Genomic DNA, 576,716 nt, shown 5'->3' on the forward strand with positions numbered 1-576,716 from the left:
AGGTACAGTGAGACCCGTCCTTCACCATCACCTTAGGAAATAATCTTAAGTTTATGGACACTAAGGTTCCCAATAGCAACAAATACAATTGGGGGAACAGTCTACGATCCGATCTATGCGCAAGGGCAAAGTAACAAAGCTTAATCCCCTTGAAGGCTCCTCGACATGGTCAATTCGAGGTTTACCAACAAGTGATCGCAGGCTCCTCGACAATGGTTAATCCAATGTTTGCCGTTTATAATACACGCAAATCTTCTATCTTTCCCAATGAAACAGACTTGATTGTCTCAAAGGTTCGGACATGATATCGTGCTTGACTCCTTTAAGAGAAGCTTCCCAGAATATATCAATTACAATTGGATTTATTTCCTACCGCAAGATGTAGCTACTTGTTCGTTTTAACTATCTTGGAGAGTTAATTACTCCCTACTCCAAGATACTAGCCTAATCTATATTGGTGATAAGAGCCCTAGAAATAAAAAATATTACTAGATCAGTTTTAATTAAGCATTGCTTTTATGGGTTGTTCTTTAAGTCAATAGGTATGGAAATGAAACTTTGATGGTGTGAAGACTCGACTTCAAAAACACTAAAAAATGCACCTAAAATGATAAGCAATTCTTTTTTCTTTCAATGAAATTCTAGCTAAAAGAAAGAGTTTGAGAATGCAATTCTTTAAGAAACAATTCTTTCTTTCAACATGGAAATGGAAAGAAAATATTTTTTTCTTTTTCAATAAGAACTCAAAAGGAGACTACTAATTAATGCTCACAATAAATTCCTTTCCTTTTTCAAAACTTGAAACTACAAAAAACAATTTGCTTCAAAAGAGATCTACAAGTTCTAGAAAAACACTCAAAACTACAAAAACTAATTTTGAGATCTAAAAACTTTTAAAAATCTAATTGAATAAAAAGCTTCAATTCTTTTTGAGGACGTTTTACTTAGTTGTTCAGTAAACTAAGTATTCATTTTTTCAGAATAACAAATCAACCAAAAAACATCCAGATATGTTTTCTTTTGTAAAAATGAAATTCAAAATGTATAACAAAGTTTGTTCAAAGATTTGCAAAGAGAAAACTAAATCTATTTCTCAGAAAGGATAGATTTCACAACCAAGTCAGACTCATCAAGAAGACAAAAAGACACCAGGGTGATCTAAGGTTTCTCAAGCTTCTGATCTTTGAGTCACTACAGAGACCAAGTGAAAACCACTCCAGGCATGCAAAACTTCTAGAAAATCATCTAAAACAAAAATACCATTGGAACTCACTCACAAGAGATTTTTGACAGGAAAAATGCAGATCTGGGTAGACACTAAAAACCCTAAATGAAACCTAAACTTAACTGGAAGAAAATATTTTAGGTTTTTCAAAAAAAAATTACAGGGTCCGCAAGCTTCCAGAAGAACCAGGTGCGGTCCCGCTCTGTTTACTAAAGGAAAAGTGCGGAGATGCCCACACTATGTGTGGTCCCCTAAAAACTTCGAAAAAACAAAAAATAATCCAGATTCTAAAAACTACCCAAGCCAACATACATTATTCAAAAACCAGAAACGAAAACAAGTTTCTCAAACCAAAGACAAAGGAAAACCAAAAACCAAATTTAGGTCCCCAACGGAGTCGCCAATTTGTTGGCCGGATAAATCGATCTTGCGGACAAGACCGATCTCCCTAGTATTAGAAGATAGTCTAGCAACAAACAGACAAACAAATCTATCTTTCTCTAGACATATGCAATTTATAAATAAATACTATAAAAGTGTTAAGACCCTACCTTAGATCCAACACTTGTTCGTAGTAGCCATCCTTCAATCGTTCGAAATAGTTACCTTTGAGGACCTGCAATCACAAACAAGTAAACATTAAATAGCACCTGCATAGCAAATATCATAAATCGTGTCTATTATGGTGATCAAGGAATCCATAAAATAAACTATGAACCAACAACTTATTGAGAAAAACAAACTTATTTGTATTAACTTTGAAGTAGAAGAACTTTACAACCTTTTCAGCCTTGATGTTGAACAAGCTCTTCCTAGGGTCCAAAACAGGAATTTCCTTTACTTTGACAAGCCTTGCACTCTTCCAAATGAGATCTTAGAGGTATGTAATCTCTCCTCATAAAAACTCAACTAAAGAAGACCAAGTTCCAACAACATTTCACCTCAAAAATATTCAGCTTCTAACCTCTCAAGTAACCAGCCCAATGCTTCTTTTATAGTGCAGGGGAGGAGGTTACAGGTCCACCTATGAAGGGATAGAATCCTCCTTCAAAGGGATAAGCTCCTCACATCAAGGGGTTAGCTCCTTAAGGTATGGGATGCATGAACGTTAAGAGAGCGAACTTGCCACCTCAAGATTCCTTCCAGAAGCTTCTAAAAATGATTGAAAGTGAGTTTTTTAGAATATACTCGCACCTTTTTAACTTTTACAGGGGTCCGCACCCATAACACAGAGACAGAGCGGTCAGGTGCATAGGAGACATGACCATTAGGTGCGGGACCACAGGTAATGCAAAGAGAAAGTGCGGAACCTGAGTTTTAGAGACTTTTGAGGGCTTTCTCTTATTTTCAAGGCTTGATATGAGGAATTGAGGCTTAAGACTTTGATAATCTTTGTTGCCTCCCCTAGTTTATGACCTAAGTCTTCTTTTATTTCTGCTATGGCTGCATTTTCTCTTCTTACCAGTTGTTCTTGTTCAAATATAATCTCGATAGACGTCCAGAGCTTTGAAATTGTTGAATTGATGTCAACCCAGATATTTTCCGTTGCCTCAGATAATGTTTTTGTTGTGAGTGATTCATTTGCATATTTTCAAGCTATTTGGTTAGGTTGAAATTTTTCTGTATTTTAGCTATTAATGCATTATATGACTTGATTTTGTTCTCTTCCACCCTTTGCAATGCTTCTTTCAACTTTTCTATCTCCACATTTCTTAGGGATAAATCTCCCATGCCTTTGATGGCCTCTATGTGGCTTCCTCGCTGATTGTCTTTGTTTGTACTGTACAAGTCCTTGCACTTTTTTGTTCTTCTTTTTCTTTTGATAGGCTTTCCATATCAGCCTCCATTTTTTGTATCTGGATATTTTGATCCAAAATCATCTTCAACATGTTCTCTTTTTCTTTCTCAAACTACCCTACTTCTTTAGTTTGTGGATGCTCTATTGTAGGTAGTTTCAATTGCTTTCTGAGTGCTTGGATATCTGAATTTTTGTTCTTAATTATTTCTTCAACAACATTGACATCATTAGGATCGAATCCTAACTTTATAACCAGATCTTCCAACCTTTTTATTTGGGTATCCTTGGCTAAGGAAGACATTCTTTCTAACTTAGGTTGTGAATGAATATTGTTTAAAGAAGCATGCAATTTAGATGCTGCCATAACTGAATTCGCTATTGAGGAATAAATCATCTCACCTGCCTATTTGTGAAGATCAATTTGATCAATTGGATGCATCTTCTTGGTATCAAAAGAAAACACAAAACTCTTATAATCATCTGCACTTTTAGGAATCGAGACCTTTGGCTCGAGGAATGCTAATTTAAATTTCCCTTTGTCAGGGGCTAATGCAGATAAGAGTCTGTGTTGAGTAGTGGATGATTGTTTCCAAAACTCATAATAGGTAGAAGTTTTCAATGCCTCATTCTTTTTCTTCATCTCTCTAAATTTGGCAAAGATTCTTTGTTGTCCTGAAGAAGGTGAAACGAGAGAATTAGGAGAATCAATAGTTGTTTCTTCGACTTGCTGCAAGGAAAATATAGGCTCCCTTGATGGTATCATTGTAGTGGGTTCCTCTGAAGTTCTGGCCTCTGATGATTCCTCTTTTGCATTCATTGATTTTCTTCTTTTGAAAACTTTGAATCCTACTGTTTTAATCCCTAAACCTGTAGGTGACATACTTTCTCTTGTCCTTTTAAGTTCCTTTTCCTTTAGTCTTGGGGATTCCAATGTCGTCTCGCTAGAAATTTTTTCTTCAACTTCATGTAGTGTGCTCTCCTCCCATTCTTCCTAATTTGCATATTTCTCAATCTCTGGTTTTGCTATATGAACATATGGTGCTGATTTATGTTTTGATCTCATTGATGAAATTACTCCCACGGGGTCATAAGGCCAACTGAAGCTTAATTTGAATTTCATTTGTTTGAGTAAATTGTTCACTTCCTTCTTTGCTGCTCTAGTATTAACAATAAATGGACCAATTTGTGCTTTTAACTTAAACTGAGCTTTTTGTTTCCTTAATACAAAATGGATTTCATCCATATTCATCCTTTGCCTTATGAATTCTAAAGCAAAAATCCTCATAGGCAGGAAAATTGGCAGTTTATAAGGAGGGAGTTCACAACCATAAACTCTGATTTCTGTAAAATTCTGATAAAGATACCAATCTCCAACCTTACATTGCTCACTGAGATGTAAAATCCTTTTTAATTTCTGTGGAGATTGTAGGAAATGCATCACTTTTTAAAAGACATAATGCCATGTGTAGAAACTAATTAACAAAATCACTAAAAAAATATTCTTCTGTGTTTTTCCTAACTAGAAAAGTCCAGTGGATAACTAACTGAGGTCTGCCCTGTGTATCCAACTTTTGTAATGGGAATTTGAACATCTTTGATTGATGATACAAAATCAAATACACTAAACTAGACTGATGTTTGAAAGATCCTTCAACAATGAATTTTAGAAACAGGTCATGGATGACATCTGATAAAAACTGGCTAAAATTAAACAGAACTTAGGGTTTCTGTCCAGATGAAAACACTGATAGAAATGTTGGCATTATGATGCATGTGTTGTATTTGATGGCAACCCACTTATAGCAGAACAACTCACTTTTATATGGTAACTAGATGAATCTACAGTAGAGATATCAGATGTTACAGAATGCATGAAAGTAGTGACAAAATACAGGGCAATTCAAAGGAATCAGTTCAGAAGTAATGTACAATGGCAACTCTCTTAGATGACAGTTCACAGTACAACAAGTTAACAATAAAGAATTACATACCAGACTACAAAGAATGAAGAAAGAGAGGTATATGCAGGTTCACCATTGACCAAGTTGCGTATACATGCAGGTTCACTGTATATAAGTCACGTATATGTACACACACACTTTCATAGAAGGAAAAGTGCGTATACCTTGGAAAACTAAGTTTTTGGTCAGAAGTATTTGTTCCATGGTATTTTGATCCATGGTGTTGGTCCAAGGTATCTAGTTTGAGGTATTAACTATAGGTATTTGGTCCAAGGTATTGGTTCTAAGTGGTTTTGGTCCATGGTATTGAGAAAGGCCTAAAACTATAAAAGGAGGAGAAGATCATTAGGCCATGGTGTGAAAGTATCGAATATCTGATGAATTGTGAGATCTAGTATGCAGGTTTTTGGGTTATGCTGCAGTGCTGGATCTGAACCAAGGAGGAACCTTAGCTAATGAAGAGGGATTATATCTAATGATGGATCGGGATCGTAAGGCGTAAAATGAACTATCATTATATGTTTTTTCTCATGTATATTCTAGATCTGAATACTGACGCATATATTATTCTGTAAATGATATGATCTGGGTATAATTAAAGTCTGGAATAGCTGCAGAACTTTGAATTTATGTTTGCAGATGTATACGCTAGTTGGCTTTGGTAAAAGCGCGTATACACGCAGGGTTGACACATCGAAGTAGCATATACCTTACAAACTATGATGTTTTAAGTTATAATTGGTTCTGGTTGTTGATTTAGAGTTCTGGGTTTTGCTTTATGTTCTGGTGACTACATTCTGGGTATGTCTGAAGTCAGGAAGTGCAGCGAAGTTATAAGTAAGTATTTGCAAATCTATACGCTAGTTCGCTTTGATGAAGTTGCGTATACACGCTGGTTCAGCTCTTCCAAGTTGCGTATACACTCTAATGCATGGTTTTGAGGTTACAACTGGTTCTGATTAATGATGCAGTGTTCTGGGTACAAATCTGTGTACTGGCTACAGTGATCTCTTTGTTCCAGTTGATTTGTTGAAGTTGATTAAAGTATGAATGAATGGTTGATTCAGTTGTGTCAGAGGTTCAGAGGTTGTTAGTGATTGATTGAGTTTGGTTGATTCAGAAAGTAATGATTGAGTTTCAGTGATTGGTTGATGCAGATATAGTTGATGGTTGTATTGCAGTGGTGATTGATTTGAGCTTCAATGTTGTTGATGGGTCCAATATGAAAATTGGATGAAATGTGGCCTTCAGATTATGGTGTTGTGTTCCAGGAGTATCTAGTCTGGAAATTTATGAAACGAGGTCCCCGGAGGAAGAGATAAGGTTGTAGCCTTCTGTAGGTCGGTGCTTATACTAGTAAACATATTGGCTAGTACAAGAGCTAGGGGGTTGTAGCTCCCTTCCAGTAGAAGCTGGAGAACGAGAGAAGGTTGTAGTCTTCTGCAGGTAGAAGCCTGCGTACTGGTATGAGTCTGCACCAGTACAATGTTGTAAACATATTTTCTTATTATTAAAAGAAGATAGAGATGACAACAGCAGGTGGTTTTAACCCAGATTGGGTTTCCACCTTAAATCTTGGTGTTCATGTGTGTTGCATACATGTGATGGTTCACTCTGTTATTAACTGCATATGGTTACTATTTAATGTTTAATAAAGTACTGATGCGCAGATTAAAGATCAACATATGATGAATTAACTGAATCATTAGTTTGCTGGATATACACTTGTTTCCTTAAGCACAGTTGCGTGTACATGCGGGTTACCCACATTGAAGTAGCGTATACAAATTTGAGTATGAAAAGAAAAAGATTATTGGCTTGACTAATACTAATTCACCCGCCTCTCAGTATTATTTCCAACAATTGGTATCAGAGTAGGTCCTTTGGTAGAAGCTTGATTGCTTGAAGGAGATCCGTAGAACAATGGGAAAGAAGCTAAAGAAGAAAGCGCCTCAGAAGAAGAAGACATCTCAAAGGAACTATGACAGTGGGAGAATCGATTGGGGATTATGTGGAAGCAACTCTTCAGATTCAGAATCACCTCAGAATGAAGATGAAAAAGCAAAAGAACTATTAGGTATGAATTTGTTATCCTCTGGTGATACATTTCTCCATCCATTTGAAGATGATGAAAGTGATAGCGAAACAACTGAATTTGCTCTTATGGGTGAGAAAGAAAGATATCAAATAGAGGTAGAATTTAAAAGGCTTACAGACAAAATTAGAGATCAACAAGATCTATTGGACAAAAGGGAATGTGCCTTCAAAGAAGAAGCTACCTATCTAAAAGCTCAACTAGAGGAAGGAAACAAGGAAAAGGAAGATCAATGTCAAAAGCTTCAGGATGAAGTAACATCATTAAGAAATGAAGTAAATAAAAGGAGCACAACAATCAAGAAACTCAAAGATAGATACAATTACTATGAAAGTCTTGAAGCTAATATCATCTCTCTAAAAGAAGATCTTGAAATATCAAATAAGCAGAATGAAGAACTACTCCAAGCTCTTGAAGAACAAGAAAACAAAGTTCTTGAATTAAGGAAAAAAGTGGAAGAAGGAAGAAAAGTTGAAGAAATCATGAAGAAGCAATATCTTGAAAAGGAAGAGCAATATCAGGTTGAGGTAAATATACTAAAAGGTAAATTAGAAGAAAAGGATAAGCTTTTACTATTTCAAGATAATACTAAGATTTTGGATGATATTCTTAGTAGTCAAAGGTCTCCTGCCATCAAATCTGGTCTTGGTTTCCATGAATATATTGAAGGTGAATCTAGCTCACAGGCTAAGGCAAGGAACTCTAATGTAAAACCTGAAATGCTCAACAAGGAGATGAGAGGTCAATCCCATCAACAACCAAGGAAAGAAATTATTCAAATATAATATTTTACTCTTTACTATGGAAGTGATAATCAGTTATTTCCTCAAATGAATAATGTTGAATGTTTTATATGTCATAATCTTGGACATGTTGCAGCGAGATGCGGAAGTAGAATGGTTCAAGACCATCACACAGAATATCATCAGCTTCCAGGTACTTTAAGGGATATTGTTTTTCTTGCAATATGTTTGGTCACAAAGCCATTGATTGCTATAGAATAAACATGAAACATGTAAGATGTTATGCATGTAACAAATTTGGACATATAGCAAAGGAATGCAGGAGAAAATTTCGGGCACCATACCAAAAGGAGAAAACATCATCACACTCGAAGATATGGAAGAAGAAGGAAATACAGTCAGAAAAATGTGGCCTGACACAATGTACAGACATGACAGACCCAAGGGAAGCCGAAAATATGAAACTTCAATGTTCTAAATCTCATACGCAAGTTTCATGAAGACAAGTTGCGTATATACATGATTTCGAAGTTGCACAATCACATATATGTAGGTTTGAGAAAAATGCAGTGGGACAAACTTAGAAAAACTAATTTGATATGGTTCAAAAAATTATCAGTTATATTTTCTGTCGTGATGATAGATGACTATAGTCTGTGGATGTTATTTAGAAGTTTTTTTGATCCTCACAAGTTGTTGATAACTTGATGTATATCTGATTGATGATGATGCCTTGATACTTATTACTAATATATGCAATGATCAGATCTGACAATGAATAGGTGGAATAGGTTCAGGGGGAGAACATGTTATGCTTCTAATAAAGCATTGTTGGCATTATGTTTAGAAGTCTTTGGTACCTAATCAATGATAATGATGCTTATATGGCTAAATAATACATCTTGCTATGTTACGGTTATGAGTTTCCCATGATAAAATCTCATATGATTCTTGGGGTCACATAGTTGGTATTCAAATCAGATTTATGGATGATTTTGGCTTTTTGATGATGCATATAGTACATATTTGTTGCTTACATGATGATCTTCATAAGGACAAAGAGAAGTACAAAGCTTGACTACACAACTTCATTATTTGATGATGAGCCACTCATTTCCTTTATGCTGCTGTCATCATGCCTCCAAAGATGCATAAAGTTCATATGGTGTAGATATGATGCAGGATTCCTATAGTTCTTGGCTCTCACATGGTTGAGGATTGTTGTTGTTGATGATATCAAGAAATCTTGATAAATGACCACGATCTCATGGTTTTCTAGATACATATTGCTATCTCTTTGATGGATATACAGTATGTTGGATACATGGATGATTACATAAGTTGCATATTGATAAATATTGTTGGTTGGCCAAGAGAATGGTTTTATTGTAGGTCGCATGGAGAAATAGCTATTTGAAGACATGGATATTCGAAGACATGGCTTACCTAGACACATAATGATGATGAGTTTTTACCTTATGATGATAGGTTGATACTCACATATGTTGATTATCATGGTTGATGCTTATCAGATGTGGGATGTTCCCTAATGATGATATAGTGAAGGCTCTTGTGGAAAGATCATGCATAATGGTGTTATGATCATAGATGATGTCTATGGTGTTTTCACATACATATGATATGATGTGAATGCTTTTTTGCTACCACTTGGAGATATGACATATGTTTAATTGATTCATGGAAGGTTATGATAAGTGTTGGGTAGCAGAGATCCCGCGTAACAGTTTTGGGGCTGAGAGCCTATAAGTAGGATAAAAATATTGTAAAACTCCGAAATATGCGGAGCGCGAAATGTAAAAGGTTGAGTCAAAGGGTTTTTCGCCCAAGAAATAATATAGAATAATAGGAAGTAAGTTGGTCCGCGGACCCCAGGAAGGTATAAATAGAGCGAGGATCTATGGGTAGAAGGTAGCTTTTTGGTATGTAATCTTGGATCTGTTATGTAATGGGTTTTTGAGAAGAAGTTTTGGAGCATTTGTAAGTCCGAGTCGAGGGTATTGGGTAGTGGATAGAGGCTTTGCAACTGTGTGTGCAAAGACCTGGTAGAGTCCACCGCTGTGTGCGCGGACCCCTACAGCTGAGTGCGCAGGGTAGATCTGGATGTATCAGTGATAAAGTGGAAATAAAGATAAGTTGATTTTGAAACATTGTGTCAATCTGAGCTATTGCAGATTTGGTTAATTTATGATTGGTATTGCTATTGATTCTTTATGCGCATGCTATGTTCTGGATTAATGTAAATCTGTATCTCTGTTAAATACGCGCACCGGTTATCTTGATTAAATGTTTGCTTAAAGACCCTTTTAAGTAGATCTGATCTATAATAAATCATTTAATGATTAGTATTGAGAAGTAGCCCTGTTTTGGGTCTACGCGGAAGAAGAGCAGCGCGAGGCTGCAGGACGGTGCGCGAGCCCTTCAGACCACATCAAGACATCCCAAGGGTGCGGAAACCTGGTTCCAACACACTCCCCTGCTACCTCAGGTGAGACCTCAGTCTGTGCTCTGCGGGTTGATGAAAGGGCCGGTAGCTGTGGGATTTGTTTGGCTAAATAATTATTCCAAACCTGGGTCAAGCCCATATAAGCCAACAAATGGTTCCGTTGCCAGGACCGGGATTTGCCTAAGGGGTGTCTGATGTGGAACGCAGGGACTCTATAGAGAAGGAATTGAAGGATTGAAGGGACTAGGAGCAGTAGTAGTTCAGAGTACATTGACAAGGTTGACAATGACGAGCACGATCCAGCTACCGGTATTCAAAGGAGTAGGAAGCGAAGATCCAGAACAATTTTGGTTTGTGTTAACATCAGTATGGAATGCACATAGAATTACGGATGAGAATATCAGAAAGGCTACCTTAGTTAGTGCGCTGCAGGACCGAGCGCTGACATGGTACATAAAGTACTCAAGCGATCACCCAATTGCAGGGACAATAGAAATCTAGACCAAACTAAAGAAAGAGTTTAGTCGACCGAAGTCAGAAACACAGTCGATCATAGGGTTCAAGGAGATCGCGATGATGCCTGGTGAAACCCCGTGGGATTTGGATCAAAGACTGAAAAGTACTATCCGCGAAGCAAACATGACACTAACAGATGCACAACACTGCGCTTGGTTTATGGCATCGTTAACACCACATCTGAGGACGGCTTTGTCACAACAGAAGATCTCAACCCAGGCTGAAGCATTGGAGACAGCGATGAGGTTGCACGAAACTCCGTTACAAGACCCAGGGTTGGGAGTTCAGCAAATCCAAGCACAGATACAAAACTTGTGTTTGGAAATGAAGAAGTTAAAATAGGAATAGGCACCTCGCCCAGAAGTCCGGGAGGAAGTATGGTGTATAAAGTGTAGGAGCCAGGGGCACGATAAAGATCACTGCCTGGTCTTGGTGAATTATGTGGTAACGGGGGGACCAACACCATTGCGACCGGAGGCACAGGTAGGGCCAAGTGCGACAACCCCACTCTGGTGCGCAATCTGTCAGGTGGGAGGAAAGCATAACATAGATAACTGTCATCTACTGCCAAAATTCAACCAGACCCCCCAGCAGCTATTTTGCAACTTTTGCAGATCGGTGGGCCACGAGGAAAGAGACTGTCATAGCTATCAATTATTAATGGACCAGTCACCTGCCTACAGAATGCAGACTGAGGCACGAGGTCAGGATCCAGCCGCAGCGATCACGCGTGGTGGGTTCCAGGGATGTGGACGAGGATAGGGTGGAATGGGGCCAGGAAGGGGTCGTGGGTAGCTAATCTGTTACAACTGTGGAGGACCAAGACATTACGCGTGGGATTGTACCAACCCAACTAGAATATCATGCACTTACTGTGAGAAATTCGATCATGAGCTGATAGATTTCCCCACACTGATAGCACAGATTCGTGAAAAAAGGGCAGCGCAACCTATGACGACCCAGAATGTGCAGATGATGAGGTCTGAACCCCATGACGAAGACCCCCAGGTAAACATGGTACTAAGAAGTGGCATGGCCATAGGAGAGGATAAAAGGAACTTAAGTAAGGAAGATGCAAGGGTTGGCAAGGAGACGTATCTGGAAGCTAGGGAGAGCTTCGCGGAGGTCTCTACCCCAGGTAGCAGGGATCAACCTGAGCAGGACAGGGATCCCTCGATGATAGCTACCTTTTTAGAGACATGCATAAAATTTTTGCACGACAATAGGGCGGTTAGAGGCTTGCAAGAATTAATAAATAGGTGCGCGGGGACGCGGGAACCTAGCGTGGTCCGCAAACTAGGAAAACACGCAACATGGATGGGGTGAGAGATGCGATTAACGACACAAATTGGTGACTATGAGATGGATCAGATCATTTTGGATTTGGGCTCGGATGCAAATGTACTGCCTAAACAAACTTGGGAATGCATGGGTAGGCCTACACTACAATGGTCTCCTATTCAATTGCAGATGGCGAACCAACAAAAGATCTTGCCCATGGGAAGGTTGCAGGGAATTATGGTAGATATAGAAGGCGCGAGCACCAGAACAAACTTTGAAGTAATTGAAATTGTGGATGAAAGTACGCCTTATCCTGCATTGTTAGGAATATACTAGGCCATCGACATGAATGGGGTTATTAATTTAAAGAAGCGGAGAATGATATTTGAAACGAAGTCGCTCCGCATAGTCGTTACGCTATTCGGCTGAAGGACCGCGTTACATTGAACCCGTACGCAACGAAGAAAGTGATGACGAATTAGACTGTATCTACAATATTTCTGCACAAAGGAAAGAATGGGTCAAGTCAACGGAGGATAGAAGAATATCACGGGGCTATGTAGAGTCCTGCACCACCGATTCAGATGAAGAAGATGAGCGATGGCATAACAGGTTGAACGGAGTAACCACGCTACACTGCAATATGGTGACTAAATCTCTGTACTGCGTGAGGGCCCAGGATCGCGAATTGCTGATGTATGATGGGCTGACAATAATAGATGAATTTCTGACCAAATTTGAAATCGCGGTACCAGAGCACCAACAGTTTGATGCATTGAGATGGGCATTGCACGCAACACCTGTGCGATGGTGGGGCACACATGAAGGGACTTTTGAAGATTGGCGCGGCTGCAGGTGCATGATGCAGATAAGATTTGGGAAGCCAGAACTATGAATAACGGAGAAATACGATGGACGTGATGACCCGTGCATGCACCTTACCAGATGGATCAAAGCCTACGGAGAGGAACCTCAACCAGAATGGGTGCACTTATTTTATCACACCCTGGACGTCATTCCCAGAAACTGGTATACTGAAGTAGAGCTCCGACACAACACAGGCGAGTGGGATATCTTGCGCGAAGGGTTTTTGTCGACATTCCTCTTTGAAGATCAATGGATGGATACTGTGGATGACGCGTTACAGCTGGTGAAGGCCGCCATTTTCAAAACGCCATTGGAACCAGAAGAAACCATGCAGCCCGACTGGTCATGACAGCTGAGCCAGGCCCTCAAATGCTACAATGTCTAGGTAGAAGATGATGAGGATGACTCGTAAAACATCAATACTCCGGAATCAGAGGGGAGCCGTGAGGTGCGCGGACCCGAAATCAAAGATCCAGATATCATGGTGTCATTGAGTACGAAACAAGTAAATATTGAAATAGAAGAAGAGCCGAAGTATGCAACGCTTGGGGACTATTGGGACGACACCACGATGGAAAAGGTCGTCGAGTTGCTTCGGGAATATCGAGATTTATTCCCAACAAAAATCACGGAGCTAAAAGGGATCCTAGGAGACCTGGGAGTGATGAAGATAACGTTGAAGCCGGATACGAAGCCAGTTAAGCAGTGACCCTACCGATTGAATCCAAAATACAAAGCAAAGGTCCGCGAAGAACTGGACAAGATGCTGGTAGCAGGAATCATTGAACTAGTCGAGGAGTTCGACTGGGTAAGTCCTATGGTCGTGCAGGAGAAGAAACAGAAGGGTGAGATTCGCATCTGTGTGGATCTCAGGAAGCTCAATGATGCCTGTGTTAACGATCCGTTTCCAACACCCTTTACAGATGAGGTACTGGAGTAAAACAATGTTCGCCACTGAATGGGGTTGTTTTCAGTATACAGTGATGCCCTTTGGACTGAAGAACGCGCCGACGATATTCTCACGCATTGTGGTAGCAGCATTCAAGGAATTTATACACAAGTTCTTAGAGGTCTATCTTGATGACTGGACCGTATTCAGACTGGTTAAAAAACACATAGCGAGCTTACGGTTAATGCTGGATACTTGACGACGACACCAGATTGTGCTAAACCTAAAGAAGTGTACTTTCTTCATCCCCTTCGGGAACCTTCTTGGCCATGTGGTTTTTAAGCAAGGCCTGATGGTGGATCTGGCAAAGGTCATTGTCATACACAATCTGCAAGTGCCACGAAGTGTCAAACAACTACGCGCCACACTAGGACACACGAGCTACTATCAGAAGTTCATCAAAAGCTACGCCCTGATCACGACTCTAATGGAACAGTTGCTGAAGAAGGATGCTACTTATTGCTGGAATGAGGAATACAACAAAAGTATGGAAACACTTAAGGAAAAGATGGCATCTGCCCCTATATTGGTCTTTCCAAAATGGGACATCGAATTTCATGTGCATGTTGACGTGTCGTGTATCGCGTTGGGTGCGGTACTCACTCAAGAAGGAGCAGAGGGAATAGATCACCCGATTGCGTTTGCCAGTCGCCGGTTGTCAAAAGCTGAGAAGAATTACTCCACTACTGAGCGAGAGGGATTGGCGATGGTATACGCGCTTCAAAAATACCGCCACTATTTGCTCGACAGACACTTTAAGATGTATACTGATCACTCTGCGCTAAAATACCTAGTGAATAAGCCTGTGTTGGGGGGGCGAATTTGTAGGTGGTTGTTGTTATTCCAAGAATATGACTTCAAGGTCGTTGTAAAGCCGGGACATCTAAACGCAGGTCCGGATCACCTGTCCCGAATTGAGATTGGTGAAGAACCCACAAATTTAGAGGAAGGACTCCCAGATGCACAACTATATGTAGTGCGAGTTGCAGATGGCCACTTTGAGGATATAATCCATTTCTTAACTACAGGAACCATGCCGCAGGGATATTCTATTCAGTAGAAGAAGGAATTGGTGATACGTGCAGTAGACTTTACTGTGATTGTAGGGCATCTCTACAAAATGGGCAACGACGAAATATTACGCAGATATGTGCCTGAATTTGAGCACGGACAAATATTGGCTGAAGCACATGGCGGGGTGGTGGGAGGAAATTTTGCAGGTCGCGCTACCGCACAGAAGATTCTTCGCGTAGGACTATGGTGGCCAACCCTACATCAGGACTTGAAAGCATACTGTCGGGCCTGCGACGTCTGTCAATGGACCGAGAAACCATCGTAGAGAGATGAAATGCCGCTCCAGCCACAGATGACGCTACAACCATTTGAGAAGTGGGCAATTGACTTCATAGGACCTATAGCGTCGCGAGGGAATACGGGCGCATGCTATATCATCACCATGACAAAATATTTGACTCGATGGGCAGAGGCATAGCTAGTTAAGGACTGCACGGCTGCGACAGCTGCTAAGTCTTTGTTCGAGAACGTACTGACAGGGTTTAGATGTCCCAAAATTCTCATGAGTGATCACATTTTTTGAATGAAATGATTAGTGTACTCATCGGGGAATTCCAGATATATCACCAATGGAGTACTCCATACCACTTGTAAGCGAATGCGACCGTTGAAGCATTCAACAAAATCTTGGAGACTGCGTTGACCAAAGTCTGTAACGCGCAGCGAAATGACTGGGACTTACGCATCCCTGTTATGCTATGGGCATAATGAACCATGTGCAAGAAGCTGACGGGCCAGACACCCTTTTGGTTAGTCTATGGCAAGGAGGTCGTTATGCTTATGGAATACATTGTGCCTAGTTTGCGGATAGTGGCAATAACAGGTATGGCAGACCGTGGGGCTTTAGAGGAATGGCTCGTGCAGCTAGAGGAACTCGAGGAGGAACAGTTGTTGGCTGGATTCCATCATCAAGTACAGAAACAATGAGAGAAAGTGTGGCATGATCGCCATATCAAGATACACACCTTCAAAGAATATGATCTGGTATTACTATATGACAGCAAGTTCGAGAAATTCCCTGCCAAACTCCGAATGCATTGGTTGGGACCCTATGTCTTCAAAGAAGTTAGCGATGGGGGCACGGTTCAGCTTGCCAAACTCAATGGAAACCCTTTCCCAGGAAAAGTGAATGGCAGTCGCCTGAATCTCTACATGGGTGGGCCGACCGCTTGACTAACCGCCCGAGGGACAGTCTCACTGCTCCAACAAGTTGGAAGAGAGCGCGGGACGATAAAGCAGTCTGGGGGAAAGAGGTGCGATTGCCAGGATACGCATAAATTTGGCCAATCACAAAGGTCGTGGTTGCGCGGAAAGGAGTGCGTTGATGCGTTGCTAAGAGGAGAGGTGACCATTACTGTCACTATTCATGACAAGATGTCTGCATTATGGCAAAAGGGAGCGGGCAACAGGCAATTAAGAGAAGGGGTACGAGCCAGATATGGAACGAGCTGCCATAGGTTTAACACGAGGACACCAGAACAGGTGGGAGCCAGTGAATTTGAAATTCAAAACGCTTATAAATCACAGAGGGGCATCCACCGAGTGACCTACACTTCTGGAAAACACAAGCTGGTTATTGATATGGAACTTTTCATTATCTCTGCACAAGGAGTAAGCCCGAGGGTGGTGATCTGATCGATGGAAAGGCAAGGCTCTTTGAGGAACATGGTGTTGACAGCAGTGGGCACCATGCAGAGTTCAACATCAGCAGTAGGGGATGTACTAGAAAATGGGAGACACAAAGTATAATTGGTCCAGATGCCGCTGCCTCCCCTGGGGGAAGGCTGGTGGACTACAATAGAAAAGAGAAAGGATGGAAAGACATAGACCACTGGTAGAAATGCAGTTAATAACTTGTCCCTGATGTACCTTGAGGATTGGGATCGCGCGGACATCAGCAAAGGTCTTGCAAAATTGCAACACAAGCTACAACAGACAGTGTGAAGAGCAGATACGAAGGTAGGAAGTGGCTGCAGTGGTACAAGGAGGTCCCGTATGCGACTCCCCCGCTCGAGCTAAAATCCTATGAGGGGGTGTTCTATGTTAACCGAGCAGAGCAGAATGAGCATTATCGGTCACGAGAATTGGTAGAAACAACGAAGCAGGAGCCGGACGAAGCATTGTAGGAAACAACGAAGGAGCAGCAGGACGACGAATGTCACTCAAAGGGAGGTGAACTGCGAAGCCAAGGCAGCGCGTCTCGCTGCACTGACGAGTGACTCGGGACGAGTCACGATGATTGTGTTGGGGGACTATTGGGTAGCGGAGATCCTGCGTAACAGTTTTGGGGCTGAGAGCCTATAAGTAGGATAAAAATATTGTAAAACTTCGAAATATGCGAAGCGCCCCAAGAAATAATATAGAATAATAGGAAGTAAGTCGGTCCGCGGACCCTAGGAAGGTATAAATAGTGAGGCTCTATGGGTAGAAGGTAGATTTTTGGTATGTAATCTTGGATATGTTATGCAATGGGTTTTTGAGAAGAAATTTTGGAGCATCTGTAAGTCCGAGTCGAGGGTATTAGGTAGTGGATAGAGGCTCTGCAGCTGTGTGCACAGAGGCCTAGTAGAGTCCGCAGCTTTGTGCGCGGACCCCTGCAGCTGAGTGTGTAGGGTAGATATGGATGTATCGGTGATAAAGTGGAAATAAAGATAAGTTAATTTTCAAACATTGTGTCAATCTGAGCTATTGCAGATTTGGTTAATTTATGATTGCCATTGCTATTGATTCTTTATGCACATGCTATGTTCTGGATTAAAGTAAATTTGTATCTCTGTTAAATACGCGCACTGGTTATCTTGATTACATGTTTGCTTAAAGACCCTTTTAAGTAGATCTGATCTATAGTAAATCATTTAGTGATTAGTATTGAGAAGTAGCCCTGTTTCAGGTCTACGCGGAAGAAGAGCAGCGCGAGGCTGAAGGATGGTGCGCGAGCCCTTCAGACCACATTAAGACATTCCAAGGGTGCGGAAACATGGTTCCAACACCCTCCCCTGCTACCTCGGGTGAGACCTCAGTTCAAGCTCTGCGGGCTGTTGCCGAAAGGGCCAGTAGCTGCGGGATTTGGTTGGCTAAATAATTCTTTTGAACCTGGGTATGGCCCATATAAGCCAACAATAAGGCTCTTTCTACTAAGGAAATGAAACAGGATGAGATCAAGAGGATGAGTTGATATATGCAAACACACTTTGTCACGGGTTGTTGATATTTACAGTGTCATATCTTGGGAACTAATGATGGACATTTACAAGTTACAGGCCTGGATGTTGTTGATAGATGCTTATGGTGAAAATCATACATGGTGTATGGTAGTTGCTGATGGATATCATGGTCCTTTTTAGATATTTGGTCTCTGTTATAAATGACATGTATATCATTCAATGTAAAGGTCGTATAAAGACCCATGATGTAATAATTTGTCTCTTGATGAGTCCTTTTTGGTCATACGATGTAATTTGTATCCCAACTTTGCATGGAATGGATGATGTAATTATATTTATGTCATAAACAATTGGTATATCCCCACTTGGTTGGGAGATTGATATATGTATGAGTATTTGGTGTTAAGAAGGTCAAAGTCACTTAGTTGAGTTATAGAGTCATGTTTTTCTTTTAATCTTTACAGACTCTGCATGTGCTCAAGGGGAGCATGGATGATATAGTGCATCTTAGCATGTACAAAGGGGGAGTTTAATCAGAGAATACAGCATGTGCTTAGGGGGAGCATGATCAATGTTTATATTCAGCTATTCAGATATGAAAGTCTTCTGTTTGGTCAGCCCGTTGCCCTTGATATCAAAGGTGGAGAATATCTTGGTCCGCCCTTTGCCCTTGATGTCAAAAGGGGAGAGTATTTTGGTGTTGCTTATTATCTCCAACAATTTCTACAGCTTCCAGTAATCAACACCAACATGGTTGCCATCAAGTCCAAAGGGGGAGATTGTTGGCATTATGATGCATGTGTTGTACTTGATGGCAACCCACTTGTAGCAGAACAACTCACTTGTATATGGTAACTAGATGAATCTACATTAGAGATATCAGATGTGACAGAATGCATGACAGTAGTGACAAAATACAGGGCAGTTCAAAGGAATCAGTTCAGAAGTAATGTACAATGGCAACTCTCTCAGATGAAAATTCACAGTACAATAGGTTAACATAAAAGAATTACAGATCAGGCTGCAAAAAATGAAGAAAGAGAGGTATACGCAGGTTCACCATTAACCAAGCTACGTATACACGCAGGTTCACTGTATACAAGTCGCCTATACGTACACACACACTTTCATAGAAGGAAAAGCACATATACCTTGGAAAACTAAGTTTTTGGTCCGAAGTATTTGGTCCATGGTATTTTGATCCATGGTGTTGGTCCAAGGTATTGATCCTAGGTATTTGGTCCAAGGTATTGGTCCTAAGTGGTTTTGGTCCATGGTATTGAGAAAGGTCTAAAACTATAAAAGGAGGAGAAGATCATTAGGCCATGGTGTGAAAGTATTGAATATCTGATGAATTTTGAGATCTAGTATGCAGGTTATTGGGTTATGGTGCAGTGCCAAATCTGAACCAAGGATGAAACTTAGCTGATGATGAGGGATTAGATCTAATGATGGATCAGGATCTTAAGGCGTGAAATGAACTATCATTATGTGTTGTTTCTCATGTATATTCTAGATCTGAATACTGACACATATATTATTCTGTAAATGATATGATCTGGGTATAATTAAAGTCTGAAATAGCTGCAGAACTCTAAATTTATATTTGCAGATGTATACGCTAGTTGGCTTTGGTAAAAGCACGTATACATGCAGGTTCGACACATCGAAGTAGCGTATACCTTATAAACTATGATGTTTGAAGTTACAATTGGTTCTGGTTGTTGATTTAGAGTTCTGGGTTTTGCTTTATGTTCTGGTGACTGCATTCTGGGTATTTCTGAAGTCAAGAAGTGCAATGAAGTTATAAGTAAGTATTTGCATATCTATACGCTAGTTTGCTTTGATGAAGTTGCATATACACGCTGGTTCAGCTCTTCCAAGTTGCGTATACACTTTGATGCATGGTTTTGAGGTTACAGCTGGTTTTGGTTAATGATGTAGTGTTCAGGGTACAAATCTGTGTACTAGCTACAATGATCTCTCTGTTCCAGTTGATTTGTTGAAGTTGATTAAAGTATGAATGAATGGTTGATTCAGTTGTGTTAGAGGTTCAGAGGTTGTCAGTGATTGATTGAGTTTGGTTGATTCAGAAAGTAATGATTGAGTTTCATTGATTGGTTGATGCAGATATAGTTGATGATTGTATTGTAGTGGTGATTGATTTGAGCTTCAATGTTGTTGATGGGTCCAATATGAAAATTGGATGAAACATGGCCTTCAAATTATGGTGTTGTGTTCCAGGAGTATCCAGTCTGAAAATTTATGAAACGAGGTCCCCGGAGGAAGAGATAAGGTTGTAGATTTCTGTAGGTCAGCGCCTATGTACTAGTAAACATATCGGCTAGTACAAGAGCTAGGGGGTTGTAGCTCCCTTCCAGTAGAAGCTGGAGAACGAGAGAAGGTTGTAGCCTTCTACAGGTAGAAGCCTGTGTACTGGTATGAGTCTGCACCAGTACAATGTTGTAAATAGATTTTCTTATTATTAAAAGAAGATAGAGACGACAACAGCAGGTGGTTTTCACCCACATTGGGTTTCCACCTTAAATATTGGTGTTCATGTGTGTTGCTTATGTCTAATGGTTCACTCTGTTATTAACTGCATATGGTTACTGTTTAATGTTTAATAAAGTACCGATGCACAAGTTAAAGATCAACATATGATGAATTAACTGAATCATTAGTTTGTTGGATATACGCTTGTTTCCTTAAGCACAGTTGCATGTACACGCAGGTTACCCACATGGAAGTAGCGTATGGAAATTTGAGTATGAAAAGAAAAATATTATTGACTTGACTAATACTGATTCACCCCCCCTCTCAGTATTATTTCAAACAATAAACCCTAGGATGACTTCATCTACCCATTGATTAGTTTGATACCCTAAAATACATGAAACCATAGAAATAACTTGCCTGGACATTTATGGAAAAATTGCAGAAGAATATGGTGGATTAGTTCTGGGCAATTCTGATTTTTCAGGCAGAAAAAACTAAAAAATATGGGCTCGTTGTGAAAAGGTAAGCTTTTGGTAAATTTCCATGAGGGAATTAGTTGAAAGGGATGAAGGGAACCTTGAAGATTAATCTGCAAAGCTTGATAAATGGACTCGAAGGTTATAGAAAACAAGATTTCATTATTTCTGGAAACTATGGCTCTTTGACTAGGTAAATAGAGAATTTCGCACCAGGTGATGAATTCAGGGATGGGTTTGGGGGAAACAAATTTGAGACAACATTGACTCCCAGAAACAGAATTCGTCACTAGCATTATCAAATTTTTGATATGCCCAATTATGGAGTTTATAAAGGTCAAATTCACATTGGGTTTCAATGATTTTAAACTGTTTATCAATCAAAGGAAGTTCATCCAGATTGATTATAGGAGGTAAGGTCAGACTCTCTACAACTACTTTGGATTTCCCTTTTTGACTCGTCATTTCAAGAATTTAAGTGAACAGAAGATAATTTAAGGAATTACTTGGTTGAATCGACGACTGTTAACATTGGTAATCGTTGTAATTAGTCGCTTTGGTATGATAGAGTGTTTTGGTTGATAATAGAAAAACATATGAGAAATAGGCTAATAAGAGAGATTTAAATTTAGAAGGGGTTTCGAACGGTTTAATCTGAATTACCGTCATTGGCGCGTCCGCATTTACTAGTCATAATGTTGGCAGGAGACGTTTAATAATTTAATGATTAAATTCGTTAAATTATCTGGAGGCTTAGCAATGGTTATTTTATCAGAAGCGTTGGTGGTGTGCTAAACTGGCGGGAGTGTTGGCGACGGTTTGCGGCAAGGGGGGAGTTAGTATGTGGTAAATGGTAAATGGAAGGGGGGGTCCTACAATTGATGGGAGCATGACACGTAAGGATGAATGGTAAGGCGGAAACCACTTTGCAGATGCCCCCCCTTCATTAACCGTCTCGAGTGCGGGGGGTTCACAATCAAGTTATAATCATTGATTTTGGCGGAGAGGATCCTGGGGGTTGGAAAATTCTCGAGGTTTAGTCCTTTCAGCCACAATGCTTTATTCACATAAAATAATCATTTGAATAGTTTTTTTTGCGCCAATGAAGAATTAAAAGCGACATTTAGACTTGCGAGCTAATTACAAAGTGCAAGAATAAATTTTAACTTAATTTTTAAAAGTATGCATTTAAAAAGAATCAAATGCATAGGTGAAAATAAATTCAACATCGACTCCATCTAAGGAGTACTTCCCCCTTCGGGATGCAGAGAAAATGTAGATCCATGTGCCTTCTCCTCGGGTTATGGAGTCTTTGCTAGAAAAAATCATAGTTGCTCTAGAAATGTAAATAAAACTGGATATATACAATGTTGGTGATGAAAACTTACTCAGTATTGAATGTAGAGTTTTAAATATTTCCCATTGACTGACAATGAGAAATATTCTCCTCCAAATTTAGAAGAATGAAGGTATTATTTTCTTTGACTTTTGCAATGCTGAAAGGTCCCAACCAAAGGTTGTCGAACTTTCCATGCTTTCATTTTTCTTTTCTTCTTGGATCCTATATGAGAACTAAGTCTCCCTACCTAAAATCCATTTCTCTAGCTTTCCTATCAAATAAACTGTGAAATTTTTTGAATCAAACTAGTCAGAAATCCTACTACAGTGAATTGATTTGCAGTACCTACTTGTCTTCTTCATTTAACAAGTTATTTCCAGAAACATTCAGAAAATATTAATGTAAATACACTACAACCTACACCAATATACAGATCAAGCACTGAAAAATAAATGAGACAATCACACAAAGGACACACATATTTTTGGATTAAACGTCCCTGGGAAAACGTAATGCGGGAAAACCGGTGCAACAACTCTGAGGGTTTTCTATTATTAAGCAGAAGTTCTGAATACAAATGTTGGTTTCTCTCCCAGCAAACCAGTGACAGAGAAATACAATGGCGGAAAACCTGAGTGATTTTTACCTCACTTCACCAAGATATTTCGGTTGATCCGACAGAAAAACTAGCTGGCCCCGACTACAATTGCGTTGCCTCTTTGCAATAACTACGTGGAGCTCTCTTAGGCTCTACGTCAGCTATTCTTCCCACCGCGTCAACTTTCCCGATAGTTTCTGGAATTTCTAACACTATGTGGAAGACAACTCTCTCCCTTTGCGCTGGCCCTTCTGGCTCTGCGTTAAGGCTGCGTGGGCCCAGACTGGCCCAATGTCATCTCTCCTGGCTATTGCGCTACCTCCACAACCTTATCTCCGCCTCTCTATTTGTATAACCAAACTATCACTACCCCTGAGCTACAATATCTCCCCAATCAATTTCCCTCTTGAAAACTTCTCACCTCAAAAAATCGATTTCCTCAATCTTTGTGTTTGTATTCTCCAACTGACCCCAAGCCTTCCTTTATACTTTTCCTGTTGAGAAATCAAAAACCGTTATCTAATCTCTAATCAAAGGGTAAGATTAAATTATACTTGATCCTTATATCTTAGAAGCTTCTCACCCATATTTTCATTAATACCCATTAATATTTTAATTTTCATAAGTTTAGACTTAGGAACCCCATTAAAAATATTAATTATTTTAATAAAATACAATCTGGGTGGAATTTCACCAGACGATTTCTGGGTCTTGGATTTCTCATGTGTTCTAGTCTCTCCACAAAATTTTGTAGCTAGAGCACATCCAATGCTACCCAAAAATCAACACTCCCTCTTAGCGAGGAATGTGCTCTAGCAATACTTGCTAGCAAAAGTATCACACTGATCCACGTCATCGGTCCTCTGCGTTACTGATGCTCGGCCTGCTTCCCTTCATCCACTAAGCTGTTGCAATCTGTACTGCTACCCAAGAGACTGTCGTATCTGTACTACAACTCCCTCTCAATATGTTGCATCATGCTGCCCATAGCATTACCATTACTAACTGTTGCACTGCAACTCAATTGCTGAGAACCAAGCAACTGAAAATCCAACCAAAAGCTGACATGTTTGTCAGTCTGGATTTCCCTTGACTCTTAAGCTACCTCTGCTGCTAATCTGTGCTGACCCTCTGATGCTACTGTGTTGCTATTGTATCTTCTATGTGCCTTCCGCACTGTTGCAACACTCCATCACGCTACTTCAGACTTTGGCATTCTAGCTCTGCCACTTTTTCTCCATCATCCCTCACACCCACTGACTCCCATCATTATGCCACTGTCATTAAGGGCTCCTGTAGCCGTATGTGATCCAAGAGTTTTGGAACCTCAAGGATCTTTCCTTTCTGCACTCCTCTTGACTATAGCTCAATATCGCCCCACTTCTTCTCTAGAGGTGCATGAGCAATCCTCATCATCGTTTGCTTTGTCAGCTTTCATTGGAGCACCCTTTGAGTCATACTTCTCTTCATTGCCCTTCTTCCAAGGGCACTGTGTGGCAAAATGATCCATTTCTCCACATCTGAAGCATCTAACTTTGGATATGTCCTTTTTCTTTCTCTTCTGTTTCCCTTGCTGTCTCGCTGATTTTAGAGATGCATCCTCCTCTTCCTCCTTCTTGACTCTAATCCCTTTGTTTTTGCTTCTTGCCTTGGTCAACCGTTTGATCTCTTCCCTGTCGAAGAGCTGCCCACATTTCCTCCCAATTCGGAAGAGAAGCCCTGCCCAAGATGCTTTGGACAAAGATTTCTCAATCTTCAGTGACTGCATTCAGGGAAATCCTGATCATAAATTCAGGATCTAGTGTAGCCCCTACGAAAGTTAGCTGGTCATGGATCCCTTGCAACCTGAGAAGGAAGGGATCAATTTCTTCTCCCTTCTGCATCTGAAACTGTCTCAAATGACTCTCAAACAACATCTTTCATTGGACAGAAGTTCCTTCGTACAAAGTGGTCAAGGCCTTCCACATTTCCCTTGTTGTGTCCTTCTCAGTAATATGTGGGATCACATGATCCTTGACCCCATGCAAGATCATGCATTTCGCTTTAGCCTGAGCCTCCTCATACTTCTTGAGAGGATCAACATCAACCGGAATAACAACCGTCTTCAAGGAATAATCCTTGATGTGATTTTTATCCAAAACTACCAGGATCCTAGCCTTCCAGATGACGAAGTTGGATGCTCCATCCAACCTGTCCTGATGCCTTAGTCCGTTAACGACCATCTTTGCTCGAATGAATGTCGAACTGGTTCTCTTCTCCCTCTTTCGCTGCTACCCCAACAAAACTCGTATCTGGATTTCTTTGGCGCTAGAAATCCTCTAAGGGACAAGCTCCCTCTGAATTTTGATTTCCTTCATGGAAATCCTTCTGCCAACCATTGTCGAACTACTCCTCTCTGATCTCTCTTTGTTGCTGCTTAGCACTGGATCTAGATTTCTTGGCAAGAAATATTCCGAGGAACTAATTCCCTCTACTTTGCTTCTGCCCCACTAGGTATTGTTCTGCACCAACGGAATCAACACCCCACCAACAACTCCAGATGAAGTCTGCATTGCACTTCTAGCCCTAGAAACTGGAAAAATGAGACTCAAAAGTCTCCGTGCTGGCCCAGTAATCATTGTGTTGCCCTCTACAACAACATCGTCACCCAATCAGGCTGACACATGCTCTGCGTGAGCCTCCCTTGGTGAGTGCGTCACCCCTCCTCTGCTCTCTTGGCTAGAAACTGCATTGTCTCTAGTGACAATTGCCTTCAGCACAATTTTTCCTCTGTACTTTCGTGGATGGCTTCAATGCTTCTTGATATGTAATCCATCTGATACCATGTGAAAATTCCTGAATCGAACAAGTCATAAATCCTATTGTAGAAAACTAATTTGCATTACCTACTTGTGTTCTTCATTTAACAAGTTATTTGAAGAAACATTCGGAAAATATTAATGTAAATACACTACAGCCTACACCAATATACAAATCAAGTACTTAAAAAATAAATGAGACAATCACACAAGGGACACACTTATTTTTGTACTAAACATCCCCAGAAAAACCTAATGTGGGAAAATCGGTGTAGCAGCTCTGAGGGTTTTCTATTATTAAGTAGAAGTTTTGAATAAAAATGTTGGTTTCCCTCCCGACAGACCATTGACAGAGAAATACAATGGTAGAAAACCTTAGTGAGTGTTACCTCACTTCACCCGGTAGATTCTGGCTGATCCAACAACAAAAATGGTTGGCCCTGGCTATAACTGCGTTGCCCCTTCACAGTAACTTCGTGGGCCTGTGTGAAGATCTCTGAGGCTCTTTGTCAGCTCTTTTTCCCACTGCATCATCTTTCCTAGTTGTTCCAACAGTTCCGACACTCTGTGTGGAAGGCATCTCTCTCTCTCTGTGATGGCCCTTCTGGATCTGTGTTTAGGTTGCGTGGGCCCAAACTAGCCCAAGGTCAACTATCCTGGCTACTGCGCTGCTTCCACAAGCTTATCCTCGCCTCTCTGTCTACATTCCCGAACTAACAGTGCCCCTCAACTGCAAGAACTCCCCAATTGATTTCCCTCCTGAGAACTTCTCACCTCAGAAAATCGATTTCCTCAATCTCTCTGTGTGTATTCTCCAACTGAACCCAAGCCTTCCTTTATACTTTTCATGTTGAGAAATCAACGACCGTGATCTAATCTCTAATCAACGACTAAGGTTAAATTAGACTTGATCCTCATCTTTTAGAAGCTTCTCACCCATGTTTTCATTAATACCCATTAATATTTTAATTTTCCTAAGTTTAGACTTAGGAACCCCATCAAAAATATTAATTATTTTTATAACATACAATCCGAGTGGAATTTCACCAAATGATTTATGTGTCTTGGAGATCTCATGTGTTCTAGCCCCTCCAAAAAATTTCGGAGCTAGAGCACATCCTATGCTACCCAAAAATCAACATAAAATTTTCATCTTGTCTTGATATTGTAGAAGTTTGTGTTGAACTTCTTCTCTATCCTGATTTAGCTCAATAATTTGATTTATCCTTCTTGAAAAATCATCATTCTCTTCATAAAAATCCTGCCAGAATTTCATGACTGGAAATGCTAGTTGAGTAGGGAAAATAACTTATATTCCATAAACAAGCTGAAAAGGAGATTTACTAGTAGATCTTTTAGGTGAAACCCTGTTTGCCCATACTGCATATTTCAAATGATTGTCCCAATTTCTTTTATGATTTTCTAACACCTTCTTGATGACTTTGATTAGGTTTTTGTCTGATTATTTTGCCAGCTGATTTCCTTGTTGACAATAAGGTGTAGAGTGATGTGAAACAATCTGATACTTTTGACAAAATTCAATCATTTTAATGCTATTAAAAGCTTGAGCATTGTTTGTAACTATTTTTCTTGGACAACCAAATCTAGACATAATATTTTCTTCAATAAATTTCATAACTACATCATAAGTTGCATTCCACATAGGAACAACCTCTATCCATTTAGTGAAGTAATCAGTTGTTGTAAGTATCCATCTGTGTTGATTACTTGAAGAAGGAACTATTTCACTGATAAAATCTAATCCCCACTATAAGAAAGGAGTTTCAACTGAAACTAGAATAAGAGGTAGAGCAACTAGGCTTTGTTTTCCTGCAAAAAATTGACAAGGAATGCAACTTCTTACTTTTGAACCAACCTGTGCAAACAAATTTGGCCAATAGAATCATGCCCTGAGTATCTTGTGTGCTGTTGATTTCCAAGTGTAATGACCTCCACATACTCCTTCATGAGAATGTCGAATCACCCCTTCTGTTTCACTTTTAGTCAGACACAAGAAGATAATATTTAATGGATCCTTCCAATACATATTTGCATATATTATACAATATTTCATGGCTCTGAGCTTCAGAGATCTACACCGATTCCTCGTGAATTGAAGAGGGTATTCAAAATCATGTATAAAATGCACAATATCTTTTATACCAATTTGACAACAAAAACTTTTCATCAATATGCAAAGGAAGTAGTATTGGTGTTGAGTTAGAAGAAGGTTCTTGTGTATTGTTTTCCTCTTAAACAAAAGAAGGTTTTTGTGGATTCTTCTCCTCCGAAACTTGCATGATTGAATTAATGCCCAAAATTTTGCAGTTTGATTCTGCCAACAACTTAGCTAGACGTTGTCCTTTCACCAGCTTTGTTGGTTTGATATCTAAATCAAACTCTAGGATCTTAGCAATCAATCTTCCCCTCTTTCCATCTGTATCAACCTGAGTCAATACTGTCTTTACTGCGTTATTAGGCACCTAAGCAATTATGGGAGAATGTAGGACACAAATTCTAAAGGATTTCAAAGCTTTTGCGAAAGCATAAGCTTGCTTTTCTATTATGTCATATTTCATTTATGCACCCCTCAAGACTTTGCTGAAAAAACAATTGGTTGCTCTAAATTTGTTGCTATTGTGGAATCTAAAGCAAAGGAAAAAATATCGAAGAGTTTTGAATAATCAATACTTGCAAGTATTAGTGCTTGAGAAATTGCTTTTTTGATATGAGAAAAATAGAATCTAGCTTGTGTACTCCATTTGATTTCATTATCTTTCTTGAGCATGTTAGTAACTTATTTAACAATTTCAACATAATTAGGTATGAATCTTCTTAAAATTTTTATCCTCCCTAAGAATGATTGAATTTATTTCTTATTTTTGGGCGGATTGGTTACCTAAATAGTTGAAACTCTTCTAGGGTCAATTGTAACTCCTTTTGAAACAAAATGTCCTAACAATTTCCCTTCCATCATGGCAAACAATGATTTTTGGGATTAAGAGAAATCCCAAATTTTCTACATCTTTGAAAGACTTTCTTCAAATGCTTGATATGTTTTATATCAAACTTTGAAAATACTGTCAAATCATCAAGGTAAATAACTATGAATTTATTTACCTTACCAACAAATGCCAAATCCATGGCTCTCTGAAATGTTGCACCAACATTAATCAAACCAAAAGACATTTTAGCATACATGAAAGTACCCCATGGGGTTGTGAAAACTGTATTTTCTCTCTCTTCTTAGCTGACCAAAATCTGATTATATCCAAAAAACCATCCAACATGGAAATCCTGTCAGAACATGTTACGCTATGAAGCAATTGATCCATTTTTGGTGGTGGATAATTATTTTTCAATGATAATTTATTTAGGTTTCTAAAATCAACACACATCCTTATTTCTCCATTCTTTTTCCTAACAGGCACCATATTAGCTATCTATTCAGAAAATCTTAAAGGAACAATAATTTTGGCATCTAACAACTTCCTTACTTCTTTCTCAATAATGGGCAACAAAACTAGATTAATCCTTCTCAACTTTTATTGAAATGGCTTAACTTCTAGTTTCAAAGGAATTTTGTGTTCAATGATCGTTGTATCATAAGTTTTCAAATCTTGATAAGACCATGAAAATACATCTTTGTATTCTTTGAATAAGTTGACATATTTTTCTTTAATATCCCGGGGCAAAATTACAGAGATTTTGACTTTTTTTATTTCTTTTGTAGCACCAATATTGCAATCCTGTGTATTTTCTTGTTGTGAATTTAGCAGTGAAGATTTTGGTAATTCATTTTGATCAAACAATTTTTCAAGAGGAACTATTCCCTTTGGAATATGATTGTTAGGCAACTGAATGATGTCATGATCAACTATTTTATGTTTGAAATTCATATCTGAATCAACAACATTTTCTCTTACTTTATCACTGTTTTCTTCTTCAACATGTAAGCCAGAAAACTCAATGGTTTGCAAAAAAATATTCAATTGTTCATCATATTCAAAGACTTTCTAGTGTCTTAAATTGTTCGAAATAGAAGGTTTGTACTTCACTCCAATATGATACTGTAATTGTAAAGAATTTGGAATTTGAAAGTACTTGTAGAAACTGCCAAGGAATTTGCATGAATGTTATCTTCTCTTGGGATAGCTAAAATATTAAAAGCTTGAAAATAATTTTCCACACAGTCCCATACTTCATTTTTTATAAGCTTTCAGTCTAGGATGTTTTGTTTGACAGATATTCCTACCCTGTTTTACTATCAATTATGAATCACCAAATACTACTAGATTTTGCACTTTCAAATTTTGAGTCAACTATAATCCCAAAATTAAAGCCTCATATTTTGCCACATTATTAGTGAGTTCAATATCTAATTTAAAGGATTGAGAAATGTTTTTCTTTTCTGGTGAAATCAAAACAATTCTTACCCCAACTTCATCTTTAGAAAAAGCTCCATCAAAATACATTTTTCAAACATCATTGTCTGAGGCTTGAGGAACATTTATAATGTCTTCATTTATGTTTTGTGGATTGCACTGATCATTTGTAGCAAAGATAAAAACATCCTAAATCTTTTTTTTTCCTAACTATAACGAGTATGAAATTTTGTTTATTTGAATAAGAGGGGAGGGGTCTTTGCCGAGGCAACCCCGTTTACACAGAAAACAACCAACATATTCTGCTTGTGAGATACAACCTTTTCAAGGAATTTGGAAGTAGTTATCGTCATTGATAAAAAGTTGTCCTTTCATGAGCGGGCATCCTTTGTTCGCCATCTGATCTGCTTCGCCATTCAGATTTCTAAGAATGTGATAGAACTTATAGGAGGTGAAATCTTGGAGGAATCTTTTCAATCTTCCCAGAAGTTTATTGAGGCTAGCATTGTTGAAGAGGTCTTCAGAATTTAATTTTTTAATTAGAATCTCTGAATCACCAAAAGCTTGGAGGTCTTTAACTCCCTTTTCTCTTGCTATTAGAAAAGCTTTGAGGAGTCTGAAGATCTCTACCTGGTTGTTGGATTTTTGGCCTAGACCCCAGTAGAAGCAGTCCCTTGAAGTGCCATTCGAAGAGTAAATGACCCCTCCAGCACCAGCGTTCCCGGGGTTTCCTTTGGAGGCTCCGTCAAAAAAGATTGTGGTGAGTTTTTTGGATTTCCACCAATTTATGAAACGTTCCTCTGTTTCTCTTATTCTCCACTCCGGATTTGCTGTTTGAGGGGCGAGGTGAAGCTTGCGAGGAGAAGGCTCAAGCGGGCGAAGCCATCTCCTTTCTTCAGGAAGGAGCAGTGGATCTTCTTTGTAAAACTGTTGTTGGGCTACTTCCAAGAGAAATGCTTTAGCTTTGGCTGCAACCTGTAGAGGGGAGTGTCTTTTTCCATTGAAAATTTGATCATTACGAGCCAACCATATCTGCCAGCAAATGAATTTGGGGATTGCTGTCCAAATTTTTTTCCAGAAGGATTTGGTGGGGATGCTATGAGGGTAGATATTGTTCCAGGAGGCAAACAATTCAGCAACAGTGCTCTGGGGGAAGGCTGGAATCTGCACGTCCAATAGAGTGAGCCCCCATGCTTCCTTGGCAAATTTGCACTATCCTGCAATATTCCTTTTCTCTAGATTGTCTCCAGTGAGTAGTTTGTTGTGCACCAACGTCCAAAAGAAGAAGTTCACTTTAGGAAGGGTTAGATTGTCCCAAACTAACTTCCAGAAGACCGGAGAGTGACTGTTGTTCCTTGAATTCTGGAGTGCTTTATATCCTGCTGTTGTGGTATATGTTCCTGTCATTCCCCATGCCCAACTGTCTCTTATTTGGCGATGTTCTGGCGTGGATCCTTCCAGCAATTCGACAAGGAGGTTTTTTTGTGGTATTAGCCAATCAGGGATACCATTGAGATCCCAACCGGCCCATTCACCCCTGCTGTCCCAAATCGAAAGATCGTAGAGTCTTGTTTTGCCTGCGCGTAGCAGCCACTCTCTGATGTCAACTATGTCTTCATTTCCCTCCAATGGATCATTCCCCATAATTCTGTCGTGCCACATATTGATGCGTTTGCCATTTCCCGACACTCTGTACAGGAATTGATTAAAGAATTTGCTGCTTTTGCAACAGAGCTTCCATACATTCGTGCTGTTGACAGAGGAGTCGAATTGCAAATTTCTGTATGTTGAATTTCGGGCGTATTTAGACAGCAGCGTGATGCTGGTCAGATGATTGGGCTCGTGGGCCATTTTCCAGAGAAGTTTTCCGCCCATAGCCAGATTTACAAGGGAGGGATCTCGGATTTGAAGACCCCCCTCTGCTATCGGCCGTCTGACCAGGTCCCAGCTTACTAAATGCATCTTATTTTCATTCCCTCTCCCGCCTTGCCATAAGAAATCCCTTAAAAGTTTTGAGATCTGCTCCGTGACATTCCTGGGGGCCAGCAAAAAAGCGGCTTGGTAGATTGGGAGCGCAGATAGCTGTGTCTTAATTAAAATGGTTTTTCCTCCTTTGGTTAACCAATAGCCTCCCATTGCTGCTATCTTGGTTTTGATTTTACATATAATGTCTGACCAGAGCGATCTCCTGTTTACACCATTGGTAATTGGAAGGCCGAGATATTTAATACGATCCCAATTGGCATGACCTCTAAATCCCAGGACATTCGCGATGTTGTTGAGCTCTTGTTGACCTGTGCTCCAACTATAAATTTCACTCTTTCTCTCGTTGATGAGAGCACCTGTGACTCTGCAATAGCTTTTCAAAACTGAATCGAAGCCTTTGGCAATTCTGGGGGACGCACCTCCGAGGAGAAGTGAGTCGTCAGCAAAGAGAGCATGGTTCAGGGGTACTGCATCTGAGGAGGATTTGAGACCAGGGAGAGAGCCAAGTATTCTTTCAGCTGTGAGTTTTCTACTGAGGGTATCTGCCATTAAAATGTACAGGAAAGGGGAGAGTGGGCATCCCTGCCTGATGCCTCTCCGGGCTTGGAAGAAAGTAGAGGGACGGCCATTGACCAGGGGGGCGATCCAAGGGTTATTTATGCAAGCATTAATAAGCTGAACAAAATGGGGCGAGAAGCCAAAGGTGAGGAGAACCTTGATGAGAAAAGAACGATTGACTCTATCAAACGTGTTTGCCATGTCTAATTTAATCAACATACCTTTCTCATTTCGCTTAATGCTGGAGTGGATTGTCTCCTGGACTTGGATGACATTGTCGAGAATGTGCCTGCCCTCCACGAAGCTGCCTTGAGGACTAGAGATCAACTTCTTGAGCAGAGGCTTGATCCTGCTTGCTAACAGTTTTGCCAGTATTTTATAGGATGCATTACAAAGTGATATGGGTTTGAATCTGGCAAATGTTTCTAGATTGGATTCTTTGGGGATTAATGCTAGATAAGTAGAGTTGGCTCCTCCACCAATCTTAGCTTTTCTCATGAACCCTTTTATCATTTTTTGAAGATATCTTTTGATGATGTTCCAACAGACTTTATAGAAATCTATCGTGAATCTGTCTGGGCCCGGCGCCTTATCTGGTTCCATGGACCAAATAATTTTTATAATTTCCTCCGCTGTTACTTCTCTGGTGAGGGCAACATTGTCTTCTAGACTGATTAGATGAGGGATATTGGAGAGGAATTCTGTTGTTTCCCCCTCGGAAGCTTGAACTCCTTTGCTAAAAAGATTTTTAAAATGGCTGTCTGCAGCAGCTTTGACTTGGGTGAAGCCTTTGCTGACATGGCCCTCTATTGTCCTTATTTCTGAGATGTGGTTCCTGGTCAGCCGGACTCTATATTGTCTGTGGAAGAAGGAGGTGTTCCGATCACCTGCCTTTAGCCACAGACTCTTGGATTTGATTCGCCAGTATTCTTCTTCTTTTTGGAAAAAACATCCTAAATCTTTATCAATAGTATATATAGGATGATTTATTGCCTGATTAGCATTACAGAAAGTGTTTATAAACCTCTCTTCTCTATACAAGCTAAAATGTTCACCTCCATACACAAAGATGGTAGTGTAGGACATATCAATTTGTAAGCTTCCTCCATCTTAGCACGACATGATCTTGATAATAGCATACCAAACTTAGGAGGAATGGATGTGACTACTGTTATCACAAAATCTGACCCTGATAGGTTGTTGATAAAGTAGACTCTGAGTAACTCTTTCAAACCAATTTTTTAGTTGAGGTTTAGCCTCCTCAACCTGAGAGGGCTCTCTCAATAGGTTTAAGATTTTTGATTAATGATTAGAGGGCTAACTCTAGGAACAAAAATGGAAAAATGTATAACTGATTGACTGGTTGAATCAAAGATTAGCAAACATCTATTGGGCTATGGAGTCAAGATAGTCTTCAACAAAACATGGAAGTCAAGGCACTTGGAGTTTAGGTTTATAAGTAAAATAGTAACACAGTGAATCAACATAGTTTACAAGCATGTGAAGGAAGTTAGAGCATTTTCCAATGAATTCTAAGTATCACAAGCTCATACCACTGCAAATAAGTAATTGAAAAAGGCCATAAGAACATCAAACACATAAACCCCTTGTGAATCTTGAGTAGTCAAACTGATCTTTGTATTAAGTTTGAAAAAACACAGTTTCTTACAATAACACAACTTTCTTTTGCTAATGAAATTACCCACCCTAAGGAATTCGATTCTCATGCTTTATATAGAGTTTTTACAACCTTGGATTCTATGATCCATCTTTAGGAGAATTTGAATTCCTAACGTTTACACCTATCTATTCATAAAACAAACTACTCAATTACAACTTGACAACTAACTGTCTTTAAGAGACCTAATACAAATAGGAATGGAACTCCTAAAAAATGCTTTCAACAACCTTATCTATGACATAAATACATTCTTTAATCAACTTCTAATCCATGTCTTCGAGCTTTATGATGTCTCCAATATTGTTGCAAGCCCTGCTGAGTCATGACCTAACTATCTTGAAAATAAGGAGACAGAGTTCCTGCCTTTAAAGCCCTTGATCCATTATGCTTATCTTCGAGTAGTTTTGCTGGTGTATATGTGGCATGTATTAGTAATCCATTAAAACTTCATTTTCCACCTATGCAAAAAGGGAACCTCGAACATATGGAAAAGAGGATGAAACATGATTGTGCTATGAAAATAGTCTGTTTTCGTAGCACAACTTTTATATCACTTATGGAATACTTCTTGGAACCTTTCTTTTTGCATCACTGCCACCTAAAACTTCATCTATGATCCTCATATGTCTACCAGAAACATCAAAACTTGGAATTTATCAGACCTTACCTTCGAAATGCGTGTATAAATTGCTAAAAGGTCACCTTTAGTAGTTTCGTAGCGCGCTACGAAACTGCAACGTATGCTCTTTTTCTAATACAGTTTTCAAAAATATGCAGTTTGGGAATTTCCAAAATTTCATAAAGACTGATATGATCACAAAAAATGAAAACAACTTACCCTTATAAGATGTTCTTCTTCACAGATGACCTTCTCAAAACTGTTTTAAGACATATCCTTCAATGTCCTTTTTCATCACCCTGTTTCATTATTGTTGTAGCCTTTTCTTCAGATTTTGTTAACTGTATTTCTAGGTCTTGAATCTGTCTCTTCAATTTCTTGTTAGTAGCTCTCAACTGAGCATTCATCCTCCTTACAAATCTGGCTTCTTTGATTGCAGGAATAGTCCAAGTGAAGTATTGAGCTTCAATGCTGACTATTTCTGGTTTGGAAACCTTTTCTACTTCCTAGAGGGCCTTTATCCTTTTGTAGTCTGTCTTCTTAGCAGTGTGCCTTCTTTCTCTCATCCTTAATATAGCAATTTCATATTGGCTGCTCTTAACCTTTCTTCCATTTCTTCATAACTGACTTTTTTTGTTTGAGTGGAAAAAGCTCTGTTTTTGTCACCTTCAGGTATTGGTGATGAAAGGTCTATTAACTCTTCCTGAATAGTGGAAGCCTCTTCTATTTTTCCTAACTCAACATTAGACTCTTGTATCTTTTTAGATTGTCTGGTTAAGGTCTTTCTGGGCTTGAAAACAAATGTTGTAACATCATCCTCGAATTCCAGTTTCTTAGAGGATTTCATCTTCTTCGACTTTCCTTTATCAGATTCTATGACATTTGCTTGCACCAAAGCGGATTTTGCAATATCAATGGCTTTTAAAATATCATTTAAATTACCCTTCAAACTTGGACTTTCTCCCAAGATCACTGATTTACCCTTCTCCTTAGCAATTTGACTTCTACTCAATCTCCTTTGAACTGGTTTGGTAGCTGATTGTTCTTGTATCCTTTCTTTAACTTCAACTACCTTTTCCTTTGTGGATTTAGGAGTCTCGGGAATAACCATTGATGTTTTTCTCACTTTCTCTTTCACCTGCTTTCTAGGTTTCAGTGTAACGAATCTCTTTGCCCTGGACATTACAGACTTGCTGGTTTCTGCTGATTGAGTTTCTTTAACCTTAGGGTTAATGCCAGTATCTTGATTTTCCCCTCCAAAACCACATAGAAACAAAAATGAAGACCATTCTCTGTTGATCCTTTTAAATTCATGTAAAACTATTAGTTTAATTAGACCATGATGAAAAAGGGAAGTTTCATGTCCTTGAGATTTCATTTTCACTTTATCTTCCATCTTAGTTATACTTCGATACAGGAAGAAAGGCAAATCTAAAGAAATCATAGCAACACAATGCAACAAGAGTTTAAAATGATATGAATAAACCTTATTATATCTACCCTCACAGGTAAAATAACGTTGAATGTTGAAGAGCAAGTTGGCATAGGTGTCTTTGACGTAGTTCCTTGGAATTGCTTGGTTAAGTCTGTTTTTGCAAACTCTGGCTTTAGGAACACTTTACAGGGTTCCATGTCAAATTTGAAGTTTTTGAACCATACATCTTGCCCCCTAGGAAACTTTGTCACCAAAGCTATGATCTCTGGAGAAATTTGCAAGTTTAGGATTCCAATATCTGTGTTTGTGCCATTGAAATGTAGTGCAAACTCCTTTGTCACCTGGGTATGTCCTCCCTGCAATTTTTTACAGAACTTCCAACATCTTGCTTTCTTGAAGGCTTCTACAACTGATTTATCTCTAACTAAGACCTTGGTGCTTTCAGGCTCTGTTCTTAAACAATGACTAGACCTGTGACTTTTCTTCTCTTCTATCATCTTTGCTTTTGAATTCCTGTAACAAACCAGCCTCGCTTGAAATTCTGTTGATCAACCTCGCTTACTTATGGTGGTCATCCTCGCTTGAATTATGGATGAGAAAAACCTTGGTAAGAAATTACCATAGCTTACTATTCAAAAAAAAAAATTGTTTGAGGGTTTGCATGTGAACTGTAAAAAGAAACTAGCCAACCCTTTTCGAATTTGAAATTTCTTATCATGATGACCCCTAAATTCGAAATGATGAGTTTTGGATGGTGGCATGCTTAAGAACTGACTCCTAGTTGACACCTAATAATGAAAACTTAACGGAATCTTAACAGATTGATGTTTTGACAAGACTGCTTACGAATCCACGTTTTCGTAGTGCGCAGGGAAAAGTGCTACGAAAAGAGTAGCGTTTCCGTAGCGCAAAACGGACATTTTACACTATCTACGCTACGAAAACGTGGTTTCGGGGCTAATTCCAAAATTTTTCAAAATGGTTTAAGATATGAGTTTCTAAACAGAATGTGAGACTTATGAGACATGGAATAAGGTTGTTAGACTTTATTTGGATATGAAAAATGAGACCTTTGAGACTCCTAACCTATCACCTACCCATTAAAACATAGGATGACTTGACACTTATCTAAGACCATGACTAGGAACAATGTAAACTCTTATTTTGGTGATAACAACTACTATACCCAATATTATGCTCTTCATAGGAATTTGGGCAAGGGTGACAACTATATCTTTGATTAACCCCAAACATGGTACTTTATTTGAATCAAATGTGTACAAGTAATGGTAAGGCATAGTAATTTGCAACTGAAGTTGGTCCATGATAACTTTAGGCATCAAATTATGAGAAGCACCAGGATCTAACATACAGTTGTACAAAAGAAAATCATGAACTTTTAATGTGACATAGAAAGGTGGCACACTTTCATTTATCATATCTAAACTTGGTCCAAAAACTACTGAAGGCTTCTCATCTTGTAAGCTAATTACATCCCTTTCAACATCTACACTTGAAGACTATATCCATTTAGAAACCTGCTGCTTATAACCTGGATTCCTTGAAAGTTCAGATAAGGGAATTGGAATTTTTACCCTTTCTAATTCTCTTTCTACATTGAAAACAATAGGGACAAATTTTTCTGTAGAAGACTGATCTTGTGGCCGGCTTTGGGATGGAACAGATGAAGTTTCTGCAGTTTTCTCTGGTGAGATATCAAAGGTAACCTTTTTTGCAGGTCTATGAGGGCCTTGTCTAGGTCTCAAGTCATATCTTTTATTTAACTCAACAATCATAAATTAAAAAAAAAAAAAACACTTGGTATTTGGACATTTCAGTATATTGTTTATTTTGAATAGGATGATGAATTTGATTGAGAGGAATAATGACATTTTCAGAAGGTTGGTCATCAAAATAATTGATATCATTGGTCACAATTGGTATTACTTCTTAAGGGTCTTGATCATCAATCATTAATGGAGGTTGAATTTGTTGGTCATTATTTGGTCTTTCTCTTTGCAAAATTTGTGGCTGAAAATGTCTCCTGTATTGTGTTTGAGGTCTATTTACATTATGTTGAGCCACTCTCAATTGAGTTTCCATTCTTGAAATTCAATTAGATAATTTTCTTAATAATGAAATTATATGATCAATTTTGTGTTCCTCTTCTTTTTTCTTTGATGATGAACTACTTTCTTCTTTATCTTTCATTTTCCTCTCTACCTTTTCTGACTTGGCTTTCAATTTACCATATGTTTCCCTATTAGCTTCTACCTCATTTGCATTGGTTTGCATGTTTGCTAAAGTTTTAGATTTTCTTTCTCTTAACATTAGAGTAAAGTCATCATCAAATCCTTTGGAGAATCTAACTTTAGCTGCAGTCACTGGGGGTTTACAATCTGGTGGCACCTTATTGAATATCTTATTAAGCCTTGTGATAAATTTAGCAACAAGTTCACCAAGATTCCTCTTTAAATCTTGAAATTATGTCAAGTAATAAATAGGATCTTTTTTAATTCCCCATTGATTTTTGAAGATATTTGTTAATTCAGTACATGTATTTATAGAACTTGGTTGTGATTTCCTGAACCAGACTCTGACATATCCCTCTAATGATTGGAAAAATAGTATCATATAGACATCTTCATGTTTAATGTTCATATTGTCTGCAAAATCCAGAAATGTAGCCAAATGATCTTCTGTAGATGACCATGTTTCTCCATTAAATCCGGGCAAAACTTTCAAGTATCCTTCAGGAAAATCATGAATTTGATTTGCTGGAGGAAGTACTAATGCTGCATACCGAGCTGTCACAATTGGCCTAAACCCAACCATTTTCTATTGTGGTAAAATTATCTGTTTAGGAGATAAAAAATTGCTATAAGATGACTGACCTGGAACTGTAGGATTTTTGAGAAACTAAGGATGAACAAATAGCTTTTGGACTTCAAGGATAATCTTTTCTCGATCTTCAAAAGCTAAAGGATTAGTACAAATTTTAAGTTCCTCTTCAGGCCTTGGTTCAAGCTCTGCTTCTGTATCAGATGTTTTTGAAAGGGAGACAAGAAGCTCAAAGGATTCAAGCTGATGAACTAATAACACAGACTCAAATCTACTTCTTTAGAAAGGAGTTCCAAAACTTTAGGTGGTAAATCTGATAATTTAAAAGGAATAGGTATTGGTTCAAACAACTCAGACTATGATATTGCTTCAGGTGGAAGAGAGCCAGAAGTAGAAGTGGAAGCTTCTAGTCTATGTCTAAGAGATGTATTTTATCACAAATCTCTCTGGATCTGATAATGGAGAGAAAAGTTGAGGATCTGAGTGAGATCTAGTATGCCTGCGTTATGCCAGATTTACTTTATGGAGTTTCCAGGTGAAATATTTTAGCATACTAACCTCTTATTCACCATTAAGAGGGAAATCTTATCGTTGTCCCAGGGAAATGAACTTCAAACTTCATTATCTGGCAATGACACCAATTTGATGTTTGAATCTTTGTATACATTTCTAGGCTCGGGAACTGTGCCAAAGCATCTAAGTAAGGGTTTTAATTTAATTGGGTGACCAATGCATCAAACCATTAACACTTGTATAATTCAAAAATTTAAACTCCTAAGAATTTCAAAGGGTTGATTTTCATTCCTAACAGCATACAATCCTTCAATTGATTTTGAAAGAGGAAAAGGAGAAGATACACGAATAGTTAAACATTCATACTAAATAATTAATCAACTAGATATAGTAGATGTGTGTAGAAGAATTCTATAGCCAAAAAATATACATTCAAGAGATGACAGAAGACAATAATTAAATGATGCAGAGCAACTAATTTAAACAAAATGTTTAATTAGCTAGTCTCCCTAATGATGATAACTTTGCAGTGGGCTGTCAGGGAAGTTTATATTTAACTTAGCCTTACCCTAACTCTGATGTTACCTTGAATATATGATGAAAAAAAAAGATGAATATACCAGAAAAACTCACATGAACACAAGTGTTGTTAAGATTGAAGTCATAATCCTTTGATTATCTTCAAAAAAAATTCAGAAAAATACAATAATGTATCTTGGCTATCACAAGGGTCCAATCCTTCTTTCTTTGAATTACAAAATATTTATAGAGTGTAATTCAAAAATATCTAATCTAATACAATCATTTACAAAATAAAGTCTTATCCAAAATTATTTAGATATATCAAACTAATACAAAACAAAAATAGATTTTCTGAAACTAATTTGCGTATTCAACACTCTATTTGAGGGTAATGTTTGTAACTGTTGCCTGGAAACCTGTTTATTCTCTTTGTACTCCTCATTTTGCTGCACTGGCACCTGAAAAAATGTATTCAACTCCTGGCTTTCTATGCTTCTGCCGTGAAATGTTGCATTCGGTTTTACTCAATAAGCTCAAGTAACTTGTCCCACCTTTCATCATCTGGAATTGAGAATTTAACCACTCTCCTATAGCCTTCATCCACCTCCATGTAATTTTCAATGGTTGGTCTGGTAATAAATAAATGCCAGATAAATAAGTCATATTCTAGATCTTTTAGAAAAGCTTTACCACTTATGGCTCCCTTTACCATGTCAAAATTTGACTTGTCTACTGCTATGTCATGCAATTTATGTTGGTAATTTTCTAGTGGAGTCAATTGGCCACTAGAATCTCTCAAAGATGGAAGTCCTTTTTGTTGTAGGATAGAAAAAGTTCTATGAAATTTCTTTATCTGAATTTCTAAGTTTTGACATTTGTTTTCTAATTGTAACATTAAATTTCTTTTAGTAAAAAATTTTCTGACTTCTAGGACTGTATCAGTCCTATCTTCAATTCCTAAGTCTTCCAATTCATCTTTGGTCTTTGAATTCAACACTTTGATAATCTTTGTTGCCTCCCCTAATCTATGATTTGAGTCTTCTTTGATTTCTGTTATGGCTACTTTTGCTCTTCTTACGAGTTATTCTTGTTCAAATATAATCTCGATAGATATCCAGAGATCTGAATTGTTGAATTGATGTCAACCTAGATCTTCCTTTGCCTCAGATAATGTTTGTATTCCAAGTGATTCATTTGCATATTTTTCGATATGTTTGGTTAACTTGAATTTTTTCTATATTTCAGCTATGTATGCATTATCTGACTTGATTTTGTTCTCTTCCATCCTTTGCAGTGTTTCTTTCAACTTTTATATCTCCACATTTCTTAGGGATAAATCTCCCATGGCCTTTGATAGTCTCTTTGTGGCTTCCTCACTGGTTGTCTCTGTATGTACTGTAGAAGTACCTGCGCTTGTTTGTTGTTCTTTTTCTTTTAATAGGCTTTCCATATAACCCTCCATTTTTTGTTTCTGAATATTTTGTTCCACAATCATCTTCAACGAGTTCTCTTTTTCTTTCTATAACTACCCTACTTCTTTAGTTTGTGGATGCTCTGTTGTAGGTAGTTTTAACTGCTTTTTGAGTGCTTGGATGTTTGAATTTTTGTGCTTGATTATTTCTTTAGCAACATTGACATCATTATTGGGAGCGCAACTTGCAAGGATGAGAGGTAAGGCGGAAACCACTTTGTAGACGCCCCACCCCCCTCTTCATTAACCATCGGAAGTGCAGGGGGTCCCACAATCAAGTTATAACCATTGATTTCGGCGGAGATGATCCTGGGCGTCAAAAAATACTTGAGGTTTAGTCCCTTCAACGACAATGCTTTATTCACGTAAAATAATCATTTGAATAGTTTTTTTCTCGCCAATAAATAATTAAAAATGACATTTAGACTTGCGCGCTTATTACAAAGTGTAGGAAGAAATTTTAACATGATTTTAAAAACTACGCACTTAAAAAGAATCAAATGCATAGGTGAAAATAAGTTACAACAACCAAAACACACCACTTCCTGCTCTTTAGTGGAGTTTTACCACAAGTGAGGCTTCCTGATATTGGTCACCTAATAAATATTCCAAGGCAATGGCTCAAATGTGATGGTTGGGATAAGCTCAAGGAGGGCACTCAAACTAAGAACAAGGCTCAATCCAATGAAACAAAGAACGACAAGCTCTCCAAGAATCCTACCAAAGGTACTTATAGCCTAGGGTTTGAGGAATATGCAACAAGAATGGCTCACATAGGCATATAAGACCAATAAAATGCATGTGAAAAATATGTATGATCAACAAAAGGAACCATAAGCCCTAAGTTGATGAAGGATCAAAATATTATATGTAGAGTTATATTTTTTCATCGTAATAGATGATAATTCAAAAATTAGCTATAAACTTGTAAAAGAAAAATGAAAAGCTCTTAAAAACTTAAAAAAAAAAAAATATCTGATAAATACATGATTGAGAAATTTTTACGAATTAACTTGGAAATATTTCTCCAACTAAAAAGTATTAATAAGGAATAAGATTATCAATTCTAAAATAAAAAGATAAAAAAATACTATCATTCGAGTTTCATCTTTCAGATATGTAAAACATTCTTAATGTGATGGATCTGGAAGATAAAATTCAAATTATTTATCATCACAAAAGCTAAATTATAAAAATACCATCTTTACTAGAAAAACAAGAAACTGTGACAAAATATTATCACTTCTAAAATAAAAAATATAAAAATACTATCATTGATAGAAAAATAACTTTAATATTAAAATTAAGATGTCATTCTTCTATGATTGGATCTCAATACCTAAGTTATAACTTGTCAAAAGGCTTCTCTTAAAATTAAATTGTAATTCTTCTTTGATTTGATCCCAAGACCTAAGTATGACTTGTCAAAAGACTGTAAACAATGAAATGTTTTTTAATTTTTCCTTATGCAAAGTAACCTATTGCATGCTCTTCTTTGAATTTAATGATAAAAAAAAATTCCCCAATGTTGGTGCTAATGGTGGAGGGAATGACGCTTCTTTAGAAGTTGGGCCCTAATTACAGTTGTCTCTTCTTGGTCATGGCGTGGAAGTGTACAGTTAAGGTGACTTGGTTAAGGAACCTGACGTCTCTTTGTTGTAAATGCATGTTCAATGTAATGGGGTGGCGGAGGTACATTCAGAGCGGGTGTGGAGGTGAGGATCAATCCTCAACCTCCTTCACCTAGTTTCATTTGGGATCAACTTTATTGGTCTCTTGTTTGCATCCTGCAGAGCTCAGATCGAATTTTGAGCTTATGGCCCTTTGTTCCATTTCGCCCATTCAAGATAGTGCATGGGGTCGATTTTCTTAGTTCTTTGTTTGCATGATACAGAGCTTGGGTCTGTTTTCGAGTTGGTTGTCATTCATTAAATTTATCCCATCCTGGATAGCAAATTCATAGGTATTTATTATCCCTATACAATTTTTGTGTTTCAGCATTGGTATCTAGGACATATTTGAATGTGGTATTGAAGTTGAGGGGATTCTAGCTATGTTTATAGAGGCTTGGTATAAATTTATAGGGTTTTGTTTGGGCCTATATGGTTCATGTCTCTGGGGTACTTTGGGTTGGTGATTTGGGGTGTAGCCCAGCCAATTAAAGAGCTAGTTTGTTTCTTTACTTTGAGTTTCACCTTGTTAATGCAATCATTTACTTTTGGCGATGCTAGGTCCCTATAATACTAGTGTAGCCCCATATTTTTATTGTTGTTCCACATAGAAGTCCACTATTATTATCATTGTGCCCTTACATTATTATTGTTATGTAGGCCCTCAGTATATTGACCCTTTAGACTCCTACATATACCAAGGAGGTCTTGTCATTTGTGTCATCCGAGAATTGTTCATTTATATGATGTAAGAGGAGGTTCCCCCTCGAAGAGACTTATTTTCAAGTCATTGATCTATATTTTCTTCTGTTTTGCGATTTGGTTACATAAAATTGGTATCAAAGCTTTGTATCCTAGAGTTTCACTGCTTCAAACATGTCATCTTGGCATTTTCGCTATAATTTTTATTTTTTCTACGAAGCTTTAGAAACTAAAATTTTGACCACATGGAGCCGAAATCTTTATGAACACTGAAATTTTAGAGCTTGGTTTGATATATTCTCAGATATATGGTTCAAGAAAGTTAGGGTTTTTATATGCTCTAGAATTCCGTCTCGAATAGGTGTCCCAAGGAAGATTGTCATAACTTTCATTTAAGGCATCCAAATTGAATTTCATAAAAAGTGGATGAAAGTACACCAACTGTAGTTTCTTGGGTAATACTTTCAAGGTCGAAGTTTGAAACAATGACACATGGCATTCTGTACAAGTTTTCTCTATTGAACAATTCCATAAACAGGTCATCTTGAGAGATTTGGCCTAACTTTACCTTGAAGAATCCAATCTTAGTCTAATTGGTGGGGTTGGAAATAAAACAAAGTGGGATACCACATGACATAATTTTAGACCTTGGAAGACTGAAATAACATAGAAACATCAGTTTCAAGATTAGCCTATCAACAAGCTCAAAATCAACCTCTAAAAGGTGTGTATTTTTGAATTTGCATAAATTTTGTTTGAAAAATCAGTTTGAAGTAATTCAAATGGCATAGTGAAGCATACATATCATAAATTGGTTCCAAAATGCCTACCAAAATAAAAAAAAATTACACACATTAAGCCCTCAAAAGTCTCTACCATGACACATGAAGAGGAAGAAATGCAACACGATATATCAAAATCGCGGGAACAAGTGCAACATTTCTCACTCTCACAAAGGGAAATGAATGTTAAGATGGATGGAATAGAAGAAAAAATAAAAGAAAACATTGATGTTAAGATGGATGGTTTAGAAGAAAAAATAAAAAAATACATGGAAGGTTTTATAAAGTTGCTACAAGAAATGCTTCCTAATGGTGATAAGGTAGTCCATGAAAATCATGATGTGAACAAAAGGAATGTGAATCATGATTTTAGAGACTCTAAATTTGGGTTGAAGACACACCACATTCAAAAAATTGATATTAAGAAGTTTCAAGGCAAGGATATGGTAACATGGATACTACAGATGGAGCAATTATTTGATCTACATCACGTGCCACATGGACAAATGGTGTGCATTTCATCTTTATATTTAGAACCCAATCAATTTGTGTGGTATCGAGGGATTCGTTCTCGTAAATCAATTGCCACATAGACAATTTTTTTGAAGGAATTGGTAGCACATTATGAGGATACAAAGAGAAATACATTCTTTAGTGAATTGATAAATCTCAAACAAAAGGGTTCAATGGTGGAGCACATTGAGGACTTCCAAAGATTGAATATCAAGGTAAATGCTATTCCAAAGGAACGTATGATTGATGTCTTCATAGGGACTTTAAACGATAACATCCAAAAAAAAGTTCGCCTTTGGGAACCTAATTCATTGGAAAATGCATTCAGGGTGGCAAGAAAACTTGAAAGAAAAACTATGGCAAGAAGGAGGTCTTCCATTAAAAACTATAAAGATGAAAGTGTTTCTGCTCCTAGCCTCCCACAAGCTACAAGTTTGACACCGCAACAACTGGAGGAAAAAAGAGAAAAAGGGATTTGTTACAATTATGATAGAAAATACACTAAAGGTCATAAATATGCTGAGAATAAATTATTTTACATAGATTGTGAAGAGGAGGAAGAAAAGGAACAAAAAACATCAAAAGAAGAGGATGTAGACCAAGAACCAACCCTAGAGTAAGAAGAAATGAATCCGACCATACCTTGTAATGCATTGACAAGAATTACCACTCCTTAAGCTCTCAAGAAAGAAGGATATATCAAGAAGAAAAAGGTAATAGTGCTGATTGATTCAGGGGGTACCCATAATTTTATTCATTGTAAGATAGCCAATGAATAGAATTACTTTCTATATCCAACACTAGAGTGTCAAGTGATGGTTGCAAATGGAGGAACTATAAACTGCTCAAGGAAGTGCCATGATACTAAGCTAACCATGGGGGAATATGTATTGAATAGTTCAATGCTTTCCATTTTAATGGGTGGTGTTGATGTTGTATTAGGAGTCCAATGGTTACAATATTTAGGGATGATAACTTTTAATTTTTAAGAACTTTTCTTGAAATTTTTCTAGGAAGGAAAGGAAATTAAATTAAGGGGTATTGTAGGGAAACTGGGGAAGATAATTATCTATAATGGCATAACAAATATTTTGAAGAAAGAACAACGAGACATAATTGCACAATTATGCTCACTAGATATTAAAACATCGAAATCATCTGTTTCTCCAAGTCTCCAAAGAATCTGGACAATCATTCCAAGGTATTTGAGACTCCCAAAGGCCTCCCACCTATTCGTGATCATGATCATGCTATTCACTTAATTTCAGGAAGTGTTCCTCCAAATATCAGACCTTACAGATATCCCTATGCCCAAAAGAGTGAAATTGCATAATTATGTTCTCTAGATGTTCAAATATTGAATCATCTATTTCTCTAAATCTTCAAAGAGTCCTAGACAATCATTCCAAGATATTTGAGACTCTCAAAGGTATCCCACCTATTCATGATCATGATCATGCTCTTGACTTGATTCAAAGAAGTGTTCCTCCAAACATCAAGCTTTATAGATATCCTTATGCCCAAAAGAGTGAAATTAAACATTTGGTTACAAAATTTCTAGAGGCAGGTATAATTCAACCTATTCAAAGTTATTTCTCTTCTCCAGTAGTATTGGTGCACAAGAAGGATGGATCATGACGTATGTTTCCAGATTATAGAGAGCTCCCCATTCCTATCATTGATGAATTTTTGGATGAATTACATAGAATAATATACTCCACCAAACTAGATCCTCATTCCATATATCATCAAATTAGAGTGAAGATAGAAGACATTCCAAAAATAACATTCAAAACTTATGAAAGTCATTATGAATTTTTGGTCATGCCTTTTGGCCTTACCAATGCACCTTCCACATTCCAAGGCTTGATGAATTCCACTTTCAAACCCTTTCTTAGAAAAATTGTGTTAATATTTTTTGATGATATATTAATCTACAATAAATCTTGGAAATATCATGTTCAAAATGTTGAGAGGGTGCTTAAACAATTGGAGGAGAAGCAATTGTATGAAAAAGCCTCCAAATGCCTCTTCAAGGTAAATGAGGTGGAATATTTAGGTCATATTGTATCTCATCAACGTGTTAAGGTAGACCCTAACAAAATTAAAGACATCAAGGAATGGAGAATACCCACAACCCTAAAGTATCTTCAAGGATTTCTCGGGTTGACATGGTATTATCACAAGTTTGTTAATAATTATGGGAAAATAACAACAATTCTAACAACATTTGAAGAAAGACACATTTTTTTGGACTCCAGAAGCAACTAAGGTCGTTGAACATCTTAAAAAAACAATGTGCCAAGATTTGGCCTTAGCTAAACTATACTTCACAAAAAACCTTTATTGCGGAATGTGATGCCTCAAGAAATGGAATTGGTGCGGTTTTAATGCAAGAAGGGAGACTCATTGATTTTGAAAGACATCCAATCAAGGAAAAGTATTTACACAAACCTATTTATGAGAGGGACATGTTTGCAATACTACATGCCTTGAAACAATGGTGCCCTTACCTAATGGGAAGACACTTATGATAGTCTTAAATACTTTTTGGAACAAATATTATCTTTAGAAGAGTAGAAAAAATGGGTCACAAAGGTGTTTGGTTATGATTTTGAAATCATCTACAAAAAAGGGAAGCAAAATTTTGTTGCAGGTGCACTCTCAAGAAGGAAGGAGGATGTGGAAGCATTTTTATTTGTCATTTCTATTATCCAACTTTATTGGATAACTGAAGCAAGGGATGAATGGAAGAATGAAAAATATGTGTGGACACTCATTCAAAAGTTGCAGCAACATCCCAATACATCTGACACATTTATCTGGAAAAATGATTTGTTATGGTACAAAAACCACTTATATTTATGTAAGAACTCCCAACTCAAACAAAAGATTCTTTTGGAATTGCACCCCTCTCTTTTATGAGGGCACTCGGGATTTTTAAAAACTTATCACAAGGTCAAGAAGGGAATTTTCTGGGATGGCCATAAATATGATATTTAGAAGTTTGTGGTAAAATGTTTGGTTTGGCAACAAAATAAAGTTGAGACAATTAAGACCCTAGGTTTTGTTACAACCTTTAGCCATTCCAAGTCAGTGTTGGGAGGAGGTCTCAATGGATTTTATCACAGGTTTAACCAAGCTTGAAGGAAAGAGTGTCATCAAGTTTTGTGATTTGGTTAAATAACATACGAAGGGAGTGATCTTGTTGTCACTCTAGGTATTTGGAGTCTTCAAGGTTTGGTATGGCTTTGGGAATTTAGCTATATTATGTCATTAAAGTGTGGTGAATTTCATAATTTGCTTGAATTTGGAACTTTGGTGTGGCAATTGGGGGATGATCTGGTAGTCTTCAAGTTCGGTGTTGAAAGGGCGGTGCTCTGTCCATTTGCATGTTTCTTTGGTCGTGGTTCTCTAAGTGGTTGTCTTCATTGTTCCCTTACATCTGCCATTGTATTGTTTCCAAAGAATGGTGAGAAGAATAGGTAGTGTAGGTAGTTTCAGATTCAACAGAATTTGGCCTTTTGCCTACGAGTCAATGGATATATATATATATATATATATATATATATATATATATATTGAAGTGAGGAAATAAATTTTGTTGTTGGAGTTGAAAGAATAAGGAGAATGCCCTTATCATTATAATTTTGAGATTGTTGGTGATGGTATGAAATAGGTTTTGGATCTGTGAAAATTTCGGAAGCGATGACTTCATTTCCTGCACTCTTTGTCTTTGCATAAAAAAAATGGATACTATATTACGTTTAATCTTTAAAGACAAGCAAGTTGAAAATTATAATGTTTTCTTTGGGTTGGAGGACATCAAACATATGCTAAGGAACCACAAATTTTGTCTCGATAACAATGACTCTCGTTTGGGCTGAGGGGAAAGCTTTTTGGTGTCAAATTCAACTTCTGGTGATCTTACAGACCCTCCTGGTGATCCTATTGATCCACCAATTGACAATGCTCAAAGATATCACTATCATGTCCTCAGACAAGGACTAGAAATTGGTATCAAAGTTTTGTCTCCTTTTTTCCAAGCTTGTTCTAGTGATGTTGATGGTTTTCTTGCTTTTCAAAACAAGAACTTATGGGGATATATGGTGGTTTTTGTGGTCCTCCTAGATTTGTCGTTGTTTTTATGTGAGTAAGGATTTGAAGTTCATTCTTCTTGTCGTGTTTGCTGCTCAAAGCTAGTCAGAGCTTGTTCGTCTCAACAACTCTTTTTTTTTTAAGTGCATTGGCTTTGTGATTATATTTTTGGGATGACTTTTCAATCTCAGCCTCGTTAATTGTCAATGGTGGTTGGTATTTGGTTATGCTAGAGGCATTTCTCGTAGTTGGTGAGAATTTAGAATACTTACCTGCATCGTATATCTGTGATGTTCCAATGATAGTTCTGTTGTTGCCTCTGGCACTTGGATGCGAGGCTTTTGGTTTAAATTATCATGTCTTTTATGTTCTGTTGTTGCCTGTGGTTCTTGAATGCAAGGCATTTGGTTTACATTATCTTGTTCTCTCTTGTCTCAACTCCTTGGAGAATGGTATATTTCATATGGATGTTGTGAGGACTCTAGTTCTCTTATTGCTATGTGGAAATCTCTATTCTTTTGTCTTTGATTTTTGTTATCAAGACCCTCTGGTAATGGATGTAATCTTTATGTAATCCTTCTCTTAATGAATACAAATTGCTACAACTTAAAAAAATGATAATAAGATTTTCAATTTAAAAAATAATAAAATTAAATTTATAATTAAATATAATAAAAACAATTAATAAATTTTATTATAATTTATATATCTATATAAAAATTAAATTTAAATAAATTGTTTAAACCTTAAAATAATAAATCTAAAAATATTTTAAAATGATGATGGTGGTGGTGGTGGTGGTGGTGGTTAACTTCCACAAAAACTAATATGGTCTAGCGGGCCTTAATAATAAGTTAAAATATTTTAAATTAAATATCTAAAGTTGTAAATATGTTAAAATATTATATACTAATGCAACTATATGAATTAAATGGTTGATAAAATGAACATCAGTCCATAATAAACATCAAAACACTTGCTTTGTATCACATTCATATAATAAAAAAATCCTAAAACTAACTAAATTATAATTAACTTTATTTTTTTAATTATCTTTTATTTATTTAGGTTGAGAAATTGACTGAAAAATATAATATGATGGATCCAAAGGAATCACATCAAAATTGCTCACATCATAGAAGCATAAACTCAGAAAAACTAGGTGAATCTCGTACTTGCTTAACATGGGGTCAATTCAAACCATTACCACTATAACCCCCATGTGAACCACATCACCACATTTTTATTTATTTATTTATTTATTTTTATTTTTTTATTATTTCGAAACGTCGACAAAAATACAATGTAATGTATCGAGAAAGCTCACATCATAGAAGCCTAAACTGAGAAAAATTGGGCTAGTCTCCTACTTACTTAACATAGGTCGATTTAGACCGCTACCACTATAAACCTTAGGTGAACCATGTCGTCCCTAGCATGTGGCCACCGTAAACTTGGGAGATTTAAACCTATAATATTGTGGTACATAACACTTCATTTTAAGATGATTTCCAATTGGGTTGCACGATGGGCTATTTTAATTTATTATGTATATATATATATATATATATATATATATATATATATATATATAAGTGAAACATATTTACATTTAAAAAGTTATGGAACAAAATTCTTAACCATGGAGATTTACCCCACTTTATATGTAGATTCTTTATATATGAATATGGTTTGTTACGGTACGATAGATCAATATTATAGCTTAAATATTTACCATTCATCTAATTGCTATGAGAGACACTCTCCAACCCAGTATGGTAGAGATGTAATGTTTAACATTTTGACTCGATTAAAATAAAATAAATTAATAATTATACTTATCAATAAAACATTTTAACGCGCTCAAATTACATAAAACTAAAACTAAAAATAAATAAAATAAAATAATAATTAATAATTAATAATTAAACAAGTCTACATCCATCTTAACTCTAGATCTACCAGCGAGTTCTAGAATTGATAGTCCAGAATTAAAATATATTTATACTTGTAATTATTGATAACTAAATTAAAATTGTGAAAAAAACCAATATATATATATATATATATATATATATATAAATATAAAAATATTTATTAATTTAATTAGCCACTAAATTCATGGGTGCTTGAGATTAAAAAAGAAAATGCTAAATCTTTCAAGTAAGTCTATAAGTGGGGAGTGGAATTTTTTTGGGAATTTTTTTTTTCAGCTATGCCCATAGCTATGTTTTTCTTAAATTAATGGTGAGATTATTTTGTTTTGTTTTGTTTTACTTAATTTTGTTTTAAAATTTTGTAGGTATTGAAATTATAAGTTTTAATAATGTAATTTGTAAAACATAATTATTTTGGAGTTTTAAGATATTTAATTTATTTATATATTTAAAAATACATTTTAAATAATTAAAATTTACAATTTTTTCTAAGTTAATTGTTTTCATCGATAATTTAAGAAATTTTACATATGTTTATAATTGTCATCTATCTTTAGTTTGCTATAAGGGAAAACATACCAGATATTGAAAAGTTGTTTTGTAGTTCAAAAAATCATAAATAAAAACCATACACAAATATTGAAAAGTCTAGCAAACTGTGTTGCCTTAGAGGAGGAGAAACAAATAATTAAGGGGCTCAAAATATAACCAGTTTTGTAGGAATTTCCAACGAAGATATACACAATAAAGGAAAATTAGCATTCCTTCTAGGGGAGAGATGAAGTCTTAAAGTGGCGAGCATGACAATGTGAATTCTAAACCATTGAAACATAAGAACAATGTTGAAAAACCTACGCATCATGAAGACAAGGAGGTATCCAAGTTGATAGGTTTATCCACTCCTTCGTTGCATAGAGGCATTGAAGATACGAGAGGATAGACCATCTTGAAATGAGGTAAATGACCCTCCATTAAGTAGAAGCTCCTTTAGCTCCTCAAGTTTATGCATAAGGTAGTCATGTGCTTTTCGTCTTTCAAGGAGAATCTTTCACGGTAAAAGATTAATATGCAATTAAAGATCAACCACATGGAGATAGTGGTCCTGGCGGCACCTAGTATTCTCAATGTTTGGAATCCATGAAATTGCACCATCCAAAATGAATCTAACATGGTATATATTTCCTAGTGCACCTTTGCTTCAACTAAATATATTTCTGAATGAATTGGAGGCAGAGAATGGACATGGTAATGACGTTCTGAAGAAACAGTTAAAAAACAAGCTTGAGAATGACCAACATTGCCACAATGACCACACCATGATATCTAGTCATCGCCTTTGGTGGGAGGAGAGAACCGAAAAAGCTGAGAAGTTGGAGTATAGATGGACTCAAAGTGCAGAAATCAAAGAAGAAAAAGAAACCATCCCATAGAGGAAGGTTCGAGACAATGAAATAGGGCAAAGCCCTCCTTGTTAGGTGGAATCTACGAAGGAAATAGAATCACTAGTGGATGGAGGTGGAATGAGAGTGGCCAAGATAAAGAGTTATGGTTGAAATTCATGGAAATCTTTCGAAATACGCTGCATGGGGGAACATAAGTGACATAGAAACCAAGACATGCACTAAGAGAAAGTGATGGTGTAGAATTCTCTAGAGATACCAACATGTGGTAGATAAATGTTACCCATGGTGTGTTGTGGGTGACAATTCAAACAATGATACAATGGCGAGTGGGTGACTCTTACAATGGTGATGGTTGACGAGGTGGGGAGGTGACACAAAACCGCGACAAATCCCACACTTCAACCATTTCAAAATCCTGTGGATAGAGAAAGTCATACACCAGCTCTAGATTATTGGAAAACCCCCTTTAGATGTTTGAATTTTAGATGAGTGGGGCTTTTGGTTAGAAATTGTGCGACTACTCCTCGCCAAGGGCTTCAGACTCGAAATAACCGTTAGGTTTTGAAGAATACTAGAGGTTACAATTTTGGGTTTGTTTATATAAAACAATGGGTAAATCAAAACCTCTCTTCCCCTAACCAATGCAGCACAAAGGCTAGATGGTTGGGCTTCGAATCCAAAGCATATATGAAAGATAGTGAAGATGGAAAGTAGGGGTTCAAAATCTTGTAGCAGAATTTCCCTATTGGGACTTCGTTGTTTTGGTAGAGGATAAAGACTTAGAAGGCGGTAAAAATTTCCTAGAGGGTGATAATAGACAAAATCATATAGAATATTAAGTTGTTAATGTCACTGATAAAGACCTAGAGGATGGTAGATCAAACCTGGAACCCCTCAATATAGCCTGCCTTGATGAAGCTCAACTGGCAGAACCCATTTTTGTGAGTGAAGAATTAGAAAATAAGTTTTTCTCTTCTTCTAAGTCTTTATCCACTATATGTCTCTTGAAGAATCTCTTATGATAGATCAATTAGAAGAAAATTTCATTTGCTCATCAGTTTTGATTCTAGTGGAACTGAATAACCTTCTTGCCATTCTTCCTTAATTCTTTTGGGGTTTGAACCTTGTTCCGTAAAAGGGCCTTGTAGTAGGCTACCTATTAGCCAGGGAGAGTGTAAAAAACTCGAGCCTTGTCAAAATCCTATTATGAGAAAGAATGGTTTCCCTAGGACTTCTCTCTTCAAGAGCAAGCTAGAAAAAACATCTTCGGTTAAGAAAGACTTCTTGGTGGAGCCTAATATTAGTACAAAGACCTATGTTTCCATGAATCCTATGAGTAATCCCTCCATGATGCCACACCCCCCCCCCCCCACTATTCCCCAAAATGATTTCCCCTTAGAGTCTTTAGATATTTTTTTGTAATCCTTGGTTCCTTCCTAAAAGGATGTTCCAAATATGACTCCCTTATCTGTTTTCTCTGGGTCTAACCCTATTGACCAATGCCTGAATAAATCTTTCTCTCATGTCCAAAATGTAAATGTAAGAAAAAGAAACAAATAAAAAATCATTGGTGAGAGAAGGAACCACTCAAGGGGCCATCCATGGAGGGCTAAGTGTGGATCCAATTTTAGATAAGGAGAATGATTCTAAGGCCCTTAGAGCACATAAGTCCTTAGGGGTTATTTCTAAATGATTATAATGTCTCTCAACATAAAGGGGATATGAGGGGCCTCCAAATTCAGCTCCCTTGAGAGGTTGGTTGATATTCATAGACCCTCTATAATCTTGTTACAAGAAACCATGGTTCCTGGGGAGAAGGTGACAGAGGATTTTCAACATCTTTGTCTTGGTTGGAATACTTGTTTTATGGATTCTGATGGTTTGTTTGGAGGTCTCCTTTCTCTTTGGAACCCAAGATCTGCAATTTTTTAGGTTTTATCTTATTGTGTTAGAATTAACTTAGAAGGATTTGTAAGAGGCCTTCCCCACCCAATTAAGTTGGTAAACTATTATGGGCCTTCTGGATAGAGACTAGAGTTATTGGATAAAGTCCAATCTCGTGGTGTTCTCAAGGACCACTACCTCCTTTTAGAAGGAGACTTGAACTTCACTATCTCGTAGGGAATCTTGGGGGACTCGAGCCCGTTCTGACCCTTTGGTTTCTTACTTTTCGAAGATGTTACAAAATCATAATCTTCGTGATATTACTCCTTTCCCTTTACTAGCCCCGACTTGGAGGAGTGGAAGGATTTCTGAGGGAGGTATTGATAAGAGACTTGATAGTTTTTGATGGCTAGACAACTGGTTGATAAATTGGGAAGATTCTGATCATGGATTAGTAAAAAAAATGTGAGATCACCTCCTAATGTTTCTTGAATTGGACTTTGAGGATCACAAAAATAAATACCTTTTTAAGTTCAATCATTCTTGGATGGAATTGGATTCCTTCAAGTCCTTGGTGTCTGGCTTCTGGAAAAACAGTTCTTTTAATTGCTCCTCTAACATGGACTCTCTTGTTAGGAAAATTATGGAACTTAAGAAGGTGGTTATTGAATGGGAAAAGAAAATAAAAGTTGAGCTAAAAGAAGAGTTGCTTTCCATGGAGAAATAATACAAACAAATTTTGCAATCCTTTACTAGGTCTATTTTTTCAACTGAGATAAATCGTATGATGAGTTCCTTGGAAGGTAGGATGTTTCAAGTTTTGAGGTTGGAAGAAGAAACTTGGAGGCTCAAAAGTAGAGCAATTTGGATTTAGATGGGAGTCATAAATACTAATTTTTTTTCATAATTACACTAATCATAGAAGAAATATAAACTCCATTTGGGAAGTAGAGGTGGAGGATGGTAAGGTTGTTACAAGCCAAAACAATTTAAAATTTGTTGTTGTAAAAAAAATTACTTCTCTATTTAGGGATTCAAGAGAAAATAATATTGTCCCTCAGGTACAATTCATCTAGAACTACCTAAGATTCTTTAATGTCGAGGATTCTAAAAGGACAGGGAGACATGTCACTCTTTGATGAAATAAAAGGGGTTTTGAAGCACTTTTCAAAAGAAAAAAGTTCAAGCTCATATGGCTGGACAATAGAGCTCTTTGTATCCTTTTTTGAGCTCATGGGGCCTGATCTTTGTAAAGAAGTGGAGGAATCTAAAAGGACTGGGAAAGTCTCAAAAGCTATGAATGCAATTTATTTAGCTCTGATTCCCAAAAGCTAAAATGCTGAGACCATTAATGAATACATGCCCATATCTATGTGTAACTTGGTGTATAAAATCATCGCTAAAGTGATCTCAAATAGGATAAAAAATAAGCTAGCAGAGATGATGTCTCTTAATCAATTTGGATTTTTGGAAGATAGGCAAATCCATGATGCAATCAACATAGCACAAGAGGTCCTCCATTCCATAAAATTAAAAAACCTAGAAGCTTTGGTCCTCAAGATGGATCTCAACAAGGCTTTCGACAAAGTGAACTGAACTTTCCTCAGATTAGTCTTGTTACATATTGGCTTAGGGTTGGAGGTCACAAATTGGATCATGGGTTGTGCAACTTCAACAAATTTTTCAATTTTGGTCAATGGGTCATCTTCAAGCAATTTTTCTAGCTCTATAGGACTTAGACATGGGTGTCTACTCTCTCCCCTCTTGTTCTTGCTAGTTATCTAAGGTTTGACCCTCCTTTTGCTGAAAGAAAAATAGGAAAGAAACATAAAAGGGATTAAAGTCTCTCTCAAATAATGCACTTCCCATCTACTCCTCGTGGATGATGTATTGTTGATGGGGTTTGGAATTGTTTTGAAATGTCTGGTCTTCAATAGGGTGATAAAATTATTTTTTCAAGCCTTTGGAATGGAGATTAGTGCAAATAAATCTACTTTTCTACAAAATGGTGTAAGCTTAGATACTCTCTCTTCCATAAAGTCTTTTTTGCCCTTTTAGGTAGATGACCTGAAAAAAGGCTTCAAGTATTTGGGTTTCTATCTTAAGCCAAATGGATACTATAAAGAATATTAGATGTGGCTGCTTAGAAAATTCGAGAAGCGAATAATCCTGCAATGTTATAATTGGCTTTCCTTGTGGGGGGCAATGATTTTAGTGAAATATGTACTAGAGAACATTCCAGTCTTTTGGTTGTCTTTATCCAAGATTCCCAAATTATTTAATAATGTAAGACAAAGGATGTTCAGCTTTTTGTGGTTAGGTAAGAAAATCAAGGAGGGGATTCACCTTGCTAGCTGGGAATCATTATCCAAGCCAAAGAAACTTGGAGGGTGGGGTTTTAAGAACTTGATTTGGTTTGGTAAGGCACTAGCTCTAAAAAACCTGTGGAGAGGTTTGTTTGGTGAAGGACTTTGGTGCCAAGTAATAAGGGAAAAGTATCTTAGAAACATTCTTGCGGTGGATTCACTTAGAAACGATGATTCTCAACCAGTCTACAGGGGCTCCATTGTATGGGATGCCCTCATGGACTCCTTCCATTTCCTCTTCTATTGACTTGTATGGAAAGTTGGGGACGATAATCAAGTGATTCTTGGTAAGGATCCCTTTGTTGGAGGATCTTGTTGTTATAAACTATCTCAGGAATTGATAAATCTCCTAAACTCAAAAGGTTACTTTTTCCTGAGAAATGTAAAAAAAGTGGAGTCCACACATTTCACAAATGGTTATTGAATGACTCTTGCTCATTTGGGTGTGGTTGGGCATTCCACTGTTGAATGGAATTCTTTCATAAATGAGTTATATAACAATGGTATTAGCTTAAATAACTCCAATGATCTACTTTTCTGGAGTTGGGAATGTTCTTTTGGTAAGGTGAGAGCAAAATATGCATATGAAGTCATCACTCATTCAATCACACATCAAGGAGTTTTCTAGTGGAATAATTCAATTTGGAGATGGAACATCCCAAACAAGTTGAAATTCCTCGCCTCGATGGTCTTGCAAAACAAAATCTTAACTTGGGAAAACCTATAGAAAAGAGGATTTTCAAGGCCCAATCTGTGTTGCCTCTATATGATCTAGGAAGAATCAGTTGATCATTTGTTTGTATGTTGTAATATTGCTAATGAAATATGGCAATCAATTTTATAGGTTTTGGGCATAAAAGAGAAGATATACCAAATCTCCTTTGAGTATACCCTCCATCATTGGATTGAAAAGTTTAAAAATCTTTGCTCCCTTCAAATTTTTGTGGCTTGGGAAATCTGGTTACTAAGAAACAAATTTACTTTCAAAAACTAAAAAATTAGTATATTTCATCAATCCACGAAGATTGTGGCACATTTAAGGGAATATGCCCTGAAGAAAAATAAATAAATAAAAATAATCTAAGAAGCATCAATCTCCCTAATATATCTCAATGTCTTCCAGTTGGTTTTCTTGATGGAGTTTCACAAGGGGACAGATGCACCCGGGGGGGATTATTAGAATGACATGAAATAAGTCTTTTCAATTCATAGGAACAAACACAAAAGCAAAGTTGATTGCTTGTTCGATTCTGAGGCTTCTTGCATATTTGAAAAATATAAAATGCATACAGATTCTTGGAGATTCTAAATTTCTAATAGATTGGTTGGTTGGTAAAGCACAAATGGAAGTTTTAAAATTAGCTTCTGGGAAAGTCATAATCTTGGAGATAAGGAATTGCTTACAGGAAATTAGTTTTCATCACATCCATAGGGAGCTAAATACAACAACAAACCTTTTATTTGTTGGTATTTGGAGCCATTAACATTCAAACAAGAAAGAAATGCATAAAAATAGGAAATTGAATCACACAATTACACAAGGAATTACGTGGTAAAACCCTAAAAATGTGTCAAAGTAACCTCCACGAGGAAAGGGATTGGAATTATTATTGCTCAAATTGAATCTCCAAGTTACAAAAAACCTCTCGGGAAATCACCAATTAATACAGACTATTTCATTACATAAATTCCTTTCGTTATAAAAACTGACTAAACGGTAAAATAGATTTACCTAGATAATTACATCATTTACATTAATTGTTGTCATTTTTCAACAATCTCCACCTTGACAACAATTTTCCTAATCCCTTGCCCATGCCCATTCATCATCTCTTCTGCAAGCCAAGAGAAGTCAAACACCATCGCAACTTCTCTATTGAAACTAGCTTCGTGAACGTGTCTGCATGATTCTCCTGTGTATGGACCTTCTTGAGAGCTACTTAGTTGCCATCGATCACATGTCTCACAAAATGGTACCTTACATCAATGTGCTTAGTCTTGTTGTGATAAGTTGGATTTGTGGCCAAATGAATAACACTCTGACTGTCACAAAACACATTCACTTTCTCTTGCGTCCTTCCAAGCTCATAAAGTATACCTTTCAACCATATTGCCTCTTTACATGCATTTGAAGAAGATATATACTCTGCTTCAGTAGTGGACAAAGCAATTGTTTCTTGAAGCTTTGACATCCAGCTAAATGCTCCACCTGCAAGAGTAAAGACATATCATGTAGTAGATCTCCTCTTGTCCAAATTACATGCATAATCAAAATCTACATATCCGCAGACTGAACCTTCACTACCATTAAAGATGATGCAATGGTCACTTGTGCCTCTCAAATACCGAAGCACCCATTTCACTGCTCGCCAATGTTCTTCTCCTAGATTTTCCATGAACCCGCTGACAACTCCAACTTCATGTGAAATTTCAGGTCTTGTAGATACCATCAGATATATTAAGTTTCCTATTGAATTTTCATATGGTACATGAGACATATACTTCTTTGATTCATCAGTTCTAGGACTCAAACCCGAAGAAAGCTTAAAATGGGAAGCTAATGGAGCATTAACAGGTTTCACATTATTCATGCCGAATGTTTCAAGTACTTTGTTGGGAACAGGATGCCCCAAAGGACAGTTTTGGGGCTAAAAGCCCATGTTTTAAGTTGAATTTTGTAATAAAATAGTAAAGTCTCCGCATTTTGTGGTCGCAGAGCGCGAAGGTGTCATGAGTCATAAAGGGTTGTTTGCCCTTAGTTTTGAAAAGTAAAGTCGGTTGTAAAATATCTACACATGGTCCATAGACCATGGGATTTTATAAACAGAGCTAAGTAAGTAAGCTCTAAATAGTGTAGATGAGTCTAAGAGAGTCATAGCTCTGAAGTAAGAAGTCTAAGTTTCGAGTCATAGTGTAGGTAGAGGCTTTGCAGCTAAGTGCGCAGAAGCCTAGGGTGGAAATCCACAGCTGAGTGCGCGGACCCTTGCAGCTATGTGTGCAAGGTGGATAGAGTCTGTAATCAATTGAATATAGCAATAAAGAGAAGTATTCTACAAATTTTGTGTCTTTGTTCCGATTAATGCATCTTGTCATTTTATGTACGAATTTCCTTTATACTTCTTATATGATGTGCGAATGAATGCAATTACATTGGGTAATTGAACACAAGTAAGAACATCTATTTACGCGGTGCTAACTGTAATTATCTAATAAGATAAGTAAGATTCTTAAGGTAACTTGACAATCTGTGCAATACACTTCCTTAGCAGTGCGAAAGTATCTGAATTGAAGGTTAGTGCTGCACAAAGGCTAGTCATACCCTTTCGTGGAGGTATCGAAGGGAGAAATAAGGGGTTGGGAATACAAAGCCCTAGAACTAAGTGACCTGCGCTAAGGCAAGAATAGAAGGAAAAAAACGACATCACTACCATATTAGGGTGCGGAAACTTGGTTCCAGTATCCCCCCATACTGCTTCAGGTGAGACTTTGGTCTGTGGTCCGCAGAGTGATGCCGAAAGGGGCAGTAGTGTAGGGATTTGTTTGGCTAATTAACGTTGAACCTGGGTCAGCCCCCTCAAGCCAACAAATGGTTCCATTGCCGGGACCAGAATTTGCATAAGAGATGTGTGATGTCGTATCACTGGAATCCAACTAAGAAAGAGATCGGAGACTGGTTGGATAGGAAGATCCACGAATTCGCAGCACAAGAGAACAGAAACCCGCGACTGACAAAGGAACAGTGGCTGGACAGGTACCTATATACAGAAATACACAAGATCTTTTTCTGTTCCTTTTTGGTTGAGCTATACGAGTGGATCGCGAAGCTAGCAGATAGCTAAGGAAGGTGGAAACTTGACGGTCCTATTGTTTGGACCTCGGAGCTAGTACAGAAATTGGAAGCATCGGAGGATAAGATCGCTTGCATTGTCGATCATTGGCCCAATCGCATCATAGGAGGATTTGTAACTGAATTTGCAGTCGACACCTCAGTCAGCTATAGCGAGGTGGAGAAACGCTTTTTCAAAGGACCGCGAGGTAGGTACTTGAAATCTTTGAATACCTGGATTAAAATGTTATTGTACGAAAAGCGGGTTATGCAGTTACCTTGATTTTTGGAGCTACGCGAAGCGGAAAAACTTATAGGAACGAAGGAAGTAAGGGTCTTGAATATAGTCCATTAATTTCACCTCCGCGAGGTGATGAAGAGGGAATAGTGTAGGTTTCTCCGCGAAGTGTTATTCAGTTAATAGGACAAGGATTCCTACGGCTGCCACCTCCACCCACTCCACCTCCAACTTCACCACCATCACTGCGACTTCACCCGTACCACCTCCACCTCCACCGCAGTTTAGTATGGTGAATTCAGTGAAGCCTCCTTTGTTCAAAGGCTTGGGAAATGAGGACCCAGACCAATTCTGGTTCAGGGTGTTACAGATGATCACTTGAAGAAGGCGACATTGGTTAGTGCTCTGCAGGATCGCGTGATAACCTGGTATATCAAGTACTCTAATGATAACCCGAATGCTGGAGTGGCAGACATCCAGACAACATTGAATAGGGAATTCAGTAGGCCTAAATCTGAGGCACAGTCAATTGTGGGGTTCAAAGAAATTGTGATGCAGTGAGGCGAGACACCTTGGGAATTAGATCAGAGATTGAAGTGAAAAATCCACAAAGCTAACATGAACCTAACAGACGGACAACATCGCAAATGGTTTGTGGCTTCGCTCCTACCACACCTAAGGGTTGCGCTGTCACAACAGAAGATAACAACTCAGGCAGAGGCCTTAGAGATTGCAATGATACTGCATGAAACACCGATACAAGATCCATATCTGGGGGTTCAACAGATCCATGCGCAGTTGAAAAATCTTTGCCTTGAGATGCAAAGTTTGAAGTAAGACAGAACAATTTGACCAGAGGTGCGTGAGGAGGTATGGTGCTTGAAATGCAAGAGTCAGGGGCATGACAAAGACCATTGACCGGTCTTTGCGAACTATATTACAGGAGGAGGACCGATGTCTTTGAGGCTAGAAGCTCAAGCAGGACCGAGCGCGGGGCCTGTATTATGGTGCGCTATATGTCAGTAGTAGGAAAAGATGCCAGAGATAACTGTCATTTGTTGCAGAAGTTTGTACAAACACCACAACAACTGTTCTGCAACTTCTGTAGGTCAGTAGGGCATGATGAGCGTAATTGCAGAAGCTATGAATTAATGATGGATAGAACTCCCACCTATAGGGTCCAGACAAAAACGCGGCCCCCTGACTAGAGTGCGGGGATGGTGCGGAAGAGGCTGAGGTGGAGGAGGACCTGACAGAGGTCGGGGATAGTTGATTTACTATAATTGCGGAGGACCAAGACATTATGCCCACAATTGTACTAACCCAACACGTCCATCTTGCAAGTATTGCACTCTGTTTGATCACGAAATGGAAGACTGTGCGACACTAATAGCAAGGATACGTGACAAGTGGGCGCTACCCCCTCAGCCAACTTAGAACCTGCAAATGATGAGGTCTGAGCCACGCGAAGAGGATTTGAATGTAAATATAGTGCTCCGAAGTGGAATCACAATAGGAGATGACAAGGGGAAACAACCTGAAGATAGTACATTGGTTCGCAAAGCTCTAGCAAAGGAGACTGAGTTCGATTTGGAGCACGCACGTGAAACATTCATGGAGGCGAAGAAGAGCTTCGCTGAGGTCTCCTCCTCAGGAAGCAAGGATAATCCTGATCAGGAGATGGATCCTTCTATGCTCACAACCTTCATGGAGTCATTTATGAAGTTACTGCAGGACAGCAAGGCTGTGAAGGGGCTAAAGGAACTTATAAAAAAATGCGCCAAAAACACCCTGAGTGAGTTGTGCGTAGTACGAAAGATAGGTAAGCATAAAACAAGGATGGGATAGGAGATGAGACTGATTGCATAGATAGGAGAGTATGAGATGGATCAGGATATCTTGGACCTGGGGTCAGACATGAACATCCTACCAAAACAGACTTGGGAACAGATGGGGAGACTCGCGCTACATTGGTCTCTAATTTAGCTAAGGATGGAGAATCAGCAGAAGATCATCCCCATGGGGCAGCTTCAAGGGGTTACTATAGATATTGAAGGCGCAAGAACGCTGGCTGACTTTGAGGTAATAGAAATTGTGGATGACAACAACCCCTATCATGCGCTCCTTGGAATTGATTGGGCTACTGATATGAACGGGGTAATCAATCTAAAGAAGCGAAAGATGATATTTGAGAAGAAGTTGCTCCGCATCATAGTACCCCTAGATCCTGCTGAAGGATGGCCTATACTAAACCAATCCGCGATTATGAGAGTGATGACGATCTGGATTGTATATATAAGATAACAACATCAGACCAAGTTTGGGTGAATCCAACAGCGGATTGACGAATTACATGGGATCGCAAGAGTTCGTGCACCTCAGACTCTGATCAAGAATTAGAGCGCTGGCAGAATCGGTTACATGAAGTAACTACATTGAGTTGTAACATGTTGACCTGGTCGTTGCGCTGTGTGTCGTTGGAGGTAAGAAATTTGCCTACTTATGATGGCTTGAATGATGTAGATATATTTTTGGATGCATTTGAAAGGGAGGTACCAGAAAAGCAGCGCTTCCAGGTGTTGGACTGGACACTACGCGCTACGCCCGCAATATGATGGGGTACGCACAAGGGAAGCTTTGATGATTGGCGCGAATGTAGGAAGATGATGAGAACTCGCTTTGGGAAGTCGAAGGTGTGAATGACAGAAAGGTATGATGGGCAGGATGATCCTCGCGCACACTTGGCCAAATGGGCTCAGGGTTATGGAGAGAAGCCCCAATCTGAATGGGTGCACTTGTTCTGTCACACCCTGGATGTCATCCCAATGAACTGGTATGTAGAAACAGAGCTTTGACATGGTACAGGTGAATGGGATATTCTGCGTGAAGGATTCATAATGACATTCATTTTTGAAGACGGGTTTGACTGTATTGATGAGGCACTACAAGAGGTGAAAGCAACAATCTTTAGGATACCACAGGATCCTTTAGACCTGATTCAGCCTGAGTGAGCTACTCAGCTGAGTCATGTGCTAGAATGTTATACGTAACTATTGAAGAAGAGGACGAGGATCCACGAAAAGTTAACATCCCTGAAACAGAGGGTCACCGCGAGGTTTAAGGACCGCAGATTGAGAATCCTGACATAACCGCGCCGCTGAAAACAAAATAAGTAAGCATTGGTACAGAGGTAGAGCCCAAATTCGCGAAGATTGGAGATTACTGGGATGACGCAATGCTGGATAAGGTCATTGAATTGCTCCATGAATACCATGACTTATTCCCTACCAAGTTTACGGATTTAAAAGGGATAATCGGGGACCTAGGTGTTATGAAGATCATGTTGAAACCCGACGCGAAGCCAGTTAAGAAAATACCTTACCGTCTCAATCCGAAGTATAAGGAAAAGGTCTGCTTAGAGCTAGAAAAAATGCTCATGGCAGGCATCATTGAGCCTGTGGAAGAATCTCACTGGGTCAGCCCAATGGTGGTACAAGAAAAGAAACAGAAGGATGAAATAAGGATATGCGTGAATCTCAAAAAGTTGAATGACGCTTGTGTACATGATCATTTCTCGACTCCATTCACTCATGAAGTGTTGGACAATGTAGGTGGCCAGGAAGCATATTCCTTCACTGATGGGTTCTCGGGGTACCAACAGATCAAAATCATGTTGGAAGATAGGAGTAAGACAATCTTTGCGACTGAGTGGGGTTGTTTCCAGTACACTGTAATGTCGTTTGGATTGAAGAATGCGCCTGCGATTTTCTCACGCGTAGTAGTTGTGGCGTTCAAGGAGTTTATTCATGAGTTCCTAGAAGTATACTTTGATGATTGGACTGTGTTTGGGCTAGTGAAACGCCATGTAGAAAGCCTGCGCCTGATGTTGGATACCTGTTAAAGGTACTAGATCGGACTCAATCTAATGAGGTGTCTGTTTTGTGTTCCTTTTGGGACCCTGCTGGGTCATGTGGTTTGCAGACATGAATTGATGGTAGACCCCGCAAAGATCGCGGTGATATTGAACTTGGAGGCACAAAGGAGTGTGAAACAGCTGCGCGCTACCCTAGGACATACGGGATATTACAGGAATTTTTTTAAAGGATATGCCCAGATCTTCGCGCCTATGGAAAGTTGTTGAAGAAGGATGTCATATTCTGCTGGAATGAGGACTATAAGAAGAGCCTAGATGTATTGAAAGAAAAGATGGTTATCGTGCTGATTTTAGTCTTCTTGGATTGGAAGAAGGAGTTTCATGTACACATCGACGCATCATGTATAGCGCTGGGAGTAGTACTGACACAGGCTGGTGGAGAAGGCTTGGACCATCCTATAATGTTCGCAAGCAGAAGGTTATCTAAGGTAAAAAGGAACTATTCCACCACTGAGCACGAAGGGTTAGCTATGGTATATGTGCTCCAAAATTTTAGGCACTACTTGCTGGGAGGCCACTTTAAGATGTATACGGACTACTTCGCGTTGAAGTACCTAGTCAATAAGCCTGTGTTGGGGGGGAGAATCTGCAGATGGCTGTTATTGTTCCAGGAATATGATTTTGAAGTTATTTTGAAGCCGGGACGATTGAACGCAGGACCAGACCATCTGTCGAGCATCGAAACAGGGGAAGAGCCCACTAATTTGGAGGAAGGATTGCTTGACGCACAGCTATTTATAGTGCGCATCGCGGATGATCATTTTGAGGATATAATACACTTCCTAACAAGAGGGACTGCCTTAGAGGGATACACTCTCCAGCAGAAGAAGGAATTAGTGGTACGCGTGAAAGATTTTTCTGTCATTGTTGGGCATTTGTACAAAATGGGGTCTGATGAGATATTGTGACAATATGTACCCGAGTTTGAAAGAACCAGCATCCTTGCGGATGCTCATGGTGGCATCACAGGAGGACATTATGCAAGGAGAGCGACAACGTAGAAGATTCCTCGTGCATGGTTGTGGTGGCCAACCCTCCATCAGGACTCAAAAGTGTATTGCAAGGCGTGTGATGTATGTCAAAGAACTGGCTGGCCATCACAGAGGGATGAAATGCCTCTAAATTCATAGATGGCATTACAACCCTTTGAGAAATGGACAATAGATTTTGTGGGACCCATTTAGCCCCAAGAAAGACGGCAGCGAGGTACATTATCACTGCAACGTAGTATTTGACTCATTGCGCAGAGGCACAGCCTATGAAGGATGGCATAGGCGCGACCGCCGCAAAATGCCTCTTTGAGTATGTATTGACGCGATTTGGCTGTCCAAAGATATTGATGAGTGATCGTGGTACTCACTTTATGAATGAGACAATCAACGCGTTGACGGAGGAATTTCAGGTATATCACTAGAAGAGCACGCCCTATCACCCACAGGCTAACGGGACAGTGGAAGCATTCAATAAAGTGCTAAAGATTGCGCTGACCAAGGTTTGCAATGCTCAACGAAGTGATTGAGACCTACACATACCTACAGTACTATGGGCTTATCAGACGACATGCAAGAAGTTGACTGGACAAACTCCCTTTAGGCTTGTCTATGGTGTTGAAGCAATAATGCCTATGGAGTATATGGTGGCTAGTCTGCGCATAGTGACACTCACGGGTATGATGGATCGCGGAGCCCTGGAGGAAAGGCTCACACGGCTAGATGAGCTTGAGGAAAAAACATTTCTAGTGGGATTTCACCAACAAGTCCAAAAGCAGCACAGAAAAGCATGGCATGATCGACACATTAGGCTGTGCACCTTTAAGGTAAATGACTTGGTTTTGTTATATGACAGTAAATTTGATAAATTTCCAGGGAATTTCAGGATGCATTGGTTAGGGCCCTATGTCATTAAGGAGATTAACGACGAAGGAGTGGTACAGCTAGTCAACTTGAATGGAGATCCCTTCCCAGGAAAGGTGAATGGCAGTTGATTGAAGCCATACACCGGCGGTCCAGCCATGTGACTAGATGAAGGTAACATAATCTTAGTGCTCCAGGCAACTAAAAGAAGGCGCGAGACTATAAACTACATTACTCGGGTTTGGGAGCTGTGCGATTGGAGGATTGTGCGAAGCAAGGAAGTGTCAGAGGGTTCACGACAGAGCAAAGGGGGTTGCGCTACCTAGGGAGAAATCACATAGGTCGACCGACAAGTGACCGTTAAAGTCACTGTTCATGATTTGGCGGTAGAAGTGTGACCAAATGGAGTGGGCAACTGGCATTTAAGACAAAATTTATGGCTCAGATCCTTGAAAATTTGCCGCCAATACAACATTAATGGACCGAATTTTGGGGGAACGGTCAAATTTGAATTCAAAATGCCCTATAAATTACAAGTGGCTGTCTAGCAAAAAACACTTGGCATTTTGAGAATTGAGTTGTTGAGCTCTTAGGCGCACATGAATCATGAGCACTACGAACTTCTGATATCCAGTAAAGTATTTGACACATTGCCGAAGGAGACACAAGAGTTTTTGCATAAAATCATGTCGGCGCCCACAGAAACTATAAATACCAAAGAAGTAGCAGAGGAGTCAGCACCAGAAATGGAGATGGAGGCAGAAGTAGCTGCTCCAGATGTGGTCGAAGTATTAGCAGAAGTCCCTAAATCACCGAGGATGCCGAGACCAAAGTCGACCCCAACCAAAGAGACCGCCAAGGATAAAAAGGGCAAGAAGCCTTCCATACCAGTGCGCGCATCACCAAGGGGAAACCCACCAAAAGCCACCGCATAGGAGAAAGGCGAGGCCATAAATTTGGAGCCGAAGGAAGAAGACATTGAAGACATCCCAATGGATGACGAGGATGTGGGAGTTGAAGTGGAGGAGGTTGAAGCCCAGGGCACGGACCCTATTACTTGGTTGCCTGAGTATGTCCCTCCGTGCAAGCCCAAGACCAAGGTGTTGAAAGACATCGATGAAAGCAAGACCCCCTTGCAAACCCCTCTGCTGCCGGATGATATTGTTTTCGACGGACCACGCTTGGCGCAGGTACCACCAGTAAAGCTTGAAGACTGGGACTTGGTTAATCACGATAAGTTCTCACACCTGGCGACCGAGCAGCTGATGCATTGCATCATTGATATGAACACCGGAATGACCACATTAGAGCCGTGGAGGTGGCTCAAAGGAGTAGATAAGGCAAGGTTGCTCAACTTGCTTTGGGTGTCATATTACAACTACACCCCGGTGATAGTATTGGTCATCAAGCAGTTGTTGTGCTTGGTGCATGATGGGTGTCTGTGGATGGAGATGCCAATACCCATCACAGATAGATTGATTCACTGGATAACGTGACTGCCTTATATAAGAGAGAATCTGGCCATGATATTTGGCGGAAAAGGTGTTGAACAGGGTCTCGTAGAGTCTATGAAGGAAAATTTTAAACTGGTAAAGAAGTCACGCATATATGCTATATCCAACATCTGTGACCCTGTTGTGAAGGTAGCCACATAGATCTTAGTAGGGAAGGTGATGAGGAAGTGTAGCGCTGATGAGGTGTCGGTGCCTGTTGTCGCGCTAGCAGCCCAGTTCACTGAAGGAGTCCAGTTCAACTGGTCGGACTACCTTTGCGAAGAGTTCCTGGTGAACTGCTCCGAAGCACGGGAGCTCAGCAAGACGTTCCACTATGCGTGGCTCTTGCTGTCAATTGTGCTGGTAGCATGGGAACTACCAAAGGACAGTCAGTTCCCTTTGGTTGCGCCAGACCTCCCAGGAGCAGCGAAGTATGCTTTGTTGTAGGAGACCAAGGACGCGCAGCGAGTTAAGGACAACAATATCTTCTGGATCTTGATGGAGATGAACATCTGCATGGCTATCAATCACAAACTGTGATTGACGCCTACGGTGTACGCCAATCCACAGGGCTACGCAGAATTTAAAGCAGACTTCCATCATGTATCCATAAGGGCACGGAAGGACCCTGCACAGAAACGGTATGACTTGCCTTATCTGGCAATGGATGACGCCATTGACGCGGTGCTGGATAAATGGCCGGCAGAGTGGCACTCTACAACAGACTTGGCGGTGGGCGGGAGAAAGTCCACCACGCAGAGAAAGAAGGAGGAAGCGAAGCTTAAGATGACACAGCTGGCCAAAAAGAGGAAAAAGGAGGTAGCTGATAAGGCCCAAGTAGAGCGCGAGGCCGCGTAGTAAACAGGTGGGATAGAGCGGGACTTTGACAAAGGTGCGAGGTCGCCTTCACCTTAGACAAAGGAGGAAACATAATAGCACGACGCAGATCCTCAGGAGACGTCCACCCTCATCAAGCGCCCAAGGGAGCTGGAAAAGGGAGGGTCCAGAAAGAAATCGAAGGCTACCAAGACGTCACTAGACCCTATCACGTTAACAGAAGGTGACTTGCATGATATCGATGACACTGTGCGGGATGTCACCATGGAGGCCCAGTAACAATTTGAGAAACAACAACAAATCATCTTGGGGGCTATCCAGACAAGGTTGTAGGAGCTGCAGACCCGTGTGTCGCAAGCTGGCACAGTGTCTACCAGCTTGGCTATCGACACTTCAGAGGCTGTCGATATGCTGCGCGCGAAGGCCTCCAGTGCAATAGTGTTTCCTGATGGAGCACTGACCACAGAGAATGAGGCTGACAGGCCCACTGTCAGTGCCCTAAAGGGAGTAGGGTTGAATCCGGTAGTGCTCTAGCGTGAAGCACTCCACCTCTTGCAGGATGGAGTGATTGCAGAGCTGAGGGCCCGAGAGCGCCGCGCCCTCCAGGTGATCAGTGAACAACAAATCAACAATGAGTAGATGGCACTACAGAGAGGTGCTGCCATTGCTGCTAAGACCGAGGCGACCAATCAGAGCAAGCACATTATGCAGGTCATTGAGGAAGCATGCAAAATGGTCCCAGAGTTGGCCATTATAGAGGAGGAGCCAGTTGAGGTACGCATCAGCAAGCTGGCCACAGGGGTGCACAACACTTGTACTGAGATGGCGCTGGTTCAGTTGGAGTTGAACCTGTAAATCACAGAGTTACAGTTGAAGGCCCAGCCTTCAACTCCGCTAGAAGTAAAGGAGTAGTGGGCGACCGATGTCATAGAAGCAGTAGTGGCGGTGGACAATGTAGTAGTAGACTACACATAATTGTTTGAGTAGTCATTTGAGGTCTTGACCAGGTTGCAGGAGGACCCCAATGTATAGTGGCTAGAGACAGAAGCGCACAAGCTACAATAGCGCTATGATGAGGTTAAGGGCACAATGCGAACCGTCGCACTGACACAAAGACTAGCTAAGCTGCAGGAGGCCAAGCAGCTGAAGGAACAGGTGGATGCAGCGCTCCACAAGGAAGTAGTGTTGAAGGCACGACTAAAGCCATGGTTGGATGAGGCTTACATAATGACATGATCCATCGAAGGCAAGCTTGCGACTCTGCAAGCGATGTAGCAAAAGCTTCAGGCTGAAAGCGTAGGAGCAGTGACCAAGCAGATGGTCGAAGATGTGAAGCAAGCGGCAGCTCAATGCACAGTCGAGGTTGCGGTCATACTGGTCGAGCTGGAAGGGCTTCGCGCAAAGATCTTCGTGCCTGCCGAGTGACTCGAGGACGAGTCACGATGTTTGTGTTGGGGGCCTGTTGGGAACGGGATCCCCCAAATGACAATTTTGGGGCTAAAAGCCCATGTTTTGAGTCGAATTTTGTAATAAAATAGTAAAGTCTCCACATTTTGTGGTCGCAGAGCGGGAAGGTGTCATGAGTCATAAAGGGTTGTCTGCCCTTAGTTTTGAAAATTAAAGTCGACTGTAAAAGATCTACCCATGGTCAGCGGACCATGGGATTGTATAAAAAGAGCTAATTAAGTAAGCTCTAAGTAATGCAGATGAGTCTAAGAGAGTCATAGCTCTAAAGTAAGAAGTCTAAGTTTCGAGTCGTAGCGTAGGTAGAGGCTATGCAACTGAGTACACAGAGGCCTAGGGTGGAAGTCTGGAACTGAGTGCGCAGACCCCTGTAGCTGTGTGCGCATAGTGGATAGAGTTTGTAATCGCTTAAAGATAGCAATAAAGAGAATTATTCTGCAAATTCTATCTTTGTTCTGATTAATGCATCTTGTCATTTTATGTATGAATTTCCTTTATACTGCTTATATGATGCGCGAATGAATGCAATTGCATTGGGTAACTGAATGCAAGTAAGAACATTTGTTTACGCGATGCTAACTGTAATGATCTAATAAGATAAGTAAGATTTTTAAGGTAACTTGACAATCTATGCAAGATGCTGCCTTAGTAGCGTGAAAGTATCTGAATCGAAGGTTAGGGCTGCGTGAAGGTCAGCCAAACCCTTTCGCGGAGGTATTGAAGGGAGGAATGAGGGGTTAGGAAGACAGAGCCCTAGAACTAAGTGACATGCGCGAAGGCAGGAATAGAAGGAATAAAACGTCATCACGACCATCTCAAGGTGCGGAAACGTGGTTCTAGCATCCCCCCATACTGCTTCGGGTGAGACTTCAGTGTGCGCTCCGCGGACTGATGCCAAAAGGGCTAGTAGTGCAAGGGCTAAACCCGGGTCAGGCCCCCTCAAGCCAACATACTTTCTCCACATACTTCTACTGTGATAACCAAAGCTTACCATTTTTCCTGTCTCTGTGTATCTCCATGCAAGATATGTTTTTCCGCTCCAAGAACCTTCATATCAAACATCCTAGAGAGCCGAGCCTTTAACCTGTTGATCTCTTCCATGATTTTTCTCGCAATAAACATATCGTCAACATATAAGACCAAGATAATGAATATGCCATTGAAACTTTTAAAGTACACACACTGATCATACTCACTTCTAGTATAGTTCTAGATCATCATGAAGGAATGCAATTTCTTGTACCATTGCTTGGGACACCGCCTCAAGCGATACAATGATTTCTTGAGCTTGCAAACTAATCTTACATTTTGACCTTGTACAAAACCTTCCAGTTGTTCCATATAAATCTCTTCATCCAAATCTCCACGAAGAAAAGTCGTTTTAACATCTAACTATTCTAACTCAAGATCAAGTGATGCAGTTAGCGTTAACATAGTTCATGTTGATTTTGGGTAGCATCGAATGTGCTCTAGCCACGAAATTTGGTGGAGAGACTAAGGCACATGAGATCTCCAATACCTAGAAAGGGTTTGGGTAGATTCTAAACAATTTGGGAGATATTAAAATAATTAATATTTTTAATGGAGTCCCTAAGTCTAAACTTAGGGAAATTAAAATATTAATGTAAATTAATATACAACTTTGTTAGAATGCTCCAAAAGTCATGGATCAAGCAAGATCTAATCTTATCCGTTGATTAGGGACTTAATCTCGATCATTGATCTGTCAACGAGAAAAGTATAAGAGGAGGCTTGAGGGTCACTTGGAGAACAAACCAAGAGATCAAGATTTCGACTTTCTGGGGCTGGGTTTGCTGAGAAAGTTGAGAGAGTGACCAGAGTTGCAGCTGAGGGGTAGTGAATATAGAAATAGAGAGGGAGAGATAGCACCAGGAACTGTTGGGAAAGCTAACGCAAAGGGCAGAAGCCAGAACTGTTAGGAACAACTGGAACTGTCGGGAAAGTTGATGCAGAGGACAGAAGCTGGAACTACCGGAATTGCCGGGAATAGTCAGAACTGTCGGGAAAGCTGACGCAGAGGGTAGAAGCTGGAACTGCCGGGAAAGCTGACACCGAGGGCAGAAGAGGCTGACATTGGGGTTTCGTGGGGAAGATTGGAGCTATGGAGCTGCCGGAGTGTGTATCCAGAGTTTCAGCTGGAACATCTGCTTTTGAGTAGAGAGATGCTACTGCCGAGATTTTTCTCTGTTGGGTGAGTCGGATTTGGCACCCAGATTGTATTTTGAAACTGCTTAACAATCAAACCCTCAGATAGTTGCACCGGTTTTCCCGCATTGAGTTTTTCTGGGGACATTAGTCCAAAAAAAAACGGTGTCACTTGTGTGCTTGTTTCTATTTCCTTCAATTGATGATCTGTAATGTGTTGAACATGTACTTGTATTTATTTCTAGTATTTACATGGTAAATAACTTGTTAATTAAGAGAACAAGTAGGTAGGAATAAATCAATAAAGTGCATGAAGGGTTTCTAACATGTCAGACTTATAAATTCAAACATGGTATCAGAGCGTGGTTGCAGATCACAAGAGAACTAAGGACATCAGCCGAGCAAGGGTAGCAACAACAGAAAACAACTGTCCCAAGTGACAGAAGTTGTTCCTAGCAGAGTAGTAGCAAGGAAGGGATGACACAGTGCCTGCGTCATCAAGATTGAGCCAAGGAGAGGCTTCGCAGAGGCTGAGGGAGGCAAAGACAGGCTCACGCAGAGGCCAAGAGGGTTGACGTAGTTGGTTGAGGAAACTGATTTTCTGGTGTCGGGATTGTGTAGAGCCTAGGAGCTCTAACTTTTAGTTTGCTGGGGTTTAGGAGGCTAACAGGGCAAGACCAAGGTAGAGGGAGTTGCTGCCGAGGTAGATTTCTAGCCAAGGAATCCGGATCAGTGTTGCAGTTGCACAGATGATCGGATAGGGGTAACTTGACGGTTGGCAGAAGGATTTCGAGGAGGGAAATCAAGACTCAGAGGGAGTCTAGAAGAGAACTTCCAGACGGGAAGTAGAGAGACTTGAAGGAGTCGAACCGAAAACTTCCAGACGGGAAGTAGAGAGACTCAACAAGAGTCAAACAGAGAACTTCCAGATGGGAAATATACTTAGCAGGAGTCGAACAGAGAACTTCCAGATGGGAAGTAGACTTAGCAGGAATCGAACAAAGAACTTCTAGACGAGAAGTAGACTCAGCAGGAGTCGAACAGAGAACTTTCAGTCGAGAAGTAGACTCAGCAAGAGTTGAACAGAAAACTTCCAGAATGGAAGTAGACTCAACAGGAGTCGAATCGATAACTTCCAGCAGGAAGTAGAGAGACTCAGAGGAGTCGACAAAGAAGAGCAAAGAGATGGCCATGAATGGGCTAAGGGTTCAGGACAAGCTGGATGGGGTGTCCGACTTTGTCATCTGGAAGGCTAGGATCCCGTCTCTTTTGTGTGCCATGAGTGATCATGTGCCACTTGAGAAGAAGTGGGGAGACATCGAGTTGTAGTCATGAGGTCTACGGGCGACAAGAGGTAGGATCCTTGAGGTACCCAACCTCTTGGATTATACCTTGCTATGGGAGCCCCGAAGAGGAGTAGTAGTATTGGCGATGCCAGTAGAGATAGATGTGGATGGAGCGAAAGAGGGAGATATAATGCAGGATTCCCAGGACAACACGAGGCTAGCAGGCTACAACAATGCGAGAGGCACGAGAATGTTGCACTAGTGCAGGATGGCATAGAGAGGTGTGCAACGGTGTGATATGCATAGAGTTGTTGCAGCAATGTAGAGGTCAGAGAGGGAGCTTCAACATCAGGAGTGTTTCTAGCCTGATGGAGATGTCAGAGTTGGGAGATCAGTTACTTACTTCTTAGTAACTGAGTTGCAGTGCAACAGTTAGCAGTGGCAGTGCTATGGGCAACATGATGCAACATGATGAGAGGGGATGCAATGCAGATGCAACAATGGCAGTGGCAACAACATGGATGTAGAGGGCATTGTCGTACATATGCATCAGTGGCAGTGGCAGAGACATGGGTGGCAGTATGAGATACAACAATGTAGATGACGGGTAGTAGGCCTAGCACCAGGGACCGATGTCGGATGATCAAAGTAATACTCAATGAGGAGTATTGCTAGAGCAAAGTCCTTGCTAAGAGGGAGTGTTGATTTGAGGTATTATCGGATGTGCTCTAGCCACGAAATTTGGTGGAGAGGCTAAGGCACATGAGATCTCAAATACCTAGAAAGGGTTTGGGCAGATTTTAAACAGTTTGGGAGATATTAAAATAATTAATATTTTTAATGGAGTCCCGAAGTCTAAACTTAGGGAAATTAAAATATTAATGTGAATTAATATAAAACTGTGTTAGAATGGTCCAAAAGTCATGGATCAAGCCAGATCTAATCTTAGTCATTGATTAGGGACTTAATCTCGGCCGTTGATCTATCAACGGAAAATTATAAGAGGAGGCCTAAGGGTCACTTGGAGAACAAACCAAGAGATCAAGATTTCGACTTTATGAGGCTGGGTTTGCTGAGAAAGTTGAGAGAGTGATCAGAGTTGTAGTTAAGGGGCAGTGAATACAGATGCAGAGAGGCAGAGATAGCACCAGGAACTGCCGGTAAAGCTGACGCAGAGGGCAGAAGCCGAAACCGTCGAGAATAGCCGGAACTGCCGGGAAAGCTGACGCAGAGGGCAGAAGTCGAAAATGTTCGGAATAGCTGGAATTGCCGGGAAAGCTGACGCAGAGGGTAGAAGTGGCTGACACAGTCCCTAGAAGCTGATGTTGGGGTTTCGTGGGGCAGATTGGAGCTGTGGAGCTGCCAGAGTGTTTATCCAGGGTTTCAACCAGAACATCTGTTTCTGAGTAGAGGTGCTATTGTCGAGATTTTTCTCTATTGGGTGAGCTGGATTTGGCACCCAGATTGTATTCTGAAACTGCTTAATAATCAAACCCTTAGATAGCTACACCGGTTTTTCCGCATTGGGTTTTTCCGGGGACAGTTGTCCAAAAACAACTGTGTCACTTGTGTGCTTGTTTCTATTTCCTTCAGTTGATGATTTGTAATGTGTTAGCATGTACTTATATTTATTTCCAGTATTTACATGTTAAATAACTTGTTAATTAACAGAACAAGTAGGTAGGAATATCAGTAAAGTGCATGAAGGGTTTCTAACGTGTCAGTCTTAGAAATTTCAACAGTTCAAATAGAAACAAGTTTTACAACTGGTGAAAAAATATCATGAAAGTCAATACCTTCAACCTGAGAATACCTTTTTGCTACCAGCCTCGCCTTATACCTTTCGATACTTCCATCAACATCTCGCTTTAATTTGAAGACCCATTTGCATACGACAACACTTCTCCCTTCAGGAAGTTCTAAAAGGTCCCAGGTTTTGTTGTTGGCTAAGGAATCAATTTCTTCATCTATAGCCTTTTTCCACTTTTCGCTATCCGCATCACCCACTGCTTCCTGATAACAAGAAGGTTCCCCATCTTTAGTAATCAATGCAATATATGAAGCATAATATTCATAGCTTTTGGGTGTTCTTCTTTCTCTTGTAGATCTCCTTAGAGTGACTGGTTGTTGGACCGGTTCCTGGACTTCTACAGTTTCCTTTGAATCTTCTTCGCCTTTTTCTTCAGAAGTCTCTCATTCCTTTTGATTTTCCGAAAAAGGTTTAACCTCCAACTGAATTTGTTGATTCAACAATACCTGTCCCTGTTCAACTTTTACAACATCTGATTTTAAAAGGAAAAATTAATCAAATGTCACATCTCTACTAATCAATATCTTACGTGAAGAAGAATCTCACAACCTGTATCCTTTCACCGCATAGTCATACCCAACAAAGACATAACATTTCGCTTTTGGGTCTAATTTTGAACGCTGATTTTTTGGAGTAGGAGCATAGACATCACAACCAAAAATTGTTAAAGGTGAATAATCACAAGACTGACCTGTCCAAACTTCTTCAGGAATTTTACAATTAATGACAACTGAAGGTGATCCGTTTACCAAATAAAAATCAGTAGATATTGTTTCTGCACATAACTTCTTTTGCAGGTTAGCATTGTTGATCATGCTTCTAGTTCTTTCCATAAGAGTCTGATTCATAAGTAAAACAACGCCATTTTGCTTAGGAGTATAAACCACATTTTTATGTCTAATAATTCCTTCATCCTTGCAATATTGTTCAAATTCTAAGGAAGTAAATTCACTGCCATTGTCAGTTCTTAAACATTTAATTGATTTACGTGTTTTCTTTTCCACCATAGCTTTAAATTGTTTAAAAACATTAAATACATCAGATTTTCTTTTCAACATATAGACCCAGACTTTCCTGAAGAAGTCATCAATAAATGTCAAGAAGTATAATGCACCTCCATAAGATACACTAGGAGATGGTCCCCAAAGATCATAATGAATATAGTCCAAAATTCCTTTACTATTACGACTTCGATTTTTAAATACCTGTTTACATCGTTTTCCATATACACAATGTTTGCAAAAATCCAAACTTAAGGATTTCAAATTAGGAAGCAATTTGTGATTCAATAGCACCTGAAGACCCTTCTCGCTCATGTGACCCAATCGCTAATACCATAGGCAAATATCTTATTTTTCCGCCTCAAATACAGTGGCAACCTCACTAACTTGAGTACTTCCTTTGAGTCTGTAAAGATTTTCGATCTTCTCTGCCTTCATAACAACCACAGTGCCTTTTGAAACTTTCAGCACTCCATTATGATATGTAAATTTGTAGCCTTCCGAGTCTAATACTCCCAAAGAAATCAAATTATTTCTCAACTCAGTTACATGTCTAACATCAGTCAATGTTCTAATTCTATCATCATACATTTTAATTTTGACATTTCCCATCCCAATAGTATGACAAGATACATTATTACCCATGAACACAGAACTACCATTCACAACTTGATATGAAGTGAATCAATTTAAGTGTGGACTCAAGTGATGAGAAGCACCAGAATCTAACAACCAATTTTCATAATTTTGAGAAACATTGCAAACAGGGAAAACTTCATCTACCATACTTATTTCAACAAATAAAACTTCATCAATGATACCTGACTCAACTTGATTTGCTTCCTTCTTTGGGTTTTCAGTGGACTCCTTTCTTTTCCAACAATATTTCTTGAGATGCCCTATTTTGTTGTAGTACCAACATTTAGCTTTACATTTCTTGCCTTTTGGTTTTGATCTAGAAGAACTTCTTGCTTTCTCCCCTCTTCCCTAGGACCGACCTTTGGCTACCATGGTTTCTGGTGTGGAAGTTTCAATGCTAGACTTCCTTCATACTTCTTCAGATAACAAAGCTCCCACGACAGAATCAAATTCCAAAGACTCGATTGTGCTCAAACTGATAGAAGTCACAAAGTGATCCCAAGACTCGGTCAAGCAACATAAGGTAATGGCTTTGTCTTCTTCCTAAAATTTAACATCCATATTTGACAATTGACAAATAAATGTATTAAAAACATTTAAATGTTCTGCGATTCTTGTACCCTCCATCTGAAGGTTATACAATTGTCTCTTCAAATAAATTTTGTTGGTTAAAGATTTGGTCATATACAATGTTTCCAATTTTACCCACAAACCTGTTGTTGAGGTTTCTTCAACAATGTTGAAGAGAACTTCATCTTCCAGGCACAACTTGATGGTACTGAGAGCTCAGGCATCCAAGTCCTCCCAATCCAAATCTGTCATGCCAACAAGTTTCTTTTTAACCCCATCTAAAGCTTTGTGCAACCCTTGTTGCACCAGCAAATCCCTTACTTTCAGTTTCCACAATGCAAAATTATTCTTGCTGGTGAACTTCTCCACCTCAAACTTAGCATTAGTCATTTTTTCCATCTTCCTACACGGGCTCTTTCAAATAACTTTATTAATGATAAAATTATGTTGAGTCCTCCAACTAAGTTTTTCCCTTTTTTAATTTTTGCCTTCAATTAGGATATTTTTGAATTTCTCTGTTTTGGTCTCTTTAACTAGAGTTTATTTTGGTTTCTTTAACTAGAGTTTCTTTCTTGAAAAAAAAAAACTTCAAACCCCCTAGTCAAATTTTCTTTCAAGGAACCAAAAAATTCAATAATTTTTTGAGATAATTTTCCAGAATCCCACTTTACTTTAGAAACCCAACTTAACTCTTCATAATTAAAAGATTTCAACAATCTTTTTTTGTTGTCAAAGAAAAAAATACCCAAGTGGTCTCAGCGTCTCTATCTCTCTTTATTTTTCCTGCGGCTCCTGTTTTTGCAGTTTTGTCTCTTTCAATCCACCGACGACATTTGCTCCCTCAATTGATTGGTGGCTTCTGCTCCCTCAATCGACCAACGGCTTCGATCGAGTTGTCTTTCCCTCAATCGACCAGGCGGCTTTACTCAGGCTATATTTCTCTCAGTCGACCGGGCAACTTTTCTCGGGTGGTTTTTCTCTATCTTTCAATCGACCGATTGAGAAAAAAAAAGATCCTCCTCACAGTGGGTCGACTTACACTTCAATTGCGGTTGGCTCCCTTAATTTGCTCTTCAACTGGAGGCCTGGTGTCGATTGACAACAGTTTCACGTTTTAAAAAATGATGGTTGGCTTCGATTGACAATGGCTCAACGTTTAAAAAAAACAGCAGCTTTGCATTAAAAATTAGCGGCTCCGCAAATTCTTGAAGAAAGGGGTGACAATATTTTTAATTAGATAGGCGACTCAGTCAACAATATGGTCTTCCCCGACAATCTTTTTTAATCAGACAAACGACTCAGTCAACAATATGGTCCTCCCAGTGATCAAACAACAATTTTCCTTGGCTACTCCTCTTACGTGCTAATGAATATAATGGTGGCAGCTCTGGTCAGAGTAATACTTCAACAGATTATTTGTGACTATACCTCACGACCCTCTCATAACAACATGCTTTGATACCACTTATTGGTATTTAGAGCCATTAAAATTCAAACAAGAAAGAAATGCATAAAAATAAGAAACTGAATCACACAATTACACAAGGAATTATGTGGTAAAACCATGACAGTGTGTCAAGGAAACTCCCACTAAGCAAAGAATTGGATTTTTATGGCTTAAAATGACTTTCCAAGTTACAACAAACCTATGAGGCAATCACCAATTAATATGAACTATTTTGTTACATAACTTCCTTTCGTTATAAAAACTCCATAGGAAAAGGTGCTTGTGGCATCGAGTCAAAGCAACAGCCAACAGCACCACTAACAACATCAGTGGTAGCCCTAGTAGTATATGATCCATCCATTGAAGCAGCACCTGGAGAGGCAGGACCAGGTCCAGATCTGCTAGTTATAACGAGAGCATCACTAGATGGAATTGGACCGTCACGAATATGAATACCTCCATTCGTCCGATGAAACCTATTTCTTCCTATACCTTGATGACTCTCTCTTGGTTGGAATAGTGAGTCGATGGCGGCCTTTGTCGAGAGTTCGGCAAGCTCACCCTACCGGGCCTTGACTTCCTATTGGAATATTGAGCAACGAATGAATGCATAATGACATATATAATGATATATATCTATTTGTATACGATATTCGATTGCATATATTATATGACTAAATGGTAAAATAGATTTACCCAGATAATTATATCATTTACATTAATTGTTGTCATTTTTCAACCTTATAAAAAAACTCTTTTTAAAAACAAGTAATTCATAAATTATGAAAAATTTGTTAGCATCCTCAGTACACATTCTATGTTTTTATACTAGTTTGGAAACTCAGGGTCTTTTCCAACAAAATCTGTCTATTTATAGCTTGCTCATAGTGCTGGGGACTCTCCTCTGGGATCTTTTGTATCTCTCAGGGTGTAAAAGTCTTCCTGGCATGTTTTCAAACTTCCTCTAGCTCTCCGTTTCAACATAATAATATTTTGTTTTTGGTCTTTTCAGGAAAGTGTTGTCTCGTGTCAATCTTTTGTAACGAATTATAGAAAAATCTATACATATATATGTGCTTTTTTTTTTCTCCAGGCTGAAAAAAATGTGTTTTTTTTTAATTCATGGAGAATTAAAAAAAAAAAAAAAGAGCCAATTTTTTTCTATTATGGGTCAAAACCCAAAAATTAGAAAGCCGACAAAGACTCGGTGAATAAAATTCTATCGCCGACTTATTGAATACAATGTATTCTCGAGTCACTTTAACAAAAAAGTTTAACGGTATACAAGAGCTTCTCCGGAAGGGTAGAAAAATCTGTATTCTCGAGTTACTCAACCAGGACAGTTGGCTATAACCCGCCAGCCAGTAAATATACACGAAAGCTTTGAAGCATATGATTCGGTGAATAAGGCTTAAATTTATTATGCACCAGTGACTTTGACCGATTGTACAGGAGGAAGTGCGTTTCTTTTTCTTTTTTCACGTTGACCTGAACTCAAAGCCTTCACTTGAACCCTGGTAGGGCACTGAAATTCTATCGCCGACTTATTGAATACAATGTATTCTCGAGTCACTTTAACCAAAAAGTTTAACGGTATACAAAAGCTTCTCCGGAAGGGTAGAAAAATCTATATTCTCGAGTTAGTCAATCAGGACAGTTGGCTATAACCCGCCAGCCATTAAATATACACGAAAGCTTTGAAGCATATGATTCGGTGAATAAGGCTTAAATTTATTATGCACCAGTGACTTTGACTGATTGTACAGGAGGAAGTGCGTTTCTTTTTCTTTTTTCCCGTTGACCTGAACTCAAAGCCTTCACTTGAACCCTGGTAGGGCACTGGGCTCTATCAAGCCCTGGAATTTTAAGGAACAGATTGGTGGTTCAAAAGTTAGTGATGACCCGGGAGCTGTGAATAGAAATAGGACAGGTCTAAGCGGGTGATAATTTTGTTAGGACGGGGATTTTATGGTCTTATCTGAAACTGAGAGTGTTTGAATTGTTTGAATCGTTTTTTTAATAGTAGAAATAAATTCAACACCCTGGAACAGCTAAATTTCTGAAATATGAAGCAGAAGCACGGATCCAGGGGAGGGCAGTGAAATTACAGTGATTAGTTCCTCAAAGTTGCATGTAATCCGGTTTCATCTGGAACAGCTAAATTTCTGAAATATGAAGCAGAAGCACGGATCCAGGGGAGGGCAGTGAAATTACAGTGATTAGTTCCTCAAAGTCGCATGTAATCCGGTTTCATCTGAGCTTGTACGCCGGAGCAGTATAACTGAACAAAAGTCGCATGTAATCCGGTTTCATCTGAGGTTGTACGCCGGAGCAGTATAACTGAACGGCCATTGGAGAAGAAAGCTTGAAGTCAAGTGAACACGTGGATTCTTCTTTGTGAAAACAAGTGGTATTGCATCAGCAGTATTGTTCAAAAGATTTTTTCGCTTACAGATCCCCAGAATTCTAAATTTGGCAGAACTCTCCCTTGTTATATAATATAATAGCAATAATTTAATATTAATAGCACGACCAAGATAACTATCACATTAAAGTGGTAATAAAAACCATACAAACCCTTTATTTTCTTTATAGAACTTTTTGCTCTTTGGTTTTTCTACTGTGCAGCGCTATGGAGACCAACAACTGGAGGAATGAGGAATCCAGGAGGAAGGTCGTCAATATGATGTACTAATTCTGCTCACAACACCCATCTCGCTCGTTCTTTTTCTGGTTTATTTATTTATTTGGGTCATTGTGGATATTTCAATGTAGATTTGGGTTTATTAATTGATGATAGTTTAGGCCAACTCCATCAATCCACAGACAATAAAATTACGATTGTGGACTTCTAAATTATGATTGAGAGGGGCTCTGGAATATTACAATTCAATAGCAGCTGGTATTGCCCTTTGAGAATATCGAATATACCCACGCCTTTGTTGTTGAGCTCAATGAATTTACTCATCCTCAATGATTATTTTGTGAAATACCTTGCAAGGAACGAAGGCCCGATGGCGTCTATTTATTAGATTGAGATTTCTGGGATTACTTTTTCCCAGAGACTCAAAGGATTTGCAATTTTCTCAACTTGCAGTTTAAATGAGCGAACACCCATATACGCGAACTTTCTTTATTCTGGGCATGTAAAAGAGGACTAACGGGCTATTATTGGTTTTGATAAATGTTTTTTAAATCATTTCAAGAGTTACGAGAGTCATTAAAACTGTGATGAGCAAACCGAGAGAATGTACACTGGTAAAAGATTCGTAGACAGCCAATATGGATCTCCCAAGCCATAACGAGAACGCGAGTGGGCTAATAAGCATAGTGTTTTGATCGAACCTTAAACTTCCCAGACCACAATAATAAATCAAAAGTTTTCTAGTGATGTATGGCCTCTGATACAAGCTGTGTTATTGTTTGTACACCTGATTTATAAGCCACACATAATTTTACTGATCAAAAGAAACAACTGTGATCAAGCTGCAAAGTAGGATTTTTCATCTGATCATCTAACCCCAGAGATAAACAATCCTCAATGATTGTCACCCCAGAATTCTTTATGGACACGTGGTTGACCATGCACAGTCCTGAAAATCAGCAAAGGAAAATGTTAGAAGATACAGTACATACCTGAATAACTGCTTATTGTTGCCCATTGAATATAAACCCAATAAATTACCTTGTCTGCTAATACTACATTGATAGGATATCATTCTTTCTCTACGTATTTGCGAGAATTGTGTACCTCTAATTGATTAGAGGCTAAATGGGTTTTGGTTCTTCCAGTCTGTAGCAATTATGGTATAATGAGTAGTGACCTGAGATTGTTGTTTGGTTTGAGTAGTAGCAGGCCCATCTCGGTTAACGTTGACAGCAACAGTTTTTATGTTCCAGTGTTGAATTAGGCCTATCATACTTCTATACTTTGCGAATACACATCAAGTTCCACGCAATAAGCTTCATTTTCGCTGAGAAATAACTAATGCACGAATAGTTAGTGATATACTTGAATTCACAGCCTTGGATTTTGTTAACTGATTGATCTGTGAACTCTATCAGAGCTGCATGATCTTAAGCAAAGAAAGACTGGTCTTTTAAGCTTGCAAAAGTTCTTGTAATTGGTTGGTTTGCCAATAAAAACCATGGAAATAGGTTTATGAGACTATATCTTTGTGTGCAGAATGGACACTCTTCAGAGACACATGCCACAGACAGGTGCAGATGGCATGAATGAACTGAAAAAAATTGCTTTGCGGTTTGAGGAGAAGATTTATACAGTTGCTATGAATCAGGTCTGTTACTCCTCACATTTGAATTGTTCTTACTTGTGACAGTTAGTTTTCTTCTGACGAATATCCATTTTATCAATTTTTGTTATCTTCAAATGGTAACTGATGAACTACTTGAATATCACCATATAAATATATCTCCTTCCATACAATGCCAGATGCGTTTCCATTTGGATATATGTTGACATTTTAATGTGGTATATAATACTCTATATATATGCATAGATACCTTGGTTCCGATAAAGGATTTCTTTATGCAGGATGTTGATGTGCTCTCTATGCTTTGCAGCACGACTATCTACGGAGAATATCTCTCAAGATGCTATCATTAGAATCAAAAGTTAATGAACATTCAAATCACTTTCTGGGTAGTTCTGCTAGTAACAACCAGCAGCCTCTAGATCCTGGTGAGGGCACATACAAAAAAGCCTGGTTACAGAGAACTCTGGTTTTATTATTTAAATAGAGCTTTATATGTTTGTACCATGTCTCATATCTGTGTAGGTAAATACAAACTGTTTTACTTGTATGTTTCGAAACTATATATCGTTCTAAGTATTTCACCATGAGATTTGTATGGTAAGTTTTTTATATTAACATTTTTTATTTATTTTCCACGGTCAAATAATAGGAGGTATGATGTTACGGCCACAGACAAGAAATCAGCAACAAGCTCCTGGAAATAGTCTCCCATTGACCGGGCAACCTCAACCACAGCATCCAGTGCTCCAACAAAATTGGCAAAATAGCATATCTGCAGGTGCAATGCCAAACTCGGCTGGTTTAGCACCTCCCTTGTCTTCGGTTCCTAACGGTCTGCCAACTATGCAAGGAATACCACATAACTTAATAAATAGCTCAACAGGTCAATCAAGTGAACAGCAGCCCTGGCAGCATCAAATTTTTCAACATCAGCTGCAGCAACAGCAACAGGCTATTCTCAACAAGCAGCTTCAACAGCAGTCTCAAATACAGCCATCGATTCTTCAGCAGCAACAATCGGCCCTGCCACAGAGTCAGCTCCAGCCGTCACAGCAGTATATTCTACAACCAGCTCAACAACCTACTCTCTCATCAACTCAACAATCTATTCTAAGTCAATCTCAGACCTCTATTGTACAACCTGGTCAACAATCTTTCCGTCAATCAACTCAGCAATCTGCTATACAACAAGCATCTCAGTCTTCCCTTCAGCAGCATCAGCATTCTATCCTTAGGAAGCAGCAACCACAGCAATCTGTTATACAACAGCAACAGCAGTCTTTAATGGTTCAGCAGTCAAATCTACAACCACAACAACAACACCAGCAACTTTTGGGTCAACAAAATATGCAACTTCAGCATCAAATTCAACAGCTTTTGCAATCAAAGCATCAGCAAACACAGCAGACATCATCATCCTCATTACAATCAGAATCCCAGCAGTTGCAGGAACAGTCACAGCAGCAGCAGCTTCTCTCCCAGCTCCAATCTCAGTTCCAACCATTGCAGCAACAGCAGCAACTGTTCCAGCAATCAAATCCAATACAGCAAGAACTGCGAAGGCTTCAGACAACTGGTGGTTTGTTGCAGCATGCGAGCTCTGTTGAAGAACAAAGGCAGCTCTTACACCAGCGAGGACTGTCAGAGGCCCCTTCAAGTAAAATCCACGCACCCATTTCATTTGCATTTTATATATTCTCTTCCCATTCAAGTTGTGGTTCAGGCTTTAATAAACTTTCATGATAGTTATAGACCATTGCCACTCCATATCTGTAGTGCATATCTGACTTTATCTCAACATAGATGAAATATATCCATTTGGACATTCTTCTGATTTGCAGATTAAAAACTGTTTTGTGACCTTATATGGGGTAAGTGTAGGTTTTTCAGCATCAACTGAATCGTCAGGTCAAACTGGTCATCCAACTGTCGCTGACTGGCAAGAGGATGTTTATCAGAGAGTAATATTTTATACCTTCTAATTCTTCTTAAAATTTTCATTTGGTTCTCTGCATTGTCTGGGTGTATGTATCTTTGTACTTTCACGATGATTGGTCTTCTATATGTCTGTCTAAGAGCACTTTCTATAATGAATATTGAAATTTTGTTGGTCTAGAGAGATACTGTGTCTTCTTCGCTATTTAACTGTTCACAACCAAGAATGAATGCAACAACCCATAAGAGACGACGCGACATTCCTAAACTGCATGCTTTTTTTGACCATCTGTATCAATCAGACATGCCTTGATAAATTATTTTTTCTTTTGAAAATGCATCTTAGATTATATTGTTGAACAATGAAGAATACATCCACATACATCTGACGGAAGCTGTGGTTGTTTAGTCTACTCTTCCTTGTCTAAGAGAGGGAGCAAACATATCCGCTTGGCTCCAATCTAAACAGAGTCTCCATCTTTTCTGATGAGAGTGGGTGCCTTAATAAATCTTTGGTGTCTCATGAACAGAGAAAGTAACAGAAATTGTAATGTTCTTTTCGCAGCTACAAAATCTGAAGAATATATATTATCCAGATATAAAAGAATTATCTACAAAGCTTTCAACGAAATGTCAGGAGGTGTGTTTATTTTTTTTCCAATTACTTTGACTGTTGTCTAATTGATAAAATAGCTTGGTAGCATTTACACAATGTCAGTTTGGTATTTTAGTTCATTTTGGTTTGACTGCTCATAGAATTGTTGTTTTAGCAGCCTATGCAACCTGATCAATTAGAAAAGCTTAAGCATTACCAAACTACTTTGCACCGTATGATGGTATATTTTGAAGTTCAGAAGAGCAGTATTCCAACAGGGTTTAAAGAAGACAAGGTTGATGCTTTTGAGAAACAGATTCAAGCTATTCTGAACTTGTTTAAGCAGAGAAAATCTGATCCACAACAGCAACAGGGACAACAACAACTTCCAAGGCAGGCCAACAACCAAATGCAATCTATGCAGCAACAAGAGAAACATGTTAATCCGTTCCAACAGCTGCAATTACAGCCTTCAGTTATTTCAAGCCAAGCAAACACTGTGACACCTAATCATCACAGTTGCATGCCTTTGTTACAGCAATCTGGTGGACAAACACAACAAAATATTTGGACTACAATGCAATCTACTGCCCATTTAAATTCAACACAAGACACTGGTGTAGCTGCCTTGCAGCAGAGTTCAGTAAACCATCTTCAACAAAAGCAGCTATTACAACAGCAAAGACTGTCAGAGGCCTCTTCTAGTAAAATCCGCTCACCTGTTTCATTTGCATACACTCTATTCCCATTCAAGTTGTGGTTAAGGTTTTAATCGTCGTTGATGATAGTTATCGAACATCTCCACTCCATATCCATATTGCACATCTGACTTAATCTAAACATAGATGAAATATATCCTTTTTGATATTCTTCTGATTTTTCAGATTAATAGAACTGTTTTGTGGCCTTATATGGCGTAACTGTGGGTTTTCCAGCATCACTGATGTCGATAAGTCAACCTGGACAAGCAACCGTTGCTGACTGGCAAGAGAATGTTTATCAGAAAGTAAGATTTTATACATTCCAGTTCTTTTTAAAATTTGCAATTTAGTTCTCTGCATTGGTCTGGGTGTATGTTTCTTCATGCTTTTACAATGGTTGGTCTTCTATATATTTTTCCAGGATTACTTTATATAAAGAATGTTGAATTTTTGTTTGTTCTGGAGAGATACTGTGGCATATTCACTATCTAACTGTTCACAACCATGACTACTAACTACATGTTTTTTTTGGTCCCTCTGCTTCAATCTGAAATGCCTTGATAAATATTTTTTTCTTCTGAAAATGCATCTTAGATCATATTGTTGAACAATAAAGAATACATCAACATACATCTTTGAGCAAAACTGTGATTAACGGTTATGTAGACTACTCTTCCCTGCAAAAGCGAGAAGAGCAAACATATCATCTTGGCTCCAATCTCAAGGGAGTCTATATCTGTTCTGATGTCGAGTCTCTTGAGAGTGGATGCCTTAAATCTTTGGTGTCTCATGAACACATAAAGTAATAGAAATTGTTATGTTCTTTTTGCAGCTACAAAATCTGAAGGATATTTATTATCCAGCGATAATAGAATTATCTGCAAAGCTTTCAATAGAATGTCAGAAGGTGTGTTTTCCTTTTTTCCTAACTATTTTGACTGTTGGCTAATAGATAAAATGGCATGGTAGCATTGCAAATATATAACAAGTGAGAAGTGAGAAGCATACAGTGAAGTAATCTAAATGAGCTCGCGAGAGTAGGCTGGAGTTGTATTGACAGTGCAATCCAAGAGGCCATAAATCAATGCATGTCTTTGACCTGTTTCTGAAAGGAATATCAATAATTATAGAAAGTTTGGTATTTTAATTCGTTTTGGTTTGACTGCTCATAGAATTCTTGTTTTAGCAGCCCATGCAACCTGATCGATTCGCAATTCTTAGAAAGTACCAAACTACTTTGCACCGTATGATGGCATATTTTGAAGTTCAGAAGAGCAGTATTCCACCAGGGTTTAAAGAAGACAATGTTAATGCTCTTGAGAAACAGATTCAAGTCATTCTGAACTCGTTTGAGCAGAGAAAAGCTGCTCCACAACATCAACAGTGACAGCAACAACTTGCAATCCAGGCTAGCAACCAAGTGTGATCTATGCGGCAACAAGAGACACATGGTAATTTTTCAAACAGATGAATTTACAACCTTCAGTTACTTCAATGCAACAAAACACTGATATATCTATTCAGCACATCTCCATGCCTCTGTTACAGCAATCTGGTGGACTAACATCACAACAAAATATTCAGACTACAATGCCATATGCGGCCAATTTAAATTTATCACGAGGAACTGGTGTAACTACCTTGCAGCAGAGTTCAGTAAATCGTCTTTAACATAATAATAATATTAATTCTCTTCAGCAAAATAATGCTTCTCTTCAGCTGAATAGTATTATCTCCTTTCACCGTAGTGGGATCAATCCTCAGCATAGTGTGATCAATCTTCTACAACAAAATAATATAAATGCTCTGCAACGACATTACCACCAAGCTCTAAAGCAGGAGGAAGTGATGCAAGCCCAGGCACAGCACCTTACGATACATCAGCAGCAGCAATTTCAACATCACTTATTGCAATGTCAGCAGCATTTTCAACAGTAGCTCCAGCAGTTACGCCAACAGCAGAAGCAGCATCAAGCTGCTCAGTTGCACGCACAGTTTCAGGAACAACAAATGCCACAACTTCAGCAAATTAAAGAGTTGAGTATTAAATCAAAGACAAAGCAGTCTGCTGTTCAATAAGCATTTATACAGCAATAGCATCAGTAATGTCAGCGTTCAGTTTATCAACAGCAGCAGCAGCAGCTTAAGACAAGGTCAGCGCTTTCTATTTCTTCACCTCAACTTCTCCAGGCTGCTTCTCCACAAGTCTCTTGGCAATCCTCCCCACAGATAGATCAACGAAGTCTAGCAGCATCTTCACTTCAGGCTCCCAAAGTTGTAACTCCAATGCAGCCTGCAACATCACCATTTATGGCTCCTTCACCCTCTGCTCTCACATGTCCTCCACCACACATAGAAGACACTGAGAAGCAATCTTCTATCATTTCTTCAATTTCGAGTGCTGGAAGTGCTGAGGGTTTTCAGCAGACAGCTCGTGCACTAATATGTTCAGTGTCTAGCTATTGTTACACGTGGATGTCTTGCTTGTTGCATGCCTCTTGTTATTTTTTTCTTGTTCCCCCTGATCTACTTGCTACTTCTTCTAAGTGCTGGTACAGACTGTCTTTGAACTTTCTTCATAACTGCCCTTCCACAATGTAACATCCCTAGAATGACCTGTGTATATTTATACATATTTTAATTTTTATTAGGCTGGTGAGCTAAAACATGTTGGGACTGCATACTCATGTGTATACATAAATATTTTGTGGCCTTTGTGCCAAAGTATGTGTGTTTTGAGGCCAAAATGCTTGTGAGATTTTAGATTGGTGAGCCTATGTGCTAAAAGGCCAACGGGCCTAACTGAATATGTAATCACACAAATATTAATAAAATTACATTGCTGTTGCAAATCAAGTCAGACAAGAGAGATCAAAAAGGAACTAATGGCTAAGTGATGAAGGGCTTAAAGCCTAGGGGTAAAAAAAAACCTGAAGTGCACATTTTTTATCCTCAAGTGGGAAACAGGGCTTCTTGAGGTGTCACTTGTCAAAAAGGGTACATGCACATAAAAAGTGGGGAGTTTAGTGTAATTCCCATCATTTTGGTTGTACTTCCCATTATTCTCATTGGAGTTGGACCACTGTGACAGTGTGACTAATATACTAGCTTGGAGAGGGATATGACCCTATGATATTCTTACCTTGTAGATTGTAGGTGGATCTGGGTGTACACTTCTCCTTGGGTTGCCTTGGGGAAGGATGGAGCTTTTGAGGGAGAAATGTGGGGATAGATTCTTTGGTGTGATGTGTAGAGTAGCTAGAGACTCATGGGGGGCAGTTGGAACACCTAGAGTCACAAGGCTTTGAGACTCTCTGGTCGTTCCATGTTGGAGCCCTAGAAGGGTAGTGGCACAACTTGATGGACTACTGGTGCAGAGACAGGGGTGCACTATGTTTGGTTGTGTAGGCTGATGAGGGACAAGACATTGTAGGTTTTGGCTATTGGAGAGATTGTAGGCTGGAGGCTATTGGAGTTTAGTTCCTTGGCCTTTTACCTTGGAGGCTATTGAAGCTTAGTATCGTGCTCTGTTAACTTGTTGGTGCTATCTGTGGACCTTAGTTGGCTTTAGGAAGTTTTTTTCCCTAGTGGAGTCACTGCCCTAGCTCAAGGGTGACCCACTGCTAAGAGATTATCAGTATTGTGGTCTATGGTTGGGAGGAAATTCTTATGTTTTGCTTTGTTTACTTCGTGTATTTACATGTATTGTTTGTGGTTAATGTAACTATGTGTATCATGCTTTTATGGTTATGTGTGAGTGTGCGTTGCCTAGTAGTATGCACTAGGCAAGTATGACAGAGTATAATTAAGATGCTAAGGGTGCCATAATGACAGATTCAAGACTGGTATGGTAACCAGGCTACATTATAGAGTAGAGAGTATTCTAGTTGGTATTGGAGTAGTGTTGGGCTTTGTATTTCATGATATCATTTGTATGTGATTTAAAGTTAAAGAGAAATTTTAGAGTCTACAGGTGTAGAAGTAGTAATGCACTCAAGTGTGTGTCTGGAGGGTGTTACAAAGTGGTATCAGAGTGAAGGCAAATAGAAGAATAAGAGGCTGCTCAATGCAGAACAGATTCTCTCTGTCTCCTTCACACGTGTGGACTCCTTTTGATTTTCAGATCGAATGAGGTGAGTTGATATGATGCCAAATGAGGTCAACAAACAATTATTTAAATGTGTTTTAGGATGAGGGTTTTGACCTTAGGGTCAAACCCTTTCATCATGTGGGACCAACTTGTGCACTTTTTGCTGACTTGGTCAACATGAAAAATATGAATTTCTTCTTTTGATTTGCCAATGAAAATACCGACCATAGCTACCAATTTAACATTTGGGCTGTATGGACCAAAACTTTGCTTGCAGAAGAAGAATACAATTTTCATTTTATATTTTTTCAACAAAAATTCCTTGAGAGAGAATAAGGAAATTTAAAAATTCAACCATATGTGAGAGATGATCGAATTGGAATAGTAAATGAGATGCCAAAGGCAAGAATTTTAAATTTGTAGCTTCAGAAATAGCGTATGAAACTAGTCTTTGGAATTGCAGAATCGACCATGGAAGAGGAATTGCAAAATTGGGAGAGGTTCCTAATTTTTTTTTGGTGAAAATTGGAGCTCAAGTGGCTCATAAATGTTAGTTGACATGTACAGACATCAAGTTGACGGTTGTAGGATTGAAATTAGTAAGAAAAGAACGTATTGTAGGAGTCGGGTCTGCAAAAATTCATGCAGATGAAATATTTTTGGGAAATCAGCTTTTATTAATAGAGCCAAAAAAATTGTGAAAATTTGGAAATTTTTAAATTGTGTTGGTGAGACATTAGGGATGATTTGCTGATGCCAAGTGGCCACTAAGTTAATAGCTGTCAGCACGAGGTGCATTCGTTCGTAATTGAGAGGGTTATTCAGAGGATCATCTTTCTTCAACATTGAGACTAACAACAATGTTACCAAATTAACTATAAAACTTTGTTGTGTTAAATCATGATTTTCATGTTGATTTTGAAAAGGGATTATGCAAAATACCATTTTTTTTAAATGTTCTGGTGAAAATTCAAATATTTTTAAACCATGGCACATGAAAAACCATATAAAATACAAGATTGGTGATGCTTCATCATGGTTAAAATTCAAACATTTTTCAATCATGGTATTAAAAACCAAATATGATGAATACAAAAGACAAAAAAAACATGTTGAAATGTGACCCCATTTTTTAAGGTTAAAATTCAAACATTTTTCAAACTTGACATTAAAGACTAAATATCATCTTAAAAATGTTAAAGCTCAACACTAAAAATTTGTGCATGTTTTTCAAGTGTTTCAAATTTAATTTTTATTTAATTTTATTAGGGCGCAGGTTACCCTCCAAATGGCAACATGCAAGGTTGCTCATACACCACACTTTGACAACCATGAAATCCCGTGTGTGAGAACATGTAGAGTACTTGTTTCCAAACATGCAGACCTTAGGGGAAGGATAATCAGTTCAGAAACCGACTTGCTTGGGAATTTCAAGAGTTGTGATGACAAGGTATGGAGGATAGAGCCACCATTATAGCTCGGAATGGCATGTTGAATAGAAATATTCTTTATTCAACAAAGAATGCATGAGGTTATCCACCATCCATGGGTTGTTGGGAGCTTTAGTATAGTTCCTTATCCTAACAAGCTAACTAATGGAGTCACCGAGGCATGTTGGGCTTGCAATGCTTATCAGTTGGAAATTAGTCAGACAAAGAAGCTACACTTCTGATGCAATTCACAACAGTCACAGTTCAGGGTTCTCTTACATATCATATTAGTTTGGGATTGTGTTTCAATTGTGGATTTTCTTTAACATCATTGAGCTTAGAAATTGGGATATTGTTTTTTGGTTTTATCTTTCATCTATGGGAATGCTAATTTTAGGGGATATGTTCATTTTGGCCTTGTTACCAACCACTAGTGGGTAACCTCCATAGGAGAAATTTTCTTCGAGATTTGCCTTAACTTGATGCCCAACAGCGCCTTGCAGCCATCAGATAGCTCAATGTGCCACCATTCTCAACCACCTAAGCCAGCGATTATGTGCACTCAACCATCTATTATGATCATATGTTTGAAGGTGGGCCTTCCAACCCCAAAGGTATGGCTTTTCATTGTGCAATTGGGTGTTTTTGCTTGCCTCTCTTGGACACATTTGGACATGGATTAGTGGGAGGATTTGGTGGAAAGAGTGGGATGGATTTGTACTCTTGTTCCATTGTCCTAACTTGGTGGTTAGTCTTGTATCCTAGTCCTGTGGGATCTCCTTTATTGGCTACTTGCTTTATGAGTGACACTACATGGGAAACCCTAATTTTGGTTGTGTGGTCTTGCTTCTCGACACCATATACATCACTCTCCTCTGCTCATTATAACCCCTTTTCACAATTTTACCATCCAGGTCCACATTTGTCCATTGGGTCCACAAGGAGTTAACATTCCCTTCCCCTTGTCCATACTTTGGGTTGGGCCTAGAATGATGCCCCAGAGGTCGATGCAACTAAAAAGAAAGTTAAAAGCGTATTTGGCCACATACAACAGGGATTGTACCATAAAATGCAAAATATGGTCAAGACATAAAACTTAGCGCGTAGACAAAAGCCATGTAGGAATTTACAGGGTAAGTTCCTCAGAAAGAACACCAAAAGGACACCGCTCACAACCAGATCACAGATCAATACACCAGTATTTTTGACGTGGTTAAAACCCTCAAAGAGGGAAACAGTCCACGGCCTGCGCCAACGTGGCTACTACAGGCAATTTATTAATCAAAGAATGAAAATTTACATAAGCTTCTCTCATGCACGGATTACCCGAACAATGACCCTCCATGGGCTTTAAATAGAACTCATGGACCAATCGGGTGTCAAGCCACGGATCAAGTGTCGGTAATACCGAGGAGAGAATGAATCGTCGGATCACTACATATCGTGACCGTCGGATTGTAAGTTACAATATGTACAACGGTAAAGAAACACACTTTACCTAACTCTATACCTAACTCTAAACTAGACCAAGTTGTACTTAACTATTTCCTATGTGTCGGAATATCCTAACAAGCCAAACATGAGCTCTACCTCTTATCATTATAGTCATCACTCTGGTTCCTAGGGCCCCTATGTGGGCCACTTGCATCGTTAAGGAACCCATGATTATCCCAACCCCTGGTGGGCAATGAACTGCCCAACCTTAAGGGGGTATTCATCGCTTTAGCATATGCATCATGCTTTCATTCCTTGGAGCCCCAAGCAGTTAAAAGAAATAAAAATCAATAAAAGGAAAAAGGCATATGAAGAAATGTGGAAAAACAAAGGCCGTGTCAACTCATGTACCACGATTGCTCCTTCCTACATCTATACATCCATGTGTGGGCTTCCCTCCTTACAACTACCCTTGTACTGTGGCATGTGGCTTAGAGCCTTCCTTGTTTCCCCACTCCATTCCACCATCATTTCACTGTTCCATTTGACGGATGTACCATGGACCTGTAGCAATGCTGAGTTGCCAAAGAGAGAGCTAGTGAGCTCGAAGCAGTGAGAGAGGGGTAGGGATAGTAAGGTCTGAGGAATTTTTTCCAGTTCCGGTGAGTGCACTGCAGAGAGGCAATGTAGAGGCAACACAATGCTTCAGAGGGGATTCTATATTTTGCTGGGAAGAACCAGTGATTTAGTGCCAGAAGCCAGAGAGAGAGTCTGGAGGCAAGGAGTATCCATCTTCCAGTCAACAACGGATCAGATAGCGAGAGTGATAGCAGTTCCGAGTTGTGAGAACGTGGTACCTTGTCGGCTAACACAGTGACTGCGTAGAGGCAACAAAGAGCAACTCAACTTGAGCCAAGGTTAGTGTCAGATCGCCTGTGGGAGTGAGATTTTTCTCACTAGATTTATTGTCAGTCATTTCTTTGTATGGATTGCTAGATTTGAGCATCCATAGTCTTGTACTTAGATTTACTACTGCATAATATTAAAACCCTCAGCTGCTGCACAGGTTTTCCCGAGTTGGGTTTTTTTTGGGGACTTAGTCCAAAAATACTGTGTATTTGTGTGTGTGTGCATCTATTCTTCCAACCTATTTATTTCTTCTGTAGTATTTATTTTGTGAAGGTTGGAGTGTATTTGTTTCAATAGCACAAATCAAATCATTTGTTTAATTAAATTAACAAATAGAAGAAATAACATCAATTGTTGCAATAGGATTCACGTTTCCAAATTTTGACATGGTATCAGAGCACATATTGAAGCCAAAGAGTTCAGTTGCAAGCTGAAAGAAGGAGCTTTGAAACACTGCGTAAGCAGCTGTTCGAAACCCTAGGGGTTGCATTGTCCCTTTGGCCAGGAGGGTCAATTTTTGAGGAAAAGTTTATTTCTCTGAGAGAGTCGACAGAGAATAAATTTTCTAGATCAAAAATTACTAGAGGCAGAGGGAGAAGCAATATTTTACTTGCAGAGCAGATCTTCATCTAGGACGCAGTTATTTTGCAGCAATTCGCTGGTACATAATAACATCAGGAGGAAGGAAGAGCACACACTGAGGGAATTCTTTCCTTAGGGAACTTCTAGTCCAGAAGTTTGATTTTTCACTGCAGAGTAGCAGTAGTTGTGAGAAGATTTGTCCACTCTAGCAGGGAGCACATAGAGCCAGTCAGCAGCTGCGCAAAGGAGAAGAGGAGGAGTCCAATTTTTGTAGAAATGGCATCAGCAGGGCTAAGAGATCAAGATTTTTTGGACGGAACCTCCAACTACGTGATCTAGAAGGCAATAATTTCGTGTCTTCTAGATGAATATGATCTCAAAGCCTACATTGATAACATGGTATCTATACCCATGGATGCAGATCAGATAAAGAACTATAAGAAGGAGATGGCGAAAGCAAAGAGGTTGATTCTCGATGGGGTTCGAGATCACGTGGTGTCTCATAAAGTTGGCAAAGATGCTGTCAGGCGGATGTGGGAAGCTCTCGCTACGCTATACTAGGGATCTTCCGTGCACGGAAGATGTATCTTGAGGAGAAGTTGAGATGTACAAGGATGCAGAAAGGGGAGCACATAGACCCCTTTCTCACTAGGATTCAAGATGTCTGAGACCAGTTGTTTGCAGTAGGGTTAGTGCCCCAGCCTACAGAATTGGTGTGGTTAGCTCTAAACAACATTTCAGAAGACTGACAGGTCTTCATCTAAGGTATTCTGGGCGGAGACAAGTTGCTAGAGTGGGATCGAATGTGGGTTGATATGCAGCAGGAGGAGATGAGGTGAGATTTGATGAAGAGCACCATCAGTGGTAGCAGCAGCAACAGTGGGACAAAGCAAGTGAAAGAAGAGGAGAATGTGGCCCTCACATCAAAGGGGCAATAGGAACGATGCAGGAGGAAAAAGGACCTTTCCAATGTCAAATGTTTTAGATGTGGTGAGCTTGGCCACTACAAAACTCAATGTGCTCTCAGTAAGAAGGACAAAGAGGAGAAGGAGGATCAACAGGTTGCATCCGCGGAGATTGACACGTTGTCCTCCAGATTGGAGGAAGAGTTGGCCATGATCACCGATATAACTCCAGGAGTGAGGTGGGGTGATTTGGTTTTGTAGCCCCAGAGAGCTACAGGATGGGCAGGATTCTTGAGGAGGTCCACCTCTTGAATTTGAACCTTTCTAAAGGAGCCCACAATATTTCAGTAGCAGAATGGATCAGTGGCAGTGGATGCAGTCAGATGCCAAAGTGACAGATGCATATTTTAGTTGCATGTCAGATGTTGGACAATGCAGTGCAGAGTTGGCAGTAGTGTAGTTGGCACATAGCAGAGTCAGTAGTAACGCAGAGGCTCCAGTGGCAACACGAAGACTAGCAGGAGTTAGAGACTCGAGAGAGGAATCAAACTTATCATAGTTGATTCAGTATTTTGTATGCTTTTTAGTTGCAGTTGTTGCAGTTGCAACAACAATAGATGGAGAGGGAGTTGCAATGCAGATGTAGTGTTGACAACAGTTCAACAAGGACAACAACATCACAAATGAAACGTATATCAAAGTTGTGCAGTATTTGGTGGGCAACAATAGCTAAACATCAACAGTGTTACAGGAGGCGGTGCAGAGACAGGGTGTTGCTTCAGTGGTTTGCAGCACTAGAACACATTCCTCACTAAGAGGGAGTGTTAGTTTTTGTAGCATCGAATGTGTTCTAGCCATGAAATTTGGTGGAGAGGCTTGAATACAAGTATTCTCCAAAACCCATAAATCATTTATGGAAATTCCACCTAGAGACGACTTAATTAAAATAATTAATCAATTTGTAATATTTCCTAAGTCAAAACTTAAGAAATATGATTAATTAAAGGGTATAAATTAAGTCATGGTGAGAATATTCTAGAAAAAGAATTGGATCGAGTTCTAGTTAATCTTAGCCATCAATTAAGTTTTAATCATGGTCATCGATGTCTCAATGAGAGATTATAAGAAGAAACTTGACGAGGCTTAGAGAACACACAACATTTCTATTTCACTGGCAGATCAATTTCTTGAGTAGCAATGCTAAGTTGCCAGAGAGAGAGCTAGTGAGCTCGAAGCAGTGAGAGAGGGGTAGGGATAGTAAGGTTGGAGGAAGTTTTTCCAGTTTCGGTGAGTGCACTGTAGGGACGCAGTAAGTTCCACAGAGTGGTAGTGCAGAGGCAGTGCAATGCTTCAAATGGGATTTTGTATTTTGTTGGGGAGAAACAGTGATTCAGTGCCACAAGTCAGAGAGAGAGTCCAGAGTCCAGGATTATCCATCTTCCAGATAATAGCTGATCAGATAACGAGAGGGAAAGTAGTTCCAAGATGTGAGGATGCAGTACTGCGTAGGTTGACGTAGTGACTGCGCAGAGGAAACAAAGAGCATCTCAACTTGAGCCAAGGTCAGTGTCAGATCACTTGTGGGAGTGAGATTTTTCTCATTATGTCAACCATTGCTCTGTATGGATTGCTAGATTTGAACATCCATAGTCTTGTACTCAGATTTACTAATGCATAATATTAAAACCCTCAACTCTTGCATCGGTTTTCCCGAGTTGGGTTTTTCCGGGGACTTGGTCCAAAAATAACTGTGTATTTGTGTGCGTGTGCATCTATTCCTCCAACATTTTTATTTCTTCCACAATATTTATTTTGTGAAGGTTGCAGTGTATTTGTTTCGATATTTTCCGTAGCACACAACAAATAATTTGTTTAATTAAATTAACAAATAGAAGAAATAACATCAATTGTTGCAATAAAATTCGGGTTTCCGAATTTTCACACCCCAACCATACAAAGATGATGATGCACTTAGACCACATTTCCCAGTGGGCCACATACTTGCAAGAGACACTTGACAGTTACTTTAGGGCCCAGATTGGGTGTTGTCTCATCTGAAGAAATATGGGAGGGCTTGTATCACCATTCTAGCCCTCATTGATGGATTATCAACATATTTTATCTAGTTAGAAACCCATGAGACCATTCACTGTGCCCCACAACCATTTGGGAGCACCACATATGTTTTGCTTGGAAACCAAGGGATCAACCCCTTGGTCATAATTATGAGAACCCTCCTTTTCATCTTGGCATATGGAGGACATGTCTAGGCCTTCCAATGACCCTTTTGCACCATTATTATATCATTTCGGCCTCATTAGGAGGCTTGTTGAGTAATTTGAGTGATTTGGTTGACTTGTCACCAATTGGATTGTTATTTTGCACATTAAAGTCCTTTTAAGGGCTTATTAGGCTAATTAGACTAAATCAAACCCCTTGAGACTCGTATAAATAAAAATAAGCCTCATTTGTAAATCATCATCAATTGGATTTGGATCTCTCTAGTAAAAAGAATTTAGACTTGCAGTAGAGGACGAAATTTAGTTTTTTATTGATGAATTATGATGTTTGGATAAATTCGTTGGTTATCTTGGAGCTTCTTTTTGGGAATATTGTGGATGGATATACTCTTCTTCGTCTTATAAGTGTTATATGATGCTATGTTTCTATTTTGATGAATGTCTAATGCATGGAAATTGTTCTTATGATGGTTAAATGTTCCCTAATTAATGTGAATTTCTTCAACCATTTAAAATCATTGGAATTTTTCATGTGTTACTCATTAGATGAAGAATGAATGAATGTTCCTAGAGGATTGACTAAATTGCATCCTTGAAAGTCCACAAATTTTTCATTGAAGTATAAAATTCTAAAAGTTGTTTTGTTGCTGCTGCATCTAGGGTAGCGAAATTTCTTCTAATTCTCCTTGAAGAACGAATGACCATCTCATGGTTTATCTTGACTACATTTCTCCAATAGACAGACATTGGTCCTTATCCTTGTTGATCAACCCTAAAAATACTTTTCTTTTCCTCTTTTAATTTTTTTGCCCTAACCTAGGAAGATCTCCTAGGGCCTAGTATGAAATGCATTAGGGTGGTCATCTCAAAGAGCGAGTTGGCATATTACTGCACTAGGGTCTCCTCTAGGTGTCCTCAAAGTTTGAAACAAATCCCCTCTCTAGATTTGGAGAAACCTTGAGCCCTAACTCCAACATCAATTATTCTCCTAGGCTTCTTTGGTTAGAAACTTTCCATAGGTTAATCACTTTTGAAAACTCGTTGGAAGTTGATCATTCCTTGACCTATCTTATCCTTGCTTAACCTAAGGTTTCTTATTCCTCTTTTGATTTTGCAAACCCTAGGACTTGCTTGGGTCACTTAGGTCTCTCTTGTGGTCCCAAATCTTTGTATGATCACTATTTCATAGAACCCTAAAAGAGGTCCTTTTATTCCCTTAGGAATCCTTGATCTGGGAATATCCTTGCATTGAATAACCCTCCTCGTAGGTCTAGGCCTCCTCATAAGCCTTGCTTGGAGAGACTTTATCTTGCTTTTGAAGCAACCGCGCCATTATTTGAGTCTCTCCTTTGAATGGGTTGTGGAAATCACACCATACCTATCCATTGACCCTACTATTCTAGTGATTTCCTCCACATTGGAACTCCTCCCATTGGTGAAAGTCCATAATGAGCAGGGGACATTGACTCAAGTGACATTGGGTCTTTGTCCCATTATTGTCATTTCTTCTAGTAGTTTTCCCTTAGGTACGCCTCCTAGGACCCCTACTAGATTGTGTGGCAATAGGCCCAGTAACCTCTCAACCTCTCTCTAGTTATTTTTTTAGCCACCTTTCTAATCTCCCTTTCTGTCATTTCCCAAGCCAACCTTGTTTCTTTTGGAATAATTTCTCACTCTCTTTCATTGTTTTTTTGAGTCCAATTCTTATCTTCTCTCGATCTTCCTTCCCAACTCCTGCGTAACCACTCTCCCTTTATCATACTCACATCACTCTTTGTTTTTTACCCTTATCTTAACCTAGATTCAATGGCTAGGTGTCGACTCTTTGTTACTCAGTGTGGTGGAAGAAGAGGACAACTTGGCTTCTCCCCAACCTCTTAGCACAACCCTCTTTCTGGGCACCACACTTGAGCCTAGGTTGCAGTATAAATAGTTATGGAGTTCTATAGGGATATCATCCTTGTAGTGGTTCAAAGGGCCATCTTTGATGTGTAGGAGAAGGTTAGATAATCATAACAAGAAATTCTAGACAAACATGTTGAATGAGACACTAGGAATTGGATCCCTGAGGTGGGGAACTCCACCACGGGAAGGAAAACCTCCTATATGTAGACCATAAACCTTTGTTGGCATATCAAGACACTCACGGGAAGAGTCTTAATTGACAAGGTTGATACCCAACAAGAATTGATCATATCTATGGCAAAGTTGATGGATAAAGTTGACGGTATCAATAGAAAGGTCTCAATCCTCATAAAAAAAACTAACAAATCTTGATTTTTCGACATTTGAAAATGATAGTTACCTTAGCCATTGGTATAGGTGGATTCTTCTCTATCAGGAAGACCAAGCGAGCCAATCTCTTGAAGCAAAATCTATTTATTGTTAATGTTATTAGCTAAGTCTCTAGGTTTGACAAACAAAATTGATTAAATTCAAAGTTTGTCGAATTTCATTCCTAGGCGAATTTATTAGATGAGGTTCACAAATATCAAGCAAAACACGAACAAGCCAAAAATGAACACAAATAATTTCACAAAATTCATCTAAAATTCTATTGAAATTCATTTCAAGTTCGTTAAAAATAATTATTAATAATAAATAAAATAAATAATAATAATAATAAAAACCCTAAAAGCTAAAACCTACTCGCTTAAAAAAAATTACAGGTTGCTTGCACTAATGTAATGTTCTCTTTACATGTCAAACTTGACAGTGAGGGAGAGACCAAAATGGATTTAGGTTTAGGAGGATGTTGAGAGTTGTGTTGTTTTTTTTTCATGTGGTTCACTAATTCCGGAGATCAGTGACCACTACGTTCATGAAATATTAATTTAAGGGAGATCTACCCAAAGAGATCACTTCTTGTCGGCTCATCCATGAAGTCTGACCTCGAGGGTATCGAGAGAATTGGATCGATGAACTTTCAATAACAAAGGTGCTTTAACGACAGGGACTCGACCAATTGAGCTAACCCTTGGGGCTTTTGAGAGTCATGTTGTTAATTTACATAGATTATTATTTCTTTAATAATATTTTTCATTTCAATTTATTTATCTTTACCTTCACAATTTCGATATGTTAAATTTTTATTTATGCTATACACATTTAAATTATATAAATTTATATATTTGTAAACAATTTTTTTTGTAAGCTTGGTGGTACCTTTCTATTAATTTTTGGAAATAAAGTAGGGTACATCCATATGCCTGAGAGTTAAGTTGCCTAAAATTGCCCAATGGGAAACCACATCTGCTGGCCACCTAACTACAAAGTATGCCATCCATAAGCAAAAAATAATAATTCTGTCCAACCATGCTATATATATCTGAGAGTCTTTATACTTCCTATTCTCTAAATAACGATAACATAACTAATAATAAGCCCAAAACTATAGGACTGAAGCATTCAAAATGAAAAACACGGGTGCATTGTCACTGTTCATCATCAAAATAATCCACCAGAGCACGGTCCTTCATAGTAGAACCAGGCAGCTCCGAGTGAGGTATGCAAGGGATGTGTTGCTCAATTCGGCTTAGCTGACCACTTTGTTGTTGCAGTGGGCACTGATTTTTTTGTAGTTCTTTGGTGAAATATGAATGCCCCTCAGGGTCTGCATGCATGCCAGAAGGAAACTGTTCTAGAGCTTTCGCCAAAATTCTCTTCATCATCCATAATAGGCGCACTGTCTGCTTGTATTGAGTTACTCTTCCACGAGTATGGCCTGGATCCGGGGCCACTGCTTACCACTCATCCATGTACAAATCAAAGTCTTCCACAGACCGTCAGATTTCTTCTTCCCACTCTGCGAACAACTGCCTAACCAGGTTGGAGATGTTGGCATGGTAAGCTTGGGCTTTGTACGCGAGGCTAGCTTGTGCCCTTGTCCCGTCCCAACCGCCCCATTAGAAGAGTTGGGTTGGCTTCTCGACGACGGCGCTACCTTTCTCTGCCTCCCTCATCCTCAACTTCCATTGTCATTATTCTTTGTTCCCTTTGCTCGATCCATTCTGTTGTTGCTGCTTGTCAATTGCTTTTCTTTTTTCGTCACCCCCATATTTCCACTAGCCCAAGGCCGCAGTTTGGGTGCTCGACGTTGCCAGAGGTCGTGCCCACACTGTAGACCTGCTTCAAATTCAAACGACGCCAACCAAGTAAGGAACCCACTCCACTGACTACGAGTAATTGTATGCCAACATAGGATTATAGTGCCATTGTTTTTACATGCCTTCCTCTGTCTAGTGCAGAGTCTGAACGAACTAGCCATGCCAACTTTTATTAGGCCATCAGTAATATAACAACAATTTTCCAACAATAATTTACTTCATCAACCAAACATAATTCTAGACAAACTTGAATGAGACACTAGGAATTGGATCCCTGAGGTGGAGAACTCCACCACGGGAAGGAAAACCTCCTATATGTAGACCATAACCTTTGCTAGCATATCAAGACGCTCATGGGAAGAGTCTTAATTGACAAGGTTGATACCCAATAAGAATTGGTCATATCTATGGCAAAGTTTATGGATAAAGTTGACAGTGTCAATAGAAAGGTCTTAACCCTCATAAAAAAAAACTAACAAATCTTGAATTTTCGTCATTCGAAAATGATAGTTACCTTAGCCATTGGTATAGGTGGATTCTCCTCTATCAGGAAGACCAAGCGAGTCAATCTCTTGAAGCAAAATCTCTTTATTGTTAATGTTATTAGCTAAGTCTCCAAGTTCGACAGAGAAAATTGATTAAATTCAAAGTTTGTCAAATTTCATTCCTAGGTGAATTTATTAGATGAGGTTCACAAATCTCAAGCAAAACACAAACAAGCCAAAAATGAACACAAATAATTTCACAAAATTCATCTAAAATTCTATTGAAATTCATTTCAAGTTCGTTAAAAATAATTATTAATAATAAATAAAATAAACAATAATAATAATAAAAACCCTAAAAGCTAAAACCTACTTGCTTAAAAAAAATTCCAGGTTCCCTACACTAATGTAATGTTCTCTTTACATGTCAAACTTGACAGTGAGGGAGAGACCAAAATGGATTTAGGTTTAGGAGGATGTTGAGAGTTGTGTTGTTTTTTTTTTCATGTGGTTCACTGATTCCGAAGATCGGTGACCACTACGTCCATGAAATATTTATATAAGGGAGATCTACCCGAAGGGATCACTTCTTGTCAGCTCATCCATGAAGTCTGACCTCGAGGGTATTGAGAGAATTGGATCGATGAACTTTCAATAACAAAGGTGCTTTAATGACAGGGACTCGACCAAATGAACTAACCCTTGTGGCTATTGAGAGTCATGTTGTTAATTTACATAGATTATTATTTTTTTTAATAATATTTTTCATTTCAATTTGTTTATCTTTACCTTCACAATTTCGATATGTTAAATTTTTATTTATACTATACACATTTAAATTATATAAATTTATATATTTGTAAACAATTTTTTTTGTAAGATTGGTGGTACCTTTCTATTAATTTTTGGAAATAAAGCAGGTTACATCCATATGCCTGAGAGTTAAGCTGCCTAAACCTGCCCAATGGGAAACCACATCTGTTGGCCACCTAACTACAAAATATGCCATCCATAAGCAAAAATAATAAGTCTATCTAACCATGCTATATATATTTGAGAGTCTTTATACTTCCTATTCTCTAAATAATGATAAAAATAACTGATAATAAGTCTAAAACTATAGGATTGAAGCATTCAAAATGAAAAACATGGGTGCATTGTCACTGTTCATCATCAAAATAATCCACCAAAGCACGGTTCTTCACAGTAGAACCAGGCAGCTCCGAGTGAGGTATGCAAGGGATGTGTTGCTCAATTCGGCTCAGCTGACCACTTTGTTGTTGCAGTTGGAACTGATTTTTTTGCAGTTCTTTGGTGAAATCTGAATGCCCCCGAGGGTCTGCATGCATGTCAGAAGGACACTGTTCTAGAGCTTTCGCCAGAATTCTCTTCATCATCCATAATAGGCGCACTGTCTGCTTGTATTGAGTTACTCTTCCACGAGTATGGCCTGGATCCGAGGCCACTGCTTGCCACTCATCCATGTCCAAATCAAAATCTTCCACAGACCGTCGGATTTCTTCTTCCCACTCTACGATCAAATGCCTAACCAGGTTGGAGATGTTGGCATGGTAAGCTTGGGCTTTATACGCAAGGCTAGCTTGTGCCCTTGTCCCGTCCCAACCGCCCCATTAGAAGAGTTGGGTTGGCTTCTCAACGATGATGCTACCTTTCTCTGCCTCCCTCGTCCTCAACTTCCATTGTCATTATTCTTTGTTCCCTTTGCTCGATCCATTCTGTTGTTGCTGCTTGTCAATTGTTTTTCTTTTTTTGTCACCCCCATATTTCCACTAGCCCAAGGCCGCAGTTTGGGTGCTCGACGTTTCCAGAGGTTGCGCCCACATTGTAGACTTGCTTCAAATTCAAACAACACCAGCCGAGTAAGGTACCCACTCCACTGACTACGAGTAATTGTATGCCAACACAGGATTATAGTGCCATTATTTTTATATGCCTTCCTCTGTCTAGTGCAGAGCCTGAACGAACTAGCCATGCCAACTTTTATTAGGCCATCAGTAATATAACAACAATTTTCCAACAATAATTGGCTTCATCAACCAAAAATAGTAACAGGAATTGAAAGGGGATTCAAGCTGGTCGTGGGACTGAGCCCATAGCCCGTCAAACCCCTTGCTAAACAACCCCATATAGAGTGCCTAGACTGTGGGAATCGAGACCCATTTTTCCATAACCTGCTTCAATTGCTCAGCGTCATTCCGTACCCACCACTGATAACTGAGATGAATTCCCTCAAAACAGAGGTTCCCAACCCAAGATATTCGAGTCCACAAGACCAGACTGACCCATAAACTGACCAACAGGGCTTCTCTACCTTCACCCCTCTGCCACTAGAGGGTATATCTGGATTTCCTTGAACCCTTGGCTCTCTCTATGCCGAGGAAATTTGGATCCCCCCCAATTTTTTGCAGACCCAACCCCCTGTCAGCACTTCCAGACCCGTGGGAGGGGAATTTCCACATACCCTACTCTCTACCATCCCGACCTTGCATGCACCCATGAGAGACAAACATATCCCAAACTCTACTGACACTGGGACGAGCAAAACTATGGAAACAAACCTGAACTGGAACCCAGCGAGGCCATGCCTCTGGCCCTTTTTGAACCCGTCACCCCATAGCTTAGACACATTCAATTCCCCGACCCAGGCTGAATACACTACTCCATTCTAACTAAAATTGCAGGGTTAAGGTCAATAACATACCAGTAATCGATACCAATTTCTGGGGATGTCGACTATCTCCGTCTGTCCCTAATTCCCCTCGCACACCAGTTCCACACGATCGTGAGCGCCTAAACTACTCTCCTTAACAATCCAAACATAATATTTCCCTCTCCAACTGTCCTTAACACTCTAGCACCCTCATGCATTAAACCTCACATGCTTGTCGCCACCGCTCCAAGTGCTAGTGGCATGTGGAGGGTGGTCGTGACGCTCTTAATGAGACACATTAATCTCTGGGCCCGTACAAGTCCACTAGGGCCAACTCGCACCCCGATCGGGGATATTTGTAAATAATTATAATAAAGTGTAATATTTCAATAAACTATAAAAGTTAAATATATAAAAGAAATATATGTTAATTGGGGTTATTCTGAACATTTGGGAGAAAAAAAAGAAATCCTCCCCACCTAGGTTCAATTCTTACAAGTGATATGACATATATTGAGTATTGACAATATATGCACACTTCTCATATAGAATATATATCATTGTACCTATGAAAAAGAATATGTGCGTTATGTGTCTGTGTGCGGGTGTGTGTTAATTGAGTTTAGCTTGGGTGATTGGATGAAATAGTTGTTATCCTCCCTACCCAAGTTCAAGTTTTGTAAGTTGGCATGTTAATGCTCTGGGATAGAGTAACTTTGTTGCATTGTTAAGTGAGTCTACATTGAAGGATGACCTAGTACTAGCAACCTCTCTTTTTCCTTTGGGCTCAAAGGGACATAGACTTCCTTCTCTAGGTGATATCCAATGCCTATATATATATATATATATACTGTGTTGTCATTTTTATTAATTGTATGAGACAGATTCACCCAAAGGGACCACTTCCTATTGGCTCAACCACGAATGATGACCGTGAGAGTGTCGGTAAACTTTTCAATATCAGAGGTGCTTTAATGAAGGAGTTTCAACCAATTGAGCTAATCCTTGAGACATATATATTTATAAATAATTATAATAGAAGCGTAATATTTAAATAAAATATAAAAGTTAAATATACAAAATAAACATATATAAGTTAAAATAATATTGTAATCTTTAAATTGTGTTCGCATTTATTATTTTTGAATATATATATATATATATATATATATATATATGCGCGCGTGCATGCGTATGTAATATTTATATATTAAAGAAAGATATATAAATTAAAAAAAAAATAAAAAATTAAACTTTGATTTTGTTCTTATTTATTATTTATATATGTTAATTTTTTATTTTTACCATTCAAATTATATAAATTCATATATTTATAAATAGTCGTATTAAAAGTGTAATATTATATATATATAAAAAAGAAAGATACGTAAATTAAAAAAATATTTGAATTTTTAAATTTTATTGTAATTTATTATTTTTAATTTATATATGTGTTAATTTTTAATTTATACTATACACATTTAAATTATATAAATTTATATATTAATAAATAATTTTAATAGAAGTATAATATTTCAATAAAATATTAAAGTTATATATAAAAAGACCTATATAAATTATAAATAGTTTTTAATATTTAAATTTTATCATTATTTATTATTTTTGAATATATGTATGTTAATATTTTATTTATCAACACAATTAAATTATATAAATTTATATATTTATAAACAGTACAGAAGTACAATATTTCAATAAAATATTAAAGTTATATATATGTCAATTTAAAAATCAAAATAATCAGTTCTTATTATTATTATTATTATATATAAGAGTAAGTTTTTGTGTTACACATGTACAAAAATTACATTCATTAATGAAGCTTAACATAAACCAACTATATTCAAGGGCTATGACACTGAGACTTAGGATAATGAAAAAACAAGATGAAACATTTGATGTACTCATATTAAAAAAACTAAAATTTAATTTTAAATTTTGTTGTCATATATTATTTTTGAATATGTGTTACTTTTTTATTTATAACATACATATTTAAATTATTAAATTTATATATTTAGAAACCATTATAAGAGAAGCATAATATTCTAATAATATATAACTAAGGTGAATTGTATTGATCAATCAGAAATAAAATACATTATATACATTCATGACTTTTTTCTTGGCACCTTGTGCCATATATTGAGAGGGACATCACTAAGACATGTGACACTGAGAATAGCAAGAGAGACATAGAGGAACGAAGGAAACACTTACAAAGAAGAGTCATCCAAATTGGTGTGGGTCCTCCGGGTGACCTTTTTTACCTTTCTTTTTTGAAACCTTGACCCAACCTTCCAAAGGCGGGCTTATCGCTGAAGATTATCATTGCGTGTTTAAGGAGAATCCTTGTCAAAGTTTGAAGAACTCGACTCATGAGATTGCTTCAATGCACCCAAAGAAGCATTATTATTCATTATCTTTGTGCTTGTTGAAGGAGCATGGATCATAGCAGGATCATTAGGATTCTTTTGAGGATATGAACTTTAGACTCTATCCACCGAATGCATTTCATCATCAAATCCTTCATCATCCTTATTCAAAACAGAGGACACCTCGTCCTCGATAGGAGACAGCTCATAAGGCTTCCAACTTTTAGCTATGGAATTTTAACTATTATATTTCTAGTGAGATTTGAATAGAGGGCAAGAGTTTTGTAAATGGCTTGTCTGGTGATAGAAGCGACAACAAAAAACAACATTCTCATAGTCTAGAGCCTAGGTCCAATAAAAGTGTTAGCGACTACAACCACCCTAAATTTTTTTGCCTATGCTTTGATTTTGGAGCCTTCCTTCCTATTCACAAGAGCTTATCTTGCACTGATCTAGGTATTCATGCTTCAACTCAGACTTATCTTTTTCATTTTTCTTGTGTTTTCTTGTTTTCACACTTAACTCATCTTTCAAACTCACAAGCGGATCTCCCGACTTGGTCTCACAACAGTTTTGAGTTTGCCTCCAAAAACTATGCAATCCTTGAGGGCAAGTAGCCTTAATGATGGTAATTGTGCATTTCAAACTAGCAGTCAACCTTGAGCTCAAAAACTACGCAGTCACAGAAGGAAACAGAGCACTGAACCCAGAAACTGTGCAATCCCTCACTAAGCTCAGAAACTGTGTAGTGCATTGAGCCAGAAAGTTGCCCAGTTCCCCAGAATTGCACAATATTTCTCGACAATGTGCATAGCAAGTTTCTCTGAAAAAGAAAAAAAGAAAAAAGCTAAAAAACACCCTAAAAATATGGATCTATTTTTAGTATCATGAAGGAGGCAATTTTTCTATTTTTAGAAACTTCTGCCAAGTGTCGCTTTTTCCTTGATTTTAGGCATGCGCGTCATAAACCCTAATTCACTCAAATCTATTTAATCAGCGCCTCTAGAGATAAATTGCACATTCAATCTTGGAGCTCTAGAATTCCTGAGGATATCAAGGAACCTTCAGTGCAGTTATCGTCTCTTTTCCATGTCAGTTTCGCTTTTGTCGTCTTTTGCCTCTCTTTGTGTCATTTTCTATTGTTTTACTTATTTGTCTTCATAGTTGCTGGCGTTTCAACTTATTTTAACTTATAGAAGTGTTGTTTTAAGTTTTCGTTTTCCTTTCACAAGTGTGACATTAGTTTTCCTGTTGTGCACCTATGGTCGTTGTTGCGGTGACTCTCCTCACATACTTGAATTCCCTTCTATTTGATTGGTTGCTACACCTAATCTACATTGATTTACTCATACTTAATCAATTTTGTACTCAAGCTCACATCATCACTCACTTTTGCTCGTCTCACACTTCCATCAGGCAGATCTAAACTTTCCTTGGCCAAATCTTGCCTTGCCCAACTGGGCACTCTGCAATCCTAAGGTTCAAGCCACAAGCTTGGCCTTTGGAACTACGCAATGCGAACTACAGGTTGGCTCCAATTGTGCACTATGCAGTTCTAGGGGTTAGCCTATTACCTTGGCTACTGAGACTGCGCAATGTGTAGTCTCTCCCAATCTTTGCCCAGGCACCTCAAGCTTCATCCTTGGATTTTGGGACTACGCAATGCACAGTTCCCACAGTCAGCCAGTCTCCCTTGTTGATAGAAATTGTGCAATCCTTCTCTATAGCTTCCCGGTTTGCTGCTTGATCATGCTTTAAAGGTAGATTTTTTGAAGCTAATGTTTGCTTGCCATGAGTGTCCTTTTTGTCCCACAGGTACCAAACTTGAGAATCACTTCTCCCCAACAATCATTGTTACCATGGCACCAAAGATAACTGCTTCAAAAGAGACCACTAAAAGCAGTACTGGTGAAGCACTTGAGAAAACATCAGTAGACTTGCCAGTGTATGCAGACACACGACCATTTATAAAATAGGGGTCAACACTAACATGGCAACAAGTTAATGAAGCTCTTTCAACAAAGAGCCTTGAGGCAGATCTAGAGGATCAACAAGTTTATCTTAGTATCCAGTAGTCAGGACTACACAAGGTTTCATGCAGGTATTCATCCATCCCATGAGCAGATGTCATCAATTGGATTGTGTCACACATTGATGAGAAGACCATGACATTGAGTAGTGCTTGTGGACAGAAGCTTACTATCTTTAGAGCAAAATATTATCAACACATGTATGACTTTCCTGAGCCAGTGGAGCTCATGGACTCATTATTTTATGCCACCCACAACTATGTGAACACAAGAGACATTATCAAAGGTTGGGTGAAATAGCCATCAAAGTTTCGATAGACACCCACCCATTTATACAAGACAAATTCCCTCAAGAAGGCCTACCGGATCTTGGTTATCTTAGCTTGCAGGATCCATGGTCAGTAGAGCACAAAAACCTTTCCTGAAGGGTGGGAAGTCTTATTGAACTAGGTTGTGAACGAGGGGTAGTTGTTCAACTTGTCAGATCTGTTGGCTCAACAATTAAGGGCCCATGTAGCACATGCTCAGAGTCCTCGATGGTGAGAAAGCAAGGTTTTGTATGTCTGCATATTTACTAGATGCAATCTTTGCACAACAACAGTTCCCTGGAATGAACTGGAGATGGACACCACATGAATATGCCATGCATGTCTATTGCAAATTGCTTTCTGATTACAATCATTGAGTAGTAATGGCACAACTAACTAACCACTTCATCATCCCACTTTACAAGCTCGTCTTTGAAGAAGACTCACCTTGCATGTCATGAGGAGAAATAGAGGCAATAACAGACATTATATATTTTTATGCCTCACCAGGTGGCACCTTCCTCAGAGTGTTCGACGGAGAGAAGCCTCCGCATGTTTTACCAAGGTATGCCACTGAAAATATTGTCATGCAAGAAGTGCCATATGACCTTGCCACAGGGTGTCAGCAGCTTTGCACAGGAAGAAGAAAGCAGCAAGTCCCACTCTTCCTTTGCAAATTGGATTATAAAAGATAAATAACTTAAAAGTCACAGATTTCGAGGTAAAGGAAATATTCAAGTTTGCATTTGGTACATGAGACTTTAATTTGTATGATCCTCATGGTATTTGTAGAGACCACTGTGCGAGAATTTACTTTCCATGGATTGGTGGGTCATTCCATTGGCAAGGGAATGTGGAGGAATTTCTACAATGCCTCCAGACTCTGTGAGCTAGTAATTTTAGCATGGACTCCACAAACGACAGAAATTCTGGAAGAAAAAAACAACAAAATGCAACAATCCTATGCAGGACAAGGGAAAGAGGAAGATTGTCGACAGTCCAGAGGGAGAACAAAGTTGCATGATGAAAGTAGATCCTATTATAATGAAAGAATCTTTAGCATCAGAAGCAAAGAGGAAGTAGAGGATACTGAAAGCAGAGTAGAGGAAGAAAGAAAAGCAGAGGTTGCAGGAAATAGAATTGAAGCTGCAAGAGGCAGAGAAGAAATTAAAGAAAGAACAAGAGTTGAGGAGGAGGGAACAAGAAGAGAAGCAAAACCAGGAGGAAGAAAGGAAAGGCGCAATGACAAAAGAAACAACGTTGATGCAGGTTGAAGAACATGAATAAAACCAACCAACACCTAAGGAGGAAGGTGAACGAATGCAATATCGAGAGCTTGCTTAGCAGATTGAGCACTTGATTGAAGTAATAGACATAGAGATGGAACAAGAGACGCAAAATGAAGATGTTGATCTGATGTCAAGCACAACAAAGGTCACCATTTAGTCTCCACCATCTCCAGCAGCAGAGCCAACCTCGAGCGAGGAAGGGTATGTTGTTCCCCTTGATGATGATCTGGTAATGGATGTGTACAATCTGTCATTTGATGAGTTCCAAAAAAGGATTATACAAGCATAGAAAAAGAATTTTGCAGATGATCACACATCACTTGCATTCATTAGAGAAAGGGTGGTGATAGTGGTGGACACCATGAAGCATCCAAATTCCATTACCAAATCCAACTTGGCCTTTACTGGAGAAACAAGATCAAACATTCAGTATTTTACGACCAAGAATGAAAAATTAGCACAAAACTTGCAGGCTACCAGGAAAGAGGCAGAACAACTTCGCGTAGTAGCACAAAGTGCAATTTCCACACAAGTTTACTTGGAGGAGATGAGAGCAACAATACTTGCTAAAGTATCAACACTTGGAGAAACCATGTGGAAGCTCTATGAGGAGTTTGTGACCGTACATAAAGTAGTTGTCCGTTTGCATGGCCTATAATAGCAAAGCAGAGATTTTGTTAAAACTCTCAAGAATATACAAGATGCCATCACCTATGTGCAAGAATGGACAATGCGATACAAAGGGGCACCGCTTGACTTAGTGAAGAAAATGAAGCCATAGGCAGAGCTGGAGAAAGCGAGAGTTTGGATGTTGATTCAGAACAACAAGCAAATCGCCTCATTTATTGGTAGCATTCAGGCCTCATATGTATGGTTGTTCAGTAGTTTGGATGTCTTGGTGAAAACAAACAAGATCCCATCAATACCAAAGCCAAACCCAGGAGCCAAGTCTGGCAAGAGATCGAAGAGTACTTGGAGTAGCTGAGATAGATTGCCACCAAGGAAGATTTGGAGCTGAATAGACAAAACTTGCAAAATTACATTAGTGGTCCTGTCCAAATAAAAAAAATGTTGCTCATGCTTTAGAACGAACTTGAAACTAGTTCCAAGACATCGTACCCGGATGCCATAGAAGCTACAGTCTACTTCCAGCAAGACACCATCACGTAGTTTGGGGACATCATGACATAGTATTGAGCTTGGAACCAATATGTGACCAAGAAACAAGAAGTGAACGTTGTTGAGCTAGAGTTCTCTGAAACTCAAGCATCATAGTGTTGTGTCTTGTTAGTTTGTCAAGTTGTCTCTACCCTATTTTGTTTTATATTTGTACAAGTGTAAAATGTAATATTATTTGTAATTATGTTGTAAGTGAAATTCCAAGTGTCAATACTAGAATATGAAGATTCATGATGTAATGTAATGAGTCATTTTGTAAAGAAGTTGAAGAGTCAGAGGGTAGACCAAAGGTCATGAAGGGGAGTTGAAGAGTCACCCCCTCTTGTTATAAATAGAACCTCATAACTCATGTAAGAGGTTTTATAGAGCTAAGATTTTGGCTAGGCTTAGGCTGAGAAGGAGCTTTGGAGAACTGTGAAGAGCCTTGGCTTCTACATAGCGTAGAACACGTATACTTTTTTGGAGGAGCAGGTGTTCTTGACTTTAATATTACACTATTGGGGCTAGTGGTCCGTTAATGGTGTGTGTATGAATCGAACTTTCATTTATAATAATAAAATTAGAGCCGACATGCTTTCATGCATATGTTGTGAATATAGTAGGAATATGCCTGTTGTATTTGCAATGTCTGTTATTTATCTTATGCTTATCCTTATGAACTATTTCATTTGCATTTGTATGAATCTTGTTGAATGCATGTTGTTGAATTTAATTAATCACTTTAACTTTTTGAGTATTCTGCATCTAGTTTGTGATGTCATTACGCTTGTGTGTTCCTTTCAATTTGCGCACTATTACAAACTTCCAAGGGGCACACTTCCCTTTCCCTTCGTGTGTTGGAACCTTCATACATCACAATTGAATTTTCATAGGGTCACACACTTACTCTCACCCAAAGTTACCGTACTTCACTCTACGTGTTTTTGCAATCAAGGCATAACATTACCACCCACTGTTGGGACTCCTACTCCAAACGGTGTGAGGTCTAGTTGGGACATCATATCGGGGATATCCCCTAAATGTTGGCAGGTCCAACACTGTAAACATTTCTACTGGTAGAAGGAGGGCTAGATGACAATTTGAGCCCTTGAATTTTGTTTCGAATTTCTACACACATTTAATGACTTCTCACCAAATCATAACCCCAACATGTTTTTCTAGACACACAAATCTCAAAGTTCCGGCGAGAATTATTGATGACTTGTCCAATTTGAAATTCAATGGTGAGGGTGAAACAACCTTATTTGAGCACACCACACATTTTCTTGATTTCCGCATGAAGCCCAACATCCACTGTGAGGATGTTTGTTGTAGGTTGTTCATTCTCACATTCAAAGGGCACATACGAGAATGGTGTAACACATTGCCTAATGACTCCATACGCTCTTTTGAACAATTTTTCATAGAGTTGTGTCATGCTATTTATTTCTATGATTGTAAAACTCTATGCAAGAAAATTTTGAATTTGCGAAAAGCACTTAATGAATTTGTTCATGATTTTCATGATTGTTTCATCCATTTTTTCTTTGAATTTCCTGAAGATGATGTTGATTGGTATTTCTTGGTAGGCGTATTTCTATATCTTGTTCACATTCCAAAAAATCCACACCCGTTTCAATATTTCTAACCTCTCCCAACATACCTTGGTATTAGAGCTTCTAAATCTGCGACAGATGAGGTTGTTGTTCCAAGTGACCCTCTGTCTCCTTGTCATCAGACAACTCTAGTTCTACAGGTTGAGGTGGGAGAAGTTGAGAATTCATCTATTGATCTACCACCATATTTTCCCAACTCACATACTTAGAAGTATAGCGTAGGTTTGGAGTGTGAGTCTGATGGTTTTGATGAAGTGTTATCTCCTCATCCTCCATCCTTTAGTCCCTCTAATCCTTTGGATTGTGATGTGTTGTATTCTGTTGTTTCGAATCTCTCTTTTGATGTTCACGAGGATCAAGTTCTGGATTGAGTTGGTGTTAAACAACCAACTTGTGATATCGTTTTCGATGAGTATGTGTGGGAGTCTAAATCTGAACAAGAATCTACGATGGAGGATGACCTCCTCCCTCTCGCATCTCTTCCACATTATCCTGACATTTTCCACGATAATGTCATTCCTGTTGAATCTTATGAAAAATCAGTTTATATTGATGTTACGAGTTTCAATCATTCTCAGAACACGTGGAATGTAAATTTCTCATCTGAAGTCAGAGAGGACAAATATGTTTTGCCTGATCCTCCCAATCTCTCATCTTATCTCTCTAGAAATATAGAGGGTGAAATTTCTTGTTCTTCATCATCCCCTCTTTATGATTCGTCAGATCATGAGGATGCCTCTGTTTGTAATCTTGAACTTTCTAATCATGACTATCGTGATCTTTTCATTGATTCATTTGATCATTATTCTGATTTTTCCACTATCGATCTTTCTAGGCCACTGATCTTCGATTATTCATCCTCTGGTGAATTGGAACTCCCCCTAGCTGTCGAGGCAATTCAACCCGAGCTGATGGTTATGTCAGGTTCTCGTAGTCTTTAGCTCAGTTCTACTTCCGATCATAAATGTGTTGAGACTTTCTAGGCTCCTCATCACTTTGTCGTACACATTGAAAATCAATATATTTTACAATTTTCACATTCTCCATCTGTATCACGCGATCCTAATGCTCAGGCATTGGAGGAGTCATATGTGGTGAGCACAGTCGCAAAGCAAAAATTTTCTTCTTTCTTTATGTTCACCCATTTTCATAGCTCAAAAGTTTGTGCTTGTGTCTTTAGGTCGCAGTGTGTCTACACACCACCATGCACCCGCATAATGTCTCCCATGCACTTTTATTTCTTTCTTTTTTGCGCATTCTTTCAAACTTCGAACATTTTGGTTCGCATTGTCTTATATTTTTTGTTTGTTGTTATGTTTGTATATCATTCTTGAAGAATATTCCCTCGCGCACATAGGTCAACCAATGCGTCGGTGACTACATTGGAAGTATCACTTCACGTGAGTCTAGCCTATTCATTGTTAGGTTAGGAGTAGGAGTAGTTGTTTGCATTTCTTGTTTGTTTCTTTGATTTGACTTCTTTTACTTTCTTCAATGCACTTTTCTATTTTTTGTTTTCTTTCAGTCATAGGATAGTTTTCGCATGAGACCATGTTTGGCTTCTGAGACAAGTGAGGTGAAGTCCAAGAGGAAGTTGTACTACTATCAATGCTTGGCTATCTGTTTATTCTCTCTCTTTATGTGAATCTTGAATTTATTTTATTCGATGATACTCTAATGGAAAATAAGTTCTTTTTGGAGAAGGTCACAAGTGAAATCACGATGCTTGCACTTTTAACTAGTACCACCTACTCTAATCGATCTTCTATTTTTTATTAATCCTTGTAATCTAAGTTGAGTAGAGTAAGGAGGGGAGGAAAACCTTAACAAGTATGTCAGAGGTGTATACAAATATCCTTCTCTGAAGGGACAACCTCTTTTGCTCTCAATAAGTTGGGATCCCTCTTCCGCCCCATGAAATAAATAAGTACCTATGCACAATTCTTTGAACAAAAAAAAAAAAATGCAATAAAGGGCGAAAGAAGAGAAAGGCTTCCTGCGTAGAGAGGTAAAGTAAACAACTCCGTCGGGGTACTGTCTAAGCTCGCTGGTAGCAGAGAAATGCTTCTGTTCCTAAAGTGAATATGCCATGGTATTGTCTAGGCCTGTTGGCAGCGGAGCAACACCAGAGATGAAAACTAAGACTCTAATAATATATTTTACTTGTGTATTTATATACTCCTCATCCCCAATCGAAACAACTCAGTTTGAATTAGCTTGGTGTGTGTGTTTTCGATGAAGAGAATGGTAGGGACTATATCTTTAACTCAAGCTAGGTGAAGAAGCTATGACAATCAATGAACTGAACAATACTTTCGGAAGAGTTAGACCTATTTTGCATGAGACAAGATCCATACAGAGAGTTGGAGTTATACCAATGTGTCACCAATGTTATAGTGGCTACAACCACCCTCCAAAATTTTGCCTATGCTTTGATTTTGGAGCCTTCCTTCCTATCCACAGGAGCTTATCTTGCACTGATCTAGGTATTCATGCTTCGACTGAGACTTATCTTTTTAATTTTGCTTGTGTTTTCTGGTTTTCACACTTAACTCATCTTTCCAACTCACAAGTTGATCTCCTGACTTCGTCTCACAACAATTCTAGGCTTGCCTCCAAAAACTGCACAATCCTTGAAGGCAAGCAACCTTGATGATGTGAATTGTGTAGTTAGTCTTGAGCTCAGAAATTGCACAGTCATGGAAGGCATCCCAACACTGAGCCGAGAAATTTCACAATCCCTCACTGAGCTAACAAATTGTGCAGTGCACTAAGCCAGAAAGTTGCCCAATTCACGAGAATTGTGTAGTCTTTCTCGGCAGTGTGCATGGAAAGTTTCCCCTAGAAAGGAAAAGAAAAGGGAAAACATCCCTAAAAACTAGGTATCTATTTTTAGTATCTTGAAGGAGTTACATTCGTTATTTTTAGAAACTTTTGCCAAGTGTCAATTTTTCCTTGATTTTAGACATTCACGTCATAAACCCTAATTCACTCAAATCTATTTAATCGATGCCTCTAGATATCATTTGCACATTTGATCTTGGAGCTCTAGCATTCTTGAGGATATTAAGGAATCTTTGGTGCACTTGTTGTTGCTTTTTCGGGTGAGTTTCGTTTTTGTCGTCTTTTGCCGGTTTTCGATCACTTTTTGTCGTTTTGTTTCTGTGAGCGTTGTTTTACTTATTTATCTTCGTAGTTGCTGGTGTTTCAATTTATTCTAACTTGTAGAAGTTTTATTTTAAGTTTTCATTTGCCTTTCACAAGTGTCGCATCAATTTTCCTGTTTTGCACCGATGATCATTGTTGCAGTGACTCTCATCACATACTTGATTTTCCTTTTGTTTGATTAGTTGTTGCACTTGACCTACATTGATTTACTCAATTAGTTATTTTTTAACTCAAGCTCACATCATCACTCACGTCTGCTCGTCTCACACTTCCATTGGGCATATCTACACTTTCCTTTGGCCAGATCTTGCCTTACCTAGCTGGCCACTCTACAATCCTAAGGCTTAAGCCACAAGCTTGACCTCTGGAACTGCGTAGTGCACAGTACAGGTTGGCTCCAACTACGCATTGCGTATTTCTAGGGGTCAGCCTGTCACCTTGTCCACTGAGACTATAGAATTCATAGTCTCTCCCAGTTTATTCCCAGGCTAGGACTACATATTGCGTAGTCTTGAGCCTCAAGCTTCATCCTTGGGTTTTTGGACTATGTAGAGCATAGTTCCCACAGTCATCCCGTCTCTCTTGTTGATAAAATTTGCGCAATCATTCTCTCTAGTTGCTCGGTTTACTTCTTGATCATGCTTTGAAGGTAGATTTGTTGAAGCTAATGTTTGCTTTCCATGAGTGTCCTTTTTGTCCCACAGGTACCACACTTGTGAAGCACTTCTCTCCAATAGTCATTGTTACCATGGCACCAAAGAGAGATGCTTCAAAAGAGACCACTGAAAGTATTATTGGGGAAGCAGTTGAGAAAAAATCAGTAGACTTTCCAGTGTATGCAGACACTCAATTGTTTATATAAAAGGGCTCAACACTAACATGGAAACAAATTAATGAATCTCTTTCAGCAAAGAGCCTTGAGGCAAATCTAGAGGACTGACAGGTTTATCTCAGTATCTGGCAGTCAGTGCTGCACAAGGTTGCATGTAGGTATTCAACCTTCCCATGTGCATATGTCATTAGTTGGATTGTCTCGCACATTGATGAGAAGAACATGACATTGAGCAGTTTCAGCAGACAAAAAATTGCTACCTTTTGGGCAGAAGATTATCAGCGCATGTATCACTTTCCTGAGCCAGTGGAGTTCATGGACTCATTCTTTTATTCCACCCACAACTATGTGAACACAAGAGACATTGTCAAAGGTTGGGTGAAAGATCCATCAAAGTTTCGACAAACACCCACCCATTTATACAAGACAAAGTCCCCTTGGAAGGCCTACCAACTCTTGGTTATCTTAGCTTGCAGGATCCATGGTCAGCAGAGCACTGAGACATTTCCTGAAGGGTTGACAATATTATTGAACCAGGTTGTGAACGAGGGGAAGTTGTTCAACTGGTCATATTTATTGGCTCGAAAGTTGAGGGCCCATGTAGCACAGACTCAAAGTCCTCTTGATGACGAGAACACAAGATTTTATATGTTTGCATATTTACTGGATGTAATCTGTGCACAACAACAGTTCCCTGGCATGAAATGGAAATGGACACCATGAAAATATACCGTGCATATATATTTTAAATTGCTTTCATATTTTATTCATCAAGGAGTAATGACATAGCTAATTGACCACTTCATCATCCCACTTTACAAGCAAATATTTGATGAAGATCCACTTGCTTGTCAAGAGGAGAAATGGAGGCAATAATAGACATAAGAGATTGGTATGCCTCACCAAGTGGCACCTTCATCAAAATGTTCGATGGATAGAAGCCTTTGCATGTTTTACTAATGTATGCCACCGACAAGCTTGTCATGCAAGAAGTGTCATATCATCTCGCCACATGGTTGTCAGAAACTTTGCACATGAAGAATAAAGCCTCATGGCCCACTCTTCCTTTGAAAATTATATTATATGAGATAAATAACTTGAAATTCATGGATGCCGAGGGAGAGGAAATAGTCGGGTTTTCATTCGGTACAAGGGAAGTTAATCTGTATGATCCCCATGGTATTCGTAGAGACCATTGTGCGAGAATTTACTTTTCGTAGATCAGCAGGGCATTCCATTGGCCAGAGGAGGATCCATGGAGGAATTTCTACAATGCCTCCAAACTCTGTGAGCTGGTCAGTTTAGCAGGGAATTCACAAGCTACTCCACAGATGACAACAATTCTGGAAGAAACTGCAGAAAAAGTCAACAATTCTATGCAGGACATGGGAAAGAGGAAATCAGAGGTTACAGGAAGAAGAATTGAAGTTGCAGGAGGCAAAGAAAAAATTAAAGGAAGAACATGATTGAGGAGGAGGGAACAAAAAGAGAAGCGAAAGTAGGACGAAGAAGAAAGGTAAGGCAAAATGAAAAAAGAAACAACATCGATACAGATTGAAGAGCAAGAACAGAACCGACCAACAGCTGAGGAGGAAGGTGAACAAATGCAGGATCAGGAGCTTTCTTAGCAGATTGAGCACTTGATTGAAGTAACATACATGGATATGGAACAAGAGCCGCAAAATTAATATGTTGATCTGATGTCGAGCACACCATAGGTCACCATTCAATCTCCACCACCTCCAGCATCATAGCCAACCCCGAGTGAGGAAGGGGATGTTGTTCCCCTTGTTGATGATCCAATAATGGATGTGTAAAATTTGCGATTTGATGAGTTACAAAAGAGGATTGTACAAGCACAGAGAAAGCATTTTATATATGATCACGCATCATCTACATTCATTAGAGAAAGGGTGATAAGGCAGACACTAGGAAGCATATAAATTCCATTGCCGAAGCCAACTTGGCCTTTGCAGGAGAAACAAGATCAAACATTCAATATTTGACGATCGAGAATGGGCACTTGGTATAGAACTTGCAGGCTACAAAGCAAGAGGCAGAACAACTTTGCGCAACAACGCAAAGTGCAGTTTCCGCAACAGCGCAAAGTGTAGTTTCCGCACAGGTTTACTTGGAGGAGATGAGAGAAACGATACTTGCTGAAGTATCAACACTTGGAGAAACCACGCGGAAGCTCTATGAGGGGTTTGTGACCATACATAAAGAAGTTGTCCGTTTTCATGGCCTACAACAGCATAACAAATATTTTGCTAACTCTTAAGCATATACAAGCTACCATCACCTATGTGCAAGAATGGACAATGCGATACAAAGGGGCACCGCTTGACTCATTGAAGAAAATGAAGCCACAGGAAGAGTTGGAGAAAGCGAGAGTTCAAATGTTGATTCATAACAACAAGAAACTCTCCTCATTTATTGGTGGCATTCAGGCCTCACATGTACGGTTGTTCAGTAGTTTGGATGTATTGGTGAAAACACACAAGATCCCATCAGCCGGTTTAGTCACCAAAGCCAAACCTAGGAACCAAGTCTGACAAAAGATCGAAGAGTACTTGGAGCAGCTAAGACAGATTTCCATGAAGGAAGATTTGGAGTTGAACAGACGAACCATGCAGAATTACATCGGTGGGCATGTCCAAATCAGAACAATGTTTCTCATGCTTCAGAATGAACTTGAAACTAGTCCCAAGACATTGTACCCAGATGCCATGGAGGCTAGAGTCTACTTCGAGAAAGACACCATCACACATTTTGAGGACATCATCACACAATACCGAACTTTACACCAATATGTGACCGAGAAGCTGCAAGCGAAGGTTGTTGAGCTAGATTTCTCCCAAACTCAAGCATCATAGTGTTGTGTCTTGTTAGGATGTCAAGTTGTCTCTACCCTGTGTTGTCTTATATGGGTACAGGTGTAGAAAAAGGAGTATTGATGTCAAATGATCATGTTAATGTCTTTAATTAATTGATTGGTGTTGATTGTGTTAATATTAATTTACATTGAAAGATTACTTGGAATGCAAAGGCGGAAAGTGATGTGAAGTGCAAAGACTATGATAATTAATGTGAAGGTTGAACATTGTTGATTGGTTATCATTGATGAAAAATGAGACATGATATATTGAGACACAAGTTGGAAAACATATGCTTTCATTAAACAAGAAAAATATATGGTACAAGTTTGGAAAATGTACATGAGAGGGTTCATGAGCAGCAACAAAAGGGGAACAAAAATAAAGAAGAGAATAAGATAGGATGAACAACAAACTTGACAGCAGAAATTAATATCAGGTAACCAGAACACTTGACTTTGTATTGTGATAGAGAGATTATAGTTTCCTTTCATGTTGTAGCTTTTTAAAGAACAGGTTGTAGTCGGTTGAGGTAGGAGCCTTCTGTGGGTTATAGCCTGCATAAAAAATTGTGGGAGTTAGAGATTCCTTGAGGTAGGAGCCTCTTGTAGGTTGAAGCCTACAAAAATATAATATAATTGGGAAGTAGGAGCTTACCTTCACATCACTTTCAGCAAAAAAAATCGTGGTTTTTTCCCTTATGGGTTTCCACTTGTACCTGATGTCTTCATGTGTTGGTTTCTTGAATGTCATTCAAATGCTCTTGAATTCTGAATAAATATATATGAAAATGTCTCTCTGTATGGTAAATACAAAAATAAACCATTAAAAATTAAGAATATATATAATTCATTAACTGGATAAGATAAAATTAAGTCGAGAAAATCTTTAATTTGAAGATTACTGAATCACCTCCCCTCTTAGTAATATCCAAACATATATATCAATTGGTATCATAGTCAGTTCCTTTAGTATCAATCTAAAAATGGAAGGAGGTCCTAAGTCAGTAGAATGGCTAGTTAGGAAGGATGTTCAACAAATAAAGCCCCCTTGTTTACTGGTACAAGTTATGCCTTCTAGAAAGTGAGAATGAAGACATATTTAATGTCTCTTGGAGTAGAAGTTTTGGCTACTGTAATGGTAGGGTATGAAGAACCAAAGGAAACAATTAGTGACAAAGATGCCAAACTAGAATTTAGAGCTAATGCAAAATCTATGAATGCACTTATGAGTGGATTATGTAAGCCTGAATTTATTAAAGTAATGCATTGCCAGACAACTAAAGAAATTTGGGTAAAATTGGAAAATATTCATGAAGGAGATAAAAAGGTGAAGATGACCAAATTACAAGTATATAGAATGCATTTTGAGACTTTAAAAATGAATGAAGATGAAGATATTACTAAGTTCTTTTTAAGAGTTGATAAATTCATAAATGTCATGCTGGGTCTAGGAGAAACACCCAAAGAAGGTGTAATATTTCAAGAAATATTGAGGTCATTATCTTCTAAGTTCAATCCTAAGCTTTCAACTATAGAAGAGACAACAAACGGTGAGACTTTGAACAAGGATCAACTACTTGGTTCATTGACAACATATGAGATGAGAATTCCAAAATAGAAGACAATCACGAGAGATGCAGCTTTCAAGGCAGACAAGTCTATAGAAGAAAACAAATGTTCATGCTCAGGTTCTGATGAAGAAGAATAAAAATTTGTTAGAAGGTTGAAGAAAGGTACATGTAAGTACAAAGAAAAAATTCCATTAAAGTGTTTCAATTGTGGATGAGTGGGGCATTATGCCTCCAAATTTCCTTATAAGAAAGAAGAAAATCATCCTAGAGGGAAAAGAAAGAACAAGTCTAATAAAATGCAGAAAGAGAAAAGGTTTAAAAGGAAAAGCTTCTATGCTCAAGAAGATAACAATGTATCTAAAAGTTCCAATGAATTCAAGAAATTATCAAGTTTAAAGTTGAACTTGAAGAATCAAATAAGGTGTAAAACATTATGGTGCAACAAATAAAGGAGAAAATCCAGGAGTGTGAAAGATTGGAAGAAGAGGTGGTAACTCTGAAGAAGAGGCTAGAAAAGGCACAAACTAATTTGAACATGAATATTCAACATATAAAAGGATCTGAAAAACTGGATGTGATATTAAATTCTCAGAGGTCTCCACTCATGAAGGTTAGGTTAGGCTATGAAGGAGAATCCAGTGAATCCAAGGCAGAAGACAAAAAGACAATTACTTTTGTAAAAGTTGTCAAGGGAGATAATGATAGTTCACATCAATCTGAGAACAAAAATTTGAGCAACACTCCAACATCAAATGAACAACAACAAAGAAACACTACCGGAAAAGTGCAGAAGACAAAAGGAATGGAAAATCAAACAACAAACTATCAAAGATCATACTTCTTTAGGAGACAACATTATCGAATGTCAAGATGGTTATATCCTTAAACGACATCCACTACCAGGTACAATTTTTTGTGGATACTTTTACTGTTGTAAAATTTTTGGACATAAAGCCATGGATTGCGGAGATTATGTAAGAGGAGACAATCTGAGGAATCCTGATAGACATGAGGCTAACAATATATTCACATATATCAAAACAAACATGAATCTAGACAAAAATGAATTTTCTCCTCTCTTTGATATCACTGAATGTTTTTATTGTCATTACTTTGGGCACAATTCATATGAATGTCAACTTAAAGACAATAGATTACCATCTCAAAATAATTATAGAACAAATGAATGCATGTAGTGGAGAAAGAAGAAGGAAGAGAAGAAAACTGATAAGTGTGACCTAGTTTTATATGCTCAATATCAAAATAGTAAATGGTACATGGACAATGGCTGCTCTAAACATATGACAAGAGATAAAAGCAAGTTTATATCCTTAGATGAAAATAAAACTAGAAACGTCACATTTGGCAATGATGAAGAAGGAAGACTTAGAGGAAAGGGTACATTTAGTCTGAATAATGTAAGAGGAAAGACTCGGGATGTATTGTTTGTGTTAGGGTCCCATAATAGGAATCAGTGGTGTTGGCCTCTTACTATTCATTTTGGTCAGTTTAGCCTATGAATCACTGGGTGTCATAGCCTAAAAGTTTTCCATGTTAAAAGGGTCATTTATCAAATCAGTCAAAGATTGGGAAGGATTTTTGCTTGTCAAGTGTTTGTAAAATGACTTTGTAGGTGAAATCGACATGATGAGCTCTAAATTATCTTTCCAACAAGCCAAATATCTCTTCAACTGGATCCCAACATTAAAAGTTATGACTGAATGAAGATTCCTCTTTAAAAGCCAAAAAACAAAAGAAAAAGGCTAAGTGTCCTACATATCGGAAGCTTTTAAAAGAGGAGCAGTGGAGGTCAGAGAAAATTTGTGATCAATGATTGCTGATATCGCATATCAGCGATCAGAAGGTTCAAACATAGTGCCATAGCAGAGCAATTTCGGCAATTTGCGATCACCAATCAGGCATATCAGCGGGGTCCAATCGGAGAATTGGTGGTGTCCAATCGACGAATTGGCGATGTGCAATCGGCAACCGGCGGGGCGTGTTGCAATGTAAATCTTGCGATATGTGAATTTCAACACATATATGCCTTCATTGTTAAAGCGTCCGGGACGGATGAAACAAGTTTTATAAAGGATTTCATTGAAAAAACTAGAGCAAGACAGGCTTGTTCTCTCTCCTCCAGAGGAACACGTGGTGAGCAGTGATTAGTTTCGATATGCCACATGGCATATGAGGTCAGTAATGATGTGGCTGTACATTGGACACGTGGCATGCATACTTGGAATTTTTAAGGGTCCTAAGGGGGGAATTCAACGTGACACATGTCACCACTCATAAGGTGACACGCCGCAAAGTATGACGTCAGGTCGTAGATTGACAATTCCAGGTTGAGGCACATCGTTGCATCAAAGTTAAATATTCTGATTGAGAATCTACAATTAAGGGGCTTCGATGTGGGGGTTGGCCCACAATCACAAATAGTTTAAAGAACCAAAGGTTGGGGTTGATAACCAAGGCTTATCTCACATTGGCAATTGCAAAGGCAGGCAACATCATGAATATATGTTTTATGTGTTAAAGTCAAAGATTTGGCAAAAAATGGTTAACATTTTATATGTTAAAACTTGGCACGGGCCCTTCCTTATCCTCTTCCCACGTGGATCGGGCGACGTCACACATCATAGATCGCAAGTCTTCGGGGGTGCAACTAAATGCCATGTTATGAAATCAATGATCGTCGAGATCCGATATTAAAAAGGGTTCAAGTGTGCATATGTTGTGGTCTTATGTGTTCTATGTTTGGACCGTTTATAATGAAATATTACAAGGGATCGACCCCCGTCCTAGCCAAGAGGTTTAGCCCCTAGAAAGGCTCTGGTCCTGAGTCCCCAGGCCCTGGTCATAAAGATTCTTCCTAAGCCCCTGGGGTTAAGAGTATCGCAAAGTTTCATCCCTGCATAGTCCAAAGTGGCACTCAACAGAAAACGCTGATTTTGTTAAAGTTTCAATGTGTTGGTCCATGGTCTTACCCTTGGTCGAAGAATAAATAAATGTATTAAGGCACACCGAAATGGATTGTTACACATTTGCAGTGCAACACATAAGGGTCGGTGTTTCTTCTTTTTTCATCCCAAATGCAAAGGAACCTGATAAGCTCAAGTAGAGGAACCCGATAAGCTTAAAGGGGGCTGACAAAGAATAAGATGAATGAACCAAGACATCCAGATGTTACGAATAATATATATATAAATATAAGTAACGAGGATAATTGTAATAATTATTAGTTAATAATAATTAGTAGTTAGGTTGAAGAGGCATGTCTAAATAGGACATGACTCTCCATGAAGAGACACTTGCTTGATATATAAGCAAGCCTCTCGTTCTCATTTTAAATCAATCATTTCATATTCATTTTTAATATATAATATTTATATCCTCATGGATATCTTGATATTCCAAGTCTTTTGGAGTAATTAATCTGTAGAAGGAACGTTGTTCGCTTCATTGGTATCAGAGCAGTCGATCCTTTGGCCACTTCACTACTACACAGAGCTCATTCTTTGGTCACCGGCCCTTGGCCATCAATCGTCATCAACCTTGTTGTTGTCATAATTCAAGTGTTTTGCTACAATTGGAGTTTCTCCGTATCGCCAATCAGGCCTTTGGCCATTAAAAAAAAAAAAAGCCAAAACAAAACTACGCTGCATCCATCTAGTACAATTTATCGCTCATGCAATCAGCCATCATTCGTTGCCAATCATGGAACATAAACTCGCAATAAAAAAAAAAAAAAAGTAAAATAAATAAATAAAAAAATAACCCAAATTACCACCGTTGCTGACGCCCAACCAACCATCACCTACACCTTGCTCACTTGTGTACGACCCACTCTAAATCTGTGGTGTCTTTATCTGATCTCCAAACGCAGCATCGCCACACTTACCTATACATAACTTAGATTAGATAGCACAACCATATATCGATGAACGTTCTTGTAGTCCCGTGGTCTTGTTGAGTTGCAATGGGTTATTTTGTTAGTATAGAGATCAGTCTATAAGTGGTCTGTCAAGCCACAATGGTCTGCTTGTTGCCATACGCATTGTTCCACCACACTGTCGTCCAACCCAAATATCTGTCGGTCCGTTGTTTCTACGCGATCCCCAACAGAAACGATTCTCGTTCTTTCATCGTGTCGTATGTTGCCGGTTGCATCGTTTAGGCTCCAAGCAACTGTCCCTTTTCACAAGCCCGATAAAACCTCTGTCAAGATCAACTGTCCCTTTTCCCTTTGGTGGGTTGAGTTACTAGTCCTGGAAGCTGTTATGAATGAATATATAGGAAATAATGTAAATGACAATAATCATAAATAATTATTAGTTAATTAGTAATTAGGTTGAAGAGACATGGCTCTCCATGAAGACACTTGCTTGATATATAAGCAAGCCTCTCGTTCTCATTGTAAATCAATCATTTCATATTCATTTTTAATACATAATATTTATATCCTCATGGATATCTTGATATTACAAGTCTTTTGGAGTAATTAATTTGTAAAAGGAACTTTGTTCGCTTCACCAGAGGATTTTCGATGTTTTTAACAGGATTTTTAGCATGATGAAAGACAGTTTCAGTTTTTTTCCAAAGGCACTATTTTGAATTGCTATGTCTAATTTTTATGAAAAACATTAAGTTTCTATTTTTGTGGGTTTCCATCTATTCTAATTGGATAACTCATACATTGAATTTGGTCATGATATATGTTTATGATGTAATTCTATTTAAGACATTGAAAGGAATGTGGAGAGGGTTGGTTGGTCTACGTGTGAATAAAAACGACTTGTGTTCTGTGTTTTCAAGTATTTTAAGTGAATAGAAGAAGGCCGAGGGTGTTTTGCCAGGGATTCTCGTGTCAAATGTCTATTGGTATGTGTATTTTCTATGTTATTAGTAATTCTTATGTTTCCATGGTGTGAAAACAATTCTTCATGCTCAACTAAAGGAAATTTGTAGAATTCACTTTGTGCTCTGCTTTGTATCAACTGAACATTTATGTGTTTCCTTTTCTTCTAATGGTAATTTGAATTCATCTATAGTTTGATGCTCTTATTGTCACCTTTTGATGTTTCACTCCTCCATTCCCTACAACAAATTTTTTTAATTACCAACCGAGTTGAGTATCTTGCCCTTGCTCAAAATATCATCATCATCCCTTATTCACTTGAATCATTAAATATACTGAGCCTTTTCGAAGTGGATCTTCCTTATTTCACCTACCTTCAAGAAACAACTTAAATCTACCTTTTTTGATCCTCATAACCAGTGTAAAACCCATACCCTATCATTTTTTATAGATAGTTGATCCAATGAGAGAGCGCTCTCCAAGGTTAGGGGGAATGAACCTTCACCTACCAGTGGTTTTTGGTTACCTTTGGGATCCCCTTCGTCAGCCTAAAGGGATTTACAAAGTGCTAACATTCTGGCGTCGTTGCTAGGGAATGAAAGTCAAATTTTCCATGGGAAGATATATTTATTTGAGAGTTTCATCCTAGTCTTGTAGGTGACAGTTTGCTAGGTATTCATAGGCTAAAACCTTGAAGATCACCTAAATTTGTGTTGAAACTGGCTGCATGAAAACTTGTGCGTGAAAATCTGGCTTCTAACAGGCATACTAGACAAAATCTTGATCCAAATCTTCCTGTAATTGTGAATGATCCTGAAAGGCTACTTAAGAAGAAAGGAACATTTGTGGAGAGTCAGGGAAGTAATATCCCTTTTGAGAGGTTTGTTTCTTTGCCAGAAATTTCGAGCATAGTTGACAAATCCCATCTTTCTTTTGAACCTCCTCTGTCTAGAACTAGATCTAAGTCTTGTATTTCCGAAGCTCTAGTGGATCAATCCATTATCAGTCCTCACATCCCACTTACAGAATTAGAGTTTAACAGAAATATATTGCAGCAGTTCAGTAAAGTCAGAGGTCTGGTCAGTAAAGTACAAAAAACTACTGAGAAAGTGGTTCTTTTTTAAAAGACAATCCATGTAACTCTTTTTACATTTGCAACTCCTACCAGCCTAAATTTTAGTGCAATTCCCACATCATCTATTGTTTCTACATCACCTGCCACAACATCCATCCACCAAACTATTCCATCATCCTTTATTGCTATTATATCATCAACAAGCTCCTCAACTACCCAACTAGTGGCTATGGTAGGAAGATATGCACCTCTGGTTCTACCTCCTCAGTTTGTTAAGGTCCAACCCTAACCCCTTTATTTATGTAATAATCCCAATGGGCCAAGTCATAATCATAGTTAGTTAGAGAGTAATTAAGCCTGCATTAATAATTGTAAGTGGTTGGCCCACATTAGAGAAAAGGGACCACAGTTAGTTGTAAACAAGCCATAATTAATAAATAAAGTGGTTAACCCATGTTATGCAAGGGACCACTAGTAGTTAGGGTTTTGGATGTCATTTAGCTATAAATAGTCTTATTGTAATCGAGCTCTGCTCTATTGGAGGTTGCCCCCTCGAAGAGGTAAGTCAACATTGAATCTATTTCTGAATAATAAAATACTAGTTGTTTTTCTCATTTTATTCTGTATTCTTGGCTATATTTCTTCGCATTTCTGGTATTCTAAAATTTTATCACAGGTCAAGGGCATAACAAGTGGTATTAGAGCACTTTCTAGGGCCGATTGTACCTCCGATTTTTGTAGAATCTTTTTTAGGCTAGAGACGAATTTCGACGTCTTTAAACCACGAGATTTTTCATTGAGCGCATAAACCTGTGGATTTGGGGAGGCATGCACGCAGGAACTACAAGATGTGGTCACGTTTGTTGGACTCCCTTGTAACCCCTGTGGGTACCCCTTCGAGTAGTAGCACATTAGAGACAACAACGCACGGACTGCACTTCCACGTACCCTTGGGTATATCAGAAGGCCCCTAGGCTCACTTGAAACCTAGCCTTAAATAAGCCATCACCCGTCTTGTTGCTATAGTACACTAAGAACAACAATCAGGGAGATTGCTCATGCGTATGATAGGGTAGTCGGGTAGTAAGGCTAAGGGTACGGTCGATCTCCCTTAGTTAGCGCCCTCAAAGATTGGGTTGAGTACTATTGTTGGACCCATGTGTAATATTGCGATCTGTAGCACCTGACACTCCTTTGTGACTATAGTTCCCTCTTCTATTTGAAGATCGCCCACTACCTTATCTTCCAGATTAGATCCAGCAGTTGGGGTTCTACCGCCGCAATGAAAATCAAATCCAACAGTTGGGGTTCTACCACCGCCTTACAAATCAGATCCAACAGTTGGGGTTCTGTTGCTGTCGTGCAAATCACAATCAGCAGTTGGGGTTTCATAGTGCCAATCAAACTCTTTGTGCAGTGAGGCTTGCTACTACTACAGTCCGGGCCCTATTTTCATAGGAAATTGGGCAGGATCAAGTTTTTTGGAATTCGGCCACTACAGTATTGATCAACAGGGAGTAAAAATCCTTCTTGCAAGAGACTTAGCCCATAATCTTCAGGTCGATGAGCTGATCGCAGTGGTACCATTCACTTGTCAGCCTCAATTTTTTGGCGATCCCAAATTTTCCGAAGTGACTTCAAGTGATCCCCGCCAATAGATTCCCGAGCTCTCCCTCTTTCCAAGAAGACTACTCTTAAGTAATTGACCGAGGTTTGTGTATGGTAGGTACCAGATCTCAAGTCATGGCCTATGAGAAGATTGAGAGACTTGAAAAATAGTTGGATGAGTTCCAGGACAATATGGACCAAAGTACCTCACAACTTTCACTTGTTACCAATATGATGCAGAGGCCTCATCGGGAGGAGCATAGTGTTGATGAACACCTTGAAGGAGAATCTAGCCATCACATTCACTTCCATGGAAATCACCAACATTCCCACCCTCGGCCACCCAATTTGGACATGTACAAATTTAATGGCTCTAATCCTACAATATGGGTAGCACAAATGGAACAATATTTCTCCCTTAATGATATTTGCGAAGATCAAACTAAACTACATGTGGGAGCCCTTTACTTGGACCAAGAGAGATGGCAATGGTGGCAGCGACATAAGAAATTCTATGCCGGGAACATAACTTGGCACATGTTCTCAAAAGCCCTATGTGACTGCTTTGATAGGGAATCTAATATTTTGGTTCGTCTCACTAAGCTCCGATAGACAGGCACAATCAAAGACTATATTACAACGTTTGAAACATTGGCCATCAGAATTGACAGTCTAGAAGATGACTTCTACTTGGAGTGTTTCATCAGTGGTCCCAAAGAAGCCATCCAAGCCCATGTCCAGATGCATCACCCAGCTACATGGATAGATGCACGCAAAAAGGTCGTCGAGGTGGAACTCGCCTTAGTTGCCCAACCCACTAGTCCAAATTTCATAGCCAATGGGAGTCGCACCCAAGCTCAGGGCTCTACCCAAACCTTTAAGGTTCAAAAGGTGTCTCTACCATAAATGGATGAAAGAAGAAAACAAGGATTGTGCTACTAATGTGATGACAAATACTCCCTGGGGCATAAATGCAAGGAACCAAAATTATTTCAAATTGATGTTATTAATAACAGCTCATCTGAGGAAGCCCCACCCCTTGGGGGGCTTGCGGACAAAGTTGAGGAAACCCAGCCTAAAAATGATCTCACAGCTACGCTAGATTAACCAGTTATCTTACTACATGCTTTGGCAAGCATTTCTTCACCTCAAACTCTCAAAATCCGAGGCTTTTTTAAACATCGACTAGTGGTATTGATTGATAGTGGCAACACTCATAACTTTATCCATAAGCGAGTTGTCGAAGCTGCTCATTGTTTTGTGCAGGAAATCTCTAATTTCCAAGTCTTTATTGCTAATGGGGGACCATGAAATGTGAAGGCCGCTGTGAAAATATTAAACTTCAGATGGGAGACTACCACCTAAAGACCCACATGTTTGCTATTGAAATGGGTGGTTGTGACATTGTCTTGGGTGCTGAATGGCTTCACACACTGGGCCCGATCACAATGGATTTCCAGGAGTTATATATGAGCTTTAAGTAGAACGACCACATTCATACATTACGTGGACTCCAAGTAGGTGCTCCTACTATCATCAGCTCGCATCGAATGGAAAAGATTTTGAAAAAGGGCCATCATGGAGTCATCGCCCAATTTAATGCCATCCAGGCCATTGAATCCACTACTCCTCATATTCATCTTGAGATGCAACAGGTCTTAGACCGCCACCAACAGGTATTTGACAAACCTAAAGAGCTTCCACCCTCTAGGGATGAACATGATCATAACATCCCTTTGGTTCCCGGGGCCCAACCGCCTAATGTGCGGCCATACCGATATCCTTTCGCCCAAAAGAATGAAATTGAAAAAATCATCAAGGAGCTCCTCAAAATCAGTGTTATTCGTCCCAACATTAGTCCTTATTCATCACCAGTGGTCAGGGTGTTAAATAAAGTTGGAGAATGGCGCATGTGTCTGGACTTTTGGGCCCTCAACAAGCTCATTGTCAAAGACAAATTTCCTATTTCGGTTGTTGATGATCTTCTTGATGAACTACATGGTGCTCAATTATTTACCAAGCTAGATCTTCACTCTGACTATCACCAAATATGCATGAAGGAAGTAGACATTCCCAAGACTGCCTTCCGAACTCATGAAGGTCATTATGAATTCTTGGTCATGCCATTTGATCTCTGTATTGCTCCATCTACTTTTCAAAGCCTCATGAACCACCTGCTAAAACCATATCTCCAAAAATTTATCCTTGTCTTCTTTGATGACATTCTCATCTACATCCTAATCTGGGACAAACATCTTCAGCATGTAGACTCGATCTTGCAACTGCTCCGGAATCACAAATTATTTGTCAAATTGTCCAAGTGCTCTTTTGGTGTGGCAGAAGTCGAGTATTGGGACATATTATGTGTCGTGAAGGAGTGAGGGTTGATCCAAAAATATATATAGGAAATGGAATATTGGCCCCAACCAAAAACCTTGAAGAGTTTGAGGGGATTCATGGGTCTCACTGCCTACTATCATAAATTTGTCTGCAATTATGGTCGCATTGCTAGACCCCTCACTAATCTTCTTAAGAAAAATTCATTTCTCTGGACTGATGCAGCTCAGTAGGCGTTCATGGCTCTCAAACAGGCCATGTGTTCCACTCCCATATTGGCCCTACCAGACTTCACCAAATATTTTTTGATTGAATGTGATGCTTCCGGGAATCGTATTGGTGTCGTATTAATGCAGGAAGGTCAAACATTTGCCTTCACCAGCCAACAACTGATTGGAAAACATCTGGGTCAATCTACCTATGAGAAAGAAATTATGGCCATCTTACATGTAGTAGACACTTGGCGACCATACTTGTTGGGGCGACGTTTCCAAATCTACGCGGACCATCAAAGTCTAAAACATTTTTTGGAGCAACATTTATCATCGCCACAGCTAAATAAATGGATGGCCAAAATGTTGGGATATGATTATGAGATAATTTAAAATAAATGGCGTGACAATGTAGTAGTTGATGCTTTATCACGCCAATTTGAGGATGAAAGCACCCTGCTATCAATATCTCTTCCCATACCAGATTGGATTGAAGAAGCCCACAAGGAATGGTTCTCACACCCCTCTCTCTCCCAACTTATTAATAACTTGAGAAAAGGTCCTAAGTTCTCAATCGAATAGTCTTGGAAGGATGATATTCTTCGCTACAAGGATCGAGTAGTTACATCACCGACATTCGCCCCCAAAACCCGCATTTTGGAAGTGTTGCACTCATCTCCAACTGTAGGGAATTCAAGCTTTCAGAAGACTTATGTTCGTGCTTGTCTTTATTTCTTTTGGACTGGCATGAAAAATGACATTCTTACTTTTGTATCTGAATGTGATGTGTGTCAATGCAACAAATGAGAAACAGTCAAGTTACAGGGAACCTTACAGCCTTTGCCATTCCCTGCCTTTGTCTGAATGAATTTTTCCACAGATTTTATCACTAGTCTCCCAAATTCGGACAACAAATCCTTCATCAAGGTGGGTGTCGACATAATTTCCAAATATTCTCATTTTTGTGCTCTACCCCACACATTTACCCCCACTTTGGTGGCTTAAGCTTTCATGGACCAGATCTTCAAACTACATGTCATGCTGACTCCCATTCTTTCTGATCGCGACCACACTTTCACCAACAAATTTTGGCAATAAATTTTCAAGCTATAAGGCACGCAACTCCAACTAAGTACCACATATCATCCCAAAAACGATGGTCAAACAAAAGTAGTCAAAAAATGTTTGGAGACATATCTAAGGTGCTTCACTCCAGAAAAGAAGCATCAATGGGTACAATGGCTACCTTTAGTTGAATGGTGGTATAATACTAACTATCATGAAGCCACCAAGATGACTCCATACAAGGCAGTGTAGGCCAACTCCCACCTTCACCTATTTCTTATATCCATGGATGTTCTAAGGTGTAGGCAATTGATCAAGTCCTATAGAACCGTGCCGCCATGATAGTTTATCTCAAAGATAATCTACATCAAGCTAAAAATCGAATGAAGCAATAGGAAGACCAACATCGTTCTGAGCGCACATTTCAAGAAGGGGATCCGGTATTCCTGCGACTGCAACGATATAAGAAAACATATCTCAAAGAAAAGGGCTGCCATAAACTAGCACCAAAATTCTATGGACCTTATAAGATACTTCAATGCATTGGATTAGTCGCCTACAAACTGGCCTTACCACCAACTTCAAAAATCCATCTGGTCTTCCATGTATCATGCCTCAAGAAAGTGGTGGGGAACAATTGCAGAATTCAAACAAGTCTACCTGAATTGGATGAGGAAGGATCACTCTAGCTCCAACCAGAACAGGCCCTTGATACCCATGAAAGACATCTCCCCAACTGCACGATCAAGGAAGTCCTCTTCAAGTGGAAAGACACCTCTCTAGAAGATGCGAACGGGGAACCAACCACTATTTTTCAACATAAATATAATAAATACCTATCTAAATAAATAGGTATTAATTAAATTATTTTTATTTATTTATAATAAATAAATAAATATAAATAAACAATAATATAATAAAATTATAACCAAATAAATAAACAATAATAATATATAATAAATATAATAAAAACCTATCTAATTAAATAGGTATTTGTTAATTTATTTTTATTCATTTATAATAAATAAATAAAAATAATTAATAAATTAATAAATAATAACAAGGATAATAATAAATAAATAATATATTTATTTTATTTGAAATTTAAATAACAAACTATATATATAAATAAACAATAATATAATAAAATTATAACTAGATATATAAATAATAATAATATATAATAAATATAATGAATATCTATCTATCTAAACAAATATGTACTTATTAAAAATAATAATATAGAAGTAATAGATTTATTTTATTAAAAATATAAATAATAAATTATATATATATATATATATATATAAACAATAATATAATAAAATTATAACCAAATAAATTAACAATAATAACATATAATAAATAAAATAAATACCTATCTAAATAAATAGGTATTTATTAAATTAATTTTTATTTATAATAAATCAATAAAAATAAATAAATAAATAATGATAATAATAATAATAAAAATAATAAATAGAATAAATAAATAAATAATGATAATAAAAATAATAAATAGAATATAGAGTTATTTTATTTGAAATTTAAATAATAAATTATATATATATAAATAAAGAATAATATAATAAAATTATAACTAAATAAATAAATATTAATAAATACCTATCAAATAAATAAATTAAATAAGTATTAATTACAATACCATTTATAAGCCGACTAATAATGAAGACAACATCAATATTTATCAAATAACTATTAATAAGCTCCGTAATTTTCACGCTCTCTCTTTTCAAAAACAAATCTCATTGCCCTGATGATGGACTCACTAAGCTAGTCGGAAACGTTGGTTTCAAATCTGTTCACAGGTTTTTCCTCAAAATAAAAAAATTATATCAGCCTGTATGGACTCCCTCTTTAACACCATTAAGTCTCACCATGGAAGGGACATAATGAACAATGTTTTAAAGTTTGAGAAGATGAGAATCTCGAGAGCTAGAAGTATGTCAAAGTACTCATTATAAATAATAATATATAAATAATAGATTTATTTTATTAAAAATATATAAATAATAAATTATATATATAAATAAACAATTATATAATAAAATTATAACCAAATAAATAAGCAATAATAATATATAATAAATACTTATCTAAATAATTAGGTATTAATTAAATTATTTTTATTTATTTATAATAAATAAATAAATATAAATAAACAATAATATAATAAAATTATAACCAAATAAATATATATAAATAAACAATAATATAATAAAATTATAACCAAATAAATAAACAATAATAATATATAATAAATATAATAAAAACCTATCTAATTAAATAGTTATTTATTAATTTATTTTTATTCATTTATAATAAATAAATAAAATTAATTAATAAATTAATAAATAATAAAAATGATAATAATAAATAAATAATAGATTTATTTTATTTGAAATTTAAATAACAAACTATATATAAATAAACAATAATATAATAAAATTATAATCAGATATATAAATAATAATAATATAAAATATATATAATGAATACCTATTTAAACAAATATGTACTTATTAAAAATAATAATATAGAAGTAATAGATTTATTTTATTAAAAATATAAATAATAAATTATATATATAAACAATAATATGATAAAATTATAACCAAATAAATTAACAATAATAACATATAATAATAAAATAAATACCTATCTAAATAAATAGGTATTTATTAAATTATTATTTATTTATAATAAATAAATAAAAATAAATCAATAAATAAATAAATAATAATGATAATAATAATAATAAAAGTAATAATAAATAGATAATAGAGTTATTTTATTTGAAATTTAAATAATAAATTATATATATATAAATAAAGAATAATATAACTAAATAAATAAATATTAATAAATAGCTATCTAAATAAATAAATTAAATAAGTATTAATTAAAATACCATTCATAAGCCGATTAATAATGAAGACAACAGCAATATTTCTCAAATAACTATTAATAAGCTCCGTAATTTCACACTCTCTCTTCTCAAAAACAAATCTCCTTGCCCTGATGATGGACTCACTAGGCTAGTCCGAAACGTTGGTTTCAAATCTGTTCACAGGTTTTTCCTCAAAATAAAAAAATATTTTTCAACAGTTTTCACAACTTCAGCCTTGAGGCAAGGCTGATTTTGATGGGGAGGGCATGTTAGGGTCCAACCCTAAACCCTTTATTTAGGTAATAAGCCCAATGGCCCGATTCATAGTCATAGTTAGTTAGAGAGTAAATAAATCTCACATTAATAATTGTAAGTGGTTGACGCGCATTAGAGAAAAGGGACGACATTTAGTTGTAAATGGGTCATAGTTAATACTTAAAGTGGTTAACCCATGTTATGCAAGGGACCACTAGTAGTTAGGGTTTTGGATGTCATCCAACTATAAATAGTCTTAGTTATTAAAGGAAAGATCATTGATTCTTATTGTAATCGAGTTCTGCTCTGTTGGAGGTTTCCCCCTCAAAGAGGCAAGTGAACATTGAATCTATTTTTGAATAATAAAATACTTGCTATTTTTCTCATTTTTTTCTTTGTTCTGGGCTATATTTCTTCGTATTTCTGGTATTCTAAAATTTATCGCAGGTCAAGAGCATAACACAATTGCATGATCTACCTCAGAACTATGGTCAGAGACTTCCCCAATATGATGGTACAGGGGAGATTACTGCTCAACAACATGTGGATAAGGTGAATGATTTTGTGGACCTGGAGGAAGTAGATGATGAATATGTTAAAATGAGATTGTTTGCTCAAAGTTTCTCTGGTGAGGTTAAGAAATGGTTCAAAGTTGCCCGTGCTGGAACCTTTACTAGCTATCAAGAACTAGAGGATGCCTCCATGGCTAGATGGGGTGAGAAGAAGAATCCTTCAAACCCTTGTTGAGTATGATAACTTGAAAATGCATCCTAGTGAAATAGTCCAAGATTTCTTGGTACGTTTCAACAAGGTGTACAATTCCATGCCTGCAGACATAAAGCCTCCTCCCGGACTAGCTTTGCTCCATTATCCTAATGGTTTTGATCTTAAGATGGCATACCAACTTAGGGAGAGAAATCCAACAACACTAGAAGACATGCAAAACAATGCAGTCAGTGTAGAGGCCAATTTATTGGTGAAGAAGTCCAAAATGAAGTCAGAAAGAAAGGTAACTATAAAAGAAGAGCCTGCCACTTCCTCTAATGCAAAACTTGACACCTTGGTCAAAACAATGGAGAAGATGATATTAACTGATCGAGCTGCTGTTAGAGAGCCTCAAGCTGGTCCTCAAATCCAGAATCCTAATTTTCAAAGACAACCACAAATGAAAATCAAGCAAAGGGAGCAGAAAGGTCCAGAGCAATCACAATAGCAAGTAAGACCACCTTTTCAACAGAACTATGCCCAAGACCATGATGAATAAGATGAGAAATCACTAGAATATTAGATTCTTTTCTTTGATGATGAGCAACGAATTGTGTATTTAACCAAGGAGGATCAAGAACAAGAGCAGTTCAAAAATTTTATGACAGAAGAGGATGAATTGATGCTTCCTCAGTCACAAAATGACATGATGATGGTTGAATTTGAAGAATATAGAAAAGGGTATCAAAATGACATCACGCAGGTCCAGAGACAATACAATATGAGGAGCACAAATGCTGGAAACAATGCAACAAAGAAAGATGTGGAAATTAGTGCAACAAAGAAAGATGTGGCATCCAGTAGTATAAATAAATATGTTCCACACAGTAATGGCCAAAAGAAAGAGTCTCCGATCACAATTTTGCAGAGCAAAGAGGATCCTTCAAAGGATATTGCAGATAAGAGGGATGTTTCCCCTGAGGAAGCATACAGAACACCAAATCATTTTAATTTTGAGACTAAGCTTGCAAAGTTGAAGATCTTCATTCCCCTTGGTGAATTGCTGAGAAATTATCAATACAAAACTCAAATTTTAAAGCCATTGAGAATTGACAAAGCTTCTGATACTATCACAATAGTTGATGACCAACTGGCTGTCATTTTTAGGCCAAATATTGATGACAAAGGGCACGATGGAGACGTGCCTCCTTTTTATGTCAGTTTGAATGTGCATGATCAAATATTTTACAATGTTATGTTGGATTCCAAGGTTTCACACAATTTTATACCAAAGGTGATTATGGAGGGCTTGGGGCTTGACATCACTAGACCTTACAAGGACCTGTAATCTTTTGATTCCAGCAAAGTGAAGTTCCTGGGATTGATCAAGGATTTAACAGTTTCATTAACTCATATTCCTTCCAAAAGTATGGTGATGGACATTGTTGTAGCAGACATACCTCCCAAATATGGTATGCTCCTTTCCAGATCATGGATGGAAAAGCTACATGGTGCAATGCAAACTGATATGTCTTACATCACCGTCTCAGTCTTTGGTGGTCAGACAAGGAGGTTGTACAGAGAACCACTCATGCAATATATGATCAACAACGAGAAGCCTACAAATCATCCAGTATATGTTATTCATTCCGATTTAGATTCTTTTGTTTTGTTTAATTCTAGTTGTTCCGATGAAAAAGAGAAAAATACAGTCTTGTTAACAAGGATAGAAGAGGAAGAAAATGTAGAACATACCAGCAAGCAAATTGAAGAACAAATCAACGAAACAGTTCATGAAGAAGTTGAAACTTTGAAGGATAAAATATGTGAAGAAGAACCAAAACAACAACTTTGGACAATGCATTTTAATGGAGCAGCGAGTAGAGAAGGTGTTGGTGCAGGTGTATGGATAGTTAGCCCGGTAGTTGGAAAGACCAAGCTCTATTCGTACAAGTTAGTTTTTTATTGTATCAACAATGTGGCGGAGTATGAACCTTTGCAAGTCTTGAAGAAATCGGCAGCCAAAAGGTTAGTTGTCTATGGAGATTCAGAGTTGGTCATTAGGAAAGTTAGAGGTGAGTACCAAACAAAACATCCCTAGATGCGTGCTTACCGCAATGGAATTCTAGATTGCTTGCAAAAATTTTATGAGTATAGTTTTTCAGTTGTTCCTAGAAAAAAAAATGTTGTTGCAGATGCCTTAGCCACATCGGCCTCTGATTTTGAGATTTCTAGTAGTGTTAGAGGCAAGTATAAGGTTGAAGTGAAACATAGGCATGTTGTCCCAGATAATTTGAAGTACTGGCAGGTTTTTGAGAATGATAAACAATTGGAAAATTTCCTACCGATGAAAGAGGAATTTGCCAAATCAAGGATTGAAAATGACTACAAGACAGAGGAAGATGAAAAGCAAAGTTTCATAAACCAAATTAAGGAAGAGTTGGACAGACAGGGGACATAATTGAAGGTGTTGCAACTGAAAGATAATATCATACCAAGAGGGCTGGTACTGTTGGAGGATATTTTCAACCAAAATGATGTAGCCAAGAGGCCAAAATTGATGCCTACTGGAACTGGAATGGAGGAATGCAGAATAGGCACAATGTACCACCCAAAAATGATCAAGTTGTCCAAGACTTTAAGTTCATGAATGAAGCAAAATTATTTGGACGTGTTGAAAGCGTTTTCTGATGTCTTTGCCTAGGGATATTAGGATTTGAAGGTATATGACAAGGACATCATCCAAAACACAATACTAATCAAGGAAGATCAGAGGCCATTTAAATAGAAGTTCCATGGAACAAATCTTGTTACGTTGCCCTTGATCGAAAAAAAGGTGAGGAAATTATTTGATGATGGAATTATAATACCTCTTAGATTTTCTAAATGGTTATCTAATTTAGTTCCAGTTAGGAAGAAGATAAGGGAAATCATATTGTGTGTAGATTTCAGGAATTTGAACAAGGTGTCTCTCAAGGAAAACTACCCATTGCTGAAGATGGATCATATCCTTTAGAAAGTGGTGGGTGCAAGGCAAATGTCATTGTTGGATGGATTTTTGAGGTATAACCAGATTTTGGTTCATCCACAGCTTGGGGAACCTTCAAATATGCTAAGATGTATTTTGGTTTGATAAATGCATGAGTGAAATTTCAACAAGCTATGGAGTTAGCTTTTGTAGATGAGAAGGACAAATTCCTGGTGATATATCTGGATGACATCACCATTTCTTCCCAGTCAGATCAAGAGCATTTGCATCACCTGAGGGAAGTTTTTATAAAGTCCAGAAAATATGGCATATCACTCAACCCTAAAAAAATCTTTGTTTGGGCTGGAAGAAGGGAAGTAGGCAATATCATTTCCAAAGACAATATTATATTAATTGATCCAAGCATAATTGTAGCCATTCAAAAGATGGATATTCCCAGAAGTAAGAAAGAGATTCAGTCTTTTATAGGCAGAATAAATTTCCTGAGAAGGTTTATTCCTAATCTAGCTGAACTCTTGAGGAAAATCACAGACATGCTCAAAAAGGAAAACGAAGTAAAATGGGATGAAGAAAGTAGGAAATCCTTCGATGAAGTTAAATTTGCGTTGTCCTGTGCCCCTGTGCTTGTTAGTCTGGACTACACCCGAGATTTTATTATCTTTTCTTTCACCTCAGAACATAGTATTGCAGTTGTTTTGATGTTGAATGATCAACAGGGTGAGGAGAAGCCCATAACATTTTAGTTATAACACTCAAGGATGTTGCTCTCAAATATAATATTATGGAAAAACAGGCATTTTCTCTAGTGAAGGCTCTGAAGGACTTCTAGGTGTATATTTTACATTCACATGTTGTTGCTTATGTGCCAAGTGTTGTTGTCAAAGACATTCTTACACAAAATGATCCAGAAGATCGCCGTGGTAAGTGGATTTCCTCCATACTTGAGTATGATATTGAAATCAAGCCCCACAAAGTTGATCAAGGGACAACGGTTGGTGAAAATGATGGAAAAATCAAATTTGCATGCTTTGGAGATAAATTTCTTGGCTACCTTGTCAAAAGAAGATGAGTTGAGGCCAGTTCAGTAGGTTGCAAAGAAGTTCATTGTATCTCCATGGTATGCAAACATCTTGTATGTATTGCGACACTTACAAGCACCCCAAGTTTTACCAAAACCAAAGCTAGATTTTTGAAGTTAAAAGCAGTCAAGTTTTGTATTATAGATCAATTTTTGTATTGGAAGGATCCTGGTGGCATGTTGTTAAATTGTTTGTTAGAATATGAAGCTCAGAAGACCATGGAGGAATTTCATAAAGGGGATTGTGGTGGACATTTTTTTTGGAAAACCACTGCAAACAAGATCCTAAGAGTGGGGTTTTATTGGCCAACTTTGTTTGCTGATGTGTATAAAAGAGTTGCTAGTTGTTGGGAATGCCAAATATTTGAAGGAAGGAAGAAATTACTCCCATTGCCCCTAAAACCCATAGCAGTTGAGTCACCATTTCAACAATGGGGACTTGATTTTATTAGAGAAATCCATCCTGCTTCTTCAGGACAACACAAGTGGATATTTACAACAACTGAATATTTCCCCAAGTGGATTGAGGCATTTCTAACCAGACAAGCTATTGACTCGGTGATCATTCTGTTTTTTGAAGCTAATATTTTGTCCAGGTTTAGTTGCCCACAGAAGATCATCACAGACAATGCAACTGCTTTTAGATCAAATAAAATGGTCTATTTTTGTCATAAGCACAACAGTGTTCTTGGCCACTCAACAACCTATTACCCTCAGAGTAATGGCTTGGTTGAATCTTCCAATAAGAGCCTAGTTAATATTATAAAAAAAATGTTGCAAGAAACCGATAAATGCATTGTGGGCTGATCGGGTGAGCACCAAAAAGTCAATAGGCATGTCTCCTTTTCAACTAGTTTATGGCACTGATGCAGTTTTTCCTTCTTCATTAGGAGTTCTTGTGATGAAATTGTTGCAAGAAGCAGAAGTGGAGCCAAATGACATACATAGGAGAATCAATCAGATGATCCAACTTTAACAGTCAAGAGAAGAGGTTTTAAAAAATACTCAGCTGATACAAGACCGAATTAATAAAATTCATGACAAGAGAACCAAAGCAACTGATTTCTAGATTGAAGACTTGGTGCTGAAATGGGATGCCTGAAATGAGGAGAAAGGAAAACATGGGAAGTTTGATAGCTTGTGGAAAGGTCCTTTTAAAGTTGCTGCATTTCATGGGAATAATTCTTATCTACTGAAATACCTGTTAGGAGAGCTACTTGGAGGAGGGCTTGTCAATGGTAGGTTGTTGAAGCATTTTCTTGTTTAAGTTATAGCTGATCCAACATTCCATTGTATATACCATTTTATTTTTCAATACTGCAAGTGTGGGCGATTGTCATTAGGATTTGAAGCCCGAAGTGAAGGCCATAAGATCTTGATGGTCTGCTTCCATAAGTAGTTTCAGTCAGTCAACTAGTTATATTTTATTTTAGTGAGTCAATCAGTCATGCTTTCATTTTTATTTTTTTCTACTCCATTGCCCAATGGTTTGAATAGGATACTAGTATGCTTTTTGTTCTTGTCACCTAATTAGGAGGTTTCCACCCCCATTGGAGATTATGTTAGGGTCCCATAATAGGAATTAGTAGTGTTGACCTCTTATTATTCATTTTGGTTAGTTTAGCCTATGGATCACTAGGTGTCATAGCCTAAAAGTGTTCCATATTAAAAGTGTCATTTATCAAATTAGTCAAAGTTTGGGAAGGCATTTTGTTTGTCAAGTATTTGTAATTACTTTGCAGGTGAAATCAACATGATGAGCTCTAGATCATATTTCCAATGAGCCAAATATCTCTTCAATTGGATCCCAAAATTAAAAGTTATGACTGAATGAATATTCCTCTTTAAAAACCAGAAAACAAAGGAAAAAGGCTAAGTGTCCCACATATCAGAGGTTTTTAAAAGAGGAGCAGTAGAGGTCAGAGAAAATCTGCGATCAACGATCATCAATATCACATATCAGTGATCGGAAAGTTCAAACATAGCACCACAACATAGAAATATCGACGATTTACGATCATCGATCAAGCATATCGACGGGGTCTAATCAGCGAATTGACGGGGTCCAATCAGTGAAACGGGAGAGTCAAATCGACAATCGACGGGGCACGTTGTGATGTAAAACTTGTGATATGCAAATCGTGACACATATATTCCTTTAGTTTTAAAGAACCGAGGAGGGATGAAACAATTTTTACAAAGGAATTCATTGATAAAACCAAAGCAAGACAAGCATTTTCTCTCTCCTCCAGAGGAACACGTGGCGAGCAACGATTGGTTTTGATATGCCACATGGCATATGACGCCAACAATGATGTGGTTGTACATGGACACGTGGCATGAATATTTGGCATTTTCAAGGGTCCTAAGGGGGAAATTCAGCGTGACACGTGTCACCACTCATAAGGTGACACGTGGTAGAGGATGACGCCAAGTCACAGATTGACGATCGCAAGTTGAGGCACATCACTGCATCAAAGTTAAATCTTTCGATTGAGAATCTGCGGTTAAGGGGCTCCGATGTGGGGGTTGGCCCATGATCACAAATAGTTTAAATAACCAAAGGTCGGGGCTGATAACGAAGGGCTATCTCACATCGATGATCGTAAAGGCAGGCGAAAAAATGAATATATGTTTTTATGTGTTAAAGGCAAAGCTTTGGCGAAAAAGGGTTAACAAAGGTTTTATGTGTTAAAACCTGGCGCATGCCCTCCCTTATCCTCTCCCAATGTGGATCGGCCCACGTCACACATCGAAGATCACAAGTATTGGGGGGTGAAACTAAATGCCATTTTATGAAATCGTTGATCATTGAGTTTCAATATTCAAAAGGCCTTGAGCGTGCATATGTTGTGGTCTTATGTGTTCTATGTTTGGACCGTTTATAATGCAATATTACAAAGAATCAGCCCTCATCCCAGCCAAAGGGTTTAGCCCCTAAAAAGGCTCTGGCCCTCAGTCCCCAAGCCCCGGTCATAAAGATTTCACTTAAGCCCTTGGGGCTAAGCATATCGCAAAGTTTCATCCCGACACAGTCCAAAGTGGAACTCAATAGAAAACACTGATTTTGTAAGAAGTTCTGATGTGTTGGCCCCCGGTCTTACCCTTGGTCGCAAAAAAAAAGAAATGTATTAAGGCACACCAACATGAACTATTATACATTTGGAACACAACACAAAAGGGCCGTTATTTCTTCTTTTTTCATCCCAAAGGCAGAGGAACCTGATAAGTTCAAGCAGAGGAACCCAATAAACTTGAAGGGGGCTGAAAAAGCAGAAGATGAATGAACCAAGGAATTCGAAGGATTTTGGTTGTTTTTAACGGGATTTTTAGCATAATGGTAGACAGTTTCAATTTTTTCCAAAGGCACTATTTTGAATTGTTGTGTCTATTTTTTATGAAAAACATTAATTTTCTATTTTTGTGGGTTTCCATCTATTCTAAATGGATAACTCGTACATTGAATCTGGTCATGAGATATTTTTATGATGTAAGTCTATTTAAGACCTTGAAAGGCAATGTAAAGAGGGTTGGTTGGTCTGTGTTTGAAGAAAAAAGACTTGTATTATATATTTTCAAGTATTTTAAGTGAATAGAAGAAGGCCGAGGGTGTTTTTCTATGGATTCTCATGTCAGATGTTTGTTGGTATGTGTATTCTCTTTGTTATTAGTGTTTCTTATGTTTCCATGGTGTGAAAACGATTTTTCATGCTCAAATAAAGGAAACTTTTAGAAGCCACTTTGCACTCTTCTTTGTATCAGCTGGACATTTATGTGTTTCCTTTTCTTCTAATGGAAATTTGACTTCATCCGTAGTTTAATGCTCTTATTGTCACCTTTTGATGTTTTACTCCTCCATTCACTATAACGAAAATTGTTTATTACCAACAGAGCTGCCTATCTTGCCCCTGCTCAAAATATCATCATCACCCTCTATTCACTTGAATCATTAAATATACTGAGCCTTTTTGAAGTGGATCTTCCTTCTTTCACTTACCTTCAAGCAACAACTTAAATATATCTTTTTTTATCCTCATAACCAATCTAAAACACATATCCTATCATTTTTTATAGATAGTTGATCCAGTGAGAGAGCCCTCTCCAAGGTTAGGGGGACTAGACCTTAACCTACAAGTGGTTTGTTGTTACCTCTTGGGCCCATTTCCTCAGCCTAAAGGGATTTACATAGTGCTAACAGTTTGTATATGATCTAATACATAATTTTCTAAGTGTAATTCAAATGTGTGACAAAGGATGTGATGTTCTCTTCAGAGCTCAATACTGTGAAATTAGATCAATAACTACTGGGAAGATTCTAAGGAGTTCGAACAGAGAATAATGTATACATTTTGAAGGAAGATAATGAAGAATGATACATTAGCAAACAAGATGAATCTTGGCTATGGCATAAGAGGTTGGGGCATCTCAATTTTTATCACATCATTAGGCTTAGTAAGAAGAGAACAGACAAATATCTACCAAAAAAAAAGAAGCCTCACAACACTACTTGCAATTCATGTCAAATGGGAAAACAAACATGAACATCATTCAAATTCAAGGATAAGATGTCAAGTCGTAAGCCTTTGCATCTAGTTCATATGAATTTGTGTGGACCTACTATAACATAAGCACTAGGAGGAGAAAAATATTTTATGTTGATAGTTGATGACTCTTCTAGATTGACATAGGTGGAGTTTCTTAGAAATAAGTCAGAAGCATTTGAGAAGTTCAAAATATCCAAGGCAATAGCAAAAAATCAAACAGGGTAAAAGTTAAAGTGCATAAGCTCAAACAAAGGAGGTGAATTTACTTCAGATGAGTTTGCAGACTTATGTGATGAACTTGCCATAAAATGATAGTATACTATTGCAGACACAGCTCAACAAAATGGAGTTGTAGAGAGACAAAACAAATTTTTTCAGCAAATGGCCAAAGCCATGATGCAAGAAAAATAATTCCTCAAACCTATCGGGCATAAGTGGTACATAAAACAATATATATTCTCAATAAGGCACATTTCAGATCAAACTATGATAATACACCTTATGAATTGTGGCACGCTAAGCCAACTTCAATCAAACATTTTAAAGTATTCGATAGTAAATGTTATATAAAAAATAATGATGAAAAGATACGAAATTTTGATGCTCAATCAAATGAGGGATATTTTTTGGATATTCATCAAAAAGTAAGGGATAAAGGTGTTGTAATAAAAGACCGCATAACATTGTGGAATGCATATATGTAAAGTTTGATGAAGAGCTACCTAATAAGAACAAGAGCACATGTTTTATCAATCCTCCAGATCATCATCATCATGACAGTAAAGAAAATGAAGTACAAGATGAAGAATTATAAAATACAGAGACTCATTCAAAAGGTCCCTCAAGATATACACAAAAGAATCATCCTGAAAGTCAAATTATTTGAGATAAAAGTGGAGTGGAAACAAGGAAGCAACTTGCAAATAAATCAGACCAAGTTCATATTTCTATGTTGTCACATATTGAACCAAAGAACTTTGATGAAGAAAGTAAAGACAAAAACTGGATAGATGCTATGAACGAGGAGTTAGACCAAATTGAAAAGAACAAGACTTGGGAACTAACACCAAGACCAATAGGAAATAATGTCATTGGCACAAAATGGGTATTCAAAAATAAGATGAATGAACAGGGTCAAATTGTTAGAAACAAATCTAGACTAGTGCGCAAGGGTTACTCACAAGTAGAAGGTCTTAACTATGAAGAAACTTTTGCACCATTTGCAAGATTGGAGGCAATTAGGATGTTTTTGTCCTTTTCTTGCTAAAATGATTTCAAAGTATACCAAATGGGCATGAAGTTTGCTTTTCTAAATGAAGAACTTGAGGAAGAAGTTTATATGGAACAACCTGAAGGATTTTTATTATTGGATAATGCTAAATATGTTTGCAGGCTAAAGGGCATTGCATGGACTTAAACAAGCACCATGGGCATGGTACTCTAGGTTGGACAAGTACCTTCAAAAATAGGGTTTCAAAAGAGGATGAGATGATAGTAATTTGTACATAAAGGTTGATGGAGGTGAATTACTAATTGTGGTTGTGTATGTGGATGATATTATGTTTGGTAGAAATAAAGATCATCTAGTAAAATGGTTTGTTGAAGAGATGAAGTATGAATTCGAGATGTTAATGATTGGAGAACTTACCTTTTACCTAGGGCTACAAATTCTACAAAAGTCAGGAGGGATATTCATTTCTCAAGAGAAATACCTAAGATATATGTTGAAAAAGTTTCAAATGGAATACTATAAACCTGTCTCAACCCCCATGGAAATTGGATGCAAGTTATGTGCATATGATGAATCACCTGATGTTGATCAAAAGATTTACATATCTATGATAGGAATCCTGTTATACCTAATGACTTCTAAACCAGATATAATGTTGGCAATTAGATTAGTGGAAAGATATAAATCAACACCTAAACATAGTCATCTATTAGCAACAAAGAGTATATTTAGATACTTGAAAGGGACTACAGACTATGGACTATGGTACCGAAAAGGGAAGGACTTTACATTGACAACATACACAGATGCGACTTGGGCCAATTATGTGGATGACATAAAAAGTACAAGTGTCAGTGCATTCTACTTAGGAGAGTCTCTGGTTGCATGGTTAAGCAAGAAACAATTATTAGTTTCTCTATCTATAGAAAAATTCGAATACATAGCAACTGTTGCTTGTTGCACACAAGTGTTGTGGATTAAACAAACTCTACAAGATATGAAGGTAAATTTAAGTGAATCTATATCTATTAAGTCTCTCAATTAATAAGCATTTCGAAAAATATTGTGCTTCATTCAAAGACTAAACGTATCCCTATAAAGTACCACTTCCTCCAAGAACAAGTGGAACAACAAACAATGAAGATGGAGTACATACCCACAAAAGAAAAAATAACAAATATATTTACAAAACCTCTTGCTAGAGAAACATTTGAATATCTGAGAAACAAGTTAGGATAGTTCCTACATATTCTTCTCACTAATGTGACTTCAAAAGGATAACCTAAAACATTATAGATAATATGAAATTGAGTGCCGTATCTAAGGGGGGACTACAGGAGCAGGAAGGAATAAATAAGACGAACAATAAGCTTATGATTGTGTCAAGAATTTGAAGCAGACAAGAAACAACAAGAACAAAGGACCATCATCAAATTGTGAGATCAAAACATCTTCTTCATGAACAAGGAACATCAATCAAGTTCATCATTCAAAATTTCATTCTTTAATGCAAAATTTTATGACAAAACAATGTACATATGTATATATCCTGTATTTAAGCATGTAAATAAATATTCTCAAATGTACATAGTCCTGTTAGACATTTGCATATCTAGTCAAATCATGTTGAAAGATGAGTCTAGCTCATTGTATATTGACATCAGTAAAATTTTCTCAAAATTATTCACCTTTTAATGAATCTAAATATGTATATGGAATGCATCAATGTATATTATGATGACTCATGTATTTAGTTGACATTTGGTCTATGAAGTAAGCAAAAACATGAGACCTCTGCAATTATATGAAAGCAAAAGCATTGCCATCAAGTCTAAAGGAGCGGATCTTATACATCTGTATGTTTGGTTACTAGTAGCCCTCATCATGAAGTATCATGAGGTCATCATTTGAACCATATTATTTGCAAGTTCTATATGAAAAGGCTTAACAGATAATTAGATAATCAAGTACAACATTGGCATAAAGGATCATTGTATGCATATATTCTCTATGATTGCAAAAATTGCTATTGAAGAAGATTGTGTAATGGGTTTTACAATTATAAGGCCAACAAGTAATTAATCTGCGTTGCTACATTTCATTGCATCACTGGGATTTCTCTAAATCCTTCAATGTCATTACTATGAACACAAAGTTTCAGATGCTATTAATTCTACATTTTTTAATGCAAAGAGAAATAAAATGTCTTCAACATCATTAAAAGAAATCCCTTGAAAAGCATCGACAACATAGTTGAAGAGAATAAATCTTTATATCAAATGAAGATCTACAATCTCATAAGGATTTGAGTGTAGAATCAAGGAGCTTTTAACTGTTCTAAATCTAAACATTTAAATTCAAAGAGGCATTCTCTTGATATGTGGCTATGTTAAAAATTTTGAACCAAGTTTAACGCAAGGGCTAGTTAATTTGCAAAAGAAGAATTTACATCATACAAAGAAAGCATTTTCCATATGTCTCAAAGCATAGAAATTAAGGCTCATCTATTTCATAACAAGCAAATGGGTAGTTATTCAATTCCACTATGTTGGAGGCTATATTCTATAGTCACTGAATTTTTTAAAAGGCACCCAATACTAAGAAACTTTCAAGAGCATCAAATCATAAACAAGAATTCACTAGTGCATGCCACTGAAAGAGGCATCACCAACATTGAGTAATCGCATACATTAAAAAGCTTGAAAATGAAGTAGAACTCTAAAAATTCAAGAAGACTAAGAGAATAAGAAAGCATTTCAAGGAAGGAAATGGCAACCCAAAGTGAATTGAGCGCTCAAAAATTCCTATATGCAATGGTGAGAATGAATGCTCCCAAGAAAGCTAATGTAAGGAAAAGTAATGACCATGTGGCAGGAATGTAATTATGGTTATTCAAAATTTGACAAGAAGATAAATGGGAGCAAAGAAGGAAAAGTAATGACCATGTGGCAGGAATGTAATTATGGTTATTCAAAACTTGACAGGAACATAAATGGGAGCAAAGATGACAAAGTCAAGTAATGAGTACTGAGAACCATGTAATTAAATTATTGAATAGTACATTACACTAAATTGATCATATTTGTGCCCTAAATTAAGCCATGACAGTTAGAGAGCGTTGAGCATTCTGATGCAGCATTAATGTCACCACAGATAAATTTTGAATTGGAATGATGTTTTAAAACTTTTATTAGGATATCTTTACTGAATAACCTAACATTAATGCAACAATTGGGAATATTAGGTTATGTGGAGCGGAGTTAGATTTTATACTATTCACACAACGCTATTGCCACAAGAGTTTATTACAACCAACAAATTCCCAATAATGCAATGCAACAATCAATGTGGTTGCAATATTAATATGGAGGCAATTTTAATTATTCTTTTGAAACAAGCATGATTGTCAGGTCAATGAAATCTCTGCATACTTGAAGACAAGGACTGCAATGACAACAATATATGAAGAGTTCTAGTGGAGGGCACCATGGCATGCAATTTGTTTTGGCTTCCAACTCAATTTAGTGGAGCCTTCAACTAAATTATAGAGCTTTTCACAAGGTCGATAGTAGGGTTGTGGGGTTTCCAATAGGCATCAAGCCTTGATTTCTTTCATATCCAAAACACAGAGATGATTTACGATGTAAACTCAAGTAGAAGGGAGAAGTTGTTACTGATAAAAGTATCCAGAAACTATTTGGAAGTTCGATTCTGGTTCATGTACATTTCTGGCTCTTTGCTCGAACTCGTCTCCATGAGACTCCCTGCATTCTGAACAACGCACAGTTTGGGAGAAACGTTGAGATACCAGCAACAATTTTGGCAGAATGATCAAATATTTACGTCCAATTCAATGATCTGGCAAAGTTAGAGTTTTGTGCCCTAACTGTTATCAGAGTTAGTTAGGAGAAGTGAAGTACCAGTCGGTTGATGTAGATTGGAACAACATTGATAGTGTGGCCATAATTAAACAAATTCGCTCAGTGTCAAATCATTTTCAGCGTTAATGTTTGGAACAACATTAACATTATAGAGTTAAGATTGGACTAGATGGCAACGTTAATATATTATGGCGGGCATCGTTACATGGAGTGTGTTAATACGTTGGCAATATTAATATATTCAACAACGTTTTCCAACAGCGTTAAAGCGCTAATTCCAACTCAACGTTAATTCAAACTCAGTGTTAATGAGCGTTAATATTATGTTTGGTGGTATTGGAATGGAGCACCATGATAATATACCAACATCATCATAGATATTGTGTTTGCTTGGCATTAATATATACCAACATATATACCATCATATATCCGTCAGCGATTGGTATCGGTCATTATTCCTATATTATCAACTCAAAATTATTAATAAAACACATGAATAAATATATTATCCAATAAGAGGTATATACTATGATTACTATGATGATGAGCATATGTATTTCCAAGATAAGGAATTGTTGTGTTGCTATCAATGTCAAAGGGGGAGAATATTGATAATGTTGGCATTGATGTCAAATGATCATGTTCAGGTCATTAATCTAATTGATTGGTGTTGATTATGTTAAGATTAATTTACGTTGAAAGAGTGTTTGGAATGCAAAGTTTGAAAGTGATGTGAAGTACAAAGGCTATGATAATTAATGTGAAGGCTGAACATTATTGATTGGTTGTCATTGATGAAAAATGATACATGATATATTGAGACACAAGATGGAAACCATATGATTTCACTAAACAATAAAACTGTATGCTACAAGTTTGTAATTATTACTGTTGAGCTATATTATTTCAGCTCTATTTTATATTACAAAATTCAATTTTTATTTATTTATTTATTTATTTTTCAGATTTCATAATGAAGAGACATGTAGTGAACAATTTTAGAAGACCAAGAGACAATGCCTCATTTTGTATTCTTGTAGAGAATACAAACAACCAATAAGCCATGCTTATAAATATACATTGTTGAATGGGGAAATGACATTTTTTTGGGAGCTAAGTAGTCTTGTATGGGAGGGTTCATGAGCAGCATCAAAAGGGGAAAAATTGAAGAAGAGAATTAGATAGGATGAACAACAAACTTGAGAGCAAAAATTAATAGCAGGGAACCATAACACTCGACTTTGTATTGTGATAGAGAGGTTGCAGTCTCCTTTCATGTTGTATCTTGTTAAAGAACAAGTTGTAGCCTGTTGAGGTAGGAGCCTCCTGTGGGTTGTAGCCCGCCAAAAACTTTGTGGGAGTTGGAGCTTCCTTGAGGTAGGAGCTTCTTGTAGGTTGGAGCCTCTTGTAGGTTGGAGCCTACAAAAATTTGATGTAATTGAAAAGTAGGAGCTTTCCTTCACACCACTTTCAGCCAAAAAAGCGTGGTTTTCTCCCTTGTGGGTTTGCACTTATATCTTGTGTCTTCATGTGTTGGTTTCTTGAATGTTGTGTGAATGCTCTTGAAATATGAATAAACATATCTGCAAATGTCTCTCTCTTTGGTAACTACAAAAGGAAGCCATTAAATATTGAGCATATACAGAAGCCATTAACTACATAAGATAAAATTAAGTTGAGCAAAGATTGAATTTTAAGATTAATGATTCACCCCCCCTCTCAGTAATCTCTAAACATACATATCATGAAGAATGGATCCATTGGTAAATGTCGACTAAGAAGGAACATAAACCATTAAACCGACAAATTAGGTCTAACTTTACATAGATCTGATGGATGTTCTCAAGAGTAGGGTGAAAGATTTCTATAGAGGGAATTTCCCCATATTTTTCGACTAGAAATGACCTAAGAGCCGCCTTGAACTGAGCTGCCTTTGGAGAGGGTTGATCACGCACAACATCTTTATAAGAAAATACCCAAGAGGGGGAAGGCTTGCCCCCATTCCCCCATCATAAACTTAGGGCCATAAAAACAAAAACATCTTTACCAATATTATAAACTAAAAGAGGGAAAGAATCATCCAATCCATCTCATTGTGCACAAGATCTTAGACATCCTTGGAAGAGGGGCCATTCAAGAGCTTGATGGTGCTTATGTGCAATGTGTTAGAAGCCTCGAGAGGGGCAAAGTAGATGGGGGAGATTCCATTCAAAGACGTGAGGTTTCATACATATGGCATACCAAGGGTTCCACACAAGGCGAAGATGTTAACAACTGGAGATTCTGATCCAAGGATCGGTTTGCATAAACTTTCGTTTCCAAGTAAAGAGACAACAATGGGGTTTTAGAACTTGCCCTTCTTGGGTGTTTGATGATCTTGCACATTGCTAATGAAAAAAATGAGACTCAGATGACCAAAGTTATTCGTAACAAATTCGGTGGCATTCCCCTAGGCTTCTGGGGATGCAATCCATTATCGACAAGTCCAAAGAATGTAGGTATCACTGCAACCTTTACACAGAGCTCAACAACAATTGTAACTCATCCTTTACCTCTTCTCAACTTTCAAATATATATATATATAGGTAGCTAAAAATTGTTGTAGCTCATTTGTATATATAAAAGGAGTTAAACAAATTTTAACATGATATATAAACTAGTTACAACTATATATATATATATATATATATATATATATATTATTTTTTTTTCAAATTTTTTAGTATGTCGAACTTAATATTGAATTTTATTTTCAAAATTTTAATTATCGAATTTTTGTCAAACTTGAACACGAACACGAACTAATTAGTTTAGAGTTTAATTTCATTGCTAATCATAGTTTCATTTTGACAATTTATTAAATATCACATTAAATCAATAATTTGAAAACGTTGATCTTATGCTACTAGCCTAGTTTCCCAAGTAGCGAACTAGTATGAGAAGATTGTTATTCATATCAATGTTTTTGAAGGTAATATAAGCAGTCTGACTTCACAAATGAAAAAAAAAAAAAAATAACATAAAAATTATTTATAAATAAATAAATAAAATTTAATTTGATTTTTTTTAAATATAAAAAATTAAGCCAAAAAATAGATATTAAAAAAAATGTTGTGCCGTGTGTGTGGTGGAAGCGCAATGCTCGGCATCACCCCTCTACCGAGGGGGCGGCTGCTAAAACGTTGTGTGCTATGTGTGTGCTCTCCCTCCCACACACAACACATATTTTTATTTTTATTTTTCTTAATATGCTTTTTCTTTCAATTATTTTTTTTATAAATTTTTTATAATTTTTGTTTTTTTAACTAAATATGTTTTATTTATTTTTTAAATTATTAATATATTTATCCCATGAGAGGCAACTCATTTGGCCATCACTGTGTTATGAAGTATCATGTAAACCAAGAGATTCAAGGTTCAAATTCTTGTGGGTCAAACCAACAAAAAAAATTACAATTTAAAAGGGGTGGCATGGGCATAGTAGGGTGTTGGGGTGTAATTTTTTCCTTGAGAATCAAAAGAACATAAGTATGCTTAGCATTTAGGTCACACTTCCAACACATTGTTGAATCCTATCCCTTATATCAGAGTTTGAGGCAAATAGTGAATCTGGGAGTTCATAAGGCGATTGTTTTTGTGATTCCTTGAATATAATTCATCATTTATATTCAAGATCTCTCCCCTTATATACAAATTTAAGTCAAATTTTCAAACATATTTATTAGTTGCATTACTCTATCCCCAATAAGAAATGTCTCCATGTTCTCAAATCAAACAATTATAAGGTTGATCACATGGTGAATTTTGGGTTAAGGCTAAATCAAGGTAAGTTTGGTGGCAGGGGAAAAAGAGGTATGTCCCGCTTCTTTAATGGTTAATCAAGAGATTTAGAAATCAAAGGGAGGAATAATTCCTCATGGTTTAATGTAACATTTTGATGCTTTGTAAATTTTGGTTTTTGTTAGGTTAGTATTGGTGAATGTATAAGTGGAATATTGATGATGATTAATATCCATTAAGACTAATATGGTATATCGTTCCTAAAGAAAGTAAGAGATTAGTTGGGATTCCTTAATATTTTATTTCTATGATTGAAAAGAAGGGAGAGGAACATTCCTAGATCATCATGATTTTTCTGACATAACAAGTCAAGAAGGTTAGTAGTGTGGAAAATATTTTGAAAATTAGAATGAATGTGAGTAAGAACAGGGCAGTCCAGGAGAAAGCACTTTTCATCTTCAACCCACTTAGAAATGAAAAGGTGACAGACTCTTTCGTTCCAAGGTGTTGTGGGAATTGACCAATGACCAGTTTCACTTTGAAGCTCATGAGAATTAGTTCTTATCTTGGAAATGTTCATTTTCTTCTTAGCACTAGTTAAGACATAAAGATAATTATGGTTATCAAGATTGGGGTTGATCGCCTCTATATAATACCTTAGCTTCATGTTTCCCTCTAACTCCTTATCCTCCCACAACTTATCCTTAAATTTATAAGTAATAATATTTTTAATATTATCTTTATTCCCCGAGATAATCTCCTCCTTTACCCCTCAATGGTCACTTGAGCCGGAGGTGGGGGTATTGGCTAGAGTTAGAAGCAATTCTGGGGAACCTCTTGGCTTCCATGTCGTATGGCTTCTTCTTATATATGAGATACCTAATCATAGTCATGCTTTCAAGGGGGGAAGGCTAGCTTCAATCAAGAGGATAGGGTAGGAAGTATTTTTGAGGTTGTAGTTTATAAATTATTTTTGGATTAACTCAATATTCCTCCACGATTATCTAGATATACTGTTGATCCAGGTGGATGTGGGTGGCCACCCACCTATCCCATTTGGACCCCCACAACTGTCTCTTTCATTTTTTCAGTTTCCTAAATTGTAGCACAATTTACTATTTTTAGCAATTTTTTCGGGTCCTAAACTTTTGGAGCTGTTTTGAGGCCCTAAACGACGTTTTTTGGGAAATTTGGGGGCACCATGGGTCCATGGACCGATGTTGCCCTTCCCAAAGTTGTAGTGCTTGGATAGATCTTTCTAACAAGCTATTGTACGCATCAAACTGTGCTACAATTTAGGAAACTGAAAAACTGTTAGAGACAGTTGTGGGGGTCCAAATGGGATAGGTGGGTGGCCACCCACATCCACCTGGATCAACTGCAACCCAAAACCTCACCTTCATATAAAGTAACAGGGGTAACTAGAGTCTTGTTGTGCTCTACAACAACCCCCCATTTCAAATCATTATTTATTTAGAAAAACTATCATATGAAATGGGTCCCTTTAGATTTGATTGGTATCAATATTGTATTATTGATAAAAGGTCCGAAAACAAAATGAAAAACATTATGAAAACATTTTCGATAAACTCATTTTGATCTTAATAATACAAATAATCAATCTTTTATCACTGCGATAAAGCGATCGCAAGATCGCATATCGCAATGACATAGGAAGCATACTTAAACGGCCCATTGGTTTTCCCCGGTGTGATATCGCTATCGGCTATCGGCAATATACTATGCATGTTCTTAAAGCGCCCTAGGTAATTCACTCCCGATGCGATGCGATATCGCTATCGGCGATCTGCGATATGCTTTCCATGTTTTCGTAGAATGCCAATACTCCCGATGCGATGCGATATCACTATCGGCGATCGGGGATTTCAAAAGGTGACAATATAAGGAGTTAAGTTTTCCCCGATACCCGATTGCGATAAAGCGCAAATTTCAAAAAAGTCGTTAAAACAGAGGGATATTACGATCAATTCATATTAAAAGCTTGATCTGTCGAACAATGATTTACCTGCGCTCAACCGCCAAAACATCCAAGGCACGCTTAAACAAATCATTCGGCCGATTAATGATATGATGGGCATTTAAAGGATTGGCAGGTTTTAAATGGCCATTTAATGTAATAGTAAGTCCTAAAATCTTCCCATAGATTGTATTCGCGGCCACTTTAAAAGTTAGTCCCTCATGACGCATTGATCAATATATCTTTCTCATATTGAATTTTCATTACCAATTCTCTGTGTTACGTTTATTTTCACTCCTGTGCAGAATTCTTCCAAAGCAGAAAACTCAAACAGAATGGGGAAGAAGTCTAAGAAAATCACAGTCGCTTCCGTTGCGCCAGCCACAGGACAAGCCGTCGCTGATCCAACAAATAAAAAGAAAGGATTGATATCTGATACTACATGTTCTGGTCTCGGCAGAACTACTTGGAAAAGTACCTACAATCTGATTGAAGCCGAAGAACCTAAAGTGACAACAGTACAAGCCTCTGCAGATTCAACTCGGAAATCTGATGGTACTTTAAAGGACTTAGCTGACTCCTTCCTTCATCGGATAGCAGCTCGGGAACAAATTCTCCCATATACGGATGTAGTGCGATGGGCAATTGAGGAAATCCTGATCATGGACAGAACCTTCTGCACCAGAGACGGGAGAATTTTCGGGTCATTCAAGGCTGATGATTTAAGGCAAATGTATCATTTGCCTGAGCCAGAGAAGAAGTACAACAAGGCGTTTTTGGAGAAATTCCGAAAAGAGAATGAAGTTGAATCCAAACCCATTCGGGATTGGAGACAAAATCCAGCAAAACACAAACATGAATCTTTCGGTAAGTACTCGGTTGATTCCCTATGTTCTCCTTATTGTTATGCTGGAATAATGATGTGTAGATTGTGGGGGTTGCACGACTCTTCTAATTTCACTATAGAAATGGTTCCCTTGATGGAAGCGGCATGTAACAGTGAAATAATGGATTGGGAAACTATACTCTCAGATAAACTAGCAACAGTTGTTCTTGAGTTTAGAAATAAGACCCGCGTTACTGAAAGGTTAATTCCCCCATTCTACTACAGTGCCTATATTTTAGATACCTTGTGTTTTAATTCTAAATTTCCTGTGCTCGGCTGGAGGTGGACACCACAAGACCCCATGCCTATTCACATATACCATCAGAAATTATGGAAATCCTCTTATAAGCACCATTTATACCAAGTCTGCAATGGCTTTATGTTACCCATTCATTACTCTATTTTTGATAAACCTGCTCCCAAGATTTCCTACCAAGCCGGGATTGACTTAACATCAGTAGGAAGATGGTTCGGGGAGGAAAAGTTCACTTATATAAGAGTTTTCGGTAGCCAAGCCGAACCTCACATCCTTCCTTTGTACATACCTAATAAACTGCTGGCGAGGGAAATAGCTTATCAGATCATTGCTGAGAGTGTTACACAAACTCTCAAGAAAAATAAGAAGCAAGGCTGGCCCTCTTTTCTTTTGAGATGCGGTGTCTACACCTTGCATGATCTCAAACATGCAGAGAAAGAAGCTACAAAGATAAAATCATTAACTCTAGCAACTCTCCCTAATAGGCAATTTGATCCCAACAAAGTCGCCTATAATGCACTTGAACAGGCCAAATTGGCAAAGTTTGATCATAAAGAAGATATGTCCGATGACCTGTTCTTCTCAGTTGAGTCAATAATGCAGGTTAAGGCATTTGCCAGAATGAAATATCAAGATGAAGGGTTGGTTGAATTCAACAGACTTAGAGAACAGAGGTTGCAAACTCTGCCTCTAGATCTGTTAGCAACAACCCCAACAACATCGTCAAGCGAGCCTGAACGGGAACAGTCAAAGGAACCTCCGGTTACAACAAAAGAACAAGAAAAACCACACGAGGAAACTCAGACTAAAGAACAGGAGAAAGTGCGGGAGGAGACCCAGACTAAAGAGCAGAAACAGACCAACATTGAAGTAAATGTGGATACTCATATTGATCCAAAATTGCTCTAGGAATGGCAGCAATTTGATTCTATTATCAGCAGTCTGGAATGTTCAAAGGAAACCGAAACTTCGAAAGCAGCAGACACACAGGAAACCACTTCACAACAGGTTCCAAGTGGAACCAGCGGCCCACCCATTTCAAAAGAAGTAGAAATAATACCAAAGGACCCCTCCGATTAAATCATTTTGCAGGTAGAAGAGATTCCTCCCTTGGATGTCTTCTACAGCCCAAGGCATAAAGCTATAGTAAAACGACAGAGGAAGAGAAGAAGGACTGATCAACCTTCCCTTTTCCCAGAACAGACAGTCACGGGCAATGTGGTTTGGAAGGAAGAATTTGACCCCTTTGATGACCTGACAAAACTGTCACAATATGCTGGAGCCTATTCAGCAGCAACAATAGACAAGGCATCAGAGGTAAGTCTTTTATTGAAAACAAAAGACCAGGAAATCTTCTTATTACAGGCACAGCTAACTGAAGCAAAGCAGAAAGCAGAGCAGGCAGAACAGCAATTGTTGACACAACAGCAAGTAAACAATCAACTAACTCAACAATTGCAGGCAGAGAAACAAAGGATTGACCACAGCGCAATCCAGAAGCAGAAAGAGTTGTCAGAGGCCTTGGCACAACTAAAGGCAGCAAATGATCAAATGTTGAAAACAAAAGATGAGCAAATTGCTCAACTATCAGCACAGCTTGAGAAGACAAAGGGTGTTCCACAAATAACTGAATTCAGAGTAGAAGCACTACAGATAAATACGGCATTGATAGCCCAAATTAAGCTTCTATGTCAACAAATCGCCCAGGCGGAGCCACTATGTGAATTGACGGTAGCAATAAGTGAGAAAATAGAAAAGGCTAGGACGTAATTGGATCAAGCTGAAGAAACGATAGCTGCATTTCTTGACTGGCAAGATACTGATCAGGGACAAGCGGCGAATTTACCAAGAATTTTAGAGTCACATAAAGATATATTATTTACAGAATGGCAGTCCCAGTTAATGAAAGCAGAGAGGGCAGTTTCAAGGTGCAAATCAACTACAAGCAATTTGGTTGAATTAGTTAATAACACTCTCTACTTGTCAAATATGATTTCCCAATGCACGCCAGGAAAATTGACAGCAATGAAAACATTGGAGCATTCATGTTATCCAGATCTAGAGGAAAAGGGGAGATTAATTGCTGGAATTAACAGTTTAACATGGGACACCTATTGGTTCTTCTTGGTAAAACCACACACTCAAAGAGCCGCCCTCAAGTGCCTTACAGATGCAATCGGGTATATTATCCCCGATATTCAGGATGCCACCTATGCCGCCCAGCTTAGCTCTCGCCTCAACAGACCGCCCGAAGTGGAGCCGATGCTTGCGATAAGTCAGCTCAGATTTAAAGGCAAACAGCCTACTTGATGATTCATGCCGCCGACTGCCAGGTTGCTGAGGAAAATATGATCAAAATCAATTGATACCAATTAAGTAGGATTTCAGTTTCGTAGATAGTTAGATTAATTAAGTATTTATAGACCCTTTCATTGTTTTGGAAAGGGTCGTAAAGTTTTGTACTTGACTTAAAGACTGAAGTCGCACTATTGTGCTTCAACCATATTCTTTTATAAAACTGGACCAGTTATTCTAATTTTGACAAGGAAGCTTTTATGCAAATGTGCACTACTGTCTTTGTTTGAAAGTGTTTCTGCGTTGGAAGAAGAATCTCAAATAGCGATTGATATTGGGAGTGTCTAGCAGCTCATATGGTACTATTATCTATGTCTGAATTCATTCTTTTCATATGAATTGTTATCTGATTGCCTTTGCTATTATCGAATATATGTATGTGTTTTAACAGCATTTCTTTATTCCCTCCACTATTGGATGCTTATGGGATTCTTTTCCTTTGATCATATATGTATCGATGATATATAAAGTGTAGCAATATTGCGCTAATCCCTTTGTTTAACGATTTAAGCAGAGTAATTCTTGAATGAATAAAAGTCCATGTTTATTGAATAGAGTCATCTACATGCCTGTTTGTAAACATAGATCATCAAGCGCTACACTTTAAAAAATACAATATTTCCCGGGATTAGTAGTAGTTCTTTTATTTCGCCGATAGATTAAGTTATTCACCTATCATTAGATTAGTCAACCAATCATTCATTCATCTCGTTTATCCATTTCTGGGAAACTGGTCCCATTATCCCCAGTCGGAGCCACCATTCCAAACGGAAAAGGAGTTGTACTAAGGTCCGGACCGGGTGGTTATCCCCCAATGTTGATACAACGATTTTCGGGGCATCAACAAGTCTCAAAGAGGAAATTTATTTTTTACTCCATACCCAAAGATATGGCAACTTACAATTGTTTTCGAGCCCATAATAAGTTTTCTAGCCTCTAATTATCCTTTTCTCAATGTTATTAAATTCTAGTTGAGTTGATGATGAATGTTAATTCCTAGATATTTGTATGAGGAAACTTTCTCCAAGTAGTTCTTATCATAAATGAAATTATCATAATTTATCTTTTTGGGTTTAATCATCACGACTTTAGCCTTGTTGGTATTAACAACCATACTCATCTTGGAGCAATAATCTTGGAGGATTCTAAGCTGCTTCTTGAGATCATCATGGCTCTTGGATAAAAGGACAATATTGTCAATATAAAGGAGAAGAGTAATGACCATACCAATGATCCCAGGGTCATCATATCATGCAACTTCCAAACACTCTTCTATCTTACCAATGTAAATGCCAAAAAGGGTAGGGGATAGGGGACACACTTGCATTTAATATCCTATGATCAACACTTGATGGTCCAATATTGTAGCATTTTTGTTTAAAAACTCCAAGGTTAGAATTTTGTAAATGGTTGTTGATACATACTCCATTCTGACCATTTCCACGAGTTTCAACTTGCTTATGTAAATCATGTATATAAACTAAGCTTTAGCTTGGTGTCTTTTAATATAATAACTATTTTTAGTTCTTGTTAAAAAATTGTTAATATTTGTGTTCAACTTTTAATTTTTAATTTGTTTGGGTTATATATTTCTTTTTTTCTTTTTAGTTTTATTTTAATTTTAATATTTTGTTGTTTTTAAAATATTTTTCGTTTTTATTTATTTTTATGTTTTTTTTAATTTAATATATATTTTTAACTTTTTTCACACACACACACACATATGGCCTCACAAAATCATGTTTTCAAGTGCATCAATCATCCAACTAACTTGAGCATGTTTTTTAGCAGGTGGTCTCAATCTACCCAACAGGAAACCAAATATTTTTTACCACCTACCTATAGAATAATTCGTCCAAAAATCCAATAGTATTAACAACTGTAGCATAATTAAAGTATCAACTGCATAATTAAAAAACAAAAGATGTGAGCGATAATTTTGATAGCTAGGAATCAAAAGAGGTAATAGGCCCACTAGATCCTTTACATTCAATACAAGCCATGTGAGCCTCCATTCTCTCAAGACAGACTCGTTGATTTCTCTGAACACATTTCACATCCTCACGACTTGTAAATACATTATGTCTTTCAGCCTGCTTCTCAATAAGAACTTTCATTTGCCAGTATAGGGATAAGGATTTGAAATACTACTTTTTCCTTCCCATGGTATGACCAGGGTTAGGAGCCCACTGCCCATTTTCATCCATGAGCTTCATATCTGAGAAGGCTAACCTATCTCTAGTTGTTAGGGTTTCCAAGTGCAAAATTTCATTACAATTTTCTAGGGGGATGGTTGAATGGAAGATCTCAGTAACCTCTTGGGTCTACTGTTGGTCTCGGTTTTGGCCCTAAGAGCCACAACCTTTGCCCCCCCACGCATGCTTCTCATGTGTTGGTGTTGCATAAGGTCAAGCTAGCATTTCCTTCTAATTTCAACACATAGTTGTACAAGAGAAGAGAATTGAGTGCAGAGGTAAGGAAAAATTACAAATGACGATTAGACTGGAAGGATTAAGCCCAAAGGAAGCATGACCCAAATCCAATGAGGAAAATCCAACAACCAAAAATATAACTACACTAGTACATACAAGGGTTGGCAAGATTGGAAGAGAAACTACCACAACACAGATATATAGGCACACTACTATAACACACAAACGAAACAACGTCCAAACAAATGTGAGAAACTAGCATTCAATGCCAAGACCAGAAGTCGATGCTAGAATCAAACACCCATAGCCAAACAAAGAATCATTAACAAAATTATAAGCACAAGAAGGCTTCAGATTTACCCAAGATGTAGTGACCTCTATGTGACAAGAGCAAGTGATTGACGAGACTCTCTACATACTAATAGCAATGAAAGTGACCGAGCCACAATGAGTTGCCACTAGTTTAAGGTTTAATCTCTTAGCATACCTCCTTAACACAAATCCGCAGAGAACTAAAACTCGATTTTCCTTAACACAACTGGCATAAATCTTCACTCTAATTTCCTTGCCTTCTATAATTTCCCACGGGTACCAATCAGCTATATTTCTATATTAGGCTTAACCAATTGTCTCCCACTTTCCCAGAGAACACCCAAAAAGTAGGTTGGACCTTTTTTCCAAGGGAATCAAGCTATTTCCTTGCAAGGATGCTTCGCAGGCGAACTTGCCACCCCCCTCCTTCAAATGACACTCAACATGATTGACGTGAAGCTTTATAGTCGCATGCATTTGCATGCACGGGAATGGCCACACCACCCCTTCCATTTAATGATCTTACCTCTACAGGGTGGGAGGCACAACCCCCCATGCCAACGTTCTCCTCAAAACACACCTCGATCAGGGAATTTTTTATGTATATTTTTAGGCTTTATTCGTTTTATTATTATTTTTATATCATTTTTTTATTTTTTTTATTTTTCTAATAATTTTTAAAGTTCATTACATTTTTTGGTTTAATTTTGTTTTTAAAATTACTACACTTTTTTTTGTTTTAATATTTTTACTTGATTTAAAAAAATGGTTTGGAAGTTGCTTTTTTTTAATTAATTTAAATTAAATTTTTCATATTTTCAATTAAAATTTTAAAAATTTGCATTATATCATTCTTTAAAGAGTGTTTTTCATGATTTTATTGTCCGTTATTGATGATTTTATAAACCATAATTAAAAAATATTGCAATTTATAGTACCCCATGGAAAATGGGTACAAGTTGTCTTAGGCTAAGATTTCAATCGAGCTATACTTTTAGCCTTAAAAAAATTTTACTCTTGGTAGAATTACTCCTTAATTTAGGTGTTGATTTTTAAGGTTTTCTTAGTCATAATATTTTGGTTTAAAATGCCATGGTTGAAAAATATTGAAATTTTAAGGCTTTTTGTATTCATGACATTTGGTTTTAATTCCATGGTTGAAAAATGTTAGAACTTTAAGGTTTTTCAGAGTCATGCTATTTGATCTTGATCATCATGATTGTTTTTTTTGTAATTTTAAGGTTTACCATGATTATGATTTTGGTTTTTAATGCCATGGTTGAAAAATGTTGAAATTTTAACCTTAAAAAAGGGTGATGTAGCATCACAACTTTTTTATTTTGGGGTGTTTTTCATGTTTTTACACAAAAATAGGGGTTTTTAGGGCTAGATTTCTCATTTTGAGGCTACAATTCTCATTAAGTTGGTAACATTGTTTAATCTAAGTCGTAAAATTAGATCATCATACACCATTATATTTTTCGAATGTGAGGCAATATGTTATCAGGTGCACATCTTTAAACTCGTATTTAACCTGAGTCGTTATATCGCAATCACACTCGCCCATTGGATTTTTTAGGGTTAAGTTACATGGGTAACCTCTCCTCATCTTTAAGTCTGAAAGTGATTTGGCCCAATGGATCTGAGTTGATTTCAACCATTAGATATATCGAGTTCAAGTGGCAGCATTAACCTTTAACCACCTTCAACTTTAAACTTAATTTGAGTCGTTGGATAGAATAATCTTTTGTCATTGGGTATATCAAAGAGCATTATCCTATAAACGGGTGGGCATATCTAAGCTTGAATTTAATCTCCACCGTCATATTTGGATCAAGCATAGCCATTGGATCATTCAGAATTAAGTGATTTCATTAACCACCAAGCAACTTTATGCTCACACTTTATCTAGATTTTCAAATCAGGGTGGATCTCAACCATTAGATCCTTCAAATTTAAGTAATGTTAATATTCAGGCATATTTAAGGTTGTATTTGATCCTCACCATTAGATCAGGTTAATCTTAACAGTTGAATCTTGATGGCATGTAGGTTGTATGTCTAGGGATAAAGATGTGAATCGAGAATCACTTGTTGTCGTAGTTAGTGATAAGGAATCATGTGGATTGGTGTCAAGGGAGGTGGAACCTTTCCATCTCATTGAAAGTCGGGAAGGTGCCAAGTCACCATGGAGTCTAGAAAAAAGTGGGCGTGAAATAAGTTACATGGGTGCCAAATATTTGAAGAGAAGCATGCATTCTAGGTTCCTATCCAATGGAAATTAAAGGGTATATGTATTTGTACTTTCCATTTGATAAGGCCCATAGTGCATAGAGATAGTCCATACATATGTTAGTAATTACATAATAGATTTCCTTAAGGTTTTAACTAGTTTGGAGTGCTAGAGTAGCCAAGAAAATAGTATGTTCTCATATTCTTATTAGGGTTTTTTGGTCATAAACTTGTAGATATTTTTTGAAACTCAAATGAAAGTGTTGTGAGGGAGCTTTCTAGTGAGATGTTACAAATGAAAAATAGAGTCAATATGAGAAAGTTATGCCTAAAATAGTGAAGGGGGATAAATCAAGCTCTGATTTACTATCAAGAGGCATAAATTGCATCTTGTCGTTTAGAATGGAATATTTAAGTAGTCAATGGAAAACTCTGCTTTGATACCGCTAGTATAGGGAAAATTGTGCCAAAAAAAGAGTCATGTTAGCAAACGATGTAATTTTTTCTTTTTGATCAATATATAATTTTTGGACTTACAAAAGAAAAATAATAACAACAATAATAATTTAATTTTAAGGTTATGGTTTAGTTAGATATTCAATTGATGTATGAGAGTTCTTTATTTATAAGACAAGGGATTCCATCTATGTAAGTATTTAATTAATTCAATTTATAAAGGTATCTATCTTATGTTCTCTAAATTCGTATTGACAACATTTTAAAAGGAAACACATGCTTTTAACTATTAATTTCACTACAAAATTAGATTCACTATAAAAATACACTTTTATTAAATAATTAAGATTAAAAAATTATTTACTATAATAAGGTCACTTAAAACTTTTTCCCCATAAAAATCACTTATAACTAACTTTATCTTATTAAATGACCCACTTATGTAAAAATTCATATAAATAAATAATTAATTAATTAATTAAAAAACATCATGGTGAACACATTTGAATATATAGATAATTTGATTAAAAAATTAATAAAAAATCCAATACAGTTTTGTCATATGAAGATTTATTTAAAAAATATGAAAAACATATATATTTTTAAACTTGTAAAAATATGTTTTTCCTTTTTGTAGGGGTGGCAATAGGGGGAGGGATTCTTCTAAATCTCGAATGAATAATTGTGGATAAATTCCCATGAGGAATTGGTAGGAAAACAAACAATCAGGGAGAGATGTATGGACTCTACTTGGGGCTATCAATAGCCCAAAAGCATGGTATCAAAGACATAACTATTTTGGGTGACTCCTTGCTAATTATTTGACACCTAAGATCCAATACACCTCCAAAAGATAATATTCTAAGCTTACTGTTCCATCGTATTAAAGATATCCTTCGCTCTTTTTCTTGTTCCCACTCTTTTCACATTCTTCGAATTCGCAATAGTGAAGTTGATCTTATGGCCAATAAGGCCTGCCTCTTGGCAGAGGAACAATCAGAAATCAATGGCATTGTTGGTCAAGTCGTCATCCCCTAAGTGAAGCTCATGACTAAGCTTAACAATCCCAATCTCAATTTGTGCCTTTATCCATCTGTAGAACCATTTTCAAAATCATATTTTCATTCGAACTCCCCTAAATTATATCCTTGCCCCTCATTTCTATCTCCATGTATGATCATAAGATAGATCAATGATAAGGTTGCGCTTGCAATGTTAATTCGGCAAGCCTCATACCTACCTAATGTGGCACATCAAGAGGATTGATTGCATGCAAATGTGCCACATTTAATGTTACCAATGTTGCCCCCTTCTATCCTTCAGCTAAATCCTTTGGTATCTATCTCCATCATCTCTACCAGTGTGCCTCATTCATGCAGACAGAGGAAGATTAGATGGTGTGGTGAAGTAAAATTCTAAGTGTGGACACAAACAATTCCTCTAGACCGAGAGTGGGTCTAGCCACAAACAAGACATTATGTGGAAGATTTCCTTAGGTTAGAACCAATTAAGAGGGCCTACCTCTTTGTACACTTATCTCGTTTGGTGATGACCTTGTTTCCTTGCTCCAACTATCTCCTGTTTCCTTCTTCGAGCACCTGAAACAAGTAAACAACAGCAAACAACAACCGTGATAATAGACAAATTGTATTCAACCTACTTAACAAGTCAAGAAACATTAAACCATAAACATGTGAAATGACATATTATGTAAGAAATCAATTGCTAGTTGCATATATATTAAATCAAGAAGAGATTACAATCGTTGTCTTGACGTTGTTGTTCTCCTCCGACAAATCCGGGTTCCCACACACTTCCGTTAGCATTCCATGATGGCCTCAATAATGGTAGTTTTAAGACTCTTCCCTTTAGTCTTCATACTAAACCAAATTCACACTTCTCCCTCACACACAACTAGAGAGCTACAACTATGAATTACTTGTTGATTACTCCACAATAAAAACGTCAACCAGAGCCTAATTAGAACGAGTACACACAAACTAACACTAACACTAGCTTGTGCTTGGGAAAAAGGGAGGTTTATATAGCATGGATGGAAGGGAGATGGTTCCTCTTCTCATGGGAGAAGGTCTTATCTCTTGGGATAATTCCATCCTAATAGGGGAAAGGAGCCCAAACTGATCTCCTCAACTCCATCTGGCCTAACCATTTACCAGACTTCTGTTACAAAGCTTCTAGAGTTGGAAGCTTCGGCTCCTTATTTAAAAAACTTTCCAAAAGAGGATCGGCACGACTAGAACAAGGCTCAGTCACTCCGGTCAGCGCTAGGAATAGTTATAATCCCTGCATATCGACGCGAGGAGGACATGGGTCATTAACGCCGGTCTTGTAAACTGGGAAAAACAGAAGATTTTTGGGAAATGATGCAAAAGGGAATTGTTCTGCTCATGAAGAGGAACACAATGGGAGTTTCTTCATGAAGGGGAAGCATGTGCAGTTCACTGTAGAGGTCCTCCAGGTTCGTAGAATGGGGAGTATAGAGACAATGACAAAATGTTGTGTAATAGATGCCCCCTAAAGCGTGAAGGTCAAACTAGAGTGGGGTGAAATGCTTTATGAATCAATGTGGGGAACCGAAGTCTGTCTTCAGAAAACCTGCAAGCAAGTACAAATACATATACATTACTAAACACTCTGTCAAATGATACATGAATCATTGTATGGACACAGCCATCCAGAGAATGATCATGTAAATGGATCCAGGCATGGGCACAGCCATCTGATAAAGAGGATCATATTAAAACCAAGGTATGGTCGCAGCCATCCAATAACGAGAAGGATCACATATGACAACTCATGGTATGGTCGCAACCATCCATATGAAAGAGACATGTATATCAGCATGACCATGTCATGTCACCTCACAACCTGGACTTATGTAATATAAGCCCATGGTCTTGCGTTCCAACATGACCCAATCAAAGTACAAATTTTAACATGTGAATAGATGTGTTGACATCGAACATGCGAGAAAATCGCTTGATTACCAGCCAATGATGTGAACTGTTAACAAGCGCGAGAGAAACCACCAATAATGACAATGGTCCTCAAAGTACTATCAGCACAATTCATGGAATGTGAATAAAGGAACTGAAGTTGAACACCCGTGAAATCACCTGATCGAAAGCCAATGATTTGAACTTGTCATCGAGTGAGAAGAACTTGTCATTAGGGCATGCAATCTCTAAGGTACTGGAAGGGAGTCTCTTAGTCAACTTCCTGGATAATGAGCTGAAGTCATCAGGAAGTGACCGTGTCAAAGGAGGGCCATGATGTATCCCACATCATCGACACGAGACAAAGGGATGCAAAATGATTTTGGGTGATACAGAGAATCAGAGGTAAGTTTAACTGCAGAAGGACAACTCTTGAACATATTGGCAGCACGACTGGAAGTTTGGCAGCTTTTGGATCCAGAGGATCAGTGATCATGATGATGTCGCAGAGATCAAATGGAAGGCAAAAATAAACGACCCAACCCAGGAAGGTCAACGATAAAAAGGAGGACATCCCAACCCGATACGAAGCAGAAAGTGTCATGTTCAAGAGTGAGTTGCCGACGCAACTGATTGAATTTCCAAAATTTCCCCCACCATTTCTAGCAAGTACCCCAATTATTTTTTAATCACAAGCTTGAAGGGGATAACATATTATTGCATTGTAAGTCCATCCTTCGAATGAATCCAACCTAGTAAGTTTAATGAGCCCTAGGAAGGAGAAGCTCACGTTCATCATGGTGACGAATCCGATGTCGTTTAAGATTTTAACGAGTTCGACAAAGGTGTAAATCGGTATCTTTTTCATGTTTTAGAGAGTTTGAAAAAGACACGGAAAAGAAAAATCCACATGGTCCCCTTTTGTACATTTGTGTTTCTCGATCCCAAAAAGGTAGAAAACGATACTTGAGAGAACTGCTTGACCATTTCAGTCAAGGAGTACCTTTTTCATAAATAGTGCATCCCAGCCCGAAAAAGGGGTAAACGTATATTGGATACATGATGTTTCGCAGCCTTTAACGTGTTCAAAATGGCAAGAGCTCGGCAATCTTTTTGTGTTTAAAAAGAGTTGGAAAATAGCTTGAAAGCAGACCCCCCATTTTTATTCTCTTTTACGAGTCAAAAATACTCGACGATATTTTCATTTTTTATGAGTTAGAAAAGAGCTTAAAAGTGACTCGTCCTGGAGGAACGAGTGGTATAAATGGTAGCAACTGGTTTCGACAATGGTGGAACTGCTCAAAACATGTAATGGTTAAGAGGCTAGCTAATAAAACCACTCATCAATGCGATCCCTTAGGAAAGGAAAAACAACCAAGTGAAAGCATATGATCCACCAAAGAGATGGTGGCGATGGAATGAAACAACTAAGGCTCGTTAAGCAGAAATTAGCTAATAAAAACGGCAATCACGAGATGTAAATTGGGCATGGGTTCATGTTTACACAAGCTTGAACCATGGAGAACTCTGCTTGGATTTGGTTTCATGTTTACACAAGCTTGAAACAAAAAACTATGCTTGTTATAAGTTTGCATGCCCATAGCATAATGACTCAATCGAGGTACATGCCCCCCTAGCTTCATTTCAGTCAACTAGGTGGGTGGAATGAAGGTTCACTTTTGAGATCTTGGAAAGACTCGATTTGGAAAAGGGAGTTGCTTCATTTTTTAATGAGGTTGACACAGTAAAAGAACTATCCTCGAGACCCTCGTTTCATTTTTTAACTAGTTTGACACAAGACAAAGAACTATGCTTCACATCTGTTCATGAACCATACAAGAACATGGCTCCCAAGAGGTCTTCACTAGATGAAAGAACCACGCTCTAGGAGGAATACATGTCATTTGGTACCAAAGACAGATTGGGTTCCAAGGCCCCTAGTACATAATGTAGAATACCATCTGTGTGATCATCAGCAGATGTGGAGACAAAACGGGTAGCCACATAATTGACCTGTGGCAGGGAAGGTACTGCTTGCAAAAAAGAGCCGATAGGGGATGATGGTTGCAAAGGAGGTGCTTGGTGACCAATGAACGACAATTGATCAATAGTCACAATTCTCCCTTCGTGCGGAAAACAAACCACATGGAAAAGCGAAGAAACAAGAGCTCCCATGACATAAACATAGTCACGTCCAAGGAGAAGATTGAAATCTAAGGGACCTTGGACTACCATCACGTCTATATAGATGATCTTTCCTCCCAAAGTAATAATGAACTTCGGAAGGATCCCTAAGGGTTGACTGGTTCCTCCGTTGAAAGACAACAAATTTTGGGTGATAGGCACAAGCTTTGGGGAAACCAAAGCTCTCCAAGTAGTAGAAGCCATGATGCTAACAAACTCGCCTTCATCTAATATAGTGCCATGTACTACCATATTATAGGCTTGTATTGTGATCTGCAAAGGCACATAAGATGGGAGGCAGAAAGCAGTCAATTGACTCCAATCAAAAGAGATCACAGAACTACTTGGTGGGGGTATCATATGATTGCCCCCATGCTCTGTAGGAATAGAAAAAAGACTCTCTTGAATAAGCGAGATGGGAGGGTCACTCTTTAATTCATGAGAATCTGAGGAGACGAGAATAACATGAGCAGTATGATCACCACTCTCTTCGGGAACAGAGTGATCAACTTAAGGCAGAGCCAAGTCGACACTCTTTTCGACCAATGGTTGGTCGGGAATAGACACAAGAGATTCATGCTCAAGAAGAGCGGGATGGGAAAGAGATGAATCCAAGTCAATCTCTTTACCAACTGGGAGAGGGTTAGAAGAAAACTTCTGATAACCAAAAGGAAGTTGGGGTTGAGGAGCTATAAGGTTTTCTAAAACATTGGAAGCTTTATCCATAAGAGGACAAAGGTGAAGAAGATGCTCTCCTTCACATAACCTACAAGGGAATCTAATCTTCCCTTTCTTCTTACCATCGCTAACCGAGGGTGCAACATTGATATGATCTCCAAAGGTCAATGGGGATGGTCGATCCAGATTTTGAGACTATACCTCTAAGACTGGGAATGCCAGGAAAATCTCGAAGGAGATGGTCACCCTTACACAACTTGTAAGGGAATCTAACCTTCCCTAGAGGATCAGAAAGTTTGTCGATAGGAAATGCATTTAGAGAAATAGTTGCACGGTTGGCCTCTCACTTATCTGACTTCTTCTTCTTCATCTTCTTCTTCTTCTTCTTCTTAGCCTCCTGGTTACTAGATTTGAAACTTTGACTAGGCGAAGTAGAAGAGGTGGGTGAAGAAATGGGGGAAGAAGGCGAGGGGTCAACCTTAGAATCATCATGACATGATTCGAATGAAGGAGACGTTTGGACAGGACTCGGAACCACCGAGGTCGAAAACAACCAGACACGTAGACCAATGGTTCTCCCAGGAAGGGACAATGTCGCCATATAAGGAGCACCAGCATTTCCAAAAGAAGGAAAAGGACTAGGATTCCCATCCGAGGAGAATCCTTGACTGGTAGACTCTGGAAATGTTGCCATTGGAATCGACCCTAAAGAATCACTAAGGAAGATAACTTTAACCCGGAATATTTCGTGGGTAGTTAATTTTAAGACACTGAAACAAAACTTTGCCTTTTCATATTTTAAGAGTCGAGAAAAGAGCGAAAGGTGACTCTATCACTTTTGATTTGAAACCAGCTCTAAAGGACAAGTGCTCAAGTGATCTTTTATATTTAGGGAGTCAAAAAGATCAAAATGACTACTCAGGGTACTCTAGGCAGAAAGGATTACCAGGTAATCGTGAACTGTAGAATACCTCTTGGCGAACCAAGAAGTACAGGTAGGCAATCTCCCCGAATGTTGTGTTCAGTGTATCATGTTTGCAAGGCGGCAGACTCGGCTTCCTATGGATAAAATATTGCAGCCTAGAGGGGTCTCCCTTTATATACTCGACGGTAGGGGGAGCACAAGTCCGTACTAGCGTTGTCTAGTGTTGAAGCTAATGACATCTGCGAGATTTGAAGACACCGGAACACGTATCTAGCCTAGAACTTCTAGATGTGATCATTAGGTTTCAAATGCGCCTTAGGTTAATTGAGTTCATTTTAAAGTTCATCTTGAATTATGTCTCGGTTTTCAGGCCTTAGCGATGTGACTCGAAAAGTCCTAAATGCAGCTAAATGAGACAAGACCCTTTCAATTCGATGAATTGTCTACACTAGAGAGGGTAGAAAACACAATCAAATGCAAACAACCAAGCAACCGAAAGCAAAATGATTTTTCACTACACTTTTTGAAAAAATAAACTAATGAAAAATTCATTCCAATTCCTAGTTTCCTAGCAAGTACACTCCAAACAGTCCTTTCAGAAGTAAAGAGAATTCTTACTTCTTTTCAAATGCAAATGCAATCCAAGTCTTCAATGATGCTAACTAACGTAACATATTGATGCAACAAACTAGAATGATGTATTTTTCATGAAATGACAAAATGAATTTCTCGTAAAACACTTCAATGAAAAAGTTTTGAGACAATCGATTCTCAAGCAAATGAAAAACACAAAAAGAGAATCTCCTTCAACTAATGACGCAATGACCCTACCAAAAACAAGACAAGCAATGTGATCAATGCCAGAAAAGAGATGTTTAGACAAGCAAACGAAACTTTTCAAACTTGTGTAATGGAGACCCAAAGCAATAAGAGGACTATAAATGAAATGCAAGGAGTAAATGCACTAACAACTTGACTCATTAAGTTCACAATCAGTTGAATAGATGACAACCTAGATGGCCTAGGGCCACAAACCATCCAGGGACCCAAGAAATCAAGCAAAAATAAGGCAAGTCAACAAGAAAATAAACCAAGTGAAATGCAGCTTTCCAGTTAGGGAGAAGACAGTCTAAACAACTTACAAGGCAGAAATCAAGAGAGCAAGACACACTAGCCAAGATCTGGGGTGAACCCTAATCTTCACTTACAGGCATCAGTGTGACTGCCTAACTGACAACAAGTGCCAGAAGGGGGTTGGCGCGACTGTTTCTGAGCATATCGCGTTGATCGGCATGATTATCAGTGAAATAAGCACACTGAACGAGGATGCAAAGAAAAAAATAAAAATTTTCAAAAGTTGAGACCAAACTTGCTACTGTGAATTTCAGACCCAGAGCAATAAACAAAGCAAAGCAGACAGAACTAAAGGGAAATGGTGAAACTAGAAAAGTTCACACAAAACCATGAATTTCCAAGCAAGCAAACAAAAGGATAAGATCCCAAGCAGAGTCGCCAATTTGTGGTGAAGTAAAATTCTAAGTGTGGACACAAACACTTCCTCTAGCCCAAGAGCGGCTCTAGCCATAAACAAGACATCTTATGGAATATTTCCTTAGGTTAAAACCAATTAAGAGGGTCTACCTCTTAGTACTCTTATCCCATTCGGTGATGACCTTGTTTCCTCGCTCCAGCTATCTTCCATTTCCTTCTTCGAGCACCTGAAACAAGTAAACAACAACAAACAACAACCATGATAATAGACAAATTGTATTCAACCTACTTAATAAGTCAAGAAACATTAAGCCATAAACATGTGAGATGACATATTATGTAGGAAATCAATCGATAATTGCATATATATTAAATCAAGAAGAGATTACAACCGTTGTCTTGACATTGTTGTTCTCCTCCGACAAATCCGGGTTCCCACACACTTCTGTTAGCATTCCATGATGGCCTCAACAATGGTAGTTTTAAGGCTCTTCCCTTTAGTCTTCACATTAAACCAAATTCACACTTCTCCCTCACACACAACTAGAGAGCTACAACTATGAATAACTTGTTGATTACTCCACAATCAAAACTTCAACCAAAGCCTAATTAGAACTAGCACACACACACTAACAATAACACTAGCTTGTGCTTGGGAAAAAGGGAGGTTTATATAACATGGATGGAAGGGACATGGTTCCTCTTCTCATGGGAGAAGGTCTTATCTCTTGGGATAGTTCCATCCTAATAGGGGAAAGGAGCCCAAACTAATCTCCTCGACTCCATCCAGCCTAACCATTTACCAGACTTCCATTATGAAGCTTCTAGAGCTGGAAGCTTCGGCTCCTTATTTAAAAAAATTTCCAAAAGAGGATCAACGCGACTGGAACAAGGCTCAGTCGCTCCGGTGGATAGTTATAATCCCTACATATCGGCGCGAGGAGGACATGGGTCATTAGCGTCGATCTTGTAAACTGGGAAAAAAATAAGATTTTTGGGAAATGATGCAAAAGGGAATTGTTCTGCTCATGAAGAGGGAAATAATGGGAGTTTATTCATGAAGGGGAAGCATGTACGGTTCACTATAGAGGTCCTCCAGGATCGTAGAACGGGGAGTACAGGGATAGTGACAAAATGTTGTGTAATAGATGCCCCCTAAAGCGTGAAGGTCGAACTAGAGTGAGGGGTGAAATTCTTTATGAATCAGTGTTGGGAACTAGAGTCTGTCTTTGGAAAACCTACAAGCAAGTACAAATACATATACCTTACTGAAAACTCTGTCAAATGATACATGAATCGTGGTATGGATGCAACCATCTAGAGAGTGATCATGTAAATGGATCCAAACATGGGCACAACTAGTCGATAAAGAGGATCATATCGAAACTAAGGTATGGTCGCATCCATCCAATAATGAGAAGGATCACATATGACAACTCATGGTATGGTCACAGCCATCCATCGGAAAGAGACATGTATATCAACATGACCATGTCACATCACCTCGCAACCTGGACTTGTGTAATCTGAGCCCAGGGTCTTGCATTCCAACACGACCCGATTAAAGTACAAATTCTAACATGTGAATAGATGTGTTGATGTCGAACATGCTATAAAATCGCTTGATTACCAGCCAATGATGTGAACTATTAACAAGCGCGAGATTAATGACAATGGTCCTCAAGGTACTATCAACACAATTCACGGAATGTGAATAAAGGAACTGAAGTCGAACACTCGTGAAATCACCTGATCGAAAGCCAATGATGTGAACTTGTCGTCGAGTGCAAAGAACTTGTCATTAGGGCATGCAATCTCTAAGGTACTAGAAGGGAGTCTCTTGGTCAACTTCTTAGATAATGAGCTGAAGTCGACAGGAAGCGACCATGTCAAAGGAGGGCCATCATGTATCCCACATCATTGACACGAGACAAAGGGATGCAAAATGATTTTGGGTGATACAGAGAATCAGAGGTAAGTGTAATTGCAGAAGGACAAATCTTGAACATATCAGTGACACGACTGGAAGTTTGGCAGCTTTTGGATCCAGAGGATCAGTGGCCATGATGACGTGGTAGAGATCAAATGGAAGGAAAAAATAAATGGCCCAACCTGGGAAGGTCAACGATAAAAAGGAGGACATCCCAACCCAAAACAAAGCAGAAAGTGTCATGTTCAAGAGTGAGTTGCTGACACAACTGATTGAATTTTCAAATTTCCCCCACCATTTCTGGCAGGTACTTCAATTATTTTTTAATCACAAGCTTGAAGGGGATAGCATATGCTTGCACTGTAAGTCCATCTTCGGATGAATCTGACATAGTAAGTTTAATGAGCCCTAGGAAGGAGAAGCTCATGTTTGTCATGGTGACGAATCCAATGTCATTTGAGATTTTAACGAGTCCAACAAAGGTGTAACTTGGTATCTTTTTCATGTTTTAGAGAGTTTGAAAAAGACACGGAAAAGAAAAATCCACATGGTCCCTTTTCGTACATTTGTGTCTCTCGAGCCCGAAAAGGTAGAAAACGATACTTGAGAGAACCGCTTGACCATTTTAGTCAAGGAGTACCATTTTCGTAAATAATGCATCCCAGCCCAAAAAATGGGTAAACATATACTGGGTGCATGACATTTCGCCCTTCATTTAGAAGAAAATCTAGTTATTTTTGTGTGTCGAATTGGACAACGAAAATCCTTTAGAGCATAGGTAAATATCACAATTAAATGTCCAAAAAGTGAAGAACCACTTATGTAATGCTTCATATTTTGGCCAAAAGTCGTTGAATCTGCATATAATGGCTTGAAACTCTAGTGCAAATAATAAATAGGATACCTGTGGGTTTTTGACCTCCATGGATGGAGGTGGCTCTATTTGGTCCACAATATATGGATTTGGAGGAAAGTTTTAACATTGTTCTGTAGAAGACAAATCATTCCCTTTGACTGCAAAGGTCTTCCCTTGGAAAACATCCTTTAAGGATACAAAAGGACCATAAGAGGCCCTGACACCATTTGCTCCCCCACGAAGTCTGAGGTTGAGGCTTAAAGATGAGTTTTTAACAATACCGTGGTCTTTGAGATGTTGGGGATCTAGTAGAACCTTCCCTGCAAATTGAAGACAATGGAGATTTATAGGTAATCCCCATCTGCCTTGAATCATCAGCTTAAGAGATGAAACAATAAAGATTTCTCGAACCCAAAATGCTTTTGTCTTTCCGTTGATGTTTTAACTGAATATTTGAAAAAATAATTTTGAATTGCTCTCTGGCAACGAATGATGTGTCTCAGATCGAGGCCTCCACGGAGGAATCCCATGACCACTATCCTCCAAAGGATCTATAGGCACCATAGGAGCCCCCTTCTTTGCAATGGTCGATATAGAACTAGTTACTAGACGAAGAAAAGAAAGAGTGAGCATAGGTCGTAGGGAATACCACTGAAGATATTACCATCCTTTATTTTGATTTAAAATAAAGTGGAGCGAAATAAACCAGTGAGCCAGATATCATACCAGACAGAGCCAACATATAGCAGTCTACATGCTGAGTAAAGCCTATTATACATTCGCCTTCCCCAAGGAGAAAGAGCACTTTTTTGACAGAGACGAAGAATAAGGAGTCACAGAGAACTTTAGGGGGCGAGACAAATGGATCCAATATAGATTTGTCGCCTCTATGTTTTTAATCCATACTTTCTTCTCGTCATTCCAACAAAAGAGCCAACTCTCCTCATACATTCCACGATTCCCCCTTTTGACGGCTCCGTCGAGAAAGTAGAATAGTCTATTTCCAAGGTTTGGCTCCTCTCCAGCAACAGGAACCAGACTAAAGCGAGGAGCGACCATCGAGCAACTGAGGTCGAATAGGAAACCCTAGCAGATGCGTAGTCCATTCTCAAATCGATCCTAAATTTTAATTGTTTTGTTTTGCGTGTTTTTTTAATGTATTTTTTTATTTGTTTTGATGGAGTTTACTTAAGGATATAAAAAAAAATCTGGTAACAATGTAATTTTTTTACTTAAAATATATTTCTGAATAAATAAATAGATTTAATTGTATTTTTTAATATATAAATAGATTCAATTGTATTTTTGAATATATAAATAGATTCAATGCTATAGAAAAGACACATATAGATCCAACAACCAAAATTTCGACTAAAATTTTGGCTAAAGTTTTAACAAAATTAATTAAAAACAATAAAAAAAAAAAATAGATGTAAAACATTTAAACTATGCTTTTTATTTGGAAACAAAGGTGTTTTGCATGTGTTTATTTGAGTTAGTCATATAATTAGATTTGTAATATTGGTCTAGGTTGATTTTTAATATTTTTATATAATATAGATATGATATTATATGCATATAATTTTAAGATTAAAGCTTAGCTAGACATTAAATTGATATATGATGTTTTATTGTTTGTGGGAAAACACATAATTTGTTTGATTTGATTGCTTAAATTTATAGAAGTGTAGATGCCTTTATCGACTCCAAATTTGAACTTGAACTTTATAAGAGGAAACACAAGGTTTTATCATTAAACTTACTCAAATTATATTTATACCATATATTAAATTCAATAAATACTACAATTCAATTATTATTATTATTATTATCTTTTTACAAAGTGGGAAAACCCACACATTATCAACTAACATTGATTGAAACATAATGTTACTAATGGAACCACACTTAGGTTTGATTATTATTATTATTATTATTATCCATTTTTAAGGTGGTGTATGAGACCCCTTGTTTGTGGGACAAGGGACCCACCTGGGAAAACCCATACATTATCGACTACATTGATTGACACATAATGTTACTAATGGGAACCACACTTTTGTTTCATTATTATTATTATTATTATTATCCAATTTTAAGGTGGTGTATGAGACCCCTTGTTTGCGGGATGTTGGGAACGGGTCCCCTGGGGTCAGTTTTGGGGCTAAAGGCCCAAGTTTTGTGTAAAGAATGTAAAGTATCCACATTTTGTAGTCGCGGAGCGTGAATATGTAAACAGTCAAAAAGGGTTTCCGCACTTAGTTTAGATATTTTGTGTCGGCTTGATGAGATCCGCCCGCGGACATGGGAATGTATAAAAAGGGAGTCTTAGAAGAGTCTAAGGCAAGTTTTTAGTATAGTTCTAAGGAAGTTTTTGGGTCTATGAGAACTAAGAGCGAAGAGTCTTAGCGTAGGAAGAGGCTCTACAGCTGAGTGCACAGAGGCCTAGGGTAGAAGTCCACAACTGAGTGCGTGGACCCCTATAACTGTGTGCGCAGGGTAGTCAGAGTTTGTACTGGAAATCTGAATTATCAATAAAGAGAAGTATTATGGAATCACCTGTGTATTTTACTTCTGTTAATTACATGCGATTATGTTACGTTGAACACTGGGTTTATGCTTTAATACTATTATGATGTGTGAATATATATGTTTTTCTTTGTTATATGAACGCAAGTAAAGATATATGTTTACGCGAAGATAATCATAATACATGTTGAGGTTAACCAATACTTAAGCTAATCAGGGTTGACACGGAAGTAAGGATAATTACAGAGGCGCGTAAGCGTCTGAATTGGCTACTTAGGGTCCGCGAAGGACAATCAGAGACTTTCGCGGGGACTTTAAGAATGAATAAGAGAAGTACATTGATAAGCCCTAAAGGGCTTATAGGTCTACGTGAAGGAAGGGTTAGGGTATAAAATCGACATCACAACTATCTCAGGGTGAAAAAACTTGGTTTCTGCATCCCCCCATACTGCTTCGGGTGAGACTTCAGTTTGCGCTCCATGAATTGATGTCGAAAGGGCTAGTAGTGTAGGGATTTGCTTGGCTACTTAACGCTAAACTTGGATCACGTCCCATCAAGCCAACAAATGGTTCCGTTGATGGTACCATGATCTGCATAACGAGAAGTGTGATGTCACATCATTGGAATCCAACTAAGAAAGAGATTGAAGATTGGTTGGATAGAAAGATCCACAAATTCGCGGCGCAGGAAAATGGGAATCCGCGATTGACAAAAGAATAGTGGTTGGACATATATTTGTACACAGAGATACATGAAATCTTCTTCTGTTCCTTCCCAGTTGAATTATACGAGTGGATTGCGAAGTTGGTAGACAACCAAGGGACGTGGAGGCTTGACGATCCAATTATCTGGACCCCAGAGTTAGTACGGAGATTGGAAACCTCTAATGATAAGATCATGTTGGAAATAATACTGAGAGGGGGGGTGAATCAGTATTATCAGATCAATAAAACTTTTCATTTCCATACTTAGATACATATACGCTACTTCATTGAAGGGAACCCGTGTGTATACGCAACTGTGTCTAAAGCAACTAGCGTATATCCAAAATACTTATGATTCAGTTAATCCATTAAATGTTGATCTTTAATTAGTGCATCAGAACTTCATTAACCATATGAACAGTAAGCAGGTGCAGTAAAACAGAACAGATCATGACACACAAGAAGCACACATGAACACCATGATATAAGGTGGAAACCCAATGTGGGTGAAAACCACCTGCTGCAAGTCGTCTCTATCTTCTTTCAATAAGATACTTCATTTTACAATATTTTGTACTGGTGCAATCCTTTACCAGTACGTAGGCTTCTACCTGCAGAGGGCTACAACCCTCTCTCATTTTCCAGACTCTCCTGGATGGGAGCTACAACCCCCTTAGCTCTTGTACTAGCTGATCCATTTACTAGTACGTAGGTGCCTGCCTACTGAATGCTCCAATCTTCGCTCGTTCTCCAGCTGCTACCGTAAGGGAGCTACTACCCCCTTTTCTCTTGTACTAGCTGATGTACTAGTACGTAGGCGCCGGCCTACAATCTCCTTTCACCCTCTAGGGACCACATTTCATACATTTTCAGACTGGATACTCCTGAAGCACAACATTATAATCTGAAGGCCACGTTTCATCAAATTTTCATACTGGACCCATAAATATCATTGAAGCACAAATCAATCAATACTAGCATCATCAATCTCTGAATCATTGAAACATTGAAACCTTGTCAACAACACAGTCACCAAAACATAGAGTAGACAACAAAACTCTGCAATAACAATCAGACCCAACTGCAACTTCAAACATCAAACTTCAAAATGTATACGCTACTACGATGAATCAAACCCACGTACATACGTGCTTTTTCCAAGGCCAACCCGCGTACAGATCTAAAAATATTTTCTTATAACTTTACAGTTGTACCAGACATCAGTCATACCCATAACATTTAGAGAACATTACATGCGTCAGTATGTAGATCTAGAATAAGCATAATCAACCATATAAAGATAGTTCATTTCCAACCATTTGATCCCGATCTCTCCTTAGATCTTGTTCTCCATCAACCGGTGAGATCCCTCCTTAGCTCAGATCAAGCAATGCATCATCAACCCATAACCTGCATACTGGATCTCATCCTTCCTCAGATATTCAAGACTTTTCAATACTACTTGCCTAATGATCTTCTTCTTCTTTTATAGTCTTAGGCCTTGCTCAATACCATGGTCCAAAACCATAACAAACCAATACCATGGACCCAATACTTGGGATCAACACATCTGACAAGATACTATGGTCCAAAACCATAGGTTCAAATTCCAAGGACTAACTACCACGGACCAAAAGTAAGTTCTCCAACATATACGCGCTTTTCCTTCCATGAAAGTGCGTGTATACGCATACGCGCCTTTGTAACGTATAACTCGCGTGTATACGCGGCTTAGCTTAACTGAACCTGCGTATATATATTTTTTCTTTATTCTTATAGTCTGATCATCAAATCCTTGTTGCTGACCTGCTACACTATGATCTGTCATCTGTGTGATTTGCCATCAAGGACAACACTTGTCTCATAATGCCAACAATCTCCCCCTTTGGACTTGATGGCAAAGCTAACTTGTCACACTTAGAGCTATCATCTGATTCCTTTGAGCTTGTCCTGCATCTCATGCATTCAATCACATCTGATATCTCTTCTAAAGATTCATCTAGTTATATGTAAGAGAGTTGTTGTTCTATGAGTGGGTTGCCATCAAGTACAACACATGCATCATAATGCCAACAGTCTCCCCCTTTGGACTTGATGGCAACAACACCAAATCACTCTCCCCCTTTGACATCAAGGGCAAAGGGTGGACCAAGATATTCACGTTCTGTGATAAACATCCCGCTGACCATTCTCCCCCTGAGTACCTGCTAAAATTTCTGAATGAGCTCCCCCTTTATATATGCCAAGGTGTACCAATCTAACCATGCTCCCTCTGAGTACATGCTAAAGTCTCTGCAAAAAGATGTTCTACAATAAAGAACATGACTCTATACATCATAAGTGACCTTCCTAGCACCAAGGACTCATACATACATCCATCACCCAACCAAGTGGGGGTACATCAGAAATTTACATATGGCAACCAAGTGGGGATATACCAAAAGTTTACACATGATAAAGTAAGAACATTACATCATCCATCCCAGGCATAGTGGGGAAACCAATGTAGGTCGTTACATGACCTTGATAATAAAAGAAATACATGACATAGAGACCAAATATCAAGTGCAAGACTTATGAAAATCACCAATAACTAATATCAGCAGCATCTGTCAATCATCAACAATCATGTTCTCCTTCTGCAGCCAATCAACTTGTGCCAGATGATCTCTATCAGACCCATATCATACCCTTCTTACTGATTTCCTTCAAACCATCATATACGCGACTGTGTCCACAGAAACAGGCGTATATACGCGGATATTACGCATAGAACTCGCGTACAACCACTTCCAGATCAACAACCTGTAAACGTCCTGTAAAGTATAAGTCATCAACCTATAACAAGGTATGTCTGCATCAATTCATCCCTTTGAACAGAATTCTGCATATGTCATACAGAGTCATTCACATTATATCATGTGTGAAACCACCATAGCCATTTCATCAACATCAAGATCTACATGATCCAAGTATCATTACTTGGGAACATCTGCATCAATCAATATAAATAAGAACTCATCATCATGTCTCCAAACAAAACAACTTTGAGTAGTCATCCATGTATCAACACTATGTATCTTGAGCTCAAACTCATTTGTCAAAACTTCTTTATATCATCAACTATGAGCACCAAGAACTATAGGAACCTTGCATCATGATCTTTATGCATATGACGACAGCAGCATATGAGAGACTCATCATCAAGTAATGAATATTCAAGCTTTTTACTTCTCCTTATCTTGATGAAGATCGCCATGTACGCACCATATATGCATCATCAAAGAATCAACCATAAATCTGATCTGAACATCTACTATGTAACCCCAAGAATCATATGAGATGGACAACTCATAACTACGTCATAGCAAGATATATATATAAGCATCATCACCAAGGACTATTAACCATAATGCCAACAATGCATTATTAAAGGCATATGCTCCCCCTCAACCTGTGCCATCTGTTTACTGTTAGATCTGATCATGCATAAATCAGCAATAAGCATCAAGACATCATCATCATCAAGTTAGGATCAAAACATTTCTAAACATCTTACAAGTATCAAGACATTTCCACACATCCTCAGCAGATTGTAACTATTAACCGATAGAGCAAATAATGGACTGAATCATATCAGACCCTTTTTCTGAGCCTGTCCCCACTGCTTTTCATCAGACTGACATATATGCGATTTTGCAGTGTATAACTCGTGTATATACGCGACTTCCCTCTAAGAAACTTGCGTATGAGATTCAGGACACTGAAGTTTTATACTTTCAGCTCCCTCTAAGTCTGTTATGTCTGTGTTGTGCTGTGTCTGAATACATTGTGTTGTGCCACATCTTTCTGACTGTACTTCCTTCTTCTTCCATATCTTCAAGTGTGATGATGTTTTCTCCTTTTGGTGTGATGTCCGTACTTTGTTCCTGCATTCCTTTGCTATATGTCCAAGCTTGTTACATGCATAACATCTCACATGTTTCATATTCCTCTTGTAAAATCAGTAGCTTTGTGACCAAACATATTGCAAGAAAAACAATATCCATTGAAATACCTGGAATGTGATGATCTTTCTGTGTGATGATCTTGAACCATCCTTCTTCTGCATCTAGCTGCAACATGTCCAAGATTATGACATTCATAACATTCAATATTATTCATCTGAGTAAATGGCCGACCATAGTTAGGAGTAAGATATTTTCTTTGAAGAATCTCTTTCCTTGATTGTTGATGAGGTTGACCTCTCATCTCCTTGTTGATCATTTTGGATTTCTCTTTAGAGTTCCTTGCTTCACCTTGTGAACTAGATTCACCTTTCAAGATATTTACCTCAACTTGAAGTTGTTCTTCCTTTTCTAGACATTGCTTCTTCATGTCTTCTTCAGCTTTCCTTCCTTCTTCCAACTGATGCCTCAGTTTGAAAATCTCCTTTTCTTATTCTTCATTCAGATCCTCCTGCATTTGACGAATTCTGAAGGCACATTCCAGCTGAGATTTTAAGCTGATAACTTTGTTTTCCTGTTTTTCAATAGCTTGGAGTAGATCTTTATTCTGCTTCTTTGATTCTTCAAGATCTTCATTTAGCGAGCGGATCTTGGCTTCAAGACTTTCATAATAACTGGATCTATCTCTGAGTTTCATGATGATTGTGTCTCTCTCATTGACTTCATTTCTTAATGATGTCACTTCATCCTGCAACTTTTGATATTTTTCCTTGAATACCTTACCTTGTTACCTTCCTCACATTGAGCCTTTAGTCTGGTAACAACTTCTTTGATGGCACCATCCTTTATGTTCAATAGATCTTCTTGATCTCTGATTTTGTCAGTCAAGCTTTTAAATTCATCCTCTATTTGATATCTTTCTTGCTCACCCATAAGAGCACATTCAGTTGTTTCGCTATCACTTTCATCTTTTCCAAATGGATAGATAACTGGAACATCAGAGGATAGCAAATTCATACCTGATAGTTCATCTTCATTCTGAAATGATTCTGAATCTGAAGAGCTTCTTACACCTAATCCCCAATCGATTCTTCCACTGTCATAGTTCTTCTGAGATGTCTTCTTCTGCTTATGTGCTTTCTTCTTAAGCTTCTTTCCCATTATTCCACGGATCTCCTTTAAGCGATCAAGACTCTACCAAAGGACCTGCTCTGATACCAATTGTTGGAAATAATACTGACAGGGGGGGTGAATCAGTATTATCAGATCAATAAAACTTTTCATTTCCATACTTAGATACATATATGCTACTTCATTGAAGGGAACCCGCGTGTATACACAACTGTGTCTAAAGCAACTAGCGTATATCCAAAATACTTATGATTCAGTTAATCCATTAAATGTTGATCTTTAATTAGTGCATCAGAACTTCATTAACCATATGAACAGTAAGCAAGTGCAGTAAAACAGAATAGATCATCACACACAAGAAGCACACATGAACACCATGATATAAGGTGGAAACCCAATGTGGGTGAAAACCACCTGCTGCAAGTCGTCTCTATCTTCTTTCAATAAGATACTTCATTTTACAATATTTTGTACTCATGCAGTCCTTTACCAGTACGCAGGCTTCTACCTACAAAGGGTTACAACCCTCTCTCGTTTTCCAGACTCTCCTGGATGGGAGCTACAACCCCCTAGCTCTTGTACTAGCTGATCCATTTACTAGTACGTAGGTGCCTGCCTACTGAATGCTCCAATCTTCGCTCGTTCTCCAGTTGCTACTGGAAGGGAGCTACTACCCCCTTTGCTCTTGTACTAGCTGATGTACTAGTACGTAGGCGCCAACCTACAATCTCCTTTCACCCTCCAGGGACCACATTTCATACATTTTCAGACTGGATACTCCTGAAGCACAACATTATAATTTGAAGGCCACGTTTCATCAAATTTTCATACTGGACCCATAAATATCATTGAAGCACAAATCAATCAATACTAGCATCATCAATCTCTGAATCACTGAAACCCTGTCAACAACATAGTCACCAAAACACAGAGTAGACAACAGAACTATGCAATAACAATCAGACCCAACTGCGACTTCAAACATCAAACTTCAAAATGTATACACTACTACAATGAATCAAACCCGTGTACATACGCGCTTTTTCCAAGGCCAACCCGCATATAGATCTAAAAATATTTTCTTATAACTTTACAGTTGTACCAGACATCAGTCATACTCATAACATTTATAGAACATTACATGCGTCAGTATGCAGATCTAGAATAAGCATAATCAACCATATAAAGATAGTTCATTTCCAACCATTTGATCCCGATCTCTCCTTAGATCTTGTTCTCCATCAACCGGTGAGATCCCTCCTTAGCTCAGATCAAGCAATGCATCATCAACCCATAACCTGCATACTGGATCTCATCCTTCCTCATATATTCAAGACTTTTCAATACTACTTGCCTAATGATCTTCTTCTTCTTTTATAGTCTTAGGCCTTGCTCAATACCATGGTCCAAAACCATAACAAACCAATACCATGGACCCAATACTTGGGATCAACACATCTGACGAGATACTATGGTCCAAAACCATAGGTTCAAATTCCAAGGACTAACTACCACGGACCAAAAGTAAGTTCTCCAACATATACGCGCTTTTCCTTCCATAAAAGTGCGTGTATACGCATACGCGCCTTTGTAACGTATAACCCGCGTGTATACGTGGCTTAGCTTAACTGAACCTGTGTATATATATATTTTCTTTATTCTTGTAGTCTGATCATCAAATCCTTGTTGTTGACCTGTTGCACTATGATCCGTCATCTGTGTGATTTGCCATCAAGGACAACACTTGTCTCATAATGCCAACAGATCGCGCGCGTTGTCGATCATTAGCTTGATCGTATCATAGGAGGGTTTGTGATAGAGTTCGCGGTAGATACCTCAGTCACTTACAGCAAATCGGAGCACCAACTTCTTCAAGGGGCTGTGAAGTAAGTATTTAAAATCTTTAAGTACTTGGATTAAGATGCTCTTGTGTGAAAAGTGGGTTATGCAACTACCTTGATGTTTGGGGCTATGCAAAGTGGAAGGACATTCAGGAACAAGGGAAGAACAGGCCCTAAATATAGCCCGCTAATTGAACCCCCTCTAAGTGACGACGAGGAAGCAACACAGGCATCTCCACAGAGCGTTGTTCAGTTGATAAAGCAAGGGTTACCGTGAATACCTCATCCACCCACACTGCCTCCACCTTCACCTCCGCCGCATACGCCTTCGCCTACACCACCGCCACATTCGCCACTGTTTAATATGGAAAACTCCATAAAGATAACTATGTTCAAGGGCTTGGGAATAAAGATCTGAACCAGTTTTGGTTCGTCACGAAGGCTGTATGGGAAGCTCAGGGTATCACGGATGATCAAATGAAGAAAGAGACGTTGGTTAGTGCTTTGCAAGACTGCACACTAACATGGTACATTAAGTACTGATAATCCGATGTCCGCATTGGCAGATATCCAGATTGTGTTAAATAAGGAATTTAGTAGACCTAAGTATGAAGCACAATCAACTGTGGGATTCAAAGAGATCATGATGAAGCCTAGTGAGACACCCTGGGATTTGGATCAGAGATTGAAGTGTACGATCCGCGAGGCTAACATGAATTTGACTAATGGGCATCGTCGCGAATGGTTTCTGCCTTCACTCCTGCCTCATCTAAGGGTTGCGCTATCACAATAGAAGATTGGGACCCAGGCGGAAGCTCTGGAAATCATGATGAGATTGCACGAGATGCCAATGTAAGATGCTAATATGGGGGTTCAGCAGATTCATGCGCAGTTGCAGAACCTTTGCCTTGAACTGCAAAGTTTGAAGAAAGATAGAACAACTCGGCCTGAGGCATGCGAACAAGTTTGGTGCCTAAAGTGCAAAAGCCAGGGGCATGAAAAAAATCATTGTCCAGTTTTTTACAAATTATGTTGCAGCACGGGGACCAATGCCTCTGAGGTCGGAAGCTACAGCAGGGACAAGTACAAGGCCCACACTATGGTGTGCTATCTGTCAAGTAGCTGGAAAACACGCGACAGACAATTTCCATTTGCTACAGAAATTCGTACAGACACCACAACAACTCTTCTGCAACTTTTGTCAATTAGTGGGTCACGATGAGAGCAATTATCGGAGTTATGAATTAATGATGAACAGGACACCTGCATACATGGTGTAGGAAGAAACGCAACCTCCGGACCAAGGTGCCGAAAGAGCACGAGGCGAGTATCAGGGGCACGGACGAGGTCGAGGTGGAGGAGGACCTAGTAGAGGTCAAGGACAAGTTATTTGTTAGAATTGTGGAGTACTAGGACACTACGCGTGAGACTACCCGAATCTGACACGTCTGTCATGCTGCTATTGTACTCAGTTTGACCATGCAACGGAGGATTGCCCTATATTGTTGGCTAAGATACATGAGAAGGGGGCGTAGCCTCAACAACTAACTCAAAACCTGTAGATGATGTGGTTTGAGCCTCGCGAGGAAGATCCTAAGGTAAATATTGTGCTGCAGAGTTGGGAAATGACTGGTGAAGATAAGGGGAAGTAGCCTGAAGAAGGTAAGTGGGTCTGTAAAGCACCAGAAAAGGAGATCGGGTTTGACCTAGAACGTGTGAAAGAAACATTTATGGAAGCGAAGAAAAGCTTCGCCGAGGCCTCTACCTCAGGGAGTTAGAAGAAGCCAGCTAAAGAAATGGACCCATCCATGATTACCACGTTCTTGGAGACCTACATGAAACTGCTACACGATAGCAAGGTTGTGAAGGGACTGCAGGAGCTGATCAATAGGTGCGTTGGGAAGGAAAATGCTACTAATGGACCACGCGTAGTTAGAAAGATTGGTAAGCATAAGGAAAGAACTAGACGTGAGATGAGACTCACCACGCAGATAGGAGAATATGAAATGGACCAAGTTATCTTGGACCTAGGGTCAGACATGAACGTTTTTCCGAAACAGACATGGGAGAGAATGGGGAGACTTGTGCTACAGTGATCTCTAATTCAGTTAAGGATGGCAAATCAACAGAAAATCTGTAGAAATTCTACAAATTCTCTACAAATCTCTCTCTGAGACCATATAGAAAATCTGACTGTAGATTAACTCGATAATGCAATATACCAAAGCAAAATACTATAATCTACTTCTACTATCAATTTGCATTGCGGAAGCTTAAAGATTGAGCAATATTCGAGCTGAACACATATAACCAGAAGAGGAAGAATCAATGCACATGAAACACAGAAAATACTCAGGGGAAAGCCTCAACTAAAAACCCCACCATCTGTATTATCATACAAGGTGGAAATACATCAGAATTATACAAAGCCTTAGCTCTCATAGCTAGCCAGCTCTCAGTACAATCCTCCTGGATGCTCATAGGAAAACCTAGCTTCTCACAAGCCTTCCTCTCTGCCCTCCAAGCTCCTATTTCCTTACACAGTTACCTCTGGGATGATCTCCTTCACCTAGTGTAACACTGCTCTAACACACTGTCAGAACTGTGCAATCCTCAAGGAACCTTTCCTTGACTGCATGCATGAGTTTCCTTTATAGGAGAAAACATGCAACTGATAGTACATTGTCCTTGACATTTAGCTCAATTGGGTCTTTCTCATAATAGACATGCATGAGTTTCTGATGAGGGAATCTTCAATTATCTAGAGTACACTGGTTGAGTGCATGCATGCATCAACTGACTGATAACTCACAATTAGTTCCTCAAACAGTTTGGAACTAATTTAACTGGACTTAACTCAGTGAACTGAGCTAACTAATTACAACTGAAATAAAACTCAATCTTATCTCCTTAATTTAAGGGATAATTGTTGCGTGACTTTAGAAATACTTCTAACTTGAATTTCTCCAACTAATTAATCCATAATGAATTAATTAATTATTTCCAAGCAGCCGGTGAGACTAAATTCGAATTTAATTCGCAATTTTAATTCAAGGACAAATTACAATTGGAATATCTTGGATTCTATTTTTATCATTTCTTGTTGCTATTTTCAACACTCCCTCTCAACAAGAAAGGAATTCAACTCGATCCCGATCCTGAACCTTTGGAATGTTCTGCATGCAACACTTATATCAAGTGTTGTTGCTCCAGCAACTTCAGAAACCAAAAAACATCCAACCTGAATTAGTATGATGCATCTGTCATCAAAGTCTCTGACTGCTATTGCCTTTGTCAACTGAAAACTTTGCACTTCGGCTGACTTTGCCTTTCTGCATTATTGTCAATCCTTCTCTACGCTCTTCAGTATATGACTACTCTAGCCTCTGTCACTTTGATCTCTGACTGCATCAATCCCACTGATTCCTCCCTCTACTATGTACTTTGGGCTCCCGTAGCAAGGTACGATCCATGAGATAAAACCTCTCAATGGACCATGCCCAATTTCAGCCTTCATGGGACTATCACTTCACATCACCCCACCTCACAGTTGAAGGTATGGCTGCATGTGATCCCTCTGCCCACTTCTCTAATTTTGGCTCCTCCACAATTGTCTGAGACTTCTTCTAGGGCTGCATGTTGAGAGGTAATTTACTCTCCCTCTCAACCACCAAGTCTCTAACGTTTTCCTTGCTCCTCAAGGCTTTGCATGCATCTTGAACCTCAAGAGCATACAGGTTCTTAACTCGTGAACCAATCTGTTTCACCCGTCTCGTGGTGATGTGTCTAAGGAATGCCTTTCCTTTACTGAAGACAACATCATAGCCTTTGTCCTCCAGCATCGCGACCGATACCAAGTTCTTCTTCAGTCCAGGCACATACTGCACATCTGTCAGGGTGATAGGAGGTCCATGCTCCCTCTGAAAAGAAATCATGCCCACTCCTGAAACACTATACCTCCCGTCGTCACCCATCTCTATGCGCATCTTGAGGTATTTCTCCTCCAAGGCACTAAATAAAATTTTATCGCCAGTCATGTGGAATGAGGCTCCATTGTCAAGATACCAACCACAACCCATCATTGATGACACCATTCATGTGATGAGGGTGAAGTCCATTTCAAACTGAGAGGCTAATGCCTCACCTTTTGATCCATCCGAGGATCCCTTCTTTGACTTATTCGATGGGAAATTAGTCACATAATGTCCCATCTCGTGACAATTAAAGCATCTCACTTTATACTTGTCAACCTTTTTCCCTCCATGAGAAGAATTCGATTTGGAATGGGAATCCTTCCCCTTCCCTTTCCTTGCCTTACTTGCTAAGGCCAGATTTTCTTCATCATCATCCTTGGATGAAGAACCATCTCATGTGCTCCTCCTGATATCCTCTTGCATGAGATCTGACCACAGTCTTTCCCAATCCGATAGTTTCTCCCTTCCATTCACAGAGTCCTGGTAGCTATTCCATCTCTTTGGAAGGCCAAGGAGAGTGAGACTCACCATATCATCATCGGTAGTAATTATTCCCACACTTCCAAGCTCATCTCTACAGGTGGTGAGCTTGTTTAGATATGTGGAAATAGTATCACTGTTCTCCATCTTGATTCTTCGAAGCTTATACTTAAGCGCCAATTTCCTCTAGTCGCTACTGTTCTGGTAGAGGTCCTTCAATGTCTTCCACATTGAATATGGAGTATCCTTCCCATAGAGACTCGAGAGAATATGGCCTCAAACTCCCTCAAGGATGATCCGTCTCACCCTTGCCACGCACTTCTTCCACTCAGCCAACTCTTGTGCATTAGTTGAACCTGGCTTTGGGATTTCTTGATCAATGAAATCCTTCAAGCCATTGTCTTCTAATACAATCTCCATGCGATCTTTCCATGCTATTTAATTCGAGTTACCTTCCAAGGCATACTCAAGTCTCAAGCCATAGAACGCCATTGGCCAAACTTGAAGTATGATATGAATTCGATTTGCACCTGCAACCCCGAACTTCAAACTTCAAATTCTCTTCTCCGAAAACTGTTCACAGCTCCGATAAACTTTGCTCCGATAAACTAGGCTCTAATACCATGTAGAAATTATGCAAATTATCTACAAATATCGCTCTGAGACCATATAGAAAATATGACTATAGATTAACCCGATAATGCAATATACCAAAGCAAAATACTATAATCTACTTCTGCTATCAATTTGCTTTGTGGAAGCTTAAAGATTGAGCAAGATTCAAGCTGAACACATATAACCAGAAGAAGAAGAAGCAATGCACATGAAACACATAAAATACTCAGGGGAAAGCCTCAGCTAAAAACCCCACTATCTGTATTATTATACAAGGTGGAAATACATCATAATTATACAAAGCCGTAGCTCTCACAGCTAGTCAGCTCTCAATACAATCCTCCTGGATGCTCACAGGCAAACCTGGATTCTCACAAGTCTTCCTCTCTACCCTCCAAGCTCCTATTTCCTTGCGCGGTTACCTCTAGGATGATCTCCTTCACCCAGTGTAACACTGCTCTCACACGCTGCTCTAACACACTGTTAGAATTGCGCAATATTCAAGGAACCTTTCCTTGACTGCATGCATGAATTTCCTTTATAGGAGAAAATATGCAACTGATAGTACACTGTACTTAACATTTAGCTCAATTGGGTCTTTCTCAGATAGACATGCATGAGTTTCTGATGAGGAAATCTTCAGTTATCTAGAGTACACTGGTTGAGTGCATGCATGCATCCACTAACTGATAACTCACAATTAGTTCCTCAAACAGTTTGGAACTAATTTAATTGGACTTAACTCGGTAAACTGAGCTAACTAATTACAACTCAAATATAACTCAATCTTATCTCCTTAATTAAGGGATAATCTCCTTAATTTAAGGGATAATTGTTGCATGACTTCAGAAAGACTTCTAACTTGAATTTCTCCAACTAATTAATCCATAATGAATTAATTAATTATTTCCAAGCAACTGGTGAGACTAAATTCGAATTTAATTCACAATTTTAATTCAAGGACATTAAAATTGGAATATTCTGGATTCTATTTTTAACATTTCTTGTTGCCATTTTCAACAAAATCATCCCAATGGGGAGGTTTCAGGGGGTAACAGTTGATATTGAGGGTGCAAGCGCACTAGCTGATTTTGAAGTGATAGAGATTATGGATGACAACAATCTCTACCCCGCGCTCTTTGGGGTCAATTAGGCCACTGGCATGAATGGGGTAATCAATCTGAAGAAGCGGAAGATGGTATCTGAGAAGAAATCGCTCCACGTAGTGGTGCCACTAGACCCTGCAAAAGGACTGCGCTATACTGAACTAGTTTGCAATTATTAAAGTGATGACGATTTGGACCAGATTTACAAGATAACGGTGCGAGATCAGGATTGGGTGAATCTAACAACAGATGGACGTATTACATGGGATCGCATTAGATTCAGACAAAGAACTAGAGCACTGGCAAAATCGACTGCATGAAGTATCTAAGTTGCACTGTAATATGATGACCAAGTCATTGGGATGTGTATCGTCAGAAGTAGGAAATCTGCCTTACTATGATGCTTTAACTGATATTGATCACTTTTTGGATGCATTTAAGAGAGAAGTGCCAGAGAAACATCGCTTCCAGGCCCTGGACTGGGTGCTGCGCACTACACCTGCGAGATGGTGGGGCACACACAAGGACAATTTTGATGATTGGCGCATCTACAGAAAAATGATGAGAGTGTGGTTTGGTCACCCACAAGTGCAGCTAACTGAAAAGTATGATGGGAGAAATGATCTGTGCGAACATTTAGCCAAATGGACTGAAGTGTATGGAGCGAAGCCTCAGTGGAAGTGGGTCCATCTGTTTAGTGATGTCTTGGATGTTATACCGATGAATTAGTACTTGGAGACAGAACTCCGCCATGGCACCAAAGAATGGGATGTTTTGTGCTAAGGATTTTTTATGACGTTCAACTCTGAGGATGGGTTTGAATGTATTGATGAAGCGTTGTAGGAGGTTAAGGCAACAACCTTCAGGATACCGCAGGATCCTCTAGATTTGATTCAACCTAATTGGCCTACCCAACTGAGCCAGGCGCTGGAATGCTACAATGTAATAACGGAAGAAGAAGACAAAGACCCGAGGAAGATTAATATTCCAAAGACTGAAGGTCACCGTGAAGTTGAGGGACCGCAATTAGAGAACCCAGACATAACTAAGCTGCTCAAAACTAGACAAGCGAACATTGGCACGAAGGCAAAGCCAAAGTTTGCAAAGATTAGGGACTACTGGGACGACACAACAGTAGATAAGGTCATCGAACTACTCCGCGAATATCAGGATTTTTTCCCCACGAAGTTTTGAAATCTGAAAGCGATAATAGGGGACTTGGGTGTCATGAAGATCACCCTAAAACCAAATGCAAATTTTGTGAAACAAATACCTTACCGCCTTAATCCGAAGTATAAATGATCTGAATTGGATCCTAAAGAACTCTCTAAGTTTTCATAACTCTGTAAAATTCATGCCAAAGTTTCAAAGTCTTACAAAGGTTGAGCTTATCAAAAATATCCTTGAACAGTTGAAATTTGTGAGCAGCGCCAAGCAACGAGGACCCTCGGTCAAGCGCGCCAACTGTTGGCCCATGGTAACACGCGCTGCCACAAAACAGCAAAATGGGAAGCCTTTTTGAGAAACGGGGGAGGTTTCTGATATGCAATTAGCGACAAGCCCCTCAGAGAAGAAAAAGCCCCAAGTGACCTGGACCCGAAAGGTAAAAAATCGTATAGAATTCGCTGATTCCGTCAAAGGCGGGTCCCACAAGAAAACTGGCAGGATATCGGAAGGGCTTCGAGTAGTAAGCAGTTTCAACCGAGTCCCGCCCGATGCCACACACTGCGTGCCACGCGTCCGAAGGAAGAGAGAGAAAACCGCTCACATCGGACAGGTAAACATCATGCAACTTACCCGCCTGATATGGACGGAGACTGTAGCATCTAGAGGCTCCAGATCAACTGCGGACGTGCAATCCGACAGATGACCGAATTCAACGAGGTGAACAGGCAGAGTTGTATAAAGGTTTGAAGTCTGGCATGAACGATGAGTTGGCAAAGGAATCATGTTCGCGGGCAATCTAGGAGTTAAATGGAAATAATGACAGTTCAAACATTTCCAAGAGAACTGACACTCAGTTCATTATGAAACAGGTGGCCACCTCCCTGTGAAGCGTTACACAGTGATGATGACGCAAAACAGGGGAACTCAAACGGGCAAAGGCAAAAGAACCAGAACGCCGGGAAGCGGAAACGAACAGTCATAAGCAGATTGGCTTTAAGGCCATGAACTGACAGAAACAAAGCAAGCAGCTAGAAAGCAAGGAGAAAATCCAGTAAGAAGAGCAAAGAACAGAGAGAGGAAGCCGAGCTGACCTGAAGGCAGCATCGAGCTAGACAGAGCCAAAGAGAGTCAAAGAGTCTGTGTACTCCAGAAAAGGCTTGAGAGGTTCAAGTGAACTCCTCGGCATAGGTCTATCATGTATGAGTCTCAGTTTGGGCTCATACTACTGTGACCATCAGAGGTCGAGTTTCAGTGAGGAGAGTCTGTGTAGTCCAATCCTACTGATTCATATCTGTTGAGTGAGACTCAAATTGAGCTCACTGTTGTAAAACTTTGCTTTGAAAACATAATAGAGAGGCCACCACTGAAGGTTGGACTAGGAGACGTAGCCCAGGAGCATTGGGTGAACTCCTTATTAAACTTGTTGTATTTACATGTTTTCCTGTTATGTTTTCTCTAATTGCATCAGTGCCTATGTATTTCGCAATCTTATCGATCCGTTGCATAAAGTAACATAGGCACATCCATGCACGAGTCTGTAATACCTTTAATTCTTTGTCCTGGATAAATTCCAGATCAAGTGGTGTTAGAGCTTTAGGTTACTAAGGTTAGACAAGCTTGTGTTGGATCTTATTGTAGAATGCTAACTAGATCAAAGCTTAAACTAGGAGAAGGAGAGTTGGTTGAAACTAACCCTAAAATTTGAAGAGTCTATCCTAAGGGGAAAATGTCAGAAGAAAGTCCCTTGGAATCAGACCCTCAATTCATGGATAGTTTCATGACCATGAGAGCCATGGTAGAGGAAATGTATAGAGAGTTTAAGAAAGGTAGAGAGGAAGATTCATCAAACTCCAAACGAGATAAAGGAGCAGAAGAATCTCTCCTCCACGACCACTCTAAAGACAAAGGGAAAGAAGAAAAACTTCCCACACCTCCTAGTAGCCCTGAAAACAAAAAGAAAACATCTTTGATTGAATTAGATGTTAAATTTTATTTACCAATATATGATGGAGAGTTGAATGCAGAGAATTTGGATAATTAGATTAGACAGATTGATGTTTATTTCAAAGTGCAGAGCATTGATTCAGACAGAATTAAGGTTCAGCTGGCCAGCCTACGCCTTGGAGGCACTGCCTTGGTATGATGGGAAGGCGGAACACAAGATGACATGAAGAAGCATGGTAAAATTCTTTCTATCTGGAGTGAATTTGTTTATGCAATTAAAAAGCAATTCTATCCACTAGCCTATATGTAGCAAGCCATGATGAGCTAGCAAACTCTTCGCCAGTTAAAAGGGCAAAGTGTACAAAGCTACACTCAAGAAATTTGGAAAAGAGCTTTGATTCTAGGAATTTCTTTAGACTCACCTGAAACTCTGTTGAAGTATATAGGTGGTCTACACAACTACTTAAGGCAAACTATTCTCATGTTTAATCCCACTAGCATAGATGAGGTATCTGTTCAAGCTACACATCTAGAGGCTAGAGGCAAGAATGTGAACCCAGAAGTTGGGGGATCATCAAAACCCACTGCAAGAAAGAATAAGGAGAAAATAAAACAGAAATGGAAAGAGAGGAAGACAAATACTGTACAAAAGACCAAATCTTCATGCACTCACTGTAAGAAGGATGGGCATGATGATGAACATTGCTGGATTTTGCATCCGGAGCTGAAACCCAAGAAGTACAATGGCAAGAAGAAGAAGACTGTTGCAGCTATTCAAAAAGATTTGGGGTCAGACTCAGGAGATGAAACAACAATTGCAGCCATAGGTATAAAAGGTAAAAATTATGAAGCATCTACTAGTAATTCTGCACAATCTATTGACAATGAAGAAAATGAGAGGAAAAGACATGAGCTTTTTCATATTCGAGTTGTTTCTAAGCATCAAAAGATTGATACTTTGTTTGATAGTGGCTCACAAGTAAATTTAATTTCTGAAGCAATTGTAAAGAAGTTGGGATTACTAACCACACCTCACAAAAAGCCATATCCATTAGGTTTGTTATGTGATAGAGCACAACTACAAGTGAATAGACAATGTAAACTTAGGTTTTCTTTTGTGTCAACATTTGTAGATGAGGTTGAGTTAGATATTGTTCCCTTGGATATATGTGGAATTGTTTTAGGAAGTCCTTACTTGTATGATAGAAAAGCCATTTTCTATAGATCTGAAAACAAGTATCAACTCGTTAAAGATGGAATCAAATATATTGTAAGAGCTCATAAACTCAAAAATAATTATACTCTCATAAACTCAGGGCAGATGAAAATAATTGTAAATTCATGCAAACAATTTTTACTGATGGTTGTAAAGGAAAAGAAACTTGATAAAACCAATGTATTTGAGGGCTGTAATGCTAAACAACAAGCTGATTTAGAAAACGTTGTTTCAGAATATGATATACTATTTCAAGAACCTAAAGGTCTGCCACCCAAAAAGGAAATAGTACATGATATTAATTTACAGCAAGATGCTCCATTGCCTAACATCGAAATGTATAGGTTGTCTGCTTTAGAGAATGCAGAAATCAAGAAGCAGGTACAGGAGCTGCTCGAGAAAAGGTTCATAAGACCTAGCACATCGCCTTGTGGGTCTCCAATTGTCTTGGTGAGAAAGAAAGACGGCTCATGGAGAATGAGCATTGATTACCGAGCACTGAATAAGATAACAATAAAAAATCGTTATCCCCTTCCTCGCATAGATGATCTACTAGATCAGTTGAAAGAAGTTGTTTATTTTTCCAAGTTGTACTTGCATAGTGGTTGTCATCAGGTCAGATTTGTAGAAAAAGATGCATGGAAGACTTCTTTCAAAACAAAGCAGGGATTGTATGAATGGTTAGTTATGCCTTTTGGCTTAACTAATGCTCCCGTTACTTTCATGAGAATAATGAATGATGTACTCAGACCTTTTATTGATGATTTTGTCATTGTATATTTAGATGACATCCTTATATTTAGTAAAACATGGGAAGAACATTTAAAGCATGTCAAGTAGACTCTAGATTGTTTGAAAAAAGAGAATCTTTATGTTAAGCTCTCAAAATGTGAATTTGGCAAAACATCTTTGAATTATTTGGGTCATATTGTAGGGGGTGGTGAATTGAAGATAGATCCCTCTAAGGTTGTAGTCATTGTAAACTGGCCTAAACCCAAATCTGCTACATAAATTAGAAGCTTCTTAGGAGCAACACAGTATTGGAGAAAGTTTATTTCTAACTTTTCCTTGATTGCAGCTCCCTTACATGCTTTAACAAGATTGAACAAGGTGTTTCAGTGGGGAGGCAAACAGCAGAAAGCCTTCGACACCTTAAAGAAAAGATTAGTACAACACCAGTACTAGCACTACCCGATCTTCAAAGACCATTTGAGATTGAAACAGATGCCAGTGACTATGCCATGGGAGCAGTGCTGATGCAGCACGATAAACCCATATGTTATCATTCTGAGACATTTAATTCTGCAGTAGTTAATTATCCCACATATGATAAAGAATAATATGCATTAGTACAGAATGTGAAAAAGTGGAAACAATTTTTAATGGGAAAAGAGACAGTTATACATACTGATCATCAACCACTTCAATATTTACACTCACAAACTAAGTTGCAGCGATTAAGACACTATAGGTGGATGGGTTTTCTACAACAGTTTCATCTTGTCATCAGATATAAAAAGGGCATACACAACAAAGTTGCAGATCTGTTGTCCAGACCAATCATAAATGCATCCACTATACTTAAGCATAATTTAGTATTGCAAGAAAGCTATATTGAACAGTATGCTCAAGATATAGATTTTAAAAATGTATATGCAACTTTAAGTCGTGGAAAACAAGTAGAAGAATTGGATTATCATGTTAAGGACCAACTCTTGTATCATTTGGGAAAGTTATGCATTCCTCAAACAGAAAGAGTAAAGATAATTCGAGAAGCACACACTTCTCTAATATCAAGTCACTTTGGTGTAAGTAAAACAGTTGCACAGTTGCACAGATGCAAAGATTTTGTTATTGGCCAAAAATGCATGAGACAATTTCTAGATATGTAAGAGGGTGTACCATGTGTGCTAAAAACAAGCCCAACAATAGAAAACTAGGCTTGTACACTCCATTACCAGTTCCTTCTCACCCCTGGGAAACTGTTTCCATGGACTTCGTTGGGGAACTGCCTAAATCTAGAAAAGGTCATGACTATTTATATGTTGTTGTGGATAGGTTCAGCAAAATGTGTATTTTAATACCTTGTAACAAACAGATTACAGTTGAACAAACTGCAAAGTTGTTCTTTCAACATGTATGGGTTCATTTTGGATTACCCACTTCCATTATATCTGATTGAGATACCCGATTTGTTGGGAAATTTTGGTCAAGGTTATGGGAATTGATGGACACCAGGCTGAAGAAGAGCACAACTTTTCATCTGCAAATAGATGGCCAAACAAAAGTGGTCAACAGGACAATGATCCAGTTGCTCAGAGGCTATTGCAGCAAGCATCCCAAGCTTTGGGATGAACATTTATGTTATGTGCAACATGCTTACAACCGAGCTAAACATTCTTCTACACAAAGATCTCCTTTTGAGACCTATTTTGGTTTCACACCAAGGTCTCCCTTGAATTTTGTCTTTGGTAGAGACATAGCGGTTGAGGGACACAGTGATGTGGACAAGGCAACCAAGTTCATCGAACAAATCCAAGAGATTCACCAGGCAGTACAGGAATAGCTGGAAAAGATCCAAGCCAAGTACAAGGCAAGGCATGATAAGCATCAGATTGAGCATAGTTTTCAAGTTGGTGATTAAGTCTGGTTGTATATCAGCAAAGACAGAATGCAAGGTGAAGGTAAAAAGTTGAAGCCAATAAGGTATGGACCTTTCAAGATACTTGAGAAAATTGGTGAGAATGCTTTTCGCCTTGATTTACCAGCTTACATGCACATCTACTCAATTGTTAATGCAGACAACTTGAGACTATTTGAACCTTCATTGATTGAAGATCTCGAAGAGCAGAGTCAATTGCCTTCTATTGATGATCTATTACCTGAATATCTCAATGAGTTGCAGGAAGATACAGTTTTGGACAGGAAGTTGAGAACTACGCGCAGCGGGGATGTTGAGTACCTGAGGATTGGACTCAAAGGTTCAAATCCAAGCAATGTGAAATGGATAGAAATTGGGCAAGCGAGGAATTTGTACCCTCACTTGATTGATGCTTAAAAACCAACTTTTGGTGGTACAAAAGATTTTTCAGTGGGAAGGCCGTGATCCGAATTGGATCCTAAAGAACTCTCTAAGTTTTCATAACTCTAGAATTCATGCCAAAGTTTCAAAGTCTTACAAAGGTCAAGCTTATCAGAAATATCCTTGAACAATTGTAATTTGTGAGCAGCGCCAAGCAACGAGGACCCTCGGTCAAGCGCGCTGACTGTTGGCCCATGGTAACGCGCGCTGCCATAAAACAACAAAACAGGAAGCCTATTTGAGAAACAGGGGAGGTTTCTGATATGCGATTAGCGAAAATCCCCTCAGAGAAGAAAAGCCCCGAGTGACCCGGACCCAAAAGGTCAAAACCCGTACGGAATTCGCTGATTCCGTCAGAGGAAGGTCCCACATGAAAACCGGCAGGATATCGAAAGGGCTTCGAGCGGTAAGCGGTTTCAACCGAGTCCCGCCCGATGCCACACACTGGGTGCCACGCATCCGGCGAAAGAGAGAGAAAACCGTTCACATTGAACGAGTAAACCGTTCACATTGGACGGAGACCATAGGATATGGAGGCTCCAAATCGACGGCGGACGTGCAATCCGACGGATGATTGGATTCAATGGGGTGAACAGGCCGAGTTGTATAAAGGTTTGAAGTCTAGCATGAACGATGAGTTGGCATAGGAATCATGTTCGTGGGCAATCTAGGAGTTAAACGGAAATAACGACAGTTCAAACATTTCCAAGAGGACTGACACTCAGTTCGTTATGAAACAGGTGGCCACCTCCCTGTGAAGTGTTACACAATGATGAAGACGCAAAATAGGGGAACTCAAACAGACAGAGGTAGAAGAACCAGAATGCCGGGAAGCGGAAATGAACAGTTAGACGCAGATTGGCTTTAAAGCCACGAACTGACAGAAACAAAGCAAGCAGCTAGAAAGCAAGGAGAAAAGCCAGTAAGAAGAGCAGAGAACAGAGAGAGGAAGCCGAGCTGACCTGAAGGCAGCATCGAGCTAGACAGAGCCAGAGAGAGTCAAAGAGTCTGTGTACTCCAGAGAAGGTTTGAGAGGTTCAAGCGAACTCCTTGACATAGGCCTGTCATGTATGAGTCTCAGTTTGGGCTCATACTACTGTGACCATCAGAGGTCGAGTTTCAGTAAGGAGAGTCTGTGTACTCCAGTCCTACTAATTCATATCTGTTGAATGAGACTCAAATTAAGCTCACTGTTGTAAAACTCTGCTTTGAAAACATAATAGAGAGGTCACCACTGAAGGCTGGACCAGGAGACGTAACCCAGGAGCATTGGGTGAACTCCTTATTAAACTTGTTGTATTTACATGGTTTCCTGTTATGTTTTCTCTAACTACTTCAGTGTCTATGTATTTCGCAATCTTATCGATCCGTTGCATAAAGTAACATAGGCAAATCCATGCACATGAGTTTGTAATACCTTTAATTCTTTGTCCTGGATAAATTCCAGATCAATAAAGAAAAAGTCTGCTTAGAGTTGGATAAAATGCTTGCAGTGGGTATTATTGAACCGGTGGAAGAATCTGATTAGGTGAACCTAATAGTAGTTCAGAAAAAGAAGCAGAAGGATGAAATAAGAATATGCGTAGATCTCAAGAAGTTGAATGACATCTGCGTGCATGATCCCTCCCGAACTCCTTTCACCTATGAGGTGCTGGATAATGTTGGCGACCAAGAAGCATATTCGCTCACTGATGGGTTCTCTAGGTATCATCAGATCAAAATTGCGTCCGAGGATAGAAGTAAGACGACCTTCGCGACCAAGTGGGGATGCTTTCAGTATACTGTAATGCCTTTTGGGCTGAAGAATGTGTCAATGATCTTCTCGCGTGTAGTCATCGCGACGTTCAAGGACTTCATTCATAAATTTCTCAAGGTATACTTTGATGATTGGATAGTGTTTGGATTGGTAAAGCGCCATGTGGCAAGTCTGCGCATAGTGGCATTCAGAGGAATGGCGGATCGCGGAGCCTTAGAGGAGAGGTTTGCGCAACTAACAGAGCTTGAAGAGGACATATTTCTAGTTGGATTCCATCAACAAGTTCAAAAGGAGTGCGAAAAGGCATGGCATGATCGACACATCAAACTGCGCCCCTTCAAGGTAAATGATTTAGTTTTATTATATGACAACTAGTTTGATAAATTTCTAGGAAAAGTAAGGATGCTTTGGCTAGGGCCATATGTCATCAAGGAGATTACCAATGGTGGAGTAGTTCAGTTGGTAAAATTAAATGGAGAACCCTTCCTAGGAAAGGTGAATGGCAGTCGATTGAAGCCATATCCGTCCAGATGACTACATGATGGAAGCACAGTCTTAGCACCCTACGCAGCTGAAAGGAGGCACAGGTTGTGGAGCTACGTGATTGGGAAATTAAGCGAAACGAAGGAATGTCACAATGTCAACAAAAATGCGTGGGGAGATGCGCTATCGAGGAAGGGACTGTGCGGGGCAGCTGGAAAGTGACCGTTATGGCCACTATTCATGATTTGACGATGAAAAAACAGCTAAATGGAGCAGGGGGTGCGGCATTTAAGTCAGAATTTAAGAGCAAGATCTTTTAAAATCTAATGCCAATCTAGCATTTATGAACGAATTTTGGGGGGAACGGTTGGATTTGAATTCGAAAATGCCTATAAATTACAGGTGGTTGCCCAACGAAAAACACTTAGCATTTTGAGAATTGAGGTGTTGAGCTCTCAGGTGTGTATGAACCGTGAGAACTTTGAAGCTTTGATAGCGAGTTCAGCATTTGAGAGGTTGTCGAAGGAAACATAGGAGTTTTTTACTAGCATCATGTCGGCGCCCGCAGAAACTCCCCAACCAAACCCCAGAAGCTCAAGCCCTAAGCCAGAATCCGGCAAGCAGACCCAGCAAGCATCCCAAGCAAACCGTGAGTGCTGGAGAAGCAATGGCAGCTGAGGGAGTTGCCCCAAAGGTAGCAATGGCAACTGAGGAAGTTGCCCCGGAGATAGCAAGTGTCGAAGTACCTATAGAGGTACCCAAATCGCCGAGGTCGCCCAGGCCGAGGCCTACGCCGACCAAAGAGGGTCCGAAAACGAAGAAAGATAAGTAGAAAGCGACATCGCCAGTGCGCGCGTCACCCAGAAAACACCCGCAGAAGGAAAAGCCCACCGCACAGGAGAAGGGCAAGGTAGTTGACCTGGAACCTAAAGAAGACAGTGAAGAAATCAATATGGGTGGGGAAGACATTGACATGGGGGCAAAGGACGTTGACGTTGAAGGGTCCGACCCTATCTCTAAATTGCCTGAATACATTCCTCCGCGCCGAGGCAAGGCAAAGGTCCCAAAGGACATTGATGAGAGCAAAGTCACACTGCATACACCATTGCTGCCGGACAAGATCGCATTTGAAGGACTGTGCCTGGCGCACATTCCCCATTTAAAACTGGAGGATTGGGATTTGGCCAATACGAAGTGCTTTCCCCACTTAGCGACCAATCAATTCATGTACCGTGTCTTCTATAAGGACTCCGGTGTGACCGCGTTGGAGCCAAGGAAATGGATAAAAGGGGTGGACAAGGTAGGATAGAGCTCGAGTTGAGGGCCCAGCCTTCGACTCCACCAAAAGTTAAAGAGTAGCGGGCGACTGCTGTCAAAGATGTAGTAGCAGCTGTAGATGCCGCAATGAAGGATTGCATTGCGTTCTTCGAGCAGTCGCTCGAAGTAGTCACCAGCCTACAGGAGGATCCCAATGTGCAGCGGCTGGAAACAGAGGCGCGGGAGTTGCAGCAGAGATATACTGCCTCCTTGCATTGAGCTGCATCCACCTGTTCTTTAAGCGCCTTTGCTTTCTACAGCTTCGCTAACCTTTATGTAATGACAACATCGCGCACCATCGCCATTACACAAAGGTTAGCGAAGGTGCAGGAAGCAAAGGCGCTTAAAGCACAGGTGGATGTAGCTTAGTGCAAAGAGGCAATACTGAAGGCCAGATTGGGGTCTTGGCTAGAGGAAGCTTATGTACTCACTTCCTCCATTGAAGGGAAATTGGCCAGTCTGTAGGTGACACAAAAAAAATACAGTCAGACAGCGTAGAGCCAGTGACAGAGCAGCTGGTCGAGCAAGTTAAGCAGGCGGCGACGCAGTGTACCTCCGAGGTTGCAGTCATACAGGTGGAGCTGAGAGGTCTTCACGACAAGATCTCCGCGTTAGTAGAGTGACTCGAGGGCGAGTCACCAGATTTGTGTTGGGGGCCTGTTGGGAACGGGTCCCCTGGGGTCAGTTTTGGGGCTGAAGGCCCAAGTTTTGTGTAAAGAATGTAAAGTCTCCGCATTTTGTGGTTGCCGAGCGCGAAGATGTAAACAGTCAAAAAAGGTTTCTTCCCTTAGTTTAGATAGTTTGTGTCAGCTTGATGAGATCCGCCCTTGGTCCGCGAGCCATGGGAATGTATAAAAAGGGAGTCTTAGAAGAGTCTAAGATAAGTTTTTAGTAGAGTTCTAAGGAAATGTTTGGGTCTGTGAGAACTAAGAGTGAAGAGTCTTAGTATAAGAAGAGGCTCTGCAGCTGAGTGTGCAGAGGCTTAAGGTAGAAGTCCGCAGCTGAGTGCGTGGACCCCTACAGCGATGTGCGCAGGGTAGTCAGAGTCTGTACTAGAAATCTGGATTATCAATATAGAGAAGTATTCTAGAATCACCTGTGTATTTTACTTCTGTTAATTGCATGCGATTATGTTACGTTGAATGCTGGGTTTATTCTTTAATGCTATTCTGATGCGCGAATCTATATGTTTCTCTTTGTTATATGAACGCAAGTAAAGATATATGTTTACGCGAAGATAATCATAATACATGTTGAAGTTAACCAATACTTAAGCTAATCGGGGTAGACACAGAAGTAAGGATAATTACAGAGGCGTGTAAGCGTCTGAATTGGCTACTTAGGGTCCGCGAAGGATGATCGGAGACTTTCGTGGGGGCTTTAAGGACAAATAAGGAAGGGTTATGGTATAAAATTGACATCACAACAATCTCAGGGTGCAGAAACTTGGTTCCTGCATCCCCCTATACTGTTTCTGGTGAGACTTCAGTGCGCGCTCCGTGGATTGATGCCGAAAGGGCCAGAAGTATAGGGATTTGCTTGGCTACTTAATGCTGAACCTGGATCAAGGCCCATCAAGCCAACACGGGACAAGGGACCCACCTCCATGCAATGATTTGACTACTAAGTCTACCAAGTCATATATACTCTACCCCTCTGGTTTTAGACATATAACCTCTTAGAAAGAAACACATACTCTTAACCATTAAACCCACTCAAACTGTATAAAATATAAACAATTTTAAAATATTTTACAAATCCACACTATAATCAAATTATACATTTTCGATAAATTTAAATTTTATTTTAAAAAACTAAATTTTGACAAATATATTAAAAAATTCTTCCAAAACATAAAACAGATAAACCTATGATTAAGGTTTGTGTACCTAGTAACAAGAGAGTGGATTCGGAAAAGGGGTTTTTGACGATTTGATTCCAATCTCAGTTCCGTAATCCGAGGTCACAGGTTTTCTTATACGGCGGTTGTTTCTTGATTGATTACTAAGTCCACATCATTCTTTTGGATTTTCATTCATTCATGTGCTGCACCACTAGCAGACAGCAATGATACTACGATTTATATGTCCGCGTCATCGTAGCTTTTAATTTTTTAATTAGCGTTTTGTGATAGATACAACTTTCGGCAGTGGTCTATAATGAGACTTTTTAAAAAAAATTTCGGTGGGTTTTCTCGGTCAAAATTTGGCAGCAATTTATTGGAATGGTAAGTTTGGTCTTAGGGGTTTTTCAGGGTGGTGAATCCAAATATACAGTTAAAAAACCATTTTAATTACAACAAATCAATATTTAACGTCAATTTATTCCGTCGAATTCCGTAACCAGAATCTCCAAACCAGACCACTATTAACACCCAGGCACGCACCGCTTTTATCCGCTTTAATATTGCTGAAAACCACGCACCCTCACCCCAAACCCTCTGCACAGCACTTCTTTCTCTTCGGTTTCCATAGCTGGTGAGCGCCATGGAGATCAACAACTGGAGGAATGAGGAATCAAGGCAGAAGATCGTCAATAATATGTACTCATTCTGCTCACAACACGCATCTCTCTCGTTTTTTGGTTTGGTTTTTTTATTTGGGTTGTGGTGGATATTTCAATATAGATTTGGGTTTTTATTGATTAATGATAGTTTAGGTGACCTCAATCAATCCATAGACAATCTGCTTATGATTGTGGAATTTTAAATAATGTTTGGTTGGAAGGAGGGTGGTCTCTGGTATACTGCTATTCAATAGGATCTGGTCTTGCCCTTTGATAATACCAAATATCCCCAAGCCTTTGTTGGTGAGCTCAATGCATTCATTCACCCTGGGAAAGGATTATTTTGTTAAAAAGCTTGCAAGGAACGTTGGTCGGAGGGCATCTATTTATTAGATCCAAGTTTCTGGGACATCTTTTTTCCAAAGACATAAAGAATATGCAATTTTCTCATCTTATAAATCAAATGGGCCAACACCCATATGAGCGAACTTTCTTTCTTCTGGACCTGCAAAACATGCTTAATGGGCTTTTATCATTCACCCCATTTTGAGATGGTTTTGATAAATGCTTTGTTGGGGATTCTTTAGCGAGTTCGGAGGGTCATTAAAACTGGTATGAACGAAACAAGATAAACTGCGATGATATCAAAATTTCTGGGCAAGCAGTGTGACCCCTGCAAGCCACAGTAACGTGGGTGCCTAATAAGCATGATGTTATGATTGAACCTTAAACTTTCCCAGACCACAATAAAAAATCACAAGTTTTCTACTGATATAAATCAGAAGTTTTCTACTGATATATGCTCTCTGGTACAAGCGAGGTTATTGTTACATCTGATTTATAAGCCACGCATATAATTTCGCAAGTAACTGTGATCAAGCTGCAAATTAGAATTTTATTTGTCTGATCATCTAACCACAGAGATAAACAATTTTCAATTATTTGCAACCCAGAATTCTTTAGGGACACATTGTTTAGCATGCACATAGTCCTGGAATTCAGCAATGAAATGTTAGATTGAAGTTACAGTACATAGCTGAATCACTGATTGTTGTTGCCTATGGATTACAAAGCCCAATAAATTACCTTGTCTGCTAATACTACATTGACAGGGAATTATTCTTTCTATACGTATTTGCAAGAGTGGTGTACCTGTAATTGATTAGAGGCTTAATGGGTTTTGGTTCTTCCAGCTTGTAGCAATTAGGGTATAATGAATAGTGAAGTGGGATTGTTGTTTGGTTCGAATAACAGGTCCAGTTGGGTTAATGTCGTGATCAATAATTTTTATGTTCTAGTTTTTGGACCAGGCATATCATACTTCTGTACCTTGAAAAATATACATCAAATTCCAAGCAATAAGCGGTATTTTCACTGAGAAATTGCTAATGCACGAATGGTTGGTGATCTACTTGAATTTGCTGCCTGAGATTTTGTTAATTCAATTTACCTGATTGGTCTGTGAACTCTGTCAAAGCTATATGACCTTATGCAAAGAAAGACCGGTCTTTCGAAGTTTGCAAAAACTTCTTGCAATTGGTTGGTTTGCTAATAGAAACCATGAAAGTAGGTTTATAACGCTATTTTTATTTTGTGCAGAACGGACACTCTTCAGAGACACATGCCACAGACGGGTGCAGATGGAATGAATGAACTGAAAAAAATTGCTTTGCGGTTTGAAGAGGAGACTTATACAGTCGCTATAAGTCAGGTGTGCTACTTCTCACATTGGAATTGCTATGACAGTTAGTTTTCTTCGAATGATGGTCCATTTTATCAAATTTTGTTATCATGAAACGGTAACTGATGAACTTTTTTCTTCAAATTTGAATCGAGGGTATCTTTCATAAATATCCTGTCTACGAATATTACCATGTAAATATATCTCCTTTCATACAATGTTAGATGCCATTGCCGTTTGAATACATATTGACATTTTACTGTGGCGTATCTATATATATGTATGTATTTATAGATATCTTGGTTCCGATGAAGGATTTCTTTATGGAGGATATTGATGTGCTCTTTATGCTTTGCAGCAAGACTATCTACGGAGAATATCTCTCAAGATGCTGTCATTAGAATCAAAAGCCAGTGGACCTTCGAATCATTTTCACGGTAGTTCTCCTGGTAACAACCAGAGGCCTCTAGATCTTGGTGAGGGCAATACAAAAAAGGCTAATCGGTTACACAGGAGACTGATTCGATTAGTTACATAGAACTCTTATGTCTTCGTCCTATATATCTGATGACGTTTCAAAAATATAAATTATTCTTAGCATTTTTCTAGTTTTATTATTATTATTTTTTTTCATTGCTTTCTACGTTCACATTGTAGGAGTTATGATGTCACGACTACAGATTAGAAATCAACAGCAAGCACCTGGAAATAGTCTCCCATTGACTGGGCAACCTCAACCACAACAACCAATGCTCCAACAAAATCTGCAAAATAGCATATTTGCAGGTGGAATGCCAACCTCAGCTGGTTTGGCACCTTCCTTGTCTTCGATTCCTAATGGTCTGCCACCTATGCAAGGAATGCCACATAATTCAATTAATATCTCAACAAGTCAAGTTTTACCTCCTCTTCTTGCAAGCAATCAGATGCAGCTACAATCAAGACAACAGCAGCACCAGCAACATCAACAACAACACCAACAACTTTTGGGTCAGCAAAACATGCAGCAGCAGCAACACCAGCATCAAATTCACCAGCTTTTGCAATCCAAACATCAGCAAACACAGCAGACATCATCATCACTATTACAATCACAATCCCAGCAGTTGCAGCAACAGTCACAACAGCAGCAGCTTCTCTCTCAGCTCCAATCTCAGACCCAACCATTGCAGCAACAGCCGCAACTGTTACAGCAACCAAATCCAATACAGCAAGAGCTGCAAAGGCTTCAGACAACTGGTGGTTTGTTGCAGCAGCAGCAGCAACCGAGCTCTATTGAACAACAAAAGCAGCTATTACAACCGTGCGGTCTGCCAGAGGGATCTTCAAGTAAAATCCACTCATCCGCTTCATTTGCATTTTATATCCTCTATTCCCATTCAAATTGTGGTTAAGGCTTTAATCAACTTTGATGATAGTTATCGACCATCTCCAGTCCATATCTGTAGGGCATATCTGACGTAATCTAAACATAGATGAAATATATCCATTTGTACATTCTTCTGATTTTTCATATCAATAAAACTGTGTTGTGGCCTTATATGGGGTAACTGTTGGCTTTCCAGCATCAATGGAATCATCAGGTCAAACTGGACAACCAACTGCTGCTGACCAACAAGAGAAGGTTTATCAGAGAGTAAGATTTTATACATTCTAATTCTTCTTAAAATTGCAATTTGGTTTTCAGCGTTGGTGTGGGTGTCTGTATCTTCATATTTTCACAATGATTGGTTTTCTATATGTCTGTCTAAGAGCTCTTTTTGTAAAGAATATTGGATTTTTGTTTGTTTGTTTGTTCTGGAGAGATACCGTGTCATATTCACTATTTAACTGTTCACAACCATGAATGAATGCAGCAATCCATAAGAGATGCCTTCACACTCCTAAACTACAAGCTTTTTTCTTGCCCTTCTTTTTCAATCTGAAATGCCTTGAGAAATCATTTTTTCTTCTGAAAATGCATCTTATATTATATTGTTGAATAATAAAGAATACATCAACATACATCTTTAAACGAAGCTGTGATTATGTAGATTACTCTTCCCTGTGTAAGTGAGGAGAGCAAACGTATCTGCTTGGCTCCAATCTTAAGGTAGTCTACATCTTTTCTGATGTAGAGTCTCTCGAGAGTGGATGCCTTGATAAATTTTTGGTGTTTCATGAACAATTAAAGTAATAGAAACTGTTATGTTCTTTTTGTAGCTACAAACTCTGAAGGAGATGTATTTTCCAGAGATAAAAGAATTGTTTACCAAACTTCAAACGAAATGTCAGCAGGTGTGTTTTCTTTTTTACCCTAACTACTTTGACTATTGTCTACTTAATAAAATGGCTTGATAGTATTATGAATATATGGCAAGTGAGACGTGAAATCATACACGTGAAGTAATCTAAATGATGTTGTCAGAGTAGGCTGGAGTTGTATTGACAATGCAATTCAAGTAGCCACTATTGATGGTGATAAATCGTTGCATTTCATGCCTGTGTTTGACCTGTTTCAAAAAGGAATACCAATAGTTCCTCGTATTCAAGATTGGTTTGTAACCGAATGTTTAAAAAACAAAATAGTAAACGAAGACATAGATGGAAGGAGTACCCTTTCTAATTCATCTAAAGAGGAACATAATATTTATAGGATCTCTCAAATAGATAGTATTTTTTCAAAATGGGATTTGTTCAAAACATATATGCCCTGGTTTCTATTTTAGTTCATTTTGGCTTGACCGCTCATAGAATTGTTTTTTTAGAAGCCCATGCAACCTGATCAAGGCGAAAAGCTTAAGCACTACAAAACTACTTTTCAACGTATGATGGCATATTTTCAAGTTCCAAAGGGCAGTATTCCACCAGGGTTTACAGAAGACAAGGTTGATGCTTTCGAGAAACAGATTCAAGCCATTCTGAACTCGTTTAAGCAGAGGAAATCTGCTCCACAACAACAACAGGGACAGCAACAACTTCCAAGCCAAGTTAACAACCAAGTGCAAGAGAAGGTTTATCAGAGAGTAAGATTTTATACATTCTAATTCTTCTTAAAATTGCAATTTGGTTTTCAGCGTTGGTGTGGGTGTATGTATCTTCATATTTTCACAATGATTGGTTTTCTATATGTCTGTCTAAGAGCTCTTTTTGTAAAGAATATTGGATTTTTGTTTGTTTGTTTGTTCTGGAGAGATACCGTGTCATCTTCACTATTTAACTGTTCACAACCATGAATGAATGCAGCAATCCATAAGAGATGCCTTCACACTCCTAAACTACAAGCTTTTTTCTTGCCCTTCTTTTTCAATCTGAAATGCCTTGAGAAATCATTTTTTCTTCTGAAAATGCATCTTATATTATATTGTTGACTAATAAAGAATACATCAACATACATCTTTAAACGAAGCTGTGATTATGTAGATTACTCTTCCCTGTGTAAGTGAGGAGAGCAAACGTATCTGCTTGGCTCCAATCTTAAGGTAGTCTACATCTTTTCTGATGTAGAGTCTCTTGAGAGTGGATGCCTTGATAAATTTTTGGTGTTTCATGAACAATTAAAGTAATAGAAACTGTTATGTTCTTTTTGTAGCTACAAACTCTGAAGGAGATGTATTTTCCAGAGATAAAAGAATTGTTTACCAAACTTCAAATGAAATGTCAGCAGGTGTGTTTTCATTTTTTACCCTAACTACTTTGACTGTTGTCTACTTAATAAAATGGCTTGATAGTATTATGAATATATGGCAAGTGAGACGTGAAATCATACAGTGAAGTAATCTAAATGATGTTGTCAGAGTAGGCTGGAGTTGTATTGACAATGCAATTCAAGTAGCCACTATTGATGGTGATCAATCGTTGCATTTCATGCCTATGTTTGACCTGTTTCAAAAAGGAATACCAATAGTTATGACAGTTTTCTATTTTAGTTCATTTTGGCTTGACCGCTCATAGAATTGTTGTTTTAGCAGTCCATGCAACCTGATCATTCCGAAAAGCTTAAGCAGTACAAAACTACTTTGCAACGTATGATGGCATATTTTCAAGTTCCAAAGAGCAGTATTCCACCAGGGTTTAGAGAAGACAAGGTTGATGCTTTCGAGAAACAGATTCAAGCCATTCTGAACTCGTTTAAGCAGAGGAAATCTGCTCCACAACAACAACAGGGACAGCAACAACTTCCAAGCCAAGTTAACAACCAAGTGCAAGAGAAGGTTTATCAGAGAGTATGATTTTATACATTCTAATTCTTCTTAAAATTGCAATTTGGTTTTCAGCGTTGGTGTGGGTGTATGTATCTTCATATTTTCACAATGATTGGTTTTCTATATGTCTGTCTAAGAGCTCTTTTTGTAAAGAATATTGGATTTTTGTTTGTTTGTTTGTTCTGGAGAGATACCGTGTCATCTTCACTATTTAACTGTTTACAACCATGAATGAATGCAGCAATCCATAAGAGATGCCTTCACACTCCTAAACTACAAGCTTTTTTCTTGCCCTTCTTTTTCAATCTGAAATGCATTGAGAAGGCATTTTTTCCTCTGAAAATGCATCTTATATTATATTGTTGAATAATAAAGAGTACATCAACATACATCTTTAAACGAAGCTGTCATTATGTAGATTACTCTTCCCTGTGTAATCTACATAATCACAGTTTGCTCTCCTCACTTACACAGGGTTTAAAGAAGACAAGGTTGATGCGTTTGAGAAAAAGATTCAAGCCATACTAAACTCGTTTAAGCAGAGGAAATCTGCTCCACAACAACAACAGGGACAGCAACAACTTCCAAGCCAAGTTAACAACCAAGTGCAACCTATGCAACCACAAGAGAAGCATGTTAATCCACTCCAACAGATGAATTTACAGCCTTCAGTTACTTCAATGCAACCAAACAGCGTGACACCTATTCAGCACAGTTCCATGTCTCTGTTACAGCAATCTGGTGGACAAACATCACACCAAAATATTCATACTACGATGCAGTCTGCCACCAATCTAAATGCATCGCAAGGAAGTGGTGTAACTTCCTTGCAGCAGAGTTCATTAAACCATCTTCAACATAATAATAATATTAATTCTCTTCAGCAAAATAATGCTCCTCTTCAGCAGAATAATATTAGCTCCTTGCAGCAGAATGGCATGAATTCTCTACAACAAAATAATATAAATGCTCTGCAACAACACCACCAAGTTCTAAAGCAGCAAGAAATGATGCAAGCACAAGCACAACAACTTAAGATACATCAGCGGCAGCATTTTCAACCTCAGTTGTTGCAACAGCAGCAGCATCATCATCTCCAACAGCAACAGCAGCAGCAGCAGCTTCAACAACAGCAGTTCCAGCAGTTACAACAGCAGAAGCAGCAACAAGCTGCTCAGTTGCAGGCACAGCTTCAGGCACAACAAATGCCGCAACTTCAACAAATAAATGAGTTGAGTAATGAATCAAAGACAAAACAGTCTGCTGTTAAACAAGTATTTATACAGCAACATCATCCGTTAAGTCAGCGTTCAGTTTATCAGCAGCAGCAGCAGCTTAAGACAGCGTCAGCACTTCCTGTTTCTTCACCTCAACTTCTCCAGGCTGCTTCTCCACAAGTCTCTCAGCAATCCTCCCCACAGATAGATCAACTTGAATATGGTCAAGTTGTAAAATGGTTGAATATGGTCAAGTTGTAAAATGGTTGATATTGAGTGCAGTGATTGTGCTAATCATAATGTTATGTTCTTCCATTATTTCCTAGTCTTCTTATAGGTCCTTAAGAAAAAACATTGCAATAGTTTGTCTAAATATATGATATGTTAAAAGTTGAGTGATGTTAGTGTATAAGTCAGAAGATATGCTTGTGTAACGAACAGGGTTTGTATACGCAGTGGAAATATTCAGAATATCTGAAATATGTAAATATCTGTTTATAGGAGAAATAATATATTCATATAAGAATGTTGAAATGTATAAGAGATGATATCTTGATTACAAATGAGGACCCATTTATATACCTAGGCAGGTGTTTTTCATGAAGGGTCATGTTCCTAGAGCCATGTCTTTTCAGTATACTAATTATTATTAACTATTAATTATTAATTATTTATATTTATAACATTGTTTCCTCCTTTAAAAAAGATTTATCCTCGAAGCTTATTGATGAAAATGTTTGATATATTTTTTTGTGTCGTAATGTCTCTTTTGTCTTTTCATCTTGTGAAACTCTTATTTGCGATAATATAAAACGATATGAACTTTTGAGTGTGGTACAAAATTGTCGCACAATAAAATGATCTAGCCATCCCAAATTAATCATCTGTGGAGTTTTGCGGTCATTGGAAACTTGGAATGAATTGTTATCATAACACTGGATTATGGTGACTTCGATATTTTTTGGAACATAAGTCACTTGTCTTTGGTCCGAGTGATATGGATTTCCAAACTGGTTGAGATGTCTACTTTTATGATTTGGGTGTCGATAAAGAGTTTTTGTGATATGATGTCCCCTTAACTTGTTTGTGGTGATTTCTTGATTTACTTGAGGTATTTGATTTCCTTCACGTATGGAAGTTGCTTGGTTAATCATTGGATCTTTACTTGAAATTTACATCGTTTGAACTGCAACATCTAAAGACATCTTCACTTCAATTGGATTTGGCTCATTCTGAGTCGTGATATTATTTGATCAGTGTTTGTTCCTTCTTTTCCAACTGAGATTCTTTCAATTGAAGACTTCAATGCTTCTTTTTGAATAAGTTGTTCTAACTTGTCTCTTAACGACTTTTCATCACTCTTAATCTTTCTTATTTGTGTAAGTAGGTTTTGATTATGATTCTTTAGACGTCAAAGTTCTTCTCTTTTTGAATTGTTGACATTATTCGTATTGTTTGTCTCATCTTCTAAACTTTTGATTTGTTCTAATAACCTTTGATTAAGATTCTTTAAGTACATGTAGTTGGAAATAATGATAAGATCAAAGAAATAAAAAAGAATGAAGCATATAAAGAGAAAAGAAGACACAATTCAACATAAGAAAGGAAGAGAGTCAAAATAGAGGAAATAAGAAGCAATGTAAGAATAAATAACATTGTATATTCAAAATTCAAAATTGAGAGGCATGTATAAGCAATGAATCCATGAAAATGACATCCCTAAGAAATGGCCCTTTTTAAATAGTGTCATTTTTATAATGAAAAGAAATTGGTCTTGATCCAATGTTTGCATAAGGGTTGTATTAGCCTTAAATGAAAATTTTAAATTGTAAGTACCAAAGTCAAATGTTGATTTAAGTCTAGATGAGGCAAGTATACCCCTATAATTTGAATGATGTATGGTTAGTGGTCAACCAAAACCATTTGATGTAATGTATGATTTGTGGCAAGTCAAAACCATTTGACCTCGTGTATGGTTGGTCGTAACTTAAAACCAATTGAGAATGTCATAGTTAAGGGTAAATAGATGTAAAACCTAAAGGATGTAATGGTTGAGGGTAAGCAAAAAATACCTAGAGTATGGTTACAATTAAGCAAAAGAAAACTCAGGATGATGGTGTAGGGGGAATGAAAAATGTTATGACCAAAAAATTATTGTTAAACCATGTATGAGAAAATTTGTCCTAGAGAACCAATGGATACAACAATTGGTGACCCATATATTCCGGGGATGATAACTTTTTATGTGGACTTCAAGAAACACAATGTTTATGGTCACAGGTACAAGATGTAAATTCAAGAATGAGGATGAAAAATGAATAAGACCAAAGAAGAAGATTGCAAAAAGAAAAAGATGAAGACAACACATTAAAGATGGATTAGAAGATAAAGATGAAAATTAGACCAATTGAAAAAACAGATAGCACTGATCAGATCACAAGTACCCGATCAGGGGGAATATCAAGGATTAACTCCTACTTGTGAATTATGAATAAAATCTATATTATATGATGGGTTTGTAATGTTGTGGAGGTCTAATCCTAGAAGTATATGTAAGAATTAAAGGTGAGGAGAAATCACATATGTTAAAGATGAAGATTGGTTGAGAGATTCATGGAGAGTTCATTGTGGAGATAGTATGCATATGGTTTAATTAAACATTTGAGTATGACATATTTGTTATGGTCACCTATTATTATATAAAAGAACCAATTGTACAATAGAAACACACATGAGAATAGTTGAATTACTATATTTTTCTCCTTCATGGGTTCCTTGTACAATCTCTTGGCGTTTCTTGCTTCGAGTATGCTTGTACGTATTTGATGTTGACTATTGAAGCTAAAATCCCAAGACGAAATAATAGCCATGATAGGCCAAATTTGGTTAAATTCATTTATCTAACCAATCTCAATGGCTCCACCTCCACTTGACATAATGAAAAGTGAATGCTAAAGTGTGTTTAGTACAAATACTTTTTTTTTAATTGAAACCGGAGAAACTTATATATAAAATGATGCATCAAAGTTGAACAACGAGTAAATAGAGATAATTGGCACAATTTCTTCAATAAACTAGGTAGACAAAATATGCCAAAAACAAATATTTACATATGTATAGTTATAACATTCTCTGTAGTTATAATTTTAGTTGGCTTATGTTATATAGGATATGTTGTCGAGAATTTTGTGAGGTTTTGTATTAGGCCACTATATATGTAGATTGATTCTTTTTGGGCATGAAAATTGTCAGTGAATGTTGCATATACTTGGCTTATTTATTTGGGGGAATACATAAAGATGTAACCACTTTTTTAAAACAAAAAAAAAAATGGTTCTTTTCTTTGCTGAAAAAAACATTCCAAAAATTCCTATAGGTATAGATTCTTGAAAAGTCATCTAATTTTTTTATAAATTTACAATATATAAAGACTAGTGAAAAAAGTGGCAGTTGTTGGCTTCATCTTATACCATGTTGGAGAGACAAGGATCTTGGTTGCCCATATCCATATCTTCTAACATCTGATGGACACTATCTTCCTGTTTGAGACCTTCTTGGGCTGAATTCACAAACATCCCATGGTTGGAGGAAATAAAGTGGGATCCTTCGCCAAGCTTATTAGCAATATTTCTCAACTTGGAGCAATTTCCTCCAAACATCATTTTTTTTGCTTGCGTTGAACCAAACTATTCATGAGCATTGCATTCTAAGAGGTTTATGGATGCTCATTTTCATGGAATGTAGTGGTCATTGAAAATAGCGAGGTTATATTTCTTTGGATGGATTCATAGCTTTTGAGCACCTCATAAAATTCTTGAGCTTCTTTATAATCCATCAATGAAGAATAAAATTTACACAAAAAGACCATGATATGAGTCCTAATCAAAGGTTCAGGGTTGTCTATTGGACATGCACTGTCACTTGAAGAAATTGACCAGAGCAGGGGTAAGAAACCAAACTTTCAAATTGTTAAAGAGTCCAACTTAATGTGCTAGAAACCAATCAGCGAGGGAAAAAATATCTAATTATCCTCAAATTGAGGACACCAAAACCTAGAACTATATAATAACAATCACCAAGAGGTGAACTGGATTGCATAATAACTAATAAAACAAACAAAAAATAAATTAATTAGAAAATAGATGACAATGTGTTGAATGTCCATTAATATTTTATTCACCAAATAAAGGCTCCACTACAAAAACCAAAAGTAAAGGGAAATCCCTACGAAGGATAATTTTAAGCTCAAAGTAGCTTTTCACTAAGCTATGTTACTCAAGTAATCTATGCAAAGGCTTCATTATCCCACCTGTTCCCTATTAAACTACACTACTATATGGTTTAATATGTTGGCTAATAGTTAATTCAATCATGTAGGAAGTGAGTGGGGACAAGTCCTTTTCTATCTTGATCACTTGCTTGAAATGGAATGATTGTGGTGCCATGACATATGTTGTGTAGTAATGGTGTGATGTGTCTCCATGATCATTAATATATAAAGATAAAGGTATGGCTTGATAAAGCATGTCCTCATTTTTTTGAAGGAACCATATGTCGAAATTAGTTGTTTCGTTGGCTAGAGAGTTAATTGAACAATTGTATTCCCTGAGAATCCAGAAGAAAGGACCTTTTAAATTCTTCAAACTTCCTTTTGAAGTTGAGTTATTAAGGACACTAATTATTTGAAGGAGTCTTTTTTTAAGACCATCGAGTTAATTATTATGCTTAAATTACCAATAGAAATCAATATCCTTATTCTAGGTTTATTTACTAAAAGAATACCTTGATGAAAGGGCATACATCTCAACTTGATTATTTGTGGAATTTCCTAAACCCCAAACAAAATTTGTTTCTAGATGTCCCTCGAGATTAATAATAATCCCTTCTCTTGCTACCTCTTTAGTATAGGTGCTACGACTAATATTAAATTCATTTGTTTCACCAATTTCAAACCATCCACCGTAGTCAAAGGTGGATGACAATGTGTTTAGTATAAACATTTTTTTTGTTTGCTAGCATGTTCGTGACTTGTAGGACTAGATTGTGATATAAGAAACTAAAACCCATGGGCATCTAATCCATCAAAATCACTCCAAGATCACACTTAGATTGGGCCACACCAACTCTTAACATGGCCTAATTTTTTTCGTGTCTCCTCTCGATTACCATGGGTTTCGATCCTTGGCGACCTTATAAAAAAACCCTCAAAATCAAATCACGTTGGTGGATTCGACATTTTTAGTATAAATTCTACGACTAATATTAAATTCTTTTTTTTTGGAGAAAAACACAGTAATTTTTTATTATGATAATAGGGAATAAAAATTACATTATGTAGGCACACCATGTGCATACGAAAACCTATGCAAAACATGACTTATACAAGTAGCATTCATCTGTCTAAGATAATTCATGAAATGAAACCCAAAGGTCAACAAACCCCAAACCACAAACCAGAGAGAATAAAAAACCTTTGGGCACGCAGGCCTATCAAAATCCCAATAGGGAGCAATGAATGTCACAAAAAGGTTGGTTGAATAACATTAAAAGAGGGTCAAAACCCAAACAACCGACAACAAAACTTAAGCGCTTATGAGCTTTCACAGGGGATAGAACCAGAGCACAACCCCCAGAAAATACCATAGAAACAAACACCAGCAAAGGACATCAAGGCCCGATGAAACCCACGACCATGACCCAATAGGAAAACCAACAAACCAATGCCAAAGATAGTCGCAGGAAGCATCAAAAGGAACATGGCAATGCCACGACCAAGAGAGACAATGAGAAAAAATGCTAGCGGAAACAAAGAAACCTTGGCAGATGTAGAAAGGCCATAACATTTAATAATATGCATGAAAAACCCAAACCTCCATGCGAATAGAGCATCCAAAGGTGGCGATGTCGACAATAATGTAGAAGAGAGGCCCAGGTGATAAAGGTGGAACAAGAGGAACAAACCAGAGGGCTGAGCAAGTTAGGGTTCGTCGCTCGACCAACTAATATTAAATTCATTTATTTCACCAATTTAAACTACAAATATTAGGTCAATGTGGATATAATATTTGTACACCTTGTATTTAGTTATGTAGACCAAAACACATTTATATTTTAATGGAAACACCCGTACTAATGGTAACAAATCAAATATATGCATAATTTTTTGGGGTATGCATAAACATTTTTTTAGTCATGAATATGAATTTCAACTTTGCATAAATACAATTTGACACGATAACCTAAGAGAGAAATTTGAATTTTTACCTTTTTATGTGCAAGAATAAAGGCTTTACTAATCAATTAGAGCATAATCCCTATTCATACATGCACACATAAAGATAAAAACACGTCCAAAGTGGCCTATTGACCTAGGTCAAATGGTGGATGTCTCGCATTAGAAAGTGCTTGCTAACCAATATTGCCCCCCACTAGGTTCGAAACTTAGTTAGCCTGCCAATGTGGCTTCTGGGCAATTGGGTTATGCTTAGGAGTATAGAGGCAATCCTTATGACTTGAACCTATGCCTCCTCGATGACAAGTGATAGGTCTACTAATTTTCTTGATTTTAGATTAAGAAAAGAAAGAAAGAAAGACGGAAGGAAGAAGAAGATACACAACAATTTTACCAAATTTCCTTATTCAAAAAATAAACTAAAAAACAAATGCAAACTGCATTTATGGTTGAATATAAATGACGAAAGAAGCCTAGAAGTTATAAAATATGTAATGAATAGTCAAACTTAATATGACTAAGTAGTTTTTGACCAATTTTTTTTTTACTCATAATTAAAGTGAAAAAGAAGTTTAAATCTTATAAAAACAAATTTATGAGAATAATTATCAATTGCAAATCATATATTGACATCATTGTAATAATTAGATTTATTGATACTGTTATCACCAAAATAGGACCCTAATAGGCTGTTGATCAGACTATCTCGGTGTAACTATTTCAAACCAATCTTTTAGCTAAGACTTAGCCTCCTCAGCTTGAGAGGGCTCTCTCAAAGGGTTAATGATTTAGATTAAAGATATGAATAGATGGCTAACTCTATGGTTTGTAATTGTATATGTTTATAGGTTGAAAGATGAAGGCTGACTACCATTGGGCTATGGAGTCAAAGTATGTTTCAGTACCACATCAAGATCAACTTAACATGAAGTCAGGGCATAGAGAGTTTTTATGCATCAACAAAAACAAAGATACAATGCAAGGAAACACAGTTTATAAATACATGAAGGAAGTTAGAGCATGATTGATGAGTTCTAAGTAACATGTATTCATACCACTGTAAGTAAGTGAAAGAGGAAAGCCATGAGACAATATGACATTAAAAACTCTCTTTGAATCCTGAATAGTGAAGCCAAAGCATTCTACCTAGCATGGAAGTCAAGGCATTATAGAGTTCAAGTGCATAAATGAAAATACAAAACAATGAAACATAGTTAGTTTATCTATGAAGGAAGTCAGAGCATCATTGATGAGTTCTGAGTATCATAACTAAACACCACTGCAATGTAAGTATAGGAAGATGCCATCATAACAAGAACATACAAGAACTCTTCATGAATCTTGAGTTGTCTAAGTAGAAATCTGCATTAGGTTAAAAATATACACAGTCTGCACATAGAGCAGCAGCTGAGCCAAAAAGTCTCCAACCCATTTGCTAATTCGACCTCTTTCTCTATATATAGCATTTACAATTAGGATTCCATCACCCCTCATCAAGAGAATTCAAATTTTCCATCAGTGACTCATATTCTAACCATAAAACAAACCTTTAAATGCATTTGACAGCTAACTAGCAGTCCTAGAGACCTAATACAACTAGGAGTGTAACTCCTTATTATGATTACAACAACCTTATCTAAACATTTAAATGCATTCTTTGACAGCTGCAACCTCATGAAGTCGAATTTGATGAAGCCTCCCACGTGGTCACCCAACTGTTGATGACAAACCCTAGAAATTAGGGAACATGTTTCCTTGTTTTTAGGTTTAGATCCTTGAAAATTGGCACGTGGGACAGAGCCTTTATCTCCTCACCCATGACACATTTTACGAAAATGAAGGAGGTTTTTGTAGCCCATGTTGTCTAGAACAAAAACCTCTCCTGGTTTTTTAAAACATTCCTCCAGCTGTCCAAAATCTGTCCTTGAAAAACATGTGTCAAACAGGAAAAATCCATTTTCTGAAATTAGGGTCTCAATTAAAGCTTATTATCTTCCAACTGAAAACACTTATGAAGAAAGTGAGATAGGTTATTGTAGCTGGAGAGTTGATGAAGATAAACCTCTTTCCGAATTCCAAAATACCTTTGCATGTGACCAGAAACTGATCTTGAAAAAGACTGCTAAAACCAGAAGACCAAGCTTGACTTTCAGCAGTTTCGTAGCGCAAGTTTAACCATAAATTCCTCCCACCTCAGAATGGATTTGAAGAAACTGAAAGAGGTTTTTGTAGTTCAGAATGTTAGGAAGAAAAGCCTCTTTCAGTTTGAAAAATTGAGTTCTCAACTGCTCAGGAAAGCTTCTGGAAGTTAACTAGTAAAAACAGTTTTTCTGTTAAAACAGACTGCTTCAGGGGTTTCGTAGCGCGCTACGAAAACACTGATTTCGTAGCGTAAAACAGGATTTTTACACTGTCTGCGCTACGAAAACGTGGATTCGTAGCTAGTTTGAAAATTTCTCCAAAATGATGTGAGATATGACTTCTAAACTCATGGTGAGGCTTCTAGGACATGGAATGAGGCTGTCAAACTTTATTTGGAAAAGAGATATAACCTTGAAAGACTTCTAACCTTATGACCTAACCCTTAAAGCATGAAATGACCTAGAGACCCTTTAACACCATGACTAGAAGAAGTGTTTGTAAATGAGAATGACACTAATTGTGATGAGATGACTCAAAACTTATAAGACTATGACTAGAATTAAGGCAACTCTCCAAAACTTAGAGACAAAGATTTTAGGGTGATAACAGATACTATTCCATGTATATTGACTATTAATATTGTACAATTAGAAAGAAGTAATTTATATACATACATAGGTTAATGTATATAATATAGTTAAAAAAAGACTTTACAAAATCATTAAATTTAAAGAAGAAAATATTTGAAAATACTTTTTCCAGTAATTATATATATATTATTTTGGTTTTAATGACTTTTAATTTTGACCTTTCATAGGTCTGTATTTTTTTACTATTTCCAATTCAATTGCCCCAAAACTATTTAACATATACTATAATAATATTTAATTAATATAATATTAAAAATATTACATATTATATTATATAATGATTGCTAATTGGTTGAATATAACATAATATATATAACTATTAAAAGTTACTATAATCAACCTAGATCCATCTTAACTCTGGATCTACTAAGTGTCCGAGAGATCAAATCTCTTGATATGCAAATCTTTTTTATAATGAAAAGATATTTGATCCCTCTCGGTGTTTAATAGATTTGGAATTAAGATGGACCTAGGATGGTTTAATTCCCCCTTTAAATAGGAAATATTCCACATGAATACGACTGGTCATTTTTATTTTTATTTTGTTTTTATAGGGTTATTTTTATTTTTATTTTTTAATTTAATTTTAATGGAGTTAAAATGTTTACATTACATTAATCTTTTTATTTAATTTTAATTTTAATTTTATTTAATTTCACTGAATCAAAATGTTTATAGGAGAAGACATTACAACATCTCTTCCATATTGGGTTGGAGAGGGCCTCTCGATGCAATATATATATGCGCTAAAGTAATCTATAATGATAACTAATAGTATAATATTATTTATACATAATATTAATGTAATTTTATTTTTTTCATAAGGAAAAAATCGTAATTTTAGTTATAGAGTAAGCGAAATTACATTTTGTATATACACATCCGAGTGTTATTCAAAAAATATCTACCTAGATCTTTTCAGTGGCAAAAAATGTGAAAATACAATAGATCAAGATAGATCATCAGATACAACATTTAACAACAAGGATCTACAAATAACCCAACATACATAGAGATGTAGAAAACCATATACAGTGTCACAATCAAAATTTCCAGCCTATGAAGCTTCTAACACAATGCCATATAATAGTTGACAACAAAATATGAAATAAGGTAAACAATAATAAAAACAGGGATTATATTTGAGTAACATGATCATCCATATATGGCTGATGGAATCATAAATGTTCATCGTCCAGAGCTTCTTCAATGGACTATATCCCCTAATCAAGTTGTAGGCCTTCTTTAGAAAGTCAATTTGTCTCCATGTTTCACTCCCTGTAAATATGAAAGCAAGAAAAAGATACATAATTTAGCTTGATCCTCAGCAAATCTTTCAAAATATGAAAAAAATGTAAACCACAACATTATTAAATCTCATAAACCATAACCAACAAAAAAAAATCACAAAAACTACACAAAATATTAATGTTATTATATAATATTATTCCATAATATTTACGTTGTATATATTTTGTTTATCCCTGATAACAAAATAACATAATATTCCATCATAGTACACACGTTAAAATAAGATAATATTCCATTATAATACACACGTTAATGTATACAAAAATTGGAATAAATATTTACAAAGTTATTAAATTTAAAGAAGAAATAATTGAGAATACATTTTCTATTAGTTATATATATTTTTAAATTTTATTTTAATTTTAATGAATTTTAATTTTGACTTTTCCTTCGCATTTTATTTGGGGTTTTTTACTATTTCCAATTCAATTGCCACCATAAATATTTAACATATATTGTAATACTATTTAATTAATATAATATTAAAAAAATTATATATTAAATTATGTAGTGAATATTAATTAGTTGATTATATAATATAATATATATATATGACAATATCAGTTTGTTATATATATTTGTTTTTAGTGAGATTTTTTGGAACCCAATGGGTTTTTCTGGTTTAATTTCTCTAAATTCCGGTAGGAATTTATTGAAATCATAAGCTTGATAGGTAACCCCTACAGAATCGAAGTATCTTAGTTTTAGGGTGTTGAATCCATATATACAATAAAAAACCAGTTTAAATAACACAAATCAAGATTTCACTTCAAATCTATAATGATAACCAATAGTACATATTATTTTATACATAACATTAATGTAATATATATATATATATATATATATATATATATCCAAGTGTGTATTCAAGAAAGATTTGCCATTATTTTTTTAAGGGAAAAAAGAAGAAGTGAAAATATAGTAGATCTATACTGGTTAAAAATTCATGTAAAAATATATAAGACCACGGTCCTGGACACGTATTCCAAGCTGCATGGTGGGAAAAACATCCTGGTGGGTGTTCATTTGGTTTATTATGGCTAAAAAAATTGGCAAAGGAAATGGCTAAGGATTTGGAAAGACAAAATGGCATTAATTCACATTTTATTTATGAAAATAATGGAAATTAGGAGAAAAGGAAAGTGAAAGGTCACAAGTTGCATGTGAGGAGGAAGATGAAGAAAAATAATGGAAAATGAAGAAAATAGAGGCCTCATTGATAAAAAGGGTTCCGAGGATCAGTTGACAAGCTTTTGCTTAGGTTTTGCATTTGGATCAAGAAAGGAAAGAAGGTAAGAGGAAGGAAGGAGCAAGCAAGGAAGATCAGGATCAAGCAGCTACAACGTGATTCTTTGCAGATATCAGTTTGCATGTGTGCTTTCCTTGATAGATTTGGAATGCATGTGGTTCTTTTGTTGTTATGGCAGGGGTTTTGCCAGGTGGACAGTGTTTTCAACCTAGCCTTGTCATTTTTCGGATAACGATGGTGTGATGGGGTTCTCATGTTTTAGTTGAGCTAGATTGACGAATGGATTCAAAGCTGAGTGAGGTGGATCTTTGAATAATAGAACACATGGCCGAGCAAACCCTGAACCAAACTTTAGGTTGCGGTAAAGTCGGATTTTGTGTTGCCTCGGTGCGCCTAGGAATCTTCAACCGGTGAATGACGAGATATATGGTAAATCCTAGAGTTGGGTGCTCTCCATCAGGCCTAGTAATCCCGGGATAGGATATTCAGTAAATCCTGGAGAGTGGGTCTCGGTTTAGGGCCCAGTGATCCAGTGCAGATTATGGTAAAGCCCGAGAGACTAGGAGACAAGAAAATTCCTCATGGTGTAGGTGGAGAAATCTAGTGGAATACATGCTTGTTTTAGTCTAGTGATCTGGTGGAGATCATGGTAAAGCTATTATTACATATTTATTATTGGGCCTATTGATCCAGGATGGATTATAGTAAACCATGGTTTCTATTGATGAGGGTGATGTAGTTTAGCCTCAGAATTCCCTGGTTGGTTCTTTTGGTTTGAGTCCCACATTCATGCTTGGAATATGGCACGAGGGTTAATGGCTGAAGAGAGAATTGGCTCAACCATTCTATGGTTGGGTGGAATGTGGTAGTCCAATATGGGGTTATTTATCCTTATTATTTCATGAGTATTTTACTAGTTTATATGTGGATTCTATGCTTAATGTATCCTTGATATTTATGTTGTTATTATGCTAGTTATAATCATGTATTATGACAATGATGATGTATGGTTATCCTCATGTTTTGATTTGTAAATGAATGAACAATGTATCTATGACCTAATAGATGATAATGCAACTAATGATATAAGGGAACAATGTTTCTTAGCATTTCTCAGATAAGTATGGGACCACTATGTCTAGATCTATTGTTTAAACCTGGAGATTACATATTTGTGACATGTTTGAGTAGGTTTTAACCCCGTACAGAAATTACCTGCATATGAATTCTAAAACACGAAAAATAAAAAATGGAAGAGCATAACACATAAAACACATATACATAGATATTTTCCCCTGCATCCCAAAACCGGGACTACCAGCTTGATCTTTCATTATGTTCCTTTCAATGTTAATTTACATATTTATACATGCCGAAGCATCCAATACCATGGACCGAAAATCATCGCATCCAAAACCATGGACCGAAAACCATCGCATCCAAAACCATGTGTGAAAACCATGCACAAAACCATAGGTAGGTCTGCCCAACCTAATATAGGGTCCAAAATTTTTTTGCCCGGGGCGCTACCCCGGACCCTGTAGAGGGGGGCTACCTGCCCCCCTCAAACCCCCTAGACAAAGGGGGCTTTTGACTCCCCGGTTAACTATGTAGTCTAATCATGGAAAGAATATAACACAACCCAACATTCTCCCACTTGTTGTTTTCTTTCCACAAGAGAGCTTAGTCATTTATCCAACCCTGCAACACCCATTGTTTCTCTACACCAAAAGAACTTCTCAGAGCTCACAGATTTTGTCAATGCATCTACAATATTCTTCAAAGTGTCCACCTTTACCAACAACACCTTTTTGTCTTCTATCATATCCCTCACAAAGTGATATTGACATCAATGTGCTTTGCATTTAAATGGTAAGTAGGGTTCTTTGCCAAGAAAATTGCACTTTGGTTGTCACAGTCCATCCTTATAGCTCCCTATACTAACCCCATACTTGAACACAATCTCTGCAACCAAACTGCTTCCTTGCTTGCATGAGTGGCTTCCATGTATTCTGCCTTTGTAGTTGATAGTGCCACTACAAATTGTTTCTTACTCATCCAACTGACTGCACCTCCAAATAGGTTAAACACATACCCACTTGTAGATCTTCTCTGATCCAGATCTCCAGCCCGGTCCACATCAACAAAGCCATGGATATCCAAAACTCTATCCAATCCTGGTCTTCCTTGGTAGCACAAACCATAATCACTAGTGCCACGCAAATACTTGAAAACCTGCTTCACTGTTGTCCAATGCTCCTTCCCTGGTTTTGACATAAACCTGCTCAATACTCCCACTGCATGTGCAATGTCTGGTCTAGTACAGACAATCGCATACATCAGGCTACTGACTGCACTTGCATATGGAACACGGGACATATCCTCTTCCTCTTCTTGTGTCTTGGGACACTGTTCAATAGATAACTTTACACTTACACGAATAGGAACCTTCACGGTTTACTATCCTGCATATTAAACCTCTGCAGTATTGTCTCGACATACTTCCTTTGGTTTAACCAGAGCTTCCTCTTTGCCCGATCTCTTTTAATTTCCATGCCCAAAATATAGTTTGCAGCACCAAGATCTTTCATATCGAATTTGGAGGACAATTGGGTCTTCAAATCCTGGATAATTTCTTTGTCATTTCCAACTAGCAACATATCATCCACATACAAGATTAGATAAATAACACGGTCGCCAATTAATTTAAAATACACATAGTGATCTACCTTGCTTCTGGTGAAGCCAAGTCCCTGTATAAAAGTATCAAATTTCTGATGCCACATCCTTGGTGACTGTTTTAACCCATACAAAGACTTCTTTAACTTGCATACCAGTTCTTTCTTACCCTTCACTGCAAAGCCTTCAGGTTGCTTCATGTAGATCTCCTCTTCCACATCCCCGTGAAGAAATGTTGTCTTCGCATATATCTGTTCTACCTAAAAATCAAAAGCAGCAGCAACAGATAAAAGTAATCTAATAGAAGCTACCTTGGCAACAGGAGAAAAATATCACCAAAATCGATTCCTGGCATGTGGGAATAACCTTTTGCTACTAACCAAGCTTTGTATTTCTCCACCTTTCCTTCTGGATTTGTCCTCTTCTTGAACACCCATTTGTTGCCAATGGGTTTCCTTCCAGCTGGCAACTCCACCAAATCCCAAGCCTCATTTTTGTACAAAGATTCCATTTCATCAACAATGGCCTCTTTCCAGAGTTTTCCATCCTCTGAATCTACTGCTTCCTTCACAGTTCTGGGATCATCATCAGTAATAGATAAAGCAAAATTTGAACAGAAAGCAGATGGACTATACCTTTCTGGCTACCTTCTTTCTCGAACTAATCTTCTCACATCCAGAGTTTGTGGCTCTTCATCTTCTGATTCCTCTTCTACTGTAGAGTCTGATTCTTCCTCCTTAAGCTCAAACTCTACCTTCTCAGGTTCCTTTGGTTGGACCTCTTTGAACACCACATCTCGGTTGTACACAACCTTCCTTGTTACTGGGTTCCAAAGCTTATAACCCTTTAAACCATCCTTATACCCAATAAAGATGCACTTTTTAGATTTACTATCCAACTTGGTTCTTTTCTCCTTTGGAACATGTACATTTGCATCACATCCAAATACCCTCATATGTGAGAGAGAGGGTTTCTTACCAGTCCATACCTCTTGTGGAGTCTTATCCTCCAACGCTGATGAAGGTGATCTGTTGACCAGGTAACATGTTGTCTCCATCGCCTCTGCCCAGAATTCCTATCCTAACCTGGCACCATTGAGCATGCTTCTTGCCCTTTACATTAACGTCTTGTTCATTCTTTCTGCAACTCCATTTTGCTCAGGTGTGTATGGAGTAGTCTTCTGTCGTGATATACCACACTTTTTACAGAGTTCATCAAATTCCTTGGTGCAAAACTCTCCACCGTTATCTGACCTCAACACCTTTATCTTCTTCTCTGTCTGGTTTTCTACCAAAGCCTTAAATTCTTTAAACCTGTCAAAGACTTCAGATTTCTTCTTAAGGAAATATATCCATGTATTCCTTGAGAAGTCATCTATAAATGATACATAGTACACAGACTTACCCAGTGATGGAACCTTCATAGGTCCAAACACATCACTGTGCACAACCTCTAATATCTGTTTCACCCTCTTACTACTAGAGGGGAAACTCACCCGATTCTGTTTCCCATATACACAATTTTCATAGAACTCAAAATCCAGAGAGCTATTACTCATACCTTCTACCATAGCCTTACCATGAAGTATTCGAAGGCCCTTCTCTCCAATATATCCAAGCTTTTGATGCCACAGCATGGTCTTCTCTCCAAAGACCACTAGATTTTCTGCTCCACTTTCAGGAACCACAGAACTGTTTCACCCTTCAACAACAGTGCTACCTTGTAGCTTGTACAGAGTTCCAGTTCGAACTCCCCGCATCAATACCAGTGCTCCTCGAACCATCTTGCAGGTATCGTTCTTGAACACTATTTTTACACTTGCATCGTCCATCTTGCTGACAGAAATCAGATTTCTGGCCAATGCAGGAATATGTAGAACACCTAGAAGTGTTCTAATCCTTCCACCTTGTAACTTCAACTTTACTTTTCCACGACCAACAATTCTAGCCTTCCTATCATCCCCTAAGAAGACATCACCACCATCATATTTCTCATACTCGCAGAACCACTCTCTATGGGGAGTGAAGTGAAAGGATGCACTTGAGTCAATCAACCATGCCTCATGATCTACATGTGTACTTGAAGAAGCCAAGTACACATCCCCACCTTCATTTGAGGTGGTTTTCGCCTTTGTATAAGGAGCAACATTAGATCCCTTTCCTTTGTTAGGAGCTTTAGATTTACATTCCCTTTTGTAGTGCCCTTCTTTTCCGCATTTCTAGCAAACCACCTTTACAAATTGTTGGCATTATGATTCAAGTGTTGTCCTTGATGGAAACTCACTCAGAGGTTGGTACAGGTGCTCAGAGGTTGGTACAGGTGATGGCAACTTAATCAGAGGACAGATCTTAGTACAACATGCCAAGAAAGTTCATACACGCAGGTTCGTTAAGCCCAAGTCGCGTATACGCAGGTTCTCTATATATCAAGTCGCGTGTACACGCCGGTTGGCTTCAGTAAAAGTGCGTGTATGTGGAAAACTTATCTTTGGTCCACGGCGGTTATTCCTTGGAAGTTGTGCCTATGGTTTTGGACCTTGATGTCTCGACGAACGTGTTGATCCCTAGTTTTGAAGCTGATGGTATTGGGTTACTATGGTTTTGGATCGTGGTATTGTAAAGGGCCTAAGGCTATATAAGGAGAAGATCATTAGGCAAGTGGATGCAAGTATTGGGTGTCTGACGAAGTGAGAAGATCTGGTATTACTGTTAATATGCTTAATAATGTTCTGATGCATTTACTGAAGATTAAGCTAACTGAATTATAAGATCTCTAGATATACGCTAGTTGCATTAGACACAGTAGCGTGTACACGCGGGTTCACTTAATTGAAGTAGCGTATATGTTTCTGAGTATGAAATTGGAAAGTTTTTACTGATCTGATAATACTGATTCACCCCCCCCTCTCAGTATTATTTCCAACAATTGGTATCAGAGCAGGTCCTTCAGAGGAAGCTTGATCGCTTGAAGGAAAAGATCCATCAGAATGGCTAATCCAGAAAGAGAGGCACACATCAGGCCACCAGTCTTTGACGGGAACAATTTTACTCACTGGAAGATAAGAACCACTGCATATCTACAATCACTTGGAGCAGAAATTTGGGGAATCGTAGAAGGAGGATACAAATTCCCATCAGCAACTCCTACAGATCCAACAAAGAAATAGCAATATGAGCTCAATGCCAAAGCTGTTACTGTCCTATTGAGTAGTTTGACACAATCAGAATTTATGAAGATCATGCATTTCAAATCAGCTAAGGAAATATGGGACAAAATCGTCAGAAGCTATGAAGGAGATGATCAGGTAAAAAGAGCAAAGCTTCAAACTCTCAGAATCCGGTATGAAACTCTTAAGATGCATAGTAATGAAAGCATAGCTAATTATTTCTTGCGTATGGATGAGATTGTGAATTGTATGAGGGATCTGGGTGAAGAATTTGAGGAAGTTGTATTAGTTGAAAAGGTTTTGAGATCTCTGTCTGCTAAATTTGATTCTAAAGTATCTGCCATAGAAGAAAAGGAGAATGTGCAGAAAATCACCATGTCGCAGCTTCACGGGATCTTAACTGCTTTTGAAATGCGACAAGAGGTACCACCAGAAGCCGCATTCGAAGTGTCAGAGGAAGAAGATGAGGTAAATTTTGTCAAGAATCTTGAACGGGGAACTGGACGGTTCAAAGGTAAGCTACCTTTCAAATGTTTTCTATGTGGTAGAGTTGGTCACTATGCTGCTAGATGCCCTCATAACAAAGGAAAGATATCTGAAGAAGATGGTAGAAGCTATTATACCCATATTACAAGTTCATTCAATGATAGTGAAGATATTAGAAGTCTCATGGCACATGAAAAGAAGAATGCTTCATCCAATAATAGCAAAGATATTAAAAGCCTCATGGCACATGAAAAGAAGAATATAGAAACAGAAGAAGTTACCAAATTAAATGAACAATTGGAGACAGTAACCAGGGTAAGGGAGAAATTGCAGGATGTAGTAAAGGATCAGAGCATAACTATTCAAAGGCTTGAATCAAAGATCCTCTCTCTAAAAGAAGATCTTAAAAAATCAAGAGAACAGAACAGAGAAGCTCTTGAAGATCAAGAACATGAAGTGATCAAACTAAAGCGACAAGTGGAAGAAGGAAGAAAAGTTGAAGAAGACCTAAGGAATCAGTATCTGAAAAAGGAAGAACAACATCAAGTTGAGGTAAATATCTTGAAAGGTAAACTAGAAGAAAAGGATAAGCTTTTACGATTTCAAGATAGTACTAAAGTCTTGGATGATATTCTTAATAGCCAAAGGTCTCCTGCTATCAAAACTGGTCTTGGTTTTCATGAATATGTTGAAGGTGAATCTAGTTCACAAGGTGAGGCAAGGAATTCTAATGAGAAATCTGAAATGCTGAACAAGGAACAACCAAGGAAAGAAATTCCTCAAGGAAGATCCTTTACTCCTAACTATGGAAGTGATAGACGATTATTTCCTCCACTGAATAATGTTGAATGTTATGTATGTCATAATCTTGGACATGTTGCAGCCAGATGTAGAAGTAGAATGGGTCAAGACCATTACAAAAGATCATCACATCCCAGGTATTTCAGAGGATATTGCTTTGCCTGCAATGCATATGGACACAAATCAATGGATTGCAATAGAAGGAACATGAAATATGTAAGATGTTATAAATGCAACAACTATGGGCATAAAGCAAGGGAATGCAGGAGCAGATTTCAAAATTCAAAACAAGAGGACCATACATCATCACAGTTCCAGGAACTGAAGAAGACAGAGACAGAAAGGTGTGGCATAATTCAGACAGCTGACATAACAGACACAGGGGAATCTGAAAGTGATGAAATTCAGTATTCCATCCTGCATATGCTGATATAATGAAGACAAGTCGCGTATATACGCGAGTTACAGGCTGCAAAGTCGCGTATATGAAGAAAGGGCAGCAGAACAGACCCAGGTTCAGTCATGGTTGGCTCAGGCTCAGGGGGAGCAGAACAGACTCAGGAAATGGTTCAGTCATGGTTGGCTCACACTCAGGGGGAGCATATACTTCAAATCATTCATTGTTGGCATTATGGTTAGAAGTTGCTGATGAAACTAAATGATACATCTTGTTATTTGATCAAAGGAATAGTATTGCAGGCTGATGCTTATGGTACAGATCTGAATGGCTGGTCTTAGAACCTGCATCTGCTCAGGGGGAGCATGGATGGATTGATACAACTTGGCATATACAAAGGGGGAGCCAAATCAGAAACTTCAGCATGTACTCAGCGGGAGTATGGACAGTAAAAGGTATACCAAAGAAGAGAATATCTTGGTCCGCCCTTTGCCCTTGATGTCAAAGGGGGAGAGTGACTTGGTGTGGTGGTTGCCATCAAGTCCAAAGGGGGAGATTGTTGGCATTATGATTCAAGTGTTGTCCTTGATGGCAACTCACTCAGAGGTTGGTACAGGTGCTCAGAGGTTGGTACAGGTTATGGCAACTTAATAAGAGGACATATCTTAGTACAGCATGCCAAGAAAGTTCATACACGCAAGTTCGTTAAGCCCAAGTCGCGTATACGCAGGTTCTCTATATATCAAGTCGCGTGTACACGCCGGTTGGCTTCAGTAAAAGCGCGTGTATGTGGAAAACTTATCTTTGGTCCACAACGGTTATTCCTTGGAAGTTGTGCCTATGGTTTTGGACCTTGATGTCTCGACGAACGTGTTGATCCCTAGTTTTGAAGCTGATGGTATTGGGTTACTATGGTTTTGGACCGTGGTATTGTAAAGGGCCTAAGGCTATATAAGGAGAAGATCATTAGGTAAGTGGATGCAAGTATTGGGTGTCTGACGAAGTGAGAAGATCTAGTATTACTGTTAATATGCTTAATAATGTTCTGATGCATTTACTGAAGATTAAGCTAACTGAATTATAAGATCTCTAGATATACGCTAGTTGCATTAGACACAGTAGCGTGTACACGCGGGTTCACTTAATTGAAGTAGCGTATATGTTTCTGAGTATGAAATTGGAAAGTTTTTACTAATCTGATAATACTGATTCACCCCCCCCTCTCAGTATTATTTCCAACACAAATTTTCCTAGAGATTTAGATCTCCCTCTAGATTTAGATCTCCCACTCGATGAATTATTTTTGTTTCTGTTCTGGGACCGTCCTCATACAGACAAGGCATCACCATTCTAGCTCTCCATATTTTTTCGTCTCATCTCCTCCGTTAGCAATGATGAGACTATTTCATCAAACTGCAAGGTAGTTGCATTGCTACCTATTGCAATAACCAGACTATCCCACGAATCTAGTAGAGAACACAAAAAATGGATGCACTTATCTTCATCTGAAATTTTAATATCAACAAACAATAACTAACTTACTACAGTATTAAATGCGTTCATATGTTCTGTCACCGAGTCTCTATCTTTCATCCTCAGGTTATACAACTTTTTCCGTAGGAATAGTTTATTCACCAGAGACTTAGATTGGTACAAAGTCCCTAACTTGTCCCACAAAGCCTTAGCCAGAGCTTCCCCTAATACATTCAAAAATACTGAATCTGAGACACACAATCATATTGTGCTCTTTACCTTCCAATCCAACTTCTTCCATTCTTCATTGGACACTCCTGTTGGTTTAGTACCTAGATCTACCGCAATCCGTTGATCTTTATCCACCAACAGATCCTCCATCTTGAGTTTCCATAACTCAAAACTCTGACCAATAAATTTCTCTATCTCTATCTTTCCACTGCTCGCCATCTTCTTTCACCACTAGAATCGATCCCGCAGATATCCCATTGAATAGGGTCTACCACAGGCCCGAGTGAAACCCCTCAACAACAAACATGTCCCCTTAAAGCCAAAACAACTCTGATACCAAATGTAGGTTTTAACCTCGTATAGAAATTACCTGCATACGAATTCTAAAACACAGAAAATAAACAATGTGAGAGCATAACACATAAAACACATATACACAGAGATTTTCCCTTGGATCCCAAAACCGGGACTACCAGCTTGATTTTTCATTATGTTCCTTTCAATGTTAATTTACATATTTATACATGTCGAAGCATCCAATACCATGGACCAAAAATCATTGCGTCCAAAACCATGGACCGAAAACCATCGCATCCAAAACCATGTGCGAAAACCATACACAAAACCATAGGTAGGTCTGCCCAACTTAATATAGATTTCAAAAAAAATTTGCCCGGGGCGCTGCCCCGGACCTCGTAAAGGGGGGATACCCGCCCCCCTCAAACCCCCTGTGACCCCCTGGTTAACTACGTAGGTTAGTCATGGAAAGAATATAACACAACCCAACAGTTTGACGAAATGCCTGTTATGGCTAGTAGGGGTCCAGTCAATTCCTTGTTCAAGTAATTTCATTTGTATAATTGTTCTATTGTTATCTTTCAGTTATGAAAGTTTCATTTAGTTCTGGGCAGTGAACTGGGCTCTGGGCCTGAAAATGTGGCTCAAATCCAGGGACACAGACACAACGCCGGACAGAAACGTCCCTAGATGTTGGCATACCATGTTGTGGTAGCATCCAAAGCCCTTTGGATTTATGCATGCCCATATCATGGGAGCGTTTGAGAGTGTATTGGTTTATAAACTCAATGGGACCCAGGGGCTGGTTACTTGAGAGGTTGGGATGGTTACTGGGAGTCATGTTGATGATGTGGAAGGTCTGTATGGTGTGTTTCAATCGGTTCCACTTCCTTAACGTGACTTAGGAGGTCGAATCATATCATAGTAACTTCTCACCACATGTTTACCATGGTTCAGTGGTTACTTGGGTAGATGTGCGAAGAGGGTGTTACATGGTGGTAACAGAGCATGGTTCACCCCTCAGATTGGATGGGCAGTGTGTGGGTCATGCATTTATGTCAGTTGTGTATGTGTTCCTTATGCTTGTAGTCCATGTGCTTGTTTCATTTGCATGGTGTTTATCATGGTTATAGTGATGTTTCCATGTGAAGGTTGATGATGTTGTTATTGGGACTCTTTAGTCATGGATGCATGTCAGTTGTATATGCATTTTTTATGCATTTCAGTGTCCATATGATGCATTGGCATGGTTATAGTTATGCATGTCGGTGTCCATATGTTATTATGCATGCATTGTCATGGTTATAGTTATGCATGTATAATAGGTCAAACATGCATTGTGAGGTCATTGTATGCATATTAGGTCAGCATGATGATATTGGTATTATGATGCTAATGTGTTGACTGAGATAGAGAAGGCGATGCAGACCATCAAAGTGAAGTTGCAACATTGGATCTCGAGGCAAGAGCATGTCGTCATACAGGTTTGTATGTTGGGCATGCGGGTGTGTAGGTTAAGGATTATTATATGCATTATGGTTATGTGCATGCCTTTCATTCTATTGATGTTATGGTTACATTCATGATAGATGTTAGTTTATTTCTGTAGTGATATGCACATGTTTCAGATAGTCATAAATGATAGTAACTTGTGGTTGTATGCATTATTATTACTATTTTATGCTAGATAACACTATGATTATGTTATATGTTGTTGATGAGTATGTTATAGGTTAACTTGTTGTTGTTATATGCTAGTAACTTGATGATTAGGGTTATTACATTGTGATCTTGATGTTATATGTATCATACTAAGTTGGATTTGTCTGTGCAAATCGTTAAGTTATGATATTATGTCATACTAATCTAGATTGACTGTGCAAATGTGATTATTATGTATGAATGATAATTGTTTATGAGTTTATGAGGTGAACATATTATCTAGTTACTGTTATGGATATCGTGATGTTATTTATGTTTGAGTTGATATGTTGTGAAGTTATATCGTGCTAATCTATATTGATTATGTAGACAAGATAGCCTCCCCTTATATACGTTGAGGTATGAGTTTTCTTATGTCTCTTATTTGGTGTTTGAGTGTTTGGCATCTATTATTTTGTCTAGTTGATTTATCTAATATGGTACATTTATATTTTGTTTGAATGTTTGATTAATTGTATGGTATGAGTATGTGTCTATAATATTTCTTGCTGAAATGATCTTGTTTTAAGATGGTTGTAGTAATATTACATATGTGTTGAGACAGTTGAGATAGTTGATATGTACTTGAATGTAAGTAGGTGATAGTTGTATCATTATGTCTAATGACTATGAGTTGACTATGGATTATGACATGATTGTTAGTCTTGGTAAAGTTTGATTTCAAAGTAGTAGATATGTTGCCTTGATCCTTGGAACATGTGGCTGACATGTGTGTTCAGTTACAAGGCATCGTGATTAGCACAACAAGGTAAGAAAATTGGTATATTGTTACATTTATTTATGCACTGACAGTTTTGTGTTATGGCAGTATGATACAGAGAAGTGCATGGAAAAGAAATTTCCATGGCATCTTGAAGAAGGCTTAGGTTGAGATTTCTCTTGGAAGTATTGGAAAACCATGGGGATGGAGTCATGGTGTCTGTTGCTAGTTGTTGGGCCTTGATATTGTCATTCACTTCCATTACATTTTCACTTATATTTCCATATTGTTACCTTCACTCCACCTCTATTTCATTACATTTACCTCCATTTCGTTACGTTTACCTTACCATTATCATTATTGGGTCACATTTATGTTTTTCCAAACTTTATTAATTCTTAGCATTTTTAAGTGAATGTTAAAAATTAGAAAATAATGTGCATACGCTTATACCTAACAAGTGGGATGAGATTGTTGACATGTGTAGGTCAAAAGGAAGCTTCTAAAAGACCCTTATGTGGCCTCCTAAGACCAAATTCGAATTTGAGTGGAGAAGATCATGGGATCATAAGGATATGTGTCCCATTTCCTATTTGTATTGAAACTCTAAGAAGATATGTCTCTTATCATTTCCTATTTTGATTGTAACTCTAGAGATATAGGGAGAGATTCATGGACTCCCATTAATGAGATAGATTCTCATATTTTTGTATAGATAGGGAAAGTTTTCTCTTAGCATTTTATGTGTAAAGTTGGGGAATTGCTCATGTTTTGAATAAAGAAGAAGGCTTGCATTTGGAGCTTCTCAACTTTCCATCCTCGTACTTTTGGATTGGCCAACTACAATGTGCGAGATTTATTTGTTTTCATAGATTAAGATTTATTTGCTTTCATAGATTAAGATTTATTGCTTTCTTAATTAACGTGTAATCTTATGCTAATCAAAGCATCTCAAGAAAAGAATTTCTCTTTTCCAAAATTGGATTGTGTTTGAATCATTGGAGCATACAATGATTTTAGTTTTCCTTTACATATTTTTACAATGCTTTCTTAGGATTAAGTTTTACATTCACTGTTTAATCTTATGTAGAGAATTTCAAGAAGGTAGTTCTTCCAAAATTGATTGCTTGAAGCATTTAGAACATACAGTGATTTAGTTTCCTTTCTCATGCTTTTATCATGATTTTTAGATTAAATTTCTTATCTATTGTGTCATCTCATGTTCAACATTTCAAGAAGGTAACCCTTCCGAAATTTATTGCTTAAAAACATTAGATTACACAATCATTGCAAGTTTTTACATGTTTTCTTTTACATGCTTTCTTTATGCTTTCCTAGATCATGTTTTCTTTCATTGAATGTATAGTCAAGTACTTAATCACTTCAATAAGATTGCTTCCTAAATGAATGGTTCATGGGTATTTGATCATACAATAGATCATAGTTGTCTTTTCCATTTGTTTTAGATTGTCATTGTTATTTTGCTTTCAGTCCATGAATAGGATTAGTTTGATTTTGATCAAGAGCTTTCAGGGATAAAAAAGGGAAGTGATTTCATTTTCATCTTGTCATATAAATGTAATTGTATTTAGATTAATGCTCTGTTTTTCGTAGATTAGTTCAAGTACATTTCCTTTTCTTCCTTCTTTTTCTTAGTTTAATCATTTCATTTAGAGTAATTCCTAGTTTAGTTTCTTTCATCAAAACATTTCATTTTATCCCTTCTTTAGAAATTAGTTTTCAACATTAAAATTCATTAGATTTTGTCCATTAACATTTAAAGATTTCATCTAGAAGCATAACTTTCATTTCTTAGATTAATTTCCTTAGGCATAAGAAACAAAACCCCAAAACAACATAAAAACATACTCAACAAATTAATAAACAAGGTTAACTAAGCACATATTGTGCACCACACTTCATCAGTTTACTAACCTCGGTCGATAATTTATGTTAGCAATTTAAGACATTAGATTGACTAAACACTAGTCTTGTGCTTTTGGTCTTCTGTGATTTGTTGAGCTTGATTGGCGGTTTTGTTTATGTCTAGTGCAAGGCCTTTCCACTTTGTTTGTGGTGTCGTATTGTTATTGGTTTTCTCTTGCTTGCTTCTTGGTATTACCTTTAATGTTTTGAGAGTCTTGGGAATTGGTTGGGAAAAGAAGAAAGTTGATGGAAATCTGGGAGAGTTGAATGAAATCCAGCAGGCAATGTAAGACTCGGATGAAGTGGGTGTATGTATAAGGGCAGCTGAAGGCAAACATATGATATCTAGTTGGATTGGTTGGGTCCATTGAGGTAAATGGACGGTGATAGGACAATCATGAGAAAGGGAACATAAATGGTAAAGTAAATGGATTTGAGGTTTCAGATGCCTTGGCTATGTTGGGAATCGTTGTTCTCAATGTTGTGCATGTTGTGAAAAGATAAAGGGAGTTTTCTTAACCTTGACCTTATGATATCTAGTAATTATGTTGTGATCATGATTATGCTGATGTCGGTATATGTATACATGTATGTATTTCATGTTTGATAGGGTCATCATGGATCATGATTGTTTTTATGCTAATTGTTATATGTATATATATATATGTATGTCATTGTATGACGGGATCATGATTGTTTAATGCTAATATTTATATGTGTATATATGTATGTATGTATGTTTTTATCTGATAGGGTTGTTAAAAATCATTCTTATGAAGGAATGATTGCTTAGCAGGTGAATGACATGAAGAGGTTCATGGTTCATGAGGAATCAAGTGGGAAGAGTAGTCCTGATAAATCTATGAGGTAAGTATCATGTGGATCTGAATTTCTCTTATGTTATTATAGTATGTTTATGTTATGGACAAACTAAGCTGAGGGATACATGAATGAAATGAAAGCAGTGTGGTCTGCAACATGTTGGGACAAGCATGGATAAGACACTGGAAGCAAGGTTGCTTAGTAGAGGTAGTGTGGTTTTGGATGTGTGGTACTTCTGGTGTTCATATGTTGTATATGTTGTACATGTTGCATTTGTGATGTTGTGCGCATGCAGTGTTGTGTATATAATGTGTGTACATATTGTTTATGCAATGTTATGTACAGGTTGGTATAGATAGTGTTGTGTGAATATTGCATATGCAGTGTTGTGTACATATGATGCTATGTACATGTTGTATATGCAGTGCTATGTACATATGGTGTTGTGTGCACGTGGTGTTGTGTACATGTTGTACATATGGTGTTGTGTGCATGTCATGCATGTGGCACTGTGTACATGTGGTATTGTGTACATGTGGTATTATGTACACATAGTACAGGTGGTGCGATGTACATGTGGCGTTGTGTACATGTTGTGCAGGTGGTGTCATTTACATTTGATTTTGTGCACATATTGTGGAGGTGGTATGGTGTACAAATGGTATTGTGTACATGTTATACATATGGTACTAGTGTACATGTGGTACTGTCTGCATGTCATACATGTTGTGTTGTGGGCATGTGGTACTATGTATGTGCATGGTGTAGTCGTGGTATCATGACATGTGTATTCATTATGTTGTACTCTATGTACATATATTTATTGTGTTGTACATCAGGTGTAGTTGTATGTGTTGTGTGGTGGTGTACACCGGATGTAGGCATATGTATTGTGTTGTGTTGTACATTGGGTGTATGTGTATGTGTTGTATGTCAGGTGTGGGTGCATGTATTGCATGGCGTTGTATGTCGTGTGTACTTGTATGTGTGTGATGCACACAATGTGTATGTGCACATGGTCGAGCAAAAGGTACTGGGTGTTTTCCGAGTGTGGCAATCGATCTAGAGTGCGTACGGAATAAGGACAAAGGTAGAAGCTAAGGATTGATTGAAGGATAAGTATTGGTATTTTATTTCGGTTTTATTATGCATGTGATTTATGATTCTGGTCTATGATGATTACATGTGATCTATGATTCTATTTATGATGGTTACATGTGATTTATGATTTTGATCAATGATGTTTATTTTTTTAGCTCACCTGATTATCTATTTTTATACATATTGATTTGGTCAAAGATGCTAGGTTGATGTTGGCTTATTGGGCTTGACCCAAGTTCGGAGTTGATTTAGCCAAACAAATCCCGGTACTACTGGTCCTTTCGACAACAGTCCGCGGAGCGTGGACTGAGGTCTCACCTGAAGTAGTATGGGAGGGTGCTAGAACCAGGTTTCACCACCCTGGAGATGTTTGATGAGTTCAAGTGGTTCGCAGTTCGACCCTACGCGCAACTCGCTTCATACACTTTCCCGTACCTCGTAGCCTGAGATGTTGCCTTCGCGCAGCCTTACTTAGGGGCTGAATGTTGCGCTTCTGTGTTATTACCCAAGACTTTACTGGTATTCCAATGATAGTTGATTATCTTAGCTTACTTGCATGCTCTAAGTTATACTTAACAACATAAACCATTCTTACAGGCGTGCGCAGTAAATAAATAGTATATTTGCAAATTATATCAAACATGCATTAACCCAAGAACAGATACACATAATTATGATAAACTTCTCTTTATTAATTTCTTCCTCGGTTACAGACTCGACTCCGCCCTGCGCACTCAGCTGCGGAATACTAGGCCTCTGCGCACTCAATTGTAGAGCCTTCTCCTACTCTACGACCCAAAGACACACTTCCCTTAGTTACTTAGACTCTTTTCTCTCTACTATTATCTCTATTTTACACTTAGAGCCTCGCTCTATTTATACAATCCCATGGTCCGCGGACCATGGGTAGGTCTATCCAGCCGACATTACATTACAAAACTAGGGCGGACAACCTTGTGACTCTATCATACTTTCGCGCTCTGCGCCCACAATTCGTGGAGCTTTACAACAAGATTGGGTCAAAACTTGGGCTTTGAGCCCCAAAACATGCCTTGGGGGGATTCCATGCCCAACAGGCCCCCAACACAAACATCATGACTCACCCTCGAGTCACTTTGTTGGCACGGCGATCTTCGCGTGGAGTCCCTCCAACTGTTCTCGAACGGCGTGGAGGTCAGTAGCGCACTAAGCTACTGCTTGTTGGATCTGCTGCATACGCTGTCCTGAGACCTTTGTGTCCAAACTACTTCCATACATATGTACTGGTATCTGCTGCATAGGTTTATAGTCCCACGCCTTTATTTGGATCCTTGGAGCGCGAATACTGTGCTTCTGTCGGCTAGTCAGATAGATGGCCCACCCGTGTAGGGCTTCAAGTGGCTACCATTCACTTTGCCTGGGAAGGGTTCTCCATTTAGTTTGACTAGCTGGACCACACCTCCGTCTGTGATCTCCTTAACCACGTATGGTCCCAGCCAATGCATTCTGAACTTTCCCAAAAAAAATTCAAACTTACTGTCATACAACAACACTAAGTCATTTACCTTGAAGGTGTGCAACTTAATATGGAGATTGTGCCAGGACATTTCACATTGCTTTTGTACTTGCTGATGAAAACTAGCCAAGAACAATTCCTCCTCAAGTTCTTCCAATTGCAGGAGCCTTTCTTCCAGAGCTTCGCGGTCAGTCATACCTGTGAGCGCTGCTATGTGCAGACTAGGTACAATATATTCCATTGGCATGATAACTTCCACGCCATAAACTAACTAAAAAGGTGTTTGTCTCGTTAATTTCTTGCACGTTGTCATATAAGCCCATAGTACTGCAAGTACGCGCAGGCCCCAATTGCTTTGCTGCGCGTTGCACACTTTGGTTAGCGCAGTCTCCATTATTTTATTGAATGCTTCTACTATCCCATTGGCTTGTGGGTGATATGGTGTACTTTTCTGATGATACAACTGGAACTCTTCTGTGAGCGCATTGATGGTTTCATTCATGAAATGTGTACCACGAACACTCATTAAGATTTTCAGACAACCAAATCGGGTCAACACGTGTTCAAACACAAACTTCGCAGTCGTAGCGCCTGTGCAGTCCTTAACCGATTGCACTTCTGCCCAACGCGTCAAGTACTTCGTCGCGGTGATGATGTATCGCATGCCCGTTTTTCCTTGGGGTTTGATAGGTCCCACAAAGTTGATTGCCCAATTTTCGAAGGGCTGCAACGTCATTTGTGGATTCAAAGGCATCTCGTCCCTCCGCGATGGTTTACTAGTCCTTTGACATATATCGCAGGCCTTATAGTGTGCTTTTGAATCCTGATGAAGGGTTGGCCATCACAACCCTGCGCGAAGAATATTTTGTGTGGTCGCTCATCCTTCATAGTGTCCTCTTGCAATGCCCCCATGTGCTTCCGCAAGGATCTGACTTTGTTCAAATTTAGGTACGTACCTTCGTAGTATCTCATCATTTCCCATTTTGTATAGGTTCCCCGCGATAACATAAAAATCCGCCGCGCGCACCACCAATTCCTTCTGTTGTTGAATGGAGTATTCCTTCGGCGTAGTCCTTGTTTTCAGAAAGTGGATTATATCTTCAAAGTGTCCGTCCGTGATGAGCACTGCAAAGAGTTGTGCATCAGGTAATCCTTCCTCCAAACTAGTAGGTTCTTTGCCCGTCTCAATACACGACAACTGATCCGGTCATGCGTTCAGGCGTCCAGGTTTTACCACCACCTCAAAGTCATATTCTTGGAAAAATAAGAGCCACCTACATATGCTCCCCCCCAACACAGGCTTATTGACCAAGTACTTTAGTGCAAAATGGTCTGTGTACATCTTGAAATGTCCTCCTAGCAAATAGTGCCAATATTTTTGGAGCGCGTACACCATAGCCAATCCCTCGCGCTCGGTTGTGGAATAGTTCTTTTCAGCTTTGGACAATCTACGACTTGAAAACATGATAGGGTGATCCAAGCCCTCTCCACCCTCTTGTGTGAGCACCGCTCCCAGCGCGATACACGACGCATCAACATGGACATGAAACTCCACATCCCATTTTGGGAAGACCAGGATTGGAGCGAAGGCCAATTTCCCCTTTAGGACATCCAGGCTCTTCATGCAATCATCATTCTAGCAAAATGTGACATCCTTTTGTAGTAGTTTCTCCATCGGCGCGGTAATTTGGGCATAGCTTTTGATGAACTTCCTATAGTACCCTATGTGTCCCATGGTAGCGCACAACTGTTTAACACTTCACGGTGCTTCCAAATTCAGAATTACTGTAATCTTCGCGGGGTCTACCATTAGTCCCTGTTTGTAGACCACATGTCCCAGTAGGTTCCCAAAGGGAATGAGGAACATGCAATTCTTAAGGTTCAACGCAATCTGGTGTCATCGACAAGTATCCAACATCAAGCATAAGCTTTCTACATGGTGCTTAACCAATCTAAAGACAGTCCAATCATCCAGATAGACCTCCAGGAATTTATGGATATATTCTTTGAAGGCGGAAATAACTATGCACGAAAATATGGTTGGCACGCTTTTTAACCCAAACGGCACGACAGTGTATTGAAAGCAGCCCCATTCAGTGGCAAAGGTGGTCTTGCTCCTGTCTTCCGGGGCGATTTTGATCTGGTGGTACCCTAAGAACCCATCGGTGAAAGAATATGCTTCTTGCCCGCCAAAATTTTCTAATACTTGATCTGTGAACGGGGTTGGGAATGGATCGTGTACACAGGTGTCATTCAACTTCTTGAGGTCCACACATATTCTTATCTCGCCCTTCTGCTTTTCCTCTTGCACTACCATAGGGCTTACCTAGTCAAATTCTTCCACTGGCTCAATAGTTCTGGATGCGAGCATTTTGTCTAGTTCTACGTGGACCTTTTCCTTGTACTTCGGATTCAAGCAATAAGGCCTCTGCTTAATCGGCTTTGCATCTGGTTTTAGGGTGATCTTCATCATCCCTAAATCACCAACGATCCCCTTTAAGTCCATAATCTTGGTCGGAAATAAGTCTCTGTACTCGCGGAGTAGCTCAGTGACTTTATCCACCATAGCATCATCCTAATAGTCACCGAGCGTTGCATACTTTGGTTCAGCCTCCATCCCAATGTTTACTTGCTTCATTTTTAGTGGTGCGGTTATGTCAAGATCTTCAAACAATGGTCCTTGAACCTCGCAATAGCCTTCAATTTCTGGAATGTTATTTTTCCATGGATCCTCATCATCCTCCTCAATATTTACATTGTAACACTCCAGCCCGCAGCTCAGCTGAGTCGCCCATTCCGGCTGAAGCACTTCCATTGGCCCCTGGGATATTTTGAAGATAACTACTTTTACTGCTTGTAGCACATCATCAATAGTATCCCATCAACGATCCTCAAACGTGAAGGTTAACAAGAATCCTTCATGCAAGATATCACATTCGCTCGTGCCATGGTGGAGCTCCGTCTCAGTATACCAATTCATGGGTATGCTATCCAGGGTATGACAGAACAGGTGCACCCTCTCAGGTTGTGGCTCTTCCCCGTAGACCTTGGTCCATTTTGCGAGGTGTGCACGTGGATCATCCCATCTGTCATATCTGTCTGTTAGACGCATCTAAGGCGTCCCAAATTATAGGCACATCATTCTTCCGCATTCACGCTAGTCCTCAAAATTCTGTTGGTGCGTACCCCACCACCTTGCAGGTGTATCGCGCAGTACCCATTTCAGAGCATCGAACCGCTGTTGTGCTGACACTTCTCTTTCAAATTTTTTCAGGAAATCAGCCACCTCTGTCAACCCGTCATACATAGGCAGATCTCTTACCTCTATTTTCACGCGGTGCAGTGACCTTATCATCATGTTGTAGTTGAGCGTGGTTACCTCATGTAATCGGTTCTGCCATCGTTCTATTTCCTCGTCCGAATCTGAGGTGCAGGATCTTTCGCGCTCCCACGAGAGTCTGCCATCCGCTGTTGGATTCACCCAGTCCTGCTCCCATGCAGTTATCTTGTAGATACAGTCTAGATCGTTGTCACTATCATAGTCGCACACCGGCTCTGTGTAGCGCGATCCTTTCGCAAGGTCTAAAGGTACCACTACGCATAGTGACATTTTCTCAAAAATCATCTTGCGCTTCTTTAGATTTATCACTCCATTCATGTCAGTGGCCCAATCTATTCCCAGTAGCGCGGGATAGGGATTGTTGTCATCAACAATCTCTATCACTTCGAAATCTACAAGCGCGCTCACACCTTCGATATCTACCATTATTCCCTGCAATCTTCCCATAGGTAGGATCTTTTGTTGGTTCGCCATTCGCAATTGAATAGGAGACCATTGAAATGTGGGCCTACCCATGCGCTCCCATGCCTGCTTTAGTAGAAAGTTCACGTCCGATCCTAGATTCAAAATCACTTGTTCCATTTCATATTCGCCGATTTGAGTAGTCAATCTCATCTCTCTTCCTGTTCACGTTGTGTGCTTTCTGAGCTTCCAGACTACACGTGGTTCTCCTGGCGCAGTCCCATCACATCTAGTTATGAGTTCTTGTAGCCCCTTCACAGCCTTATTGTTGCGCAACAGCTTCATGTATGTCTCCAAAAAGGTAGTGAGCATTGATGGGTCCATTTATGGTTCTAGTTTGTCTTTACTACTTGAAGTGAAGGCCTCCTTGAAGCTCTTCTTAGCTTCCATGAATGTCTACTTGGCGCGCTCCAAATCAAATTCTGGTTCCTTTGTTGGATCCTTGCGAACCCAGGCACTCTCTTCGAGCTAATTTCCCTTGTCATCCCTCGTTGTAATGTCACTTCGGAGCACAATATTTACTTTTAGGTCTTCCTCGCGCGGATTAGACCTCATCATTTGTAGGTTTTGAGTCGGGGGAGGTTGGAGTGTTCCTTTATCACGCAGCCTCGCTATCAGTGTGGGATAGTCCTCTGTCTCATGATCAAACTGGGTACAATATAAGCATGATGGTCTCATCGGATTTGTACAATTGTGGGCATAGTACCCCAGTCCTTTGCATTTGTAACATATCAATTGCCCGCTACCTCTTCCTGGTCCCATTCCACCTCGGCCTCATCTGCGCCCCTGAAATCTAGTGTGCGCCATCCCTGCATTTTGATCGATGGCCCGTGTTTCGGTTTGAACTCTATAGGTAGGAGTCGATCCATCATCATTTCATAACTTCTATAGGTACGCTCGTCGTGGCCTACTGACTTGCAGAAATTACAAAACAATTGTTGGGAATTCTGCGTATACTCCTATAATAGATGGCAGTTATTTGTAGCATGCTTCCCTCATATCTTTTAAATCACGCACCATAATGCAGGCACCGCGCTCGGTCCTGCTTGTGCCTCTGGTCTCAATGGAATTGGTCCTCCTCTCGCTAGGTAGTTCACGGAGACTGGATAATGGTCCTTGTCATGTCCTTGGCCTTTGCACTTTTCGCACCATACCTCCTCGTGCGCTTCTGGGCGAGCTGTCCTGTCTTGTTTCAAACTCTGCATCTCAAGACACAAGTTTTTCAACTCCGTGTGGATCTGTTGAACTCCCAAGTTAGGATCTTGTATTGGGGTCTTATGCAGTCTCATTGCGATCTCCAAGGCCTCGGCCTGAGTGGATAGCTTCTGCTATGACAACGCGTTCCTTAGATGTGGCGTTAGCGATGCTACAAACCATGCGTGATGTTTCCCATCCGTCAAGGTCATGTTAGCTTCACGAATCATACCCTTCAGTCTCTGATCCAGCTCCCAGGGGGTCTCGCCTGGAAGCATCGTGATTTCCTTAAATCCAATAATCGACTGTGTCTCTGATTTTGGCCTACTAAATTCCCTGTTTAGCACAACTTGGATATCCGCGATCCCTGCATTTGGATTGTCATTGGAGTTCTTAATGTACCAATTCAGTGCACGATCCTGCAAAGCATTGACCAGCGTTTCTTTCTTTATATTATCATTTATGACTCCCTGCGCTTCCCATACAACCCTTACCACGAACCAAAACTAGTTCGGATCTTAATTCCCTACTCCTTTGAACGCTGGAAATTTTATTGTGCTTGCCATACTGGACTGTGGTGGTGGCGGAGTTGGTGTGGGCGAAGACGGGGATGAAGATGGTGAAACTGGTGGTGGTGTAGGTGGAAGTGGTATGCACAGAGTTCACTGCTTTATCAAACTAATTGCACTTCTTGGTGAGACCTTCATGAACTCTTCCTCGTTTTCTTGCGAAGGTTAAATCAAGGGGCTAGTTTCTAGTTCTGTGCTACCTTCGTTTCTGTAGATCCTCCCACTTTGCGTAGCCCCAAACATCAATTTATTTTCATAACCCGCTTTTCACACAGTAGCATTTTAATCCAAGTGTTCAAAGATTTAACATACTTACCTCGTGGTCCTTTGAGGAAGCATTATTTTGCCTTGCTATAGCTGAATAAAGTATCTACCGCGAACTCGGTGATAAATCCCCCTATAATTTGATTGAGCCATGATCCACAGTGCGCGATCTTATCTTTCGATGCTTCTAGTCTACGCACCAACTCTGGAGTCCACACAATAGGTTTTTCGAGCCTACACCTTCCTTGACTGTCTGCGAGCTTCGCGATCCACTTGTACAACTTAGAGGGGAAGAATGCAAAGAAAATTTCGTGGATTTACGTATATAAGTAGCAATCTAACCACTCTTCTTTCGATAATCGCGGATTCCTGTTTTCCTTCGCCGTAAACTCGTGAATCTTCCTGTCCAACCACTCTTCAATTCCTTTCTTTATCGGATTCTAGTGATACAACATCAGACATCTCTTATGCAGATCCCGGTCTAGGCAACAAAACCATTTGTTGGCTTATTGGGGCCTGACCCAGGTTCAGAGTTGATTTAGCCAAGCAAATCCCGATACTACCGGCCCTTTCAATATTTCGCGGAGCATGGATTGAGGTCTCACTCGAAGTAGTATGGGAGGGTGCTAGAACTAGGTTTCTACACCCTGGAGATGTCTGATGAGTTCAAGTGGTCCGTGGTTCGACCCTGCGCGCAAGTCGCTTCGCGCACTTTCCTGTACCTCACAGCCTGAGATGCTGCCTTCGCGCAGCCCTACTCAGGGGTTGAAAACTGCGCTTCTACATTATTACCCAAGACTTTACTGGTATTCAAATGATAGTTGATTATCTTAGCTTACTTGCATGCTCTAAGTTACACTTAAGAACATAAACCTGATCCGAATTTAAACAGGAACGCAACAAATTACAGAGATAACCATATACACAAAGATGCAGCGGAAATAATACTTCATTTCATTAATGGAAAATACTAAAATATGCTTACAACCAGAAATGGAAATAAAACAGCTAGGGCGATGGTAGCTTATCTATGAGAAGAGATGTGATGGCTACATGCCTCTGAACTCTGTTACAATGAGGCTCGAAGGCCTATTTATTGTTGAGAAACAATGGAAAACCCTTAACATTCCAAAACCTAACCCTAGGAGATGAAACGCCAAACTGTGGGCCCCGTTTGGGGGTAAGTTGGTACATCAACTTCCCGGGGTCGTAACTTTGGCATATGATCTCCGTTTGACGCGTACAATAGCTCATTAGAAAGATCTATCCGAGCACTATCATTGTTGGAACGGGAAACATCGGTCCATTCTATGGACCCATGTTGCCCCCGGATTCCCCAAAAAACGTCGTTTAGGGCCTCAAAACGGATCCGGAAGTTCAGGACCCGAAAAACTGCTAAAAATAGTAAGTTGTGCTACAATTAAGGAAACTGAAAATGCTGAGAAAGACAATGGTGGGGGTCCAGGTGGACTTGGCAGGTGGCCACCAATATCCACCTGGATCATTCCTCCCCCCTTAGGAAGCAATGGTCCCCATTGCGTTGAGCTCCTCCATGAGATGAGGAAACTTCTGCTGAACTTGTTCCCTGGTGAGCCACTTGCCCTGCTGAAGGAGTTGGCCTGCTTTGACAACTCGATACAGTTGGATATTCTGTTGGCGAGTGTTCTTGATCTGTGTGTCCATGATCCGATCAGTTGCAGCTTGTTCCATGCAATCTGGATTTAATTCTGTGGGTTTGAGCTGTTCTACAATGTCGGATGTGTCTAGCAATGGTGGAAAGTATGGCCGAAGGCGGTCCACATTGAACACTGGGTGCAGGCCAAGGAATGGGGGAATGCTGAGCTCAAATGCATTGTCTCCCATAGCCTTAGTAATGGTGTAAGGACCATATCGGAGTGGTCTCAATTTCCGATAGGCTCCAGTAAGGCGTTCCTTTTGCAAATGCAAACAGACTTTGTCGCCCACCTGAAACTTGTGTGGCACCCGATGTTGATCATGTCGCTGCTTGTACTTGGCATTTGATTTCTCAAGAATGTCATGGACCTGCTGGCGAATATGTTGGATGCGCTCAATGAAGCTGGTGGCCTTATCTGTTTCGGACTGGACATGAGCTGAATTCATGTGAGTAGCTGCAAGTGGCATGGCCACATCAATGGGGCACAGTGGCTGGAATCCCAAACCCACCTGAAAAGGGCTATGGCCAGTGGAGCTGTGAAGAGCTCGGTTGTAGCTGTGCTGAACATAGGGGAGGCTCTCGTCCCATGTGCGTGGATGCTTTGAGTTATACATGCGCAGAATGTGCACAATCATCCTATTGACAATCTCTGTCTGGCCATCAGTTTGAGGATGGAAGGCTGTGGACTTCGTCAGTTTGGTGTCCAGCATTGATGAGAGACTGGAAAAAAATGTGCTGAGAAACCGACTGTCTCGATCTGAGATGATAGACTGTGGGATCCCAAAGTGCACCCACACTCGTTCAAAGAAGAGTTTAGCAGTGGCTTCTGCTGTGATATTCTTCTTGCAGGCCACCATAATGGCCATCTTCGAGAACCTGTCGACGACCACAAAAACACAGTCATTTCCATGCTTAGTGGAAGGAAGGCCTGACATGTAATCCATGGAGATGGATTCCCAAGGTCGACTAGGGGTAGGCAACGGGGTATAGAGGCTGTGCTTCTTAATGGCCGGTTTGGCAATGGCACAGGCATTACATGATCGGATGTACTTCCCAACATCCTGTCGAAGATTCGACCAATAGAAATAATTTTGCAGTACTGCCACTGTTTTCTCGACCCCGAAATGCCCAGCAGCTCGACTGTAGTGTGCTTCCCAAATCATCTTGGCACGCTCGCTTGAGGGAACACAAAGGTGACCGAGGTGGCATAATAGGGCATCCTGGAGGTGAAAATCTGCAACCTTCCGACCCTCCAAGAGTGTCTGGTATGTGTGGCCGAATTCTGGGTCGCTTTTGTAGAGAAGTGGCCAATCAGAAGTCTCGTGCCCACAAGAGTTGAGCACGGTGGTTAGCACCATGATCGGTGGTCGACTGAGGCAATCTGCAACATTATTGGTGCTACCCTTTTTATACTTGATATTCAAGTGAAACTGTTGCAGGTATGTAGACCACTTCTGATGGCGATCATTCTGCAATTTTCCTTAGGTCTGTATGAACTGCAGAGGTCGGTGGTCTGTGTGGATGACCGTTTCCTTCCCCAAAATGTAATGTTTCCATTGTCGGCAGGCCTGTACAATGGAATACATCTCTTTATCATAAGTGGGGTACTTCCGAACTGTGTCTGAAAGTGTTTCACTATGATATGCCACTGGATGTCCATGTTGAGTAAGGACTGCCCCAATAGCATCGTCAGAGGCATCTGTCTCGACCTCAAATGGTTGTTGTAAATCTGGTAACGCGAGCACTGGTGCCGTGCAGAGGCAATCCTTCAACTCCCTGAATGCCTTCTGTTGAGATTCAGACCAAAAGAATTTTGCTTTCGCCCCGCCCTTGGTGACTTGACTCAAGGGCCAAGAAATATGAGAAAACCCCAACACAAACCTGTGGTAGAAGTTGGCAAGACCTAGAAAGCTGCGGAGCTCTGTTAGAGTGGTTGGAGAGGGCCAATCCCGAATGACTTGGATCTTGGCTGGATCGACATGCACCCCCTGTTCGTCAATGATGTATCCCAGATACTGAACCTGGGTCATGCCAAAAGTGCATTTCTCCAAATTGGCACATAGCTTGTGTTGCCGCAGTGTTTGGAGAACCTGTTGGATGTGGTGGAGGTGCTCTTCCCAACTCTAGCTGAAGATCAGAATGTCATCCAAGTATACTACTACAAAGGAGTTGGTGAATGGCCGCAAGATGTCATCCATTAGCCTCATAAAGGTTGCAGGAGCATTCGTCAATCCGAAAGGCATGACCAACCATTCGAAGAGGCCCTCCTTGGATTTGAAGGCAGTCTTCCACACATCTTAGGGTTCGATTGGTACCTGGTGATATCCCGACTTCAGGTCGATCTTGCTGAAATATTTCGCCCCCTTTAGTTGGTCTAGGAGGTCATCAATCCGCGGGATCGGGTACCTATTACGGACAGTGATCTTGTTCAGCGCCCGATAGTCAATACAGAGTCTCCACGTCCCATCCTTCTTCTGTACCAACACAATCGGGCTCCCACATGGCGATGAACTCGGACGGATGTGACCTTTCTGCAGGAGCTCCTGAATCTGCCTCTTGATTTCATCGTTCTCCAGAACGGAGCGCCGATAAATTGGTCCATTGGGTAGTGGCGCACCTGGGGTCAGATTGATGGAGTGCTTGACTTGACAGTGCATAGGAACCCCTGCCGGGGAGGTGAAGATGTCGTCGTACTCCTCCACAATCTTGTTCATCTGTAGTTGTCGTGCAGAGGGGCCTCGTTTGGAGGCCGCGGCCACTGTCTTCTTCTTTCCTTGAGGGCGTATCATCAGGAAAACAAATTTCCTGGTTTTGGAAATGATCTTACTGCATTGTTTTGCAGTAATCAAAGAGAGGGCGGCAGGTGGTGCTACCTCTGGTATCCTGAACAACTTATTTCCCAATGTAATAATAACAACACGGGGCCTTGATTCATACACAGCATGTCGCTTCCACAAGTATGGTTGTCCTAGTAATACATCACAAACTTCAAGGGGAGCAATGTCACACAATACCTCATCCGTGAAGGGCTTGATGTTGTATGGAAGGCAACACTGCTGGCTCACGCGAAGATCTCGTCCTTGGTGAAGCCACCCAATGGTGTATGGTTGTGGATGTGTTGTGGTCGGTAAGCCCAACCGCTTCACGACCTCTGCCGAAATGAGGTTCTTTTGACTCCCGCTATCAACAATGAACTATATCGGGGAGCCCTTTACCCACATCTGGGAGTGGAAGAGACGCTCCTCCTCCTCTGGATCTTCGGGTTCATTTTTCTGGATCTTTGCGGTAGCAACAGTGGCGCTGGGGTCCGCATCAATGATATGCTTCCCTTTTTCATACCCCTTATCGGGTTCTGACTTAGAGTCGGAACATGCATCTGATTCTGAAACCTTTAGCTCAGCCACCAGTGACTGCTTGGCCTGACACTCACTTGTGTTGTGAGTGGAGCTCTTATGGAACTCGCACCATTTTCCAGTGTCCTTTCTCGGCTTCGCGGCGCTGTTCTTTGCTTGCAGCTTCGGCTGGTTGTCTTGGGTTGTCCCGCCTTGGATTTGTCCTTTGTTCTGTGGTTTAGGAGCACCTTTCCCCTGCTTTGGATTCGCAGATCCAACGTCTCGCTTCTTTTGTTTAAACTTCTGCTCGACCTTGACGGCATACCGGTATGCTGCGCCGAGCGAGGGGATGTTTAGGAATTGTATTTCTTCTTGGATGTACTTGTGCAGGCAGCCACGGTATTTGAGTATCAAATGTTGCTCCGAATCCTTGATACCCAACTTTGTGCGAAGGGTATGGAAAAGATTGGTGAACTCCGGCACGTCTTGGTCCCTTCCCTGCCGCAGCGTGGTCCACTTTATGTATTCATCCTCATAGCTCCCGACAGGGTAGTACTGCTCCTTGATGGCATCCCGAAACGAATCCCAGGTGGGTGCGACTGAAAATAGTGAGCCAGTACTTTCATCCTTCTGCTCGCAGTAGGTTTCCCACCAGTCCTTGACGTGGGGGGCTGCTTTGAGGAGAGCAAAAACAATCTTTTCCCGACTCGAAAATTCATGAACAGAAAAATAACCCTCTAGCAGATTTAACCATTTGTCTACGGCATCTGCGTCTATCTGACCCTCGAATATGGGGATTTCAAAATTAACTTGTACCTTAAAGGGTGTGGCGTTTCCAGAGTAGCTGCTGGAAGCCGATGCATTGCTTCTGGGTAGCCGCTGAAGGATCAGGGCAAAGCTGTCCATCATCACGTTCTGTTGTCGCTCGAGGGCTTCTTCGAGCAAGATTTTGATGGGATCTCCTGCCCCCTCGTCTTTCTTCTCGTCCGCCATGGGAGGCCGTCAGGATTTGCGAGGCTGGTCTTGCAAAGGTTCAACCAGTTCAAGCCCTAACTCCTTATATCCCGACCTTGTTGGGGACATGCAAAGAAAAACAGAGAAAAAGCAGACCGCTCTGATACCACTACTCCGGATTTAAACAGGAACACAACAAATTACAGAGATAACCATATACACAAAGATGCAGCGGAAATAATACTTCATTTCATTAATGGAAAATACTAAAATATGCTTACAACCAGAAATGGAAATAAACCAGCTAGGGCGATGGTAGCTTATCTCTGAGAAGAGATGTGATGGCTACATGCCTCTGAACTCTGTTACAATGAGGCTCGAAGGCCTATTTATTGTTGAGAAACAATGGAAAACCCTTAACATTCCAAAACCTAACCCTAGGAGATGAAACGCCAAACTGTGGGCCCCGTTTGGGGGTAAGTTGGTACATCAACTTCCCGGGGTCGTAACTTTGGCATATGATCTCTGTTTGACGCGTACAATAGCTCATTAGAAAGATCTATCCGAGCACTATCATTGTTGGAACGGGCAACATCCGTCCATTCCATGGACCGATGTTGCCCCCGGATTCCCCAAAAAACGTCGTTTAGGGCCTCAAAACAGCTCCGGAAGTTCAGGACCCGAAAAACTGCTAAAAATAGTAAGTTGTGCTACAATTAAGGAAACTGAAAATGCTGAGAAAGACAATGGTGGGGGTCAAGGTGAACTTGGCAGGTGGCCACCAATATCCACCTGGATCAAAACCATTCTTACAGGTGTGCGTAGTAAATAAACAGTGTATTTGCAAATTATATCAAACATGCATTAACCCAGGAAAAGATACATAGAATTATGATAAAACTTCTCTTTATTAATTTCTTCCTCGGTTACAGACTCGATTCCACCCTGCGCACTCAATTGCAGGGGTCCGCTTACTCAGCTGCAGACTACTAGGCCTCTGCGCACTCAGCTGTAGAGCCTTCTCCTACTCTACCACCCAAAGACACACTTCCCTTAGTTACTTAGACTCTTTTCTCTTTACTATTATCTCTATTTTACACTTAGAGCCTCGCTCTATTTATACAATCCCATGGTCCACGGACCATGGGTAGGTCTATGCAGCCGACATTACATTACAAAACTAGGGCGGACAACCCTGTGACTATCATACTTTGCGCTCTGCACCCGCAATTTGCGGAGCTTTACAACAAGATTGGGTCAAAAGTTGGGCTTTGAGCCCCAAAACATGCCTTGGGGGGGATTCCATGCCTAGCAGTTGACTTGTTGTGACAGGAAGTAAACAAGATTGCAAGTGTACCTTATTGACGAACTACCAATGAGGTATGATGTGAAATTATTTCAATTTATTTTGAATCGAATGGAAATTATGTGATTGGTATAGGAAAGCATGAAATGCTCGGTTGGGTGGTCGAAACTGATGGCAAGAATTAGCAGCAGTAGTGAAAGAAATTGGAACATGTAGTAGTATGTTGGTAAATCACTTCACGAGCAGGGCCATTGTGGGACATTGGTACCCAATAACTGTCCATTGATTTCCATGAGCATGCTATGATTGATATGATGGTTTTGAGGTAGGTATATGACTTGGTTTTTTGACCTTCTAATGCGAGGAAGCCTTTCCAAGGGATGGATTGACTGGGATAGGGCATACCGGGGAACTTGGAAGGTAAGTGACTACACGGAATGGGTGACCAAATTACCGAGGGACTGTGTAGCAGAGAAGGGAAGGGCAAGGATGGATTTTCTTTGGTCATTAGCATTACTAGATGGAATTAGATGCACATTGGGAGTGCTCCCTAGAATAATGAGTCCGTAATTGTTCGATGAGAGGACAAGTGACACAAGATTGTAACATCGGACATTAGATGCAACTTTGACTTTGGAAATGGATTCTGGACTTCTTGGGAAGGAGGTGAATCTTGGTACTAATTTGAGGGTGGAGGTGTGAGCCTCTGGATTCCCTTGTTGTTCATGCATGCATCATATCCTTTTATTTGTTGGTTTAGAAAATATGCATGTGTATATGTGGTTATTGTAAATATTGTAATGAGCTATGTTATAAAGCTCCAGTAAACAATATGTTTGTCATGTTTTAGTAGATGGTCATTGTAAATATTACAACGAGCTATGTTATAAAGCTCCATGGGCAGTATGCTCTGTTTTCAGCAGTCTTGTTGGTTATAGGTGTCATTTAACACCGAGGACAGTGTTCCCCCAAGGGGGAGGGTTCTGTAACAACCCTAGTTAAAAATCCATATAAAAATATATAAGACCACAGTCATGGGACATGTATTCCAAGATGAATGGTGGGAAAAACATCCTAGTGGGTGTTCATTTGGTTTATTATGGCTAAGGAAATTAGCAAAGGAAATAACTAAGGCTATGGAAAGGCAAAGTGCCATTAATTGGAATTTTATTTATGAAAATAATGGAAATTAGGAGAAAAGGAAGGTGAAAAGTCACAAGTTGCATGTGAGGACAAAAATGAAGGAAAATAATGGAATATGAAGAAAATATAAGCCTCGTTGATAAAAAGGTTTTTGAGGATCAAATGGTAAGATTTTTCTCAGGTTTTTCATTTGGATCAAGAAAGGAAAAGAAGGTAAGAGGAAGGGAGGAACAAGCAAGGAAGAGCAGGATCAAGCAACTACATCAAGATTATTTGCGGGTATCTATTTGCATGTGTGTTTTCCTTGCTAGATTTGGCATGCATGGCATTGCATGGGGTTCTTTTGCTGTTATGGTAGGGGATTTTCCAGGTGTGAAAGTGTTTTCAGGCTAGCCTTGCCATTTTCTGGATATCCATGGTGTGATGGGTTCTCATGTTTTGGTTGGGCTGGATTGCCGGATGGATTCAAAGTTGAGTGAGGTGGATTTCTGAATAATAGAGCACATGGCCTAGTAACACCTAAACTAGACTATGAGTTGTGGTAAAGTCAGATTTTGTGTTTCCTCGGTGGGCCTAGGAATCCTCGATTAGTGAATGGTTGGGTATACAGTAAAGCCTAGAGGTGGGTGCTCTCCATTAGGCCTAGTAATCTCGGGACAAGATATGCGGTAATGCCTAGAGAGTGGGTCTCGGTTTAGGGTCTAATGGTCCAGTGTGGATTGTCATAAATCCTGAGAGACTAGGAGACATGAAAATTCCTCACAATGTAGGTGGAGAAATCTGGTGGAATCCATGCTTATTTTGGCCTAGTGATCTGGTGGAGAGCATGGTAAAGCCTGTTATTACTGATTTATTGTTTGGCCTAGTGATCCGGGATGGATTATGGTAAAGCCTAGTTTCTATTGATGAAGGTGATGTGGTTTAGCCTTGGGATGCCCTAGTTGGTTCTTTTTGTTTCAGTCCCACATTCATGCTTGGAATATGGCACGGGGGTGGATGGATGAAGAGAGAATTGGTTAAGCCATTCTACGGTCAGGTGGAATGTGGTAGTTCCATACCTGGTTGGCTTTTGCATCATTAATATGGGGTTATTTCTCCTTGTTATTTCATGATTATTATACTAGTTTATATGTGGATTCTATGGCTAATGTATCCTTGATATCTATTTTGTTATTATGCTAGTTATAAGCATGTATTATGAAAGTGATAATGTATGGTTCTCCTCATGTTTTGATTTGTAAATTAATGAACAATGTAATCTATGACCTAATAGATGATAATGCAACTAATGATATAAGGGAACAATTCTTCTGAGTGATTCTCAGATAAGTATGATACCCCTATGCTCATATATGTTGTTTAAACTTGTTAATTACATATTTCTGACATGATTGACGAAATGTCTGTCATGGCTAGTAGGGGTCTAGTCAAGTCCTTGTTAAAGTAATTACATTTGTATCATTGTTCTATTGTTATCTTTCAGTTCTGAAAGTGTCATTTAGTTTTGGGCAGTGACCTGGGCTCTAGGCTTGAAAAAGTGGCTCAAATCCAGGGGACGCATGTGCAACACTGGGCAGAAAAGTCCCTGGACGTTGGCATGCCATGTTGTGGGAGTGTCTAGAGCCCTATGGATGCATACATGCCCATATCATGGGAGCGTCCAGGAGTGTAATGGTTTTGAAACTCAGTGGGACCCAGGGGTTGGTTACCTGAGAGGTTGGGATGGTTTTTGGGAGTCATGTTGTTGATGTGGAAGTGTTGGATTGAGGGGGCTTGGACCCAGGTTCAGAGTTAGCTATGCTAACGAAAAAAACCCTATACTACCGTCGCTTTCGGCAACAATCCACTTAGCGCAAACTGCAATCTCACCTGAGGCAGTATTGGGGGATGCTAGAACTAGGTTTCTGCATCTAGAAGGCTATGTGATGTAGCAGCAAGGCGTTTCATTAATCTAGGGTTCGATCAGGTCTTCGCGAACCCTTATCTTTAGAATCACAAACTTAAAGCGATTTATATTTAAATATATCTATGAGTTTCGCCTAATTTTTCTAACATGCATAAGTTATCATACAATAATAGATCTAGACCTTCACGATGCAATTAAAACAATATTATAGGGAATCGCATCATAACTAAGCATAAACAAATAAACATATAAAAATACAGAGAACACACATAATTACTTCAAATATGATTTATTACTTCAGATCTTCAATGAATACACTTATTCTGACCATGTACACACAACTGCAAGGCCCTATGCACTCAACTGCAGACTTACAAAGGTCTCCGTGCACTCAGCTGCAAGAGCCATCCCATTTGCTAGAATACATAATTATAGACAAAATAAACTCAAGATCTCATTCATCAACTCACTGTCAAATGACTCCTAGATGACTTCCTTTTATAGCTTTTACATTACATTACCATGGTCCACGAACCATGGGCGGAAATCAAAACAACCCATCCCTTTACAAAATAAGGGGATTTGACCTACCTAAAAGCCCCTTTTATTCGTAACATTCTATGCTATTTGCACTCTGCTCCTCAAAATGCAGAGACTTTACAATATTACAAAAATTGACTCAAAAATTAGACCCGAGGGACCCCATCCCTACAAGCCCCCAACACAAAGACGTGACTCATCCCGAGTCACTCTGTCAGTACATCCTCGGTGTGTGCTTTAAGGCCACTGAACTCTATCTTGAATGATTGAAGCTCTATTATGCAATGTGTAGCGGTCTGCCGAACCTCCTTGACCAACTTCTTAGTAGTTGGCCCCTCTACTACTAAGCCAATGATCTTATGCATCTATTTCATACCTTTCAATTTACTCTACAGCCTAAGAGAGTAGACTAGATTCGTCAACCCCAGGTTGCATTCTGGTTGAAATGATAGATGCTTTGCATCGTAGCTCATCTATCTGAGTCTGAATGGCCTTCCCATCTTGGAGTCTAGCAAACTGTTGCATAGGTACTAAGGTCTACGTTGTTGCCCTAATTTCATAAAACTGCAGTTGTTTTTCCCTAATGCCAGCTTCAATATTCTATGCATGTGGGTCCTCCTGTAATGAGGCCCACATCTCCATGGTTCTCTTAAAAATCTGGTTGCACTCCTTAACTATAGCTTCTAGTACATTCATGTCTGCCTTAATAGCAGCCTCACGCTGCTCTCAAACTTCTGGGGGTGTTGTTGGTTGTATCTTCATCTGTAGTTCTACGACTTGCATTTGCATCTCAAACTTTACGTGTTCAACCTTTGCTTTGGATTTCTTTACTGCGACTGCTAGCTTTTGGAGCTTTGCTTTGAAAGCTGCTTCAGTATGGATGAGGAGCTCTGGCAACTCAATGAAAGTTTGGGTGATGGCATCCTCCAGCTCCTGCCTACGTGCAGCGGCTGCGTCCCTATCCGAAATGGCCCGTGCAACTTCATCAATTAACTACTCATTGTGGCTCTTGATGTCTTTGATTATGAAGAGCGCCCACTCTTCCCGGATTTTCAATTCGGAAGATACTCACTGCTGAAGTTCATGTAATGTTTGAATGGGCAGCGTGGCTAAGTTCAACATTGAATTCCTTCCATATGGCGCTACTGCCTTATCTACATCGGCTGGAAAACGCAATGACCCTCCTGGAATGGGCACTATGCGGACCTCTGTGGTTACCACCAATGTCGAAGGTAACGCTGGTGTCACACTTGTCATTTCTACGTTTGATTGATTCACGCTCACCTAAACCACACTCGCTTGTCCCTGTAGCTCTTTGAGGCTCTGTTGGATGTACATCAATACTAACTTGTATTGATCCTCTATATGTCCCCACATGTCCTTGGTGGCTGAGCGAATAGTATCACCGATCTCATCGATATCCCCCTCAGTGAGGACCACCGATTCAATGTTGGAGGTCTTGTCAAAATCTGCTTCTTTAGTGCACCTCTAGTGGTGGGTTTCTTCCTCTTCTTTAGGATGAAAGGAGAATCAATATCTTCTGTCTCCTTAAAAGGGTCTGCTCCACCCTGCTCTGGTTCCTCCGTGTCCGGCTCCTCTTCGTCTACATGCTCTGGCTCCTGCGCGGTATTCTTCCCAAGGTCCACAGTGACCTTTTGAGGCACCTTCATTGTGTCCTCCTTCGACATACCTCCTATGGCCTTCATTGTTTTACTAGTACTTGCTTGGTCTCCTTCGGCTTCCTTGCTAGGATCTAGCCACACGTTTGACCAGTTAGATATAATTGAAAAATGTCTTGCTCTGTGACCAAATAGGGCAAATCATACCATATAACCTCTACATCTTTCTTCGCCTGTATGTATATGTTGTGGAAATCCTCTTTGAAGTTCACAATTATGTGATATTGGTTAAGTAACATCGGTGATAGACGTGGCTTCTGGTTGACCACAGTGCACAGATCCATCTCAAACAACACCCAAATTAATTTATTCTATACCACTCGACTTGGATCCTTTGACGCCCAAAGGAAGAGTACCTCACAGCTTCGCACAAGTGTGGGTTGACATTAGGGAACTATGACTTGTCAGAGGTTCTCAAGGTTATCAAAGAAATCAACAACAACAACAACCATGCATAATGGAAGGGTTTCCCATCCTCCTGGGCCTCACGACAATCATCCAGAAACTCCTAGCAGAAGTATCTTTCCCAATTAAACTGCACCCCTTGGCTGCACTATGCAGCCAATTGAATTACTGGAGTTGGCACCTCGTCTGCCCTGCACTTCCTCATAATTTTACAGGGCATAATGGACGCGACAAAGGTGACAACCTTATCAGAAATCGAGCAAACAACGTGATCCAGGTGGCTCCAGACACAGGAAAAAGTCCAAGAGGACTCAAAAAGGGTTTAAAAAAATAAAAGTGATTAGAATGCTATCAAAATAGGACCAGAGCGTAGATCTCATCATCTTGATCGCAACGGTGTGAACGGTTCGTCAAATCGAGCTCGTATGTGAAAGTTAGAGGCATTCAAAGTTCAGGGTTGATCAGGTGACTTGGCAAGGTTAAGGAAGACACAATTTCGCATAGATCCGACCATCGGATTTTGGACAACTTCCAAGCAAAATTGTGGCCTCATTAAATCGTCTCCCATGGTCAAATTTGGGAAATTTTAAAAATGACTATTATTTAATAAATAAAAAAAATGTTAAAAAATGTGGCGGGCCATGACCCCCGCCACCTCCATCAGACCACCATATATATGACATTATAAGAGTGGAGCCGGCGGGGATTGAACCCACCCAGCCCACGTGGGTCGGCCCCATGTGGCATTACACCAACCAACGCAACAATGCGCCAACCTTAAACCATTCCAAAACTGTTACCCTAAATTAACCAATGGTTATAATGCACATTAAAAAAAGTAGCAAATGGTTTCTAACCGCACATCATTTTCGGAAGGGGAGGGATTTGATCCCCCAACCCCTTGTTAACAAACCATCCATATTTAGCAGTTGAGCCAACGGTTAATTGTTGGTAAATCCGCCAACATTTTAATATATAAACCTTCAACTTCATTTGCGTGGGTAGAATGGAGGCAGAACTGAACGGGGAGAGAGCCAACGGAATGGAGGTGCCACGAACGGAGTTCCATACAATGGAACCATGATTTTCAGTGTTGAGATGGAACCATGATTTGCACGCATTTCGAGGCAGAGTATTCTTTGATCCTCGAAGATTCTCCGGGGAGGTAAAAATTATTTTTGTCAGAATATAACCAAGTTTATAGTCAATTTTCTCAAATTTTTTCTGGGAACAAATTGCGAGGTCGTATTCACCTTTTGAGCAACAGATTTTTGGATTCCCAATGGAGGAGAATCTTGAGGGAATCTTCTAGATTCCTTGGAGGCTGAATTTTCCAAGATTCGGAATGCAACAAACTTTATACTCATTCTTCTTAGAATTTCGCAAGGATCTCAATGGAGAGATCAGTTTTTTGGTTTCAGCAGTAGATCTTCAGATGACCCAGAGGAGGGAATATTTGAGGAATCTAGGGGGAATATAAAAGATTCTTGTAGCCCCAAATTTTCACTTTGTCAGAATTCAGAAATTTGACAGTCGATTTTACACTATTTGACGCCACGAATCTGATGATGTAATAATATTTTCCATTTGATCATTCCATTTTTCGGCCACTTTTCAAAGTGGAGTGCAGGTGTCAGCATTCAATGTGCGAGCAATCATTTCCATGAGATTCGACGCCACAAGATTGATGGTGCAGCCAGATCCAACAGTTTATCATCCTCTTCTTCAGATAACTCCTTGATGTGAGGTATATGCAGTGTGATCATGTAATTATTTGTCTCTTTGCTTCAGATGCATTGAGCTATATAGATCCATGTTTGATGTTTGATGTGGGATCTTTTTTTGTTCTTGATGTGAGATGTACTTATTGTCATGTTTTGATTGAGATCCCTTTGTCGTCATGTTGATGGGATACTCATGTGTCACCATGTATGTTTGAATTGAGATCCCTTTGATGCCATGTTGGTGGGATGCTCATTATTAACATACGTGAAATTATGTCATGCTAATAGGAGTCCTTTTTTGAATGAGAGTTCCTGCAACGGAACATCTCTTGGAGCCACTCCTGCGTGAGGGCATATTCCTTGTATGATAGAGAAAACACATGCATGTACATCATCACTCTTTCCAACACTTAATGCAACGTCCTACACCATCTTGACACTGGAGCCCGGAGACATAGTCCCTCTTGGACGAACTCCGTTATCAACGTCTTGTGTTTTATGTTGCTGATTCTTGTCATGTTTCTTCTTCTTTACAACATGCATATATGTTCCTTTATGCTCTTTTAAATGCAATTCTAATCACATCATGAAAGCAAAAGATCTTGGTTAAATCTGGGAGTTGAGTCAACTCGGATAAAGTTTGGTATCAGAGCAGTATTTGTGTGGATGTGAATTGCGAGCGTGAACAATGGAACATGCAACGATGGAGGATGACAAAGTGATGTACGAGACCATGCTCAAAAAAATTTCCCAAAATGTGGAAATAATGTATGAAGCTCTACAAAAAGAAACAGAGAAAAAGGAGCGATTGCAACTTCAATTGCGAGCCACAGAAGAGACCCTGGAAGAATTGAAGCACAACAACCAGAGTCTTCAAGCAAATAACGTTGAATTGAAGATGCTTCTACACGGAGAGAAAGAGGAGAAACAGAGTTTGGTACGATAGCTGCAAGCTAAGGACGAGGCCTTGGAAAAGCTTCAGCGTGACCCATGTGAGGTAAAAAGTAATTCTCTGAATTCATGTATGTTTCCTGATGATGATTTCGCTGTTTTTGAAAATCATATCGGAGGAATTGGCTCCAAACTGTTGAAGAAAATGGGGTATGAAGGAAAAGGCTTGGGCATTAATGGCCAAGGCATGTCAACCCCATCAAAGTAGAGGAATTACCCTGGCAGGACTTGGGTATGTCGGGAAGGAAGTTGGGGAATGCGCCATGACAGCAAGCGAACCACCAACAACAGATGATGAGAAGCCCTTATTAGTTCTTTCCAACTCGACAGTGGAGGTAAAAGATGTTGATTTCCTTTTAGTTTCGTCTTAACATAGTATGATTTATGTTGGAGATTTGGAGATCCCAATTATAGGGATAAACATGAGGCTCCTTACCAAGATGAGGTACAAGGAGGAAAAAGGACTTGGTGTTAAGAACCAAGGCATACCATTGGAGGTTGTGCAGAGACCTCGATTTGCAGGCTTGGGATAAACTGAAGAAGAATGCTCGAAGGCGTCAAATGCTTCCGAGACATCGTTTAAATTGTTGAGGAAAGAGAATGATGGGAACACATCACCATCATCCCATGGTAGTGCCCATTGCAGGCAAAGAGCTGAGGAAATCTCTCATCGCCATACTTACACTGGAGATGACAAGGAAAGGTATAACTAGTCTCGATATGTGAATGTTCATTTCGATTATAATCATGTTGTTAATGATTAACGTAAAATATGGCATCAAAAAACATTTACTTTTTGTGGATTACACAACCATACATTTGTTGATTTGAAAAGAATAGCAGCACACAAAAGGAGGAGGCGTGAAAGACCCTCTCAACAACAAGAAAAGAAGAAGGTAAAGAAGATTTGGAGGAAAAATACTTATTGTAGTCATTGCAACAAAAGTGGCCATCAAAGAGCCACATGTTGGAGGCTCCATCCATAGCAGCGCCTTAAAGACAAAGCGACAGTGCATGAACCAGTTGAAACAATTATTCGACAAGCAAAACCACCACAGGGGGATGACCCATTCACATCGATAAGTGAAAAATGGTTTCTAGATATGTTAGCTTGTCATGGTCGTGCTTTTGTAAATCATTTGTTGCATTTTAAAATGTAAAAGTGATGATGTGTTTTCCATCACTTGTTAAGCAACAATGATGTCTGGTCTTATTTTGTGTTGCATGTTATATTTTAAAAGTTATGATGTGTGTTCCATCACTTTTAAAGAAACAATAGTGTTTGGCCTTATTTTTGTAAATCATGTGTTGCAGTGATGATGTGTTTTCCATCACTTGTTGAAGCAACAATGATATTTTGGCCTTGTTTTCATAGCTGGGGTATTGTTTCCATTTTGATGTAAACTTGACCACCGAGTATGTGTTATAAACTCGTGGCAAGTATGGGATGCTTGGGTCATTAGTTGGTCATGTAATTCAAGCATGTAATTTGCAAAACAATGTACTACAGGTTTGCAGAGGTTGCAGGTGTCAGCTCATCGCTTATGGCTCCAAAGGACAAAGGTGAAGGAGAAGGAAGGGTGACATATTAGATACTTGTAAGTGCAGACAAGGTACAAAGAAGTGGCAGATTATTTTCATGCTTTTGGAGGACCAAAAGCTCCTCAATGGGGAGGATTGATCTAGGTGGCTCCAAACACAGGCAGAAGTCCAAGAGGACTCAGAAAGGGTAAAAAATAAAAGTGATCAGAATGTTGTCAAACCAAGACCAGAGTGTAGATCTCGTTTACCTGATCGCAATGGTGTGAACGGTTCATCAAATCGAGCTCGTATGCGAAAGTTAGAGGCATTCAGAGTTCAGGGTTGAATGGGTGACTTGGGAGGCTTAAGGAAGGCACAATTTTTCAGAAATCCGACCACCTGCTTCTTGCCAACTTCCAAGTGAAATTGTGGCCTCATTAAATCATCTCCTGTGGTCAAATTTGGGAAATTTTTAAAATGACTATTATTTAATAAAAAAACAAAAAAAATAAATGTTAAAAAAGGTGGCGGGCCATGACCCCCGCCACCTCCATCAGACCACCATATATATGAAATTATAATAGTGGAGCCGGCGGGGATTGAACCCGCCTGGCCCACGTGGGTCGGCCCCCACCGGGCAGCCCCATGTGGCATTACGCCAACCAACGCAACAACACGCCAACCTTAAACCATTCCAAAATTGTTACCATAAATTAACCAACGGTTATAACGCGCATTAAAAAAAGTAACAAATGGTTTCTAACCACGCGTCATTTTTGGAAGGGGCGAGATTTGATCCCCTGACCCCTTGTTAACAAAACATCCATATTTAGTCGTTGAGCCAATGGTTAATTGTTGGTAAACCTACCAACATTTTAATATATAAACCTTCAACTTCATTTGCATGGGGAGAACAGAGGCAGAGAGCCAATGGAACAGAGGTGAAATGAACGAAGTTCTGTACAATGGAACCATGATTTACAGTGCTGAGGCAGAACCATGATTTGCACATATTTCGAGGCAGAATATTCTTTGATGCTCGAATATTCTTTGGGGAGGTAAATAATCTTTTTGTCATAATATAACCAAGTTTACAGTCAGTTTTCTTAGATTTTTGTAGGGAACACAATGGCGAGGTTGGATTCACCTTTTCAGCAGCATATTTGTGGATTACCAGTGGAGGAGAATCTTGAGGGAATCTTCCAGATTCCTTGGAGGCTGAATTTTCCTAGATTCAGAATGTAGCCAATTTTATACTCATTCTTCTCAGAATTTCACAAGGATCTCAATGGTGAGACCAGTTTGCTGATTTGAGCAGAAAACCTGTAGATGACCCGGAGGAGGGAATCTTTTAGGAATCTAGGGGGAATCTAAAAGATTCCTGTAGCTCGAGATTTTAACTTTGTCAGAATTCAGGAATTTGGCAGCCGATTTTACATTATTCGACACCACGAATCTGATGGTGTAATCAGATTTTCCATTTGATCATTCCTTTTCAGCCACTTTTCAAAGCTGAGTGCAGGTGTCCGCATTCAATGTGTGAGTAGTCATTTCTGTCAGATTCAACGCCACGAGATTGATGGTGCTGCTAGATCCAACAGTTTATCATCCTCTTCTTCATATAATTCCTTGATGTCAGGTATATGCATTGTGATCATGTACTTATTTGTCTCTTTGCTTGAGATGCATTGTGTTGTATAGATCCCTGTTTAATGTTTGATGTGGGATCTTGTTTTGTTCTTGATGTGAGATGTACTTATTGTCATGTTTTGGTTGAGATCCCTTTGTCGTCATGTTGACGGGATACTCATGTGTCGCCATGTATGTTTGAATTGAGATCCCTTTGATGCCATGTTGGCGGGATGCTCATTATTAACATGCGTGAAATTATGTCATGCTGATAAGAGTCCTTTTTTGAATGAGAGTTCCTGCAGCGGAACATCTCTTGGAGCCACTCCTGCGTGAGGGCATATTCCTTGTATGATAGAGAAAACACATGCATGTACATCATCACTCTTTCTAGCACTTAATGCAGTGGCCTACACCATCTTGACACCGGGACCCGGAGACGTAGTCCCTCCTGGATGAACTCCGTTATCAACATCTTTTGTTTTATGTTGTTGATTCTTGTCATATTCCTTCTTCTTTACATCATGCATATATGTTCCTTTATGCTCTTTTAAATCAAATTCCAATCAAATCACGAAAGCAAAATATCTTGGTTAAATCCGAGAGTTGTGTCAACTCGGATCACAACATAGCCTCGCAACTTCTTGACGACATTGTAATCTTCCTTCACTTGGTCTGCGAGATTCTTTTCTTGAGACTTGCCAACAAAAGCCCTGGAAGGATCTGCTCCTACACATGGCAGCGCGATGATCCTTTTGATAAACATAGCGTTAATTTTGATCCTCTCCCCAAACCATAAGGCTTCGTCGTGCACCAAAGTCAACAACTACTGCACGCATATTTTATTAATGTCGTTGTGCTCAAAATGAGGCACAATCAACATATTCAGTAATCCAGCGCACTGAATCCTGGCCTCCCACGTCATTGGTTCTACTCTCGTCACACCATACTCCTCATAGTATACCATCTTCAGGTATTTACTCGGCTCAAAATGAGGGAATTTTTCCTTGTCCGCCAAATCCCAATCCTCCATGCGCAGTTGTGGTACTTGCACCAACAACGCTCCTTTAAAGGGCACATCTTTGGGTAGCAAAGGTGTGCAAATGGAAAATTTTACTGCATCATGGTCCTTTGTCACCTTAGCAGTCAGATTTCTTGGCGGCATACACGGAGGTAACTGCGAATTTGGCTCATCCTCATTGACACTTACATCCTCAACCCCTGTCTCAAGTTCTTCCTCCTCTAAGTCAACCAGCTCCATTGGTTGCTTCTTTTTCTCTTTGTCCATCTTTTCCTTGCTCCTTTACTCACCAGTCACCTTCCTAGTCAACTGCCTTTTCGATGGTTTCTGTGGTTTCTTATGTTTCTTTATTGTTGTTGTTTTTGTTGGTTCTACCATTGTCGTTGCTTCTTCAACATCTGTGGGCTTCAACCTTGGAAATCTAGGAGCTTTAGTGTGTGTAGGAGGAGTAGCAGTCATGATGTTTATTAATCCTCATTTTGGAAATTCCCAGTAGACGTCCTACCAATCCTCACCAGACATGCAACACTTCTCTCGGCTCAGACTTAGGCGCAAAATCTCACCAGATTTCTCCAAGAGGCAGTGTCTAAATGTGGAGCGAGATGCCATATTTATAGCCAAATTCAAATTCTAATTCCTTGCATGCCTTCAGATCTTCCTCATAAATGTTAATTTGGCAGCATATTTTCATAGATATGCTCCTTAAATGCACTTTCCCCACTCCCTTCAACGACAAAATCGCGGTCAAATCAACTATAGATTTACCAACGGTCACATTTTGGGCAGGCTGCACTGGACCCTCCCTTATGGTGCAGCTCCATTTCTGTTGCTTTCTCCACCTATGCCATCTCCCTAAACATTTCGCACCCCTCCTTCTTCGACGGAACTATTTCTCGACATAGTAGTTTATAGTCCTGCGCTTCCTTTCAGCTGCCGGAAGCACTAAGACTTTCCTGTTGTCATATAGTAATTGCATCCTTCCAGGGGCAGGATCGTCCCTGTATACCTTCAATTTGCTCCAATTAATCCTTCCAGGAAATAACTCCCCATTCAGCTTGGCGAGCTGAACTGTGCCACCATACGAAATATACTTACTCACATAGGGTCCCAACCAATGCATCTGAAAATTTCCCGGAAATTTTGTGAGCTTGTTGTCATACATCAAGACCAAATCTCCATTCTTAAAAGTGCGTTGCTTAATGTGGGGATCATGCCACTCCTTTTCCCTAGCTTTTTGCACCTACTGATGAAAACCGACCAAAAAGAAATCCTCCTCCAGCAAAATTAGCTACGCTAAACGTTCCTTCATGAAGTTGCGATCGACCATCTCAGTTACTATTGCAATCCTTAGATGGGCACTATATGCTCCATTGGCATCACTGCTTCTTGTCCATGTACCAGTCTAAACAGGGTTTTCCCTGTCAATTTCTTATAAGTCGTCCTATATGCCCATAGAACTGTTGGTATCCCTATTAACATTGCGGATTTTAGTTAAGGAATTTAACCAATAGTTTGATAAAAGCTTCGACAGTACCATTCACATGGGGATGATACGGTGTACTCTTCTGATGGTGCATTTGGAATTCTTTTGTCAATGCCTTAATTGTTTCATTCAACAAGGGAAAACCTCGGTCACTCATCAAGATCTTTGGGCATCCAAATCGTGACATAAGATACTCGAAGATAAACTTCGCAGTAGTTCTGCGCTACAATCCTTCATGGGTTGTACCTCGACCCATCTGATGGGCCTCTAAATTAGACATAAATTAAGGCCCATACCTCTAAATTAAACATAAATTAAGGCATATGACCATCCTTAAACACATTAAACCTGTCTTTTTGCCTTAGATAATGTATTTTTAATTTGAATATATTCGTTAGGAAGGTTTATGAATAATTTCATATTTGTGCATAATATTATTTATTTCTGTGGAATATTGTGAGAATATTGGGCAGATTATGAAGATTTGGAGGAGGAGATAATTTAGGGACTTTATCCCTACTACAGGAGGATCAATATTGAATAATAAATCAACAAGATATTATGGAATTATGACACAGATTGTGGAACTCCAGTGATTGAGAAAATCTAGGAATGTGTTCCCTACCATTTAATGCAGATTCCTAGTATTGGGAACCAGATCCACTAATGAAGGGATTTTGGTGGGGAAACCTTCCTCCTTTCATGGGGAATTATTCCTAATCATTTTGTATAAGTACCAAGTCAAATTTTCCTCTAGAGATAGATTTTTATTAGTCTTTTTGTGGAGAGAACTCGTATTTTTGCAGCTCCATTGTACTTTCTTGCAGGGATGTAATTGTATTGATGAAAATAATGAAGATTGGTGTCATGTTCAGCTTCTGAATCTTGTTCTCCTCCATAGGACTCTGATTTTCCTTGGGCTTGGCCATCCCAGGATCCTCAGAGCCCTTTTATATCATTTTCTTTCTTTCTTTTCTCTTCTTATTCACATGCATCTCTTGTTTTTATTTCTTTCTATTTCTATATATAGTATTAATGATTTCTCGTTGTAGGATTAGTTTAAATGGTTGATGTAAGTTATTTGCAGGATCACAAGCATCATTTCATCCTTGGAAAAGCTTTGAAAGGTCATAGTAATCATTGAACTAGTTGGATTAGTCTTCTTATTCCCAAATCTAGATTTCTGGAACTCCTTTTTAGCAAAGAACAATAAATTTCTGCTATTTTTTAGAGCATGCTAACGAGCTTCAATTGAGTTGGTTCCACTTAAATTAGATCAAAAAAACATTCTATTTAATAACAAAATTCACCCCATTGCATTTTCACTTTATTAGGTTAGGCATTTGATAGATTACTAGCTCACTAGTTCTCGAATTTCTGATTTTTGGACTAGGTAATTTTCCATTATTTAATAAATCTTTCCCATGTATAGATGAATTTGTGGATAGATGCAGACAATAATGTGTGTTGTTGCAGGATCTTCTACATTGTAGGGAGACCTCATCTCGCCTCATCCACCCATGTTGCCAAAATCCACTAGTCTCAATCCAAATTCTTGTTTTATAAGCAAAAATTGCCATTGAACAAATCTACCAATCTTGAAGCCCTTGCTTGAGTTATGGCTAGTGTCCACCACTTCCATGCCTTATTCTTCCATTATCCACCTTTCCCAAGCTCCATTCCACCTTCTAGACCACTTCCTAAGCTTTTGGCCTGCTTTTTGTAATAAAACAAGGGATCCTGTAGGAACTAGTACTTCCTGTAGACATCCTGTAGGAAAACCTATAGTGGCCTGTTTTGAGCCCAAATTGAGAAAAATCATCACTAGAAGCTAGGATTAGGCCCCTACTTGCCCTCCAAGCCATCTGAACCATTGTACTCATTTTCCTCCACACCTGTCTCCCCTGCCAAAGAACCAAGCAAGATTAGCATTTACATTTTTCAAGTAAAAAGATAAAAAGGAAAAAGTTATTTTATATTTATTCATGCACACAGTAGTTAGCACTCTCTAGATCAGATTCCATGCTCAATTAGTTTAAATCATCACATGTGATAAATAGGGTTAAGTTAGGTTTCTTTTACATTTAGTTCATGATCTTTATGCAATTAGAATATGTTTCTTTCCTTGTACTTTATTTCTTGCAATAGGTTAGGGTTTCCATTTCAGTTCATTTTCTACAATTAGTTTAGGGTGTGATTTCAGTATGTGCACTCCATTACATCATGACAGCAAAGTAAGGACACATTGTATGCTACACATATAGTGATGTTACCTCTTAATTTTGTATGAACCCCGGGTGGATAATTAAAAGTCAATAGCCTTGGGAGTTGCAACATTCTTGCTGCAATACCGAGGCTCATCGCCATCTGGTCAAGTAGTCCGTCGCAGTGATGATATAACGTGCACCCGTCCTCTTCCCTGGGGGATTAATTGGTCCAACAAGATCAGTTGCCCATTTATCAAATTCCTACAGCGTGACTTGTGGATTTAAGAGAAATCCATCCCTTCGCAATGGTCTTCCAGTCCTCTGACATACATCACACATATTGTAGTACTGCTTAGAATCGTTATGTACCATAGGCCACCATAATCTTGCTCGCATAATCTTCTGCACACCTGCCTTACCTGCATAGTGTCCTCTTGCGACACCACCATGTGCTTCAGCCAAAATATTGTGTCGTTCACACTCAGGTACATATTGGTGCAAAACTTCATCGAGTCTCACCTTATATAAGTGTCTTGCAATCACTAAAAAATTTGCAGCCATAACTACTAGTTCCTTGTTTTGTTGTGTTGTGTATCCTTTAGGAGCGATGCTAGTAGATAGAAAATAAATAATTTCCGCAAAATGTTCATCAACAACTCTGATAGCGAATAGTTGTGTGCCAGGTAACCCTTCATCAATAGTAGTAGGTTCTTCATCGTTCTCGATCCTAGAGAGGTGATCAGGTCCAACATTTAACCTCCATGGCTTAACTATCACTTCAAAAACATACTCCTGGAAGAGAAGCAACCATCTACAGATCTTCCCCCGAACACATGCTTATTGACCATGTATTTCAATGCAAAATGATCCATGTACATTTTAAAGTGCGCACCTAGAAAATAGTGCCTGAATTTTTATAGTGCATATACCATGGCGAATCCTTCTCATTCTGTGGTTGACTAGATTCTCTCCACCTTCGATAGTTTCCTACTAGAAAAGGAAAGCAGGTGGCCAATATATTCTTCACCTGGTTGAGTTGAAACAAATCCCAACGCTATATAAGATGCATCCACATGCACATGAAATTATTTCTTCCAATCCGAGAATACTAGGATTGGCATAGTAACAATCTTCTCCTTAAGAACATCCAAGCTCTTCTACGCATATGCCTTTATAAACTTCATGTATGAGCCAAAGTTGTAGCTGCTTTACATTCCTAGGTGGATCTAAATTGATAAATACGACGATTTTGGCAGGGCTGACCATCAATCCCTACTTATATACGACATCCCCCAATAGTATTCCATAAGGTACACAAAAAATACATTTCTTCAAATTAAAGGAAAAATGGTACTTCTTGCATGTATCCAACATTAGGCGCAAACTAGAAACATGTTTCCTAACTAGCCCAAATATCGTCCAATCATCGAAGTAGACCTCTAGAAACTTGTGAGTAAATTCCTTGAATGTTGCGACTACCACCCTTGAAAATATGACAGGGGCAATTTTCAACTCGGAAGGCATAACTGTATATTGGAATGAGCCCCACTCGATAGCGAAGGTAGTCTTGCTTCTATCCTCTGGCACAATCTTAATTTGGTGATATCCCAAAAATCCATCTGTGAATGAATAAGCCTCCTATCCACCAATGTTTTCAAGAACTTAATCTGTAAAAGGCGTAGGAAAGGGGTCATGTACGCATGCATCATTTAATTTCTACAACTCTACGCAGATACTTATATCACCCTTTGTTTTCGTTTCCTGGACCACCATTGGACAGACCCATTCTGATTCTTCTACTGGCTCAATTATACCTGTCGCGAGAATCTTATCCAGCTCTTCTCTTACCTTTTCCTTGTACTTTGGGTTTAGTCGATATGGGCGTTTCTTAGCCGGCTTCGCATCTGGCTTTAAGTTGATATTCATCATACCCAAATCACCCACTATACCCTTCAATTTAGAGAACTTTGTTGGAAATAAGTCCTTATATTCATGCAATAATTCAACAACCTTGCCTACCATGTTTTCATCCCAATAGTCAGCAATATGTGCGAACTTTGGTTCTACATTTGAGCCAATATTTACTTCTTTTTTCTTTACCGGCTGTGATATATCAGGGATCTTTACATCAAGTCCTGCAACTTCGCATAGTCCCTCTGACTCAGGAATATTGATATTTCGTAGATCCTCATCACCTTCTTCCGTAGTAACGTTGTAGCATTCCAAAGCATGTTGTAGCTATGCACTCCATTGAAGTTGCATCCAAGTTATAGGTTCTACTAGTTTTCAAAAGATCATTGCCTTAATCTCCTGAAGCACCCCATCAATGCATTTGAACCAGTCTTCAAAGCTGAATGTCAGCAGGAAACTCTCCTTCATTTCATCCCAATCAGCAGTCCTGTGTCGCAACTTCATCTCCAAATACCAGTTCATCAGTATAACACCTAAGGTATGAATAAAGATATGTACCCACTCTGGTTGAGGTAGCGCACCCCAAGCCTTAGTCCATCGAGCTAGTTGTTTGCATGGGTCATATTTACCTGTATACTTTTCAGTAAGTTGTGTTGTTACAGAGCCAAATCTTAATCTCATTAGCCTACGATATTCCTTCCAATCAACAATATTATCTTTATGGGTTCCCCACCATCTTGCAGGTGCAACTCTTAAAGCCAAATCTAGAGCCTAGAACTTGTGCTCCTTTGGTATGTCTCTTTCAAAATGGTAAAGAAAAATATTGACATAATCTAGACCATCAAAATAAGGTAATTTACATACCTCAGTTGATATACAATGCAGAGACTTTGTAAGCCTATTGCATCGTAGTGTAGAGACCTCATGTAACTGATTCTGCTAGTTTTCTAATTCTTCATCTGAGTCTAATTGGCATGAAATATCATTCTCCTAATTGACTCATCCATCTGTAGTGGGATTAATCCAGTCTTCATCTCACGCAATGAGTTTATATATGTAATCAATGTCTTCGTCATCGTAGTCATCACAGACTGGCTCTTTGTATCGCGCACCTTCAGCTAGATCCAATGGACCAACCAATCTGAGGTTGTTCTTTTCAAACACCATGCTTCACTTCTTCAAATTAATAATAGCATTCATGTTGAAAGCCCAATCAATCCCGAGCAATGTTGGGTATGGATTACTGTCATCTACTATTTCAATAACTTCAAAATCTGCAAGCACATTGGCTCCCTCAATATCTACAGTCACTCCATGCAGGTGACCCATCAGAATTATATTTTGTTGGTTTGCCATGTGCAACTGGATTGATGACCACTACAACTTAGGTTCCCCCATACGTTCCCAAGTCTGCTTTTGTAGTACATTAGCATCAGCTCTTAAGTCTATAATTATTTGGTCCATGTCAAAATCACCAATTTATGTTGTCAACTGCATCTCCCTATCGGTCTTCTTCTTACTTCGGTTCACCTTATTCACTACGCATTGTTCTGGTAACAACTTATCCTTACTAGCACAGTTATCTATCAGTTATTGTAGTCCTTCAACTACCTTTTGATCCCTCAACAGCTTCATGCATGTCTGCAAAAACAATTTCAGTATTGTGGGATCAGAGTCCTCCATCGCAGTAATTTCTTCATATTTCTCTTTTCATGGGACTATTTGTATTTGGTTTTTAGACGTATAAGCACCTGGATCCATAAAAAAAAAATCTTACCTCCATAAATGTCTCCTTTCTCTTTGTAAGTCAAATCCAACATTCTTCTCGCCAGCCCTGTGAACCCATGTATTCAATTTTCCTTCTACCTTGTCTTCACCAGTGGCTATACTACTTCGCATGAATATATTGACAATAGGATTGTCCTCACACGGCTCAGATCTCATCATCTGAATGTTCTATGTTGGTTGTTGGTTCTTATTTTCCTGCATCTTTGCTATTAATACAGGACAATATTATATAACATGATCAAATTTTTTACAGTATTGACAAGAAGGATGAGTTGGATTCTGATAGTCGTGCGCAAAATGTCCTGGTTCTCCATAGTTGTAGTAGATGATCTGACCCCAACCTCTTCCAATGCCTCCTCCTCGTCCTCTTCCAACGCCTCCTCCCCATCCTCTTCCCTATCCTTGGAATCCTCTGCGAGTCGCAGGTGAGCCTTGATCATTATGCGCATGGGTTTTAGCCTTCATCCTATACATTGAGGTTTCGTCTATCATCAAGTCATAGCTTTGGCAATCTCTTTCATCATGGCCAACCAATTTAAAAAACTTGCAGAATATTGCTTTAGTGATTGGACAAAATTTTGTAACAGATAAAAATTGTCTGTCGGATGCATTCCTGATAGTTGGCAGATACTACACCAAACACTTGAACTGACGATTGATCCAGAAGGAGACTCTAGTTTCAGTAGGTTGGGACATACCACAGTTATATAATCCCGATACACAGGGAACTTATCCTTATAGTGGCCTACATCTTTGCACTTCGTGCACCAAACTTCAGGGCGCAGTCCCGATTAAACCTCCTTTCCCTTCTTCAGATCCTGTAACTCCATATGCAGGTTTGCTAACTGTGACTGGATCTGTTGGACTCCTATATTTGTGTCCTAGATCAGCGAAGACTCTAAATTCATCGTGATATATAATGATTCGACCTAAGATTTGATCTTTTGTTGAGACAAAGGCAATCTTAAGTGTGGAAATAACGAAGCTATGTAACATTCCTTATGTTGTTCATCTGAAATCTGAAGATTAGCTTGTCTCAGTAAGCACTTCAACCTCTAATCTATATCCCATGCAGACTCGTTAGTCGTCTACTTGATCTCCTTTATTTTAGTGACACACTGAGCTTCTGATTTTGACTTTCTAAATTTTGCGTTCAGCGCAGACTTTGTCTCAGCCAACGTAGCATTCAGATTGGTTGTACTATATTTGATATACCATGTATGCACTCTATCCTGTAGCATTGTAACCAGTTGTGATTTCTTTATTTCATCATCATTGATTTGTTACGCTTTCCACATAGCTTCCGCTACGAACCAAAACTTATCAAGATCCTCTGATCTGTGACCCTTGAATACAAGCATTTTCACTGTATTCGCCATATTGAAGAATGAAGGTGGAGGCATAGGCTTAGGTGTATGAGGTGGCGATGGAGATGGAGAGGGAGTGGATGGAAGTGAAATTCTAGAAGTGCCTTGAACCTCTGTCCGCGGTGCACCTCCAGGTGTGTTAGGGTTGGTCCTTTCTTCTTCGCTATTTGATTCACCTGATAATGGACAGTACATGCCCTCAATATATGTGTCCCAATCGGCTCTGAATATTTTTCTGCTTCACATAGATCTGGGCTGACCTCTTTTAAACATCAATTCATATGCATAACACCCTTTTCGTACAACAACATTTTAATCCAAGTTTTTATTGATTTCAAGTACTTACCACTCAGACCCTTAAAGAATCGGCATTCAACTTCACTATAAGATACAGATGTGTCAATTGCAAATTCAATGATGAAACCACCCAAAATATTATCAATCCAATAGTCGACAGCCATTGCAACCTTTTAATCAAACTCTTCAAGATGCTTGATCAGTTCAGGAGTCCACACAATAGGATCATTGTGTTTCCAAGTAGGTTCATTTTCCGCTAACTTAGACAACCACTTGTGCAATTCTCAAGGGAACGATGCAAAGAAAACTTCATGCTCTTCTGTGTAGATATATCTCTATAGCCACCTCTCTTTTGACCAGTGCGGATTCTGATTTTCCTGAGATGATAACTCTTGCAACTTTCGATATACCCACTTCTCGAGTTCTTTCTTAGTTGGTATCCATGGATGCCACATCACACATCCCTTAGATAGATCTCGTTCCTGACAACAGAAACATTTGTTGGCTTGAGGGGGCTTGGACCTAGGTTCAGAGTTATCTACACTAACCAACAAAACCCTACACTATCGGCCCTTTCCGCAACAGTCCGCTTAGCGCAAACTGCAGTCTCACCCGAGGCAATATTGGGGGATGCTAGAACCAGGTTTCTGCATCGAGAAGGCTATGTGATATAGCAGCAATCGAGGGCTCAATCTGGTCTTCGCAAACCCTTATCTTTAGAATCACAAACTTAAAGTGATTTCTATTTAAATAAATCTATGAGCTTCGCATAATTTTTCTAACATGCATACGTTATCATATAGTAGTAGATCTGGACCTTCACGATGCAATTAAAACAATATTACAGAGAATCGAATCATAACTAAGCATAAACATAAAAACATATAGATATACAAAGAACACATAGAATGGCTTCAAATATGTTTTATTACTTCAGATATTCAATGAATACACTTCTTCTGACCCTACGCACACAGTTGCAGGGGCCCGCACACTCAGTTGCACACTTACCAAGGTCTCCACGCGCTCAGCTGTGAGAGCCTTCCCCTTCGTCAGAATACAAAATTACAGACAAAATAGACTCAAGATCTCATTCATCAACTGATTGTCGAATGACTGCTAGATGACTTCCTTTTATAGTTCTTACATTACATTATCATGGTTCGCTAACCATGGGCGGAAATCAAAACATCCCATCCCTTTACAAAATAAGAGGATTTGACCTGCCTAAAAGCCCCTTTGACTCTTGACGTTCTGTGTTATTCACGCTCTGCTCCTCAAAATGAAGAGACTTTACAATATTACAAAAAATGACTCAAAAATTAGACTTGGGGGACCCCATCCAAACAGGAATGTCTATATGGTGTGTTTGCGTCGGTTCCACTTCCTTAACATGACTTCAGAGGTCGAATCATATCATAAGAACTTCTCATCACATGTTTACCCTTGTTGGCCGATTACTTCGGTAGATGTGGGAGGAGGGAGTTACAACATCATCATATACAACATTTAACTACAAGGGTATGCAAATAGTTAAATGTTGTCGCTAAATTCAACCCCCTTTAGAACCAGGCTATTTTTGTGGGTTTTGCCTTGCGTGTCCTTCATCATATGACTTCTTTTTGCATTCCCATAAAATAAAATCGTTGCTCCAATATTCATAGAAAATTATTCATATCTGCCCTGCATTAGTTTTATTATTATAATGATCATTATAACTTAAAAAATATATTATTATATTTAATGAAAAATTAATTCTTAATCTTAAATTAATAATTCAAATATATATATTATAATAATTTAAATATTAAAAAATTAGTCCTTTCAAACATGAAGATTTTTTCGTGACCTGGAGCGATGGAGCAGCTCATGAAGACCTAGTCTTCTTCCCGTGCTATGGCGCCTCTGTGTTCTGTGCCCTGGGAGCTTCTGCCCTACGGCCCTCCAGCCCTGGGCCCTCTTCCTTGCCTCCTCTGCGCCATTTGTCCCTACGCACATTTACTGAGCGTGTTGAGCCTACGTTGTGTGCACTGTGTGCCTCGTTTGCTGCTGGGAGGTGGCCCGTAAGCTAGGGTTCGCCCCCATGGAGGTCCCAGGTTCGCCCTAGGTAGGCCCCCTCCCCCCCCTCCGCCTTCATCTACCGACGCCTTCAATCGGCTCTTGGCCAGTTTGCCGCAGAAGAAAAAGAGTGAAGCAGCCAAGTTTGTTAAGAGGCTCGAGGATATTCCTGAAATCTCCCTGCTGCCAGAAACCCCGATCCAAGTCGCCCTATCCTTGGTTGAGCGTGCCCTCGTTGGCTAGTTCACCGGACTATGGTCATCTCCTAAATCCACTGAGATCTGGGTCAACAAGAACTGGGCACCATCGATCAAGAATAGCGTCACATATTATTTTTTGGGACGAGGTTTTTTCCTCTTCGAATTCACCTCTAAGGACGACAAGGATCTGATCTTCCAGAATGGCCCCTATTTCATGGGCCCCCAGGGTCTTTATCTCAACAAATGGATGCCGGATTTCGACCCTGCAGTCAACGTTCCCACGACTGTCTCGGTGTGGGTTAGGCTTCCAAACCTCCTAGTTCATTGTTGGAACTAGGACTTGTTGAAGCACATCAACAATGCCCTTGGGAAATTTATAGATCGGGCAAACAACAAAGACCAATTTGACTGTGCCTAAATCTGTGTAGAAGTAGACCTAGAGGTGGGACTCCCGAAAGCTATCAAAATCAACGTAGGAAGCTGGACTCATGTGCAGAAGCTAGATTATGAGCAGCATCCCTTCAAATGCCGAAAATGTCATCTCTACGGTCACTTCGCCAGAGGATGTCCATCCAATGTTGAGCCAGATAAGGGTAAGGAAGAGGGTTGGAACCAGGTCAAGCGTGCCAAGACTTCCCACAAAAACCACAAGCACAGTGGTCCAAATGGAAAAGGCTCCCAGCAGGCCCCAGATCAACAACCCCCTCCTAGAATGGAGCAAGAAAATAAATTCACCCCCCCTAAGCTCACAAATGGAGGAAACACAAGAAGCAAACACCCAAAAATCAACTCCACTCGCAAAAGGTACCCCCTCTTCTCCCAAGGGGGCAAGTCTTGCTGAGAGCTCCAAAGGAAACACTGTAGAAATCGAGGAAGTGGATCAAGAATCTAAAGGCTCAGAGGAAGAAGGCGAAATAGGAGAATCGCAAGCTTTGATAAGGAGATCCACAAGAGGCCGCAAAACAAATCGGGAAAAAAGAGAGCAGGAAATTTTCAAAGATAAGCTACAAGGCATCCAGCCAACTCTTGAGAAGCTATTAGCGTCAAAACCAAAGATGACGAGAAACTAGCCCCAGGCTCCAAGGGAGCCAACCAAACACAAATGATGAAGATTGTCTCCTGGAACTATAGAGGTATGGGGAGTAGAATCAAAGAAGAAGCTATAAGAAGTTTAATAAGAATAGAAGCTCCTGACATACTCCTCATTCAAGAGACCAAACTGGAGGACTCTGCCTTCCTTCATGCAAGTAAGAAACTCTGGAATAAATGCGAGGCAAAATCAATCTTAGCTCGAGGGGCTTCCGATGGGTTGGGTACTCTCTGGAATGCTAGAAAATTCTTAGTCATTTCTGAGACCCTCAACTCTCACTGTCTGTTTTTAAAACTGCAGCATTTAGACTCAAAAGAGATTTTTATTCTCTTCAACGTGTATGTCCCTGTGAATGTTAGGGAAAAAAGGCTTGCTGGGAATCCATAAGAAACCAAGCAGACCTTGTGAACTTGGAGAATACCATCATTGCCGGTGATGTAAATCTCACTCTTCTTTTAGCAGATAAGAGAGGAGGCAGCATTGTTCGCGATCCGGCAAGGGAATGGGTGGAGGATCTTATGCAAGACTGGGACTTGCTGGACATTAAGCCAATCTCTGGTAAGTACACTTGGACTAATAAAAGAGTTGGCCCTGGCAACATCGTTACTAGGTTGGATAGATTCTTTCTTCAAAGCTCCTTTCTTCTGCTTGGTTTAGAGGCTAGAGCCCATATTCTCCCATGCAGCACTTCTGATCATAAACCCATCAAGCTTGAGCTCTTGGCCCAGCTTGATCATGGGCCTATTCCCTTCAGATTTAGCCTGCTCTGGGCTAAGCAATCTGATTTCATGCAAATAGTTAAGGACATTTGGTTGCAGCTGGTCAAAGGATAACCATCATCTCTAGGCTGAAAAAGCCAACATCACAAAAGAGATTCTAGACAGAGAAGCCCAACTCCAGCAAAACTATCACAAGGCTTGTCTAGCTGAGGAAGAATACTGGAGGCTTAAGTCACGCAGTCTTTGGCTTAAAGCAGGGGGCAAGAATTCCTCCTTTTTTCACAAGCACGCTCAGGTAAGGAAATGCATCAATTCCATCTCTGAAATCAAATATGGTACTACCATTCACAAGGATATTGTAAACGTAAAAAAAGCAGCCTCCCTTCACTTTAAAAGATTGTATAGTGAAGATATAGATCTGGACTAAAACTCTGATATGATGGACGTGGTGCCCTCCTTGATTACTGCTAAAATGAACGACCTCCTTGAAGCACCAAGAACGAAGTCAAGGATGCCCTCTTTGCCATGAACCCAGATAAAGCCCCTGGGCTGAACAGATTCTCATCCAGATTCCTCCAAATCTACTCGTCGATTGTGGAAAAAGATCTCTTCAAAATGGTTCTAAAGTCCCAAGCTTGCCAGAAAATCGGTGGCAACACGAACTCTAATTTTCTTGCTCTCATCCCCAAAGAGAAAGGAGCCAACTCTTTCAACAGGTTTCGCCCGATCTCGCTTTGTAATATTGGATACAAATTGATTACCAAAGTAATCACTAATAGATTGAAGCTCATCCTCCCCAAAATCATTCTAGAAAGCCAAGGAGGCTTCATTCAAGGTAGACAGATTGTGGACAATTTCACTCTGGTCCAAGAGGCAATTCGCTCAATTTTGAGTCGTAATGAAAAAGGTATGGTTGTCAAACTTGATCTAGCAAATGCATTTGTTTGAGTTAGGCATAGTTTTCTGCTGAAAATCTTACATAAGCTTGGATTCGGTGAGAACTTTATAAACTGGATTCGGGCTTGCATCTCGGAGCCTTGGATTGCCCCGTTAGTAAATGGCAGAGCTGTTGACTTTTTCAAAGCCACAAGAGGCCTCAGGCAGGGGTGCCCTCTCTCACCCCTACTATTTGTTCTTCAAGCCTCAGTCCTCAGTTTTTATTTAGACAAGAAAATGATGGATCAGGATATTGCTGGGCTCTGCATAGCAAGAGGCGTTAAAAACATCAATCATGCCCTATTTGCTGATGACACCTTGTTGTTGGGAGCTGCTTCTGTGCTCATGGCTTCCAGATTTAAAGGAGCTATGGATGAGTTTTGTAGGGTCTCGGGAAGCATACTAAACAATGGCAAATGCCACATCTATTGTTGGAATACATCGCCCAATTTGCTCAACTCCATTTCCAGATGCTTTGGTTTTGCTGCCTCCTCAACTTGGACTTCCTTCAAGTACTTGGGTCTCCTTGTTTTTCTCAAAAGAGCCTATAACAAAGACTGGCTCCCGCAATTGGAGGAATTCAAGAATAAGTTGCTTTTTCCTGGCTCAACATTGCTGGTAACTCTGTTCTCATAAAATTTGTTCTTAACAGCCTTCCATTATTTCAGTTTTCTGTCCTTCTTGCTTCGACTAGTATACTCAGAAAAATGGAGGAGACCATTCAAAAAAAAATTTGGAAGGGGGGCAAGCAGAATGAGAAAAAGATATCGCTAGTCAATTGGAATCCATCTCCAAACCGCTGTTGGAAGGAGGTTTGAATTTCAAAAATCTTTGTAATCATAATATTGCAATGGGTGCTAAATTAATTTGGAGAATCATTGCACCTAATCTAGGTTGGGCGTAATTAGCGCTATGGAGAAAATATTTCAAAGGCTAGCACTCTCGCTGCCTAGATCATCCTCTGCCGCATTCAAATTCGCCTTTTCTGAAGCTCTGTATAAAAGCCTGCCCTCTCATCAATGCTCATGCCTATTGGGTTCTCGGTAATGGAAAAAGGATCAATCTATGGACAGATAGGATAATGAATAATGATCCGTTGGGAGACTGCTACTCACTCCAATCACTGCACAGATGGATGAACGAGGCTGGTTTGCGTTCTCTGTGGGACATTTCCATCTGGCATGGTCCTCATTGGGCTGGTTGGAATCTTCAAACGCCCCCAGAGCTGCTTATGGAGCGTGATGTCCTGTTATCCAAGCTCCACGGTTCGGCTCCAACGTTGGCTCGAAAACGTGACTCAAGAGGATGGGGTGCGCAGGCTGGTGGCTACACCGTAGCTCATGGCTACGCCAAGCTGTGTGAGCACCCTCACGTGGCCACGAACCCAGCGCCGTGGAAGGGGATATGGCATTATCCTTCCTTGCCAAAAATCGACTACTTCAACTGGCTGCTTTGCCACTCCAAAATTTTGACTGATGAAAATCTTCAGAAGCGAGGTTTCCACGGCCCTTCAAGGTGTAGCCTGTGTAAGGAAAATCAGGAAAGCGTAATTCATCTTATGCTTGAATGCACTTTCACAATGCAAATTTGGTCCGAGCTGTTGGGAACTTTGAGCTCCAACTTCGCACTGCCATCCTCCATTTATGATCTATTCGCTAATTGGCTGCAAAGGTACCCTAGTCCCCCACCAAAAAACAAGATTATCAAAGTTTCTTGGTCTACTCTCCCTAAAATAATCCGTTGACAATTTTGGCTTGAGCGAAATAAAAGGATCTTCAGAAACTATGAACAGGATGCCAAGCTTGTGGTAGTTAAGATAAAATGCTAGTTAAAAGAGTGTCTTAGAGAGCATAAAGACGATTCAAGTTTAAGCCAGCAAGATATAAATTGGGGCTCTTCTCTCGATCTTCAGTTCCAAAAAGTTTCAAATAGTATCTCCCTCCCCAAAGATTGGCAAATAAGGGCTACAGCAAAAGAGTTCCAGGGATGGATTACAAATCATCCGAGACATTCTCTATTTTTCGATGGGGCTGCAAAGGGCAACCCTGGAAGAGCTGGCGCTGGAGGTGTCATATTGAACCCAAATGGCATAAGGATCCATAATTTCGCCTGGGGTTTGGGCATCGCTTCCAGCATTCAAGCTGAGGCTTTGGCTCTTTTCCAAGGTCTCAAGCTTCTGAAAGGGCTGAACATCAGGGAGGCTAATGTATTTGGGGATTCTCAGGTTATCATTAACACTATGGTGACTCATTCTAAGCCTTCGGACCTAAGGCTTGCAAGGCTGATCTTCAGAATAACAGATCTTGGAGACTCATTTCAGAAATTGAATTTCTACCACGTGTTGAGAGCTAATAACAAGGAGGCGGACATAGAAGCCAACAAAGCAGCCCTTCTTACGGCTGGAGCTTTGCTCAGAGGCGGAGATGAAACATGGGATCCAATTCCTTAATTTAGTGAGCTGTCATGTTTTACTGCCTATTGTTAAATCAGTATGTATGTACCCACAAGCTTGGGAAAATCACTGAAATTGACCACATAGTAGCAACTAAAAAGAGATGTGATCTAAGCATAAATGCCATGGCCTTTCAGGGTTGTGCGGCACCCGTGGAATTAGGCTCACCTTTTGTAATCCGAATTTTGGCATTAAGGCCAAGTATCTAATAATATCCATTAACCGTTTCTGTAAAATATATATATATATATATTAAAATATATATATTATTTATAATAATAGTTATAAACTATAAAAAAAAAAATGTCAAATCTCAATAGCACGACTGATTGAGAAAAAATTACGTTAGAAAAGCACTCCATGTTCAAACTTCACCAAACCACTAAACACATATGCTAAAAGGTAATATCTAACCTATATATTAAAATACAAATACCAAAAATTAACTAAATATAAATATAAAATAATTAAAAATTTAAAAATATATAAATAAAATAAAATAATTAACCCAACCACTCACCTCTCATCACAAATACCAAAAATTAACTAAATATAAATATAAAATAATTAAAAATTTAAAAATATATAAATAAAATAAAATAATTAACCCAACCACTCACCTCTCATCATGCTCAAGTGAATGATTATTTAATATCTCAATTTATTACAAAGGTAACGTGAACGTAAGCTCCAAAACATGTTTAATATACTCTTTACAATATGCCCCACTTCACTTAATGTTTGCTGAAGGTAATGCACGTTCTTGATGCCCATGCATATTACATGCTTTAGGGTCCAGCCAAATCGATTAACCCCCCGAATCATTTCACCACGCTAAGAGAACGACCACTATCCACCACATACATTTTTCTCTTTCTTTCCATGGATCGCGAAGAGGAGTATTGTGTTTGTTTTAAAAGTTTTAATTATCTATATATATATATTTATTTATTTATTTATTGTGTAAGCGTGGTAGAATTATATTTATACTATGTCTAACATTTCATTTCATTCTAATCAAGGGTATAAAATTTGAACCCAAGATTTCTAGTTCAGTAAAATTTCATTTCCACGAACAATGCCAATTAAGCTATCTGAAACAGAATATATATATAATTTTTTTTATTTTTTTATTTTTATTTTTTTCCAGGTGGGAAAATTTATCATAACTCAGTTATCAAACTAACAGTGAGGGCGGTCATCTCTAGTTGCCATCTGTGAATGTAGAGTGACTCATCACCATTATTCAAGGAAAACCACACCACCTAGAATAACTTGTTGGTGGTCTATAAAGGAGTAGACTTTAACTCTTGTAAGATGCCTCTGAGTCTTGGGCCTAACTTGTTTCTTTACGTCTAATAAAAACGAGTTCTTAACCAAACAAAAATAGTTTTATGACATACTCCATGCCCATATAATTAAAACTTATACATATATATATATTTAAATTTTATTTAAGACTCATTTCATTTTAATTATATTTATATTAAAATTAAACTTTATAATTTGAATTCATATTAGAATATAAATGAAATTTCAAATTTATATTTTAAACTTCAAAATATATTTTTCAAATTTTATTATAAGTTTAAAATATAATTTTCAAAACTAATAGTTAAATGGACATTTTGTACAACAGAGAATTTATTTGTGAAAAGGAAAAACATTGGAGGGAATTCCAACATGGATTTAAAGTCCGAGATAAATCCCAAGGCCTTCAAATTTTGGAAATGAATTTGCTTTTATTAAATAAAGTTGTACACCGCTTTAAAATTTTATTGAATTACCGTAAGTAAAAAGTGAAAATTCATTTTATAAAGATACGTGCAATAATTTTCTGAGGAGGTGAGTATATATTTATTTAAATTTTATTTATGGCCATATATTTTATATTAGAACTAATTTTTATTTTTCTTTATTTATGTAAGAAAATTATGAGAACATTTTAATAGTTTGTTAATTAGAGATTTGAGCGAGGATTTCTTTAGAAGAAATAATTATTAATGTAATTCTATTTTGAGGAAGATACGATAATTAAATGGGAAACTAATTCCCAACAATATAAAAGAGGATGTAAAGGCTCATTTCATTTTTACAACCATAATGTATTTGCTTCAGTGATCCTTTTCATTGTGTTTGTGCGCTTTTCATTAATAATATCGTGATTCATTCTATTAGATATCATTTTTTTGGATTCAACTGCGTTAAAGTAAGTCATTCATCCATGACCATTTCCATGAGAGGTAGTCGTAACTGATTAATTTATCGTGATTTTTGAATAGTCCACTTAGCACTCATTGCATCGGGTGATGCTCACAACGGTGAAGAAGTGGGATTGAAACTAGTGAAATGAATGACATAGCGTCAATAATCACTTCCAGAGCTTGCACCCAGTAACCAAGACTTCTCGGGAGGTCACCCATCCTAGATCGCCTTTGGCTCAAGCACGCTTAACTGTGGAGTTTTCCCCACAACCAAGCCCACTTATCTTCCTACCCCATTTGCAAAACCTTAACAAGTATTGTGCCTCATGGACCATTCAAGTAGAGTTCTCTTCACTCTTTTGAATTTAAGTATTGAGGGGTTTTCACGTTGCATTATATTAGATATCATTTTTTTGGATCTAACTGCGTTAAAGTAATTCATTCATCTATGATGGTTTCCATGAGAGGTAGTCGTAACTAACTAATTTCTCATGATTTTTGAATAGTCCACTTAGCACTCATTACATCGGGTGATGCTCACAAGGGTGAAGAAGTGGGATTTAAACTAGTGAAATGATTATACAACAATCTTGAATACACAAAATTGTTTAAATACTTTTGAATACATGATATTTAAGGGTTTTAAATCAAATTTGAGTTTATTTGTTGCAGGCTAAATTCGAAATGATAAATACTATCTAGGGTTTATTTGCACATTAAACTTGAATACTATAAAAACTTGTTCTTTATTTTATTTCCCTTTTTAATTTTACTATCGTTTTTCATTGTATTTATTTCACTGGAATATATTGTAGATAAACAATGATATGACTTTGATCAGATTGTTTAATCTTTCACACATTATATTGGTTTAATTTTTCTCCAATATTTATTACTTAGAAGTAATTAAATCAAATATTCTAATTGTTTTGTTACAGGATAAATTAATAATGATACTTTGTGTCATATTATTTTAACTACACATTTCAATTATATGCATTTAATCGAACTTATTCTAACTTCCTACTTTTGCATTTATTTTAATTTTAATTTTTACTAACCCTAATGTTATGTCTGAATTATGATATATAATTAACTTCATTTTTATCATAAATAATATTTTATTTACATAAGTTTCATATGTAATATTCCTACCACCTTCCTTCCCTAAAATTTTATTATATTTAAAGCACTCTTTTATCATTAATCTGACCTTATTATTTTGATTCTAAAGAACATTTATTTAATTAAAATTATAATATGGAATACCCCCTTAGGTGGAACGAGGCTAGCCCCTGTCACCTAAAGCGGGAGGATTCTTAGAATCCTTAGTGAATGTGTTCTTGGGTTGTCCTTAGTTACCTGAACAATCTGGGAACCAACACCCAACACACATAGAGATGGAGAAAACCATATACAATCTCACAAAGATATCAAAATTTCCAACCTATGAGGATTGTTACACAGTAATTTGTCACCATTGGTCACCGTCCCTGTTACCCCTTTCCCCCACTTTGGAGGACTCATTCCGGGACTTGTGAGCAGTGACATAACTTGAAAACACTTGCATTATGTTCCCCTAAGTATGGACTTCATATGCCTTGAAGACATCTCCTGCAAAATATCCTTAAAAAGTCCCCTTTTTCCATTAGCGCGGATCCACAGTGTATCACCTGCACCAATGAAGGAAATTCTCCAAAGAGGGCGCGCTTATTGGCGCTCTATCTCAGAGTCTTACCTGCGCCAACCAAGTTTGGAAAAGTTTGTTCACAAACGCACGCCCGAGAGTTTTTTCCTTTCGACTCATATGGATTTTCAGGGATAATGTCAATCTCATGGAGGTCGAGAATCATCATCCACAATAGCTTTTCGAGGATAATGCTTATCCCATGAATGTCTGGATTCATTGTATCTCTTCCTCCTCCTCCATCTATAAAAGCTTGTTCTGGTGCATTTGACAAGCTAGTTTTGAGTATAGGGAGAATGATACTGTCAGAAGTCTGAGAGATTGTTGTTGAGTCTTCTTTGCATTCATAGTCAAAGAGAGAGAGAGGCTTGTTCCTGATCCCGACAAACTTTGCAAGACATGTGTAGCTGATCACCCAGCCAAAGGAGGATTTGACGTCAGAACTTCGGTTGTATACTCCTTTGTTGATTATCAATAATAGATGACTATCATTATGGTTCCATTCTTACTGTTCATTATGATGATGTTTGGATTATATCTTTTCTGACCGATATATAATTGCATTTATTGGATTTTATGCTTGTATTCGTATCGTTCTTTGCATGTGCAGGTGTCCATTCACGGAGATTGTGAGGATCGTGACCGGCCGGAGCAAAGGAACGGGAGTGTCAACTCTTCTACAACACTAGCGTTGGAATCCAAGTAGGTTCTCGTAATCCACCTTTAATTTGCAATTAGGAACTTGCGTGATAGCATTGTTTGATTGTTGCTAGACCCATTTTGGGCTAGTGGGATTGCCGCTGTCCGCAGAGGGGATTTACCTCTCCAACAATTTGGCGACTCCGTTGGGGAAGCTATTTGTTGTTTGATTCGTAAACTTTGGACGGAGCCTGAAGTACGGCCAGGTAGCCTTCGAAACGCTATTTCTCTGCATTAGTGAAGTAGATCAACTCCACTTCAGTCAATCTCCGGTTTGGTTTACGAACCGAACATCTTGGAGTTTGTCTTGCACTTTGGTTTTCTCTTGTTTTGATTGCATAGATAGCTTTCTGGGTTGATTCTTTGGTTGTCTCTTGCTTCTTGGTCTGTCTGGGTACTGTTGGCCTAGTCTTGGATTGCTTGTTTTTTATTTTAGCATAGCAAACTCAATTGGCGCTCTTTTTTGCATGACAGTCGCGCCATTGGTGCAACTTGTCAATGTACAGCCCGCGCCAATCCTCAATTGGCGCTACTTTTAGCCTGAAAGTCGCACCAGCCTAGGGAACCTTTTAGAGTTTGCTTGTTTTGAGCCTTCCAAGCTTGGTTTTTGTGTCTAGATGCTTCCTCTCAATCACTTGAATGTGTTAGAGTCTTGTTTGATTGGTTTTTGGCCTTTACCCTTTAGGTGTTTGTTTTTTTTCTACCGATTTCACATTTTGGCCCTAAGGCATCTAGTGGCTTTGTGCATCGCGCCTTCCTTAGGAGTTTTGGTCTTCTGTTGGTCCAGTCAACTTTTTGGTTACTCTCTTGCACTTGTTCAGTGATTGTTAAGCTTTTTATCGTGTTATTCAAGCGATTTACTTCTTTTCCGCTTGGATTTCGCTTGGCTTCGTTTGGGCTTAGATCACATAGCTCATTGAGGTCTTTGTGATTCTTCTTGGCTTGAAAGATTGTCTTGGTGTTTCAGACTTGATTCTATTTTCATTGAGTGAAATTTGTCTGTTTACTCTTTGTTATCATCTCTCAAAATTTGTTTAAGTGCATTATGCCATTAAAAAAAAGACAAACGATCTTTTTGCATTGCATTAGTTAATGGAAGTTAGCATTCTTCATTGTTATTAGCAATTAGTCACTTTTAAAAAAAGAAAAGAAAAAGTTTCGTTTATTGCCATTCGCTGCATTAGAATCTTTGTTGATTGTTTGAAAGATCTCAACTCTTCTGTAGTTAGCATTCATTGAATGGAATGATATATTTTGGCATATAGATTGCATTTAGGAAATTGTGAGAGATCACATACGGTAGGACCTGAAAACTGAAACCTAATCAAAGATCAACTGTAAAATGAACTGAATGAATCTAAAAACGCATTGGAACTTAACGCATACATTCTAGAGGTCTAGGCTAGAGACGTGTTTCGGCGTCGTTAAACCTAGTCACTGTTGTTTCACATTATGGTTGGGTGATTCCTCCTTTTGTGACTCGATAGTGGTCTAGCACGGATTTGTACTCCCACGTACCATCGAGTATATGTGGAGACCCCACTAGGTTATCATCCTTTATCCACAGGAAGCCGTGTCTGCCGCCTTACAATCCGTAATGCACTGAACACAACATTCGGGAAGATTGACTGTCGTACGGGAAGTCCTTGGTTTTCATCTGATTGCCAAGGTGTATAAGTAGTTTTACGGATTGTTTGGTAAACCTTTTGCCTAGTTCTCCAGAGTAGTCACTTTTGACCCTTTTCGGACTCCCTAAAAGAAAAGGTTCACCTGAGCATTTGTCACTTCGGGCTCACTAAATATTCGAAGGAGACTAGAGTCATCTTTTTGTCCTTTTCTCGACTCTTAAAAAATGAAAAGGTCAAGTTATGTCCTCGCGTCTTAAAATTTGTTTGGCCACGATTCACATTTACCCGGTTAGATCTTGTTTGTGTTAGCTTGAGTAGGGTTCTTTCTCGTTTTCAATGGCAACCTTCCCCGAGTCTACCGGCCAAGGTGTTCCCCTGGATGGAAACCCTAGTCCATTTCCTTCTTTTGGAAATGACGTTGCTCTGTATATGGCAACTTTGTCTTTGCCTGGGTTAACCATCGGTTTGCCCGTATGGTTGTTTTCAACCTCGGTGGTCCTGAGTGTGATGGCTCCTGTTCCACTGTCCCCTCCACCAGAACAACATCATGTTGATTCCAAGGTGGACCTCTCCCATTCTTCGCCTATTTATGCGTCCTCATCTTCTACTTCGCCTGGCGAAAGTCTGCATCCAAGTAACCAGGTGGCTAAGAAGAAGAAGAAGAAGACGAAGAAGAAGAATTCTCCTAAGGGAGAGGCTAAAAGTGCAGCTACTCTCTCGAGTCCACCTCAAGTCGGGCCACCTTCTGCTCCTCCGTGGAAGGTCAAGTTTCCTTGTAGATTGTGCAAGGATGACCACCTTCTTCGTGATTGTCCTGGCATTCCCAGGGCCTTAGAAGTATGGTCTCGTGATCCGGCCCACCCCTCATCGTCCTCTGGAGCTCACGGCGATGCTACCCTATCAGTTGGAAATGGTAAGGGAAAAGGGAAGATTCGAACCCCTTGTAGACTTTGTGAAGGCAATCATCCCCTTCACCTTTGTCCGCTCATGGATAAAGCCTCTGTTGTCTTGGAAAGTCTCACAGCTCCTTCACCCCAACTACCCATTGGCTATCAACGTCTCTCTGCAGCCGCAGATCGTTCCCCTGCTGACAAAGAGATCAACCAAGATTCCTCGCTTGTCCAGCCTCCTCTTCCTGAACCTGGCTCTGCCAAGCCTGTTCCAGACCAACCATTGGTCGGAAAGAATTTCGACTCGAGTTTACCACCCGATCACTCTGTTTCAGAAGAGCGTAATTCCCATGTTCTTCTCGTCTCCTCAGATTCTCCTGAGTCCGGAAATGACTCTCCTATCCCAGTTGCTCCCGAGAGTCCTGCTTCGGTCCCTTTAGAGCAAGGGGGAAATCATACGATTCCCCCACCAAGTAGTTCAGTCGTTTCCTTCGACTGGAGTCGTTTGACCACCTCCCGCCTTCCATCCCATGTGCCTTTCTGGGTCACGGTACACGCCTATAATAAGGCGATACCTGGCACTGTTTTGGATGAGGGTGCATCTGTCAGTCTTATGCCTGCCACTACTTGGCAAGCTTTGGGCTCCCCACAGCTTCAGCCAGTCGCACCGAATCTGACGGCTTTTGACGGAGGAACTACTCAACCATTAGGGATCATTCCAAAGTTTCCTATTACTTTGGGAGGCAAAACCGTCTATATAGACGTATCGGTTACCCAAGGTGCTTTAGATTTCAGTCTTCTCCTTGGCTGTGACTATGTTTATGCCATGGGGGCCCTGGTCTCTTCACTTTTCCGTGTGGTTTGCTTTCCACACGATGGAAGAATCGTGACTATAGATCAATTATCGTTCGTTCGTCCCCGGGTGCCTCCTGCGCAGTTGTGATCCCCTCCTGGCTTTCCTCCACCAGTTGCATCTGCCCCACCACAGATCAACTCCGTGGCCACTTATCCCGTGCCTGGATTCAGTGATGCCGCCATCATGCATAGTGTCCTGGGGGAATTGGGTCCTGACTTCCGAGATGTTACCCTTCCACCCGGAGTGGCACTCTTGGAAGCCCCGACTTCCTGTTCATTCTAATGAAGGTCTAGCGGAGCATAGTTCTTTTCCTGTGTCAAGCTCCTTAAAAAATGAAATTAGGTGGCAGAGCATAGTTCATTTTCCTGTGTCAAGCTCCTTAAAAAATGAAATTAGGTGGTGGAGCATAGTTCATTTTCCTGTGTCAAGCTCCTTAAAAAATGAAACAACTCCCTTTCCAAATCGAGTCTTTTGATTAAGATCTCGTAAAATACAAAGTCGAGTCTTTCATAGATCTCGAGAGTGAACCTTCATTCCATCCACTTTGTTGAATGCAATGAAGCTTGGGGGGGGTGTACCTCGATTTGCGTTATTATGCTGGGGGCATGCGAACTTATAACAAGTGTAGTTTTTCGTTTCAAGCTTGTGTAAACATGAAACCGAATCTAAGCAGAGTTCTCCATGGTTCAAGCTTATGTAAAAATGAACCCATACCTAATTTACATCTCGTGATTGCCTTTTATCTGCTAAATTCTATTAGATGAACCTTGGTTGTTTCATTCCATCGACATCATCTCTTTGGCTGATCATATGCTTTCACTTGGTTGTTTATCCTTTCCTGAGGAACCGCAGTGATGAGTGGTTTTATTAGCCAACCTCTTGACCATTACATGTTTTGAGTAGTTCCACCATTGCCGGAACTAGTTGCTACCATTTATACCACTCGTTCCTCTAGGACGAGTCTCCTTTAAGCTCTTTTCAGACTCGTAAAAGATGAAAAGATTGCCGAGTACTTTTCCTTTTTTGACTCGTTAAACAGAATAAAAATGGAGGTCTACTTTCAGCTCTTTTCCGACCATTAAAGATGAAAAGATCGCTGAGTTATCCCTCTTGACTCGTTAAACGTAAATAAGAGGCGGTCGTCTTTAAACTCTTTTCCGACTGTGTAAAAACAAAAAGATCGTCGAACCTTTGTCGTTTCAGGTTCGTTAATGGTTTCGAAACGACGTGGTTTCGATCGCTTTTTTACTTTTTCAGGTCGAAATCACTACTTATGAAAAGTACTCCTCGATCGTAATGGTCGGGCGGTTCTTTTGAGCATTGTTTTATACTTTTTCGAGCTCGAGAGACACAACTTTACGAAAAAGGACACCTTTGGAGTTTTCTTTTCCGCAGTCTTTTCAAACTCTCTAAACATGAAAAGACGCCGAGTTTTTCCTTTGTCAGACTCGTTAAAACTTGATGACATTGGAGTCCGTCAAAATGATGTTACAAGCATATGCTATCCCCATCAAGCTTGTAAATAAAAATAATTGGGGTACTCGCCAGAAATGGTGGCGAAAATGGAACCATAATTATTGTCGTGTCGGCAGTATGTCACTCTTGAACATGGCACTTGTCTGCTTTCGTGTCTGGGTGGGGATATCTCATCTCATTTTTCACTTGCCTCCGTGGATTTGGGTAATCCTGTTTGACCTCTCATCTGCTCATTGCTTCGTCACCATGACCTCTGATCCATTGATGTCAAATACTGCCAATTCCATTGTCGTGCCGCCGATATGTTCAAGAGAAGTTGACCTCTGCAGAATAACAACCTCTTTCTGATAGCTCACACAATTTTGATCCATCACAATATTCTTTCTCTGTCGCGTGTCGATGATGTGGGAAACACTATGGCCCACCTTCGATCAAGGTCACTTCCTGTCGACTTCAACTCATTATCCAGGAAGCTGATCTAGAGACTCCCTTCCGGTGCCTTGGAGCCTGCATGCCTCAATGGCAGGTTCTTCGTGTTCGACGTGAGGTTTTCATCATTGACCTTCGATCGAATGATTCTACGGGTGTTCGACGCCAGCTCACTAATTCGCACGCTGTAGATTGTACCTATAGCACCTTGAGGGCCATTGTCATTATTGGTGGTACCTCTCGCGTCTGTTAACAGTTTTCATTATTGACTGGTAATCGGACAATGTTCATGCATGTTCGACTTCAGCTCATGTATTCGCATGCTTGAACTTGTAATTTTGTTCGGGTCGAGATGGAGCGCAAGACCCTGGATTTTGTCTGTTGGAATCCAGGCTGTGATTTTGTGGATTCTTGTTACATGACTCATTCACTGGATGGCTGTGACCATACCTCAGTCTATTCATCGATCCTAACGGATGGTTGCGCCCATACCATGGATCTAGATTATTATGTACTCTGTTATGGATGACTGCGACCATACCATATATATCATGTACTTGAGCTATCAGTTGTATCTCTCTATGCAGATTCTCCGGCGGCAGCTGCATGTGTTCTTGTAAGGCATTTCACCCCTCTCTCTCTCTCGGGCCTCATGCTTTAGGGGGCATCTGTTACACAGTAATTTGTCACCATTGGTCACCATCCCTGTTACTCCTTTCCCCCACTTTGGAGGACTCATTCCGGGACTTGTGAGCAGTGGCATAACTTGAAAACACTTGCATTATGTTCCCCTAAGTATGGACTTCATATGCCTTGAAGACATCTCCTGCAAAATATCCTTAAAAAGTCCCCTTTTTCCATTAGCGCAGATCCACGGTGTATCACCCGCGCCAATGAAGGAAATTCTCCAAAGAGGGCGCGCTTATTGGCACTCTGTCTCAGAGTCTTACTCGTGCCAACCAAGTTTGGAAAAGTTTGTTCACAAACGCACGCCTAAGAGTTTTTTCCTTTCGACTCATATGGCTTTTCAGGGATAATGTCAATCTCATGGAGGTCGAGAATCATCATCCACAATAGCTTTTCGAGGATAATGCTTATCCCATGAATGTCTGGATTCATTGTATCTCTTCCTCCTCCTCCATCTATAAAAGCTTGTTCTAGTGCATTTGACAAGCTAGTTTTGAGTATAGGGAGAATGATACTGTCAGAAGTCTGAGAGATTGTTGTTGAGTCTTCTTTGCATTCATAATCAAAGAGAGAGAGAGAGGCTTGTTCCTGATCCCGACAAGCTTTGCGAGACATGTGTAGCTGATCACCCAGCCAAAGGAGGATTTGACGTCAGAACTTCGGTTGTATACTCCTTTGTTGATTATCAATAATAGATGACTATCATTATGGTTCCATTCTTACTGTTCATTATGATGATGTTTGGATTATATCTTTTCTGACCAATATATAATTGCATTTATTGGATTTTATGCTTGTATTCATATCGTTCTTTGCATGTGCAGGTGTCCATTCACGGAGATCGTGAGGATCGTGACCGGCCGGAGCAAAGGAACGGGAGTGTCAACTCTTCTACAACACTAGCGTTGGAATCCAAGTAGGTTCTCGTAATCCACCTTTAATTTGCAATTAGGAACTTGCGTGATAGCATTGTTTGATTGTTGCTAGACCCATTTTGGGCTAGTGGGATTGCCTCTGTCCGCAGAGGGGATTTACCTCTCCAACAAGGATTCTAACACAATGTCATATAAGAGCTAATAAAAAAATATGAAATAAGGTAAACAATAATAAAAACAGGGACTATATTCGAGTAACAGGATCATCCATGTATGAATGATGGAATAAAAAATTTCCATCATTCAGAGCTTCTTTAATGGACCATATCCCCTGGTCAAGTTGAAGGTCTTCCTTAGAAAGTTGATTTGCCTCCCTATTGATCTTCAGCTAAGCCTCCAAAATGTGGGAAAGGTGTAAGTTGCAACATTGTTGAATCTCACTAACCCAAATGATGACCAACAAAGAATCACCAAAATCTATACATAATATTAATGTTATATGTGTGTGTGTGGTTAACTTATAATATATAAAGCAAGCTTTAAGGGTTAGCTTAATTGGTCAAATCCCCATTGTTAAAACACCTTTTCTATTGAGAGGTCACAAGTTCAATTCTCTTGATGCTCTTGGATTAGGCTCTATGGTTGAGCTGATAGGAAGTGACCCCTTCAAGTGGATCTTCTTGGTATAAATATCTTGTGGACGTAGTGGTCATCGATCTTCAGGATTCGTGAACCCCCCCCCCCCCCACACACACACACATATACTCCAGAGAAAAAATCGTAATTTTTATTAAAAAAATAAAAATTACATTCTATAGAAACACCATGTGTGTATGCAATCCAGATTCAAAACATGATCGATATAAAATAAAAAATACAGGCCATGTAGACCCGTTTAATAACCCTAAGAAAATCACCATAAAATGCTCTCCAATACGCATCCAATACAATAAAAAACCTGTCAAACAAAACCCAACAAGGATGTCACATATCCCGCAAATATTGTTCAATAATAGACCAGGATGAAACCCCGAAAGGAGCGGAGGTAGGTTTCAGAGAAATATGAAGCAACTTCAATATAAATTTGGCAAACCCCATCGCCAGCACCAAAGAGAAATCATCGAAACGAATGAAAATAAAAATGGTCGCTAAGCCCAAATGAACACAAAGCAGCGAATATTGTAGAGACAAACCGCTAGGAAAAAAGAAAGAGTCGGCGAGATGAAAAAGAACTTGCTTCACGAGTCAAGATTGGTCGATCCCTGGAAATAAAAGAAGAGGCCATAGGGCCCAAAAATAGGGAGCTGACATCAAAGTCAAATGACTAGGTAATCGAATCTACAGCGCAAGACCAAAACAATGTGAGACATTAGGGGAATTTTGAGGTCTAAAACGGGCCTCCTAAGAAAATGTACAACTAAAATAAACTTTATAAGAACCAATATGATTCAATGTGATGATGTAAATCATGGGGGATGATTCACCATTTTTGGAGTAAAAAGGTAAAAAGACTGAAAATAATAAAATAATAAAACTACTTTTTCAACTCGTATTTTCAACTTATCTCCCTAAGGTTTTACTCTAATTTTGAGCGGGAGTGCTTGTTGGATGCAAAATTAATTCATCACCCAAGGAGTACCCTTGTTGCAAACATTCGATGGACCCTACTACATGTAAAATGAGAAATACATGAAAAAACATGATTATAATAACGTTTTTCATGTATCTCTATTTTTTTTGTGTAGAAGGGTTCATCGAAAGTATGCAACATGGGCACTCCTTAGATGAGGAATCAAATTATGCATCCAACCAGTGTTTCCACTCAAAATTTGAGTAAACCCATAGGGAGATAAGTTGAAAACATGAGTTGAAAAAATAGTCTTTTCTTTTTTCCCTCTAAAATTTGATGATGTAATCTAATATTATTTTATTATTTCCACTATTATTTTATAATTTCCTTAGGAGGCCCATTTTAGACCTAAAAATTCCCCTAATGATGTGGATGGTAATGAACCAAACCCCTTGTCAACCCAAAAACCAGCAACCAAAATGCAAAAGAAAACTTATAAAGGCATAGACGCCCACCAGAGTAGATGAAGAAACATTGTCTCTAAGCATGGACTAGGGAGCGAGGGTGGCTAAGTATCTAACTGCCTCACCCCCTACTCCATGGAAAAAAAAACCACCTGTGACAAGAGAAAAAAACCAATACATAAGCCTATATTCAGAAGAGGCAGAGGGATTCCCAAAAGGACATCAAGGATGACTCGTAGATCCATAAACCTGCCACTAGGGTTTTCTCCCTCAGAATGGCTCCCAACCTTTACCTCTTCCCTCCTATTTCTAATAATGGATTCAAAACCCTATTTGTAACATTGGATTCAAACCACACACATACACACACCCACACACACACACTATATTATATGTTTGTTTAATTATAAATTAATTTAATTATTAATTTTTATTTTTTATTTGTATATAACTTGAAATGAAAGCATGGGAAATCTCATAGTAATTCCCCACATTTCATGGATGGTAAACTGTGTAAACTGTCAACCTTGATTACGGGGCATCGTCACACGAGAATCAAACTCATTCAAACTCGTGATGTGCAATAACTAGCAACAATATCAAATGATTTCACATATGGTTCTAGACCACTTAAGCTAACGCGTGAGGCTTTTAAACCCAAATTAATTAATTACTAATATTAAAATTAATATTATTGTGATGAGAGGTGCTCTCCAACCCAATATGGTAGGGATGTTGAAATGCAATGTCCTGTTTAACATTTTGACTCGATCAAATTACATTTAAAATAATAATAATAATAATAATTTAATAAATAATTAAACCAACCTACATCCATCTTAAATTTGGATCTACAAAGCATCGAGATGGATCAAATCTCTTGAGATGAAAACCTCTTTTAGAGTGAAAAGAGATTTGATTCCTCTCATCCCTTGATAGATCTAGAGTTAAGATGGATTTAGGCTGGTAATATATAATGATCTTTTAAATATTAATATTATTAATTAATATTATACATTAAATATATATATATATATATTAATAAATATAACATATAACATATAATCATTAATATATTATGACTTATTATAAATATATATTATCAATCTAAGTTAATTAGGTCTAACTATATTAAATATTGTTGTGATAAACCAATTATTTTTATGCTTTTTTGGCCTTAAAAAATAGCTAATCAATAAAAACTCGAAGTCTTTTTGGCTTTAAAATTTTGAAAATCTTCCTTGATAGAGTCATAAAGTTAGAAAAGTTAGGAAACTCGGCAAAACCTCAAAAAAATTCTAGTTTTTTGCAATTGTTGCATAGATGCTCTCCATCCTAGTATGGAAGACATGTTGTAATTTCTTGTCCTGTAAACATTTTGACTCGGTCAAATTACATAAAAATGAAAATTAAAATAAAATAAAATAACTAAAATTAATAACGTGAAAATATTTTTACTCGGTCAAAATAAAATAAAAATAATAACAAAATGTTAAAATAAAAATAACTTCATGGTATCCACTCATGGTATTAACCCATGCCATTCATGTGGAATATGACCTATTTAAAGGGGGGAATTAAACAAGCCTAGATCCATTTTAACTCTAGATCTACCAAGAACTGAGAGGGATCAAATCTCTTGAGATGCAAACATCTTTTAAAGTAAAAATAGATTTGATCCCTCTCGACGCCTAGTAGATCCAAAGTTAAGATGGATCTTGGTTGGTGTAAGAACACTTCAAATATATCCATCAATATCATAATAAATAAATGAAATTCATATATATATATATATATATATATATATATATATATATATATATATATATATATATATATATATATATATATATATATATATATGTTGATGGTGTTGGATGTCCCACTAATACCTAGGGGCTCTCCTCGGTGTCAAGCCCCATTTAGACCTCACACCGTTTGGGATAGGAGCCCCATCTGGTATGTAGGCCCAACTGTCATCATGTTGGTTTCGCTCATGGATGTCAAATGAGGAGGTGTTAGAGTGAGGAAAATAATTAAATGCTTGGGCAATGGGAACAAGGTCAACCTAAAATTGACAAACTGCAGAATGAGATACAAGAAAGTAACAACAATAACAAGAAAAAACATGCCATGAGAAGGGTCAACATGCTACAACTCTCTCAGATATACATGAACAAGAACATGCAAATTAGTTCACAATAGGTCATTGTCATGGCATGGAATAAATAAGCATGGAATCAAAGTGGACATGAAAGCAATAAGTTAAGAATGAGTTCATTAATATACATTCACATGAAAGCACACATACAAACATGATGGGAATACAAGAAAGTCAAAAAAACCATCATAAAGATGCATGAGAATCCATACTGAAAGAAAATAAGTTCTTATTAATGTTGTTGTGAATACAAGTCCTCCAAACGATCAAGCCCAACAATGGAACATGGGCTACTCATACCATCATCCAAAGCAAAACCATAGCCTCATCACAACTCACCCTACTAGTTTTCAAGAGTTGAGTTCCTATAGCTCTTCAAGCATAAATCAACTATCTACTGTTGGTCCTAGCTCAAGTGTTAAATTCCTCACAAATGAGGCATGAGGTCATATTTATAGAGGTGAGGTGATTGTTCACCCACTGTGACCTTTCGCCTACCCTCGTGACTCTTGAGCTTCCTCATTTCTCTATCATGTATAATGACTAATACATGCCCAATTGATCTCAGCATAATACATTATGTCCGAGGAGTAGTTATGAGGAGAGTGTAGAGGGTTCTTGGAAACCCCAAAATCCTTATTTCCAATATCGTTGTAATGATATGGAGACTTGTATAGGATAATGAACTGGGTGGCAATGTTCATTTGATTTGTTAAATGTCTATTTTCTTGCTAATTCCCCTCCTTTACATCCAACACACTTTGATGTTGTGCCTTTGAGCTTGTTGAAAGGTTCTTGAAGCTTGTAAGAAGCCAAATCACCTTCTAACAAAAACCCTAGTTCTGTAGCCTCTTGTGAGAATCCCTAACTTCCTTCATGCAAATCAACATTTCATTCCCTTTCATCTACCTGCAAACCAATAACACTAGTCATACTTACTTTCAAAAAAAGAATGACATTAAAACATAATCAACTAATTGAAAGAAAGACATTAATTTAGACCCCTGAATAATCCATTTATGTGTCATTGTTGCCAATGTATGTGGTTTGTGCAGGGTATTTTGAGTTTCCTCGGCCATGTTTTCTTTTTTAGAAGTTTGTAGCCAATATTATAACATATAATAGTAAGTGAAGATGAAAATACCACTAACATTCTTCCTTGCTCTGATCAGCCACATCAACTAGTGTTTCATGTAAAGGATCTAGGGTTTTGTCATATTTCATAGACTTATAGATATCAATAAAACTTCCTGAACACTGCTTCTTTGGCTAAAACTCCACATCCTTCGTAATCACCACAAGTATTATTCTTCATAAATGCACCTTTAATGCATGCATGAAACATAGCGATAAGAGAGTGGGTTTGATATTGCCTCAGAGGGACATTATCATATCCCATTTTGGGAATGTTTGTCAAAGATGCATATAAAATGAGACATATAACATCTATAGTGTGGTAATTACAATATTTCCAAACTATTCTGAACTACCTCTGAGGATCGCGTCATTGCCACTCATTGAAGCATCAAGTGTGTTCATGAATTTGTTTTAAAAAATGGAGGCTTGAGAGCTTTCACCAGTAAGGTCTTCATTTGACTTTGATGTTGAATGCACTAACAAATTTTTTCTTTCTCTTGAAGGGAGTTATGAGAATGTACTTAAGTTTCCAAGGGATAATGAAGTACATTTCTTCTATATTCCATATCATTTTTCTTAATATTGAGGATGTCAATACTTGAGGAGGAGCATCATAAATTTTGAAGTTGGTGCATATTCTTCCTCTATCAAGAAATCATGTGAGTCTTCCAATAAAAGGATATTAATGTAATAATTTTGTAACTTTATCCTTTCAAGTGACCTTTGGCGAGCTAAAAGGTCAAAAGTTTGCAAAACTGATATAGCGCAAAACACATCTCCTGGGAGCAACACAGGTCACATTTATTTCCAGGTCACATCAATTGCAAGCTTTTAGCTATAGTGAAAGTCACATTTTCTTTTTTTTATCTTTGGTCACATCTACAAGCATCAATTAGAGAGGCTTGTGAGTGATAATTCTGATTTAAATATGGTCAGATTCCACATTTTATATTTTTTTTATGGCAAGATGGGTAGCATTTCACATTTGCAGGGTTGGTCGCACCCTACTAATGCATCTATGAGGCTCACCATTTCAATCTTGTTGTGGGAAATATTGCGATATGTGTATTTTGGCACTTGATTTGGTGTGATTTAACACAAGTCGCTACCCTATGCAATAATATCTCTTACATTCAATTTTTTATCACCAAGTTTATGATGTGAGCATCTCGTAACAGTTTTCAAGAACATGACTTCGCGTTGTCCATGTAATGTTTATATGACATGGGCTTGCCTTATATGTATATATATCATTTTACTAAAACCATGGGAAAGTTACTAAAACCAAGTCACATTCACAAATGATATTGTAATAGTCAACACATTGCATCATGATCCCTTTGCTGACGTTGCTACAATGCTTTCAAGGCATAATCACATTGCTCGCAGCCAATTCACAATGTTTTCCTTTTGAAATGCCATGATCATAATTGTGTAAGAAACAACTTCAAGTCAATTAAAATACTTGTTGTACCAAAGCTTTCAATTTAGTTTGCAGTCAAATATGTCCATTTTTACCAAAGAGCTTCTGAAAGATGAGGAATTTTTATTTACCATCACAAAGCTCACCCTTGCTTGTAAGCTAGTTTAGAACTAATAAAGCTTTATTTATTTCTTAGATGAGATTTAAAGCATGTATAACTTAGCCATTTCTCAGCTGAAATTTCATTTCTTAAGAGCACACTTCTAACCTGTAAAAGACCCTCCAAGGAAGGATTCCCATACCAGTGGCATCCATAGACATGAGCAATTGTAAAATAAATATCACACCTAACAACATTTCGAGGTGATATACTAGTCCCTTGAGACAAATATATGCTGCGTAACAACAATTATGGAGGTGAATATTTGTCATCAACACTATAAACATTTCTATCAAAAATAATGGGGAAAAGAGAATGTGATAAGTGATCATCTAAAATTGAGGAAGGTACTTTCTGATTGGAGGTCGGAGGATTCCGCTTCTACATTATGCCAAATCATTTTACAAACTTTATACAACATGTTTGTGAAGTATCATACAATCACCAAAAATACAAAATAGGTGTGCTTCCTCCTTTGTTGCATCACCATGATAGGACTCGACGATTTCCTTCACATTATAAAAAAAACTCTCTTCTATTCACTTTGTATTTTATTGATCTCCTCTTCAGCCTGTTGTAGAAACAATGTCATAGAATTATGAAAGATACCTTCTGGCATGTCATTACTTGCATTCTTATCCCCTTTTGACTATTGAATTCTCTTTGCATAAATGAATCCATTTAGGCATGCATGTTGGCTAGTTGAATTGTTTATGAATTAAACATTCAAGTACCACATTAATTGTCAACCAGGGAAAGTCTTTTTATTCCAAAGGCTACTGCGTACTGTATGTACTCAAAATCTAAAAGCATTGAAAAGCTGTAGTATACGTAATTCTTACGCTATGTCATTACAGTACTTGTTAAAGTGAAAGCAACTAATTAAAACTACAAATCTGGAAAGCAAAATGATGGACGCTCTGTTGGCAGAGGATCAGGACCCTATCCTCCAAGTGAGGGCGTTCAACACCTGCCTCTGTAATCAGATTACTAATGCACACTGCACTCTCATTCACCGGTGAGAAACAAACTCAAGTGATTAATGAAACAGAGTACTAGCAAAACAGAGAATACCAGAGGTAATGCTATCAAATCCAAGCAGAGTACCAGAAAGGAACTATTGCACACTTACACACTTGACAAGAAAGTAAATGGGCGAATCTTGTGAGGAAGGTGGGCCCAGTCCCTCTCACAAGATTCCCCAGGAAAACGAAGACTGGATTAAATACTCAAAACAGTTTTATATTCATCTGCCAAAAAGATTTAAATACAATAAAGTTCAGACTTGCTGATGTTCTCAAGATTTCTCCTTACAGACTGACCATAGACACTGACTAATCCCTTTTTCATGTAGATGTCTCCTCTTTATAGAGGAGACATCTATTACAATAAAGTGTTACAGCCCATTCAGTTAACCCATCTTATCAAAAATAAGCAATTTAGAACGCTGTTACAACAGTATGATAATACGTTCTTTCTTGAGCTCTGGCTGTTACACAGCGGGTAACTGACTTCGACCGTCATCTCGGGATCTTCATATTCCTTTGCCATTTCCCAATGCTGTTCCTGATTTAGGCCATGCTGACTGTGTTCTTCTTGCTTTAGACCTCCGCTTGATTATGCCACGTCAGGGTTCTTTAAATAGTTGCCATCTGTTATTCGCGGCTGTTACAAAATAGCTTGCTTTAGGTAATTGTTGTTGCTGACTGTAGCAACTACGGAGTTGCTACTTCTGGTGTTGCAGCAACTGCGTAGTTGCTGTTTCTGGTGTTACAGCAACTGCGTAGTTTCTGTTTCTGGTGTTACAGCAACTATACATTATAATTCCTGCAAGCTTAAGGCAATTACTTGACAATTTAGTCAGCGTTTCCAAGGATAAGTATAAAGATATTCACGAATATGAAATAAACAATTAAACATAGATATGCGGGAGGTTACTTCATACCTTGGGGTCAATATGTCATTATAAAATAAAAGCTTTCAACTTATGACTGCAAAAGGATAATAATACGGCAAAAGATAAGGTCAAAAATAGGTCAATTGTGAGTCCCAACATCCCCCCCAACTGAAGAGATTGCATGTCCCCATGCAATGGCTAGTCTGAGTCTGAGTCGGAGAACTGGGATGAACAATGCAGATTACTAAGACAATAGTTGTAGGGAGTAACATCAAACTTGTCTCTGAAACCACAAACAGTTCGTATATGCTTCCATGCTGCTGCTTCTTCTCTGTTAGAAAGTCCAAACTGGCCCTTATACTGATCACCAGACAACCATAAAAGTGGGAATTTAAATTTATAACCCATCCAATTTTCAGCACAACGCTGCATGCATTCAACATACCGAGGTACCCTTGAAAGTGCTACTTGCAGATTTGATGGGTTATACGGGTGATATTCCTGCCTTTCTGTGGGGCAGTTATCCCAAAACAGTTTATTTGCCTTAACAGCCAAGGATGCTTTGGTCTTTACATACTGCTGACAGTCTGTTAGGACCTCTGTTTGCAGTCTCATGACATGATCCTTCATATCAGAATCACTTACCATTTTTAAATGTTGTGAAATGAAAGTGGCAGCGTTCTGTGGTTCAGCTCGAATCCACAGAAGACAATTCTGTTCGTTTTGGTGGCCTGAGACATAGGCATTCTGCCAGGTAAGTTGATTAGCCAAAAAGGAGATGAAGGCTCTTAATTGTATGTCACCAACTATAGGTATCATGTTCATGTTTATTTCTTCAGATACGGCCTCATTATGGAGGTATAATTCACATAGCAGATTTTGATCGCTTTTGGGTGCCTCTGCAAAGGTCTGCATAAACTGTTCTGTTGTGACCACTTGATGAGGCCTCCCTTCTTTGATAGCCTTCAGCTGAATAAATGCAAGTCTTTCCCTCAAAAATGTAGCATAGTTAAAAGAGGGTTTCCTTGTGGCAAGAATCCTTTGACATAACTCAAACATCTGGGACATTCTGTGTTTCAGTTCCTTGATTTCTTTATACTGGGCCCTACACTGTTCCAGTGCTTCCCAGTTCTTATAAGCATGATCAAACCAGGTCCCCTTTTGTTGTTCGAATGCTTTGCCTTGAGACTGTTGATATTCTCTCCACCATCTACCTTTTAATTCTTGAAAATTTTCTGTCTCTATACATGCATTACTAACAGTGGGGAGCTCTATTTGCAAACAGGCATCAATCATGGTCGTCTGCTCTGTTGAAGTGGGCTGGGATGATCCAGCATCTCTCTCTTCATCTCTGACCAGAGTTTATTCCTCCTGTTGGACTAATCCATTTTGCTCCAAATTGATTTTGGTGGACCAGGGTGAATCTGTCTCTTTTTCTTCATCTGCTCCTTGCTTCTTGCTGGGCGAATTCAATTCCTCTTTATTCCTTTCTGAAACTATTTGCTCTTTCTCCATAATAGTCTGGGTAGGCCATGATGAATATGTATCTTTTTCTTCTTCTTCTAGCTCCTTAGCAACTTGAATAGGGCTAGGTGAGTCCAGTTTTTCTTCATTCTCTCCTGAGATTATTTCTTCTTCCATAATATTCTGGGTAGGCCGTGATGAATATGTGTCTTTTTCTTCCTCCTCCATAATGCTTTGGGTATGCCGGGGTGAGTCTGTACCTTTTTCCTCATTTTCTTCTATATCTTCTTCTTGTTCCATAGCACTTTCAGTGTTTCTTTCTTCATTTCCTGGTTCTTGTGTAGCTTCTTCTTGCATAGCAGATTGGGTAGGCCAGGGTGAATCCTTGTTTTCCTCTTTCTTTTCTTCCTGCATAGTGTCGGGAAGCTCCTATGTTTGTTCCTGTGCAGTCTCTGAAGAACTTACTGGTTCTTGTGTGTCAGTAAGATCCTGGTCTCGTGCAGTTTCAGATGAACTTACTGGTTCTTGTGTGTCAGTAAATCCTTGCTCTTGTGCAATTTCAGGTGAACTTACTGGTTCTTGTGTGTCAGTAAGTTCTTGATCTTGTGCAGTTTCAGGTGAACTTACTGGTTCTTGTGTGTCAGTAAGTTCTTGATCTTGGTCCTGCATGTTCTCTGGATGACCTGTTGGTTCTTGTGTAGCAACAGGTCTTTCTGACTGCACTTCTTCTGAAGATCCTGTTGGTTCTTGTGTATCAACAGGTTTCTCTGTCTGCACTTCCTCTGAAGATCCTGTTGGTTCTTGTGTAGCAACAGGTCTTTCTGCCTGCATTTCTTCTGAAGATCCTGTTGGTTCTTGTGTATCAACAGGTTTCTCTGTCTGCACTTCCTCTGAAGATCCTGTTGGTTCTTGTGTAGCAACAGGTCTTTCTGCCTGCATTTCTTCTGCAGATCCTGTTGGTTCTTGTGTAGCAACAGGTCTTTCTATTTCAGCAGAGAATTGTGGGATTTCTACTTCAGCATCAGCAGACTCCTTTGTTTCATTTTCAGCATCGGAGGCTTCCTTTATTGGTTCTTGTACTACCTTATATCCTGCCTGAGTATATATTTCACCACAATTTGTACACATATATTCATTATCTTTACTTTTCTCCGCTGCAGACGCTACTCTTGCTAAAACATGCAGGCTGAATTCTTTCTGATATGCTTCCCTGACCCTTATTATCTCTTCCTGGTAGTCCTGAATCTGAGATTTCAGAAACTCAATTTCTTCTTGCAGGGCGGGTATAGTAGGCTGATCCTGTGAGACAGTAGATTCCAGTGGAGGCAGAGGTTCTGCTTCGTCAATTTGATCAGTATTCCCCACAGGTGGTTCTTATGTGTCACCTGGGGTAGTGGCTGTTTCTTGTGTTGCAGCCACTTGGTCACTATCATTCTCAGTGTCGGCAGCTGGTTCTTGTGTATCAGCTGTCTTAAGATATGATGCCACGAAGCTATGAACGCTCTGCATCTCAGCCTCTGTGGGTGAGGGAGAGGGGTTTCGAGGAGTGGCTGGAGTGCGGGTTTTTAAAGCGATGGGTGGTGAACTGGAGGAATTAGGGGATTCAACTACTACCGATTTTCGTTTGGGTAGAGAGGCAGGGAATTGAGGTGTTTTTCTCTTCCTGCTGGCCTTTAAGGTCGGAACAGTAGTCGGGGTAGTAGGGGCTTTGGTTGAAACCCTCGTTCTTCTTGTTTTTACTAGGGTTTTCTTTACCTGCTGCATTTTTCGTTTAAGTTGAGTAATTGGGATATTATCGTCGGAATCATCAGTAGAAATACTGAGTATTGGAGCGGGAGGATTGGTTCTTTTGGGAGATGTGGTTAATTCCGCTGCTGCTTGTTCATTCTCTGTAACATGCAGGGGTGTTTGCTGGGATTGTTCGGGAATATGCTCTGTTTGCTGAGGGTTTTCCAAAGGGTTTTGTTTAGGCATGTCGTCCGTTTGTTGAGGAGGCTCTTGGTCTTGCTGAGGTGTGTCCTCAGCTTGACGAAAAGTTTCCTCTTCTTGATGAGGACCTTCATGCTCAGGCTGTGGAATTCCTTCCTCCAGACGGGGATTAATGGGGGGTGGAGGGATGTTTAGAGCGAGAGCTCTGTTAATCAGCAATTGGATTAAGCGATGGCGTTTTAGGGAGAGAACTGGATGCTTCGCTTTCATAGCATATCGTGCCATATTTTTGAGACAACCCAGCAAAAAATATGGCATGTTCAATAATTGACCATTTCTTAAATGATTTAATAGGACGAAGTCGTGCTGGTAGATTACCTGGTAACGACCTTCGCACGTCAGATATTGCTTGACGAATTCGGCGACTTTTGGCCATGGTTGAGGTAACGACCGCAATGCTACACCTCTGCCCTTGGTTTCTACTTCCTCGCCTGGTCGGAGAAAGTCTTGCTGTGCATTCAGAATCAGGTGCTTTCTGCTGAACCACCGTGTACCAGTGGCTGGGAGTCCGGTGACTTCAGCTATGATTTCTTCCGTGACCGGAACTTGAATTCCTTGGACGACAGAGAATCCTTCTGTCAAATTGCATGTGAATTCCAGGACTTGCTGCTCGTCAAAGTCCGGAAGTCTCCTGAAATACTCTATCCATCCAGCTTGCAAGAAAATTTGGTAAATTTCCGGAAAGAGTTCCAGGACTGCTGTCATGCCTGGTTCATGAGTAATGAGGGTTCCTCCCATGGCTGTTGTCTCGTTAAATCTTCAGAATTCAGAGCCGAGCTACCGATTTCAACTCAGAGTATACATCACAAATGGTAACATGCCGTAGTTTTTACATACAACCGGGAGAATTAAGGGTGGCGGTGGTTGGCGTGGTTTATCATTATGGGAATTGCTTTGGTAATCCCCCCCTTCCTACGTGTAAATGATATGATTGGGAATGCAATCATTTGATGGACCTATCAACCTTTTTCCGCTTATCTATTATTTAATGCTTATTCATAAATGTGCGTACCTTCGTACTTTACCTTTTTGATCGTTGCGTCAAAAAGTCTTTTCTTGTCTGCTGTCAAATTATAATAATTACCGCGGATCTGAAAGCACGGGAATATGGGTGATTTGTAATGATAATGACGGGAAGTGATAGTAAGGTGCTGTAATCATCACGAGAGGTGGTATATTTTGTGAGGAAAGGATGTTTCGTGACCGGGAAGCAATATCGTGGCACCAGGACTGGTGTTGCAGCAACAGAAAATTACCGTTGGGGCAACAAGGATTAGGGGAAAACGTTTGTGAAAACGGAGAATGTGCTGGAGTAATGGAACTAGTGTTACAACAACAGGAATAGTGTTGTGGCAACGGGAAATGGTGTTGCAGCAACAGGGGTAATGTTGCAGCAACAAGAAATGGTGTTACAGCAACAGGAAGTGGTGTTGCAGCAACAGGGATGGTGTTGCAGCAACAAAGATGGTGTTACAACAACGGGAAATGGTGTTGCAGCAACGGGAAATGGTGTTGCAGCAACGGGAAATGGTGTTGCAGCAACGAGGAATGGTGTTGCAGCAACGGGGAATGGTGTTGCAGCAACGGGAAGTGGTGTTGCAGCAACAGGAATTCGGAGTCCACACAGTAATTCCTTTCGAAACTTTTGTTCTCAGCTACTTCCTCATGCTAACATCTGCAAAATACCGAAATGTAATATCGCAATCCTTGGCAGGATTTATTAGTTTCTTAAAAAAAATGTCTAATCCTAAAAATTACATAAATAATAGAAATTCAAGTGCTTTGAGGGACAGCAAGTTCCCCTAGAAAAGAATATTGTTTTATTGCCATGCAAGTGGCTTTAAAGTCCTCTTTGGAAACCGGCCGCTGATATAACCGAAGTCGGTAGCCATTCACTAACAGTGGTGTTCTGCTTCCATCAATTGTTAACAGTCTAACCGTTCCATTTGGGAAAACAGTATCCACTTCATACGGCCCTAGCCATCTTGTTCTCAGCTTCCCTTGAAAGTTCTCAAAACGTGAATCATAAAGTAGAGCCCAGTTACCTTTCTGGAACTGCTTTTGATTAATGGTTCTGTCATGCCATCTGCTCCTTTGTTGCTGTATCATAGTTGTTTGATGGACGGCATCCAGTCTTTTCTCATCCAATTCCTGCAACTGCTGCAACCTGGCTGTCTGTGCATCAGTTAAATCAAGGTTAACAGCTAAGGCAGTTCTTAAGGTTTTAATCTCAAACTCTACAGGAAAAATATCATTCTTTCCAAAAACCAATTCATAGGGTGAAAATCCTGTTGTGTTTCTCCAAGTGGTTCTGTAGGCCCAAAGAGCCTCGAGCAAGCGCTGAAACCAGTCCCTTCTATTCTCCTTTATTGTTTTTGTTAAGATAGCTTCTATGACCTTATTTGTGCTTTCCACCTGCCCATTTGCTTGGGGGTGGTAAGGTGTGGTCATCTTATGCTTGATATGATATTTTTGGAGCGTATCTTTGAAACCGTGAGAATTGAAAGGAGGTCCTCCATCAGTGACTAATTCTCTGGGTAGTCCAAATCTAACAAAGATTTCTTCAAATAAGAATGTTAGTACTGCTTCTTCATTAGCTTTAATGAGTGCTTTGGCCTCTACCCATTTAGTCATGTAATCTGTGCATACTAAAATGTAAACTCTTTGATTAGATGGAGGATTAATGGGACCTACGAAATCTAATGCCCATTTCTCAAAGGGTTCGAGAGTTACCTGGGGGTTGAGTGGCATTTCATCCCTATGGTTGGGTTGGCCCATTCTTTGACAGCTGTCACAAGCCTTCACATATTTTCTAGCATCTTTAAAAAGTGATGGCCAGTAATAACCCATTCTAAGTACCTTGTGAGTTGTTCTTTTATCTGCAAAATGTCCTCCACAAGGACCATCGTGACAAGCTTTCAGTATGTCATAAATCTTGTCTTCCCCAACGCATCTCCTGATTTCTTGATCTATTCATGTGTGGAACAGACACCCGCTTATCCAGCTGTACCTAGCACTTTGCTGGATGATCTTCCTTCTTTCCCTGTGTGATAGGTGTGATGGTAATTTTCCTGCAACTAGATAATTGGCAATGTCTGCATACCAAGGTGAGTGAGCAGAGACTGCAAATAGATACTCATCAGGAAAAGAATCATCTACTGGAACATTTTCATCAGTTTTTAAACGAGAAAGAAAATCAGCAACTACATTTTCTTTTTCTGGCCTATCTACAATTGTGATATCAAATTCCTGTAATAATAATAACCACCTGGTGACTCGAGCATTGGTAATTGATTTATTCATTAAATACTTGATGGCCGAGTGGTCAGTATGCACAAAGGTAGTATAGCTAGTAATATAATGCCGAAATTTATTAATAGCATAGATAACTGCTAAAAATTCTTTCTCAGTTACCGTATAATTTAACTCAGCTGGTGTCATGTTTTTGCTGATGAAATAGATAGCATAGGGGAGATTTTTTTCTTCCTGACCCAGGACAGCTCCAATTGCCGTGTCTGAGGCATCAGAGGAAATATGAAAGGGTAATGCCCAATCAGGTCCTCTCAAGATAGGAGCTGCGGACAACTGATGCTTAAGTTTATTGAATGCATTATCACAGTCATCAGTCCACTTGAATTCAACATTTTTCATTAATAACACAAACAAAGGAGAAGCTATTTTAGAAAAATCCTTAATGAATCTTCTGTAATATCCGGCATGTCCTAAAAAACTTCTCACCTCAGTTTGTGTCTTGGGGATAGGAAGGTTCTGAATGACCTGAATCTTAGCTGGGTCGACTTGAATTCCTAAAAATGAAATGAAATGACCTAGTACAATACCCTGATTCATCATCATGTGGCATTTTTCAGTGCTTAAAGCAAGGTGTGCTTCTATGCACCGCTTAAGTACTTTTTCAAGGTTTTGCAGAGCATCTTCAAAGGTCACTCCATAAGGAGTAAAGTCGTCCATGAATATTTCTAATGAATCGTTTAACATATCAGAAAAGATTCCTATCACCGCTCTCTGAAATGTTGCTGGAGCGTTACACAGCCCAAATGGAAGTACTCTATAGGCAAAGGTTCCCCATGGGCTGGTAAATGTGGTTTTGTCCTGATCCTGGGGTGCAATCCTAATTTGGTTGTATCCACTAAACCCATCCAAGAATGAGAAGAATTTCTTACCTGCTAAATTATCCAATACTTGATCAATAAAAGGTAAAGGGAAATGATCTTTCTGGGTTGCTTTATTTAATGATCTATAGTCTACACATACTCGCCATTTCCCATTCTTCTTTGGTACAATTACGAGTGGAGAAACCCACTCACTGTCAGATATTGGATATATGAATCCTGCATTTAAAAGTTTTTGGAGTTCCTCCTTCACAATTTCTCTAAGGTTAGGGTTCATTCTTCGCTGGGGTTGACAGACTGGCCGGGATCCCTCCTTAATATATATACGGTGAGTACATAATTCAGGGGAGATCCCTTTCATGTCTGTGTAGTCCCATGCAAATGCCTCTTTGTTTGCTTGGAGTAACTTTATTAATTTCTGTTTTTCATCATCAGTCAAATCAGGATTTATATTCAGCGTTTTACCAGGTTCAATTTCAACTGTTGTGCTCTTGGAAGGGTTGCCTAATGATGTATGGCATAAGTTTTCATCTTTCATATTCTGCTGGGATTCAGGTTCTAAGATTGCAGCGAAGTGGTTAAATGTTTCTGGATTAACCGAAGAGGGTTCAGAAATAAAACTGCTAATTAGTTCATCTTCGGTGGAATCTTTAAAAGTCAAAGCTTGCCCAATGGTTAATATCGGTTGGGTTTCCTCATCCTCATAGTCTACCCATATAGAATTGTCACTGTTAATCATGGGAGTGGCATGAGGATAGAGGGTCAGCTGTTTAGTTTCTTGTCCATTGGAGATGGTCATTGATCCAGATCTACAGCTGATGAAAGCATCAGCTGTAGCCAACCAAGGTCTCCCTAGAATCAACGGATGACCCCCCAAATTTGTTTTAGTTTGTAATACCACAAAGTCGACCAGGTAATTCCATGATTCTACAGAGATTATAAGGTCTTCAATGACCCCTTCAGGTTTGATCGTAGAATGGTCAACTAATTCTAAGATAGTTGGAGTTTCCCTGATAAAGTTTTTTAGCTGGAGCAATTGAGCTGTTTCGAGTGTCATGATATTTATTGCAGCTCCTAAGTCTACTAAGACTTTAGAGATAAAGGTTTTTCCGACCTGGACTGTTACTGTAGGGTGACCAGGGTCACCATACTTCACAGGATAATCTTTTTCAGTCATTAAGGCAGTTAATTCCCCCATCACATGAACTGTGAGGGGGTCTTTAGCCTTCCTTGCAGGTTTTTTTACACAAATGTCCCTAATAGTTCTAGCATATATAGGAACATCCCTTAGTGCTTGCAATAATGGGATTTTGACATACAAGTTCTGTAGCTCTCCTAAAAGATTGAAGGTAGGTTGTTCAGGTGTTTTAGTGAGAGTCAGCCTTTCAGGGAATGGTGGATCTACTGTTTGGTCATTGTTGTTAGGTGTTGGTTCTGCTGTGTCAGCACTATGGTTAGCTGGTTTCTCTTTTCTAGCCTCTTCTTTGTCAGAGTCCGTCATATCATCTATAATAGGTTCGACTATTCTCCCTGAGTGAAGGTGAATATCATTACATTGCAGGGGAGAGATAGGCTGATTTTGAATGTCAATAACTTGCAGGGCTTTATTATTATTTGGATTGGGGTTAGGTTGTACAGGCAGTTGTGGTCTCATTGCCTGATTATTCAGAGGATTATTAGATGGTAAGGAAAGAGATTGTTGTTGTTGAGGAAAAGGTATCTGTTGGGCTGTCCAGTTTGGGTTCCATTGATTAAAATATGGTTGCTGGGGAGCCCAAGGATTCCACATAGTAGGGTCAGGAAAAGGAATATTTGGTTGCTGCATAAGTGGAAAGTCCATTGTGTTGAAGGGTGGGTATTGCATTTGATTCATGGGTGGGTAAAAAGGAGAATTATTATTCCAACGATTGAAAGTTGTATTAGAGCTCGTACCTTGTCTTTGCGGCCATTGCCTCCTCTGTGTCATTAGGTACACTGCTTCAGCTTCTTCTTCAGTTGTTTGCAGTGCTGCTTTGATTCCAGGCAGAGAGGGGCATTGCTGTGTTTCATGATCCTTCTTGCAGATTGTGCATATAGGTATCCTATCCAGTGAGCATTCTCTAAGTGGATGTTTTTCTCTGCATTTTGAACAGAAAATTGCCAGAGCAGCTTCTGCTTCTGCCTGTTTCTTCTTGACCTGCAGAGCATCAATTTGTGAAGCAAAAGAACTTAGCATTTCAGTTTTAAATTCTTCTAATAAGTTACCTATCTCAGCTCTTGTTGCTCCTCCACTGGCTGACTTCTGAACCCTTGAGTACACATTATCTCTGCTTTTTGATCTGCCTGCTGCTCCCCTTGAACACCGCATACAGAGCTTAATAATTTCATTAAAGGGTTCTTTAGAAATGTCCCCTTTCCCAAGCATGTTCAACATGTCCAGGCAATCATCTCTTACCCCTTTCAGCAGTATGGTCTTCAAAATGTCTTTACTCATATTAGGATGACCAGGCCGCTGCAAATTATACTGTAATCTTTCCACGAAATCTTCCAAATTCTCGTCCTCTTTCTGGACCATTTTAAACGATTCTTCCTTTCTTTCTCTTGTCCGGCAGTAGTCTTGATACTTAGCCAGAAATCCCTCTTTCATCTGGTCCCAGGTGGTGATTGCCTGAGCTCCTAAGCTCATAAACCACCTCAATGTGTTCCCTTTTAGTGTTGCTGGAAACAATTTCAGCTTCTGATTAGGACTTATGTAATCATAGCTTCTACACAGTATGTCGAATTCAAAGAGGAATTCGTCCGGGTCTTCGGAGGATAACCCATGAAAATTGGGTAATGCCGAGAGTGGAATATTTTTCATGGGGGTTGTTCCTCTCGGGAGCTCCCCAATAGGAAATTCCAGGGTAGAGAGCGAGTTTTCCCCTCTCCCTTCTGTTCTGTTATCCTCCATTGGTCTTTTCCCTGAATCACTCGCTTTATCTTCTGTGTCTTCTGTTTCTTCAGGTTCCTCTACCGGTTCCTCAGTGTACTCTGGTGCTTCCAGCTTCCTTTCAGGTCCTATTACTTCCTCCGTCTGTTGGTCTGTCTGTGAGGAGTATTGGATCTGAGGTCTCCGGGAACTTGTCCTCTATGATGCTTCGGCCTTAGAGATGATTTCGTCGATGTAAGTCTTCCTTCCTCCTTTGCCGCCTGTAAAATTAGGTTTCTTGCGTCCTCTCATACACCTGTTATTTTCACAAAGAAACCATTAATGCTTTTAGAATTCTTTAGTTTCCTTCCCCGGCAACGGCGCCAAAATGTTGGCTAGTTGAATTGTTTATGAATTAAACATTCAAGTACCACATTAATTGTCAACCAGGGAAAGTCTTTTTATTCCAAAGGCTACTGCGTACTATATGTACTCAAAATCTAAAAGCATTGAAAAGCTGTAGTATACGTAATTCTTACGCTATGTCATTACAGTACTTGTTAAAGTGAAAGCAACTAATTAAAACTACAAATCTGGAAAGCAAAATGATGGACGCTCTGTTGGCAGAGGATCAGGACCCTATCCTCCAAGTGAGGACGTTCAGCACCTGCCTCTGTAATCAGATTACTAATGCACACTGCACTCTCATTCACCGGTGAGAAACAAACTCAAGTGATTAATGAAACAGAGTACTAGCAAAACAGAGAATACCAGAGGTAATGCTATCAAATCCAAGCATAGTACCAGAAAGGAACTATTTCACACTTACACACTTGACAAGAAAGTAAATGGGCAAATCTTGTGAGGAAGGTGGGCCCAGTCCCTCTCACAAGATTCCCCAGGAAAACGAAGACTGGATTAAATACTCAAAACAGTTTTATATTCATCTGCCAAAAAGATTTAAATACAATAAAGTTCAGACTTGCTGATGTTCTCAAGATTTCTCCTTACAGACTGACCATAGACACTGACTAATCCCTTTTTCATGTAGATGTCTCCTCTTTATAGAGGAGACATCTATTACAATAAAGTGTTACAGCCCATTCAGTTAACCCATCTTATCAAAAATAAGCAATTTAGAACGTTGTTACAACAGTATGATAATACGTTCTTTCTTGAGCTCTGGCTGTTACACAGCGGGTAACTGACTTCGACCGTCATCTCGGGATCTTCATATTCCTTTGCCATTTCCCCATGCTGTTCCTGATTTAGGCCATGTTGACTGTGTTCTTCTTGCTTTAGACCTCCGCTTGATTATGCCACGTCAGGGTTCTTTAAATAGTTGCCATCTGTTATTCGCGGCTGTTACAAAATAGCTTGCTTTAGGTAATTGTTGTTGCTGACTGTAGCAACTACGGAGTTGCTGCTTCTCGTGTTGCAGCAACTGCGTAGTTGTTGTTTCTGGTGTTACAACAACTGCGTAGTTGTTGTTTTTGGTGTTACAGCAACTATACATTATAATTCCTGCAAGCTTAAGGCAATTACTTGACAATTTAGTCAGTGTTTCCAAGGATAAGTATAAAGATATTCACGAATATGAAATAAACAATTAAACATAGATATGCGGGAGGTTACTTCATACCTTGGGGTCAATATATCATTATAAAATAAAAGCTTTCAACTTATGACTGCAAAAGGATAATAATACGGTAAAAGATAAGGTCAAAAATAGGTCAATTGTGAGTCCCAACAATGCCCTCTAGGAATTTTTGACCCATAACTTGTCAAAGCATGTTAGCCTATTGCAGTTGCCTTCTTTACATTACATAAATTAGTACTCAAGTTTGCAAGAACCTACTAAACAAATGTTCAATAATAGTCTTCTCTATCCTCAGAACTCTCTTTTTCATCACTTTTACTGTAATTTTGACAATCTATGATATGGAAAGTAGTACCAGTGAGATTGTTCATCGACCCGTGTAGCATGCATATCTTCTGCTCCTACAATCTCTTGAATAACAAAATGTAAAAATGTTTCCTTTCCATCTGTACCTTTGACATATGATAATTTGAGAAGGGTGTCAAGCTTAAAATCTCAAGCTCCTCCACGATAGATACCAACATTCACGTGATTCCCTGTTTTCAGAACAACTTCCAACAACTTTAGGAATAGACGACTACACCCCAGTTCTTTGAATCCTACCTCTAATGTCTCATATGATTCTTCGGTATAACTAACTTCCTCTCTATATTTTCCCTGTACCACATTGCATCAAATTGTTCTAAGGAAATATTCACTAATTCCTTTAGAAATCGCTTTGTTGAACCAAGCTTCAAAATGTCACCATCATAATCTTTCAATTTTCCTTTCTTCATCTTTGGTTGGTGCCAACTTTTCAAGTGTCTCTAGAAGTTGAGGACTCAAGCCTTCACCTAAGTACACCCATTTCACATAGTGTTTTGTTGCCATTCTATGTGTTCTTTGCATCGACTTTTAACATAATATATGTAATCACATTCTCAAAGCAATCGACCTTTATATAAATCTCCATAGCGCTTCCTTGTTATCCGCTCAAATATGTATTTAAAAGAACACTTGCTTCATGCTAACACTAGTTTGTGGTCCTTAGTTCATCTTTACAATGCACTAACATTCATATCCATTATTAAAAGTCCCTTTATCATATTTCAACGTGCAGGTTAAACATAGATTTCACACATATGGAAGATAGAACCTTTTGATTACGCCCTATTGCAATTTCTAAGTGTGTTGCCTTACTTGCCTTCCATAGCACAATGTAGCCATAGGTAAGCGATGTTATATAATAATGTTTTATCATTCAAAACCAAAACCTAGGATGCAAAACAAAGATTGAGAAAGTGCACATAAGCTTCAAGGAATATGCATATGTGCTTAATGCCCTTCTGAAACTAGGATTTACCATGCACTCAGTGGCATTTTTGAGGATTTAGTCTTTAATGCCCTAATAAGATATTTTCTTCAAAATGTATCTTTCAATCATGTGAACAAACTTGATGACTGTAGGTGATATGATATGTAATGATTCTTATCATGGTGCGTTGTAATTTCGAAGAGGATTTACCCCTAGAGGCATACAGATTAGGTTAAAACATGAAGGGGACCTTCATTTTAACAATATATGTTTTTTACCCAAAACCTAATGTAGTCATAAGGTCAATATTTGTGACTAAAGATGAAGAATGAATGCAATATGCATCACGTGAGTGGGTACACTGATAAGGTTTGATAAGAATGGGTCATGGGAATACTGACCAATTGAAAACATGACCATAACCTTTACAACCTTAAGCAAACAGAGGGGTACCCGAAATTTTGGATATGCCCAAAATTTTGGGTGGTGTTGTAGCGGCTACAACAATTAGCGAACCACTAGTAGAATCCAACATGTTCGTCCACATCCCTACAACAGATCAAGTTTCACTAACAATACAAGGAAGGACTGAATAGAAAATGTTGGTACTTCTTCTGTTACTTGACCTTTTATGGATGTGCCCTACCTCTGTCTCCTTAGTTAGGTATTTTCATTTATTTCACACTAAACCAAAATCTCACGCGTGTAATTTTTCGATAATGATGCAAAGAACATGACAGATAAGTTATTGTATTTAGAAATTTAAAGCGCATTTCTGGTGTTACTCTGCTACCAACAAACCTATTTAGTAACCCGACATAGTCACTCAAGCAATCACAAACATTTTTGCACCTCCAACGGGCCTATTTAGTACCCCAACGAAGTCGCTTATGTCATCTCCCTATGCATGAAGCCTTTCGATCCTTTACCCTTCAATTGATTGATTTCACTTTAGTGTGCACATTGGCATCATTTATTAGGTGTTTATTTTCACCACGGAAGATGAGGGATCCCCACTGATTTTACAGGAAGGAGAGGTTCTTCCTTGTTTGACAGAAATTGAAAGCTTTTGTAATTCTATATTTTTCTCTCATGCCATGCTTCCATATCATATCTCCAACTAATAGGTGGAAAATGAAAACATACAAGGAAATATTCAGAGCAATGCTAGATGTTGTATTTAGGTTCTAGAGATAGGTCATTTGAATTTATTAGGGTTCCCCATGAGCACTTGTTCATATTTTCCTTGTTAATGGGTCAAACTCATAGGAAGATTGTTCACGACATGATTTTTATTACTGGTTCTATGAGAGGCTTCCTCTTGGAACCACCACCACAATCATAGGAAACTGTTAGGGTTAAGGTTTCAACATTAGGGAAAAGTGACCAGGTAAGTTATTCTAGGGTTTCAACAAGTGAAAAAAGGGACAAGAAAAGATCATCATGTCTTGCAAGTTTTGCAGGGAGCATGCATATAACAAGGCTTGTGAAGTCTCATGCAGTGCCATGCAACATAAAGAGAAAATGCAATGCCAGGTTAACGACTAATGTATGATATGTAAAGAGATGTATGCATGGTGTAATGCAATAGAGAAAGCTACATGCAATGCAGGAAAAAAAATGTAGTACAATGTAATGTAGATGCAAAGAAGAATTATTTGACTGCAACTAAGAAAGCCATGTCATGCTTATGTAAACAATTTAAAAATGCAATGCAAAATGAATGCTAAATGCCTAATGTCATGCAACAAACTAACTACGTGCAATGAGGAAAACATGGCAAAAGTGTATCTAAACCCTAAAACCATAATAAGCAAACTTTGACAAGAAAACCCTAATAAGAAAACTTTGAAAAGCAAACCCTAATTAGCAAAATCTAAATTAGACTAAACCTAAAACCCTAATTTTAACTAGAGAGGATATCGGGTCATGTGAAATCAAACTTCCAGTGCAGCTACTGTAGCAGTTCCCAACCAGTAAAGACAAAGATATCAACAGTCAAAACCAGTGTAATGTATTGTGCAAAAAAAATGCTTACATGTAAAACATGCACTAGAGCAAGAAGGCTACATTTGCTGATAGGAAAATGTGCTAGAAAAGACTTTTCTAGCCAATTTACAACTCTATCTTGGTAGATCGAATGATAAACTTGAAAATCGTTATCATAATTCCATGATATGCATTCATTTGTATTTAACCCTAGATTAATCTTAAAAGAGACAAGATGTCGCTTGCTTACAGAGGGATTCACCAAGTAGGATTCTTCAAGTTAGTGAGCAATCCTATCATGATATTCAAAATGACCAATTTGGCAATCATGAAAATTTCTTAGAAATGAGAATTTATATGAAACCCTAATTTGAGCATGTTCATGGATCTTGTTAAGAACGTGAGGACTTGACATAACCATTGGCGAGAGTCAAAGTTCCTCATCGTCCTAATAAAACTCTAAACCCTCAGGTGGTAGATTATCAAATATCGGTGGTTTCATAATATCAACAAAAGAATGCATGTGATCATCATGAATTGTGACAACAAAATCATTGTTGGATATCACTAGTTTGACCAGATGTTTAGATACTGATAAACTAGCAATTCAAAAGATCATAATGAGTCTGATTTACAAGATGAAGATGAGTCAATTGGAGGAGTCCCATGAAAGAGAGGAATTAGGTGATTTTTTCCCTCGCATACAGTGGACTGCAAGATAGCACCAGATTGTACCTAATCACAATCTACACCAGCTAGGCAAGAATCAAAAGGATTTGAAACAATGTACAGTGTACTCTCTTCAACAAACAGATCATGGTACAAGAAGTGATGCATATCAGAATCATTCAAAAAAGATCTTTCAATGGGCAAGATAGTGCTAAGAGGGAGATCATGCAAGGAAACCTTAATTTGACCTAGTTCAAGGATCTCGTCAGGAACATGATAACTAGACATAATCATCAAGGGAAGATGAAGTGCCTCAACATCCTAACAAGTCCCTTAACCTTTATAAGGTTTATCATCAAATTTCGGTGGCTTAATGAGATCGAGAAGTGAGTACGAACAATTTTCATGAACAGTATCAGTGAAGACATAATTGATAGGGTGATACTCGTTAAAGCCATTAATTTAATCAAATTGAGTATCTAACACATAAGACTCTTCAAAGATTGAGAATGAGGATATATCAATCGGAGGACTCTCTTGAACCTCTAGAGATGTAGGATCTTCTTCTTCACTTGTTGAAAATATCATGCATAAGAGATTCAATATTTTCATCCTCTGATTGTGAGACGACACCATTATGCATATGATCAGAATCAGGATGAAGATATGATGAATTTGGATAAACTACTGGTGTATAAAACTCATCAAACAAATACGGGTATAGAAGATGAAAAGACTCAAGTGAAGAGACATCAATTTCAACTAGATCTGGTTCAAGACTTACATTTTTCCATTTAGTGTCAACTTTAGGGAACAACGAATCAATATGCATGTTATGCCCTAGGGAATCAATTGAGAATTTGTTCCCATCCAATATAGATATTTGTACCAAGGTTGTGGATGAAGGAGAGTGTAAAGTATCCCTTGAAGAAACATCACTTCCAACAAAATCTGATTCAGGATTTTGATTTAGAATCAAAAGATCAACCCTCGTATTATGCTTCGTGGAACTCATACGACACTCAATTTTATCTGAGATAAGACTTAGGTCATTGCAAACCGGTGAATGAGGAATCATGTTATGAAGATACTTGGGAACATCCTCTAGCATATGTCTCATGAGCTCTAGTTGGGTCTCATCAACAGGGAGAAGTATTTTATCGATTTGATTTTCAGGATGTCCAATTTCACCAAGACATATGAGAGATTCAAAAACAAGACAAATTGGTTCTTTACCCTGAAAACACTCTCCATCACCTAGATTATTGATGACAAGAGTTTCATTAGGAAATGAAGCCAGAGGAGGATGAGGAATTTCACAAGTGGTAATTTCCTCCCCATAATCTTGAGGCTCTTCCCGACTCAGAGAAATGGGAAAGGCCATATTAGGGATAAGATCTGGCCTATTTGTAACTTGCAAGTTATCGTGATGAATAACATAATCAAGATATTTTTCAGATTGAAATTGGTGCTGAGAAACATAAACCAATCATCAGAATTTCTCATTCAAATACATCTAATCCATGTCCCTTTCGAAAAATTCATAGCAAAGATGAACAAGCCTATTAGCAAAATCCTACAATGATTCTTCGAGTTTCATTCCAAGTTTATTTATCCTTTTAAACACATCTTGATAATCGTACCTGTCAAAATGTTGACGGAGCTCGCTAATGAGTTGTTCAAATGAATGGATAGAAGCGGTTGTAGTGTGTGGCACCTTTGCTTGACACGACCTTCAAGCATGAGGGTGGACAATCTGCCCATAAAATATTTACAATGTATTCCATTAAAGTAACAAAAATTGATAACTTGACACATGTGTCCAAATACAATTGCTCAACCCTGGCGATTAAAATTAAATTGTGACAAGTTATAAACTATTTCCGCAGGCACATAGAGATTAAGAATTTTAGAAAAAAAAACCAAGATAGATATTTGGGAAGTAGCCATTTAAAGATATGATGCTAAGATAAAGGCTCCACGAGCTCAACTTGTCATTTGGCCCTCCTTCTAGCGGAATTTTTTTTTTTTACGGTGTTGGATGTCCATCCAACAGCTAGGGGGTCTCCCCGGTGTGAAGTCCCAATTAGATCTCACATTGTTTGGAGCCCCATCATGTATGTAGGCCTAGCTTCCATCATGTTGGTTTCACTTTTGAATGTCAAATGAGGAGGTGTTAGAGTGAGGACAAGAATGAAATGCCTGGGAAATGGGAACAAGGTCAACCCAAGATTGACAAACTGCATAATGAGATACAAGAAAGTAACAACAACAATAACAACAAGAAGCGTCCCATGAGAAGGATCAGTGAGCTAAAATCATCTCAAACATAAATGAACAAGAACATGCTAAAGGTTAATTGCAAATTAATTCACAATAGGTCACCAACATGGCATGGAATAAATAAGCATAGATTCAAAGTGGACATGAAAGCAATAAGCTAAGAATGAATTCATTAGCATACACTCACATGAAAGCACACATACCAACATGATGGGAGTATAAGAAAGTCAGTACAACCATCATAAAGATGCACGTGAATCCATATTGAAAGAAAATAACTTATTATTAATGTTGTTGCGAATACAAGTACAAGTCCTGAAAACCATCAAGCCTAACATTGGATCATGGGCTACTCATACCATCATCCAAAGAAAAACCGTAATAGCCTCACAACAAATCACCCTACTAGCTATCAATATTTGAGTGCCTCTGGCTCTTCAAGCATAGATCAACTATCTACTATTGGTCCTAGCTCAACTTCTAAAGTCCTCCCAAATAAGGCATGAGGGTATATTTATAGAGATGAGCTGATTTTTCAACTATTGTGACCTTTCACCTAACCTCATGACTCTTGAACTTCCTCGCTGCTCTATCATGTCTAATGACTAATACATGCCCAATTGATCTCAGCATAACTACTGACATCGCGATGAGAAATATTTACATTATGTCGGAGGAGTAGTTATGAGGAGAGTGAAGAGGGTTCTTGGAAACCCAAAATCCTTGTTGCCTATATTGTTTCAATGATATGGAGACTTGTATAGGCTAATGAATTAGGTGGCAATGTTCATTTGTTGTGTTAAATTTCTAGTTTCCTACTACTACCCCTCCTTTTCATCCAACCCACTTTGATGTCATGTCTTTAAGCTTGTTGAAAGGTTCTTGAAGCTTGTAAGAAGCCAACTCGTATGTTAATGGAAACCCTAGTTGTGTAGTCTCTTGTGAGAAACCATATATTCCTTCATGCAAATCAACATTTCATTCCATTTCTTCTACCTAAAAACAAGTAATGATAGTCATACATACTTTCAAACAAATATTGACATTAAAAAAAAAATCAATTGATTGAAAGAATGACATTAATTTGGACCCTCCTTGTATAGTCCCTTTCTGTGCCACAATGTTGCCAATGTATGTGGTTTATGCAAGGTATTTTGAGTTTCATTGGCCATACTTTTTTTTAGAAGAGTTCATAGCCAATATTACAACATATAATAGTAAGGGCATATCAAAAAACCACTAACATTCTTCCTTGCTCTGATTAGCCTCATCAATTGATGTTTCATGTGAAGGATCCAGGGTTCTGTCATCTTCCACAAACCTATAGATATGAATAAAACTTCATGAATAATTTTTTTGGCTAAAACTACACATACTTTGTAATGGCCACAAGTATTATTATCATAAATTCACCTTTATTGTATGCATGAAACATAGTGATAAGATAGTGGGTTTTCATGTTGCCTCGGAGGGACATTATGATATCCCAATTTAGGATTGTTTTTCAAACGTGCATATAAAAGGAGATAGATAACAATCGTAGTGTGGTAATTACAATATTTCCAAGCTATTATGAACTGCCACTATGGATCATGTCATCGCCACTCATCGAAGCATCAAGTGTGGTCATGAAGAGAAGACAAAGCTTTGTTTTTAAAAATGGAGGCTTGAAAGCTTTTACCAGTAATGTATTTTTTGACTTTGATCTTCAATGCACTGAAAAATTATTTCTTTCTCTTCATGGGGATCATGGGAATGTAATTAAGCTTTCAAGGGATCACGAATTACACTTCTTCTATATTCCATATCAATTTTCTTAATTTTTAGGATGTTAATTGTAACAACCTGAATTGTTATCCTCATGTACACAATGTAAATATATTTTCAAATTAAATGGCTGAGAGAGGGACACAGATTCCATTGCTTGAGGGAATTACTGATTTAAATATCAGTCCTTGGTTGAATAATAAATGACTTGAATATAATGCTAATCATACAATACTTGAACAAGGATTTGACCTAACCATTACAATCATTTCGTCAAACATATGGCAAACATGTAAACTACAAGTCATGAATGCATATATGATCATAGGAGCCTGAAACTTATATAAGAATCACCAAGAAGGTCTTATGCCTTCTCATAATAGTTGCAATAATATTTTTTATCCCATGCATTCATAAACCATCAAATACTTATCAAATCTTGAACAATTCATAACTAGAGTAAATTACAAATCCATGCTTATAACCAACATATAACTAGATTATTAACCATAACATAAAAACCATCAAATCGACACAATAACAAGTACAAATTCTCATAAATCACAATAGGAAAATAACTCTTATTAACTTATGCAAAATCCAACCAAGTCAGGGACTTACATGTACCACCCAACCATAGATTGGGCTGAACCAAATCTTTGTTTCAGCCAATAACCCCTGTGCCATATTCCAAGCATGAATGTGGGATCTCGAGACATAAACAACCAGGTATTCCCCGACATTAAACCACCTCCACCCTCAGGCTATCGTGATCCCGCTAAAACTTTTCAAGAGATCACTAAGCCCAAAAACAATATTGGATGCCTCCGAGTTTTTTCACCATTACCTTGAGAAATTTTCCTATCTCCACCCACTTGTTGAGGGCTTCTCGAAGATTAAACCACCTCCACTGCAAAACCTTTGGAATTTTCATGAAACATGTCGCTTGGTTCCAAAACCCTCCGCCAATCAAAAGTTCAACCAAAAAAGAATCACATCATACCATGGCTATCTGGAAACGACAAGGCAAGGCTAGAACCACTATCACAATAGGAAAAACCTGTGACAATGACAAAAAAGAACCAAATACACAAATGCACATACCATGCATTCACAAACTAGTTAGGGGATCACACATGCCAACAAAAGTTGTGAACTGATCCTCAGAAGCCTTTTTATTATTGAGGCCTCTATTTTCTTCATTTTCCTTCATTTTTCCTTCAATTTTCCTCTCATGCAAATATGTGACCTTTCATCTCCCTTTTCTCCTATTTTCCTTTATTTTCATAAATAAATGTCAATTAATGCCTCTTTTCCTTTTTCAATGCCTTTGCCAATTTCCTTAGCCATAATAAATTGAAAGTGACACCCACTAGGATGTTTTTCCCAACATTCAGCTTGGAATACATGTCCCATGACCTTGGTCTTATTCTTTTTCCTTTATTAACTTTATTACATGAAATTTTAACTCGGGGTTGTTACAAACCCCTCCCCCTTAGGGGAACACTGTCCTCGGTGTTCAATTACATCTATGACCAGTAAAAACGCTGAAAACCAAAACATATTGCTTATGGAGCTTTACAACTTAGCTCGATGAAATATTTACAATAAACAACTATTGAAAACCATGACCAATATGAAAAACATGTCAATCATACCGCTTATTGGAGCTTTATAACACAACTCAATTTGGTATTTACAATAGAACCCTTATATAGATATGTACATATACCAAAACTCCTTTGCCTCAACAGAAAAATAATGAAGGATATATAGCCCGCATCTGTTCATCCATCTCCCATGTAGCTTCATCGGGCCCGAAGTGCTTCTGTTGCACTTTAACTTGCTTTATTTTTTGGTTCTAGAGCATGATTTTTTCTCGCTACAATATGCACTGAGGTTCTGGCCCAAATTCTCCTTCTGGCTCCACCTACAATACAAACTAGTCAATCACATGATCAACATCCTTTACATATATTTTAAGTAATGAAACATGGAAAACATCATGGACTCTCATTGTTGGTGGCAGTGAAAGTCTATAGACCAATAGTCCAATCCTCTCAAGGATCTCGAAAATCCCGCAATAACAAGGTGCCAAATTAGAAAAATATCCAATCCTTAAGGAGCTCTTATTGGGCTTGATGCACAAGTACTCATGTTCCCCAACTTGGAACTCCTTAAATACCCTGTGTTGATCTGAATAACTCTTATGTTTGTCCTATGTTGCCTTTAAATTCTTCTTGATAACCTTCATTGGGCTTGTTCCATCTCTGCCAACACGTATGGTCCAATCAATACCTTGTTCACTAGATCACTCGGTTGATAGGAGTATTACAACTCCACCCATAAAGTGCCTTAAACAGACTCATCCTAAAGGACTCCTGATACCCATTATTGTATGTAAACTCTACCTGTGGAAGATACTCCTCCCACCTCCTCTGTTGATGCATAACATACATCCTCAACATTTCCTCCAAAATATTGTTAACCCTATATGTTTGTCCATCTTTCTGTGGATGATAAGATGTACTAAAATCCAACTTTGTACCCAAACCTGCAAACAACTCCTTCCAAAACCTGGAATTGAACTTGGCATCTCTATCGGATACAATCTTCTTGGGAATACCATGAAATCTCACTATCTCCTAGATGGAGACTTGAGCTACCTCACTTGCTGAATTAGTAGACTTCACTGGAATGAAGTGAGCTACCTTGGTTAACCTGTCAACCACAACCATGATGGAATCATGTTGTCTAGATGTCTTCGGTAAACCTGTGATGAAATCCATGGAAATGACCTCCCATTTCCATTATGGAATTAGAATCGGTTGTAATAAACCACCTGAATGCTTATACTTTGCTTTTACATGTTGACAATCCAAACACCTTGCGACGAACTCAGCTACCTCTTTCTTCAAATTCAGCCAATAATATAACTTCTTCATAGTTGTCAATGTCTTTTAATATCCTGAGTGACCTGAATATGAGTTAAAATGAAATTCCCTCAAGATAAGCTTATTGAGCTCACTGATATCTGACACATAGATCTTGTACCTAAATCTCACCGAACCATCTGTCGTGAGATGATAATCCACATCCTAATCACTTGTACCTTGATGTCGTAACCTATGCTTAAGATGTTGGTACCTGTCATCATGTTGTTCTACCTATGAGATCCAATCCTATAAATATGTCCCATATGAACTCATAGTAGCTATGTGATTCACCTACTCTCTCCTGCTAATAGCATCTGCAACCCTATTCTCCTTACCCTTAATGTACCTAATATCGAAGTCAAACTCATTGAGCGTAGCTAACCATCTAGTTTTCCTAGGATTCAAATTAGGTTGGTCAAATAAATATCTTAGCTCACTGTGATCACTCATCAACAGAAACCTCCTACCAAGAAGATAGTGCCTCCAAATTTTCAATGCATGAATGATCATTTCCAACTCAAGATCATGCATCACATAGTTCTGCTCGTGTTCATTCAGTTTTCTTGACTTGTAGCATAGTACCTGTCCCTCTTACAACAGAAATCCACCAAGTACTCTCTTGCAAGCATCTATACACACCACAAACTCTTTATCTGGATATGTAATCTTTATAATTGGAGTGTTTGTAATCAATTGCTTCAATTGTTCAAAATTGGCTACACATTTCTCTGTCCATTCAAACTTCTTTCCTTTTCTCTGCAATGATGTAATAGGATAGGAAATCTATGAGAAGTTCCTGATGAACCGTCTGTAATAACTTGCTAACCCCATGAATGATTTGACCTCATTCACATTCCTAGGAGCTGTCTATTCCATGATAGCTCTAATATTTTCTGTTTCCACTGCTAGGTTGTCCTTGGAAACAACATTACAACAAAACAGGGAAATAATGCCTAAAATTGCACTGGATTTTAGTGTTTTTCAGTTCGCAAATTGGACACCTTTTCCGACGGAAAAATGAGCGGACCAGGTATGTTTATACTAGCGCCATATTTTGCGCCGTAAATTTCTCCATAAACAACATCAGAAATAGTGTCGGAAATAACTTCAGAATAATGGCACCATTAATAATGCCAGAAATCATGCCAGAAATAACTCCCCACAATATTCTTTGAGTTGTGCCAGAAGTAATGACAGAAATAGTGTCGTAATTAGTACCAGGAATAATGTCGTAAATATTGCTTGGAATAGCACCATTATATCGTAGGAAATAATGCTAGGACTTGCTACCAATTCGGCTCCTGTTTTAGCTTCCAATTAATGTCCAATTTTGATTCTTGTTTTGCTTCTAGTTTTTCTTCTACTGTGGATTCCAATTTTGCTTCCCATTTTGCTTCAAATGTGGCTTCTAGTTTTGCTTCTAGTCTAACTTCCAATTTTTCTTCCATTTTTTATTCTAGTGCAACTTCCAATTTTGCTTCTAGTGTGGCTTCTAATTTTGCTTCCAGTTTTGCTTCTAGTTTGGCTTCCAATTTTGCGTCTAGTTTTGCTTCTAGTGTGGCTTCCAATTTTGCTTCCAATTTGGCTTCCAATTTTTCTTCTAGTGTGGCTTCCAATTTTTCTTCCAGTTTGGCTTCTAGTGTGGCTTCCAATTTTGGGTCTAGTTTTTTTTCTAGCGTGGCTTCAAATTTTGGCTTCCATTGTTGCTTCTTTTTTTCTTCCAATCATAGGAAATAACGCAAGGTTTAGTGCTAGGTGTAGCACCAGCTTTAGAGATAGGATATACGTCTAGTTTGGTTTCTAGTTTTGCTTCTATTGTGGTTTCCAATTTTTCTTTCATTGTTGCTTCTTTGTTTGCTTTCAAAAAATGAATATTGTTTTGCATACAGTTAATTTAATATGTTTTATTTCAATTTAATTAGTTAAATATATCATGTCTCTTAAATAATTTATATGATTATACATCATATGAATGCATTTGAAATATTTTATAGGATAACATTTATAAATAATTTTTAGGGAAACATACATCCATACAAACTAACATCATCATTATACTTATTAAATCTCCATCAAAATAGAATCTACAGCATCCAATATATATAAAATAACAAGATAATTATTATAACATGATCATCATCTATAATTAAAACAAGTGAATCAAATATTTATAGTTTAAGTGAATTTGAAAACATCCATCATGAGTAGTAAATCAAAACCATCGTACATAATAAATATGCATCCTCATCATCAAACACTTTCAACATATAAAAATTGTTAAGTCAATACTAACACAATCATCATCATTATGTCTTTGGAGACTCTCTCATTACAATTAAAAAATGAATCAAATTGAATCATTTCAAGAACCCAAATTCAAGACCAACTCTACAAAGAATCATATTGATCATGGATAAATTTGAAAATTTGGAGTTCTATCATATCAAGAGAGAGAACAACACTTTGGTGGATGATCAAGCCAAAAAAGGCATCAATTTGGTTCAAGGCGAGTTGATGGAGGAGGGTGACATAATCTTACTGACTGAGGTTGCATAAATTTGGTATTTATTTTACGGTACAAAATCTCATCATTAATTGCTCTAGCAGAATGATGGGTCATTCATCCAACATATGGTTAAACACGAGGATTAATGCTAAGCATGTGGCCAAGTGAGATGTCGTTAACAAAGGATTTGATATTTCTGTGGCCAAGGAAGAACGTCTCAGTTCGACTGTGTGTGTTTATGGTCTAGACCAAGAAGCAATGAATTCATAATTGTTAATGCGAACAACATTAAACTCAAAGGGACTCCCCCCGCTGTCATTTTGGAGTTAAGTTTGGTTATAAGAGGATGGTTGTGTAGAATTCACGCATAGTGGCTCGCCATACTTTCTTTCCGAGCCGAACAGATCATGGTCTCCTCGTCAGGAAATGGTGTTGGTGGCTCCCTAGATGGGATTGGTCGGGCGTTTAAATAGGAAATCAAGGAGATGATCTCCAAGATAGGTGGGCAAATATTTTCTTAGGCTCGCTCTCATTTCACCCTAGTAACAAGTCGGAAGGTCTGAAAAAATATGTTGAAATTGTGCAAGCGGCGGTGGAGGTAATTATATACAAGATATAAAATATTGATCACAAGGTGGAGAACTCTGATGTTAATGTGGAGAATGTAGTTGTTTCAATGTTAAAAGAAACATTTGACCTCGATGATAATAGTGAACGAGATATGGTGATTGGTGAGGGAGGGGTTCTCCCTCCAATGTTTCCCGATCAGCAGGAGTAGGGGCAACAAGGAGCAGCGGAACCATTCCAGTAGGAGGAAGTGGAAATGGTTGCTATAGAGGAACGCGACCAGAACAATGTGGAGGGATATGAGTATTTAATCATAGTAATAGCTAGGTAGATTATGTTATGTAGGTATGTTAGTATTAATGGGGTATTTTGGAGAAATTACAAGAATGTGTTGACGATGATGGACCCGCCAACATGTCAGGGGATCTCCCCGTAAGAAGTCTCAACTAGACTTTAGACTATTTGGAGTAGAAGTCCTTGCGATGGGTAGTACGATATCACCTTGACTGTGGTTGCGCGTAGAGGTAAGTAAGATGTCCTTCTTGGAAGCAAGGGTGTGACCTTGCAGCAAGTCAAGGAAGGTGCATGAAAGGCTCTAACAAACGAAAAGGGGGAAGAGTGCGCCCCTTAGAAGCATGTGATAGCATGCAGCTTGAAAGGGAACACACGAGATGAAATACATCATGAGATGGAAAGCAAGATAGCCAATGATCCAAAGTGATGGGTTATACCAACAACGCACTGATAAGATTCGTAAAAACACATACGGAATAGTCCAAACATACATGTGTAAATTACAACTACATACATCATTAGAGTAACCAGGATTGCCGAACTACAATAACAACATATGCATGAAACGTGTTTACTTTGTTATATTAAAAGAGTGAAATTTCTAATCATACATACAACCATGACAACCACTAGCCCCGATAGCGGAACATTATAGTCACTACCACCTGCTCCTCCAAAGAGATGTACCAACTCTCCACTATGGAGAAGCCAAGGCTTGTTACAATACAATCCAAGCTTTCTCTAAGTTATACCTATAGGAAGCTTGGCTCCCAAAATATTGTACAATGAGTTATGAGGTTCTATAGATAGCAAAGGGTGAGGTGACCCTTGACATTCCCCTTTGTGACTCTTCAACTTACACATGATTGTTGCTATGAAAATGGCAACAAGAAATGCTAAAAATAGCATTGCTATAAATAACAGTTCGGGTACCAGTGTTGGACATAGAAACAAGGAATGAAAAATGGAAGTGCTAAAAATAGTATTGCTATCAATATCATTTCGGGTTAGATTCTTATTTTAGTTAGTCCTTGAACTAAAATAGAGAAGTAAAATTCGAATTTGATCTTAGCAGCTGTTTGTAAAATAATTAATTAATTCATCTTGAGTTAATTAGTTGTAGAAAATCAAACATGAAGTCTATGTGGGGACATGCAACAGATTCTCCATTGATTGAGGAATTTATCCATCAGTTAAAGAGATAAGGATGAGTTGTAATATTGAGTTGTAATTAGTTAGCTCAGTTATCTGAGTTAAGTCCAGTTAGATTAGTTCCAACAATTTGTGGAATTAATTGTGAGTTCAGTTAGTTAATGCTTGCATGCATGTAACTGCTGCACTTCAGATAACTGAATATTCTCTCATAAATAACTCATGCATGTCAATTCAGAGAAAGACCCAGTTGAGATCAAAGGAAGGGACGGTGTACTATAAGTTGGAGGATTTTTCCTATATAGGAAACTCATCCATGCAGAAGGAATTATCTCCTTCACGTTTGTGCAGTTATTTATGAGCCAAGTGAGCAGTTGTGAGGTGGGAATTCACACAAGTGGAAGCACTGGACCCCAGGAAAAACTGCGCAAGAAAATAGGAGGCTTGGAGGGCAGAGGAGAAGGTTTGGAGAAGCCTTTAACTGTCTATGGGCAGTATTGTTTGATTGCAGAGAGAGCAGGATAGCTTGAGCGCTGATTCTTTGTGTAACTTGAACATATTTCCACTTGTATGATAATACAAAGATTGGGGTTTTAGGCTGAGGCTTTCCCCGGGCTATTTCTTCTGTGTTATGTGTGATTGATTTCTCATTCTCAGTTATATGTGTTCTCATTGATCTTGCTCATATTCAATTAAGCTTCCGCAAAGTTTGTTGTAGAAGTAGATCTTATATTTTTCTTTAGTAAATTGCATAATTTGTTGATCTGCAGTGGGGATTTCTACATGGTATCAGAGCAAAGGTGATCAAAGCGAAGAACAATATACAAAGAAGGGATAAGTTTGAAGTTTCAAGTTCCTGATTATAGAATTCGAATTCTTATCGCATCTCAAATTTCCCCAATGGCTCAACGGTTTAATACTCGAGTATGCCCTTGATGGCAGCTCGAATTATATAGCCTGGAAGGCTCGAATGGAAACAGTATTAGAGGACAATGGTCTAAAGGACTTCATTGATCAAGAAGTCCCCAAGTTGGCAGCAGCTAATGCTACAGAATTGGCGGAATGGAAGAAATGTGTGGCTAGAGCGAAGAGAATCCTTCGGAAGGGAGTTCGAGATCACATAGTCTCGAGTCTCCATGGGAAGGAGACACAGTTTTCAATGTGGAAAACATTGAAAGATCTATATCAGAATAGCAACAATCAGAGGAAGTTGGTGCTGAAAGACAAGCTTTGGAAAATCAAGTGTGAAAAGGGCGACATGATCTCTACATATCTGAACAAGCTCACCACCTGCAGGGATGAGCTTGGAAGTGTAGGGATCATGACCGATGATGGAGACTTGGTGGTTGAGAGGGAGAGTACATTACCTCTCAACATGCAGCACCAGAAGAAGTCTCAGACAATTGTGGAGGAGCCACATTTGGTGAAGCAACTTCAGGAGGTTGTGGAGCAGCCACAACTAGAGAAGCCGAGAGGAGATCGAGTGTAAGCATCCACTCATGCAGAGAACTCCAGTAGGGGGGAATTTCAAGCCAAGTGGGCAGAGGGATCACATGCATCCATACCTTTAGGTAGGAGGTGGGGCGATGTGGAGTGACAGCCCCAAGTAAGTTGAAATAGGAGCAGGATCTTTGAGGTACCCAGCCTCTTTGATTAGACCTTGCTATGGGAGCCCCGACTAGGAGTAACAGGACCGACTGAGTGGGTAGAGGCAGATGCAGATGGAGCGGTAGAGAGAGCTACAGTGCAGGAATCCCAAGACAGTGCAGAGCTAGTTAGCTGCAACAATGCGAGAGGCACAGGAGTGTTGCACCAGTGTAGGATGGCACAGAGAGGTGTACAACGGTGCGAGATGCATGGAGTGTTGCAGCAGCTCAGAGGTCACAGAGGGAGCACTTGTCAGCGGCAGAGGAAGCTTCAGCAGCAGAGGATGTTTCTAGCCCAACAGGGAGGTCAGTTGGGAGATTTTTTTGTTTCTAGAGTTGCTGGAGTAACAACACTTGGGAGAAGTGTTGCATGAAAAACATTCCAAAGGTTCAGGATCGGGTTCGAGTGAATGCCTTTCTTTTTTAGAGGGAGTGTTGAAAATGGAAACAATAAATGCTAAAAATAAAATTGCTATAAATAGTAGTTCGGGTATAGCCATCCTGACCGGTTTATTGAGCCTTGAGAAGTTATAGCAGTATCTCCATGGGTCTTCCTCAGGCCAACGACACACCCCATGGATCCAAGGATGATACACTCTCGCACAGTGGTCCTTCACTAAGCAATGCGAGTCATATGGATTAAAACTTTTAGTGTCGAAGGTGAATCTCTTGAATTCCTCCGTCTCGGCCTTAGCATGCTTGAGATTTTGGATCTCATACAACCTGATCCACAAAGGAAGAGCGGGCCAAGGTGCCTTCTTCTTCTTGTGCAGTCTCGCTGACAAACCTGTTGAGATGTGATATGCAACTTCTTGCTTGACCAACTTATCCATGGAAAACTTCGGCAAAACATGTGGAGCCTTCTCTATGTTGTACATCCGGATGAAGGTGCCAAGGGTGAGTGTTCTGGGGGAAAGTATCCAACTCGGAATGACCCTAACCCACTCTAAGGGTGACAGTTCCTTAGCAACAGCTGAAAGCAAAGCTATCTAAAGTTTCTTCTTTATGACATGCAAGAGATAGAAGGAAGAGATCCACTTACCGATGTCTTGCGCAAATGGTCGATCCAATCTCCTTCGTTTGTCGCTTGCTCCCAGATCCAAGTCTTTTCACGGGCCCAGCTACACGAGATCCTGCAAATAAGACAAGAAAAGGAAACTACAAGAGGCATGCATTCATAATCGATTCAAGGATTAGCATAAATCAAAGACGCAAGTAAGACAATACACCATTGAAACACATGCGAATAGAAGAACCTCAAATGCTTTATTAATATATGGAAGTAAGGTTCAGGCGGTGATACAACCATGAGAGGTCCAATCCAGCATCACCTTCCCGACGGAGAGAAATCTCTTCTTCACCTCCCTCAAGCAATCACCCAATACTCACAACTGTAAACCAACAGCAATTCTTTGCACAAAATTCCCGCCTCCAGATCCCATGGGATGAGATCCTTATATAGAGTTTTGGAGTGAAGATAAGTCAGCTTGATGTGTGACTTGTTGTCCTCTTCAACTCCAGTTGTTCTTCAGTTCTTCACTCGGAGTTTCTACCTTCTACTGGGAGTTTTAGAAGCTCTTAACTCATCATTAGGCGAATCTTATGATCAAGTGTCTTTTTGGAAGCTTCCTGGGCACTGGCACATTGAGAGAAAGATTCCTCCACATGTCAAAGTACGCCCAGCGCAGGTAGCCTTTGTTGCACTTGCTATGCAGCGCAGGTACACCATAGAGCTTTTGACATTCAGCGCAGATGCTTAGTGGAGCAGCTGCTTTGATCCAAAATTGACCTGTTTTTGAGTGTTTTTCAGTGGAGAACTGATTTGTAGTGCTGTGGTTTGCTGACCTTGTTCCTCTAGGGGTAGGAACAACATGTTTAGGGACTTTGGATCCCTCAGATTATTGACATTTCATGCTCTATGCTGTAAGGCACAAAAATGTCTACAACAGTTGCCCCCTAAAGTATGAGGTCTTTTATCGGGTGAAATGCTTTATTAGGAGGATCCAAAGTTCATTCAATCGTCGGGAGGTGACCTGTAACAAAATACAATACAATACATTATCTTTTCATACTTTCTTTTCATGATCTAGCTGATGCGGGCATTTCCCATGCTCAGCTTTATAAATACATTTGTTGTACATAAACAGACGATCGTCTGATAATAGACTGATAATTCTCTGCTTTTAAATATCATCCTTTTAGTAGGATGATCATCTGCTGCACATGTCTATGTTTTTATCTCCTGAATATATATCGCAGCCCGGATGGATGAAACTAGATCCGGGGTCTTCAAACTTGTCCAACCTTCACTCTAGTACAAGTCGATCCATGTGAGAATTTCTTGAAGTCGAACATGGAAAGACATCGCTTGATTACCAGTCAATAATGTAAACTGTTAACAAGCGCGAGAGGAATCACCGATAATGATGATGACCCTCAAGGTACTGCAGCACAATTCACGTGGTGTGAATATAGGATCTGACGTCGAACACCACGCAAAGTCTCCTGGTCGAAGGTCATTAATGTATACCTATCGCCGGGAGTGAGAAACTTGCCATTGAGGCATGCAAGCTTCAAAGTACTGAGGGGGTGTTCCTAGATCAACTTCTTGGATAATGAGCTGATGTCGACAAGAAGTGATCTGTCAAAGGAGGGCCTTAATGAATTCCACATCAGTGACACGGAACGGAGCTAGTGATGATGGTGAAAACGATCTGTGAAATATGATTCAGGGTGGCGGTCATGGAAGGATGGAAGATGATGTACGGTAGTGGATGGGACCCGGTTGACACTTTCTGAATGACATCTCTTGAACATATAACGACACTGTTGTGATGGATCGGTAGCATTACCCCATGTATGGATGGTATGGTGAGACCATGGTGAAGGGACCGGTGAATGATAATAACCCAACCCGATATTTACGGAGGCAAAAGTGTCATGTTCAAGAGCGACTTGCTACCATTAAGCTTTGAGGTTCTTCCCAATTTTTCCCCAGTCATTTCTGACTAGTACCTCTTTATTTTTGTCAAGCTTGAGGAGGATAACATATGCTTGTTCTATAACCTGCCCTTCGGGCAAGCCCATCGCTATGTTTTAACGAGCCTAGCGATAGGGAAACTCGTTCTCGTCTAAAGACAAGTTTGTCGCTATCTAATATTTTTAACGAGCCCAGCGACAAAGACAACTCGGTCCTTTTCATTTTTAGAGAGTCTGAAAAGGGGTACATAAAGTGGACTCCAGGGGTCCTTTTTCGTCATTTAATCCCCTAAGTCCGAAAAAGTATAAAACAATACAGAAGGGATGAATGTTCGATATCTTTATCGAGCCGAACTAGACAAGCGCTCGATCTTTTTGTGCAATAATCCCTCAGGTCCAAAAAGATTAAAATCTAGAGGAGGGATAGCTCTTCCGGTCCTTTTAACGAGCTGGAAGGCCAAAACTCGGCAAACTTTTCATATTTTACGAGTCAGTGAAAAGAGCTCAAAGAAGACTCGTCTTTTGAGGAACGAGTGATAAACAGGGATAGCAGCAGATTCCAGGTACAGGTTGGAATTTTCCAATCACGGCAGTATTACAAGGATGGCTAGGTGGGATCACTCTTCGCAGCTGTTCCTCAAAATAGGTAAACAATCAAGTGGATGTGAATGATCGGCCAAATGAAAAGTGGAGGTGACGGTACACAAACACGACCAAGGCTTTTATGGCTGATGAATTTACGGTCTCAAATGGTTATTTACCGGTTCATTTTTTCTGAATGAGCTTGAACTCTGGGGAAAGCCTGCTCACAAGCTTATGTTTATTTTTTAACGAGCATGAATTTCCGCATTAAAACTGCTCGGATCTTGCATTTATTTTTTAACGAGCATGAACTTTGCCAAAACTGCTCATTTTTACCAGTCATAAAGTAGTAAGGTCTCATGGAAGATCGCTATTTTTTAAAGAGCTTCGTCTCCCTACGTATTGCTCCATATCCTCTCTTTGTGAAAGCCGGGTATCGGCTTATCTACGGGTTAGCGGGGTTAGTCCTACCTAAAACTAAAAGCCGCCCGAGCTTGCATTCCAAGAGGTTTGCATGCCCCCAGGTGTAAGTCCAATTTCAAGGTTGCCCCTACTTTTCCGTTAAAAACCTTTGTTTTCAACAGGTGAGGCTTACCTCTTTCAGGTTACCCAAAGATCATTCTGCTAATCCTTTCAAACAGAAACTTTCTTCGGCAATGTCTATCATCAGGTTACACAAAGATGGTTACAATTTGTTGCAGCAATTGAATCCCTTTCTTTGGAGGCTGCCCCTACTTATCCTCTAAAACATTTGTTTTAATGGGTGAGGCTTGCCTTTTATCCAAAGATGGTTACTACTTGCTGCCGCAAACGGATCCCCTTCTTTGGCAGAGCCCACTTTTCTAGACAAAGGTGAATGACGACGCTCCGCCACACACTTAACTTTAACAAAAGAATCTTTTTCCAGAACAACCCCATTCCTAACTGCCCCTTCTTCCGCATGAGAGCTCTTGCCGGCTCTTCTGTTTTACAAAGAAGAAGGAGGGGACGGGGTACGGACTAGTCATATTCTCCCGCGGAAATTCTACTTTACACCCAAGGTTTTTTCTGCCTCCAGAGCAGACCAGGATGCATGCCCCCTGGGTTCCGGCCTTCCTCTCCCGAATTACTCGCACTCATCAGGAAGAAGAACCGGAGGTAGAGACCTTTCTTGATCAAATAGACCATTGAGGATATGTATGTGACTATTTGCGATGCGTGATCCCGGAAGTGAAAGTTGGTCTACGAGCTTGACCATTCTTCCTTTGTATGGAAAACACATTATTCGAAAGAGTGAGGAGACTATTGCTTCCATGCAATATATGTAGTCTCGTCCAAGGAGTAGGTTATAATCCAAGGGTCCTTGGACGACCATCAAGTTCATCTTGACGGCCTTCTCTTTCAAGGTAATAGGCACATTAGGTAGAATCCCTAATGGTCGACTGGTTCCTTTGTCAAAACCCGAGAAATTTCTTGTCTCAGGCAAAAGCGCCGGGCAACCCAGTGCTTTCCAAGCAATAGAGGACAAGATACTCACAGATGCCCCTTCATCAATGATAGTTCCAGCCATCACCATTTTGTATATTTGGACTATAATTCTAAATGGTATACTGGCTGGTAACCGGGGTCTGCCTAGTTGGTTCCAATCAAAGGACACAACTAGGTTGCTTGGTGGTGGGACCGAATATACGGCCAGATATGACCCTGACGATGCTCCTTCTGGCGATAAAGGAGTGGGCACATTGCCCTGATGTTCATCAGAATCGGTGTTGATGAAGAGAACCTGGACGGTGTCATCCTTACTCTCTTCGGTGAGGGTGTCAACTGAAGATGAATCCTCAGTGACTATGGTATTTGAAGATGAAACTTCTGAAGGGAGAACCGGGTCAACTGCCGTTTCGACCTTTGGACTTTCGTCCGGTCCGGATTCAGTAGGTTCACTTTCAGCGACTGACACTTCAGCTGGCCCTGTGAGCGGGGCAACTGTATTTTCGACCAACGAAGGACTTGGCGCGAGTTTTTGGTATCCAGGAGGAAGTAGCAACGGTGCAATCGGTTGATCTTCCAAAACTCTCTTTGCTTCGTCTAAAAAGGGACAACGGCGAAGAGTGTGATTGCCTTCACACAGTTCGCAGGGGAATCTCTTTCCCCTTCGTCGTCTAGAACCTTCACTTTCGCTGGTCGACGGTAAGCATTCAACCTGGTTGTCAGAGGTTGACGCTTCCGAACTGTGCAAACGAGGGGACCAGTCCCTTAGTATCCGGGGAATACTGGGACAATCACGGTGAAGGTGGTCTCCTCTACATATGACACATGGCGATTTGGGCCCGGCCCGTGCTGTGTGTGGATTTTCGTTAGATACCTTTTGCTTGCCCCCAGGCGCCTTTGGCTCCTTCTGCTTCTTTTCTTTCTTCCTCTTTTCCTTCTTCTTTTCCATGGGAGCTCCGCTTTCGGCGGCTTGACCTTTCGAAGAAGAAGGATCGGAGGAAGGTTTATAAGAAGTGGAAGGCTGGAGGGTAGCTCTTGACTGGTCTAACTGCTGACTCGACTGTTCAGGAACCGTGGTGGTCTGAACTACAGCGGTTGAGAATAGCTAAACTGGCAGGCCAATTGTCAGTCCTGGAAGCGACAATGTGGCCATGTGGGGCGCACCAACTTCTCCCCAAGAGGAGAAAGGGCTAGGGGTCCCATCATGTGGAATCCCTTGGTTGGTGTGTTCCATGTTCTCAACCTAAAGATCAACGTAGGAATAAGGGGTGATTATGTTCCGGTTAGAATGAATTTTATATGACAACGCTTTTAGACACAACTTGCTTTTTCACTTTTTAAGAGTCGAGAAAAAGCTAAAGATGACTCTAGTCTCCTTCGATGTATTAACGAGCCCGAAGTGACAAATGCTCGGATGGACTTTTTCAGTTATAGAGTTTGAAAAAGGCCAAAAGAAACTACTCTGGAGTTCTAGGCAGAGGGTGTGCCAAACCTTTCGTGAAACCACAGAATACGTTTTACGGTACGAGTGGTCGATCTTCGTGAATGCTGTGTTCACTGCATCGCGATCAGTAGGGCGGCCGACACGGCTTCCTATGGATAAAGGCTTTGTTCCTATAGGGGTCCCCCAATATACGCGACGGTACGCGGGGGTACAAGTCTGTATTAGTGCTATCGTCCCTCAGGAGGAATCACCCACCTTCGTAGAGATCGACAGTCACTATGTTTAGCGACACCGGTTCACGTCTCTACCTAGAACTCTACTGTGTTTCGTTATGTTTCAAAGCGTTGTTAGATAAATTCAGTTCTTTTTAGGTTGATCTTGCTTAGCAGTTTGCCTTTATGGATCACCACGTGATGTATGATACAACTCCTAAATGCAGTCTAAGAATGATAAGCAAGCTTTTTCAATTCTTTCAACTTATGAAAACCTTAACTACTGAAGGAAAAGAAAGACATCATCTTTTCAAACAGATCATAGAGCACACACTGATGCACTTTTCCTAAATCGACATGCAAACTGTCAAAATGCACATGCACAATGCAAGTATTTCTTTTCTTCTTCCTTAATGTTGATGTATTACAAAAAGAAAGTTGTTGTATAATTTCGAATTCAATTTCAAGCGAAAGCAACAAGTGTTTGTCCAATAATCAAAAGAACACCTTAAGATTCACTCGTTTCAACACAAGAAATACTGAAATTCGAACCATATAACGAAAGCAAATGCTCAAGCAGCTATGAACAGCAATAAACTAACTCTTAGAATCACAACGACACTTTCTCATAGGTCTAGATCCAAGAGGTCATAGCAAGACTAGTTCACTTTCGCTATGGGAAACTGTGAATGACAGCAAGAAATACAATAAGAACAATCACGGTTTCTTCATACAACTGAGGCGGAATGAAGGCAAAGAGAAGTGGTTTCAGCTAGGTATACAGGTTGACAACAGGCTGCAAAACAATACTGAAAACTGGGCAACAGACAGTGGGGAACCCCAGTTGCACAAGGCAAAACTGGATCAGCGCAGGTGCTGCACTGTCAATCTGAGATGCAGCGCAGGTAGCCCCTTTGGGACCTGCGTTGCAGTGCAGGTAGCCTTTGTTGCAGCTGCACTGATGAGACAACTCTCGTCTCTCTCAAATTCCGGGTCACAGTTTGCTCAAAAATCAATGGTTTTTGGCCAAATCAGAGGCTATCAGTCAAGTATACACTAGAGGGTGATTAAAGGAAGATGAACACTATCACAAAGAGCTACAAAGAGTCCTTGTGGATCAGCTCTTCAGATCATAAACATGCCCAGCACTGGGCTAGAGTAGTTGCCTTCTACTTTGCATTCGAAGGACTCGAATGCAGTTCGATTTGGTACTCCCTTTGTTTAAGAAATGAATAGCAAGAAACACAAGCTACCAACAAGACATGATCCCCAGTGGAGTCGCCAGTCTGTTGTGGGGGAAAGTATCCAACTCGGAATGACCCTAACCCACTCTAAGGGTGACAGTTCCTTAGCAACAGCTGAAAGCAAAGCTATCTAAAGTTTCTTCTTTATGACATGCAAGAGATAGAAGGAAGAGATCCACTTACCAATGTCTTGCGCAAATGGTCGATCCAATCTCCTTCGTTTGCCGCTTGCTCCCAGATCCAAGTCTTTTCACGGGCCCAGCTACACGAGATCCTGCAAATAAGACAAGAAAAGGAAACTACAAGAGGCATGCATTCATAATCGATTCAAGGATTAGCATAAATCAAAGACGCAAGTAAGACAATACACCATTGAAACACATGCGAATAGAAGAACCTCAAATGCTTTATTAATATATGGAAGTAAGGTTCAGGCGGTGATACAACCATGAGAGGTCCAATCCAGCATCACCTTCCCGACGGAGAGAAATCTCTTCTTCACCTCCCTCAAGCAATCACCCAATACTCACAACTGTAAACCAACAGCAATTCTTTGCACAAAATTCCCGCCTCCAGATCCCATGGGATGAGATCCTTATATAGAGTTTTGGAGTGAAGATAAGTCAGCTTGATGTGTGACTTGTTGTCCTCTTCAACTCCAGTTGTTCTTCAGTTCTTCACTCGGAGTTTCTACCTTCTACTGGGAGTTTTAGAAGCTCTTAACTCATCATTAGGCGAATCTTATGATCAAGTGTCTTTTTGGAAGCTTCCTGGGCACTGGCACATTGAGAGAAAGATTCCTCCACATGTCAAAGTACGCCCAGTGCAGGTAGCCTTTGTTGCACTTGCTATGCAGCGCAGGTACACCATAGAGCTTTTGACATTCAGCGCAGATGCTTAGTGGAGCAGCTGCTTTGATCCAAAATTGACCTGTTTTTGAGTGTTTTTCAGTGGAGAACCGATTTGTAGTGCTGTGGTTTGCTGAACTTGTTCCTCTAGGGGTAGGAACAACATGTTTAGGGACTTTGGATCCCTCAGATTATTGACATTTCATGCTCTATGCTGTAAGGCACAAAAATGTCTACAACAGTGAGGCATACCAATCTGCTATGTCAATCAATGCCTCCATCGTTGCCTGCGACATGAAAGGCAGGTCCTTCTCAAAGATCATCCTGTACACCGGGGTGACGAAGTGGTATGATAGATGTATTATAACTCCACGGAAGTTTCATTCAAAGAATAATCTGCAATAAGTGTGCACAAAGGTTTCTGAAGGTATCCATGCTCTACCCAAGCCTGGGAACTGCTGACGGGCACAGATTGCATCAAGTATGTAAGTAGACATGAAAAGCTTTGCTTGTTGACCCTTGGGCAGATGTCGAGCTTCTATTACTTGTTCCTTCAACCATAGATCCAACATGTCGGACCAATTGAAAGGTCTTCCTTCGTTCGCCAACTGATCCAACATAATCACCCAACTCTGCGGGAATTGTTTTGTACTCTCTTGGCCGTATAAGCGGCATGCGAATATGACCAAGTGTTGATAAGCCTTTTGCAGTATCCTTGTCTTATAAACTTGGTTGGATGTCATCTTGAACTTAGATGGATCTTTCAGCCAGCTCTTCAAGATGTCTCTTGAGTTCGCACTGTTGTTGGGCCTGGTGAAGGGTGCATCGATTATAACCATCGGTTGTGGTAAGTGATACATCGCCTTAAAGTCCTTTGCCCTGAAGGTAGCAAGTTCTGTTGCACTGACACTACTCAATTCCATTGTCTCTAGATCAGTATGCGATACAATCCAGTGGATCATGTACGTGCATGGAAACGCGGGATACCTACATGTAATTCAGTACAAGCCAGACTTGTGTATATTGAAATAAACTTTGTATTCCTCCAAATTCTCCTTAAATGTGCCTGAAAAGATGTCACTGATGTCCTTCCATTTCATCTTGATCTCCTTGTCTATGAACAGATTAGTATCTTCATAAATGGGCAAGCTCATAGACACTTGCTCGACCACATCTCCAGTTGCACTCTCAACGGTGTCCTTTGACCCTGCTCTCTTGGAAGCCATTATACATGTACTGTTTAGAGACGGAAAAACACCTATGATACCTGGAGACATAACAACAATCATGGCAAGCACAAAGTCAGTTGAAAACCAAAACAACTTGAGGACTGACATGCAACACACCTAGGTGACTGACTGGAAGATTTGTGCAATTTTCACTAAGAGGCTAGGAGACTGACTTCCAGAAATACGCATAATGCAGTCCAAACTATTAGTGAGTTGACTGACTGCTGAAACTGTGCAGTTTCAGTCAGCATGACTGCAACCTGGTAAAATTGCATTACTTAATTCCAAGGGCCAACGGGGCACTGCCTCTCAAAATTGCGCAAAGCAAGCCTAGGAGGCTAGTGTGATGCAATCTCTATGCAATTTCTAGGAGCAAGGTGTTGGGTTGTGTTATATTCTTTCCACGACTAACCATCGTAGTTAAACGGGGGGTTAGAGGGGGGCGGTAGCCCCCCTTCGTTGCGCCGATTGCGCAGCGGGGGGGTCACAGGGGGGGCGGCAGCCCCCCCTGTCCGGGGGGTTTGAGGGGGGCGGGTAGCCCCCCTTTTTTTTGGACCCTATATTAGGTTGGGCGAACCTACCTATGGTTTTGTGCATGATTTTCACACATGGTATTGGACGCGATGGTTTTTCGGTCCATGGTATTGGATGCTTCGGCATGTATAAATATGTATTGTAACATTGAAAGGAATATAATGAAAAATCAAGCTGGCAGTCCCGGTTTTTGGATCCAGGGAAAAATCTTTGTGCATATGTGTTTTATGGGTTATGCTCTCGCATTGTTTATTTTCTTTGTTTAAGAATTCGTATGCAGGTAATTTCTGTACAGGGTTAAAACCTACACAAGGCATAGCCTTCAATCCGAAAAATTCAAAGTGCAAGCTGAGCAAGGCAAGGTACGGGCCAAGGCAGCTCAAACCCATAGACGGGCGACTGAAAATAGTAAAGACTGAATGCACATGCGAAGCTGGGTGCAGACATGAGTGCAGGATTCATTAAACGATAAAACAAGTAAGTGTGTGAAGCGAGTCACTGCAACGACGACCATCAGTGCAGAAACAGTGTCATGCATGTGACAACAAGGAGATGCAATGAAAAACTTGAAACAATGCTTATACAAGCTAACATGCATTAAAATGATAGAAAGCATTCAATGAAACCAAGAAATCAACACTCACACAAACCAAAATACAAAAAGCGACAAAAAATTGGCAAAAGACATGAAAAGTGGACTTACCCAGAAAAAGTTGAGTTGAGTGTGCTGAATGCTCCTAGATGTGATGCGAGATGCCAGAGCTCTAAGATTGAAGTGAAGAATGAGCTCTAAAGCGTCAAATAAATAGTTTTGATAAGATTGAGGCTTATGACATGCATGCCACAAATCTAGGAAAAAGCGACACTTGGCAGGAGGTTTCTAAAATGACTTTTGAATGTAACCCCCAGCTGCTAAAAATGGATCCCTAAAATCTAGGGATTCTTTTTGCTTTTTTCTTTTTTTCGGGAAAAAGTAGCCTGTGCATGCAAAGCAAGATTTCTCAGTCCTGGATGGAACCATTCAACTTGGGATCACATGCAACAGACTGCAAGCCTTGGAGTGACTTCTATGCAGTTTTTGGGTTGAGTGGCTCTGACTTCCCCTCAGCCTCTGCGCAATTTTTGGACTGAAGCCAAGGTTTTCAGCCATATCTATGCAAATTTTGAGAGCAAGCCCGGTGATGAACAGCTCCGCAATTTTCAAAGGGAAGACAGTCTGCTTTCTCTGCGCATTTCTGGATAGTGATAGACTGCCTTGATGCTTTGTGCAATTTCTCAAAGCAAGGCTAGTTTCCCTCCAGTTCTGTGCAATTCTGAAAGTGAGTACAAGAGCCAGTCGATGACCAAGTCACGGAATGTCATTTTGCGGGTGAAAGACAAACAAGCTAGCAAACACAAGTTGATAAGCCATAGAAACTCGACTAAAGCATAAGTACCTGTCAATGCAAGACATGTTGCTAAGTATGGTTGGTAGGGAGGCTCCAAAACGAAGCTAAGGCAAAAATTTTCGAGGATGGTTGTAGCCGCTACAACATAATGCTATAGCAAATCTGGAAAAAAACAATACTGAATACACAAAGATACTATTCAGAGCAATTTTGGAGGACTCTAGAAGTTTTGATGCTTTTAAATGTAATAGCACTAGACAGATTCTAGTTTGATTAATATAAATATACTTGTTCCTTTAAAAAAATTAACATGTGAAAATGATGCATACCCAACAGTCGACATAAGTCAAAATGATACATCATGTACAAATGATATAAATAAAAATGTTGAATTATGTAAGACATAATGATACAAGTCAATATGATACGTTATGTCTAAATGATATAAGTCGAAATGATACATGTCAAAAATCTAGAACTCAATAATATGGTACATGAGGCAGTGAAAATGATACATATGATAGTAACCATGAAAATTGACATCATAACAATATATCAAAAATGATCCATGATGCAGTCTATATGATCATGAATGTCACTAGTTGCTACCAACAACTGCCTCATGATCATCATCACCATTGTAATCATCATCATCTTCTGTATCAACATCGACCTTGTTGTCTTTTGTATATGTGTCATCATGAGCATCATCTTTCATCTCAACATCAAAGCCAACGTGATCCAGATCTATGTGATGAGGATCATTCAGATATTTTGAAAGATCCTTGTTCTACAAAAAAAAACATTTAGAATGAAAACTTATATTTATTTCATGCAATAATTAATTTATTTGTTATATATATAATATTACAACATATGAAATGAAACAATAATCATATTACATCATATCAAAGTGCACATATGATAATAAAATTTCAAATAAGTTACAACTAAGATGTTGTAACAACGGATGTTGTAACAACAAGTCATTTCATCTTGCTTGTCAGAGCTTGAAAGTGGGCAGCCAAAGAGGTGTTTCTTCCACCAAACACTACACTAACACTTGGGGGATCAAGAAAACAAATTGAGAAGCACAAACATAGGTAACAGCGGATTGATAAGTATATGTTGTAACAACGGATGTTATAACAACAGATGTTATAAAAACAAATACCATAACATATCTTGCAACATCGAATGTTGTAACAACAAGCCATTTCATCTTGATTGTCAAAGCTTGAAAGTGGGTAGCCAAAGAGATGTTTTTGCCACCCAACACTACACCAACAATACTTGAGGGATCAAGAAAACAAATTGAGAAGCACAAACATAGGTAAAAACGGATTGAAAAGCGGATGTTGTAACATTGGATGTTGTAACAACATATGTTGTAATAACAGGTGCCATAACAGCATGTCAATGTTAAATATGATGAAAATGTTGTAGCAGTTGATGCTATAACACCCATTACTATTGAAAATGTTGAAATTGTTGTAAAAGGTGATGCTATAACAACTGTTGTTATTGAAACTACTGAAATAGTGACCATTATAGCAGATGATGTAACAATGGATGTTGTAACAACTAGATGTTGTAAAAACAAATGTTGTAACAATTGGTGAGGTAGAAATTCATTTCATTTTGCTTGTCAAAGCTTAAAAGTGAGCAACCAAAGAGGTGTTTCTGCCACCAAACACCACATCAACACTTGGGGGATCAAGAAAACAAATTGAGAAGCACAAATGTAGGTAACGTCGAATTGAGAAGCAGATGTGTAACATCACCCAACCCCTCATACTATTAGAGGAATGGGGTAAAAAATATTTATTTATGTTTTTCCTCCGAACTCTACTTGGCTTCCCAACTCGTCATATGGGACTCACACTATATTTGTTACTCTACATGCATATATATATATATATATATATATATATATATATATATATATATATATATATATATATATATATATATATATATATATATATATATCAGGCCCTACCGAATGCAACAACCTCTGGTCACAGCATTAGCCCGTCACCAACCTGTCAAAGGGGTCGACCTCTGATATATATATCAGGCCCTACCGAATGCAACAACCTCTGGTCACAACATTAGCCCGTCGCCAACCTATCAAAGGGGTCCACCTCTGACCAATCACAGAACTTTAGAGATGGAGTGTCAGCCAGCTCATCCCGATTTACATCATCCTAGTTGATCCCATAACTTCACCACACAAGCATTTGGGGTAATATTTTGGGTTTGTACCTCTGGGCCACATGTTATAGACATTTTTGTGCCTTACAGCATTGAGCATGAAATGTCCATAATCTAAGGGATCCAAAGTCCCTAAACATGTTGTTCCTACCCCTAGAGGAACAAGGCTAACTAACCACAACAATTCGCAGAAGTTCTCCACCTGAAACCACTCAAAAACAAGTCAATTCAGGATCATGTCAACTGCTCCACTGAGCATCTGCGCTGAATGTCAACTGCTACACTGGCTACCTGCGTTGAATGTCAACTCCAACACTAGCTACCTGCGCTCAGCGAGTTTGGACATGTGGCAGAGTCATTCCTCAAGGTGTCAATGCCCAGGAAGCTTCCAAAATGACACTTGCATCAAGGAATTCGACTGGTGATGAGTAAGAGGTTCCAAATCTCCAAGTGGAAGCAAGAACCTCCAAGTGGACTCAAGAACTGAGAGAGGGAGAGGACACTAGTCAGATCTCAAGCTGACTCATCCTCTCTCCAAAACATCTATATATGGATCTCTCCTCCATGGGATCTGAAGGATGGAATTTGGTAATTGCAAAGAATTGTTGTTGGTTTGTGGCTGGAAACATTGGGTGTGTAATGCTTTGAAGGGAGCTGAAGAAGGAATTCCATTCTGCTGGGAAGGAGATGCTGGATTGGAGCCCCATGGGTTGTATCTCTTCCTGAACCCTGTTACTTATCAATAAAGCTATCTTGATTCTTTCCTATATGCTGGTGTATTTTGTATGATTGCATTAGTATATTTGATTTACTTCTAATCCTGAATCATTTATGAATATGTATATTTGCCTTTGTATTGTGTTCTTCTCTTGTCGCAAGTAGATGTTCTCTTGTCACAGGTAGCTGTTCTCTTGTGATCTCGTGGGATTCAAGTAGCTGTTCTCTTGATCAAGCGAGGAGGCAAGTAGCTGTGGACACACAAATAGAAGAGGATCTAGTTCGAGGGACAACCGGAAGACAGCGGTAAGTCTACCGATCTCTCCTCTTTCCCATTTCATAAAGGAAGAAATCATAATAGCTATATTCGTTTGTTGCTAAGGCGCTGTCACACCTTAGGTGGATAGGATCGTCCTGCATAGGCATTTTTCCCCACAACAAAATTGGCGACCATACTGGGGAAGAACTTGTTTATTCATTTCATTTGTGTTTCCGTCATTTGTTTACTTCATAGACTTGACAGCAACTATTGAACTGCATCTTTCCCGGATGCAAAGTAGAAAGTTGCTGCTTTGATCCAGTTGTTGGACTTGTCTATGATCTAAACTAGATCCACAAATGATTTGATGATCCTTGTGATAGTCTTTAGTACCCTATCAAAGAATCCCTCTGTTTATACCTTGCTTGTGTTTCTGATTTGGCCTGAAACAGTTTATTTTTGAGCATTTTTTGACCCAGAACCCAAGGGAAACGAGAGTTTCTCCTTCAGCGCAGGCATTGTGAAGGCAGTCTGTATTTCAACGCAGGTCCCGAAGGGGCTACCTGCGTTGAATGTCAAGCTGACAGTGTTAGACCTGCGTTGAACCAGTGTGGCTTTGTGCAGCTGGGGTTCTTTGTCCTCTGTTGCCCTGTTTTGATCTCTGTTTTTGCAGCCTTTAACCAGCATAGGTGCCAGTCTGATAAACCCTTTTCTTTGCTTGAATTCCGCCTCATTTTTGTACAAAAAGATTGTGAATGTTTTTATGTGTTTGTGGCATCATTTACAGTCTTCCTTTGCATGAGTAAAGTAATCATCCTGTAGCCTTTGATTCAGATCTGATTGGTAGTGATCTTAGAAGAGAGTTCATTGGCTGTTTTTTCAGATTGATTATAGTTTTACTTTTGCTTATTGGTTTGAATTTATCTCTTTCAAAGTGTCAAAACAAGTCTTTATTTCGAAAATCGCAAAGTGATTGTAATCTCTTCTACCCTTGTTGATTTCGAAGAAAGTGAACTTGTTTGTATTGATCTTTTTAAAAGCAAATTCAAAGTTGTGCAAAGAGCTTTCTTTGTAGGCATTTATACTAAGAAAGTGGAAAACAAACACCTGCATTGTGCATTTTGCATTTGATAGTTTGCATGTTGGATTTAGGGAAAGTGCATTAGAGTGTGCTAATTGCTCTTTGAGAAAAGATAGTGTTATTCTTTTCCCTTAGTAGCTAGGATTTTCAAAGTTGAAAGATAATAAAGCTTGCTTATCATCTTAGACTGCATTTAGGAATTTGTATCATACATCTCGTGGTGAACCTTGAAAGGCAAACTTTAAAAAGATCAACCTAAAATAAACTGAATGAACCTAACAATGCTTTGTAACATAACGCACAACATAGAGGTCTAGGCTAGAGACGTGTTCCGACGTCGTTAAGCCTAGTGACTGTCGATCTCGAAGAAGGTGGGTGATTCCTCCTGAGAGACGGTAGCGCTAGTACGGATTGTGCTCCCACGTACCGTCGCGTATATATTGGGAGACCCCTATAGGCATATATCTTTTATCCTTAGGAAGCCGTGTCGGCCGCCCTACTGATCGCAATGCAGTGAACACAGCATTCACGAAGATCGACCACCCGTACCGTAAAAAGTATTCTGTGGTTTTGCGAAAAGTTTGGCACACCCTCTGCCTAGATCTCCAGAGCAGTTTCTTTTGGCCTTTTTCAGACTCTATAACAGAAAAAGTCCATCCGAGCATTTGTCACTTCGGGCTCGTTAAAACATCGAAGGAGACTAGAGTCATCTTTAGCTTTTTCTCGACTCTTTAAAACTGAAAAAGCAAGTTGTGTCTAAAGCGTCGTTAACAATTTATTTTAAACGGAACAATCACCCATTATTCCCACGTTGGTCTTTAGGTTGAAAAGATGGAGCACACCAACCAAGGAGTTCCCCTTGGGGGAAATCCTAGTCCCTTCTCCTCTTGGGGAGATGTTGGTGCGCCCCACATGGCCACATTGTCGCTTCCAGGACTGACAATTGGCCTACCAGTTTGGCTCTTTTCAACCAATGTCGTTCAGAATACCACCATTCCTGAATAGTCGAGTCAACAGTTAGATCAGACAAGAGTTGCCTCCCAGCCTTCAACTTCATCATCCCCCCCTCCTTCCTCTTCGCTTGACGGAACTGGTCGTTCAAAGAACCGAGTTCCTAAGGAGAAGAAAGAGAAGAAGAAGAAAGAAAAGAAGCAGAAGGAGCCTAAGGCGACTGGGGGCAAACAAATGTCATCTAACAAAAATCCACACATCGCACTCGTAAGGCCTAAATCGCCATGCGTCATATGCAAGGGAGACCACTTCCATAGAGATTGTCCCTGTATCCCACGGATACTAAGAGACTGGTCTCCCCGTTCGCACAATTCGGGAGCATCGACCTCTAATAGTCATGTCGACTGCTCACCGTCAACTAGTGGGAGTGAAGCTCCAGGACAGAGCGGGAGAGCTAAATTTCCCTGCAGACTGTGTGAAGGCGATCACGCCATCCACCGTTGTCCCTTCTTAGACGAGGCAAAAAGAGTTCTGGAAGATCGCCCGATTTTACGAGCGCATCTCCCTCCTGGATATCAAAGACCCCTGCCAAGTCCCTCACTAGTTGAGAATCCGGCTGAGCCACTTAGGTGGTCAGCCGAAGCATCTGTCATTGAAGAAGAACCGTCTGGATCCATGCCTGACGAAAGTCAAAAGGTTGATACGGCAGTTGACCCGGTTTTGCCTTCAGAGGCTCCATCTTCGAATGACACCATCACAGAGGAGAATAAAGACGACACCGTCTAGATTCTCTTCATCAGCACTGACTCTGATGATCAAGGGGGCAATGCCACCATTCCTTTGTCGCAGGAAGGAAGTTCATCAAAGCGCTATCCGGCCGTATATTCGGTCCCACCACCAAGCAACCTGGTTGTGTCCTTTGATTGGAACCAACTAGGCAGACCCCGGTTGCCAGCCAGTATACCATTCAGAATTATTTGTCAAATATACAGAATGGTAATGGCTGGCACTATCATTGATGAGGGGGCGTCTGTGAGTATCCTTTCCTCTATTGCTTGGAAAGCGCTTGGTTCACCAGCGCTTTTACCTGAGATGAGAAATCTATCAGGTTTTGATAAAGGAACCAGTCGACCTTTAGGGATCCTCCCCAATGTGCCTATAACATTGAAAGGGAAGACCGTTCAGATGAACGTGATGGTCGTTCAAGGAACCTTGGATTATAACCTACTCCTTGGACGAGACTATATCTATTGCATGTGAGTTGTAGTCTCCTCACTCTTTAGAGTAATGTGTTTTCCGCATGAAGGAAGAATGGTCAAGCTCGTGGACCAACTTTCGTTTCCCGGATCACACATCGCAAATAGTCATGTGCCATCCCTAAATGGTCTATTCATGCAAGAAGTGTCTCAACCCACGGTCCGTCCTCCTGATGAGCGCGAGTAATCCGGGAGGATATGACTGGAACCCAGGGGGCATGCGTCCTGGCCTGCTTCGGCAGGAAAACTTTGGGTATAGGGTAGGTTTCCGCAGGAGAATATGACTAGTCCGTACCCCGTCCGTGGTTGGAAGAGGGGTTGTTCTGGAATAAGATTCTTTTGTCAAAGTTATGTGGGTGGAATAATCTGTTTTTCGCCCACCTCTGTCTATTTCGGTAGGCATTGCTGAGGAAGTGTTTTGTTGAAAGAATAACGAGACAATCTTTGGGTAACCTGAAAGAGGTAGGCCTCTCCCGGTAAAACAAATGTTTTATCTGCAAATTGAGGGGTAACCTTGAAATCGTACGTTATACCTGGGGGCATGCAAACCTTTTGGAGTGCAAGCAAGGGGCGACTATTTATTTTTTAAATTTTTAGGTCCTCCCTTTAAACCTGTAGGTCTAACCCTTTAAACTCGTAGGATTAGTCGTTTCCGAACTTGCATAAAGAAAGGATAGGGAGCAAAGCTTAGTGAGATGAAGCTCCATAAAAAATAGAATCTTGATGAGACACTCTTATCAAATGACTGGGTAATCGAGCAGTTTTAGCATAAAGTTCATGCTCGTTAAAAAATAAACGCAAGATCCGAGCAGTTTTAACGCGGTCTTCATGCTCGTTAAAAAATAAATATAAGCAGTGAGCAGAGTTTCCTCCAGTGTTTAAGCTCATTTTTAACTAAAAAATGAACCTATCCCGGTAAATAACCACTGTGAATGTAATTTATCAGCCGTTAAAGCCTTGGTCGTGTTTGCACCTGCCACCTCCACTTTTCATTTGGCCGATCGTTCACCTCCATATGATTGTTTACCCATTTTGAGGAACAGCTGCGAAGAGTGATTTCACTTAGCCATCCTTGTGACACTGCCGTGATTGGAAAATTCCAACCTGTACCTGGAATCAGTTGCTATCCCTGTTTATCACTCGTTCCTCAAAAGACAAGTCTTCTTTAAGCTCTTTTCAATTGACTCGTGAAATATGAAAAGATTGCCGAGTTTTGGCCTTCCAGCTCGTTAAAGGACAGGAAGAGCTATCCCTCCTCTAGATTTTAATCTTTTTGGACCTGAGGGATTATTGCACAAAAAGGTCGAGCGCTTGTTTTATTCGGCTCGTTAAAATTATCGAAAACTCATCCCTTCTATATTGTTTTATACTTTTTCGGACTTAAGGGATTAGATGACGAAAAAGGAATTTTGGAGTTAACTTTATGTACCTTTTCAGACTCTCTAAAAATGAAAAGGATCGAGTTATCCTTGTCGTTAGACTCGTTAAAATTATTAAATAGCGACAAACTTGTCTTTAGACGAGAACGAGTTTCACTATCGCTAGGCTCGTTAAAACATAGCGATGGGCTTGCCCGAAGGGCAGGTTATAGAACAAGCATATGTTATCCTCCTCAAGCTTGACAAAAATAAAGAGGTACTGGTCAGCAATGACTAGGGAAAATTGGGAGAAAATCAAGAAAACTTTGATGGTAGCAGGTCGCTCTTGAACATGACACTTTTCCTCCGTACAACATTCGGGTTGGGTTGTTTCATTCACCGGTCACATCACCATGGTCTCACCATACCATCCATATTTGGGGTAATGCTACCGATCCATCGCGTCAGTGTCGCCATATGTTCAAGAGAAGTCGTTCAGAAAGAGTCAACCGGGTCCCATCCACTGCCATACATTATCCTTCATCCATTCATGACCGCCACCCTGAATCATATGTCACAGATCGTTTTCACCTCCATTAAAATCATTAGCTCCGTTCCGTGTCACTGATGTGGGATTCATCAAGGCCCTCCTTTGACGGATCGCTTCTTGTCGACATCAACTCATTATCCAAGAAGTTGATCTAGGAACAACCCTTTCAGTACTTTGAAGCTTGCATGCCTCAATGGCAGGTTTCTCACTTCCGGCGACAGGTATACATCAATGACCTTCGACCAGAAGATTTTGCGTGGTGTTCGACGCCAAGTCCTTTATTCACACCACGTGAATTGTACTGCAGTACCTTGAGGGTCATTATCATTATCGGTGATTCCTCTCGCGCTTGTTAACGGTTTACATCATTGACCGGTAATCAAGCGATGTCTTTCCATGTTCGACTTCAGCGCAATTCTCACATGGATCGACTTGTACTTAGAGTGAAGATCGAACGAGTTTGAAGACCCCGGATCTAGTTTCATCCATCTGGGCTGCGATATATATTCAGGAAAAATAAAGACATTTGACATGTACATCATTGCAGCAGATGATCATCCTACTCAAGGGATGATAATTTCACCAAAATTATCAGTCTTCCATCAGACGATCGTCTGTTCTATGTACAAAAATGAATTTATAAAGCTGAGCATGGGAATGCCCGCCTCAGCTAGATCATGAAAGCAGTATGAATCATAATGTATTGTATTGTATTTTATTACAGGTCTCCTCCCAGCAGATGGATGAACTTCGGACCCTCCTGGATAAAGCATTTCACCCGATAAACGGCCTCATACTTTAGGGGGCAACTGTTATAGACATTTTTGTGCCTTACAGCATTGAGCATGAAATGTCCATAATCTAAAGGATCCAAAGTCCCTAAACATGTTGTTCCTACCCCTAGAGGAACAAGGCTAACTAACCACAGCAATTCATAGAAGTTCTCCACCTGAAACCACTCAAAAACAAGTCAATTCAGGATCATGTCAACTGCTCCACTGAGCATCTGCGCTGAATGTCAACTGCTACACTGGCTACCTGCGTTGAATGTCAACTCCAACACTAGCTACCTGCGCTGAGCGAGTTTGGACATGTGGCAGAGTCATTCCTCAAGGTGTCAATGCCCAGGAAGCTTCCAAAATGACACTTGCATCAAGGAATTCGACTGGTGATGAGTAAGAGGTTCCAAATCTCCAAGTGGAAGCAAGAACCTCCAAGTGGACTCAAGAACTGAGAGAGGGAGAGGACACTAGTCAGATCTCAAGCTGACTCATCCTCTCTCCAAAACATCTATATATGGATCTCTCCTCCATGGGATCTGAAGGCTGGAATTTGGTAATTGCAAAGAATTGTTGTTGGTTTGTGGCTAGAAACATTGGGTGTGTAATGCTTTGAAGGGAGCTGAAGAAGGAATTCCATTCTGCTGGGAAGGAGATGCTGGATTGGAGCCCCATGGGTTGTATCTCTTCCTGAACCCTGTTACTTATCAATAAAGCTATCTTGATTCTTTCCTATATGCTGGTGTATTTTGTATGATTGCATTAGTATATTTGATTTACTTCTAATCCTGAATCATTTATGAATATGTATATTTTCCTTTGTATTGTGTTCTTCTCTTGTCGCAAGTAGCTGTTCTCTTGTCACAGGTAGTTGTTCTCTTGTGATCTCGTGGGATTCAAGTAGTTGTTCTCTTGATCAAGCGAGGAGGCAAGTAGCTGTGGACACACAAAGAGAAGAGGATCTAGTTCGAGGGACAACCGGAAGACAGCGGTAAGTCTACCGATCTCTCCTCTTTCCCATTTCATAAAGGAAGAAATCATAATAGTTGTATTCGTTTGTTGCTAAGGCGCTGTCACACCTTAGGTGGATAGGATCGTCCTGCATAGGCATTTTTCCCCACAACACCACGTCGTCCAATTGTGTTAAAGGAAAAATCAAGCAGTGCCAATGAAGAGTATCCATGGTTAGGGTTTGGAGAGGTGTAAGTTTTTGATGAATTTTCATTATAAGTTTAATGCTTGCCCTCCTGCGCCACATTGAGCTTTCCTTCAATTTCTATCATGGCTCGACTAAGGGACCTTGACCCTGCCTTAAGCAATGCATCGGACGGATATCTTTACGATTGTTGTAAGAGCGAGTCTCAAATCCGCCATAATTTCCCTATGCTGGTTATTTTGATCATGGTTTTGTCTCAGAGGTCTTGCAAACCTTTGAATCAGTGCCAGTACTCATTACCGACATCGATGGATTATTAAGGTGCCTTATGGTACTATCCCCCCTGAGCTTGAGCCAAGGGGAAGACTAATGGAATCTGATTGCTTAATAGTTTTCCTTTAAATACATTTTTTAGCATTGTGAATTCAAATCCTCATATATAAATCCAATGCCATCAATATGTATTAGAAGATCTCCATTCAAGTCATAAACCTCCTTTCTATTCTCATCCAAACATGTTATATCCGCCACATGGATAAAATTTACATCTAAGATATCACTTCTAAAGGAAATGGTTTTTGAAAGAATCAATGTAAACCAAGCTATGTACTTCTTCAAACTGACAATAGTATGTATATGCATAAATAAGAATTGTGCCTGATGGATATATTTGTTAAAAAAAATGTATGTACTTTTTTCATCTACTTCTGCAAATGATTCAATGCAAGCAAAGTAACAGTTGACTCATGATGACATGTGATTTTTCCTTTTTCCTTGCCACCATCCTTGATTAAGTGTTATATGGAGAAGGTAGGTCTAGGTCTTAGTGCAGGTGTGACATGTGGTATAGTTGGATTTGCACGATAAGCCACAAGGGCACCTCTGAACTGAGGGAGCTTAGGAAAATGGTGCGAGTAATGGCCATAGACCCATCAAGATAACTCGTCGATTATTTATTTCTTCAATTGAAGGTAACTACAGTTCTTGTCCTATGCATGTATAAAGGCAAAGGCTTCGAAATGGGTGAGGGGTATAAGAGGTTCTTTATAACGCCAACCAAGGCCAGTGAAACAAGAATGGTTTTTTTTGTAAACAATAAATCACAATAAATAACTGTGCTAGATATCACAAATGCAAAATATTTTTATCTTAGTCGTCATATATTAAGATAACTGACTCAAGCATACAACCATAGAAATCTAGTATTATCTCACCTCAATTGGTGCCATCAATTCTAAACGCTTCTCCCAACTTGACTCCCTTGTATTCTTGTTAAATTAATATCTACACAAGATCAGGATATTGCAATTCACTCAAAAGTGCCATCTCAATTCAGGTATTGTAAAACCTATAATTAATAGGTATTGGAATGTACAAATGAAATTTATTCCTAGAGCAAGCAATTTCACAAAGTTTCCAACGTATTAGATACAAAAGTTCTTTGTTGTGTAATATAAAATTGTAAATTATTTAATGCTTGTAGTATTTATGATGAAGGTAAAAACTAAATATAAATTGAAAATGTAAGCAATGGGCAACACAAAAAGATCACAACTACATGTATCCCTCATATTTATACTCATGATATCAACCCCATTCCATCTTCTGACTAGATAGTGACAATTAAAAACAAATAATACATCTTTGAATTATTGTTGCCCATACCTTCTTCCATCCATGGTAGTATGTTCTTTCCAATCTGAAGAACTTTTTAACTTGGAATTACTAGGTTGTACAACAAATCCCTTTAAAATACGGAAGAAATGTCAAGTTAGTTCAAAGATATACCACTCATATGACTACAAATACAGTAAGTAGTGTAGTGCATTATGCAAAAGCAAAAAGGCATCAACTTGAAAGTCACTTACCTTGAATGTTAAATGTAATGTTACCATTTTGAGTTTTGCTTCCAATAATTGTTCCGCTTCAACATCCAAATTGATACTAGTTGTCTTACACATATTCATGAGACCAATGAGACAAACTTAGATTAAATTTGACCAAATATTAAATTTAATTACATGAATAATTAATAATTAAAAGGACTTGACTGCATGAATACCTGAATGAGATCCTCTCGATTTCGAGAATAAATTATTGGAGTAGTTTAATCTTGGAGCAAACCTCCCTCCACTTGACGAAGTAGTAGTGAAGTCAACATTGACTTTGTTGTTTCTCTGTTGGATTGAGGGTTTTTTGCTCCAAGATTATCCAAATCCTAATTTATTCTCTATTGAACAGGGCCAACCACGTGAAGGTGGAAGCTCTCATGGCCCCTCCCCCCCACATCACTCTCAATTCCCTAGTACCCAAACTATCTACTATATAGGAAATAGTTGAAAGCAAGACATTAAGATACATAAAAAAACAAATAGAAAACATTCATTCATTCGTAGATCCACAAAATATTTCATCTCAATAAATTTATCATAAAAATATGTGGACATAATATGAAACAAGTTCGTGTACATAAAGAAACATATAACAATTATTCATTAACATATCACATTCATTCATTAACTAACCATATACACAAAATACTTCATCTCAATAAATTTTCATCTTGCTTGTCAAATCTTGAAAGTGGGCAACCAAAGAGGTGTTTTTGCCACAAAACACTACACCAACACTTGGGGGATCAAGAAAACAAATTGAGAAGCACAAACATAGGTAACAACGGATTGAGAAGCATATGATGTAACAGTTGATGTTGTAACAACAAGCCATTGCATCTTGCTTGCCAGAGCTTGAAGGTGGGTAGCCAAAGAGGTGTTTTTTCCTCCAAACACTACAACACTTAGGGGATCAAGAAAAAAATGAGAAGCAGAAACATAGTTAACAATAGATTGAAAAACAATTGTTGTAACAACAAATGCCATAACAACATGACATGTCTTCGACTTAGTCACCGGAGAATCCACAGTAAGAACCATTTTCTGCCAACGTTTCAAATTCCAACCGGGATCCATCATCAGGACAACTTGAATGCTTGATAGAAGAAGACATGCTTTAGGGTTTAAATAGTAATGGGGAGAGAAAAGATGAAGGTCGGCTCTCAATTTTTGAAAAACAATTTTTTGATGAGAAGTCGGCTCACTGATTAATTTAATTAATTAATCAGTTTAATTAATTTTTTTTTTTTTTTTTTTTATTTTTTTTTTTTTTTTTTAATTAATTAATTAGTATTATAATATTTAGGATTAATGATCAAAAATATTAATTAATAATGATATTAATTGAAATAATTATTATTATTATCATTAATTAATATAAATAAGTAGTAATAATAATAATCATCATAATTAATGTAAAAAAGTTATTAATCTAGGAATATTTATTTTTTTATTTATTATATATGTCGGTACAATTTTTATTTATTTATTTATTAATTTTTAGACTAGGTTTAAGCTTCGTGAGGAAATTAATACATAATTGCTATAAAATATTATTGATATCATTATTAATAATTCATATTTATTAATCTAATAGTTAATAATAAAAATTAGAATTAATAATATTAATAATGAACATAATTAGAATAGATTAAATTAATCCAAGAATATTGTATTTAGAATATAATTGAAAATATTAATCAAGAATTTAATATTTAATATTTATTTATTATTTATTTAATTATATATAATAAATAAGTTAGTGCTGATATTTATATTTTTAATTAGAATAATTATCAAAATCATTTTGAATAAAATTAAAATAGATTAGAACTATTATTTAAAAGGTAAATATTAATAATAGGTTAGGTAAATATTAATAATAGTTATTATTATTTCCATACCACTGTCTCTGTTGAGATTATGCGGGTGCTTGATAATTTCAAGAGCTTCTCTGATCTTTCGTCTATGGTGTTGCTCTTCCTTAGCGATAATAGAGGTGCTTTCCAAGCAGACATGGTGCTTAGTTTTTAACGAGTGTTCTGCCAAGGCGGAAGTACGAGACCTTTCATTCTTAATATCAGCTCCATGTTCCTTGAGCCTTGTCTGTAGGGAGCGACCTGTTTCACCAATGTAGCTTTTTCCACATGAGCAATCAATTTTATAGACACCTTTAAGTTGATGTTTATCAATATTATCCTTGATAGATCTCATACCTTGCCTAATCGTTCCAGGGGCTGAGAATTGTGTGCTTATGTTTTTCCTTCTTAGGATTTTCGTAATCTTATCTGTAACTCCATGAATGAAAGGTAGAAAAACCCTACCACCTTCAGGTTGATCTTGGGCCTTAGGTTCATGAGATAGCATCCTTTTCTCGGCTTTCTAAATAGCTCTTTTAATCTCATTTTCTTTGTAGCCTATGCCTTTAAAGGTTGAGACTAAATGCTTCTTTTCTTCTTCCAGATGATCAGCGTCAGAAATTTGAAGGGCCCTGATAGCAAGAGTGTTTAGAACACCAAGTTTCTGGGTTGGATGATGGTGGGAATCAGCGTGAAGGTAGTTTTCTGTATGGGTTGACTTCCTGAAGACTTTGTGCCCTATGGAGCCATCCTCCTTTCTCATGATGAGGATGTCTAAAAAGGGGATGCTCATGTTTTCTTCAAGCTCCATGGTGAATTTTATTTCTGAGGAGATGGAATTTAGGTGAGTAAAAAACTTGTCAAGCTCTGCCTTACCATGTGTCCATTTTATATTAGTATCATCGACGAATATCTTCCACCATGCTGGTTTCAGAGGGTAAGATTCCAGGGCCTTCTTTTCAAAATATTCCATGTATAAGTTGGCCACGATTGGTGAAAGGGGGGATCCCATTGCCACTCCAGATGTCTGCTCATAATATGTTCCCTGGAAGGTGAAAACTGTTGATCTCAAGCAGATTTCGGCCAATCTTGCAGTCCCTGGATCAGTAACCTCTTTTATAACCTGAATGGCTTCTTCAAGAGGGATCTTAGTGAATAAGGACACTACGTCAAAGCTAACAAGGATGTCATCACGCTCTATCTTCTCATTCTTAATGAGATTCACAAAGTCATGGGAGTCTTTGATGAAATAATCAGTGTTTCCGACGAGGGGCTTGAGGATTCTTGCAACATATTTAGCGAGCTCATAGGTTGGGGACCCAATGGTATTGACAATTGGTCTAAGAGGAACTCCATCTTTATGGATCTTGGGTAACCCATATATCCTAGGGATGCATTCACTAGAGGGAATTAATTTCTTTTTTATTTTATCATCAAGGTTGGATTCCAAAATTGCCTTTTTCACCTCTTTCATAATCTTGGGGATGGGGTTATTGCTCAGCTTCTTATAACTACCACATTTGAGGTGTTCATTCATTTTGAATATATAATCTTCTTTATCCAAGATCACGGCTGCTCCTCCCTTATCTACCTTGAGAACCACAATTTTATCATTGTTACGCAGGGATTTGAAGGCCTTTTGTTCTGCTATATTCAAATTACTTTTGGGGGCTCTGGCCTTTCTCATAATAAGGGAGCATTCTTGTCTTAATTCTTCCTTATCTTCCAAGGGAAGGTTGTTAATCCCATCCTCTATGTTACATATCATTTTCTCAATGGGAGGGTTTTCGGAGCAATAGCAAATCCAAGACCTTTTCTTAGGACATTAATGACCTCAGGCTCTAAAACTTGGGAGGACAGATTTACGACTTTCTTCTTTAATTTTGATTCGCAGGTGTTGACATCTTTGCTGTTAATTTTGTTTATAACCTGTCTGAGCGAATTACAACTTTCCAGCTGAATGGGCGCACTACTTGGAATGGCCTACGCATTTTCTTTAACTTCATGTGTATTCATTTTGTTTACACCCGGGCTACATTTATCAAACGCAGTACCCACGAGGTCAATATTCTCCTGCGCAGTTTTATTAATGTCTCCAACAGCCTCAATCGTACCCATTGAGAAGTCGCCACTTAGAATATCGATCGGGCTGCAATTATCCATTTGAACTCGCTCTTGCGCAGTCGAGTTGGAGTCGTTTTTATGGTTGCAGTTTGGAATATCGACAACCGAGCTGCAATTATTCAATTTAGAGGCCGTAGTACCCACGAAGCTACGTTCCTGCGCAGTTCCATTAACGCTCTTAACAGTTTGAAACGAGTTTGATTTACCCAACGAGATTGGTTCATTCTTGGCTGAATGCGTTCTGTCCAATGGATAAATCTGTTCACTGTTTTGATTGTGAAACCTGCCCATTGAGTGATCAGCGGATTTTACATTCACACTGCCCATCAAATCTGATTGGGTAGGCTTACTGATGTCAACGCTGTCAAGGCCTCCTACGATCTGTTCAATTTCACCCAGACTGTTGGTTCTATAACCGAGCTCTAAACCGTTCAAACTGCTGTTGTTGCCGTCGGCGTAATGCGTTAGGTTAGCTGAATCATTTAAGTTTCTTGATTCAAAAACGTCTGCTGAATGTGATTTTTGTAGTAAATTAAACAATTTCCTGCGTTGTCTTTTCTCAGCAACCTGTCCTTCATTAATGCATTTCAGAGTGGCCCTGGCATCAATAACAGACCAGAGATTTTCACTAATGATGTTGGCTAGCTTTAGGTGAGTTGAGAGAGCTGAGCGTCCAAGATTATCCAAAGAAACCCTAACTCTTTTAATTTCTGCCCTTATTAGAGACATGCTGAGTTGAAAAAATGCCTTGCTATTGTATCTGTTATGCAATCTATGATTAATTTTAGCAAAAGGAGGAATAATATTATTGTCACGACAGCTCTTAAGAAAATGCAGATCAGCGGCTCTTCTTGCTATCTTAGCTCTAGTTTTTTCGAGTAAATTGATTTCACTCCGGGTATCCCCTTCGTATAGGGAAATGATTCTGGATTTAAGACCTCTGTGGTTTATTATTTTCGACTTAGTCACTGGAGAATCCACAGTAAGAACCATTTTCTGCCAACGTTTCAAATCCCAACCGGGATCCATCATCAGGACAACTTGAATGCTTGATAGAAGAAGAGTTGCTTTAGGGTTTAAATAGTAATGGGGAGAGAAAAGATGAAGGTCGGCTCTCAATTTTTGAAAAACAATTTTTTGATGAGAAGTCGGCTGACTGATTAATTTAATTAATTAATCAATTTGATTAATTTTTTATTTTTTATTTTTTATTTTTTTATTTTTTATTTTTATTTTTATTTTTTATTTTTTTAATTAATTAATTAGTATTATAATATTTAGGATTAATGATCAAAAATATTAATTAATAATGATATTAATTGAAATAATTATTATTATTATCATTAATTAGTAATAATAATAATCATCATAATTAATGTTAAAAAGTTAGTGATCGAGGAATATTTATTTTTTTATTTTTATATTTATTATATATGTTGGTACAATTTTTATTTATTTATTTATTAATTTTTAGACTAGGTTTAAGCTTTGTGAGGAAATTAATACATAATTGCTATAAAATATTATTGATATCATTATTAATAATTCATATTTATTAATCTAATAGTTAATAATAAAAATTAGAATTAATAATATTAATAATGAACATAATTAGAATAGATTAAATTAATCCAAGAATATTGTATTTAGAATATAATTGAGAATATTAATCAAGAATTTAATATTATTTATTATTTATTTAATTATATATAATAAATAAGTTAGTGCTGATATTTATATTTTTAATTAGAATAATTATCAAAATCATTTTGAATAAAATTAAAATAGGTTAGAACTATTATTTAAAAGGTAAATATTAATAATAGGTTAGGTAAATATTAATAATAGTTATTATTATAGGGTTAAAATAGATATTTTAATATTTAAGAAATGAAGAAATTAATATGGTTAATTAATAAACAGATTAATTAATTAATGATAATTAATAATGTAAATGTTTAATAGGGAATTAATTATTATTATTATTATACCGGAAGCGGGTTAATTTTTCTGATTAAGGGAAGCCAGCTTCCACTAATTTCCATACCACTGTCTCTGTTGAGATTATGCGGGTGCTTGATAATTTCAAGAGCTTCTCTGGTCTTTCGTCTATGGTGTTGCTCTTCCTTAGCGATAATAGAGGCGCTTTCCAAGCAGACATGGTGCTTAGTTTTTAACGAGTGTTCTACCAAGGCGGAAGTACGAGACCTTTCATTCTTAATATCAGCTCCATGTTCCTTGAGCCTTGTCTGTAGGGAGCGACCTGTTTCACCAATGTAGATTTTCCACATGAGCAATCAATTTTATAGACACCTTTAAGTTGATGTTTATCAATATTATCCTTGACAGATCTCATACCTTGCCTGATCGTTCCAGGGGCTGAGAATTGTGTGCTTATGTTTTTCCTTCTTAGGATTTTCGCAATCTTATTTGTAACTCGATGAATGAAAGGTAGAAAAACCCTATCACCTTCAGGTTGATCTCGGGCCTTAGGTTCATGAGATAGCATCCTTTTCTCGGCTTTCTGAATAGCTATTTTAATCTCATTTTCTTTGTAGCCTATGCCTTTAAAGGTTGAGACTAAATGCTTCTTTTCTTCTTCCAGATGATCAGCGTCAGAAATTCGAAGGGCCCTGATAGCAAGAGTGTTTAGAACACCAAGTTTCTGGGCTGGATGATGGTGGGAATCAGCGTGAAGGTAGTTTTCTGTATGGGTTGACTTCCTGAAGACTTTGTGCCCTATGGAGCCATCCTCCTTTCTCATGATGAGGATGTCTAAAAAGGGGATGCTCATGTTTTCTTCAAGCTCCATGGTGAATTTTATTTCTGAGGAGATGGAATTTAGGTGAATAAAAAACTTTTCAAGCTCTGCTTTACCATGTGTCCATTTTATATTAGTATCATCGATGAATCTCTTCCACCATGCTGGTTTCAGAGGGTAAGATTCCAGGGCCTTCTTTTCAAAATATTCCATGTATGAGTTGGCCACGATTGGTGACAGGGGGGATCCCATTGCCACTCCAGATCTCTGCTCATAATATGTTCCCTGGAAGGTGAAAACTGTTGATCTCAAGCAGATTTCGGCCAATCTTGCAGTCCTCGGATCAGTAACCTCTTTTATAACCTGAATGGCTTCTTCAAGAGGGATCTTAGTGAATAAGGACACTACGTCAAAGCTAACAAGGATGTCATCACGCTCTATCTTCTCATTCTTAATGAGATTCACAAAGTCATGGGAGTCTTTGATGAAAGAATCAGTGTTTCCGACGAGGGGCTTGAGGATTCTTGCAACATATTTAGCGAGCTCATAGGTTGAGGACCCAATGGTATTGACAATTGGTCTAAGAGGGACTCCATCTTTATGGATCTTGGGTAACCCATAAATCCTAGGGATGCATTCACTAGAGGGAATTAATTTCTTTTTTATTTTATCATCAAGGTTGGATTCCAAAATTGCCTTTTTCACCTCTTTCATAATCTTGGGGATTGGGTTATTGCTCAGCTTCTTATAACTGCCACATTTGAGGTGTTCATTCATTTTGAATATATAATCTTCTTTATCCAAGATCATGGCTGCTCCTCCCTTATCTGCCTTGAGAACCACAATTTTATCATTGTTACACAGGGATTTGAAGGCCTTTTGTTCTGCTATATTCAAATTACTTTTGGGGGCTCTGGCCTTTCTCATAATAAGGGAGCATTCTTGTCTTAATTCTTCCTTATCTTCCAAGGGAAGGTTGTTAATCCCATCCTCTATGTTACATATCATTTTCTCAATGGGAAGGTTTTTTGGAGAAACAGCAAATCCAAGACCTTTTCTGAGGACATTAATGACCTCAGGCTCTAAAACTTGGGAGGACAGATTTACGACTTTCTTCTTTAATTTTGATTCGCAGGTGTTGACATCTTTGCTGTTAATTTTGTTTATAACCTGTCTGAGCGAATTACAACTTTCCAGCTGAATGGGCGCACTACTTGGAATGGCCTGCGCATTTTCTTTAACTTCATGCGTATTCATTTTGTTTACACCCGGGCTACATTTATCAAACGCAGTACCCACGAGGTCAATATTCTCCTGTGCAGTTTTATTAATGTCTCCAACAGCCTCAAGCGTACCCATCGAGAAGTCGCCACTCGGAATATCGATCGGGCTGCAATTATCCATTTGAACTTGCTCTTGCGCAGTCGAGTTGGAGTCATTTTTATGGTTGCAATTTGGAATATCGACAACTGGGCTGCAATTATTCAATTTAGAGGCCATAGTACCCACGAAGCAACGTTCCTGCGCAGTTCCATTAACGCTCTTAACAGTTTGAAACGAGTTCGATTTACCCAACGAGATTGGTTCATTCTTGGCTGAATGCGTTCTGTCCAATGGATAAATCTGTTCACTGTTTTGATTGTGAAACCTGCCCATTGACTGATCAGCGGATTTTACATTCACACTGCCCATCAAATCTGATTGGGTAGGCTTACTGATGTCAACGCTGTCAAGGCCTCCTACGATCTGTTCAATTTCACCCAGACTGTTGGTTCTATAACCGAGCTCTAAACCGTTCAAACTGCTGCTGTTGCCATCGGTGTAATGCGTTAGGTTAGCTGAATCACTTAAGTTTCTTGATTCAAAAACGTCTGCTGAATGTGATTTGTGTAGTAAATTAAACAATTTCCTGCGTTGTCTTTTCTCAGCAGCCTGTCCTTCATTAATGCATTTCAGAGCGGCCCTGGCATCAATAACAGACCAGAGATTTTCACTAATGATGCTGGCTAGCTTTAGGTGAGTTGAGAGAGCTGAGCGTCCAAGATTATCCAAAGAAACCCTAACTCTTTTAATTTCTACCCTTATTAGAGACTTGCTGAGTTGAAAAAATGCCTTGCTATTGTATCTGTTATGCAATCTATGATTAATTTTAGCAAAAGGAGGAATAATATTATTGTCACGACAGCTCTTAAGAAAATGCAGATCAGCGGCTCTTCTTGCTATCTTAGCTCTAGTTTTTTCGAGTAAATTGATTTCACTCCAGGTATCCCCTCCGTATAGGGAAATGATTCTGGATTTAAGACCTCTATGGTTTATTATTTTCAACTTAGTCACCGGAGAATCCACAGTAAGAACCATTTTCTGCCAACGTTTCAAATCCCAACCGGGATCCATCATCAGGACAACTTGAATGCTTGATAGAAGAAGAGCTGCTTTAGGGTTTAAATAGTAATGGGGAGAGAAAAGATGAAGGTCGGCTCTCAATTTTTGAAAAACAATTTTTTGATGAGAAGTCGGCTGACTAATTAATTTAATTAATTAATAAATTTAATTAATTTTTTATTTTTTATTTTTTATTTTTTTTATTTTTATTTTTATTTTTTATTTTTTTTAATTAATTAACTAGTATTATAATATTTAGGATTAATGATCAAAAATATTAATTAATAATGATATTAATTGAAATAATTATTATTATTATCATTAATCAATATAAATAAGTAGTAATAATAATAATCATCATAATTAATGTTAAAAAGTTATTAATCTAGGAATATTTATTTTTTTATTTTTTTATTTATTATATATGTTGGTACAATTTTTATTTATTTATTTATTAATTTTTAGACTAGGTTTAAGCTTCGTGAGGAAATTAATACATAATTGCTATAAAATATTATTGATATCATTATTAATAATTCATATTTATTAATCTAATAGTTAAAAATAAAAATTAGAATTAATAATATTAATAATGAACATAATTAGAATAGATTAAATTAATCCAAGAATATTGTATTTAGAATATAATTGAAAATATTAATCAAGAATTTAATATTTAATATTTATTTATTATTTATTTAATTATATATAATAAATAAGTTAGTGTTGATATTTATATTTTTAATTAGAATAATTATCAAAATCATTTTGAATAAAATTAAAATAGGTTAGAACTATTATTTAAAAGGTAAATATTAATAATAGGTTAGGTAAATATTAATAATAGTTATTATTATAGGGTTAAAATAGATATTTTAATATTTAAGAAATGAAGAAATTAATATGGTTAATTAATAAATAGATTAATTAATTAATGATAATTAATAATGTAAATGTTTAATAGGGAATTAATTATTATTATTATTATACCGGAAGCGGGTTAATTTTTCTGATTAGGGGAAGCCAGCTTCCACTAATTTCTATACCACTATCTATGTTGAGATTATGTGGGTTCTTGATAATTTCAAGAGCTTCTCTGATCTTTCGTCTATGGTGTTGCTCTTCCTTAGCGATAATAGAGGCGCTTTCCAAGCAGACATGGTGGTTAGTTTTTAACGAGTGTTCTGCCAAGGCGGAAGTACGAGACCTTTCATTCTTAATATTAGCTCCATGTTCCTTGAGCCTTGTCTATAGGGAGCGACCTGTTTCACCAATGTAGCTTTTTCCACATGAGCAATCAATTTTATAGACACCTTTAAGTTGATGTTTATCAATATTATCCTTGACAGATCTCATACCTTGCCTAATCGTTCCAGGGGCTGAGAATTGTGTGCTTATGTTTTTCCTTCTTAGGATTTTCGCAATCTTATCTGTAACTCCATGAATGAAAGGTAGAAAAACCCTACCACCTTCAGGTTGATCTCGGGCCTTAGGTTCATGAGATAGCATCCTTTTCTCGGCTTTCTGAATAGCTCTTTTAATCTCATTTTCTTTGTAGCCTATGCCTTTAAAGGTTGAGACTAAATGCTTCTTTTCTTCTTCCAGATGATCAGCGTTAGAAATTCGAAGGGCCCTGATAGCAAGAGTGTTTATAACACCAAGTTTCTGGGCTGGATGATGGTGGGAATCAGTGTGAAGGTAGTTTTCTGTATGGGTTGACTTCCTGAAGACTTTGTGCCCTATGGAGCCATCCTCCTTTCTCATGATGAGGATGTCTAAAAAGGGGATGCTCATGTTTTCTTCAAGCTCCATGGTGAATTTTATTTCTGAGGAGATGGAATTTAGGTGAATAAAAAACTTGTCAAGCTCTGCTTTACCATGTGTCCATTTTATATTAGTATCATCGACGAATCTCTTCCACCATGCTGGTTTCAGAGGGTAAGATTCCAGGGCCTTCTTTTCAAAATATTCCATGTATAAGTTGGCCACGATTGGTGAAAGGGGGGATCCCATTGCCACTCCAGATCTCTGCTCATAATATGTTCCCTAGAAGGTGAAAACTGTTGATCTCAAGCAGATTTCGGCCAATCTTGCAGTCCCCGGATCAGTAACCTCTTTTATAACCTGAATGGCTTCTTCAAGAGGGATCTTAGTGAATAAGGACACTACGTCAAAGCTAACAAGGATGTCATCACGCTCTATCTTCTCATTCTTAATGAGATTCACAAAGTCATGGGAGTCTTTGATGAAAGAATTAGTGTTTCCGATGAGGGGCTTGAGGATTCTTGCAACATATTTAGCGAGCTCATAGGTTGGGGACCCAATGGTATTGACAATTGGTCTAAGAGGGACTCCATCTTTATGGATCTTGGGTAACCCATAAATCCTAGGGATGCATTCACTAGAGGGAATTAATTTCTTTTTTATTTTATCATCAAGGTTGGATTCCAAAATTGCCTTTTTCACCTCTTTCATAATCTTGGGGATGGGGTTATTTCTCAGCTTCTTATAACTACCACATTTGAGGTGTTCATTCATTTTGAATATATAATCTTCTTTATCCAAGATCACAGCTTCTCCTCCCTTATCTGCCTTGAGAACCACAATTTTATCATTGTTACGCAGGGATTTGAAGGCCTTTTGTTCTGCTATATTCAAATTAATTTTGGGGGCTCTGGCCTTTCTCATAATAAGGGAGCATTCTTGTCTTAATTCTTCTTTATCTTCCAAGGGAAGTTTGTTAATCCCATCCTCTATGTTACATATCATTTTCTCAATGGGAAGGTTTTTCGGAGCAACAGCAAATCCAAGACCTTTTCTGAGGACATTAATGACCTCAGGCTCTAAAACTTGGGAGGACAGATTTACGACTTTCTTCTTTAATTTGATTCGCAGGTGTTGACATCTTACCCTAACTATCGTGCATTTTATATTGGCGATGAATGACACTTTGGTGATCATTGACTCTTGTTGCATTGCACGACCCCCCCACTTACTCGACATTTAACAAAGGGGGGCGCGCAAAAAGTTTTTTTTTTCTAAAACAACTTTCGCAATGTGGAAGCGACATATGAATTGCGCACCACCGCCCTCCCCCCCCCCCCCCGCCTCATTACCACTTACTGCCTACCCCTCGCGCAAAAGACCATTCCTGGTTTTCGATAATAAATATCACCTGACTATGCAAAACATATATTTATTGTTGGATAAATTTGAAAACATATAATTTTATCAGATTAAAAGGGAAAATAATATGTCTAGAGATGAAAATTCTAATCGGGTCGTCATCTTAGAGCAAGGTGAACTTAGGGAGGACAAGAAGGCATCTGCCAAATGTCACATCTGATGAACATTTATAAATGGAAAAGGCTGGAAGAATATGGAGAAGGGTGAATTGTCTAATAGAATGATTAATTACCTAATTTACTCCTTGGCATGTCTATTCTGCGGTGGGAGTCCTGGAAATAAGTTGTATTTGTCAATATCATGATGGATATTAAGAGGAATTAAGACAGGATTAAGGACAGCTTGGAGTTCGCAAGCCAAGATTTAAGGCAGATATGCAGTGAAGGAATTGTGTTCTTTGAGCTTGAGGAGGATCGCCTTAGGTCGATCGTGTAGAAATTCATCTCAGAGAAAGAAGCAATTAAAATTAATTTGGTTGTAGGGAGTGCACTACCGAAGAGCATTAAAATGAAGGGCCCTCTCGCGTCGTTAATCTAGAGCTGATTTTGGATATAAGAAGATGGTTATAGATGGCATATGCATTACGTATTACCGTACATCCTCACTATGTTGAAGAAATGGCTTCTCCGTCTTGCAATGCGGTCAAAGACTCTTCTGAGAATTTCCTCGGTGCATTTAGGCATGATGGAGGAAATGATTTTGCAAATTGGAGGGAAAATTATATTTGAAGCCCGGTCTCACTTTACCCTCGTTTTGGGTCAACTAGAAGGCCCGAGGAAACAACTGTAGAATGTCTAGGTGACAACAAAGGTCATCATGTCGAAGATAGTGAATCTCGACCGAAAAGTGGGAGAATTCAGAAGAGAAGGTGGAGATTCCAGTTGTTTCAGTTTTGAAGGAAGTGTTTGGCATCAAGGAGGAAGTTGACAATGAACCAGCAAGTGGCGAGCAAGGAGCCCCCCTCCGGAGTTCATAGTAAAATTGGAGATCCAGAAAGATGTTGAGAAACATAAAACTGAGGACGCGTGCCAGTGGGGGTAAGTAGAAGCGGCTGATATTGAATAAATCAGACAACATGAGTTAGAAGAAACTGACTAGTTAGCATAAAGAAATATTTTTTTTATGTTATGAAAATATGTAAATATTAATGGTGTTTTTTGGCAAATGTATAAGGAAAATGATGTAGAAAATTAGGAGAAGAAAACTTTGAAATATCATTATCTTTGGTGAGAGAATTTTTGGAGGGATGTAGAACTGTAGTTAATTTTGAATGTAATGGTTTTGGCCAGAATCCAGATTGTTTAATAGAAATATAACCATTCCTTTTAAAATATATATATTTTCAATGAAATATTTTAAGAGAGGAAATTTTGTAAAGCACTCTATATATACCTTATTTTTTAATAAGAAAGGGTTGATACCTGAAGAAACTTTTTGTAATATCAAAAGGGTTGATACTTTCAACTTGGATATAATCAAAAGCTTCTGGTTTTCATTCATGACAACAATTGTGTACTTCTGAGTTGTTCTTGTAATTTCATAGTTTGTTTCTACGTATGAGAATAGTATATGACATTGGGAAGGGATAGATTGAGTACAATCTCCCTAACGTCGCTCTGCAAATTTATGTTCACGACTGAGTTAGAAATTGAACAATCTGTTTAATTTACTTCCCATAAATCTATAGATTGTTGTTTCTATTTTGTACTTGGATATATTTGTATTGACCATAGAGGTTCACCTATACGTCTCTACTATTATTGGATGATTAAATGTTCAGGGAGAATGTTTAGCCTTCTAAATTCCTCTAAATTCCTCTTTCAATTCCTCACATTGATGCTTTGGCTCAATTCTTTAGTAGAGGATTGTCTAGAAAAATACAACATGGGGGATCAAGAAAACAAATTGAGAAGTATAAACATAGGTAACAATGGTTTGAGAAGAAAATATTGTAACAACAGATGTTGTAACAGCAAATGTTGTAACAACAAATGCCATAACAACATGTTAATGTTAAATATGTTGAAAATGTTGTAATAGCTGATGTTGTAACACTCATTACTGTTGAAATGTTGAAATTGCTATAAAATTTTATTCTATAACAACTGATACTATTGAAACTACTGAAACAGTGAACATTACAATAGATGTTGTAACAATGAATGTTGTAACAACAAGTGTTGTAACAATTGAGGGGGTAGAAATCCATTTCATCTTCCTTGTCAAAGCTTGAAAGTGGGCAACAGTGGTTTATACCACCCAACACTACACCAGCACTTGGGGGATCAAGAAAACAAATTGAGAAGCACAAACATGGGTAATAGAGGATTGAGAAGCAAATGTTGTAACAACAGATGGTGTAACAACAGATGGTGTAACAACAGATGTTGCAACAACGAATTTTGTAACAACAGATGTTGTAACAATGAATGTTGTAACAAAAAGTCATTTTATCTTGCTTTTCAAAGCTTGAAAGCGGGCATCCAAACAGGTGCTTCTTAGTAACTTTACATTTGTGTTATTCTTCTTATGAGACCTATGTAATAAATTTGTTGGTTTCTTTCATTAACAGATTTATCAATGTTATGTGAATAGTTGAGATACCTGTGACTTTTATCTAAGAAACCTTAATGAAGCACTCTACAATCTCTACATCTTATTTTCTTTCATTTCATGCTCTCTTTTGTAGATCTGATTCATAAGATTTTGTTTAGCCCTATGCTTTAAACCTCGAATTTCTTTATGTTCTTCTCTCCATACTAGGCTAGTTGAATTTATTCATTAATTTCTCTAAAAACTAGTTCACGTTGCATCTATAGGTCTATTGTCACCTGCTCCACTTGTCTAATTATTTTAGGATTAATAAGGGTCTGATAGAGCTAGAATAGTGAGTAGACTTGTGTTCTTTTTTTCCCGTTGGAAAAAGTCTTAGTTTTCATTAAGCAAAGAAAATTACATTTTGTAGATGCAAAATCATATACTGTACGTGGGGCTTAAAGCCCATCCAGTTTGAGTAATAAAAAATAAGAGGTGTACTCCACGCAAGGAGACATTGTTCTGTTACTGAGATTGCAATATAAGATAAGTACTTAGTCTACGTAGAGAGTATCAAAACTGCCATAGATAAGTCTGTTTTCATTGTGCATATATATAAAATTATATAAACAAAAAACATTTTCAGGCACCTTCTGAGCTAGTTAATCTGATATGTCTATAAATTGTCAATGATAGTACTGATGGAAGGTTCCATCCTTTTGCTCCAGTATCCTCCACATTCCTATAGGCCTGTGCGCTGCTTCCTTGGATAGTAAATCAACAACTGTGTTCCGCTCCCTGTATATGTGATGACAAATAAATGTGTCAAATAAGTTTATAGCGATTCTCAGATAAGTATGAGATCCCTACACTTAAATTTGTTGTTTACAATTGTAGGTTACATGTCGATGATATGTTTGATTAAATTCATGTCATGGCTAGTAGGGGTCTGGTTATGGTCATGTTGAGTTTATTGCTCTCGCTCCATTGTTTCCCTGTACTTTTATTTTTTTCAAGCTTTCATTCCATTCTGGGCAGTGGCCTAGTCTCTGGGGCTGAAACTGGCAAGTTTGGTCCACAGTAATTGGCATGCAGGCCTATGAGAGTGGCTTTAGGTCTCTAGTCGCTCCCTTGCCCATAGCATGAGAGTGACTATGGCCTCAAAGTTCCATACAACAGTGGGACCTAGGGACAAGTTGTCTGAGTGGTTGACTTGTCTCCTGAGGGTTTTGCTGATGATGTTGGATGACTGTGTGTGATTTTCCATCGATTCCACTTCGTTAAGGTTACTTAGGAGGTCGAATATGATCACAGTAGCCTATCGTCCCATGTTTAACCCGGATGGCATGGTTACTTGGGTGGATTTGGGAAGAGGGTGTTGCGGAGTGTTATCAGAGAATGGTTCAACTCTCGGGCTGGATGGGTTGAATGTGTTAGTCATGCATGCATGACAGTTGCATGTGTGTCTCGTACGCTTGCATTTCATATGCTTGTTGCATTTGCTTGATGATTGATTAGGGTTGTAGTATGGTTATCATGGAGAATTTGATGTTGATTTCGTGAAATGTATTTGTCATGAGTACGTGACTGGTTGCATATGGTTATATGGCACCTACTTACATCCTTGTATGTTAGGTTACATTCTTGAATATTTTGGAGTACATGTATTAGTCTTGTAGGTTGATTACAAGAATTGATCGCTTATGTTTGACTACATGTGTCTATGCGTATGTGTGGTTGATTTGGCATTGCTTATGCATGTTGATGGTTGCATATGGCAATGTGTACAATGGAGTAATGGTTGTTTTCATGCATGAGGTCATGGCTTGTATGGTTGATATGGTCATGCATTGATGACTAGGCTCTAGCTAGAAGGATGTGTATATGGTTTTGTAGTTATATACAGTTGTTATGCATGTATGGTCTTGGTTATGGTTTGAATAGTAGGTCAAACATGCCTTGTGAATTCATTGTATTCAATTTAGGTTATCATGGTGCTATTGGTATGTTATGATGCTAATGTGTTGAATGAGGTAAAGCAGGAGATGCAGACTATCAAAGTGAGGTTGCATCATTAGACTTTGGGGTAAGAGCAGATCGTCATACATGTATTTATGTTTGGCATGCAGGTAGGTAGGTTAAGGATTGTTATATGCATTAGGTTTATATACATTAGGTTATGTATATATCTTTTGATGTTTTGGTTACATACCTAATAGATGATAGTTGATTAGCATAGTCATATGCACATGAGTCAGATAGTCAAGAATGATAGTAACATGTGGTTGTAAGAATTGCTATTGTTGGTTAGGTTAGATAACTTGATGATTATTTTATATGATATGTTGTTGATGAGTATGTTATAGGTTAACGAGTTGTTCCTATATGATAGTTAGCTTGACGATTAGGTTTTATGTTGTTGATGAGCATGATATATATCTTATTGTTGTTATGTGTTATTAACTTGATGATTACGGTTATTTCATTGAGCTATTGATGTTGTAATTCAAATTGGTCATATGTGTGATGGTTATGTTAATTGCATTGAAGATCTTGACGTTATATGTATTGGGTTAACCTGGTTTGACCTATGTAGATGGTTATGGTTGCATATTCAAGTATGAATCGACATATTTGTGATATGGTGTCGTACTAATCTAGATTGATCGTACATATGTGATTGCTATACATGAACGATAAATGCTTATGAGTTTATGATGTGTTAGTTAGTTAGTGTTTTTTTCCCGTAAGAAAAATCGTAATTTTATTAATAAAACAAAATTACATGTTGTATATGTTGTTCGCATTCCATCTATAGGTCAAAAAGACCTCAGATTAGGGGAACATAAGAAGCAGATAAAAAACAACATCTGGGGGAAATCATGTTTTCCTCCCCTTTTTCTTCTTGACCTTGTGCCACTCCCCTTGAGACGGTAAAGTGGGAACAAGTTGAAGTGGCTTTTCAACGCCTGGTCGGGGATTTTCCTTGTCAAAATCAGAGGTGTCTGATGTGTGTAGCCTTTTGGTTCCACTGCTTTCCATTGTATCTAACATCTTTTCCGGTTGTGATTCCATAGATCCTTATGGAGGTGCAATCTGGGTTTCTGCTTCCTTGTCTGCTTGATTGTTCTCATTGGGGATGGCCTCTTCTACTTCTATTTCCTCCTCCTCCTCCAGATCAGGTGGGGGGAAATTCCAACCCTTGTGGTGATTTGAGTCCAGCTTCGTTGATTGTGTTTCATCTGTATGTGGTCCGGTAAGCCCTTACTGAGATCTACTTCCACACAAATGCGTGCGAATGTAAAAATTCTTTCCTCCACTCTTTGTGTATCCATTTTAATATATCTGCCAATGGTGTTGCCTATACATGCAATAACCTTTTGGTCCCAGAAATGTATTGGGAGATTATGTAGACGTACCCAAACTGGCATCCTGGAAACAACCATAGTATTGGCATCGAAATCCGGGAACCATGGTGTGATGAAAAGGCCCGAAGATCCCCAGAACCATGGTCCCTCCTGTATCACTATGTCTCTTATCACTGTTGATTGGAATTTGACAATGAAAAACCCTTTGGAGCATAGGTGAATCTCACAGTTTAAAGTCCATTTTGTGAAAATCCAATGGAATAGTTCAAAAGGTTTTGGCCAAAAACCATTAAAACGACAAATGATGGCTTGTGATTCATAACTATTACATACCTAATCTATTTCTAGTGTGTCTATATTTAATTTTGGTGAGAGGTTGCCATGAAACCTTGAAGAAGACTCAGGTTGAGCTTTCCTTAGGAACCATGGGGATTGAGTCATGATGTTTGTTGATTACTTTTGGTCTTTTGGTGAAGTGTCCTTCTTGATTTACGGTTTTGATTGCGTCTTATGCTTTTACTCTTTTGTGATTTTCTTGCGCTTGATTTGCGGTTTTGTTTGCGTCTAGTGCATGATCATGCCACTTGGGTTGTGGTGTCATATTGTTTTTATTGGTTTTCATGGTTTTCTTCTTGGTTGTTTCTTGTCTTTCCTTTTATGCTTTGAGTCTTGGGAATTGGTTGGGAAAGAGGAAAGTTAATGGAGCTCGAGGAGAGCTATATGTACCCGACAGGTAATGTAAGACACGAATGAAGCTCGGTGCATGAGTAAGCGTAGCGGAAGGTAAGACTATGACAGTCAGTTGGACTGGTTGGGTCCATTGTGGTAAATGGATGGTAGCAGTACATACATGAGAAAGGTAACCAAAAAGGTAAAGTAAATCAATTTAAGGCATCATATGCCTTGGCTATGTTGGGAACGACTATTCTTAATGTTGTGCATGCTATAATAAGGAAGTTCTCTTAACCTTTACCTTATAATCTCTCGAAATTTTGTTGTGATCATGATTATGTTGATGGTTATATATGTATACATATAGGCATGTATGTATGTCATGTTTGATAGGGTGATCATGAATCATGATTATTTTATGCTAATGTTTATATGTACATATGTATGTATGACATTGACTAACGAGATCATTATTATTTTAGGATGTATGTATGTGTACATGTTTCTATGTCACTATCTGACAGGGTCATCAGGAATCATTCTTGTGGAGGAATGATTGCTTACGCAAGAAAATGACATGAAGAGGTTCCTAGTCTATGAGAAATCAAGTGGGAAGAATAGTCATGACAAACATATGTGTCCAGTATCATGTGAATATGAATTTATATTGTATGCTTGTATTATGCCTATGCTTATGTTCTGGACAGGTTATACCGAGGGATACATCAGCAAAGTGAAAGTAGTATGGTCTTCGACGTGCTGGGACAAGCATGGATAAGACACTAGAAGCAAGGTTGTTTGGTAAAGATTCAGTGGGATTTTGGATGTGTGGTATGATTGTTGTGCATATGTTGTATATGTTGTACATGTTGCATCTATGATGTTGTGCGCATGTTTGTTGTCTATATATAGTGTGTACATGTTTATGCAATGTTATGTACATGTTGTTTATGCAATGTTATGTACATGATGGTACATATAGTGTTGTACGAATATTTCATATACAATGTTGGGTATAGATGGTGCTATGTACATGATGGGTATGCGGTGTTGTGTGCATATGGTGTTGTGCACATGTTGGATATGCAGTGTTGTGTACAAATGATGCTATGTACATGTTGGAAATGCAGTGGTATGTACAAGTGGTGTTGCATGCATGTCGTACGTGTGGTGCTATGTACATATGGTGTGGTGTGCATGATTGTACAAGTGGTGTTGTGTGCATGTGGTGTTGTGTACATGTTGTACAAGTGGCACTATGTGCAGGTGGTGTTGTGTACATGTCTTTCATGTGACGTTGTGTACATGTGGTGTCACGTACATGTCGTGCGTGTGGTACTATATAAAGTGGTGCAGTGTACATATGGCGTTGTGTACACGTTGTGCAGGTGGTTCCGTGTACATGTGATGTTGTGCACACGTTGTGCATGTAGTTCTCGCTATATGTGGTACTGGTGTACATGTGGGATTGAGTGCATGTCATACATGCTGTGTTGCGGGCATGCGATACTATGTGTGTGCATTGCATAGTCATGTTATCGTGACATATGCATTCATTGTGTTGCACTCTAGACACATATTTGTGTTATGTTGTACATCAAGTGTAGGTGCATGTATTGTGTTGTATACTGGGTGTACGTGTATGAAATTTGTGGTGTCGCAAGTTGTGTGTCGACGAATGACTTATGATGTACATTATGCATGTATATGTACGTACACTGGGTGTAGGCGTATGTGTTGTATGTCAGGTATAGGTGCATGCATTGCATGGTGTTGTATGGCATGTGTGGTTGTATGTGTGTGATGCACACTATGCATATGTGCACCTGGTGGAGGAGAAGGCACTAGGTGTTTGCTGGGTGTGGCAACCAATCCGGTGTGTGTACAAAATAACAAAGGTAGAAAGTAAGGATCGATGAAGGATAAGTATCGATATTGTATTTCAGTTTTACTATGCACGTGATTTATGATTTTGATGGTTATGTTTTGAGATAACCTGATGTTATATTTTTATACATGTTGATTTGGTCAAATATGCTAGTTTGACTTGTTGTGACAAGAAGCGAACAAGATTGCAAATGTACCTTATTGACGAACTACCAATGAGGTATGATGTGAATTTATTTCAATTTATTTTTAATCTAATGGAAGTTATGTGCGTAGTACAAGAATGCATGAACATGATCGGTTGGGTGATCGAAATCAACTGCAAGAATTGGCAGTATCAGCAAAAGAAATTGGAACATGCAGCAGTGTGCTTGTAGAGTACTTCAAGAGTAGGGCCATTGTGGGACACTAGTACCCAATAGTGTCCATTGATTTCCATGAGCATGTTATGACAGGTATGATGGTTTTGAGGTAGGGATATGCCTTGGTTTTTGTATCTTTCGATGCGAGGAAGCCTTGCCAAGGGATGGACTACCCAGGATGGGGTGCCAGCGGAACTTGGAAGGTGAGTGACTGCACAGAAGATGGTAACCGAATTCCCGAGGGTCTGTGTAGCAGAGAAGGGAAGGTCACAGATGGATTTGTTTTGATCATTATCATTTCCAGATGGAATCAGATGCACATTGGGGGTGCGCCCTGGAACAATGAGTCGGTAATTGTTCGTTGAAAGGACAAGTGGCGTAGGATCGCAGCGTTGGACATTGGATGCAGATTTGACTTTGCAGTGGATTCTGGACTTTTTAGGAAGGAGGTGAATCCTGGTATTACTTTGAGGGTGGAGGTGTGAGCCTCTAGATTCCCTTATTGCAGATGCAAGCATCGTATCATTCTTATTTACTAGTTGGGAAAATGTGCATATGTGTATATGTGGTTATTGTAAATACCGTAATGAGTTGTGTTATAAAGCTCCAGTATGCGGTATGGTTGTTATCTAGTCATGTTGTCATGATGTTTTGCTTTTGAGATTTCATTCATTGTAAATACTGCAACAAGATGTGTTATAAAGCTCCATGGACAGTATGTTTTTTTTCAGCAGTATTGTTGGTTATCACCGAGGACGATGTTCCCCCAAGGGGGAGGGTTCTGTAACAGCCCTGGTGAAAATTCCATGTAAAAATATATAAATACCACGGATGATGGGACACGTATTCCAAGCTTAATGTTGGGCAAGACATCTTATGGGGTGTTCATTTGGTTGTTTATGGTTAAGGAAATTAGCAAAGGCAATGGCTAGGTCTTTGGAAAGGCAAATTGGCATTTTGGGCACAATTATTTATGGAAATAATGGAAATTGGGAAAAAAAGGAGGTGAAAGGTCACAGGTTGCATGTGAGGAGGAAATTGAAGGAAAATAATGGAAACTGAAGAACATAGATGCTTCATTCATAAAAAGGCTTTTGAGGACAGGTTGGCAAGCTCTTGGCTCGTGCTTGGTCAGTTTAGCTTTGGAGCTCTTTCATTATTCTCACTATCTCTCGTACTCTTAAGGAGATTCGAGTTTTATTGGAGCACTTTGGCATTGGAGCAAGAAAGGAAAAGAAGGCAAGAGGAAGCAAAGATCAAGCAGGGGAAGGCAAGATCAAGAAGCTACAACATGCTTCATTGTAGGTATCGACTTGCATGTGTATTTTCCTTACTAGATTTGGAATGCATGGGATTGCATGTGTCTCTTTTCTACCATGGCATGGGTTTTGCCAGGTGTGACAGTATTTTCAACCTAACCTTTCCATTTCTTGATAGCTTTGATGAGATGGGTTCTCTCATTCATTTTATGTGGGATGGCCAGATTGGATTCAAAGATGAGTGGGGTGGATCTCTGAATTGATAAACACATGATGTAGTGGTCCTTGAACCAGATTGAGGGTGCACGAAGCCACTGGCCTAGTAACCCCTGGGTCGGAGTGTGGTTTGCGGTAAAGCCATATTGTGTGCCTCGGTGGGCCCAGGAATCATTGTCGGTGAATGGCAGGATATACGGTAAAGCCAAGAGGTGGATTTTCTCTCCATTGGGCCTAGTGATTCCAGGATGGAATGCACAGTAAAGCCTGGAGAGTATGTCTCGGTGTAGGGCCTAGTGATCCCTAGATCAGATTGTGAATGCACAGTAAAGCCTAAGAGACTAGGAGGCACTCAAATTCCTCACGGTGTAGGCGGAGAACTTCGGTGGCATCCACATTGATTGGTGTTTTTGATGTGTTCTATGAGTCCCACATTCATGCTTGGAATATGGCATGGGGGTGATTGGATGAAGAGAGACATGGCTCAGCCAATCTATGGTTGGGTGGAATGTGGTAGTCCCATCACCGATTGGTTCATTGCATTGATTAATGAGAAATTCATTCCATTGATTTTCATGTGTAAATTTATTGTTGTATATATGGGTTTTGATTGTTGATATGTTTTTTATATTTATGTTCGTATTATGCTGGTTATATGCACATTTTATGACATCATCTATGTATGGATCTCAGCATGTTTTTACTTATACTTGAATGGATACGATATCTATGACCTAATAAGTGAATATGCAGCAAGTGATATGAGGGAAAAATGGTTTATAGTGATTCTCTGATAAGTATGAGATACCTACACTTAATTATGTTGTTTACTCCTGTAGGCTACATGTTGATGATATGTTTGATGAAATGTTTTTCATGGCTAGTAGGGGTCTGGTTAAGGTCTTGTTAAGTTTATTTCTATTGTTTCATTTTTTCCCTATACTTTTATTGATTTCAAGCTTTTATTCCATTCTGGGCAGTGGCATGGGCCTGAAAAAGTGGCTTAAATCCCGGGGTCGCTGGCACAGAATTGGTAAGTTTAGTCCATAGGCGTTGGCATGCAAGCTTATGAGAGTGACTTTAGGTCTTTGGTCGCTCCCTTGCCCTTAGTATGAGATTGACTATGGCCTCAGAAGTCTAGAACAATAGTGGGACCCAACGATAGGTTGTCTGAGTGGCTGACTTGTCTCCTAAGGGTTCTGTTGATGATGTTGGATGACTTTATGTTATGTTCCGTCGATTCCACTTCCTTAAGGTTACCTAAGAGGTTGAATCTGATCATAGTAGCCTCTCGTCTCATGTTTACCCTGGTTGGCATGGTTACTTGGGTCTTTTTGGGAAGAGGGTGTTACACTCTCTCTCCAGGGTATACAAGTCAAGAGACCAATCCTCAGGTGGCGCAATCTCTAAGCATGGGTTGCAAGTGTCAAGTGCTCTTCATCACAAGGATTCTTGCTTTGCAAGAAAATCATCCCATGATCCTTAACACATGTATCTTGGGTCCATAATCAATTCCATGTAATGTGCTCTTGTTGGGTAATTTAATTGTTCTTAAATTACTTCATTAATTGTCAACCAAGGTTCGTGTACTTATGAGATGTATAAAAGCTATCTTGAAATGAAATTTATCTAAGTGTGGATAAATATTAAATGAAATTAAAGAGTTATCACACACATGTTCTTTTCATTAAAGCTACATTCAAACAAAATTCCAATCTGAATTGAAAATTAATCTAGAACTTAAAATCTCAACTTATTCTAACTGTGAAATTAAAAGTCTAACTCTAATTGCATAATTGGAAGTCTATCCTTAATTGCATAATGGAAAAGATTAATTCTAAATTGTAGAAAATAAATTGTAACACTACTTTGCAGAAAAGAAAATTAACTTCTAATTGCAGAAAAAGGAAACTTAACTCTAATTGCATAAAAGAAATAAATTAACGATGATTGCAGAAAGGAATGCACTAATGTAAATTTTTGCAAAGGAAAAATCAAATGAGAACTTCTAACTTCCAAAGATTACTGATGTGCATATATTACTCTAAAAAAACATTCTTCATCATCCATAAAATTAACTGAGTAATGAAACTAAATTACTAGAGGTAAATGCATATGAAAATCAAATCTTTTTGGTATTTCTCTGTTATGAGTGCTCTGAAATCAAACCAACAAAATGATTAAAATCAAACAAGTGAGATGTAACTATTCGAATTGACAAAAAGTAAACTGTATGAAATTGCAAATTGAATGCGAGAACTACCTATCAATTTAATCAAAGAGAGACTAACGAAAACTATATATCCTTACAACTCTCCAGGGGGCCTCCCATGAGCGTAAGTCTATCACTGGTCAAAATATTTCTCAACCACGCATTAAAATTAGAGGATTATATTAATTCAAAACAAAGTTTCACAACACTGGAAATAAAACATGGGGTACTTAACTTTCGAACTGAAATTTTTGGTTTCGCCTTATGGCTTTTATACAATTTTTCATAAACTAAATTAAGAGTCTTATGCCGAGATGCAATGAAATTATTCTTCCATCTAATAAATAAATGTAAATTGCAACTTTATCTCCTCATGATTTGCTACTGCAAGAGAAAATCATGAGGGATTCTTCTCGAGTCATATCTTTGCAATCTAACAAGTCTTCTGCATGCTTGCTTGATCTCATCGTGATCTCCTTATGTTGAAGTTTGAAATTGTTTCCTTTTTTACCACCTTTTCCCCTCTCCTTTACCTTTTTGTAACCATTTTGCAACAATCTAGCCTAATCAAGGTCATCTTATACTTACTTGAGCTTATAGAAGGTATTAATCATCCATGTTTTAGAATCTATGTTTCTTTATGAATTATAATGAAAACATTTGTACAATTATAGAATTTTGTTCATTCCGTAGCTAATGTTGAAGTCCGTGGCCATATCCATGATTAGACAGGTTGCAATGCATCAATAAAGGGATGAAAGGTATCTGAAGATGAAAAATGTTCACCACATGGACAACCACCTATTGGCATGATTTGGCAGGCTACAAAGATCGGAATATATAAGAGTCAAATCCAAGTCAAACTTTGGTTATGATGGTGCAACGGTTAAGCAAAGTGTAGAAGGTGTTGGGTAATTTAATTGTTCTTAAATTACTTCAATAATTGTCAACCAAGATTCATGTACTTATGATATGTATGTGCACCATATATGCTAGGAATTCTATCTTGAAATGAAATTGATCTAAGTGTGGATAAATATTAAACGAAATTAAAGAGTTATCACGCACATGTTCTTTCCATTATAGCTACATTCAAATCAAATTCCATACTTAATTGAAAATTAATCTAGAACTTAAAATATCAACTTATTCTAACTGTGAAATTAAAAGTCTAACTCTAATTGCAGAATTGGAAGTCTATCCTTAATTGTAGAATGGAAAAGATTAATGCTAAATTGCAGATAAAAATAAAATTGTAACACTACTTTGCAGAAAAGAAAATTAACTTCTAATTGCACGAAAATGAAACTTAACTCTAATTGCAGAAAGGAAAGAAATTAAATATGATTGCAGAAAGGAATGCACTAATTTAAATGTTTGCAAAGCAAAATCAAATGAGAACTTGTAACTTCCAATGATTACCGATGTGCGTATATTACTCTAAAAATACATTTCTTCATCATCCACAAAATTAACTGAGCAATGAAACTAAATTACTAGAGGTAAATGCATATGAAAATCAAATTTTTTGGTATTTCTCTTTTGTGAGTGGTCTAAAATCAAACCAACAAAATGATTAAAATCACACAACTGAGTTGTAACTATTCGAATTGATAGAAAGGAAACTGTATGAAATTGCAAATTGAATGCGAGAACTATCTATCAATGTAATAAAAAAGAGATTGATGAAAACTAACTATCCTAACAACTCTCCAGGGGGCCTCCAGTGAGCGTAAGTCTGTCATTGGTCAAATGATTGCTCAACCACACATTTAAAACAAAGGATTATATTAATTCAAAACAAAGTTTCACAATACTGGAAATAAACCACAATGTACTTAACTTTCGAACTGAAATTTTTGGTTTCGCCTTATGGATTTTATACAAATTTTCATAAACTAAATTAAGATTTTTATGCCGAGAGGCAATGAAATTGTTCTACCATCTAAGAAGTAAATGTAAATTGCAACTTTATCTCCTCATGATTTTCTACTGCGAGAGAAAATCATGAGGGATTCTTCTCAAGTCATATCCTTGCGATTTAACCAATCTCCTTCATGTTCACTTGATTTTGTCGTGATCTTCTTCCACACTTTGCTTAATCGTTGCACTGTCATAACAAGAGTTTAACTTTGGGTTTGACTCTTAGATCTTTGTTAGGTACCTATAATACTAGTGTATCCCCATTATTTTTATTGTTAGTGTATCCCCTTATTGTTATTATTGTGCCCATGTAGCCCCCATATTGTTATTATTGTACCCCATAGAATCTCATTATTGTTATTGTTGAGCCCTTACATTATTATTGTTATGTAGGCTTTGATTATATTGTGACCCCTTAGACTCCTATCTATACAAAGGAGGTATTTTCATTTGTATCAACCAATAATTATTCATTTATGTAATATAAAGGAGGTTCCCCCCTAGAAGAGGATAATTTTGAAGTCGTTGATCTATCTATTTGTGAGCTGGTCACATAACATTTGGTATCAGAGCTTTGGGATTCTAGGGTTTCATTGCTTCAAACAAGTCATCATGGAATTTTCACTATAACGTTTTTTCTATGAAGCTGAAATTGCAACCATGTGGAACCAAAATCTCGGTGAACTTCATGTATGAATTTCATATATTTTCTCGCTATATTTTCGGAGATATGATCCAAGGAAGTTAGGGTTCTTGCAGGCTCCAGAATTCCATCCTAAACACGTGACCTAGGGAAAATCGTTATAACTTTCTCTCTAGGCATCAAATTTGAATTTCATAAAAAGTGACGGAAAGAAGACATACTGCAATTTTTTGGGTATCATTTTCAGGGCCGAAGTTCAAAACAGTGACATGTGGAACTTCATACAAGTTCGCTCTACTAAACTAATCTATAATTAGTTCATCGTGGGAGATTGGGCATAACTCTTTCTTGAAGAATCCAATATTGGTCAGACTTATTGGGTTGGAAGTAAGACTCAAAGGGATACTACAAGATGAAATTTCAGATCTTGGATATTCGCAATTACAGAGATATAGCAACTGCAATATATAGCTCCTAAAAAGAAAGAAAAATGTGTTTATTTTTAAAATTTTGCATAACTTTTGTTTGAAAAATCAGTTTGAAGTGATTCAAAGGGAATAGTGAAGCATAGATATCATTGTTTGATTTCAAAATACCTCGAAACAAAAAAAATGGACACACCTAGTAAGCAACCAGAAATCTCTTCTATGACACATGAAGAAGAGGAAGAAATGCAACATGATATATCAAAATTACGAGACCAAGTGCAACAAATTTCGCTCGCACAAAGAGTAACCAAAAATGAAATGGAAGCTAAGATGGATGGTTTGAATAATGGTTTAAAAGCATACATGGAAGATTTGAAAGATGGCATAGAAGAAAAAATGAAAGGCAACATGGAAGATTTGAAGAATGGTTTAAAAGTAGACATGGAAGGTTTGAAGGAAGGTTTGACAAAGTTGCTACAAGAAATGCTTCCTAATGGTGAAAAGGTATTATATGAAACTCATGATGAGAACAAAAGGAATGTTAATCATGATTTCATAGACTCTAACTTTGGATTGAAGACCCACCATATTCCAAAGATCGATATGAGGAAGTTTGATGGCAAGGATCTGGTAACATGGATACTACAGATGGAGCAATATTTTGATCTCCATAATGTGCAACACACACAAAAGGTACACATTCCATCTTCATATTTAGAATCCAACTAGTTTGTATGGTATCTATGGCTTTGTTCTCATAAACCACTTTTCGCTTGGTCATTTTTTATGGAGGAAATGGTAGCACATTATGAGGATACAGAGAGCAATACCTTCTTTAGCCAATTGATAAATCTCAGACAAAAGGGTTCAATGGTGGAGCACATTGAGTACCTCCAAAAATTGAATATCAGAGTAAATGATATTCTAGAGGAGCATAGGATTGATGTCTTCATAGGGAACTTGATTCATTGGAGAAGGCATTCAAGGTGGCAATAAAAATGGAAAGTAAAATTATGGAAACAAGGAAGTCTACCATTCACAACTATAAATACGGAAGTGTTGCTGCTACTAGACTTCCACAACCTACAAGGTTGACACAACAACAATTGGAGGAAAAAAGAGCAAAAGGTCTTTGTTACAGTTGTGATAGTAAATACACTAAAGGTCATAAGTGTGCTGAGAAGAAATTATTTTACATAGATTGTCAAGAGGAGGAAGAAAAGGATCAAGAAACGTCAAAAGAAGAGGATATACACCAGGAACCAACCCCGGAGAAAAAATAAATGAATCCAACCATATCTTGTAATGCATTGGTAGGAATTACCACTCCTCAAGCTCTCAAGATAGAAGGACATACCCATAATTTTATTCATTGTAAGGTATCCAAGGAATTGAATTGCTTCTTATATCCAGCACTAGAGTGTCAAGTAATGGTTGCAAATGGAGGAACTATAAATTGCTCTGGAAAGTTTCATAATATCAAAATATCCATGGGGAATATGTATTGAATAGTCTAATGTTTTCCATTCCAATGGGTGGTGCTGATGTTGTATTAGGAGTCCAATGGTTACAATCTTTGGGGATGATAACTTTTAATTTTCAAGGACTTTTCTTGAAAAAAAATTGGGAAGAAAAGGAATTTTAATTAAGGGGTATCGCAGGGAAACCAGGAAAGATAATCAACTCTAATGGCATGAAAAAGATTCTAAAGAAAGAACAATAAGGTGTAATTGCAGAATTATGCTCACTAGATGTTCAAACAACGAAATCATCTATTTCTCTAGATCTCGAAAAAGTCTTGGACAAACATTCCAAAGTATTTGAGACTCCCAAAGGTCTCCCCACCTATTCGTGATCATGATCATGTTATTCTTTTGATTCCAGGAAGTGTTCTTCCAAACATCAGGCCTTATAGATATCCTTATTCCCAAAAGAGTGAAATTGAACGTATGGTTGCAGAAATGCAAGAGGTTGGTATAATTCAACCTAGTCAAAGTTATTTCTCTGCTTGAGTAGTATTGGCGCACAAGAAGGATGGATCATGATGCATGTGTCCGGATTATAGAGAGCTCAAAAAGCTCACTATTAAAGATAAATTTCCCATTCATGTTATTTAGAACTCATAAGGGTCATTATGAATTTTTGGTCATGACTTTTGGCCTTACTAATGCACCTTCAACATTTCAAGGTTTGATGAATTCCATTTTCAAACCCTTCCTTTGAAAATTTGTGTTAGTATTTTTTATGATATACTAATCTACAAAAAGTCTTGGAAGGATCATGTTCAACATGTTGACAGGGTGCTCAAACTATTCGAGGAGAAACAATTATATGCAAAAACCTCCAAATGTTTCTTTGGAGTACAAGAGGTGGAATATTTGGGTCATATTATATCTCATGAGGGTGTTAAGGTAGACCCTAAGAAAATTAAATCCATTAAGGAATGTAAAATCCCCACAACCATAAAGCATCTTCAATGATTTCTTCGGTTGACAGGGTATTATCGCAAGTTTATTAAGAATTATGGGAGAATAGTGGTACCTCTAACATCATTATTGAAGAAAGATGCATTTTCTTAGACTCCATAGGCAACTAATGCCTTTGAACATCTTAAAGAGGTAATGTGTCAAGCACCAGTCTTAGTTACGCTAGACTTCACAAAAACCTTTATTGTGGAATGTGATGCCTCAGAAAATGGAATTGGTGTTGTTTTAATGCAAGAAAGAAGACCCGTTTCTTTTGAAATTCGTCCAATCAAAGGAAAGCATTTACACAAACTTATTTATGAGAAGGCAATGTTGGCAATACTACATGCACTAAAGAAATGATGACCTTACCTAATGGGAAAACACTTCAAGGTAAAAACAGATATTGATAGTCTTAAATACTTTTTGGAACAAAGATTATCTTCAAAAGAGCAGCAAAAATGGGTCACAAAGATGTTGTGTTATGACTTTGAAATCATCTACAAAAAAGGGAAGCAAAATGTTGTTGCAGATGCACTCTCAAGAAAGGATGAGGATGTGGAAGCATTTCTTTGTGCCATTTCTATTATCCAACCTGAATCGATAACATAAGCAAGGGATGAATGGAAGAATGGTGAAGAGGTGTGGACACTCATTCAAAAGTTGCAACAAAATCCCAGTACATATGATACATTTAGCCGGAAAAATGATTCATTATGGTACAAGGATCACTTATATCTTTGTAAGAATTCCCAACTCAAACAAAAGATTATTTTGGAATTGCACACCTCTCTCTTAGGAGGGCACTCAGGATTTTTAAAACTTACCACAGGGTCAAAAATGATTTTTTTTGGGATGGTCTTAAATTTGATATTTAGAAGTTTGTGGCAAAATGTTCGGTTTGCCAACAAAATAAAGTTGAGACAATTAACACCTCGGGTCTATTAAAACCTTTATCCATTCCAAGTCATTGTTGGGAGGAGGTCTCAATGGATTTTATCACAGGCTTACCCAAGTCTGAAGGAAAGAGTGTCATCATGGTGGTAGTTGATAGACTTACCAATTATGCACACTTTTGTGCATTATCTCATCGTTTTAAAGCCAATACATTTGCTACTGCATTTATGGAAACAATTCAAAAGCTTCATGGAAACCCAAAGATTATTGTAAGTGACAAAGATCCCATTTTCATTGGAAATTTTTGGACTGAATTATTTTCTTGTCTTGGTACTCAATTAGCTCATAGATCATCTTATCATCCTCCATCTTATGGGAAAACTGAGATAGTGAACAAATGTTTGGAAGGATATCTTTGTTTCTTTGTTTATCTTAAATAAACATAATGGGTCAAGTGGTTACCTCTAGCTGAATGGTGGTATAACACTTCCTACCATACTGCAGCAAAAATGACCCCATTTATGGCATTTTATGGATATCATCCACTATCCATCACATCATCTTTAAGAGAAAAGTCTAAGGTTCAAGTAGTGGAAGCTCACATCGAGAATCAACAACAAGTTATCCAACTCTTAAAGGATAACCTCACTTTGGCGCAAAATCAAATGAAACAATAGGCATATCAACATCGCAGTGAAAGATTTTTTGAGGTAGGTGACTGGGTATTTTTACAAATACAACCATACAAGCAAATGTCCCTCAAGCAAGATAAGAAGGATAGTAAATTATCACCCAAGTACTACGGTCCTTACAAGGTGTTGCAAAAGATTGGTACTATGGCATACAAATTGGAGCTACCTACATCTTCCCGAGTACACCCAATTTTCCATGTTTCATGCTTAAAGAAGTTTATCGTTGACAAGCTTCCAGTTCAAACAGTGTTGCCAAAACTTGGTGAAGAAGGAAAAATCATATTTGAGCCCGAAACAGTCACGAAAACAATAACTCGACAACTACAAAATCTATCAATTTTAGAGTATCTCGTTAACTTGAAGAACTTACCCACTGAAGATTCCACATGGGAGGATGAGAATTTTATACATAAGCATCCAGAACTACTCAAGCGTTGAGGAAAATACTTTTTTGAAGGACAGGGGCATGTTAGGTCCCTATAATACTAGTGTAGACCCCTTATTGTTACTGTTAGTGTAGTCCCCTTATTGCTATTGTTGTGCCCATGTATCCCCCATATTGTTATTATTGTGCCCTTACATTATTATTGTTATGTAGGCTCTGATTATATTGTGACCCCTTAGAATCCGATATATACAAAGGAGGTATTTTCATTTGTATCATCCAATAATTGTTCATTTATGTAATGTAAAGGAGTTTTACCCCTCAAAGATGATAATTTTTAAGTCGTTGATCTACCTATTTGTGAGTTGGTTGCATAACAATCTCTCAATCTCTGTAGCCTGCCAAATCATGCTAATAGGTGGTCATCCATGTGGCGAACATTTGTCATCTTCAGATAACTTTCATCCCTTTATTGAGGCATTGCAACTTGTCTAATCCTGGATATGGTTGCAGAATTGAACATTAGTTGCGAAATGATCAAATTTCTATAATTGTAGAGATGTTTTCATTATAATTCATAAAGAAACATAGATTCTAAAACATGGATGGGACGGGATAAGAAAGGGTTGGTTTTTCAGTCCTTACTTCCAAAGACAGACAGAAGGTTGTGCCCTACTGGTAAAGATCTAGCCTTCCTGGGTTGAAGAAAGGGTGGTAAAGGACCTTATGATGACTATATTGTGTGTTACTTGTATGAAACTCAGCCTGACGAACCTGACCAACCATGATATAAGTGCAAGGAAATCTTCGAGGGAAACGTCTCACCGCTATCAGTTCGGTACCTTACCTTCCCCCGTTAATACCTTTTATAAGCTCAAGTAAGTATGATATGACCTTGATGAGGCTGATACTGCTGCAAAATGGTTACAAAAAGATAAAGGAGAGGGGAAAAGGTGGTAAAAAAGGAAACAATTTCATACTTCAACATTCCCCCACACCAAAGGTCTTGCATGTCCTAATGCACCAAAAACTCAAAATTGGTTCTTCTTTCTTCTTCAATGTAAGTTTTCTGAAGCTTGTGTAAGCACACCCATATTAGTGCTTTCGTTTCTCTTTTTAATGTTGAATGTAACCCTTGGTCTCTTCATAAAAAATTAACTCTACAAGCCCCTGATCTAATTCTTAAAGAACTTATTGCTTGCTTTGAGTTTCTTATTTTTCTTGTACCAATGGCAGATATGCAAAAGTATGTTATCATTTCCTATGTAAGATGCTTATTAAGAATTTCTAGCTCATATATGTCATGTATCATACTATCCTCAATTCTACGATCTGACAAAAGAGTTTTATTGAATGCATTTTATTTATTCTGAGAGGAGATTACCTTTCGTTGTGCTCTTTGTTCCAGAGATTCCACGTAATCATAAGATTCTTGCTGAACTAGATCAATGTCTAGTGTTTTCCTTGTTAGTTTCACTGTGTGAGGCGGTGCCCTGTATCCTTCTTCTTCAAGATCAATCATTTCTTGAGACTGTGTATTTGAGAGTTTTAAAATTATTCAGATTCTTCTTAGATTTACCCCTAACTTTGTAGTGTTCTGACTTTTCCTCTTTTTACCAATTTATTCATGTTTCTCTTTCTCTAGTTCTTCTTGCTCTTCAGGTTGTTCAGAATCTAGGCTGACTTTCTTTCTTCTAAGACTTTGGTTTTCATTTTTCTTCTTACATTTTTCAAATTACTGAGAGAGCGGGGTGTCATCTTCAAACGGGTCCTCTAGTACCTTTGTTTCAGTTTTCTCTAAAATTTATTTTCCAATTTCCTCTTCATGGTTCGGGTTTCAGTAATGACCTGCCTCGACTTCTTATAACTCTCTTGCTTGTTTCTTCCTCTTGAACTTCTACAAAGTGGTTACGAACCAAAAATTCCTGCCAATTGTCTCCCTTAGCTTCTAAATGTGCTTCTATGAGAATTTTGATCAGTCCATGATGGTAGAGGGAATTATCAATAGATTAAGACTCTCTTTGGATACTAGATTCCATCTTTCTAAGACTATGAAGCAAAACATAGGGCATTTTGATTTCATTTCCATCAATAAAATGTATCAGGAGCTGAGCATGTTAGAAAAACATGGTTTTGAATCTTCCTTCACAAGTTAAAAATTTATGGATAGCCAAAAATAAATTATTACATTTCCCTTTTAATGTTGTAACTGGAATTCCCTTTTTAAAGATGGATATATCCATACCTGGTTCTCTGAGGAATTTTACCCGGTCATTCTCCTTGATTTTCCTGTTCTTGAACCAAATTTCTCTGTTTCTGGGCAATTATGTACTTCTGCCATGATAAACTCTATCAAGATAAGCTTGATGTCGCCAATTCTTTCCTCAACCCCATCAAAAGCTCGAGCAAAACATTTGGTGACCTTTTTCTCATGCCCGTCGATTTTTTCAAAGAACCTAAGCCACCCTATTTGTTGCAATTGTTCTCCGACTCTCGAGTATGCTTGTAGAAACTTGATTATGTTTGGTTCAGACTAGAGATGATACCCATAGTGGAGAGAAGCCTTGGTCCTTGACTTTTTCCTATCGACAAGGGTGATGGAATGTTGATACAAGGGGAATGAGCTAATTTAAATGGTCAGGGTTTCAGAATGGAGTGAAATGGGATGAGATGGAATGAAATTATAACAGAGTAAGGTGGTCACGGACTATTTGTTTCATGATAGGACTTAGGCTTTTCATATAATCACCCAAGATTTTTAGATCTAATTTCATAGGATCTGTGGGATGTATATTATTTCAAGCGGATTTGATGTGATTGATTGAGTAATGATGATAGTGGGGTGTAACGGTTATGATTTTTGGGAAGTCCTATAATGTCTTTTAATGAATCAAGCTTTTTAATAATATCATCCCATGAATTAAAACCTAATGTTTTTATATGAAAAATAAATCAATATCCTATGTATCTTTGCTTGTGGATTCCTTTGATATTCCTTTGCTTTGGATTTTCTGATGTTGATGTAGATGTAGAATTCAGAATTGGTTGCAAAATTGAAGATAAACTGCAGAATGACATAAATTCTGTTGCTACTTATTATTCTTTGAAATTTTTTTGCTTTTATCAGAGGAAATATTCTTTATTGTTGTTGCTTCTTTGGTAGTCAGTGAAGAAACTTGGTCTTGAAAAGTATTGCTTTCCACCTGAAATTTATTAGAAAAAGAAGGATAAAAAGAAATAGGGAAAAGACAAGGGAATTATGAAAATCTAAACCGTCAAGAAGCCTTGGTTTTCAGTTAAGATTTTATGTATAATCATGCCAACATAGTTGGTTTTCATGCTTATACCTTTATAGTTATTATTATTATATATTAAGAAAAATTACAATGAAGTTGGAGAATGAGGAGAAGAATCTCCTTTCTTGACCAACTTGAATTCAAAATTCTCTTGCAAATATTTGAAAAACTCTTCCTTTGTTAGTGTTTTATGATACAACCTTAATCTATGACCATTAACAAGGAAAGTAACGTGTTCGTCATCAATAGTTTTGATTTTGGTTGCTCCATTATAAAAAAAAATAGTATCAATCTCATAAGGACCAAGCCAATGAGTTTGAAATTTCCCTTGAAAATCTTTAAATTTGGGATAAATAAAAAAAGAGCACATTCACCTTGCTTGAACTTTTTAGCTTTGATAAATTTGTCGTGCCATTTTGATCTTTTCTGTTGAACTATGTTAGTTCTTTGGATAGCATCTTGTCGGATCTCATCTAGCTCATTCAATTGTGCTAATCTCTATTTTTGAGCTTCTCATAGATCAAGCCCCAATTTAACAGTTGCTCTGAAGGTCTCCACTTGAAACTCAATTGGAAACAAAATTTGATTCCCATAGACAAGCTCACAAGGAGTATTCCCGACTGTGTTTCTCCATGTGGTTCGGTATGCCCACGGTGCTTCTGGAAGATTTTCTGCCCAATCTTTCCTATGAAAATGCATGGTCTTGGTTAGAACTGCTTCAAGTACTTTGTTGGTGGATTCCACTTGTCCATTGGCTTGTGGATGATATGGAGTAGACTTCCGATGTTTGATTTTATATTTCTCAATGATCTTTTGTACCAACTTGGATGTGAATTGAGTACCTTGATCTATTACAATTTCTCTTGGAACGCAAAAACGAGTAAAAATATCCTCAAAAAGAAATGTAACTACAACATTTTCAGTTGCAAATAAAAGAGGTTTAGCTTCTACCCATTTTGTAACATAATATGTGAAAACAAATATGTACCTTTTCTCTTTATATGGAGGGTTTATTAGTCCAACAAAATCTAGAGCCCATTTTTCAGCTCTACAAGTACCGGTGGATGTAGAGGCATTTCATCTGATGGAACAGGCTTCCCAATTCTTTGAAAACTATCATATCTTTTGACATATTCTTTGGCATCCTTGAAAATAGGTGGTCAATAATATCCCAAAAGAAGGATCTTGTAGGCAGTTCTTTTATCAACAAAGTGTCCTCCACATGGCTCATCATGACAAGCTTTCAATATTCTAGGTACTTCATCTTCTTGAGCACATCTTCGGATGATTAAATCAGGTTTAGTTTTGTACAATTCTCCATCTATCCAAGAATAAGGTGCACTAGTTTTGATCACTTTTTTCTTTTCCCTGGCTGATAGTTGTGGAGGAAACTTTCCTGTAGCCAAATAATTAGCAATATTTGCAAACCAAGGTGCTTTAGTAAATAATGCAAAAATATATTCATGAGGATAGTTATATTTTACAAGAACATCATCATTATTATTCTGCATTCTAGAAAGAAAATCAACAACTGTATTTTCTTTTCCTAGTCTATCAAGAATAGTAATGTTGAATTCTTGTAACAATAACAACCATATTGTAATTATACCATTAGTAATTGGTTTGTTCATTAGATATCTAATGCCAGAATGATTTGTATGAATGAAAGTTTCATAACCAGTGATATAACGACGAAACTTATCAATGGCATGCACAATAGCTAAAAACTCCTTTTCTATTACAGTGTAGTTTAACTCTATTGGAGTCAAATTTTTACTTGTATAATAAATAGCATAAGGTGTTACATATTTTTGTCCGAGCATAACTCCTAGAGCTATATCTGAAGCATTAGTAGAAATGTGGAAAGGAAGAGACCAATTAGGTCTTCTTAGAATTGGTGCTTCAGTAATCTTTTGTTTCATTGTCTCAAATGCTTTTTGACAGTCAGAATTCCAAATAAATTCACAATCTTTTGTAAGGAGTTTGAAAAGTGGAGATGTTATTTTTGTGAATTTTTCTATGAATCTTCTATAATATCCAGTAAATCCGAGAATATTTCTAACATCTCTTTGACAAACATGAATTGAAATTTTAGAAATTACTTATACTTTAGATGTATCCAATTTAATTCCATCACTTGAAATATGGTGGCCTAACACAATCCCTTCATTGATCATAAAAAAAAATCTCATGGATTAATGAGAGGTTTTCCTCTTTGCATCTAATAAAAAAAATTTCCAAATTTTCAATAGCTTCTTCAAAAGTATCACCATACACAGTAAAGTCATCCATGTATACTTCCACACAATCATGAATTAGATTAGAAAAGATACCTAAAACTGCTCTCTGGAATGTGGCAGGTGCATTACATAATCCAAAGGGTAGTCCCCTATAGGCATATGTTCCGCATGGGCATGTAAAAGTAGTATTACCTTGATCTTCTGGTGCTAGCTAGATTTGGTTATATTGACTAAAACCATCTAAAAATGAAAAATACTTCTTCTCTGCCAAGGTATCTAATACTTGTTCTATAAAGGGTAGTGGAAAATGATCTTTTTCTTTTTAAATGGAACAATCACTTAAGGTGACACCCATTGACTATATGATATTGGATAGATGAAATTCACATTAAGTAACTTTTGTAATTCTCTGAAGTTGTCTAACTGGTTTGGCTTTTTCCTGGATATAAATATGACGCGTACAAGTTTTAGGATCAATTATGTTCATATCAGTATACTCCCATGCATAAGAAGAAGATTGTTTCTATAACATCTGTATCAATTTCCTTTTTTGAAACTCTTCCAAATTATTATTAATATTCAATGTTTTATCTGGAAAAATTTCTACTTGAGAATTGTCAAACTTTTCCATAGAATGTAAAGCTATTTGGTGAGATGATAGATATTCAATATTGCATTTCTCTTGAAAAATTGATCTTGCTCACAATATGAAGAAGAATCATTATTACTCATTTAATTTTTCAATTGGTCCTCTTCATCTAATTATGAAATAGTATAAAATCGTTGCATATCATCAAAGTCTTCATTATCATCATCTATCCAAATTTCACTTTCTACTTCAGTTATTGTTTTTGTAGGAGGATACAATGTGAATTTCTCGGTGGAATTCCCATCAAAGATATACATATCACTAGATCTACAACTTATGAATGCATCAGTTGTAGCTAGCCAAGGTCTACCAAGGATCAATGGATGGCCTCCTAAATTATTCTTGGGAGTTAAAATCATGAAATCTACAGGCTATTCCCAAGAATCTAGAGAAACAAACACATATTCTAATACACCATCTGGTTTGATAACAAATATATATGTTCACTGTAATAATGTAGGGGTATATTGAGTATTAGGAAGCTTAAGTCGCTCCATTGTTTGTTTACTCATAATATTGATGGATGCTCCTAGATCAATCAAAGTGTTTGGAATTTCAATACCATTAATATGAATTCTCACAATGGGTCTACCATGATCTAGATATTTTTGAACAATAGGTTTCCCCCATCATAATATCAACATTTTTTTCTACCAATTGGATCTTTTTAACATTTTTTTTTCTTCCTAGTTTTCTAATGCATAGCTCCTTAATAGTTTTTGCATATATTGGTATTTCCTTTATAGCTTAGAGTAAAGGAATTTTGATGCAAATATTCTTAAGTTCTTCTAGCATATTATAATCTAGTAAAACAATTTTCCTTTCTATTCCTTTATCAATTTTGAACCTTTTAGGAAAAGGTGGATCCTGCAAAGAAATAGAAGGTTGTTCTACTAGAGGAATTGTAGAAGCTTTCTTTATTTTCTCATCCTTTTATTGTATAGGAACATCTTCCTTTAGAGGAATATTTTCTTGATCAAAATTTGCATCTTTTTCATGAACTTCATCCTCTTTATATTTTTGGATGGTGATTGTTGGTGACTTCTTTTGAGAAACCCTACTAAATCTAATTTGAACATCATTTAGACCTAATGGGGTTATCATACAAGCTTGAATTTTTTTTCCTTCAATATTATAAACAACTTGTTGATTTTTATTATTTGGATTCGGAAGTGGTTGAGCAGGTAGTTGATTGGATTTTTGAGGAATGGTAATGAAAGTTGTTGCTTTGGATTTTGAAACTGAGGGGGTTGGTTTGGTTGAGGAGGATAATATGGTAGAAAAGAAGGATAAGGTTGTAGGAATTAAGGATATTGAGGATATTTTCCATAAGGATTTTTCCAACCTTATGCCCAAGATGGAGTTTGAGATTGTGGGGGCCAAGGTTGCCAAGGCATGGGTGCAGTCTAATTTTTATGTGGTTGTTCATATGATTGTTGAGTCATATTTGATTGTTGATTTTTCCATGGTCTTTCAGCAATAAAACAGAGTGATTTAGCTTGGCTTGTTCCAGCCTCATCCTGAAAAACAGCTTTAAGACTGGGTATTGAGGGGAATTCCTTTGTATTGTGATTTTCAACACATATGAAACAAATTTCTATACTATCAAGGGGACATTCTCTCAAGGCATGTGTCTTCCTACATCTGCGACAGAAAATAGATAATCCAAAGTTCTCGGCTTTTTGCTTGTTTTGTATCTTAAGAGTATCTAGTTGTTCACTAAGACTCCCAAGGATATCTATTTTGAAATTGTCAAGCAAATTTCCTATTTCAACTCTTCTTACTATTCTAGTTGCAAATTTACTAATTCTGGACACACCGGATCTCTTAAATTTTTACCGGCTCTAGCCTTACCCCTTGAAATATGCTTACACAAATCACATATTTCTCCAAATGAAAGTTGAGAAACATCTCCTTTTCCCATTAAATTGAGAAGGTCAATCCATTCATCTCTGATGAATTTTAACAAAAGAGTTTTTAATGTTTCATCATCTAGATCATGCATCTTAACCCTTTTAATATTGTAAGAAAATCTTTCAACTAGGTCTTCAAGGCTTTCATCCTCTTTCTGCATCATCTTAAAGACTTCATCCTTGAGGTTATAAGGCATGCAATAATCCTTATATTTTTCTAAGAACAAATTTTTCATTTCTTCCCATGTTCTAATAGTATGTGTTCCTAATCCCATGAACCATTTAAGTGCTCCATCTTTAAGAGTAGCAGGGAATAATTTCAATTTCTGAGGATCAAGTAAGTAGTCATAATATCTACATAAAACTTCAAACTCAAAAAGAAATGTTTCAAGGTCCTCATTTCTCAAACCATGGAAATTAGGAAGGATGGAGGGTGAGATGTTTTTCATTGTGGTTATGGTATCTTCATAAAAAATGGGAAATCCATAAGGATCTGGTTCTCCTCTACCACCTCTACCACCTCCTCTCCTATTTCCTCCTCTGCCTCTTCCACCTCCAATCCTAAGTTCACCATTTACATTGTGTACTTCTCCTTCTCCTCCCCCTGCCATTGTATATTCCTCAGAGCTAATATAAGGTTCTATAATAAGATTGTCTAGATATTCGTTGGTTACCCTACTAATGGTATATTAAAATAAGTTTATTCTTCTTCTTATTCACTAGGAACTAGTTCTTGTCCTAGAAGTTGTTCTCCTATCGAACAGTATGAGTGGATGGTGTGGCACTATGAGGTCTAGTGGGGATGAGTAGTGATGTTGGAATTGAACTTCTACCTCTACTTACAAGTCTACCCCTAGAATCCCTTTCTCTATGCATAAATGATTTTTACCATGCTTTAATTATGCATCTACAAAGTTGAATGCACCTAAAATGATATGCAAACCAAGAATGGAATCCTATATACACCTTCCCATCAACAATGCCAAAATTTTGGGTAATTTAATTGTTCTTAAATTACTTCATTAATTGTAAACCAAGGTTTGTGTACTTATGAGATGTATGTGCACCATATATGCTAGGAATTCTATCTTGAAATGAAATTGATGTAAGTGTGGATAAATATTAAATGAAATTAAAGAGTTATCATGCACATGTGATTTCCATTAAAGCTACATTCAAACCAAATGCCAAACTGAATTTAAAATTAATCTAGAACTTAAAATCTCAACTTATTCTAATTGCGAAGTTGAAAGTCTCTCTAATCGAAGAATTGGAAGTCTATCCTTAATTGCAGAATGGAAAAGATTAATGCTAAATTATAGAAAAGAAATTGTAACACCACTTTGCAGAAAAAGAAAATTAACTTCTAATTGCAGAAAAAGGAAACTTAACTCTGATTGCAAAAAGGAAAGAAATTAACTATGATTGCAGAAAGGAATGTGCTAATGTAAATGTTTTCATAAGCAAAATCAAATAAGAACTTGTAACTTCCAATGATTACTAATGTGAATATATTACTCTAAAAATACATTTCTTAAATGCATATGAAAATAAAATCTTTTTGGTATTTCTCTTTTATGAGCGCTCTGAAATCAAACCAACAAAATGATTAAAATCACACAGTTGAGATGTAACTATTCGAATTGACATAAAGTAAACATTATGAAATTGCAAACTGAATGCGAGAACTATCTATCAATGTAATAAAAAAGAGACTAATGAAAACTAACTATCCTTACAACTCTCCAGGGGGGCCTCCCATGAGCATAAGTCTGTCACTGGTCAAATGATTGATCAACCATGCATTGAAAACAAAGGATTATATTAATTCAAAATAAATGTTCACAATACTGGAAATAAACCACAACGTACTTAACTTTTGAATTGAACTTTTTGGTTTCGCCTTATGACTTTTATACAATTTTTTACAAACTAAATTAAGAGTCTTATGCCGAGAGGAAATGAAACTATTCTGCCATCTAAGAAGTAAATGTAAATTGCAACTTTATCTCCTCATGATTTTCCAATGCAAGAGAAAATCATGAGGGATTCTTCTCAAGTCATATCCTTGTGATCTAACAAATCTCCTGTATGCTCACTTGATCTCGTCGTGATCTCCTTCCGCACTTTGATTAACCGTTGCACTGTCATAACCAAAGTTTGACTTTGGGTTTGACTTGTAGATCTCCCGTTCTCTGTAGCCTGCCAAATCATGCCAATAGGTGGTCATCCATGTGGTGAAAATTTTTCATCTTCAGATACCTTTCATCCCTTTATTGATGCATTGCAACATGTCTAATCATAGATATGGGTACGAAATTCAACATTAGCTGTAGAATGATCAAAATTTTGTAATTGTAGAGATGTTTTCATTATAATTTATAAAAAACATAGATTCTAAAACATGGATGATTAATACCATTTATAAGCTCAAGTAAGTATGGGATGACCTTGATTAGGTTGAGACTACTGCAAAATGGTTACAAAAAGATAAAGGAGAGGGGAAAAGGTGCAAAAAGGAAACAATTTTTAGACTTCAACGACTCTCAACCCAAGCATCTATAATCAATTCCATGCAATTTGTTTTGTTGTCTACGGGTTATGTATTACATGGTGTTGCATCCCTCCTTTGGCCTAGGGTTTTTGGCAAAGGATTTGATAAATCCATGATGGAATATTGATTTCTAAGGACTTGATCATAGTGAAAGGTTGGTGATTTATAAGGGTGTTATGACTAATGGGAGCACAAAAGAACTCACGCTACACATAAATAAAAAACTCAACACAAAAAATGCAAATTGCCATATTAACATAACAATATCTAGGTAAGTTATTGAAAGTCAACTAATAATACCTTATTCTCATCTAGATAACAAAATTAGACCACTTTCTTTCTTGTATCATATCAAATTCCAATTGTGATGGATAATGGCCATATTGTTGCTCTTGTCAAAACATGGCAGATGGACAAGTTAAAGTAATTAATATCCAATCATTTACTTTTTTGTACAATATATATATATATATATATATATATATATATATATATATAATTTTAGATATTAAATATACTTACAAATTTGCATGCTAAGGCTTCTAAACCTGTTTGGCCACTATGATGTGTGGCACAATATTTGGAAAGCCTGGCCTTCGAGGCCTTGTCCTAAAACATACACTAATTCAATTTAATTATGCACTAGTAAAATATAAAAATCATTTAATGAATTTGAAATAATCTTATGACCAAATTTAAATACATGTATGCTCTCCTCGTTGGACTTCCTCTGTGCATTTTCTCTATCATATTCTTTCACGAGCTCTTTCCATACTTTCATGCTTACATCAATTGGCCTTATTTTGGCCCTTAGCTCAGGAGGAATTTGTTTTTATATTTTTCATTTGGTTGCAACAAAATCTCTTGCAGTTTTGAGTCATTTGTTTTTTTACTTGCTTTACTGACCAACCTGTCCCAAATTCAGTCTGCATGTCATGGATGACTGCCTTTTGAAGGTGCATGGGTATCTTTGATAATGGAAGATGTAGATGCTCTTTGAAGCATTGAAGGCATGATTCCTTCAACCTACAATTGAACACTTTCTCAACATTTGCCATTCTGATTTTCTCAGAAACGACATCATATTCTAACGGGGTTTCATATGTAGCAATGCAAGATGCATAAGTAACTGTACTGGTGGTGAAAGAAATATGTGTCCCAAGAGTGGTTGGGACATTGGACATCTATGTTCCTTGTTCCACATTATTAGAGGTTATTGTGATTGATTTTTTCCTAGATCTTTTGCTTGATCTAGGAGTTGATGGGGAATCAATCGATTCCCTTTGACATGGTTGCTTTGGTTGGTCTATTTCAGTGCCTTTAGTATGTTCTTCCACGTATTTGGAAAGCATGGACAAGTCCATACCTTCTATTTTATTCACTTATTCTACCCCCAATATAGAAGCCATTTCCTCTTTCAATTTCTCACTGTCATGTCCCTATACATGTACAATAAAGATTTTATTTTAAAATTAGAAATAGAAAAGTAAACCCTAATTTCTTCTTTTATAAGTTTGAAACTAAAACCTAAAAGATACAATTCAAACAAGCAATGGAAACATGTGCAATCTATAAATTGAGTATCAAATACCTCATTCTCGCAAGAATATGATCCCTTTGCTTGCTTCCCTTTGCTACTGCTTGACATTTTTTGGCGTCCTAAGTCAATTTTTTTCCTCCACTCTGTGGAAAATCCCTTCTCTTTGCTCCCTATGTTTTTCTCCCTTCCCTCTAACTGTTTTAAACAGTAGTAGTGTAAAATGGATGGACAGGGGTTTGATTTTCGTCTCTGGTAGGGGTGAATGAGATGCATAAATTGATTTCATCACTACTAGAGGTCGAATCACACCCGCAAATCATTTTTTTTATTGAAATACACAACAGGGGAGGAGAGGTCCATCAACATTTCTGCCCACCATCAACAAAGATCTAATCGATTAGTTATTTGCATTCATAGCCTCAACACATTGCTCCAACTGTGGTCTGCTCCAACTCCGCACAAAACTTCAAAGCTCTCTCGATTTGCACTTGGTGAGTATTAGAATGGAAATATTGTGAATGTACTACCTTGTTTTGGTTGAATAGTTAGGATACACAACATGTTTTGTTGAAGAATCTAGGGCAAAGTAGTGTAGTATGATTCTTCGTTACTTGATGACAATTTGTGGAGTATTTTTACTTTTTCTTATTAGCTTATTCTTCTTCTTATTATTATTAGTGCATATGTGTGTACTTCATCAAACTGCTACCAAAACATAAGAGCACAAGATGTTGGCTCTCTGTCAGGCCCAAAACCTCTCTTCTCTTAAGAGGAAAACCCTTTAGTGAATTTCTCTTATTGAAGCTTTTATTGATCAATGCCAAACCCTAGACCCCTGACAAGAATATCCTCCAAGAACAAGTCAAGTCCTTCCCTCTTTTTGCACCTTGTTTCCCGGAACTTTCATTAGGGGATTTTTGAGGTCTAAAATGGGCCTCCTAAGGAAGCTATAAAATAATAGTGGAAAAATAAATAAATAAATAGATTACATCATCAAATTTTAGAGGGAAAAAAGAAAAAACAACTTTTTCAACTTGTATTTTCAACTTATCTCCCTATGGTTTTACTCAAATTTCAAGCGGGAACACTCATTGGATGCATAATTTGATTCCTCATCCAAGGAGTACCCACATTGCATACTTTTGATGGATCCTATTGAACAAAAAATGAGAAATACATGAAAAACATGATTGCAATCACGTCTTTTCATGTATTTCTCATTTTTCATGTAGCAAGGTCCATCGAAAGTATGCAACATGGGTACTCCTTGCATGAGGATTTAAATTATGCATCTAATGAGTGTTCCTGCTCGAAATTTGAGTAAACCCATAGGGAGATAAGTTGAAAATACGAGTTGAAAAAGTAGTTTTATTATTTTATTATTTTTAATCTTTTTACTTTTTTACCCCAAAAATGGTGAATCATCCCCCATGGTTGACATCATCATCTTGAATCCTATTGGTTCTTATAAAGTTTATTTTGGTTGTACATTTTTCTTAGGAGGCCCATTTTAGACCTCAAAAGTTCTCTAATAGTTCCCTAGCACTTCTTCCGGCACTTCATTCTTATTCCAATTGTTGGTAAGTCTTGTTATACTTGCTCTAGAATACATGCCTTTGATGAGACCCTTCCCTTATGGTGATCCCTTCACTCTCTTAGCCAACCAATGAAATTTTATGACTGTCAAGGGAGGGCTATTATGACAGTAGTGCAGCCCTAATTCTCGCACGTGTGAGAGGTACCCTAGAGAATTAGGGTCCTTTTCCTTCGCTAGATAGATAGGCTTCTTCGCTTGTCTTGGGAGGCCTTGTAGGCCTAGTTTCAAACCCAAACAACACAATATTATGGATTTCTTGTCCCTATTGTTGATCTGAAAATCACTCGTGAGTGACCTCAGTTAATTAATTAATGAATGAAGGTATTACAGACTCATGTGTTGGTGTGTGTCTATGTTATCTTAGGCAACGGATCGATAAGATTGCAAAATACATAGACACGGGAAAATGGAAAATAGTAAGAGAAACACAGTAAGCAAATATAAGAACACAACAAATTAATAAGGAGTTCACCCAATCCTCCTGGGCTACGTCTCCGGTCCAGCTTTCAGTGGTGGCCTTCTTTTATTGTCTTAAAGCAGAGTTTTTACAAAGAGGAGCTCAAATTGAGTCTCCTAAAACAAATGATGCTTAGTAGGGTGGTTCTTGGATCCCCCAAGCCACTAGAGTGCACAAACTCTTCCTTACCAAGTCTCGACCTCAACTGGTCTTGATGGGATGAGTCCAATTTGGTACTCAGTTCCCGACAGATATCCTCACAGGGATTGCTTGAACCTCTCAAGCCTTTTGTCTGCTCGATGTTGCCTCAGCTCTGCAGGTCAGCTCGGCTCTCTGTGTCTGCTTCTGTCTCTTCTGTCTCCTTCTTCACTGTTCTCTTCTTTCTGACAGTGCTTCCCTCTCCTCTTCTGTCTCGCTTGTCTTTGTTCTCTATCTGTTCATGGCTTAAAGCCAATACGTCTCATGATTGTTCGTTTCCTCTTCCGCCCCTTCGGATCGCCTGCTACTGTTCGCTTGGAGTTCCCTACCTCTACGTCATCGCCATTATGTAACATCTCACAGGGAAGTGGCCACTTGTCCTCTCACGAACTGCACCAACTCTTCCTCAAACGGTTCGGTATTTCGGTTACTCTGTGTAATGATTCATCCGCCAACTCAGTGATCAAATCGGACTTCAGACTTTTATATGCCATCACTTAATTCTCCCTCCAGATCTGGTTTCCCATCGAGCGCAATCTCCGTCGTTAGATATGGGGCCTCCAGATCCTACGGTTATCGCTCTTATCGCATGGTTGACTTACTCGGACGTTAGCCCGCAATGAGAGGCGGTTTTCTCTCTCATTCACCGGACACGCGTCATTCGTTGTATGGCATCCCTGGATCTCCTGACAATTCTGCTTAGCGCCCAACATGCCTCCGATATTCCGCTGGTTTTGGGGCGCGGGACCCACCTTTCGCTTTAGCACTTTTTCCACGATTTTCGGCTTTCCCTTGTGACCAAGCACTTGAGGCCTTTCCATTTCGAGGGGTTTTGCCCAGAAATGGCCTCCGTTTTCCGATCCGAACTTCCTAACTGCTAGTTTGTGCCCTGCGCGGTCTCCATGGGCCTCGGTCAGTGCACTTTGACCGAGGTCCTTGTCGTTCCTTGCTAGCTACAAACTGCCACTGTCCAGAGGTCCTTCCTGATAGCTCATTGTCCACAAGTTTTTTGAAGACTGTCCTGATTTGATACAATCATAGAACTCTAATAATTTTTCATGGATCTAATTTGAATCATGGCCTTCCCACTGAAAAAGCTTTTGGACCACCAAAAGTTGGTTTTCAAGCATCCATTTTGCACTGCTCGGCTTTGAACCCTTGAGCCCAATTGTAAGGTACTCAACATCTCCCCTATGCGTCGTTCTCACCTTCCTATCCAGAACTGTGTCTTCCTGCAATTCGTTAAGATATTCAGGTAACAGGTCATCAATAGAAGGAAATTGACTCTGCTCTTCGGGATCCTCAATTAGTGAAGGTTCAAATAGTCTCAAGCAATCTGCATTCACGACTGAGTAGATGTGCATGTAAGCTGGTAGATCAAGGCGAAAATCATTCTCACCAATCTTCTCAAGTATCTTGAAAGGTCCATACCTGATAGGATTTAGCTTTTTACCTTCACCTTGCATCCTGTCCTTGCTGATATACAGCCAGACTTGGTCACCAACTTGGAAACTATGCTCCATCCGATGCTTGTCATGCCTTGCCTTGTATTTGGCTTGGCTCTTTTCTAGTTGTTCCTGTACTGCCTGGTGGATCTCTTGGATTTGTTCAATGAACCTAGTTGCCCTGTCCACATCACTATGTCCCTCAACTGTGGTGTCTTTACCAAAGACAAAATCCAAAGGTGACCTTGGTGTGAAACCAAAACAGGTCTCAAAAGGAGATCTCTGTGTAGAATAATGTTTGGCTCTGTTGTAAGCATGTTGCACATAACATAAATGTTCATCCCAAAGCTTAGGATGCTTGCTGCAATATCCCCTGAGTAACTGGATCACTGTCCTGTTAACTACTTCTGTCTAGCCATCAGTTTGTGGATGAAAAGTTGTGCTTTTCTTCAGTTTGGTGTCCATCAGTTCCCACAGACTTGACCAAAACTTCCCCACAAATCGGGTGTCTCGATCAGATACAATAGAAGTGGGTAATCCAAAATGAACCCATACATGTTGAAAGAACAGTTTTGCAATTTGTTCAGTTGTAATCTGTTTATTACAAGGTATCAAAATACACATTTTGCTGAACCTATCCACAACAACATACAAATAATCATGACCTTTCCTAGATTTAGGCAGTCCTCCAACAAAATCCATGGAAACACTTTCCCAAGGGTGAGAAGGAATTGGTAATGGAGTGTACAAGCCTAGTTTTCTGTTGCTGGGCTTGCTTTTAGCACACATAGTACACCCTCTTACATATCTAGAAATTGTCTCATTCATTTTTGGCCAATAACAAAATCTTTGCAGCTGTGCAATTGTTTTACTTACCCCAAAGTGACCTGATATTAGAGAAGTGTGTGCTTCTCGAATTATCTTTACTCTTTCAGTTTGTGGAATGCATAGCTTCCCACAATGATACAGGAGTCGGTCCTTTACATGATAATCCAGTTCTTCTACTCGTTTGCCTTGACTTAAAGTTGCATATACATCTTTGAAATCTATATATTGAGCATATTGTTCAATGTAGCTCTCATGTAGCACAGAATTATGCTTAATTATAGTAGATGGATTTATAATGGGTCTAGATAACATATCTGCAACTTTATTGTGTATGTCCTTTTTATATCTGATGACTAAATGAAACTGATGTAGAAAACCCATCCATCTATAGTGTCTTGATTGCTGCAACTTAGTTTGGGAGTGTAGATATTGAGTGGTTGATGATCAGTATGTATTACTGTCTCTTTGCCCATTAAGTAATGTTTCCACTTTTTCACACTCTGTACTAATGCATACAATTCTTTATCATATGTAGGATAGTTAACTACTGCAGAATTAAATGTCTTAGAATGATAACATGTGGGTTTACCGTGCTGTGTCAACACTGCTCCCATGGCATAGTCACCGGCATCTGTTTGGATCTCAAATGGTCTTTGAAGATCAAGCAGTGCTAGTATAGGTGTTGTACTAATATTTTCTTTCAAGGTGTCGAAGGCTTTCTGCTGTTTGCCTCCCCACTGAAACACCTTGTTCAATCCTGTTAAAGCATGTAACAGAGCCACAATTAAGGAAAAGTTAGAAATGAACTTTCTCCAATATTGTGTTGCTCCTAAGAAGCTTCTAACTTCTGTAGCAAATTTGGGTTTAGGCCAGTTCACAATGACTGCCACTTTAGAGGGATCTATCTTCAATTCACCACCCCCTACTATATGTCCCAAATAATTCAGAGATGTTTTGCCAAATTCACATTTTGAGAGTTTAACATAAAGTTTTTCTCTTTTCAAAACATCTAGTGTCTGCTTAACATGCTTTAAATGTTCTTCCCATGTTTTGCTAAATATCATAATGTCATCCAGATACACAATAACAAAATCATCAAGAAAAGGTCTGAGTACATCATTCATTAATCTCATGAAAGTAGCAGGAGCATTAGTTAATCCAAAAGGCATAACCAACCACTCATACAATCCCTGCTTTTTTTTGAAAGCAGTCTTCCATGCATCTTGTTCTGCCACTCTGACCTGATGAAATCCACCATGTAAGTCTAGCTTGGAAAAATAAACAGCTTCTTTCAATTGATTTAAAATATCATCTATGCGAGGAAGGGGATAACGATTTTTTATTGTTATCTTATTCAATACCCGGTAATCAATGCACATTCTCCACGAGCCATCTTTCTTTCTCACCAAAACGATTGGTGACCCGCATGGTGATGTGCTAGGTCTGATGAACCCTTTCTCGAGCAACTCTTGCACCTGATTCTTGATTTCAGCATTCTCTAAAGCGGACAACCTGTACATTCCAATGTTAGGCAATGGAGCATCTTGCTGCAAAATAATATCATGTACTATTTCCTTTTTGGGTGGAAGACCTTTAGGTTCTTGAAACAAGATATTATACTCTGAAACAACTTTTTCTAAATCAGCTTGCCGTTTAGCATTACAGCCCTCAAATACATTGGTTTTATCAGGTTTCTTTTCCTTTACAACCATCAGTAAGAATTGTTTGCATGAATTTATCATTCATTTCATCTACCCTGAGTTTATGAGAGTATAATTATTCTTGAGCTTATGAGATCTTACAAAGTATTCAATTCCATATTTAACAAGTAGATACTTGTTCTCAACTCTATAGAAGATAGCTTTTCTGTCATACAAGTAAGGACTTCCTAAAACAATTCCACATATATCCAAAGGAATTATGTCTAACTCAACCTCATCTACAAATGCTGACCCAAAAGAAAACTTGAGTTTGCATTGTCTAGTCACTTGTAGTTGTGCTTTATCATTTAACCATCCTAATGGGTATGGTTTCTTGTGAGGTGTAGTCACTAATCCCAACTTCTTTACAATTGCTTCAGAAATTAAATTTACTTGTGAGCCACTATCAAACAAAGTATCAATATTTTGATGTTTGGAAATAACTCGAATATGGAAAAGCTCATGTCTTTTTCTCTCATTTTCTTCATCAATAGTAGATTGTGCAGAATTACTAGTAGATGCTTCAGAATTCTTACCTCTTATACCTGTGGCTGCAATAGTTGTTTCATCTCCTGAGTCTGACCCCAAATCTTTCTGAATAGCTGCAGCAGTCTTCTTCTTCTTGCCCTCGAACTTCTTAGGTCTCAACTCCGGATGCAGAATCCAACAATGCTCATCATCATGCCCATCCTTTTTACAGTGAGTGCATGAAGCTTTGTTTTTCTGTGCAATGTTAGCCTTCCTTGCTTTCCATTTCTACTTTCTTTTCTCCTTATTCTTGCTTGCAATGGGTTGGGATGATCCCCCAACTTCTGGACTTCCATTCTTTCCTCTAGCTTCTAGATGAGTAGCTTGAACAGATACCTCATCTATACTAGTGGGATTAAACATGAGGATAGTGTGCCTCATGTAGCTGTGTAGACCACCAATGTACTTCAACAGAGTCTCAGGTGAGTCTAATGAGATTCCTAGAATCAATGCTCTCTTTCTAAATTCTTGGGTGTATCCTTGTACACTTTGCCCTTTCAACTGTCGAAGAGTTTGCCAGCTCATCATGGCTTGCTGCATGTAGGCCAATGGATAGAACTGTTTTTTTATTGCAGAAACAAATTCACTCCAGACAAAAATGGTCTTACCATGTCTTTTCATTTCAGCTTGGGTCCTGCCTTCCCACCAAACCAAGGTAGTGCCTCCAAGGCGCAGGCTCGCCAGCTGAATCTTGCTCTTGTCTGAATCAATACTTTACACTCTGCAATAAGCATCAATTTGTCTAATCCAATTGTCTAGCTTTTATGCATTCAACTCTCCATCTTATATAGGTAAATCAAATTTAACATCTAGTTTAATCAAAGATGCCTTCTTTTTATGTTCAGGGCTATTAGGAGGTGTGAGAAAGCCTTCCTCTTTCCCTTTGCCTTTTGAGTGGTCATGGAAGAGAGACTCATCTTCTCCTTTGTCTTGTTTGGAGCCCGATGAATCTTCATCCTTATGTTTTCTAAAGTCCTTATACATTTCCTCTACCATGGACCTTATGGCTAGGAAACTATCTATGAATTGAGGGTCTAGCCCCATAGAACCTTCCTCTGACATTGTCTTCCAAGGATAGACTCTCCCAATTTCAGGATTAGTTTTGACCAACTCTCCTTCTCCTAATTTGAGCTTTGATCTAGTTAGCATTCAACAGCTAAAACCAACACAAGCTTGTCTAACCTTAACAGCCTAGAGCTCTAATACCACTTGATCTGAAAATCACTCGTGAGTGACCTCAGTTAATTAATTAATGAATGAAGGTATTACAGACTCATGTGTTGGTGTGTGTCTATGTTATCTTAGGCAATGGATCGATAAGTTTGCAAAATACATAGACACGGGAAAATGGAAAACAATAAGAGAAACACAGTAAGAAAATATAAGAACACAACAAATTAATAAGGAGTTCACCCAATCCTCCTGGGCTACGTCTCCGGTCCAACTTTCAGTGGTGGCCTTCTTTTATTGTGTCTTAAAGCAGATTTTTTACAACGAGGAGCTCAAATTGAGTCTCCTGAAACAGATGATGCTTAGTAGGGTGGTTCTTGGATCCCCCAAGCCACTAGAGTGCACAGACTCTTCCTTACCAAGTCTCGACCTCAACTGATCTTGATGGGATGAGTCCAATTTGGTACTCAGTTCCCGACAGATATACTCACAAGGATTGTTTGAACCTCTCAAGCCTTCTGTCTACTCGATGTTGCCTCAGCTCTGCAGTTCAACTCAGCTCTATGCCTCTGCTTCTGTCTCTTATGTCTCCTTCTTGATTGTTCTCTTCTTTCTGACAGTGCTTCCCTCTCCTCTTTGGTCTCGCTTGTCTTTGTTCTCTATCTTTTCATGGCTTAAAGCCAACAAGTCTCATGATTTTTTGTTTCCTCTTCCGCCCCTTCGGATCACCTGTTGCTGTTCGCTTGGAGTTCCCTACCTCTATGTCATCGCCACTGTGTAACGTCTCACAGGGAAGTGGCCACTTGTCCTCTCACGAACTGTGCCAGCTCTTCCTCAAATGGTTCGGTATTTCGGTTACTTTGTGTAATGATTCATCCGCCAACTCAACGGTCAAGTCGGACTTCAGACTTTTATATGCTATCACTTAATTCTCCCTCCAAATTTGGTTTCCCATCGGGCGCAATCTCCGTCGTTAGATCTGGGGCCTCCAGATCCTACAATTATCGCTCATATCACGTGGTTGACTTGCTCAGACGTTAGCCCGCGATGAGAGGCGGTTTTCTCTCTCATCCGCCGGACACGCGGCTTTCGCTGTATGGCATCGCTGGTTCTCTTGACAATTCCGCTTACCGCCCAACATGCCTCCGATATTCCGTCGGTTTTGGGGCGCGAGACCCGCCTTTCGCTTAAGTGCGGTCTCCATGGGCCTCGATCAACACACTTTGACTGAGGTCCTCGTTGTTCCTTGCTGGCTACAAACTGCCACTGTCCAAAGGTCCTTCCTGATATCTCATTGTCCACAAGTTTTTTTAAGTCTGTCTTGATTTGATATAGTCATAGAACTCTAATAATTTTTCATGGATCCAATTCGGATCAGCTGTCATATACGCAGATTTTTCCTCCTTCTCCTCGCACATGTGACTGTTTCTAGCCCTAGAAACAGTCCCCTACCTTCATTGTTCTTCCTCCTTACTTCACTTCCCTTGTAGACCCTTTACTTCATCTTCCTTCATTCCTCTTTTTCCTCCTTTCCTTTGCGGATTTCAGAGTTGATTGAATGTGTTATAGAGGAGTGGACAACCTCTATATATAGAGGATTGTCCCTCCATTTAGGCCAACTAGAAGGCCGACTTGTCACCTATTTGCAGGCCGACTTGAAGAGTATACTTCAGATGGTTTCTTTGGTGGTATTGCATGCTTGAAGGAGCTTCTTGATGGTGCCTTAGCATAGGAGGAGACTTGACTTTGCTTGGAGGTATTCTCTTGACTTTAATACATATTTATACAAGGTGTAACATGCCCTTAAGGTCTTCAACCTTTTTGTTTTGACTATTTGACTCACCTATAACATTTTAACTAATGCTAGACCTATTTCAATGAGTAAGAAAATCATTGGCATATATCATAAAAATAATATTTCTTTTCTTGAGTAAATACAAATATCAAAAGTACATTTATGAAGGTTGAAACTAGTTACATTTCATTCAACATGTTTATCCATTGTGCGCACCAATTATAGATTGATGGGTGTTTTTTTTCTTTCGATTTGGTTTAATTTGTATTCAAAGAAATAAATTTGAGATTTACTTGCATTGATGAAAGTACATGATGCCTCCATGAAGGCCTCTAGAATTTATTTTAGAGCCCTTGCTTTCCTACTATAGGAACTCCCATTAACATTGTATCATTAACAAACTATTGATGGGAGATGGGAAGATCATTGCCAAAAAGTCTTAATCCTTTGTTATTGTTGCCTTTTTGGTGCGCCGCAATCCTTCTGCAACAAGAAGAATGGTGAGAGAGCATCACCTTGCTGAATTCCACGTGAAGACTTGCATGCCGAGGAAGCAGATCCAAATGAGCATCATCAAGAAGAAATGGGTTGCAACCAAATCTCGTATCCAATTAATCCAACTACTTGAAAATCCAAAGGTTGTGAGAACACTACAGAGATAAGCCCAACTAAGTTTGTTAAAGGCATTAGAAAAGTCAAGCTTAATTAGCATTCCCGCCTTTCTAGATTTTTTCAACAAATGGAGGACCTCATGTGTGTTGAGAAATGGCAACAAGAAATTCCAGTTTAATTTGTCCTTGAATTAAACTGTGAATTAAAATCGAATTATATTCTCATAGCAACTTGTAAATAGTTAATTAAGTTTAATTGACTTAATTAGCTTAGGAATTTCAAGTTGGAAGTCTTTCTGTAGTCATGTATATGTTCTCCCTAATTTTTAGGGGTCCAGGATAAGTTTAAATTGAGTTGTAATTAGATTAACTCAGTTTACTGAGTTATCGTCAATTAAATTAGTTCTAATTGTTTGTGGAACTAATAGAGAATTAACAGTCAGTTGGTGCACTGGTGCATCCACAAGTGTTACTCTAGTTAACTGAAGGTTCCCTCATGAGAAACTCATGCATGTCAGTTCAGAGAAAGACCTAGTTGAGACTAGAGTGCAGGGACAGTGTACTATCAGTGGTATGATTTACTAAGTTGTAAATATCATGCATGCAATCAGAGAAGGACCTATGTTTGGATTGTGTAGTTTTGGAAGCATGAATTCCCTTTAAATACAAGTTATTCATCCTAGGAATTCCGCAAGGAAATAGGGGCTTGGTAGGTAGTGGAAATTGGCTAAGTGTTGTCTAAGAGCGGGCTTGTGAGGCAGAGAGTTGAGCATACTTGTGCGGAATTGTTCTAGTGAGAACAAGCTTTGTATATTCACTCATATTTCTGATTTAATGCAATATAGATAGGCAGGGTTTTGAGTAGTGGCTTTCCCCAGGAAAAATTATTGCATTATGTGCCATTGATTTATCTTCTTCATGTTCATATTGTTTTCATCGATCTATTGGCTTCCGCTGGTTGAAAGTAGAAGTAGATTCTTGTCCTGTGCTTTAGTACATTGCATGAGCTTGTGAATCTACAAGAAATTCTACATGGTAGTGGAGCTGAATTCAATAAAATAGAGGAGATTTCAAAGTTTTGGGTTTTGGGTTACACGTGAAATTTGAATTTGCAATACATACTTCAGATGGCATTCTACGGTTTGCTACTCGAGTATGCCTTGGAAGGCAGTTCGAATTATATAGCCTAGAAGGAAATAATGGAGGTTGTGCTAGAGGATAATGGCTTGAAGGAATTTGTTGATCAAGACATTCCTAAGCCAACAACATCGGATGCATAAAATTTAGCCGAATGGAGGAAGTGTGTGGTGAAGGCAAGGTGGATAATCCTTGAGGGAGTTTGAGACAACATTGTCTCGAGTCTCCATTGCAAGGAAACTCTGTATGCTATAAGGAAAACATTGATGGACTTGTATCAGAACAATAGTGACCAAAGGAAATTGGCACTTAAGGAAAAACTTCAAAAAATCAAAATGGAGAAATGCGAGACTATTCCAAAATACTTGACCAAGTTCACTCAATGTCTTGATGAACTTGGAAGTGTTCAAATCACGGTTGCCAAGGGTGATATGGTGAGTCTTGCTCTTCTGGGACTCCCAAAGAGTTGACATAGTTATCAAGACCCTGTCAATGGTCGGAAAAAGCTGCTAGATTGGGAACGACTGTGATCGGATTTGATGCAGGAGGAGATCAGGAGGAACACAAGGGATGGCTCTTCATCAAAGACTAATGATGAAGAGAACTATGCCTTAGCGATTAAGGTGAAGAATAAGAAAGGGAAAGCTTCCCATTTCAAATCAGATTATTGTCATGAAGGTAAGAAGAAAGACATGACGAAAGTGAAATGATTTCATTGTCATGAGTTGGGCCATTTTGCTACAAATTGTCCACTCAAGAAGTCCTCAGGAGGAGCGGCGGGTGAGGCTTTGGCCTCTCAATTCAAATTGGACTTTTCCCTCATTCCATGCATGGTGTCATCAATGATGGGAAGTGTATGGTACTTAGACAATGGAGCTTCATTCCACATGAATGGCAATAAGGAGTTATTCAGTGACCTGGAGGAGAAAGATCTCCAGATGCATATCGAGATGGGTGACGACAGGAGGTATCATTCTACTAGATTGGGCATGATTACTTTTCAGAGGGAGCATGGGGCTCCACTCACCTTGAAGAACGTTATGTATGTGCCCAGGATGAAGAAGAACTTGGTATATGTTTCCATGCTTAAGGATAGAGGCTATGATGTGATCTTCTCGAAAGGGAAATTGTTCCTTCAACACATAGCCACAGGCCAAGTAAAGAAGATAGGGATTCGGGTGAAGAACCTCTATAAGCTGGAAGTAGAGGATTGTGCTGCTTTGAGCATGAAAGAAGATATGGCGCAGAGTCGAGACATTGGCGATTTGTGGCACATGTGATTGGGCCATTTTCATTATGGGGATTTGAAGATCGTGCAACAAATCTCCACTGGTTTGCCCAAAGGTACACTAGAGCAAGTTGATACATGAAAGGGGTGTACTTTGGGTAAATACACCAAGTCTTCCTTTCACGACAGAGGCAGCCAAGCAGAGACTATTCTAGAGCGATTCCATTCAGATGTGTGTGGACCATTCTCGACAGCATCCACGGCCAAATACAGGTATTATGTTATATTTGTTGATGACTTTTCTTGAAAATGTTGGATATTTTTCATGCAGAAAAAGGATCAAACCTTCACAAAGTTTTGTGAGTTTAAAGAATTGGTGGAGAAAGAATCGGGAAAGAAGGTTAAATCTCTATAGAGTGATAACGATGGTGAGTATGTCTCAAACTAGTTTAAGAACTTCTATGCAACAGAACGGATTAAACAGGAGTTGATGGCACCCCATAACCCTCAATAGAATGGGGTTGCCGAGAGGAAGAACAGAAGCATAGAAGGGGCAATGAGGGCAATGTTGCATGATCGGGGTCTCCCACTACACTTGTGGGCTGAGGCATGCAACACATTGGTTTATGTTCATAATCATAGGCAACATCAGATACTTGGGATGAAGACACCATAGGAGGCTTATTCCGAAAAGAGGCCAGATGTTGGTCACTTGGGTCATCGATATATTTCCATGTGACCAAAGATGCACGGAAGAAGCTTGAGCTGACAGCGGAGTTGGGGGTATTTGTGGGTAGACTAATACACCTCGCAACTATTGGGTGTACTTGCCGACTAGCAGGATGACAGTGGTTCGCAGGGATGTCAGATTTGGTGAGGAGAAGGCCATGTGAGTTTCCCTTGAGAGGGAGCTTCAAATACATGCAATAGAGGATCTATTAGCTCCTAAGGTTGAGGAGCCTCGTATTGATGTGGAGCAACCACATGCAGAGGATACTGGAGTTGATACATCCACTCAGGAAGAGTCTTCCAGAGATGGGAGAAAGCGCACTAGAGATGCAGATAGATTGTTGTCGGATGCTAGAGAGAATGTGGGAGAACTCAAATCACAATCCAGACATAGGAGGTCACCTAACATGTACAATAGATACATGGATCTTCTGAGAGGATGTGTTGTGACATAGCCATCTTCTTTTAAGGAAGTAATGCAGCAGCCGATTTGGGTCGATGCCATGGTGGAGGAGTATGACTCCATAGTTCGTAACAGCATTTGGGATGTGGTCCCGAGACTGGAGGATAAGTCTGTGGTGAGCTCTTGTTGGATTTACAAGGTAAAGAAAACCGTATATGGTAGTGTGGAAAATCATAAGGTTCCACATGGAGAGTTGCAAGCCTATTAAGACTCCTTTAGCTGGTACCTAAAGGAAGGAGGATACTACTTCGGGAGAGGTAGTGGAAGCTATTGTTTACATGCAACTTGTGGGTTCAATCATGTACTTGGTGAACACAACTAGATTTATGCTATGCAGTTAACCAGATGAATCAAGTGATGGTTAGGCCTACCAAGTTGTATTGGAAGGTGGCAAAGCATGTATTGAGATACCTCAGGGGCACTTCTCAGTATGGATTATGGTACAGACAGACAAAGGAAGTGAAGCTTCAAGGCTTCACCAATGCAAATTAGGTAGGGAGTCCATCCGATAGGAAGAGCACATCAGGAGGGATCTTCAGTAGTGGGTCAGCAGCAATTTATTGGTACAGTAGGAAACAAAGATCAGTTGCACTCAGTTCGACAGAGGCAGAGAAGATGGTTGCGAGTTAGGCAACATGTGAGTCCATCTGGGTGAGGAAGATCCTGGTTGGTTTTTTTGGTCAGCAGATGGATCAAACTGTGATTTACTGCGATAATTAGAGTTGTATCAAACTCTCTGAAAATCCAATTTTTCATGATAGGTCCAAGCACATTGATATTCGATATCATCATCTCAGAGATTGTGTATTGAGGAGGATTATGTTGTTAGAGTACATTCCCACGGAGGAGCAAGAAGCTGACATTTTGACAAAGACATTGTCAAGATGTGTATTCGCGTTTCACAGAGGCAGGATCGAGGTAGTAGATAATCCCTTTCTTATTGAGAGGGAGTGTTGAGAAATGGCAATAAGAAATTCCAGTTTAATTTGTCTTTGAATTAAAATGTGAATTAAAATCAAATTATATTCTCATAACAACTTGTAAATAGTTAAAAAAGTTTAATTAACTTAATTAGCTTAGGAATTTTGAGTTGGAAGTCTTTTTTTAGTCATGTATATGTTCTCCCTAAGTTTTAGGGGTCCATGATGAGTTTAAATTGAGTTGTAATTAGATTAACTCAGTTTACTGAGTTATGATCAGTTAAATTAGTTCTAACTGTTTGTGGAACTAATAGAGAACTAACAGTCAGTTGGTGCACTAGTGCATCCACAAGTGTTACTCTAGTTAAGTGAAGATTCCCTCATGAGAAACTCATGCATGTCAATTCAAAGAAAGACCCAGTTGAGACTAGAGTGTAGGGACAATGTACTATCAGTTGTATGATTTATCGAGTTGTAAATATCATGCATGCAATCAAAGAAGAACCTATGTTTGGAATGTGCAGTTTTGGAAGCATGAATTCCCTTTAAATACGAGCTATTCATCCTAGGAATTGCGCAAGGATATAGGGGCTTGGCAGGTAGCAGAAATTGGCTAAGTTTTGGCCAAGAGCGGGCTTGTGAGGCAGAGAGTTGAGCATACTTGTGCAGAATTGTTCTAGTGAGAACAAGCTTTGTATCTTCACTTATATTTCTCATTTAATGCAATACAAATAGATGGGGTTTTGAGTAGTGGTTTTCCCTATGAAAAGTTTTGGCCAAGAGCGGGCTTGTGAGGCAGAGAGTTGAGCATACTTGTGCGGAATTGTTCTAGTGAAAACAAGCTTTGTATCTTCAGTCATATTTCTCATTTAATGCAATACAAATAGAAGGGGTTTTGAGTAGTGGCTTCCCCATGAAAACTTATTGTGTTATGTGTCATTAATTTATCTTCTTCTTGTTCATATTGTTTTCATCGATCTATTGGCTTCCGCTGGTTGAAAGTAGAAGTAGATTCTTGTCATGTGGTTTACTTACATTGCACGAGCTTGTGAATCTACAAGAAATTCTACAATGTGCTACTAATATTCCATCTAAGATATGTTTGTTGTCCACATAACTAGTCTGCTCCATTGAAATTAGATTTGGCAGGAGCGATAATCCTGATACATATATATGTGCTTGACATTTTTCTTTGTCATGCTTTATGATTTTTTATTTTTTTTTAATGTGATATGCATAAAATATATATATATTCTCTTATTAATTAAATTTAAATATGAAGTACTGAAATATAATAGTACAAAATGTCAATCATTATTTTAATTTATATGGTAAATTGTATCTTAATTCATAGCTATTAATTAAATTTTATAAATATTTCTCTCACACACACATAGATATATTTACACACATTCTTCTTTTTAATTATATGTTTATTAATTAAAAACTTTAAATTATATTTGATGAAATAACATAATTTCTAATAAGAATCATAATTATTTTTTTTAACAGAAACGGTTGAGTTTTATTTATAAGAAGAGGTTGGGCATGGCCAAACAACCTCTATTATAGTCAATTGAGAGATTTTTGGCTTTTTAGAATCCTCATATTCTGGCTTTTGTATCAGAGATTAGTTGTTGCTTTTGATTCTTTTGGAATGGCTGAGTGTTCCTTGCTTTGCTCTTGGTTTCTGAATATCCTGTCTTACATTTCCGCTTTTCTTTGATGATTTGAAACTTGCCTGACTTAAAATAATTCCCGCATATATATTAATCCCAAACCCATTTAATACAAACCCACATATATTAAACTATATTAATATATGTCCTGACCCCACCTCCATTATATCAAACTACTCTTATGTACCTGACCCCACGTCAAGGTTAACACCCCTCCATATTCATCGCATGATAATCATCATATCTTCCCCCGCCCAGATCTGACGCTTTTCGCGTCCCTCGCTGTCTGACCCTTAACACCTTAGAAGCGCGCGAGATGGGCGGTTTTATCCTACCACACATCAGTTCCTCAGGTACATTGCGTCTGTTTGGGAAATACTACCCAGCAGCCAAAAGCGGTGCGATAAAAACCGCTTACCACTCCCCGTGTCATTAACACCCCACCATATTCAACACGCGATAACCGTCAAATCTTCCCCCGCCCAGATCCAATGCTTATCGCATCCCTCGTTGTCCGACCCTTAACACCTCAGAAGCACGCGAGATGGGTGGTTTTGTCCTGCCACGCGTCAGTCCCTCAGGTACATCGCATCCGTTTGAGAAATACTTCCCAGCAACCAAAAGCAGTGCGATAAAAACCACTTACCACTCCCTGCATCATATAAAATCATCCTCCATTTGAATTCAATTTTGCACCCTGTTAAAACACCAAACCACTAATGGCCCATGTGATAAACCATTTACTTGTCAACTCTACGCGATGTTAAACCATCATGCCACTTTCCCACTCTTTCTCTTCAATGGTTTTCAGCCTATGCTAGAGCCTTGGTTCTGCATATTTATTCTACATTCAATTGCAGATTTGGTGGATGTTATGATCTCTGAGATTTGCTATTTCATGGAGACAGGACTTATGCATAGGGATTCAGGCCCACTGCCTTGTCTAACTTGTCCTTGTTCAGCTCTCCTTTTCTGTTAAGGAATTGGGTGCCTTTCATTTTCTTCATTGTTCATTACTAGCATACCTTGAGCTAGAAGACATCCTTTGTTAGCCATTATATCAACTTCCTTGTTCAGAGTTCGCAGGACATGGTAGAATGAGTAGGAAGTGAAATTTTGAGTCATCTTTCTTATTCTTTCAAGAGTCTTGTTTAGAGTAGAGCTATTGAGTTGGTCGCCTGTGTTAAGGATTTTAATCAGGATTTCGGAGTCCCCGAAGATTTGAAGGTTTTTCCCTCTATTCCTCTGAGCCAGCTGACATGCTTTGAGTAGTTCGAGAATCTCAGCCTGGTTATTAGTGCTATGTCTTAGGCCCCAACTGAAGTTGTCATTTTTGTGCCCATCTATGGAGTAAATTGTTCATCCTGCCCCTGATATCCCCGGGTTTCTTTTGGAAGCTCCGTCAAAGAATAACGTGACTTTGCCTTGATTTTTCCACCACTTTTTAAAGTCCGCCTAAGAGATCTGAAGTTGCCACTCTGGATTGTGGCTAGGTAGGGAGATATTCTATTTTATGCTGAACCGTCTCAGGGATTCACCTAGCTAGCTGAGCTCTTAGAGGAGTAGGGAATTGTTAGGCTTATGAGGCCTATTTTCAAAAGTTTCCAGCAGCAGAGCTTTGGCCTTGGTAGTCACTGAGTTGGTGGATTGAAGTCTGTTGTTGAAGATGGCTTCATTCCTTGCCAACCAGATTCCCCAGAAGATATATTTTGGGATTGCATTCCAGATTTTAGTCCATGTTTATTTGCTTTTCAGAGTGTGAGGATAACGTTGTTTCCATGTTGCAAAGAGACTAACAACTGATGTCTGCTCAGGGATTTGGGCGTTGAGCCCCATCATTGCTTGCAACCAGACTTCTTGAGAAAAGGGGCAGTCTATGAACAAGTGTTCGATCGTTTCCTGAGCCTTGCAGTAGAGAGGGCATCTGTGGGGACCAATGATTCATCTTTTCTCTAAGTTATCTCCAGTGAGGGTCCTTTTGTGCATGAGAATCCAGCAGAAGAAGTTGATTTTTGGGAGTCCAAATGGGTCCCAAACATGCTGCCAAAGCTTTGTAGTGTGGATCTGATGTTGTTGTTCTTGTAGAGCTGCAAAGCCTAGCCGTGCTGAGTAAGCTCTGGTCTTCCCCCAGCCCCACTTGTCCCTCGAATGGAGATGCACAAGAGCCAGACCATAGAGTTTAGCTAGTAATTGATGGAGTTGAGGGAGCATCCAGTCAGGGGGGCGGTGGAGGGCCCAATTACTCCAGTTCCCTGTTGAATCCCAAGTGCATATGTCAGCAAGTTTGTGGATACCTTTTTGGATGAGCCAGTTACGCAAGTCTGTTATTTCTGGTGCAAGATTTAGGGGTTGGAGGCCCATGATCTTGTCTTCCCACAGTCTAATTCTTTTCCCGTTTCCTGGTATTTTGTAGAGCTGATCTTTAAAGAACTTCCAGCCTTGGATGCACAACGTCCACAACGTGGTTCCTTTGTGGGAAGCTCCTTCTTCCATATTCTTTATTGAGAGTCTGTGCAGATATTTTTTAATTAGAACTTGACTTACAGGGTGTCTTTGATTTGAGAAGATTTTCCAAAGGATCTTACCTCCCATTGCCAAATTGGCCAACCCAGGATCTCTTACCTGTAGTCCACCTTTAGATATTGGCCTTTTCACTATGTCCAAGCTTACTATATGAAAAAAATTTGCTTCCCCTTTCCTCCTTGCCATCGAAAATTTTGAATCAGCTTTGCTAGCTGTTCGGTGATCATTTTTGGAGCTAAAAGGAACGAAGGCTAGTAGATAGGAAGGGATGAGAGAACTGACTTGACCAGAGTGAGCTTCCCGACTGTGGTAAGCCACTATCCGCCCCAAGTAGTCATTTTTTCCTTGATTTTGCTGATAATTTCCATCCAATGAGGGGCCTTACTGGTACCCAAGGTTAAAGGCAGGCCAAGATACTTGAATTTTTCCCAAGAGACATAGCCGGTGAAGCCCAGGGCTTGGGCAATCCTAAGTATAGTTTGTTGGTCTACCGCCCAGCCGTACACTGCACTTTTCCTCTTGTTGACCATAGCTCTGGAGACTCTGCAGAAGCTTTGGATTACTCCATTGAAGGCTCTTGCTATTTTAATGGAGGCTCCTCCCATAAGGATAGAGTCATCGGCGAACAAGGCATGATTGATTGGGGTTGTTCCGGTTATCGCCCTGATGCCAAGAAGTGTCCCATTGAGCTTCTCAGCTGTGAGCTTTCAACTTAGAGAGTCTGCCATCAAAATATACAGGAAGGGGGACAAAGGGCAGCCTTGCCTGATTCCCCTCGAAGCTTTGAAGTATTTTGCCAGCCTGCCATTTACTAGAGGGGCTATCCAAGGTTCTCCAATGCATGCTTTAATCAATTTTACAAATTCAGAACTGAAACCAAATGCAGAAAGAACTTGGAGGAGGAAAGAGTGCCTTACTCAATCAAAGGCGTTTGCCATGTCCAGTTTGATGAGCATACCTTGCTCTTTGCATTGATGGCTGGAATGGATGATTTCCTGCACCAGTATCACATTGTCCAGGATATGCCTGCCTTTGACAAACCCTCCTTGGTTGGGTGAGATGAGTTTTTCTAGCAAAGGCTTTATTCTATTTGCAAGTAACTTGGTGAGAATTTTGTAGGACGCATTACATAGCGAGATTGGCCTGAATCTGTCGAACGCCTCCGGGTTGGCTTCTTTGGGAATTAGAGCTAGGAAGGTGGAGTTTGTGCTTCCTCCCACTTTGGCTTTTCGGAGGAAGCCTTTGATCATTCGGTACAAATCAGCCTTGATGATGTCCCAACAGATTCTATAGAAGTGTATGGAGAATCCATCAGGTCCTGGGGCTTTGTCTGGTTCCATCTTCCATATGACATTGCTAATTTCGTCTTCAGTGAATGGCTTTAGGAGAGTTGTGTTGTCCTCCTCGTTAACCATCCTTGGAACGTGCTTGAGGAATTCATGAGCTTCCTCTTCATCCTCCATGCCTTCTTCTTTGAACAACTGTTGAAAATGAGAGGTTGCCACCTCTTTTATCAGAGTTATGCCTTTGAGAACAACCCCATCTGGCGAGGTGATTTCAGCAATGTGGTTTCTATAAAGACGGGTTTGAATCTGCTTATGGAAGAAGGTTGTATTTTTGTCTCCAGACAAAAGCCAGAGATTGCGTGACTTGAGCTTCAAGTATTCTTCCTCCTCTCTGAATGTCTGGAGGGTGCTGATTTGGTGTTCTTGCTCGCTATGAATTTCTACACTGGTAATGTCTTGCATCTCCAGGCCCATTTGCAGATCTAGCAGCTGCTTTGTGCTCTATTTTCGTTGGGTAGTGGGAGAATCTATGGGCTTTTTTATCCATTGTTTCAGAGTTGTTTTGGTGGCTTTTATCTTTTGCTCCCAAACATAGCTAGGCGATCCAAGAACATGGATGGACCATGCCTTATTCATTATATCCATAAACCCTTCTTTGTTTGCCCATAGTGGGCTGAACCGGAAGGGGATTGGTCGTAGGTTTTCTTCTTCTTCCAACAGAAGGAGGATGGGTTTATGGTCTGAATTCCACTTTGGCAGATTTTTTGTGGAAATGATCATCTTCTCGGAGAGGAAGGAACTCTGAAGAAGGAATCTATCTAGCCTGGCTAATATGTGCTCCTCCCCTATTCTGTTATTTGTCCATGTGTAAAGCCCTTTTTTTGGCTTGAAGTCCAATAAATCCCATTGTTGAATCAGGTTTTCCACTAAGGGAAGAAAGCGGTCCCTACTGCTGGTTCCTCCTCTTTTTTCCTTTGGGTCGAGGATTAGATTGAAGTCTCCTGCAATAATTATATTCTTGAGGGAGTATGCTTCCAGAAAATCAGTCAGAGTTTGCCAACATTTTTCCTTTTCTGCATAGAGGACAGGTACATAGAGATTAAAGAGAGAAAAGTTTATCTTACTTGAGAGGTGTCGGAGTTCGGTGTAAATCCAGTGTTGCGTCTGAAAGGAGCTCTCAAGCTGAAACTTGTCAGCCTCCCAGAGAGTGGCTATCCTGCTGCATGTACCTCTGGAACTTACTGCTTTTCCAGCTTTTGTTTTCCATTTTACTTTGTTGAGTTCCAGAAGGGCTTCACCTTCTATTTTAGTCTCTTGGAACATGAGGATCTCGGGGAGTTCTAATTTCAATAGGCTCTTAACTGCTTCAACTTTTGATGGATTCCCTAGTCCTCTGCATTTCCAAGAGGCTAATCACATTATTTATTGGCAAGGGTTGGGGCAGCACCTCCCTTGGGAGGCTTGGTTCTAGTATTTTTCTCGATAGACATCTCTATAGTGGCTTGGATGCCTTGCATTTTTTGTCTCTCTGCTTCTTCTTCTCTGGCCTCTCTATGAGATTTCCTCCCCACTCTTTTCGAGGGCCTCTCAGTTGTTTCATCTTCTGAGGATCCCAATATCTCTGGGGTCTTCTTCCTTGTCATATCTGCATAGGTTGGGGAGCTAGAGGCCCCTTTTGGGGTTTCAATTTGGAGAGAGATTGTTTCCTCTTGCCTTTTGTTTTCTTCCCTATTGTTAGCCGGTTGTTCAACCTCTTTATCTGCTGGATCTTGGAGTTTTTCTGGTGTGCTGAGTATTTCAAAGGGATTTGTGGGTATGTCTACTCTTGGTGGGACTGAGCTTCCTTCTGCTTGGGCTTCGGGAGGAGCACCCCTCCCAGTGGACAAGGCTTTCCCTTTGTTCCTGTTGCTCTACTTAGTTATTCCTGATTTCTGAACCTAAGTCCATTGATATCCTTTCTCCTTCTTAGCTCCATCCTCTGATTTCTTTTTACAATGCTTGGAAAAATGCCCATAGCCATGGCAGTGTCGACATTTAAATGGGAGTTGCTCATAGTCTAGCACTTGTATGTGTGTCCAGTCAGCCACCGTGAGTTTAATAGCTTTAGGGAGACCTTCCTCTAGGTCTACTTCTATGCAAATTCTCGCATAGGAGTACTGATCTCTTCTTTCTGCTCAATCGATGTATTTACCAAGTTTGTTTCCTATGGTTTCTAAGGATTTAGGGTTCCAGTAGTGCAGAGGTAGATGGGGCAATCACACCCAGACCGGAACAACCGAGGGCACATCCTGAGTCAGATCGAAGTCTGGTGTCCATTGATTCAGATACAGACCCTGAGGCCCCATGAAATACAGGTCATTTCTGAATATGAGGTTCTTGTCTTCTGTTGCTTCAAATACGAATACAAAGAAGCCTTTGCCGACGAAATGGCTTTTTATTCCTTCCTTGACCAGGGATTGCTAGTTCCTTTGCACCCAGGCATCTACAGCTTTAGGCGAGGACCATAACCCTGTGAGCTGTCCAATAAGCCCTCGTTATACTAGGTTTAATGCTGCTTTGCAAGGTTCTTCAGTCGGCAGAGCAACTGTGGGGATGGATTCCCTTTTTTTTACAAACTTCTGCTGGTTTTCAATTGCTGGTCGTTTATTGCATGCTGCAACCAAATCTCGGAATGCAGCTAGCTCAGGTGGAAAGGGTGGATCCATTTCGTGGCCCCTTCCTGGGGCCATGGCTCTGGAGCTGCACGCAGTATCGTGGTTGACTGTTGCTCCTCACGCACTCCCCGGGCTTCCTCCTACCAACCTCGGAGGCTACTCCAGGGTCTCGCTATCTGGTTCCTCGCACGCAAACTTAGGGTTTCCTCGCCAAAAATGCAGCAGTTTTGTGCACACTTAAATTTATTTTAATACAATTAGCATATCATGCATTTTTAATTAAAAAAATATATATATAATTTTATTAATAAAAACAAAATTAGCATATAACAAATTTTATTAAATTAATTTATTATTTTTAGTATTTATTTATTTTTAATTAAGATAATATTATCATTATTATCATTGTAGTATTTTTTATTATTTAATTATTTTTAATTAAAACAATATATTATTATTATTTAATATAATGTATAATAAACACCACATCTCTTTACTAAATTGTAAAATGCCTCTCTTACCTATTAAATAAAATCTATAATTACTTTTTAAACATGCTTACATTGAAACTATTATTATGAAAAGCGAAAAAAAGATGTTATTTCATAACAAATGGTATAAAATATCCACTTCAAAATATAATATATAGCACTTTGCATTTTTAATCTTTAATAATAATAAAATTATTCGACAAATAAACCTAACACGAACTAGTGAGTTAAAACCATGACCAAACAAACCAAATGAGTTGTAAAGTGTGAGCAATGATAAAGTATAATGGCACTCAGAAGTCAAACCATTAAATGAACAACTCATTTGGTGTATCAGTGTACCCCACAAATATGCCCAACTCAGTTGTTGGCTTTAGCTTTTTCCTTGCATCCTTGGTAACATGACAATAAATTGATGAATCAAAGATCCTGAAGTGTGACACATATGATTTCTTCCCTCAAAAAACTTCTTCTTATGTACTCATCCCGAGAATCCAATGAGGACTCCTGTTTTGAACATATACAACTGTGTTGCATGCTTCAGTGCACAAGTGCAACAATAGGCCGTGATCATGTAACATTGCCCGTGAACCTCCCAAAATACTTATGTTCTTCCTCTTAGCCACCCCATTATGTTGTGGGGTATGGGGTGCTATTAAATCTTATAGAATGCCTTTTGTTGCACAGAAGTTATTGAACTCATTCGACACATATTCTCCACCATTATCGCTCTTGAGAGCCTTCACTTTCCTGCCAGTGTCTTTCTCAACAAATGCTTTAAATTCACAAAAATTAGAGAACATCTGATCTTTCTTCTGCATGAAAAAAATCCAGCACTTATGCGAGAAATCATCTACAATATCATAGAATACTTGTGCTTGGATGTGGAAGCTATCGAGAACAGTCCACACACATTTGAGTGAACTTTTTCAAGGATCGCTTGCGTTTGACTATCCTTATCATGAAAGGTGTCTTTGGTGTACTTTCCCAATGTACACCCTTTGCAAGTATCTTGTTGCTCTAGTGCACCCTTTGGAAGTCTTATAGAAATATATTGCGTGATCTTTAAGGCTCCATGGTACAAATGGCCCAATCTTCTATGCCATAATTCACCGATGTCTCGGCTCTGCACCTTCTCTACTTTCATGCTCAAAGCAACACAATCTTCTACATCCAATTTGTAGAGGTTTTTTACCCACACCTCGATTTGCTTCACTTGTCCTATGGCTATGTGACAAAGCAAAGTTTTTCCTTTGCTAAATATCACATCGTAGCCACGGTCTTCCTACATAGCAACTGAAACTAAATTCTTCTGCAGTCTCATAACATACATGACATCTTTTAATGTGAGAGGAGTACCAGATTCCCTTTGAAAAGTAACAATATCGATGTCCGTCACGTTATACCTTCCATGATCTCCCATCTCGATGTGCATTTAGAGGTCCTTCTCCAAGACACTGAAAAAATATTTGTTGCCCATCATATGGAATGAGGCTCCACTATCCAGATACCACACACTACCCATCATCAATGTCACCATGCATGCAATGAGGGTGAAATCCCACTCAAATTATGAAGCAAGAGCTTCACTTCTTGCTCCTCTTGAGGGCTTCTTGTCAGCCTTCTTGTGCGGATAGTTCGTGGCATAGTGTCCCAGCTCATGACAGTGAAAACATCTAATCTTTGACAAGTCCTTCTTCTTGTCGCCCTGACTGGAATCCCATTTGGATTGGGATTTCTTCCCTTTTCCTTTCTTTGCATTTCCAACCAAGGCACAATTTTCCTCATCATCATGCTTGGATGAGGTTCCATCCCTAATGCTCCGCCTTATCTCTTCTTACACCAAGTCGAACCACAAACGCTCCCACTTTGGTAGATGTTTCCTCCCACTGACCGAGTCCTGGTAGTTTTGCCAACTCTTGGGAAGGCCTAAAAGTGCTAGGCTGACCAAATCATCTTCAGCAACTGTAATACCAATGCTCCCAAGCTCATCCTGACATTGGGTGAACCTGCTCAAGTATTGTGGTATTGTGTCTCCCTTCTCCATCTTGATCTTCCGAAGCTTGTCCTTCAGTGCCAGCTTCCTGTGGTCACTGTTGTTCTGAAACAAGTCTATCAAGGCTTTCCACATTGCATATGCTGTATCCTTCCTGTGGAGATTTGATACAATATGATCTCGAGCTCCTTTTAGTATGATCCTCCTCGCCTTTGCCACACATTTCTTCCACTCTGCCAGATCTTGAGAATTGGTTGTTGGAAGCTTAGGAATATCATTGTCTATGAATTCCTTCAACCCATTGTCTTCCAACACTGCCTCCATCATGCCCAACATTGTCTTTTAACTAAAAATGACGTGTTAACTAAAATATTTTTATGAACAAATTGAATAAAAAAGTTTCAAAAATAACAAATTTTATGATATTTTTGTGAATTTTATATAAAAAAATGATGACATTTGAATTATTTTTTTCCAAAAAAATTGATTCAATAAAATTTTGAGTAAAAATAACAAAAAAATAAATTAAAACATACAATTAAAAAAGAAAAAACATAAAAATCTCCCAAGATCCATACTAAAAAAAAAAAAAAAAAAATTGCAATTGAATTAAATTAAAAAACACATAAAAAACATTAATATAAAAAAATAATAATTAAACATTAAAATTAAAATTAAAATTAAAAACAATTAAAAAAACATTAAAAAAATTAGAAAATAAAACATTAAAAATTTTAAAATTAAAAAAAGAGCCCCGGTCAGTCGTCTGCCCTCACCTGCGGCGGGCGACTGGCCGATTCCCGGAATTGGCTAGCCCCCAACTAATTAGCCAAGGGGCTCTAGGAGACCCCCACCCTCGCTCGCGATCCCTAGGGTGGATGGTTGTGGGCTGGCCGATTCCCAAATCCCGGAATTGGCTAGCCCCACACCAACCACCCGAGGGGCTATGGGAGAGAGTGGGGTTGCATGCAACACCCTCCACCCCACCCCCACCCCACTCGCACCCCCCTCCCCTCGCTTGCGGCCCCTTGGGCGACTGGCTAATCCACGCAACCCCCCCACGGCCCCTTGAGCGACTCGCTGGGGGCTAGCTAATTCCAAGGGCCATCGCCTATTGCCACGGGCGAGGGCAGGGTGGGGTGGGACTGCATGTAACCCCCCTTCCATCACCCCACCCACCCTCTCTCATAGCCCGTCAGGCAATTGGCTGAGGGCTATCCGATTCAGGGATTCAAGAATCGACCAAACCCAAGCCAGCGACTCAAGGGGTCGCGGGTGAGGGCGGGGGTCTCCCATAGCCCCTCAGGTGATTGGTTGGGGGCTAGCCAATTCCGAGAATCGACCAGCCTTCAACCAACCACCCGAGGGGCTACGGGCGAGGGTGGGTGAACCTACACACAACCACCCCCTGTCGCCCCTCGCCCACAACCTCTCGGGCGACTATCAAGGTCTTGTCTTTATATTTTTTAATGTTTTTTTCATTATTTTTACTTTTATTTTTTTTAATTATTTTGATTTATTGTTATTATTATTTTTAAATGGTTTCCTTTTTTAATGAATTTTTTTTTTTTAATTTTAATATTTTATTAATTTATTTTTAATGTTTTTTTAATTATGGGATTTAATTTAATTTAATTGCTTTTATTTTTATTTTATTTTGGTTAATTTCTTAAAAATAAATCTTAAATTATGTTTTTTCTTTTAAATATTTTCTTATTTTTCTTTTTTCTGTTAATTTTTTTATCTTTTTTTTGTTTAGTTTAAATTTTTATATTTTATAATTTAATTTTTTTTTTCCTATAGTTATTAAGTTTGATTTTTGTTTGTTTTTTTATTTTTTCTTATATATTTTTACATTTGATTTTTTTGGGTCTTTTTTTCAATGTTTTAATACATTTTTTTATTTACTTATTATTATTTTTAAACTACTTTTTTTTCTTTTTTCTTTTTTAATTTTTTAATCTTTTAATTTTTTTTTGAGTTTGTTTTATTCTATTTTCTGCAGGGTTCGTGTCGATCCTCAACTAGCAACTCCACCTCATTATGTGTCAATTTGATAGTTGCTTTTTAAAGTTTTCATTATAATGTATCGAGTCTACCCCCACAATGTGTCAATTTCATGGTTGATTTTAAAGTTTTCATAGCAATGGGTCGAGTTTGCCTACACTGCGTGTCAATTTGATGGTTGATTTTTAAATTTTGTTGCAATGTGTTGAGTTAACTTAGGCTAAGATTTTAAAACAGTTATACTTTTAACATTTGAAAAAGAAATTACTCTTAGTATAATGACTCTTTCATTTAGGTGTTCATTTTTTAAGTTTTGTTAGTCATATAATTTGTCCATAATGCCATAGCTGAAATATGTTGAAAACTTAAGGTTTTTGTAGTCACGATATTTGGTTTTAATTTCATGGTTGAAAATTTATCAAAATTTTAAGGTTTTTCTTAGTCATGATATTTTATCTTTAATGTTGTGGTTGAAAACAATTATAAGTATTTTATCTTTAACATTATGATTTAAAATTGTTGGAATTTTAAGGCTTTTATTCTATCTTTAATGTCATGCCTAGAAAGAAAAAAGAAAAAAGAAAAATCCAACATCAACACTTTGTTTTCAGAGTGTTTTTTGCACAAAAAATGAATTTTATTGACTTTTACTGCGATTTTTAAAAAATGTTGAATATTTACCTCAAAAAAAAAAAAAAAAAAAGTTGTTATTCCATCATCAACACTTTTCATTTTTAAGGGTGTTTTTTTTACAAAATTAATTGGCTTTTATTAGTTTTTACTGTCATTTTTTTAAAATATTGAAAATTTGTCCTAAGAAAAATTAAAATTAAAAAAACAAATAAATAAAATGTTGATGCAGCATTAACACTTTTCGTTTTCGGACTCTTTTTTCATGTCTTTTTGGAGTTTTTTGTGCTAAAGTTTTCGTTTGATTGGTAACTTTGTTATAAGAGCCGACAACAAAATATGAAACAAGGGCTACATAGTAGCTAGTACGTGCCGCTTAACTTAAATATAACTTAATTAAACTAAACAATAAAAAGATGAAAATTTCATCACAAAAATAAAACAACTAATAAAATGTTGTATTGTTAAATGTCATTACCAATAATACTGTTTATATTAACATCTCTCTCTCTCTCTCTCTCTCTCTCTCTCTCTCTCTCTCTCTCTATATATATATATATATATATATATATAAGGGGCGACATGAGCGGGAGGGGTACTACTTTGCCTCGACGAACAAATTAAGATAAAATATGCGTAGGGTTTAGGAGTGGCCACCAATAACAAGGAAGAGTTATTAGCTTTGTAGAAATGATTGGATCTTGTTAAATCTCTAGGAATAAAGAAAATAAATGTTGTAGGGGATTCTTTGATGGTCATCACAATATTCTCATCCTTTAACCACCAATATGATGCTAGTAGGTCCTCTATTATTAAAAGAATAATATATATTTTGCAAAAATTTGAAGAGTACTCACTCTTTCACGTTCTTCGCCACCTAAAATGGGAAGCCGATGAAATGTCGAATTGTGGAATGCTTTTGGATGTAGGTAAATATGAAGTCGACAAGAGAGATTTGGGCCATCTTCCCATACCTTAAAAGATTTTTTGTGAGGGTAGCAATAAAGACCATCACTGATGGTGCTGACAGAAGAATGATGCGGGGAAGCATAATCAGCAAGTGGGACAGGTGGGGGAAGGTCAGAGTGAACTCAATGCTTGGAGTCTTCTCGAAAACCTAGGGAAACAAGTTATAAGGTATAAGGTGGCCATTAACTCAGCTCATGGCGGTCGTAGTGAAACTACCATTTCAGGGATTTGGAAGGGTAGCATATTGCACTAGAGAATTAATGGCGAGGGGATGGGGTAACGATTTGTCTCGTATCTCAGTGAATTGGTTGCAGGGATGGTTTGGCAGATCCCTTATATGGGATGTCTATTTAATGGGTATGAAGATTGGGGATCTGCATGTGATAATGGCACGAGCAGATGGTAATTGCACGCAGAAGGAAAGTTGTCTATATAAGGATACACATGCCTCCCCAAGTCATTTGGTTTTTCAAGTTTGGAGCGTCGGTTTGATAATTGCATCATTTGGAGAGACTCTGTTATGGATATGCGTGAATTTCATGGAAGGAAATTCTCGGAGGATGATTTCGCTCGTTGGAAGAGGGTCGTTGAATTCTTGTTTAAATTACTAATGGGAAGGTTAAACCTGATTACTCGTCGGGTTAAGATGTTGGAGAAATATTGTGCTTCCAATGCCGAGCGTATTAATGCCAAGTTTGAGAGTGTTGAGGCGTCTTTGGAGTGAAAAATAGTGAAGATGCATACTGACCTACTAACCTGTTGTGACCACCAACAACCCCCCTCCTTCTTTAGTATTAGAAATAACACTAAATAAGTGGGGACCCTTAGTAAAAAATCCAAAAAAATTTATAAAAAATTTTGTATTATACTCCTCAAAAAAAAAAAATACATCGCACGGAGAAGAGTGAAACATTTCTTTATGAGCACAATAAAAAACTGCGAAGAAGCGACGCGAAATTCATCGCATCGCATACATTAAGAAGCGCCCATAAATGAAAATCTTAAGAAATCTCCGATGGCTGATATGCGACATCGCATATCGCAACGTCGCATAAACAGCACACAAATAACTTAACAAATTGCAGCGATCTTGCGATGCTGCGATCTGCGATAAATGCGATCTGCGATGCTGCGATATGCGATAAATGCGATCTGCGATAAATGCGATCTGCGATAAATGCGATCTGCTATAAATGCGATCTGCGATCTTGCGATGCTACGATCTGCGAGTCGCAGAAATCACCCATCGCAAATTTTCCTCGGCTCGGCATTCAAGAAAAGTTGTCCCTAAACCAAAAATTGGGCACGTGCCTTAAAGAAAATTAATGAATGTATGCCAAGATATTCATGAAGGACAAGTTTTGTGTTTTTCAAAAAGTCAGTTCACTATGAGGTGTCATGATTTTATACATTCGTAGAGCTTAGAGCTTTCGTGTCAAAATTATTATCATTACTCTTTTTCCTTTGCGTGAACTGCAGGAATAAAAAACAGGAAACAACATGAAGCAATGTGCAGGAAACATCTAAGGAAAAAGGGAAAGCGTCAATGCTCGGAGAACAAAGAAGAGATGCCCTCATAAGCGGATACCGCATGCAACAGAAACGCAGATTTCAGAGTGTTACTGAACAAATGCTGATATCAATAGGCGATTCGACACTCAAGGTCAAAATCTCACAAAAGCAGCATGTTTACAAAATTCTGAAGCTTATGCCCGGTAAAGGAAAAAGCGCCAAAGGCAGAAAACACAACAGAAAGGCCCAGATCAAAGAACGGAGGCAGATTTTTATGCGCGATTAGCGCTAGGCACTAATCGCGCATCGCTAAGAAAATTGTTCAAAAAGTAAAGTCCCTAACTTGCTTAGTCATCCATGAGTCCGAAAACCGAGATAGCAAAAGCAGAGGTAGTTTAAGAGAAATTCGGGTTGTTACCAAGTATATACGCAGTAAATTCGCCTAGCCAGAAGATGATTCCCAAAAGTATCTTCTAGTTTACTAAAAAGTGGTGCCAGCGCTTGCTATTTCTATTTTCGTAGCTCAAGCAAAAGCAGAAGACGACCAACCGACTCTTCCCAGACAAATGTTGCATGCTCGCAAACACTAAGGAGCAAATACAGAAATAGTTAGGAATTAGATTCAATTTTTAGAAATAAGTTTGCTTAGATAAAGGGCGGTCATTTAAACTGTATCCGAAATTTGTGTAATTAAGTTATTTAGTTAACAGTATTTAAACCCTTCTCAGGCATTTAGAGAAGGGTCCAGAGATTTGTCAAAAACTTGTCCTCAGAACATGCACTTTTGCACCCTCAGAGGAGGTTTTGATGAATGAATGGATCAAGGTTTATTAATGTTTGCATTTGATATCTGCTACTGATGTTGCACTTCTGTACTCTTCGTAGATATTAGAACAAGTGGAGATAAATCATTGTTGCTTGAAGCCTATGAGTAGTACCAGTCATAAATGGTACTTTTATCTCTTGGCCATTTTTGCTTATATTCTTAAAGTGATATACAGTTTTTAGTTGTTTATATGTTATTGCATGAATGTTTGAGTTACCATTTGGCACTTTTGTACGGTGGAGTCATTTATTTATGTTTGATATATGAATAACTTATTATGCGATATGCTGTTCACAACTGTTTTGCCTAACTTTTTATGCAAAGTGGTTCATCTTAATTGATTTCCATTCTTATGATAGCTGAATTATCTTTATTACCAGTTATTATTTTACATCTCTTTAAATCGCATAATAGAAGAAATACATCCCGGGTTAGCATAGATTAGATGTGTTGTTTTCATTAGATTACAATAGCATAGATTTAGATTAAAGTAGCTTAGATTAGAACCCTTAGATCAGCATCATCCAACTCTGCACACACACACCCTTAGATTGGGAAACTGGTCCCATCATCCCCAGTGGGACCCGCTATACCAAACGGATAAGGAGCTGCCAACCAAGGTCCGGACCGGGTGGGTATCCCCCTTGTTGTCGACCCGATTTTCGGGGCTTCAACATATTTGGCGCTAGAAGGAGGGCCTGAACCTCCGAATGGCACTTAAATCTAAATCTAAATACCATTCTGAGAGTAAATCGCCCTCATCATCTCCCCCGACTTCTCCAGTATATTTAAATCCAGAGTCAAAAGTCGCTCGAGTATCAATCGCTGCTACACACCCCAATATTTCCGACCAGTCTACCATTAAACCTCCTGGAGTTGAATCTCTGATTCACAAACTTCAGGGATTTTCCATTTCTCCTCAGAGGTCTGATAAATCTCAAAGCAGTGTGACTTCGCAGTACAATCCTACTCATCCCCTAACCAGGTTAAAGAGTGAAAAATTTGGCATCCAGCCAACTGAGTTGCCTCTTCCCACCAGGAAAAGAGTGAGGAAATCACCACAAGAGTCTGACAGTGAGACTCTTTAGTCTACATCGCCCATTTCAACTACCTCACTGCGAAGTCAACCACCCACACCTCCATTCCAAACCATCATCCATCCGTCTACCAAAACCCCTCTTCAATCATCCACAATCATAGTATCCTCATCTTCCTAGCCACAGAGATCATCTCCTGCACTTTTCTCTACTATCAGCTCAACGATGGCCCAGTCTCCATGGAACAACCCTGGGGCAGTCTTAATGCCTACGCCCTTGAGTCAAATACCGGCCCATCCTGAGAAATGGCTGCCCAAACTCAATCCAGAAGTGGGCATGCTAGCGGAAGAACACATAAACAATTTCATGCTTTCTATCAATCTCAACGGAGTTACTAACGAAGATGTTGTTGTTCGGCTTTTTCCCTATACACTGCAAGGGACAGCCGGGTCATGGTATTTTTCATTACCCTCCGGGTCTATCACAAGTTGGGATATCTTCCAGAATCAATTCCTTATCATGTTTGGTGATGACAGATCAACGACAACGTTAATCAATGACCTATCCAATCTTAAGGCCCAAGCTAAAGAACCTATCAAAGATTTCGATTTACGGTTCAATAAAATTCTCAACAAAATTCCCACTGCTTCCCAACCCAGCGAAGAAGTACGATGTGAATGGTATATTACTGCTTTACCATCAAACATAGCAATCTTCATGGATAGAGCGAATAAAACAACCTTAGTTGATAACATGACAGAGGCGATAGCAGTAGAGAAACGTGTAATAGCCCTGGAAAAGAGATCCGCAATAGAGGAACGCAAGTCTAAAAAAGTCACCTTCAAGGAAGACTCCAAGAAGAAACAAACGAAAGACCCTTTCGATTTGGAAGGATTGCAGAAAGTATTAAAGACCATGTCTAACGAGATGGTTGACATAAAAAAACAAGTAGTAGAAAATTCTTCAAAAAATCCCTACAGAGCTTTTAAAAGAGGTCCTTCAACGGATGCAAAACCACCAAATGCCATCTCCAATGCTGAAACTGAGGAAGAGGAAGAAGAAGAAAGTGCCACTGAAGGGCAGACCAATGACGAAGAAGTTGTGGAATTACAAGGAATGTGGGATTTCATCCTCCCACAAGAAGAAGATCAAGAAGTATTTCCGGTTAGCACACGAAGCAAAAATCAGCTTGATCCTCCCCAAACTACCCCTAAGCAGAAGGGCGCAAGCCCTACAACAAAAGATAAAGTCGCAATAAAGAAAACAACTACTAAAGCGACTCAATCTAGCCCAGTCCGAGCAGATCAAACAACCACATCAAAAACACTGATAGTGTCGGATAAAATGGAGTACAATATTATTGATGACATGAAAAAGACTAGGGCTAATATTACCCTTTATGAATTGAGCAAATTGAAGCATCAACAGAAGATAATGATGAAAGAATTACATGTCGTACCTATTGTACCTTTGCCTGCCGTTGTACTCTCTCAAGCTTCCCACAACATGGGAAGACCTCCAACTAACGCGATCAATAAGATTGATCCAAATGATATCGCCTTTATTGGAGGAAGATCAAGATCTCACACTCCCCCGTTTCTTCTCACTTACGAGATTTTCAACAAAAATGTGCACAATTGTTTGGTAGATTCTGGTGCTTCATCGAATATTTTACCCAGATCAATATGTGCTAAGTTAAATGTTCAACCACAAAAATCCGCAGTGCGCATAGTTCAGCTTGATCGATCTCAAGTCGAAGTGATTGGTGAAATTAATCAAGTAACCATAAGATTGTCATCTAACCCGAAGGTATGTCAGGTTATTGACATTCTAGTGGCTGATATCCCAGAATTCTATGGCTTAATTCTTAGCAGGGATTGGTCCGAGAAACTCCATGGATACTTTGCAACCGACTGGTCGCACATGTGGTTACCCTACAATGGTAAACCGAATCAAATAAAGGTTGAATGAGAGTTACACCAGAAGTACATAGTAACGGAATTAGAGGGAGAAAATGAAGCAGTATCGTATAACAACAGTATCATAGGCAATTACTCGGTAGATTCTTTTCTCGGTAATTTCAATGCTCACACATCACCTTACTTAGAAAATTCAGTTTTGTCCCAAGTCGAAATTTTTTCCCAAACTGATAGTTCAAAGTGCGTTAATTTTGTAGATGAACCTGTAAATACATCTTTGTTTTGGAAATTATATTTCGATGGCTCTAAATCTAACGAAGGAGCAGGAGCAGGATGCGTTCTGATTAGTCCAGAAGGAAACAAGACCATGCTTATGTGCAGACTCGAATTCAATTGCACAAACAATACAGCAGAATATGAGGCCTTGGTGCAAGGCCTATACAAAGCAATCGGGTTAAACGTCAAGTATCTTCAAGTCTTCGGAGACTGAGATTATCGTCAAATAGGTACGTAACACTATACATTGCCTATCAAGTCATTTAAAACACTATCAATCTTTAGTACAAGATCTGACTGAGCATTTCATAACATTTAAAATTTCTTCAATCCCGAGACTCCAAAACGCGAGCGCAGACCTTTTGGCTAACGTAGCCTCTAGGCTTATTCCCTCCGAAGACTTTAGTCCAGATAGATTCTCAATAGAATTAATCTTTAGACCGTCCATCCCTGACAACATTACAAATTGGAGAGTATTCAATGACGATCCTGATATTGTAAATTTCCTCACTTCTGAAGGATCCTACTCCAATCAGATAATTGACGAAGACCATCACGATTGACAGATACAACGAAATAGCACTGATAATGCTATACCTAAATCGGTGGTTAAGTTAGAAGACTTATACGATTTGAAAAACCGATTTAAAAGGTCTACCAATTCAAAGCTCTACAGTCCAACTCTAAACTACGAATTAGTAAACCTAGGAACCGATGACAAACCACAAAACGTTAATCTAGGCATCGGCCTAGTCCCTCAAGGAAAACTAGCATATGTTCGTCTTTTGAGACAATATAAAAATGTTTTTTCCTGGAATTACGATGAGCTGAAGACGTACGACACTTCTATCATTCAACATACTATTCCTATGATTGACAACGAAAAACCTGTCCAACAGAAACTGAGAAAGATCCACCCCAATTTAGAAAATCAGATAAAACCTGAGCTAAATAAGTTATTAAAAGCCAGAATAATTTTCCCCGTCAGACATTCCAAATTGGTCTCCAATATGGTACCCGTTAGAAAGAAAAATGGAGATATTAGAATCTGTATCGATTTTCGGAATCTTAACAAAGCCTGTCAAAAAGACAATTTTCCTCTTCCACCTATGGAACATATATTACAAGCAGTAGCAGGCTCAGAACTGATGTCTTTCTTGGACGGATTTTCAGGATATAATCAAGTGCTGGTGCATCCCAATGATCAGTTGAAAACCACATTCAGAACTAAATGGGGCACATATGCATATTGGAAGATGCCATTTGGGTTGATTAATGCCGGCGCTACATTTCAAAGAGCCATGGACATCGCATTTAAGGGTTTAGTCAATAAATATGTAGTGATTTATTTGGATGATATAACAGTGTACTCCAAGAAGCAAAGCGACCATCTCAAAGATTTAAAACAAATTTTTCAACGATGTTTAAGGTATGGGATTTCACTTAACCCAAAGAAATCTTTTTTCACATTAAGTGAAGGAAAACTTCTAGGATTCATAGTGTCAAAATCCGGTATTCACATTGATCCTGACAGAATCAAAGAAATCTCTGAAATATCTCTACCTCATAATAAAAAAGCCATGCAATCTTTCCTTGGTCAAATAAATTTTGTAAAGAGATTTGTCCCAGATTTTTCACGAATTGTGTCTCCTTTGCAAACCATGATTAAAAAGAATTCAAATTTCAAATGGGGTCAATATGAACATGAAGCATTCAACCTGATCAAACAAGCTATTATTAATGCTCCATCTTTAGCAACCCTGAATTTTTCAGAATCTTTTGTTTTATACACATTTGCCTCAGAGAAATCATATGCTGCAATCCTAACTCAAGCAAATCAAGAAAAAGCGGAAGCTCCAATTGCGTTTTTTAGCTCAAATTTACAAGCTGCTGAACTCAATTATTCAGACGTAGAAAAACAGGCCTATGCTGCTTTCAAAGCGGTCAAATATTTCAGGCCTTTCTTACTCAAAACCCATACTAAGATCATAGTACCGTTTCCAACGGTAAGAAATCTTCTAGTACAGAAGGATATGGGCGAGAAAAGAGAAAATTGGATCACTGCTTTACAGGAATACGACCTTGAGATTAAACCAGCAAACATTGTAAGAGGTCAAGGCTTCTGCAAAATGTTGGCTGGAGCATCGCAAATCTCTGAAATTCCATCTGAAGAGATACAAATGTATGAGGTAAGCCTAAACGATGTAGAATCATTGTATGCTGATATCATTTATTATCTTAAGAATGGGTATGCTCCATCACACCTGGATCACACTAAGAAAAGAGCTCTGAGATTGAAAGCTAAACAATATCAGCTCATAAATGATATTCTTTTTAGAAAGAATTATGATTCTGTTCTTCTTAGATGTCTTGAAAAAACTGAAGCTGAAAAAGTTTTGCAGGAACTCCACGATGGACTAGCAGGCGGACACTATGTTGGAGATGCTACTGCACATAAAATTTTACGTGCAAGATATTACTGGCCTACGTTGTTCAAAGATTCACACAGTTACGTGAGGAAATGTCAAGTCTGCCAAACTACTGCTGGAAGACAAAAGAAGCCGTCCCTGCCACTACAACCGGTAAACATCGAGCAACCATTCAGCCAGTGGGGCTTGGACATAATAGGTGAGATCATTCCTCACTCTTCTAAGCAGCATAGATACATCCTCACGGCAACAGATTATTTTACTAAATGGGTAGAGGTAGTTCCTCTCAAGACAGCTAATTCTGAAAATATTATCGAATTCATAGATCAATTTATAATCACTAGGTTTGGATTGCCAACGGCTTTAATGTTTGATAATGCATCATACTTTTCTGGAAATGCAATGACTGAGTTCGCACTTAAAAGAGGGTTCAAACTAAAATATTCGGCCAATTACTATCTGCAAGGTAATGGGTTAGCTGAGTCAACAAATAAAAACCTAATCAGGATTATTAAAAGAACAGTTGACCAGAACCAAAAGAATTGGCATAAAGCTTTGGTAAATGCTTTATGGGCAGATAGAATAACAAAAAAAGCTTCAATCGGCACTTCCCCCTTTAATTTAGTTTATGGGAAAGAAGTGGTTCTTCCAACTCACTTAGTCATTCCCTCTTTGTCTTTAATACAATACATTGATGAAGTACCTACTTCCTCCATACAACTAAGACAAATGGAAATAATCAAATTAGAAGAGCAACGAGAACAAGCTAAGAGAACCCATGCTCATCATCAAGTGCTAATAAAATCCTCTTTTGATTCAAACATAATGACCAGAAAAAATTTTCAGATGGGAGATTTAGTTTTAAAATGGGATAAGGTTCATGAAGAAAAGGGCAAACATACAAAATTTCAAAAGATGTGGCTTGGTCCTTTTCAGATTGTTGAAGTCATAGGTCCATCAACGTTTGTCTTACAGGATCTAACAGGTAGAAGGGGTTCTTTGCCTGTTAATGGTAAAATCCTTAAAATATATTTTCCATAGAAGATTATTCTTCTATTTTGTAGAATAGTTTTGTTTTTTTTGTTTTTTTTCTTTTCTTTTTCATAATAAAACCAGTTGTTAATGGTTACCATCGGTATTCGTGAAAAGACACCAATTCTATTTCAGATTTTGAGCTTTTCGCTTGTATAAATAGAAATTTTTTGAAAATCTGATCTTTATTATTGACAGATACAGTTAAAAACTTTAGCCTAGATATGATACTAGTTTCAATTTCAAAAAATTTGATAAAAGCAACCTTTAGCGAAGGAATTGTTTTATATCAGCACAATGAAAGGTATCAATAAAAAAATAAAGATTCTCTGTAAAACTGTTGTTTTCAAACTCTATTATTGTCGTCCAGAGCTTTCTTAAGGAAAACAATGATTTCCTCCCTGTTAAAGAAAATCGCAGCATTCAGAGGGACAATCCAAGAAACACTATATCTCAAAGAATAAGAGGTCTCATCACGAGCCAGCTTATCATGATCATAGGTATTATAACTTTGCTGACTTTGCCAAACACTGTCCATCAAAACAGGGCAATGACTCAAGATTGTTGAAATCAAAAGACAAGGGGTCTCATCACGAGCCAGCTTGTTCAGCAAAAGTGTAAATCAAGTGAATGACTGTGTCATAATTTGGCTACCAAACCAAGACATTGTTCTTTAAGAATAAAAAAGGAAAAAGTGTCAATATGGATTTTTCTTTGAAGGTTGTAGATAACCTTAAACAAGATAAAGGATCATTGCTGGGTAACAGGTAACCCTGTCGAGGCTATGGACGCCTACTGGCAGCAGTGGCTCTACCTACGACAAACGAGCATATTTTAAAGCTAGCACACAGAGAAGACTTTATTTTATCTTTACAAGACCAAGTAATGGCTGATGTAGATACAAGGACAAGCCTGAGGAAGCAAACAATTAGAATAGAAAGAGGTTGAAACAAAATATCATTGATAGAATAAGGCATAATGTACTCTATCTGTCCATAACAAAGTTTAGATTTATGAAAATTTTTCTGTTTTGGAAGTTTAAAGAATTCAATAGAAAAGCAAAGATAACTGGTTCTTCCAAGTGAATCGCTACTGTTGTGACCACCAACAACCCCCCTCCTTCTTTAGTATTAGCAATAACACTAAAGAAGTGGGGACCCTTAGTAAAAAATCCAAAAAATTTTATAAAAAATTTTGTATTATACTCCTCAAAAAAAAAAATACATCGCACAGAGAAGAGTGAAACATTTCTTTATGAGCACAATAAAAAACTGCGAAGAAGCGACGCGAAATTCATCGCATCGCATACATTAAGAAGCGCCCATAAATGAAAATCTTAAGAAGTCTCCGATGGCCGATATGTGACATCGCATATCGCAACGTCGCATAAACAGCACACAAATAACTTAACCAATTGCAACGATCTTGCGATGCTGCGATATGCGATCTGCGATAAATGCGATCTGCGATAAATGCGATATGCTATAAATGCGATCTGCGATCTTGCGATGCTGCGATCTGCGAGTCGCAGAAATCACCCATCGCAAATTTTCCTCGGCTCAACATTCAAGAAAAGCTGTCCCTAAACCAAAAATTGGGGGCGCGCCTTAAAGAAAATTAATGAATGTACGCCAAGATATTCATGTAGGACAAGTTTTGTGTTTTTCAAAAAGTCAGTTCACTATGAGGTGTCATGATTTTATACATTCGTAGAGCATAGAGCTTTCGTGTCAAAATTATTATCATTACTCTTTTTCCTTTGCGTAAACTGCAGGAATAAAAAAACAGGAAACAACACGAAGCAATGTGCAGGAAACATCTAAGGAAAAAGGGAAAGCGTCAATGCTCGGAGAACAGAGAAGAGATGCCCTCATAAGCGGATACTGCATGCAACAGAAACGTAGATTTCAGAGTGTTACTGAACAGATGCTGATATCAATAGGCGATTCGACACTCAAGGTCAAAAGCTCACAAAAGCAGCATGTTTACAAAATTCTGAAGCTTATGCCCGGTAAAGGAAAAAGCGCAGGCCCGGATCAAAGAACGGAGGCAGTTTTTGATGCGCGATTAGCGCCTAGCGCTAATCGCGCATCGCTAAGAAAATTGTTCAAAAAGTAAAGTCCCTAACTTGCTTAGTCATCCACGAGTCCGGAAACCGAGATAGCAAAAGCATAGGCAGTTTAAGAGAAATTTGGGTTGTTACCAAGTATATACGCAGTAAATTTGCCCAGCCAGAAGATGATTCCCAAAAATATCTTCTAGTTTACTAAAAAGTGGTGCCAGCGCTTGCTATTTCTATTTTCGTAGCTCAAGCAAAAGCAGAAGACGACCAGCCGACTCTTCCCAGACAAATGTTGCATGCTCGCAAACACTAAGGAGCAAATACAGAAATAGTTAGGAATTAGATTCAATTTTTAGAAATAAGTTTGCTTAGATAAAGGGCGATCATTTAAACCATATCTGAAATTTGTGTAATTAAGTTATTTAGTTAGCAGTATTTAAACCCTTCTCAGGCATTTAGAGAAGGGTCCAGAAATTTGTCAAAAACTTGTCCTCAGAACATGCACTTTTGCACCCTCAGAGGAGGTTTTGATGAATGAATGGATCAAGGTTTATTAATGTTTGCATTTGATATCTGCTACTGATGTTGCACTTCTGTACTCTTGGTAGATATTAGAACAAGTGGAGATAAATCATTGTTGCTTGAAACTTATGAGTAGGACCAGTCATAAATGGTACTTTTATCTCTTGGCCATTTCTGCTTATATTCTTAAAGTGATATACAGTTTTTAGTTGTTTATATGTTATTGCATGAATGTTTGAGTTACCATTTGGCACTTTTGTACGGTGGAGTCATTTATTTATGTTTGATATATGAATAACTTATTATGCGATATGTTGTTCACAACTGTTTTGCCTAACTTTTTATGCAAAGTGGTTCATCTTAATTGATTTCCATTCTTATGATAGCTGAATTATCTTTATTACCAGTTATTATTTGAAATCTCTTTAAATCGCATAATAGAAGAAATACATCTCGGGTTAGCATAGATTAGATGTGCTGTTTTCATTAGATTACAATAGCATAGATTTAGATTAAAGTAGCTTAGATTAGAACCCTTAGATCAACATCATCCAACTCTGCACACACACACCCTTAGATTGGGAAACTGGTCCCATCATCCCCAGTCGGACCCGCTATACCAAACGGATAAGGAGCTGCCAACCAAGGTCCGGACGGGGTGGGTATCCCCCTTGTTGTCGACCCGATTTTCGGGGCTTCAACATAACCTCCGACTCATATTTGATTAGTGACAATATATTTGTAGAGGTGAAGGAGATCATAATAGGGTTGCCTGAGACAGTTGTGGTCCAGTTGCAAAATGATGGAGGAGAAGTTGCTTTAGGAGCTATTCCGAGCAACCAAGGCAAAAAAGTAAGCGAGGATGCGAGGAAGTCCAATCCCGGTTAATGTTTTTTTGATGTATTGTCGTTATGCGTTGATATGGGGTCTATTCTTTCAGGTATATGGTAGATATCCATTTTTTTATAGTTCATAGGCTCATGGGGGGAGAAAATAGTTTTATGGTTGTATTGGGATATGGAAGCAGTTGCACAAACTGAAGCTAGTTTTGATATGGTGATGTAAAATCAGTTTTGGTTGTGTAACCAAGATTTTGAATATAAAGTATTTGTTATGTTAATATATATATATTATATTATAATTAAATTTATTAAAATTATTTTTTTAATGTAATAATAAGTCATCTTAAATTGAAAATATGGGGAAAAAATTATAATTCATGAAAATGGATATAATAGAAAAAGAAGAAGAAAAAATCAAAATAAAAAGGTAATAAAACAAAAAACAAAAAATTAGTTACTAACATTAATGGGAGTTATTGAAGAGCCCATAATAATACATCAACCAATCACCTTACAAATATATAAATTTAAAAAATAACAAAAAAAATATCAATGTTAAACTATGGATAAGTGACATAATATTTTGGTCAAAGGCAAACTAATACACAGTCAAAGCAAAATTGAATGTGTAATACCATGTCTACAATAGGCATAATAAGGTAAACAATAATAAAAACAAGGACTATATTCGAGAAACAAGTTCATCCATGTATGGCCGATGGAATTGGGAATGTTCATCGTTCAAAGCTTCTTCAATGGAGCATATCCCTTGATCAAGTTAAAGGCCTTCCTTAGAAAGTTAATTTGCCTCCCTGTTTCACTTCCTATAAATATGAATGCAAAATATACATAAGTAATCTTTATCCTTAGCAAATCCTCCAAACTGTGAGAAAGGCGTAAGTTGCAACATTGTTGAATCTCATTAACCCAAATGATGGCCAACAAAGAATCACTAAAAACTATACACATATATATATATATATATATATATATATAGAGAGAGAGAGAGAGAGAGAGAGCTAGCTCTAAGGATTAGCTCAATTGGTTGAGTCCTCGTTGTTAAAGCACCTTTGCTATTGAGAGGTCATAGGTTCAATTCTCTTGACACTCTTGAGTTAGGCTCTATGGGTGAGATGACAAGAAGTGATCCCTTCAGGTGTATCTTCCTGGTATAAATATTTTATGGACATAGAAGTCATCAATCTCTGGGGTTTGTGAACCACATTGTGTGTGTGTGTGTGTATATATATATATCCAAAGAAAGAAACTGTAATTTTCATTAAAGAAAATAAAATCACATTCTGTAGACACACCATGTGTGTATGCAATCCATATTCGAAACATGATCAATACAAATTCAAAATACAGGGCACATAGGCCTGCTAAATAACCCTAATAAAATCACCATAACATGCTCTGAAATGGGCAACCAATACAATAAAGAACATTTCAAACAAAACCCAACAAGGATGTCACAGATCCCCAAATATAGGTCGATAACAGACCAGGCTGAAACCCTAAAAGTAATGGAGGCAAGTTTTGGAGAAATATGAGGCAACTCGAATGTAAAGGTCAACGAACCCCATCTCTAACACCAGAGAGAAGTCATCAGACACAAACAAAAATAAAAGGGTTGCTAAGACCAAAATGAAACCCGTGACAACCAATATTCCAGAGACAAACCACTGGGAAAAAAGAAAGAGCCGTCGAGATGAAAAAAGAACCCGCTTCGTGAGCCCAAATTTGTTGACCCCTGATGACAAGAAGAGGCCACATGGCCCAAAAATAGGAAGTCAACATCAAAATCAGATGACTAAGCAACCAAATTTCCAGGGAATGCCCAAAACAATGTGAGAATGTGAAAAAAATATAATTCATGAAAATGGATATAATAGAAGAAAAGAAGAAGAAAAAATCAAAAAAAGGTTAAATAAAACAAAAAACAAAAAAATAGTTACTAACATTATTGGGAGTTATTGAAGAGCCCATAATAATACATCAACCAATCACCTTACAAATATATAAATTTAAAAAATAATAAAAAATAACAAAAAAAAATTCTCAATGTTAAACTATGGATAAGCGACATAATATTTTGGTCAAAGACAAACTAATACGTAGTCAAAGAAAAATTGAATGTGTAATACCATGTCTGCAACAAGTATAATAAGGTAAACAATAATAAAAACAAGGACTATATTCGAGTAACAAGTTCATCCATGCATGGCCGATGGAATTGGGAATGTTCATCGTTCAAAGCTTCTTCAATGGAGCATATCCCCTGATCACGTTAAAGGCCTTCCTTAGAAAGTTAATTTGCCTCCCTGTTTCACTCCCTATAAATATGAATGCAAGAAAAATATACATAAGTAAGCTTTATCCTTAGCAGATCCTCCAAACTGTGAAAAAGGTGTAAGTTGCAACATTGTTGAATCTCATTAACCCAAATGATGGCCAACAAAGAATCACTAAAAACTATACACAATATATATATATATATATATATATAGAGAGAGAGAGAGAGAGAGAGAGAGAGAGAGCTCTAAGGATTAGCTCAATTGGTTGAGTCCTCGTTGTTAAAGCACCTTTGCTATCGAGAGGTCATAGGTTCAATTCTCTTGACACTCTTGAGTTAGGCTCTATGGGTGAGACGACAAGAAGTGATCCCTTAAGGTGGATCTTCCTGGTATAAATATTTTATGGACATAGAAGTCATCAATCTCTTGGGTCTGTGAACCACATTGTGTGTGTGTGTGTGTGTATATATATCCAAAGAAAGAAACTGTAATTTTTATTAAAGAAAATAAAATCACATTCTGTAGACACACCATGTGTGTATGCAATCCATATTCAAAACATGATCGATACAAATACAAAATATAGGGCACGTAGGCCCGCTAAATAACCCCAATAAAATCACCATAACATGCTCTGAAATGGGCAACCAATACAATAAAAAACATTTCAAACAAAACCCAACAAGGATGTCACAGGTCCCCAAATATGGGTCGATAACAAACTAGGCTGAAACCCTGAAAGGAATGGAGGCAAGTTTTGGAGAAATATGAGGCAACTCAAATGTAAAGGTCAGCGAACCCCATCTCTAACACCAAAGAGAAGTCACTAGACACAAACGAAAATAAAAGGGTTGCTAAGACCAAATGAAACCCGTGACAACCAATATTCTAGAGACAAACCACCAGGAAAAAAGAAAGAGTCGTCGAGATGAAAAAAGAACCCGCTTCATGAGCCCAAATTTGTTGACCCCTGATGACAAAAGAAGAAGCCACATGGCCCAAAAATAGGGAGTCAACATCAAACTTAAATGACTGAGCAACCAAATTTCTAGGGAATGTCCAAAACAATGTGAGAATGTGGACAGTAATGAGCCAGACCCTCTATCAACCCAAAAACCAACAACCAAACCACAAAAGGAAACCTACAAAGATAGAGGCACCCACCAGAATAGATGAAGAAACATTGGTTCCAAAAAACTTATGAAGTATGGACTAGGGGGCGAGGGCGGGAGCGAGCTCCAAGGGATAGCTCAATTGGTCGAGTTCTCATTGCTAAGTACCTTGCCAATTGGGAGGTCACGGGGTCAAATCTTCTCGATGCCCTTATGGTTAGGCCTGATGAGATAAGCCAATGGGTAGATCATTTCAAGTGGATATTCCCAGATTATTATCTGTAGATGTAGAGACCACTTAGTGACTGTGAACCACATTTGAAAAAATCCCCAAGGGATAACTCAATTGGTTGAGTTCCCGTTGCTAATTACCTCGCCAATTGGGAGGTCACGGGGTCAAATATCCTCGATGCCCTTGGGGTTAGGCCCGAACAGATAAGTTGGCGGGTAGATCCCTTTGGGTGGATCTGCCGGGATTATTACCCATGGATGTAGCGTCCACTTAGTGACCATGAACCACAGTTGAAGAAAAGGGGGTGAGGGCGGTCAGGTATCCAGTTGCCCCGCCCTCCACTCTATGCAAAAATCCAATGTGAAAAGAGAAAAAAACCAATATTGAAGACTATATTTAGAAGAGGCAAAGGGATTCACGAAAAATCAGCAAGGATGACTCGCAGATCTATAAACCCACCACTAGCGTTTTCTCCCTCGAACCGCCTCTCAGTTGTTACCTCTTCCCCCTTATTTGTAGCAATGTATTCAAACTACACGCACACACTATATTATATTATATGTTTGTTTAATTATAAATTAATTAATTAGTAAATTTTATTTTTTATTTTTATATAACTTGGAATGAAAGCATGGAAAATCTCAAAGTACTTTCCCACATTTCGTGGATGGTAAACCGCACAAACTGTTGGCCATGATTACAGGGCATCGTTACAAGAGAATCAAATATAGTTGAACTTGTGATGAGTAACAACTACCAACAATATCAAATAACTTCACACATCGCTCTATACCACTTAAGCTAACCCTTGGGGCTTTAAACCCAAATTAATTAATTAGTAATATTAAAATTAAATTATTGTGCTGAGAGGCACTCTCTAGTCTAGTATGGTAGAGATGTTGTAATGTAATGTCTCGTTTAACATTTTGACTCGGTCAGATCACATTAAAAAAATAAAAAATAATAATTATAATTATAATTAATAATTAAACGAGCCTAGATCCATCTTAAATTTGCATATAGTAAGCGTCGAGAGTGATCTAATCTCTTGAGATGCAAACTTCTTTTAGAGTGAAAAGAGATTTGATCCCTCTCAGCACTTGGTAGATTTGGAGTTGAGATGGATAATATATAGTGATCTTTTATATATGAATATCATTACTTAATAGTATACATTAAAAATATATATTAGTAGTTAATATATATATATATAGATATATATAGATATATTATGACTTAGGCATGGTATTACACGTTCCATTTTGCTTTAATTAAATATTAGTTTGTCTTTGACGAAAAAATTATGCCACTTATCCATAGTTTAACATTGAGAATCCATTTTTTGTTAATTCTTATTATTATTTAAATTTATTTATTTGTGGGGTTGGTAGGAGGGGGAGGGATTCTCTTTAATCCCGATGGAATCATTGTGGATAAGTTTGCATGGGGTCTAGGCATCAAGACCAACAATCAAGTAGAAGTTTACAACTTGTATATGGGGCTCCTCTTAGCCATGAAGTCGGAAATAAAAAGCATCATAATCTTGGGAGACTCCTATCTAATCATCAGGCACCTCAGAAACTCATATCTTTTCCAAGACAATCATCTAAGCCAAACTCTTCTTCGTGCTCAGAGAATCCTTTCCTCCTTTGAAACCTTTCAAGCTTGGCATATCCTCTTAAACCTTAACAGTGAAGCTATTCTAATGGCCAATAAAGCCTGTCGTTTGTTCGAAGGAACTTTTGAAATCAATGGGGTCTTTAGCCGCTGCCCTATCACCCTCTCCCCCATACATGTTATAGCAATAATGTATTGGCTACCTTTTTCATCCCTCATCACTCCCCTCTCGTCAACAACTTGATTATTCTTTGTCCTTCCCCGTATGTCTGTGCAATGACACCTCTCCTTTATCCCCTGTTGCGTGGCCACCTCTTTCCCCTCCACGTGGTGTCGTTAAACATGAATCTACATATAAGTGTGAGACTTCTCAGGTCGATTTCATTACTAAAGGTTCATTGCACGTGATCGAGGTTGGTTTCCATGCGAAGCCTCTCTCCTTGCATGCAACATTTACTCCCCATGGCCCAAAAAGGACAACCCATCTAGAAATCATGGCCAATCTCTCTCCACAAAGGGAAATGATGAGGTCATATTAGGATCATGGCGGCTCGGGCCGGTTTCTACAGGGTCGCAGTTATAAATATCAGATGAATTTCTCCCCCCTCTCATATTGCTTGAGAATTTGGTTGCTTTTATGGGGTGCGAGTTCTCATTCTCTCTCTATGATTGGACTTGCACCCTCCCTTTTTGGTAGTTCTCCAATTTGCTTGGGTAGGCTCTGGAAAGATCATCTTAGGAGGGAATTTTTTGACACACTACTCCTCGGCCCTGTCCCATCATTTTGAAGATGGATTCATGTTTTTGGGGCAGCAGATGCCCTCGCTCTGGCTAGGTGTCGGGGAAGAAAGCACCATGCCATGCCTCAGGTCGACTTTAGAGTTCTGCACCCCCCACCCCCCTGACTCTGTCTTTATGCCTACATTGTGCAAAGGAATTGGCCGAGATTAAAGTGCAACTCTTTGGCATAAAGGACTTGGTGTATCGTCAAAGGGTGGTGGCTTATGAAAACTCAGAATACATTGATGCGAAAGGGAAGCAATTCGACAAGCTTGAGGACGAGGTAGTTGCACTGAGAACAATGATCGAAGACATACAATTGTTGTTGTCAAAGATAGGGTCTCCCGATAATGAACAAAGCAAATATGAAGTCCATAATTCATACATTGATCTGAATCGTCCAACTGACCCTACTGGCTAACTACTCCTTTCTATGTTTGGTTTCTTCTATGTCATTTTGTTGTGTCAATTTGGCCGAATATATACCAGTAGGCTAAATAAGAGTATTGTGTCTGTTGTAAATTTTTGTAATGGTCAAGAACATCTGGGCTCTGTAAATCATGATGGAAACGACAATGTAGAAGCCCAAGGGCAAATTCAAATGTAATTCACCCGTGTATCTCGCTGCGACCGAGCGCAAAATTAATATATCAAGTACTCATTGTTGTTAATATATATATATATATATATATATATATATATATATATATATATATATATATATAAAGTGATTGGTTGAGGTCTCATTATGGGTTGTTTAGTAACTTCCATTTCAATTAGTTACTAATTTTTTGTTTTTAGTTTTATTTATTTTTATTTAACTTTTTAATTTTATTTTTTTTTCTCTTTCTATTGTTTCCGTTTTCATGAATTATTCATTTTTTGTCCATATTTTCAATTTAAGATAACTTATTATTATATTACAAACATATTTTAATAAATAAATATAAATATATATATATATATATATATATATATATAATAACACACACGCATATATATATAAACAATATTATTTTATCATATTTCTTAATTTTTGGTGATGACATTCAACAATATAATGTTTTATTAGTTGTTTTATTTTTTTGATTAAATATTTATTTTTATTATTTTTTAGTTTAATTAAGCTATATTTAAGCTAAACGACAGGTATTAGCTACTATGTAGTCCTTGTTATAAATATATATTATCAATCTAAGTTAATTAGGTCTAACTATATTATATATCGTTGTGATAAACTCAATATTTTAATTTTTTTTTTTGGTTTTAAAAATTAGTTAATCAACAAAAACTCGCAAAAATTAGAGTCTTTTTGGCTTAAAAATTTGTCAAATCGGCCTTTCTAGAGCCATAAAGTTATAAAAGTTAGGAAACTTGGCAAAAGCTCAAAAAAACCTCTAGCTTTTTGCAATTGTGTAAGAACACTTCAATCCATGAATAGCATAACAAATAAATGAAATTCATATATATATATATATATATATTTGTTGACTTTGTATTCATTAACCTTTTGACTATACTTTTTAACATTTTTTTTTATTGTTATATATATATATATATAAAACAATAAAAAAAATGTTAAAAATTATAGTCAAAAGGTTAATGAATACAAAGTGAACAATAAATTGATTGTTATGGTTATGGCCTTCGGCATGCACTAATAAGAATAATAATTATTATAAATACTTGCATATGTCCATATTAACTTTGGATCTATGAAACACTGAGACGGTTCAAGTTTCTCAATATGCAAACCTCTTTTTTACTACAAAACTTGAGGAAAGGTTTGCACCTCGAGATATTTGAAACTAAATTACATAATATCAAAATCATTTTGCCATAGTTTGCTAGATTGGAAAGCAACTCAACAACATAAGTTAATGTCTTTTATCCCAAAAGTTAATGACTTTTATACCAAATGCTCATACACTAACCAAATACATACAAAAAGATCTATTGACTAAGACTTCATTATGCCACATCACTGGTAAATTCCAAGTAAAGTAGAAAACCCATAAGTTAATTGAAACCATCAAGAGGATGCAAAAACATTAATAGTGCATAGAATTGTTGGATTAATTTTAGGTGCAAGATTTGGTTTGTTGCAAAGCTACTCCTCATTGTTAGCGAGTTCTTCATGTTCTTCCACCCCAACGGGATTTATCAATATTTGTTTATCAAATCGATAAGTCCAGATCTCTAGTCCTCTCACAAGTTATTGTTATAGCTTGTTGAAAGATGAAAGTGAATGTCATTGCTTTTGAAATTGACCAAAAGGTTCAATACTTTATTGTTTATTCTCCTGACTTAAGAGAGAATAATGAATGGAATCATGTGGATCAAATAGTTAATATGTGTGATATACTTTTTCAATCTCTAGCTGTGGCAAAATTTTCCGGAAGAAGCTCCATTAATCAATTTCTTTACTATTGAGATGACTAGTTGAGAATCACACTCCACAATCGGCCTAGAGAAGCCTTGTGATGATGTGATAACAAGGCTAGTCTCTAGAGCTAAAAACTCAGTTGCATTGTTACTTGAATGTCCCATACTATTTGCGAGTAAGAACTCTAGTTTCCCATGGTTGTAACGAAAGATTCCTCCAAAACTAGTAGAACCTAGATTGCCTTTAGATGCCTTGTCAAAATTAAGTTTAAGAAATCGAAGGGGAGGAGGGCTCGAAGAGGCCAGAGGACTAGAAGATGGGTTTCTTGGAGGAAAAGGATGGATAGAAGGAGACGAAGCAATTGGAGATAACATAGGACATGAGATATATGTAGTATTTATTTTGATGTGTTTAGTAGGTGTTTTTTTTACTTTTGAGTTAGCCATATAATTATGGCTTAGGTTGATTTGTAATATTTGTATGTAATATAGATATGATATTATTTGTATATACTTTTAAGATCAAAGTTTAGTTAGGCATTAAATTAATATATGATATTTTCTTGTTTGTGGGAAAAAATATTTATTATTTGATTTCACTGCTTAAATGTTATCCACTAATGCTTATTCACACATAATATTAGTAAGAGGAAACCACACCACTTGGAAAGGAGGCAAGTTTTCACTCTTACAAAATATCTTTGAGTATGAGGTTGTTAACCTATTCCCTTGCATCTAAAGAAGACAAGATTTTAACCAAACATAAACAATTTTAGGATATACTCCAAATCCACGCTACAATCAAATTATACATCTATAATAAATAATTTTTTTCTATGTGGTTCATGGACTAATATTTTTTTTTTCTATGTCGTTCATGGACGTTGGTGCTGCTACTTCCATGGCATATCCACCCGAAGGTTTCTATGTGGTTGATGGACCTCGAAGATCAGTGACCGCTACGGCTACTTCCATGGCATATCCACCCGAAGGTTTCTATGCGGTTCATGGACCTCGGAGATCAGTGACCGCTATGGCTACTGGCAGATCCACCCGAAGGTTTCTATGTGGTTCATGGACCTCGAAGATCAGTGACCGTTACGTCCATGAAATATTTGTACCAAACAGATCCATCTTAAAAGATCACTTTTTATCGGCTCAACAACAAAATCTAACCCCAAAAGTATCCCAAAAATTAAAACCATGAGTTCTAAATAGCAAATATATTTTAATTACAAAAACTTGAGTAATTAAACTAACCCTAAAAAATTATATATCTATAATAAATAAATATTCAATATTTTAAAATAAAAATATTTTACCTACCAAAACCCAATTGGAAAATACCGAAACACATTAGTTAAAAAACTTGGTAACGAAGTCCACTGGGAGTCAAAGAATCCACACAATAAATCCGGTTTAGAGTGGTTCCTCGTCTGTGTTTTCATGACTTGAGACATTGGGCATCCAATAAAAAGGGCGCTAACGGCGAAGCAACAAATGGGAATCACGGGCGCTGAGTGGTTGGTGGGTACGCCAATGGACACGCGTATTGCATTTCATAACAGCCAAAATTAGGGCAGTAACAAGAGCGTAGATTCGGAAAAGGGGTTTTTGACGATGAGATTCCAATCCCAGTTCTGTAGTCCAACCTCACAAGTCTCCTTATACTGATTCCTTTACGTCCACACACCGGATTCAATCCAAATTCTCGTCGATCCGGATTCTGTCATAGAAATTTCTCTGCTATAGAGCTTGGAGTGGAGTTTCTGCTCCAGGACACAATAGAAAATAGCGACTCCAGGTTTTGCCCCTTATCCCTACAGGTAGAGGCCCAGAACGGTAAAAATCGCTCTAATATCAGTTACCCGTGAGAAACCCTACGGGAGTCGAATCTGTCCCAGACATTGGTGGCTAATCGCTTTGTTACAGTCTTGTCCACAGAATCCCTACAGGTAGAGGCCCAGAACGGTAAAAATCGCGAAAATATCAGTTACCCGTGAGAAACCCTGCGGGAGTCGAATCTGTCCTGCCCAGTTGCAGATTGCGACTCTTCGGTATCAGACTCCCGAATTGCTTCATTGATGTTGGTGGTTACTCACTTCTTCCCACCTGTTCCAATCTGGTCTTTTGGGTTAAGGCATTCAGAAGTGAAGTAAGGCATTCACTTCTGAAAAATGGCTGCACTCACACTGGGGTCACCTCTGACAAACATATATTCAGGGCATCTATGAGCAGAGCAACGTGGTGAGCAGTGTGGTCAGAGCAACATGGTGAGCAGGGTGGTCAGCGATATAAGCAGAGCAGTGTGGGCAGCAGCGATCGCAGCGAGCAGCGAACAGTGAGCAGTGTGAAAGCAGGGAGTTTTTATGCAGTGGAAGTATTGAGCAGCGAGCAAGCAACAACAAATGCATTCAAACATGACAAAGGAACCATAAATTTCAGAACATGTGGAGACAAATGATTTAGGACAAGTGAAAATTGCCTCATCCGCCAACGCTGGGAGGTGGGTTTGAGTCAATGCCAAACAATATCGGGGCATTTTAAAACGAAGAATAGCCCATCTAAAATGGGAGCAAACAAGGAAGAAACAGTGTAAAAAGAAAAGTAATCGAGTCTTTCGCAAAAACACTCAAACAAGTCTCTTCCGCAAGCACGTGGCAACAAGAAGTCCAAAGGAAAAACCATTGATGATTTTGCCTTGTATAGTCCCACATCCACACCTCTCCCCTGGTCATCTGATCTTTATGTGAAAGAATTGTTAAATGCAAAACAAAGGTAGGAGGTTTTAGAAGCTAAAGGGCAGGAAAGAGATCATAAAATTCATATAATAATGGCTGAGAACAAGGCGTTAGCAGAAAGCAATAAAATTTTAGAAGAACAAGTGGCATTGCTACAGGAAGCTCTCCTGATAGGGAAGACAGAATGGCAACACATGAAAGTGGATGTGCAAAACATAAAGAAATCTGTAGTGGAAAGTACAGAGGTGGTGAATGTGAAATCATCCCAGGATAAAGGGAAAATGATTGTCCAAATAAACGACCATGAAGAGAACGCAAGAGAAGAAATGAAAGAAGATTCCACCAAAGTTTCCAAACTTGGGCTCAAGTTATTAGCAATTCTGCTAATAAGGAAGGAGAAACAAATATTCAGGTTGACAACATGCAAGATAGTGAAGGCAAGGAAAGGCAAAATAGGGCAGCAAACATAATTATTAAAGGGGTGAAAGACTATGGAAAAAATGAATGTACTCTTGACCTTGCAAGAGACTTCTTGAAAGACAAGTTGCTATGGCAAGGACAAATATGCCAAGCATGGAGGGTGGGTAAGTTTAACGGGGAGAGAGCCAGGCCCATAAAAGTCATTATGCCTAGCTTGCGTGATAAATATATTATTCTAAGCAAGAAACATCTCTTGAGGGGTTCTCGTTTTTTCCTAGAAGAAGATTTCACTGTAAAACAATAGGAGGAAAGAAGAGAGGAAATTTTAAAGGTTAGGGCAGCAAGAGATGAAGGAAAGAGAACATGGATTTATAAAGGCAAAGTTGTGATAGCGCAATTTGGACCTCCTTCCAGAACAAAGCAGCAAGATGGTAATAAAGAATAGGCAACAAACTCTTCAATAGGAAATCAGAAAGCAAGGTCAGTATGAGAAAACAGGGACAGACTCAAATGTGAGTCTTGCATGTCAAAATAAATAGCAATCAAGTCATACCCAAGTTTCCTTAAGATTAGTTTTTTGGAACTGCAGAGGTTACCCATGGAGACGAGGACCTGGGTTAAGGCCTATTGCGGAAAATAGAGACATAATTTGCCTCATAGAAACACATGAAAATGAAGGGTGCAAGACACCTTCGTTTGAAGGATACTGGAAGATGGCAGTGTGGAACAAGGTAGCAGGGAATGGCAAAGGGCACGGGGGTATCATGGTTTTAGTAAGGGAGAAAGAAGGTCGTCTCATTCAGTTAGAAAAATAAGACTCAAATAAGCAATTCATTTGGTTTAAAATATCAGAAAATGGAAACCATTTGTAGAATTGAGGCTTCTGTGATCCATCATAGTTATAAGAAGAATTTCGGCGTAAATCACATATAGAAAGACCTTTGTCGACGCGTTTCGAACCAACTAGTGTGGTTCATTGTCAGGACAAGTTGAAGAAACAGATCCAGTCTAGCATGTTAAATAGTCTAAGCAGAGACTCCAACGGAAACCACATCAGAATTGCAACATGTTATTTTGCGCCACATGTTTCAAAAATCTACAAAGGTAGAGGGCTTGACCACAAAGATCCATTTGCAGCTTTAAAAGCGGATATTGCAACATATTCTCAGCTAGGTGAAGTCCTTATAGTGGGTGATTTCAATGCTAGGACTGCAAGTGAGCAAGCTAGCATTCTTTGTTGTAAAGATGATTGTGATCCTATTTGGCTTACAGAATAAAGTAATCATCAATGGGAAAGAATTTCAGAGGACAAGGGCTACAATCTCTTTGGTGAACAATTGCTTACTCTATGTGGGGCCTTTGATTTAGTCATTTGTAATGGCTTGACTAGATGGGCAAAGTCCGGTAATTTTACTTGCAATACTTACAATGGAGCAAGTGTGGTAGATTATGTAATTTGCTCGCATGGTTTGTGTGAGAAAATGGAAGAAGTTTTGGTTGGAGATCAGCTGTGGGATTTGAAATCAGATCACAAGCCAATTTATTTATGTTTCTCTTGGATTGGAAAGAAACAATTAGAGTCAAAAATTCAGCATGTCCAACAAAATCTCCCATAGGGCAGAATTCTTTTGACCCCAAAAAATTGTAATACCTTCAAAATGACGCTAGAGAGGCTCTTTGAGAAGGAGAAAATTACAATTCACAACCTTCATAGTCATGAATTAACACATTTAATTCAATGCGCACTTGAAAAGTTTTTAAGAACAAAAATTAAGAAGTCTAAAACAAATTGCTTTCCGGTTAATGCTTGGTTTGACGAGGAATGCAAAAAGGCAAGGAGAATGTGGAAAGAGTCAAACAAGGAGCTCAAATCTTACAAGCATTTATTAAGCAAGAAAAAGGCTGATTTCATGGTTTCAAGGAGGGAAGAACTAATCTTCCTTGGGAAAAATAATCCCAAATTATTTTGGAATGAGCTCCAATCGAAAAAGATACAAATTGGAAATAATAGTACAGCTTCTAAATGGTTTGACTATGCAAGACAACTCTATGAGCAGGTTCCCAAGGTTGACCCTCCCCCCTTGGTCAACACTGATACTAAACTCTTCACAGTACAAGAGGTAGAGATGGGTATCAAGAAGTTGGGTGTTGGAAAAGCAAAAGACTTAGTTGAACTCCAAGCAAAATATCTAAAGTGGGGCTCAAAGATTCTTGCACCTCACATTACAAAAATCTTCAACAACATCATACAACAAGGGCTCCCCACAGATTGGACAACTAGTCTGGCAATACCTCTTTTCAAGAGCGGCGACGTCAATAATCCCTCCAATTATAGAACCATCATGATAAACCCTTTGTTTGCAAAGCTATTTGGAAGCATGCTAGAAAACAAAATTAGCAAGTGGGCAAAAGAAAGAGATAAGCGTGCTAAAGGGCAAGCAAGTTTTAGACCTAAGCATTCCACAGTTGATCATTGCATAACTTTAAGGCACATCATTGAAAAAGTTTGGGAGAAAAATGAAGAAGTCTTTTGTTGCTTTGTTGATTTCAGAAAAGCGTTTGACTCAGTTCCTAGGGATAAACTTTGGCAAAGAATGGAGGAACTTGGGGTTCCTAAACATTTGAGAGCAGCTGTGCATAGGCTGTATGAAGAGGTGAAAGTCAAAATTAGAACTTCAACAGGAATTTCTAAAAATTTTAGAAGCGATATTGGGGTCAAGCAAGGTTGCCCACTGTCTCCTACCCTTTTTGGTGTATATATCGACGAGCTTGAGGAATGGTTAAATTCGCAAGGGGGTGATGGTATCTATTTGTGCAAGTCTGTTATAAGGCTTCTTTTGTATGCAAATGACCTTATTCTGATTGCTAAATCGACTCTTGGTTTGTAAGAGCACTTACTATCCGTTGAGCATTTTTGTAGAAGTGTGGGGATGCAAGTCAATATCAGCGAAACGAAAGTAGTGGTCTTCTCTAAGAAAAGAAAGCATAACCAACATAAGTTCTACTTTGAAGGCAACATTTTGGAAGAAGTTGCGGATTACAAATACCTCAGAATTTATTCAACAAAAATCTAAGCTGGAATGGTTGTAGAAATAAAAGAACTTTGGGGGGTTCGAAAGCATTTTATGCTTTTCAAAATAGGTGTAAAGAGGCAGAGTTATGGGACTGGAAGACCACTCAAACTCTTTTTGGGCTTCTAGTGACTCCGGTGATTCTCTATGGTTGTGAACTGTGGGCTAGCAGTACCTCCGACATGTAGTGGAGACAAATTGAGAAAATTCAGAAGCGTTTGATTACAAACAAATTTAAGATTAAAAGTGCAGTTTCTTATGATATCTTGTTAAGTGAAACAGGGACTGCTCCTATTGAAGCAATTGCTATGGTGCGAGTCATAAGGTATTTAAAAAAAATTGAGCAAATGGAAGAGGGTAGATGGCCTAAGGTTGTCTTTAATGATAGATTGTGCAAGAGCAAAAAAACTTGGATGCAGCAAAATAACAAATGGTTTAGTAAATGGGGTATTTGCTTGAACGCGTGTCCCATAAACAACAAAGAGATAAAAACTTTTGTTATGGAAAAGTTCCACAAACGTACTTGGGATAAGGAGCTAGGAAGAAAGAAAAATTACTATATTGAAGTGTTTAATCCCACTCATAATCATCAACCAAAAGCATACATAGAGGCCAATATCTCTTGGAGGGCCAAAATTCTTATTGCTCAGGTAAGGACTAATTCTCATCAACTCCGTTGTGAAACAGGGCGCTGGAAAAGGCCAAAGGAAGTGTGGGAGGAAAGGGTATGCATTTTTTGATTTTCCGGAAAAGTGGAAACAAAAAAACATTTCATTTTAGAATGTGAGGCCTTCAAAGACAACATGGAAAGTTATGCAGATACGCTGGCAGCTAGCTTTTGGGATAATTTATTTAACGAGGGGTTTGTCGAGAAGATGGAAGCATTTATTGTGAAGCTTCACAAAAAAAAGCCGAATACATCAAGCAGATGAAGAAGCAATCTGTCCCATAAACTATCTTTAATGTCATGAACATTAAAATAATTTCTTTCTTTCTTCTTTCATTCTTTTTTATTTTTGTGCTGCACCGCTACCCGACACCAATGGTACTATGATTTATTTATCGTCGTCATCGTAGTTTTCTAATTTTTTAATTCGCGATGATATATTTATCGTCGTCATCGTAGTTTTCTAATTTTTTAATTCGCGTTTTGTGATAGATTCAACCACCCTCCCACGGCTTTCGGTCTTGGGGTCAACGGAAATTAACACCAAGGCGGACGGACCGCTTTTATCCGCTTTCTTTCTGTATAATATTGGTAAAAACCACGCACCCTCGCCCCAAATCCTCTGCACAACACTCCTTTCTCTTCGTTTTCCATAGCTGGAGAGCGCCATGGAGACCAACAACTGGAGGAATGAGGAATCCAGGCAGAAGATCGTCAATAAGATGTACTCAATCTGCTCACAACACCCATCTCTCTTGTTTTTTTTGTTTGGTGTTTTGATTTGGGTCATGGTCGATATTTGAATGTAGATTTGGGGTTTTATTGATTGATGATAGTTTAGGTGAGCTCAATCAATCCATAGACAATCTGCTTATGATTGTGGAATTTTAAATTATGTTTGGTTGGAAGGAGGAAGGGCTCTGGTATACTGCTATAGAACAGGACACAGTCTTGCCCTTTGAGAATACCAAATATCCCCATGCCTTCGTTGTTGAGCTTAATGCATTCATTCACTCTTGGAAATGATTATTTTGTTAAATACGTAGCAAGGAACGTTGGTCGGAGGGCTTCAATTTATTAGATCCAGGTTTGTGGGATATCGTTTTTCCAGAGATATAAAGGATATGCGATTTTCTCATCTTATAAATCAAATGGGCCGACACCCATATGAGCGAACTTTCTTTCTTCTGGACATGCAAAACAGGATTAATGGGCTTTTATCATTCACCCCCAGTTTGAGATGGTTTTGTTAAATGCTTTATTGGGGATTCTTTAGAGAGTTCCGAGGGTCATTAAAACTGTTATGAGTGAAACAAGATAAATTGCGATGATATCAAAATTTCTGGACAACCAGCGTGCCTAATAAGCGTGATGTTATGATTGAACCTTAAACTTTCCCAGACCACAATAAAAAATCAGAGGTTTTCTAGTGATTTATGTTCTCTGGTACAAGCTATGTTATTGTTTATACACCTGATTTATAAGCCACACATATAATTTTGCCTATCAAATAAGTAACTGTGATCAAGCTGCAAACTAGGATTTTATTTGTCTGATCATCTGATCATCTAACCAAAGAGATAAACAATTTTCAATTATTTGCAACCCAGAATTCTTTAGGGACACATGGTTTAGCATGCACATAGTCCTGGAATTCATCAAAAGGAAATGCCAGATTGAAGTTACAGTACATAGCTGAAGCACTGATTGTTGTTGCCTATTGATTACAAAGCCCAATAAATTAACTTGTCTGCCAATACTACATTGATAGGGTATATTTCTTTCTATACTTATTTGCAAGAGTTGTGTACTTGTAATTGATTAGAGGCTTAATGGGTTTTGGTTCTTCCAGCTTGTAGCAATTAGGGTATAATGAATAGTGAACTGGGATTGTTGTTTGGTTTGATTACCAGGTCTAGTTGGGTTAATGTCGAGATGGACAATTTTTATTTTCCATTTTTTGGATCAAGCATATCAATAATCAGACTTCTATACCTTGAAAAATGTACATCAAATTCCAAGCAATAAGCATTATTTTCACTGAGAAATTGCGAATGCACCAATTATTGGTGATCTACTTGAATTTGCTATCTGGGATTTTGTTAATTCAATTTACCTGATTGGTCTGTGAACTCTGTCAAAGCTATATGATCTTATGCAAAGAAATACTGGTCTTTCTAAGTTTGCAAAAACATCTTGCAATTGGTTGGTTTGCTAATAGAAACCATGAAAGTAGGTTTATAACGCTATTGTTATTTTGTGCAGAATGGACACTCTTCAGAGACACTTGCCACATACGGGTGCAGATGGAATGAATGAACTGAAAAAAGTTGCTTTGCGGTTTGAGGAGAAGATTTATACAGTCGCTATAAGTCAGGTGTGCTACTTCTCGCATTGGAATTGCAATGACTATTAGTTTTCTTCGAAGGATAGTCCATTTTATCAAATTTTGTTATCATGAAATGGTAACTGATGAACTTCTTTCTTCAAATTTGAATCGAGGGCATCTTTCAAAAATATCTTGTCTACGAATATTACCATGTAAATATATCTCCTTTCATACAATGTCAGATGCCATTGCCGTTTGAATACATATTGACATTTTACTGTGGCATATCTATATATATATATATATATATATATATATGTATTTATAGCAGTGTTTTAAAAAACGGCTGAGCTGACTCCGACTTGGCCGAGCCAGACTGAGCCAATGCCTGGCCGGGTCCGCTCGGTGGCCAAAACGGAACGGCAGGCCGGATTGTTACCGAGCCGGCCGAGCCATTGATCGACTCGGCCGGCTGGACTCTTTGAAAAAGATCCTGAAGCACATTTGTCAAAAGTTGTTCCGCCTCCTACATATCAACGGTTGGGTTGTTGTTTATTGCATATTTGTAGCCCTAAAGTAATCTATCACTGTGAGAAAGTTTTGAAAATTACAAGGCCAAAGTATGGTTATCCTAGTGGCATGAATTAGAAAACTGAAACAATGCATTGAGCCATACAATGTTTTGAAAAAGGCAAACGTTCTGGCAATGGACCAATAGATACATATTTACCTCTGATTGTTTGGAGCTTGACCATAATTAAATCAAGGGTTTTGAGACTTCATTAGGGGCAGATTTCTTGAAATCATCTCCAGCAGTCTAGGTAGAAGCATGAGATAGGCCATCCTGTAGCAAAGGCACAAATTTGAAGACATCTGTTGATCAGTTCATTGGCTTATCATTTGGGAAGCTATGATTGGTTGCAGAGAATTGGTATTATTGTTGTTGTAGTCTAGTGATTTTCCTTGGGCTGAGGCAGAAAAGAATCCTGGCATTGGTGGCTAAGTATGAACTTTGTATTGGACAGTGCACTGGGTGTCATTTTGATATAATGGATATATTCATGAGCCTACTTTGATCATATGTTGTCTTCTCTCTATATTCTAAAGCTTTGTCACTTGTGTTTGGAAACATGAATGGAAATCTTTAAAATTATGTTTTTTAATAAAAAAAAACATTTAATGTATTTTTTACAACAACCAAGTCATTGAAATCAAACCGGCCCAGTCGATACCGAGTCGGAGTCGGAGCCGACCCTCGGCCATTTCCGAACCGGAGTCGGAGTTTTAAAACACTGATTTATAGATATCTTGGTTCCGATGAAGAATTTCTTGATGGAGGATATTGATGTGCTCTTTATGCTTTGCAGCAAGACTATCTACGGAGAATATCTCTCAAGATGCTATCATTAGAATCAAAAGCTAATGGACCTTCGAATCATTTTCCGGGTAGTTCTCCTGGTAACAACCAGTGGCCTCTAGATCCTGGTGAGGGCAGTACAAAAAAGGTTAATCTGTTACACAGAAGACTGATTCGATTAGTTACATATAACTTTTATGTCTTCGTACTATATATCTGATATGTGTAGGTAAATACAATTTGTTTTACCAGGACGTTTCAAAAATATAAATTATTCTTAGCATTTTTCTAAGGGATTTTAATAAGTTTTATTATTATTTTTATTTTTTTTGTTTCATTGCTTTCTATGTTCACTGTAGGAGGTATGATGTTACGACCACAGATTAGAAATCAACAGCAAGCATCTGCAAATAATCTCCCATTGACTGGGCAACCTCAACCACAACAACCAATGCTCCAACAAAATCTGCAAAATAGCATATCTGCAGGTGGAATGCCGAGCTCAGCTGGTTTGGCACCTTCCTTGTCTTCGATTCCTAATGGTCTGCCACCTATGCAAGGAATGCCACATAATTCAATTAATAGCTCAACAAGTCAAGTTTTACCTCCTCTTCTTGCAAGCAATCAGAGGCAGCTACAATCAAGACAACAGCAGCAGCAGCAACATCAAATTTTTCAACAGCAGTTGCACCAACAGCAACAGGCTCTTCTGAACAAGAAGCTTCAACAGCAGTCTCAATTACAGCCATCATTTCTTCAACAGCAACAATCAGCCTTGCCACAGAGTCAGCTCCAGCCATCGCAGCAGGCTATGCTACAACCAGCTCAACAACCTGCTCTCCAATCAACTCAACAGTCTATTCTACAGCAATCCCAGCCCTCTATTCTACAACCTCCTCAACAATCTGTCCTTCAGTCAACTCAGCAATCTGCTCTACAACAAGCATCTCAGACTCCCCTTCAGCAGCATCAGCAATCTGCTCTACAACAAGCATCTCAGACTCCCCTTCAGCAGCATCAGCAATCTATGCTTAGGCAGCAACAATCACAGCAATCTGTTATACAACAGCAAGAGCAGTCTTCTATGGTCCAGCAGTCAATTCTACAACCACAGCAACAACACCAACAACTTTGCGGTCAGCAAAACATGCAGCAGCAGCAACACCAGCATCAAATTCACCAGCTTTTGCAATCCAAACATCAGCAAACACAGCAGACATCATCATCACTATTACAATCACAATCCCAGCAGTTGCAGCAACAGTCACAACAGCAGCAGCTTCTCTCTCAGCTCCAATCTCAGACCCAACCATTGCAGCAACAGCAGCGACTGTTACAGCAACCAAATCCAATACAGCAAGAGCTGCAAAGGCTTCAGACAACTGGTGGTTTGTTGCAGCAGCAGCAGCAACCGAGCTCTATTGAACAACAAAAGCAGCTATTACAACCGCACGGTCTGCCAGAGGGCTCTTCAAGTAAAATCCACTCATCCGCTTCATTTGCATTTTATATCCTCTATTCCCATTCAAATTGTGGTTAAGGCGTTAATCAACTTTGATGATAGTTATCGACCATCTCCAGTCCATATCTGTAGGGCATATCTGACGTAATCTGAACATAGATGAAATATATCCATTTGTACATTCTTCTGATTTTTCATATCAATAAAACTGTTTTGTGGCCTTATATGGGGTAACTCTTGGCTTTCCAGCATCAATGGAATCATCAGGTCAAACTGGACAACCAACTGCTGCTGACTGGCAAGAGAAGGTTTATCAGAGAGTAAGATTTTATACATTCTAATTCTTCTTAAAATTGCAATTTGGTTTTCAGCGTTGGTGTGGGTGTATGTATCTTCATATTTTCACAATGATTGGTTTTCTATATGTCTGTCTAAGAGCTCTTTTTGTAAAGAATATTGGATTTTTGTTTGTTTGTTTGTTCTGGAGAGATACCGTGTCATCTTCACTATTTAACTGTTCACAACCATGAATGAATGCAGCAATCCATAAGAGATGCCTTCACACACCTAAACTATATGCTTTTTTCTTGCCCTTCTTTTTCAATCTGAAATGCCTTGAGAAATCATTTTTTCTTCTGAAAATGCATCTTATATTATATTGTTGAATGATAAAGAATACATCAACATACATCTTTAAACGAAGCTGTGATTATGTAGATTACTCTTCCCTGTGTAAGTGAGGAGAGCAAACGTATCTGCTTGGCTCCAATCTTAAGGTAGTCTACATCTTTTCTGATGTAGAGTCTCTTGAGAGTGGATGCCTTGACAAATTTTTGGTGTTCCATGAACAATTAAAGTAATAGAAATTGTTACGTTATTTTTGTAGCTACAAACTCTGAAGGAGATGTATTTTCCAGAGATAAAAGAATTGTTTACCAAACTTCAAACGAAATGTCAGCAGGTGTGTTTTCTTTTTTACCCTAACTGCTTTGACTGTTGTCTACTTAATAAAATGGCTTGATAGTATTATGAATATATGGCAAGTGAGACGTGAAATCATACAGTGAAGTAATCTAAATGATGTTGTCAGGGTAGGCTGGAGTTGTATTGACAATGCAATTCAAGTAGCCACTATTTTTGGTGATAAATCTTTGCATTTCATGCCTGTGTTTGACCTGTTTCAAAAAAGAATACCAATAGTTATGACAGTTTTCTATTTTAGTTCATTTTGGCTTGACCGCTCATAGAATTGTTGTTTTAGCAGCCCATGCAACCTGATCAATCCGAAAAGCTTAAGCACTACAAAACTACTTTGCAACGTATGATGGCATATTTTCAAGTTCCAAAGAGCAGTATTCCACCAGGGTTTAAAGAAGACAAGGTTGATGCTTTCGAGAAACAGATTCAAGCCATTCTGAACTCGTTTAAGCAGAGGAAATCTGCTCCACAACAACAACAGGGACAGCAACAACTTCCAAGCCAAGTTAACAACCAAGTGCAATCTATGCAACCACAAGAGAAGCATGTTAATCCACTCCAACAGATGAATTTACAGCCTTCAGTTACTTCAATGCAACCAAACAGCGTGACACCTATTCAGCACAGTTCCATGCCTCTGTTACAGCAATCTGGTGGACAAACATCACTCCAAAATATTTGTACTACGATGCAGTCTGCCACCAATCTAAATGCATCGCAAGGAAGTGGTGTAACTTCCTTGCAGCAGAGTTCATTAAACCATCTTCAACATAATAATAATATTAATTCTCTTCAGCAAAATAATGCTCCTCTTCAGCAGAATAATATTAGCTCCTTACAGCAGAATGGCATGAATTCTCTACAACAAAATAATATAAATGCTCTGCAACAACACCACCAAGTTCTAAAGCAGCAAGAAATGATGCAAGCACAAGCACAACTTAAGATACATCAGCAGCAGCATTTTCAACATCAGTTGTTGCAACAGCAGCAGCAGTATCATCTCCAACAGCAGCAGCAGTATCATCTCCAACAGCAACAGCAGCAGCAACAGCAGCATCTCCAACAGCAACAGCAGCAGCATCTCCAACAGCAACAGCAGCAGCAGCTGCTTCAACAACAGCAGCAGCAACAGCAGCATCTCCAACAGCAACAGCAGCAGCATCTCCAACAGCAACAGCAGCAGCAGCAACAAGCTGCTCAGTTGCAGGCACAGCTGCAGGCACAACAAATGCCGCAACTTCAACAAATTAATGAGTTGAGTAATGAATCAAAGACAAAAAAGTCTGCTGTTAAGCAAGCATTTATAGAGAACCACCATCCATTAAGTCGGTGTTCAGTTGATCAACAGCAGCAACAGCTGCTGCCTAAGACAGCGTCAGCACTTTCTGTTTCTTCACCTCAACTTCTCCAGGCTGCTTCTCCACAAGTCTCTCAGCAATCCTCCCCACAGATAGATCAACTTGAATATGGTCAAGTTGTAAAATGGTTGATATTGAGTGCAGTGATTGTGCTAATCATAATGTTATATTCTTCCATTATTTCCTAGTCTTCTTATAGGTCCTTAAGAAAAAAACATTGCAATAGTTTGTCTAAATATATGATATGTTAAAAGTTGAGTGATGTTAGTGTATAAGTCAGGAGATATGCTTGTGTAATGAACAGGGTTTGTATATGCAGTGGAAATATTCAGAATATCTGAAATATGTAAATATCCGTGTATAGGAGAAATAATATATTCATATAAGAATGTTGAAATGTATAAGAGATATGATATCTTGATTACAAATGAGGACCCATTTATATACCTAGGCAGGTGTTTTTCATGAAGGGTCATGTCCTTAGAGACATGTCTTTTCAGTATACTAATCATTATTAACTATTAATTATTAATTATTTATATTTATAACATTGTTTCCTCCTTTAAAAAAGATTTGTCCTCAAAGCTTATTGATGAAAATGTTTGATATCTTTTTTTTTTGTGTCTTAATGTCTCTTTGTCTTTTCATCTTGTGAAACTATTATTTGCGATAATTCAAAACGATATGAACTTTTGAGTGTGGTACAAAATTGTTGCACAATAAAATGATCTAGCCATCCCAAATTAATCATTTGTGGAGTTTTGCGGTCACTGGAAACTTGGAATGAATTGTTATCATAAGATTGGATTATTGTGACGTCGATATTTTTTGGAACATAAGTCACTTGTCTTTGGTCCGAGTGATATGGATTTCCAAACTGGTTGAGATGTCTACTTTTATGATTTGGCTGTCGATAAAGAGTTTTTGTGATATGATGTCCTCTTAACTTGTTTGTGGTGATTTCTTGATTTACTTGAGGTATTCGATTTCCTTCACGTATGGAAGTTGCTTGGTTAATCATTGGATCTTTACTTGAAATTTACGTCGTTTGAACTGCAACATCTAAAGACATCTTCACTTCAATTGGATTTGGCTTATTCTGAGTCGTGACATTATCTGATCAGTGTTTGTTCCTTCTTTTCCAATTGAGATTCTTTCAATTGAAGACTTCGATGCTTCTTTTTGAATAAGTTGTTCTAACTTGTTTTTTAGCGACTTCTCATCACTCTTAAGCCTCTTTATTTGTGTAAGTAGGTTTTGATTATGATTCTTTAGACGTCAAAGTTCTTCTCCTTTTGAATTGTTGACTTTATTTGTATTGTTCTTCTCATCTTTAAACTTTTGATTTGTTCTAATAACCTTTGATTAAGATTCTTTAAGTACATGTAGTTGAAAATAATGATAAGGTCAGAGAAATAAAAAAGAATGAAGCATATAAAGAGAAATGAAGACACAATTCAACATAAGAAAGGAAGAGAGTCAAAATAGAGGACATAAGAAGCAATATAAGAATAAATAATACTGTATATTCAAAATTCAAAATTGAGAGGCATGTATAATAAATGAATCCATGAAAATGACATCCCTAAGAAATGGGCCTTTTTAAATAGTGTCTTTTTTATAACGAAAAGAAATTGGTCTTGGTCCAATGTTTGCATAAGGGTTGTATTAGCCTAAAATGAAAATTTTAAATTGTAAGTACCAAAGTCAAATGTTGTTTTGACTCTAGATGAGGCAACTATACCCCCATAATTCAAATGATGTATGGTTAGTGGTCAACCAAAACCACTTGATGTAATGTATGATTTGTGGCAAGTCAAAACCATTTGACCTCGTGTATGGTTGGTCGTAACTTAAAACCAATTGAGAATGTAATAGTTAAAGGGCAAATAGATGTAAAACCTAAAGGATGTAATGGTTGAGGGTAAGCAAAAAAAACCTAGAGTATGGTTACAATTAAGCAAAAGAAAACCCAGGATGATGATGTAGGGGGAATGAAAAATGTTATGACCAAAAAATTGTTGTTAAACCATGCATGAGAAACTTTGTCCTAGAGAATCGATGGATACAACAATTGGTGACCCATATATTCCAGGGATGATAACTTTTTATGTGGACTTTAAGAAACACAATGTTTATGGTCACAGGTACAAGATGTAAATTCAAGAATGAGGATGAAAAATGAATAAGACCAAAGAAGAAGATTGCAAAAAGAAAAAGATGAAGATAACACATTAAAGACAGATTAGAAGATAAAGATGAAAATTAGACCAATTGAAAAAACAAATAGAACTGATTAGATCACAAGTACCCGATTAGGGGGAATATCAAGGATTAACTCCTACTTGTGAATTATGAATAAAATCTATATTATATGATGAGTTTGTAATGTTGTCGAGGTCTAATCCTAGAAGTATATGTAAGAATCAAAGGTGAGGAGAAATCACATATGTTAAAGATGAAGATTGGTTGAGAGATTCATGTAGAGTTCATTGTGGAGATAGTTATGCATATGGTTTAATTAAACATTTGAGTATGACATAGTTGTTATGGTCACCTATTATTATATAAAAGAACCAATTGTACAATAGAAACACACATGAGAATACTTTAATCACTATATTTTCTCCTTCATGGATTCCTTGTACAAACTCTTGGTGTTTCTTGCTTCGAGTATGCTTGTACGTATTTGATGTTGACTATTGTAGCTAAAATCCCAAGAGGAAATAATAGCCATGATAGGCCAAATTTGGTTAAATTCATTTATTTAACCAATTTCAACGGCTCCACCTCCACTTGACATAACCAAAAGTGAATGCTAAAGTGTGTTTAGTACAAATACTTTTTTTTATGAAACTGGAGAAACTTATATATAAAATGATGCATCAAAGTTGAACAATGAGTAAATAGAGTTAATTGGCACAATTTTTTCAATAAATTAGGTAGACAAAATATGCCAAAAACAAATATTTACATATGTGTAGTTATAACATTCTCTGTAGTTATAATTTTAGTTGACTTATGTTATATGGGATATGTTGTTGGGAATTTTGTTAGGTTTTTATTAGGCCACTATATATGTAGATTGATTCTTTTTGGGCATGAAAATTGTCAGTGAATGTTGCATATACTTAGGCTTATTTATTTGGGGAATACATAAAGATGTAACCACTTTTTTAATACAAAAGAATAACGGTTTTTTTCTTTGCTGAAAAAAACATTCCAAAAATTCCTATATGTATAGATTCTTGAAAAGTCATGTAATTTTTTTATAAATGTACAATATATAAAGACTAGTGAAAAAAGTGACAGTTGTTGGCTTCATCTTATACCATGTTGGAGAGACGAGGATCTTGGTTGCCCATATCTATATCTTCTAACATTTGATGGACACTATCTTCCTACTTGAGACCTTGGGCTGAATTCACTAACATCCCATGGTTGGAGGCAATAGAGTGGGATCCTTCGCCAAGCTTATTAGCAATATTTATCAACTTGGAGCAATTTCCTCCAAACATCATTTTTTTTTTCTTGCGTTGAACCAAACCATTCATGAGCATTGCATTCTAAGAGGTTTATGGATGCTCATTTTCATGGAATTTAGTGGCCATTGAAAATAGCGAGGTTATATTTCTTTGGATGGATTCATGTCTTTTGAGCACTTCATAAAATTCTTGAGCTTCTTTATAATCCATGAATGAAGAATAAAATTTACACAAAAAGACCATGATATGAGTCCCAATCAAAGGTTCAGAGTTGTCTATTGGACATGCACTGTCACTTGAAGAAATTGACCAGAGCAGGGGTAAGAAACCAAACTTTCAAATTGTTAAAGAGTCCAACTTAATGTGCTAGAAACCAATCAGTGAGGGAAAAAAACTCTAATTATCCTCAAATTGAGGACACCAAGACCTAGAGCTCTATAATAACAATCACCAAGAGGTGACCTGGATTGCATAATAACCAATAAAACAAACAAAAAATAGATTTCAGAGAAAATAAATGACAATGTGTTGAATGTCCATTAATATTTTATTCACCAAATAAAGGCTCCACTACAAAAACCAAAAGTAAAGGGAAATCCTTACCAGGGATGATTTTAAGCTCAAAGTAGCTTTCCACTAAGCTATGTTGCTCAAGTAATCCATGTAGAGGCTTCATTATCCCACCTTTTCCCTCTTAAACTACACTACTATATGGTTTAATAGGTTGGCTAATAGTTAATTCAATCATGTAGGAAGTGAGTGGGGACGAGTCCTTTTCTATCTTGATCCCTCACTTGGAATGGAATGATTGTGGTGCCATGACATATGTTGTGTAGTAATGGTGTGATGTGTCTCCATGATCATTAATATATAAAGATAAAGGTATGGCTTGATAAAGCATGTCCCCAATTTTTTGAAGGAACCATATGTTGAAATTAGTTGTTTCATTGGCTAGAGAGTTAATTGAACAATAGTATTCCCTTAGAATCCAAAAGAAAGATACCTTTTAAATTCTTCAAACTTCCTTCTGAAGTTGAGTTATTAAGGACACTAACTATTTGAAGGAGTATTTTTTTAAACCACTGAGTTAATTATTATGCTTAAATTACCAATAGAAATCAATATCTTTATTCTAGGTTTGTTTACTAAAAGAATACCTCGATGAAAGGGCATACATCTCAACTTGATTATTTGTGGAATTTCCTAAACCCCAAACAAAATTTGTTTCTAGATGTCCCTCGAGATTAAGAATAATCCCTTCTCCTGCTACCTCTTTAGTATAGATGCTACGACTAATATTAAATTCATTTGTTTCACCAATTTCAAACCATCCACCGTAGTCAAAGGTGGATGACAATGTGTTTAGTATAAACAATTTTTTTGTTTGCTAGCATGTTCGTGACTTGTAGGACTAGATTGTGATCTAAGAAACCAAAATCCATGGGCATCTAATCCTTCAAAATCACTCCAAGATCACACTTAGATTGGGCCACACCAACTCTTAACATGGCCTAGTTTTTTTCGTGTCTCCTCTCGATTACCATGGGTTCCAATCCTTGGCGACCTTATAAAAAAACCCTCAAAATCAAATCGCGTTGGTGGATTCGACATTTTTAGTATAAATGCTACGACTAATATTAAATTCTTTTTTTGGAGAAAAATGCCGTAATTTTTTATTATGATAATAGGGAATAAAAATTACATTATGTAGGCACACCATGTGCATATGAAATCCTATGCAAAACATGACTTATACAAGTAGCATTCATCTGTCTAAGATAATTCATGAAATGAAACCTAAGGGTCAACAAGCCCCAAACCACAAAGCAGAGAGAATAAAAAACCTTTGGGCACGCATGCCTGTCAAAATCTCAATAGGGAGCAATGAATGTCACAAAAAGGTTGGCTGAATAACATTAAAAAAGGGTCAAAACCCCAACAACCTACAACAAAACTTAAATGCCTATGAACTTTCACAGGGGATAGAACCAGAGCACAACCCCCAGAAAATACCATAGAAACAAACCCCAACAAAGGGCATCAAAACAAAATAACGAGCATCAAGGCCGATGAAACCCACGACCATGACCAACAAGAAAACCAACAAACCAACTCCAAAGATAGTCACAGGAAGCATCAAAAGGAACATGGCAATGCCACGACCAAGAGAGACCATGAGAAAAAATGCCAACGGAAACAAAGCAACCTTGGCAGATGTAGAAAGGCCACAACATTTAATAATATGCATGAAAGACCCAAACCTCCACGCAAATAGAGCATCCAAAGGTGGTGACATTGACAACAATGCAGAAGAGAGGCCCAGGTGATAAAGGTGGAACAAGAGGCACAAACCGGAGGGCCGAGCAAGTTAGGGTTCATTGCTTGGCCAAGTAATATTAAATTCATTTATTTCACCAATTTAAACTGCAAATATTAGGTCAATGTGGATATAATATTTTTACAACCTGTATTTAGTTATGTAGAACCAAAACACATTCATATTTTAATGGAAACACCAATACTAATGGTAACAAATCAAATATATGCATAAACATTTCTTTAGTCATGAATATGAATTTCAACTTTGCATAAATACAATTTGACACAATAACCTAAGAGAGAAATTTGAATTTTTACCTTTTTATGTGCAAGAATAAAGGCTTTACTAATCAATTAGAGCATAATCCCTATTCATACATGCACACATAAAGATAAGAACACATCCAAAGTGGCCTATTGAGCTAGGTCAAATGGTGGATGTCTTGCACTAGAAAGTGCTTGCTAACTAATATTGGCCCCCTAGGTTCGAAACTTGGTTAGCCTGCCAACGTGGCTTCTCGGCGATTGGGTTATGCTTAGGAGTATAGAGGCAATCCTTATGACTTGAACCTATGCCTCCTCGATGACAAGTGATAGGTCTACTAATTTTCTTGATTTTAGATTAAGAAAAGAAAGAAAGAAAGACAGAAGGAAGAAGAAGATAGACAACAATTTTACCAAATTTCCTTATTCAAAAAATAAACTAAAAAGCACATGCAAACTGCATTTATCGTTGAATATAAATGACGAAAGAAGCCTAGAAGTTATAAAATATGTAACGAATAGTCAAACTTGATATGACTAAGTAGTTTTTGGCCAATTTTTTTTTACTCATAATTAAAGTGAAAAAGAAGTTTAAATCTTATAAAAACAAATTTATGAGAATAATTATCAATTGCAAATATATATTAACATCATTGTAATAATTAGATTTACTGATACTATTCCATATATATTAACTATTAATATTGTACAATTAGAAAGAAGTAATTTATATACATACATAGTGTAATGTTTATATTATAGTTAAAAAAACTTTACAAAATCATTAAATTTAAAGAAGAAAATAATTGAAAATACTTTTTCCAGTAGCTTTATATATATATAATTTTGGTTTTAATGACTTTTAATTTTGACCTTTCATAGGATTGTATTTTTTTACTATTTCCAATTCAATTGCCCCATAACTATTTAACATATACTATAATAATATTTAATTAATATAATATTAAAAATATTACATATTATATTATATAATGATTACTAATTGGTTGAATATAACATAATATATATAACTATTAAAAGTTACTATAATCATCCTATATCCATCTTAACTCTGGATCTACCAAGTGTCCGAGAGATCAAATCTCCTGATATGCAAATCTTTTTTATAGTGAAAAGATATTTGATCCCTCTCGGTGTTTAATAGATTTAGAATTAAGATGGACCTAGGCTGGTTTAATTCCCCCTTTAAATAGGAAATATTCCACATGAATACTATTGGTCATTTTTATTTTTATTTTGTTTTTATAAGGTTATTTTTATTTTTATTTTTTAATTTAATTTTGATGGAGTTAAAATGTTTTTTTCCAAAGAAAAAAATCGAACTTTTTATAACCAAACATAAAAAGTTACATAGTATATGCCGAAGCATTCAGTTTGCTGTATGATTGTGTATCATAGAGCTCTGCAAAAAGGGACTGCCCTTCCTATCCAAAACTACGAGAAATAGTAATCCCTGAGACTGTGAGCCTCCTCATGAAGAGAAAAACAGCTCCCGTCTCCAGAAACAGTCACAAAATACGGTTCCATGTATTGATTATCCATGAAGAGATCCAAGCCATGCATCTATTTCCCGGGTCTCCTCATAGAGGAAAACAACCCAAACAGAAAATAGATACGAAAGTCATACAAAAAACTAGAAAACAGTTTTACAAAAGGACCATAACAACTGTAAACAAACCCAGAAAAAAACGGCTATGAACAACATGCGTAAACTCAGAAAATTTAACAAGACTATGTGTGAGGAGGCTGATCCGACACACGGATCTGTCCATGGTCCTCCTCTGCTATTCTCCAGCTTCCCAAATCTTGTTGTAAACCCTCTTTAGAAAGCCTATCTGCTGTATCATTGCGTTCCCTGTAGATATGGCATAGGGAGAAAACATTAAAAGTAAGCTTTAAATTCTAAATCTCTTCTAATAAAGGTCTCAAAATATAATTTTGACATCTACTTTGACCATTAACCCATTTTATAACATTTAATGAATCCCCAAAAATCTGAACTGTGAGGATGTTCCTGTGGATAAGCTAGCATAAAAACAACTTTAAGGCAGACAATTCTGCAAAGTTATTTGATCCAGAGCCTAATCCCACTGATGCTTTTAAAATCTGGTTTTCATTTAGGTGATTGATCAATCCTGCTCCCGCTTTATTGTTCTGAGAAGCCCCATCAAAATAAGCCCATGGAACTCCTTCCTTGATTTGTTCTTCTCTAATCTGTCTGGGGATCCTTTCCTCCTCTGATTCGGGGATGTTTGAGTAAATAGAGGCACACTGTAAAGCAATTGTCTCAACAGGGGTTTCCTTATCCAAGAAAATGCACCTGTTTCTAGCAATCTAGATGCCCCATGAAATAATGGGAGGTAAGTTCCGTAGATTCCCCTCTGGATATAGCCGCCACCATTTATCCCAAACATCAGTGATGATTTCCCCTTCCCAGGCTACCTGTTTTTGGATGAGCTTCCCAACCTCCACCCACACTTTTTTGACAATAGGACAATCTATAAATAGATGCCTTATTGTTTCAGAATCATTTTTGCATAAAGAACATCTCCCCGACCCTTGTTTATATCTGGATTGAAGAATGTCCCATGTAGGGACTTTTCTCTTGAGAATGCACCGGAAGAAAAGTCTGGCTTTTGCCGGGCATTTCAGCTTCCATAAGGGCTTGGTCCACCATTCCGGATCTCCCCAACCTTTCTTCGACATAAGGAACTTATACCCGAATTTTGGAGAATAAGATCCAGAATCAGCGTGGGCCCACACCAAAAGATCCGGCCTGTCTTTCAGCCTCACGTTTGATCTGGAGAGTTCTTGAGTGCAGGCCTTCCAATCATTCCACCAGTGGGACCGGAGGTCCAACTCTTCTCCCGTTTTCCATGCTTGTCCCCAAATTGTTGAATGACCAAATTTCTCTACCCGACTCAGGAAGAGAATTCCTTTGGATTCAAGGTGCCTGATAAGACCTAGGGGTAGAGCAAAGTTTTCATTACACCCCACCTAGGGATCCTTCCCTATCCGAAGGTTTTCCCCATTTCCAATCTGCCATGCCAAACCTTGTTCGATAACCTTGAATGCCTCTATAGTAGCCTTCCAAACCACCGACACATTCCCTCCTTTCTTGTTGGGATTCCTTATCCATTCTTCTAATGGGACAGGGTCTATGTATTTCCGTTTCACCACTTTCATCCAAAGATTTTCCATTTTAATGATTCTCCACCCTGATTTGGCTACCAGAGAGGGGCCGAAAGCCGTGAGGTCTTTTATTCCCCATCCTCCCCATTCTTTAGGTCTAGCCACTTTCTCCCAGGCAACCCAAGGGAGCACTAAATCCTCCTTTGATCCTGCCCAGAGAAATCTGTTGCATATCCTTCTTATCTTCTCCAGAATTCCTTTAGGTACCCATGTCAAGGCAGCCCAGAAAACCGGAATTGCTAAGAGCACTGATTTGATTAAAGTCAATCTGCCTGCTCTGGAGAGCCACTTGAAGCTCCAATGCGTTATTCTGGCTTCTATTTTAGCTAGCAGCCAATTCCAGTCCTATTTCTTATAAGCATTCGGTTTTAGCCAGAACCCCAGATACTTGAAAGGCTCCTCCAGTTTATACACATCAAAAGGAAGAATTGAAGTAATTTGGCTTTTCTCCTGCCTGTTAAAGCCTTCCAGGATTAGCTGAGATTTCCTATAGTTCACTTGCATCCCTGTAGCTTTCATGAAAAGCTCAAGAATCTTCTTGAGTTCCTTGATTTCAGTCATATTCCCATTGTTGAAGAGTAAGATGTCATCAACAAAGAGAAGGTGAGAAATGAACATATTAACTGCAACTTCCAAACCTTTCACAGTGCCTTCCCTTTTGGCCTTCAGAATTAGTTGGCTCAACCCTTCTGCAACCAAAAGAAAAAGCAAAGGAGACAAAGGGCATCCTTGTCTTAACCCTCTTTTCCCTTTGAAGAAAGGAGAGGCTGCTCCATTAATAAGAACCGCAAAACTGACACTAGTGATGCATCCCATGATCCAGTTGATGAAGCCAATTTTGAATCCTAGGTGAGTTAGCAGCATCCTGATATAGGTCCAGCTGATTCTATCATAGGCCTTTGATAAATCAATTTTTACCACCGCTCCTTTCCTTTTCATCTGCTTAATGCTATGGATTGTCTCTTGAGCCACCCCAATGGCTTCATGAATTTGGCGACCATCCAAAAATCCAAATTGTTCATTTGAAATGCATCTTGACAGAATCGACTTTAATCGGACAACTATCACTTTAGCAATGATTTTATAGATAATGTTACATAGAGAAATAGGCCTGAAATCTTCAAAGGATCTTGGTTCTTCTTTTTTAGGAATAAGGGCTATAAAGGTTGAACTGAAAGGGGGATAGACCGCACCTTTCCTCCTGGATTCTTCAACCACCTCTATTAATTCTGTTCCAATCTGGTCAAAAAAGTGCTGAAAGAGTTCTATAGTCCACCCATCCGGGCCTAGGCTTTTGTCTTTGGCCATAGATTTTATAATACTTTTGACTTCCTCCTTTGTGACTTCTCCCATCAATTCCTCCGCTTCTTCCTCCTCCACATACCGGGGAAAACATCGGGATGTTCTGATAAATTCTGCTAATTTTATCTCCTCTTGATCAGTGAACAGTTTCTGAAAGTGGCTTCTCCTCAAGCTCGAGAGAGATTCAAATGTATTGGCCTCTCTGCCCTCTTCGTTCTTTAGCTTCCATATGGTATTCGATTTCTTTCTCCCTTTTGCATAATTATGGAAGAATCTTGTGTTTTCGTCTCCGGCCTTTAGCCAAATCGCCCTGCTTTTCAACCTTCATTCCTCCTCTCTAGCCAATAGTATTTGATTTCTATGTATTTATAACAGCAAAATTATATCCTTTGACTCCTGAGAAGCATAACCATCCGAATCAGGACTTTCCAATCCCCGAAGTTCTGCATCTATTTGGTTTAGATCCTCATTCTGTTTCTACTTCCTAATCTTCACCCATTCCACAGTTGCTTTCTTCAGTCTTTTTAAATTTTCCATGAAGAGGAAGCTCTTATCCTCCATAGAGCTCCTACACGGAGTTCTCCAAGTTTCTCTAAAGAGCTTATTAAAAGATTCCTCCTGCAGCCAAGAAGCATTGAATTTGAATGGAGTTTTCGGCTTAAGGGGAGGCTTGGAAAGCTCAAGAAAAATTGGAAAGTGGTTCAAATTTCCTCCCTCTCCCACCCATTGCCGAAAAACTGGAATTCTGGAAGTCAAATCTTCACAGAGGAGAAAGCGATCCAATCTTTTAGCGATTCTGGCTTCACCTGTTCGACGGTTCCTCCAAGTGGGCTTTAATTTAATTAGGTTAACATCTATCAGATTATGGGAGCTGAGGGAGTTCATGAAAAAATCTGATAACGGGTCCTCTCTGGCAGAGGGCCCCCAAGTCTCGGCATTCCCCATAGAAAAATTTAGATCTCCACCTATCACCAGGTTTTGGCCTCTCAACACCGATTTTGACAGGAGGTCATTCCAAAAGGAGACTCTCCCCTGACATGGCCCATATATGTTTAAAATCATTAAAGGGAATCCAAAATCATGGGATTGAACTTCCATCCCCAACGCGTGTACCATCCCCCACTGATTTACAATTTTCAATCTTCCTTCCCTAAAGCCTATGGCCAAGCCTCCCGAGTGGCCAACGGAATCCACAGCTTGAAAGTGCCAACTTGGGAGCAGAGAACTTAGAGAAACCTCAACTTCCAAACTCATACCTAAGGTCTCTTGCAGTAAAAGGACATCAGGGTTAGAGCGTTGAACCATCTCCTTAAGAGCCAGTTTTTTGGGCTTATTGGCTAAACCCCTGCAATTCCAGGATAGGAAGATCATTTTATCACTTTCTCACAGGGATTCACTGCTCTAAGCGCCCCAGGAATAGACATTTGTTTGCCATCCGCTACATCGAACTTTGCTTTCACCTGAGCTTTTGACAGGTAAGACTTCCTACCCCGAGATTTCCTCTTTGAGCTCTGAGATGAGGCCATACCTAAACCACCTACCGTCTCTAGGGCAGCAGGTTTTTTATCGAGGGAGCGGAGATTATAATGACAAGCGGATGAGGAAGGAACGAATTTCACTTTACGGCTTTCATTCAGAACCCCTTCACAGTTCAGATTTAAATTGGGAATAGCAAAGGTGATGTTATCAACTTGAACTTGTTCAACGGGTTAAAGACTAATACTGATATGAGAACAAGAATTCAAGCAAGCATCTTTAATTTCATAGGATGGAGACAAAGATGAATTACTTGAGTCCAGGCGCATACCCTTTGAGTCTTCATTGAGGGTTGCTGCCGGTTCTTCGATGGGTTCTTGGACCAAGCTCCCGGTCCCGAGAAACCTTTCAGTCGCGGCTTCCCGGCCTGAAATCTCCTGAAAAGCCTGCTCCATAGACTTATCCTCCTTATTTCTATCCACATCCATGGCTTCCTCCTCTTGGACTGCATCTGGCCTAGAGGCCTTTTCCATTTCTGCTGCCAGCACCTCCTCCTCGACTTTCTTCTGCTTCCTTCTGCGACGAGTGCCCAACGGACAGTCCCTAGCTAGATGGCCATAAACATGACATCTATGACATCTGAAGGGCAGATGTTCATAATCCAAAGGCTGTTAAAAAATGAAGTCTTTATATTGAATTTTTATGTTTTCCGCAAGGCCTTCTCTGGGGTTTAAGCTGACCAAAATCCGAGCCATGGACTTATTCTTAGATTGAAGGAAAGACATATCCATTTCTAGATAAGAGCCGAGGAGGTTCCCTATAGATCTGAACACTGAGTCCACCCAAAGGAAAGGAGGAAGCCCAGGGACACGCACCGAGACCGGAAAAACTTCAACCTTTTCTCGCTGCGCATCAAACAAATGAGTCCATCGCTTGAATAGTGGGTGGTTGCCGAAAGCCCAATTTTTCCCCAATACCCAGTCCGCCGCTTCTTTTCTCTCAAATTTCACCATAAACCATCCTTTTGCCAGGACTGAAACCTTGAAACTTTTGTCTGAGGCCGACTGCCACTGCTGAGCCGCCCAATTTTGGATAAATTGGGCTGAATATTTCTTGCCCCTTGCTCGCCCCACCAGAGTACATTCGGCTACCTCAATAGCCTCCTCTATTTGAACATCCATTCCCAGAACTAGGTTCGCTTCAAACTCTTTTCTCTTAATGAATTTCTGCTTCTTTCTTTTCTCCCCGATCTGCCTCTTGCCAGAGACCTCCTCCCTAACTTGGGTATTTGTAGCACCATTGGCCGCTTCTTCTTGTTGCTTGAAAGTGACCTTGTCCAAGGTAGGGTTTCCTATAACTGTGTTGACTGCTAAAACCCTGCTTCCAGCTCCTTTTTCTAGTCCTTCTGCGAGTCCCAAATCCACTGTCTGCCTTCCAATTTCAGTTTCAGTGGTTTCCTTTCTTAGGCCCGAAACCACACGATATCCAATGCCAACCGACCCAACAGCCAAATTAGGGTTTACCAGACCTCTAGCAAGGATGGATCTGGTAACAGCTAGTGAGATTCTACTTCAACCGCCCCTAAATCAGTTTTGAGACCTCCTCCCGGACTATTCCATATCCCGTGTTTCAACCCACAATTTAGAACAACATCTTCAATGCCTCCGGAGAAAAAACGAGCAGGTGAAAGGGGTTTATCAATACTTACTAGACATGAGTGGAGTTCTTCAGCTTGAGGGAAACCCTCCTCCCGAAAGCTCGGCTTCTGAGATCCAAAAGCGTCCTGGTTGTTTAGCACGGCCAACCCCAAACTTTCCTCCAACAGACCATTTGTTGGCCTGTTCCTCCATGGCCCTTTCGAAGCATATTTCACGTTCCCATGGTGCCCAGTTGACCCAAAAAACCGTTCAATGTTCTGAGCAGTTAACTCCTTCCCCCATACCGACAGAATGTCTTCCGGCTCGGGATCAAGATCAACGACTTCTCTAGGTTTGACCATGGTTAAAAATTTGCAACAGGTTATCACAGAAAACCGCTAACAGTCCGTTCCCGCCTACGAATTCAGGGTAAGGCCTCGAGTAACCCGAAGATGGCGACAACGCATTAACAACTGGGAACAAGACCATTTTCTTGCTACCATAAACAGGGAAAGGCTTTTGCGCCCACGTTCCAAAACAACCCTCCTGTGCCCCGCCAGATGTCCTCATTAGATGCTTCGATCTGCCACCTGCTTCCCTGAAGTCTTCCACTGTCCTTTGCCGTACATGCATGTCTCCGTCACCGTCTCCAAGCCCTTGTCTACAGTGCCTTAGGCCCTCGGCCCTGTTGGCCGCGGCCTAGACTCCGGCTCCTGCGACCAAACCCTAGCTCCTGCGGCCATCCTTCATCTAAAATCCTCTTTTAATTTTTTGACTTAGAAAGGATGGGATATCGAGTTAAAATGTTTACATTACACTAATCTTTTTATTTAATTTCACTTAATCAAAATGTTTATAGGAGAGGACATTACAACATCTCTTCCATATTGGGTTGGAGAGCGCCTCTTGATGCAATATATATATGCGCTAAAGTAATCTATAATGATAACTAATAGTATAATATTATTTATACATAATATTAATGTAATTTTATTTTTTTCATAAGGAAAAAATCGTAATTTTATTTATAGAGTAAACAAAATTACAATTTGTATAGACACATCCAAGCGTTATTCAAGAAATATCTGCCTAGATCTTTTGAGTGGCAAAAAATGTGAAAATACAATAGATCAAGATAGATCATCACATACAACATTTAACAACAAGGGTCTACAAATAGCCCAACATACATAGAGATGTAGAAAACCATATACAATCTCACAATCAAAATTTCCAGCTTATGAAGCTTCTAACACAATGTCATATAATAGTTGACAACAAAATATGAAATAAGGTAAACAGTAATAAAAACAGGTATTATATTTTAGTAACATGATCATCCATGTATGGCTGATGGAATCATAAATGTTCACCGTCCAAAGCTTCTTCAATGGACCATATCCCCTGATCAAGTTGAAGGCCTTCTTTAGAAAGTCAATTTGTCTCCATCTTTCACTCCCTGTAAATATGAATGCAAGAAAAAGATAAATAATTTAGCTTGATCCTCAGCAAATCTTTCAGAATATGAGAAAAATGTAAACTGCAACATTATTGAATCTCATAAACCCAAATGATAACCAACAAAAAAAATCACCAAAAACTAACATAATATTAATGTTATTATATAATATTATTCCATAATATTTACGTTATATATATTGTGTTTATCCATGATAACAAAATAAGATACTATTCCATCATAATACACACGTTTTTTTTTTCTAAGTAAAAGTAGTCTATTAATATGTACATAAAAGATACAAAGAGGACAGAGCCTCGCCCAAGTTCATCGTCGTATCAACAAAATCTGGACTGCCCCAACATTGGGGAAACCAGTCCAGCGAGAGCATAACCTTCAATAATGGTAGCAATTTTGAAACCAGACTCCACAAAAAGACAGTAAGATAATACCCTGACATTTGGTCCAGAAAGGATACCAACGTTCACACAAAGATTATCAAAACCAAAAAAAACCAGATAGAAGACACCAAGGCAGTCATAGCCGGCCAAGTTCTAACCTCAGGCAACCTCTGCCGACTCTCTGTCTGCCACCTTCTGCTACCTGGAGGCCACGTCATCTTAGCTGTAGTCATCTAGGATGGGTTCCTCGATGATTGGGCAAGCCCACTCATCCGCCACGTCCATGGAGGCTCTGTCGTGTGGCTCTCCACCACCGCCGTGAGGCTCTCCCCCGTCGCCAGAAGCATCCTGCATAGCTGAACCATCATGACACGAACCACCAGAGGGACACGTGGCAGTAGAGCTGCCCCCTTCACCATGAAGAATTCCACCAAAGTTCGGTCCAAGGGAGGTGAAGAGACTGTCAACCATCACATTTTTACCAGAATCCCTGCAATTGTTGCATCTGAGTGTACCTTCCTGCGACAAGTTGGAGATGTCAACCTGAGAGGCTGAATGAGCGATTTCTTCAGAGAAAGAGATGGCTATAGAAGCGGTAATGACGGGCTTGTTCAGGGAGCTACAGAACCTGAAATGGGCAGAGTGAGGAGCGGGTTGAAGGGGCGAAGGAGAATTGTCAGAATGGATAGCAAATTCGTCAAGAGGAACACCAGAAACGAGCCCGACCTCTCCCACGCCTGGTATAATGATGTCTACCCTCCCCAAAAGATTGAGGATGAAGCAATTCAGGGGAAGGAGAGGAGGTGGAGCGCTCCACCGGAGGACGAGAGCTCCCTCCCCTAGTTCCTCCCCTACGGCTTCGCATACGGTGCCTTACCATATTGAATTCGTTGGTTGGGCGCTCAAAGGGAGTAGAGACCAGAGGGACGAAGGCAGAGGGAGCACTAGCAGTGGGAATAAGAGGCGAAACAAGACTGATCTGGGCAAAGATTAGAAAATAGAGAGCCGAATGCGAATGATGAAAGCCATTATGAAAATCCACACAACAAACAATCCAGCAGCGATGGCCAGTTACAGTGTGAAGGCTGGGCTCAAAGGCTTGAGGCAGATAGATGCTACAAAGCAGGGGAACGGTGAAGGATTGAAACGAGGTATCTCCATAACCCAACAAGGAATAGCTTTTTGCCAATCCAGACCGGTATTGAATGCTGCCTGCAGATAATAATGAAGTTGTTTCAGGGTGATATGGGGAGGGGCGCCATCGGACAAGTGGCCCGTCCCCTCACCGCCATTCTTCAGTAATAACATTAATGCCTGAACGTGTCACCCGCATCCCGGTATCATAATACACACGTTAATGTATATAGAAATTGGTATAAATATTTAATAACTAACTACACATAATATTAATGTTATTATATAATATTATTCCATAATATTTACGTTATATATATTGTGTGTAACAAAATAAGATACTATTCCATCATAATACACATGTTAATGTATGTAAAATTGGTATAAATATTTACAAAGTTATTAAATTTAAAGAAGAAATAATTGAAAATACATTTTCTATTAGTTATATATATATATTTTTTAAATTTTATTTTAATTTTAATGAATTTTAATTTTGACTTTTCCTTCGCATTTTCTTTTGGTTTTTTTACTATTTCCAATTCAATTGCCACCATAAATATTTAACATATATTATAATATTATTTAATTAATATAATATTTAAAAAATTATATATTATATTATGTAGTGAATATTAATTAGTTGACTCTATAATATAATATATATAATTATTATATAAATATATATATGATAATATTGGTTTGATATATATATATATATATATATATGCCACCATAAATATTTAACATATATTATAATATTATTTAATTAATATAATATTTAAAAAATTATATATTACAGTATGTAGTGAATATTAATTAGTTGACTATATAATATAATATATATAATTATTATATAAATATATATATGATAATATTGGTTTTATGTATATATGTTTTTAGTGGGATTTTTTGGAAATTTTTTTTATGGGTTTTTCTGGTCTAATTTCTCTAAAATCTGGTAGGAATTTATTGAAATCACAAGCTTGATGGGTAACCCCTACACAATCGAAGTATCTTAGGGGTTTTCAGGGTGTTGAATCCATATATACAATCAAAAAACCAGTTTAAATAACACAAATCAAGATTTCACTTCAAATCTATAATGATAACTAGTAGTACAATATTATTTTATACATAACATTATTGTATATATATATATATATATATATATATATATATATATATATATATATATATCCAAGTGTGTATTCAAGAAAGATTTGCCATTATTTTTTCAAGGGAAAAAAAAGTGAAAATACAGTAGATCTGTACTGGTTAAAAATTCATGTAAAAATATATAAGACCACGGTCCTGGGACAGTATTCCAAGCTAAATGGTGCGAAAAACATCCTAGTGGGTGTTCATTTGGTTTATTATGAGTAAAGAAATTGGCAAAGGCAATGGCTAAGGATTTGGAAAGACAAAGTGGCATTAATTCACATTTTATTTATGAAAATAATGGAAATTAGGAGAAAAGGAAAGTGAAAGGTCACAAGTTGCATGTGAGGAGGAAAATGAAGAAAATAGAGGCCTCATTGATAAAAAGGGTTCCGAGGATCAGTTGGCAAGCTTTTGCTCAGGTTTTGCATTTGGATCAAGAAAGGAAAGAAGGCAAGAGGAAGGAAGGAGCAAGCAAGGAAGACCAGGATCAAGCAGCTACAACATGATTCTTTGCAGATATCAATTTGCATGTGTGCTTTCCTTGATAGATTTGGAAGGCATGTGGTTCTTTTGTTGTTATGGAAGGGGTTTTGCCAGGTGTGACAGTGTTTTCAGCCTAGCCTTGCCATTTTTCGGATAGCGATGGTCTGATGGGGTTCTCACGTTTTGGTTGAGCTAGATTGACAAATGGATTCAAAGCTGAGTGAGGTGGATCTTTGAATAATAGAAAACATGACCTAGTAACCCCTGAACCAAACTTTAGGTTGCGGTAAAGTCAGATTTTGTGTTGCCTCGGTGGGCCTAGGAATCTTCGACCAGCGAATGACGAGATATATGGTAAAGCCTAGAGGTGGGTGCTCTCCATCAGGCCTAGTAATCCCAGGATAGGATATGCGGTAAATCCTGGAGAGTGGGTATCGGTTTAGGGCCTAATGATCCAGTGCAGATTACGGTAAAGCCTGAGAGACTAGGAGACATGAAAATTCCTCATGGTGTAGGTGGAGAAATCTAGTGGCATACATGCTTGTTTTGGCCTATTGATCTGGTGGAGATCATGGTAAATCTATTATTACGTATTTATTGTTGGGCCTAGTGATCCGGGATGGATTACAGTAAACCATGGTTTCTATTGATGAGGGTGATGTGGTTTAGCCTCAGAATTCCCCAGTTGGTTCTTTTGGTTTGAGTCCCACATTCATGCTTGGAATATGGCATGAGGGTTAATGGTTGAAGAGAGAACTGGCTCAGCCATTCTATGGTCAGGTGGAACATGGTAGTCCAATATGGGGTTATTTATCCTTATTATTTCATGAGTATTTTACTAGTTTATATGTGGATTCTATGCTTAATGTATCCTTGATATTTATGTTGTTATTAAGCTAGTTATAATCATGTATTATGACAATGATGATGTATGGTTCTCCTCATGTTTTGATTTGTAAATGAATGAACAATGTATCTATGACCTAATAGATGATAATGCAACTAATGATATAAGGGAACAATGCTTCTTAGAATTTCTCAGATAAGTATGAGACCACTATGTTCAGATCTATTGTTTAAACCTATAGATTACATATTTGTGACATGTTTGTGTAGGTTTTAACCCCGTACAGAAATTACCTGCTTATGAATTCTAAAACACAGAAAATAAAAAATGCAAGAGCATAACACATAAAACACATATACACAGAGATTTCCCCTTGATCCCAAAACCGAGACTACCAGCTTGATCTTTCATTATGTTCCTTTCAATGTTAATTTACATATTTATACATGCCGAAGCATCCAATACCATGGACCGAAAATCATCGCATCCAAAACCATGGACCGAAAACCATCGCGTCCAAAACCATGTGCGGAAACCATGCACAAAACCATAGGTAGGTCCGCCCAACCTAATATAGGGTCCAAAAAAAATTTGCCCGGGGCGACCCCATAGAGGGCGACTACCCACCCCCCTCAAACCCACTAGATAAGGGGGGCTTTCGCCCCCTGCTGCGCAATCAACCCCCCGGTTAACTACGTAGGCTAGTCGTGGAAAGAATATAACACAACCCAACATTCTCCCACTTGTTTTCTTTCCACAAGGGGCCACAGGAGAGCTTAGTCATTTATCCAGCCCTGCAATGCCCATTGTTTCTCTACACCAAGAGAACTTCTCAGAGCTCACATATTTTGTCAATGCATCTGCAGTATTCTTCAAAGTGTCCACCTTTACCAGCAACACCTTTTTGTCTTCTATCATATCCCTCACAAAGTGATACTGAACATCAATGTGCTTTGTCTTTGAATGGTAAGCAGGGTTCTTTGCCAAGAAAATTGCACTTTGGCTGTCACAGTCTATCCTTATAGCTCCCTATACTAACCCCATACTTGAACACAATCTCTGCAACCAAACTGCTTCCTTGCTTGCATGAGTGGCTTCCATGTATTTTGCCTCTGTAGTTGATAGTGCCACTACAAATTGTTTCTTACTCATCCAATTAAATGCACCTGAAAATAGGTTAAACACATACCCACTTGTAGATCTTCTCTGATCCAGATCTCCAACCCAGTCCGCATAAACAAAGCCACGGATATCCAAAACTCTGTCCAATCCTGGTCTTCCTTGGTAGCACAACCATAATCACTAGTGCCACGCAAATACCTGAAAACCCACTTCACTGTTGTCCAATGCTCCTTCCCCGGTTTTGACATAAACCTGCTCAATACTCCCACTGCATGTGCAATGTCTGGTCTAGTATAGACCATCGCATACATCAGGCTACCGTCTACACTTGTATATGGAACACGGGACATACCTCTTCTTGTGTCTCGGGACACTGTTCAACAGATAACTTTACACCTACACGAATAGGAACCTTCACCGGTTTACTATCCTGCATATTAAACCTCTGCAGTATTGTCTCGAAATACTTCCTTTGGTTTAACCAGAGCTTCCTCTTTGCCCGATCTCTTTTAATTTCCATGCCCAAAATATAGTTTGCAGCACCAAGGTCTTTCATGTCGAATTTGGAGGACAATTGGGTCTTCAAATCCTGGATAATTTCTTTGTCATTTCCAACCAACAACATATCATCCACATACAAGACCAGATAAATAACACGGTCACCAATTAATTTAAAATACACACAGTGATCTGCCTTGCTTCTGGTGAAGCCAAGTCCCCGTATAAAAGTATCAAATTTCTGATACCACATCCTTGGTGACTGTTTTAACCCATACATAGACTTCTTTAACTTGCATACCAGTTCTTTCTTACCCTTCACCGCAAATCCTTTAGGTTGCTTCATGTAGATCTCCTCTTCTAGATCCCCGTGAAGAAATGTTGTCTTCACATCCATCTGTTCTACCTCAAAATCAAAAGCAGCAACAACAGATAAAAATAATCTAATAGAAGCTACCTTGGCAACAGGAGAAGAACTATCACCAAAATCGATTCTCGGCACGTGGGAATAACCTTTTGCTACCAACCAAGCTTTGTATTTCTCCACCTTTCCTTCTGCATTTGTCCTCTTCTTGAACACCCATTTGCTACCAATGGGTTTCCTTCCAGCCGGCAACTCCACCAGATCCCAAGCCTCATTTTTGTACAAAGATGCCATTTCATCAACCATGGCCTCTTTCCAGAGTTTGCCATCCTATGAATCTACTGCTTCCTTCATAGTTCTGGGATCATCATCAGTAATAGATAAAGCAAAATTTTAACAAAAAGCATATGGACTATACCTTTCTAGCTGCCTTCTTTCTCAAACTGATCTTCTCACACCCGGAGTTTGTGGCTCTTCATCTTCTGATTCCTCTTTTGCTGCAGAGTATGATTCTTCCTCCTTAAGCTCAAACTCTATCTTCTCAGTTTCCTTTGGTTGGACTTCATGTTTAATAACATCTTTCACCTCTCTGAACACCACATCTCGGTTGTACACAACCTTCCATGTTACTGGGTTCCAAAGCTTATCACCCTTTAAACCATCCTTATACCCAATAAAGATGCACTTTTCAGATTTAATATCCAACTTGGTTCTTTTCTCCTTTGGAACATGTACATATGCATCACGTCCAAATACCCTCATATGTGAGAGAGAGGGTTTCTTACCAGTCCATACCTCTTGTGGAGTCTTATCCTCCAACGTTGATGAAGGTGATCTGTTGACCAGGTAACATGTTGTCTCCATCGCCTCTGCCCAGAATTCTTGTCCTAACCCGACACCACTGAGCATGCTTCTTGCCCTTTCCATCAACGTCTTGTTCATTTTTTCTGCAAGTCCATTTTGCTCAGGTGTGTATGGAATAGTCTTCTGCCGTGCTATACCACACTTTTTATAGAATTCTTCAAATTCCTTGGTGCAAAACTTTCCACCGTTATCTGACCTCAACACCTTTATCTTCTTCTCTATCTGGTTTTCCAGCAAAGCCTTAAATTCTTTAAACCTGTCAAAGACTTCAGATTTCTTTTTAAGGAAATATATCCATGTATTCCTTGAGAAGTCATCTATAAATGATACATAGTACACAGACTTACCCAATGATGGAACCTTCACAGGTCCAAACACATCACTGTGCACAACCTCTAATGTCTGTTTCGCCCTCTTACCACCAGAGGGAAAACTCACCCGATTCTGCTTCCCATATACACAATTTTCATAGAACTCAAAATCCAGAGAGCTATTACTCATACCTTCTACCATACCTTTACCATGAAGTCGAAGGCCCTTCTCTCTAATATGTCCAAGCCTTTGATGCCACGACATGGTCTTCTCTCTAGAGACCACTAGATTTTGCTCCACTTTCAGGAACCACAAAACTGTTTCACCCATCAACAACAGTGCTACCTTGCAGCTTGTATAGAGTTCCAGTTCGAACTCCCCGCATCAATACCAATGCTCCTTGAACCATCTTGTAGGTATCCTTCTTGAACACTGTTTTTACACCTGCATCATCCAGCTTGCTTACAAAAATCAGATTTCTGGCCAATGCAGGAATATGCAGAACACTCGGAAGTGTTCTAACCCTTCCACCTTGCAACTTCAACTTTACTTTTCTGTGACCAACGATTCTATCCTTCCTATCATCCCCTAAGAAGACATCACCACCATCATATTTCTCATACTCGCAGAACCACTCTCTATGGGGAGTGAAGTGAAAGGATGCACCTAAGTCAATCAACCATGCCTCATGATCTACATGTGTACTTGAAGAAGCCAAGTACACATCCCCACCTTCATCTGAGGTGGTTTCCACCTTTGCAGAAGGAGCATCATTAGATCCCTTTCCTTTGTCAGGAGCTTTAGATTTACAGTCCCTTTTGTAGTGCCCTTCTTTTCCGCATTTCTAGCAAACCACGTTTACAGGTTTTCTTGGAGATTTAGATCTCCCACTCGATGACTTATTTTTGTTTCTGTTCTGGAACCGTCCTCGTACAGACAAGGCATAACCATTCTAGCTCTCCATATTTTTTTGTCTCATCTCCTTCGTTAGCAATGATGAGACTATTTCATCAAACTGCAAGGTAGTTGCATTGCTACCTATTGCAATAACGAGACTATCCCACGAATCTGGTAGAGAACACAACAAACTGATGCACTTATCTTCATCTAAAATTTTAATATCAACAAACAATAACTGACTTACCACAATATTAAATGCGTTCATATGCTCTGTCACCGAGTCTCCATTTGCATCCTCAGGTTATACAGCTTTTTCCGTAGGAACAATTTATTCACCAGAGACTTAGATTGGTACAAAATCCCTAACTTGTCCCACAAAGCCTTAGCCAGAGCTTCCCCTAATACATTCAGCAATACTGAATCTGAGACACACAATCGTATTGTGCTCTTTGCCTTCCAATCCAACTTCTTCCATTCTTCATCGGACACTCCCATTGGTTTAGTACCCGAATCTACCACGATCCACTTATCTTTATCCACCAACAGATCCCCCATCTAGAGTTTCCAAAACTCGAAAATCTAACCATTAAATTTCTCGATCTCTATCTTTCCACTGCTTTCCATCTTCTTTCACCACCAGAATCGATCCCGCAGATCTCCCATTGAACAGGATCTACCATAGGTCCGAGCGAAACCCCTCAACAACAAAGGTGTCCCCTTGAAGCCAAAATAGCTCTGATACCAAATGTAGGTTTTAACCCCGTACAGAAATTACCTGCATACGAATTCTAAAACACAGAAAATAAACAATGTGAGAGCATAACACATAAACACATATACAAAAAGATTTTCCCCTGGATCCCAAAACTGGGACTACCAGCTTGATTTTTCATTATGTTCCTTTCAATGTTAATTTACATATTTATACATGTCGAAGCATCCAATACCATGGACCGAAAATCATCGCGTCCAAAACCATGGACCAAAAACCATCGCGTCCAAAACCATGTGCGAAAACCATGTACAAAACCATAGGTAGGTCTGCCCAACCTAATATAGGGTCCAAAAAAAAATTCCCCCTCAAACCCCCCGTGACCCCCCAATTAACTACGTAGGCTAGTCGTGGAAAGAACACAACACAACCCAACAATTTGACGAAATGTCTGTTATGGCTAGTAGGGGTCCAGTCAAGTCCTTGTTCAAGTAATTTCATTTGTATAATTGTTCTATTGTTATCTTTCAGTTCTGAAAGTTTCATTTAGTTATGGGCAGTGACCTGGGCTCTGGGCCTAAAAATGTGGTGGGGACGCAGACACAACGCCAGGCAGAAATGTCCCTGGACGTTGGCATACCATGTTGTGGGAGCATCCAAAGCCCTTTAGATGCATGCATGCAAATATCATGTGAGCGTTTGAGAGTGTAATGGTTTATAAACTCAATGGGACGCAAGGGTTGGTTACCTGAGAGGTTGGGATGGTTACCGGGAGTCATGTTGATGATGTGTAAGGTTTGTGTGGTGTGTTTTTATCGGTTCCACTTCCTTAACGTGACTTAGGAGGTCAAATCATATCATAATAACTTCTCATCACATGTTTACCATGGTTCATCGGTTACTTGGGTAGATGTGGGAGGAGGGTGTTACATAGTGGTATCAGAGCATGGTTCACCCCTCAGACTGGATGGGCAGTGTGTTGGTCATGCATTTATGTCAGTTGTGTATGTGTTCCTTATGCTTGTAGTCCATGTGCTTGTTGCATTTGCATGGCGTTTATCATGGTTGTAGTGATGTTTCCATGTGAAGGTTGATGATGTTGTTATTGGGATTCTTTAGTCATGAATGCATGTCAGTTGTATATGCATTTTTTATGCATGTCAGTGTCCATATGTTAATATGCATGCATTGGCATGGTTATAGTTATACATGTCGGTGTCCATATGTTATTAGCATGCATTGTCATTCTTATAGTTATGCGTGTATAATAGGTAAAACATGCATTGTGAGGTCATTGTATGCATATTAGGTCATCATGATGATATTGGTATATTATGATGCTAATGTGTTGACTGAGATAGAGAAGGAGATGCAGACCATCAAAGTGAAGTTGCAGCATTGGACCTCGAGGCAAGAGCATGTCGTCATACAGGTTTGTATGTTGGGCATACGGGTGTGTAGGTTAAGGATTATTATATGCATTATGGCTATGTGTATCCCTTTCATTCTATTGATGTTATGGTTACATTCATGATAGATGTTAGTTGATTTCTGTAGTGATATGCACATGTGTCGAATAGTCATGAATGATAGTAACCTGTGGTTGTATGCATTGTTATTACTATTTTATGTTAGATAACACTATGATTATGTTATATGTTGTTGATGAGTATGTTATAGGTCAACTTGTTGTTATATGCTAGTAACTTGATGACTAGGGTTATTACATTTTGATCTTGATGTTATATGTATCATACTAAGTTGGATTGGTCTGTGCAAATGGTTAGGTTGTGATATTATGTCATACTAATCTAGACTGACTGTGCAAATGTGATTATTCTGTATGAATGATAATTGTTTATGAGTTTATTAGGTGAACATGTTAGCTAGTTACTGTTATGGATATCGTGATGTTATTTACGTTTGAGTTGATATGTTGTGAAGTTATATCATGCTAATCTATATTGATTATGTAGACAAGATTGCCTCCCCTTAGATACATTGAGGTATGAGTTTTCTTATGTCCCTTATTTGGTGTTTGAGTGTTTGGCGTCTATTATTTCGTCTCTAATATGGTACATTTATAGTTTGTTTGAATGTTTGATTAATTGTATGATATGAGTATGTGTCTATAATATTTCTTGCCAAAATGATCTTGTTTTAAGATGGTTGTAGTAATATTACATATGTGTTGAGACAGTTGAGACAGTTGATATGTACTTGAGTGTAGGTAGGTGATAGTTGTAGCATTATGTCTAATGACTGTGAGTTGACTATGGATTATGACATGATTGTTAGTCTTGGTAAAGGTTGATTCCAAAGTAGTAGATATGTTGCCTTGATCCTTGGAACATGTCGCTGACATGTGCGTTCAGTTACAAGGTAGCGTGATGAGCACAACAAGGTAAGAATATTGGTATATTGTTACATTTATTTATGCACTAACAGTTTTGTGTTATGGAAGTATGATACAGAGAAGTGCATGGCAAAGAAATTTCCATGGAATCTTGAAGAAGGCTTAGGTTGAGATTTCTCTTGGGAGTATTGGAAAACCATGTGGATGGAGTCATGGTGTCTGTTGCTAGTTGTTGGGCCTTGAAATTGTCATTCACTTCCATTACATTTTCACTTATATTTCCATATTGTTACCTTCACTCCACCTATATTTCATTACATTTACCTTACCATTATCATTATTGGGTCACATTTATGTTTTTCCAAACTTGATTAATTCTTAGCATTTTTAAGTGAATGTTAAAAATTAGAAAATAATGTGCATATGCTTATACCTAACAAGTGGGATGAGATTGTTGACATGTGTAGGAAGCTTCTAAAAGACCCTTATGTGGCCTCCTAAGGCCAAAACCGAATTTGAGTGGAGAAGATCATGGGATCATAAGGATATGTGTCTCATTTCCTATTTGTATTGAAACTCTAAGAAGATATGTGTCTTATCATTTCCTATTTTGGTTGTAACTCTAGAGATATAGGGAGAGATTCATGGACTCTCATTAATGAGATAGCTTCTCATATTTTTGTATAAATAGGGGAAGTTTTCTCCTATCATTTTATATGTAAAGTTGGGGAATTGCTCATGTTTTGAATAAAGAAGAAGGCTTGCATTTGGAGCTTCTCAACTTTCCATCCTCATACTTTTGGATTGGTCATCTACAATGTGTGAGATTTATTTGTTTTCATAGATTAAGATTTATTGCTTTCTTAATTACTGTGTAATCTTATGCTAATCAAAGCATCTCAAGAAAATAATTTTCTCTTTTCCAAAATTGGATTGTGTTTGAAGCATTGGAGCATACAATGATCTTAGTTTTCCTTTACATGTTTTACAATGCTTTCTTAGGATTAAGTTTTACATTCACTGTTTAATCTTATGTAGAGCATTTCAAGAAGGTAGTTCTTCCAAAATTGATTGCTTGAGGCATTTAGAACAGACAGTGATTTAGTTTCCTTTCTCATGCTTTTATCATGCTTTTTAGATTAAATTTATTATCTATTGTGTCATCTCATGTTCAACATTTCAAGAAGGTAACCCTTCCGAAATTGATTGCTTAAAAACATTAGATTACACAGTCATTGCAAGTTTTTACATGTTTTCTTTTACATGCTTTCTTTATGCTTTCCTAGATCATGTTTTCTTTCATTTAATGTATAATCAAGTACTTAATCACTTCAAGAAGATTGCTTCCTAAATTGAATGGTTCATGGGTATTTGATCATACAATAGATCATAGTTGTCTTTTCCATTTGTATTAGATATTTGATCATACAATAGATCATAGTTGTCTTTTCCATTTGTTTTAGATTGTCATTGTTATTTTGCTTTCAGTCCATGAATAGGATTAGTTTGATTTTGATCAAGAGCTTTCAAGGATAAGAAAGGAAGTGATTTCATTTTCATCTTGTCATATGAATGCAATTGTATTTAGATTAATGCTCTGTTTTTCATAGATTAGTTCAAGTACATTTCCTTTTCTTCCTTCTTTTTCATAGTTTAATCATTTCATTTAGAGTAATTCCTAGTTTAGTTTCTTTCATCAAAACATTTCCTTTTATTCCTTCTTTAGAAATTAGTTTTCAACATTAAAATTCATTAGATTTTGTCCATTAACATTTAAAGATTTCATCTAGAAGCATAACTTTCATTTCTTAGATTAATTTCCTTAGGCATAAGAAACAAAACCCCAAAACAACATAAAAACATACTCAACAAAGTAAGAAACAAGGTTAACTAAGCACATATTGTGCACCACACTTCATCAGTTTACTAACCCTGGTCGATAATTTATGTTAGCAATTTAAGACATTAAATTGACTGAACACTAGTCTTGTGCTTTTGGTCTTTTGTGATTTGTTGAGATTGATTGGCAGTTTTGTTTATGTCTAGTGCAAGGCCTTTTCGCTTTGTTGCTGGTGTCGTATTGTTATTGGTTTTCTCTTGCTTGCTTATTGGTATTACCTTTAATTTTTTGAGAGTCTTGGGAATTGGTTGGGAAAAGAAGAAAGTTGATGGAACTCTGGGAGAGTTGAATGAAATCCAGCAGGCAATGTAAGACTCGGATGAAGTGGGTGCATGTATAAGGGCAGCTGAAGGCAAGCACATGATAGCTAGTTGGATTGGTTGGGTCCATTCAGGTAAATGGACGGTGATAGGACAATCATGAGAAAGGGAACATAAATGGTAAAGTAAATGGATTTGAGGTTTCAGATGCCTTGGCTATGTTGGGAATTGTTGTTCTCAATGTTGTGCATGTTGTGAAAAGATAAAGGGAGTTTTCTTAACCTTGACCTTATGATATCTGGTAATTATGTTGTGATCATGATTATGCTGATGTATATATATGTATACATGTATGTATGTATGTATGTATTTCATGTTTGATAGGGTCGTCATGGATCATGATTGTTTTTATGCTAATGTTTATATGTATATATATGTATGTATGTATGTCGTTGTATGACGAGATCATGATTGTTTAATGTTAATATTTAGATGTGTATATATGTATGTATGTATGTTTTTATTTGATAGGGTTGGGACAAGCATGGATAAGACACTGGAAGCAAGGTTGCTTAGTAGAGGCAATGTGGTTTTGGATGTGTGGTACTTCTGTTGTTCATATGTTGTATATGTTGTACATGTTGCATCTTTGATGTTGTGCGCATGCGGTGTTGTGTATATAGTGTGTGTACATGTTGTTTATGCAGTGTTATGTACAAGATGGTACAGATAATGTTGTGTGAATATTTCATATGCAGTGTTGTGTACATATGATGCTATGTACATGTTGTATATGAAATGCTATGTACATAAGGCGTTGTGTGCATGATTGTACATGTGGTGTTGTGTACATGTTGTACATATGGTGTTGTGTGCAAGTTGTGTTGTGTGCATGTTGTGCATGTGGCACTGTGTACATGTGGTATTGTGTACACATAGTATAGGTGGTGCGATGTACATGTGGCGTTGTGTACATGTTGTGTAGGTGGTGTCATTTACATGTGATTTTGTGCACATATTGTGCAGGTGGTATGGTGTACAAATGGTATTGTGTACTAGTTGTACATATGGTACTGGTGTACATGTGGTGCTGTGTGCATGTCATACATGTTTTGTTGCGGGCATGTGGTACTATGTATGTGCATGGTGTAGTCGTCGTATCATGACATGTGTATTCATTATGTTGTACTCTTACATATATTTATTGTGTTGTACAAGAGGTGTAGTTGTATGTATTGTGTGGTGGTGTACACCGGATGTCGGCGTATGTGTATGTGTTGTATGTCACGTGTGGGTGCATGTATTGCATGGTGTTGTATGTCGTGTGTGCTTGTATGTGTGTGATGCACACTATGTGTATGTGCACATGGTTGAGCATAAGGTACTGGGTGTTTTCCGGGTGTGGCAACTGATCTAGAGTGCATATGGAATAAGGACAAAGGTAGAAGCTAAGGATTGATTGAAGGATCAGTATCAATATTTTATTTCGGTTTTATTATGCATGTGATTTATGATTCTGGTCTATGATGATTACATGTGATTTATGATTTTGATCTATGATGTTTATTTTTTTAGCTAATTTGATTATATATTTTTATACATATTGATTTGGTCAAAGATGCTAGGTTGATGTTGGCTTATTGGGGCCTGACCCAGGTTCAGAGTTGATTTAGCCAAACAAATCCCGGTACTACTGGCCCTTTTGACAACAGTCCGTGGAGCGCGAACTGAGGTCTCACCTGAAGTAGTATGGGAGGGTGCTAGAACTAGGTTTTCACACCCTGGAGATATTTGATGAGTTCAAGTGGTCTGTGGTTCGACCTTACGCGCAAGTTGCTTCGCACACTTTCCCGTACCTCGCAGCCTGAGATGTTGCCTTTGCGCAGCCCTACTCAGGGGTTGAATGTTGCTCTTCTGCGTTATTACTTAAGACTTTACTGGTATTCCAATGATAGTTGATTATCTTAGCTTACTTGCATGCTCTAAGTTATACTTAACAACATAAACCATTCTTACAGGTGCGTGCAGTAAATAAATAGTATATTTGCAAATTATATCAAACATGCATTAACCCAAGAACAGATACACAGAATTATGATAAAACTTCTCTTTATTAATTTCTTCCTCGGTTACAGACTCGACTCCGCCTTGCGCACTCAGCTGCAGGGGTTTGCGCACTCAGCTGCAGACTACTAGGCCTTTGCACACTCAGCTGTAGAGCCTTCTCCTACTCTACGACCCAAACACACACTTCCCTTAGTTACTTAGACTCTTTTCTCTCTACTATTATCTCTATTTTACACTTAGAGCCTCACTCTATTTATACAATCCCATGGTCCATGGACCATGGGTAGGTCTATCCAGCCGAAATTACATTACAAAACTAGGGTGGACAACCTTGTGACTCTATCATACTTTCGCACTCCGCGCCCGCAATTCGCGGAGCTTTACAACAAGATTGGGTCAAAACTTGGACTTTGAGCCCCAAAACATGCCTTGGGGGGATTCCATGCCCAACAGGCCCCCAACACAAACATCGTGACTTGCCTTCGAGTCACTCTGTCGAAGCGGCGATCTTCGCGCGGAGTCCCTCCAAAGGTTCTCGAACGGTGTGGAGGTCAGCAGCGCACTGAGCTACTGCTTGTTGGATCTGCTACATACGTTGTCCCGAGACCTCTGTGTCCGAACTACTTCCATACATCTGTACTAGTATCTGCTGCATAGGTTTATAGTCCCATGCCTTTGTCTGAATCCTTGGATCGCGAAGACTGTGCTTCTGCTGGCTAGTCAGATAGTCGCCCCACCGTGCAGGGCTTCAAGTGGCTGCCATTCACTTTGCCTAGGAAGGGTTCTCCATTTAGTTTGACTCGATCGACCACACCTCTATCTATGATCTCCTTAACCACGTATGGTCCCAGCCAATGCATTCTGAACTTTCCCGGAAATTTTTCAAACTTACTGTCATACAGCAGCACTAAGTCATTTACCTTGAAGGTGCACAACTTAATATGGTGATCGTGCCAGGCCTTTTCACACTGCTTTTGTACTTGCTGATGAAAACCAGCCAAGAACCATTCCTCCTCAAGTTCTTCCAATTGCGCGAGCCTTTCTTCCAAAGCTTTGTGGTCCGTCATACCTGTGAGTGCTACTATGCACAAACTAGGTACAATATATTCCATTGGCATGACAGCTTCCACGCCATAAACTAACTGGAAAGGTGTTTGTCCCGTCAGTTTCTTGCACGTTGTCCTATAAGCCCATAGTACTGCAGGTATGCGCAGGTCCCAATTGCTTCGCTGCGCGTTGCACACTTTGGTTAGCACAGTCTCCAATATTTTGTTGAATGCTTCTACTGTCCCATTGGCTTGTGGGTGATACGGTGTTCTTTTCTGATGATACACCTGGAACTCTTATGTGAGCGTGTTGATGGTTTCATTCAGGAAATGTGTACTGTGTGTTAGCCTCGCTGGCACTAGGCCCAAAATTGGATCGATATATGCTCTTAAAGTTTCCAAATTTGCTTAAAATCATCCCATGGGATCCAAAAATGCTCTTGAAATCTTCATCATTTGCTCAAAATCATCCAAAGGTCAAAATAGGTGCAAGAGGAGAGCCCTCGGAAGGGCGGAAATACACTATCAGGAGGCAAAAACGCTTGAAAACCATGAAAAACCAAAATCGCAAGCTTGAAACAGTGAAAGAATACCAACTGTTAGATCTGGCTGATCAACGGCCCAGATCTAAGTGGCTAATCGCAATCGACCAAGCAGAGAGGACAACTTAAAGTTGGGCGCAAGACACCGCCGATCAGCGATCGCCGATGATCGGATCGGCGGGTCGCATCGGCGATTTAAGTAAAGGCCCCGAGCATGAGCGATTAGCGATTGCAATCGGATCGCATCGCTATATCGCAGTGGAGCAGCACCAAGGAGTGGGGCCTATGCATAGGTGTATGTGCGATGCGATAGCCGGACCCGACGGTTATATATACGATATTTGATAATATTTGAGGTCCCCCAAAGGCCGGTTTTAGTGCATTTTCCATCTATTTCGTTATATAACGAAATACAAAGGAGCACAGGGAAACGCCGATAGCGATGAAGCCTGGACCCGAAAGGGTCCGAGAAGTGAAATATATAAATTTTTCAAGTCCGCAAAGGCCGTTTTTTCATAATTTCCAATGTTTTGACATATTTCCAATGTTTTGACATATTTCCAATATAAAGGGAAAATGACAAAACCGACAGGATTTCGGGGGAGCCAAAGGCGATAAGTGGTTTAGGCCAAACTCCGCCTAATGCCATATTGTTGTGGGGGAAAGTATCCAACTCGGAATGACCCTAACCCACTCTAAGGGTGACAGTTCCTTAGCAACAGCTGAAAGCAAAGCTATCTAAAGTTTCTTCTTTATGACATGCAAGAGATAAAAGGAAGAGATCCACTTACCGATGTCTTGCGCAAATGGTCGATCCAATCTCCTTTGATTGCCGCTTGCTCCCAACTCCAAGTCTTTTCACGGGCCCAGCTACACGAGATCCTGCAAACAAGACAAAGAAAGGAAACTACAAGAAGCATGCATTCATAATCGATTCAAGGATTAGCATAAATCAAAGACGCAAGTAAGACAATACACCATTGAAACACATGCGAATAGAAGAACCTCAAATGCTTTATTAATATATGGAAGTAAGGTTCAGGCGGTGATACAACCATGAGAGGTCCAATCCAGCATCACCTTCCCGACGGAGAGAAATGTCTTCTTCACCTCCCTCAAGCAATCACCCAATGCTCACAACTGTAAACCAACAGCAATTCTTTGCACTAAATTCCGGCCTCCTAGATCCCATGGGATGAGATCCTTATATAGAGTTTTGGAGTGAAGATAAGTCAGCTTGATGTGTGACTTGTTGTCCTCTTCAACTCCAGTTGTTCTTCAGTTCTTCACTTGGAGTTTCTGTCTTCCACTTGGAGTTTTAGAAGCTCTTAACTCATCATTAGGCGAATCTTATCATCAAGTGTCTTTTTAGAAGCTTCCTGGGCACTGGCACTTTGAGAAAAAGATTCCTCCACATGTCCAAGTACGCCCAATGCAGGTAGCCTTTGTTCTACTTGCTATGCAACGCAGGTAGCCTTTGTCGTACCTGCTATGCAGCGCAGATGCCTAGTGGAGAAGCTGCAATGATCCAAAACTGACCTGTTTTTGAGTGTTTTTTAGTGGAGAACTGACTTGCAGTGATGTGGTTTGCTGACCTTGTTCCTCTAAGGGTAAGAACAACTTGTTTAGGGACTTTGGATCCCTTAGATTATTGACATTTCATGCTCTATGCTGTAAGGCACAAAAATGTCTATAACACATATAGCGGCCGCCACGTGTCTAGGACGAGGAGAGAGAAAATCGCCCTCATCGAGCAGTTAACTCCAATACAAAAGAGGCGCCCAAAATGGATCACCGCCGTTGCATCTAGGACTCCCAGATCAACGATGGAGATGTGTTATCACTGCAAGGGTAGACCCGAGAGGAGAATAAGTCATATCTAAGGATTTTTTAAGTCCGAAAAGGACAGAGATGGGTGGGATTTTCACAATGTTGTTTTGTTTTTCTGCGTTTAACAGAAAAACAATCATTCTAAATATTTAAAGGAAAAACAGAGGCTCGATAGCCCTTCCATTACAACATAGCTCGCCCTAAACAGAAACAGTCATGGAGCACGCACATCTAGCCCGAAACAGAATTGACATGAGTCACAACAACACAGCTTATCCAAAACCAACAAACATTATGGGGCATCTCTGGCATGAGAGAGCTCCTAGACAACGCAACAAACTATCCAAAATATCTGAATGCGGTTATTCTTCCGTTAGAAGAAGAAAACTCCGAGCCATGCTTGCCTAGTCAGAGATCAAACAATTAAACAAGACAGAGGGATGGATTAAGACCTCTCAAGCCTCAGAAGACTCAGCATCATTGTAAAGAGCTATAAATAGCTGAAAGCAAAATGTAATAGAGGTTCAACTTCTGGAGATTGTTCCTCCTCTGTTCCTTCAAGCTTCTCATCTTCATTCTAGAAATATAAGCTTCTTTTGCTATTATATGCTCAATGTCCATTCTCTTTGTTGTTCTATGCTTCCACTTGAATATGTTATTCATGTTTTCTGTTGTGTCTAATGCAAGATAACTATCATCTTATCTCTGCATTGATAAATTAGATCTGCAAGTCTCATTTACTTCCTGTAGCTGGCGATTCATATGTGTTTATGTATGTAATCTACTGGTACAGTCAGTATTCTCCATCTATTCATTGAATCTATAAACTATTGAGCATTAGTGGTATGTGTTGTTGAGGGTGTTCATGCATGTCTTTAGTGAGAATAGAGCTGAAATGGTTATCTGACTTGATCCAAACCATCATCCATTCCAATAGTTCTGAGAACAATATTGAAGATTATATGTTACCAGGCATCTCCGATATGCAACCTAGGAGAGTTTTCTGGAGTGATAACATAATTGGGGTCATTGCCGAGGAGAGGAAACTGAAGCTCAGCTTCCCTGGGAAACGACATAGATCCAAATTTGATGATAGAAAAAGTCTGGGCACTTTTTGGTTGTAATCATCTATCTGGCGACTTTACTGGAGGTCGAACCTCTTGGTGACTCCACTTCATAGTTCTGGCTTAGTTTGTGAGGCATACTCGGAGAAATCCTCAGAAGCTACAAGCTGACCCAGCACCTGACCTTGAAAAAATCATCAAAGAGAGAAAGGTATTGCAGAAAGGAGCATCAGGTTCAGGTAAACCTAAACAATCTCCTATATCTCTTCAAGAAAGGCCGGTAATAGAACAAATACATATTGAGAGTATAGCATCTAATACTGGCAGTGAAGAAAAACTCTCAGAGATTCATAAAGCTCCCTATTCTTTAGGTTCTCCTTTTGTTGTAAGCCCAAAGGAAACCTCACCTCCTATCCATCATACTTCTTTAGTCTTATCAATCACTCCTCAGCCCTCTATCATTCAGACTGCCAATACTATTTTAGCCACCACAGCTATGGCAGGTCCACAAGCACCTACCAAAATGGAAAGAATCATAGCTGCTAGGTATGGACCTCTAATACTACCCACTCCTTTGAATGCCATGCCTACTGGAGAATATCATAAATATAGGCCTAAGTTCACTGGGACTGAAGGTGTTACTACTGAAGAACATCTTGAGTCATTCTATAGCTATGTTGATAACCTGGACATTAGTGAAGATGATGTGTGGATGAGAGTCTTTATCCAAAGCCTAGATGGAGAGGCTAGAAAATGGTTCAGAGAACTAACCCCAAGATCTATAGCAGATATTGAAGCTTTAGATGATGCATTTCTAAAGCATTGGGGGGATAAGAAGGATCTCCTCTACTACCACACTGAGTTTGGCAACTTAAAGAGAGAAAATGGTGAGTTGCTGTCTGATTTTAATAAGATGTTTAACTGTATGTACAACAAGATACCAGCTGAAGTAAAACCCACTACTACCTCTGCTAAACTCGCCTATGCCAGTGCTTTTGATTCTAACTTCTGCCTACTGTTGAGAGACAGGTGATGTGCTACTTTGGCTGACATGTAGGATGCAACCTTAAAGTGGAATCAAACATCATGACTACAGAGAAGCTCAAGGGAAATGTTGATAGAAGAAGATAGAGGGGCAAGTCTTCATCATCCTTGTAGGTTTTAACCCCGTACAATAATTACTTGCATACGAATTCTAAAACACAGAAAACAAACAATGCGAGAGCATAACACTTAAAACACATATACACAGAGATTTTCCCCTGGATCCCAAAACCCGGACTACCAGCTTGATTTTTCATTATGTTCCTTTCAATGTTACAATACATATTTATACATACCGAAGCATCCAATACCATGGACCGAAAAACCATCGCGTCCAAAACCATGGACCGAAAACCATCGCGTCCAAAAACATGTGCGAAAATCATGCATAAAACCATAGGTGGGTCCACCCAACCTAACATAGGGTCCAAAACCAAAATTTTCCCCGGTGCTACCCCGGACCCCATAAAGTGGGGTTACAGGTGCCCCTCAAACCCCCTGTGACCTCCCCTCCTTTAACCCCTGGTTAACTACTCGGGCTAGTCGTGGAAAGAATATAACACAACCCAACATTCTCCCACTTGTTGTTTTCTTTCCACAGGGGGGCACAAGAGAGCTTAGTCATTTATCCAGCCCTGCAATGCCCATTGTTTCTCTACACCAAGAGAACTTCTCAGAGCTCACAAATTTTGTTAATGCATCTGCAGTATTCTTCAAAGTGTCCACCTTTACCAGCAACACCTTTTTGTCTTCTATCATATAACTCACAAAGTGATACTGAACATCAATGTGCTTTGTCTTTGAATGATATGCGGGGTTCTTTGCCAAGAAACTTGCACTTTGGCTGTCACAGTCTATCCTTATAGCTTCCTGTACTAACCCCATACTTGAACACAATATCTGCAACCAAACTGCTTCCTTGCTTGCATGAGTGGTTGCCATGTATTCTTCCTCTGTAGTTGATAGTGCCACTACATATTGTTTCTTACTCATCCAACTGACTGCACCTCCAAATAGGTTAAACACATACCCACTTGTAGATCTTCTTTGATCCAAATCTCCAGCCTAGTCTGCATCAACAAAGCCATGAATATCGAACACTCTGTCCAATCCTGGTCTTCCTTGGTAGCACAAACCAAAATCACTAGTGCCACGCAAATACCTAAAAACCCGCTTCACTGCTGTCCAATGCTCCTTTCCTGGTTTTGACATAAACCTGCTCAATACTCCCACTGCATGTGCAATGGTTAGTCTAGTACAGACCATTGCATACATCAGGCTACCAACTGCACTTGCATATGGAACACGGGACATGTCCTCTTCCTCTTCTTGTGTCTTGGGACACTGTTCAGCAGATAACCTCACACCTACAGGAATAGGAACCTTCACTGGTTTACTATCTTGCATATTAAACCTCTGCAATATTGTCTCGACATACTTCCTCTGGTTTAACCAGAGCTTCCTCTTTTCCCGATCTCTTTTAATTTCCATGCCCAAAATATAGTTTGCAGCACCAAGATCTTTTATGTCGAATTTGGAGGACAATTGGGTCTTCAAATCCTGGATAACTTCTTTGTCATTTCCAACCAGCAACATATCATCCACATACAAGACCAGATAAATAACACGGTCACAAATTAATTTAAAATACACACACTGATCTGCTTTGCTTTTGGTGAAGCCAAGTCCCCGTATAAATGTATCAAATTTCTAATACCACATCCTTGGTGACTGTTTTAACCCATACATAGACTTCTTTAACTTGCATACCAGTTCTTTCTTACCCTTCACCACAAAGCCTTCAGGTTGCTTCATGTAGATCTCCTCTTCTAGATCCCCGTGAAGAAATGTTGTCTTCACATCCATCTGTTCTACCTTAAAATCAAAAGCAACAACAACAAATAAAAGTAATCTAATAGAAGTTACCTTGGCAACAGGAGAAAAAATATCACCAAAATCAATTCCTGGCACCTGGGAATAACCTTTTGCTACCAACCGAGCTTTGTATTTCTCCACTTTTCCTTCTGCATTTGTCTTCTTTTTGAACACCCATTTGCTGCCAATGGATTTCCTTCCAGCCGACAACTCCACCAGATCCCAAGCCTCATGTTTGTGTAAAGATGCCATTTCATCAACCATGGCCTCTTTCCAGAGTTTTCCATCCTCTAAATCCACTACCTCCTTCACAGTTCTAGGATCATCATCAGTAACAAACAAAGAAAAATTTGAACAGAAAGCAGATGGACTATACCTTTTTGGTTGCCTTCTTTCTCGAAATGATCTTCTCACAGCCGGAGTTTGTGGCTCTTTATCTTCTGATTCCTCATCTGCTGTAGAGTCTGATTCTTCCTCCTTTAGCTCAAACTCTATCTTCTCAGGTTCCTTTGGTTGGAATTCATGTTTAATAACATATTTCACCTCTCTGAACACCACATCACGGTTGTACACAACCTTCCTTGTTACTGGGTTCTAAAGCTTATAACCCTTTAAACCATCCTTATACCCAATAAAGATGCACTTTTCAGATTTACTATCCAACTTGGTTCGTTTCTCCTTTGGAACATGTACATATGCATCACATCCAAATACCCTTAGATGTGAAAGAGAGGGTTTCTTACTAGTCCATACCTCTTGTGGAGTCTTATCCTCCAACGCTGATGAAGGTGACTTGTTGACCAAGTAACATGCAGTATCCACCGCCTCTGCCCGGAATTCCTGTCCTAACCCGGCACCACTGAGCATGCTTCTTGCCCTTTCCATCAACGTCTTGTTCATTCTTTCTGCAACTCCATTTTGCTGAGGTGTATATGGAGTAGTCTTCTGCCGTGCTATACCACACTTCTTACAGAATTCTTCAAATTCCTTGCTGCAAAACTCTCCACCATTATCTATCCTCAGCACCTTTATCTTCTTCTCTATCTGATTTTCCACGAGAGCCTTAAATTCTTTAAACCTGTCAAAGACTTCAAATTTCTTCTTAAGGAAATATATCCATGTATTCCTTGAGAAGTCATCTATAAATGATACATAGTACACAGAATTACCCAGTGATGGAACCTTCACAGGTCCGAACACATCACTGTGCACAAGCTCTAATATATGTTTCGCCCTCTTACTACCAGAGGGGAAACTCACCCGATTCTACTTCCCATATACACAATTTTCACAGAAATCGAAATCCGGAGAGCTATTACTCATACCTTCTACCATACCTTTACCATGAAGTATTCGAAGGCCCTTCTCTCCAATATGTCCAAGCCTTTGATGCCACAACATGGTTTTTTCTCCAGAGACCACTAGATTTTCTACTCCACTTTCAGGAACCACAAAACTGTTTCACCCATCAATAATAGTGCTACCTTGAAGCTTGTACAGAGTTCCAATCCAAACTCCCTGCATCAATACCAGTGCTCACCGAACCATTTTGCAGTTATCCTTCTCGAACACTGTTTTTACACCTGCATCATCCATCTTGCTTACAGAAATCAAATTTCTGGCTAATGCAGGAATATGTAGAACACGTGGAAGCGTTCTAACCCTTCCACCTTGCAACTTCAACTTTACTTTTCCGCGACCAATGATTCTAGCCTTCCTGTCATCCCCAAAGAAGATATCACCACCATCATATTTCTCATACTCGCAGAACCACTCTCTATGGGGAGTGAAGTGAAAGGATGCACCTGAGTCAATCAACCATGCCGCATGATGTACATGTGTACTTTAAGAATCCAAGTACGCATCCCCGCCTTCATCTGAGGTGGTTTTCGCCTCTGCAGAAGGAGCCTCATCAGATCCCTTTCCTTTGTCAGGAGCTTTAGATTTACAGTCCCTTTTAAAGTGGCATTCCTTTCTGCATTTCCAGCACACCACCTTTACAGGTTTTCCTGGAGATTTAGATCTCCCTCTAGATTTACATCTCCCACTCGATGACTTATTTTTGTTTATGTTCTGGGACCGTCCTCGTACAAACAAGGCATCACCGTTCTGGCTCTCCATATTTTTCCATCTCATCTCCTCCATTAGAAAGGCTTAGACTATTTCATCAAATTGCAAGGCAGTTGCATTGATACCTATTGCAATAACCAGCCTATCCCACGAATCTGGTAGAGAACACAACAAACTGATGCACTTATATTCATATGAAATTTTAATATCAACAGATGCTAACTGACTTACCACAATATTAAATGCATTCAGATGCTCTGTCACCGAGTCTCCATCTTTCATCCTCAGGTTATATATATTTTTCCGGAGGAACAGTTTATTCACCAGAGATGTCTCAGATGTCCCCATCATTCTATGTCTCCCTGACTATTCATGAAAAAATCCTTCACAACTACCTTTTGGACAATAGAGCTAGCCATAATCTAATGTCCAAGGCTATCATGGATGAGTTGGGTCTTGACATCACCAAGCCTTATCATGCCCTGTTTTCTTTTGACTCTAGAAAAGTGAAGTGTTTGGGGTTAATCAAGGACCTAGCCATCACTTTGTCTCAGCTGCCCATGAAAAGCATGATGATGGATATTGTGGTAGCAGATGTACCCCCCAAGTTTGGCATGTTAATTTCCATAGTTTGGATCAAGAGATTAGGTGGATCATTACAAAATGATTTGTCCTATGCTATTGTCCCAGTTTTCGGAGGCGAGAGCAGGAGATTATACAGAGAAGCTCAATTGGCTTATATCATCAGTGATGAAAGGAATCCCACTAATCATCCCATCTATGATGTTGACACTGATTTTGGAGCATGTATTCTTCATATTGAAGAATCCTAGTTGACCGCCACACAACTTAAAAAATGAGTTTGTCAGATCACTGAGGAAGAAGGCCCACATATTTGGGACATGTTCTTTAATGGAGCTTGCTCTAAGGAAGTTGCTGGGGCAGGTGTAGTCCTTGTGTCCCCCACATAGGAATAGAGTCATTTATCTTTCAAATTAACCTTTCAAGTCACAAATAACATAGTAGAATACGAAGCTTTGATTTTGGGCTTAAGCGTTGCTAAATAAATGGGTATCAAAGGCCTGAAAGTGTTTGGAAATGCAGACCTCATCATTTAGCAGGTAAATAAAGAGTTCCAAGCAAAGCATCCATGGCTGAAAGCATACAAAGATGAGGTATGGAGGCTCAAGGATTATTTTAATAATTTCAGCATTTCTTATATTCCGAAAATGAAGAACCAGCTTGCCGACTCCCTTGCTATGTCTGCCAGCAAGTTTATTCCTCTTTTGCCTCCTAAATTGACATATGAAGTCCAGGTAAAATATAGACCGTCTCTGCCTGACAATGTCAAATATTGGAGAGTTTTTGAAGACGATGAGGAAATTAATAGGTTTTTACAATTCGTTGAGGAATTTGTTGAAATGCACATCGACCAAGAAAATGAAACCATGGAAGAATGCTTCTAGTCCAAGCTAAAAAATGAGGTCGACCGAGGAAGCATCGTCCAGCTGGCTAATAATCATATACCAAAAGGATTGGTGCCTCTAGAGAAACTGTTTGATCACAACGATGTGCCTTATAAGCCTGCCAAAACAGAAAATGAGTCTGTTGTTTGTAAACATAATATAGGGAGCCCAGCCCATTCGAAATACATCAATCTGTCCACTCATTTGTCTTCTGCCAAGAATTTCGAGTATTGCACCCTCATGAAGCAATTCGCTGCTATTTTTTCCTGGGAATACAGTGATCTCAAAACCTATGATACAAACATAATTTAGCATAAGATTCCACTGGAAAAGAATACCACCCCTTTTAAGTGGAAGTTAAGACCTATCATCCCTCTCTTATTGCCTTTGATTGAGAAAGAGATCAAGAAGTTGTTGGATGCCAAAATCATAGTTCCCCTAAGGTATTCAAAGTGGATAGCTAACCTTGTGGTAGTAAGAAAGAAAAATGGAGAAATCAGGCTTTGTGTTGACTTCAGAAATCTGAACAAGTGCTCTAAAAAAGATAACTACCCCCTGCCTAAGATGGAACACTTGCTGCAAAGAGTTTCAGGGGCCAGAGTCATGTCTTTCTTAGATGGATTTTCAGGTTACAATCAGGTTGTTGTACATCCAGAAGATCAAGAAAAGACTGCCTTCACTACTGCTTGGGGCACTTTCATGTACTACAAGATGCCTTTCGAATTGATGAATGCTGGGGCTACTTTTCAGAGAGCCATGGACATAGCCTTTGTGGGATAGAATGACAAGTTTGTCCTTATTTATCTTTATGAAATAATAGTCTTCTCCAACAGTCACAAAGACCATTTCCAGCATTTGAAGAAGGTCTTCCTAAAGTGTAGATAGTTTGGAATTTCGGTGAACCCAAAGAAGTCACAGTTTGTTCTAGAAGAAGGCAAACTTCTGGGACATATTGTTTCCGCTGAAGGTGTGAAGATTGATCCAGCAAGGGTTCAAGAAATTCAAACATTGTCCATCCCAAGGTCAAAAAGGGACATTCAATCCTTCCTGGGTAAGATTAACTTTGTAAGGAGGTTCATTCCAAACTTTGCAGAGCTAGTAAAACACATCACTTCCATGCTGAAGAAAGGATCATAAATAAAATGGACAAATGCTTCAAGAAGCTCTTTTGAAGCCATCAAGCAAGCTATCATGGAAGCTCCCACTCCAATCAGCCCAGATTACACTAAGGAGTTTTGTATCTTCTCTTTTACCTCTTATGATACAATTGCAGCAGTTTTGTTGCAGAAAAATGATGAAGGCATAGAGCACCTCGTGGCCTTTTTCAGCAAAACTCTAAGGGATGCTGAACTAAGGTATGACCTTATTGAAAAACAAGCTTATGCTCTCATAAAATATTTAAAGGCATTCATAATTTATATTTTACATTCCAAAGTGGTTGCATATGTACCTTCAGTCTCAGTAAAATATGTCTTAACTCAGCCAAATATTGATGGAAGTAGAGCTAAATGGATTGCAAAATTCATATAGTTTAACATAGAGGTGAAGCCCACTAAGCTTGTCAAAGGCCAGGGCTTGGCTAAACTTATGGTTGAAGAAAATTGTAGCTTGCTAGACATAAATCCAGATTTGGATGATGAGCAGACAGAGGGAGCAGCAGAAGAACAAAAGCAAAAGCAGTCTCTGGTTGAGAATCTAGCCACCTGTGACTGGTATTCCAGCATAGTTCATTTTTTGTAAAAGCTAGAAGTCCCTACAGGGCTTAGCTCAAGTAAAGCCCGAGCCATTAAACTTAGATCAGCCAAATTCTGCATTAATAAAAATCTGCTTTATTGGAAAGACCCATCAGGAATCCTCTTGAGATGTCTAGATAAAGAACAAGCTGTGGAAGTCATACACCAGTTTCATTCTAGCATTTGTGGAGGGCATAATTATTGGAAAACCACAGTCCACAAAATCCTGAGGGCTGGGTATTATTGGCCTACTCTTTTCTCTGATGTGTTTTCTTTTGTGAAATCTTGTGACAAGTGTCAGAGGTTTGCAGGAAGACAGCAGCTAAAATCTCTGCCCTTGAAGCCAATACATGTCAATGGTCCCTTCCAGCAGCAGGGCTTGGACTTTATAGGTGAGATCAACCCACATTCCAGTGGCCAACACAAATGGATCTTAGTAGCCACTAATTATTTCACCAAGTGGATTGAGGCTATACCCATTAAGAATGCCAATCATTAAGTTGTCATAAAGATCTTGAATGAGAATATTTTCACTAGATTTGGTTGCCCAACCAAACTAGTCACTGATAATGCAACAACTTTCAAGGCAAAAGAATTGGTGGACATGACTAAATCCATGGGCATTAAAGTGGTGAATTCTACCTCATATTATCCTCAAGGCAATGGCCTGGCAAAATCATCTAACAAGAGTCCAGTAAGGGTAATCAAAAAACGGTTAGAGGACAACAAAAAGAGTTGGGATTCCAAGTTGAAGTTTACACTATAGGCTGACAGAGTTACCATCAAAAAGTCCATAGGGAATTCTCCATTTAAATTGGTTTATGGCGTTGATGTTGTTTTCCCTATCCAGCTGATCCTCCGTGTGGCTAAATTCTTGCAAGAAGAACAAGATGAAGAGAATGACATGGTAAGAAGAATGAATAACCTGGTTGAAATTCATCAGATCAGAGAGCAGCTGGTTGAGAAGTCAAAAGCTCATCAGAAGAAAATTAAAGAAACCTTCGACAGGAAGGCAAAAGTGGACAATTTCCAAGTTAGTCACTAGGTGCCTAAATGGGATGCATTTAAGGAAAATAAAGGTAACCATGGGAAGTTTGACTCCATATGGACAGGTCCATTTGTCATCACTCAAATTCAGCAAAACAATACATTCATTTTGCATAGTCTGGAAGGAGGAGATACTTTTGGTAGCCCAATAAATGGGCGGTTCTTGAAACTTTATTTCATTTAAGGCTTTAAAGCCTTGTTATTGTAAATATGTTTTTTCCAACTTTTATTTTTCATTAAAAAAATAGACTCCATGCCCAATGGAACACTAGGAGGAAGATTTGATTTTGTTTTTTACAGGAAAGGCATTAATTTGTGATCCTTGAAACCTCACAGGTAGGATTTCATCCCCAGAAGGAGCCAGTGTTAGACTCGCTGGCACTAGGCCCAAAATTGGATCCATATATGCTCTTAAAGTTTCCAAATTTGCTTAAAATCATCCCATGGGATCCAAAAATGCTCTTGAAATCTTCAACATTTGCTCAAAATCATCCAAAGGTCAAAATCAGCGCAAGAGGAGAGCCCTTGGAAGGGTGGAAATACACTATCGGGAGGCAAAAATGCTTGAAAACCATGAAAAACCAAAATCGCAGGCTTTAAACAGTGAAAGAATACTAGCCGTTAGATCTGGCCGATCAACGGCCCAGATCTAAGCGGCTAATCGCAATCGGCCGAGCAGAGAGGACAACTTAAAGTTGGGTGCAAGACACCGCCGATCAGTGATCGTCGATGATCGGATTGGCGGGTTGCATCGGTGAGGTATCAACGATTTAAGTAAAGGCCCCGAGCATGAGCGGTTAGCAATTGCGATCGGATCGCATCGCTATATCGCAACGGAGCAGCACCAAGGGGCGGGGCCTATGCACAGGTGTATGTGCGATGCGATAGCCGGACCCGATGGTTATATATATGATATTTGATAATATTTGAGGTCCGCCAAAGGCCTGTTTTAATGAATTTTCCATCTATTTCGTTATATAACGAAATACAAAGGAGCACAGGGTAGTGCCGATAGCGATGAAGCCCGGACCCGAAAGGGTCCGAGAAGTGAAATATATAAATTTTTCAAGTCCGCAAAGGTCGTTTTTTCATAATTTCCAATGTTTCGACATATTTCCAATATAAAGGGAAAATGAAAAAACCGACAAGATTTTTGGGGAGCCAAAGGCAATAAGTGGTTTGGCCAAACTTCACCTGATGCCAGACAACAGCCGCCACGTGTCCAGGACGAGGAGATAGAAAACCGCCCTCATCGGGCGTTTAACTCCAGTACAAAAGAGGCGCCCGAAATGGATCACCACCGTTGGATCTAAGACTCCCAGATCAACAGTGGAGATGTGTTATCACTGCAAGGGCAGACCCGAGAAGAGAATAAGCCATATCTAAGGATTTTTTAAGTCCAAAAAGGATAGAGCTGAGCGGGATTTTCACAACGTTGTTGTTTTTTTCTACATTTAACAAAAAAACAGTCATTCTAAATATTTAAAGGCAAAATAGAGGCTCGATAGCCCTTCCATCACAACATAGCTCGCCCTAAACAGAAATAGTCATGGAGCACGTGTAGCTAGCTCGATACAGAATCGGCCATGAGGCATCGACAGCGCAGCTTATCCAAAACCAACAAACATTATGGGGCATCTCTGGCACGAGAGAGCTCCCAGACAGCGCAGCAAACTCTCCAAAATATCTGAATGCGGTTATTCTTCTGTCAGAAGAAGAAACCTCTGAGCCATGCTTGCCTAGTCAGAGATCAAACAGTTAAACAAGACAGAGGGATAGATTAAGACCTTTCAAGCCTTAGAAGACTCGACATCATTGTAAAGAGCTATAAATAGTTGAAAGCAAAATGTAATAGAGGTTCAACTTCTGGAGATTGTTCCTCCTCTGTTCCTTCAAGCTTCTCATCTTCATTCTAGCAATATAAGCTTATTTTGCTATTATATGCTCAATGTCCATTCACTTTGATATTCTATGCTTGCACTTTAATATGTTATTCATGTTTTCTGCTGTGTCTAATGCCAGATAACTGTCATCTTATCTCTACATTGATAAATTAGATCTGCAAGTCTCATTTACTTCCTGTAGCTGGCCATTCATATGTGTTTATGTATGTAATCTGCTAGTATAGTCAGTATTCTCCATCTATTCATTGAATCTATAAACTATTGAGCATTAGTGGTCTAAAGCCTTGTGTTGTTGAGGGTGTTCATGCATGTCCTGAGTGAGAATAGAGCTGAAATGGTTATCTGACTTGATCCAAACCATCATCCATTCCAATAGTTCTGAGAACAATATTGAAGATTATATGTTACCAGGCATCTCCGAGCTGCAACCTAGGAGAGTTTCCTGGAGAGATAACACCGTGATCACTCATTAAGATTTTCGGACAGCCAAATCGGGTCAACACGTGTTCAAACAAAAACTTTGCAGTCATAGTAGCCATGCAGTCCTTGACTGGTTGCGCTTCTGCCCAATGCGTCAAGTACTCTGTCGCGGTGATGATGTATCGTGCACCCATTTTTCCCTGGGGTTTGATAGGTCCCACAAAGTCGATTGCTCACTTTTCGAAGGGCTGCAGCGTCATTTGTCGATTCAAAGGCATCTCGTCCCTCCGTGATGGTTTACTGGTCCTTTGACATATATCACAGGCCTTATAGTGTGCTTTTGAATCCTGATGAAGGGTTGGCCACCACAACTTTGCGCGGAGAATATTTTGTGTGGTCGCTCGTCCTTCATAGTGTCCTCCTGCAGCACCCCCATGTGCTTTCGTGAGGATCTGACTTCGTTCAAATTCATGTACGTACCTTCGCAATATCTCATCATTTCCCATTTTGTATAGGTGCCTCGTGATAACATAAAAATCCATCGCGCGCACCACCAATTCCTTCTTTTGTTGAATGGAGTATTCCTTTGGCGTAGTCCTTGTTGTCAGAAAGTGGATTATATCTTCAAAGTGTGCGTCCGCGATGCGCACTTCAAAGAGTTGTGTATCAGGTAATCCTTCCTCCAAACTAGTAGGTTCCTCGCCCGTCTCAATACGCGACAAGTGATCCGGTCCTGTGTTCAGGCGTCCAGGTTTTACCACGACCTTAAAGTCATATTTTTGGAACTATAAGATCCACCTACATATCAGCCCCCCCAACACAGGGTTATTGACCAAGTACTTTAGCGCGAAATGGTCTGCGTACATCTTGAAATGTCCTCCTAGGAAATTGTGATGATATTTTTGGAGCGCGTACACCATAGCCAATCCCTCGTGCTCGGTTGTGGAATATTTCTTTTCAACTTTGGACAATCTATGACTTGCAAACACGATTGGGTGATCCAAGCCCTCTCCAGCCTCTTGTGTGAGCACCGCTCCCAGTGCGATACACAACGCATCAACATGGACATGAAACTCCACATCCCATTTTGGGAAGACCAGGATTGGAGCAGAGGCTAATTTCCCCTTTAGGACATCCAGGCTCTTCATGCAATCATCATTCCAACAAAATGTGACATCCTTTTTCAGTAGTTTCTTCATCGGCGCGGTGATTTGGGCATAGATTTTGATGAATTTCCTATAATACCCTGTGTGTCCCAAGGTAACACGCAACTGTTTAACACTTCACAGTGCTTCCAAATTTAGAATTACTGCAATATTCGCGGGGTCTACCATTAGTCCCTGTTTGCAGACCACATGTCCCAGTAGGTTCCCAAAGGGAATGAGGAACATGCACTTCTTAACGTTCAACACAATCTGGTGTCGTCGATAAGTATCCAGCATCAAGCGTAAGCTTGCTACGTGGTGCTTAACCAATCCAAAGACAGTCCAATCATCCAAATAGACCTCCAGGATGGCATGACGTTGTATTGAAAGCAGCCCCATTCAGTGGAAAAGGTGGTCTTGCTCCTACCTTTCGGCACGATTTTAATCTGGTGGTACCCTGAGAACCCATCAGTGAAAGAATATGCTTCTTTCCCGCCGAAATTTTGTAATACTTCATCTGTGAACGGGGTTGGGAATGGATCGTGTACACAAGCGTCATTCAACTTCCTGAGGTCCACGCATATTCTTATCTCGCCCTTCTGCTTTTTCTCTTACACTACCATAGGGCTTACCCAATTGGATTCTTCCACTGGCACAATAATTTCGGCTGCGAGCATTTTGTCTAATTGTATGCGGACCTTTTCCTTGTACTTTGGATTCAAGCAGTAAGGTCTCTGCTTAACTGGCTTCGCGTCAGGTTTTAGGGTGATCTTCATCATCCCTAAATTGCCAACGATCCCCTTTAAGTCTGTAATCTTGGTCAGAAATAAGTCTTAGTACTCGCGGAGTAGCTCAACGACTTTATCCACCGTAGCATCATCCCAATAGTCACCGAGCATTGCATACTTTGGTTCAGCCTCCGTCCCAATGTTTACTTGCTTCGTTTTTAGTGGTGCAGTGATGTCAGGATCTTCAATCAATGCTCCTTGAATCTCGCAATAGCCTTCAGTTTTTGGAATGTTAATTTTCCTTGGATCCTCATCCTCCTCCTCAATATTTACATTGTAACACTCCAGCGCGCAGCTCAGCTGGGTCGCCCATTCCGGCTGAAGCACTTCCATTGGCTCCTGGGGTATTTTGAAGATAGTTGCTTTTATTGCTTGTAGCGCATCATCAACAGTATCCCACCAACGATCCTCAAACGTGAAGGTTAACAGGAATCCTTCATGCAAGATATCCCATTCGCTCGTGCCATGGCGGAGCTCCGTCTTAGTATACCAATTCATGGGTATGATATCCAGGGTATGACAGAACAGGTGCACCCACTCAGGTTGTGGCTCTTCCCCGTAGACCTTGGTCCATTTCGCGAGGTGTGCACGTGGATCATCCCATCCATCATATTTGTCTGTTAGTCGCATCTAAGGTGTCCCAAATTGTAGGCGCATCATTCTTCTGCATTCATGCCAGTCCTCAAAATTCTGCTGGTGTGTACCCCACCACCTTGCGGGCGTAGCGCACAGTACCCATTTCAGAGCATCGAACCACTGTTGTTCCGGCACTTCTCTTTCAAATTTTTTCAAGAAATCATCCATCTCTATCAACCCGTCATACATAGGCAGATCTCTTACCTCTGTTGTCATGCAGTGCAGTGACCTTATCATCATGTTGCAGTTGAGTGTGGTTACCTCGTGTTACCGGTTCTGCCATCGTTCTATTTCCTCGTCTAAATTTGAGGTGCAGGAGCTTTCACGCTCCCCCGAGAGTCTGCCATCTGCTGTTGGATTCACCCAGTCCTACTCCCATGTGGTTATCTTGTATATACAGTCTAGATCGTCGTCGCTATCATAGTCGCGCACTGGCTCTATGTAGCGCGATCCTTCTGCAGGGTCTAAAGGTACCGCTATGCATAATGACTTTTTCTCAAAAATCATCTTGTGCTTATTTAGATTTATCACTCCATTCATGTGAGTGGAAAAATCTATTCTGAGTAGCGCGGGATAGGGATTGTTGTCATCAACAATCTCTATCACTTCGAAATCTGCAAGCGCGCTCGCACCTTTGATCTACTGTTATTCCCTGAAATCTTCCCATAGGTAGGATCTTTTGTTGGTTCGCCATTCGCAATTGAATAGGAGACCATTGAAACGTGGGCCTGCCCATGTGCTCCCATGTCTACTTTGGCAGGAAATTTGCGTCCGATCCTAGATCCAAAATCACTTGATCCATTTCATATTCCCCGATTTGCGCGATCAATCTCATATCTCTTCTTGTTTGCGTTGTGTGCTTTCCGAGATTCCGAACTACGTGTGGTTCTCCTGGAACAGTCCCAGCACATCTAGTTATGAGTTCTTGTAGCCCCTTCACAGCCTTGCTGTTGCGCAGCAGCTTCATGCATGTCTCCAGAAAGGTAGTGAGCATTGATGAGTCCATTTATGGTTCCAGTTTGTCTTTACTACTTGAAGTGGAGGCCTCCATGAAGCTCTTCTTAGCTTCCATGAATGTCTCCTTGGCCCGCTCCAAATCAAATTCTGGTTCCTTTGTTGGAGCCTTGCTAACCCAGGCAATCTCTTCAGGTTGCTTGCCCTTGTCATCCCCCGTTGTAATGCCGCTTCAGAGCACGATATTTACATTCGGGTCTTCCTCGCGCGACTCAAACCTCATCATTTGCAGGTTCTGAGTCGGGGGAGGTTGGAGTGTTCCTTTATCGCGCAACCTCGCTATCAGCGTGGGACAGTCCTCTGTCTCATGATCAAACTGGGTATAATATAAGCATGATGGTCTCGTCGGATTTGTACAATCGTGGGCATAATGCCCCGGTCCTCCGCAATTGTAACATATCAGTTGTCTGCGACCTCTTCCTGGTCCCATTCCACCTCGACCTCATCTGCGCCCCTAAAATCTAGTGCGTGCCATCCTTGCATTTTGATCGAGGGCCCGTGTTTCGGTCTAAACTCTGTAGGTAGGAGTCTGATCCATCATCAGTTCATAACTTCTACAGGTACGTTCATCGTGGCCTACTGACTTGCAGAAATTACAGAACAATTGCTGGAAATTCTGCATATACTTCAGTAATAGATGGTAGTTATCTGTAGCATGCTTCCCTCCTATCTGACAAATTGTGCACCATAATGCAGGCACCGCGCTCGGTCCTGCTTATGTCTCTAGTCTCAATGGAATTGGTCCTTCTCCCTCCAGGTAGTTCGCAAAGACTGGACAATGGTCCTTGTCATGTCCCTGGCCTTTGCAATTTACGCACCATACCTCCTTTCGCGCTTCTGGGCGATTTGTCCTGTCTTGTTTCAAATTATGCATCTCAAGGCACAAGTTTTTCAACTGCGTGTGGCTCTGTTGAACTCCCATGTTAGGATCTTCTATCGGGGTCTCATGTAGTCTCATTGCGATCTCCAAGGCCTCAGCCTGAGTGGATGGCTTCTGCTGTGACAACGTGTTCCTTAGATGCAGCGTTAGCGATGCTACAAACCATGCGCGATGTTTCCCATCCGTCAAGGTCATGTTAGCTTCACGAATCATACCCTTTCAGTCTCTGATCCAACTCCCATGGGGTCTTGCCTGGAAGCATTGTGATTTCCTTAAATCCAATAATCAATTGTCTCTCATTTTGGCCTGCTAAATTCCCTGTTTAGCGCAGCTTGGATAGCTGTGATCCCTGCGTTTGGATTTTCATTGGAGTGCTTAATGTAATAAGTCAGTGTGTGATCCTGCAAAGCACTAACCAGCGTTTCTTTCTTTATATTATCATCTGTGACTCCCTACGCTTCCCATACAACCCTTACCACGAACCAAAACTGGTTCGGATCTTCATTCCCTACTCCTTTGAACACTAGAAATTTTATCACGCTTGCCATACTGGACTGTGGTGGTGGCAGAGGTGGTGTGGACGAAGACGGGGATGAAGATGGGGATGAAGATGGTGAAACTGGCGGTGGTGTAGGTGGAAGTGGTATGCACAAAATTCACTGCTTTATCAAACTTATTGCACTTCTTGGTGAGACCTTCGCGAGCTCTTCCTCGCTTTCTCGTGGAGGTGAGATCAAGGGGCTAGTTTCTAGTTCTGTGCTACCTTCGTTTCTGTAGATCCTCCCACTTCACGTAGCCCCAAACATCAATTTATTCGCATAACCCGCTTTTCACACAGTAGCATTTTAATCCAAGTGTTCAAATATTTAACGTACTTACCTCACGATCCTTTGAGGAAGCGTCGTTCTACCTCGCTATAGATGACTGAAGTATCTACCGCGAACTTGGTGATAAATCCCCCTATAATTCGATCGAGCCAATGATCCACATCGCACACGATCTTATCTTCCGATGCTTCTAGTATGCACACCAACTCTGGAGTCCACACAATAGGTTTGTCAAGCCTACACCTTCCTTAACTGTCTACTAGCTTCGCGATCCACTCGTACAACTCAGAGGGGAAGGATGCAAAGAAAATTTTGTGGATTTCTGTATATAAGTAGCAATCTAACCACTCTTCCTTCGATAATCGTGGATTCCTGTTTTCCTGCGCCGCGAACTCGTGAATCTTCCTATCCAACCACTCTTCAATTCCTTTCTTTGTCGGATTCTAGTGATACGACATCAGACATCTCTTATGCAGATCCCGGTCCCAACAACGGAACCATTTGTTGGCTTATTGGGGCTTGACCCAGGTTTTGAGTTGATTTAGCCAAAAAAATCCCGGTACTACTAGCCCTTTCAGCAACAGTCCATGGAGTGTGGACTAAGGTCTCACCCGAAGTAGTATGGGAGGGTGCTAGAACCAGGTTTGCACACCCTGGAGATGCCTGATGAGTTTAAGTGGTCCGCGGTTCAACCCTGCGCGCAAGTCACTTCGTGCACTTTCCCGTACCTCGCAACCTGAGATGTTGCCTTCGCGCAGCCCTACTCAGGGGCTGAACGCTGCGCTTTTGCATTATTACCCAAGACTTTACTGGTATTCCAATGATAGTTGATTATCTTAGCTTACTTGCATGCTCTAAGTTATACTTAACAACGTAAACCATTCTTACAGGTGCACGCAGTAAATAAACAATATATTTGCAAATTATATCAAACATGCATTAACCCAAGAATAGATACATATAATTATGATAAAATTTCTCTTTATTAATTTCTTCCTGGATTACAGACTCGACTCCACCCTGCGCACTCAGTTGCAGGGGTCCGCGCACTCAGCTGTGGACTACTAGGCCTCTACACTCTCAGCTGCAGAGCCTTCTCCTACTATACAACCCAAAGGCACACTTCCCTAGTTACTTAGACTATTTTCTCTCTACTATTATCTCTATTTTACACTTAGAGCCTCGCTTTATCTATACAATCCCATAGTCCGCGGACCATGGGTAGGTCTATCCAACGGACATTACGTTACAAAACTAGCGCGAACAACCCTGTGACTCTATCATACTTTCGCGCTCCGCGCCCACAATTCGCGGAGCTTTACAACAATATTGGGTCAAAACTTGGGCTTTGAGCCCCAAAACATGCCTTGGGGGGATTCCATGCCCAACAGTTAACTTGTTGTGACAGGAAGTAAACAAGATTGCAAGTGTACCTTATTGACGAGCTACCAATGAGGTATGATGTTAAATTATTTCAATTTATTTTGAATCGAATGGAAATTATGTGTTTGGTATAGGAAAGCATGAAATGCCCGGTTGGGTGGTCAAAACTGATGGCAAGAATTAGCAGTAGTAGTGAAATAAATTGGAACATGTAGTAGTATGTTGGTAAATCAATTCAGGAGCAAGACCATTGTGGGACATTGGTACCCAATAACTGTCCATTGATTTCCATGAGCATGCTATGACTGATATGATGGTTTTGAGGTAGGTATATGACTTGGTTTTTTGACCTTCTAATGCGAGGAAGCCTTTCCAAGGGATGGATTGACCGAGATAGGGCATACCGGGGAACTTGGAAGGTGAGTGACTACACGAAAGGGGTGACCGAATTTCCCGAGGGACTGTGTAGCAGAGAAGGGAAGGTCGAGGATGGATTTTCTTTGGTCATTAGCATTACCAGATGGAATTAGATGCACATTGGGAGTGCTCCCTGGAACAATGAATCGGTAATTGTTTGATGAGAGGACAAGTGGCACAAGATTGTAGCACTGGACATTAGATGCAACTTTGACTTTGGAAGTGGATTATGGACTTCTTGGGAAGGAGGTGAATCTTGGTACTAATTTGAGGGTGGAGGTGTGAGCCTCTGGATTCCCTTGTCACTGATGCATGCATCGTATCCTTTTTATTTGTTGGTTTAGAAAATATGTATGTGTATATGTGGTTATTGTAAATATCGTAATGAGCTATGTTATAAAGCTACAGTAAACGGTATGTTTGTCATGTTTTAGTAGATGGTCATTGTAAATATTACAATGAGCTATGTTATAAATATCCATGGGAACTATGTTTTGTTTTCAGCGATCTTGTTGGTTATAGGTGTCATTGAACACCAAGGACGGTGTTCCCCCAAGGGGGAGGGTTCTATAACAACCCTGGTTAAAAATCCATGTAAACGTATATAAGACCACAGTCATGGGACATGTATTCCAAGCTGAATGGTGGGAAAAACATCCTAGTGGGTGTTCATTTGGTTTATTATGGCTAAGGAAATGGCTAAGGCTTTGGAGAGGCAAAGTGGCATTAATTGGAATTTTATTTATGAAAATAATGGAAATTAGGAGAAAAGGAAGGTGAAAAGTCACAGGTTGCATGTGAGGAGAAAAATGAAGGAAAATAATGGAAAATGAAGAAAATAGAATCCTCGTTGATAAAAATGATTTTGAGGATCAGTTGGCAAGATTTTTCTCAGGTTTTTCATTTGGATCAAGAAAGGAAAAGAAGGTAAGAGGAAGGAAGGAACAAGCAAGGAAGAGCAGGATCAAGCAACTACATCAAGATTATTTGCGGGTATCTATTTTCATGTGTGTTTTCCTTGCTAGATTTTGCATGCATGGCAATGCATGTTGAAAATGCAACAAGATGATGGAGCTTAGTGAAAAGAAGTCGCCTTCACTAAGTGGGTCCGCAGGCTATTTTTGGCGCAAAGTCTATTTTTAGACTATGTCTATTTTTAGACATATGGATCATGGTCTATGAGTTGCAGGATGTTGTTTGTGGATGATTGGTCATGTTGGTAAAAATAGATGGACTTCTATTTTTAAACATATGGGGGGAGTCTATTTTTAGACTGCCAGGCTAAAAATAGAAACAGTCGAATATTATTATCTCTTAATAATATTTGGACTATAAACATTATCTTATCCTCTTGGAGCACTTCAGTTCGAGCTACGGATGTGGCACATGCAACTGTCAGAAGGAAATACGCTTTTACTATGGGTCAGTTGAGCTATTGCATGGTGGACTTTAGTTGGAACTCAAGTGATTGAGTTTTGTGGAGTTGATTGAGGAGTTGATGGAGTTGTGTTCAGTTTGACTTAGTTGAACTAGTTGTATTTAGTCTAACTGTCAAATACACTAGTGATGAGTGATGTGAATTAATTGTTAATTAATTCACTAATTATTAACTCATAAATCAACTAAAGAATACATCAATTAACTCAGTGCATGGACAGTTCAGTGGAGACAGGTGTTAGAGGTGAGTGAAAGGGCGAGATAGTTGTCAGATGTGACTATAGTTGTGCATGAGATCTTGCACAATCAATGGGATTGAGTAATGCCAATGAGGATTGCATGTTTCAGCCAAGGAAATACGAGTTTTGTTCTTCCATTCATCATCTATTCTCATGCAGGATTGCGTAGTGGAGGCAGGCAAGCAGCGGAGGAGATTTGAACCTGTGATTGATTCAGATCTAAGCTAGTTTGTGTGTAACAGGTGGAGATAGTACTGGGTACTTGTGAGGAGTATTGTACTATGTATTGTTACATGTTCTCAATCAATATAATATACAGATAGTTGGGGGTTTTCAGCTGTATGCTTTCCCCGTGATATACTGTATTGATATGTGTGATTGATGCTTTAATGTGCGCATGCGATTGTTTTTTAATACTGCAAATTGATGATCAATAGTAGAGGAGGTTATGTATTATGCATGAATTCTGCAAATAGTGTATAATCAGGATAATCTTTGTTAATAAGTGTTATATTATTCAAAATTTCTACATGGTATCGGAGCAGAGTTGATCATCAGATCTATTTTTCAGAAAGTGATTACATTTTATTTCTTCAGGCAGAGTCTGTAATCGGGCCAGGTAGCCTTTGGATTCATCCTTCTTTTGGAAGGTGAGATATCCAGTGAATGCCCATATAGTCAATCTCTGTATGAGAAATACTTTGTTCTCACAAATTTTAGATCAGAAGCGGTTGAGTTTTGAGCTGATGGAATTCGAATTTGCAGCAGTGTTTTCTTGGTGTCGAAGTTGAAATGTCTTTCAACGGATTGCGATTGGAGTATGCCCTTGAAGGTAGATCGAATTATATTGCATGGAAAGACAGGATGGAGGCGGTGTTAGATGACAATGGGTTGAAGGAGTTCATAGAAAATGATGTCCCAAAGCTACTGATGTTGCTCACATTGATGCTTGGCAAAAGAAGACAGCAAAGTGTCGAAGGATTCTGTTGGAGGGCATGAAGGATCACATTGTGTCCAGCCTGCATGGAAAGGCTTCTCCATACTTGATGTGGAAAGCGTTGACAGATATATTCCAAAGCAAGAGCAACCAGAGGAAGTTGGCGCTCAAGGATAAACTCAGAAACATTAAGTGTGAGAATGGAGACAGTATGCCCAGGTATCTCACGAAGTTCACCCAGTGCCGGGATGAGCTGGGAAGTGTGGGGGTGACTGTCAATGATGAGGACTTGGTGAGCTTGGCTCTCATTGGTCTTCTGAAGAGTTTGCATTCCTATCAGGACTCTGTCAATGGTCGGGAGAAATTGCCAGGATGGGAGAGACTTTGGTCGGATCTTGTGCAAGAGGAGATCAGACGGAGCACCAGAGACAGCTCTTCATCCATGCTTGATAAGGAGAAATGTGCCTTAGCGAGTAAGGTGAAGAAGGGGAAGGAGAAGGGTTCTATTTCCGAATCCAGTTCTTCCAATGATGGGAAGAAGGTTGACAAGTCGAAGGTGAGATGCTTTCGTTGTCATGAGTTGGGCCATTATGCTACTAATTGCCCAAAGAAGAAGTCCAAGAAGGGATCCGGGGAAGGATCTGAAGGTGAGGCACTTGCTTCACAGTTTGAGTTGGATTTCACACTCTTCGCATGCATGGTTTCATCCATGGTGGGAAGTGGTTGGTTTCTTGACAGTGGAGCTTCTTTCCACATGACCAATGACAAAAGTTTGTTCAGTACTTTGGAGGAGAAAGATCTCCAGATACTCATAGGTATGGGAATTGATGAGAAGTATAGTGTCTCAGGTGTAGGCATGGTTATTTTTCAGAGGGAGCATGGAGCTCGCCTTACCTTGACCGATGTCAAGTATGTACCAGGACTGAAGAGAAACTTGGTGTCGATCGCGATGCTGGAAGACCGAGGCTATGATGTAGTCTTCAGTAAGGGAAAGGTTTTCCTTAGACACATCATCACTAGACAGGTGAAGCAGATTGGTTCACGGGTCAAGAACCTGTATGCTCTTGAGGTTCAAGATGCATGAAAAGCCTTGAGCAGCAAGGCAACTGATGGAGACTTGGTGGTTGAGAGGGAGCGTATATTACCTCTTAACATGCAGAGCCAGAAGAAGTCTCAGACGATTGTGGAGGAGCCACGATTAGTGCAACAGCTTCAGGAGGTTGTGGAGCAGCCACAATAGGGGAAGCTGAGAGGAGATCGAGTAGAGACATCTACTCATGCAGATACCTCCAGTAGTGGGAAACTTCGAGCCAGGTGGGCTGAGGGATCACATGCAGCCATACCTCTAGGTAGGAGGTGGGGTGATGTGGATTGATCGTCCCAAGGAGGAGGGGTAGGATCCTTGAGGTACCCAACCTCTTGGATGAGACCTTGCTACGGGAGCCCCGATGTGGAGTAGCAGGAACTAATTAATTGGGTAGAGACATATGCGGATGAAGCGGCAGAGAGAGCGATAGTGTAGGGGATCCCAGGACAGCGCATAGCTAGCAGGCTACAGCAATGCGAGAGGCACAAGTGTTTTGCACAGTGCTAGGTGGAACAGAGAGGTGTGCAATGGTGTGAGATGCATGGAGATGTTGCAGTAGCACAAATGTCAGAGAGGGAGCACTTTTCAGCAGCAGGTAGAGCTTTAGCATCAGAGTATGTTCCTAGCCCAATAGAGTGGTCAGTTGGGAGTGTTTTTGTTCCAAGTGTTGTTGGAGCAAGTGGACTAGGCAAATGTGTTGTAGGCAGAACATTCAAGAGTTGTAGGATAGGGGTTGCAGATAATCCATATCTTGTTGAGAGGGAGTTTTGAAAATGCAACAAGATGATGGAGCTTAGTGAAAAGAAGTCGCCTTCACTAAGTGGGTCCGCAGGCTATTTTTGGCGCAAAGTCTATTTTTAGACATATGGATCATGGTCTATGAGTTGCAGGATGTTGTTTGTGGATGATTGGTCATGTTGGTAAAAATAGATGGACTTCTATTTTTAGACATATGGGGGGAGTCTATTTTTAGACTGCCAGGCTAAAAATAGAAACAGTGGAATATTATTAGCTCTTATTTGGACTATAAACATTATCTTATCCTCTTGGAGCACTTCAGTTTGAGCTACGGATGTGGCACATGCAACTGTCAGAAGGAAATACGCTTTTCCTATGGGTCAGTTGAGCTATTGCATGGTGGACTTCAGTTGGAACTCAAGTGATTGAGTTTTGTTGAGTTGATTGAGGAGTTGATGGAGTTGTGTTCAGTTTGACTTAGTTGAACTAGTTGTATTTAGTCTAACTGTCAAATACACTAGTGATGAGTGATGTGAATTAATTGTTAATTAATTCACTAATTATTAACTCATAAATCAACTAAAGAATACATCAGTTAACTCAGTGCATGGACAGTTCAGTGGAGATAGGTGTTAGAGGTGAGTGAAAGGGCAAGACAACGGTCAGTTGTGACTATAGTTGTGCATGAGATCTTGCACAATCAATGGGATTGAGTAATTCCAATGAGGATTGCATGTTTCAGCCAAGGAAATAAGAGTTTGGTTCTTCCATTCATCATCTATTCTCATGCAGGATTGCGTAGTGGAGGCAGGCAAGCAGCGGAGGAGATTTGAACCTGTGATTGATTTAGATCTGAGCTAGTTTGTGTGTAACAGGTGGAGATAGTACTGAGTACTTGCGAGGAGTATTGTACTATGTATTGTTACATGTTCTCAATCAATATAATATATAGATAGTTGGGGGTTTTCAGCTGTATGCTTTCCCCGTGATATACTGTGTTGATATGTGTGATTGATGCTTCAATGTGCGCATGCGATTGTTTCTGAATACTGCAAATTGATGATCAATAGTAGAGGAGGTTATGTATTATGCATGCATTCCGTAAATAGTGTATAATCAGGATAATATCTGTGAATAAGTGTTATATTATTCAAAATTTCTACATTGAATGTGGTTCTTTTGCTGTTATGGTAGGGATTTTTCCAGGTGTGACAGTGTTTTCAGCCTAGCCTTGCCATTTTCTGGATATCCATGGTGTGATGGGTTCTCATGTTTTGGTTGGGCTGGATTTTCGGATGGATTCGAAGTTGAGTGAGGTGGATCTCTGAATAATAGCACACATGGCCTAGTAACACCTGAACTAGACTGTGAGTTGTGGTAAAGCCATATTTTGTGTTTCCTCGGTGGGCCTAGGAATCCTCGATTAGTGAATGGTTGGGTATACGGTAAATCATAGAGGTGGGTGCTCTCCATTAGGCCTAGTAATCCTGGGACGGGATATGCAGTAAATCCTGGAGAGTAGGTCTCAATTTAGGGCCTAATGGTCTGGTGTGGATTGCGGTAAATCTTGAGAGACTAGGAGACATGAAAATTCCTCACAGTGTAGGTGGAGAAATCTAGTGGCATCCATGCTTATTTTGGCCTAGTGATCTGGTGGAGAGCATGGTAAAGCCTGTTATTACCAATTTATTATTTGGCCTAATGATCCGGGATGGATTATGGTAAAGCCTAGTTTCTATTGATGAGGTGAGGTGGTTTAGCCTTGGGATGCCCTTGTTAGTTCTTTTGGTTTGAGTCCCACATACATGCTTGGAATATGGCATAGGGGTGGATGGATGAAGAGAGAATTGGTTAAGCCATTCTACGGTCGGGTGGAATGTGGTAGTCCCATACCTGGTTGGCTTTTGCATCATTAATATGGGGTCATTTATCCTTGTTATTTCATGATTATTATACTGGTTTATATGTGGATTCTATGGCTAATGTATCCTTGATATTTATTTTGTTATTATGCTAGTTATAAGCATGTATTATGAAAGTGATGATGTATGGTTCTCCTCATGTTTTGATTTGTAAATGAATGAACAATGTATCTATGACCTAATAGATGATAATGCAGCTAATGATATAAGGGAACAATTCTTCTTAGTGATTCTCAGATAAGTATGATACCCCTATGCTCATATATGTTGTTTAAACTTGTCGATTACATATTTGTGACATGATTGACGAAATGTCTGTCATGGCTAGTAGGGGTCCAGTCAAGTCCTTATTAAAGTAATTACATTTGTATCATTGTTCTATTGTTATCTTTCAGTTCTGAAAGTGTCATTTAGTTTTGGGCAGTGACGTGGGCTCTGGGCCTGAAAAAGTGGCTCAAATCCAGGGGACGCATGCACAACACTGGGCAGAAAGTCCTTGGACATTGGCATGCCATGTTGTGGGAGCATCTAGAGCCCTATGGATGCATACATGCCCATACCATGGGAGAGTCCGGGAGTGTAATGGTTTCAAAACTCAGTGGGACCCAGGGGTTGGTTACCTAAGAGGTTGGGATGGTTCCTGGGAGTCATTTTGTTGATGTGGAAGTGTTGGATTGAGGGGAATTGGACCCAGGTTCAGAGTTAGCTATGCTAAACAAAAAAACCCTATACTACTGGCGCTTTTGGCAACAATCCACTTAGCGCAGACTGCAATCTCACCTGAGGCGGTATTGGGGGATGCTAGAACTAGGTTTCTGCATCTAGAAGGCTATGTGATGTAGCAGCAAGGCATTTCATTAATCTAGGGCTTGATCAGGTCTTTGCGAACCCTTATCTTCATAATCACAAACTTAAAGCGATTTCTATTTAAATAGATCTATGAGTTTCTCCTAATTGTTCTAACATGCATAAGTTATCATATAGTAGTAGATCTAGACCTTCACGATGCAATTAAAACAATATTATAGGGAATCGAATCATAACTAAGCATAAACACATAAAGAGATAAATTTACAGAGAACACATAGAATTACTTCAAATATGATTTATTACTTCAGATATTCAATAAATACACTTATTTTGACCATGTACACACAGCTGCAGGGGCCTGTGCACTAAGTTGCGGACTTACAAAGGTCTCCGCACACTCAGCTGCAAGAGCCATCCCACTTGCTAGAATACATAATTATAGACAAAATATACTCAAGATATCATTCATCAACTGACTGTCGAATGACTCCTAGATGACTTCCTTTTATAGCTTTTACATTACATTACCATGGTCTGCGAACCATGGGCGGAAATCAAAACAACCCATCCCTTTACAAAATAAGGGGATTTGACCTACCTAAAAGCCCCTTTGATTCTTAACGTTCTACGCTATTCGCACTCTGCTCCTCAAAATGCAGAGACTTTACAATATTACAAAAATTGACTCAAAAATTAGACCTGAGGGACCCCATCCCAACAAGCCCCCAACACAAAGACGTGACTCGTCCCGACTCACTCTGCCGGTACATCCCTAGTGCACGCTTTAAGGCCACCGAACTCTGTCTTCAATGCTTAAAGCTTTGTTGTGCAATGTGCAGCGGTCTATCGAACCTCCTCGACCAACTTCTCAGTAGTTGGCCCCTCTACTGCTAATCCAATGGTCCTCTACGTCTATTGCATACCTTTCAATTTACTCTCTATAGCCTAAGAGAGTTGACTAGATTCGTCAACCCCAGGCTGCATTCTGGCTGAAATGATGGATGCTTTGTGTTGCAGCTCATCTATCTGAGTCTGAATGACCTTCCCTTCCTGGAGTCTAGCAAACTGTTGCATCGGTACTAAGGTTTGCGTTGTTGCCCTAATTTCATCAAACTGTAGTTGTTTTTCCTTGATGTCAACTTCAATCTTCTATGCATGTGGGTCCTCCTGTAACGAGGCCCACATCTCCATGGTGCTCTTAAAAATATCATTGCACTCCTTAAGTGTAGCTTCTAGTACATTCATGTTTGCCTTAATAGCAGCCTCGCACTGCTCTCGAACTTCTGATGGTGTTGTTGGTCGTAGCTTCATCTGCAGTTCTACGACTTGCATTTGCATCTCAAACTTTACGCGTTCAACCTTTGCTTTGGATTTCTTTACTGCAACTTCCAGCTTGTGGAGCTTCAATTTGAAAGTTGCTTCAGTCTGGATGAGAAGCTCTAGCAACTCAATGCAAGTCTGGGTGATGGCGTCCTCCAGCTCCTGCCTACACGCAGCGGATGCGTCCCTATCCTGAATGGCCCGTGCAGCTTCATCAATTAACTACTCATTGTGGCTCTTGATGTCTTTGATTACGAAGAGCGCCCACTCTTCCAAGATTTTCAATTCGGAAGATACTCCCTGGTGAAGTTCATGTAATTCTTGAATGGGCAACGTGGCTAAGTTCAACGTTGAATTCCTTCCATATGGGATTGTTGCCTGATCTGCCTCGGCTAGAAAATGCAATGACCTTCCTGGAATGGGCACTGTGCGGACCTCTGTGGTTACCACCAATGTTGAAGGTAGCACTGGTGTCACAATTGTCATTCCTACGTTCACTTGATTCATGCTCGCCAGAACCATGCTCGCTTGAATCGCCCTCGCTTGTACTTGTAGCTCTTTGAGGCCTTGTTGGACGTACATCAATACTAACTTGTATTGATCCTCTATATGTCCCCATATGTCCTCGATGACTGAGCGAATAGTATCACCAATCTCATCGATGTCCCCCTCAGTGAGGACCATCGATTCAATGTTGGAGGTCTTGTCAAAATTCTGCTTCTTTCGCGCACCTCCAGTGGTGGGTTTCTTCCTCTTCTTTAGGATGAAAGGAGACTCAATATCTTCTGTCTCCTTAAAAGGGTTTGCTCCGCCTTGCTTTGGTTCCTCTGTGTCCGGCTCCTCTTCATCTACGTGCTCTGGCTCTTGTGTGATATTCTTCCCAAGGTCCACAGTGACCTTTTGAGGCACCTTCATTGTGTCCTCCCTCGACGTACCTCCTATGGCCTTCGTTGTTTTACTAGTACCTGCCTAGTCTCCTTCGGCTTCCTTGCTAGGATCTAGCCACACGTTTGACAAGTTAGATATAATTGAAAAAATGTTCTGCTTTGTGACCAAATAGGGCAACTCATACCATATAACCTTTGCATATTTCTTCGTCTGTATGTATATGTTGTGGAAATCCTCTTTGAAGTTCGCAATTATGCGATATTGGTTAAGTAACATCGATGATAGACGTGGCTTCTAGCTGACCATGGTGTGCAGATCCATCTCAAACAACACCCAAAGTAATTTATTCTCTACCACTCAACTTGGATCCTTCGAAGCCCACAGCGAAGCGTACCTCGCAGCTTCGCATAAGTGTGGGTTGACATTAGGGAACTATGACTCGTTGGGGGTTCTCAAGGCTATCAAAGAAATCAACAACAACAACCATGCATAATGGAAGGGTTTCCCATCCTCCTGGGCCTCACTACAATCATCTAGAAACTCCTAGCAGAAGTATCCTGCCCAATTAAACTACACCCCTTGGCTGCACTACACAGTGACCTGAATTACTAGGGTTGGCACCTCATCTGCCCTGCGCTTCCTCATAAGTTTACCAGCCATAATGGATGCGACAAAGGTGATAACCTTATTAGAAATCGAGCTAACAACGTGATCCAGGTGGTTCCAGACACATGTAGAAGTCTAAGAGGACTCAAAAAGGGTATAAAAAAAAAGTGATCAAAATGTTTTCAAACTAGGACCAGAGCGTAGATCTCCTCGTCTTGATCGCAATGGTGCGAACGGTTCGTCAAACCAAGCTCGTATGTGAAAGTTAGAGGCAGTCAAAGTTCATGGTTGACCAGGTGACTTGGCCAGCTTAAGGAAGACAATTTCGCATAAATCCGACCATCAAATTCTGGACAACTTCTGGGCGAAATTATGGCCTCATTAAATCGTCTCCCATGGTCAAATTTGGGAAATATTATTTAATAAAAAAACACAAAAAAATAAATGTTAAAAAGGTGGTAGGCCATGACCCCCGCCACCTCCATTAGACCACCATATATATGACATTATAAGAGTGGAGTCAGCGGGGATTGAACCCGCCCAGCCCACGTGGGTTGGCCCCCACTAGGTGGCCCCATGTAGCATTACACCAACCAACGCAACAACACGCCAACCTTAAACCATTCCAAAACCGTTACCATAAATTAACCAACGTTTATAACGCACATTAAAAAAAGTAACAAATGGTTTCTAACCATGCATCATTTTCGGAAGGGGAGGGATTTGATCCCCTAACCCCTTGTTAACAAACCATCCATTTTTAGTCGTTGAGCCAACAGTTAATTGTTGGTAAATCCACCAACATTTTAATACATAAACCTTCAACTTCATTTGCACGTGGAGAACGGAGGCAGAACGGAATAGGGAGAGAGCCAACGGAATGGAGGTGCCATGAACGGAGTTCCGTACAATGGAACCATGATTTTCAGCGCTGAGATGGAACCATGATTTGCACGTATTTCGAGGCAGAGTATTCTTTGATGCCCGAAGATTCTCCAGGGAGGTAAAAATTCTGTGTCAGAATATAACCAAGTTTACAGTTAGTTTTCTCAGATTTTAGCAGGGAACACAATGACAAGGTTGGATTCACCTTTTGAGCAGCAGATTTTTGGATTCCCAATGGAGGAGAATCTTGAGGGAATCTTCCAGATTCCTTGGAGGCTGAATTTTCCCAGATTCAGAATGCAGCCAACTTTATACTCATTCTTCTCAGAATTTCGCAAGGATTTCAATGGAGAGATCAGTTTGTTGATTTGAGCAGTAGATCTTCAGATGAGACGGATGAGGGAATCTTTGAGGAATCTAGGGGGAATCTAAAATATTCTTGTAGCCCCAGATTTTCACTTTGTCAGAATTTAGAAATTTGTGAGTCGATTTTACACTATTCGACGCCACGAATCTGATGGTGTAATCATATTTTCCATTTGATCATTCAATTTTTCGGCCACTTTTCAAAGTGGAGTGCAGGTGTCAGCATTCAATGTGCGAGCAGTCATTTCCATGAGATTCGACGCCATGAGATTGATGGTGCAGCCAGATCCAACAGTTTTCCATCCTCTTCTTCAGATAACTCCTTGATGTGAGGTATATGCAGTGTGATCATGTAATTATTTGTCTCTTTGCTTGAGATGCATTGTGCTATATAGATCCATGTTTGATGTTTGATGTGGGATCTTGTTTTGTTCTTGATGTGAGATGTACTTATTGGCATGTTTTGATTGAGATCCCTTTGTCGTCCTGTTGATGGAATACTCATGTGTCGCCATGTATGTTTTAATTGAGATCCCTTTGATGCCATGTTGGCAGGATGCTCATTATTAATGTGCGTGAAATTATATCATGCTGATAGGAGTCCTTTTTGAATGAGAGTTCCTGCAGCGGAACATCTCTTGGAGCCACTCCTGCGTGAGGGCATATTCCTTGTATGATAGAGAAAACACATGCATGTACATCATCACTCTTTCCAGCACTTAATGCAGCGGCCTACACCATCTTGACACCAGTGCCCGGAGACATAGTCCCTCTTGGACGAACTCCGTTATTAACGTCTTGTGTTTTATGTTGTTGATTATTTTCATGTTCCTTCTTCTTTACAACATGCATATATGTTCCTTTATGCTCTTTTAAATGCAATTCTAATCACATCACGAAAGCAAAAGATCTTGGTTAAATCCGGGAGTTGAGTCAACTCGGATCAAGTTTGGTATCAGAGTGGTCTTTGCGTGGATGTGAATTGTGAGCATGAACAATGGAACATGAAACGATGGAGGATGACAAAGCGATGTACGAGACCATGCTCAGATTTTCCCAAAAGGTGGAAATAATGTATGAAGCTCTACAAAAAGAAACAGATGAAAAAGAGCAATTGCAGCTTCAGTTGTGAGCCATGGAAGAGACCCTGGAAGAACTGAAGCACAACAACCAAAGTCTTCAAGCAAATAACATTGAATTGAAGATGCTTCTACAGAGAGAGAAAGAGGAGAAATAGAGTTTGGTATGACAGCTGCAAGCTAAGGACAAGGCCTTGGAAAAGCTTCAGCGTGACCCATGTGAGGTAAAAAGTAATTCTCTGAATTCATGTATGTTTCCTGATGATGATTTCGCTGTTTTTGAAAATCATACTAGAGGAATTGGCTCCAAACTGTTGAAGAAAATGGAGTATGAAGGAAATATCTTGGGCATTAATGGCCAAGCCATTGTCAACCCCATCAAAGTAGAGGAATTACCTCGTTAGGCAGGACTTGGGTATGTCGAGAAGGAAGTTGGGGAATGTGTCACGACAGCAAGAGAACCACCAACAACAAATGATGAGAAGCCCTTATCAGTTCTTTCCAACTCGACAGTGGAGGTAAAAGATGTTGATTTCCTTTTAGTTTCATCTTCACATAGTATGATTTATGTTGGATATTTGGAGATCCCAATTATAGGGACAAACATGAGGCTCCTTACCAAGATGAGGTACAAGGAGGAAAAAGAACTTGGTGTTAAAAATGAAGGCATATCATTGGACGTTGTGTAGAGACATCGATTTGAAGGCTTGGGATAAACCGAAGAAGAATACTTGAAGGTGTCAGATGCTTCCGAGACATTGTTGAAATCGTCGAGGAAAGAGAATGATGGGAACGCATCACCATCATCCCATGGCAGTGCCCATTGCATGGAAAGAGTTGAGGCAAGCTCTCATCGCCATACTTACACCAGAGACGAAAAGGAAAGGTATAACTAGTCTCGATATGTGAATGTTCATTTCGATTATAATCGTGTTGTTAATGATTAACGTAAAATATGGGCAAAACATGTACTTCTTGTGGATTACATAACCATACATTTGTTGAGTGCTAGAAAAGAATAACAACACACAAAAGGAGATGGCGTGAAAGACCCTCTCAACAACAAGAAAAGAAGAAGGTAAAGAAGATTTGGAGGAAAAAGACTTATTGTAGTCATTGCAACAAAAGTGGCCATTAAAGAGCCACATGTTGGAGGCTCCATTCATAGCAGCGCCTTAAAGACAAAGCGACAGTGCATGAACCAGTTGAAACAGTTATTCGACAAGAAAAACCACCACAGGGGGATGACCCATTCACATCGATAAGTGAAAAATGGTTTCTAGATATGTTAGCTTGTCATGGTCGTGCTTTTGTAAATCATTTTTTGCATTTTAAAATGTAAAAGTGATGATGTGTTTTCCATCACTTGTTAAGCAACAATGATGTCTGGTCTTATTTTGTGTTGCATGTTAAATTGTGAAAGTGATGATGTGTTTTCCATCACTTTTAAAGAAACAATAGTGTTTGGCCTTATTTTTGTAAATCATGTGTTGCAGTGATGATGTGTTTTCCATCACTTGTTGAAGCAACAATGATATTTTGGCCTTGTTTTCATAACTGGGGTATTGTTTCCATTTTGATGTAAACTTGACCACCGAGTATGTGTTATAAACTCATGGCAAGTATGGGATGCTTGGGTCATTAGTTGGTCATGTAAGTCAAGCATGTAATTTGCAAAACAATGTACTACAGGTTTGCAGAGGTTGCAGGTGTCAGCTCATCGCTTATGGCTCTGAAGGACAAAGGTGAAGGAGAAGGAAGGGTGACATATTAGATACTTGTAAGTGCAGACAAGGTACAAAGAAGCGACAAATTATTTTCATGCTTTTGGAGGACCAAAAGCTCCTTAGTGGGGAGGATTGATCTAGGTGGCTCCAAACACAAGCAGAAGTCCAAGAGGACTCAGAAAGGGTAAAAACTCAAAGTGATCATAATGTTGTTGAACCAAGACAAGAGTGTAGATCTCGTCGTCCTGATTGCAGTGGTGTGAACGGTTCGTCAAATCGAGCTCGTATGCGAAAGTTAGAGGCAGTCAAAGTTCAGGGTTGACTAGGTGACTTGGCAGGCTTAAGGAAGGCACAATTTCACAGAAATCTGACCACCAGCTTCCCGCCAACTTCCAGGTGAAATTGTGGCCTCATTAAATTGTCTCCTGTGGTCTAATTTGGAAAATTTTAAAAATGACTATTATTTAATAAAAAAACAAAAAAAATAAATGTTAAAAAAGGTGGCGGGCCATGACCCCCGCCACCTCCATCAGACGACCATATATATGACATTATAATAGTGGAGCTAGTGGGGATTGAACCTGCCCGGCCCACGTGGGTCGGCCCCCACTAGGCAGCCCCATGTGGCATTACGCCAACCAACGCAACAACGCGCCAACCTTAAACCATTCCAAAATCGTTACCATAAATTAACCAACGGTTATAACACGCATTAAAAAAAGTAACAAATGGTTGCTAACCGTGCGTCATTTTTGGAAGGGACGGGATTTGATCCCATGACCCCTTTTTAACAAACCATCCATATTTAGTCATTGAGCCAACGGTTAATTCTTGGTAAATATGCCAACATTTTAATATATAAACCTTCAACTTCATTTGCATGGGGAGAACGGAGGTAGAACAGAATGGGGAGAGAGCCAACGGAACAGAGGTGCCGTGAACGGAGTTCCATACAATGGAACCATGATTTGCAGTGTTGAGGCGGAACCATGATTTGCATACATTTCGAGGCAGAATAATCTTTGATGCCCGAAGATTCTCCGGGGAGGTAAAAATTCTTTTTGTCAGAATATAACCAAGTTTACAGTCAGTTTTCTCATATTTTCGCAGGGAACACAATGGCGAGGTTGGATTCACCTTTTGAGCAGTATATTTTTGGATTCCTAGTAGAGGAGAATCTTGAGGGAATCTTCCAGATTCCTTGGAGGCTGAATTTTCCCAGATTTAGAATGTAGCCAACTTTATACTCATTCTTCTCAAAATTTCACAAGGATCTCAATGGCAAGATCAGTTTGTTGATTTGAGCAGCAAACCTTCAGATGACCCGGAGGAGGGAATCTTTCAGGAATCTAGGGGGAATCTAAAAGATTCATGTAGCCCCATATTTTCACTTTGTTAGAATTTAGAAATTTGACAGTCAATTTTACACTATTCGACACCACGAATCTGATGAGGTAATCAGATTTTCCATTTGATCATTCCTTTTTGGCCACTTTTCAAAGTGGAGTGCAGGTGTCTACATTCAATGTGTGAGCATTCATTTCCAGGAGATTCGATGCCACGAGATTGATGGTGCAGCCAGATCCAGCAGTTTATCATCCTCTTCTTCAGATAACTCCTTGATGTGAGGTATATGCATTGTGATCATGTACTTCTTTGTCTCTTTGCTTGAGATGCATTGTGTTGTATAGATCCATGTTTGATGTTTGATGTGGGATATTATTTTGTTCTTGATGTGAGATGTACTTATTGTCATGTTTTTATTGAGATCCCTTTGTCGTCATGTTGACGGGATACTCATGTGTCACCATGTATGTTTGAATTAAGATCCCTTTGATTCCATGTTGGCGGGGTGCTCATTATTAACATGTGCTGAAATTATGTCATGCTGATAAGAGTCCTTTTTTGAATGAGAGTTCCTGCAGCGGAACATCTCTTGGAGCCACTCCTGCGTGAGGGCATATTCCTTGTATGATAGAGAAAACACATGCATGTACATCATCACTCTTTCCAGCACTTAATGCAGCGGCCTACACCATCTTGACACCGGGACCCGGAGACGTAGTTCCTCCTAGATGAACTTCGTTATCAACGTCTTTTGTTTTATGTTGTTGATTCTTATCATGTTCCTTCTTCTTTACAGCATGCATATATGTTCCTTTATGCTCTTTTAAATGCAATTCTAATCACATCACGAAAGCAAAAGATCTTGGTTAAATCTGAGAGTTGAGTCAACTCAGATCACAACGTAGCCTTGCAACTTCTTGACGACATTGTAATCTTCCTTCACTTGGTCTGTGAGCTTCTTTTTTTGAGACTTGCCAACAAAAGCGCTGGCAGGATCTGCTCCTACACATGGCAGCGTGGTGATCCTTTTGATCAACATAGCATCAATTTTGATCCTCTCCCCAAACCATAAGGCTCTGTCATGCACCAAAGTCAATAACTGGTGCACACATATTGTATTAATGTTGTTGTGCTCAAAATGAGGCACAATCAACATATTCAGTAACCCAGCGCGCTGAACCCCAGCCTCCCACGTTATTGGTTCTACTCTCGTCACTCCAGAATCCTCATAGTATACCATCTTCAAGTATTTACTCAGCTCAAAATGAGGGAATTTTGCCTTGTCTGCCAAATCCCAATCATCCATGCGCAGTTGTGGTATCTGCACCAACAACGCTCCTTCAGAGGGCACATATTCGGGTAGCAAAGGGTCCTTTGTCACCTTAGCAGTCAGCTTTCTTGGCGGCATATACAGAGGTAACCACGAATTTGGCTCGACCTCATCGACACTTGTGTCCTCAATCCCTATCTCAAGTTATTCCTACTCTAAGTCAACCAGCTCCATTGGCTGCTTGTTTTTCTCTTTGTCCATATTTTCCTTGCTCCTTTACTCATCAGTCACCTTCCTAGGCGACTGCCTTATCGGTGGTTTCTGCGGTTTCTTTTGTTTCTTTATTATTGTTGTTTTTGTTGGTTCTACCATTATCGTTGCTTCTCCAACATCTGTGGGCTTTAGCCTTGGAAATCTAGGAGCTTTAGTGTGTGTAGGAGGAGTAGCAGGCATGACGTTTGTTAATCCTCGTTCTGGAAATTCCCAGTAGACGTCCTGCCAATCCTCACCAGACATGCAACACTTCTCTCAGCTCAGACTTAGGCGCAAAATCTCACCAGATTTCTCCAAGAGGCAGTGTCTGAATGTGGACCGAGATGCCATATTTATAGCCAAATCAAATTCTAATTCCTTGCATGCCTTCAAATATTCCTCATAAATGTTAATTTGGCGGCATATTTTCATAGATATGCTCCTTAAATGCACTTCCCCCGCTCCCTTCAATGACAAAATCGCGGTCAAATCAACTATAGATTTACCAACGGTCACATTTTGGGCAGGCTGCGCTGGACCCTCCCTTATTGCACAGCTACATTTCTGTCGCTTTCTCCACCTGTGCCATCTCCCTAAACATTTCGCAGCCCTCCTTCTTCGACAGAACCATTTCTCGGCAAAGTAGTTTATAGTCTTGCGCTTCCTTTCAGCTGTCGGAAGCACTAAGACTTTCCTGTTGGCATATAGTAATTGCATCCTTCCAGGGGTGAGATCATCCTTGTATACCTTCAATCTTCTCCAATTAATCCTTCCAGGAAACAACTCCCCATTCAGATTTGCAAGCTAAATTGCGCCACCATTTGAAATATACTTACTCACATAGGGTCCTAGCCAATGCACCTGAAACTTTCCCGGAAATTTTGTGAACTTGTTGTCATACATCAAGACCAAATCTCCATTCTTAAAAGTGCATTTCTTAATGTGGCGATCATGCCACACCTTTTCCCAGCGAAATTAGCTACGCTAAACGTTCCTTCATGAAGTCACGATCGACCATCTGAGTTACTGTTGCAATCCTTAAGATGGGCACTATATACTCCATTGGCATCATTGCTTCTTGTCCATGTACCAGTCTAAATGGGGTTTTCCCTATCAATTTCTTATAAGTCGTCCTATGTGCCCATAGAACCGTTGGTATGCACACATCCGAGTCATCCCTATTAACATTGCAAATTTTTGTTATGGAATTTTCTAATATTTTGATAAAAGCTTCGACAGTTCCATTCACATGGGGATGATATGGTGTACTCTTCTGATGGTGCATTTGGAATTATTTTGTTAATGCCTTAATTGTTTCATTCAACAAGTGAAAACCTCGGTCACTCATCAGGATCTTTGGGCATCCAAATCATGACATAAGATACTCGAAGATAAAATTCGCAACAGTTTCTGCGCTGCAATCCTTCATGGGTTGTGCCTCAGCCCATCTGATGGGCCTCCAAATTAGACATAAATTAAGGCCCATACCTCTAAATTAAACATAAATTAAGGCATATGACCATACTTCAACACATTAAACCTCTCTTTTTGCCTTAGATAATGTATTTTTAATTTGAATATATTCATTAGGAAGGTTTATGAATAATTTCATATTTGTGCATAATATTATTTCTTTTTGTGGAATATTGTGAGAATATTGGGCAGATTATGAAGATTTGGAGGAGGAGATAATTTAGGGACTTTCTCCCTACTACAAGAGGATCAATATTAAATAATAAATCAATAAGATATTATGGAATTATGACACAGATTGTGGAACTCCAATGATTGAGAAAATCTAGGAATGTGTTCCCTGCCATTTAATGTAGATTCCTAGTATTGGGAACCAGATCCACTAATCAATGGATTTTGGTGGGGAAAGCTTCCTCCTTTCATGGGGAATTATTCCTAATAATTTTTTATAAGTACCAAGTCGAATTTTCCTCTAGAGATAGATTTTTATTAGTCTTCTTGTGGAGAGAACTCGTATTTTTGCAGCTCCATTGTATTTTCTTGCAGGGATGTAATTGTATTGATGAAAATAATGAATATTGGTGTCATGTTCAGCTTCTAAATCTTGTTCTCCTCCATAGGACTCTGATTTTCCTTCGGCTTGGCCATCCCAGGATCCTCAGAGCCCTTTTGTATCATTTTCTTTCCTTATTTTCGCTTCTTATTCACATGCATCTCTTGTTTTTATTTCTTTCTATTTCTATATATAGTATTAATGATTTCTTGTTGTAGGATTGGGTTAAATGGTTGATGTAAGTTCTTTGCAGGATCACAAGCATCATTTCATCCTTGGAAAAGCTTTGGAAGGTCATAGTAATCATTGAGCTACTTGGATTAGTCTTCTTATTCCCAAATCTAGATTTCTGGAACTCCTTTTTAGCAAAGAACAATAAATTTCTGCTATTTTTTAAAGCATGCTAATGAGCTTAAATCGAGTTGGTTCCACTTACATTATATTCAAAAAACATTCTATTTAATAACAAAATTTACCCCATTGCATTTTCACTTTATTAGGTTAGGCATTTGATAGATTTACTAGCTCACTAGTTCTCGAATTTCTGATTTTTAGACTAAGTAATTTTCCATTATTTAATAAATCTTTCCCATGTATAGATGAATTTGTGGATAGATGCAAACAATAATGTGTGTTGTTTCAGGATCTTCTACATTGTAGGGAGACCTCATCTCACCTTATCCACCCATCTCGCCAAAATCCACTAAAGTCTCAACCTGAATTCTTGTTTTATAAGCAAAAATTGCCATTGAACAAATCTACCTATCTTAAAGCCCTTGCTTGATTTATGGCTAGTGTCCACCACCTCCATGCCTTATTCTTCCATTATCCACCTTTCCCAAGCTCCATTCCACCTTCTAGACCACTTCCTAAGCTTTCGGCCTGCTTTTTGTAATAAAACAAGGGATCCTATAGGAACTAGTACTTCATGTAGACATCCTGTAGGAAAACCTGTAGTGGCCTGTTTTGAGCCCAAATTGAGAAAAATCATCACTAGAAGATAGGATTAGGCCTCTACTTGCCCTCCAAGCCATCTGAACCATTATACTCATTTTCCTCCACACCTATCTCCCCTGCCAAAGAACCAAGCAAGATTAGCATTTACATTTCTCAAGTAAAAAGATAAAAAGGAAAAAGTTATTTTATATTTATTCATGCACACAACAGTTAGCACTCTCTAGATAAAATTCCATGCTCAATTAGTTTAAATCATCACATGTGATAAATAGGGTTAAGTTAGGTTTCTTTTACATTTAGTTCATGATCTTTATGCAATTAGAATATGGTTCTTTCCTTGTACTTTATTTCTTGCAATAGGTTAGGGTTTCCATTTCAGTTCATTTTCTACAATTAGTTTAGGGTGTGATTTCAGTATGTGCACTCCATTACATCATGACAACAAAGGAAGGACACATTGTATGTTGCACATATAGTGCTGATACCTCTTAAGTTTGTACAAACCCCGGGTTGATAATTAAAAGTCAGTAGCCTTGGGAGTTGCAACATTCTTGCTGCAATACCAAGGATCATCACCATCTGGTCAAGTAGTCTGTCGCAGTGATGATATAACGTGCACCCGTCTTCTTCCCTAGGGGATTAATTGGTCCAACAAAATCAGTTGCCCATTTATCAAATGCCTGCAGCGTGACTTGTGGATTTAAGGGAAATCCATCCCTTCGCAATGGTCTTCTAGTCCTTTGACATACATCACACACATTGTAGTACTGCTTAGAATCTTTATGTACCATAGGCCACCATGATCTTGCTCCAATAATCTTCTGTGCACCTGCCTTACCTGCATAGTGTCCTCCTGCGACACCACCATGTGCTTCAGCCAAAATACTGTGTCGTTCACACTCAGGTACATATCCGTGAAAAACTTCATCCAGTCCCATCTTATATAAGTGTCCTGCAATCACTGAAAAATTTGCAGCCCTAGATACTAGTTCCTTCTTTTGTTGTGTTGTGTATCCTTCAGGAGTGACGCCAGTAGACAGAAAATAAATAATTTCCGCAAAATGTTCATCAGCAACTATGACAACGAAGAGTTGCGCACCAGGTAATCCTTCATCAATATTAGTAGGTTCTTCATCGTTCTCGATCCTAGAGAGGTGATCAGGTCCAACATTTAACCTCCATGGCTTAACTATCACTTCAAAATCATACTCCTAGAAGAGAAGCAACCATCTACAGATATTCCCCCAAACACATGCTTATTGACCATGTATTTCAATGCAAAGTGATCCATGTACATTTTAAAGTGTGCACCTAGCAGATAGCGCCTGGATTTTTATAGTGCATATACCATGGCCAATCCTTCTCATTCTGTGGTTGATTAGCTTCTCTATGCCTTCGATAGTTTCCTACTAGAAAAGGAAAGCAGATGGTCAATATGTCCTTCACCTGGTTGAGTTAAAACAACTCCCAACACTATATAAGATGCATCCACATGCACATGAAATTATTTCCTCCAATCCGAGAATACTAGGATTAGTGTAGTAACAATCTTCTCCTTAAGAACATCCAAGCTCTTATGCACATACGCCTTTATAAACTTCATGTATGACCCAAAGTTGTAGCTGCTTTACATTCCTGGGTGGATCCAAATTGATAAATACAACGATTTTGGCAGGGCCAACCATCAATCCCTACTTATATACAACATCTCCCAACAGTATTCCACAAGGTACACAGAAAATATATTTCTTGAAATTAAAGGAAATCTAATACTTCTTGCATGTATCCAACATTAGGCGCAAACTAGAAAATGTTTCTTAACTAGCCCAAATATCGTCCAATCGTCGAAATAGACCTCTAGAAACTTGTGAGTAAATTCCTTGAATGTTACGACTACCACCCTTGAAAATATGACAGGAGCAATTTTCAGCCCGGAAGGCATAACTGTATATTGGAATGAGCCCCACTCAATAGCGAAGGTAGTCTTGCTCCTATCCTCTGGCGCAATCTTGATTTGGTGATATCCCAAAAATCCATCTGTGAATGAATAAGCCTCCTATCCACCAACGTTTTCAAGAACTTCATCTGTAAAAGGTGTAGGAAAGGGGTCATGTACACATGCATCATTTAATTTCTACATATCTATGCAGATACTTATATCACCCTTTGTTTTCGTTTCCTGGACCACCATTGGATGAACCCATTATGATTCTTCTACTGGCTCAATTATACCTGTCGCGAGAATCTTATCCAGCTCTTCTCTTACCTTTTCCTTGTACTTGGGGTTCAGTCGATATGGGCGCTGCTTAACCGGCTTCGCATCTGGCTTTAAATTGATCTTCATCATACCCAAATCACCTACTATACCCTTCAATTCAGAGAACTTTGTTGGAAATAAGTCCTGATATTCATGCAATAATTCAACAACCTTGCCTACCATGTCTTCATCCCAATAGTCACCAATATGCGCGAACTTTGGTTCTACTTCTGAGCCAATATTTACTTGTTTTTTCTTTATCGGCTGTGATATATCAGGGATCTTTACATCAAGTCTTGCAACTTCACACAGTCCCTCTGACTCAGGAATATTGATATTTCGTAGATCCTCATCGCCTTCTTCCATAGTAACATTGTAGCATTCCAAAGCATGTTGTAGCTATGCACTCCATTCAAGCTACATCCAAGTTATATGTTCTACTAGTGTTTGAAAGATCATTGCCTTAATCTCCTGAAGCACCCCATCAATGCATTCGAACCCATCTTCAAAGCTGAATGTTAGCAGGAAACTCTCCTTCATTTCATCCCAATCAGCAGTCCTGTGTCGCAGCTTCGTCTCCAAATACCAGTTCATCAGTATAACGTCTAAGGTATGAATAAAGATATGTACCCACTATGGTTGAGGTACCGCACCCCAAGCCTTAGTCCATCGAGATAGATGTTCTCGTCGGTCATATTTACCTGTATACTTTTCACTAAGCCGCGTTGTTACAGAGCCAAATCTTAAACTCATCAGCCTACGATATTCCTTCCAATCAATAATATTATCTTTATGGGTTCCCCACCATCTTGCAGGCGCAGCTCTTAAAGCCAAATCTAGAGACTAGAACTTGTGCTCCTTTGGTACGTCTCTTTCAAAATGGTAAAGAAAAATATTGACATCATCTAGCCCATCATAATAAGGTAATTTACATACCTCAATTGATATACAATGCAGAGACTTTGTAAGCCTATTGCATCATAGTGTAGAGACCTCATGTAACCGATTCTGCCAGTTTTCTAATTCTTCATCTGAGTCTAATTGGCATGAACTATCCTTCTCCCAACTGATTCGTCCATCTGCAGTGGGATTAATCCAGTCTTCATCTCGCGTAGTGAGTTTATATATGTAATCAATGTCTTCGTCATCGTAGTCATCATGGACTGGCTCTTTGTATCGTGGCCCTTCAGCTGGATCTAATGGAACAACCAATCTGAGGTTGTTCTTTTCAAACACCATGCTCACTTCTTCAAATTAATAATAGCATTCATGTTGAAAGCCCAATCAATCCCGAGAAATGTTGGGTATTGATTATTGTCATCTACTATTTCAATAACTTCAAAATCTGCAAGCACATTGGCTCCCTCAATATCTACAGTCACTCCATGCAGGTGACCCATCGGAATTATATTTTGTTGGTTTGCCATGTGCAACTGGATTGATGACGACTGCAACTTAGGTTCCCCCATACGTTCCCAAGTCTATTTTTGCAGTACATTAGCGTCAGCTCCTAAGTCTATAATTATTTGGTCCATGTCAAAATCACCAATTTGTGTTGTCAACCGCATCTCCCTATTGGTCTTCTTCTTGCTTCGGTTCACCTTATTCACTACGCATTGTTCTGGTAACAACTTATCCTTGCTAGCACAGTTATCTATCAGTTATTGTAGTCCTTCAACTACCTTTTGATCCCTCAACAGCTTCATGCATGTCTGCAAAAACAATTTCAGTATTGTGGGATCAGAGTCCTCCATCGCAGTAATTTCTTCATATTTCTCTTTTCGTGGGACTATTTGTATTTTGTTTTTAGACGTAGAAGCACCTGGATCCATAAAAAAAAAATCTTACCTCCATAAATGTATCCTTTCTCTTTGTAAGTCAAATCCAGCATTCTTCTCGCTAGTCCTGCGAACCCATGTATTCAATTTTCCTTCTACCTTGTCTTCACCAGTGGCTATACCACTTCGCGTGACTATATTGACACTAGGATTGTCTTCACATGGCTCGGATCTCATCATCTGAATGTTCTGTGTTGGCTGTTGGTTCTTCTTTTCCTGCATCTTTGCTATTAATACAGGACAATATTCTATAACATGATCAAATTTATTACAGTATTGAAAAGAAGGATGAGTTGGATTCTGACAGTCGCGTGCAAAATGTCCTGGTTCTCCACAGTTGTAGCAGATGATCTGGCCCCGACCCTTCCAACGCCTCCTCCTCGTCCTCTTCCAACGCCTCCTCCTCGTCCTCTTCCCTGTCCTTGGAATCCTTTGCGAGTCACAGGTGAGCCTTGATTATGTGCATGGGTTTCAACCTTCATCCAGGTTTCGTCTATCATCAAGTCATAGCTTCGGCAATCTCTTTCATCATGGCCAACAAATTTACAAAACTTGCAAAATATTGCTTTAGTGACTGGAAAAAATTTTGTAACATATAAAAATTGTTTGTCGTATGCATTCCTAATAGTTGGCATATACTACACCAGACACTTGAACTAACGATTGATCCAGAAGGAGACACTAGTTTCAGTGGGTTGGGACATCCCACAGTTATAATCTCGGTACACAGGGAACTTATCCTTATAGTGGCCTACAGCTTTGCACTTTGTGCATCAAACTTCAGGGCGCAGTCCTGATTAAACTTCCTTTCCCTTCTTCAGATCCTGCAACTCCATATGCAGGCTTGCTAACTGTGACTGGATCTGTTGGACTCCTATATTTGTGTCCTAGATTAGCGAAGACTCCAAATTCATCGTGATCTCTAATGATTCGAGCTAAGATTTGATCTTTTGTTGAGACAAAGGCAATCTTAAGTGTGGCAATAACGAAGCTATGTACCATTCCTTATGTTGTTCATCTGAAATCTAAAGATTAGCTTGTCTCAGTAAGCACTTCAACCTCTGATCTATATCCCACGTAGACTCGTTAGTCGTCTGCTTGATCTCCTTTATTTTAGTAACACACTGAGCTTCTGATTTCGACTTTCTAAATTTTGCGTTCAGCGCAGTCTTTGTCTCAGCCAACGTAGCATTCAGATTGGTTGTACTATATTTGATATACCATGTAAGCACTCTATCCTGTAGCGTTGTAACCAGTTGTGATTTATTTATGTCATCATCATTGATTTGTTACGTTTTCCACATAGCTTCCGCTACGAACCAAAACTTATCAAGATCCTCTGATCCCTGACCCTTGAATACAGGCATTTTCACTGTATTCGCCATATTGAAGAATGAAGGTGGAGGCGCAGGCTTAGGTGTATGAGGTGGCGATGGAGATGGAGAGGGAGTGGATGGAAGTGAAATTCCAGAAGTGCCCTGAACCTCTGTCTGCGGTGCACCTCCAGGTGTGTTAGGGTTGGTCCTTTCTTCTTTGATGTCTGATTCACCTGATAATGGACTGTACATGCCCTCAATATATGTGTCCCAATTGGATCTGAATATTTTTCCGCTTCACATAGATATGGTCTGACCTCTTTTAAACATCAATTCATATGCATAACACCCTTTTTGTACAACAACATTTTAATCCAAGTTTTTAGTGATTTCAAGTACTTACCTCTCAGACCCTTAAAGAATTGGCATTCAACTTCACTATAAGATATAGATGTGTCAATTGCAAATTCAGTGATGAAACCGTCCAAAATATTATCAATCCAATAATCGACAGCCCTTGCAACCTTATAATCAAACTCTTCAAGATGCTTGATCAGTTCAGGAGTCCACACAATAGGATCATCGTGTTTCCAAGTAGGTTCATTTTCCGCTAACTTAGACAACCACTCATGCAATTCTCAAGGGAATGATGCAAAGAAAACTTCATGCTCTTCTGTGTAGATATATCTCTATAGTCACCTTTCTTTTGTCCAACGCGAATTCCGATTTCCTTGAGATGATAACTCGTGAAAATTTCGATATACACACTTCTCGAGTTCTTTCTTAGTTGGTATCCACGGATGCCACATCACAAATCCCTCAGATAGATCCCGGTCCTGACAACAGAACCATTTGTTGGCTTGAGGGGGCTTGGACCCAGGTTCAGAGTTATCTACGCTAACCAACAAAACCCTACACTATCGGCCCTTTGGCAACAGTCCGCTTAGCGCAAACTGTAGTCTCACCCGAGGCAGTATTGGGGGATGCTAGAACTAGGTTTCTGCATCGAGAAGGCTATGTGATGTAGCAGCAATCGAGGGCTCGATCTGGTCTTCACAAACCCTTATCTTCAAAATCACAGACTTAAAGTGATTTCTATTTAAATAAATCTATGAGCTTCGCGTAATTTTTCTAACATGCATAAGTTATCATATAGTAGTAGATCTAGACCTTCACGATGCAATTAAAACAATATTACACAGAATCGAATCATAACTAAGCATAAACATAAAAACATATAGATATACAAAGAACACATAGAATTGCTTCAAATATGCTTTATTACTTCAGATATTCAATGAATACACTTCTTCTGACCCTACACACACAGTTGCAGGGGCTCACACACTCAGTTGCAGACTTACCAAGGCCTCCACGCACTCAGCTGTGAGAGCCTTCCCCTTCGTCAGAATACAAAATTACAGAAAAAATAGACTCAAGATCTCATTCATCAACTGACTGTTGAATGACTGCTAGATGACTTCCTTTTATAGCTTTTACATTACATTATCATGGTCCGCGAACCATGGGCGGAAATCAAAACATCCCATCCCTTTACAAAATAAGAGGATTTGACCTGCCTAAAAGCCCCTTTGACTCTTGACGTTCTGTGTTATTCGCACTCCACTCCTCAAAATGAAGAGACTTTACAATATTACAAAAAATGACTCAAAAGGTAGACTTGGGGGACCCCATCCGAACAGGAAGGTCTATATGGCGTGTTTGCGTCGGTTCCACTTCCTTAACGTGACTTCAGAGGTCGAATCATATCATAAGAACTTCTCGTCACATGTTTACCCCTATTGGCCGGTTACTTCGGTAGATGTGGGAGGAGGGAGTTACAACATCATCATATACAACATTTAACTACAAGGGTATGCAAATAGTTAAATGTTGTCGCTAAATTCAACCCCCTTTAGAACTAGGCTATTTTTGTGGGTTTTTCCTTGTGTGTCCTTCATCATATGACTTCTTTTTGCACTCCCATAAAATAAAATCATTGCTCCAATCTTCATAGCAAAATATTCATATCTGCCCTGCATTAGTTTTATTATTATAATGATCATTATAACTTAAAAAAAATATAATTATATTTAATGAAAAATTAAATTCTCAATCTTAAATTACTAATTAAAATATATATATATATAATTATTATAATAATAATTTAAATATTAAAAAATTAGTCCTTTCAAACATGAAGATTTTTTCGTGACCTGGAGCGATGGAGCAGCTCATGAAGACCTAGTCTTCTGCCCGCGCTACGGCGCCTCTGTGTTCTGTGCCCTGGGAGCTTCTACCCTGCGGCCCTACAGCCTGGGTCCTCTGCCTTGCCTCCTTTGCGCCCTTTGTCCCTGCGCACATTTACTAAGCGTGCTGAGCCTGCATTGTGTGCACTGTGTGGCTCGTTTGATGCTGGGAGGTGGCCCGTAAGCTAGGGTTCACCCCCATGGAGGTCCCGGGCTCGCCCCAGGTAGGCCCCCTCCCCCCCCTCCGCCTTCATCTGCCGACGCCTTCAATCGGCTCTTGGCCAGTTTGCCGCAGAAGAAAAAGAGTGAAGCAGCCAAGTTTGTTAAGAGGCTCGAGGATATTCCTGAAATCTCCCTGCCGCTAGAGACCCCGATCCAAGCCGCCATGTCCTTGGTTGAGCATGCCCTCGTTGGCCAGCTCACAGGACTATGGCCATCTCCTAAGTCCACTGAGATCTCGGTCAACAAGAACTGGGCACCATTGATCAAGAATAGCGTCACATCTTATTTTTTGGGACGAGGGTTTTTCCTCTTCGAATTCACCTCTAAGGACGACAAGGATCTGATCTTCCAGAATGGCCCCTATTTCATGGGCCCCCAGGGTCTTTATCTCAACAAATGGACGCCGAATTTCGACCCTGCAGTCAACGTTCCCACGGCTGTCCTAGTGTGGGTCAGGCTTCCAAACCTCCCAGTTCATTGTTGGAACTGGGACTCGTTGAAGCACATCAGCAACGCCTTTGGGAAATTTATAGATCAGGCTAACAACAAAGACCAATATGATTGTGCCCGAATCTGCGTAGAAGTAGACCTAGAGGTGGGACTCTTGGAAGCTATCAAAATCAACATAGGATGTTGGACTCATGTGCAGAAGCTAGATTATGATCAGTTTCCCTTCAAATGCCGAAAATGTCATCTCTACGGTCACTTCGCCAGAGGATGTCCATCAAATGTTGAGCCAGATAAGGGTAAGGAAGAGGGTTGTAACCAGGTCAAGCGTGCCAAGACTTCCCACAAAAACCACAAGCACAGTGGTCCAAATGGAAAAGGCTCCCAACAGGCCCCAGATCAGCAACCCCCTCCCAGAATGGAGCAAGAAAATAAATTTGCCCCCCTAAGCTCACAAATAGAGGAAACACAGGAAGCAGACACCCAAAAATCAACTCCACTCGCAAAAGTTAGCCCCTCTTCTCCCAAGGGGGCAAGTCTTGCTGAGAACTCCAAAGGAAACACTGTAGAAATCGAGGAAGTGGAGCAAGAATCTGAAGGCTCGGAGGAAGAACGCGAAATAGGAGAATCCCAAGCTTCAATAAGGAGATCCACAAGAGGCCGCAAAACAAATCGGGAAAAAAGAGAGCAGGAAACTTTCAAAGATAAGCTACAAGGCAGCCAGCCAACTCTTGAGAAGCTATTAGCGTCAAAACCAAAGATGGCGAGAAACCAGCCCCAAGGCTCCAAGGGAGCCAACCAAACACAATTGATGAAGATTGTCTCCTGGAACTGTAGAGGTATGGGGAGCAGAATCAAAGAAGAAGCTATAAGAAGTTTAATAAGAATAGAAGCTCCTGACATACTCCTCATTCAGGAGACAAAACTGGAGGACTCTGCCTTCCTTCATGCAAGTAAGAAACTCTGGAATAAATGCGAGGCAAAAGCAATCTCAGCCCGAGGGGCTTCCGGTGGGTTGGGCACTCTCTGGAATGCTAGAAAATTCTCAGTCATTTCTGAGACCCTCAACTCTCATTGACTGTTATTAAAACTGCATCATTTAGACTCAAAAGAGATTTTTAGTCTCTTCAACGTGTATGTCCCTATGAACGCTGGGGAAAAAAGGCTTGCTGGGAATCCATAAGAAACCAAGCAGACCTTGTGAACTTGGAGAATACCATCATTGCCGGTGATCTAAATCTCACTCTTCTTTTAGCAGATAAGAGAGGAGGTAGCGTTGTTCGCGATCCGGCAAGGGAATGGGCGGAGGATCTTATGCAGGACTAGGACTTGCTGGACATCAAGACAATCTCTGGTAAGTACACTTGGACTAATAAAAGAGTTGGCCCTGGCCACATCGCTGCTAGGCTGGATAGATTCTTTCTTCAAAGCTTCTTTCTTCTGCTTGGTTTAGAGGCTAGAGCCCATATTCTCCCATGCAGCACTTCTGATCATAAACCCATCAAGCTTGAGCTCTTGGCCCAGCTTGATCATGGGCCTATTCCCTTCAGATTTAGCCCGTTTTGGGCTAAGGAATCTGATTTCATGCAAATAGTTAAGGACATTTAGTTGCAGCTGGTCAAAGGATAACCATCATCTCTAGGCTGAAAAAGCTGACATCACAAAAGAGATTCTAGATAGAGAAGCCCAACTCCAGCAAAACTATCACAAGGCCTGTCTAGCTGAGGAAGAATATTGGATGCTTAAGTCACGCAGTCTTTGGCTTAAAGAAGGGGATAGGAATTCCTCCTTTTTTCACAAGCACGCTCAGGTAAGGAAATGCATCAATTCCATCTCCGAAATCAAAGATGGTACTACCATTCACAAGGATATTGTAAACATCAAAAAAGCAGTCTCCCTTCACTTTAAAAGCCTGTATAGTGAAGATATAGATCTGGACCAAAACTTTGATATGATGGACGTGGTGCCCTCCTTGATTACTGCTGAAATGAACTACCTCCTTGAAGCTAAAGTCACCAAGAACGAAGTCAAGGATGCCCTCTTTTCCATGAACCCAGACAAAGCCCCTGGGCCAGACGGATTCTCAGCCAGATTCCTCCAAATCTTCTGGTCGATTGTGGAAAAAGATCTCTTCAAAATGGTTCTAAAGTCCCAAGCTTGCCAGAAAATCGGTGGCAGCACGAACTCCACTTTTCTTTCCCTCATCCCCAAAGAGAAAGGAGCCAACTCCTTCAACAGGTTTCGCTTGATCTCGCTTTATAATATTGGATACAAATTGATTACCAAAGTAATCGCTAATAGATTGAAGCTCATCCTCCCCAAAATCATTCCGGAAAGCCAAGGAGGCTTCATTCAAGGTAGACAGATTGTGGACAATTTCATTCTGGTCCAAGAGGCAATCCGCTCAAGTCTGAGTCGCAATGAAAAAGGTATGGTTGTCAAACTTGATCTAGCAAATGCATTTGATCGAGTTAGGCATAGTTTTCTGCTGAAAATCTTACATAAGCTTGGATTCGGTGCGAACTTTATAAACTGGATTCGGGCTTGCATCTCGGAGCCTTGGATTGCCCCGTTAGTAAATGGCAGAGCTGCTGACTTTTTCAAAGCCACGAGAGGCCTCAGGCAGGGGTGCCCTCTCTCACCCCTACTATTTGTTCTTCAAGCCTCAGTCCTCAGTTTTTATTTAGACAAGAAAATGATGGATCAAGAAATTGCTGGGCTCTGCATAGCAAGAGGCGTTAAAAACATCAATCATGCCCTCTTTGTTGTTGACACCTTGTTATTGGGAGTTTCTTTTGTGCTCATGGCTTCCAGATTTAAAGGAGCTCTGGATGAGTTTTGTAGGGTCTTGGGAAGCATACTAAACAATGGAAAATGCCACATCTATTGTTGGAATACATCACCCAGTTTGCTCAACTCTATTTCCAGATGCTTTGGTTTTGCTGCCTCCTCAAATTGGACTTCCTTCAAGTACTTGGGTCTCCCCGTTTTTCTCAAAAGAGCCTACAACAGAGACTGGCTCCCCCAATTGGAGAAATTCAAGAATAAGTTGCTTACCTGGGGCTTTTCCTGGCTCAACATTGTTGGTAAGTCCGTTCTCATCAAATATGTGCTTAACAACCTTCCCTTATTTCAGTTTTCTGTCCTTCTTGCTTCCACTGGTATACTCAGAAAAATGGAGGAGACCATTCAAATTTTTTTTTGGAAGGGGGCAAGCAGAATGAGAAAAAGATATCGCTAGTCAATTGGGAATCCATCTCCAAACCGCTGTTGGAAGGAGGTTTGAATTTCAAAAATCTTTGTAATCATAATATTGCAATGGGTGCTAAATTAATTTGGAGAATCATTGCACCTAATCTAGGTTGGGCGTAATTAGCGCTATGGAGAAAATATTTCAAAGGCTAGCACTCTCGCTACCTAGATCATCCTCTGCCGCATTCAAATTCGCCTTTTCTGAAGCTCTGTATAAAAGCCTGCCCTCTCATCAATGCTCATGCCTATTGGGTTCTCGGTAATGGAAAAAGGATCAATCTATGGACAGATAGGATAATGAATAATGATCCGTTGGGAGACTGCTACTCACTCCAATCACTGCACAGATGGATGAACGAGGCTGGTTTGCGTTCTCTGTGGGACATTTCCATCTGGCATGGTCCTCATTGGGCTGGTTGGAATCTTCAAACGCCCCTAGAGCTGCTTATGGAGCGTGATGTCCTGTTATCCAAGCTCCACGGTTCGGCTCCAATGTTGGCTCAAAAACGTGACTCAAGAGGCTGGGGTGCGCAGGCTGGTGGCTACACCGTAGCTCATGGCTACGCCAAGCTGTGTGAGCACCCTCACGTGGCCACGAACCCAGCGCCGTGGAAGGGGATATGGCATTATCCTTCCTTGCCAAAAATCGACTACTTCAGCTGGCTGCTTTGCCACTCCAAAATTTTGACTGATGAAAATCTTCAGAAGCGAGGTTTCCACGGCCCTTCAAGGTGTAGCCTGTGTAAGGAAAATCAGGAAAGCGTAATTCATCTTATGCTTGAATGCACTTTCACAATGCAAATTTGGTCCGAGCTGTTGGGAACTTTGAGCTCCAACTTTGCACTGCCATCCTCCATTTATGATCTATTCGCTAATTGGCTGCAAAGGTACCCTAGTCCCCCACCAAAAAACAAGATTATCAAAGTTTCTTGGTCTACTCTCCCTAAAATAATCCGTTGACAATTTTGGCTTGAGCGAAATAAAAGGATCTTCAGAAACTATGAACAGGATGCCAAGCTTGTGGTAGTTAAGATAAAATGCCAGTTAAAAGAGTGTCTGAGAGAGCATAAAGACGATTCAAGTTTAAGCCAGCAAGATATAAATTGGGGCTCTTCTCTCGATCTTCAGTTCCAAAAAGTTGCAAATAGTATCTCCCTCCCCAAAGATTGGCAAATAAGGGCTACAGCAAAAGAGTTCCAGGGATGGATTACAAATCATCCGAGACATTCTCTATTTTTTGATGGGGCTGCAAAGGGCAACCCTGGAAGAGCTGGCGCTGGAGGTGTCATATTGAACCCAAATGGCATAAGGATCCATAATTTCGCCTGGGGTTTGGGCATCACTTCCAGCATTCAAGCTGAGGCTTTGGCTCTTTTCCAAGTTCTCAAGCTTCTGAAAGGACTGAACATCAGGGAGGCTAATGTATTTTGGGATTCTCAGGTTATCATTAACACTATGGTAACTCATTCTAAGCCTTCAGACCTAAGGCTTGCAAGGCTGATCTTCAGAATAACAGATCTTGGAGACTCATTTTAGAAATTGAATTTCTACCACGTGTTGAGAGCTAATAACAAGGAGGCGGACATAGAAGCCAACAAAGCAGCCCTTCTTACGGCTGGAGCTTTGCTCAGAGGCAGAGATGAAACATGGGATCCAATTCCTTAATTTAGTGAGCTGTCATGTTTTACTGCCTATTGTTAAAACATAATGTATGTACCCACAAGCTTGGGAAAATCACTGAAATTGACCACATAGTAGCAACTAAAAAGAGATGTGATCTAAGCATAAATGCCATGGCCTTTCAGGGTTGTGCGGCACCCATGGAATTAGGCTCACCTTTTGTAATCCGAATTTTGGCATTAAGGTCAAGTATCTAATAATATCCATTAACCGTTTCTGTAATATATATATATATATATATATATATAGATATATATTAAAATATATATATTATTTATAATAATAGTTATAAACTATAAAAAAAAAAATGTTAAATCTCAATAGCACGACTGATTGAGAAAAAATTACGTTAGAAAAGCACTCCATGTTCAAACTTCACCAAACCACTAAACACATATGCTAAAAGCTAATATCTAACCTATATATTAAAATACAAATACCAAAAATTAACTAAATATAAATATAAAATAATTAAAAATTTAAAAATATATAAATAAAATAAAATAATTAACCCAACCACTCACCTCTCATCACAAATACCAAAAATTAACTAAATATAAATATAAATATAAAATAATTAAAAATTTAAAAATATATAAATAAAATAAAATAATTAACCCAACCACTCACCTCTCATCATGCTCAAGTGAATGATTATTTAATATCTCAATTTATTACAAAGGTAACGTGAACGTAAGCTCCAAAACATGTTTAATATACTCTTTACCAGATGCCCCACTTCACTTAATGTTTGCTGAAGGTAATGCACGTTCTTGATGCCCATGCATATTACATGCTTTAGGGTCCAGCCAAATCGATTAACCCCCCGAATCATTTCACCACGCTAAGAGAACGACCACTATCCACCACATACATTTTTCTCTTTCTTTCCATGGATCGCAAAGAGGAGTATTGTGTTTGTTTTAAAAGTTTTAATTATATATATATATATATATTTGGTAAACGTGGTAGAATTATATTTATATTATGTGTAACGTTTTATTTTAAACAGGGGGATAGTATAAAATTTGAACCCAAGATTTCTAGTTCAGTGAAACTTCATTTCCACGTGTATATATATATATATTCTAGGTGGCAAAACTTATCATAACTCAGTTATCAAACCAAAAATGAGGACGGTCATCTCTAGATGCTATCTGTGAATGCAAATTGACTCATCACCGTTATTCAAGAAAAACCACGCCACCTAGAATAATTCGTTGGTGGTCTATAAGGGGATAGGCTTTAACTCTTGCGAGATGCCTCCAGGTCTTGGGCCTTTAACTTGTTTCTTTACCTCTAATAAAAACAAGCTCTTAACCAAGCAAAAACAATTTTATGACATACTCCATGCCCATGTAATTGAAACTTATACATATGTATGTATTTAGTTTTTATTTAAGACTCATTTCATTTTAATTATATTTATATTAAAATCAAACTTTATAATTTGAATTCATATTTAATTAAATAATATAGTAGAAGATAATTGAAATTTAAAAAATGAATTTGAAATTTATATTTTCAACTTAAAATATATATATTTTTAATTTTATTATAAATTTAAAATATAATTTTCAAAAGTAATAGATAAATGGACATTTTGTACCACGGAGAATTTATTTGTGAAAAGGAAAAACATTGGAGGGAATTCAAACATGGATTTAAAGTCCGAGATAAATCCCGAATTTATTTGTGAAAAGGAAAAACATTGGAGGGAATTAAAGTCCGAGATAAATCCCAAGGCCTTCAAAGTTTGGAAATAAATTTGCTTTTATTAAATAATGTTGTACACCGCTTTAAACTTTTATTGAATTTTTACCATAAGTAAAAAGTGAAAATTCATTTATAAAGATACGTCCAATAATTTTCTAAGGTGAGTATATATTTATTTAAATTTTATGTATCATCCTATATTTTATATTTAAATTTTGATTTATCATTATATATTTTATTTATTTTATTTATTATTATTATTTATTTATTTTTATTTTTTTTATTTTTATATTTTTTTTCAGTGTGGTTCACGGATACCCATGGTTACTGGGCAGTCGCTACGTCCACGTTCAACACTGAGTGGACCCCACCCGAAGGGGGTCAACACCCCTCGGCCTATTTACTGACCTGGCCCCAAGAGCTTTCGGGAATTGACCCTGGGACCTCCCAATTGGCGAGGCACTAATTTGACCAGTTGAGCTAACTCTTGGGACTTCACCATATATTTTATATTAGAACTAATTTTTATTTTTCTTTATTTATGTAAGAAATTTATGAGAGCATTTTAATAGTTTGTTAATTAAAGATTTGAGAGAGGATTAATCAAAATAATGGAATACGTAATTCATTTAGAAGAAATAATTATTAATGTAATTTTATTTTGAGGAAGTTATGAGAACTAAATGGGAAACTAATTCCCTACAATATAAAAGAGGATGTAAAGGCTCTTTTCATTTTTACAACCATAATGTACTCGCTACAGTGATTCTTTTCATTGTGTTTGTGAGGTTTTCATTAATAATATTGTGATTCATTCTATTAGAAATCATTTTTTTGGATTCAACTGCGTTAAAGTAAGTCATTCATCCATGGCCATTTCCATGAGAGGTAGTCGTAACGGACTAATTTATCGTGATTTTTGAATAGTCCACTTAGCACTCATTGCATCGGGTGATGTTCACAAGGGTGAAGAAGTGGGATTGAAACTAGTGAAATGAATGACATAGCGTCAATAATCACTTCCAGAGCTTGCACCCGGTAACCAAGACTTCTCGGGAGGTCACCCATCCTAGATCGCCTCTGGCTCAAGTGCGCTTAACTGTGGAGTTTTCCCCACAACCAAGCCCACTTATCTTCCTACCCCATTTGCAAAACCTTAGCAAGTATTGTGCCTCATGGACCATTCAAGTAGAGTTCTCTTCACTCTTTTGAATTTAAGTATTGAGGGGTTTTCACGTTGCATTATATTAGATATCATTTTTTGGGTTTTAACTGCGTTAAAGTAATTCATTCATATATGATGGTTTCCATGAGAGGTAGTTGTAACTGACTAATTTCTCATGATTTTTGAATAGTCCACTTAGCACTCATTACATCAAGTGATGCTCACAAGGGTGAAGAAGTGGGATTGAAACTAGTGAAATGATTATACAACAATCTTGAATACACAAAATGGTTTAAATACTTTTAAATACATGATATTTAAGGGTTTTAAATCAAATTTGAGTTTATTTGTTGCAGGCTAAATTCAAAATGATAGATGTTATCTAGGGTTTATTTGCACATTAAACTTGAATACTATAAAAACTTGTTCTTTATTTTATTTTCCTTTTTAATTTTACTATTGTTTTTCATTATATTTATTTCACTGGAATATGTTGTAGATAAACAATGATATGACTTTCATCAAATTGTTTAATCTTTCACACATTATATTGGTTTAATTTTTCTCCAATATTTATTACTTAGAAGTAATTAAATCAAATATTCTAGTTGTTTTGTTACAAGATAAATTAATAATGATACTTTGTGTCATATTATTTTAACTACACATTTCAATTATATGCATTTAATCGAACTTATTCTAACGTTCTACTTTTCCATTTATTTTAATTTTAATTTTTATTAACCCTAATGTCATGTTTGAATTATGATATAAAATTAACTTCATTTTTTTTATCATAAATGATATTTTATTTACATAAGTTTCATATGTTATATTTCTACCACCTTCCTTCCCTAAAATTTTATTATATTTAAAGCACTCTTTTATCATTAATGTGACCTTATTATTTTGCTTTTAAAGAACATTTATTTAATTAAAAATAGAATATGGAATACCCCCTTAGGTGGAAGGAGGCTAGCCCCTGTCACCTAAAGCGAGAGGATTCTTAGAATCCTTAGTGAATGTGTTCTTGGGTTGTCCTTAGTTACCCCAACAATCTGGGAACCAACACCCAACACACATAGAGATGCAGAAAACCATATACAATCTCACAAAGATATCAAAATTTCCAACCTATGAGGATTCTAACACAATGTCATATAAGAGCTGATAAAAAAATATGAAATAAGGTAAACAGTAATAAAAACAGGGACTATATTCGAGTAACAGGATCATCCATGTATGAATGATGGAATAAAAAATGTCCATCATTCAGAGCTTCTTTAAAGGACCATATCCCCTGATCAAGTTGAAGGCCTTCCTTAGAAAGTTGATTTGCCTCCCTATTGATCTTCAGCTAATCCTCCAAAATGTGGGAAAGGTGTAAGTTGCGACATTGTTGAATCTCACTAACCCAAATGATGACCAACAAAGAATCACCAAAATCTATACATATATATATATATATATATATATATATATATATATATATATATATGGATATGGTTAACTTATAATATATAAAGCAAGCTTTAAGGGTTAGCTTAATTGGTCAAATCCCCATTGTTAAAACACCTTTTCTATTGAGAGGTCACAAGTTCAATTCTCTTGACGCTCTTGGATTAGGCTCTATGGTTGAGTTGACAGGAAGTGACCCCTTCAAGTGGATCGTCTTGGTATAAATATCTTGTGGACGTAGTGGTCATCGATCTTCGGGGTTCGTGAACCCCACACACACACACACACACACATATATATACTCCAGAGAAAAAAACCGTAATTTTTATTTAAAAAATAAAAATTACATTCTGTAGAAACACCATGTGTGTATGCAATCCAGATTCGAAACATGATAGATATAAAATAAAAAATACATGCCATGTAGACCCGTTTAATAACCCTAAGAAAATCACCATAAAATGCTCTCCAATAGGCATGCAATACAATAAAAAACCTGTCAAACAAAACCCAAAAAGGATGTCACAGATCTCGCAAATATTGTTCGATAACAAACCAGGATGAAACCCCGAAAGGAGCGGAGGTAGGTTTCGGAGAAATATGAGGCAACTTCAATATAAATTCGGCAAACCCCATCGCCATCACCAAAGAGAAATCGTTGAAATGAATGAAAATAAAAATGGTCGCTAAGCCCAAATGAAACACAAAGCAACCAATATTCTAGAGACAAACTGCTAGGAAAAAAGAAAGAGTCGGTGAGATGAAAAAGAACCTGCTTCACGAGTCAAGATTAGTTGATCCCTAGAAATAAAAGAAGAGGCCATAGGGCCCAAAAATAGGGAGCCGACATCAAACTCAAATGACTAGGTAAGCGAATCTACAGTGCAGGACCAAAACAATGTGAGACATTAGGGGAATCTTGAGGTCTAAAACGGGCCTCCTAAGAAAAATGTACAACCAAAATAAACTTTATAAGAACCAATAGGATTCAAGATGATGATGTAAATCATGGGGGATGATTCACCATTTTTGGAGTAAAAAAGTAAAAAGACTGAAAATAATAAAATAATAAAACTACTTTTTCAACTCGTATTTTCAACTTATCTCCCTAAGGTTTTACTCTAATTTTGAGTGGGAGTGCTCATTGGATGCAAAATTAATTCATCATCCAAGAAGTACCCATGTTGCATACTTTCGATGGACCCTGCGACATTTAAAATGAGAAATACATGAAAAAACATTATTATAATAACGTTTTTCATGTATTTTTATTTTTTTGTGTAGAAGGGTTCATCGAAAGTATGTGACATGGGTACTCCTTGGATGAGGAATCAAATTATGCATCCAACCAGTGTTTCCGCTCAAATTTGAGTAAACCCATATGGAGATAAGTTAAAAAAATGAGTTGAAAAAATAGTCTTTTCTTTTTTCCCTCTAAAATTTGATGATGTAATCTAATATTATTTTATTATTTCCACTATTATTTTATAATTTCCTTAGGAGGCCCATTTCAGACCTAAAAATTCCCCTAATGATGTGGATGGTAATGAACCAAACCCCTTGTCAACCCAAAAACCAGCAACCAAACTGCAAAAGAAAACTTATAAAGGCATAAACGCCCACCAGATAGATGAAGAAACATTGTCTCTAAGCATGGACTAGGGGGCGAGGGTGGCTAAGTATCTAACCACCTCACCCCCTACTCCATGAAAAAAAAAACCACCTACGACAAGAGAAAAAAACCAATACATAAGCCTATATTTAGAAGAGGCAGAGGGATTCCCAAAAGGACATCAAGGATGGCTCGCAGATCCATAAACCTGCCACTAGGGTTTTCTCCCTCAGAACGCCTCCCAACCTTTACCTCTTCCCTCCTATTTCTAACAATGGATTCAAAACCCTATTTGTAACAATGGATTCAAAACCCTATTTGTAACAATGGATTCAAACCACACACAGACACACACCCACACACACACTATATTATATGTTTGTTTAATTATAAATTAATTAATTAGTAAATATTTATTTTTTATTTGTATATAACTTGAAATGAAAGCATGGGAAATCTTAGAGTAATTCCCCACATTTCATGGATGGTAAACTGTGTAAACTGTCGACCCTGATTACAGGGCATCGTCACACGAGAATCAAACTCGGTTAAACTCGTGATGTGCAATAATTAGCAACAATATCAAATGATTTCACATATGGTTCTAGACCACTTAAGCTAATGCATGAGGCTTTAAACCCAAATTAATTAATTAGTAATATTAAAATTAATATTATTGTGCTGAGAGGCGCTCTCCAACCCAATATGGTAGGGATGTTGAAATGCAATTTCCTATTTAACATTTTGACTCAATCAAATTACATTAAAATAATAATAATAATAATAATAATAATTAAACCAACCTAGATCCATCTTAAATTTGGATCTACTAAGCATCAAGATGGATCAAATCTCTTGAGATGAAAACCTCTTTTAGAGTGAAAAGAGATTTGATTCCTCTCATCGCTTGATAGATCCAGAGTTAAGATGGATTTAGGCTAGTAATATATAATGATCTTTTAAATATTAATATTATACATTAAATATATATATATTAATAAATATAACATATAATCATTAATATATTATGACTTATTATAGATATATATTATCAATCTAAGTTAATTAGGTCTAGCTATATTAAATATTGTTGTGATAAACCAATTATTTTAATGCTTTTTTGGCCTTAGAAATCAGCTAATCAATAAAAACTCAAAGTCTTTTTGGCTTTAAAATTTTGAAAATCTTCCTTTATAGAGTCATAAAGTTAGAAAAGTTAGGAAACTCGGCAAAACCTAAAAAAAAAAATCTAGCTTTTTGCAATTGTTGCGTAGATGCTCTCCATCCTAGTATCCGAAGAGATGTTGTAATTTCTTGTCCTGTAAACATTTTGACTCGGTCAAATTACATAAAAATTAAAATTAAAATAAAATAAAATAAACTAAAATTAATAACATGAAAATATTTTTACTAGGTCAAAATAAAATAAAAATAATAACAAAAATGTTAAAATAAAAATAACTTCATGGTATCCACTCATGGTATTAACCCATGCCATTCATGTGGAATATAACCTATTTAAAGGGGGGGGAATTAAACAAGCCTAGATCCACTTTAACTCTAGATCTACCAAGAACTGAGAGGGATCAAATCTCTTGAGATGCAAACATCTTTTAAAGTAAAAATAGATTTGATCCCTCTCGGCTCCTAGCAGATCCAAAGTTAAGATGGATCTTGGTTGGTGTAAGAACACTTCAAATATATCCATCAATATCATAATAAATAAATGAAATTCAATAATATATATATATATGTTAACGGTGTTGGATGTCCCACTAATACCTAGGGGCTCTCCCCGATGTCAAGCCCCAATTAGACCTCACACCGTTTGGGATAGGAGCCCCATCTGGTATGTAGGCCCAACTGTCATCATGTTGGTTTCGCTCATGGATGTCAAATGAGGAGGTGTTAGAGTGAGGACAAGAATTAAATGACTAGGCAATGGGAACAAGGCCAACCCAAAATTGACAAACTGCAGAATGAGATACAAGAAAGTAACGACAATAACAAGAAAAAACATGCCATGAGAAGGATCAATATGCTACAACTCTCACAGATATACATGAATAAGAACATGCAAATTAGTTCACAATAGGTCATTGTCATGGCGTGGAATAAATAAGTATGGAATCAAAGTGGACATGAAAGCAATAAGTTAAGAATGAGCTCATTAATATACATTCACATGAAAGCACGCATACAAACATGATGGGAATACAAGAAATTCAGAACAACCATCATAAAGATGCACGAGAATCCATACTGAAAGAAAATAACTTCTTATTAATGTTGTTGTGAATACAAGTCCTCCAAACGATCAAGCCCAACAATGGAACATAGGCTACTCATACCATCATCCAAAGCAAAACCATAGCCTCACCACAATTCACCCTACTAGTTTTCAAGAGTTGAGTTCCTATAGCTCTTCAAGCACAAATCAACTATCTACTCTTGGTCCTAGCTCAAGTGCTAAATTCCTCACAAATGAGGCATGAGGTCATATTTATAGAGGTGAGGTGATTGTTCACATACTGTGACCTCATTTCTCTATCATGTCTAATGACTAATACATGCCCAATTGATCTCAACATAATACATTATGTCCAAGGAGTAGTTATGAGGAGAGTGTTGTCGTTATAATAGGTGAATGAGTAAAGAAATAAGGTTATACAGTTATACATCGATCAAGAAAAGAATATAACTAACAGTAAAACTGAATGCACACACACAAGAAACAACACGGGATTTACGTGGTAAAACCATGACAGAGTGTCAAGGAAACATCCACGGGGCAAGGGATTGGAATCTCTATTAATTCAAAAATGATTCTCCATGATAACATTTCTTGGGCATTCACTAGTTTTATACAAGCCTCCTCTGTTACATAACTGTTGTTTCGGTATAAAACTAACTAGTAATAACTAATACAATTATTACTCATATTTACATAATTCGTTGTCAAACTTCCAACAAGTGTAGAGGGTTCTTGGAAACCCCAAAATCCTTATTTCCAATATCACTGTAATGATATGGAGACTTGTATAGGATAATGAACTGGGTGGCAATGTTCATTTGATGTGTTAAATGTCTATTTTCTTGCTAATTCCCCTCCTTTACATCCAACATACTTTGATGTTGTGCCTTTGAGCTTGTTTAAAGGCTCTTCAAGCTTGTAAGAAGCCAAATCACCTTCTAACAAAAACCCTAGTTATGTAGTCTCTTGTGACAATCCTTAACTTCATGCAAATCAACATTTCATTCCCTTTCATCTACCTGCAAACAAATAACACTAGTCATACTTACTTTCAAAAAAAGAATGACATTAAAACATAATCAACTAATTGAAAGAAATACATTAATTTAGACCCCTGTATAATCCATTTATGTGCCATTGTTGCCAATGTATGTGGTTTGTGCAGGGTATTTTGGGTTTCCTCGGCCATGTTTTCTTTTTAGAAGTTTGTAGCCAATATTATAACATATAATAGTAAGGGAAGATGAAAAGACCACTAACATTCTTCCTTGCTCTAATCAGCCACATTAGCTGGTGTTTCATGTGAAGGATCTAGGGTTTTGTCATATTCCATAGACTTATAGATATCAATAAAACTTCCTGAACACTGCTTCTTTGGTTAAAACTCCACATCCTTCGTAATCACCACGAGTATTATTCTTCACAAATGCACCTTTAATGCATGCATGAAACATAGCGATAAGAGAGTGGGTTTTGATATTGCCTCAGAGGGACATTATCGTATCCCAGTTTGGGAATGTTTGTCAAAGATGCATATAAAATTAGACATATAACATCTATAGTGTGCTAATTACAATCTTTCCAAACTATTTTGAACTACCTCTGAGGATCGCGTCATCGCCACTCATCAAAGCATCAAGTGTGTTCATGAATTTGTTTTAAAAAATGGAGGCTTGAGAGCTTTCACCAGTAAGGTCTTCACTTGACTTTGATGTTCAATGCACTAACAAATTCTTTCTTTATCTTGAATGGAGTTATGAGAATGTACATAAGTTTCCAAGGGATCATGAATTACATTTCTTCTATATTCCATATCATTTTTCTTAATATTGAGGATGTCAATACTTGAGGAAGAGCATCATAAATTTTGAAGTTGGTGCATATTCTTCCTCTATAAAGAAATCATGTGAGTCTTCCAATAAAAAGATATTAATGTAATAATTTTGTAACTTTATCCTTTCCGATGACCTTTGGTGAGCTAAAAGGTCAGAGGTTTGCAAAACGGATATAGCGCAAAACACATCTCTTGGGAGTAACACAGCTCACATTTATTTCCAAGTCGCATCAATTGCAGGCTTTTAGCTATAGTGAAAGTCACATTTCCTTTTTTTAGATTTGGTCGCATCAATTGCAGGCTTTTAGCTATAGTGAAAGTCACATTTCCTTTTTTTAGCTTTGGTCGCATCAATTGCAGGCTTTTAGCTATAGTGAAAGTCACATTTCCTTTTTTTAGCTTTGGTCACATCTACAAGCATCAATTAGAGAGGCTTGTGAGTGATAATTTTGATTTAAATATGGTCAGATTCCACATTTTTAAAATTTTTTTATGGCAGGATGGGTAGCATTTCGCATTTGCAGGGTTGGTCGCACCCTACTAATGCATCTATGAGGCTAACCATTTCAATCTTGTTGTGGGAAATATTGCGATATGTGTATTTTGGCACTTGATTTGGTGTGATTTAACACAAGTTGCTACCCTATGCAATAATATCTCTTACATTCAATTTTTTATCACCAAGTTTATGGTGAGTATCCCCTAACAGTTTTCAAGAACATGACTTCGCATTGTCCATGTAATGTTTATATGACATGGGATTGCCTTATATGTATATATATCATTTCACTAAAACCATGGGAAATTTACTAAAACCAAGTCTATCATTTTACTAAAACCATGGGAAAGTTACTAAAACCAAGTCGCATTCACAAATGAAATTGTAACAGTCAACACATTGCATCATGATCCCTTTGCTGACGTTGCTACAATGCTTTCGAGGCATAATCACATTGTTTTCAACCAGTTCACGATGTTTTCCTTCTAAAATACCTTGCTCATAATTGTGTAAGAAACAACTTCAAGTCAATTAAAATACTTGTTGTATGAAATCTTTCAATTTAGTTTGCAGTCAGATATGTCCATCGTTACCAAAGAGCTTCAGGAAGATGAGGAATTTTTATTTACCATCACAAAGCTCACCCTTGCTTGTAAGCTAGTTTAGAACTGATAAAGCTTTAGTTATTTCTTATATGATATTTAAAGCATGTATAACTTAGCCATTTCTCAACTAAGATTTCATTTCTTAAGAGCACACTTCTAACCTATAAAAGACCCTCCAAGGAAGGATTCCCATACCAGTGGCATCCATAGACATGAGTAATTGTAAAATAAATATCACACCTAACAACATTTCGAGGTGATATACTAGTCCCTTGAGACAAATATATGTTGCGTAACAACAATTATGGAGGTGAATATGTGTCACCAACACTACAAACATTCCTATCAAAAATAATGGGGAAAAGAGAATGTGATAAGTGATCATCTAAAATTGAGGAAGGTCCTTTCTAATTGGAGGTCGAAGGATTCCACTTCTACATTATGCCAAATCAATTTACAAACTTTATACAACATGTTTGTGAAGTATCATACAATCACAAAAATAAAAAATAGGTGGGCTTCCTCCTTTGTTGAATCACCATGATAGGACTCGATGATTTCCTTCACACAATAAAAAAAAAACTCTCTTCTCTTCACTTTGTATTTTGTTGACCTCCTCTTCAACCTATTGTAGAAACAATTTCGTAGACTTATGAAAGATACCTTCTGGCATGTCATTACTTGCATTTTTATCCCCTTTTGACTATTCAACTCTCTTTGCATAAATGAATCCATCTAGGCATGCCCTCTAGGAATTTTTTACCCATAACTTGTCAAAGCATGTTAGTTTATTGCAGTCGCCTTCTTTACATTGCATAAATTAGTACTCAAGTTTGCAAGAACCTACTAACCAAGTGTTCAATAATAGTCTTCTCTATCCTCAGAACTCTCTTTTTCATCACTTTTACTGTAATTTTGACCATCTATGATATGGAAAGTAGTATCAGTGAGATTGTTCATCGACTCGTGTAGCATGCATATCTTCTGCTCCTACAATCTCTTGAATAACAAAATGTAAAAAGGTTTCCTTTCCATCTGTACCTTTGACATATGATAATTTGAGAAGCGTGTCAAGCTTAAAATATCAAGCTCCTCCACAATAGGTACCAACATTCATGCGATTACATGTTTTCACAACAACTTCCAGCAACTTTACGAATAGACGACTACACCCCAGTTCTTTGAATCCTGCCTCTAATGTCTCATATGATTCTTCGGTATAACTAACTTCCTCTCTGAAATTTTCCCTGTACCACATTGCATCAAATTGTTCTAAGGCAATATTCACTAATGCATTTAGAAATCGCTTTGTTGAACCAAGATTAAAAATGTCACCATCATAATCTTTCAATTTTCCTTTCTTCATCTTTGGTTGGTGCCAACTTTTCAAGTGTCTCTAGAAGTTGAGGACTCAAGCCTTCACCTAAGTACACCCATTTCACATAGTGTTTTGTTGTCATTCCGTGTGTTCTTTGCATCGACTTTTAAGATAATATATGTAATCACATTCTCAAAGCAATCGACCTTTATATAAATCTCCATAGCACTTCCTTGGTATCTGCTCAAATATGTATTTAAAAGAACACTTGCTTCATGCTAACACTGATTTGTGGTCCTTAGTTCATCTTTACAATGCACTAACATTCATATCCATTATTAAAAGTCCCTTTGTCGTATTTTAGCATGCAGGTTAAACATAGATTTCACACATATGGAAGATAGGACCTTTTGATTGCACCCTATTGCAATTTCTAAGTGATTTGCCTTACTTGCCCTCCATAGCACAATGTAGCCATAGGTGAGCGATGTTTTATAATAATCTTTTATAATTCAAAACCAAAACCTAGGATGCAAAACAAAGATTGAGAAAGTGCACATAAGCTTCAAGGAATATGCAGATGTGCTTAATGCCCTTTCGAAACTAGGATTTACCAGACACTTAGTGGCATTTTTTAGGATTTAGTCTTTAATGCCCTAATAAGATATTTTCTTCAAAATGTAGCATTCAATCATGTGAACGAACTTGATGATTGTAGGTGATATGATAGGTAATGGTTCTTATCATGGTGTGTTGTAATTTCGATGAGGATTTACCCCTAGAGGCATACAGATTAGGTTAAAACATGAAGGGGACCTTCATTTTGACAATATATGCTTTTTCCCCAAAACCTAATGTAGTCATAAGGTCAATATTTGTGACTAAAGATGATGAATGAATGCAATATGCATCACATGAGTGGGTACACTAATAGGGTTTGATATGAATGGGTCATGGGGAGATTAACCAATTGAAAACATGACCATAACCTTTACAACCTTAAGTAAACAGAGAGGGACCCGAAATTTTGGATATGCCCAAAATTTTGGGTGGTGTTGTAGCGGCTACAACAATTAGCGAACCAATAGTAGAATCCAACATATCCGTCCACATCCCTACAACAGATCAAGTTTCACTAATGATACAAGGAAGGACTGAATAGAAAATTTTGGTACTTCTTGGGTTACTTGACCTTTTATGGATATGCCCTACCTCTGTCTCCTTAGTTAAGTCTTTTCATTTATTTCACACTAAACCAAAAGCTCACGCGTGTAATTTTTCAATAATGATGCAAAGAACATGACAGAGAGGTTATTGTATTTAGAAATTTAAAGTGCATTTCTGGTGTTGCTCCATTGATAGCGAACCTATTTATTAACCTGACATAGTCATTCAAGCAATCATAAACATTGCTTCGCCTCCAACGGGCCTGTTCAGTACCCCAACGAAGTCGCTTATGTCATCTCCATATGCATGAAGCCGTTCGATCCTTTACCCTTCGATTGATTGATTTCACTTTAATGTGCACATTGGCACCATTTATTAGGCGTTTATTTTCAGCAAGGAAGATGAGGGATCCCCACTGATTTTACAGGAAGGAGAGGTTCTTCCTTGTTTGACAGAAGTTGAAAGCTTTTGTAATTCTATATTTTTCTCTCATGCCACGCTTCCATATCATATCTCCAACTAACAAGTGGACAATGAAAACATATAAGGAAATATTCAGGGCAATGCTAGATGTTGTATTTAGGTTGTAGATATAGGTCATTTGAATTGATTAGGGTTCCCCACAAGCACCTATTCATATTTTCCTCGTTAATGGGTCAAACTCATAGGAATATTGTTCAGGACATTATTTTTATTACTGGTTCTTTGAGAGGCTTCCTCTTGGAACCACCACCACAATCATAGGAAACTGTTAGGGTTAAGTTTTCAGCATCAGGGAAAAGTGACCAGGTAATTTATTCTAGGGTTTCAACAAGTGAAAAGAGGGACAAGAAAATATCATCATGTCTTGCAAGTTTTGTAAGGAGCATGCATATAACAAGGCTTTTGAAGGCTCATGCAGTGCCATGCAACATAAAGAGCAAATGCAATGCCAGGTTAACGACCAATGTATGATATGTAAAGAGATGTAAAGAGATGTATGCATGGTGTAATGCAATAGAGAAAGCTACATGCAATGCGGGAAAAAAAATGTAGTACAATGCAATGTAGATGCAAAGAAGAATTAGTTAACTGCAACTAAGAAATCCATGTCATGCTTATGCAGACAATTTAAAAATGCAATGCAAAAGATGAATGCATGCTAAATGCCTAATTTCATGCAACAAACTAACTACCTGCAATGAGGAAAACATGGCAAAAGCGTATCTAAACCCTAAAACCATAATAAGCAAACTTTGACAAGAAAACCCTAATAAGAAAACTTTGAAAAGAAAACCCTAATTAGCAAACTCTAAACTAGACTAAGCCTAAAACTCTAATTTTAACTAGAGAGGATATTAAGTCATGTGAAATCAAACTTCCAGTGCAACCATTGTAGCAGTTCCCAACCAGCAAAGACAAAGATATCAACAGTCAAAACCAGTGTAATGTATTGTGCAAAAAAAATGCTTACATGTAAAACATGCACTGGAGCAAGAAGGTCACATTTGCTGACAGGAAAATGTGCTAGAAAAGACTCTTCTAGCCAAGTTAAAACTCTATCTTGGTAAATCGAATGATAAACTTGAAAATCGTGATCATAAGTCATGATATGCATTCATTTGTATTTAACCCTAAATTAAGCATAAAAGAGACAAGATGTCACTTGCTTACAGAGGGATTCACCAAGTAGGATTCTTCAAGTCAGTGAGCAATCCTATCATGATATTCAAAATGACCAATTTAGAAATCATGAAAATTTCTTAGAAATGAGAATTTATATGAAAACCTAATTTGAGACTGTTCATGGATCTTGTTAAGAACGTGAGGACTTGACATAACCATTGGCGAGAGTCGAAGTTCCTTATCGTCCTAATAAAACTCTAAACCCTCAAATGGTAGATTATCAAATATCGGTGGTTTCATAATATCAACAGAAGAATGCATGCGATCATCATCAATTGTGATAACAAAATCATTGTTGGATATCACTAGTTTGACCATATGTTTAGATACTGATAAGCTAACAATTCAAAAGATCATAATGAGTTTGATTTACAAGATGAAGATGATTCAATTGGAGGAGTCCCACGAAAGAGAGGAATCGGATTATTTTTTCCCTCGCATACAATGGACTGCAAGATAGCACCAGATTGTACCTAATCACAATCTACACCAGCTAGGAAAGAATCAAAAGGATTTGAAACAATTTATGGTGTACTCTCTTCAACAAACATATAAGAGTACAAGAAGTGGTGCATATCAGAATCATTCAGAAATGAGCTTTCAATGGGCGAGATAGTGCTAAGAGGGAGATCATGCAAGGAAACCTTAATTTGACCTAGTTCAAGGATCTTTTCAGGAATGTGAGAACCAGACATAATCATCAGGGGAAGATGAAGTGCCTCAACTTCCTAACAAGTCCCTGAACCTTTATAAGGTTGATAATCAAATTTTGGTGGCTTAATGAGATCGAGAAGTGAGTACAAACAATTGTCATGAACAGTATCAGTGAAGACAAATTGATAGGGTGATACTCGTTAAAGCCATTAATTTAATCAAATTGAGTATCTAACACACGAGACTCTTAAAATATTGAGAATGAGGATAGATCAATCGGAGGACTCTCTTGAACCTCTAGAGATGTAGGATCTTCTTCTTCACCTGTTGAAAATATCATGCATAAGAGATTCAATATTTTCATCCTATGATTGTGAGACGACACCATTATGCATATTATCAGAATCAGGATGAAGATATGATGAATTTGGATAAACTACTAGTGTAGAAAACTCATCAAACAAATACAGGTATAGAAGATGAAAAGACTCAAGTGAAGAAACATCAATTTCAAATAGATCTGGTTCAAGACTCACATTTTTCCATTTAGTGTCAACTTTAGGGAACAACGAATCAATGTGCATGTTATGCCCTAGGGAATCAATTGAGCATTTGTTCCCATCCAATATAGATATTTGTGCCAAGGTTGTGGATGAAAGAGAGTGTAAAGTATCCGTAGAAGAAACATCACTTCCAACAAAATTTGATTCAAGATTTTGATTTAGAATCAAAAGATCAACCCTCGTATTACGCTTCGTGGAACTCATAGGACACTCAATTTTATCTGAGATAAGACTTAGGTCATTATAAACAGGTGAATGAGGAATCATGTTATGAAGATACTTGGGAACATCCTTTAGCATATGTCTCATGAGCTCTAGTTGGGTCTCATCAACAGGGAGAAGTATTTTATCGATTTGATTTTTAGGATGTCCATTTTCACCAAGACATATGAGAGATTAAAAAGCAAGACAAATTGGTTCTTTACCCTACAAACACTCTCCATCACCTAGATTATTGATGACAGGAGTTTCATTAGGAAATGAAGCTAGAGGAGGATGAGGAATTTCACAAGTGGTAATTTCCTCCCCATAATCTTGAGGCTTTTCCCAACTCAGAGAAATGGGAAAGGCCATATTAGGAATAAGATCTGGCCTATTTGTAACTTGCAGGTTATCATGATGAATAACATAATCAAGATATTTTTCATATTGAAATTTTCGTTGAGAAACATAAACCAATCATCAGAATTTCTCAATCAAATACATCTAATCTACATCCCTTTCGAAAAATTCATAGCAAATATGAACAAGCCTATTAGCAAAATCCTACAATGATTCTTCAAGTTTCATTCCAAGTTTATTTATCCTTTTAAACACATCTTGATAATCGTACCTGTCAAAATGTTGACGGAGCTCGTTGATGAGTTGTTCGAATGAATGGATAGAAGGGGCTATAGTGTGTGGCACCTTTGCTTGACATGACCTTCAAGCATGAAGGTGGACAATCTGCCCATAAAATATTTACAATGTATTCCATTAGAGTGACAAAAATTGATAACTTGACACATGTGTCCAAATACAATTGCTCGACCCTGGCGATTAAAATTAAATTGTGACAAGTTATAAACTATTTCCATGGGCACAAAGAGATTAATACTTTTAGGAAAAAAACCCAGGATAGATATTTGGGAAGGATCCATTTAAAGATATGATGTTAAGATAAAGGCTCCATGAGCTCAACCTGTCATTTGGCCCTCCTTTTAGCGGCAATTTTTTTTACGGTGTTGGATGTCCATCCAACAGCTAGGGGGTCTCCCCGGTGTGAAGTCCCCATTAGACCTCACATTGTTTGGGATAGGAGCCCCATCCTGTATGTAGGCCTAGCTTCTATCATGTTGGTTTCACTTTTGAATGTCAAATGAGGAGGTGTTAGAGCGAGGACAAGAATGAAATGCCTGGGAAATGGGAACAAGGTCAACCCAAGATTGACAAACTGCATAATGGGATACAAGAAAGTAACAACAACAATAACAACAAGAAGCGTCCCATGACAAGGATCGGTGAGCTAAAACCATCTCAGACATACATGAACAAGAACATGCTAAAGGTTAATTGCAAATTAATTCACAATAGGTCACCTACATGGCATGGAATAAATAAGCATAGATTCAAAGTGGACATGAAAGCAATAAGCTAAGAATGAATTCATTAGCATACACTCACATGAAAGCACACATAACAACATGATGGGAATATAAGAAAGTCAGTACAACCATCATAAAGATGCACGTGAATCCATATTGAAAGAATATAACTTATTATTAATGTTGTTGTGAATACAAGTACAAGTCCTGAAAACCATCAAGCCCAACAATGGATCATGGGCTACTCATACCATCATCCAAAGAAAACCCGTAATAGCCTCACAACAAATCACCCTACTAGCTATCAACATTTGAGTGCCTCTAGCTCTTCAAGCATAGATCAACTATCTACTATTGGTCCTAACTCAACTTCTAAAGTCCTCACAAATGAGGCATGAGGGTATATTTATATAGGTGAGGTGATTGTTCAACTATTGTGACCTTTCACCTAACCTCATGACTCTTGAACTTCCTCGCTACTCTATCATGTCTAATGACTAAAACGTGCCCAATTGATCTCAGCATAACTACTGACATCGCGATGAGAAATATTTACATTATGTCGGAGGAGTAGTTATGAGGAGAGTGAAGAGGGTTCTTGGAAACCCAAAATCCTTGTTGCCTATATTGTTGCAATGATATGGAGACTTGTATATGCTAATGAACTAGGTGGCAATGTTCGTTTGTTGTGTTAAATTTCCACTTTCATACTACTACCCCTCCTTTTCATCCAACCCACTTTGATGTCATGTCTTTAAGCTTGTTGAAAGGTTCTTGAAGCTTGTAAGAAGCCAACTCGCATGTTAATGGAAACCCTAGTTGTGTAGTCTCTTGTGAGAAACCCTAGATTCCTTCATGCAAATCAACATTTCATTCCCTTTCTTCTACCTAAAAACAAATAATGATAGTCATACATACTTTCAAACAAATATTGACATTAAAAAAAAAATCAATTGATTGAAAGAATGACATTAATTTGGACCCCTGTATAGTCCCTTTTTGTGCCACAATGTTGCCAATGTATGTGGTTTATGCAAGGAATTTTGAGTTTCATCGGCCATACTTTTTTTAGAAGAGTTCGTAGCCAATATTACAACATATAATAGTAAGGGCATATCAAAAAACCACTAGCATTCTTCCTTGCTCTAATTAGCCTCATCAATTGATGTTTCATGTGAAGGATCTAGGGTTTTGTCATCTTCCACAAACCTATAGATATGAATAAAACTTCATGAATATTTTTTTTGGCTAAAACTACACATCATTTGTAATGGCCACAAGTATTATTATTCATAAATTCACCTTTATTGTATGCATGAAACATAGTGATAAGATAGTGGGTTTTCATGTTGCCTCGAAGGGACATTATCATATCCCAATTTAGGATTGTTTTTCAAACATGCATATAAAAGGAGATAGATAAAAATTGTAGTGTGGTAATTACAATATTTCCAAGCTATTATGAACTGCCACTATGGATCACGTCATCGCCACTCATCGAAGCATCAAGTGTGGTCATGAAGAGAAGACAAAGCTTTGTTTTTAAAAATGGAGGCTTAAGAGCTTTTACCAGTAATGTATTTTTTGACTTTGATCTTCAATGCACTGAAAAATTGTTTCTTTCTCTTCAAGGGGATCATTAGAATGTACTTAAGCTTTCAAGGGATCACGAATTACACTTCTTCTATATTCCATATCAATTTTCTTAATATTGAGGATGTTAATTGTAACAACCTGAATTGTTATCCTCACGTATGCAACGTAAATATATTTTCAAATTAAATGGCTGAGAGAGGGACACGGATTACATTGTTTGAGGAAATTACTGATTTAAATATCAGTCCTTGGTTGAATAAGAAATGACTTGAATACAATGTTAATCATACAATACTTGAACAAGGACTTAACCTAACCATTACAATCATTTCCTCAAACATATGGCAAACATGTAAACTACAAGTCATGAATGCATATATGATCATAGGAGTCTGAAACTTATATAAGAATCACCAAGAATGTCTTATGCCTTCTCATAATAGTTGCAATAATATTTTTTATCCCATGAATTCATAAACCATCAAATACTTATCAAATATTGAACAATTCATAACTAGAGTAAATTACAAATCCATGCTTATAACCAACATATAACTAGATTATTAACCATAACATAAAAACCATCAAATCAACACAATAACAAGTACAAATTCTCATAAACCACAATAAGAAAATAACTCTTATTAACTTATGCAAAAGCCAACCAAGTCAGGGACTTACATGTACCACCCGACCATAGATTAGGTTGAACCAAATCTTTGTTTCAACCAATCACCCTTGTGCCATATTCCAAGCATGAATGTGGGATCTTGAGACATAAACAACCAGGTATTTCCCGATATTAAACCACCTCCACCCTCAGGCTATCGTGATCCCGCTAAAACTTTTCAAGAGATCACTACGCCCAACAACAACATTGGATGCCTCCAAGTTTCTTCACCATTACCGTGAGAAATTTTCCTATCTCCACCCACCTATTGAGGGATTCTTGGAGATTAAACCACCTCCACCGCAAACCCTTGGGAATTTTCATGAAACACATCACTTGGTTCCAAAACCCTCCACCAATCAAAAGTTCAACCAAAAAACAATCCCATCACACCATGGCTATTCGGAAACGACAAAGCTAGGCTAGAACCACTATCACAATAGGAAAAACCCATGACAATGACAAAAAAGAACCAAATACACAAATGCATATACCATGCATTCACAAACTAGTTAGGGGATCACACATGCCAACAAAAGTTATGAAATGATCCTCAGAAGCCTTTTTATTATTGAGGCCTCTATTTTCTTCATTTTCCTTCAATTTTCCTTCAATTTTCCTCTCATCAAATATGTGACCTTTCAACTCCATTTTCTCCTATTTTCCTGTATTTTCATAAATAAATGCCAATTAATGCCTCTTTTCCTTTTCCAATGCCTTTGTCAATTTCCTTAGCCATAATAAATTGAAAGCGACACTCACTAGGATTTTTTTCCCAACATTCAGGTTGTAATATGTGTCCCATGACCTTGGTCTTATTCTTTTTCCTTTATTAACTTTATTACATGAAATTTTAACTCAGGGTTGTTACAAACCCCTCCCCCTTAGGGGAACATCTTCCTCGTGTTCAATTACATCTATGACCAGTAAAACGTTGAAAACCAAAACATATTACATATGGAGCTTTATAACTTAGCTCAATGTAATATTTACAATAAACAACTGTTGAAAAACATGGCAATCATACCGCTTATTGGAGCTTTATAACACAACTCAATTTGGTATTTACAATAGAAACCATATATAGATATGTACATATACCAAAACTCCTTTGCCTCAACCGAAAAATAATGAAGGATATATAGCCCGCATCTGTTCATCCATCTCCCATGTAGCTTCATCGGGCCCAAAGTGCTTCCGTTGCACTTTAACTTGCTTGATTGCTCGGTTCCAGAGCATGATTTTTTCTCGCTACAATATGCACTGAGGTTCTGGCCCAAATTCTCCTTCTAGCTCCACCTACAAACTAGTCAATCACATGATCAACATCCTTTACATATCTTTTAAGTAATGAAACATGGAAAACATCATGGACTCTCATTGTTGGCGGCAGTTCAAGTCTATAGACCACTAGTCCAATCCTCTCAAGGATCTCAAAAAGCCCGCAATACCAAGGTGCCAAATTAGAAAAGTATCCAATCCTTAAGGAGC

The 576,716-nt window shown here is 38.7% G+C and overlaps 3 protein-coding genes and 1 pseudogene across 12 annotated transcripts; all 4 read left to right on the top strand.

The window, feature by feature from the left end:
- The first annotated feature begins 81,112 nt into the window (after positions 1-81,112).
- LOC149218422 (uncharacterized) lies at positions 81,113-89,011 on the top strand. 5 transcript variants are annotated; one of them, XR_016249167.1, is made up of 12 exons: positions 81,113-82,187; positions 82,406-82,465; positions 83,964-84,075; positions 84,362-84,479; positions 84,704-85,711; positions 85,936-86,015; positions 86,555-86,629; positions 86,760-87,288; positions 87,520-87,590; positions 88,118-88,192; positions 88,472-88,736; positions 88,810-89,011. XR_016249167.1 is itself a non-coding variant. In XM_089383964.1 (11 exons), exons 2-11 carry the CDS (start codon positions 82,410-82,412, stop codon positions 88,670-88,672), a joined length of 2,325 nt encoding a protein of 774 aa, XP_089240090.1. In that variant the 5' UTR covers positions 81,114-82,187; positions 82,406-82,409; the 3' UTR covers positions 88,673-88,881. The 5 variants fall into 5 exon arrangements, 4 of the variants coding, with proteins under 4 accessions (XP_089240090.1, XP_089240092.1, XP_089240091.1 ...); XM_089383964.1 differs by having other exon boundaries at positions 81,114-82,187; positions 88,472-88,881; XM_089383966.1 differs by lacking the exon at positions 88,810-89,011 and having other exon boundaries at positions 81,116-82,187; positions 86,763-87,288; positions 88,472-88,726.
- On the top strand, positions 88,753-89,935 carry LOC149218423 (uncharacterized; annotated as a pseudogene).
- A 117,456-nt stretch (positions 89,936-207,391) lies between these two features.
- On the top strand, positions 207,392-468,393 carry LOC149218424 (mediator of RNA polymerase II transcription subunit 15a-like). 6 transcript variants are annotated; one of them, XM_089383970.1, is made up of 11 exons: positions 207,392-207,677; positions 209,240-209,351; positions 209,680-209,797; positions 209,979-210,650; positions 210,887-210,957; positions 211,524-211,598; positions 212,072-212,326; positions 212,893-212,967; positions 213,272-213,526; positions 466,590-466,664; positions 466,965-468,393. In XM_089383970.1, the coding sequence occupies exons 1-11, from the start codon at positions 207,622-207,624 to the stop codon at positions 468,228-468,230; spliced, it is 3,030 nt and encodes a 1,009-aa protein (XP_089240096.1). In that variant the 5' UTR covers positions 207,392-207,621; the 3' UTR covers positions 468,231-468,393. The 6 variants fall into 6 exon arrangements, with proteins under 6 accessions (XP_089240096.1, XP_089240094.1, XP_089240095.1 ...); XM_089383968.1 differs by having other exon boundaries at positions 207,395-207,677; positions 212,069-212,326; XM_089383969.1 differs by having other exon boundaries at positions 207,399-207,677; positions 212,069-212,326; positions 466,968-468,393.
- Positions 468,394-553,483: 85,090 nt separating this feature from the next.
- Positions 553,484-554,722, top strand: LOC149218425 (uncharacterized). Its single transcript, XM_089386557.1, has 2 exons — positions 553,484-553,948; positions 554,195-554,722. The coding sequence occupies exons 1-2, from the start codon at positions 553,484-553,486 to the stop codon at positions 554,720-554,722; spliced, it is 993 nt and encodes a 330-aa protein (XP_089242683.1).
- Positions 554,723-576,716: the final 21,994 nt, after the last annotated feature.

This window comes from Pinus tabuliformis, chromosome Q (genome assembly GCF_031772625.1).
Source record: "Pinus tabuliformis cultivar Carrire ecotype Pingquan chromosome Q, CPIR1, whole genome shotgun sequence".
Classification (NCBI taxonomy): Eukaryota; Viridiplantae; Streptophyta; class Pinopsida; order Pinales; family Pinaceae; genus Pinus; species Pinus tabuliformis.

Excerpts from the sequence above, each read along its gene's own strand:
- LOC149218422 (XM_089383964.1), top strand. The coding sequence starts at position 82,410 with ATGGAGACCAACAACTGGAGGAATGAGGAATCCAGGAGGAAGGTCGTC. Across the intron at positions 85,712-85,935 it reads ACTGTCAGAGGCCCCTTCAA|GTTTTTCAGCATCAACTGAA; the intron begins GTAAAATCCACG and ends GGGTAAGTGTAG. Across the intron at positions 88,193-88,471 it reads TTTCAATAGAATGTCAGAAG|CAGCCCATGCAACCTGATCG; the intron begins GTGTGTTTTCCT and ends TTCTTGTTTTAG.
- LOC149218424 (XM_089383968.1), top strand. The coding sequence starts at position 207,622 with ATGGAGATCAACAACTGGAGGAATGAGGAATCAAGGCAGAAGATCGTC. Across the intron at positions 213,527-466,589 it reads AAGAGAAGGTTTATCAGAGA|CTACAAACTCTGAAGGAGAT; the intron begins GTATGATTTTAT and ends TTATTTTTGTAG. Across the intron at positions 466,665-466,964 it reads TTCAAACGAAATGTCAGCAG|CAGCCCATGCAACCTGATCA; the intron begins GTGTGTTTTCTT and ends TTGTTGTTTTAG.
- LOC149218425 (XM_089386557.1), top strand. The coding sequence starts at position 553,484 with ATGAATAATGATCCGTTGGGAGACTGCTACTCACTCCAATCACTGCAC. Across the intron at positions 553,949-554,194 it reads GTAAGGAAAATCAGGAAAGC|GATGCCAAGCTTGTGGTAGT; the intron begins GTAATTCATCTT and ends AACTATGAACAG.